The 566,349-nt window shown below is 45.9% G+C and overlaps 5 protein-coding genes, 1 non-coding gene and 1 pseudogene across 6 annotated transcripts; 3 read left to right on the top strand and 4 right to left on the bottom strand.

The window, feature by feature from the left end:
- Nucleotides 1–35,708: 35,708 nt before the first annotated feature.
- Nucleotides 35,709–66,918, bottom strand: SSUH2 (ssu-2 homolog). The gene is made up of 13 exons (XM_054708153.1): nt 66,801–66,918; nt 66,594–66,653; nt 49,134–49,232; nt 48,718–48,799; nt 47,331–47,463; nt 46,689–46,749; nt 45,558–45,682; nt 44,558–44,620; nt 42,844–42,929; nt 41,511–41,603; nt 40,866–40,971; nt 38,666–38,776; nt 35,709–35,855 (listed from the first exon to the last, which is right to left on the bottom strand). The coding sequence occupies exons 1-13, from the start codon at nt 66,916–66,918 to the stop codon at nt 35,709–35,711; spliced, it is 1,284 nt and encodes a 427-aa protein (XP_054564128.1).
- A 48,622-nt stretch (nt 66,919–115,540) lies between these two features.
- On the top strand, nt 115,541–127,306 carry CAV3 (caveolin 3). Its single transcript, XM_008151692.3, has 2 exons — nt 115,541–115,737; nt 126,558–127,306. Exons 1-2 carry the CDS (start codon nt 115,624–115,626, stop codon nt 126,897–126,899), a joined length of 456 nt encoding a protein of 151 aa, XP_008149914.1. The 5' UTR covers nt 115,541–115,623; the 3' UTR covers nt 126,900–127,306.
- A 6,926-nt stretch (nt 127,307–134,232) lies between these two features.
- OXTR (oxytocin receptor) lies at nt 134,233–151,109 on the bottom strand. Its single transcript, XM_008151705.3, has 2 exons — nt 150,182–151,109; nt 134,233–134,480 (listed from the first exon to the last, which is right to left on the bottom strand). Exons 1-2 carry the CDS (start codon nt 151,101–151,103, stop codon nt 134,233–134,235), a joined length of 1,170 nt encoding a protein of 389 aa, XP_008149927.1. The 5' UTR covers nt 151,104–151,109.
- A 47,912-nt stretch (nt 151,110–199,021) lies between these two features.
- LOC103299449 (E3 SUMO-protein ligase PIAS2-like) lies at nt 199,022–200,616 on the top strand (annotated as a pseudogene).
- A 25,398-nt stretch (nt 200,617–226,014) lies between these two features.
- LOC114228657 (small nucleolar RNA SNORA32) lies at nt 226,015–226,131 on the top strand. The gene has a single exon (XR_003614791.2). It is a non-coding gene; the product is annotated as a small nucleolar RNA SNORA32 (small nucleolar RNA).
- Nucleotides 226,132–233,114: 6,983 nt separating this feature from the next.
- RAD18 (RAD18 E3 ubiquitin protein ligase) lies at nt 233,115–313,959 on the bottom strand. The gene is made up of 14 exons (XM_054708116.1): nt 313,853–313,959; nt 307,636–307,717; nt 304,983–305,044; nt 303,726–303,796; nt 295,114–295,439; nt 293,774–293,873; nt 288,838–289,022; nt 280,554–280,630; nt 279,244–279,304; nt 266,231–266,383; nt 261,745–261,919; nt 241,540–241,602; nt 233,887–234,010; nt 233,115–233,552 (listed from the first exon to the last, which is right to left on the bottom strand). The coding sequence occupies exons 1-13, from the start codon at nt 313,901–313,903 to the stop codon at nt 233,911–233,913; spliced, it is 1,506 nt and encodes a 501-aa protein (XP_054564091.1). The 5' UTR covers nt 313,904–313,959; the 3' UTR covers nt 233,115–233,552; nt 233,887–233,910.
- Nucleotides 313,960–325,389: 11,430 nt separating this feature from the next.
- Nucleotides 325,390–559,677, bottom strand: SRGAP3 (SLIT-ROBO Rho GTPase activating protein 3). The gene is made up of 24 exons (XM_054708117.1): nt 558,963–559,677; nt 441,131–441,323; nt 421,087–421,249; nt 402,332–402,394; nt 393,219–393,404; nt 387,696–387,824; nt 384,573–384,794; nt 381,826–381,927; nt 379,384–379,581; nt 375,076–375,160; nt 367,873–367,900; nt 362,833–362,935; nt 357,657–357,717; nt 355,631–355,708; nt 350,384–350,518; nt 347,634–347,739; nt 347,177–347,404; nt 344,227–344,306; nt 339,280–339,460; nt 338,160–338,309; nt 335,852–336,179; nt 329,920–330,739; nt 328,990–329,231; nt 325,390–326,739 (listed from the first exon to the last, which is right to left on the bottom strand). The coding sequence occupies exons 1-22, from the start codon at nt 559,027–559,029 to the stop codon at nt 330,326–330,328; spliced, it is 3,300 nt and encodes a 1,099-aa protein (XP_054564092.1). The 5' UTR covers nt 559,030–559,677; the 3' UTR covers nt 325,390–326,739; nt 328,990–329,231; nt 329,920–330,325.
- Between the last annotated feature and the right edge of the window lie 6,672 nt (nt 559,678–566,349).

The raw sequence follows: 566,349 nt of genomic DNA, 5'->3' as shown, positions 1-566,349 counted from the left end.
AGTTGGGGGCAATCAGGTTGGCAGGGGAGCAGTTAGGCATCAATCAGGCTGGCAGGGGAGTGGTTAGGGGGTGATCAGGCTGGCAGGCAGAAGCGGTTAGGGGCAATCAGGAAGGCAGGCAGGCAAGCAGTTGGGAGCCAGCTTTCCTGGATTGTGAGAGGGATGTCCCAGATTGGAGAGGGTACAGTCTGGGCTGAGGGACACACACCCCCGTGCACAAATTTCATGCACCGGGCCTCTAATAATCTATAAAAGCCTAAGCGACCTAATGACGGAACAAGCAGTCAACCGCTCGCTATGACATGCACTGACCACCAGGGGGCAGATGCTCAATGCAGGAGCTGCCCCTTGGTGGTCAGTGCACTCCCACAGTCAACCTCCTATGGACGGCCAACCTCCTGTGGTTGGCCAACCTCCTGCAGACGACCAACCTCCTGCAGACAGCCAACCTCCTGCAGTCCCTCCCCCCAGCTGGCCTGTTCCAATCAGCCCTGGGACCCAATCAGGGCAGGAGACAGCCCTGATTGGCCCCAATCGCCAGCCAGGCCAAGGGACCCCACTTGTGCACGAATTCATACACCAGACCTCTAGAATTGTAATAGCTGTGTATGGTGACAGATGGTTCTTAGACTTAGTGTAGTGATCACTTTGTAAGGTATGTAAATGTGAGATCACTATGTTGTGCACCTAAAACTCATATAATGTTGTATGTCAGCTATACTTTAATTAGAAAGAGCTTTACATTCCAGAAAAAAAAAAAAAGAAAGGTGGCTTAAGAATTTAAGCATGAACGAATGAAGAATGCAGAACCAACAGCATCTTTGGCACATGGGTTATATGGCGCTAAAGGCCACTGAGAACAGTAGATGCAGGAGAAGCTGCTCTGATCATTGTTCTCATGCAGGTAGGGAACTGCCAACCCAAGTTCAGGTCCTTCTCCTCTTCATTCCATATCACAGTCCGTCAGTCACATGCACTGAGGGCCTGCTGTGTGCCAGGTGCGGCTCCCGACCCTGGGGCCAAGCACGGACAGGCCCGGCTCAAGGCGCTTACACTCTAGAGGGAGACGATACATAAACAAGAAATAAGCAGGTGCTCCTACTGGGGTATGTTGTACCAAGGAAATGAGTGTAAGGATTATTAAAGAATAAGAAATATCTACATGGGTCTCTGCTCTGTTTCCTGCAACAGAGCTCCCCAAACTCTTATGAATGGGGGCACTGGGAGCATCTTGTTCTCCATCTGCCAGCTCTGAGAACTAGGCCCTGATGATCCCACTTTGCAGAGTAGGAAATGAGTACAGAGCTGCGTTCCTCCTCCTCCTCCTCCTGTATCAGAGTCCCAGGTCCCTCCCAGTGAGGGCAGCGGGCTGGCCTCCATCACCCCCGGACCCCCTCCCCTCCCCCTCCCCTGCCCCGGAGCTCACAGTTCCCTCCTGCTCCTCCCCTCACACCTCCTGACCCTCTCTTGGGTTGCACACACAAGCCATTCAGAGCAATAACCTGGATTCCAGGCGTTCAAGTTAAGCTACAGTTATGCCTGTGAAATCATAACTATGTTATGCTTGGCAGAGAGGCCGTCCAGTGGGGCCCAGGCCACAGCCCACCCCCAACATAGTTTAAACATTTTTATTAGTTTAAACTTGTTTGTTAAAAATTGTTGACATTCCACATAGAACATCTATATGGCCACACTCTGTTGAGAAATCAGAAGGCCTGACCCTATCAGCCTTGAGGGACCTGCCTCCCCATCACCACTGGCCCTTCACCAGGCCACTCACTGTCACTCAGACCGTCAGAGCCACTCCCAGGGGTCCCTGCTCTCACCCCCTCCAGTTCTTCTTTCACCTGGCCTCCCAAGGAATTCTACACCAGGCCCTGGTCACAGGGATCTTGTTAGAAAGGATCAGTTCTGTCAGGCTACCCCCTTGCTCGAAACTGTTGATCCTGTTTCTCTACGACTGAATGTCTCAACTTACAAGGGTATTCCCCCCTTCACAGCCTGGCTTCTGGCTGCCTCCCCAGTCTCATTTCTTTTCACTTATTTTCAAAGCCATCTTAAATGGGAAGATAGACAATGAAGAAATGAATGAACAAGATTATGGAAGAGCTATGAGGGAGCTAAACAGGCCAGTGTGGTAAATGGTAATTGTGAGTCATCTTGGGGTAGAGCCATCTGGGATGGCTTCTCAGAGGAGGAGGCCTTTGAGAAGCTGAGACCTCGGTAGACAGAGTTGTCTGATGAGTGGTCCCAGAGGCTCATTCAGGTTCCCTGGGGTGGTAGGTTCCAAAATGAATCTAGTCCTTCATATCTCCTTGTCTCCATCCACATCCCTAGCAACGAGACTTTGCTGACCCTCCCATCAAAGTTGAGTCTATTTCCCTATTCCTTGAATCTGGGCTAGACTTGCGACCTGCTTTGGCCAACAGAATGCAAAGACTATACTTTCCCCATTGAATTGCTTTGGCACCTTGGTTGAAAGTCAGTTGACTCTCTGCATGTAAGTCTCTTTTGGACTCTCTTCTGTTCCACTGATCTCTATGTCTATCCTTTGCAAACCCACACCACGGTGATGACTACGATTTTATAGTAAGTCTTGAGATCAGGTAGGGTAAGTCTTCCAATTTTGTTCTTTTCCAACATTGTTTTGGTTGATTCATTTGCATTTGCCATTTTCACATAAAGAAGTAATTTGCATTTGCACACAAACTTTAGAATCAATTTCTACAAAAGTGCCTGCTGGGATTTGATTGGGATTGTGTTGAATTTATACATCAATTTGAGACAAATTGTCATCTCAACAATTTTGAGTCTTCTGATCTATGATTATGGTATATCACTCCATTTACCTAGGTCTTCTTTCATTTCTCTTATTGCATATGTCTTCCATTGTCTACGTCTTGGATATCTTTGGTTAAATTTATCCCTAAATTGTGGATAATACTGTAATTTCTAAAAATGTCATTTTCCAATTGTTTACTGCGAATATATAAAAACACAACTGGTTTTGTTTAGCCTTCGCTGGAAGCTGCTCACATCTGACCTGCACATGTGTTTTCAGTGCTCGGCCGGAGGCATTTGGGAGAATACAAAAAAGTTGGGACTTCCCCTTCTGCAGCTCTCGCCTGTCCAGGACTCCACCCTCCACTCCCCAGGGGTCACAGAAGCCCCAGAGGACCACGCTCCTGTTCCCTGAACAGAAAGATGGTGGAATTGCTACTGGAGTTTTAGCAACTGTTCATTTCACTGTGCCTGCACCCTGCCCTCAGGCTAAAGCCAGGAAAACTGGAAACTACTCCACGTTGGTCCCTACTATCACGTTTTGGCCCTTTTCCAAATCTGCTCACTTTAGTGCACTTTCCAGAGCCTTTGGGCACTGTTTGTTGTTGTTGTTGTTGTTGTTGTTGTTGTTTATCCAGAGTTTACAGTTGTTCTGTGAGGGAGAATCAGCCTGTTAGGAGCTGACTCTGCCATCCTGGAGGTGGGACTCTTATTAAAAAACAAACACGCCACGATAAAAAAGTAAAGCAACAGGTGTTGGCAGTGATGTGGAGAAACTGGAACCGCTGTGCTTTGCTGGTGGGAATATAAAATGGAGCAGCCACTGAGGAGAACAGCTTAGCCGTTTCTCAAAACATTAAGCATAGAATGAGCAGAGGATCCAGCAAGGTAACCTCTGGGCATATTCCCAAAAGAAACAAATGCTCAGACTCCAGCAGATACTTTTACACCCATATTCAAAGCAGCATTATGCACAACAGCAGAAGATGAAAATAGCCCAAGTGTCCAACAGCAGATGAATGGGTGAACTTACATACAATGGAATCTTTCTTAGCCATAAAAAGGAAGGACCTTCTTTCTGATACATGCTGTTTGCTCGTGCTGTTATAAGGAAGTACCACAGCCTGGGTGGCTTAACCAACAGAAATGTATTTTCTCCAGTTCTGGAGGCTGGATGTCTGGGACAAGGTGTCTGCAGGGCTGGTTCTTTCTGAGGGCTGAGTGGGGAGGATCAACAGTCCTCTCTCCTTGGCTTGTGGATGGTCATCTTTTCCCTGTGTCTTGCCATGGTCTTACGTGTCCAAACTTCCTATTCTTATAAGGACAGCAGTCATATTAGATTAGTGTCCACTCTAATGACCTCAATTTAACTTAATCATCTCATACAACCCTGACCTCCAAATACGGTTGTATTCTGAGGTCCTGGGGGTCAGGATTTCAACATAGGAATTTAGGAGTTTCCCTTAGGAGGCACACAATTCAGCCCAAAACACCTACAACATTGGATGAACCTTGGAAAATATAAGCTAAGCAAGTAAGCCAGACACAAAAGGACAAATACCATGTGTTTCCATTGATTAGGGGTACCTACAGTAGTCAAATTCAGGGACAGAAAGTAGAATAGAGGTTAAGGGGGCGGGGAGTGTTCAATGGGAACAGAGTTTCAGTCTGGAGGTGGATGGTGGTGACGGTTGCACAACAGCATGAATGCTTAATGTCACTGAATTAAACACTTCAAATGGTTAATACGGTAAATTTTGTTATACTTTATCCATTTTACCACAATATAAATGAATTCTTTTTAAAAATATATTTCTATTGATTTCAGAGAGAAGGGAGAGGAAGAGAGAGCTGGAAACATCAATGATGAGAGAGAATCACTGATCGGCTGCCTCCTGCACACCCCCTACTGAGGACTGAGCCTGCAACCTGGGCATGTGCCCTGACCAGGAATCGAACTGGGACCTCCTGGTTCATAGGTCAACGCTCAACCAGGGACCACACTGGTCAAACTAAAAGAATGCTTTAAAAAATCTATAAAAATAAATTATTACCCAGAGTTTCTTCTGTTTCACATCTGAAAATTGGTGAAGTAGTAGCAGGTGTTTCTATTTTGTTTCTGGAAAAACAAGAAATTACAATTCCCTGTTGTTTTCTTTTTTCCTTTGAATTATGTACCTCAACACAGTGACATGGACCATTATTTTAAGACAAGTGGCAGGTTATTAAAAGCAAAATGAGAAAGAGGAAACAGCTTCTGAACAAGTGTTTTGAAAATGAGATTACAGGCAGGTCTTGGGTTTGAACAGCGGGCCATCAATAACCCGGGCATTTCATTTAAATAGGATACTTGAAGTTTCCAAGATGGTGACCTGGGTGTCCTTTTGCCCAATAAAATACCATCTTTTGGGCTGCAGACTGAGAAGACCGATTTAACTCTGTGTCATTACACACTTAGAGCACGGAATGGCCCTACGAGTTTAACATACAAGGACAAGCAACTCCTGTGGAATGCACTAAAGGGTCCACAAAGCATTTCAGACTCTTCCTTTAATATTCACAACAACCTTGAGAGAATTATAGTGACCCCATTGAACAGGTGAGACTTCCTGCAGGAGGCTACACACAGCTTAATATCTGGAAAGTCTATGTTTATTATAAACCACTTTGGGAAATACTTTTATCCTTTCCTCTGATAGTTCCAAAATAACTGCCTTTTACATGTATGTGCGCAGTTTTCTCAATACCACTTATTGAATAGAATGTTTTTACCACATTGTATATTTCTGCTTCCTTTGTCAGAGATTAATTGACCATATAGGTGTGGGTTTATTTATAGGCTCGCTATTCCGTTCCGTTGATCTATGTGTCTGTTTTTATGCCTGTGCCATGCTGTTTTGATTACTATAGCCTTGTAGTGTCGTTTGATATCAGGTAGCATAATATCACTAACTGTGTTCTTTCTCAAGATTGCTTTGGCTATCCAGGGTCTTCTGTGGTTCCATATACATTTTAGGATTATGTGTGTTACTTCTGTGAAAAATGCCATTGGTATTCGGATAGGCATTGGATTGAATCTGTAGATTGCTTTGGATAGTATGGGCATTTTAATGATGCTAATTCTTCCTATGCATGATCACAATATAGCCTTCCATTTATTTGTATCTTGTTTAATTTCTTCCTGCAATGTCTTACAATTTTCCATGTACTGGTCTTTTACCTCCTTAGTTAAATTTATTCATAGGTATTTTATTCTTTTTGATGCAATTGTAAATGCGATTGAAAGTTGACCACTTTCTTATACCATATACAAGAATAAGCTTAAAATGGATTAAAGACTTCAATGTAAGACTTGAAACCATAACAATCCGAGAAGAAAACACAGGCAGCAAACTCTGTGACATCACTGCAGTGCTATTTTTTGAATATGTCTCCTCAGGCAAGGAAAACAAACAAAAAAATAAACAAATAGGATTATACCAAACTAAAAAGTTTTTGCACAGCCAAGGAAACCATCAACAAAACAAAAAGACAACCCACTGAATGGGAGAAGATATTCACAAATGGCATATCTGATAAGAGGTTACTATTCAAAATATGTGAGGAACTCACATAACTTAAAACCAAAACAAAAAAATCTGATTTAAAAGTGTGCACAGGAGCACAGCCTGTGTTGCTCAGTGGTTTAGCATTGACCCTGGCACCAGGAGGTCACAGGTTCAATTACCAGTCAGGGTACATGCCTGGGTTGCAGGCTCAATCCCCAGTAGTGGGTGTGAAGAAGGCAGCCGATTGATATTTCTCTCCCATTAATGTTTTTCTCTCTCTCCCTCCTCCTTTCTCTCTTTGAAATCAATAAAAACATTTGTTTAAATGGGCAGAGGACCTGAATAGACATCTCTCTAAATAGAGTATACAGATGGCCAAAAGACACATGAAAAGATGCTCAAAATCACTAATAATCAGAAAAAAATGCAAATTAAAACCACAATGAGATAGCACCTCACACCTGATAGGATGGCTACTACCAATAAATCAACAAACAGCAAGTTTTGGCGAGGAAATGGAGAAAAGGGAACCCTCATGCACTGTTGGTGGGATTATACATTGGTGCAGCCATTGTGGAAAACAGTATGGAGGTTCCTCAAAAAAAATAAAAATAGAGCTGCCATACAATTCAGCAATTTCACTTCCGGGTATTTATTCAAAGAAACCCAAAGTACTAATTCAAAAAGATATATGCACCCCTATGTTCACAGCAGCATTGTTTACAATAGCCAAGATATGAAAGTAACCCAAGTGCCTATCAATAGACTAGTGCCGTGGTTGGCAAACTGCGGCTCGCGAACCACATGCAGCTCTTTGGCCCCTTGAGTGTGGCTCTTTCACAAAATACCACGGCCTGGGTGAGTCTATTTTAAAGAAGTGGCGTTAGAAGAAGTTTAAGTTTAAAAAATTTGGCTCTCAACAGAAATTTCAATCGTTGTACTGTTGATATTTGGCTCTGTTGACTAATGAGTTTGCCGACCACTGGACTAGTGATAAAAGAGTTGTGATTCATATATACAATGGAGTATTACTTGGCCATAAAAATAATGAGATCATGCCATTTGCAACAACCTGGATGAGCCTAGAATATATTATGCTAAGTGAAATAATTCAGTCAGAGAAAGACAAATGCCAGGTGGATTGATGTTTCTATATCTCTTTCCCTCTCCCTTCCTCTCTCTGGAATCAATAAAAACAAATTTTTGCCCTAGCCAGTTTGGCTCAGTGGATAGAGTGTCGGCCTGCAGACTGAAAGGTCCTGGGTTTGATTCCGGTCAAGGGCACATGCCCAGGTTGCGGATTCGATATCCCCAGTAGGGGATGAGCAGAAGGCAGCCAATCAATGATTCTCTCTCATCATTGGTGTTTCTATATCTCTCTCCCTCTCCCTTCCTCTCTGAAATCAATAAAAATATATATTAAATAAATAAATAAATAAAAACACATTTTTACATTAATATTATTTTAAAATAATAATTGCCTTTTCTTTCCACTGGTGAAATAAAAGGGGGACTTAGATGATAGCTATATAAAATATAGTATAGCTGTATTATAAGCTTTGAATACGTGCTTTATCACCTTTATCAATAACCCCAGGCAAGTTACCTCACTTCTTCATGCTTAGGTTTTCCTCAACTGTAAGATAATAATCCTACCTAATAAAAGAGCAATATGCAAATCAACCATCACTCCACTACACCAACAAGCTACGCCCACCACCCAATCAGGAGCAAGTATGCAAATTAACCCAACCAAGATGGCTGCAGCCACGGAGCGAGCTGGAGGCTTGGGTTTCCCCGGCTATGGAGGAAGCCAAGCTATCCGCACACCCTGGCGGGCCCAGGCTTCCACTCAAGGCTACAAAGTTTCAATTATAGAAGATAAATAAATCCCAACAAAAATGGCTGCAGCCATGGACCAAGCAGGAGACTTGGCTCTGCTCAAGGCTACAAAGTTTCAATTATAGGAGATAAATAAATCCCAGATACCAGGGCCTCCACTTGGGTCACTGGGGGGCGTGGCCATCCTGCAAACCACCACAGGCCCCTCTCCCAGGCTGCCCCACGCCCCAAGGGAACCCCCACCCTGATCCAGGACACCCTTCAGGGCAAACCAGCTGGCCCCCACCCCCACCCATGCACCAGGACTCTATCCAATCTAATAAAAGAGTAATATGCAAATTGACCATCACTCTAACACACAAGATGGCTGCCCCTATGTGGACACAAGATGGCCACCACAAGATGGCCAGCAGGGGAGGGCAGTTGGGAGGGACCAGGCCTGCAAGGGAGGGCAGTTGGGGGCGATCAATCCTGTAGGGCAGGGCAGTTAGGGGTGACCAGGCTGGCAGAGGAGGAAAGTTAAGGGTGACCGGGCCTGCAGGGAAGGGCAGTTGGGGGGGACCCAGGCCTGCAGTGGAGAGCAGTTAGGGGTGACCAGGCCTGCAGGAGAGGGCAGTTAGGGACAAACAGGCTGGCAGGGGAGCACTTAGGCATCAATCAGGCTGACAGGGGAGTGGTTAGGGGGTGATCAGGCTGGTAGGCAGATGCAGTTAGGGGTAATCAGGAAGGCAGGCAGGCAGGCGAGCAGTTGTGAGCCAGTAGTCCTGGATTGTGAGAGGGATGTCCGACTGCCCATTTAGGCCCAATCCTCCTGGGATCGGGCCTAAACGGGCAGTCAAACATCCCTCGAGGTGTCCCAGATTGGAAAGGGTGCAGGCTGAGCTGAGGGACAAATCCCCCCCCCCCCCCCCCCCCAGTGCACAAATTTCATTCATCGGGCCTTAGTAGAGATAATAATAGAACTTAGCTGGAACATAGTAAGCACTTAATAAATATTAGCCGATTCATTACTGCATTGGTGATTATTGTTATATTCTTGGCAGTATGCCGAGTGCTTTAAGCATATTATGATCTATTTTATCTGTTTCTACAAATAGACATCCTATTAATGTCCACCTACATCTCCTAACAACCATCCCACAGCTCTGCAGAACAGACTCCTACGCCCATCTTACAGAGGGAAGCAGAGGCTCACACACGCTCACTCCCCAAAGTGTGCACAGTGTGTTGGTTTTGAAGTCCAAGATTTAACAAAAAAAAAAAAAAAAAAAAAAAAAAAAGCTGTGACTTTGAAAACCTGGTTCCACAAACAATCACTGGTTTATGATTTTCAGTGAGTCGCTTTGCCTTCCCCAACCTCATTCCTCATCTGGAAGATGTGTAACCAGACCCTGCCTCCTCCCCAGATTAGCTGTGGGCACCAGGTGCAGCTGTGGCTGGGGAGACACTTTCTTGTGATTAGAGAGAATTCAAGCTTCCTAGGGGCCGGGGGTTCACATCTGCTCTGTTACTTACTGTCCCCATTCCTAACGCACTGGATGGAACCGAGTTGGGCCCAATTAACACGAGCTGGATGAATGGGCAAAATAATTGCTATTGCTTCCACTGAGCAAAGGTGTCCCAGAGCAGAAGTTTCCCGAATAATTCCCCAAATCCCAGCAATCCTGTGGTCCTCAGAGCAAGAGCCTGGGGGGATGGTCACAATATATATGTCCCAGTTTTACCTGTGACTCCAAAGAGGAAACTCAGATGCTGAGTTCCAGGAGAGACAGGGATAGAGTTATGCCACAGCAGCTGTGCCAGAGGTTGGTATCTTTGCAAAGACTGCCAGGATGTGCCCTGCTTGTCCACCAAGCCCTCTCCACAAGGAGAGTACAGTCCACGGGGTGACTCAGAAACTGACGCTCACACAGAGAAATTAATGCCCGTTTCATTCATGACCTTGTTTTGGTAGCTCAGGCACCCTTTGCAGGCCCACTCTCAGGGCACAAAGAAACAAACGCTTTCTAAGTCACTCACACTGCCCTGTGGCCATCCCTGCATTCAACTTGGGTTTTTCCAATGCTGCTTGACAGAAATTAAAGTCTCATTAGTTTCCTATTGTATGGTGAACAGAGCGTGTATCTGAGGATGAATCTGCCTGAAAAAATGGGGAGAACCCTCTGGAGGAGCTGTTTGTTTGTTTGCTGATAAAGCTAGAAAGGAAACTAATTAAGGCTTTTATTTTTAATTTAGGTTTAATTTTGAAAGGCTCTGTTGCCAAGCGCCCAAAGGAATATGCCCCCGGTGTCACAATGCTGTGGGCAGCTGGGCCAGAAGGAGAGGAGCTGGGAGCTGGTGGAGCAAGAGCTGTGCCCACAGGAGTGTGACCCTCCGGTCACAGTGGCGGCCACACACGTCATTATACCACTCACTGCAGCACGCTGACTCAACCACCAGTTCGGCCTCTTGTCAGATGCTTAGCTGGACACAGTGCTTGGCCCCTGTGAGCCTGTTTTCTTATCTATAAACTAGGGTCCCAGTGCACGAATTCATGCACCTTGAAAGGAACCGTGGGCCACAAGGCTGCAGTGGGCACAGGGGCAAATCTCAGACCATCCTCCGTACCCCTGCCTGGCCCCTCCGGCCATGGCCCCTGGTCCCCTGTCTACCAGAAGCCCCGCTCCCGCCGTTGCTGCTCCCACCCGCTGATGGCCTGGAGCGATTGGGGCCAGTGCGAGCAGGGCCATTACCAGCAGCGGGTACAAGAGGCGGCTGCCGGCCCCAATCGCCGCTTAGGGGGAGTTGGAGAAGCCCTCAGGACCAGTGGGGGCCAGCAGCAGCCACTCGCACCCACTGACAGTGCCAAAGGATTGGGGCTGGCGCTGGGTGCTGGCAGTGGGTGCGAGTGGGGCCAGTGCCGGCAGCAGGTGCGAGTACCTAGTGGGATCGCGGTGTGCGGGAGCAAAGAATTTTCAGTAAACACCAGAGGCTTGCCCTGATGACAGCAACTGGTGCCCTGCCTTGATCTGGCACCCCCCCTCACCTGCTCCACCATCCCACCATGGCCCGCCATATTCTGCACTCTGCCGCCTGCTGCTGATGCCTGCCATGTTCTGTGTCACTCCCTGGTGGTCAGCACACATCATAGCAACCGGTTGTTTGGTTGTTCCACCATTCTGTCTATTTGCATATTAGGGTTTTATATATATAGATTGCAATGATTCTTGCCTATATCAGAGTTGGTCTGTAAAGTCCAATGACATGTTGAGTGACAAAGCGACTTTAGAAATGGAGAAATGTTTATAAGAGTTTGAGCTTTAGCCGAAACCAGTTTGGCTCAGTGGATAGAGCATCAGCCTGTGGACTGAAAGGTCCCAGGTTCGATTCCGGTCAAGGGCATGTACCTTGGTTGCGGGCACATCCCCAGTAGGGGGTGTGCAAGAGGCAGCTGATCGATGTTTCTCTCTCATCAGTGTTTCTAACTCTCTATCTCTCTCCCTTCCTCTCTGTAAAAAATCAATAAAATATATTTTTTTTAAATAAGAGTTTGAGCTTTCTTCAATTGCCTCAGGTCTCATCTTTCCCACCTCTACCACCCCTTCTCCAAAGAAACATTGCACCCTTTCAGGGCAAGGTCCATGTCTTGTCCAGAGGTGAAACACAGCTCAAAATGAACAGGCTTTGAAATGAGACACGCCTGGACTTCTGTCATATTCCCAACACACTTGGCCATGTCACGTTGGGCACATTTCTTAAACGGAGACTAGGTTTTCTCTTCTGGAAAATGGGTCATAATATTTTCCTGCTAATGGTATTGTGCAGATTAAATGAAATAACAACTGGACTGACACTTAGTAGATGATCTAATGCAGTGGTCAGCAAACTCATTAGTCAACAGAGCCAAATATCAAGAGTACAACGATTGAAATTTCTTTTGAGAGCCAAATTTTTTAAACTTAAACTTCTTCTAATGCCACTTCTTCAAAATAGACTCGACCAGGCTGTGGTATTTTGTGGAAGAGCCACACTCAAGGGGCCAAAGAGCACAATTGAAGAATTATGGAAAGAACGCATGAAAGAAAGACTGGAAGGAAACACCAAAAAGTCAACAATCAGAATAAAATGAAATGGAACCTGAGGCAATTGAAGAAAGCTCAAACTCTTTTTTAAATCCACTCTATCCACTGAGCCACATGTGGCTCGCAAGCCGCAGTTTGCCGGCCACTGTTCTAATGGATTCCCTTCTCCTTTTCCTCCCCCAATGCGCTGGTTTTTACAATGCCACAGTTACCAGGACAGGGTCCCTGCACACAGTGTGTGCCAAGTTAATGTTTGTATCATAAATAATTGGTGCTTCAATAAATAAGTGTTCTAGACCAGCCTGCTAATTCACCTGACCTTGTAGCTCAGCAAAAGGATCATTTCCCATAAAACATTCTAGCCCCAACTGTCTTTGTGGGAAACCCAGAGGGGATAGAAGTGGTATCCATTAGTCAGCCATTAATAACAATAAGCTACAGATTTCAATGGTCTGGTATGGAAACAAAATCATCTTCTTCTTCTTCTTCTTCATCATCATCATCATCTTCATCATCATCATCATCATGTCTTATGCATCCCTCACCCCATGGCAGGCACTGTCCTGAGAGCTTTATAAATATTCATTCATTTACTCCTCATAATGACTCTAGATGCAGGTGCTGTCATTACCCATTTCCCACGTAAGAAAAATGAGGCACTGGAGCCTTAGAGAAGGTCTCCAAGCATCAGAAAGGTGAAATAATTCAATTTCCAGAGCCATGAAAGTAACTCCCAATTATGCAGTTCTAAATACACACAGGTAGAGCCACACACTGCGATGAGATTAGGCCAACTACAAAGTTAGAGGCCACCGTCCCCAAGACCACCTTCCCTTCTCACGCCAACTGCAAACTCAGGAGGTTCCCGGAACCCTCAGGCTCAGTGATTTGCCGGAAGAAGCCACAGAGCTCGTGAAGGCTCCTGTGCTCACATTCTGGTTCCTTACAGGGAAGAGATGCGGACTAACATCAGCCGGGAGAAGTACCGGGCAGAGTCCATGGAGCGCCAGCCCGGGCTCCCACTGCCCTGCGTGGGCCATGGACATGCTACTCTCCTGCACAGAGTTCGCCGGCAAGCGGTGCTCACCAGGCGCCAGAGCTCAGTGTTTACTGGGGCTCATTGCATCTGCATGACGGATGGATTGATGGATCGATTGCCCACCCCACGGTTGGTCTAGTCCAGCGATTTTCAACCTTCTTCATCTCATGGCACACATACACTAATTACTAAAATTCTGCAGTAGACCAAAAGAAGTAATTATTTTTTGCTGCTCTAACAAAAAATAAAAGTATAATTTTGATTTGTTCATACCGGATGGCTATTGTTGTTTTGGCTGTTGTCATTTTTTAATTTGACAATCTAAGGGGAAAGAGGTCAGTGCCCCTGACTAAATAGTCACGTATCGCATGTTTTAAAAGTTCTTGTGGCACACCAGTGTGCCATAGCACACCAGCTGAAAATTGCTGGTCTAGTCAACTGATATTGCAGGCCCCAAACCCCGCACCCTAAATCATACTGGTGTTCTTTCCAGCTTGGCCAGCCCTACCTTCAATCCCATTGTTACTATCTGGCTGGCCCAAGGCCCCAGGCAAACAGAGATCACCTCCTGGTAACCCAGGGCAAAGGCCAGATTCCTTCCAGGCAAAGTTAAACTCCCTTCTGCACATTTACATACTTGTGTTTGCATTTGTACTTACACAGACACGTATGGAAAGAACGCATGAAAGAAAGACTGGAAGGAAACACCAAAAAGTCAACAATCAGAATAAAATGAAATGGAACCTAAACATGTCACTCTATGTATTCTTTCTCTATTTCTCTACTTCAAAATCTTTCCCGGTGAGAATATATTTGCATATTACTTATCAGGATAGTTATCTTTAAAACTTAGAGAATAAAGAAAAAAGGGGAAAGAAAACAAAGTCTATTGTGGCAGCCAAGCCGGCAGACCGGGCGCCAGTTCTGAATCGCACATCATCCCTATAAATAGGACGAAATCTGCTGACTTGACTTCGTGCGGAATGGCATGAGCTGGCCATATGGCGGAATGCGGAGTTGGGAAATCCTAATGAGATGGCATGCTGCTGAGCCTCGGGAGGGAAGGGAAGGAGGGAGGCAAATCCAGGAGAGAAGTGATGGTCAGGCAAGGGTCAGCTTGACCTGCAGGGCCTTTGGCAGTGGGCTGGGCTGAGTCCTGCCAGGAGGGAAGTGGGACAGTGGCCAGGATGCAACTATGGAACTCAGATCTTGGCCTTGAGAACGGGGGAGGGAGGTGAAGGTCAGAGGAGCAGGAGGAATCTTCCCCACTTTGCTCACCTTCTACTCACAACCCTGGCCAGGAGCCCAGGAGAAGAGAGCGGCGAAGCCTCACGTCCCCCCTGCCTGGCCCTCCGTCACTGTTCCGTGCTCATGTCCCATGTGCAAAAGTGCTTCCATCCCAGCACCCTGAGCTCCCTGATTTACACCCCACTTCTCTGCACATCCCTGGCCCACCTGTCTCTGTTCATCAGGAGGGGTTCCCAGACCCCTGCTGGGGAGGGGAGAACAGCTGTCCCACGCAAAGGCAAGGCCTGGGAGGGTTTTCCTTTTGAAACGTAGCTACACTTTGCCCTCTGAAAAGACTTTCTAACGAAGCCTAACAGTGAAGAAAAGAAAAGCTACCTGCGTGAGAAACACACATTAGAAACCATTTTGAAACTGCAATTCAAGTATCCTCTGGGGTCTACACTCCTCATGCCCTCCACCACTTCTTTTCCTTGTTAGCTCAGATTTTTAAAAGGAGCTTGTGGTGCTAGAGGAGTCGGGGCTGTGAAGTCACAAATACAGTGTCTGCTCTATGGCAGGAACTGTGTTCCTAGAATGAACCCTCACAGTGATCAGCAAAGAGTAACCCATTTTACAGATGTGGAGAACGGAGGCCCAGAGAGGTTCGCGGGCACAAGGTCACACAGCCAGAGAGGGGAGGAGCCACAGTGCAAACCCAGGACCGAGTCAGCGTCCGCACTCTCTCCAGAAGGTTCCAGAAAGCTGCTGCTTCTCTGAGTTTCCCAGCCCAGCGGAGCACAGGGACCTACGGCTACTTGTTCCCTGACAGGATCTGTCCCCAAACTCAGGAGCATTCCGAATCTCAGAATGACCTGGGCTGACGTTAAGGCCCTCTATTATGGGGACAGGTCTTCTAGACCAAAAGAACCCGTCCGGAGCCTAACAGAAGACTTCTATCTCCTCCAGGTGTGAGAGTCACGCTGGGAAGTTGTGACTGGACACCAGAGTGTGATGACTGGGGAGAGTGCACAGGACAGAACCTCGGCCTTGGGGCTACCCAGAAACTCCTGTTCCCATGGAGACCAGGGGCTCTGGACCCTCCCCTCACCACCAGCGGGCATGGGTGTTGGTGATTGACATGCATCTCGCCCAGGATCTGTGACCTGGAGGACAGAGGCCCTCTAAGAAATGGTGAGCACAGAGAGAGCTGGTGCTCAGAACAGGGGGTGGGGGATGGGGACCTGTTGAGAGGAAGGAGGGAAAGGAGAGGAAGGCAGGGAGAGTGGGGAAGGAAGAAGGAAAGAAAGCCAGAGAAATGTGAGACCTACGGTCACTCCAGTTACACAGCCATTGAGTCCTGCCCCAGGAAAAGGTGCCCCAGGTCCGCGGTGAGCAGACCTGGTTCAGGTAGGAGGATCCCCTTTGTCTGCCTCTGCACCCAGGGCCCTTCCTGGCGACCTCAGCCAGGAGGCTAGAGCCTTCACCGTGGGGGCATCAGCCTCCAGGAGCCCTGTCCTGCCTCGGGCTTTGCCGCTGCCTGGTTTCCAGGGCAATGAGGGGACCGGGCGGCCCTCCAGGCAGAGAGCTGAAGTCAGCAGCAGCCCGGCTAACTGCATGGGGCACCTCGGCCCCACCTCGTTGCCGTTAACAGTACACAGGGCGTGTGCGTCCACACGGAATGTCTGCCTTGCAACCGGCTTCCCCAGCAGCCTTGCGTGGGGGTGAAGAAATGGGAGCTCCATGTACTGGGCTGAATGACCACCCACAAAGGGCGCAGGAGCCCGAAGGGACGCGCCAGCCCAGTCCCACGCGCTGGGTGCGCACAGGGGGCGCAGAGCTGAGAGGGGCCGCCAGTGTCAGATGAGAGAATTAGGACCCAAAATACCCAGACAGCCGGGAACAAGTGCATGCATCCAACAAGGCGGAACTATAATGGGGACAGATGGTTGGAGGCCCTGCGCTTGGGCCCTAAAACACAGCTGCCCAAATCCCAGAGCGGGCGGGAGGCTTAGCAGCAGCATGTGTGAGAACTGCGGAGGGCTTCTGTGGGTGTAAGGGGCTGGGGCGGCTGCCAAGCTGGGCTGGGACAGTGACAGCGGGAGGAATAAAGTGAGTGTCCGACTCCTGTCCCTGCGATCAGTGCCTCCGGGCCCCGCGCTTTGAGCAGGACAGGGAAGAGCTGGTCTCCATCCAGTGGAAAATGATGAGGACAGTGGCGCGGCCTGAGCCATGTCATATGAGCAATGGCTGCAAGAGCTATGTTTAGCCTGGAGTCCGAGCTCAGGGGGACACGAGAGCTGCCTTCAAATATCTGAAGGGCTGTCGCAAGGAAGAAGAATTTAAACGTGTTCTCTGTGGCTCCACAGGGTGAAACCAGGGCAGTGGCAGTGGCATCAAGAAGACGGTTGTAGGTGATGGAGAAGTCAGGTCTAGCAGTTAGGGTCCAAATCATGAAACGGGTTGTCGGTGAAAGACTGAGCTCCCCGTCGCTGGAGGTAATCAAGCACAGCCAGAACGACCACCTCGTAGGGGGTGTCGGGGAGGGTGCTGGCTGGCCAAGATGACCTCTGGGGGCCATTCACCCCCAAGAAGGGAGCCTTTTCCTGCGGGACCTCGGGAGGAAAGGCCTTCTCCCGGGGCTCGGGGTCTCAAAGGGCCTTTTTCTTAAATTCTCTGGCTGAAGGTGGAGCCAAGCATTTTCAGCAGCTGTCATCCCGCTGATTCCTTTTCCTAAATTAGGCTCCTCGGGGCCTCACGCCGGCTGGAGCCCAGACACAAGGGCCCTGCAAAGTCCAGAAAGCAATCAGGTCCATGATATCATCACTCAGCTTGTCCCAGAGAACACCGAAGCCCCGGGGGCAGGGGGCCAAGGTTCCTCACATTACCATTCTTCCAGCAGATTCTGGCCTTTTGTCCCCGAGGGCCTCTGCAAGGTGACACGTGTCAAGTGGTGACCGAAATAGAGCTGAGCCCTGGGAGCCGAGCTGTCACCCACGGGGGGACGTTCAGCCGAGGACACGGGGAAGTGGCCTCCAATGTCCTGATCCACGTCTCCCTCCACTGCGTCTGCAGTTAGCTGCTTCTCACTCAGTCAAGCAAAGCCAGGCGTGGGAGCTGACCCCCCGCCCCCCGTCAGGAGCAGGAGTGGGGCACCTTGAGCTGGGCGGGACTGACCAGTCTTGGAACGAGGGCCTCAGAGCAGAAGGGGTTCCTGAGAGCATCTGACCCACGGGGTCAGCCGATGAGTGAGTGCTCGCTGCGTGCGAGGCATTTTGCTGCAGCAGCTAACAGGGCACACTGGGTTCCAGTGGAGGGAAAGAAAGAGGAGAATAAGTGAACACATGTTTTCTCGTGTGGCACACGAGGAAATCAGGGCCCAGAGAGGTTGAGTGACTTGGCCGGGGCCACAGAGCAGTGACCAGGCCTCGGTCGATTCTAAAAACAGAGATGTCAGCCCCACTGGGCACAGAATAGCCAAGGAGCCCCGTCCATCCACAATCCACAGGCTCTCTCACCTCTGGAGCCTCTCTTTTCAGAGAACAGAATTTGTTGAGAATGAAAACTCAATAGGTAGAAAATATACAATCTCCAAGTACCTCAAGGAGGTGGGTGGGAACTCCAAAGAGCAGACAACCCCCAGAGGCGTTTGAGAGTTCTGAACACGAATTTACCTTCTTCCCGAGATGACTAGGAGCATGAGGGACAGGAGAAGAAGGCGGGGGTTGAGGAGGGAAGAGAAGCACAGCATGAAGATGCTGCCGTAATGGGTGGACCGCGTTGGAATCCTCACCCAACAAACCAACTTGAAATAAACATACGTGCTTACCAGCAGTTGCATGTGGAGCAACGTAATCCATTCTGAAGTGCTGTGGATGGAGTCACGGGGTTGCAGGAACTAAGCTCGTGGGGTAATAGCATAGAAGGGGGGAGTGGTGGCAGATGAAACGAGACAGGTCGTGAGTTCATCGTTGCTGAGACTGGGTCCTGGGAACGAGGTGCTCAGTATTCCTACTGTTTTCTCTAGAGTCTAGACTCTTGTATATGCTGGAGATTTTCTATAATTAAAGATTTAAAATGGAGATGTTGCCAATATTTTGAGCATCACAGCTAATGTCGCAGCCTAGAAACAGAATTTTAAAAGGACGCCAATAGTTTGCAAAGGTCAGTTTGGGTGTCCATGATTAGGTTATGGCTTATTCGTCTTTCTGGGAGTCGTTTGAGCAAATCGAGCAGGGCAGGGATTGAGAAAAGCACACTGGTTAAAACTGTGGCAGAAAAGCAGCTCACCCTCACTTCCCATTTCCAGGGGACCGGTTTGCTGGCTTCCACCTCCTTTATAGGGAAAGGGGGATCCCGTGGAAACGCCTAGAAGATGTGTGTGTGTGGGAGGGGGGGGGGCGGTTCCTGTCCCTTTAATTGCTTCGTGGTGGTCTCTGAGCTGCACTGTGGCTCCGGGGATGCCACCAGCAAGCCCGTGTGGGGACTGGAGCAGCCCCTCGGCAGAGCCTGACCCACCCCAAACCCAGCTGCTCAGCTGCCTCTCTGAATAGAAGCCTGTGGTGATGCCTCCTTCCTGCCGCCCGAGGGAGCCAGGCCAGAGGCCGAGCTGATTAATCCCGAGCTAATTTTTACCTGTGTCCACCTGTCGATGTCAGTTTCCATAGGTCCCGAATAGTGCCGCCACGTGGCATGGCGCTAGGACAGCCTGTCTTTGGGGCGGGACTGTCCATGGTGTCGGGTGAGTGCCACTGGCAGTTTGGGACACGGCTTTAGGTGGTTCACAGACCCAGCAGTAAATAACACAGCCTCCCTCGGAGAGAAATCTTCCGTGTCCCATCATCAATTCTCTTAAAATCTTGCCAGTTACTGCAGGAAGGAAGTCTCACTTTGGCGCCAGTATGTCTTAAACACCTTTCTGATGCTAGTTAAGCTCTCTTTTTAACAAAACAAAACAAAAACACAGCAAGCCTCAGGCTTGGAGTCTTTGCAGGCAACAGTTAAGTCATTAGCTAAGACATCATATTTGAATCTGTAGCCACTTTCTGTTTATGGAAATGATGCTGGCTTCCCATGAACAACCATAAGATAATGTAATATAATTCAGGTGTTCTGCAAATTGAGAATACGCACACAGATTTACCACAGAGCTGATGAGGTTTGCACATGTCCTTCCTGAAGCTGCCCGGCACCACCCAACGTGAGAGGGGACTCAGGAGGGGCAGGCAGAGTGGGGAGAGAAGGCGATCCTAACCAGCTACGTTTGAGATAACCGATGCCCAACTTTTCAAACTCTACAAAAGCATAGAACAATATGAATATATTTTGTATGTTTTATTATTGTTGTTGTTACTTTTCTTAAAAAGGGCTCCCTTAGTCCCCTGGCCTAGAACTCCAGGAGTCATCTCTGACTTTTCCTTTCAAACCCACTCATCATCTCCATCCTGGATAGTTATCACCATCATCATCATCATCATCACCATCGCCATCACCATCATCATCACTATCATCACCATCATCATCACTATCATCACCATCACCATCATCCATTATTCTCCTCATCCTCGTCCATGGATAACAGCATTTACCAAATGCTTGTTAGGAGCCAGGCACTGTGCATAGCCTCCACCCTAGTGATCTCAGTGAATCCTTCCACCAGCACCACAAGCAGACACACCCTTACCCAGCCTGCTTTAGAGAATGAGACAGACGGAGAGGTTGAGAGACTTGCCCTTGTTTGCACACCAAGCAAGTGGCAGTCAGGATGCGAACACAGATCTGTCATCAGAGTGCAAGGTCTTTATCACTGCACTTTCCTGTCTGTGGCGCAATCACTGACATAGCTTAGGCTTTCCGTATTTCTTTCCTGGTCTTCAATATGACCTAACCAATATTCCTGCCTCCTATCTCCCCTCTACTCCCACGGGAGCCGAGCCATCCTTTGTCCAGCCACCAGCAGGACCTATCTACACTCAAATCTGCCCCAGAAACTCTCCAGCTCAAAACCTCCCAAAAGGGCGCCACCACCAAGATAGTTAGTATAAACTCTTTGCACCTATCAGGGCTCTTTCGTGGAAAGCAACAGAAATGACTGAATATTTTAAGAAAAGGGTACCTGCCCTGACTGGTTTGGCTCAGTGGATAGAGCGTCAGCCTGCAGGCTGAAAGGTCCCAGGTTCGATTCCGGTCAAGGGCATGTACCTTGGTTGCGGGCACATCCCCAGTAGGGGGTGTGCAAGAGGCAGCTGATCGATGTTTCTCTCTCATCGATGTTTCTAGCTCTCTATCCCTCTCCCATCCTCTCTGTAAAAAAAAATCAATAAAATATATTTTTTTTAAAAAAAGAAAAGGGAGAAGCCAAAAACAGAGAATTTGTTGGAAGAACACTAGGTAGCTACTTAAGCTAAGTACTCACCATGAGTTTGCTGAAAGGATACGTAAGTAAGAGAATCAGTGAATCAATGGGGCAGGCTGCTTGGTGCCTATCAGCACTTCCGAAGCAGAAGTGTAGAGATCCATGGAATTACTTCAGAAGCCCCTAGTGGATAAGGCCTGGGCCTCACATAACCCCTCCACACTACTTCCATCTGTTGATGAGTTGAGAGGATCACATAAAACACATTTATTAAGGGGTCCTTTTTGAAACCACAGGTAAAGTAAATAACGCATCAGCCTAGAGTCTGAAGATTCACATTCTAGTCCTGGCTCCACATTGGGTGGATGTTCTCGGGCTAAATATGCCCCTTCTCTCAGCCTCTGTAAGATGGCTACATCCGGATGGTTACCAGATCTGTAAGATGGCCACATCCAGCAACTTTAAGTTGCCTGCACTCAGGGAGAGAACGATGCAGGGTGATTGTATGAATAGGCAGATCCACTTTCTTCATTGTACTTTTTGAGTTAATATGCAAATAAACTCTATCCAGTCACGGGAAAGGTGGGGCCTTGAGAATAGTGACAGGAAGAGGGCATTGTTCTGAGGAAAGACAGACTTGGGTTTCAATAGCTACTACTAATAATCCACTAAGTGCATTCCCGGCAGCAGGGTAAGTAGGAGGAAGCTGAAAATCAAGGGTGGGTAAGAGTTGGAATGTGTCCACCATCCAGCAAATGGATGACACAATAGAACATGTATCCTGGACGTGCATGTATGTGCACTTATTGGAAAAGGCCCTAGCAAACTTTCCAACAGTTTCCCACACAGATGAGGAAGCTGAGCGTCAGCGAGGCTAAATATCCACGTCTTACACTACTACCGCTGTTGTACCAGTGGTCTCTGCAGCCCCAGATCTCCTGGCCCACACACCAGGCCTGCCTCATCTTCCAGCCCCTCCACACACATAAATCCTTTCTTTGTTAAAAAACTATTTTTATTGACTTCAGAGAGAAAGGGAGAGAGAGACAGAAACATCAAGGATGAGAGAGAATCATTGATAGACTGCCTCCTGGACGTCCCACACTGGGGATCAAGCCTGCAACCTGGGCATGTGCCCTTGACCAGACTCGAACCTGGGACCCTTCAGTCCGAAGGCCGACGCTCTATCCACGGAGCCAAACCAGCTAGGGCTACATAAATCCTTTCTAAAGCACAGCCTGCCTACTTTTGCCCCAAAGGGATCCAGCCGCCCGGCGGTCTCCCTGAGGAGGCCGTGGTGCTCCTGAGCCCAGGGGAGGCAGATGCAGACACGTTCCTCCACGTGAGCCCAGCACACAGTGCTTTCGCTCTAAGCTGGTTGGCACCAGCCCACCGTCGACCTGCCAAAAATCTCCCGTGCTCTTTGGGCTCAAGCCCAAGGTCATCATATCACTTTCCAGGGAGCCACGGAATTGGGCCCAGAGGGGAGAAACATCTGGAAAGTAGAAAATAGATACATATTACTCTTGGAACCAGATCAACCCTCACCCACTGCACATGCTCACTAACAGGCAGTGGGCTCACCTTTAAGACACATGCAGGTGGGACCTGGGAGTAGGGCCAGTAATGGGGGAGGGGAGGGCATGACCTGGGGGCGGAGCCACACCTTGAAGAGAGGCCCTACCAAACTCCACACAGGAAAAGCTGCATCAAGACTTGCGCTCTCCTAGGTGTCTGGCAAGAGACATGAGCTAGTACAACTTCTCTGGAAAGCAACTTACAAAAATATGTATCATAAGTCTTTTAAATGCTCATGTCCTTTGGTAATCCTACTTTAAAAATCCGGAATGAAGGAAATAACCAGAGATGAACACAAAATTGTGAGTGCAAAGTTGGGGTACAACACTGTGTATACATATCATTATTATCATATACATATATATGCACATAAACATATATATTATTATATACCTACTATTAGCTACCATAGCAAAAGATAAATAAAAACTAGAAAAGAAAAAGAAAAAAATTAAATGCCCACTATCATGGGAATAATTATTTAAGCAAATTACAGAAATTTATATAATAGAATAGAAAGTTTAAAATATCATGCTTATTCATAATGTCTACTCATAATGCTAAGAAGTAGCATGCAAAGTTATAAGAACCAAACAACTATAGTGATTTTGAAGAAAAAATCCTGGAAGGAAATGCCCTATAGTAACTGAGTCTGAATTGGTCTAAGAGGCGAGAGCCTGGGTGATTTCTGTTTATGCCATGGTTTCCAAATGTTCGTTAATTACTAGTAATTTGAATGGCTTTTATAATCAGAAAAATGGAGGCGCATCTTTCAGCCTAGGCGCCTCAGAGACCTCCCAGCACATTTGCCTGGAGTCCTCTGTACCTGCTCCTGCACCTGGCCAATTCCAACTCCGTATGTACATTTGGCATCTTCTCTGGTTGATGCTATGTCTGACCTTAGGCCATGCCTTGTTTTCACTTTCCTGCAGTTCTTTCAATGCTGCTCTCTACCTGACACAAACCTCTTACAGCCTCAGTTTCCACATTAATGAATGGTCACACCCAGCAGTCCTCGGTTCCCACGCTCTATGTCTCAAGATCCTGGTTGATCCCGGCTCAGTCTGGAAGGAACACTCTATGGTGGCCCAAGTGTGCCAGCCTGGTGAGTTCCTGGGGCCAGTCACACTGAGATGCACATTTTTTTTTACCTCCAAGTGACCATGGCTGCAAGGGGTCCCCAGGCTGCCAGGGGGTTCCTGGGGAGCTCCTGAATGTGTGTTATAACCACTCAGCTCTTCCTTTGTCTGTGTGACTCTGCTTCCGCCCACAGAGCCCCACCCCTTACAGGCTCCTGTGAGAAATGCACTCACACAAGTCAGGTCGGTCAGAGTCCTGGCAGGAAACAGCACATTCAAAGTAGGATCATTTAAGTGGCATTTAATGGAAGGAAATTTTACAAAGGTAGGAGCGGTGTGTAAAGAACCGCCAAGGAGCTAGCAACAGCCAAGCCAAGGCAAGGTGAAGTGGGAAGTAGGAAAAAAAAAATCCCCCAACATCACCCGCTTCTTCCTTCTGATGCCCTGACCAGACATAAAGGGAAGCTCCTCATTGGCTGAACCCAAAGGGAAGTTCCTCATTGGCCAAACCCAAAGGGAAGTTCCTCATTGGCCAAACCCAAAGGGAAGTTCCTCATTGGCCAAACCCAAAGGGAAGTTCCTCATTGGCCAAACCCAAAGGGAAGCTCCTCATTGGCTGAACCCAAAGGGAAGCTCCTCATTGGCTGAACCCAAAGAGAAGCTCCTCCACTGGCCAAATGCAAAGGAAGCAGAAAGGCAAGACGGCCCATGCAGGATGGCTTCCCAGGGCTAGAGGGCAAATACCGGTAGAAGAGGCTCCGCCCACCAGGAATTTGGGGATTTCTTACTAATATCTCCTGGCAATGAATGTGCACACCCACAGAGAAAGCCCACACCCCCCAGCGCCCTGAACCCCCTTAAAGAGCTCCCACCTGGCATGTTAGCCTTCTTAGGCCTTCTCAGCAGTGTCCCTCTCTTCCCTCCCTCCTGCCCTCAGCACAGAGTGCTCAGCCTTTGAACCCGTCACTCCCTCCCCCACTTCAAGCTCCCCTCCTCAGTTATGCAGAGCCACTCCCACACCAAAAGCATCTGCCCTATGGGGCATCATGGCATGTGCTCCCCAAGGGGCATCATGGCATGTGCTCCCCAGCAGCACCCTCCCCGAGAGGAGGGCTAATCATTTTCTCACTGTTTACATTCCGTCATCTGTGTTGCGCAGCTCAAGCTCATCATTAGCTGTAAAGCCTTGCTCAGGGAGTGTTGCAAAAAAGTATTTTTCCCTATTTGATCTGGGTAAACACGTGTCTGCCAATGCAAACCCCATCCCTTCATGGATCATTTGCTGCGTCTACAGCTCCATGCTCCCAGGCAAAGCTAAGGAGGCTTTCCTGCCGCTGTATGAGCAGCCACTGGGTAGATCTTCCAGAAAACTCTCTCTGAGTCAAGCTGGAGGAATGAGAAAAAGAAGCAGATGCTTTGAGCCAGGAGGATGTTAGTGTTTGCACAGTCGGATCTGGACTGTTCTCTGCGAGAGTCTAGTTCCCTTGTGCCCAGCAACAACCAGCGACCCAGAGCCGTCTGCCTACCTCTGCCGGCAGCTGGCAGGGCCAGACCACACAGGCTGCCCAGCCCAGCCCGTGCTTACAGCTCTCTAAGTGAAGGGGCTGCACTCTGACGCCTGAAGCAATTGGCCTTTTGTCTTCTGGAACCATCTCCTCGCTTTGAGGCAGAGCGGTCACCAGTGGACAGTGTGGGCTGCAGGAGTGAAGGAAAGTAGGGAGCCTGATGCCCCTGCCCAGCCTCAGCCTGACCCAGGAGGTGTAGACAGAGAGTCGCCAGCCCAGCCCTGCATCCTCAGAGGGAGCGCCCCAGCCGGGGTTTCTCAAGTTCACTTGTAACACTGAGCAGGTCCAAGCTTACTGTGCCAGGATGCAGAGGTTGGCGGCAGGATGCCCTGCGTCTAGAATGAGCAGAAATGCTGCCCTGGTCCTGGGTGGTTTGCTGCCTAGACTCCCCTCCCCTTCTAGGGACAGCACCAGCTTTTCCTAAAGGAGCCGCCTTCACCCTCTGGATCCAGGAGATGTTCATGGGGTTGGTCCCATTCCCTGGACCCCGGCCCAGCGACTCAGCTCATTTCACCACCCAGGCCACAGGATTGGCTCTAGGCTGGCCGTTTGGCCCACTGAGTCTCAGTTCTGGAACTTTTTCTAGAACAAACAGGAAATCCATGCCCTCCTGGCCACAGGAGTTGCTGAGAGGGGCCGTGTGAGCCTGGAACTGAAGTGGACAGCTTGCCACCAACAGGAGAAGAGGTAGGAGAAACAGGTTCCTAAAGGCATTCTTTGAACCTCTGGGCTCATGCACGCTGAGAGTGTGCAATTCTGCCTGCCTGGATTCTAGTTCAACATTTTTCAAATGAGAAAAGGAATTCCAACTTTCCCTTAGATCGAGAGTGGATACCAAGTGAGGGCAAAACAAACTCAGTAAAACATAATAATAATACCCCTTAGTGAGCATTAACTCTGTGCCCAGCATTTTCCCATTTAAGTCCAAATGACTCTCCAAGACAGAACCAACAGGCATAATAATAATCAATGACATCGGATTAATACTAATAATCATTATTGAGTGCCTAGTGCATGCCAGGTCCTGTTCTCAGGGCTCCCCAGGCACTTCATACTCCAGTCCTCACAGGAGCTGCAGGAGGAGTAGACACTACTGCAGTCCCACTCTGCAGATGGGCAGACTGAGGTCACAGAGATTGATAAATCCAGGTGGATTCTATTCAAATGCCAAGGTGATTTTACAACTTATCCTATCTAATAAAAGAGTAATATGCAAATTGACCGTCATTCCAAGACACAAGATGGCTGCCCCCATGTGGTCAAAGATGGCTGCCCCCATGTGGACAAAACAAGGCCGCCACAAGATGGCCTTCAGGGGAGGGCAGTTGTGGGCAGTTAGGGGTGACCAGGCTAGCAGAGGAGGGCAGTTGGGGGTGACTAGGCTGACAGAGGAGGGCAGTTGGGGGAGACCAGTTGGCAGGGGAGGGCAGTTGGGGGGGACCAGGACTGCAGGGGAGGGCAGTTGGGAGGGGCAGGCCTGCAGAGGAGAGCAGTTGGGGGGGACCAGGCCTGCAAGGGAGGGCAGTTGGGGGGGTACCAGGCCAGCAGGGGAGGGCAGTTGGGGGGTGACCAGGCCTACAGGGGAGGGCAGGCCTGCAGGGGAGGGCAGTTAGGGGTGATCAGATCAGCAGGGGAGGTCAGTTGGGGGCGACCAGGCCTGCAGGGAAGGACAGTTAGGGGCAACCAGACTGGCAGGGGAGGTTAGTTAGGGGTGACCAGGCTGGCAGGGGAAGGCAGTTAGGGGCAATCGGGCCGGCTGGGGAGCAGTTAGGTGTCAATCAGGCTGGCAGGGGAGTGTTTAGGGGGTGATCAGGCTGGCAGGCAGAAGCAGTTAGGGGTAATCAGGCAGGCAGGCAGGCAAGCGGTTGGGAGCCAGCAGTCCTGGACTGTGAGAGGAATGTCCAACTTCCCGTTTAGACATTGGGATCGGGCCTAAAAGGGCAGTCAGATATCCCTCAAGGGGTCCCAGATTGGAGAGGTTGCAGGCTGGGCTGAGGGACACCCCCCACCCATGCATGAATTTCGTGCACCGGCCCTCTAGTCTCTTATATGCTGTGAGTGTGTGTACACTACTTATGTCTTATCTTGTCTGGTATGTAAGTAATTCGACTCCCATGGATGATTGGCAGGGAGAAGGATCACACAGGGCTCTGTTAGTCGCCCTGTCCTCAGCAATAACACAAACAGGAAGCCATGGCTAGGACCCTTACCTGCGCTCCAAAATGAAGCTGCTTTGCTCTCAGGGAGGCTAACAAGGTGGCCTAGGACCACTCACCTCGACAAGAGGCCCATCAGCATTGGCAACAGAGAATGTTGGGCCCAAGAAGAGCCATGTTTTCCACTCAGCAGCCGCCGGGCTGGGGCCTCCCAAGATCCACAGTGGTTCCCAGCCGCCGGCAGGCAGGCAGGCAGCCCCTCTGCCCGCCCAGCCTGGGCAGGTCACACTTGTCCCCTGGAGTCCCTGGGGGTCACCCCTTCTTACACACACACACACACACACACACACACACACACACACACACGTAAGCACACCGTCCATACCGGCACACTACATCTGCACCCAGAACTGAAAGCCAGACAGCCTGGCTCTGCACCTCCCTGGTTAGAGCAGCGCCTGGCCCTTCACAGATGCTAATACATGCTTGGCATGGCCATTATCTGCTGCAATCAGTGCGAAAGGGAAACAGGAATTGAGGCTGTGTGGCGCCTGCCAACGCCAGGTTAGAGACATCCCAGGGCTTGGCAGGGACTCCAGAGGGGCCCGACACGGGTTCGGTGAGTATAACAAGGGCTCCTGGATGGAGTTGGGAGGACTGTTTGGCCATGAGCCTCGAAGGTGAGATGCGTGGGCTTCTAGGTGTCTGGGGGCATCGGAAAGAAACAGGCAAGAAGTAGAGCATCTTTCCTTCCGATTCTTCCAGGGACCCAGGAAACCACCAGACAGACAGACTGAGGGCACCCGGGAAGGGGTGAGGAGAAGCGGCTAGTGCCTGAGCTCCCTTCATTCACACGATTAGAGCACCATGCCGCTTAGCCCTACTGCTTTTGGGGGTTCCCAAAGCTGCCCGTGGTCAGACAGAGCCTGTTCTCGCCTCATCACACGGAGACTCGCAGCACCTGGTGGGGGAAGCACTACCATCCCCATCTTGCAGAGGTGGGAACCGAGGCCCCCGATGAACTGTGGTGGCCTGTGGCCCCACGAAAGCCAAGCAGAAGCGATCTGTTGGTCAGCACGCCTGGTAAATAGGTGGGAAGCAAATGCTTTGAGAATGAAAATGCAGGACTCAGAAGACCCTGGGATCCAGGGGTGAGGGTGGGGGGCTGGATCATGGCCTCAGAGGAGCATATGGGTTCCAAAGGCAAGGAGAAAATCACGAGGGAGTTAATAGTTAACGGAGGTCCAGAGTGAGCAGCTCAAATGGCCTCTCTCCTGAGAGCCTTCTCTGCTCCCCAAGGGCCAGGCCTGTGCCCTCAGGGTCTCTGCAGCCTCATGGCTCCCAGCCCTAGCATGGTCCTCAAGGGATACAAACTTCATGGAGACAGTGTCACCAGCGGGACTCCCCCAGTAGCAGATCCTCACCAAGGACTGCAGCGGGAATAGTTTAGTTGGCAGGTGATCCCAGGAAAAATAGTAGGAGTGCAGGCCAGTGAGACAGAGGAAGAAGCCAGGGAGCAGGGTACTGCCCTGGGCACCTGGAGCTCAGTCCCACTGGGGAGCACTAGGGGGCGATATAGAACACAGGTCAGAGTTACTCTTTATCCTCCAACTCACACTGGCCCTGGGTGCAGGGCTGCTCCTGGGGCATCATCTCCCCCGCACTTCCCACGGCCCAGCGCAGTGAGGCACCGTCAGCATGCCTGGCAACAGGAGTGACTAAGGCAAGAGTCTCTCACAGCTCTTATTGCCGAGTCATTATCATGCCTACCTTCCCCACTAAACCAGACAGAGTGTGGGCTCTGGAGCCAGACCGCCCATGTTCAAATCCCTGCTTCTCCCTGGACGTGAGACCTTGACTTAACTTCTCCGGGCCTCAGTTCCCTCCTGTCAATAATGCCCACCTGGCAGGAGTCCTGTCAGTTGACACATAAAGAATTGAGAACAGCACCTGACACGTGGGTGGGATCCAGAAATGCTCATGGCTATTTTGAAGGCCAGGTCAATGCCTGATTCACCTTCATTTCCCCCGTAAAGAAAAGAAAAGAGCTAAGGTGCTGACCTAGTCCATGACCTCTAGTTTGGCATCTCAAGCCTGGCTTTCTCAATGTACTATTGTTTCCCATGCGTCCTTAAGATAAAAGTTTGACCTTGAGTCTCTGAATAATAGAAGACAAACTAAATGCATCTCTGAAGAAGCTTTCTGGAGCTGATTTCCCTGCAAGGGACCCCATAGCCCAGGGCCTGCTGGGAATGAGAGACCCTCATGGAGTCGATTTCACCCACAAGGAGTGCACTGAGGTTTCACGTGCGGGCATCTGCTGCCCTCTGGTGGACAGAGTCAAAAGCAGCAGGAAGCCTTGGAAAACTGGCTGCTGTTCCCACTCCTTCCCAATGAGAAAAATAGTTTCGCTTTAGTTTGCAAAGCGCTTTCACAGTCTGTGTCTAACGTGAGGCTTCAGACAACCCGGCAAGGTAGGCAGGGCAGGAGTGATCCCCGGGCCAGGTTACCCTCGCTGCCCAGATGAAGAAACGGGGATGTAGAGAAGGTAAGCCCACGGGGAGCCAAGAACTGAAATGCCAGGCGGAGGGTTCTGATTCCAAAGCCCAATCATTCTGACTCCAAATGCCAATCTCCACTTCTGATTGTGTGTAAGAACCATCGTGGGGCATTGGTTAGGGTTACGTAATCTCAGGCACCAGTGCCCTGGGTCTGGGGTGGGGCTGGAATCTGCGTGTCGGAGGGCTGCCTTTGGAACCGCTGCCTGCATCCCGTGGCCTCGGATTCTCCGCCTCCACCTCTGGGGCTGCGTGGGCTGTGATGACGGAAGACCACAGACCTGGTGGCTTATAAACGAGAGATGTCTGTCTCCCGGTCTGGGGGCCGGAAGTCCAAGGTCAAGGCAAACTGCAGACTTGGTGTCTGGTGTGGGCCTGAGTCTCAGCTCACAGACGGCCATCTTCTCACTCTAACCTCACACCGAGGGAGCTCTCTGGGGTCCCATTCATAAGGGCACCAATCCCACTTACGAGGGTTCTGCTCTCATGACCTAAACACCTCTCAAAGGCCCTACTTCCTAATTCCATCACATCAGGGGTTAGAATATGAACATACATTTTGGGGGACACAACAGTCTGTAACACCCTCCTTCCCCAAATGCTGAGTCTGATATCGTCCTCCCTGGATCCCCTCACCTACTACAGCTCAGCTCTCTCATGAGCTCGTGTGCCATGCGCACCACATATGCTGTCATTTCGTCGCCCACAATCCTAGCAGCCATCGCTCCCATTCACAGGTGGGTCTCCGGGCAAGCTGCCATTGAGCCAGGATGTCACCCCAGACTGTGGCCACGGAGGCCACACCGTGTGGCTTTGTACCACACTCACTGTCTCCCCCACAGAGTGTCCCAGACCCCTCAGTCCTGCCTGACGGTCCAATCACGGAACAGAAACCAAGTGCCACTACACCGACAGTGACTAACTTGGACTTAACCCGCTCCTCATGCCCAGGCCACACCTTTCTTTTAGCCGGAAACTTCACCTCCGCCAGCTGCTGGGGCAAAGCAAGGAAACACCCAGACTGGAACATGAAGACAGGTGGCAACACCCTCCGCCACTGGGGACCGGGGTAGAGGGAGGGGACCCCAAATCTGGATGCTCTGGGGCCCTTCTGCTCCAGAGTACAGGAAGAATACCCAGCGTAACCTAACAAACCTCTACAGTGCCTTTTTCACTCTGAGAAACACTCCGTCAGAAAATAAGGTCATATCAAGGGCTTAACTCGAAGGAAGGAAGGAAGGAAGGAAGAAAGGAAGGAAGGAAGGAAGGAAGGAAGGAAGGAAGGAGGAGGGAAGGAAGGAAGGAAGGAAGGAAGGAAGGAAGGAAGGAAGGAAGGAAGGAGGGAGGGAAGGAAGGAAGGAAGGAAGGAAGGAAGGAAGAAAGGAAGGAAGGAAGGAAGGAAGGGAGTTTCCAGGAGAGCCCTGTGGTCTGTTAGAGGCGCACCCACCTCCGGACTCCCAGAAACTGCGCCTGTTGGGCCTGTTCCCTGGGCTCCTAAAGGCAGGAGGTTCCAGGGGAGGAGAGGCAGGTGTCAGGGGAGGGCTCTCCCCTCCCTCCCCACACACACACCCCATCACAGCAATCAGGTGTTTATCTCTGGGCCCCATGTAAGATTGTGTTTGGGGGGAGATGTAAATGATGCCATGAAAAAGGAAAGGAAAAATGAGAAAAGGAAAAACAGGATTCACCCCAACTCCTCACAGTACAAAAAACCCTGACCCAAAGGACCTGACCCGAAGGACTTGTATGCATGCATATAGGCATAACTATAACTAATGGACGCGAGACACAGGGGCGGGAGGGGGGGGGGCGTGAGGGCATGTGCGGGGTCGGGGGGGAGTAGGGGAGGCCGGGGAAAGGTTAATTGGGTAAAAAAGGGAGATATATGTACTACTATTTGTAATAGTTTAAACAATAAAATAAAACCTGACCCCCAGGAGATAAAAGGACGCATTGTCGCTGAGCTGGCCAGGCCACCTGACAGTGGAACCCGTGGGAGAACTCCCGGCACCAAGGCTGGTGGCGCAGGAGGCAGATGCAAGTCATGGAACAAGCGCAGCCTCTGAGAGGGGAGCTCTGAGGAGGGGCTGCGAGACCTGGGGAGGGGGTGCCTGAGCTGAGCTGAAGGATGAAGAAAGCGGGGTCTCTGGCAGTCACTGCTGCGGTGTGTGAGGCGGCTACTGGCCACCTGGGGAGGCGCTGTGACAAGCATTCACACACCCCAGGAAAGGAGTTTCACTCATTCGGGGAGACAGCCTTCCCAGGTGCTGAGCTCCTACGACTCTGAGCCCCGCACCTGATCTCCTTTAACCTTTTCTCCCCTGCAAAGCAAGCAGGGTCAGCCCCATCTCACAGATGGGGAAACTAAGGCTCAGTGAGGTTACCAGAGCTGCCCTGTGTCACACAGCTGGGAATCAGCAAGGCCGGGATTTGAACCAGAGTACACATGCTCCCCACTCCATGCTCTTCCCACAGGCCCTGACCATTAAATAGGAGCAAAAGGAGATTGGAATTCTGAGCACAAGCTGTCAGGGCCAAGCTGCGGCATCTAGAAGGTTCTTCCCTGCTGGGAAACATAATTCCACTTAAGGTGTTTGTCCCAACCATGAAAAAACAGTTCTCTCATCACCCTCCGTGTCAAGGGCTGCGCGTGAACTAGAAATGAGAGCCGGCCGTGGTGCGGCAAGCTGAGCACGTGCTGCAGGCTGGCGTGTTGGGAATACCAACACTGAGGGGGGCCTGGAAAGGGGGGAAACGGGGGAGAAGTCCCTCCTGCCTTCTGAGTAGTGATGCTCCCCACCTGGCCAGCACACACAAACCCCATGTACATACAGATATACACACACACCATGCATGCACACTATGCATGCATACCATGCACACACACACACATGCACACACTCATTCACCGTGGATGCATAAACATGTGCACACGTGCACATATACAAGCATGTGCACACACATGTACACACATGCAGACACGTGTGCGCACATTCGCCATGTGAGCACAAACATACACACACACCATACACACATGTACATTCACAGTGTGCGTACACATGCCATGCACACATATACACACACATGCACATACATACATACACTTGTAGCCATCACCACCAACTTGGGTCTGAGGCTTGCTCATGTGGTAAAGCTCCCCGGTTCCCGGTGATTCCTTCCTTCTCTGCATACATGCTGCCCTGTGGGCTCCGGGCAGAGACGTCAGCCCTCTGCGAACCCCACTAAGCCTAGCATGGCTCTGGCAGAGGGAGACCTAGCGACTGCTCAGCAGGGCAACAAAGAAAAGGCGAGCACTTGCGTCTGATGTTCTAAAACAAAGTCAAATGGGGAGCAGAGCCACATCCATGGCGGCCAGTTTGGGGTGAGGGCTGCCCTCGTGCGCTCTCTCTACCCGCCACGACGTCGGCTGGGTCTGGGCTCCACAGTCAGAGCCAGCTCAGTCCCAGGAGAAGGGGGGGCCTATAAAGTCACATCCTGGCTGCGGCGAAGGCACAAGCAGAGACCACTGCAGAGGAACACCGGTTACCGAGCAGAGGACCCGATGCCTCTGGACTTGGCCGGTCCGTGGGGACTGAGGGGAGGGGCCTGTGGCGGTGGCTCCCGGGGCCTCCATTGGAACAGCGCCCCTTTGGACCCACTCCTTCCCGCTAGATTTTCTCATTGGGTCACAGGCCAACAGTGTGTATGACCCGCTGGGCCTCAACCTTAGCGTGGTCCCTACTTATCCTGAAATGACATGCATACATCACTTGCATGTGATATACTGTGACATAACATGTCATTTACATACCAGTTTTTAAAAAAGGCAACTGAATGCCCAAACTGAACGATAAAGGAGACGTGAGAAGACAGTGGCTTTTCAACACGTGTATTCGGTCTGAGGGAATGCAGGCGCAGCGGCACAGGATGCCCGTGACATCATCAGCTACGGGTGTGGACTTAAGGGGAGCGAGAGGATCAGAAGCCATTTCAAAGGAGTCAGGGAAATCAGAGAGGTTGGCTCTACATAAACATCGGCCTTGTGTTCGGGGGTAACTGATGAGAGTCTGTCTGACTCAGTTCGGCACGAATGTCGTGGGATTTCCGCAATCCTGTGAGATGTGGAGAGGCGCTGCATCGTGGGACGCCCCAGGCATGGGGACATCAGCTTTCCTGGACTCCACCACCCGTCCCCTCCATTTGTGCAGGCCCCCCGGGGCAGAAGCACCCCCTCTGAGGCCAGGAAGGTGGGGTGGGGACACCAGGGAAGGGGGGCTGGCCTCCCTTGTCAGCCGGCCGGAGCCAGAGCCTCCAGGCAGAGCACACAGAGCTTCCCAGCTTCCAGGGAAGAGGAGGTGGGAAGCCGGGGGGAACCCTCCCTGTCTCCCCTGCCACCACCAGGCTCTGTCTCCACAGTCCAGAGTGTACCCCCAATTTAAGGGAGCACCTCATCCTGCCCTTGACTGCCCCCACATGCAGAGCCTGTGGCATTGGCTGGGGGCAGCATCTTATCCAGGAAGGTTTGCTGGGATCTGGGGTCCAATCAACTTCCCCTTGCCTCCCTGCAGCCCTCCCCTCTGAGCCCTGCTCCTCCTGTTAGCCAGCCCCCCTAACTCCCAGAGTACAGGAAACAGCAACACCCTGAGCAGAAGACTGGGAGCCAGGCCTGGGAGTGCAGGTGAGAAGGCAGTGCTCATTTGCCTCTCATTGGATGATGATGCCCTGGGAATGGCCTCCCCGACCAGGCCTGCTGGGTCCACGTCCTCCCACCCATGGGGGACAAGAGCGGGGGACAGGAGCTTGGGAGTCAAGTGAGGGTGCAGCCTGGCCCTCTCAGGGGATAGCAATCCTCTTCCAGGTCAGGGGCAGGAGTGGTAAAATGACAGGGGCCTCTGGTTACCCACAGCCGGGTGCACAGTGGCCTGCCCAGCCCCCACACCACCCTTCCAAAGCCGACTGGGCATTCAGTGTGCAGGGCACCCCCTCTCCCCACCCCGCCTGGCAGCACCAGCAGGGAGCTCCTGCACGTGACTGGGTGCACATGTGCCGCTCAGTGGACGGGTTCTAAAGTCGGCACGTGATGTAAGAACCTGCATATATCCAAAGATCCCTCTCCCACATCTCCCCCCGCATGTCAGAGATCAGCATGTACACCCTCCGTCCATCCAACACAGCAGGTGTGTTCTCCCCTTTGGGAACAGACGATTTCTTCCGACGGGGCACTGTGAGGGGCACTGAGCCTTACGGCAGCCATGCTGTGAGGAAGCCCAGGCTGCACCGAGAGGCCGCGTGTAGGTGCTCCAGCTGACAGCCCAGCGAAGGTCCCAGCCAACAGCCGCGTCAACCACCAGATCTCTGGTGACCAGCCTTCAGGTGATCTCAGCCCCCTGCCCCTGAGCCATCGCAGCCTTCAGGTCTTCCAGGTGAGGCCCCAGGCATCATGCAGCAGAGATAAACCCTCCCCATGATGGCCATGTCTGAATTCCTGCCCCACAGACGGGAAGTCAAGTTCTAGGATATGAAGGTACTTGGTGCCTAAGCGCACTCCTTGGTGTGCATGAAGGGGCAGCCGATTCCTGTCAGTAACGCTCAGCTTGGCAAAGGCTCACACTAGAAGAGGAACGCCTGACCCGGGGAAAGCGAAGGCCAACCCCACACGCAGTCAGGCATTGCCTTTGCTCTGTTTGTCCTGAAGGGTTGCATGCAGTTGAGTTGTTGCAGGTTAAACACAGGATGGAGTCCACCAGCAGAGTTCCGGAACGACTTGTGCTTGGGAGATGGTAAGGTGAATTCTCTGGAAGGACAGACACGCCAGCGTTGGTAAGCGATTGTCCAATGTAGCCAATGATGCGTGAGCTCCGAGGCCTCGGCGGTCCTCCCTGGTGAGTGTGAGTGGCGGGCGGAGGGGAGAGCCGAGCCGAGTCAGATGATGGTGCAGCTGCAGCAGTACCGCTCGGGGTAGTCGGCCACATACACCCTGTGGTCGGTGCCGTAGATGTAGTAGACGTTCGTCTTCCCCTGGTACCAGTAATGCACTTCTGTGAGGGGGATCAGCTCGATGGTCTGGCGCTGAGGAAACAGTCGGCCGGGAAAAACCTCAGTGTCCTGCTCAGGTCACTCTCCTGCTCAAGAACTGTCGGGAGCTCCCTACCACCTGTGGGCTGCAGTGCATGCTCTGGAGTTGGCATTTTGGCTGCAATCTGCCTTTCTAGCTGTGTCTCCCACGACATTCCTACAGAAACTCTAAGCTCGGGCCCAAACCGAACCCTCTGATTCTAGGTTCCATGCAGTGGAGGCACAGGCATCCCCAGAGGAGGAAGGGGGTGCATGGAGAGTCACCAGCCAGAGGGGACATCTTCCAGAACATTAATTTCAGGTAGGGGTGGAGGGGGCGGGGGTAGAAAAGTAGAGGATAAAGTCGTTTTAAACATTTTTATATTACAACAACCATGGACATATTAGGGAGTGGTTATATAATTTGAATTGCATTTCAAGATAAACATTGACACCAAAGAAATTCCAAAGTTTGGTAGGCTGTTTCAGGCTATTTTCTCAGACCCCGCCCTCTCTTACCATGGTTTTGCATCCACCCTCCTTTGAGAAAAGTCTCAAATATTCCCCTCCTTTTACAAATGGGGAAACTGAGGCCCATGGGCTCATGGGATTTCCGGTTTGGAAGATCTGGGGTCAAGCCCCATCTCCTCGCCATAGCTGGACCTGTTCAATGCTCAGATCTCTCCCCAGCATCCTCCTCTACCTAAGAGCCTGGGACACTCCCTCCCTCCTACAGTGTGGCCCTAAAGTCCTTCACTCTGTGGCCCCTTCTCTGATCAATGACTCAACAACCTTACAAACTGGAGGGGTCCTGAATGGGACAAGCAGCTGCCCTGGGTGAGGGCGCTGGCCTCCCTCTGAGGTACCCACCCCCTTGAGCTTCTGGTGCTGTTTTGCTATGACAACTGCAGATGCGGCTGACCCAGCACAGTTACCCGATCATTGATGTGAAACGTTCCTGGGGACATCCTGTGGGCTAGGCTTTATGTCAAAACCCTAAGTTCTTCCGCACTGGCTCTTCCCCTGCCCAAGACTCAGGTTTGGGGATCTCAAACCCAGAGGGAGGTGGCGGGGCTGGCCCAGGATCAGGCCCTCTTACTTCCCCTCCTTCAGTAAAGAGCCCAAGTCCTGTTGCTGTAGATGGTGGTCCAGGGCCCTGGGGAAAGGGTGAAACAGGCTGCGGGGAGGCGGGGGTTTGAGAAAACGCTCCCTACTACATCGGGGCGGGGGGGGGGGAGCTGAGGGGAGGCATGACATTGCGGCAGAAGGGGGATCAGAGTCAGGGTGTGCGTTTTCCGCGAAGCTTTCTGTGGGATCCCACACTTCCTCTATCTGGGCCTCAGTTTCCTCATCCGTGAAATGGGAATAAAACTTCTCTGTCACAGGGTTGCTGAGACAACCAAATGAGACTGTGAGCTGAGACTTCTCCACATGCCAGAAACTGGTCTCCAACTAATAACTTTGGAAATAAAAGACCTCCCTTGACATTTTGGTACAGAAGGTTATTCACGGTGGCCAAGACATGGAGATGACCAACGTGTCCTTTGATAGATGACTGGATAAAGAAGATGGTACATGTGCACAATGAAATACTACTCAGCCATAAGAAAAGATGAAATACTGCCATTTGCGACAACATGGATACATCTTGAGAACATCATGATAAGCAAAAAAAAAAAAGTCAGGTGGAAAAAGTCAAGAGCCACATGATTTCACTCATATGTGGGATATAAGACTGAAATCAACAAATAAAAAACTCATAGACACAAACAACAGTATGGTGATGATCAGAGGGGGATGAGAAGGGGGAGATTGAAGAGGGTAAAGGGGGTCAAATACATGGTGATGGAAGGAGACTAGACTTTGGGTGGTGAGCATACAATGCAATCAATATACAGATGTGTTTAGAATTGTACACTTGAAACCTATATAATCTTATTAACAAATCATTCCAATAAATTAAATACAATTTTTAAAAAAGAAAAAGAAAGTTGTCTCATCCTTACAAACCTCCATGAGGCCATTTTAGCATTTCTTTTTCCTCAGGTGAGAAACTCAGCTTCAAAGAGGAGGAGTAGGTGGCCATGGCCAGGTTAGGATGCACAAGAACCAGGATCTGAGCCCACTCTGCAAGACTCAGGGCCCCCTGACAATCCCCTTCGCAGAGCTGGCGCTGGGCATTCCCTGTCCAAACCTCACCCTCCATCCAGCAGCTTCCAGCCAGCTGCCCCGAAAGCCTAAAGCCGCTCCTGGGGACACGACGGGTACCATTGCCATCTACTGGCCACTAGGATACAGCACCAAGGCAACCCTAGCCCTGGGGATGTGGACGGCACCACTGCCACCTAGTGGCCACAGGCATACAGCACCAAGGCAGCCCTAGCCTGGCTGCCACCCCTGCCCTGGGAGGCTTGAGGAAGACAGGCTGGGACTTGGGAAATGCCCTGGGTTCCCACCCTGCCTACCACCCTGGATTTGAGATTTCTCTTCCCCTCTGAATATCGGGGAGGTTTGGATCAAAATCACACTGAGCCACATTCCTGCTTGAAACCCTGCAATAGCTTCCTGTCGCTCTCAGCATAACAATTCAAACTTGTCACCATGGACTGTGTGGCCTGTCCCGCTCGCTGCCCCGGCCACACTGGCCCCAGCTCAGCCCCCAGTCCACCTCGTGTTCCTCAGACTGGGACTCCCCTGCCACCCTCCCTCCCTGCCTTCTCAGGAAGGAGCCCCAGGCAGAGGGAACATCCCTTTCCTCCCTTATGGGACCTCGGAGCCCCCTCCTGGCCCCAGAAGCGGCCCCGGCCCTGCCCCCGCCCGCTCACCTGCTGAAGGACGCGGGCTCTGGAGGCCAGGGTGGCGGCGCTGTGCTGGGCAATGCCCCGCTCGGAGGCCAGCGAGATCTCCCGCAGCGGGAAGTCCGCGAGGGGGTACACCTGAGGAGAGAGATGCACCATCTCGCTGCTCTGACCAAGTGTCAGCACCTGGAGCCCCGGCAATGGATTTCAGGTGGACGGGAGCGAGCCCAGTTGGGAAGGGCCCGAGGGAGGCCACGCAGCAAGCGGGTGGGATGGCTGAAGCCTCCAGACCCTTGATGACCCGCATCCTGTTGGGAATGCCACTGAAAGGGGGCCGTAGGCACAGCACTCCTCCCCACAGCCCACTGGTCCCCAGCAAGCCCCTGAGGCTGCCTGAGGTGGGGCGTGCGGGTTCCTACGGGGATGGCGCCTGCCAGGAGCCGGGAGGAAGCGCAGCGATGGGGCAGAGAAAGAGGCTGAGAAACAGTGCTCAGCCACAGAAAGAAGGAAGACCTGGCATTCCCACCGTGAGGGGATTATGCCAAGTGAAATAAGTCAGACAGGAAGACAAATACCGTATGTTCTCACTTGTATGTGGAATCTAATGAGCAAAGCGACCAAACTCATAGATACAGAGAACAGATTGATGGTTGCCAGAGGCAGGTGAGGGGTGGAGGAAGGGGGTGGAGGCAGGTCAAGAGACACACACTTGCGGTTGTAAAGTAAGTCCCAGGGATGTAATGAACAGTGTGGTGACTGTCGTAAATAATACTGTGCTGGATACGTGAAAGTTGCTGAGAGAATAGATCTTAAAAGTTCTCATTACAAGAAAAAAATATTATATAACTATGTATGGTGATCAATGTTAACTAGACTTCTCGTGGTGATCATGTCACAATATATACATATATCCAATCATTGTGTTGTACACCTAAGAGCTAATCTAATCATTTATGTCAATTATATCTCAATTTTTTTAAATGCGTAGGACAGAGTGGAAGAAGCCAATCTAAAATGGTCACAATACTGTACAGAAGAGAGAAACAAAGAGAGAAAGAAGAAATAAAAGGAGGCTGAGGGCCTGACCCGCTCAGAGCAAACAGTACGAGGACCCCGCTCAGGCTTCCCCCAGGGCCGAGCTCCTGTGGGGGCCCACAGCAGGGCTGGCAAATCCTTTCCGTAAAGGGCCACATCATCTATACGCAGGCTCTGCGGGCCATCGCCCTCTGTCCCAACTACTTGACTCTGCCCTCGCAGCACAAAGCCAGCCACAGACAACACCTAAACAAACGGGCATGGCTATGTTCCAATAAAACTTTATTTATAAGGGCAGGACAAGGGCCTGGAGTTTGACAGACCCTGGCCCACAGGACCCTCCCTGACCTGGCTGCTGGCACAGCTCGTGTCTTAGCTCCTCGCTCCACCTGGCTCTCTGCCCTCCAGCGCCCCTGCTCTGCCGCTCTGCAAGGCCTCTGCAAACTGTTCCTTCTGCCGGACACCCTCGCTCCCTCCCACAGCCACCTGATCCACCCCCACTGTCACCTCCCTGTCCCGCCCCCCACCTCCCGGCGCTGAAACAACACCCTACCCTGCCGGTCTCCTCACCTGGCTGCGTATTTCTCAGTGACCCTTACTGCCTTCTGACACTGTGGTCCATGTTATCATCTCCTCCCTCCCCAGACTGTGACATCTACGAGGCGGGGATGTTGTTGGACAGTATCCCCAGCGCCCAGAATGTTGCCTCACACAGGAGGGGGGTCCCCAAAGTTGTGGAGGGAGGGAGGAAGAAGAGGGAGGAAGGGAAAAGGGAGGAAGGGTCTGGTATGTGACATTCAAGGAGGACTGGCCCCATGGGGTCCCCGAGGCCTCTGGCCTGACCAGGCCGCTCTCGTCCCTCCCAGCCTGTCCTTCTAGAGCAGGGGAGGGGAACCGCTTTGCTGCCAAGGGCCATTGGATACTTATAACATCATTCGTGGGCCATATAGAGTTATCGTCTTAAAAATTAGCTTGCTCTATTTGGGCAAACATTTCATTAACTCACCCCCAATGGCTGGGCAGGGCCAGACCACATGATTTCACGGGCTGTAAAGGGCCCAAGGGCTGGACGTGCCCTCCCCCCCCCCACCCCCCCCCCCCCCCCCATTCTAAATGAATGCAGCGCCCACAGAGGAGCCAGAAGAGCCAGAGAGGCAGGCTGCTTGGTGTGGTGCTCGCAAACCCTCCTCACCGTCGTGTTTTCATCCCTGAAGAGGCTCTCTCCTTGGGCTTTAGCTAGGAGCTGCCCGGGGCAGTCCAGCCGGTGCTCGGACACAAACTCGAAGAGGCTGTTCTTCCTGCAGGTGAAGCGCACGGGGCGGCAAGGACGTGGGTGTGGGATCAGGCAGGCCTGGGCGCAGGGACTGGGGACGTATTGACCTCCCCGGGCCTAGCACGGTCAGCTGTGAACTGGGCAGCCAGGCAGGTACCCACAGCTCATGTCATCCTTCCCTGTGCGCGCCTCGCAAAGTGCCCCCCAGGAGAACCCTTTAGGCCTGGAGCCTTCCCCGGCCTGGGGGTTTAGGACAGGGACGGGACGCCAGGTGTGGAGAGGCTCGGCACTAGGAAGTGGGGATGTGGGAGTGTGAAGTCGGTCGGTCCGCTCTAAAGCCGCCAGCGGCCCGCCACCCTGTGCCTCTTCCTGGGATCTCTCTCTCCCCTTTCCTGGTAGCTTTAAGCCCTTCCCGCGCCGCGCCCCCCCCCCCCCCCCCCCCCCCCCGCGTGGGTCCCTGTACTGTGTGCAAAAGCCCCAACCACGTGGCTTCTCTGCAGAAACCAGTTCAGGCCACGTCCCCAGCTACCGCACGGGGCCACGCATGCAGACACCGCCACGTACCACACGATGACCAGCTGGACAAAGTGCAGCAGCTTCTTCTCCCCCTTGCAGGTGGCACAGGTCTTGTTCCCCCGCCCCGAGCACGTGCTGCACCTGCGAGGGACACAGCGTCAGGACCACTCAGACACTCCTAGGCCCTGGTGGCTGCTGGCTCCCCCACCCCCAAGTCCTTGTTCATGGAGGGGACTGTGGTGCGCTTGGGTTGCTTCCACCTAGACCTCTTTCTTCCGGTGGCAGTGCCCCAATTCCCTTTGGAGGCCACCCTTCTCCCACCCCGTCTCTAGGGTTCATGGGCTTGCCCACCCTGTCTGTGACCGGCTTTGTCCATCTCCCTGGCCCAGTGGCTGATACAAAGATGGGCACATGACCCAGGGAAATGCCATGAGATCCACCCTAGGATTTCTATTGGGACTTTCGGAAAAGGGACATCCTCTCCTAATGCGGTTACTAAGCGTAGAGCTGCTGATGGTCCCCTCTGCGACTGAAACCACCACAAAGGAAAGCATAGTGCGGAGTAGAGACAGATTCCTGAAGAGATTGTTTAAGCACCTGGATCCAGCTGTACCTGAAGCCTTCACAGAAATCTATTCCTGGACGTTTCTGTTCGGTAGGACTATACATTTACATTTTTGCTGAAGCCAGTTTGAATTGGATTTCTTTCACTTGTAGATGAAAAAAACCTGAGTTTCTTTCCCCATCAAAAACCTTCTTTACCAGTCACAGGGGGCAGGTCAACTAGAGCTTCACCATCTGGCTTGTTAGAAGGACGGCCAGGGCCTTAATGAGCTAAAAGTATCTTTAACCAACACAACTTTGAATCATTTCACTCCTCATGGTTTCCTGTTTCCCTTTAAAGATTTATAAATACATTAAAGGCCCCGATTTACAAAATGCAATGCCCGCTGTCTGCAAAGCCCTGTGAGCAGAGATGCAACTTTGCTGGTTGTTTAGTCAATCAACCAGCCTTCCTGGACGCCTCCGTTCACCCTGCAATGAGTTAAAAGCAAGGGTCTGCCCAGGCCCAGGCCCTCAGGGAGTTGAGAATCTCAGCTTTGGCTGTTGTCTGTGAGCACTGCCCCGCCCCCGACCTGAGCAGGAACAGGTCTCCTTCCTTACTTTCCCCCTCCTCCCCGCAGCGCCTTGCTCCTCACACCTGACCCACTGCTTGAGGAGTTCCAGTCTTGTCAGAAATACCAGGCCTCCCTCAGGAAAAGCGCACCGCTCCACAGATATGTACCCACAGAGCCTGGGACGCAGGAGCGACAAGGCAGACAGGGTGCCTGGTCGCCTTCCAAAAGGGCAGACAGTGAAAACCAGGGAGACCTGCTCCTACCTGTGCCTGCCCGACCCCGAGCACAGCTGGCACCGCCCAGGCTGCTTGGCTCTGCGCTTGGCTCCGCTGCAGGAGGGGCACCTCACCTGCGGACACACAGGCCTCAGTACCCCTGGCCGCGCAGGGAAGTGGGGCAGAGAGCGTCCCACACGTGGTCAAATCCCGGTCTGGTGACTTTCAGCAGCCCCTTCCTCTCCCTGGGCCTCCACCCCTCCCCCTGGAAAATGGGAGGGTGGGACGGAGTGATCTTAGGACCCCTCCAGAGGCTTTCAGGGGCTCTCCATCCTCCATCCCTGGGACAGCAGCCTCTCCTGCTCCTCACCGAACCCTGCGATCCCTGGGACTGTCCCCTAACCAAGCAGCCATGGCCAGAGGGAGCAGGGAGAGGGGCAGGCTGGCCGAGGGACCCGGTGTTGGACATGGGGTCTCATCTTGGAGAGGCCCCCAGAGGTGACTCAGGCAACGCTCCCAAGGTGGCTCAGCGTGGGCGCTAGGGACACTCCAGGGGGAGCCTGAGAGAGGAGGGGGAGGAGGAAGGCACAGAAATGACCTCGGGGAGGAGGCGAACAGCAGGAGTGAAGGCACAGAATAGACTGGGCAGGCGTGGCCACAGCTGGCCCCACATGGTGTTCAGGCGGGCAGCGGTGTGAGCACACAGCAGGCGGACGGAGGGCAGCAACGGGGTGGAGTGGCGGGCAGGCAGAGGGAGGGTGGAGGGAGACACAGCTCAGAGTGACAGTGGTCCGCATGTGCCCAGAGGATTGGGTGTAAATGGGAGAGCTGAGAACACGTGAGGAGCTTGGTACGACTCCTGGAACCATGAGTAGCCCTGGAAGTGTGTGCAAAGAAGGCTGATGCCACCAGAGCCTGGCTGTGTGCTTAGGGGCCTGTCCGGGGTGGAATAGTGTCCCACGTCTCCCCCCACCAAAATTTACACCCAACAGAGCCTCAGGATGTGACCTCATTCGGAACTAGTCTTCGCAGACTAGTTAGTTAAAATGAGGTCGTCCTGGACTGGGTGGGCCCTAAATGCCATACCAGTGTCTTTATAAGGAGGCCAGGAGGACACAGAGGCACACAGGGAGATGGCCATGGAGGACGGAGGCAGAGATGGGAGGGACGCAGCCACAAGCCAAGGACGCCCAGGAGTGCCAGCAGCTGCCCAAAGCTCAGGCGGTGGCTCCTCCCTCGGAGCCTCCAGAAGGGACCGCCCCGCTGACACCCTGATGCTGGACTTCCAGCCCCCAGGACTGTGAGAGAATAAATGCCTGTTGTCCGAAGGCGCCCAGTCTGTGGTGATCTATTACAGTCGCCCTCGGAAACGGGAAGCCCTATGAACGTGACCTTCTCGGCACCCGTCACTCTGCACTATGAGGGCCGGCCACTGTGCCTCCCCCACAGCAGGGGACCCTGGTGGGAAGGACCCAGGCCTTAGTCCTCTTGCTGGGCCTAGGGCCAAGCAGGTACTCAATGAATGCTCATAGATGGATGAGAAAAAAAGAGCAAAATTAAAATCATAAACCATCCAAGTGAAAAAGGACAATAGAGACCACCCGATCCAACCTTCCCATTTTACAGGTGGGAAAACGGAGGTCCAGCCAGGGCGAATGACTTGCCTGGGGGCCCACTGTTAGGCCCCCAGCCCAACCCTCCGCCCCGGGGGGGGGGGCTCCTCCGCCCACACGACGCTTACCATCAGCCACACAAGACTCACCATGGAGGCCCCGTGGCAGCCGCTGCACTTGTAGTGTCCCCGCCCGTGGCACTTGTGGCATTCCTGAGGGAGAAACACTTTCCTTGGATCCAGTTTCTCCGTCACCTGCCGTTTCGCCACCTCCACCCCCACCCCCGCCCCCATGTCACCAGCCCAAACAGAGGTGCAGCCATTCAGAGCCAGAGGGGGAAGACGGCCTTTCCCACTGGCCAGCATTCCCAGGGGCCTTGAATGCCAAGCCCAGGAGAGCCTCGGAGCCCAGCCGGGCCTGTCCTGGGTGCTGTGAAGGGGACTTGCTCTCCCAGCCCCACGTCCTAACTCACACCCAGGCTGAGCCGCAAAGGCCGGTGTCCTTCGCCCACTGCGTGGCTAAGGGGGCTCTGGGAACAGGAGCCGTAAAAATGGACAGCATTTTTGTGAACGGCAGCGAGCTAGCTACTGGACCTGAATCACTGGTCAAAAACACGGGACACTCCATTGAGCTCTCGGCGTCCTCCACCTCACAGCGCTAGGAAAACACACGGGGCAAATCGCAGGCCGGAATCCAGGCCCACAGTGGAGACAAGACAGGTAACAGCTGAGACACCACATGAAGGTCTCAGCCGTGCTCCTGTCATAGGTTAGGTGACCCTTGCTTTGTGGCATGATTAAGTTCCTATGAAACAGGATAGAACTTAAATCCTGACCCCCTACTAACTTCCACACGTTTTCACTTTATATGTTTTATTCAGCACTTCATCCCTTCATCCGTTCACTGTCAGGCCGAAGTGGGTGGGGCGGGGTAAACACTCAGAGGGTTCAGGAATGTGAATGCTCACTATTTAAAGCTGGAGACAGGTTTTGTAAATGGGACCGTTCGTTTGCTGTGTGAATAGACAGCCCAGAAACAAACCCGCAGCCTGGGTCTGGGGTTTCCTTTCTAGAAGGCTAACGCTTCGGGAAACCCACAGTCCCTGGAAAACCAGCTCGGGAGAAGCGGGTGTTATGACAATCGTGTTACCTTGACCAGTGACGAGTGAGGGACCTGGAACTTCCTGGTTTCCTCCTGGAACATCGGGGGAACCTGGACCTTGATGTCCCAGAGCTTGGGGGAGGTCCCTCTTCTCGGCCCGTCCACTACGTGGTCTGACACAGACACGATCGTTGTAAGAACAGCACACAGCGGCCAGGACAAGCTTTCATTTAGTCGCCAAATAGCACGAGCCTTCGCTTGGTGTCAGGCATAGGCTAGGCCCTGGCGCTACCAGGAAGGGTAGAGGCGGGTCCCCCTGGAGTTCGTCGTGAAGCACCCAAGCTTTGGGGTTGAAGAGTCTTGGGTTTGACTCCTGATTCTTCTACTTCCTAGCTGTGTAACACTAGACAAGTTACCTGACCTCTCTGACCTTCAGCTGTCTCATCTCTAAAATGGGGATAATTTTCCACTTACCACAGAGGACGGCAGTGACAATTACACAGACGGCATCTACGTGCTAGCACGGGGCCGGCACATGCTGGGGCGCAATGCACAGAGCTATCACCCCTATCGTCTCCTCCCCACCGGCTCCTTCCTCTTCTGTTCAAGGGGACGGACACAGCTACAACCCGAGGGTAAGCGCTCTGGCCAAGAATCACATAAGGGGCTCCGAGATCCCAGGAGACTGACTCATTCTGCTGGGGACCAAAGTGGCGGGAGAAGAAATGCTGAAAGGCTTCATAAAAGAGGCAACTTGTGAGCTGAGTCTTGAGGGATGAAACACAGTGGTCAGCAGAGAAAGCAGGCAGGGTGTGGGCTTCCCAGACAGAACCCCGCACCTTAGCGGGGTCGGCAGGAGAGGGGCTGGCTCAGTGAACGGGGACCTGGGGGGCAGCAGACGCCTGAGCACACATGCTGCCCGTGCCATCTCCCCCGTGGCAGCACCAGCCTTGGCCAAAGGCAAATGCAAGGCTTTCTCAGGACCTTCTGCTAACCGCTTTCTGGACAGCAAGCAGCTGCTAAGACCAGCGCGGGGAAGGGAGTCTCCGTGATGAAAGCCCTCCCTCTCATTTTACAGGGACGGGGAAACCGAGGCTCGAGCAGAGCATCTCATCAGGTTGTGCTAAGACTACCCCCTGCCAGACTCGCTCCCAATGACACTCATTGCAGACAACTCACTAGTGAAGGGTTGAAATGTCCATTCACTTATCCTGGATTCGCTGAAAGTCTCCAGCCGATACTGTGGAGAAAAAGACATCATGTCCACCCACACACTCCTGGCCCGTTAGGAAGACTGAGCATTGTGCAAAAAGTGGGGAAACCAGGGGTCCCACACCCCGCACGGGGGCTGCTCAGAGCAGGCTGCCAACAGCGACTTCTGTTTCAGCCGCCCCGGCACGTCTGCAGGGAGGTCAGTGGGCCCAGGAAATCTCCCCGACAGGCTCACAACGGGGTGATTTCAGTTCCCCATTTCTTTATACGAGGAATGTTCTATGAGGCAAGTTTTGGAGCAGCAACTGCCTCTGACAGATGGAGGCCCCTGGAACCCACTGCCCTGAGGGTCCCCTTCTGGAGGAACTGATCTGTCTGACGTCAAGATCCTCCTTGATCCTCGTCCACAGAATCACACACCGGAAAGGTATCGTGGACATCACCCGGCTCCTCCTTTCTCACGCGAGGAAACGGAGACCCAGAGAGGTCAGTGGACTTGCCCAAGGCCACACAGCTACGCAGAGGCCTCTCTCCCCAGATCCCTGCTCTAACCAGTCCCTGCCAGGCCGGCCCCTTACCCTGCACACGGCCCCCAGACTCGCCCCTTACCCGGCACAGCATCTGTTGCTTCATCTGCTGGATGACCAGGTCCCTGGCAGCTGAGCGGCCATAGCAGCATTTGGAGCTCACGAAGCTGAGGAGGGCTTCACGCGCCACCTCCTCTGTCACCACAGGGACTCTGCTGGGGACAGAGCAGAGAGGCAGGGGGTCCGGGGAGGGCCCTCACTGGCCCCAGGGGGGGAAAGCACGCAGGAGTCCCGCGATGGAGGTGTGTCAGCAAAGGGGTCCGTGGGAACCGATGCCCGGGTGGGACAAGGACAGTAACACTGAGTTAGCTGAAGTGTGAGCTCAGGAGTCGGTTGATAGAATCTCAGAAATAAAAATAAAAAAGATACTTAAAGATGAATTATGACATTTTGAGATGAGGGAATGGACAGCCAGAGAAGGCATCACAGCTAAGGAGGTGGGGCTCGTGAGTCCCTGCCCTCAGGAGCTTCGCCTCAGCCAGAGGAGCTGTGAGCCCCTTCACGGGAGGGTCACAGCCAGGAACCAGCCAGAAACAGCGCCCACAGCTCGTGACTCACCATGAGCTGGACCAGAGCGTGGCCAGGGGAAGGCAGACCCTCCTCGGCCTGCTCTCTGGACACCTCCCCCTCCTGCTGCAAAACTCTTTGCTGAGGCCCAGCTGCCAGGTCCCCTCCTCCAGAAGCCCTGCTGCCCAACCTCTCCTCCTTCCTCCCCGCTCACATCTTCATACGTGTCTCCACAGCAGCCCAGCTCCAGTGGTCGGCCCCTCTCATGCGCATTGCGCCTCCAGCCCCAGGCCCTGGCTGCCTGCGGGAGGCTGCAAGGCTTATGCCCCATGTCCTTCCATCCCCTCCCAACAGGGAGGAGAGGTGGCCGAGGGGAAGCACTCCAGGCTCCCCCCTCTCTGGGCACAAAGTTGGCCGTAACCTTGGAACTCTGCCCCAGTCCTCGCAAAACAAGGAGGGTGTGGGCCTCTCCAGGGAGCAGCTGGCTTTTCTGCAAAGGGCCAGAGAGTAAATATTTCAGGCTTTGTGGGCCATCTAGTCTGAGTTTCAACCACTCACCTCTGCTGTTGCAGTGGGAACGCAGCAAGTAAAACAGGAGAGGGCTGTGTTCTAATAAAACTCGATTCACAAAAACAGGCGGTGGGCTGGGTTTGGCCCCAGGGCCATAGTTTGCAACTATGGTTTTCAACTCTGGTTTGGTAGCCAAACAGCCTGCAGAGCACGGTAAGATACAGATTCCCAGGGCCCATCCCTGGATCCTGATGGACTGTTGGGGTTGAGATCTGTGGCCCCTGAGACCCCTCCCAGGGGGGCTCTTGGGGGCAAGGGTGATGGAGAGGTTCACCACCCGTGATCCTGTGTGATGGCTCTGGAAGGGTCACCAGGTCACACCTGCAGCTCACCTGTGTTCCAGGAAGGAGGACCAGCATGTTTGTTCCTGGGGTCTCCGCGGGGCCTCCAAAGGCGGGAAGAAGATCTGCTGTCCTGGAAGAGAGAGAGGAGTCAGGGCTCGCTCAAAGGAACAGACACCTGTGGTGAAAGCAGGAAAGACGGGCGAATGTGAGGGGGAGCAGATGAAGAAAAGAATGACGGGTCCCAGATCAGGATCATTCTGTCTTAAAGGGTCATGGTCATGGGATGCTCGTGGACACAGGGCTTATGCCCATGTCCTCGCATTCCCTCCCAACAGTGACAAGGGCCTTCCCAGGCCCCCAGAGGAAAGGGGAGCTATCCCAGCACTGGTCTGTCCCAGAGATGTCCCCCCAACCAGCAGAAGCCCCAGGAAGAGGGCGTAGGAACCAAGACCCCACAGACTTACCGCCTCCTTGAAAAAGGCAGTCATAGCTGGGCAGCCTCTCCAGGAGTTCGACTGGGGGCACCAGAGGGCTCTCGGCCTCGAAGCTGAGGTCGGCCACACCTGCAGAGAGATGGGTGGTCCCGAGCCTCAGGGAGGGAGGGGCAAGGGTGATGGAGAGGTTCACCACCTGTGATCCTGTGTGATGGCTCTGGAAGGGTCAGGGTTCCCAGTGACTTCACAGGAAGCCGACAAGTGAGGGCAGGCACCTTACTAAAAGCCTCACCTTAATCAAGCCTGGCTCACTCTGGCACCCTCAGGAGGCAGAACCCATCTGCAGGGTGAGAGGGATGCGTGGGGGCGGGGTGGCCGCAGCAGTAATAATAAGGATGGGAAAACCTAGAGAATGGCAGCTCCTGGTTGATGGCCACCTGCTCTGTGCGTCACCATGACGGGTGTTTCATAAACACTGTCATAGGCCACCACCCTGGAGACAGATACTGAGTTACAGATGGTCACACTTCCTTAAGGGCCCCCCCCCCCCCTCTTTGAAACATGGGTATATGTCTCCTCCCCTTGAACCTGGGCCAGTTCAAGACCAAAGGAGCACAAGGGAAGCGATGAAGTGACTGCAATGTCTACTTCTGGCCTCTAGGAGCATTCCCTCTTGAGCCCTGGGCTGTCATGTAAGAAATCAGACCATCCTACCAGTCAGACCACGTGGAGATGCCCTAAGAATAAATGGGGAGGGCCCAGCGGAGCCCAGCCTTCCAGCCACCCCAGCCAAGCCACCAGGCAAATGAGTGAAGCCATCTGGGACTGTCCAGGCCCGACCAAGCTGCCCACTAAATACCACTGAGTGACCTGTTTGGACTACATGGCTGTGTCACTCCCCACAACTCCCACCAACTCCTATGTTGAAACCCTAACTGCCCAGTGGAAGGGTATCTGCAGATGGGCCTATGGGAGGTGGTTACTTCTAGATGAGGTCATGAGGGCAGAGCCCCCATGATGGGACTAGTGTCCTTACAAAAAGAGAAAGAAATGAGGGTGTTCTCTGTCTGGCACATGAGCATTTAGAGAGAAGGCAGCTGTCTACAAGCCAGAAGTGAGTCCTCACCAGACGCCAGATCTGCCAGGACCTTGATCTTGGTCTTCCCAGCATCCAGAACTAAAAGGACTAAATGTTTGTTGTTTAAGCCCCCCGGTCAATGTGCTTGTTACACAGCTTCCCATGATGGACAGTCTTTGCTCTGGGACTCCCCACAGACATGGGCAAAGAGCCCTGAGCTGTCATGTAAGCTGGGCCCACACCATGTTCCGAGGCTCCTTCTGCTCATGCTCCTTCTTCCCACTCTCCTCTTACACGTCTGACCTGCCCTGAGGTCTGAAGGCTGTCCCTGCCTCCGTCTGCTCCCTCTCCCCTTTTCCCTTCACAGGTGTCCCCGAAGGACCTCTGGCACATCTAGTGCCATCTTGGTTGTGTGCTTGTTGCATGACCCCAAATGACAGACCACTCCCATCCTGTTCTACCAATGAGAACACAGAGGCTCAGAAAGGTGGTGACTCGCCCAAGATCACACAGCCAGTAGTGATGGAGCTGCATTAAGACCATGGTCCATTGGTCTCCAAAGCCCATGTTCTTTCCAAGCACTTTTACAAGGCAGAACCTATAGGAGAATCGCTCATTATAAATCTGCTGATTTTGCTTATATGTGGAATCTAAAGAACAAAATCAATAAACAAAATTGAAACAGACTCATAGACACAGAGAACAAACAATGGTTGCCAGAGAGCAGGGGATTTGGGGGACTGGATAACAAAGATGAGAGGGTAAGATGCACTAGCTGGAATTAAGCCCATTATGTAAGATTACTTAAAAGGGGAACTTATAATTCCCTGTACAAGCCCCTGTAATTCTCCTATCCTTCCAGTAAAGAAACCAAATGGAAAAGATGGGGTAGTTATTCCCAGACATCCTGTGATTCCAAATCCACATACTTTATTATCAACCATTCCTATGGACTGCCAATATTTTTCAGTAATAGATTTATGTAGTGCCTTTATCAGCATTCCAGTAGAAAAAGACAGTCAATATCTCTTTGCCTTATCCTGGGAAGATTGACAATTTACTTGGACTGTAATGCCCGAGCAATGCACAGAAAGTCCCACCTATTTCTTCCACATATTAAAAGCTGTTTAAATGATGTTAAATTTCCTAGAGATTCCACTCTAATCTAGTATGTGGGTGATTTACTTTTATGCTATAGGACATAAATTTACCTACTGCAGCAGCTAGCTGTGAAAGGACATAAGGTCTCAAAGGATAAGCTTCAACTTTGCTTACCTCAAGTAAAATACCTTGGCCATCTCATATCTAAAGATGGCTACTGATTAACCCTGAGAGACATAGAGGAGTCCTATCTTTCCCTCTTCCAAAAATAAGAAAGCAGCTTAGATGGACTTCTGGGTTGGACTGGATATTGTTGAAACTGGGTTCCAAACTTTTCATTAATAGCCCAGCCTCTATATGCCCTAGTGAAGTCAGATCAACCTGATCCAACCTAATGGAACTGCAAATGGAAATAAGCTAGAGGCTCTAAAGCAAGCATGTCAAACTCACGGCCCATGGGCCGCATGCCTCGTTTATTTTCCCCGTGTTAGTCTTTGAGTTTGACATGCTTGCTGTAAAGCAAGGATGAGGAATGTCCTGCCTGTGAGCCATATAAGGCCCAAGGAATCATTTGATATGGCTCTGCCAAGGCATTAGGGATGAGTTAATTAAATGTCTGACCAAATAGAGCAGGCTAATTTTTAAGTTGATAATTTTGTATGACCCAAGAACCCTATATAATAAAAGAGAAACATGCAAATTGACTGCACCTCCACTACAACCACAAGCCACGCCCACCAGCCAATCAGGAGCGAGTATGCAAATTAACTCAACCAAGATGGCGGCGGCCACGGAGCTGGAGCAAGCAGGAGGCTTGGTTTGCCCCTGGTGATGAAGGAAGCCAAGCTTCCCCGGCCCTGGCCTGCCCTGGCCTCTGCTCAAGGCTACAAAGTTTCAATTATAGAAGATAAATAAATCCCAGATACCTGCTTCCAGCCTATGCTTGGGTCGCAGGGGGGCATGACCGACCTGCAAACCACCACAGGCCCCTCGCCCAGGCCGCCCCACACCCCAAGGGAACCCCCACCCTGATCCAGACACCCTTCAGGGCAAACCAGCCAGCCCCCACCCATGCACCAGGCCTCTATCCTCCTATCTAATAAAAGAGTAATATGCAAATTGACTGTCACTCCAACACACAAGATGGCTGCCCCCATGTGGTCAAAGATGGCTGTCCTCATGTGGACACAAGATGGCTGCCACAAGATGGCCAGCAGGGGAGGGTAGTTGGGAAGAAACAGGCCTGCAAGGGAGGGCAGTTAGGGGTGAGCAGGCCTGCAGGGGAGGGCAGTTAGGGGTGACCAGGCTGGCAGGGGAGGGCAGTTAGGGGCAATTGGGCTGGCAGGGGAGCAGTTAGGCATCAATCAAGCTGGCAGGGGAGTGGTTAGGGAGTGATCAGGCTGGCAGGCAGAAGCGGTTAGGGGCAATCAGGAAGGCAGGCAGGTGAGCAGTTGGGAGCCAGCATTCCTGGATTGTGAGAGGGATGTCCGACTGCCCGTTTAGGAGGGATCAGGCCTAAACGGGCAGTTGGACATCCCTTCAGGGATCCCAGATTGGAGAGGGTGCAGGCTGGGCTGAGGAATATCCCCCTCCCCTGTGCACGAATTTCATGCACCGGGCCTCTAGTGATGTTATAAATATCCAAATGGCTCTTGGCAGAAAAAACGTTCCCCACCCCTGCTCTAAAGGAAGTACTGTCTAAAGCTCCTGCTCTGGGACATCCAAGTTATAAACCTCCCTTCTTCCTTTTCACACATGAAAGTAAAGGAAATGCCTTACGAGTTCTAACTCAGAAACATGGAGCTCATCATAGACCTATAGGATATTACAGTCAGCAACTAGACTGAGTAGCAAAAGGGCTCCCTCCCTGTATGAGGGTGATCCCTACTACAGCCATGTTCTATAAACAGACAGAAGAGACGGTCATGGGCTCTCCTTTAACTATTTATGTTCCTCGTTCTGTTGAATCTTTGCTGAACTCTCATCACACTCAACACTTCTCTATCAGTTGACTGGCTTCTTATGAAATGCTCCTGCTCTCTGCACCTAATCTTACTTTAACTCAGTGTAATCATCTTAATTCTGCAGCTTTATTACCCTCTTTACAGGATGAAAATACCTACAGTTGTGTTTTGCTTACTTACACCTTCTTGCTCCTAGGAATGATTTACAAGAAACTCCTAATGACAATGCTGACTTAATTTGGTTCACAGATAGATCTTATCTGAAGGATGAACAGGGACATTTCCGAGTTGGATATGCAATAACTTTCACAGTGGATATAATTGAAAGTTCTTATCTACCTGAAATAAGATCTGTCCAGCAAGCCGAATTAACTGCTCTAACTTGGGCTTGTCAATTGGCCAAAGATCAAGCAGCCGATATTGACACTGATAGTCGCTATGCATTTGATGTAGCTCAGGACTCTGGAATGTTATGGAAGCAGTGAGGCTTCTTAACCTCCTCAGGAAAGCCCATAAAAATGGAAAGTGGGTGGAGGGGCGTTCATGGGAGTGGGGACATCTGTAATACTTTCAACAACAAAGGTACATTTTTTAAAAATGGAAAACTGGTTGCGGAATTTATAGATGCCATTCAGCAACCAAAACAATTGGCAATTATCAAAACCCCAGGGCATTCTAAAGCTACCACCATGAGCAAAAGGAAATCATTCCACTGGTGCTGCAACTTAGCAGGCAGCATTGAACAGTCAAGTTATCCAGGCCCCAGAATGTTCCTTGCTTTCTATTAAATCAATAAAAGATTATCTTTTCCACTATCAACAGATAGCTACAGAGGAAGAAAAGGGAACATGGCAACAAAAAGGGGGAACCTTTGACCCAGAAAGACAGATATGGCTTGGACCCAATCAGAAACCTATTTTACCTATAGGGGCCCAACTCCCTATACTTCAGCATGTACATGAGCTAACACATGGGGGTCCTGAAAAGATTATCCCAGGGAGGAAACAATATTACTGAAATCCTTCTCCTGCTGTAGCTCATAATGTGTACAGCAGATGTTCTCTGTCCAAAATAACCCAGGAAAACCACTCCAGGGATCCCAAGGACATTTCCCACTTCCTTTGGGTCCATCTGAAGTATGGTAATTGGATTTTATCCAAATGCCACCATTTCAGGGATACAAATATATATTTGTTATGATTTGTATGTTTTCTCACTGGGCTGAGGCCTTCCCTTGCAGGAGAGCAACAGCCTTAAAAGTTGGTAAATTGTTATTAGGAAATATAATTCCCAATTGGGGAATTCCCTCTGAATTACATAGTGACCAAGGGACTCAGTTCACAGAACAAATAAAATCATCTGTAACATTTGGCCTATACCACAGCATTTTCATTATGTCTATCACCGCCAGTCTTCAGGACTTGTGGAATGTACCAATGGTACAATCAAAATTCAACTAGCCAAATTTCAGAAGCCTTTCATCATCCCTGACAAAGACTTTTCAAGGATGAGAAGCCGACCACAGAGGCAGACAGCTACCACAAGATGTCAAGTAGGCCTGAATGCTCACAAATAGACACTGTTCAAACCTTGTTCTTATATCACCTAATTGTTATTGATTAATGTACATAAAATGATTTTTATATTGTTATTATCCTCCTTATTGTTTCCTAGTGGAAACAATATCTGTCTCCCTAGACCCTTTCCCTTATTAGACATGAAAAATTTAACTTGGGTACCTGCTAATCTTTCCTACCTACTAGACAATGATATTCTGATTATCAGTTATGATAATGAAGTTAACACTTTGTTGGCCACACACAGGTCTTCTCCTATAAATATAAGCATTGGTACATTTTTTCTGGATATATCTATTATAAAGGACCCAACTTGGGCAAATACCTCCAAGAATACCTCCCTGATAATTCCCCTGGTAGAATTATATATGGATCTAATCTATCGGTATTGTATACCTATAGGAATGGATGATGAAAAGCTAAGAAAAACACTTGGATGTGATGGAAAAAAGCTTTCAGTGACCTGCCCTGTCATAGAATATCTTGTCCTTAGACTCACCAGCCATGCTTTTGTTGCTGGATGTCCATGAAATCAGAAAAAAATCAATAGGTCCCCATTTCAAAAATTATGAGGATTACTTGGTAGGTAAATATGTCTGTAACTACTCTTGGATGCTTGTGGGAAGCTCAATGGAATACTCAAACTCTAGCTCATTTTGGAGTTACCTTACCCACTTAACTATAGCATGGGAAACTCAACATTTTGGGGTCCAGTCAGTATACCCCAACTGCTCCCAATCCATAGTTACCCAATGGCAACAACATTCCTGGTGGATCCAACAACATTGGCCCTCTAAAGGAAATAAAAGGGGAATACTTGGAGGAATAGGAGCTGGCCTTGGTATTCTGGGACAAGCTGAACTTGCAGCTAATGAAGAACGTCATTCATTAGAAAAATACTCTACCTAAAATAGGTCATATGGAGGGAATGCTGTTTCAAGAAGAAGGAAAAGGGTGGGAAGCAGCATGGAAAGGACAATAAAGCCTTAGCTCCATGGATAGGACAGACTATAAAAACTCATGCACAAACCCAACAATGAGAACATGCCTATATCCTAACTCAACAAAACCTATTGTCTATGCCAATGCAAATGGAATCTGAAGTAGCTATGAAACAATGGCCAACAATAATGGGTACAGAAGCCCAGCCAGACACATATGAGACTCATACAGTTCTTCTGGATTTTGGAAAACTTTGGATGGGAAATGCGATCTACTTGGGTATATCTTAAAAACCCAGGCACCTCAGATCCTAAGCTTAAATTCTCAGGAGTTCAACTGGCTGGCATAGGGACCATCTTCAATAACACTAGAATACTCCCAATGAGAAGTAGATGGGCCATATTAAAAAAAAAAAATAATGGGAACCTATCTCACAATCTGATTGTGAAAATTAAAAAGGTGAATGGTTATGCCCCCAATCTATGTGGAATACTGGATTCACCCAGTCCCGGCCTACTGTATCTGCCCCAACAAATAATAATATATGGCATATGGGAAAGGGGCATTTTTGTTGGGAAGGGTTAGAAAATACTAAGCGATTTCTATTGTAATAACACCCAGTTTACATTAAATACTACTGGAATATGGTATAATACTGAAATTATAGGCTATATAACTTTGCCTGAGGTTAATAAAACCTATGATAATATTGATACTGAAAATCCAATGTATTGGGAAATTGAACTTAATCCTCCCCATGAAGTCATTTCTATGGAGACTAACCAATCAGAAGAAAAATTAGAGCTTTTAGATGATGAAATAGTAAAGAGTCTTAATTCATCTGGCCAAACAAATCATAAGGTACAAGTGACAGTGAATGAAGGAGGAAAACATAATTAGCTTAATAAAAAATTATGATAATACATGTAAAGGATTTTTTGGTTGGCTGAGATGCCTGTACCCCTCAGACTCTTCCTGGTCTAGTATTAGACATTTTCTGTTCCTAATCAGTGTTACTGGTTTAATACTGTTGCTTTTGTTTCCTGGTATGTAAATGTTATACTAGATGCAGAAAAACAAAACTTAAGCAGAAAAAAAGATTCAGATCATAGTAGCTAAAATATTAGAAATGATCCAGAATATTTTTTAACAAGGACATATAGGATCTGACTGCCTCCCGTTCACCTGCCTTTTTATTTTGAATAATAATAATAATTCGACCTTGAATGACATCTAAGGTTATGGCCCATTCCCAATGGTCCACCCTATTCAGCAAGACAAATGCTGACACTGAGACATCCTAGGGATGAGCCTTCCTAGCACCTTGGGATCTCATTATCCAATCAAAAGGCTGGTCATCAATGAATCCTTTAGATTGATTTATGACCAAAAGGGGGACATGTGGTCAAAAAGGGGGCACATACTATACCTGACAAGCTCTGGGGAGGCCTGTGTGGTGGCCTTGCAAACTCAGAGACCTAAAATAACCTCAAAGTATAGTCTGAAATTAAAACTTTATAAACTAAAACCAGTTTATGGTTGGCAGTTATGTCCTAGGCTAGGGCAAAGGTCAATCTTTACCTAAATTGAGCCTATTGTCTTTTTGCATCTATGATATCTTTGGAATATCAAAGTAATTTTCCTTTTTCCAGACCCCTCAAAGAAAGCTCAGGCACCGCTCTGCAGAAACCACAAATCCCCTCATTGTTATCAAATTAATAGTTGACTGTTAACTATCCTGCACCCACCTAAGTAAAAGAAGTACATGTCTATCATTTTACTTCTTATCCAATCCCAGTGGTTTTCCCCACTGTCTCCCACCTCCCTAATCTATCACCATTGGATTTCATGTAACCCACTTACATATCCTCTTTTGACTGTAATGTATCAACCATTCTCTCTGGAGCATTATCTCAATCTGTTGATATTTTGCTTCCCAGCAATTGTGACAGTTTGGCTCAAATAAACTCACAAAAGTTATTCACAAGTCTGAATTTTTCTCTATGAGGGTCTAGCCTGCATGACTAGCAACATGTGGGGGGCGGGGGGGGGGTTAGGGCAGGGGGGGAGGAGAGAAGGTCAGCAGAAAGTCCGAACCGCATGACCAGTGACATGAAAGATCAGGGGGTCTAAACCGCATGACCACTGAATGATATGCTAGGAAAGGCCACCCTGGGGGCGAGGCCCTTGTTTTCCCAGTTTTGCCCATTGCTAGGCACCCAGGGCTTTCCGTCCTGGTGACCTTCTGTACCTGGCCCATCATCCCTGTTCTGCCCATGTCTTTCTAATTGCCTACCACATAACCCCTATGCTATAAACTCTAAACTAATGCAAAATAACATGGAATTAAGAACATTTGAAAAACCTCATCTTGATCTATCAGACTATGACATAGAGACACATGGCCTGAGCCTCCAAGCAGGAAAGCATAATATAAGAACTGGTCCCTGGAAACTCAGAACTCATGAAGCACCTCCCCACACACTTGTTGCTCCACCCCACCCTCCACTGGAGATCTGGAAGGCAGAACTTCTAACTCCACTCGACATGAGGAGTCTGTGGCTCAGAGATTAGTCCAGAATCCTAGGGTGCACAGTGGTGGAGTGAGAGCAGGGTAGAGGCTCCAGTTGATCCAGTGTCACCCCTCAAACCTGTTCCCTGAAGCCCCCTGCTGAGGGACCAGAATTCCTCCACTCTCTTCCTAGCTGTCCAGCTAATCACAGGAAGTTGGCCCTAGAGGGTGAACTGATAAAAATGGTCAGTGGACGGTGATTCTCTGCGTTAAGTCCCTGGAGCACACTCAGGTCAAACTTCCAGCTGATCCACCTGCCACCCAGGCCTGCCTTTCTTTTTTCTTTCTTTCTTTTCTTTCTTTTCTTTCTTTCTTCTTTCTTCCTTTCCTTCCTTCCTTCCTTTCTTTCTTTCTTTCTTTCTTTCTTTCTTTTTCTTTCTTTCCTCTTTCTTTCTCTTTCTTTCTTTCTTTCTTTTTCTTCTTTCCTTCCTTCCTTCCTTTCTTCCTTTCTTTCTTCCTTCCTTCCTTCCTTCCTTCCTTCCTTCCTTCCTTCCTTCCTTCCTTTCTCCTTCCTTCCTTCCTTCCTTCCTTCCTTCCTTCCTTCCTTCCTTCCTTCCTGGCAGCTCTTTAAAGCCTATAGCTCTTGACCTCCACAAACTAAAACTGTCCTTTTGAGTTTAATAAAAAACAGAGGCCAGAAGAATAAGTAGATCTTGTTCTAAATTGGAGCAGCCTCGTTTGTCTGGAAGTGGAGGTGGAGGTGGTGAGAAAGCCTGAAATGCTGAAACACATGACCAGTGAACAGCCCCGTTCTACTCCTCCCCCCAAATTAGAAAGGTCTTTGTCCTCAAACACATATGCATCTGTATGTGTAACCCACTTACATTTCCTCTTTTGACTGTAATGTATCTCCTTGCAGGAAACTTACAAAGAAGCTGAAACAGAAGGATGTTTGCAGATGTAGAGAGGGCCTTTTTTGCAGGGAAACATCTGTAAACAAATGAAACAGGTGAGAGGCCAGGATGGATGTGGGTGTGGTGCAAAGTGCCATCGTCCCAAAGCTTCATACGGAGGCCTGCCCATGGGTACTGATGTCCCTGATGTGACAATATGGAATTATTTATACCTTGGTTCCCTATATTTTGTTTCTAATGTGTTTATTAGCATCCTGAGCTATTTTAGCCACCAGAGACCCAGGGACCCACAAACATTTCCTATAAATAGGCAGGTGGTAAGTATTGTAGACTTTGTGGGCCAAGTGGTCTTTCTCAATCACCCACCTCCGTTATTGTGGCCTAAAAGCAGCCGCAGAGGCTACACAATTGAATGAGAGTGGCTTTGTTCCAATAAAGCTTTGCAAAAACAGGCCGTGGGTCAGATTTGGCCCTTGAGCCGTATTTTGCCCACCCACCCTGACCTAAACAGTCACCTGTGAGGATGGGTTTGAGGGGAAGGTGGAGGCTGGAATTTGAACTTTCTGGGACCAGGGCCCGTGCACGTCCATCGCGGTTCCAGTTATCCGAAGTGAAGATGAAGGTCAGGGTTGGACTGAGGCCAGGGTGACCGGACTCGGAATCCCTGAGTCTCGGTGGTAGGAACCTGGGCCCTGATCCCCTGGAGCTGAGCCATGTAATACATGAGCCTGTGCCAGCCACACACCCGTGCAGAACTCAACTCTGCAGGTGTGAAACCGAGTGGACGCTAGTGCCCATCTAATGAGAATGCGAACGCAGCCCTGAGCCTGGCATTAATAAATGCTCAGTCAATGCCATGGACCTGAGAAGGCCAGGTCTTCCTCTCTCTTTGTGTTCCTTTAAGCCAGGGAACAGTGGAAATGTCAAGCATGGAAAGAAAGCAGTGGCCGCCACCCACCCAGAAGTCTCGGGTCAGCTAGGGCATCAATACTGTCCTTCACGAGGAGACAGGGAAATGCCGTGTGGCTGCTATGTCCTGCTGCAAACCAAACAAAGGGGCAGGAAGAGGGGAAGAATGAGAGGTGGGAAAGCCAGAGCTCCATCCATCACGGGGAGCCACCCTGACCTCCCAGGGCAGTCATCAATCGTCAGCGCTAAATTAATCTCACCATTATGTTATGGACAAAAATAAAGGACTCCAGGCTGAACTACGGGCGGATGCGTCATTTCCTGTGCAGATCTCATCGGGCACAACAGGAACGCGGACGTCACAGGGCATTGTGTGACACCCAGCGTAGGGCACCCCAGAGGGGGCCATCGGGCCCTTCACTGTCTCCATGGTGCGGGGGCTGAGTCCCAGGGCAGCTGTCCAGCTGGGCCGCCCCACCCTTACACACGCATTGTGGCCTCTGCCCCCCCAGGGGATGGCGCAGGCATGATCTCTTTTGCGCTTCACAACAACCACTGTTTTCCCCAGTCTGCAACAGAACAAGATGAGGCTCAGAGATGTGATTTGGGACGATGAGCTCAGAGATTCACAGCAGACACAGAAGCAGTACTTAGAACTCAGGTCCTGACTCCAAGCCCCAACGCCCTTCCCACTTAGCTGAACGCCCTATCGCTCCATGGAATGGCATCAAGCAGCTGCAGAGAAAGCTTGGCAAAGTGTTACCAAGACAGCGTTTCTGCTCACCAGCCTCCAGCTGCTTTCTGTTCGTACAAAGAGGAATTTTCCTTGCAGAGAAAGGAATAATTCATGGATAGCCTCTTAAGTGCTCTTTTAAACTGCCAACCCCCTTATGTCAGAAGGATAAACAGAGCCCATGTCTTCTGCCCAATTCCAGATTCATCACCTCACAAGCCCTGAAATCATGCCACTTCTCTTCTCAAACGGCTCCCCGCTGCTGTCTTGCTTTAGCTTGTTTTATACACTATCTCCTTCAGCAGGTCTGAGAGCCCCTTTTAGACAGGGAACCCCCCTTCCCTGCTTCTTGCATACCGTTGATGGACATATATGTCTCATGATTTAAATTATACTTAAGATGCTGCAAGAGAGAGTCAAGTGGTCAAATTCACAGAGACAGAAAGAAGGATGGTGTTTTCCAGGGGTGGGTGGGAAGAATGGGGCGTTCTCATTTGATGGGGACAGTTTCAGTTGGGAAAATGAAAACATTCTGGAGATGGATGGAGGTGATGGTTGCATAACAATGTGAAGGCGCTGAAGGCCACTGAGCTGCACACTTAGAAATGGTTAAGATGGCAAATGTTATGTTACATGTATTTTACTACAATTTAGAATAAAATAAAAGAGAAAGATAAGGAGGTTCAGGTGATTATAAGATAAAGAAAAGAAAGAAATCCTGTTTTGTCTAAAAGAACAAGCAGCCCTGGCCGGTGTGGCTCAGTTGGTTGGGTGTCATCCCATGCACCAGGAGGTTGCTGGTTTGATTCCTGGTCAGGACACATGCACGGGTTGCGGGCTCCATTCCTGGTGGGGGGCGTGCAGGAGGCAGCCGATCCATGTTGCACTTTCACATTGATATTTTTCTCTCTCTCTCTCCCTTCCTCTCTGAAAATCAATAAACTATTCTTTTAAAAAAGAACAAACAAACAAATAATTGGTTACACTAATTAAAGGCCTTCATAGCAAGATCAGAAAGCTGACCAGGCCATGCCCTCTCTTACACACTGCAGTGGCTCACTTCTACCCGCAGCTGATGTCCAGGCTCCTGAACCTGTCAGATAAGGCCCTGCATTACATGTGGGGAGAAAAGGTTCTCTCTGCTCACATGATGACGAGAAACTCTTCCTATGCTGTCCAGAGCAGGGTGAGAGGAGGGAAGACAGCTCCCTGAGGAGCGGGAAGGGGTAGGAATGCAGAACAGAACAGAAAGGGGGAGTGAGAGAGACAAGCCTGCTTGAGGCTTGAGAGAGAAGTGTAGGAGCTTTGGGGTGGGGAACATTGAGAAAATGTTATGTGAGTGAGACCGACATCAAGAGAAAAGGGGAAAGAAGACCTGGAAGGAGTTTCCCTGGAGTTAGTAGCCCCTCTGTGCCAGGGAAGAATACAGCAAACGCCACCACACAGCTCCACTAAGTGAGATGGAAAACCCATGCGCTGTGGAAGGTGCCATCACGCCCAGAGAGGCCCTCGTGAGGGCCGGGCTTTCTAAGAGCTGCCTGTCCCTTCTAGAGGGGGCCTGTCACTTCACGACACTGAGGCTTGCATACATCCTCACACATACACTGTGCCATTTCTCCCAGCCCTTGCTCTGGCTGCTTCTGCCCATGACACCCCATCACCTGGTTCAGCTGAACTCGTCCCAGATCTCCCCTCCTGCAAAGCCGGCTGGGTGGGGTTCTCCTGCTCTGTGATCTCAGAACTCCACTGCCTTCAAGAGAATCCACTCCCTATCATTGCTTTTGCTGAATGGCTTTGTAAGAATGACTAGAGGCCCAGTGCATGAAATTTGTGCACAGGTAGGGTCCCTAGGCCTGGCAGTGATCAGGGTCGATCAGGCTCCCCACCTACCCGCCTCCCCACCTCCTCCTTCCCTCGTTCCCTCAGCCCCCTGCCACCGCAGCTGGTCATCTGCCATGTTCTGCGCTGCCCCCTGGTGGTCAGTGCACATCATAGTGAATGAGCAAACTCCCGGTCTCCTAATCAAACTCCCAAGGGGACACTATGCATATTAGCCTTTTATATATATACTAATGGCCTGGTGCATGAAGTTCGTGTGTGGGGGGGGGGGGCGGCAGGGAGAGTTGTCCCTCAGCCCGGCCTGCACCCTCTCCAATCTGGGACCCCTCGGGGGATGTCCGACTGCCGGTTTAGGTCCAACCCACAGGGATCAGACCTAAACCGGCAGTCGGACATCCCTCTTGCAATCTGGGACCGCTGGCTGCTAACCGCTCACCTGCCTGCTGGCCTGATCAACCCCAACTGCCCCCCCTTCCAGCCTGATCACCCCTAACTGTCCACCCCTACCAGACTGATTGCTCCCAACTGCCCCCACTGCTGGCCTGCTTGCCTCCAACTGCCCTCCCCTGCCGGCCTGATCACCCCTAACCACCTCTGCCTTGGCCCCACCACCATGGCTTTGCCCAGAAGAACATCCAGAAGGTCTCCCAAAAGGTCTCCCGGTCTAATTAGCATATTACCCTTTTATTAGTATAGACTAGGGCCTTGCGCACTAATCTGTGCATGAGTAGCTCATTGCCTCTTGCCTCAGCTGGCCGCCCGCCCATCGCCACTTGTAGATTGTGTCCCGCCCTCCACCACTCGGAGCCCTCCGCCGCTCATAACCCTCCACCGCTCGTAGCTCGCTGCCCCGTCCACCCGCTGTTTGGTTGTTATGGTGTGCTGGCATTAGGGCCGCTTGCTTTTTATATTTATAGATGGATTACTTGTAAAATACCTGCTTGGGGTCTGCCTCCCCTACTAGGCTTTGAACATCTTGAAGGTAGATCAGTGTTTTATTCATCCTTGTTGCCCCAGCCATAAGCACAGCACAAAGCAGCTAGCCTGCTGTATAGTCTTAGAGGAAAAATCACTTCACTCACTTAGGGCCTTGATACCTTTCCCTAAACCAGGGCTCAGGGAGGAGGGTCGCTGAGAGGAGAAGATAGCGCAGTGGACAAGAGAGATCTGCAAACAAATTTGGGAGAGTTCTTGGGCTCCTCTCTAAGCTATGATATGACGTCATTAAAGGGGTTATTTCTTACTCCCCAAAGGGGACAGTATCTTTCCACTAGTAGTTTCCAGACCCACAATTGCTTTCCAAAGATAAGGCAGCCCTCAGGAAAGAGCGGAGGGGCCCCGAGAGGCCAGGGCCAGCCTGGCAGGGAAGGCCCGCATCCCTGGAGGCTGTGCCTCCATCCTAAGGGACATGTGGGAAACGCCAAGGCCCAAGGTCAGTGACCAAGGCTCTTGGCAGCTGGGCCCCTGCCCAGAAGTCCAGCATCCCTTCCCACCCAGGGACCGTGACAGCTTCAGATCCAATCTCCAGCTCAGAGCAAGGCGAGGGGCACTCTGTGAACAAACCTTCGGGGACCAGAGCTGGTCCAGATGCCAGTCCCATCTCTTCAGTGCTGAGTCACTAATGGCAATAGTTTTGTGGCCTCAGATCATTGCCCCCACCTCCCTAGGGACCAGTGTCCAGGAGTGAGGAGGTGCCACTGAGGTCCTACACTCCTGGACAGGGCAGCGTCCTCCTCAAGTTACCAGGGGCTGCAGTTAAGAGTCCATCGAACTTAAAGAGGCTCTGACCTACCATTTCTGGAAGGGGTGTCAGTCTGCAATGAAAGAAGTTACATTACAAAAGATAGGGTTTTTAGAATAAGGGAGGAGATAGTTCCTCTTCAGTTCTGAGCGAGGACGTCTCCCTCTAAGAGAAGAATGATTAAAAACATATTATGTCTGAGACCACTGAAGAAACAGGAGAAGAAAAGACTCTCAAGAGTTCTTGTTTCAAACACAGGACGGACAGGTTCTGAGGAGCTTTGGGGGGCAGAAAAAAAACCAAAGGGCAGAAGCTCCAGGGAAAGAGATATCAACTCAATGTAAGAAAACTTTTGACAGGGTAGGAGGGGCAGCTGCCCACCACCGAAGGAGCTCCTGTCAGTGGGGGGGATGCTGCCTCCAGCTGGCGATGCTGTCGGAGGCATCCCAGCATCCGACAGTGGAGGTGCTAAACAGCCTTCAAGGTGGCGTCCACGTGGGTGCCACATCCCACAATGTCCCCGTCTGTGCTACCTTTGGTCCCAAAGTGTGTCATCGGAGGAGGATATTCTCTTGCTGAAGCTGCCCACATGTCAGACTCAAAAACTCAGGGACAGCACTTCAGTGACTGGGCAAGGCCACCCAACTGGACCAAGTGGGCAGCCGTCTCTCACCTGAGACGGGACATTTAAATTATGGAAGTCCTGCAGTAATCAGTAAGTCTGAAACCTGGAGAAAATTTTACTTAGTTCCAGAGTGCGTCAACTCAGTTCCTGAAGCGTTTTCTGGGCAGCCCCACGCCTTGCAGTAGGCCCTACGTGCTGCCCTGAGCTTTGACTGGGTTAGGAATCCGCACAGGGGGCGACCCTATGACAGAATGGAGTCTCTCGGACGTTTTGGAACGTTAAGGGAGCTAAAACGTTCGCCTTACTCTCACCTAGCTTACTAAAAGGGTGACGCCAAAACAGAAACATCACAGGTGATAACATCTCGCCTTAATGACAGTTTAGTTTTGAAGCTCTGGAGGGTAAAATCTGATAATTTTCTAGAGTCAATATTTACTTCATGCCTGCTCTAGACTGAGTGATGTTTTAGGCACTGTACAGCCAATTAATCCTTGATTAAATCTGCAAGATGACACCATAGAGATTAAGTGACTTAAACAAAATCTCCCAGCACAAATGGGCCCAGCTTGCATTTGAATTGAGATCTGACTTAGCCCATTTCTACTAACAGAAACTCCCAATATAAATGGAAAGACTGCTAATGAGCAGCGCTTTGACGAGGAAAGACTGCATTTGAATGTTAGTAGGAGCTTATTAGAATAAGGCTAAAAACACACAATTTCCAACATATCAGATTAGGTCCTCCTCAAACACATGCTAAAATATCTCCATACAGCTTCCACTTCAATATGAAAAATTTAAATTGAGCTCTAAGAATAGCATGAGTTTATTTTATATTGCACTTCGGCTCTGAAGCTTAGCGCTTTGAGATAACAACAGAGACAACAGAGAGTGTTGGACCCTCGAAGGACCTTTGAGGTCCCCGAGTTCAGTAACTGTGAAAATGGACTAGTGTCCCAGGTCTCGCTGGGATTCAGATGAAGTCTGTGGACTCCCACCTCCAAAAAAAAAGCACATTCACACACCATTTTCCCAACCCTTCATGTCTTCAAATGAAGAACTCCTCACCCAATCTCCCTTCATGGGCAAGAAAATTGCAGCTCAGAGAGTTTAAATGACTGGCCCACGATCACACAGCCAGTTCACAGCAGAGTCGGGATTGAACCCTAGCCTCCCAGTTCCCAATCTGATACTGTACAGCATTCCTCATTCCAATTCAGGATCAAAAATTTTTTAAACATAGCACGTGTTTTCCTAAAATACCATTTTTTTCATCGTCTCTTTAAATAGTCCTTCTATTCCACCGTATTTCTGTCCCAGTAATGACAGGAAGGGGTCACCCAGGCTGTTTCGGGAGCTAGAGGGAGACCATGACATTTTTAAATTAACCTCATCTAAGAGCTGAGCCCAGCTGTGATTGAAATAAGACTCCTGACAGTCACACTTACATTTGGCTCTGGAGGAGGGCGACTGTCGACAGAGAAAGGAAGGATAAGCCTGTAAGACTTGGATGTATTAAGTCATTAGGGAGAAAAGTTCTCCTCTTGGGTTTTACCATCCTTCTCCACCGCCCAGGGGCCCTTGCGGACACCGGCCTGCAGGCTGGGAATGGGCTCTGCACACAGGAGGAAGGAGGGAGGGAGGGAGGGAAGGAGAAGGAGGGAAGGATGCCCTCCGCAGGGCAGACACAGAGCCTGAGGCAGCACTGGGGCCCGGTGCCCACTACAGAGGTGTGCGCCCGCACCCGCCCAGCTGTACTTACTGTCCTCATCACTCAGATCCCTGTCCATGGTCCAGATGTCCAGCCAAAGAGGTTTCTGCCCTTCCAGTGGCTTGGCCGCCAGCATCTGAGGGACTACTCTCCCGGACGGGCGGCCCATTGTTGCCTGATTTGAATACAACAGAGGGAAACATTGGAGGGGAAGCACCGAGCCCATCAGAGTATCCGCTCTGGACGCACTGACAGGGTTCCTGGAGCTCCTACTCACCAGGCTTTCTACGTGCCAGCCTCTTGCTGGGCACCTCTAGTCGCCTGTGTCCTCACCACCCAGGAGGTGGGCACTTTTAGGGTGCCCGTTTATCTGAACTGAATCCAAACCTCATGCGCCTGACTCAAGCCAGAGCCCTTGACTCCTGTGCTGCATTGCACAGTAGGAGGCGGGCTCTGAGTGTCGGGGTGGGGGATGCAGAAAAGTGTAATAACCATGAGGGGGGTATCTCCCCAAGGGGAGAGAAGAGATGGAGGGGCCTCTCAGGTCTTGAGCGTCACATCGTCTCACTGGGGAAGAAGCGAGGACACAGCACATTGTGGGCACAGCCAGCTCCCGACCCAGGCTACATGGGCCACTGCTGTCACCACGAGTCCCCTGGGGAACATCTGTGGCACTTTTCAAGGTCTCTTCCAAGCCTTTTGCTTGGCGCCTGGCACTCCTTCAAGCCCTTGGAAGCTCGCCCTCTCCTGCAGATGAGTCTAAGCAATGGACACCTGGGCCCGGGTCACCTGGTGGCAGAGGTGAAAGCGTGTGTGCTGGCTCCCCCGCCCCCTGTGCTGCATCCTTGGCAATGACCCCTGGCCCCTGGGCCTGGGGCTCTCTGGCCAAGGAAGCCTTGCTCCGCAGGGCAAGGCGATGCGCATGCCAGTCCTCCGGGAGCACCGGCAGCTGCGCTCACCCGGGAAGCACTGATTAATCTGTCACGGCCGCACCAGGCAGAGACGGCTCCGAGGTGCGCCTCACAGCGCCTTCAGTCTCTCCACTGCCTTCACCTCATCACTCACTGCCCACCCGGCAGGGTGCTGGTGACAGCCACGAAGGCTGCAGCAATATTTGACAAATGCTTCTTATATCCTCTCAGACGGCCCAATGCCCACACATAGGTTTTTATCGTTGGTAAGAGCACTGGATTTCTTAAACTGGAGAGTTATGTAAGTGTCATTATTGTATATGCATGAGAAAGACCAAGATCCTGAGGAATGAATTTGTCTTTTGATACCTATATACATTAAGCAATGATTTTAAGCCCTTGTAGAACTGTCTCCATGGGAACAGGATGTTTGTGGCTGGCTGTGTATATATTTCACTCTAAACATAATATGTGTGTGTGTATGTCTGTGTACATATGTGTGTGTGTTTAAGCTAAAACATTACAGATAGGTGGGTAGATAGATAGATGACAGAAAGATAGATAGATGATTGATAGATAGATCGACCACCTGTGGCTTAACTAAAACAATATATCACTATTACATCTTGAATACTTTTAAGCAGCAATATATACTTGCCTAAAACCCTCCATGGCATTTGAAAAACAATCATAGAAAATCAGTAAAAATGACAAACAGAAGGAACAGAATGTTAAATAGAGCTGAGTATCAAAGGGACCAGAAATCTTGAGGTTGCAAGATGCAGACAATCATGAGTTGTATCTCAGGAACCAGGGAGTGTAGATCAAAAGGAGGGACAGCCCCTTGCTAAACACTAGTACAGGCAGTCCTCAGGTATGTCAGACTCGAGGTATGTCATTTCCTGGTTACGTCGCCATCTCCCATTTATTTATTAAAAAAAAAGTTCCATCATTTCGATGTATGTGCTTTATGTTTTTTATTATTTATTTACCACAAGTAAAAGTCAGGAATTATCTTTCTTTTAATTTTTTTTTCACTATTTCACTTCATTACTGCTGTGTGTGTGCTCCATGTGAGTGACGCAGAAGCTTATGTAGGTGGGTTCCGACTTACGGCGAAAATCGCGTTACATCGCGCTGTAGGAATGGATCTCTGACGTAACCCGAGGACCTACTGTAATGGGTTAGTTAGATGACATAGTAATGGGTTAGTAAATATCTCTTTAAATGCATGGGAGGTGGACAAACCAACTAATCTTGCTTAGGCATTGAGACAGGAGTGCTGTCTGCGGCAGCTTGAGTGACTCGGGGAAAATAATGTGCCCGTCACCAGCCAGTATTCAGGGTGTCAGGAGCGAGCATCACTAATCCTAGGACCCAGGCCTGTCTGAGGCAAATTCTGGTTCCCACCTCCCACTAGTGTCAAAGGAGCTTGGGGTGTGGGAAGGGAGGCCCCACTGTGTGCCAGGCACTTCACCTTCATCTGTATCACTGCTGTTGATATAAAAAAAAGTGGGCTGTTCTTCCCGAACTGGTCCTCAGTGGTCCACGGACATGATCCTTCACAGCATCCTCATGTCCTGCACATGACAAGTGCTCCTGAAACATCTGCTCAATGAAGGCAGCTGCTAAGAGCTGACTCTACCCATTTGTTGCTGTCTGAGAACCTACAGAGTCTATGTAACCTCTGAGTTTGGTCTCTGAGCCTAGAGGCTGTGTCTGAGTTGCGGGACACATGTGAGGGTCAAGTGCGGCTCTGGAAGGGAAGTCTAGAAGTCACACTGCATGACTGCAGGGGGATATGCTGCTGAGGGACGTGCCTAAAGGGAGGGCTCAGCAGGGCCTGCAGGTATTTAAGGGCTGTCAGGAGGAGAAGAAGGCAGAATTGAATCTCAGGACACCTATCCCATGAGCACGAGTACTGAGAGCTGGTCCGAATGGGGACCATTTTCCACTTACCAAGCAGAAGATGTATCCGGTGCGTAGAGCTTCCTGCCGTTGGACCAGGCCTCTCAGAAGAGCGTTAAAGCAGAAGCTTCGCAATTACACAAAGCGAGCAGTAGTCGCAGAATCAACCGTTTGAGGCTTCAGAGTCAGTGCAAACTGGTTCAAAGCCCAAAAGTGGATGCTGCAAAAGTAAAACACTCCTGAAGGACAGGTGAAGGGAATGTGCCCAGTGGGAAGTACTTTGAAATGCACCTGACTGTGCATTTTGCCTGGGAAAAGAAGTAGCCACAGGCACAAGTCTATACCAACTCATGAGCTGCGGGAAAGTGGTCTGGCTGGATGGTCAGGGGCATCACTGGAAAACTAGTGACAACAAGATCTGGGAGCGATAAAGTGTCGATTTCTCTAAATGGGCAAAGAATGTGAAGGTATTTGTGCCCCATGCTAACACACACCAAAGGGTGACTTGAGCAGAGGAGAATTTTAATAATCGAGTTGATGGCATGACCCACTCTGTGGACACCCCCGTCAGGTTCTCTCCTCGGCCACTTCTGCCATCGCCCAGTGAGGCTATGCACGGGCTCAGCAGCATGTGTTTCCGCTCACCCGGGCTGGCCTGGCCTCTGCTGAGTGCCCAGCCAGAAGCTGAGTCCTGCTGGGGCACCATCCTGTGAGGTAATGGGAACTACCTGATGGCAGGTAGATTACATGGAACCACTTCCATCACAGAAGGATAGCACTTTTTTTCTTCTAAAATGGACACTCTGGGTATGGATCTGCCTTCTCAAAACCACCATCTCTGACCCAGCTAGTGTGGTTCAGTGGTTGAGCGTCAACCCACACACCAAAAGGTCACCAGTTTGATTCCTGGTCAGGGCACATATCTGGGTTGCAGGCTCAATACCCAGTGAGGGGCATGCAGGAGACAGCCAATCCATATTTCTTTCTTATCGATGTCTCTCTCCCTCTCCCTTCCTCTCTCTCTCAAATCAATAAAAGCATTAAAAAAAATAAAAATTATCATCTCTGGACTCCAGCAAAAAGGCCAGGCTGGTTAAGAGACAGAGGTTTCTGGCAAGTAAATCTGATGCCTAAGTAACCCGAAAGTTCACCAGATCCCCACTCAACGGTTCAGGGGCCTACTGTGCGCCCCTCCTGAGAAGTAAACCAGGCAATTCCTGCCCTTAAGGAACTCCCAGTCTTAGGTGGGAGACAAATTCACAACCAAGTGCTTACAATGCAGAGGATCAAGGCTGCCACGGTGGGGCAGACAAGGAGTTCTGGAATATGGAGGCTTCCTCCCTGTGCCTACAGCTCCGTGCCCTGGCCCCATTGCTGGCTTTTCTCCTACCAAATGGTGGCCACCCAAATGGCCGCCGTGTCTGCCCCAGGCTTCCTAATGAATTCACTGGGCTGGCCCTCGGCTCTTAGTTTTCACTCCGTCAATAGGAATCACCAAGGGGTCTGTCAATAATACAAATTCCCAGGCTCCATCCACCCCCCGAAATCCTGACTCAGGATGTGTCAGGTGGAAGTCTGGACTGTGTGTTCTTTTTACGAGACTCCCACCAACTCAGGTGGTCTACACTTCCAGAAACACTGGCTTTAAGGAACCCACTCGGTACAACTCAGCATTCTAACCTTGTATTTCTTACAAAAGTCACTTCAAGATACATCCAATAAAAGTTTAATGCAATTTCCCACCATCTGTCTTGGATTTCTTCCCTTTTTATGGAGGAACTTTCTTCTGCTCGAGATAAAGATTTATTATAACGCTGGGTTAAGAGCTTTAGGGAGGCCATTCTATCAACCCACAGGGAAGGACCTCATTTTCCTCCCTCAAGGGCACAAATCTCACGGGGCAACAGTAATAAGCACAGTGAGAACTGGAAGCATTTCACAGGCACAGGTGTTATCTCAGTTGGTGGCAGCTCCACCTCGAGCAGCCTTAGGACATTCAAATACAGATGCCACCCACTCCATGTCTCCTCTCTCCTTCTGACCCCAGAGTGCCACCATAACCACCTAGTAAGTTGACGACATCAAGAATTCACCCGGGATTTAAAATTATTCAGGACTCAGCCATTTCTATATGTAGGCATGTGGAAAGGCTCAATTCTGGTTAAGGTAGATTGTGTTTTCACGCAGAAGGTAGTGATTACATAGCACTTAAAAAAGAAATTTGCATTGTGATAAAATGCATATAACATATAATTTACCATCTTAACCAGTGTTAAGTGCACACATCCACATTGTACAACCATCACCACCATCTACCTACAGCACTTCTTCTTCACCCCTAGGTGAAACTCTGTCCCCATTGAACACCAAGCTCCTGCAACCACCATTTTTTCTGTCTCTATGAATCATCCTACTCTATGGACCTAATAGAAGCGGAATCATACAGCATTTCTGTTGCTGGTGTTTTTCACTTAGCACAGTGTCTTTAAGGTTCATTCATATTGTAGCATATATTTGAATTTCCTTCCTTTCTCATGCTAAATACTATTCCTTTATATGTTCAGACCATGTTTTCTTTACCCATTCATCCATCCACGGACACTTGGGTTGCACTTTACAAATCACAATTATTATTATCTCCACTTGACAGATGGTTTTCAAAGGCTCCAAGAGGTGACATGACTTGCCCAGGATCACGCAGTAAAAAGCCAGGCCTTGCCCAACCAGCACGGCTCAGTGGTTGGGTGTCGACCTATGAACCAGGAGGTCACGGTTCAATTCCCAGTCAGGGCACATGCCCGGGTTGCAGGGCTCGATCCCCAGTGTGGGCTGTGCAGGAGGCAGCCGATCAATGATTCTCTCATCATTGATGTTTCTATCTCTCTCTTCCTCTCCCTTTCTCTCTGAAATCAATAAAAAAATATATATTTTTTAAAAGCCAGGCCTCCTAACTCCTGCCCCTGCCCCGTCCCCTGCCACACAGTGACATATGAGCACTCATTCCAACTCCAGTCTCATTCCTTCTGGGTAAAGGTCTTGCCCACCATCTATACAGCTTGGGGTCACCAACTGAGTTCATCAGTGAACACTCACTGGGCACCCACTAGGAGCCAGCCTACGCTGGGCCCTCTCAGCAGTCCATCTCCACCTCAATCCACCCAGAACCCCGCAGGAGCCAAGACTGCCCAACAAAGGCATTCTGCCCCAAAGGGCCTGGCAGCTGCGATAACATTGTCACTGGCTTATCTGCAGGCGGGTGGATGGAGAACAGTGGTGCCCATGGCAGGAATCGAGGATGAAGTGGAAGAGAATGGTCTTGACACAAATAAAAAACTTGCCCAAGTGGGAGGTTCCTGGAACACTGCACACAAGGGCCGTCCTCTCCTGGGGAAGCAGGGAGACGGGCACCTCCCTTCAGGCCAAGTCCTGGGCTCCCAACTGCAGAGACAGGAAAGGGTTTCTTGCCTAAACCCTACAACAACCCATGAGGTAGATCTTATTCTCTATAGATGAGGAGGCAGGGGCTCAGAGAGGGTGACTGATGTACCCAAAGTCTCACAGCTCATGTGTGGCCGAGCCAGGATTCAAGCAAGACCTGTTGGCACTAAGGCCCCAATGATGACTACTGAAATAACGGGCATGCTTATGTGTCATTATAAGAATGGGGGTGAGGGGGTGCCATGGTTTTCACTGACCTAGCTAGTAAGCCTGGCTATCCACCCACTGGACAGGTGAACAACACAGGAGAGTGGTAAAGCTCATGCTGCAATTCTTTGGCCTTCAGGAAGCTCACCCTCCCCTTTCCTAGCTGATTGATGATTATCTGAACCTCGGTCTCCCTGACAACAGAAAAGCCACACTTTAACACGCGTCCCTCCCTGGTCTTTCTGGAAGTTCCCGAGGAACACGCACCATTGCGTGAGTCCACACTGAGTGTGCTGCCACATGTCACCTGGCCTGATGCTCTCGGCTCCTCCTCCCTCACCCCCTGGACATAAGTGAGGCCCTCCTGCCAGCCTCCGGAACCAGGCTGTCTCATTTCCCAGAATTCAGTTACAGACATGTTGGAACACAAAAGAGAACCTCACCTGGATTGTAGACCCTCGCAGCTCCTGATTCCACCAGTCCTGACTCCCCAGGGAACCCCAAACTTGCCAAGTATCCTAATCGACCTGGCTCACTGCCGTCTTAATAAGGCCCAGCTACTTCCCGCAGTGGGTGCTTCAGGTCCCCTTCAGGACCGAGGTGCGCATTCCCCCACTCATGGCAGCATGGATGCTCAAGGCCCCAGGGCCCTGTCCTTCCTGAATGCCGGGCCACAGGAAGCTGCCTTGCCTAAGGGCCACATCCAGTGACCCACCAATGCAGGCCCCCGTGTCCAAGTTCAGGCCATGCTGAAGGGCCACCTACCAGGCTCCCCATGGAATCGGCTGAGGCCAGGCAGCTGGACTCTCCCTCTGCTGCTGCCTTTGCTCCCCGACAGGACTTGCTCCCAAGAGCACCCCCAAGTGACTCCCACATGTACATCTCGGCCAGGAGCCTTCCTCCTGGACTTTCACCACATCCACACAACAGGGCCGCTCAGCCCCGGCAGTTCACAAAGATGCCGGGAACTACAGTGCTCACTCTCACCGCAGCTCCCAGGGGTGATGAGGTGAGGATGGCACCTCCTCACCCCCCTCCCATATCATCTCTACCCTGATACCCTACTGCCCCCTCCTCCAGCCTCCCCAGCCTCCCCATTGCTCTAAGCCACACCAAGCACACCACCTCAGGGCTTTGCACTGGCTGTGCCCTCTACCTGGAATTCCCTCCCAGATCTCCACATGACTCATTCCCTTGCTTCTTTCAGGCCTTTGTGCAAATGTCACCTTCCCAATGAGCCTTCCCTGGCCTCTACTTAAAATTAAACACCCCCACACACAACCCCACCAAATCTCCAGCTCCCTACTGCTGGTTCCTGCTTTAGCTTTTCTTCAGAGCACTTATCACTCCCCACACATTGCCTACCGTACCCTTCATGTTGTTTAATATCTGTCTCACCATTCTGTCACAAGGATGTAGGCTCCCGGAGGACAGTGTTGGTCTGTTTTGTTTCCTGCTGCATGCTCAGCTTGCTGAACGGGACCTGGCAAATAATAGGTGGTCAATATATGTGTCAAGAATGAATGAATGAATGATGAATGAATGAATGAATATATGAATACACAGTCCACATTATTACTCTGGGACTTTATCATCCTGGACTTCTGAGCAGGGCTCTCTAAGGATGATTCTGTTCCATCTATGGAGCAATAGGGGGGAAAAACTAGTAATGATGAAATATCAGACTTTCACATTTTCAAAAACAGAGGAACTCAGTCTCAGGGTGTCTCATTACAAGGACAGCAGGAGGGAGTCACCGTGACCCTGAGGCTCACCTGCTAAGCTAAGGATGCTTCCCCAGAAGCTGGGAATAAGAAAAGCTCTGTCCCCGCAGGTCAGGAAACTGGCCCGGGACAGCTCAGGATCCCTCCGTGGCCACGCCTCGGAAAGGCACTTCCCAAGGTGCTCTGAGCAGGACCACACAGGCACCCAGGCTGGCGCTTCAGATTCGCCCGACCGGAGAACCACTTTCTAGGGTCTGGCTGCCCCCCTCTCTGGGCAAGAAAAAGGGGGAGGCTTTCATTCCTGGCTCCTGGCAGGAGGACAGAGTGGTTTGTTTGCAGCAAAAGTCAGAGATACTAATCTCATAATGGGCAAGGCTGCCTGCCAGCAGCCCAAGCACGGCGAGCGGGCCCTCTCCTGCTCCCCGCTTCCTACTGGCCTAATCCATTTGTCTCCAAAACCAAATTGGAATTTTAAAAGGCAGGTCTATTTGGTCACATAAATTTTCAAACACAAATTCAATTTGCTTTGTAAGGCACCGCCAGCCTTCCGAGGCCTGGAGACAGCACTGACCGTTCGCCCTGTGACTGCAGGGAGGTGCACCTGTCACCAATGCTGGGGGCCGCTGTGCCTCCCACCGCCGCTCCTCAAGGGGGAGGGTCAGATCACCTCAGAATTCCTCTTGCCCCACCACTTCGAGGGACACATGGGGAACCGAGGCCAGGAGAGGGAAGGGACTTATTTGCCCAGGGTCACATGGTAGCGAGTCGCAAGTCACAGTCTAAGATTTCTTCCATAACAGATAGCCCTGCATTTTATTTTATTTTTTGTTAATCCTCACCTGAAGATATTTTTCCATTGATTTTTAGAGAGAGTGGAAGGGAGACAGACAGAGAGAGAAACATCGATGTGAGAGAGACACATCAATTGGTTGTCTCCCACACACACCTCAACGAGCGCCAGGGATCAAGCTTGCAATGAGGTTCGTGCCCTTGACCGGAATCGAACCTGGGACCTTTCAGTCCACTGGCCGATGCTCTATCCACTGAGCCAAACCGGCTAGGGCCTCGCATTTTTGCCCTGTGGGCCACACAAGAGCTGGGAGTAGGGTTGGAAGTAAAAAGCAGGTATTTTTTTTAACAAGCTTTGTCTCCTTGCAGACAGGTACTGGAGCCATAAGTAATATCAGACACATTAAGGTGTCTCCCATGAAGCCGAAAATGGCAGAAATGATTTCTCTCCCGCCCCCTCATGTTGGACCTCCCACCTTGTGTCACCTGGAGACACAGCTCTGAGCAAGAATGATGCGTTACCATGACTCCATCTAATTGCCTTCCTCCCAGCCCAGCCCCTCCTTCCTCAGCCTCTTCTTTCCCAGTGGCTTCACCATCCACAATCGCCACTCCACAGCCACACATGGGAAACCTCTAGTTATCCTCAACTCCTGCCTCTCCTCCACCCTGTGCCTCCTGCCAATCTCTCCTCCCCGCATCTCCCCTCACCACCCCTCCATCCTGCCCTCTGGGCCTCTGCTCACCTGCTCTGCAGCGCCCCCCAGCGGGAGCCTGTGTAAAGCATGTGCATGCACTCTATGATAACCCCAAGAGTGGAGGTAATGGGTGCATCACGGGATCTCCAGGGGGGAAGTCGAATGATCAGACGATCCTGAGCACACTCTGGGTCCAGAGAATGCTACAGAACACTCTTACCTTTTCCTGCGGAGCCACCTCTCAGGTCCCCCACTTCTGCACCACCCCCTTGCACCCACACCTGGTGCTCTGTGAATGGCACCTGTAACGTTCTGCACCTGGAATGTGCATGGCTTCACCAGCTCTAGATTCCTCCAAATAAAACATCCACAAGCCCGCAAAACTTTCGGTCACCAGGACCAACCACCTCCACAGCATAACCTCCATGCTTATCATGCCTACCAAGATTCTGTCTTTTATTCCTATTGGCCCAAGTCCCCACCCTAGAAGGAAGGATGTAAGAGGAAAGACAGGGAAGGACTGGCAGCTCTGCCCTGCCACATTGCAATCTGAGTACGTCTCCTGCTTCCGCCTTCTATGGCTCCCTAGTGTCACCATGACCAAGTCCAGATCGTCAGTCGGGCTCCAGTAGCTTTTCCAGCTTCACCCCTGGTGCTTTCCCCAGTTCCACCCACGCCCCTAGTTCTTGGCCATTCTACACTCCCACGTTTCCCAAACATCCAAGCCCAGTCGCAACTTCAAGCCTTTGTGCATGTAGTTCTCTCCATTTAGAACATTTTCCTCCTCTCCCTGCCTGTCCAACTCTTACTCATCCTCCAAGGACAAACTCAGGTGCTTCCTCTTCCTGGAAGTGCTCCCTGATTGCCTTGGGGACAACTAATTGTTTTCTCTTCTGTGTCTCCACATCACTCTGCACAGGGCCATTTTTTATGGATATGTGACTGCTTCCCCCAACCCCAGGGCATTTTCCCAAGGGATGGGGAGATGCCAAGCTGGGGCCACTCCTTAAATGGCCATCCTGAGGCATGTCACCTGGCTTTTATGCATCAAAGATAACCTGAAGAATCCATGATGGAAACCCAAAACAGCCACAGGAATGAACAAGGCCAAATACCTTTGTGGATCTAAATTTAAAAATCACAAATGAAGATTTAATACCAGGTGCTTCAAACCTGGCCACCACTATTGCTGGACACGGAAGGGTTCAGTGTTAATCACCGACCTCAGACTGGGTTTGGGGGACCTCAGACATCATCTGCTCCAAACCTCTCACATCTATTCCCTTTTATTTATCTTCATTATCCATTTTAATATTTATCAAAGAAATACTCTAATGCTAAAATCAACAAGCCTACAAAAGATTAAAAGTTAAAAATTAATGGTCCCTGACTTCCAATGTCCATATGTGAATTTTATAGGTAGATGTGCATATAAATGTATATACACTTAGAATTTTTCAAAGCATAGATGGGGGTCATACTATAAATATTGCTCAGTATCTTTTATTAAAAACAAAATATATCACGGGTGCCTTTCTGTGTTGGCATACACAGTTTCGCCACATCTTTTTAAATTGTTGTAGCAAAGTTTACATTTGTAGTGTACGCTTATTGGGCACTCAATACCAATAACAGAGAAATGACTGAAATATTGTTCGCCAGCCTTTTGTTTTTATTGGTAATCATTATTCTTATTTGGATAGGGTTTTTATCTTTTGGTGCATTTTACTGAAATATAATATCATAAAAATGCACAAATCTTAAGCACATAGCTCAATGGATTTTCACAAAGTAAAGGCACCCACATGTGAGCAACAGTCCGATCAAGGACAGCACGTGGCCAGATCCCAAGTCCCCCTCATGCTTCTTCCTGTACCCACCCCCAGCGCCCGCCCCAAAGGTCAGCACTCCACTGCCTTGGAACACCATAGCTCAGTTGAACTTTATATACTTGTGTTCACTGAGGTACCTGTATCAGTCAGCTCGGGCTGCATAACAATAGATGGGGACAGACACTTCTTTCTTGCAGAGCTGGACCCTACAAGTCCAAGTTCAGGGCTCTGGTGAGGGCTCTATCCCTAGCTTACGGGCCTTCTCTGGTGTCCTAATGTGGTGGAGAGTGAGCTAACTCTCGGCCTCACCTTTGAGGACACTAATCCCATCATGGAGGCCCCACCTGATATCAAGGCCCCACATCAAGGCCCTCATGATATCATCTAACATTATTCACCTCCCTAAGGCTCCACCTCCAAATACCATCACATTGGCAGTCAGGGCTTCAGTGTATGGATTGGGGGACACAGTGCAATGAACAGCAGGCCTCTCGTGCATCTGGCTTCTTTCACGCAACATTGTGTTTGTGAGAATTGTACCTGGCACCTCAGCCCCATCCATTTTTAACACTTCACAGCATCCTGTTATAGGAATGTACCCTGAGGTAGCTAACCATTCTCCTCTCGATGGACTCCTGAATTGTTTTTGATTTTTGCAACTACAGATAGCATTGTGATAAAAATCAACCCTTGTACACGTGCCTGTTTCCACGGGGGAGATGAGTAGAAATAGAACCGGTATAACTGCTTCATCTTACAGCAGATGCTGGGGCTCAGGAGGAAAAGGTCAATGACCCAGTGTCTCAGTGGGTGACTTCTCAAGGTCACAGTGAGTAAACAGTCTCCGAAGGTCACACTGAGTGTGGCAGAGGCAGCAGGCTTCGCTGACTCCCACGTCTGCCCCATTCGTCCGCCTTGCCTCTATCTACTTCATTTCATTGAAAACACTCACTTGGCCTTAGTTGTGCACATGAACTAGCTGGAATCTCAATGCGCCAGGCCACCCTCTGATTGACATCTGGAGCTGACTGTGCACAGGGAAGGCAGCCCAGCGACCCAGGCTCATAACCACTCGGCGTCTGTTGGGGGTAATGGGACGCTTTCTACAGCAAATGGCGTGGATCGCTGGTCAGTGTGGGGCAGGAGGCAACGTGACACAGACTGCGGTTTTGAGAGCCCGCTCTGCTCTTTTTCAAGTTCAGGACATTGGGGAATTTTTCCAATTTCTCCACTGTTTTTCCTTCCCCTTGCACCACTATGGGGCAGGGGGAAAAAATGAATTTCAAAAGGATATTGTTCTAACCAAATATAAGCCTTTGCTGCTATGGAAACAAAGTTTTGGGGGGTGTTTTGTTTTGTTTCTTTTGTGTCTTTTAATAATAATTGTGTCCCACTTCAACAATGGCCAAGGAAATATTTTAAGAGAGAGACAAGCTTGGTGCAAATCTCAAACACACAACTCGAAAGGCATCGTATTCAGGCCGAGAACTGAAAAGTTCAGATCGCTGAAAACACACATCCTCCCCTTTTCTGTCTGCTATGAAACAGCTCATTTCCCATCAACAAGTCTAGCAGGAGAGGGAACAAAAAGTCCAGTCCAGGACAAACTTTGCTATTTATTCCAACAACCCCCAGGAAACGAGACCTCTTAGAATGGCTGCCGCCTTCCCACGCCGGCCGGCCTGGTCTTGAGTCCTGGGCCCTCTGTGCAGGCAGCTTGCTGGTGCTCAGAGGAGGGGCGTTCGTCGCCTGCCCATTTACTGGGCAGGTGCAATTCCCGAGCCTCCAAGGAAAACGACCTGGATCTGGGTGTGGAGTGATGTGTGCAGGCCAAGACAGAGGGGGGACGGGTGTCCTTTGGAAAATGAGGTCAGGGTGAAACAGGGATGCAAGCAGCCAGGCCCCCTGGCAATCTTGCCATCATTGTCCTTGGAGACCAAAAGCGACCGAAGAAGCACAGTTTGGATCTGAACTTCAGATGGAACCCCAGCGGGTTCTATTCCCCTCCTCTGGGCTTCAGTTTCTCTGCTGACGAGACAAAGAAGCTTGAGGCAGGTCCAGGGAAAGGGACCCCCAGAAATTGCCCCTCCCCTTGCAAAATGTACTATACAGACAGAGGCTGGAGAGAAATGAAAAAGACTGAGTGGAAGTTTGATTTAAAGATGATTTGGGGCCAAACTGGCACAAAACCTGTTTGTGGCTTGATCATTTCATCTCTCGGACCCTCAGCTCCCCTTGACCAACAACAGGCCATCACTGCCCAGGACTCAGGGACAGAGAAACAGCCCTGCCACTGATGGTTAGCACGCCACCACCATGCCCCTGGCCACATGATTGAAAGGAGGAAAGGGCCTTGTGTTCTCCATTCATCATCTCATTTAGTCCTCAACTACAACCTTGAGAGGTGGGAATTAATATTATCCCCATTTCAGAGATGAGATCACTGAGGCACAGGAAGCCAGACCAAGCTCCGACAGCTGGAAGTGGCAGAGTCGGGACTTGAATATGGTTTCTCTCACCCCCATGAGCTTTGCCCTCCTTTTTCCTAGGTCTTGCTGCCCTGTGTTGTAATTGCTTCCTTCCTATGGAGACTCCTTGGTACTACCGTATCTCTACGCCCTAACATTGCACTCGCTATTGTTGAGCGGGTGGGTGGAGGGACAGATGAACGCTCAATCCTGTGTGAGTAAGGAGTCAGTGAGGGTCCGAGGACAGGGATGCAAAGCGATGGAAAGAAGCACGAGCTCAGGCCTACCCTCCAGCAGCTCTGCATGCAGCAGGGAAGATGTGGGCACTTGAAATGTCGCCAACACTGAGAGGCCACCTCCGCTGAGGCGCCCATACTTACAGACCCGGGTGAGACAGGAGGCCAATTGGCAGGGACCTCCCTCTGCTCTGGGCAGGGAAGGCTGCCTGGAGGAGCTGGGCTGGAGCTGGACACTCAGGGATGGGAAGAGTTGGACTATGAAGAGGAGGAGGGAGGGAGGGAAAAAGAAAGAAAGAGAGAGGAATAGAGAAAGGTTATGAAGAAGAAACAAAGAGAGGAGGGGGGATAAAGACAAGTCTTCTCTAAGGTACCTTACAGAGGATTCAGCTCTGCGGGTGTCTGACCCGCAGCTTCCCCTCCCCCAACCCCCCATCAGAGAATCAGGCTCGGAGACACACTCCCCCTCCAGTGTGCGGGCCTTAGGGCCGCCATCATCATGTGCTGGGCTCTCCAAATCTCTTTCACCCGCCGCTTTCACAGCCCTGCTGGCCAGGAGCACAGGCATTGCTTTCCTCGTAATAACTCGGAGGCGTGAAGAGCACTGGCTGAGGTCTGGGTCAGAGGCAAGACCAGGACTGAAGCCGGCTCCCCGACCACTCCCTGTTCTTGTTCTCCTGCAAGGCAAGCAGTGAGGGAGGCCAGAGGGGCATCCACTGTGCAGCCAATATATCTGGGGGCAAACTGCTTCCTAGCTGGTGAGCCCTGGGCAAGGGACTTAACTCTCTGAGCCTCGGTTTGCACACCTGAAAAATGGGGCTATTCCTCATGGAGATATTAACAGAAGAGATGGTGCACGTAACGCAGTGCCTGATATGCAGTGGAATCTCAGTAAGTGGAAGTCATTACCATTAGCAGCAGCATTACTTTTATTCATTTTCTATTAGTGGATAAAGCTAAACTCCATAGCTTCTTGCCTGATGACTTCAGAAACTCTCTCAGTGAGCATTCTGGTCTCCTAATTCCCAGCTGAGAGATGAAGGCGGGGGCAGGTCACTCCAGGAATTTTCCGGCACACCTGGCCTCCCAGCCGGGGAAACTGGTCCCTAAGGGGTTGGCTGTTTGCTTTCACTGACGCCTGCAAAGACCAGCCTTCGCTGGTGACTGGCTGCAGCCGCCAGGCTGGGTGGGGCTGGCTCTGGGACTCTGGGGTGCATTCTTGTACGCGCCCCCCCCCCCCCCCCCCCGAGTAAAAATAGTTCTGCTTTGTTAGGCGGGTGCTTACACACGCCTTGCCTGGCAGCCTGCCCACTGGAAAGGCAAATGCCAGACTATTTCAGGCTGTGAAAACAAGCCCCAGGGTCAAGCCCTCAGAGAGCGGTATTAATATCCCCCTATCGCATTCTCTCAGGCTGGAAAAATAGAAAAGAAAACTCTGTGGCTACCTGATTCCTCCTTTTGTTACCCACAATCCCAGCTGCCAAAGCCACTGCGGACAATGCACATGGCCCTCAAAGACATGTTCTCCCAAACAAAACAAAAAAGCAGAAAGGCTATAGAAGGAATAGGAACAGTAATAATAATGATGATGATAAATTCATAATAATAATAAGGCACTTACTAGACACAGAGCATGAGATAGGCATGTTGTTATCATTTGCTCATCTGCTCACAGCAGCCCTAGGAGGTACCTATTGCAAACCCATGTCCTAGAAAAGGAAACTGAGGTTCAGAGAGGCGAATTGACCTGCCCAAGGTCACACAGTGAACAAGCAAAGAGTCTGAGATTGAAGTCCAGGTCTGCCCAACTCCAAATCTATGCTGTGTCCTCCAGCCATTTCTGATGCCTTCTGAAAAGAAGGCCCATTTTGTTGCTTTTCTTTGTTTTCTTTGAAGTAACAGACTCCAAAGGGGCATTTTCAATGGCTCTCTGCAGCCTTCAAGATAAATTCCAGATTCCTTAGCGTGGCCCTGAATGCCCTCAAAGCCTGGCCCGCCTACCGCTCAGCGTCCTCCTCCTTCTCTCTGAAAACGCCTAGTGCTGCTCCACCCTCTGGTCCCATGGCCTTTGTTCTCCTCTCCTCGCCTCCCACCTAAATCTATCTGCTCTGGTCTGAATATTTCTGTCCCCTGCCCCCAAATTCATAGAGGTTGAAATTCTAACCCCTAATGCAATGGTATTGGGAGGTGGGGCCTTTGGGAGATGATTAGGTCTTAAGGGTGGGGCCCTCATGATTGGATTAGTGCCCCTATAACAAGAGACCCCAGAAAGCTTCCTCGCTCTGCTTCCCACCACATTCGGAGACAGCCAGGAAGAGGCCTCTCACCAGACACCAGACCTACCAGTCCCTTGACCTTGGACTTCCCAACCTCCAGAATTGTGAGAAATGAATGTTTGTTGTTTAAGCCACGCAGTCTTTGGCATTTTGTATAGCAGCCCAAGCTGACTCAGACACCCTCCTTCTGTACCCAGCTCCAGCGCCTCCAGGCAGCCTCTCTGATCTCTCCCTGCCCCGAGAAAGGTGAGCTCCCTCCTATCACACCTGCTTCTGTGTGTGGGGGGGCACCTCTGCAGACATGGCCTTTCAGGGTTAGAGACTTCTCATGTCCCTGTCGTTTCTTCCCAAGTGGACTGGAAGCTGCTGGAAAGCAAGGGCTACCACTGTGCTCTGTGTCTGTTCACATCACGCCTGTCCCCAAACCCTCAATGACATAGGATCACATTCATCCCTCTGTGCATGCTACATCCATCCGTATGATTATCCATTCACTCAACAAATAGTTACTGTGTAAGCGTAAGTGACATGGGAATCAATCTCACCTGCAGTCAGAGAGGAGAGAGATATGGAAGGAGGCAAGTGAAAGACAGCCAATCAATGCCCTGGAAGGGGAGGTGGGGGATCCTGGCAGACCTTCCACGGAAGGAAGCACCTGAGTTGCATCTTATGGGAAGGATGGAGGTTAGTTCAGTGCAACTAGGGGACCTTTCTTAGATAGGCTTCCTGACACTCCCCACAGTCTCAGGAGCTAAGGCAACCCCGCAGGCAGGGAGCCAGGAAGATCCTTACCCTGACCCAGTCTCCCCCACACCCACTGATCTTCCACTGGAACCTCCCATTGGCTGACCCCCCCAGCCACCAGGGTAGAGAGCAGGGTGGAAAGGGTAAAGGTTAACTCTGCAGGTACAGACAAAGCTGCTGGGCCCAGCCAGCCATGCACCCCTGGCTCCAGCACGCTTGGACTGACTGCTGTTCCCTGAACCGCCCTTGGTCTTCAGACCCTGTGCCTTTGCTCATTCTGTTCCCTCTGCCTGCAACTGCCTTGCCCAGCTTCCAAGCCCATCAAAATCCTAAGCCTCCTTCATGCCGCATCCACAGGCTGTGTCCTCTGAGAGTGCTTTCCTTATCTACTCAGAAAGCAATCTTTTTAACGCTTATATCATTCTCTTGTGTGTCTTCCCTCCTCCACCTCCTCTAGTATCTGAGCCCTCTAAGGTCAGGGACTGTAGCTGACTCGTCTGTAAAATCCTAAATCGTTGTCTCCTCTAAGTCATGAGCCCGGAATCTGTCAAGAACTGTGAAGGGTCTGAGACTTTAGACTACTTGCAAACTCAAGTTAGCCTGCCAGTTTCATGGATGCTGGCGGAAGACACGAGACACCTGGATCAGAGACAAAGGACATGATTACTCACAGAAGAGCAGTATCCAGATGGTCAGCATTTTTGCCCCAGTCCCCTGAACCCCAATTTCCACAGGAGCACATGAGGAGAACCAGGTAACACCTGCACATGCAGTGGGGTGCACGAAAAGAGAGTAACGCTGAGCCCAGGAAACCCAAATATTTCATAGTGGGCAGTGAGCTCTTTGTTCCAGAGGACGCCGATCTGACTCCCAAGGATGTCTGCTGTACAAACATCCTGGAAAAGATGGCCCAGAATAAAGGACAGACAGGCCTCTGCTGGCAGGACATGCAGAAACACCAGAGGCCCGTGGAGAACAGCCTCCCTGAGAACCCGCTGCACACCACGGAATGTGGACGCATCCCCTCGGCCTCACGCTGCCTCCTGAAAACAAACATCAGACTGAGTCTCCATCAGAGCCCTGGCCTGGTCCCTCTTGGGGGCTCCCTTCCAGCCAGTGCCAGGACTCGAACGGACATCACATCAGAAACCGGGGGAGGGGCTGAGGGGTAATAAAGAACCTGACTGGTTTCCCCAAACCCATGGGGCCCTCAGCCATGCATAGGGGTGGGGAAGGGAGACCAGAGCGAGGAGAGGCAATAGAGTTTGGAGAACCCAAAGCAGGGTACAGAATTCGCCTCTGAGCCTCATTTTGCCCAAATGTAATAGGGCCTTAATGGCAGTGGCTAGCTCAGAGTGGCTGGGAGGATGAAATGAGTTCAGTCCTTAGGCTAGCACACAGTAGGGCTATATGTGTTAGCAAAAAAGAATGGAGGAAAAAGAACTGATGTGCACAAGGAGGAGAAGAGTGAACACGGGGACCAGAGGGCCTGCCCTGCCCCTGAGCAGGGAGCAGAAGCACAGCTGCCACAGCGAAGTGCCTGGTTACCACCCGCCCTCTTCCCCAGGCTCTGGCTGGGCTCAGGCAGATGCAATTTCCTACACCATTGACTCCGATCTCCATCCTGCATCTTCATTCGCAGGCAGGACGTGATGACATCCCAATGGCTGAGCATGGCCCCAGACTCTGGTGGTGCTGGCTTGAGACAAATCATTACCCACTATAAAACGGAGACGAAGGAATTATTTTAGCATCTTTCCGAATGCAAAACAAGTACCCAGGCGACATGCATGCTATTATTCCTCCTCTCATCCTCACATTGTTCACTCCCTTCAGCAGTCATGCCGTGGCCCCTATCACTGGAAGGCCATAAGGCCTTAATGAAAACAGCCACTGCCACACTGAGCATGCTGATGAGAGTGCCAGCCCTGAGCCAGGGCTTTGCCTCGTGCTCCTATTTGACCCTCACCACAACCCCAGGGACAGCCATTACCATCATTATCCCCATGTGACAGGTCAGAAAGCTCAGGTTCATGGATGTGAAATAACTTGCCTCAAGTTCTAAGCTCAGATGTAAACCCACGCTGGCCTGACTTCAAAGTCCAAGCTTTACCCACTGCCTTCTGCTGCGATGGGGAGCCTGGGAGGTCCACTACCCCTCCTGCTTGACAACAGAGGAACGGAGGAGACCGCAGAACAGCCTTGGCCCATGAGTCAGAGAAAGTACCTGCACTAAAACTTAGAAGTTTGAGTCCTGACCTCTGTCCCCCATCCTGTGTTCTCTGATAGCTTCACCTGGACTTTGTGAGACATAAACACAAAAAGACACTAATGCAGAGAAAACTCAGAAGAGTGGTTGAGAGCAGGGGGTGGGTGGGGGTGAGTAGGGGGAGGGCCAGAACCACAGCATTGTGGCTGGGAATGCTATTTCCCATTCATCCAAGTCCAAGAATTCCACGGTCCATTAAAGTAGCATGTCCACCAGGGGGCGCTATGCATTTGCTAACTGAGTAATTAAGCAGCCTCAATGCAAAATCATTCAGGGTGCCCTCAACTTAAGTGGGGGGTGGGGCACTTGCTTTCAGACTACGGTGTAAATATTTTCCTTGGTTAGAATGTGAGGGATTCCTTGGCTTTTTAACTTCCAAAAATATAACTTCTGGTGGAAGGGCTTGCAGAATCAGCTTAATAAGCTTTTCTGATCTTGGCAATGCAAAGCGTGTGCTGATCTGGGGGTCCTGCTGGGGGTTCTCACAGGTCACGGGCCCCCCGGCTGCTGCTAACCCAGAAAGCACTCAGGAGCCTGCGTTTCTGTAGGGTGCGGGAGATGCAGCACCCACATGGGTTGTTCTGCAGCGCCTGGAAGATGAAACTGAGCAGAGGGGCAAGGGGATGTTACACCCTCCAAGAGCCTCGCATCCTTTTCAGCAATTTCAGGACCTTGCAGGAGACTGCCCTCTGCACAACTCCAGGGGCACGGCTCCCATCACAGTCTTCATGAAGTGTCCCTCTTTCCTTGGAGCTGCGTAGAGCACAGCCATGCTTACAGGCCCTGGTGGTGAGCATCCATCCATCCATTCAACAATATTTCTGAGCAACTGCTTTTTTGCCCGATCCTATGATAGGCTCTGCTTTTTTGAAAATCACAAAGCCAAAAATGCCAGGGAAGGGGGGATGGCAGCTTTGGACCGAAGAAATGCATCCGTTTTGTGAAACCCACTTTTCCCATTTCACAGGTGAGGACACTGAGATCTTCAGAAGCTTGTTTACATGCTGACGATGACAAAACTAGAAAATGGCAGCACTGGCTCAGTGCTCAGGCCTCCTCCCCACGCTGCCCTTCAATGGGCCTTTGACCTTCACAATATCTCTAACCTTTGGAAAGAACCCGAATCATCGCTCCCATTTCACAGAAAAGCAAATGCAGGCATCCAGAAGGCAACCTGGACATGTTATCAAGATCAACCTAGGCAACTCTGAAATGTTTCCGGAGAACAGATACCTTCCAATTCCTGCAAGTCGTTCCTGGTTGTGAATCACACAGACACTGAGCTTGTATTCTCATGGCACCCAGCGCCTTTACAAATGCCTTCCTTAAGAAGAGCTGTCACACACCGGCCCTGCCGAACACACACCCCCCTTCTGCCCCCGATTTGCTGCTTCACATTCAACCGTGGGAGTTCTTTTGTGTCGATGTTTCAGGACATTTATTGTCGGAAAGGCAAGAGGCTGACTGCAGCCACCTCAGTTTGGGTGCATTTCCGTTGCCACAAAAGGAAAAAGAAGAAAGAAATAAAAGAAAGGAGATCAAGGCGTTGGATGTGTGTGTGTGTGTGTGTGTGTGTGTGGGTGGGGGGGCGTGAAAAGAAAAGGGGGTGAAAGAAGAAGGAGATGGAGCAAGGAGAGGAAGAGGGAGGAAAGATGTTGGGGGTGGGGTATGCTAAGAAGGACCAGGGGTCATCTATTAATTTTCCCACCGAAGATCTGGAACAGCCAGGACAAGGGCGTTAATGTGCACTGTCTGCCTAAACAGGAGGGCGTTCCCCTGCGGTCTCTGTCTCTCAGTTCTCAGTGTGTGGACTGAAACCAGTTTAATGCAACTTTCCCAACCTCCCCTAATTGGGAGGAAGGGTATTGTGACTCAAAGGCACTAAGAAAAAGAGAATTTTATTAGAAAGCTCTTTAATATATGCCTGGAGCAATGTGAGTATATGAATCTACTTTTTCAACTTAATCAAATCTATGCAATCTATTTAATCAAACTGAAGTACAAATCAAATATTTCCAATGAAGTCCAAGTTGAGATATTTTCTAAGTAGGGGTGACAAAACATCCTGATTAGTTTGGGACTGACTTATCTGATCACTTTAAACTGTTAAGTGTAACATTCACACCAAATTTGGAAGATTTTAGCATGAAATAAAAATGTAAAAGAAAAAAAGTAAAAGAAAAAGAGAATTTTATTATGAAGAATGAAGAATGTCAGAGCAAGGCAAGACCACACAGATCTCCAAGGGAGGGCCCTCAACCTTCCAATCCTCATCCCCTTTCCATTAACCCAAATCACAAACCAACTGAAAAACCTGCTTCCTTGAAGTGTCTAAGCGGATTAATATCACTACTATAAATAAAGCAAGGCTACGGCGATTTTAGATGAAAATAATTTCTTTTTCCCTGCAAGGGAAATCAAATCTTTATTCTATTCACATGATATCAATCTACTTGCCTGGTCCAATTTTTCTCTCCTGGGTCAAAAGTAGCAGCTAAAACATAACCAAGATAATTTTTTTTTATATTAAGGCCGTTGTGTGCCTTTTTTATGCTGGCAAAAATAGGAAATGATGTACAAGAAATGCTTACATATTTTCAGGAAATGAGAGAGACAATTTACTCCCTAAAATATTTAAAGTCAATTTGATGTAAGTTGTCTTGGTCCCTAAGTCAAGCCTGAGTTCCAAAGTACCTTGGGAAGATCTGGGAAAGGCTGGAGAGAAAGGAAAAAAGAAACAGTTTCAAATGTGCTTTTCAGCCTCAGAATTAGTGGGGAGGAGGGCATATCCTGAATTCACCCTGCAGACACATTTGATGAAATGTTATTTTTTTAAAGCAAGAATATCACCAAATCCTAACACTGACAAGACAATTTTACCATGGATATGATGTATCTATAGGCACATTTTGGCTATAATTTCTTGACATATGAAATACTAAGAAGTGAGGTGGATGTTTATTTCATAAAATTTCACTACCAATGTATTCAACATTTCAATACATCTGCTGAGTAGGCCACGTATCTGAAGTCAGGCTCCCAAGAAGCAATCCCTAGGGGAGGGCGCATATGGGGAGAATTTATTGAGAAGAAATTGTGATGGAGTGAGGAAAGCAGGATGGACTAGGAGGAAAAGCTGGGCAAAGGGGCCATATAAGCAGCTCCTAACCTTGCCCTGGCCCCCTGGGGACCTCTGGGGAATGAGTTACAGCTTAGAATTTTATTCCCACACCCCAAAGCAGGAGCTGGGCTTTCATACCCAGCCCTACAGTCACTGGCTATAGCCACTCCCAGGTGTTACAAATTCCCAGAGTGCACTGCTCTCTACACCTGTGCAGAGGGCCCCAGTCACCCAAGGGTGAGCCTGGAAGAAGCAGCAGGTGCAAATGATGGAAGCAAAGCACACAGAAGCTGTGATGGGAACGCTTTGAACCGGTACAAGAGACACAGGGGCGCCTGCTGAGAGGGTCCACTATACCACGCTGTGTGAAAGTTAATACTTTAGAAAGTTTGAAAAGGTCTCTCCCCGACATTATTCCAAAGAAAGAGTGCCTGTGACCTTCACTGATTCCAGCCAAGTTAATTTCCCTTTGGCAATAAGCAAACCTTGGTATTCTGGATCAGCCTTCAACTCTTAACACAAAAAAGCAAATGATGTGATGTTTAAACACACTATTTCTCACAAACTGGCTATCTTGGTAGCTAGCACGGACTCCCCACACAGTTTTTCACCCTAAGGTTTGGCAGTGATAAGACATCCTAAAAAGATTAATCTTTTCTTGGATTTTTGTCCCAAATGCTGATCTTGAACCTGGCATTGCCCAAATAGCATCAGTAGAAAGCCAATCTTATTTTTTCTAACTAAGCTCATTCCCTCAAAGATTTCTGACAGCACCTCAAGGGACACAGCTTCTTCAGTGCGGCATGTGAAAACAAGCAGCAAGTACAATTTTTTTTATGGGTTATGAGTTAACCTTGAAATTTGATTTTTCTCGGCTAAGTCATCTTTTCAGCCGTTGACTGGAAAAGCAAACAAAACAATACTCTGGGATTTATTTTTAATTTTCTCTCCAAGTGAAGTTTTGTCAACACTCAGAGTTCATGGTTTTCATGAGTCTCTTCAACAATAGGAAGACCTTGTCATTCTTTGTGATTAAAAAAAAACAAAACACCTTTATAACCTTGGTAGATTCATGATTTGATATTCTAGTACATACAGCCTAATGCCAAAGAGAATTATTCCTTATTTTTTTTAAAAAAGAAATCCGTTATTTAAGATTTCTCTGTGTAGCTCAAAGCTGTGCCACCTCCTTTCGGTGTTCAATGGGGTCATGAATAAAGTGGTCAGATGGCAAGTATGAAGGTCATGCATGCGGTTGGCATTGTGGACTTCCACCCTTCCAACTTGACCTCCCACAGCTACTGCTGGGTGCCAAACCTGCCAGGAACCTAGACCAAAAAACGGTCCCTCGCATGACACCATTCCCCAGTGGTCAGACAGCTGTCTCATAGCAGGTGATTATACTAGCACCGGCTACAATGGAAGAGGAATTGTTTTATTCTTAATGGTCTAGACTCCAACTCTGGATACACATTGGACTTCCCTTCGCACAATGTTTCTGTAAACTACCATCTAGAGACTCACAGAATCCCTTATCCACCAGCAGGATATCCCATTCACATGGCTTCTAACCAAGGAACTCACTGCACAGAAAATTAAGTGTGAAGACTGGCCCTGCAGCAGCTGACCGAATGGAGCAGATGGGCGGGTGAAGTCTGAGTTACCAGCACCACGTGCGCGGCAATGCTTTGCAGGGTTGGGGCAACGTTCCCCAGGAAGTTGCTTAGGCTCTAAACCACTGTCCATAATACAGCAGTAATTACCCCAGAGCCAGGATTTACGAGTTCAGCAATCAAGGGTGGAAATGGGTGTGGCACCATTCGCCATTGCCAATGCTCCCCTAGTGAACCACAGCATAATGTATGCTCCATGTCCATGTGACCTCACGGCCATCTAGTCTAGGAGTCTTTTTCCAAAGGGAGGAAGATGTCCACCAGGAAACACGGTGATTTCACTGGACTGGAAATTAAGACTGCCACCCGGGGACTTACAGCTCCTCATAACTCTGAATCAACAGGCAACAAAGGGAGTTTCTGAGCTGTCTGGGGTGACTGATCCTGATTGCCACGGGGTAATTGGACTGTTGTTCCACAGCAGACGGACGGATTGAAGGGGATTCCTTAGGGTTTTCTTGGTATTACCATGCCCTATGATGAACATCAATGCCAAGTTACAGGAAAGAAATCCAGGCATGATTAGTGGTGGCCTGACCCTTTGGAACGAAGGGCAGGGTCAGTCACCCAACCAAGCAAAAACCACAACCAGCTCAGGTGCTTGGGAAGGGCAGAGGGAACACATTTACTAGGCAATGGACGAAAGCAGTTATAAATACAAGCTCCGAAAGAGTGACCAGCTGCAAAAGCATAAATCTGATTGCTATAATTCTTTCTTATTTAGTTGTGAGTAAATGTGAGTGTTTGTGTATATTTTATGTTAGTTAAATTTGCATAAATGTAACAAAAAGACTGAGCGACGTGTGAAGAAAAAGAACGCTGAGCCGCCGCGTGTCTAGTCTCCACGTCCTCTCCCATTCAAATGAAACACCAGTTCAACACAATAAAAAGTAGTGAAAAGCAATTTTAATTATTTATACTTTGCTGTATTGTTTAAGCTATAGGAGTAATACATCATGCCAAAAGGATGCAAGCATCAACCTGAAAGCACTCCCACTAGGCAAAGCTGGAACGATTGGAGCAATAAAATATCCCCCAAATAAATACATAAATAAATAGATATCTGGGATCCCTTACTGATGAAATTGAATGAATAAAAAAATAAACGGGGGAAAGTGGTAACTCTTCCTTACAGAAGAATTCCAATTAAATGCAGAAGGAATGGGGGTAATAGAAAGCAACCATCAGAGCACCACAGGAATAATGGCTGCAAGATCCACCAATGAAAACTAAAATTAGTGGGTAAAAGTTTAAGGAGAAACAGGATATTTGCTCATCTTCTCCCCCACATCTATGAATTACATAAGAGGACACAGTAACTTTACAGTGAAGAAAGCGAGGTCAACATCAGCAGCAATAGACACACCAATATCATGTACCCCAGTATCATGCCCTGATAGGGCACCTTCACCTATCTCCCAAATCTATAACCTCAATCTATGTCATCATGAAAAACATCACACAAACCCACATATGGAACATTCTACAAAATACCTGACCAGTACTCTTCAAAACTATCAAGGTCATAAAAGACAGGACTGAGAAACCATCTGAAAACACACACTTTTAAAACCATGTGCTTCCCAAGACTTTGCAGAGACTTACCAACTTTCCTCCTTCCCTTTTCCCCTCTATCCAAATGACAATTTTTTGAGCACCTACTTTTACCTTCATGTCCAACAGCACCTTATTATTTGCAAGGTCTGCTCAAATCAACACTTTCTTTGAGTCTCAATCTTGTAAGGTAAGCAGAGCAGAAATTGTCTCCTTGTTCTATAAACTGAAGCTCAGGAAGGTTCCGCTGTTCACAGAATTCTTAGATATACCTTTTCCTCAACATTCATGCTCGTGCACACCTGCGCGCGCGCGCGCGCACACACACACACACACACACACACACACACACCAATCCCCTGGGGTTACGGTCATTCATGTTTTTTCTTTAATTATAGAAATACTATGCATTGATTTATGAAATTGGACAATTGCCAAAGCTATGATAAAGACAAGTTCAATTCTCCAGTAAGCACACTCCTCAGAGACAGTGGCAGCAATGTTTTGGTGTAGTTCTAAGGTGGAAGATTGGTGGACAAAAGGCTAAAGCCAAACCACCAACATTTTTTTTGGGGGGGGGGCCAAAACAGTGTTTAAAAAAGTGTAAATTAGTTGCTACCATTTAAAAATGGGGGACTTCACATTAATACCACAATTCCTAGCTTCTCTTTAAAAATTTGAGGAGCAGCAATACACGGCAACAGCTGGCTAGGAGCCCCCTTTCTGGAGGGCATGTTCTCTCTAATCTTCCTCAGTCCCCACCACTCCCTCTTTTTTTTAAATTAAAAATATATTTATTTTATTGATGTCAGAGAGGAAGGGAGAGAGAGAAAGAGAGAGAGATAGAAACATCAATGATGAGAGAGAATCGTTGATCAGCTGCCTCCTACATGTCCCCCACCGGGGATCAAGCACACAAACCAGGCATGTGCCCTGACCAGGAATTGAACCGTGTGTCCTCTTGGTTCATAGGTCAATGCTCAACCACTAAGCTACACTGGCTGGGCCCAGCACTCCCTCTTACTACATCTGGTCTGAGCTTCGAGTTTCTATTAACCACTGGTGCCTGCAGTCATCAAAGTTATAACCATCAAGTATATCTTTCATGTCCTTGGTCTATGCCAATGGTCGGCAAACTCATTAGTCAACAGTGCCAAATATCAACAGTACAACGACTGAAATTTCTTTTGAGAGCCGAAAACCGACTTCTGCACATGGGCCACGAAGTTTCAATTGCACTGTACGTGCGTGCCCACACATGGTATTTTGTGGAAGAGCCACACTCAAGGGGCCAAAGAGCCACATGTGGCTCACGAGCTGCAGTTTGCCGACCACTGGTCTATGCAAATAATTTTTTGCAATTGAGATCATCCTGTAGTAACAATTTTTCACTTGCCTTTTTCAGTTGACTTTATCATCATCAGCCTTTCCCACATTATTAGAAACTAGAGGCCCAGTGCATGAAAATTCATGCACTGGAGCGGGAGGGGGGGGGGTGTCCCTCAGCCCAGCCTGCCCCCTCTCACAGTCCAGGAGCCCTCAGGGGCGGGAGGTGACCCAGGGATCAGGGGAAGGTGACGCCCCCATCACACCTCTGCTGCTGCCACTGCTGGCAGTGCAAACCTTGGCCGGCCCTGGTTACCTGAGCCTTGGGTGGCCCTGGGTGGCTGGGCAGCGCCATCCAAGGCTTGCCTGGGCCTCAGGCCGGCCCTGGGCGGCTGGGGGGCTGAGGGGACTGGGTGCCGCCATCTTGTGGCTGTGGGCGCTGCCATTTTTAGGGCATGGCAGTCAATTAGCATATTCCTTCCTTATTGGCTGTGGGCGCCACCATCTTTGAGGGTGGGGCAGTCAATTAGCATGTTCTCTCCTTATTGGCTGTGGGCACCGCCATTTTGCGATGGCATGAGGGTCAATTAGCATATTTCCTCTTTATTAGATAGGATTCTCTAAATATTGTCAATGCTGTATAGTATTCCATTTTGTCTTATTTCTGAATTTTTGCCATTATAAAGGACTGTGATGGTCTCTTTTAGATTACATTGATTTGGAAATTTTGCATGTATATGAGACTGGAAAGACTGGAATATCTCCAACTATTGGAGTCTCCAGTTCTGGGACTCATCTTGTTGGTCTCCTTCCAATGCCATCCATGACCCATAACCTTGGCTACAGTGGTTACTGCTCTTAATAACCCACCACCAGTGTCAGGACTCTGAGTTCAGGTTCTGAAGTGGTTCCCGTGGAGTCAAGATATTCACTTGTCTGCAGGAATGATGTTGAGTGTGATGTTGCATGGAAGGGAGCCAACATGGGCTTCAGGGTCCCCCACCCCCACCCACCATGCTGCCCTAAACACAGGACCACCCTGCAATGACCCATCCCATCTACCATCCATTCCACCCTGGGAGTCTCACTTTTACACTTACCCACTATGGCGAAATGTCACTTGCTCTGGGAATTTCACCTTTTGGAACATGACTCAGAATACAGAAAAAGGCTAAAAGGACCTTGGCAAAGTCAGAACTACTGTCATCACCAAGTACACACAGAGGAGCCTTTGCTCAGGCTGTGACTCACACTGGGGACAGATTTCTAACAAGGTCAGTTATCTGATAACCCACATCACAGCCAAGGAGAAACAACGAATTAAGAAGGGACAGAAATCAGAGAGCTGGCTCATAGTAAAAAGAGGTGCCATTTGACAGTGAGGAAAGAAATGAAAAAGCTATTAAAAAGCAGCCAAAATAATTTTTTAAAAAACCCATAGCAATCTTGGGCCCAATGATAATAGTGGCATCGTGTGGAGGGGGCAGGAAAGTCGGTAATGCCAAAAAGTGAAGGCCACCAGCGAGCCAGAACACAATTTCATTTCGCGCAAGACTGAGCTGGTCTGGCCGGCCGAGGCTGCGGGGGTGAGAGGACCTGCCTGAGGACACAGCAAGTGGCAGAGGCAGGACAGGGGCAGTCCCTGAGACCCCACCCTGGCTGCAGCACCTGATCCTTCCCCACACGCAGGGTCCTGTTAGAGGTGCCAATGGGCGGGGGCAGCCCAGAGCGAGGAGCATGTGAAAGCTGGAGCTGCCATTCCCACCAGATGCCGCTGTGGCTGGGTGGTCAGAGCTTCGGTAGAAACTGAACATGACCCAGGCAATGGGAGACAGCAGGGACCCCTGGCTTCTCATCCAGCCCCAGGCCCCACCTGCATCCTGACTGGGGGGGAATTCCTTAACCCTCTAAACCCCACTCAGCTTCATGTGAAGATTTCTGTCCCTGTTTTACCTGCCTCACAGGCAATCTCAGGGACTAAATGTGTTGTTAGCACGTGAGATCTTTCGAAGCTGTTACACTGTGTGGGTAGACAGCGCAGCAGTGGGAAAGGGTTGGGCCTTCTGGCTTCTAAAGGCGAGACAGCGCTCCATACGGCACTCCATCAGCTAGCCCGCCTGCGGGATTATCCAGACGCTTGCTCCGTGACAAATGGGTGTCAGAGAGGCTTGGTTCTAAGACAGAGCAAAGGGAAAATGACAAAACAGACACTAGCTGGTGACTCTATCAAACAGGAAGCCTGGAGTGATCATTTTGGCAAAGCAATAGTTAGGATAAGATACATTATTTTTGCACTTAACGCATCTTTTCTGAGATTGGGTGTGATTTTAAACATAGCTTATTTTCAATCCAATGTGTCTGTTGGGGTTACTTTTGCCTTAATCCTGATGACGGGTGCCCATGGACGCCACCCCATCTCTGTTAAGACTGGCTAGTTGAAGACTGGATAAGAAAACTGAGGCCAGAAAGGTGAAGGGACTTGCCCAGCCGGGGGGCTGAGTGGCAAAGATGAGCTTCAGATCCAAACCCTCTATACTTCAAAGACTTGGTCAGCATAAGGATGGTCTAAGAGACCGAGGCTCAGAGAAGGGAGGCCACGGGTGGGAAGCCTGTACATTTTAGCTGGCACTGACCATCGAAAGTGTGGTGAAAATGTTATCCCCTTAATGGGCACCTAACTTCATTTGGGAAAATATCTTGATGAGACATTTGGAGAGAAGAAGGGTCACAGGAGGCCATGAGAATAGAAGAAAATGAGCAAATTGGCATTCCTTGGAATTGCCTAAGAATGTGCAGACAAGGAAGGAAGGGACAGAGAAATGGAGAGGAGACGGACAGGAATTTGGCTGTAGAAATGGTAGGACAAGCTGTGTGAAATGCCTGCAGGGGCCCTTCCCCCTCCAGGCAGAGATGCTCCTCCCAATTCAGAGTCAGGAGGTGGCAACCCAACCCCTCCCCGGGCTTTTTCCACCTCACAAAGGAACGCCTAGCACATTCCCAACCTGCCCTGCATGCCTGAGATTTTCATCAGGAGAGATATTCAAATGTCACATCTGGGCCCATTAAGTGCAAAACAAAGAAAGCAGGATGACCTACAAGACAGAGAAGCAGGAATTCCAGACTGAAGTCACCTGAAGAAGGAATCCCTCCCAGAAACTCACTGAGACTTTGGGGATGAGTTCAGACTTCCATGGGGAATGGTCCAGATGGGGCTCTGTTCCAGACAGATAATATGGACACGGGCCTACGGATCCCACCGGACATCTGGTTATAAAGCATCTGCAAAGAATCCCTGGATGATTTCAACACGGAGCGGAGGAAGCCAACACAGAAACCCCCAAGCCCAATGGTCTCCCTGAGCATCCCGAACCCATGCCAGCCTCACCCATCAATGTGACTCCCCTTCCGTGCTGCATACATGCGCGGGAGGAGTCCCCACCCTTAGTTCTAGCATGGCGCTTGGGACGGAGTGTTATCGCCGGAGCCTACTTTAGAGCTAATTCTACATAAGAGTTCCGTGTGCTGGGCCTGCTGGTGAAGGATGGGATGGTCTCTTGACGGAGGGAGACGGAGCAGGGCTTCGGGAGGCAGAGACGGTTTTAGCAGAATGGCCTTGCCGGGAGAGCCCTGGGCCAGGCGTCAGCGCCTGGGCTCTCGTCCCACCGCTGCCCCACCTTTGCTGAGTGACCTTGGGAAAGCCACTTTGGGCCTCAGTTTCCTCTTCTGTAAAACAAGTGCAATGACATCTGCTCTCCCAATGTCAAAGCAAATTCAAAGTGATCGTGCCATGTAGAATGGTGGCATTTCAGAAGTAACAAGCAGGCGGGCTTGAAAGTGTGCCCACCTTGTTCGTCTCCCACAGGGCAGCTAAATGAAGGAAGAGGCAGAGCCCTCAGCTTTGTTCTACAGGCCACCCTGCCACAGGGCAGATACAAGGCATGATGGGGAACAGCCATGCTCCAGGCTGAGCGGGACCTTTGAAGGAATGAGAATGATGGCGGCAGCAGCGACAAGAGCAATTGAATGTGTCCATGTGCCAGTCACTGTTAAAACACGTTGCACATATTATCTCATTTAAGCCTCCCAATCAACCTCCGAGGTTGGTACTATGATTATTATTCCCATTTTTGCAGAGAAGGAAACTGAGAAACTTGCTGAAAGTCACTCAGCTACTAAATAGGAAACTAGAGCTGAAACCTGAATCTGGCAGTTGACCCCCAGAATCCATGCCCTTAGCCATTATGCTATAATAGTAATTATTATAAGTGGTAATGTTGTTATCATAGTTATTAATACAACTATACAAACAAAATAGTTGTATAGTAATAATAATTATTATTAACCATTGCATTTGGTTTCCCCACAGCTCAGTGAGGAAGGCATTTTATACCCATTTCATAAGTCAGGAGGGAAAATGAGGCTCAGGGAACCACTCAGAGTCCAGGGGGCAAAGCCGAGATGTGACCTCCTGCACACACATGCGTCCAAAGGTGTGGCCAGCAGACGCAAGCTCACAGGAGATTTTGAAATAGTAATAAAAATTACCACCTGGAGAGACCACCTGGCTCAGGGTGACCCACCCTCCTCTGGACCATGTCTTGAAGACTTAATGTCAAATATAGGAAGGCGGGTCATCTTAGCTTTCACGGCAGATTTCTCAGTGACAGGAAGCACCAATAGGGCTCTCTGACCCTTGAACCCTGGTGATGACAGGGTTGAGGTGAAATTTACAAAGCACAAGTGACTGGTGAGAATAAAAGAAGGTTTTAGTCCAAGGAGGAAAAATTAATATAATCAATGGTGAAAAGGGAAGAAAAAAGAATATCTTCAGTTGTAAACACAATTTTTAGTTTGTTGGTTTGTTTTTAATAGAAAATATTCTAGCCAATTGTTTTCTCCAGGTCCTCAGAAAGGTAAAAGAATGGAAAATATTTCAGCTGTAAAAAAGGAAGCACGTTCTTCATGTGAGCTGATAAATTACTAGCAAAGCAACCAAACTAATAGATTTACGTAGAGAATGGAGAAATTAAAAGGTTATTTAGTAGTTCATAGAATCTCGAGGAGGGTAGACAACTAGGTTTGCCCAGCCAGAATCAGTGTTAGAAATCATGTCACAAAACTGGGTCAATGAAGGTGCTACAGCAGCTGCCACTGGGCACAGATGCTCCTATACACCCCACATCTCCCCCATGGGATGGGGCATTGCCACAAGAATTGGTGCCACAGGAAACTGGATGTGGCCACTGCTGCTTGCCTCACTCCTCCCATCACCAGCCTCTAAATCAAAGGAGTGGCTGCATCTGATTAGGGGATTCCAGGTCTTGTGCCCACACCTTAGCTGCAAGGGAGGCTGGGAAGAAAATGGCTGACATTTTTAACATAGGGTGACCAATTCATCCTTATTTGCCTGGAACAGTTTCAGTTTTTAAACTGCAAGTTTCACATCCTGGGGCTCCTTTAGTCCCAGTTGGGACAGCATCCTTTGATGGGGATGGTGAATCTGGCTGGTGAGGTAGGGAGGAAATAATGCTCCAAAATGCAGGAAGTTCACATTCTGAGTGGCCAAAAAGAATGGAAAATGCCCACCGGGTTCTCCTAAAGAGGCCAGAAAGACTCCGGTCCTGATGGAGTTCAGGAAGAAACGACATCTGGCTGAAGGCCGGGGGCAGGCTCTGTGAACTTGCGCATTCCCTCAGCCACGGAACCCTAGAATTCTGGAGCACCCGAACTGGTAATCTGCAATGATTCTTTCCAATGATGACGTCTTACAGGCACTGGAAGCAGTGCGTAGAACCGTTTCGCAGAGCTCCACTGCTGTGACGGGCCAACCAAAGTGAACTTAATAAGAACCCAAAACGCAACACTATTTTTCATTCCACTAAGATAAACAGGGGATGATTCAGGACAATAATCACTTCCCAGAAGTAAGCCTCTCCCTGCAAGTCTTCCTAGAATCCACAATTGCCACTCCCAGAGGGCACGGCACAGGCACGGGGCGGGGGTGGGGGAGCTGACTGTGGGTGTATTGATTGCTTGTCTCCCAGCAAGCGCCCCTAATCCTCCTCCTCTGCTGAAGGAGTCAGGGAGTCCCTCCCCACCCTGGGCCTCACAGCTAGGAATAAGCATGTGACCCTCACCTGGCCAATCACAGAATCCCATTGCCCAGACCCAGCTAGCCTGTCCCAAGCCAGGCCTATTGAGTTTCCCAATTTTGAGCTGGGACAGAGGCGCCCTGGCTTGGGCTCTTAGTGCCAGAAGAACTTGGAGCTAAGACCTGCACAGCCATCTTTCCTGGTATGTGGAGAAAGCCTGTTGGCAGCAGCAAGAAATGGAGCCCTTGGGAGACTGGCAGAGACCTGAGAGGTGGGGAGTGAGACAGAGCAAGTGTCCTGGTGGCACCAAACCCCTGCTCCGGTCCCTGAGGCCCTGGTTCCTGCAAACTACTCCCCATCCCTTTCAGGCCTGTGAGCCCACAAGGTCCTCTTGCTTCTGATAAAGTCCCTGACTAACAGGCAAGCTAAAGTCATGGGAGTTATAAAGCCGCCAATGGTCAACGACTGGAATGGTTCCATTCTGTGAATTGCTCTGGGCATGTTGGGGAAGGGCAGTCACGTCAAACGGAAGGCAGAGCCAACGTTCACCCGTTTGCTACCACTCCCATCTTAACCTCTCTGCAGCGGAGCCACCTCCACTGAACACAGGGCTAATAAACAGACCCAGCTTCAGAGGGCTGCTGTGTGACTTTGATGGGATGACTCATGGAAAATCCTTTCAGCTTGAAGATTTGATGACTTTGGGTTATAATCCAACTCTCGAGTGAGGCAGCTGAGGTCCAGAGAAGTGGCCGGTGACCCTCTCAGTTACACAGCTGGTAAGGACAGGCCGGCCTTGCAGCCAGGCCCAGACTCCACATCCAGTGCTCCTTCCATTCCAGCACCACCACATGAAGGATGAGAGGCCCAGATCAGGGAGAGGTTTGCCTAGCTTGGTGGGTTCCTTGGCCAGACAGGCAGACAGAGCCGGCCTTCCCCAGGACCAGGGAAGGAAGAGGCCACCTTGGGAAATGGTGGGAGTGTCCAGACAGGTCTTGAAGGGAATCAGGTGACCAGGGGCATTTCTTTCGCAGTGACTGACGGAAGCAGGAAAGCTCACTGTCTACCTGAGTGGTGCCTACTGGAGTTCCTCTTCGGCTAAAGAGCTGGACAAAAAGAAAGGGAGGGAAACAGGGCCAGGGATGGAGAAAGCGAATTGCTCAGTTGGCACCGGACTTGAGACATCAGACTCAGAAGTCCGTTCCTGCCTAGACTGAATCTAAAGCCAATTCATTTCATTGCAAATTAAACAGCCACCATTCCAAGTGCCCAGCCTCTGGCAGCACCATGAGTTCATCAGGTGTCATCAGTTAGAGGTACACAGAGTTATGTCATGATAGCCCTCAGTTTAAAAACTAGCTTGAGCTGGGAGGAAAAAGCATTAACCACATATAGGCAAACAAACACATCAGAGAGTTAGTATCTACATAAAGAGTCGATACAAATAAGTAAAATGTGAAAAAGACAGGAGAAAATTGCCCCTGGAGAGAAAAGAAACATAAAATAACAGGGGGGAAAATGTTTGGCATCACCAATTACCAAAGAAATGTAAGTAGAAACCATGATGTGTCAAATAATCTATATATATAAAAGCCTAAGCGACCGTTACAACCGGCCAATAGCTATGACACGCACTGACCACCACGGGGCAGATGCTCAATGCAGGAGCTGCACCCTGGTGGTCAGTGCACTCCCACAGCCAACCTCCCGCGGCTGGCCAACCTCCTGTGGTCCCTCCCCTGGCTGATCGGCCCTGATCAGGACTGGGCAAAACAGCCCTGATCAGCCGGGAGAGACCCCACCCGTGCACGAATTCGAGCACTGGGCCTCTAGTAATAAATAATACTAAAGCCCAATGATGGCAAAGTTGCAGAAAAACTAGTAAGTTTAAATATTGCTAATGGCAGAGTATTTTGGAAAGTAAGTTGAGCCATACAATTACAGATACCCTATGACCCAATGATAACACTCCACAGAATTTTTCCCAAAAGAATCTGAAAGGCCAATGCCCAAAGATGTTGTCACTGCAATATAATTTAATGGCGCACCAAGAAAAGCTGAAAAACAATCTATCCACAATATGGAAAGAGTTCAACAAATGACAATATGCCCTCCTAATGGAATGTTTTAGAGCCACTGAAAATGACAATTGTGAGGATTATGTAACAGCTTAGAAAATGATTTTATATACTTAGTGCAAAAAGAAAAATGTATAGAGGCAAGAGTTATAATTATGGAAAATTTTTATTTTCAGGGGTGCAAGAATAAAAGGAGCTCAGAATAATGGAAAGTGTTGTAAGTTGGGCGGACCATGGGGAGTGGGTGGTTCTCAGCTTCCTCATCAAGGAATTGGGGGCAGTGTTTCTCTCTCTCTCTCTCTCTCTCCCCCTCCCCGAGCCCCTCTCTTGGTAATTAGGGGGGGGGGGTATGAATGAGATACCATGTAAGAAGAATAGTGCACAGAGCAGGACCATCCATGCTCCTCTTCTCTCTGCAGCCCAGGGTTCTAGGAGGGTGTGACCTGCAGGGGCGGGGAGCCGGAGGTGAAAGGGTTAGATGTCAGATACGGACAGTGCCTTCTGGCCAGCACTGCTCACACCCCATCTACTCTGTCTGCAAACCCGGTTTATCAGCAGGCTCTGCATCCTTTTCCCCCAGGAGACTCGGGCTTTCAACACCCAGAGACTTGTTCAGAGGAAAGAGAAACCACAGTAGCCCCAGGCAGGGAGGAGCCTGAAGGTCATGAGCTAATCCCATACTGCCTGAGGTTACAGCCTCTAAGGACATCTAAGTCTTTGGTCTCCTCTGAGACTCACAGGAGTTGTGGAAGAAGGCAGAGTGGAGACTATCATTTGAGGAGGAAACTGAGACTCCCCAGGGTTGCACAGCCTGGAAGTGGCAGAGATGGCAGAAGACAGGCCGGTGACTCCAAAGCCCACATTCTGTTGCTCAATAGGGAGGTCACTGGCAGAAACTGAGCTCCTCCCCAAAAGCCCAATTCCTCTTGAAACCTTCATAGTAAGGAGACATCTGATTCACCAGAAACTTCCCAAGGGAAAGAACACGGGTTGTCTAGACCTGAGGTTTCCAAACTTGAGCGTGATCATCACCCGGAACTCACCAGGCCCCATCCTTGTTTCCAAGGCAGTAGGTCTGGGGTGGGCCCAAGACTTTGCATGACTGACAAGCTTCCCCGGGATGCTCACGCTGCCGGTCTGAGGACCACACTTGGAGAACCACTGGTCTGGAGTCCTGAGAAATGTCTGAGCTTAAAGATGTACTTGGGACAGAAGGGAGGAGAGGGCTGCATGAAACCTGAGGAGAAAATGCATCCTTTCCCTCCCAGTAGGGGAGTGAAATGAGAGAAGAGGATGGAGCAGCCAGGAGGAAAGCTGTGGGCTATGAGAAGGAACCTCTCCCATGCCCAGCTGGCATGGCTCAGTGGTTGAACATTGACCTATGAACCAGGAGGTCATGGTTCGATTCCCGGTCAGGGCACATGCCTGGGTTGCGAGCTCGATCCTCAGTGTGGGGTGTGCAGGAGGCAGCCGACCAATGATTCTCTCTCAGCATTAATGTTTCTATCTCTATCTCCCTTCCTCTCCAAAATCAATAAAAACATATTTTCCTAAAAAGAAGGAACCTCTCCCACATTCCAGCACCAACTTCCATTGCAGCCAATAGAATTACGAGTGCTCAGTGTTAGTGGTTTGGAGAGTGTGGAAATGAGGGGGTGAGTGATCGAGTGCCGTGTGGGAATAGGGGTGGGACACACGGCCAACAATGGGCAGGTGGACTGGCTGGCGATCTGGATTCCAGCCACCTGGAAATTAGTGGGACGGGCTTTGGGTCCAAGGCTGTGGCTCCAGGGACTGGGACTCTGTCACAAAGCTCCTGGGGGCAGAGCCAGCTGACGTAGAAGCGGGTGAACGGATGGCGGTCTTTGGTGGCATCTCTCCTGCGCTGGCGTGCTATTGTTGCCGTGCATTTCTGCACATGGTGTGAGTGAATGACCTCACCCACTGGCTGCACTGCCCTCTGGGCACAGGGAGGTGAGGCTGGGTGCCTGGGCCGGCAGCCAGAAACGCAGTGGCTGGCGTGAGGATGTCTGAGTGCCACCACGGGAGCCAAACTCCTCCAGGGAGGGCTTTAGCATCTTCCAGAATCCTCTGTTACAATGTCCTCAGAAAGCTGATTTGCCCATGAGCTCAACAAATGTTTACAGAGCACCTACCGGGTGCTGGTGCTAGAAAACCTCCACACAGCCACGAACTAAGGCTTTAGGGGGTTTTAACTGGCAACCGGCCTGGTCAACAGAGTGAGGAAGCAGGGAGCCGAGTTAACAAGCCGGTGGATGGGGACTTTCATCCTAGTTGTTAGCGGGCTGGGGCTGTTGCAATGGAGGGGGTCCTTGTCAGAGAGGCCAGCGGGGCCCGAGCTGCCCATGGGCTGTGTGACTCCAGGGAGCCAGAGTCCTCATGCCAAGTGTCAAAGGAGTGTGAGTATCAGGGGCGTGAATTTGGGGGGATGGAGAGGCAGCAGGGGACACAGGAAAGATGTTGGCCTGGGTTCACCTTCATGGCCACCTGGACCCCAGGTTCATGAACATGCAGAGGGTGGGGCCCCTGGGGTGGGAGCGTCTGAGGGGGGTGCATTAGGTTATGACTTCTCTGGAACCATTTTTCTTTCTCCATCCCAGACAAGAACCGATGTTTCCTTTCGTACCTTGCAGTTTCTTGAGTTTGCCACCCTCGCCTGTGCCTCAGGCAGCCAAGACTTAGCTGTTCTGACACTACTTCCCTGAGGTTCCTTCTAGCTGATTCATTAACTCCTTGAAATGCTGGCCCATCCTCAAAACAACAGGTCTCCTCCGTTCCCAGGGGCCTTGCCATGTGCGAAGGGTGAGTCTGCAGGGCTGTGTCTGCTCTGGAGGTCTGTCCGAGGGGCTGGGACTCCCTCCTGCCAAATAATCGTGCCAGGGTGACCCGCTGCCACGGTCTGGAACAGGTTTCTCACCCTTGGCACTCCTGACTTTCGGGCCAGATAGTCCATTGTTGGGCGCCTGGCCTGTGCGTTGGAGGGTGTTTGGCAGCATCCCTGCCTCTGCCTACCAGATACGAGGTAGTTTCATTCAGTTTGGGTCCCCAAAAGGAGACCCTGAGACAAGGAATTCAGCACAAGGAGCTTATGTGAGAGATGCAAGGAGAGTCAGTGGGAAAGTGGGGGAATTATAGAACAAAAACCAGGAGCCAATAGTGGGCGTGTCATGAAGCCACTGTGGGTGACTGGCGTGTGATCCTGCTGGGGGCCTCTAGGAGGCAGTGTTGACACACTCCTCCCAGTCCTCTCTTCCCTGCTCCGCAGGGTGAGGAGCTGGGGTATTTATACACCACTTCCTGTCAATCAGTGCCTGCTGGCTGTCCCCACCCACAGGGACCTCTCCCCCGCACCTTCCCTCCCAGCTGCACCCCAAAGTATACCCTTGGATGCCACCCCATGACGGTCAGACTCAGTAAGGTGAGTCTAGAGACTGCTCACATCAGACCCAGGATCTCCTGTCTCACTCTCCATGCCCCTTTGCGGCATCAGTCCCTGCATCCCTGGGTAGCATCTCTGCGCTCCCCAGCAAAAGACCACCTTCAGCGGCAAACCACAGGTCATCCCGGTCCCTTTCAGAACCACCCTGTGGCCCAGGGGAAGCTCTGGCATTGCGGAGTTCAAGCACACCCACTTAGCAGCTGTGTGACCCCAGCATATTACTGTACCTCTCTGAACCTCAGGAGATCCAGTGAGAGTGGATACAACGTGCCTAGCACAGTGTCTGGTATGGAGTCCTCAGAGTCCACTCACTCAACAAACATGTACCTAACAAATGCCACCCTCCCTCCATTCGAAACACGTTACTATCGGTGATTAACAACAATAACTGGGCACTGTTGTGCTTTCTATGATTAACTCATGTGTCCACTCACTCAGTCCTAGGAGTGAGGAGGCATCGCCGCCCACTTTCCAGAGGAGGAAGCGGAGACGGGGCGAGCTGAATCACTTGCCCCCGAAGTCACACTGGGGATGTGGCAGAGCCGGGATGGATCTGAATTTATCCAGCCCAATTTACCCCTCATCTTCTCAAAAACATCTCAACATTTCCTGTGTTTAACGGAAGTATAATGGCCTTCCACGTCGACTCAAAAGCACTCGGAATCCAGCTGAAAGCCGCCTGTTGCTTGACTCAGCTCGGACGTGAGTCATTCTGTGCCCAACAAAAGCCGCTCCCAATTGCTTCCAGAGCAGAGAGGAGAGCACGCAGATGCTGTCCGCCGCCCCCTCCTGGGGGAGCAGGCATTCAGCTGGGCTTGGGCGGGGCCCACATTCACAACCCTTGCCTTGTCCCCAGGGGAGGCAAGCCTGAGGTGCCAGGGGCCCATACCTGTGTAGCTCACGGGGACACGTACAGCAAAGCACAACTTTTTCTATCGTTCTCCATTTCCTGGCTGAGCATTTTCTACTCTTATTCTCTTCCCAGACATGAATCAATGTGGTATTACCACCACACTGTGCGGGGTAATTTATTCACTCAACAAATATCTATTGGGCACCAGGCACTAGTTTCCAAAAAGCTAAGTTCAAAGGAAGAATTTATTCCCAGTTCTTATACATTTTCCCTGAATCAATTTCTTCCCAAAGTCATTGTTGGTCCCGGAAGGGGCCAGTACAGTTAATTCCTCAGAACCCACTGTCAGAAACCTTAAAAGGCTCAGTAACTCCCCAGGTGACCTGGCTTTTTTAAAAGGAAAGACTCTCCCGTTCAGATCCCTTTAGGTAAATCCACCCCAGTCCACCCGCCCGCCCTGGGGCAGCGCACCAGGCCGCTGTTTTTCCCTCCACGTGTCCTCTCCTTTAATGCTTCTGCCCTGTCAGTTTGCAAGCTTTCTGCCCCCCATCCCTTGGTCTCCTTGCCCCAACTCCAAAGCTTTCTTCTCAACACCTCTCCGGTTAATGCAAACCCTCCTTGGTTTGCATTACTCCGAGAAACAGTTTCCTTACTAGGTCACCCCTTTATTACGAAAGGGTGTGACCCAGGAACATGCAGGTGGAAGGGGTGCATAGAGCAGGTATGAGGCAGGGGCTGGAGCTTCCTCGCCCCTCTGGGAGCACCACCCTCCCTGCATCGCCCTGTTCACCAGCCGGGAGCTCTCAGATCTTTGTCCCTTTGGGTTTGTCTGGAGGCTTCATTAGGTAGGCGGAACTGACTAAGTCACTCCCTGTCCAGGAGGCTGGGGTGTGGGATGCCAGGAATGGAGACAAAGACCAAATACTATCTGTTATTATAAAACACAGTGTCACACTTTCCCTCAGCCTTGCCACTTCCTTCTCTCCCAAACTTCCTTGGCTCCAGGGAACCAACCAACTGGACCACTCTGTGCCTGGTCCACTAAATGGGGATAAAACTAAGATCTGTCCTGTTTCCCCTAAAAATAAATTAATTCCTCAACCCAAAGGCACACAAATAGCAGACGTAAATATGCATGCTGGTAAAAATTAAAACAATTTAATGCTAGCTCTGCAGCATATTAAAATGAAATATTACAGTGATCCCCTCACATATCTGAGCAAAACAAAGACTTCCTGTGTATCTGAATAAAATAAAGACCGACCGCAAACCACAAAAGTTCCATTTCAGTAGGAACAGCTTTTATTTTATTTTTTTTAAATATATTTTTATTGATTTCAGAGAGGAAGGGAGAGGGAAAGAGAGACAGAAACATCAATGATGAGAGAGAATCATTGATCGGCTGCCTCCTGCATGCCCCACACTGGGGACTGAGCCCACAACCCAGGCATGTGCCCGGATGGGAAACTGAACCATGACCTCCTGGCTCAGAGACTGACGTTCAACCACTGAGCCACACCGGCTGGGTGGAATGGCTTTTATTCATTGGGCAGAGGTGCCAAGTCTATCAGGTAAATGCAACCTGAGGAATGTCCTTTGTGCCTCAGCTTAGTGATACTACTGAATGTCTCAAAATGTTTCTTCCTGGGCTGACCAAGGACTCTTTTCTCTGAAACACCCTATTAAACTTCTGACAGTGATTTCCTACACTTCCTATTATCTTTGTCTCCTTTGACCTGGGTGCAATTTAAACTAGGAATGGCTGGGACACGTTATTTCCTTTCTGAGCCTCAGCAGCTGGCCCTGCACTTCTAACCCTGACACCAGCCTCGGTAACCACCAAAGACATCTCCCCAATTTCCAATCTGTCAAGCTCCTTCCTCACTGCACATCTAGACCTTGCAACTCTTCTTGCCTGAGTTCTGAAAGGAATGTGCTGTTTCCCATAAAAGAACAACCACAGGGAGGGGGCAGGGGCAGGGTGAAGGGGATTAATGGCGGGGCCAGGGGGGGGGGGGGCGGGAGGAGAGATGGGGATATCTGTAATACTTTCAACAATAAAGATAATTAAAAAAAAACACAACAACTATAACTGAGCAATTTCACAAGAATATTGGCCTTTTTGTTCTCGGCAAGTCAGCTGCTCTTCTTACAATAGCTGTTTTGGGTCACGTCATTTTAATACTAAATTCAGCCCTCCCTCCCCATGACAACAGGCACACTGGGACATGTGAAGTTTTATAAAGACGATGGGTCACAGTGAGGGGTCACACTGCACAGCAGGTGGCACTCACCCCTGAACCCCTGCCTGGAATCTCTTCTCTCCCTCAGTCTGCCTCCCTGGCCCCAATCACCAGGTTACCCCATGGCCCCGACCTCCTTATCCTTAAGGCTAGACTGGCTCTAAAACTGGGACTCTGAGAGGAGCTTTAGAAATTACTGAGATACTGCCATCATGGGTCTGGAGTATGGCCTGGGCACTGAGATTCCTCACAGCCCCAAGGACATAGCCCCATACTGTGCCCGCTCAGCCCCTCCCCACATAGGCTGAGCCATTCAGCAACATCCCCCAAGCCTGAATACCCACTTCTTTCGGAGGCATTAGGGCACATGATCTCCAGTTTTCCACAGTCCCCCCCGCCCACTCCATATTGTCCTCCACACTAAGGTTGAGCATCCTTTGCTGCTATCATTCATGTTTGCCCTGTCAGTTTTCCTACAGCCAAAAGGAAAGGGGTGTGTTTCTTGTCTCTGCGTCTATCAAAAGGGAGATGACCACAAGGCCCTGGGTTTCTTCCATCTGGGAAGAAACACATTCACTTCCCCCAAGGGCATTTAAATTTGCAACTCTGACACTGTCCTCATGTCATCCTCTTAGTATCAATCCTATGTTACAGGTCAGAAAACTAGGTTCAAGGTCATGACAGGTAGACCCGCTCAGGTCAGTGTGACTCAGAAGCCCATGCTCTTCAGACCCACAGGATTCTGCATTCTCCACTGAGCTACCTTGTTTCCTACCCTAGTCCACTCTCTGAGAGCCCTGGCTGTTGAGAAGTCCCTTCTTATGTGAAGTCTTTTCTCCTGCAAGCTTAGCATTCATGTGAAGAGAGAGGGAGGAAGGAGAGTCTGGGGGCTGGGTGCCCTTGGCTGCCCAGTAGGCCTGGCTCAGCTGGGGCCAGCAGTGTCTGCTGTCTGGACAGACTGCCCTGGCATGAGGGCCCCAGAATTCCCACAGAGCCGGAGGCTGTGGGCTCGAAAAGAATCAGGTGTTCATGTGTCAATAGGCAAAAAGCAGACGATCCCTGGAGACCAGAAGTGGGGGTTGGGGTACCGGGAGGGCAGAGGGGAGGCAGGAGCCTGGAACACAGCCCTGATGTGGAGCAGGGGTTGAAGGGATGCACTTTGAAGACAGAGAGGGGCCACGAACCAGAGAACACGTGGCCTCTGGAAGATAGCAAGGCAGGAAGTGGATTCTGCTGGCCTGCTGACACCTGGATGCTAGGACTTCTGAACTCCAGAATGTAAGACAGAAATTTGTTAATTTACAAGTTTTCATTCATTACAGCAGCTAAAGGAAACTAGTACAGTTAGAATTTTGGATCCTTCCACCATACATTAGTTTCGTAGGGCTGTCGTAAGAAAGTACCACAAACAGAGTGGCTCAAATAACAGAAATTTATCCTGCTGTGGTTCTGGGGGCTACACATCTGGATCCAGGAACCTGCAGGACGGCGCCATCTCTGAAGGCGCCAGGGAAGGGTCTGTTCCAGGTGTCTCTCTTAGCTTTGGGGGGTTCCTGCGCTTGTGGCACAGAACTCCAGTCTTCACATGGCATTCTACCTGTGTGCATGTCCATTTCTGTGTCCATGTCCCCCCCTTTTAGTAAGGACATAGTCATGTGGGATGAGGGCCCACCCTAAGGAGCTCATCTTAACTTGATCATCTACAAAGACTCTATTTCTAAATAAGGTCCCAAACATTGATCAGTTACCTCCCATATGCTCCAACCCTCTTCAACCATGAAGCCCAAACAAGGCTCCACGTATAGTCTGACCAGTGTAGAGTTGAGTAAAACAGTCACCTCCATCGTTCTAGCACAGGGGTCCTCAAACTTTTTAAACAGGGGGTCAGTTCACTGTCCCTCAGACAGTTGGAGTTCCTATGCACACTGCACATATCTTATTTTGAAGTAAAAAAAAAAAACGGCAAAAACACCCGCATGTGGCCCGCGGGCCGTAGTTTGAGGACGCCTGTTCTAGCAGATATGTCTCTGCTAATGCATCCTGAGATCATATTGTCCTTTTTCGGAACCATTCCAAAAATCTCCAAAATATCTGGTAGGAATCAGGTACCAAAATGTGGTAAGAAAAGATGGTTTTCTTATCCTCATTACATAGATGAGTAAACTGAAGCATGGAGGACAGTGACCAGCTGATTGGCATGTGGCCATGACTCCCAGCTCTCTTTCCAAATCCCAAGCTCTCCCCTCCACCAACCAAGACTCTTCGACTGTCAGATTCTTCATCTGTGAAATGCAGAAGATGGGTCTCTTCCAGCTCTGTAATGCTGTGGTTTGTCTTCTAAATGCAAACTCTGAAAGCCAAGCAGTGAACAGAAAAATAGAGGCCTTCTGCCTAGATCTAAAACGCCTAGAAAAAATAAAAAAGTTTCCTTTTCTACTACTCATCCTAGCCTTTTTTTTAAATCCTCACCCAAGGACATGTTATTTATTTTTTGAGAGAGAGAGAGGAAGGGAAAGGAAGAAAAAGAGGAAGAGAGAGAAATATTGATCGGTTGCCTTCCGTATGCCCCAACCAGGGACTGAACCTGCAACCTAGGTATGTACCCTGACCAGGAATTGAATCCACAACCCTTTGGTGTATGGGATGATGCTCCAACCACTGAGCCACCTGGCAGGGTGCCTTATGTTTTTCCTAAGTGGTATAGCTTGCTGGTTAATGGTAGCTCTAAATTTGACAGTTAATTGAGTCTTCCGATTGAAGGGCTACAACTTTCTCGATGACTTGGTCTAGATCATCTTTCCTATTATTTCCTCTTTTCATACTCTACAAACTTTAGTCTTCTTGCACGTCCCATTTTTCAAGGATCTTCCTCTCTCTCCAAAACAACAACAACATCTTTAAAATAAGAAGCAGAGTCCTTCGAACTGGTAAGATCACAGGCACAAAACGGGCTTTGGGAAGTCACTCTCCCTCCTCCACTGTGTCTCACGCCAGCAGCATCGCCCCAGGGCTGACCTGACAGCCTCGTCTCTCAGTGTGTTCTTCCTAACATTTGCTCCAGGCTGCACAGGCCTGTCGGTGCCCGTGAGGTCTGCTCCGTGTGTGTGAAAAACGCGGCAGGTTCACCGCCCACGTTTGACAGGTGAGAACCTGGGGCACGGAGAAGGTAAACAGCTGAGCCGCAGTCACAAAGCTGCGGAGTGACGGGGCCGAGAAAAGACCCCAAGACTAACGGTTGCTGGGTTAAGTGCTCGTTGCTACATCGCCTTTGGAAACAGGATTGTCATAATGAAATGAGAGACAGCTCTGCCTCTCTGATTCCAATCATCCTTCGGGTCCAGCTGAAGGGCTGCCACCCCCAGAGAGCACTCCCTGGTCACCTCGGACCACAGCATCTCCTTCCTCTGGGATCCAAAATCTGTACTGGCTGCCCCACAACCTCGGCCCTCGTCACTGATCATCAGATCAAGGTTGCAACAGTTTCACACAACAAATGAACCAACTTACACACTCCATGGGGTGTTAGCATAACACCAGCACTCAGTGAGCTCAACAAACAGTAGTTGCTATGACTTATATTATCACTCATGCTCCCAGTTGCTATGACCGGGAATCAAGCTACCCCAAAATTAGTGACATTAAAAAAAATTCTAATGCTCATGGACACTGGTATATATATTTCGGTTTACTCATCTATGCACAGAGGAGCTAGCGTGGGTCTATTCCATGATGTCTGGGCTGCAGCTGGAAGGTGTGAAGGTTTAGGGCAGTGATGGCGAACCTATGACACGTGTGTCAGCACTGACACGCGTAGCCATTTCTGATGACACGCGGCCGCTGAGGTGGCTGCATGCCGAGGATGAAACATTTGCTGCTCCTGAGGATGAAACATTTGCGAAATAATGTTTTTTCCTCAAAGTGACACACTACCCGAGTTATGCTCAGATTTTTGGCGAAGTTTGACACACCAAGCTCAAAAGGTTGCCCATCACTGGTTTAGGGTGACTCGAAGACAGAACTGGAGTCATCCAAAGCCTCATTCATTCACATGTTTGAAGGCTGATGTTGGCTGACAGCAGGGGACCTCAGTGCCTTTCCTGTGGTCTCACCACATGGGTGTTTGGGCTTCCTCACAATATGGCAGCTGAGTTCCAAGGGCAAGAATCCTGAGAGGCCCTAGCTGGTTTGGTTCAGTGGGTAGAGCATTGGCCTGCGGACTGAAGGGTCCCAGGTTTGATTCCGGTCAAGGGCACATGCCTGGGTTGCGAGCTCGATCCCCAGTAGGGGGCGTGAAGGAGGCAGCTGATCAATGATTCTCACTCATCATTGATGTTTCTATCTCTCTCTCCCTTCTCCTTTCCTCTCTGAAATCAATAAAAATATATATTTTATTTTTATTTTTAAAAGAATACTGAGAGGACAGACCCAGGAAGCTGTATTCTTCCGTGGCCTGGCCCAACGTCACATGGAGTCAGCCCTGCGGCACCCTGCGAGTCAGAGTAATCCAAAGCCCTGTCCAGAGTGAAGGAAGGAACACAGACCCATCTCCTGACGGAAGGAGTGTCAGTCCCACTGTGAGAACACAGATACAGCCAGTCCCATTCTAAGAAGACAGGTGCAGCTGCCTTTGAAAAATACCATTTTCCATAATCATTACTATCATCTTCTACCATCTCTTCTCCTTTAGGAAGCGTCTCTTCCAGGTGGCTCCCCCAACCCTGTGGCAATCCTGCTGCCCAGTTTTCACCACACGTCTGGCCCAGCAGTGGGCGAAGCTCGCGCCCAGGCGGATCCCCGCCATGTCCCACCTGGACACAAGCAACGACTTTCTTGCTTTGTCCCAGTCGCTTTGCAGGAGGAGGTGATGCACCTTCCAGCTGCAGCCCAGACATCATGGAACGTGTCCCTAGGACCTGGGGCCCAGACAGGAGAATAAACAAACAAAAACCAAAACCCAGGCAGTTCCTCAGGGATGTGGCAGCAGAGTTCTCTAGTTGCCAATCGTTTATCCCTAGTGACACTGTGGGGGCTGCCCACGTGCTCAGCTTAAAGTCTTCATTTCCAGCCTCCTTTGCCAAGAGGGGTGACCAACGAGAAATAAACAGAAGTTGTGTAGTGGGAAAGCTTTCTACTGCAGCCGATTCAGCGGGCAGACGCCTTTCCCTTCCCTGTGCTTTCCTTTCTTCTTGTCTAGACTCAGGTGCAACGGCTGGAAGAGCAGCAGTTACCCTGGGCCCCTGAGGTGGCTTTGAGAACAGCAGGGCAGAAAGATGGAGGTCTGGGGCCTAATGGCACCATGTGGCCCCCATAGAAGTTCTGAACTGCCTGTTTGCACTACGTGAGAGACAAAGAAAAAGTCCCTACCCTGTACAAGCCACTATTGTTTTGCATCTTTATTATTAGTAAGTAGCCAATCACAGTTATGATAGAGCCCTTATTGCCTCCAGCTTTTTTATTAGTCTTCCCGCTTCAAACCTCACCCAGTTCCCATTGCCAGTGATGTTCCTCACACACAAATCTGATAAAGACCCTCTGCTGCTCTGAAGTCTCCAATGGCTTCCCAGCACCTCTAGATAAAATCCATACTCTTTAGTATGATATTCAGGATCCTTCATACCCCGGCCCCAGCAGAGCCTGATCTCCCACCCTACACCCCAAACAACCCATGCTCCAGCCACTGCACACTCCTCAGCTTTCTAGTTCACACTAGTCCTCATGTCTATAGCCTCCTATGTGAAATGTTCTATGTGGTGATCTCCTGCTGGTTCTTAACGCCTTATTCCAAAGCCACCTCCTCCAGGAAGCCTTCCCTGATGCCCTCAGAGTGAGCCATTGTCTCCTCTGAACTTCTAAGGAAAGTTCTTTGTAAAAATGCCTCTGATCTGCAGCACTTGCCGCACTGTATTACAATTTATTTTTTATCAGTCTGTTCCCCTAGACTGAGTTCCTCAAGACAGGGACAGGGACTGATGGATCTGCTTAGCCCCGCTGTTAGCAAATCCTGAATGAGTGAGTAGGTGGATGGATGAGTGGATGCATAGACCCTGGTCCCTGGGGACACAGAGTCTTCACTCTTCATGCTGTGGAGGCTTCGAGTGATGGCTGAGTTGGAAGAAGACACATAAAAACTGAGCAGGCAAGAGAGGTGCACCCCAGTGATGCCCGCGGTCCATGAGTACCCTGGAAGCTATCACTATGGGGAGGACAAAGAGCAGCATAAACGTGGACCTCACCAAGTGGCGTCAAGAACACAGAGGAGGGTGGGCATCCCCATTGGTGGTCTCCTTCCCTGTCCCACCCCCATGTCACAGTCCATCCAATCCCTGTCCAGGGAAAACCCCAGAAGGAGGGAAATCTCTGCCCTACTCCAGGCCACCAAACAGCAGGGCCAGGTACGAACTGCTCTAACACAAATCCCTCCCAGCCGGCATTTCAGTTCTTTGTGAAGCCCTTTCCCACACATGAGCTGGTCTCCTCCCCCCAACAAAGGTAAAAGGGCCCGATTATTATTATTAGGGGCCCATTTTACAGGTGGGCACACGGTGGCCCAGAGAGGGGAGGTGTGTCCACCTCACACAGCCAGCAAGAGGCAAAGCCAGGGCCCCACCACTCCCCTAGGAGCTCAAACGCTGACACGGTGGTGACACTGTGGGGCAAATTCCAGGACCGCAACCAACAGCCCAGCTGGAGCTGTGGGCGGGGGCAGCAGGGGTGCCAGGCCCTCTGCCTCGTGAGGCCCAGTGCCGCCGCAGCCCCCTTTAAGGCGCTCTGGGCCACCCAGCAGAGCGCCGATCTTAATTTTAGCTTGGAGGCCTGCCACCGAGGCTTTGGTGAGAGGCAGGCTGGAGCTATGTGGGACAGCTGTCAGCTGGCATGCTGGGTGGGGCCTATTTAGCCGGCTGGGGCACAAGCCTGGGGACACTGAACTGGTGTCCCTGCCCCGAGTCTTTCCCCCCGGGTCTCCCAGCCCCACGATGATGGCCGAAGAGAACACGGACCTGGAGGCCCAGATCGTCAAGGACATCCACTGCAAGGAGATCGACCTGGTGAACCGAGACCCCAAGAACATTAACGAGGACATAGTGAAGGTAGGCACGGGCCTGCCCAGGCGCCGCCGCCCGGAGGGGGTGGGTGTGCAGAGCAGTGGGTGCTGGACGGGAGGGCTCTGCTCCACACAATCAGCTTCCCTGGAGACAGACCTGGTTCCTCTGTCTTCTCCAGTTCCTTCCTGAAAACCCAGCCTGTACACCCCCCAAAGGACCCTTACATAAACAAGAGCGAGAGCGAGCCACACCCGGTGACCCAGGCGCTGACTGAGCGGGGAGCATGTCCCAGAGCCCTTACCACTCTGAAGCGCTTCCCACTGGCTCCTGGCCCTCGTCCCAGGATGAAGACGAGGTGGCCAACGCGGGCTCTTCTCCAGGCCAGGGGAGATTTCTGCGGTCTTCACAGTGGACACGGGGCTAATCCCTGGAGGGCAGCTTCTGCCAGGGCAGGTGGCCCTCTCGGGGCACTCACCACCCCACCTCCCTGTGGCACTGCCCCATGTCCAGCCCCCAGGTGTGGGGCCATGCCCAGCACTCCTGCCGGCCCCCCAACTGACCCCTGGTCCAGTGGCCAGGCCAGGGCAGAGGCCTCTCAGAGAGCACCCAGGCCCCTGAAAGGAAATGCCCAGATGAGGGACAGGTGGGCAGCCTTAGGGAGTCAGCCCCACCCACGGCCACCGCCAGAGTCAGGCCCCTTTCCTCGCCTGGCTGCCTCCAGGCCCACACCCCCACTTCAACCTCCACTTGGTACCCACAGGGATCTTCCTACAGCTGAACTGCTGGGAGCAGGGGCCCACCCACCGGCATCAGAGTCACTGTTAGGGCTGTCAGAAGGGGGCTGGGCCTCCTGGTCCTACTGAAGGCATCAGACTTCAGACAAGCACTTTCCAATAGAAACAATGTGACCCGTTATACATTCACTCCATGTAACTGTTCATTTCCTAGCAGCCATGATTTCAAAAAGGAAAAGGAGATATTAATTTTCATACTTTTGATTTAAAAGGGATATTGATTGTCATACTTTGATTTAACCCAGTATATCCAAAATAGTATCATTGCAACATGTAACCAATACAAAACAATGATCAATGAACTACTGCCCAGTCTTTCTTTGGCTTCAAAATCCAGTGTGTATCTTAGACTCGGGGTACATCTCAATTTAGACTCCAATTTTTTATCAGGAATCCTTGCTCTGTATTTAATTGCATCAAATGTACAGTTGAAATGCCCAAATCAATTCACATGCCCAAATTGTTCCAAACATTCTTAAAAGTTTGCCAATCCTAGAACCGAGTATCAGTTTTTACATTTTAATTAAAATTATACAAACCTTAGAATTCTTAAGTTGTACCGGCCACAAGTCAGTTGTACTGGCCCAAAGCTCATGGCCACTGAATGACACGGTGTGGCTAAGGACCCGTCCTAAGCACCCCTGCACTGCCATCCTTCAGTGGGCACTGCCCATGCTGAGTCTAACTTCTCCCCATGGCTTTCAAACCCCAACACAATCTTGATCCCAACTTTCTCCCACCTTCCAGCCCACATGCCAGGAGCCGACCACACCCACCAGAACACACTCCTGTGTCTGTGCCAGGAGCGCCCAGCTCCACCTCCACATGGTGAAGGCCCTGCTCAGCCTTCAAGACCCAACTCAACCATCACCTCCACCAGAACCTTCCCCAACTCCTCCAGGCAGTTGGTGGCTGGCTCTTCACTCAGGGCATTTACTCCAGAACAGCTCATACTATGCTATTATTGCATTTATATATGTATGTCATTAATGGTGAAGATAGGATAATTACAGCACAGGGTGAAAAGGCTGCAAAGGGAGCATTAGGGGGCAAATTTTGCAAGCTAAAAGGGAGCACTAGGTAAATGGCAAATAGTATTCGTCATGGTTTGCTCAGTGTGGTCTAGAGGGAATAGTCCCAGACTTGACTTTAACAAATCTGGTTTCAAACCCAGACTCTTCTACCTAAAAATGATGACACTGGACAAGTGACCTAGGTTGTCCGAGTCTGCGTTTCCTCTGTGAAATGAGCATAGTATCATTTGCCTCCACCAGGTACATAGATCTCAGAGCAGCTCTATGCAACAGAAATATACCGTGAGGATTAAGCGTAACAAGGGGTTTGAGAGTGCCTGACACAGTCCCCAGCACAAAGCAAGGATGTGATAAGTGTGAGCTGAGTGGGAGCCCAGAGGAGCTTGCAGGACAAGAGAACTGAGCCAGCGCCAGGTTTTACTCCCAGGCTCCCCTCTGGCAGCCTCTCTGCTGGGGATGGAGAATAGGACCCCAAGAGAGAATGTGGTTTCCAAAGGAGACCCGCAGTAGGAGACAAGTGGAGAGAGGCTCTCAGGTCCTACTGAGCCAGGAGTGAGCCTGCCAGGCTCTAGGCCCAGAGTATAACCCTAAGGAGGGACGGGGGCCCCACAGATGCAGCTGCTTAAGCAGCCTCCCCTGGGGCTGAGCCCCAGAAAAATGTCTCTCCCAGGCGAAGCAAGAGAGATAACAATCTTGTTAATTATTTGGTATAGTTATTGGCCATTCCCTTGTTTGGGTAGTTATTTAACTTTTTCTTTCTTTTGTTTTTTCATGAGTGAGAAATGAAAACGTTTTGAAATTTAGAACAGGGTTCTTAAAACCAAGTCAGACAAATACCACAAAATAGGTTCAGACTTCAGAGTGGTGTGATGGTCTGTGAGGGAATCCAGAGAGGAAGGAGGGGGAGAGGAGAGCGTGGATCACCCGGGCGTCTTTCATCACCTGGGGAGAAGACCAGATGGAAGGAGGAAGAAAGAAAAGGGGGTGAGGGGTAAGGGGGACAGGCTGAGATGAAGGCTCGGAAGGCACCTGCCAGGGGTGGTTTCATGAGTGGTAACAGGCTCCATGTGGCCTAGGTTGAGTGATACAGTAAGGTGCTGAAATAAGACTGCGTACAGAGACCTAAGTTCTGGTCGCAGTCCTGACACTAACTTGCTGTGTGATTCTGGGAAAACTCCTTTCCCTCTCTGGTCCTGAGCCCAGGTGTAGATGGAGGCTGGGTGGAGAAGAGGGAGATAGATCCAATGTGTCCGTGGATCTGACCCCCAGCAGAGGGGAGGCACTCCTTTTAGTCTTTCCAGAGCTCCAACTTCCCCAAACTTCCTGAGCAAGGCCTGGGGCTGCCCTTGAACCCAGGTGGAAAATAAGTGCTAAGACAGAGGGGAGACCTGTGCAGCCCAACAGACTTGAACTGTGGTCTCCAAGATTCTGGGCCGGGCCCAGGGCTGAGGAGCTGGGGAAGCACACCCATTCCCTCGGCTCCCACCATCACCACCATTCGTGGAGCACTGACTCCATGGATCACTGCGGAGTGCCTGCCATGTGCCAGGCACTGTGCTGTCTCAGACCCCCATGCCAGCCTCTGGGGGTGACGGGGGTGAATGTGTGCCAACGGTCCTCGGGGCTCCAGCCCGCCAGTGAGGACACCTTTCCCTTCACCCACGTTGCAAAGCCTCAGCCCTCTCCCCGTGCATTCCTGCAGGCCCCAGCCGCACCCTGAGTCCTCCTGAGTTATTTCTGAGGGCTCAGGGTTGGCTCTCGCCCTGCCTTACAATGAGGCCCCAGGTGCTATCGCAGTGACACGTGAGCACAGAGGGCCATGCAGGCCCTTCAGTTTCTGGCCCCACCCGCTCTCTCCTTAGGCACTAAAAGTCGGCCCTTCAAACAGGGCAGGGACAGACATGGTCCCAGCCCAGCACTCTAGATTCCATCCCACCCCCAACCCACACCTGCCTGCAGGAAAACACACAAGCACCAGCCTTTGCTGCAAACACCCAGAGGACCAGCTCTACAAGCTCTGCTCCCCAGGTGGGCCCCCTGGACACGCTGTGACAGAGAGAGCAAACTGACCTGCACTTCCCCCTTCTTCTCAAGAAGCAGCCAACCCAACCAGCAAGAGGAGAGGAAACTAACAAGTGCTCAGGGAGCTGCTAAATGCCATAAATGAGTGCCAGCTGAAGTGCCTGGGAGGTTAAGGGGAAGACATCACTCTCATCTGGGAAAATCAGGAGCCAGCTTCAGGGTGGTGGTGGCGGGGGGAGGGTGGTATCCAGATGCATTTAAAAAAAAAAGAGAGAGAGAGAGAGAGAGAGAGCGAACGATTTTAAGTGTGGAAAGGGGAGAACAGGCTTTCCCAGAGGAGGAAACAAAATAAGCAAAGGCCACAATTATTGAGAAGAATGTACGTCACAGTCAGAGGCATTGCCCCTCCCCCGCTTCCCCTCACCCCCACCCTGGGGTTCAGGCAGACAGAACTAATGGGTCACCGCACTTCCCCAGGAAGCCCTGGACATCAGCCAGGCCGAGCTGGCTCACAGATGAAACCTCTTTGCTGCTCTGACGGCAGGAAAAAGGGGGACTAAGACAAAGCATCTGAAAGGGAATTGGAGGGAGAGAAGGCAAAGGGGCAGGGTGAAGCTGGATTATGGGAGGTCACCCAATCTGCCAGTCGTTCCACATGGGCAATGCCTTTCGGAAATGCCTTGCCCTCTTGTCAAGTACCACGAGGAAGGGCCACTTTGGACTACCTCACACTATAACTTAGTGTGATGGGAACTTCTGGATATCAACTAGCCTAGAGTTCTTCAAAATATGGCCCACTTTCCTGGGGAGCTTGTTAAAATGCAGATTTCTCGGACCTGCCACCAGAAATTCTTATTAACCAGGATCAGTGAATGTTTTGCACTTTCAAGTGCAAATAAGTCCCCTTTATCCTATAGAAGACAAACATGGAGTCCAGAGTTACCACCAGAGTTCCCTAAAGACACACTGTATCAGTTATGTACTGCTCTGTAACAAATCATCCCAAAACTTGAGGCTTAAAGCAACCACCATCTGATGATCTCTCATTGTCCTGTGGGCTGACCAGGCTCAGCGGGGCCCCTGCAGGGCTCACTGGGGGCAGCTCCTGTAGCTGCAGTCAGATGACAGCTGGGGCTGCAACCACCTGGGGCCTGGACTGAGCTGGAGCATCCAAGATGGCTCATTCATATGCCTGGCGCCTTGGCGGGTATGGCTGGGAGGCGGGTCTTAGCTCCGATGCTGGGATGGCTGGGCCTCTATCTCCGTGTAGTTCTGGGCTTCTCCCTTTATGTGGCCTCTCCACCAGTCTCTAGAGCAGGGTATAGCAATGGACTGGTCTCTAGATTAGGGTATAAAAGTGAACTTCTAATGGCTGCCAAGCCTTATTAAGGCTTCGTTCTGGAAATGGCACAGCATCCCTTCTCCCTCGTTCTGGTGGTTAAAGCAAATTGCAGGGCAAGCCCAGACTCAGTGAGGATGAGACTATGCAAGATCGTAAATGCTGAGAGGCATGACTAATTGGGGGCATCTTTGAAGACTAGCTCACCACCCACCAAAATCTGGGGCACAGGCATGCCTAGAACTCAGCCCAGGGCTATTTCTACTGCTCTCCTTTCCACCTGCACCGACTTCCTGAAGGCAGAGACTGACCGGGCAGGAGAGACCATGGGAAGATATGGGCAGGAGGAAAGGACAGGGCTCAGGAGACCTGGTGGGGGTTCTTCCGACAGGTCCTTTCTCTCGCCCTGGAGCCTCTGTCATCATAGTCTCTTCACAGCTCTTTTACATAAACCCAAGTCCCTGTAAGACCCAGCCAGGTGACCCAGATCCATCCTGTAGGGTGCTCTGGACCTCAAGCTCCAGGGAATCCCTGACCCCGCCTCCTGCCCTCAGAACTGGCCTGTGCCGCTTTCTGGGCCTCATCTCCTGCTGGGGTATCCGGCCCTACGATGACCATGGCCAGGGTCAGAGTAGAGGGAATTCAGGACTTGATGTCAGGCCAACGTGGGCTCCACCCCTGCTCGCCCCTTACATGCTGGGTGAAACACTAGATATGATACATGGCCAGGAACCACCATGTACAGGGCCAAATTATGGGTGTTGCTATGGTTATCCCAGATTGTACAGAATTCTATTAGTGTCATTACCAATTACACAAAAAGCAAAGCTTTGCCATTTTTCAACTGTTTTTGCTGCAATCACCTCATGTTAGCTTCCTACTTTATAGGCCAGTGTTTCTCAAACTATCTCAGTAGAGGGTTCCTTTTATTACTATTTTCTCAATCCGTTTATACACCAATACTTTTGTAAAATTTAATAAAAACTAATTACTAGAGATCAAATCAAATCAATAAAAGGCATCCACAATGTAAGCTCCAATTTTTAGTATGATTAGAGTCAACAGACATAAAATTACTGGGTCAAATGGCTGTGAATATTTCTAAATGCTTACTCTCAACTTCTGCACCTGCCTGGTGTGGAGGGGCAGTGACTGAGGACCCACCCTTTATGGAGCAAGGTAATAAGCGAGAAAACTATGACCCAGCAAAGCTAAGCCACCCCCTGGGTCTTCTGACTCCAAAACTGAGTCTGTGTTATAAGGGTCTTGACCTAGTCCTCTATGAGTAGAGTTAAAAAATAAAAACAAAGAGCCCCAGAGGCCCCAGAGGGAAAGCACCAGGCCCCAAATCACACAGTAGCCACTCAGTGGTCAAGTGGAGACTGGGACTAGACGTCTACCCTCCCGCCTAGAGCTATTTCCCACATACCCTACCCAGTGTCCAGGGCCCTGGATGCCCAAGGACTGAATCATGTGGGCATGTGGGGGAGGTATTTTTGACAGGAGGTGGCTGCTGGCCTCCCCCGCATCCTCCAGCAACGCCTGGCCCTGCTGTCCAGCACCTTCCCTGCCCTCTGAGACTGCGGGGGCTGCGCTGGCTGGTTCTGATTAATCAACTGGCCCTCTTGCTGTTCCAAAAATAGATATGCCAGAGAAGGGGGCACCAACTGAACGAGCAGCCACATTCTCTGCCTCCACCTCCAGCCCCTCCCTCCAGCTGCACACTGAGCTGCCCATGGATCCAGCCCCCGCCCCACCATCCTCCCAAAACAGCCATCTCCCCTCCAGCTTCTGAAAACGAATTAAGAAATGAAGTCACCGTGTGCTTCTGATACACTGGCACGACTGCACAGAGCGGCCTGAGCCGGGTCTTATAAATACCTCCCCCAACTAGCACGCTATCTCCATGCTTAATCCCAGTGAGGGGAACAGCTGCCTCCTCCCAGCACAGCCCATCCCTCTGAGGGCACATTTTCTGATTCACGGGTCAGTTGCCCCATGCATAGTGCCCAAGGGCAATTACTGGAAATAAAAAATGTCAGCACCAATGGCTTCCGCAATAAAATGAATGATAATTAAAAGACACAACAGAGAGATCCTTGGGGGTAGGATCATTACTGTGAGTAGGAAATGAGGGGAAAGAGGACCCGTCCATTTTTATCAGCGCAGGCTGAGGTCTGTGTGTGCGCACGTGTACACACACACACACACACACACACACACACTTATGGCTAGGTAGGCTGAAGAAGTGCACTTATGATCTGGGGTGTCAAAAGATTCCCTTAAATATATTTTCATAGGATCTTCAGAGCAACCGAACAAATAATTACTATCATTAGCACCTACCACATGCCAGGTGTTGTGCTAAGCACTGCCCAAGAGGCGGTGTGCCTAGCGCAGAGTGGGTGTTGAATAAATACTTGTTGAGTTGAACGGATGGATGAGAAATTATTTCTATTCCTCATAACAAGGTTGTAAGAAGTAGCAAACCCATTTTACGGATGAGAAAATGAAGTTCAAAGAGGCTAAGTTGCCAAAGTCATTCATCAGATCAGCAACTACACTGGTGTGCACACCCAGATCTGGGACTCTCGTCTCCTGTTGAAAGCACGCTGTGACAACCACCAACAGCTAACAGTTCCTAATCAGTGTTCTGTGCCAGGCAATGTTCAGTATTTACATCTTTTTAACGTACTGAATCCTCCAATAAGCTTCATAAGCTTAGGAAAATGAGGCATAGAAAAGCTACGCCACTTGCTGAAGGTCACAGAGCCATAAGGAGCAGAGCTGGACTCAAACCTTAGCAGTATGACTTCATCAGTCAGGGCTCTTCCCACTCTGTTGCCTCTTAGAGGCCAGACACAAACAATCAAATGTGTCGAGTGGAGGAATATTCTGGGATAAGTGGACAAATCGTGCTGGGCTGCAGCAGGGCCGGGGCATTGATGACTGCTGGGAGCAGGGTAGGGAGCTGGGAAGAAGGGCCCGGGGCGCTGCCTTGGGCAGGTCTTTACCGACAAGGACCAGACCTCAGAGGGGCAGTCACCCTCCCCGACAGCATCTACCCCGGGGTCTGACCCTGGCTGGGGCAGTGTGAAGTGCTCAGATTTGAGTCAGGAGGCCTAGATCCAGTCTGGGCCCTGCCTGCCTCCTCCGGCCGAGGCAGGGCTGGGTAATCTGTGAGTGGGGAGGCGCCCTCCTAAGGAGCAGCCACCAGAAGGCAGGAGAGGCCACAGGTGCTCAGTGGGAGAGGGAAGGAGGGAGGGCTGTTGGGGACACAGGCAGGGAGGCACGTCTCTGCCCAAATGCCTCCCTCTGCTGGCAAAGTTCCTGGGGCTGCAGCATGCTCCAGGGGCCACCCTGGCACTAAGAGGCATGGGCTGGGCATTGGCCACAGCGGAGGAGGGGCAGGCAGCAGGTTCAGGGCTCATGAGTTTGACTGACCCTCGATAGCCATGGTGGGAGTACCCAGGGCAAGGCTGGAATGGTCCCCCAGGCCTCTACTCCCCAGCTCCTTGGGTTTGAAAGCTCCCCTAACAGCAGCAACTGGATTTTTGGCCCATATAAACCAGATGTAGATGCCAGCACTTCTCACCCACTCTTCAAAGCCAGGAGACAGTCTCCAACCAACTTGGGCTTTCTTTTCCAAATATCCAGCACACCACTTTTCCATCTCTGCCTCCAAACCCCACAGCCCCCCCCCAAATTCCCAGCCAGCCACCACCTCCTGGAAGCCCTCCGGGAAGAAATGCCATCCTTCCAGGAGGTGAGGACCATATGCATGTTCTTCCCCTTCTATCCAAGGGGCTTCATGAGGCAGAGAGGGCGGGGGGCAAAATTTACAGGAGGGTCGGGGCAGGCCCTTCTGATTTCCTAGTCAGCTTTTCCAGATCGCCTGCTGTCTGAAAGCTCACCCTCTACACTTTGCTCCCTGCTAACATGCTTCCATACGTGGAGCCTCAGCCAGAGCGGTCCCTGGGGGACCCAGGGATCAAAGACATGATGCAGGAGCCCAGAATCCAGTCACACGAGAAAAACAGGACTCAACCTTGAATGTACAACACGGTTACGTCCACTCCCTCCCCCAAAAAAGTTACACTGGAAAGAATAGCACCAAAGCAGTAATATTTTTAGTACCAGAGAAATACAAATTGGAGATGCTTTTGTTTTCTTTTTGCTATTCCCTTAATTTTCTGCAACGTGGCTATATTATTTTAGAATGAAAACTAACTGTAATAATACCATTGACATAGAGAGAATTCTCTCCCCCCCCCCAACAAAAGTGGGGAGCGGACCCACCCTGGAAGACTGAACTTTGAGCTCAGGCCCCAACAGCCCCCACCAGGGACCCCTCCCATTAGTCTGATTAGTCTGTGCCTTCATTCAACCAACTTATATTAAAATGGCCTGAGATGGTCACTACCCCATTTTACAGACAAAACAGCTAAAGTCTAGTGACACTAAATGGCATCACACAAGAGAAAGCAGCTGGAACAGAGCTTAATGCACAGCAGGGACTCAAGAAAGGCTAGTTAAGTGGCTTAGCTGGAAGCGGCCTTTTTTCTAAGTCCACAGATTATCTTCCCACTTCCCTAATGGGGCCTGAGTCACCCTTCAGTAGGATGTGTGGATCGGGTTCTCTGGGCACCCATGTTCCAGCTCCACAGAGGCAGGGCTGGGTAATGGGGGCAGGGCATCCGAGGCCCCTGCAGGACTAGGTCAAGGAAACAATCTGCCTTCTCCTCAAGGTGCTTATCAGCAGGCTCGGCCCCTCTCAGATACCAGACTCCCTTACTAGCCAGAACGGCATGCCTCACTTTGCCACATGCCAGATCCTAGAATAGCTCTCAGACCTGTGCACCTCTAACTCATCCCCACCACCCGAACCAGGCGCCAGGTCCTGCCTGGACTCCCCAGCGGCTCCCAGCTGGTCTCACCTGCATCCTCCCCACCACCCCAACCTCAGTGTCAGAACGAGCTGCTCCCTGCCCAGAGCCTTCCGAGGCTGCTCATCGCACCGATGTCTGTCCTGCCTGCCTCTCCAGCCTCACTCCTGTCGTCTAGGCTTGGACTTGGGGAAGCACCTGCATCTCCCTGAGAGCACACACTGTCCCACCTGCTCCTCGCTCCCAGCAATCCCTGCTCCTTCTGCCCCAAACTTCCTTTCTCAGCCCACAGTCCCTCCCTCCACCTGGCTACCTTCAGCTATCAGCCTAGATAGATGTCTCTTCCTCCCAGAAGCCTCCCCTGTCCCCAGGCTGAGTTCACTGTCCTCCTGTGGGTGCACACAGCCCCTGTCCTTCCCTTACCCGAGCACTTATCACTGTGGCACAACTGCCCGCCGTGGGCTCTGGCACCACTGGAACCTTTGCTGCCCACCATCTTATCAGCAGGCACCCCTAAATCTTTCCAGCGTGATGATGACTGTCTGACTCCCTAGGATCATTAAATAATAAATTTTGAGAGCCATGCCTCCAGGCCTGCCTCCGACTTACCTTTGGCTTGAAGCAAGTCCCTCAGCTCCCCGGGCCTGCTTACCCACCCGTAAGGTGAGAGGTCAAGTCCCCATCGGGACCTGCGGGGTCAGGAGCCCTGCAGGGAGGTCTGATGCTCACACACCGAAGCTTGAGAAACGGGTGGGTGCCGTGACTGAGGATCCCCTTCCTGCCCCCACAGGTGGATTTCGAGGACGTGATCGCGGAGCCCGTGGGCACCTACAGCTTCGACGGCGTGTGGAAGGTGAGCTACACCACCTTCACCGTCTCCAAGTACTGGTGCTACCGCCTGCTGTCCACGCTGCTGGGTGTGCCGCTGGCCCTGCTCTGGGGCTTCCTGTTCGCCTGCATCTCCTTCTGCCACATCTGGGCGGTGGTGCCGTGTATCAAGAGCTACCTGATCGAGATCCAGTGCATCAGCCACATCTACTCGCTCTGCATCCGCACCTTCTGCAACCCGCTCTTCGCCGCCCTGGGCCAGATGTGCAGCAGCATCAAGGTGTTGCTGCGGAAGGAAGTGTAAAGCCAGGTGAAGCGAGGGGTGTGGCCGGGCAGGGGAGCTGGGCCAGGCTGGCCCCACGGAACTGCTCCACGGGGACTGCTGGCGAGCTCTTGCTCTGTAAGGACCGCTATTTCCCCCCAGGACGGGAGCACTGAGTCTAGAGAAACCAGAAAGAAAAGAGAGCCCCGCCACAGAAACACAGTGGCCTTCCACTCTGCCCCCGCCCCTCCACGATGCCCCCGGGACCGGGCACGTGGGAAGATCGTTTGCTAAGAGGCAGCTACTGCAAGTCTTTGCGATCACATGTACTGTAACAGCACAAACCAGCACTATCCCCACCCAGGGTCGACCTGTCCACATGCGCCACCCAGGAAGCCGCCAGGGACTGTGGGCATTGGGGGGTGGCTCCAATAAAGGGTTCCGGCTGCATTCGGAGAATGCTGTGTTTTGTGCGTGTGTGTTCTGATCAGCTCCTAAAATAGATTTCGCTGCCCTGAGAAACAGACAGGGAACAAGCTGGTTGGCCCTTTCTCTTGTCCAAATCCAACAACCAGGATAGCGTTTGGTTTCTATTGGGATTCTCCTTGGTAGCTGGGCATCTGCTCCCCAGTGTCCCTTGGATTAGTTCACACTGACTTCTGTTGCCCCCAGGCCAGCTAGTGGTCAACAACAGAAGAAAGTGGCCCTGGGCTGGAAGGGGTGGGGGCCCTCTCTGGCACCACTGAGGTGAGGGCCTGGGGTCAACCCTCTCGGAACCTTCCCTGTGGCTCCCCAGACACTGAGCCCCTGGCACTGTCAGTTGGCACCTGCACACCTTCAGCCCTGAGAGGTGTGATGAGGGCATAAGGTCTAATGTGTGCATGTGTGGACTCACAGTGTAAATAAGCAGCAATAGAAAGGATATGTCTCACCTCCTCCTCAACCCCCTTATCACCTCCCCACCAAAAACCCCCCAGCAATCTTATATTCTTTACAGATGCCTTTCCCAACTGTGTTATCTAAAACTCAGTCCTCAAAAAGAGGAGGGGATGGCTTCTGTCGTTAAATTTGTTTGGGAAATGCTATGTATTTCTCTTAAAAGATTTTCAATAGACACGGACACATTAAAAGCTCTGAGAAGTCCTGCAGAAAAGAAATTGGTTAGGCTCGTATCCCCCAATCCTATGTGACTTTTTAATGCAATACTCATTTAAGTCTCATAAAATTAAGGTTCCACCGCACTTCCCAAGTTTTCAAAGGCATCACCCCATTGGTGCCTGGCCCTGAACCAGGGGGCCAGCGGGCAGCGTGGTGGGTGGACCACACATGAACTGGGAGGCAGGGCACAGGCAGCCTCCTCCTAGTCCTGCCTCTCCTCCTAGTTGCCTTCTCTGGCCTCAATTTTGTCATCTGCAAAATGATCTCTAATGTCCATTTCTGCTCTACAATTTTACCCATTTTTGTTTTTTCTAGTATCTTTTGAAATTTTCAAACACAGAGGAAAACTTGAAAGGGTTTGTGAACAACTATACATCCACCCCCTAGGCTCCACAATGAACGTTTTACTGCTCCTGTTTTGTCACATCTCTGTCTGTCCACCAATCTCATCTTTCTCTGTGCATTTTTGAAATAAGCTGCAGATAGCAGTGTATTTTGCTCTTAAGCACTTCATAATCAATCCCTTAGTTTTTTCCAAATGAGAAAGTTACAGCCCAAAGAGGTCAGCAGACTTGCCGAAAGGTGCACAGTAGCCAGCATCCGCTCTGTGCTCCCAACCCACGCCTCTTTGCTCTACGAGGGCTCTGCACATTCTCACGTGGACATGGCGAGCCAGGCTCCTCCTGCTGAAAAATACTGAAGCATCCTCCTCCAGGGGCCTGCCCTTCCAACACCTCTTGAAATCATTAGGCCATAGTTTCACACTTGGAATCTTGGGTTACGTGGAGATTTGTCACCATCTTGGCATTTGCTGAAACCTGATTTGACTAGGACTCCAATTTTTCAAGTTCACTCTCTTTTGCTGGAGCAGAGTATGGCAGGTGCTCAATTACCTGTGAAGTTCATGGAACTGGAGAAAGGACACCCCCTTAGATGCACATATGTCTCAGTTCTGTTCCTTCCAGGAATCCCTTGAGAAGCAGGACATGGAACTGCACCCCAGGGAGTGGGGGGGTGATGTGAATGGGCCACAGGAGGGAGGTGGAGATCCACTCCCTCTTATATTCTGCACCCAGGGAATGAGGGACTCTTGGTTAAAATGAAGGTTTGGGGCCCAGCTCCAGCGCGTGCCTCAGTAGTGGTGCCAAGAATGAACACAGACCCATTTGTGATTTCACAGGTGGCCCCTATATTCCACTTGAGGAAACACTTGTTAGGGTCCCTTCAAGGTGACAATCTAGAATCCTATTAGACTGTGGCACACAGTGGAGGTGGCTACATCATATAAGACGTTTGCTTCTGGGATGTAGAATGTTTTCTGAGAATTCTGATTCATGAGAGGACCTGTGCCCAAGGACGAGGGGACCAGGACCCACCCGCCCGCCACAGCCCAGATCCACCTCTGTAATAATCAGGCAGGTAAGCATGCAGCTACGCAAGAGAATTCAAGTGTGCGAGCACCAGATATGGTCATTGTTCTTGGGAGTGAGAAAGAGGACAAAACAATGTATGAAAAAAACAAGTTTATTAGATGCACCTTTTGTAAAGCAGCGAATGAAGCAGACGTCTCATTGCTGACCACACCACTCACCATTTGGCACAGTACACGAGAGCCACCGCGGCAGAACAAAATCAAGGAATTCACATTTTGCAGTAAGTGATATTTCATTGCAACTAAATTCAAAAAGGTTAAGCACTTTGAAACCAGGATCTTCATTTAAAAAGGCAGCTTCCTGCAGTCTCAATCCATAGACCCATCCCGAGAGGACACCAAACTGTGTGACAGATTTTTTTTTTCAGGGCCGAAAGAAATAAGGCTCAGAGTCTTCAAGTATTCACATTCCACGTTTGACCATCAGAACAATGACACGTTCCAGAAGAAAATCTGTGTGCTCCAATCTACTGGCACCTCCAGCCACACACTGGGCTTATAAACGGGAGGAAGGAAACGACTGAGCTCCAGGTAGCATTCTGGACCCCATGCTCTTTCCTCCAGGCTTTTGCTGGGGAAAGGCTAAGAAACAGTGAAAATATTCTCCAAGATGAGTCTGGGAAGGGGACGTGTATGGCCAGGGGTGCTGCTGAAATCAAATGTCACTGATTTGCTACAAAACACAGACGCCTGCGCCAAATGAGACCCAAGGTACCATCCAGAGCTTGCACAGAACTAGGAAAGTGTCCCAGTTGGTTCTGGTGCCCAAGAACCTTGCAACTCCAGGGTTCACAGGAAGGCTGTGCCCCAGTCAGAATAACATACTGAGTCAGTCTCCTTGATCCCCAGTGGCTTTGTAGGCTGCTGGGATGACAACTTCCCTGGGAACAGAGGAGATGGGGGAATCTCTGGCTGGAGAGCAGAGAGGCTCAAATGCCAACAGACCCCACCCTTGCTGCATGTGCAACCAATGCCCCTGAGGTCCTGTCCATGGCACCGAGACTCTGCACCAGCATCCTGTTTGCTTCCCACAGAGCAAGTTGACACTCTCAGAGCAGCCACATCAACACTGTGCAATGCCTCTGCGTCCAAAGGTGATGCTCAGTCTTCAGTCTCCAGTTCGTGCTGCAGACCTGGGCTAAATGCTGAGACTTGAACACTGGCATGTCAGGGCCTGCCTCTCTCCTCCCTGTGCATGTGTGTGTAGACTGCAGTGTGAAGGGGGAAGAGGAAAATGTGTATGCAGAGAGTAGCCTTTTGGAAATGCTCTTACTGTACCACAGTGAGTCCAAAAACAGGTGTGCAAATTTCAAAAATTTACAGTGCCCCAGAGTGCCCTTGAGCTGGCCAGCCTCAGTCAGAAACCTCTGATCTATAACGTATTTAACAACTTGTAGGTATTTTTTGGACACCGTTATGTTCTACCTCAAGGATGAGAGGACATTTGAGAACATGTTTACCAAGTGAGACCCTTGTGAGTTGTCTTTCTAAATAAAATATAACACCTGCAGCCACAAGGCCTCCCAGTGCCCTGCTAGAGTAGGGTGGGCGTCTCATCACTGCTGGTCCTTTGGCCAAACTGGAAACACCAACTCTCGCAGAAAAACTAAGTATGGAAACCATGGGATTCCCCGAAATGGTGAGTCACATAGAGAAACAAAAGCGCTGGGACGTAAGAGATTCCAAAGGAATTCATCCTTCAAGCTGAGTTGAGCTGGTGAAAATTTTTGTTTATTTTTTATTTTTTTAAGTGTTTGATTCAGTGGTTTTTAGAATATTCTCAAAATTGTGCACCATCACTACTAATCCCAGAACATATTCATCACCCCCAAAAAAGGAACCTTGTATCTATTAGCAGTCACTCCCCATTCACCCCAGCATCCGGCTCCTGGCCACCACTCTTCCGTAATCTGTCTCTATAGATTTGCCTCTTCTGGATATTTCACATAAATGGAATTATATAGTATGTGGCTTTTTGCAATGACTTCTATCATTTAGTATAATGTTTTCAAGGTTTATCCATGTTATAGTAAGTATCAGTACTTCATTTCTTTTTATTCTGAATAACATGTCATTATAGAGATATAACTTTTATTTATCCATTCATCAGTTGATAGATATTTGGATTATTTCCATTTTTGGCTATTATAAATCATGGTGCCACAAACATTTATGTACCAGTTTTTGTGTGTATGCTTTAATTTCTCTTAAGTAAATACCTAAGAGTGGCATTTCTGGTGTTTTAACTTTTTGAGCAATTGCCAAATTATTTTCCAAAGTGGATGCACTATTTTACATTCTTACCACAAGCAATGTACAAGCATTCCAATTTCTTTACATCCTTGCCAACACCTGTTATTGCCCATCTCTTTGATTACAGCCATCTTAGTGGGTATGAAGTGGTATTTCGCTGTGATTTTGATTTGCATTTCCCTAATGAATAATACTGAGCATCCTTTCATGCACTTACTGGCCAGTTATATTATTTTCTTTGGAGAAGATAAAAAAAAATGTCTATTCACTTGTTAATTCAAATACATGTTTTGCCCATATTTAATATTGGCTTATTTGTCTTTTTATTATTAAGTTGTAAGAGTTCTTGATGTATTCTGGATACAAGTATATTATTTGCAAATATTTCCTTTCTTTCATTCTGTGAGCAAGCTGTCTTTCACTTTCTTGATAGTGTCCTTTGAAGCATAAACAATTTGTGCCCATTTTTATGAGGTCCAGTTTATCTAAATTTCCTTTCCTTGTGCTTTGGGTGTAATATCTAAAAAACCATTGCCTGATCCAAGGTCACGAAGACTGATGCCTATGTTTCTTCTAGGAGTTTTGTAGATTTAGCTCTTACGTTTAGGTCTTTGATGCATTCTGAGTTAATTTTTATATAGAGTGAGAGGTAGGGGTCCAACTTCATTCACTTGTATGTGGATAGCCAGTTGTCCCAGCACCGTTTTTTGAAAAGACTATCATTCCTATTAAATTCTCTTGTCACACTTGCCAAAAATCAACTGGCCGTAAATGTAAGTATTTATATCTGTACTCTCTATTCTACTCCATTGGTCAATATGTCTGTCATTATGCCAGGACCAGACTGTTCTGATTACTGTAGCTTTCTAGTACGTTTTGAAAGCAGAAAGTGTGGATCCAATTTTGCTCTTCTTTTTCAAGGTTTGGTTATTTGGGATTCCTAGCATTTTCATATGAATTTAGGATCAGCTTATCAATTTATGCAAAGAAGCCAGCTAGGATTTTGAGAGGAATAAGATTAAATCTGTAGACCAATTTGGATAGTATTGTTAAGACCCAGGACAAAGGATGTCTCTCAATTTATTTAAGTCTTCTTCAATTTCTTTCAATGATATTCTGTAGTTTCCAGGGTATAAGTCCTATATTTCTTTCATTGAATTTATTTCTATTTTGTATTCTTTCTGATACTATTATAAATTTAATTATTTCTTAATTTTATTGGCATATTGTTCATTGCTAGTCTAAAGAAATACGATGACATCAAGCAGGTAGTGAAGCAGGCATCAGAGGGCGCCTCAAGGGCAGCCTGGGCTACACTGAGGACCAAGTTGTCTCCTGTGACTTGAACAGTGACACCCACTCCTCCATCTTCGATGCTGGGCTGGCATTGCCCTCAATGATCACTTCATCAAGCTTGTTTCCTGCTATGACAATGAATTTGGCAATAGCAACAGGTGGTGGGCCACATGGCCTCCAAGGAGTCAGAGCCCCCTGGACCACCACCCTCAGTGAGAGGAAGACAGGCCCTCAGCTGCTGGGGAGTCCTTGCCCCAAATCGATCCCCCAACACACTGAGAATCTCCTGACCTCCACAGTTTCCATCCCAGACACCCTGAAGAAGGGGAGGGGCTTAGGGATCTCCCTACCTTGTCATGTACCATCAATAAAATTCACTGTACCCAGCAGAGAGAGAGAGAGAGAGAGAGAGAGAGAGAGAGAGAGAGAGAAGAAATACAATTGATTTTTATATAATGGCCTTGTACTCTGAAATTTTGCTGAACTCATTAATTAGTTTTCATGGGTGTGTGTATGTGTACAAATTCCTTAGAATTTTCTATGTACAAAATATCGTGTTATCTACAAAGAGATTTACTTATTTTCCAATTTGGATGCCTTTTACTTCTTTCTTTATCACTTGCTACTTAAATATTAGCTTGTTAAAGATTTGAAATCCAAGTTTTAATCGGCTGCTTGTGCCAAACTGCCTCCTAGGGGAATCTCCTGTTCCCAGGGCCATCCTCTGACAAGAGGATGCTGGGTCAGCCACGCAAAGGCAAACACTCTCTGGGGTCAGGAGGCTATGAGCACCACCACCCCATTTGGGGTCCTGCTCCCACTCCTTACTCCAAGTTCAGGACACTAGGCTTCCACATATAATTGGACACCAATCCTACACTTACTACTTTTCACAAGATCACAGAATAAAGGAGAAAAGAGATACTGGAGTGAAAGTACAGGTCCAGGAAACATAAACAACCCACCCAGCAGCCAGGCAGCAGTGGGGTCGGGGTAGCAGAAGTACCTGTGGGAACCCAGGGGAGATCCAAGGACAGTCTGGTGACTGAGTCACCCTATCACCTTCCCCCATGCAGACCACTTCCCCTCCCGTGTCAGGATCCCACCCCACACAAGCTGCCCCGAGGTGTGGAGGTATACAAACTGAAAGGTACCTATACACATACGGCCACGGCCACCAAGGGGCGGACTGTCCTGTCACACAACCTGATGGAAAGAGGCAGTCAGCCAGGCTGGTCACAGGGAGGAGAGCTGCGAGGAGCTCCTCTGGCTGGAGCTGTGCCGGCTCAGGACAAAGGTGGAGGAGTTGCTCTTTTTGCTCACGCTTGTCTCCCCAGGCCGAGAGCCCCTCCGGTAGCTGGAGGAGCAACAGAGGACGCGCTGCACGAGCTCGTGGAAGAGGTGGCCCGTGAAGAGCATGTAGATCCAGGGGTTGCAGCAGCTGTTGAGGCTGGCCAGGAGCATGGCGATGATGAAAGCCGAGGCTGCAGGAGGTGGGGGTGCAGGGAGAAAGAGAACAGGGCATCAGGACTGGAATGCTAACCACTGTTTCCTGAGAGTAGCTTTTTTCTGGCACCAGGAGCTGGGCCACAGACAGAGAACTAAAGAGACAAAGTCTGGCCCTGGCTGGTGTGCTCAGCGGTTAGAATATAAGCCCATTCACCAAAGGGTCACAGGTTCAAATTCTGGTCAAGGGCACGTACCTAGGTTGCAGGTTCAATCCTGATATGTCTCTCTCACATCAGTGTTTCTCTCTCTCTCTTTCTTCCCCTCTCCTCCTCCCTCCCTTCCATTCTCTAAAAATCAATGGAAAAAATATCCTCTGGCCCTAGCCAGTCTTGCTCAGTGGTTAGAGCATCAGCCCGAGGACTGAAGGGTCTCAAATTCAATTCTAGTCAAGGGCATATATCTCGGTTGCAGGCTCCCCGGCCCTGTCCCAGGCGCATGCGGGAGGCAACCAATCCATATTTCTCTCTCTATGTCTCTCCCCCTCCCTTCCACTCTCTCAAAAAAAAAAAATCAATGGAAAAAAATATCCTTGGGTAAGGATTAACAAAATAAATAAAATAAAGAGACAAAGTCTGTCTTCCTTCCACATCCTTGCTCTTGTTGTGCACTCACACTGTCCCCCAAGCCCTCCCAGGCTCAGCCAGCCCTGGAAGGCTTCAGGTCATTCTCTCATCAAACACTTCCCCACTGCATGCTTCCACCAGCAGGCGCTGCCCTCCTCACGGCCACCTGTTGGTTCACCACTCACCCAGTAGGTGCCAGTGCCTACAGCTCAGAGTCCCAGAGCCCAGAGTCTGGAAGCTGCCAGACCTTGTTTGTATTCTAGCCCCATCAGGGACAAATGATTTTAACTCGCCCCAAACTTCTGTTTCCTAATCTCTAAGTGGGGACAAGCGTACACAATCCCCACAGGAATGCTGTAAGGATTAATGAGTGCCCGGAACATAGTGAAGTGCCCAATACATTGCTGGCTGCCACCACAGCCATGTGCCAGGCACCAGGCTAGGCACTAGGAACACAAAAATAAAATGAGTGGCACCATGAGGTGGGCACACTGAGGAGGGATGCAACTCTCTAGGAGCGAATCACAGCGGGCCCCACAGAAACCAGCATTGGAGCGGACACCTGAAGGATGCTCATGAATGCTCCAGGAAGGAATGGCACAGGCAAGGGCATGGTGGCCAGGAAGTGGATGCTGTCTGTGAAGATGCCCCTAAGAGCACTGCTTTGACATGACAACAAACTTTTACTACAAAAAAAAAAAAAAAAAGTGACACTAAAATTAAATGAGGCACTGTGTACGAGCCATTATCCTGAGGACTTATTGAGTTTCAGGCAGAATTAGTGATCAGCAATCAACTTCATGACATTACTTATCAAAACTGTCACAAATTTAACCTCCAAAGAGAAAGAGAAGTCCTAACCCTAAATACTTCTATGTAGTAGGAGGGGAGAAAAATCTGGGTTTCTTTCACTGGACTTAAGTCAGACACACTTCAGACATGTCCCATCAACAGAGAAGGACAGGCAGCACCTCCAGAAACCCAAGGAATCGTATTCTCAAGGATTCTGTTCACAACCACATCCTCATGAGCGAAGCAAATGCAAAGGCTGGGCAAATCCTCTGGTCTTCCGTCTCTTCTGGGAAAAGTTTTCAAAAAATAACTCCAGGACTCAAAAGCTAAATCCAGGAAAGGATTTTTCATGGGAATGCTGGAGTTTTGAGATCTAGATGCCACCATACTAAAAAAGGGCCACATACTAAACCTGACAAGCTCAGGGGAGGCCTGCATGGCGGGCCTTACAGACTCAAGAGACGGAAAGGAACCACAGAAGATGGTCTGATCATAAAAATTCCTAACTAAAAGCGGGTAATGGCTGGTTGTCACATCCTAGGCCTGTAGCTTCCTTGACAAAGGTTAATCTTTACCTCAAGTGAGCCTGTGTGCTGTCTTTTTGTAACTAAGATAACATGCCTTTGAAATAGGAGTAATGTTCTTTCCCAGGTGCCCTCAGGGCACACCCACCGCTGGGAGACCATGGAACCCCTCATTGTCATCTTGCTCTCTGAATACCATCTCTGTGTGTTGTAAATGTAACTATCCTGTACCCACCAATGTAAAATAAGTATATGTCTCTCCATTTTGCTTTTCATGCAATCCCAGAGATTTCCCTATTTTACTCTCTCTCACCCCCTTAATCTACCATCAACCCCCGTTACGGCTCCTCCTTTGATGCTAATGTGTGAAATAAACTGCCATTTTCTGAAGCACTTTCTCAACCTGTTGCGATTTTGCTTCCAAGCAACTATAGTCAGTTTGACTCAAAAGAACTCACAAAAAGTCTCTACAGGTCTGGGCACTTCTTATGCCAACACCACCATCAATGCAGAATAGAGCTATTGGTCTGCGACGAGTCCTAGCACCAAAGGGAGGAGGGCGGTTGTTTGTGAAACAAATTCAGTGGTTCTCAAAGTGGGGTCCCCCAGATCACCGGGAACTTGTTAGAAAAGCCGGTTTCCAGGCCCTACCCTAAACCTACGGAATCAGACTCCTGGGGGCATGGTTGAGTGGTTGGTTGTAAATAGCCCTCCAGGGGAGTCTGACACACACCCAAGTTTGAGAAGCACTGGTCTGATTACTTGGTGCACCTGGAACCAAGACAAGCTAAGGTAGACCAAAAAAAAAAAAAATCTTGCAAAAGAGAACAAAAGAGGAAAATCAAACCCTTAGACTAAAATAATTTAAAAGAGAGAATGAAGAGGGGGAAAGCCAATAATACTGAATTTTTCACTTTCTAGAAAAGAGAATGAAAAAAATATTTGCTCTGATTTGAATGGGCAAGAAGATGAATTTAAGTTTAGAAATTCTGGTGAAATATCACCAAGACTAAGAATACATCATAATTAAAGATATAAAATGAAAGAGGCAAAATCAACACATAAAAGTCAAATTTTTAAAAGGCATCGAAAATAATCTATCAGACACCAGGGGGAAAATGTAGGCATCTGAGGCTATAAAATGGGATAGAATGAAGTTCAGGCTTAGACAGAAAGGCACCGTGTTTTACCTAGATGGGTAGTTAACAGTATAATCTTAGTTGATTTAAGCTACTTGCCTCACTCTTACGTGTGGATCTTTGTAATTTATTTATCCTATTTTTTAAAAAACTTACATAACAACACAAAAGTAAACAGCTGATAAATTCTGAGCAGCTGGCCAGCCTGGGTGGGAGGCATGGGGCCATGGCCAGCACCTCTGCTCCCCACCTGGTGGCCACAGACACGAATAACTTGCCTCTCTAAGTTATTCAGTTAACTAAGTTATTGCATCTCTAAGTTAAACAGATGGGGAAACTGAGGTTAAGGGAGGTTAGGTAGTTTGTCCAAGAGCACATAGTTGTAAAGTGGCAGAGTGAGATTTGTGCCAGGCCTTGGTAACTTGAAAGCAAAGATTGGTACGCCTGTTAATGTGGGGAACATATCTTTAATTATGAATAACTCTCTAAGTTATTCAGTTTAACTAAGTTTCCTCAGTTTCCCCATCCTTAGCCACGGATGACCCTCTCTAAGCTGATCCTGCTCACATCAAGCTGCCAACGCTAAGGACACATTTGGACTTCTTTTAGTTGACAAATATCCTAATCACCCAAGACCTGAGAGTCCTCCCTGTGGTGGAATTTCAAGCCATCAGCAGGAAGGAGAGCTACTTGGAAATAAAAAACAAGGACTATGGTGGACATTTCAAAGGGGAAAGCAGCAGGAATAACAGACACACAGGTGAGAATGCTCCGGAGAGAGCATTCAGACACTGCCAGAGCTGGAGAAGGGCAGCTTCATGGGAGAAGAGACTGGAAGGAGCTGGGCTGAGGAGGACTTTGAATCCAGGCTGAGTCTGAACTTGAATCTACAGGCAATGGGCAGCCACTGATGGTCCCAGCAGACGAGTGACTGCACCTCACCTGCTCTCTGCGCTTACTGCATCTTGTTTAGGCTACAACATTGCCCTTCCATAGGGTTGTTACAGAGACCTTATACCCTCCTCCCTCACCCCAGCCTATTTGGTCTTTTACAGAAAAAGTTAGCCAATCCTTGATGTCTAAAGAGGGGCTGATGTTAAAAAGCATAGAAAAGGGCTCAGAAAGGGGAGGGGCAGACCCCCAGGGCAAGCTCAGCCCACTGTTCCCCACATTAACAGGAGTACCTATCTTTGCTTTTAGTTACCAAGGCCTGGCACAAATCTCACTCTGCCACTTTGCAACTGTGTGCTCTTGGACAAACTACCTAACCTCCCTTAACCTCAGTTTCCCCATCTGTGAAACAGGAATAATAAAAATAACTTCTTTATAGAATCCTTGCCAACTTTAATTAGACAGGATTCCAAGTGCTTACCATGACTCCTGGCACTCAACTCCAGTAAACACTTAATAAAGCTTAGCAATTGTCATTACTACTACAATGATGTGAACGTGCTCAATAAATGTTACTTTTCTTATCAATACTAGAGTTAGTGCCAATGCATGTGAAGCAACGGACTGGGCTGTGTCTTGGCATCTGAGGCAGCCTGGTATGGGACACAGGACAGAGGACACTTGAAGGAAAATTGAAGGAAAAAAAATATGAAAGGGCTTTGTGAATGGCAAAGTGTTTGTTCAAGTACTTAGCATTATTATTATTAACTAGTAGCCCATTGCAGGAAGATTCCTGCAATAGGGCTTCCTGCTGCGCTCTCCCCGGCCCCGCCTGCTTTCCTCCCTTCTCCTTGGGTTAATTTGCATACTCACCCTGATTGGCTGGTGGGCGTGGCTTGGGTGTAGCGAAGGTGCAGTCAATTTGCATATTTCTCTTTTATTAGGTAGGATGGTTATGAGATATGATTAACTGAATAGTTTTTTTAAAGCCCAAGGTCTGGGGACTCCTGATCCCAGGCTGATTAAAGAAAGTGTCCTTTGCTCTTTTTGCCATGATTTCAAGGATTAAAAAAAATAATAATAATCAAAACTCAGAGCCTTGGACTGGGTTATAAGACACCAAAAGAACTTTAGATAATCTGTTTTGGAAAAATCTTACTCTGCCAGAAACCCAAAAGGGAAGGTGGCAGCAACTCTCCAATAGACCCCCCATAAAAATAATACCTTTCCCCAGGACCAGCCCTGAGTGCCTGCATACTGCTCTCTGGTTCCTGCCTAGAAGGGAGGGCAAGTGGGAGGCACTGGTCCAGGGAATGGCCCTCACACCTGCTGGACCTCAAGCTGGGAGGAAAGGAAGAGGGAGGGGAAGAAAGGGGGAGGAGGGGAGAAGACAGAGGGAAGCAGGAGGGGGAGGGAGAGGGAGATTATGAGATATCCATGTATCCTTTCATGCTACTCTGGATGTCAGCCACTGAGTCAGGCCTGGGGACCTGCCCTCAAGGGATTTACAAACACCAGTGGAAAGAGAGAAGTATAAGACAGGCACTCTATTACAATGGGAGTGGCAGCATTTGGGGGAGGAGCTGGTGGGCCCAAGGCTGGGGACCACAGGTGATCTTTAAGGAGGGGCTCCAAGCAGGGAAGGTAAGCAGAAACGGCCATGTACCAAAGACAACTCATGAGACAAACGGCCATGACACAACTCATGCTGGGTAACTGTACCCCAGGAGACAGAAATCACTCTGTATTTCCACTTGGCACCGTGATTCATGGAGAGGTGGGCGGCTGAGGGCCACTCTAGGACTGTCTGCCTGAGATCCGCCTACCAGGCCCGGCTTTACTCAAGCCAGGAGAAGTCCCCTGTTTGGATATCCCAGCACTCCCTCCACTCAAATTTCCCAGCACTCCTGTCACTGAAGGCCCAAATTAGCCCAGAACAGCTGACACGCAGCTGCCCGAGGCCTCTCTGGGCTGTGCTGTCCCTGAGGCGGTTCACATACAATTTAAAGACATGGCTTAGCTGATATCTCTCCTCTCATCTGAATCAAATCAAGTTCATCAACTTTTATACTCCAGAAACCATCAACTAGGTTCAAGGCCTCCTCACTGCCCCGTGTCAGTATCCCCGCCCCTGCCCCCACCAGCCCCCCATGAAATCAGGAATTAGGGTCTAAGTCCCTTATTCCTATGGGAGTTGTGTAGAACTTGGCAGTTGTGGTCTAAGGAAGACCTTTTTTTTTTTTTTTTTTTACTGTACACGTATATAAAGACTGAAAAGCAGTATGTATTACAGAGTGCCTTCTTTGAAAAGACCACAATTTGACAACATTGGAATTGTTCTACAAATTGGAATTGTCCTAAAAATCACAAGTGTGTGATCATCCTATGTATCGTAGGGTCAGGATTAACAGCCAGGATTAACAGCAGGATTAACATGTCCCTGCTCAAATCGAGGGGACATGTGCACTCTGGACTGAACCTGAGGAATAGCCACATTCTGAAAACAGAAGGGCAGGGGCCTTTGGGCAAACGACCAGCCCTTTTCTACCCCGAGGGGACAACAGGGCCCTGCAGCCCATTGGGCCATATGTGTAAAGGCAAACTGCACGTTTTGGTAAAAGAGAAAAGATATGAAAGACTTACTACTCAATGGGCCAGCTCATGGGCATTGCAAAGACACCACCTGGATGCTTGTTAAAAATGCAAACCCCACCCAGTCCTCCTGAATCAGAATTTGCATTTTAACAAGATCCCCCACATGATTTGTGTGCACACTGAAGTTTGAGAAGTATTCCTCTATTAGGAGGAAAATAAAGTAACTGTCCAAAGATCTCAACATGGCTTCTTTACATAGTCAGCTCCTACTCATCCTTCAAAACCCTTTCCAAATGTTGCTTGCTCTCTGAAGTCCTACTGATTTTTCCCCCAGAAAGAAAATCAACGAATCCCTCTTAGGGCACTCACAGTACTTGATAAATAAATACTTCTCATAGTATCATCCCTTCATACCATTGTTATTTATGTTTATAACCTGTGGCTTTCGTTTGTGGCTCTGTCACTGGCGAGCAAAGACTTGAACTGAAGCATGAAATTAGCAGACAGAAGTCCTGATAAATCAGCCACCTCCACTAGCACATTGAAAGGCAAAAGGACAATTTCCCAGGAGATGACAGGAGATGGCTCCTATCAAGATGACTGGACTCAAATGCAATTCCCTCTAGAAAAATTAAGTTCACACCCAGATATCATGGTCAGGTGGAGAGAAAGAGAAACAGGATGAGCAGTGTGAGGCATGGGCCCTGGAAGGCAGAGACCGTGGTACTGGAGCATCTGGCAAATGGGTAGAAAACTCCAGGTTCCGGGGAACACTCTATTCTTAACCCCTCAGTCGCCAGGAGTGAGGATCACAGGAATCAGGGGCTGGGACACTGAAGACCACCTGGTTATGCCTCATTCCTGCCCACCTGTCACACCAGGGTCCCCTTGTTTCCAAAACCCAGAGCTAGAACCTCCCCACCGCACCTCCTGCTGTCTCCTCCATTTCGCTTTACCTCGTGACACTCTCACTCCCAGCATCCCTGGGCTGGCCACCATTCCTCAACTGAGACTGCAGCCCCTCAGCTACAACGCTGCTCTTGAGCTCAAAACAATTCCCGCCCCCTCGCTGCACTGACTTACCTCAGGACCCTGGCCCATTTTGAACTTTCTTTTTTAAAAGTTAACATTTATTGTCCTAGCCGGTTTGGCTTAGACCGAAGGGTCCCAGGTTTGATTCTGGTCAAGGGCATGTACCAGGGTTGCAGGCTCCTTCCCGGCCCAGGCCCTGGTCATGGCTCCTGCAGGAGGCAACCAATCGATGTGCTTCTCTCACATCAATGTTTCTCTCTGTCTTTCACTCTCTCTTCCACTCTCTCTAAAAACCAATGGAAAAATATCCTCAGGTGAGGATTAAAAATAAATAAAATAAAAGCAAACATTTATTGAGCACTTACTATATGCTAGGCACTATGCCACTGGCACATTCCACCCCCTTCCCAACCTAAACTATTCTCAACCCCAGAAAACTGAGGTCTAGGCAGGTTTGGGGTCACTGCTGCCACTCCATCTGACTACCCCACGGGACATAAGACCCCAACGCCAGCCTGGCAGACACTGGGAGTGTCCCTCCCAGAGGTCCATGGTATACCCAGAATTCTGTGGCCAACCTTGGCCTGGCTGTCGCACGGTTATGAATACAGCAGCTGTTGGCCTTGGGAGGGCAGGTGAAGGCCTGAGCGGGGCTCCCTGCAAGTTCTCCTCACCTAGGGCTGGCAGACGTGGGCAGGCCGTGCGGACAGAACCCTCGCGGGACACTGAATAACCGGTGGCAGAATGAACGCACTGGCGTTCAGAGGAGGAGGGAGACCCCCAGCTGGGGAGACAGAGAGTTTCATGTAAGGGGCCGTGGAAGAGGCTGCCAGGTGCCGTGTTGGGGTTGTCCCTGCACAGCTCCTGAGAGCATCCTTCTCACAGACCCTGAGGTCAGTGGCACCCCCTGGAGGTGTGCACAAAGCAGCCCACACTGGAACTGGGCTCTGAAAGATGGGTCTCCACAGAAGAGACGGGGGTGGGCCCTCCTTGGTGAGAACACCGTCAGCGTGAGCGCCAAGCAAAAGGACCTGTGGGAAGTGGCAAGTCGGCAGGCCTGGAAGGGGACACGAGGCCAACGGGCCAGAGCCCAGGCAAGGTGACAAGGCGCACTCATCTGCGGGATGTCAGTTCAGGCCAGGCCTGCAAGTGGCTCTAAACCACTGCTTCTCAGCCAGACGACTCTGCCCCTTCGGGGACATGGGCAATGTCTGGAGATGGTTTTGGTGGTCACATGGGGAGTTGGGGGGAGGGAAGAGGGGTGCAGTAGCATCTAGTGGGTAGGGCCAGGGATGCTGCTAAACGCACTACAGGGCATGGGACAGCAGCCCCTCCCAATGCCACACTAAAACAAAGATTATCTGGCCCAAAATGTCAATAGCCAAAGTTGAAAACCTCCGCTCTCAACCAAGAAGGTGGTAATGAAAAGGAAAAGGGAAGTGCGACGTGGGAGGTGTGTGTTGAGGTGTAGGGATCAGTGGACAGCAGGGAAAGTCAAGCGACAGGCGTCGAGCCCAGAGTGCTGAGAGGGCAGTGCCAATTCGGCCATGAGGCTGGGTGTTGCCGGAAGGAGCCCAAGGGTATCCGGGCCACAGAGTGGGTGCAGGGCTCTGGTATGGTGCGCCTGGGACAGAGCCAGGAATCAGCTTTTTAAACAAGTGCCAGCAGATCCTGACTCTCAGGCAAATAGAACACCCTGAAAATGCTGGCCTGGGACAGGCGCGGTGCAATCTAGCAGGGTCTGACATGAGGTGACTAGGTTCAATCCCAGCTCCATCACTTACTCAGTGTGCTCCCTGAGCCTCAGTGTCCTCATCTGTGAAATGGGGATAATGCCCCCTTCCCTGGCTGTGTTTGGGAGAGGAGGAAAGATGGGGCCAGACACAGGGTATGGCACTTAACAAGGGGTGGTACTGATAACAGCTACTCCAACTCCTCACCTCACTGAAACTGATGCCCAGACAGGGCATCGTGTCCCATCGGGAGTACCATCTCCATTGCTCAGATGGGAATGCCCAGAGGCATGCCCCACAGGGACTCTTATCACTTCCCAGTGCTATCTCGGGGTCCAGGGACTCTGGCTGGTGGGGACTGACATACAGGGTCCACCAAAGCATAGTTAAGCCTCCACCCAACCCCCAGAATTGAGCCTTATGGACTTGCCTTTGCCTTCAACTTCTAGCGTAAGGTGGTGGGGTCATCAGGCGGGCCAGCCCCTGAGGCAGCTGACAGACCAGCCCTCACCCCAGGCCTCACCCAGTCCCTCCAGAGAGCTGATCTCCTCCCACAGACCCTCCCACAACCCCTGCCCCCTCCCCCAACCCACTCAGACACCCATCAAATGGGAAAAAATATGTAGCAAAGCCTCACCTAAACAGATTTTTATTTTTTGCTATTAATCAAATCTTTAAAAAAAAGAAAGAAAAGTCAAGTCACCTTTGGCCAGAAACTCAAAGGGAAAACATTAGCACTAGCCAAGAACGTAAAAGAACTTGCAATTGCTTAATCAGACAAGAGTATGGTCCTCAACTGTCCCTCTAATTGCAATTTATACTCAGAAGGGCCAAGCTAAGACCTCCCTGTCCAGTCTCCTCCAGCCCAACCTTTCCCACCGCTCTCCATATCAGTGGTCCCCTGAGGAGCAGGCCCCTCTCCAAGTTGCCCAGCCCACCCACACCTTGGGCACAGAGTCCTTATAAGGTGGCAGGCCACACTGGAGGGGCCTTGGTTCCACACAAACGGGGAGGGGCTGGGAAGCTATTACCAATGGGAAAACACTTAAAACCGGGCCTCTAGTGCATTTCAACCTTCCTGCTGGTACAACACTCCTGACAGATGTTTGGCTGCCCCCGGTGATGGGGCATTTACTTCTTCACCAGGCAGCCAGTTCTGCTGTTGAAGGGCTGCTTAGAAAGTCCTTATTTCTCCAAGTCCTACTCTACACACGCATCCCTGTCCTTTCTCCTGCACCTCCCTCCTCCATATCCCACGTATCTGTTCAACAAGCATTGCTTGAGATCCCAATGGGTGCCCAGCCTGTGCTAGGCCCCAGGCGCACACCAGTGAACAGGACAGGCAGTATCCCTGTTGTGACAAGGCTCACAGTTCACCTCTCCAGTCTTAACTCGTCTCTCCTCCACATACCAACCTGCCTGGACACAGAGCCTATTGTCCAGCAGGCTCTGCCTGCACCTCTTCCCCCTCCACCTAGGCTCTCAAGAGAAAAATGTCCATCCCCTCCCGCAGGAATAACTGCCTAAATCTCAGTCAGCCCCAAGAATGCAAACAAGACCTTTGACATGTAGAATGGGGGAGGGGAGAAGAGTGACCCTGATCTTGTGGCCCCCACGTGCCACCAGTCACAGCATGTCATCTTCATAACTCCACGAGCTGGCTACCTTTGTTATGCACAGGAGGAAGCGGAGGATCAGAGAGATGAAACCACTTGCTCAAGGACACACAGGAGGAAACAGCCAGCAGCCTCCAAACACAGGCCAGCCATGTTGCCCTTTCCCTGCACCAGGGAGCCCAGGCCCTGCTCTGTTCTCTGGGCATGTCTTGCTCCTGTGGAAATCAGCAAGTTCGAGGGAAAAAGGGACTATTCTGAAAGATGAATATGGCTCATCTACAAACTGTGAGTGAGATTTTCCTTTAATTCAAAAGGTTCTCCTCTAGCTTCCCGGCTTCTGAGAATGGTGACTAGACAGGAGCCACTGCAGGTCATGTTCAGGCAGCACATCCCACCCTTTCTGCCAACCTGCCCCCCTTCTCTCTCACCTATGCCCACCGGCGTGGGCACTTCACAAGGGACACATTGGAAGGGGAGGACTAGGGACAGAGACTAAAAATCAGCTCACCATACCCAATCCGCATCCACCAACCCCTGGAAAAATGGACACACCCTTTCTATCTCCTCCCTCAGAACTACCCCAGGGCTGGAGTTCCTGGGACCAGCAGCAAAAAAACTTCAGCAAGTTCAAGGGGGAAGGTTGGTGCCAAGTCTTTGGCTGTGGAATTTGATTCTGAAGGATACAGGTGGGGCTCATCACGCCTGCGTGGATGGGTGTCTGGTCTCAGCCCTCCTTCTGCAGTCCGCAGGCTCACCTAGTCAGCACGCGGGCATGTGGCTGCTTTAAAGGGGGGGAGCTCATTAAATTACCACCATGTGACCTGTCCAATACCTGGAGGCTATTGGACAGGGCAACCCGCTATCGCTCTTACCACTCATTGTTTTTTCTTCCAATCAGTGGAAATATTGAAACTGAGTTTTCCTCTTAGATCGGCTCTTAGGGAAAGGAAGCCCTGTGTGCAGCTCACCTCCACACAGACTTTATCTTTATTATTACTGTGATTATAATTGTCTTACTCTTTTGTCCTCTTCCTCTAAGTTTCGTTATGTCTACTTTGTCTTGCTGCAATACATGAATCTTAGTGCCCCACCTCAAATTATTTTTGGAATAAGGTGAGCTCGAAGCCCATAAAGGCAGCCCTTGGTTTGAATGAAGGTGTAGGGGTTGGGGGACAGGGCAGTCAAGGGAGAGCACTGTAAAAGGGGCACCTGGGTTTGGAGAGAACACCTGAGAGTGAGCCCTGCTGGAGGCAGGGACCTATATCCTCCAAGAGGCCAGGGATGCTGCTAAACGCACTACAAGGCCAGCATGACTTCCCCAGCCACTCTGCTTTGGAGCTGCTTCTGCTTCTGTTTTCCAGATGAAGCTACTGGCAGGAAGAGATCCCATGTCTGGCCCCTTCTGCCCCAGTCTGAGCCTGTCTGTCCAGGGGTTTCCCTGAAGAATGTCCCACTGTCCACAAGCTCCCTGAGCTCCCTTCTCCACTCCCAGGCAATAAGCAGAGCAAGGAGCCCTGATCTAGGTATTTTGCATCTCTTGTAAATCACCTCCTCTTGGACAGGAAAGTGGGGGCTGTGCACTGATTCCATTTTGCTGATCAGCATCTCCTGAGTAACTTGAGAGCGGTCTCTCTTTGATTCTTTTTTTTTTTTCTCTTTGATTCTTTCCTTAATGCTTGACGATAGTTTCTAGACTGAGTCATATCTCCAAGGTAACTGTAAATACCATCATTCTGATGGCCCAGCCGGCTACTTGCAATTATCTAGATTAATGTCAAGTGGGCACAGGATGTGTATTCTGGCTGAGCCCACGTCCACTCGGAACCCTGCATGCCTTGGCCAGGCTGGTGGCCAGTGCCTGAGTCCTCTATGCTCAGTGGGCCTCTCCCACGTGGGCTGGTACCTGCTCCTGGCAACACGCTGGAGGTGGGGAGGAGGTGCTGGTGACATGTAGCTATGAATCACCTGGGGTCTGCATTTGCACTCTTCTCCAGCATCCAGGAGAGAATGCCCCGGAGGACAGGGGACCTGGGCTTTTCATGTGAGACCCACTCTGAACTAGGAAAAAGCAAAGGAGCAAAGGGAAGAAAGACCTGAGGTTCCGATTCCGAGAGTCCACGTCTTTCCCTGCTCCTGGAGCCTGAGCATGAGCCCATCTCTATGAAGGCCTCACCCCAGGATATCCTCCGGGGACCAGAAGGGCTCTGCCCTCACTTTACCCAGGGGCACTTTCTCTTCTCTTTTCCTGTGTCTTGTTTTTAAGACAGACAAATAAATTGCTTGGTGTACTTTTTGTTGTTATTATATTAATCTTAACCCAGGATATTTTTTCCATTTTTTTTTTTTTTTAGAAAGAGTGGAAGGGAAGGAGAGAGGGAGACAGGGAAGAGGAGGAGGAGGAGGAAGAGGAGGAGGAGGAGGAGGAGGAGGAGAGAGAGACAGAGACAGACACATGGACAGGTTGCCTCCCACATGGGGCCAGGATCAAACTTGCAACCCAGGTACATGCCCTTGACTAGGAATTGAACCCGCAACACTTCAGTGAGAGGGCTAACATTCTAATCGCTGAACACACTGGTCAGGGCAACTTGGGGTACTTTTAAAGTGTAGAAAAAATATACACTTCACTGAGTGATTATGATATTTGCTGGCCACATACTCTCAATCTTTGGGGAGAAAAATGAGAAAGAGGAGAGCAGGTGAGGGGGACGGACAACAGGAAGTCATATAGGAGAGAGGGAGGAGGGGAAAAAATCATTAGGGAGGAAAATAAATGGGAGAGGTGAGGAGGCTACAAAGAGAGAGGAGTCAGAGTATTTGCCGAATGAACAAAATGAATGCTGAAATGTCCTCACCTAAAAAGTAAGACACTGAGGGGTCAAGGGGAAGTGGGGATCCCTCACCGAAAGTCCCACAGCTGGTAAGGGTTGGAGGGAGCATTAGATCCCAGGTCTCCCCAATATCCACCCTAAGGGAGCGTCAGCCTCACTTCCTCAAGACCTGGGTCTGGTCTCTCCAGCAGCCTGCCCAGGAATGAATGGCCTGGTGCCTCATCTTACTTACAGCACCTCACTGCGGGCTTCTGCCCAACCTAACTCCCGAATAAGAACCCTAGCACAGGAAGAAAAGGGAGGTGGATAGGAAACCCCAGCTCTAGTGGCTGCTCTGCCTCTGACTTGCTGTGTGACCTGGAAGAAGTGCCTTCCCCTCTCTGGATCCCTGAATCCCCTCTCTAAGGTGTGACCAGGGACTGGGTGATGAAGCCAGGCTGGCTTTGCTGAGTCCTCTCAGCAACCTTACCCCTCACAGCTAGATTGGCATAACGAAGATGCTCAATAAATATTGAAGACAATTGACCCAGGAATAATGCTAGACTACCGGGGAGGGCTGGGAAAGCCGGGAGTCTGTGGTTTTGGGGAGAGAGCAAAGCAAAGTTATCCAGTTGAGTGAAGGGAGATTTCAGTTTGCACCGGATGGTAATGATTATATCAGGAAATGGGACATTTGTGCTGTCTCAAAGGCAGATAGGATAAAAGCAAACCCCTTGGTATCTCCTGACAAACACTGGAGTCCCTGGCATCCCAGTGCAGTGTTATGTGCTAACCCTCAAACAAATTACCCCTCCTGCTCTTGGCAAATTGTGGGCAATGAGACAGCAACTGCCTGGAGCTCCCAGCCACCCAGAGACAGCCCCTAGCGCAGTTGAGAACCGCTAGCAGGGTCACCTAAGACCATCGGAAAACACAGATATTTACATTACGATTCATAATAGTAGCAAAATTACAGTTATGAAGTAGCAACGAAAATAATTTTATGGTTGGGGGTCACCACAACATGAGGAACTGTATTAAAGGGTCGCGGCATTAGGAAGGTTGAGAACCACTGCCCTAGAGGTCCCTTCCCCCCCAGCCCGTAGTGCTCTCTGCTCCCCCAAACTTCCTCGTCACAGATCACCCCATTCTTTCCTCTCTTCCTCTTCTACCGGTCACCCAGACACCAGCCAAACTTGGACAAAAACCCCTGGCCACCCTCAGCACTGACCTCCACAGTCCTCCAACTGGAGGGCAAGTTCCCACCTATAGAAATCACCCAAATCTCCCGTCAAATTTGAAAATGTGGGTCCTTGTTCCTGTCCCTTCCCCCACAGCCCCAGCAGAAGCACATTCCCTAGCCCCCAGGCTTGCCTACAGCACCCGGTGTTATTCACCTCTCTACCACTTCCACCAAGCCAGGGCTCAGAGACTCATGGCCACCTCCCCAGGATGCCCCGCCCAGCACCCTATCAGCGCCTGCTTGGCCCAATTGAATCGCCCATCTCCCACTGCCCTTATCCAAACCAGAACTTGTGGGTTCTGGCTGACTTGAACTTAGAATGGAAGTTCAACGCAAAGTGAACTTAAAGTGGAGGGATCTTGAAGTTGGGCCTGGGGTTCAAGAGTGACCTCCACCACTCCCCAACAATTCTTAAACACAGTCACTTGAACCTCTGTTTCCAGGTCCGTAATGAGGAACCATTACCATGTGCAGCCCAAGGACCGTGCTAAGGACTTTATGTGCATTTTTCTCTTTTCCTTCCCCTACTGCCTAGTGAGAGCTGATATTGTCATTTTACAAAAGAGGAAGTCGAGGCTCAGGGAAGTTATGCCCAAAATCACTTGCCAGTGGATGATGGAGCCATGCATAAATCAAACCCAGCTCTGCAGGATTCCCACCCACCCCCAAGAAGCCCCCAGACTCCTGAATGTGCCAAGCCAGCGTGCTTGCTCCTCCCCGTCTCCCACCCCGCGCTACCTTCCTTGGGCGCATTGGCGTCCCAGACGCTCCACATCTGCACGAAGAAGAATGGTGTCCAGCACACGATGAAGGCCAGCACTATGATGAAGGTCATCTTGACCGTGCGGATCTTGGCCCTGGAGATGAGCTTGACGCTGCTGACTCGAGCCAGGGCCGCTCCCTCCCTACTGCCCGCCTTCGCGCACTCCAGCCCCTTGGCCGCCCCCTCCGCCGCCGCCGTCTTGTTCCGAAAGTTCTGCCAGATCTTGAAGCAGATGAGGCTGTAGCAGGCGGTAAGCACGATGACCGGCACGATGTAGACGGCGAGGGTAATCCACGTGACGTAGGCCTTGGGCCCCCAGGGCTGGATGAAGCCCGCCCAGCAGTCGAAGACGCCGTCGGCCACCTCGCGTATGGAGAATATGTGCACCTGCGGTGCGCTGGCCACCAGGCAGCCCAGCCACGTGATGAGCACGGCCAGGCGGTCCGTGCGGCGGCGCAGGGTGCGCAGCGGCTGGCAGATGGCCAGGCAGCGGTCCAGCGACATGAGCAGCAGCAGGTAGGTGGAGGCGAACATGCCCACAACCTGTAAGTACTTGACCAGGCGGCACAACAGGTCAGGGCCGTAGAAGCGGAAGGTGATGTCCCACAGCAGCTGTGGCAGCACCTGGAACACCGCCACCACCAAGTCGGCGATGCTCAGGTGCTTCATGAAGAAGAAGAGGCGCGAGTGCTTGTGGCGCGTGGTGCGCAGCGCCAGCAGGACGCACGCGTTGCCGCTCAGTGCCAGGAAGAGGATGAGGCACAGCACGGCCACCTCCACGCGCGCCAGGGCCTCGTTGCGCTGCGGCCCATGCGTGCGGTTGCCCTCTGCCCCTGGCGGCGCCGCACTCCCATTGACCACCTCAGCGCTCCAGTTGGCCTCAAGGGTGCCCTCCATGACCGTGGCCACCGCTGCGCGATCCTGGCCTTTTGGTGCTTTTTAAGACGTGGTGTGACGCGATGGGGCGGGCCCGACGGGGTAGGGCCCAACGGGGGCCTCCCTGGGGGCGGCTCAGATTTCTCTCCGGAGACTCCGAGGGCAGATCTGCTGGGTGGGACCCTGAAACAAACCCCCCAGTGCCTTGAAAAGACCACCACGGTTCTCTCCCGACGCACGTGCAGCGCAGGTGTCCCCTTCCCAGGACCCCAAATCCTCTGAGACTCGGGGTACAACTGCCAGCCCCGGGATTGCTCAGCCGCCACCCCAGAAATCCCCGTTTGAGGTACCTCCTCTGAGCCGCTGGAAATGACCGCGAATCTATCGGACCGCCAGTTCCTTCAGGGATTCAGTCGCTTCGACAGAGAAGGGAGAGTCCTAATTAGCCACTTTGCCCCAGGACTGGGACGCCTACTAAACCAGCCACCTTCCCCAGGGATCCCCAAACTAGCTACCCGCCCCCAGGACTCTCAGCACTGCCACCTCCCGCGAGACCCCCAAACCTTTCCTAGTAAACGTTTCTCCAGTTACTTCCCCCAGAGATCCCCGGCAGCTCTTGCCTGGAAAACCACAGCTCAGGACCATCCTGCAACCTCCTGTTTCTAAGACGCTTAACCATCCCCCCACCCCCGAATTCCTGCCTCATTATCTGCCTCCAGGACGCCCAACCGCTGTTCCCAAAATGCCTCCAGCGGGGGTCCTCCAGGACCAGTCACCTCCCGAGGGGCGCTTCCCCAACCCAACACCCTCGGGCATTCCAACGCGCATCTTGGTCCCGAGAGTCATGGGCTCTGTCACTTTACAATCTCGGGGCACCCCGCGCGTCTACAGGAACCCGGAGAGCGAGGCACTTCACCACTTTCACTTGGATCCGAAATGGCCTATCAGTCCCAGCCATCCCATCCACGGAGGGGCAGGAGGATCCAGCTACCTGCACCGAGTCCACAGACTGGCCTGAAGTTGGCTCCCGGAGTTGCACCACCGCGGAAGGCTCCAAAGATGCGTGCGCTCCCAGCCCAGGTTGGGGTGGCTGCGTTGGCGCCGTCTGACACTAGACTGAGTTCTCGCACTCTGGAGCCTCCGCTGGAATCCCCTCTCCCGCAGCCTGATGTTCGCTGATGGGGACAGAGGCGAGTGAGGAGCGCCGCCAAGATTGGTGCGCGAGGACAGCCTGCGGTGTTGTCTGCCGGGACCGCTTTGCTGCAGCGAGTGGCCGGGGCTGCACCACCAAAGAGACCCGCCGGGGGGCGCAGAAGGCCGACAGAGCCGACCCCCGCAGAGCCGGGTTAACTCACTAGGTGTTGGCCTCTGAGCGGTAACCAGCAGGTTTATTTCTCAGTCTTAAAACTGGAGGGAAGGAACTTGTAAATAACCCTGTTGGTTTCTTCCTTTCTTGGTTCAGAAGCTGCAGACTTTCAGGCAATAGGAGGCTTGAATAACAAGTGTTTTTCCCGAGTAGAGGGTGATGAAGTTGCAAAAGCATTTAACTGATATTTCCCATATACCAGGCAGGTTAATTTCAGCGCTTTTTTTCCCCCTCCCAGGGGCTTGATGTGGTGGATTTAGCAGTGAATCCAAGTAAATCCTTGCTTTGGAATACTTTAGCTCATATTTCCATTCATGAGGAATTAGAAATGCTGTCTGTTCTAATCAGCACGGGGAAAGGTCTTTGTTTTTTAAGTTGTTTTAAGGAGAGATCTCACAGGGGTGGAGGGTTATATCTTCATTTTAAAGTGATTCTGTTCATATGGGGCCCTAAATCATTTCTGCCTCCTTGCCATGCTTCAAAATTAAAATCTTAAATAGTGCCACAGGAAGGTTAAATGTAAAGACTGCTTCTCTGGCTCCTAGCTCCTTTTCTATTCTAAAATCGTTTTTTGGACTAATTTACAGTGGCAAGAACAAAGGCAGAAGGAAAAAAGTGGAGATTCCAAAATGAACAGAGCTCTTTAAAATTTATTAAATGCGTATTTCCTCCTGACATTTCACTTCTCCTTTTAATTATGTGGATACAGCTGAGTTAGCCAAGGACCGTTTCCTGATTCCACAATTACAGTCCGATGCCAAGACTCCGGGCAGACCCTTAGGCAGCCCTGGGCCTGCGATTCTAGTGGACTGCGCCTTTTAGGATGGGCCTGGGAATTCCATTTCCTGCAGCATTGTGAAGGGGCGAGAGGCAAGAGTTGTCTTTTTCTTGCCCTTGGGATTTGTTCAGAAAAATATTGTTTAGAAAAATTCAATTGAGTCCATTTTAAAGATTGTATTGGCTTTATTTAATGATTCACGAATCAAGCAGCATCCAATCTAGCAGACAGAAAGCAGCTCAGAGGACTCTTACAAAATGAAAGACTTTTTATAAGCGGAAGGGAGTGGGAACAAGGAGTTATACTAGGCAAAAAGCGGGTTAGTTATTGCAAGGTTACTTTCCCTGTAGGGGATGATGGGTTTATCAAGTATGTTACCTAATTAGTGCTGATCAGAGGACTCCTGGCCGGTTTAAGATTCCATCTATGGCAGAGTCAAACTGCAATTAGGTTAAATCTCAGTTTGGCAATGTTGGATTTAGCATAAGTAACTTCACTTAAGGCCTGTTGTCTTGTTTTTTAATAATATTAATAGTATCTGCCACACAAATTACATATGAAAGTTTCAGATCACTCAGATGAGGATTAAGTGACCCTGGACCTCCATTTCTGCATAAGTAAAATGAGGGCTGGTCAGTAGCTAATCTCTGAGATCACATCCTCTGGTTTTCTGAAGTTTTATGATCCATGCCACCTCAGAGCTTAATTCTAGGGGGTAAAACACATCAGCCCCATTCTATGGCTGATGAGGAGGGGTTTCCCCTAAACACCCTGAGGGGTAAATTCTGGAAGGAAAACACTGGGCCTGAAGAGCCCAGCCTGCCCCTCACTCTGCAGGAAGAGAGCCGCCTGCAGGGAACAGCTTTCCTGGGCCACTTCTCCAGGGCTACACTCTTCCAGCCCACAGGGGAGGCCTGCCCAGTCCTATGCAGAATTCTGGACACACTTAGCAGGACCATTCGGTTTCATACAATAGCTAAAATCTTATGTAGCCTTCATCAGCGGGGGGGAAGTGAATGGTTTGATTCCCTTTCCTCTTGTTTTATTTCTCAAGGTGTGCAAAAGCCAGGCGGGGGGTCAGGGGGTGGGGAGGTGCTATTTACTGTGGGGTCCTTGTGAAGACTCCACACAATGAATAAGGCATGCTCCCACCTCCAGTGCCTCCAGTTGGGGAGACGTTGCCCCCACCCCACATGAGCAGTGCTTTGCAAACAGGGAAGTACTGTACAACTAACTCTGTGCTATACTGACAGTCCTCACCCCAGGTCCATCCAATGGAAATTGTTTCTCATCCAATCAACCTCCATCTTATTAATCTTTCTGGATGGAGTTCACGTGTCTTTTCAATTCAGTTAGACAAACACCGTGTGTGTGTGTGTGTGTGTGTGTGTGTGTCACTGTGCCAGGCAAGGACAGTAACTCCTTTGAACCTCACTGGTGTGATGGGAATTCTAAATCTTTACCTCCTCAGGGACACCCTCTTTCTCTGACTACCCTGCCTTCTGAGAACTCCCCACTTTCTGAGCCTCTGCTGTGTGAGTGCAGGTTTTCACAGTGCAGGTTGCACTTGTAATGTGAGTGTGCTCAGTCTCCCCAATCCGTTGTAAGTGCCTAGTATTAATCCCATATATCAAAGGCCTTTATGTATTTACATACCATCTTTCCTATCATACATATCTATCAATAAAAATATGTTGAGAAAATGGTTGCTGGACTACCCAAGAACATCCCTCAACAAATTAATCACTATGGGCAGACCTGTGCTTCCCAGAACAATATTTCTGTGAAAATCAAGATAAGGAGGAATCTTTGTGAGAAAGCATGTTACTCATGCATATGTGCCATTCTTCCAGAGAGGGCGTGATGACAGAGATAAGGCATGATGCTTCTAATTCCACAAACATGCCCACTGACAGTGGATGTCACAGTGCAACTATTTAGAAATTGGCATTAAAAAAACATGTTTTCCCTTGGTAGACACTGTTGGCCTAGGTGAAGACATAACTAGAGAAAAGCATTTTTCAGGAATGACAGACCTGAGAATAAAAACAGGCTGTTCTGTTGCAGATGGAAAGGCTTATTCAGAGTCAGGATCTTTGGATTTGTGACTTCTTCTGGAGGATTAGGACCTAGAAGAGTGGAGGGTCATTTAAAAGTGGCCATAAATATCAAAACAAGCAGAATGGTTGCGATTCTCAAGTCTATTTCACAGAGGAGGAAACAGGTTCAGAGAGGGAAGGGGACTTGCCCACGGCCACACAACTGGTTAGAGAAGGCCAGGATGACTGGCATGAAGCATGAGGCAAATGTAGAGAGGGTGGGAGAACCAGACCACCCCATCTGGTAGCCATGGTGGGGACTTTGCTCTCTCTCTCTCTCTCTCTCTCTCTCTCTCTCTCTCTCTCACTCAGGGTGCCTGGAAGATTTGGGGGTTTTAAGGAAAGCTGTGATCAGTGATAAGCATTTACATTGTGGGGGGTGGGGGAGGCATAGATTGGAAGCAGGCAAATCAATTAAGCTGTTGAGAATAGAGGTAGTAGCCTGAATAGGGTGGTGCCTGGGGCCACATGGCAAGGCCAGACTACACTCTCATCTGTCCACGGACCCAGCCACCCCCTGTGCCACGAAAGGCCTGAGCAGCATTAAAGAGGCTCTGGAGGTGAACGCTGCAAAGACGTTTTGGTGAAGTAGAGGGGGGCTGAGGAAAGGGGATAAGAGTCCGCTGGAATCAGGTGAGGTCAGTCTAGATGCACATAGGACACGCAACTAAAACAAAGCTCTCTCTGCTGTCAACACTCCTGCCCATTTCTATCAGCTCCTCTCTAATAGGATGGAGAAGGAACCTGCAGGAAACTTCAAGTGACCTGACAGCTCTCAATACAAAGCTGTCCCAAGCCTCAGGCAGCCCCACCTCTCCTCCTCCACCAATTCCAACAGTCATTTATTGTTCTTCTTTATTAAAAAAAGAAGAAAGGGAGGGAGGGAGGGAGGGAGGGAGGGAGGGAGGGAGGGAGGAAGGAAGGAAGGAAGGGAAGTAGGAAAGAAAGAGGGAAAGAGAGAAAGAGAGAAAGAGAAAGGGAAAAGATATTTCTTCCCAAGGTTAACCAACAGAAGTCTGCCTGGGTTGTTGACCACATGGTACTATTTCCTGTGCTCTGTTATGCACAAACATGCTTTTAATACATATTTTCGAAGCACCGGCTGGGGCCCAGTGGAGTGATCCTGAAAGGCGGTGCTGTGGGTCCGGAGTTGAACTCCACTGACCAGTGCTCCCGAGCAGGGTGAGAAAATCAAGGCAAGCGGAGGGACCAAAATCTCTGCCTGAATTCAGTTACAATTCCACCAGGAATGCACTGCCCGGTGTGGCTCGTGGGCAAGCCCCCTGCCTGCCTGGTCCCATTTTCTTTCCTTAAAATGAGATAATCTCTTTGGTCCCTCATAGCTCTCGCTTCCTATCATCTTCTAAATCTGGGCAGCAAAACACATACAGTGAAGCAGTGAGTATGAAACAGACGGATGAAGCATCCTCAGTGCCAACGAGGCTCAGGCACATAGTAGGTACTCAATAAACACTAGCAGAAAGAATGAGTATGTGCTGTATGGGAAAGGCTAACACGCTCTATAGAAAGAGTGAGTCCAGCCAGTGAAATGCTATCATTTTTCATCTAGCAGACTGATGAAAATGAAAAAGGAAAATGCCTGGGGGGATGAAGGGGCAGGGGATCTGATGCTCTCAAACATTGCTGACTGAAGAGAATGTATTTTGGAATAGCATCCTTAAGAGAAAACTGGACAATATGTATCAAAAGCCTGAATCCATGGATACTTGTTGACACAGCGATTAACCCTTCTAAGTGATAAAACTTAAAGAAACAATTGAGCAAAAAAGCAAAGAGGTAAACAGGTGTTAATCAAGCATCGTTGGTAACAGTGAAAAGGGATGAATGGAACAGGACTAGGACTGTGCACATTCAGTAAAAATGATAGGGTGGATCTGAGTTAACTGACATGGAAAGGTGGCGTGTATGTGTGTATGTGTGTGTGTGTTTGAGAGAGAAGAAGAAGAGGGGGAGGAGGATGGTAAAGGGGAGGAAACGGGGGAGGGGAAAGGAGGGGAGACTGATCTATAAAGGATATTACAAACAAATTAGCAGTTATCTCTGGATGGCAGTGTTAGATAGGACATGGGTCTCAAGGTCTGGGCAGTTGTAAATGTTATTTCTTACTAAATGTTAAAATGCAGCACACTATTTTGCAGATTCTGCAGTAAACATGATGAGCTGACAGGAAGGGAACTGGATGGACAGGGCCAACTGCAAAGAAGAAATCAACATGTAATTGACCAAATAGTGTATATAAGCAATGGCTAGGCCTCCCTTCCCGGGAGGCAGAGTTTTAGGCCCCCTCCAACAATAGGTCCTCACAGAAAGGATGCACCAAACCCGGGCAGGACAGCCACGGCACCTGCATTCCCTTCTTTAATTTACTTGCTGCAAGTAAATAAAACTACTTTGCAGCCACCATGTCTCATATTCTAATAGAGCACCCAAGTGGCAAACCCTGGAGTTCAGTAACAGTAGGGTTATGGGTGGTTTAAGTATTTTTATTTTCTGATTTTCATAGTGCATATGGGTTATTTTTGCAATGTGTGGAGAGAATCTATTTCCAAAAGCCTCAGGACTGACCAGCATATCTCCATCCTCCACTTTCTGCTCTGCCTTCGCTATGGAAAGTGTTTTCTCCAACATGGTGCAGAAGTCAGGGCACTTCCTGCAGGTGTTCTCAGGCATCCTCAGCCAGCTCTGGCTTGAGTGGGGCTGGGCAGCCAAGCGGGAGGCGCAGCTTTTCAGGGGTCCTGGTCCTGGAGCAGCTCGCCCCTCTGAAGGCCAGGGAGAGAACAGAGCAGCTGCTTCCTTACTCCCAGCTCTTCCTCGGCTGCAGGCGGCACATTCTCTCCACTAGTGGGCTGTTTGTGACACTTCATCAACAGTATCCTAAAGGGCCCCCTCCAACAATAGGTCCTCACAGAAAGGATGCACCAAACCCGGGCAGGACAGCCACGGCACCTGCATTCCCGGGGCAGACCACATGCCAGAGCTGGAGCTCTCTCCAGAAGAGGAGCATCCGGAGCAGACCCGGGACCCAGGATTCCAGAGCACGAGGACTGTGAGGAACATGGACACACACCTACATTCACTTCACACAGGTGAACCTGAGGTGCAGAAAGGAAGAAAGGCTTGTTCACTGTCACCCAGTGAAAGAGGGGCTGAGCTGGGACCAGGACACCGGACTTGGTACTGATTAAACTCCCCACTGTGCGAGCTCTCTCTCCAATACAAATGCCCAGTCCTTAGCAGAACTTCTTAATCCCACCCGCAGCCTGTTCTGAGACCCCGGTCCATCCTGTCAGCCTCCTCTTCACCCACACCACTCAGCTACCTGTACCAGGTATGGCTACCCAGCCGGCTCTCCAGACACTCCTGTACATTCCACCTCCATGCCCTTGCTCAGCCCATTCCCCACTGGAAGCGCCCGCTGTGTCCCTCTAACTGTAAAATCCCATACCTTGTCCACTTTACAGATAGAGAAACTGAGCTCACAACATGAAGGATTTGCCTAACATTGCCCCACTAATTGGTATCATATCAGATGTCTGACTTACTCCTAGTCTGTTACCTTATTTTTTCTGAGAACTGTGTGTTCTGGGACTTTGGACTAGGGTCCCAGAGAGTGGGCATCCCCTTCCCTCCAAAATCGATGATCCTGAAGCCCAGCTCTCCTAACATCTCCATCTTCCTGCCTCTGGGAAACCCTGACAATGCAAGCACGGCAGAGGAGGATTCAACGCAAGGGCTCATGCAGACACTCCTTTCATAGAAGCCCTGCCCCTGGAATTAGCATGGCATGGAGGAACCAGGCAAGCCTGGATTTAAATCTTGATGCTGTCAGGTACTGACGGTGTTACCTTGAGAGACACTGCCAGCCTCTCTGTGCCTAGTGTGCTAACAAGGGAGCATGATAATAATGTCCACATGCTCCAGTTACCATGGCTACAAAACAAACTGTCCCAAATGTAGTGTTTTAAAACAACATTTTGCTCATGAAATAATGGTTTGAGCAGGGATTGGCAGGGACAGCTCGCCTCTGCTCCATCACCATCAACCGAAGAAACTCGAAGGCTGGGAGTTGGAATCACCCTGGGCTTGTGAAGGATTGATTGATCTCTCACAGAGGCAGTGGGTTCTGGCTGGGACCCAAGCTGGGGCTGTGGGTCAGAGCACTCATGTGTGGGTCCCTATGCTGCCTCACTCAGTCAGGCAAGCATCCTGAGAGAGACAGAGAGAGAGACAGAGAGAGAGAGAGAGAGAGAGAGAGAGAGAGAGAGAGAGAGAATCAAACAGATAGAGACTGAGACGGAGAAAGACAGAGGAAAACAGACACACAGGCAGAGATTGAGGAAAAGACCATTCTCTCCTGGAGCTTAGCCTCAGGAGTCAGACCGCATCCCTCCACCGCCACCTTCTAGTCCACAAGGCCCCGGGTTCAGGAGTAGAGAAGACTGCTCCTGCAGGGAGTGGCGAGGCGCTGGGAGTGTGTGAGACCAAAGGCATTGCTGTGCCATTTTGGGAAATCCACAATCACTCCATGCCACTGAATTGTTCAGGAAGCTTCAACAAAATAAGAGCTGAGTGAGTTGGTGCCTGGTACATGGTCGCTATCACTAAGCAGTAGCTGTTAGGTGGCTGCTGCCTACGAGAATGCCCAGAGTCTGGGGACAACAGGTTAGGAACCAATGGTCAGGCTCAATGGTCCGAAGATCAAGCTGGAATTGGTCCTCTGTACCCAAAGCCACAAAGCCACTCTGATCACCCCAATTTGAGTGAACCAAGGGCCCCTGACAAGAGCACTGGAAGACCATGTCAGTGAGTTTTCCATGTGCCCCCACCTCACATACCCATCACACACATCACACCCCACAGTGTTAGTTCTAAAGAAACCACACAGTCCTAAATGAGATGCAAAGTACTGAGCAAATGAGACCTTAGAAATGAGAACAGAAGCCTCTTGCAAGCTGCACAGCTTCCAGAGAAGGTCCGATGCCTTCCAGGCCAGCAAAGACAGTCCGATGCCTTCCGGCCCACCCAGGGGCCTGTGCAGCCAAACTGTCTTTCCAGTACTCTGCACTCTAGTCACCGCCCCCACAGCCTGGCCAAGTTCATATCCCAGCAAACCACACATCCACCTCACTCCATCAGGACCTCTTGTACCTCTCCTTCTCTGCACTTTCCCCAAGTGTGATCTCCCCTAAGTTTGTGTGGGTTTTGACTACTGCCTGTCCCCCGGGGCGGAAGCGGGTCTGGTTGCATTCACTGCTATATCCCTGTCTAGCACATTGCGTGCACACTGGTCCCAAGTTGAAAGAGTTGGCTAATGAACCAATGCCTGCCACATACACCAAAATCCAAGGACTGACAGTGTGCCAGGCAAGTCCTAAGGGGAAAGCATAACAAGATGACAAGGATCCCTTCCTTGAACAGATGTGAGGCTTGAGATGGCATTAAAAAGCGCCTGGCACAAGACAGATGTTCAGTGTCTCTTAAAGGTCGGTGGAGGGACACTGTAAGACCTGGGGCACGCGACATTAAGGGAGCCCTACTCTCTTTCACATCCCTTCCACCCCCAAGTGTCTAGGATTCAAGGAAGAAGCTCTTAGATTTGTCTGGGATTTAAGGAAGAAGTTCTTAGATTCACTTATTTATACTGATAGGTTAGAGATTTCATGTTTTCACTTCCTGAGGGACATGCATCTAAAGAGGGACTTAAGGTACTAACTTGGGTTGCAAAATACCCCTCTGCCAGGCATAGTTTGGTGGATGGGGGAGGCATGGCTCAAATCCAGCTAGCGCTAGTTCCAAACTCAGCTCACATTCTTCCACACCAGGTTGCCTTTGGGGAGAATGTTTCACCTAAATTAACTAACTTTAGCCTAAATTAGGTTTAACCTAAACTCTAATTCTAATCTAATTAACATTCAGTATGGAGAGCCGCAGGGTAGATACCCACCCTACCCATATACACAGAGCTGCCCCAGGCTTTATCCAGCTTTCTTGCTCCTGAAGCTTCCTGAAGTTCAGGCTCAATGAAAAGATCATTAAACCAGACCTGAGGCCCTGAACCTAACTGTCCCCTATACCTGGGCTCCTGAGCATTAAAGAGAAAAAATCAACATGATATAGAAAAATGTTAGTTACATGCAAACAAGTGGTTAGAATAAGATGGAACTTGGAGACATTGTAGAAAATAGGTCTAGGCAAAGAACTGAAAATTAGGTACAGCGGTATAGCGGCAGATTCGGAAATTACCGAAAAATCGGTACAGCGGTCTGGTAGGGTTAAGTGGCCTGGTCAACCAAAACAGAAGGGGAGCCATCACTCCCTGACAGACCACCCAGCAGGCACAGAAGTAGCATGAGGGTTGCTGTCTCGTCCACCTTTACCTTTGGTTTGTCCTCCCAGGTGGGTTTGCGGCACCCAGGGTCCTGTCTGGCATTATGAGGTCACCACCAACAGATGCCCAGAGTATCCAGAGAGGAAATGGCCACCACTGGCATCCACATGAGGCTGTAGACAAGGAGGACTAAACCTGGAAACAAAGCCTGGCTCCTCTGAACCTGCAAAATTCGGAGTCTGCAGGGAGCCAAATATGCTTTATAAAGAAGGCCAAATCAGAACCACCTCCAGTATTTGCCCTGCTTTTGTTCCCTAGAGCACATTCCATGGTCTATTAGCTTGTTAGAGCTTCAAAACAACCCCAGAGGTCCACAGGCAAGAATCATTATCCCCATTCCTCCAACACAGAGGGTTTAATAAAACACAACCCTGGCTACAAGACACGTGTAGCCTAGTGAGAACTCCCAGGGATATAAACTCCAAGCACATCTACGAAACACATGTTAATAAAGCACAACTTCCACTATGTCGCAGGCACTGCTTCAGGCCCTAAGATTCAGCTTTGAGTAGGATAGAGTCCCTGCCCTCATGGAGCTGACATTGTAGTGGGGCAGACAGATCAGACACAAATACATACTTAGAGCATTAATATAATAGCAGGAGGTGTAAGTACCCTAAAGAAAACAAATCAAGGTAAGGAGGCTTGGGCTGCTATTTAAGATGAGATGGTCAGGGAAGGCCAATCTCAGGAGGTAACATTGAGCAAGGACTTGACTGAAGAAGGATCAAGCTACGGAAAGATCTGGGAGAACACTTTTGGCAGAGATAGCTGCAAATGCAAAGGCCCAGAGGCAGCAGCAATCTGGCGTAATATGAAGGACAATGTGCCAGAGAAGAGTGAACTGAGGGGAGAGTGGTAAGAAATGAGGACATGAAGGTCAACAAGGGCCAGATCTTGTAGGGACTCACAGGCCAGGGAAAGAGTTTGGGTTTCACTCTAAATGTAACAAAAACGATTGAAAGTTTAAACACAGTAATGATATAATCCAATAGATACAGATATATATACATAATTTTTAAAAATTGAAACAACAGAAATTTATTTTCTCACAGTTCTGTATACTATATATCCAAGAATAAGGTGTTGGGTAGAGTTAGTTTTATTTCTTCTTTCAGTTTTATTGAGACTTAATTAATATACAGCACTGTATAGGTTTAAGGTATACAGCATAATGACTTGATTTGCTTATATTGTGAAATCATTACCACAGTAAATTTGGTTAATATCCATCATCTCATGTGGATAGAAGGAAGGAGGGAGGGAGGGAGGTAGGGAGGGAGGGAGGGAGGGAGGGAGAGAAGGAGGGAGGGAGGGAGGGAAGGAAGGAAGGAAATTTTTCTTGTGATGATAACTTTTAGGATTTACTCTTAGCAACTTTCAAATACACTATACAGTAGTGTTAATTATAGTCATTATGCTGTACATTATATCGCATTTATCTTATAATTGCAAGTTTGTACCTTTTGAACACTCTCATCTAATCCCCTGAATCCCCACCCCCTGCCCCTGGTAACCATAAATCTGATCTCTTTTTCTATGAAATTAGTTTGTTTTAGATCCCTCATATGAGTGAGATCACAGAGTATTTGTCTTTCTCTGACTTATTTCACTTAGCATAACGCACTCAAGGTCCATCCACGTTGTTGCAAATGGCAAGATTTCCTTCCTTTAAATGGCTGAATAGCATTCCATCCTATATACTGAAAGCCTAATATGCTGTGCCCGGTCGTCCATTCAACCAATCAAAGCATAATATGCTAATGATATGCTAAGGCCACTCAACTACTCGCTATGACATGCACTATCAGGGGGCAGACACTCTGACCAGTAGGTTAGCTTGCTGCTAGGGTCCGACCCATCGGGACTGAGCGAGACGAGCTGGACATGCCCTGGAACCCTCCCACAGTCCCTCCCCGGCTGGCCAAACTTCCACATCCCTCCCCGGCCCCAATCGTGCACTAGTGGGGTCCCTTGGCCTGGCCTGGGCCCTCTCGCAATCCAGGACCCCTCGGGGGATGTCGGAGAGCCGGTTTCGGCCCGATCCCACAGGCCAGGCCGAGGGACCCCACTGGCGCATGAATTCGTGCACTGGGCCTCTAGTTATATATATTGAGAGACAGAGACAGAGAGAGAGAGAAAGAGAGAGAGAGAGGTATATATATCCATTCATCTGTTGATAGACCCAACAGGTATTTTTAAAAGTTCACTATGCTATGTGGACAAATGACCACAGGACAGTATATGGGCTAGCTACTACTACATAACAAGCAGCCACAAGACCTCAATGGCACCCTGGCAGGGTGACTCAATTGGTTGGAACACTGTCCCATACACCAAAAGCTTGTAGGTTCAATTCCCAATCAGGGCACATACCTAGATGGTTTGATCTCCGGTCAGGGGGTGTACAGGAGGCAACCAATCAATGTTTCTCTCTCACACTGATGTTTCTCTCCCCAACCCCCATATATCTCTCTAAAATCAACAAACATATCCATGGTTGAGGATTTTTTTTTAATTTATTTTTTTTTAAAGAGAGAGGAAGGGAGAGGGATAGAGAGATAGAAACATCGATGAGATGATCGGCCACCATTTTCAGGCCCCCTAATGGGGGTCAAGCCCACAACCTGGACATGTGCCCTCACCAGGAATTGAACCGGGGACATCTTGGTTCATGGGTCGATGCTCAACCAACTGAGCCACACCAGCCAGGGCAATGGTTTCTTCTTTATCCTTAATTATTGGACTTCTGTTCAGCTAGATTTCACATGTCTGCATGGCGGTTGTCCTGTAATTTTGATGTACCTGTGGGAGGTTCTGAGTACTGCATTTACCTGTGCCATCATCTTGACCAGAACTCTAAAACTTTCTTATTGAAACCACTGCATCCCATAAGTTTTGGTATGCTGTATCTTCATTTTCATTCATTTCAAAGTATTTTCTATTTGTCCTTGTGATTTCCTCTTTGACCCACTGGTTATCTGAGAGTGTCATTTACTTTTCACATATTTGTGAATTTTCCAAATTTCCTTTTTATTGGTCTCTGAACTCATTCTATTGTCGCCAGAGAACACACTCTATTATTTCCACCCTTTAAAATTTTTTACTTTTTAATCCTCACCAGAGGATATTATTTCCATTGACAGAGTGCAAAGGAGGGAGGAGGGGAGAGAGAGAAAGAGAGAGAGAAACATTGACTGATTGCCTCCTGTACTCACCTCAACCAGGGCCAGGGATTGAACCCGAAACCGAGGTACGTGCCCTTGACCAAGAATCAAACTCAAGATCCTTTGGTCTGTGGGCTGATGCTCTAACCACTGAGCAAAACAGACCAGGGCTCCACCCTTTTAAATCTATTAAGACTTATTTTATAGCCTACTATAGTTTATTCTGAGGAATGTACCATGCATAGAATGTATATTTTGCTGCTGTTGGGCAGAATATTCTATAGGTATCTGTTAGGTCTTGTTTGTTTATAATGTTGCTCAAGTCTTCTATTTCTTTGTTGATCTTCTGCCTAGTTTTTTATCCAATACTGAAACTAAGCTATTGAAATCACCAACTATTTTTGTTGAATTGTCTATTTCTCCCTTCAATTCTGTCCATTTTTACTTCATGTATTTTGGGGCTCTGTTATTCGGTGCACATATGTTTGTAATATTTATGTTTTCCTGATGGATTTTTTTCATCATTATAGACTATCCCTGTTTATCTCTAGTAACTTTTGTCTTAAAATCTATTTGTCTGATATCAGTATAAGCACAGCAGCTTTTTTTGATTATTTGTGTGTGTTTTTTAATCCTCACCTGAGGATACTTTCTCACTGATTTTTAGAGAGAGAGGAAGAGAAAGGGAAAGACAGAGAGAAATATTGATGTGAGAGAAACACATCAATTGGTTGCTTCCTACACAAACCCCCAGCCGTCCAGCTTTCTTTTTTTTTTTTTCTTTTTAAATTTCTTTATTGATTAAGGTGTCACATATTTGTCCTCATCCCCCCATTCCCATCCCCCTCCTCCCCACACATGCCCCAACTCCCTGTTGAACTTAACCGTTGGATAGGATCACATGCATGCATACAAGTCCTTTGGTTGAACTCTCCCCCTCCCCCCACCCTCCCCTATCCTCCCTCCGAGGCCCGATAGTCCGATCGATGCCTCCTTGCTTCTGGTTCTGTTCTTGTTCCTCAGTCTATGTTGTTCATCATTTCCCCTAGATGAGCGAGATCATATGTCACTAGATATATACTTATGAGAACTGAATGTGAGACAAGCAATAATAGTTATGCTGACAGGCAAATGAATCAGTCTGTACTGAGTTTCTTTCTGGACCAACAGTTCTTTTGAGACCCAATTTCAATGTCCACCAGTTCCTTATGTGTACATGTCAGCACTGACCCCTCAGCTCTGGATGGTGGACAAATGGTGGTAACGGAGGTCCGACTCCCTCTGGTTTGGTCTCGGCTGGACCCAGGGGCACGGCTTCACCCGGACTAAGGGGCACGTGGCCTCACCCGGATCTAGGGACACATGGTCTCATCCGGACCCAGGGACGCTTGGCCTCTCCCAGACCCAGGGGCACGTGGCCTCACCCGGGCCTCGGTGCACGAGGCCTCACCCGGATCCAGGGACACATGGTCTCACCCGGACCTAGGGACGCTTGGCCTCTCCCAGACCCAGGGGCACGTGGCCTCACCCGGGCCTAGGTGCACGAGGCCTCACCCGGATCCAGGGACACATGGTCTCACCCGGACCCAGGCGCGCTTGGCCTCCTCCAGACCCAGGGGCACGTGACCTCACCCGGGCCTAGGTGCATGAGGCCTCACCCAGATCCAGGGACACATGGTCTCACCCGGACCCAGGGACGCTTGGCCTCTCCCAGACCCAGGGGCACGTGGCCTCACCCGGGCCTAGGTGCACGAGGCCTCACCCGGATCCAGGGACACATGGTCTCACCCGGACCCAGGGACGCTTGGCCTCTCCCAGCCCCAGGGGCACGTGGCCTCACCCGGGCCTAGGTGCACGAGGCCTCACCCGGATCTAGGGACACATGGTCTCGCCCGGACCCAGGGGCACGTGGCCTCTCCCAGACCCAGGGGCACGTGGCCTCACCCGGGCCTAGGTACACGAGGCCTCACCCAGATCCAGGGACACATGGCCTCACCCGGACCCAGGGACACACGGTCTCACCCGGACCCAGGGACGCGTGGCCAGACCCAGGGGCACGTGGCCTCACCCGGGCCCAGCCGTCCAGCTTTCTTATAGTTGCTGTTTGCATGATGTATATTATGCATTTTTTATATCATTTTATTTTCAACTTATTTTATCTTTGAATCTACAGCATATCTCCTGTAATCAGTATATAGTTGGTCTTGTTTTTCTTGTATAGTCTGCCACTGCTTTTTAAAAAATCAGTGTATATTTCAACATTATGAGAAAGACATGTAATGTCTTCTGTTATTATAAAAACAGATTTATCTCACAGACCCCCTGAAAGGGATCTAGTCCATTCTTTGAGAACGACTGCAATAATAAGCATTTATTTAGCTGATGCATCTGTGAATTATCTAAGACTAGACTGATCTAGGCTGAGACTGGCTGGATCCTTCTCCTGGGACCAGCAGACTAGTATGACATCCTTCTCCTGGTGACAGCAGAAGCTCAAGAGGTCAAGCGGAGACAGATTGTTTAAGGACCTTACTACATTGGTCAAAGTCAGTCACATGACCGAACCCAAAGTCAAGGGACAAAAAATATATTCCACTCCTTTAGTGAGAAGAACTGCAAATTCCAGGCAAAGAGCAAGAATACAGGGAATGGTAAAGAATGGGGGCCAATGATGCAATCTATACACATGTCACGAATGAAAGCAAAGTGACCCACTACAAGCTACTGCAGCAGCTAGAGAGAAAGGACGATGCCTGGACTAGGGTACCACTGAAGAGAGAGGTCAAAAGCAGTTAGACCCGGTATGAACTTCACCAAGTCAGTTCTTCCCTCCCAACCTTCACTTCCTTAACTATAAAATGGTGTTCTTAAGACAATTAAATGAGATAATGTACATAGAGTTTAACTCTAGTAAGCATTTGATCTATGAAGTCTGTTACTGGTATCTCTAAAGTGGGAATGATTTGGGGAAAAAAATTCATAGATTTCTAGTCAGGATCAAAGCAGCGGAGTAGAGGCTGGCACATGAAATATATTCCAGTTGTTCATCACTTACATTCTGTCAGCTTCCTAAAAGGCTCCAAGATTTACAGTAAAAGATGCATTTATATAAACACTATTAAAAGTAGGGTGAAAGATTAAGAGAAGAGACTTATCTCTTTGACTTAGTCTTTGAACTGATAAAGCCACTTGCAGAAAAGAATTTTAATCACTTTGTTCGATTACAGAAAGTGTTTTTGTTATTTCTAATGGAGCTAACCACTTCCCAGAGATCATTCTTGTTCTGCTACTGTTTGGCTGGACTGGAGGGAGGAGGGAGGATGGAGTTGGAGGGGGTGCTTCTATATTAATTCAATTTAGATACTGTTTCATAGGTATTTACTTTGTTTGATTTTTTTCCTGCAGATTAAAAGTTGTCAGCTTTTAATCTGCAGGAAGAGATCGTAATCTAGCCAGATAATCTAAGGCAAGTTCTTAACCTCTATCTACCTCAGTTTCTTCATCTGTAAAATAGGTATATTAATAATACTATTACTTCCTTTGAGGATTAATTGAGTTCATAATATGCACTGGCACAGTTAGTGCTATGTAAGTCTTTCATATTATTATTATTATTATTATTATTATTATTATTTAATACAAACTCACATGTTATTGCTCAGAAAAGTTGAACACAACTTCACAAAGTCAGTTTGAGACAATCTTACTACTCGGGAAAGTCAAGATCTACATGTCTTCAGGAAACCTATGCTCTGCTCCAACCTCTAGAACAAGATACAGAATCTACATTTTCTCTCTGATTGCTCTTCCTGATTTGACAACCATGGGTAATCCAGAAGGAAGCCAAGTCCTGCAACTTGCAAAACCCAGGCTGGACATTTTCCTGCCCTCCCCCAGACCGTTCAGCTTGGCCAGGTTCAGTGCTCCTACAGCTGTCACTGGGAGACCATAAAGAACAGACATAAAGTCAGATCTGCAATGCTCAAACAAGGGTTAGCCTGACAAGTCACATTTCAAAGTGCCTTCTTATAAAGCTAAGGAAATTGTGACTCAGAACATGAGTAACTTGCCCAAGGTCAAGCTGTGAGTGGAAGTACATTCTACCTGATCCCAACACTTGACTACAAAGCCTTTATATCCTCTGCAACAAAGCTCCCTCCTTCAGGCTACATAGCTTCACTGTACTCCATCCACCCTCAGGACAGACCCTTCTCTTCCCAAATCATTCTGCCTTGCCCCTCAGAAAGCATAGACTAGAGATAAGGCCATTACTCCACCTGATGTCTGCCCAGCCCAGAGGCTGGTGAACAGTCCTCTCCTTCACCCTAAATACCATACTTCCATTAAAGTAGCTGGGGAATAAACTGGCTTCCTTGTAAGTTCCCGTCATGGTGACTCACATGCCACTCACTAAACACTGAAACCCTCTGGCCCAATGCAGATGCGTTTGTTAAGCAACACCTCCCTCAACTCCATCTCACCTTTAGAACACCAGCATCTAGCTCATGGCCCACCCTGGGGGCTCAGAGCACCCTGGCATCTGGCTGCACTGACTTCTGAGAGGAAGGTATTTGGGTGTGGCAACCTAGAAAGAGGACTCCAAGGTGACCCAGCACCTACCAGGCAAAACCACTGTCAGGCACTCTCCTGGGTAGACAAAAACCAGTCTTGGTGCCCCTGTTCTGCTTCCTTGGCACTTTCCTTATCTGTTCCAGGGACCCTCAAACAGCCCACCCCACCCATCCCCACCTGAGTCTGGCCACCTTGCAGCGTCAGATAGCTGCAGACTATCTTGCTCTGCAGTAAGGCAGAAAAGCAGACTGAAGAACGACATGGAGATAATGATGTGGCTTTTCTGCAAAAACAAAAAATATTTTGTGAATTATATTCATTCATGATCATAGAAAAGATAGCAAATTGTTAACAGTGCTTGGTCACCCCTGAGAGCTAGACTGGTGTTAGGTGGGGAACTACAGCTTTTTGCTTTATACATTTCAGCACTGTGGACATGTAGGTTAATGTTAAACATGTCCATGTTGAACATGTTAGTTAATGAAAGGATGTATGACTGGACAGATAGAAGGAAGGGAGGGCACGAGGGAAATAGGGATGAGTGACCACAGCCAAAGCCACAGTGCCCAACCCCGGAGGCAAAAGAAGGCATGATACACTGGATCTGCTGGGCATCACTCCTGCGTCTCAAGGAAGGAGACAAACAAATGTTGGTGCAAAGGACAGAGGCCAGACAGCAAGGCTGCCCCAGGAAACTCACTGGACACCGATGGGCTCTGAATCACCAGGCACTGGTGACTCAAAGTCTCAGAGACATTAGCTAATTGCTAAAGTGATTACAGGCAAGCAGGGACCAGGATCTCCCAGGCCAGGCTGACATGGCACTCAGGACATCTCCACATGCCCAGGTGGGCACAGCCCCTTCCCGGTGCCACAGCTTAGTGGACAGTGCTGCAGTACTGAAGGCATGGAAAGCAGCAGGAAACTGAATTTGAGAAGTAGCTTTAGCTTTAAAACACAACTCACGTGAAAAGCGAGACCCAAAAGACAGCCCTGAACAAGGTAACGCTATCAACTGAAAATACCTAGGAAGATACCTGAACAGTGGATAAAACTTCTGAGTGTGCATTTTTGCTTCCTGACAAAACAATTATGTTTATATGATCATTAAATATACCAGCGGGTAGAAACGTCTACATGCTTAAACCTGTGTTCTGTGGACCAGCTACATCAGCATCATCTGGGAGCTTGCTAGTAATGCGCAATCTCAGACCTCACCCAGAATTCCCAGAATTATGGAATCAGAATCTGTACTTAACAAGATCCTTGGGTGATGTGTATGCACACTGAAGCATAAGAAGCACTGGCCTAATATGCATAATAATTTGCCTATTATTAAATATCAGAGTTATTTCTAATCAACATTCATCTATGAAACATCTACTAAAGGCCTATACACTTCAGTCTGTCAAGTCCCAAGAATGCAGCTGCAGATGAGAGACAAAAAATTCTGCAGTCACAGAAATTAACATCCTACTGAGGGTTGTCAGATAATAAACTCCATGGATAAGATCATTCCAGGCTGTGGTAAGTGCTAATAAGAAAAGAGACAGGGTGGTGATGTTTCAGAGTGATGAGCGTGTTCAGAGATTAAATAGCAAACCCAGGTGGGGCAAAATTAAAACCATTAGAACATAGGTAACAGAGGCAACATCAAACACCAAAGTTTACAATGGGGCTGGTATAATGTGGAATATATCAAACCCAGAACCTGATATAATATTATGTATCAATAAAAACTACTATGAAGTGTATATAACATCATAGAAAAAAGGTCTATGATGTGTCAAGTTAAAAAAAATCACACTTCAAAATGAGATTTGCACTAAACAACTATACATAACTTAAGTACATGGGTAACAAGAATTGCAAAGGACACATTAAACTGGAAAAACCAGATTTGTTGGGGAGCAGGATTCTGGATACACTTTTCCTTTAACATTACTCTTCACAGCAAATAATTCTAAAGGTAAGAAGCTCTCAGCTGCCAGCCACGTGAGTGAGCCATCTTGGCCATTCCAGCCCATTGATAACTGGAGCCAACACGACATGGAGTGGCTGACCCACTCAGCTGAGCCCAGTCAACCCAGAGAATTCTGAGAGACAGTATATGGGTGCTGTTGCTGTTTTGGGTGGTTTGTGATGTGGTAATAAATAACAAAACACAGGGGGTGGAGCTTGGAGTGTGGAGTAAAGAAGGCCAGTGTAAGTGGAACAGAGTGCGTGGAGGGGAGGAGTGATGGGCAGCACCAGATCATGCAGGGTGTCATAGGCATGAAAGTTTTAGTTCGCAGTGTAAATGTTTCATTTGCCTTCATTTTCTTCTTTCTGCTCCTATTTGTCTTTTTATCTTTAGCTTCAGGTTTATTGTCAAAGTGCTGTTTAGAATCAAGCTGAAGGAATTCAGCACTGCCAATACACAAGTATGAGCTACCTAACTCACCATCACTTCTACAGGTTGGATTTTTTAGTTCCAAGAGTCCAAGAAACATATGAGTGTAAAAATGTAAATTCCTTTCTCAAAAACTACAAGGTCTCCATCTATCATTTCCATGGGTGCAGAAAAACTGAAGCTTTCCAACTCCGAGTATCCAAATCATTTCTGATCTCAAACTCAGTCTCTTCCAGAGAAATGCTCAGTTAACTTAGGATCATCCCCTTCTCCTTCTCCCTAGGGATTGTGCCAAGTTCCCAAATTCACGCCTAGGGATTGTGCCAAGTTCCCAAATTCACACCAAGGGATTGTGCCAAGTTCCCAAATTCATGCCTAGGGATTGTGCCAAGTTCCCAAGTTCACGCCTAGGGATTGTGCCAAATTCCCAAATTCACACCCTAGAGGAAGGGGATTGAGTCCCAGGCCTCCCCTGTTCCTGCTTAGAGATTCTCTTCTCCTGAGTCTTAGAAAGTAGACTCCACTGTCCTGGGACATGACCATGTCCTTCTTGTCCAGAGCCCAAGTTCCTTGGTTCCACCTGCCCATCTGTCCTCCCATGACCCTCTTTGAAATGTTGTCTGGTTGTGACAATAACCTACAACTTATGGATGCCCAGTGACATAGATCTTTTCTTGGAGGAATCCTAAGTGACCCTCTTGGAGCCATGGATGTCTTGTCTGCTTGCTACACACCATAATGAGATATGGAGGATTCTGTGAAATGGGCCACTTCATCACTCCATTGCTCAGGTAATCTGTTGGACAATGAAGCTTCTATACAAGCAATACAAACTTCTGGGCTGTACCTGAGGAAGCCAGACAATGTGTCTTTCTGCTCTGATATATCCTTCAAATATATCTGGGAGTGTGGGGAGAGGGTCAGGCTTTCTGTCATCCCAGCCTTATCTTGAGGTTTGGCTTGTGAAAGGGATACTGGGAACTTAAAGGTATCTAAATCCTGAACACCTCCCCTTGATACCTTCCTTCTGGCCAGCTGGTCAAACTCTCATTTCCTTCAGAAAACTTCAAAGAGTCCTTCCAATCCTTGGTACTTAAAAAAAAACAGGCTTTTAGAAGAAAATGTAATCCTTTTTCTGAAAAATTTGATTCTTACCATTGAAAAGCGTGGCTTTGCCCTGGCTGGTTTGGCTCAGTGGATAGAGCGCCGGCCTGCGGACTCAGGGGTCCTGGGTTCGATTCCGGTCAGGGGCATGTACATTGGTTGCGGGCACATCCCCGGTGGGGGGTGTGCAGGAGGCAACTGGTCGATGACTCTCTCTCATCGATGTTTCTGGCTCTCTGTCCCTCTCCCTTCCTCTCTGTGAAGAATCAATAAAATATATATATATATATTAAGAAAAGCGTGGCTTTCAAGACTACACTCTCTGCTATAGATTTTTAAGAATTTGACTCTACTCTCTATAGGGAAGTGCATATGGAAAACCACACTGTTGTCTGAATGGTATAAAGAACAGTCATTAGCCGAAACCGGTTTGGCTCAGTGGATATAGCGTCGGCCTGCGGACTCAAGGTACCAGGTTCGATTCCGGTCAAGGGCATGTACCTTGGTCTCGGGCACATCCCCAGTAGGGGGTGTGCAAGAGGCAGCTGATTGATGTTTCTCTCTCATCGATGTTTCTAACTCTCTATCCCTCTCTCTTCCTCTCTGTAAAAAATCAATAATATATATATATATTTTTAAAAAGAACAGTCATTAAAGGAGTGGTATAAAATAACATCATTTTATTCTAGTTTTCTCCATATTTGATGCAAGTATTAGGAGGGACCTAGAGATTATGTAGTATAATCCATCTCACCGATCCCATTCCCATCCACCAATTTAGAAGATGATTATGCTAAAACCCAGGGAGGTCAAGGTTGGGTTTGTACCCTCCATCTCTAAATGTGCATTTCAGGATACTAACACAAACTCTTCTCAGGTCATTTTACACAGTGTCTTCCAATTCATTCTCATTCTGCTTTGAAACAGATCTGTATCCATTGATCCTCTTTGAAATGTTGTCTGGTTGTGACAATAACCTATAACTTATGGATGCCCAGTGACACAAATCTTTTCTTGGAGGAATCCTAAGTGCTCAGTCAGGGAAAAAACAAAAACAACATCTTTGAGGTAAGCCCAGGAAAGCAAATATATTTAATCCTTTTGACCAAATCTAATTGATTTCCTGGTACATTGTGTTGAGAAGGATTGGAAGAACTCATTCAGCCTGTGCAGGAAAGAAAGCTGGGAGATTGATTAGCAATTTCTGTGTGGGTGTGTTGGGAAATGGGAGTAGAGAGGTGGAGTGCTAGAATGCATGCCTGATATTGATACTGCTGAGATCAAATGTGCGGTATTTATAGGAGATTCAGACAAGGGAGTCATTAAAGGGTCTCTGAGGAGTTAAGAGCAGTAGCTCAAAAGAGGCCTTATCATATATTGAAGAGGAGAATAAAATGAAGTTAAAATAAATACAACTCCACCCCCACCCCAAAAATATCCCTTAACTGCTCCTACTTTATTCCTTGCAAAAATAAACAGACTATCCCTAGCTGGTTTGGCTCAATGGATAGAGCATCGGCCTGTGGACTGAAGGGTCGATTTCGGCCAAGGGCACATGCCTGGGTTGCAGGCTTGATCCCCAGTAGAGGGCATGCAGGAGGCAGCCAATCAATGATTCTCTCTCATCATTGATGTTTCTGTCTCTCTCTCCCTCTTCCTTCCTCTCTAAAATCAATAAAATATATTTAAAAACAAAACAAAAACAACAGGCTGGCCCAGCTGGTGTGATTCAGCAGTTGAGCGTCGACTCAGGAACCAAGAGGTCACCAGTTCGAATCCTGGTAAGGGCACATGCCAGGGCTGTGGGCTCGATCCCCAGTAGGGGGAATGCAGGAGGCAGCCAATCGATGATGTTCCTCTCTCATAGATGTTTCTCTCTAACCCTCTCTCTTCCTTTCTCTCTAAAAATTGGTAAAAAAAAATAATATATTATATATATATATGTATATATATATATATATATATATACACACACACACATACATACATATATATACACATATACATACATGTGTATATATGTATATGTGTGTATATACATACATGTGTATGTATATGTGTGTGTATACATACCCCTCAGAGACCCTTTAATGATTCCCTTCTCTGAATCTCCTATAAATATATATATGTGTATATACATACATGTGTATGTATATGTGTGTATACATACCCCTCAGAGACCCTTTAATGACTCCCTTCTCTGAATCTCCTATAAATATATATATATATATATATATATATATATATATACATATATATATATATTTTGTAAATGAACAGGCTGGGTTCAGATGTAGAAAGACAGACACACACACCCAAAACCATCACTTACCCTGGTTGGTGTGCTCAGTGGTTAGAACATTGGCCTGCATACCGAAGAGTTGAGGGTTTGATTCCCAGTCAAGGGCATGTACCTGGGTTTTGGGTTCGATCCCCAGCCCTGGTCAGAGCTCGTACAGGAGGCAACCAATCAATGAGTCTCTCTCACATCGATGTTTTTCTCTCTCTTCCTCTCTCCCTCTCCCTCCCTTCCTTCCACTCTCTCTAAAATCAATGGAAAAAATATCCTTGGATGAGGATTAACAAATAAACAAAAATCACTAACAACCTTCCCTCCTCCAAAAAAAACCCCCACAAACCCCCAGCTTTATAAGTTTTATAAACTCATCAGAGAACACAGACACAAAGAAATATAAATGAACTAAACTCCTGGAAGTAATGTGCCCTTCATAGAAGGAAATAAACTGTCCCGTACTTGGTGGGACTGTGGGAGAAAGGGTAATCCTCCATAGAGATGGGTAAAGAGAAACTAGCCGAATTTATATCAAACTTTTAACCATAGTATTTGGGCTGGCATGACTGATTAGAATCCTGAAGAGCCCAACCTACAGAGTGAGTCTGTCCCCACTCACCATGTCTTACTCTGTGAGTCTTTGAAAAGCATGGGGAGGGGGTACTACATTCAAAGCAGTGGAAGGGGCAAGCAAAGGAGAGCAGAGGGAAATCTGTGCTGAGGTGTATCAGCCTGGGACCGCTCCAAGTACAAGGTCCCCTCAGAAGGGCAGGAGAGGGAGGAGAAACCCTGGGGCATAATGGAGACTATATCTGGTCTTTGTCCCTGATTCCTGGCACAGGGCTTCAAAAACTCTTAGAATTCCCTAATAGGATATTTTCTTATGCTAAATAGGTGAATCATGGTGGGCCCTTGAGAGCTTCATGATGGGAACTAGTCATCAAAAAGACCAACGACATGATTAGATGATTGGAACTTTGGGCCAGCCTGACCTTTGAAGAGGTGAGGGGGCTGAAGACTGAGTTCAATCACATAGCCAATAATTTAATTCCTGATGAAGGAAAGTACTGATCTTGCCTTAAAATAATTTGAAGCCAATGGTGAACTGAATCAAAGGAAATCTATAACAAAGTCCAAACATTGCTCAATTTCAGATCCATTTAAGTCAGCCTCCACTTTAGCAGCCTGACAGAAATAGTATTTATTTTTATTTCTATGATCTCTAATATAAAATGTTTAGCATAACCAAAGATAATACATCATATGAAAAAGCAAGAAATATGATCCATGGTCAACAGAGGAATTTGTCAATAGAAGAAAACCTAAACATGGTCCAAAAGTTGGAAAGATAAAACAAGAACACTAAAATCAAATAGATATGCTAGAAATAACATATACAAAATTAGAAATGAAGAATTCATTACATGGACTTAACAAAGTATTGGACACAGCACAGGGAATAATCAACAAACTTGAAGACAGATCAGTAGAACATATCCAAACATATCCAACTGAAACAAATAAAAAACAAAGAAAGAAAAGAGTAGAGCAAATGGGATCTGAGGGAGAATATAAAAGTGTATAACATAATTATAATTGGAATGCAGAAGAGAGAAAGAATAGAGCATAAGAAATATGTGAAGAAATAAGAGCCCTAAACTTTCTAAAATGATTAAAACATTAAAGGTCCTAGTCATCAATTGCAGGTTGTGTATGGTAGGGAGCTGGGGGGGGGGGGGTGGGGGGGAGGCATTGCCACACACCAACTTGGTATCTTACAATTCAATACAATTCTGATACCATCAATTCTGACATTGTATCAGATAACATCAGATCCCACAGGTTAAGGGTTCAGTCCTATCTGCCCCTCCCCCACTCCAGACACCAATTGCAAACCAAGGTATCTGTACTTCTGACTGACTGACTATAGATTGGCGGTTACAACAACCCCCTCCTTAGGATTACTTAATTTGCTAGAGTGGCTCACAGAAATCAGAGAAACATACTTATTAGATCACTGGTTTATTACCCTACCTAATAAAAGAGCAATATGCAAATTAACCATCACTCTGCTATACCCACAAGCCACGCCCACCAGCCAATCAGAGTGAGCATGCAAATAAACCCAACCAAGATGGCTACAGCCACAGAGAGCAGGAGGGAGGCTTGGGTTTCCCAGGCAACGGAGGAAGCCAAGCTTTCCGCCTGCCCTTGCCAGCCTAGGCCTCCACTCAAGGCTACAAAGTTTCAATTATAGAAGGTAAACAAATCCAAACAGAAATAGCAGCAGCCACGGAGCTGGAAAGAGCAGGAGGCTAGGGTTGCCCCCGGCAATGGAGGAAGCAAAGCTTTCCTCACACCCTCGCCGGCCCAGGCCTCCGCTTAAGGCTACAAAGTTTCAATTATAGAAGGTACATAAACCCCTAAAGAAATGGCTGCCGGCCACAGAGCGAGCAGGAGGCTTGGCTCCGCTCCAGGCTACAAATTGTAGAAGGTAAATAAATTCAAGATACCAGGGCCTCCGCTTGGGTCACCAGGGGGCATGGCTGGCCTGCAAACCATCACAGGCCCCTCGCTCAGGCCGCCCCACGCCCCAAGGGAACCCTCACCCTGATCCAGGACACCCTTCAAGGCAAACCAGCTGGCCCTCACCCATGCAACAGGCCTCTATCCTATCTAATAAAAGAGTAATATGCAGATTGACCATCACTCCAACACACAATATGGCTGCCCCCATGTGGTCAAAGATCCTGCCCCTATATGGACACAAGATGGCCACCACAAGATGGCCAGCAAGGGAGGGCAGTTGGGAGGCACCAGGCCTGCAAGGGAGGGCAGCTGAGAGGGACCAGGCCTGCAAGGGAGGGCAGTTGGAGGCGATCAACCCTGCAGGGGAGGGCAGTTAGGGGTGACCAGGCCGGCAGAGGAGGGAAGTTGGGGACAAACAGGCTGGCAGGGGATCAGTTAGACATCAATCAGGCTGGCATGGGAGTGGTTAGGGGGTGATCAGGCTGGCAGGAAGAAGCGGTTAGGGACAATCAGGAAGGCAGGCAGGCGAGCAGTTGGGAGCCAGCAGTCCTGGATTGTGTGAGGGATGTCCGACTGCCCGATTAGACCCGATCCCACCGGGGTCGGGTCTAAATGGGCAGTCGGACATCCCTCAAGGGGTCCCAGATTGGAGAGGGTGCAGGCTGGGCTGAGGGACACCCCCCCACACCCCCGTGCACGAATTTCGTGCACTGAGCCTCTAGTTCTATATAATAAAAGGCCAATATGCAAATTGACTGAACGGCAGAACGACAGGTTGCTATGACATGCACTGACCACCAGGGGGCAGATGCTCAATGCAAGAGCTGCCCCCTGGTGGTCAGTGTGCTCCCACATGGGGAGCGCCACTCAGCCAGAAGCCCCTGAGGGCTCCCAGACTGCGAGAGGGTGCAGGCCAAGCTGAGGGACCCCCCAAGTGCATGAATTTCATGCACTGGGTCTCTAGTAAAAGGATAAAACTCAGAAACAGCCAAATGGAAGAGATTCTTAGGTCAAGTTATGGGGTAAGGGAGCTTCCGTGCCCTATCCAGGCATGCCACTCTCCCAGCACCTCCATGTGTTCACCATTCTGGAAGCTCTCTAAACCCTCTCCTTTGGGGTTTTTATGGAGGCTCCATTACATAGGCATGGCTCATTAAATCTTTGGCCATTGGTGATTAGCTCAACCTCCAGTCCCCTTTTCCTCCTCAGAAGTCAAGTTGTTGGCAGGTTCTGTGTCTTAACCTTTTGCACTCGGATGTCGAGTGTGACTCGACAAGGTTAGCATTAGAATAAAGGAATCGAGAAAAAAGCAAGCGAGTGCAAAGGGTTAACTCTTGACTGGGCTTGGAGGATCTGCTTCCAAGGTGGCTCATTCACAGGCCTGGCAAGTGAGTATTAATGATTGGAAGCATGACCTCATTCCTCATCATGTGGATCTCTTCTTAGAGCTCCTTGAGTATACTTACAACATGACATCTACCTTCTCCCAGAGTGAGTGATCCTACAGAGAAAGAGCAAGGAGGATACCACAATACCTTTTATGCTAGTTTTTGAAACATCACAGTTATTTCCACCATCCTACATAATAAAAGGCTAATATGCAAATTGGCTGAACAGTGAATGACCGGTCACTATGACGTGCACTGACCACCAGGGGGCAGACGCTCAATGCAGGAGCTGCCCCTCTGGTGGTCAGTGCACTCGGACAGGGTGAGCGCCGTTCAGCCAGAAGCCAGGCTCACGGCTGGTGAGTGCAGCAGTGGTGGCAGGAGCCTCTCCCACCTCTGAGGCAGCGCTAAGGAGCAGGGAGCGGGGTCTAAGCCGGCAGGCAGACATCCCCCGAGGGGTCCCAGATTGCGAGAGGGCGCAGGCTGGGCTGAGGGACCCCCCATCCCAGTGCACCAATGTCATGCACCAGGCCTCTAGTATTCTATGAATTAGAAGTAGTCACTAAGTCTAGTCCACACTCAAGGAGAGGGAACTTAAGTTCGAAATCTTAGGCTTTAACTAGAATTAAATAAAATGTGTTGCATCTGTACAGTAAAATATTATTCAGCCATAAAAATGAATGATGCATACCACAACATTATGAACTTTAAAAAATATATACAGGGGTTGGCAAAAGTAGGTTTATATTTGTTTGTATGAAAAATATAATAATTAATAAATAATACAAGAATAAACTGTGTTTCATGTACTCACAACTGTAAATGAAAGAAGCCAGTCACAAAAGACCACATATTGCATCATTCCATGTATGTGAAATATTCAGAACAGGAAAATTCATATAGACAAAAATTAGATTGGTGGTTGTCTAGGCTTAGAGATGCAGTGGGAAGAGGATAAGGAGTTGACTGCCAGTGGAGATGGTGTTTCTTTTGGGGGTGGTGAAAATGTTCTAAAACTGAATTGTGGGGATGGCTACACAGCTCTGTGAATATAATAAGACTTTACTTTATATGGGTGAACTGAGTGGATTATCTCAATAAAGCTGTTTTTAAAAACTCTATAGAGTCTATTTGAAAATTACTAGAGAGGAGAAGGCCGGGTGAAGGCGGATGAAGAGACTGGAGTGATGCAGCCACAAGCCAAGAACACCTGCAGCCACAGAAGCCAAAAGAGCAATGTTTTTTCCTCTAGAGCCTTCCCAGGGCATGCAGCTCTTCGGACACCTTGGTTCTGCTCCAGTAAAACAGTTTTGGACTTCTGCCCTCCAGAACTGTGAGAGAACAATTTTTAGTTGTTTTAACCCATCAAGCCTGTAGCCATTGTTACTGCAGCCACAGGAAACTCATACAGGAAGCTAGGAAGTGGAGTCATTGGGTTTTAAACATAGTCAGTGCTCAGTAAATGTTACCTGGTATTATATTGCTACTAGAGGCCCAGTGCACGAAATTCATGCACTGGGGTGGGGGGGTCCCTCAGCCAAGCCTGCACCCTCTCACAGTCCGGGAGCCCTCAGGGGATGTCCTACTGACGGCTTAGGCCTCCCTCTGTGGGAGGTGACAGGGCTGAGCAGGGGAAGGCGTCAACCCATCACCCCACTGCTGCTGCCACTGCTGGCCACCACAGCCACCAAGGTGTTTTCATCAACACAGACTCCAGTCCCTTCACCACGAAAAAATGACAACTTTCTTTAAGCATTTTCAAAATGTGTCTTTCATAGGATATGACATTTCTTTCTTTTTTATCCTCACCTGAGGATATGTTTCCATTGATTTTTAGAGAGTGTGGAAGAGAGAGGGAAAGGCAGAGAAAAACATCAATGTGAGAGGGACACTTCGATCAGTTGCTTCCTGCATGAGCCCTGACCTGGGTCCCAGCCAGGGAGGAGTCTGCAAACTAGGTACATACCCTTGATCAGAATCGAACCTGGACCCTGCGGTCCGCAGGCCAAGGCTCTATCCACTGAGCCAAACTGGCTAGGGCACGATATGACATTTCTTAGCCCCTCCAGCAGACCTTCATTTTTTCTTCCAGGAGTGAGGTGGAAAAACCCTAGATCACCTTCTTGGATTCTTATTTCCCAAGTTACCAAGAACACTGCGAGTGGTGGCGTACAGGGAGCTTAGCCAATGAGCAGTCAGAAAAGGTGTTTCCTCTGCAGCTCGCGCACAGAGGCCCACCTGTGTGTGTGCACTGGGGTGGGGGCATGCTCCAAGCCGTGCCACGGCTGCTGGGAGCAGGCCCCCACCCCTATGTGTGTGCACTGGGGTGGCGCTGAGGTGGGGGCATGCTCCAAGTTGAGCCACGCCACCACCACTGGGAGCAGGACCCCACTCCTGTGTGTCCCCACTGGGGTGGGGGCGTGCTCCGAGCCGCACTCGTCATGACTGTTAAGGCTTGGAGCAGGTTATGACTGTAAAGGCATCCCGGACAAATTTGCATATTACCTCTTTATATATATAGATTATATATATAAATGTTGCATATGGGGAGGCTCATGTAGAGGATGGTATGTCAAAAGGATCATGATCCTGGCCTTCTTTGTCCATTTCAGCAGACACTGCTGGGGAGATGCGGTCTGTGTAACAGGATTTGATGATTCAGTTTGGGAAGAAGCTATTAATAGTGGGAGGAGTTGGTTCAGAAAAATGACACAACTTTGTAGGGTAAACCCCTCACCTCACATTGAGTCAGGTCCTGCAAATTTGAGAGGGGGCTTGTAACTGATGGAGCAGTGTGATGGCCCAACAATCCAAAAAGAAGAGATTGATTTTTTGCCAGGCAGTATTTTCCCCACAACATTTTATTTGTCTAATCCTTTGTCCTCTTTGGTCCAGAGTAAACACTCAATAAATATTAGTTGAGCCCTAGTTGATTTGGCTCAGTGTCAGCCTGGGTTCAATTCCAGTCTAGGGCACATGCCAGGGTGGCAGGCTTGATCCCCAGTAGGGGGCATGCAGGAGGTAGCCGATCGATGATTCTCTCTCATCACTGATGTTTCTATCTCTCCCTCTCCCTGCCTCTCTGAAATCAATAAAAATAATTTAAAAATAAATAAAATAAAATTACTAGAACTAATAAGTGAATTTAGCAGTTTCAAGAAACAAGGTCAATATATATAAATGAACTATATTTCAATATACTAACAATAAGCAACTGGAAAGTAAAATTCCAAAAACAAATACCATTAACAACAGCATCAAAATACTAGCCAAAATAAAATACCCAATAATAAATCTAATGAAAGGTACTTAAGAGCTATAAACTGAAAATTATAAAATACTGCTTTTCAAAATTAAAGTACTCCTAGGCAAATATTTAGATATACAATGTTCGTAAATTGGAACAATTTTGTTTAAGATTTCCACCTTCCCTAAATTAATCTGCAGATCTGACATAATATATATCAAATGTAAGCAGTCTCTTTTGAAGAAATAGACTGATTCTAAAATTAATATTGGCCCACAAATTATCAAAAATAGCCAAAACAATTTTGAAAATGAAGAACAAAGTTGTAAGACTTTTGACTACCTGACTTCAAGACTCACTATAAAATTTCAGTAATCAAGATAGTGTGATGCTGGTGTAAGGACAGGCAAATAAATAAATAAATGGAACAGAATACCAAGTCAAAAAATAGACCGTACACATATATGATTTTTTACCAAGGTATCAAGTAAATCCAATGAGGAAGTTAAAAGGTTTTTTTTTGTTGTTTCTTTTTGAGAAAATAATTTTCACAAACAATTTTAATGAATCTTTTTATAAAGAATAGAATATATACCATATATTCTATATGTATATAGAATATATGTTGTCTTTGGTATATTTCATTGCTATATAGTACTTAAAAGCTCTTAACTTACATATTTAGAAAAATAAGTCTTGAAAACCTGGTATAACATGGTGATACATTCATAGCATGTCAACTTAATTACTTTATTAGGACTGATCATTTTTAATTACTGAAAAATTATTTGATGCTCAGTATAAACAACCCTATATATTTCCTGAAGTAAAACATGCATGAATATCATACATTCACATTTTACAAACTGAAGAATTTGACTCAAGACAAATATGGGGTAGTCAAAATTTTATATTTCCTAAAATCATGAGTTTGTACTTTAAGAGCAGGTTATAAGATAGAAGTTTTTAAATTAAAGAGCTAGATAAGTCAGATGGAAAAAATTGAACCTTAACCCTCTTTTTAAAAAATATTTTTTTATTGATTTCAGAGAGGAAGGGAGAGGGAGAGAGATAGAAACATCAATGATGAGAGAGAATCATTGATTGGCTGCCTCCTGCATGCCCCCTACTGGAGATCAAGCCCACAACCCAGGCATGTGCCCTTGACCAGAATCAAACCCGGGACCCTTCAGTCTACAGGCCGACGCTCTATCCACTGAGCCAAACCAGCTAGGGCCATAACCCCTTTCTTATCCTTACATAAAAGTTATCTTTTTTAAAAAGAAAATTTTAATTTTGGTAGAGTCCAATTTAACAATTTTTCTTTTATGGCCAGTGCTTTTTGTGTCAAATAAATCTTGGCTACCTCAAGGTTTTAAAGATACTCTATGTTTCTTCTAGAAGTTTGATGGTGCTAGGTTTTCAAACTAATGTTTTTAATCTTACATGTGATCTTATTTTCCAAAGTTTATTTTTAAAAGTTTCAAACAGTGAGCACACAGTGAGAAGGCAGATGTCCACAGACAGGGAAGTGGAGCCTCACCAGACACCAAATCTCTGGGCACCTTGATCTTGGCCTTCCCAGCTTCAGAACTGTGAGAAGCATCTGCTGTTTGAGCCACCCAGTCAGTGGCATTTTTGTTATAACAGCCTAAGCTAACAGATAAAATAGTATAAAATAATAGTAATAGTAAATAAATAGTATAAAAATTTTCTTAAATGGAATTTACAAGTAGTAGAATTTATTCTTTTATAATTATTTTGTAAGCTGCAAGTCTGAATTAGGGAAGGAAATAGTATCTTTGACTTGCCAGACTTTTTTTTTTTAAGTTTCATCCTGACAGGTGGCTCAGTTAGTTGGAGCACTGTCCTGTGCACCAAAAGGTGACCTCCGGTTGGGGCATATATGGGAGGCGCCAATTGGTGTTCCTCTCTCCCATCAATGTTTCTCTCTCTCTCTCTCTCCTCTCTCTCTCTCTCTCTCTCTCTCTCTCTCTCTCTCTCTCTCTCTCTCTCTCTCTCTCCCCTCCTTTCTGCCACTCCCCTCTCCCTTTTCTTCTCCCTCCCCCCACCTCACTCTCCCTCTCCTCTTCCTTCTCTCTAAAAATCAATGAAAACAATACCCTTGGGTGAGGATTTTTTTTAAAAAGTTTCAAGCATATACCAAACTGGAAAGAATTTACACTGAAAACCCCTATACTGCCCCCCTAGGGAGGAACCGTTTTATATAAACTAAAGCAGGTTGAGGAGAGAGATTTTGTGCAGTTTCTAAGCGGGATGTCGGGGACCTTTCAAGAAGGATCTTATTTCACTTGGAAATCACCACCTTCCTTTCCTTGATGAGTGTGTGTGCCCTGGAGATGCCTGACCATGATAACAACTGCTTTTAGGTCCAGAGTGAAGGAAAAATGAAGGATTTCCCTGTGGAAATCTGATAGCAGTTGGAAGAGTAAAAGGAAGGACAAGAGGGGTCAGCAGTAGGGGTCACCAGACCTTCCCTTTCTGTGTGGTGCTAAGGTGACCGACATACTCACTTCCTGGGCCCTGGGCCCTCCCTATAGGGCTCTGAGTACAAGAGATGTGAGAATGATGTAATGTCTACACACCACAGCTGGAAGAAAAAACATCATCTTAATCTAATTGACCAATTAGAACTGGTTACCAACTAGTAGTATGATATATTCCACTATTTTTTCAATAGTTCACTGTTTAATAAACTGACTCTTATTTTGATCCCCCAGATGTTTTTGTGTTTTTTGTTGTTGTTGTTAATCCTCACCAAAGAGTATTTTTTCCATTGATTTTTAGAGAGAGTAGAAGGAAGGGAGGGAGGGGGAGAGAGAAAAAAAACATCGGTGTGAGAAGCACATTGATTGGTTGCCTCTTGCACGTGCTGGGGAGGGCACGGGATCAAACTTACAACACAGGTACCTATATGCCTTTGATGGAGAATCAAACCTGTGACCCTTTGGTGCTCAGGCTGACACTCTAACCACATTGGCCAGGGCTGTGGGGCTTTTTTAGGCAAAGATACCATCTTAAAGCTCTTTAGCTGGGAGAATGAGGAGCCTGAGGAGCCTGAATCTCTTTTCTTTACAAGAGGAGAAATGAAGCCCACTATGAGGTGATGACCACCTGTCAGGAGCGAGAGGTTGTAAAGGTTCAGGAAATTCAAGTGACATCATCTGAGTGGTGAGGACATTTGTCTTCTGCAGATGGAGCCACAGGCTCCACTCATCTCCCAGCCTAAAACAAGCAGGCTTCAGAGAGACTGAGTACCCTGTGTCAGGGAACAGGCATCTCAGAGGTTCTAAAAGATCACCTGGACGACTTCATTCATGCTAGTTTGTCTTACCATATGTCAAGGACTGACTCACAGACAAGGTCACAGGAGAATGAAAAAGACCTAGTGTGACAAATACCAAATGGTCTATGGGGAAGCAGACAACCTGTGACCCCACTTGAGCATCTTCAAATGATGTTTCCAAAGCCCTGGGTTTTGCTTTATTCTCAGTACAAGCCAGCTTCTTCCAGGGCCCGAGCTATATTCCCAAGGCCCATATCAGGAAGCAGTAGCTGTTGCATTGATTCTTCCTAGTGTGAAGTTCCTGCTTTGCCTTGTACTAGTTCTATGACACTGTGCAAGTGGCTAAACTCACTGAACCACAGTTTCCTTGTTTTTAACATGATGATGACAATAACACCTAGCTCAAATTGTATGAATTGAATCAGATTAGCATACAAAAATTAATGCATAAGGGAGATAAATGACCTTTCATGGGATAGATTACCTTTGACACTGTGAAAGTGACAAACATCTAGCAGATTTGGGCACCACCTTCTTGGACATAGAACTCAAAAAAAAAAAAAAAAGCTCAGACTAAAAAGTCCATTGTTTCTGACTTATAGAGACGAGATAACTATGGCAGATAAGATCACAGAATCATGGTCTATGCACTCAGAAAGGAACCTCGGAAAACCTAGCCTGACTCACTCTTTTATGGATGCATTCTCATCCACGAGAGAAAGGAAGTTGCTCATCCATCAATGTTAAAATTAAAGACAGAGACCAACCTTTTTCTTAGTATTTGCACTCCCTGCCCTGCTCCCCTCCCCTTAGCACATGGCCTGGCCAAAGTTTATACTCAATAAACAGTCACTGAATTTTAACTTGTCCACGGACACAGAACTCAAAAAAAAAGAAAAAGCTCAGACTAAAAATTCCACTTTTTTTCTGACTTATAGAGAACGATCCCGTGCTGGATAAGAGTAATCTAGATGTTGGTTCAAAGCTCAGCTCTGCCTTAAAGTTATAAACCTCAGGCAAGTTATTTAACTTCTCATTAGCAGAGCAAGGATAATAGCATCCACACCTCAGTGCTATTATGAGAATTAAACAAGATACTGATCATGCACCTGGCTCTCTGTTACAAAAGACCAAATATTAACAATGACCCAGAGGAAAAACAAGTCGGTTAAAAATTTGGATATTCTATTGACACCACATGAAGCCTCTAGATGTAAGGACTAGCTAAGGGAACTGAATTTCCAAGTTTGCACTCATGTCTGTGTGTCATAAAAGGCGTCCTGGATAATACCATTATCACCTCTCCAGGGAAGTCACACCTGACACTTCACTCAGGCCTTCCTAGGCCTTGCTGCCCTACCTGGGTGATCCACGCCGTGGTGTGATGGCAATTGTGCTGGTCAGGGCTCAGGAAATGGGGGTTCAGAAAGCCTCCATCATCTGGACCAATCACTTAAGCCCCTAAACCTCCATTTCCTCATTTGTGAGATGCCAACAATAATGCCTTCCGCACAGGGATATTAAAAAAGATGGATAGGATGATGGTTTCAGAAAGTGCGCAACCCTTTAAAAACAAGAGGGAGGGGGTTTTCACGTGACAACTGAAGTCACGCTGTGGTCTAACTATAACACTGGCTGAAAATTCTTGGGAGATTCTGCAAACTAAAAATCTAATTTGAGATTGAAGCCAAAAAAAATCTCATTAAAAAAATACTTAACTGTCCTCTCCCCCCCTTCCCCCTCCCAATCCATTGTGGGAGCCACTCTCAAAGAAAGATGCTCGGGTTATTGCAGGCAAGTGGAGATGAGAGTGGTTGACCCACCCAGTGGGGCTGCCAAGGGTGATTACAGCACACCTGGCAGGCTAGACTCCGTTCATCCTCCAGGGAGCCGAAGTGCTTTGGAAAGTCAATCACTCGGCAAGGCACGGAGAAGACAAACCAATGAGCAATTGGAATGACAGAGAAGCCTGAGTTCTAAAGATCACCACCAATCTGTAAAAGAAACCTTTCTCGTTGGCTGAAAAGATGGATGGCTCGTGCCTGCATTTCCCACGTCAGAGGTGGCTCATCCACCACATCATTATATGAAGTAACGGCTGCACTCTCCTCAGGCTCCATTTGCAGCACTCCCGTGGCTGCTCAGCTCACTGACTGCAACATTTAACTCCCTCCTTCTATTCTGGATGCAAAGGCAGTGCTGCAGGTCCTCTTCTACACGATGCCTTCCCGGCCAGGCCTCAGCTGTGCTCAGGGTCACTTTAAAGCAGCCAATCTGACTCTGTGGACAAACCGACAGCCACACTTGTTTTGTTAGCCTAAAAAATAACCCATTAACCGCTGAGCACTTTTGAAATTTCCCAGTGATGTGTGTAAGAGGACCTTTGCCCCAAGCCTTGAGGCTCAATGAAATGAAGGATGCAGTGGGGTCAGTTGGGTAACATTTGGTATTTGGGTTTGAATAAGGGAAGGATTGTTGTTTTTGCAGCTGGTGATAGATTTGGAGATGGGGTGAGGGATGAGATGTGGTCTGAAATGGGATGAGATTCAGTATTTGGGTGATGGATGGAGTTAGTATTAAGGCTAGGATAAGGCTCAGGAATTGGGTGAGAGACAGACTTGAAGCCAGGCGAAGGACGGGAGATGACACCAGACAGTGAGTTTCAGTCTTTGGCTGGGGGTAAGGAAAGAGTGCGTGTAATCATCAGGCAGAGACTCGGGGTTTGGGTGAGGAATGGTCAGGCCCTAGCGAGGCTCAGAGATAGATGGTCTTGATAGAGGAGACTTACAATCTAATAGATAGAGCACCTGAATTAATCTGAAAAGTAATCATATTATTTTAAATATTAGAACATATAGTTATGTAAATAGGGGGTTAGGTTTCTTATGTATAAATACGGGGTTAAGTTTTTCTTAAAGTTTCCTTTTCAAGGCTTGTGCAAAGCGACTGGGGAGGTGACTCAGCTGTGAATCCAGCAAGCAGAACCAATAAGCCACCAAGAGTCAAAACATCATCTCATCATCATCTCATCACCTGATTACTAAAGGACAATAGCTGACATCTGCAGACCCCCAGGGCTGCACGTAGCCGCATCCTGTTTCCCAGTCCCACGCCCCTTTACTAGTATAATCCTGCCCCTGCACCTTGCTGGAAGGTAGGCTTTGATGCTTGTAAGCGCCCTGTCTTCTTGGTTAGCTAGCCTTCTCAATAAACGCTTCCCAATAATATAATTCAACCCTGCCTTCGTTATTAGACACAGTGACAGGCAGCCCGAGCCCAACCCGGGGTTTCCCGGTAACAGTCTGAGGCTCAGGGATGGACAGGGCAGACCTCAGTGATGGGATGATGTCTGTTGTATGCATTACTTGATTTTTTTTAAAGCTGAGAGCTTGAGAACTTATTCCTTAGGGTCAAGAAATGTGTCCTCAGCTGCATCAAAACACTCCATCAGAGGGCCCGGAGTCAGCCCCGAGAAACACTCCATCAGAGGGCCCCGAGATACCCTCCATCAGAGGGCCCGGAGTCAGCCCCGAGAAACACTCCATCAGAGGGCCCCGAGATACCCTCCATCAGAGGGCCCGGAGTCAGCCCCGAGATACCCTCCATCCGAGGGCCCGGAGTCAGCCCCGAGAAACACTCCATCAGAGGGCCCCGAGATACCCTCCATCAGAGGGCCCGGAGTCAGCCCCGAGATACCCTCCATCCGAGGGCCCGGAGTCAGCCCCGAGATACCCTCCATCAGAGGGCCCGGAGTCAGCCCCGAGATACACTCCATCAGAGGGCCCCGAGATACCCTCCATCAGAGGGCCCGGAGTCAGCCCCGAGATACCCTCCATCAGAGGGCCCGGAGTCAGCCCCGAGAAACACTCCATCAGAGGGCCCCGAGATACCCTCCATCAGAGGGCCCGGAGTCAGCCCCGAGAAACACTCCATCAGAGGGCCCGGAGATACCCTCCATCAGAGGGCCCGGAGTCAGCCCCGAGAAACACTCCATCAGAGGGCCCGGAGTCAGCCCCGAGATACCCTCCATCAGAGGGCCCGGAGTCAGCCCCGAGAAACACTCCATCAGAGGGCCCAGAGATACCCTCCATCAGAGGGCCCGGAGTCAGCCCCGAGAAACACTCCATCAGAGGGCCCAGAGATACCCTCCATCAGAGGGCCTGGAGTCAGCCCCTAGAAACACTCCATCAGAGGGCCCGGAGTCAGCCCCGAGATACCCTCCATCCGAGGGCCCGGAGTCAGCCCCGAGATACCCTCCATCAGAGGGCCCGGAGTCAGCCCCGAGATACCCTCCATCAGAGGGCCCGGAGTCAGCCCCGAGAAAATGGGAAAGTCATCTGTGCTGGCGTCCCCCCCTTTCCTTCTGGGAGGCTTGTTTCCCTTTCTGAAAGGGCACCTGACAAGCACCCAGCAGATCTTAGCGACCCGTGGCTCGGGTACCACCAGATCAGCAAGCCCTGCCACCCTGAGATGGGAACAGCACTGGGAGGGGGAAGGACATGGGGTTTGAAAGCAAGGAGACCTGGGTTCTGCTCCTAAATCTTGGGCAAATCCCTGATCCTCTCCGACCCTGATTTCTCAATGATTAACAGGATTTTTCTTACTTCTATTACGGGTTTGGGAATTGAGCAAATAACAAATGTGAAGAGAACTTCCTAAGCTGTAAATGGTATCTTATTACTGACAGTTGTGATCATCATCTTGGCACTGGAGCATGGACCCAGGGAAGACAGTGATGGCCGGGGGGTGGGCAGGGGTGGGGAGGGCTCTAATGGGGGATCTGCCCCTGCCCTTCTGAGAGGAAGAACTTCCACCCTCTGGGCCTCAGACTCCTCACCTAGGTATCAGCTCTAACAATCTGAGTCTCAGAATTTCTCAGGATATGTGTGTGTGGAGGGAGAAGAAGGACAGAAGCAGGAAGTGGCTATGGGGGGACATTCACTTCACCAGGCCAAAAATAGCTCATTGAGAAGCACAGATGGCTCTCCCCTTGTCCGCGCTGCACCCCTGATTTCTACTCCAGCCTTGCTGCTGGCACACAATGTATTTTAAGAATCAATGACAAAGGCAGCTGGCAGCTGGTTTCCTGGTGCTCCCTAGGACTTCCCAGGCTCCCAAACAGGAGCTCAGGTTATCACAGAGGCTGCAAACAGGCAGCAGCCAGGGGTGGGCCAGCAAAGAAGCATAGAGAGTATTTGTCTATGTGCACCCCAAATGTCCTCCCACAGAGTCCCCAAATTTCCCCATATTCCTTTGGTGTTAGCACTATCCCATTCCCACTCACTCTTAAAATACAAAGATCCCAACCAAACACAGCATATTAAGCCCAAAGTCCTGGGACTTTTCCCACGTCTATAGCTGTACCTTTCAGTCTCCCATGAGAAGGCCTCTTTCTCGGTCCATCTACTCCCTTTGCACTCCCTGTCTCCTGGGGTGAACACATTCAGACCCGTCACTTCACCTGCTATCTACATGCTCAGGCATCTCAAACCTACATCTCCAGCCAAGATTCCTCTCCTTGTTTCCAGGCCCTTATAACCCACGGCTTCCCAGACACCTGAGTGACCCATAACCACCTCGAATCAAGGAGTCCATAGACAAATCTTCACCTGTCCCCGCCTTCCTCAGATGGTCCCTTTATCAATGACAGCAGAAACCTGGCGGTCTTGTTTTTCTCTCCAGTTGCTCTCATTCCCCCCATCCAATCGTGCAGTCCTGTCACTTCCACCTTGTAAACAGCCTGCAGCACCATCCACTGTCATGATTCACTTGCCTAGTTCAGGTCTAATCATTTTCCCCCGGCACCACTGCAAAATCCTCCTAAATGGTTCCCGCGCCTCTAGCGGTCCCCCTGAAATCCATCTCCACAGTGCAGCCAGTGCAACCCTGATGGCGTCACTCATGTGCTCAAACGCCTTTGAGGGCTCCCCATTAGCCATGGAATCTGGCCCACAGCTAAGGATCCTCGTGATCTGGCCCTCGCCACCTCCCTCCAGCCTCTTCTCCCACCTCAGCTCCCTCCCCACGCTGGGAGCCTCAGTCCCTAAAACCCATTTGCAGTGCCCAGTGCTGCTTATGTACATGCTGTGTTTCTTTTCTAATGTTCATCTGTATCTGCTTCATTTGGCTGACTCCTACTTCTCCTTATGGACTCTCATCAAGTGTCTCCTTTTCTCTTAACTCCTATGGTAGGCTAAATAATGACCCCCAAAAAATATATATATATAGGTATTGATCCCTACAACATGTAAATATTATCTTAAAAGCCCAAAAGGACTGAGCAAGTGTGATTAAGTTAGGGATCTTATGATGGGGAGACAACTGGATTATCCAGGTGAACCTAAGTGCTATCACATGTGTCCCTATAATGAGGGAGACAGAGGGAGAGTTGACCCAGACAGAGGAGGAGGAGGCAAGTGATGACAGAGGCAGAGACTGGAGTGATGTTGCCACAGCCAAGGAATGCCGGCAGCCATTCCAAAGCTGGAAGAGACAAGGGATGGATCCTCCCCGAGAGCCTCTGGAGGGAACATGGTCCTGCTGACACCCTGGTTTTGGCCCCGTGAAACTGCTTTCAGATGCTGGCCTCCAGAATGGTAAGAGAATAAACTCGTTGCTTCATGCCACCAGGTTTGTGGTGATTTGGTACAGCAGCTCCAGGAAACTAATCCACCCCCAGGCCAAATGAGGTTCACTAGGACACCTGTCATGTCTTGTAATTTCTGTCCTCACGTCTGTTTCCCCAACATGCTATATTGTGACTCTGAGGATGGGCATTATTTTATCTGTATCTTTAGGGGTTATCACACATGAGGCTTTAATAAATGTTTGATGAGGAGAAGGAACAAATGAATGTAATTACCCACTGCCTGGCCTGACCCATGAGAATCCAAAATATTTGAGCTGTCATCATACTGGGCCCACCTCCCTCACCTCAGACCTCCAAATGCCAACAATTTGCTGAACTGTGATGCAGGCTCTGCACCCTTGGACTTGGCCTGGTTATGTTTCTAGAGCCACTGTCTCCAGCGCAGCCACAGCCTCAGGCCAGTGTGCATGGGAATCATCTGAGGGCTTATTGAACTTGCAGTTTCCTGGGCCCTAACCAAAGTTTCTCAGCCAAAGGGCTTATGAATCTGTAATTGGGAAGGCTCTCCTACTCAGCCCACCCCCAGCCAGGGTATTCCAATTCAGACGAGATAAATAAAGACTAAGCTTCGAGAAAAGTATGTCCCAGTGCTACCTCACCGATCTCGTCCCAAGCCCGGGCTCACTGCTTCTCCCCTTCTGCCTGGGCTACGGAGAACTGACCTTCATGTCTTGCATCTGAATCTCAAAGCAAGTCACTACTCCTCAGAGTCAAAGATTAATTAAGAAGTTCCCCTGCAAGTCCAAAGAGGTCTAAGTTCAGGAATCTGGAGAGTTTCTATAGCTACAGCAACATGACATTGAACAGTGGACACTTCTGGTTCATCTGGCTACCATTTTCCTCCATCCTCACAGAAGGCCAAATTTGTTCAGCTCTCTACCCACCCTCAACACCACTCCTGAATGACTCAAAGGAAAAGGGATTAATCTAAGCTCATGGTGAGAACCCTATTTCTCTTCTAGCCAGTGGAGTTCAAGGAAATGTTTCCTGTGAGGTTTCTGGGGGAGATTTCTTTCCCTTTAGAAGAGTCTTGGAAAGCAGTGTCCCTCTCCACAGGGTGCAGCCCCTGCTGCTACTGGCAGCTGTCCTACAACCAGGAGTGAACCAGCCTTGGATGAAGCTGACTTTGGGATAATGGGAGGAATCAGGGTCTTGAAGATGTGGTTATGCTGCTAGAAGAGCCAATCCCAAAGCCTCACTGTCCCCCAACTTCCTCACATGTGGCTGCATGTCACTGAGGCATCCTGATGACCAACGACTCAGCTGGAAAGAGCCTCATCTTGGAGACCTGCTCCATGACTTAGACATTTGACCAGCCAAAGGACTAGACTCACAGCTGAATAAAATAGTGTGGTTTGACCTCTGCAAAATCAGAGATAGGGCTCACATCCCTGGCCCAGCCTCACTGCTCCTGGGATGTTTATTTCTAGAAGGACCTGGCACAAACACACCTGTAATGGTGGGTGCCATCTATGCCCAGCTGGGTCTGCATGTCAGATCAGGATGGAGCAACAGCCTCTGCTTTTTGTCACTGTTAACAAATAAAGTAGAGAACGAGGTCTGTCATCACTTCTGGGCAGATATGGGACCAACAGAGCGTCTATTTACAATTTTAAGGGAATGGAAAGGAGACTCAGATTCAAGACTGTGATTGGAGCTATGGCTGGGCTGTACTTTCTCAGGACCATCTTGCTGGAGTAGCTTAAGCAAGTCACTTCAAAATAGCATCAATCCTTTGCTGGTGGACCCTGGCAATGGGGTGGGGAGGGGTAGAAGCAGGCTTCATCTTTGCCTCGCCCACCTGCTGCCCCTCTGCAAAAAGAACTGCAAAACAGCCGGTGACAAAGTGACTGGTCTTCTAGAGTCCGATGTGATGGATCAGATCACACCTGCACTGCTGGCAAGCTTTACCTCTTTGAGCTTTAGTTTCCTGGTCTAGGAGATAGTGGTGACAGTACCCATTTCAAGGCCGGATGTAAGGATTAAATGCCATGACCCCTGTCACTGAGGACACACAGGTACTAAATAAATGATGGCTCTTTTTTTTTTTTTTTTAACGTTATTTAAAGTATATTTTTATTGATTTTAGAGAGAAGGGAGAGGGAGATAGAGATAGAAACATCAGTGTCCCTGCATCCTCATGTGGATTGAGCCCAAGCATGTGCCCTGACCAGGAATCGAACCAGTGACCTCTTGGTGTATGGATCGATGCTCAACCACTGAGCCACAGTGGTCAGGCTAAATGATGGCTCTTATTGTGATGTTTTCTTATTATTATCTCCTCTTCATTTTAGAGGGGAAGTTTTAAAAGCACAGAACATGGCAGGCACTTCCCAAGCATGTGGATGGAACCAAGAGTGAGCCATGATTTTCTGGAACATCCAGGCCAACTGGTCACTGTACTAGGGGCACAGTGATTTGCCAACTGTCAGGACTATGACTAAACACTTAAAAGAAAAGATGGCCTAGAGGTGGGACCCAATGAACTGAGGCAAGAACTGCACGGCTAGGCAGACAAGAAGGAATTCTAAGAGCTAGAAACTGGGCAGAGTCAGCCATCTGCCTTTCTGGGGCTGACAGACTCCCATGGAAAGCGTTGGTCATTTCATGAAGTCATTGAGTGGTCAGACAACTCTGCTCCCCACCCCCTCATTTTAGACCCAGGAACCAGGGGTCCAGGAGAGGAGGGGACACACCAAAGACAGACAGGGGTTGAGGGTTATGCTGGGATTACAACCGAGGGCTCCTGATACCAAAGTCCATTGTTCTTATCCTTGAGGGAATTGTGACTAATGGTGTTGAGTTTGCTATGACAGGTCATATTTCTCCAGATTTATTTGTTTATTTGAACTAGAGTGTCCTTTATGCACTCACTGGGCAAAATTGTGGAGGAGGCACAGGACTGTCCTCCGCCTCCCTGCCCTCCTCCCCATTCTCTTCTCTCAGCAGACAACAGGGCTCCCCAGCTGCCTCAGCTCACCCCACTCACCTGTTTCCATCATGGGGTTGTCACAATGTGTCATTATTTGATGGGTTATTTACTTATTTTCCATGTATCTGCCCCCACTGGGTTGTACACTCAAAAAAAGGCTATGTTCCCATGCCTAAAACAGTATTTGGTACACAGTATGTGCTCAATAAATATTTGTTCAAGGAACCAACTCACTTACACTGAGGCAGTAGAGCCTTACCATGTTCCCTCCCATGGTGTAATATAAATTGTAAGAGAGGATCCTTAGGGAAAGCAGGCGTGGACTGGGAGGAGGGGACTAAGATGTGCTGAGCACTTTCTGAGGGCCAGGCCCTGAGCCAGGTTGATGCACATTATCCATGACAATGGCCATACATGGCTGATCCTCTTGACAGGCTAATGCTTAACCCACAGCAACAAGTCTCTGTGGAAGGAATTAAGGCATGGTAGAAATCAAAACATTTTTTTTAGTCTGAGAATGGAATCTTCCCGGTGCCTCTTTTAGCACACTTTATTGGCAATACTTACATTGTCTATCCATAGAAGGAGCCCACTTTGAACACCATGACCATAGCAACTGTCGCTGTCATCTAGACAAAAGGAATCCTAGGAATTTTAAGGACATTGTCCCATGGCTGCCTGACAAGCCCCAAGTAGCTGCGAATAAATCTAAGAGTCATATCTCAAAAACAACTGTGGGTATGACTTTTGTCAAATGGATTGAGCAAAATCCTCCTATTCATAGGAAGCCCACACAGTTTTTAAGAGAACTCAATATGAGAAAGTGCTGCCTGCCTGGATTAAAAGGAACTGGAATCTGAAATTGTTTAAATTTAGGTCCCCAATTTTCTATAGACAGGAAGCAGACTGAGAAAGCTACCTGGCTGCAAATGCAGGCCATTTCCTAGGAGTCCGAGAGGGTAGACCCAAGAGCCACATAAACAATAAACTGGGGAACTACTACTTCCAGGGAGCAGGACCTAGACCTAATCAAGGAACAGTCCCTACTTTCCTGGTGGAGGACCTGTTAACAACAGACCAGCTGGATTTCAGCACTGCCATGAACCAGTGACTGGTATTTGCTCCCCATTCTTTCCCCTTTTGAATAAGCATGTCCATTACATTTATCTTTGCCTGTCTCACCAATGCATTTTATGTAGCTCCTCTGTTGCACTAGTCACACTGTAAGTGCTTCAACAGCCACATGTTGCTAGTAGCTACTGTATTGGACAGTGCAGATATAGAGCATTTTAATCATCATAGCAAGTTCTACTGCTTGGGCATGATCTAGAATATAGAAAGACTCCTAGGAATCAATAAGAAAAAAACTAGCCCAAACAAAACAAAGAGCAAGACACAGGAACAGGTATTTCAGAGAAAAGTAAAGGTATCTATAATAATAAAAGCATAATATGCAAATCGACTGAATGGCTGTCCAGACGTCCTTCCGGACGACCTTCTGGATGAAGCCGGGGCTGCAGCTGTGGGATCGAGGCAGCCACTGCAGCTGCGAGGACGGGATCGAGGCAGCCGCCGCAGCTGCGAAGATCTACTCTTGCATGAATTTCATGCATCAGGCCTCTAGTATGGTCCCATATGAAAAAATGTGGAAAAATACGGTGTGTAACAATGGGAAACAATAGAGCAGAGAAAATAATCTTGGATAAATTTCTCTTTTTTAGTATATTTTTATTGATTTCAGAGAGGAAGGGAGAGGGAGAGACAGAAATATCAATGATGAGAGAGAATCACTGACCAGCTGCCTCCTGCACGCCCCCACAGGGGATCGAGCCAGCAACCTGGGCATGTGCCTTTGACTGGAATCGAACCCAGGACCCTTCAGTCAGCAGGCTGATGCTCTATACACTGAGCCAAGCCAGCTAGGGCTTGGATAATTTCAAAAACATAACCTTGAGCAAAAGAAGTGAGCCTAGCCGGTTGCTCAGTGGTTAGTGCGTCTACCCACAGACTGAAGGGTTGCAGGTTCGATTCCGGTCAACAACACATGCCTTGGTTGCAGGCTCAATCTCCAGCCCCAGTAGGGGCACATACAGGAAGCAACCAATTGATGTGTCTCTCTCGCATCAATGTTTCTCTATCTCTCTCCTTCCCTTCCACTCTCTCTAAAAATAAATGGGGGAGAAATATCCTTAGGTGAGAATTAATAACAACAACAAAAGTGAGACACCAAAAAATATCCTATATAATAAAGATGTAATATGCAAATGGTCGTTACGCCGAGAAGCGTAATGACCGACCCCGTAACGACCGGATCATGGATTGGCAGGAGGGTGGGGCAGCAAGCTACAAGCAGGCGGCAGAGAGCTACAGGAGGGGGCAGGGCAGCAAGCTATGAGGGGGGGGCGGGGGGGGCAGAGGAAGCTACAGGAGGGCAGCAGCGAGCTAATGGCGAATGGATTCATGCACAGGGCTACTAGTATTTAATAAGATTCCATGTATATAATATTCAAACAGGCAACACTAAGCATTAAAATTGGGAATGCATACATAGATGCTAATACTAAAGAAAAGCAAGTAAAGATTAACACAAAAATCAAGGTAGGGGTTAGTTATCACAGAGGGAGAAAAGGGTGTGATTGAGGGGGGACACACTGATAGTTTTATTTCTTTACCAACGTGGTGACCCATGGGTTGTTTTAACATAAATATGTTTTATCTTTCTATACTTAATATTTATTTTTCTCATTGAGAACATACAAACTTCTACTTCTGGTAATGACAGATTAGGTAATTCATATCAACCCTCCCAGTGTGAACAGCTACAAAAGCTGAATAAAATAATAACAATAATAAGTTTCTTTCGGGGATTAATAAGGCAGGAAAGAATGACCAGGTCATAATTTGGAAGAAAATATAATGCAGAAAGCTGAGTGTTTGGGGCTACTTTCTCCAGGGGCATTTTGCTAGTTCTGGAAGAGAGAGAGCTAAGAGGCTGAGAGTGTTAATAATACTCCAGAGCCCTAACTGGTTTGGCTCAGTGGATAGAGTGTCGGCCTACAGACTCAAGGGTCCCAGGTTCGATTCCGGTCAAGGGCATGTACCTTGGTTGCGGGCACATATCCAGTAAGGAGTGTGCAGGAGGCAGCTGATCGATGTTTCTCTCTCATTGATGTTTCTAACTCTCTATCCCTCTCCCTTCCTCTCTTTAAAAAAATCAATAAAATACATTTTAAAATAATAATAATACTCCAGACATTTTTGCCAGGGGAGTGGACCAAAGTTAAAGTTCAGGGACCACCACAGAGGAGCCCTGATCACTCTCCTTGCCATGTGGACCTGGAAACCTGAATGGCTGCCTTAGGAGTAAGAATGAATAGAAAGTAGAGCAGCCCTGGAAGGCTCTGCAAACCAACTTTCAATCATCTCAGTGCCTAAAACTGGCTCAGGTTCATCCTGAACTTCTAAAGCCCCTGATGCCTTCCAAGAGCATACATAAAGGCTCCCTGGAAGAGGAAGGTAACATAATCCAAGGCCTATGTCATTGGGTTTATTCTAAGAATGCAAAGCTTGGACTGGGCCTGGCAGTGGTGTCTTCAGCAGCACCCAGTGCTAGATGTGCTGGAGGTGGCTGCCCTAGTGGTGGCAGAGTCATTGGTGGTTGTGGGATGGGGTGCTGTAGTGGCTATGGTGCCCACGGGGGGTATGAAATGGCGGATTTCAAGGAGTTGAGGAATATGGTTTTTTGGCTACAAGTGTTACTAGGCTTTGCTGGATGAAATAAAAGTAGGCGCAAGCATGACCTCCTGATGAGGGTGCTGCATTTATTGAAGGGCGGCCGCAGCCCTGTGGCTCAGACTGAAATCTGAGAATTGTACAGACACGGACACCCACGGACTTTTGAAGGACTTTCTAATGTATCCACAATCAAAGCATCAGTTTTCCATTTGGATGGTAGCCCATCACCTGTAGAGCCTGAGTAGGCTGTGGCTGGAATTCACACATTGCCTTCCACTTCAGTTACACCTCACTCACCATGCCCCTCTTTGTTCTGTGTTGTATCCAGATACCTACTAAGTGCACATTTGAGATGCAGCAGCCATCCCCCCAATGCCTCTTGTCCAGACTGTTGTGCAGTTAAAAACCTTGCCCTTTTATGAAGTTCTTGATGTTCTCATCAAGCCCATGAGTTCAAAGCAGTATTCAACAATTTCAAGAGAAGTTTTTATTTTTGGTCTGACATTTCAACTAGTTAGAGAGATAGCATATCCAGAGATATTTTTTTTGCCAGGTGGTAGGAGAGATTATACAGTCCAAGTTCAGCAGAGACTTTGCTTTGCAGAAATAAGTTGTCCTCAGAAGGTAACTATCTCAACAGTCTATGTATAAAAGTAAATGGGAAGCTTTTTACTTTACCTGGCTATGCACCACCACCTAAAAATGAGATCGAACAGAGGCACCCTGGACGCCCTATGAACATTACATGTTTAGTTAGGTTATTTTCACCTGTGCCAAACCAGAGTTCCATTTCTTGGGCATCAGAAATTGGAAAGTTAAAGAAAAACTTACTGCAGATCCTGATAGTGAAACCGCCACAGCTAGCCTTCAGGTATCCTTGATGTGCCCTTTAGGGAACATGAAGCTGACAATCCCACACTGAGCAGTGACTTGTACACACCTATAGTGTTTTGATGCTGCTCTTTATCTGCAAATGCATGAGAAGGAGCCCACCTGGATTTGTCTTGTGTGTGACAAAAAGACTGCCTATGAACGTCTAATTTTAGATGGGCTTTTTATGGAAATTCTCAGTGACTGTTCTGATGTGGATGAGATCAAATTCCAAGAAGATGGCTCTTGGTGTCCAATGAGACAAAGAAAGAAACTATGAAAGTATCCAGCCAGCCGTGTACAAAAATAGAAAGTTCAAGTGTCCTCAGTAAGCTTGATCAGTGACTAGACAATGAGGCAGCAAGAAGAAAGCGGATGTTATTGACTGAACAACAGAAAGCTCTTCTGATGAAGAGGAAGACCCTCCTGCCAAAAGGAAGTGCATCTCTATGTCAGAAACACAAGGCAGCCCAACCAAAGGGGTTCTCATGTATGAGGGTGCCCAGTGTGACCGATTGATCCTGCTGCTATTCCACTTCCATGAACAGACTACACAGTACCATTCCACCACATGCAAATATCAAGCATGTCATCAGATTTGCCGGGTTTGGGTTTTCTTTCCCTTATTCCAGTTGATCCCCGGCCTCACCTCACCCTTCGCAGCAGGCAGTACGTCTGTCACCACCAGCCCCCGTGAAAGCAGTCCTCATGTAGTTCATGTGGCAGCAGGACTGAGACAGGGTCACAGCCAGCAGTGGAAGGAACATTCCTGACATCGACTCATTTGGACGAAAGGAGGACTCACTTGATGGTGGGAATCATTCATCAAAACTGCTCTTTCTTACATCTCTGGCCCGGGGAAGCTATTTTTTTTTTAACAATTACTTCGATATAGATTGAAATATCAAGTGGATACTTTTGCTTTCTGAGAGATGAACACAAACTGCAGCAAGGACCAAATGACACACAGGATTTGTCTTATTCATGCTGTACTCTGAGCATCGGATGTGTTCAGCCATAACTGTATCTTCTTGGGGGATGGATTTCAATTTCATGTTACTAGATGGATTCTACAAATCAGTTCAATAATTTTTGTTGTAATAAACAGCAATAAAATTATGTAAATATTCAATAAATGTTTTTCTATTTTAAAAAGATGTAATCAATGATTCTAAAATGATAGCAACTTTTATTTAACCTGATGTGATGGAAAAAATATATAGAAAGAAGCTATGTTTACCAAATGAGTCCTTTTCACAGAGATTTGTCCTATTTTGTTGAACTGATGAAGTCTTGATAAGTGGCCAAAGCTTGGGTTCCACTTTTCCTCAAAGATCAAAGAAAAATGGCCTTTGTGTCACCCACTTTTCCCCTGGTTGTCATTTACACTTTGATAGTGTTTGCTCCCGAATGCAGAGAGAAGGCCTAGGGTCTGGCTGCTCTTTATTAGTGAGTATGTTGAAGAACACTATCCAGATTCTACCCTGACATAATGTGTGTTATTTTTGGTAATTGAACATTCTCATTCTAGAGACTTCTACAGATTTGGGGCTTGCCTTCTCAAAAAAGAAATTCTATGCAGCCATTAAAGGAAATGTTTTTGGAGTAAGGTGGCTGGAATGTTTGTCAGAATTTTGTTCATACTGTCCAGAAATATTGAGAGCTTGGATATGGTGAAGCACAAATTTAGGGGAGGTGGGAATAACAAAGTTTAATTTGTTCTTAAGAACTTCTTTTGCTTGTTTACTTTAAAGAATAATATTGTTGAAACTTCTCAGATTTTAGTAACAGTGACCAAGAAAATATGTTTTAGATCTCTGATCATATTTAAAGAAAAAGCAAATAGCAAGAGATATGGAGGGCATCAGATTTCCTCTTTCATTTTTTTAAAAGGGAAATATTTCACTTTTTTAAAGGGAAATGTTTCCTGAAACCACAAAAGACAAAACAGAATTAGAAAATGTTTGAATTTAAGCAAGGAAGAGGTTAAGAGGAGGGACCTGACCCCCACTTTGAAAACCACTGTCTTATAGTGTGTGTTTGATTTTAAATCCCTCAGAAAACTGAGTTTTACCCTTAGAGAAACATTTTCATCCAAATTTTATATTTCCTTTCGCTTCATTTGGCTTCCTAAATACTTTTTGAGTTCTCAAGAGTTAATTCTTTCTCTCCCTAAGCTGTCTCTACTTTAAATAAAATATGTTTTTATTGATTTTAGAGAGAGAGGAAGGGAGAGGGAGAGAGAGAAACATTGATATGAGAGAAACATCAACATCAATTGGCTGCCTCCTATATGCCCCCTGCTGGGGATCCAACCCCAATCCTGGGCATGTGTCCTGATTGGAAATCAAACCGGTGTATGGCCAATGCTCAACCACTGAGCCACACCAGCTGGGCTGTCTCTATTTTAATCCCCTTTTTGTAAAATGACTAATCTGATTCTCAAGCTGAAGTGCCCAGATGAAGAGTGTAAGGACAGAAAAAAGGGCATTTCTTTTTCTTTGCTTCGGCCTTACACAATTTATGAGAAGCACCTGGTAATTAAACTCCAAGATTGTTAGCTCCTCTGTTTCAAACAGCCAGCCTCTGTTTAAACTGCAAGACAAGGTACTCTCTTGCATACATACCCCTCCTCCCTGCTGGTTTGTTTGTTTGTTTGTTTACAACTGAGGGAAATTAGTAGAAAGTTCCTTGCCCTCATTCCCCTTCAAACAAGCCTCTTTTGAACTCTTCATAACTTTTGCTCCAAGAATGTTTTGCAGGCTTTGCAAAAATACTGATAAGACACCTCCCTAGGACATCTGCCAGGGCTGTCTCCTGAAGAACTAACAAACTTTTCAAAGATGATCCCCCTGATGTCTGTTCAATTTCAGCCCCCAAATCCTCCTCCCTTCCTTGTCACCTAGCCAAGGCTTTAAGGGGGGCTGGGGGGGGGAAGGAACAGCTTTTGTTCTTGACCTTGGTCCCTTCCCTTTGGGGAAAGTAAAAATAAACTTTCTCTCTGTACCTATCTCTTCTTTCAGTTGTGAGTTCTTTCACAGCCCTTGTCACCAGCCAAACCCTACCAAAGAGCACCAATTTCAGTGAGAAACAGACACATTACTTCAGGGTTGGTGCACTCCAGGGAGCTGACGGGTCAGTACTTGGTTTTTACACCTCCTCAAGTTTTCATGGCCTCTGTGCACCTTTTGTACTGATTCAAGTTCATATGATTTTCTTTGTCGTCCCTTCTTTGGCTACATCATCCCCTTCATGCATTACCCTTTTTGGAGAGCTGCTTATTATTAAAAACACGGAAAATAAACTTCTTGCAATACTTGAGCCATTGTTGCCAGTTCTATCTTGTCATTAGATTTCCAATCCATGTTACAGTCCTTTGGTCCAGATACAGAATTTCTTCATAATAAAATTTTATGTTGCTGCTTGAAATGCAGATACAATGTCTGTTAACTTTGTAATCATATAGAAAAAGTAACCTGATTTGTGTGTATAATTTGTTAACAAAGAAATGATGTATATTTGCTATTATTTTATTACCCTTTAAATTCTCAGAAATTCCCCTTCCAAATTTAACCAACAGAGTTTTATAAGGTAAATGAAACATTAATAGAAATTAGTCCATTTACTTGGTTCTTATAATGGATACCTCTATGCTTTTATAGTTGTGATTTGTTTCTTTTTGATATTTTATGTGTTCAGTTTTAATGTGCATTTTTGGTACTTTCCACGGAAATTACATATAAATTTTTAATTTATCTCACGTAAAAAATAAAAATACAAAGTAAATAAAAATGCAAAGTTGGTTTAACAATGGAAAGATCAATTATGTGATGCAATTTAACATAATTAAGGGAAATTTGTATTATCTACATCCGTGATGGGCAACCTTTTGAGCTTGGTGTGTCAAACTTCGCCAAAAAACTGAGCATAACTTGGGTAGTGTGTCACTTTGAGGAAAAAACATTATTTCACGATGTTTATAGTTTAAATAACATAAATGTATAATTGTTATATATAATTGTATTTAATAAACCTCAGCGGCCACGTGTCATCAGAAATGGCTACGCGTGTCAGTGCTGACATGCGTGTCATAGGTTTGCCATCACTGATCTACATAGATACAAAATATGTATTTAATAAAAACATCAACAACCATTAATAATTTTTAAAACTCCTAATAACGTAAGGAAATAGGGAACTTTCTGAATCAGGTAACGGATATTCTCAATAAACCTACTATAAAAATTACACTAATGGTGAAATATTGAAAGTTTCCCCATGCTATCACCACTTCTATTCCACATTATACTTTAGGTTCAAGCCAGTACAACAAGAAAAGAAAAATAAATAAGAACTATAAAAGTTGTAAAGGAGGAAATAAAATCAAGTGAACAGAATATGAGAAAATAAATGAAATTTAACTCCTACTTCACACCATATTTTAAACCAGTGGTTTTCAAGTGAGGGTAATTTTGCCCCTCTATGGAACATTTAACAATTCTTGAGACACTGATTGTCGTGACTGGAGAGGAGCTGTGCAATTAGCATCTAGGGAGTAGAGGCTAGGTACACTGCTAAATACCCAACATTGCTCAGGACAGCCCTTCAAAACAATGAGTTATCTGGTCTAAAATGCCCATAGTGCTGAGGTTGAAAACGCCTAAGTTAAATCAACTCTAGGTGTCTTGTAGATATAAAGGGGAAAAGTAAATTTGAAAATCTAAAAATAAATAAATAAATAAGAAAAGTAAAGCAAAAAAGCTTCTAGATAATACAGGATAATATATCCTTGACCTTGAAATAGGTAAAGACTGATTAAACAGAAAACCCAAAGCATCCACAATGAAAGGAAATATTGGTAAAATAAACTACATTAAGAACTTCTGTTCAAAAGACACTATGAAGGAGTAAAGAGTAGAAGATATTTGCAATATACATAAAAATCCAAGGACTCTTAGCCAAAGTATATAAAGAACCTATACAAGTATTAAAAAAAAACAACAACCCATTGGCAATAGACTTGAACTTCATAAATGAAGATATATAAATGACCAATAAATTTATAAAAAGATGCTCAATCTCATTAGTAATTTTAAAAAGCAAATTAAAACTATAATGAGATACCACTATTCTACCACCAGAATGACTAAAATTAAAAAGACTGGCAATACTATCTTGGCAAGGACATGGAAAAATGTGAACTGCATATACTGCTAGCAGGCAAATGTTCTTACAGCTCTATCCACTGAACAAAACTGGCTAGGGCTAAATTCTATTTCTTAAACAGGTGTGTTAATTTTGTGAAAATGCATTAACTGTATAATTTGTGCATTTTTCTTTATATACATTATACTATACTTCAATATATAAGTAGTAAAAAAAATTAAGTGCAAATAAAATAGAAAATAATAATAATAATAATAAGACCAGTACTTAATGAAATAGAAAACAAATGCACAACATAGAAAATTAGTTTGATCTTTGAAAAAATCCTAGGATGAAAAATTAAGAAAAAGGGCAAAGGTATAAAGAATCAATTTGGGAAATATGAAAGAGATCATCAATACAGACCCACCAGAAACATGAAAAGTCATAAGAGATATTATTAATAACTATTACAAACAAAATAGGACCAGAGGCATGGATACATTGAACAGACTGACAGATCTCAGAGGATGAGAAGAAATCACCAAAGAATATATACGTATATATGCATAACCCATGGACACAGACAATAAAGTGGTAAAGGCCTAAGGGTGGCAGCGACAGGGTGGATGGAGGCAAAGCGGAGGGAGGGAGGAGGATATCTGTAATAGAGTCAACAATAAATGCCATAAAAATAATATACAATAGCTCTGAAAACTGTATTTTTTTAAAGAATGTCAATTCTTCCCAATTTAGTCTATTGTTTCAACTCAATTCCAAACTCCCAGCAAGTTATGCGGAGGTATCAACAAACTGATTCTAAAGTTCATATGAAAAGGTGAAAGACTCAGAATAGCCAACACAACATTTAAAAAGAACAAAATTAGAGGGCTGACACACTTCCAAACTTTAAAACTCACTATAGTTACAGTAGTCGAGACAGTGTGGTATCAGTAAAAGAATAGGCAAGTAGATCAATGGAACGGCATAGACAGGTCAAAAGTTAGACCCACACAAATACTTAACAAACCTTTGACAAAGAAGCAATGACAATTCAATGCAGAAAGGATAGCTTTTCAACAAATGATGCTAAAATAACTGGACATCCACATGCAAAAAAATAAATAAATCTAAATGCAGATCCATACCTTTCACAAAATTTAACTCAAAAGGAATCAGACCTAAATGTAAAATGCAAAACTATAAAATTTCTAGAAGATAACATGAGAAAATCTAGGTTTGGTGATGAGTTTTTAGATACAACACCAAAAGTTTGACATATGAAAGAAAAACTGGTAAATTGGACTCCATTAAAATTAAAATTTTCTGCTCTGTGAAAGACACTGTTAAAAGAATTAATAGACAAGCCACAGACTGGAAAAAAATGTATTTGCAAAACAATCTGATAAAGAACCAATATCCAAAATAAACAAAGAACTCTTAAACTCAATAAGAAAACAAACAAACCAATTTAAATACAGAGAAAGATCTGAACAGACAATTATCAGTGAAGATATACAGATGGCAAATAAGCATATGAAAAGATGTTCAAATTTATATGTCATTAGTGAATTGCAAATTAAAATGAGATACCACTACCCACATATTAGAATGTCTAAAATTCAAAAACTGACAATACTAAATGCTGATGAGGATGTGAAGTAACAGGAAGTCTCATTCATTGCTGATGGGAATGAAAAATAACCACTTTGGAAGACAGTTTGGTAGTTTCTTATAAAACTAAACATACTCTTGCCGAAACCGGTTTGGCTCAGTGGATAGAGCGTCGGCCTGCAGACTCAAGGGTCCCGGGTTCGATTCCGGTCAAGGGCATGTACCTTGGTTGCGGGCACATCCCCAATAGGGGGTGTGCAAGAGGCAGCTAATGATGTTTCTCTCTCATAGATGTTTCTAACTCTCTATCCCTCTCTCTTCCTCTCTGTAAAAAATCAATAAAATATATATTAAAAATAAATAAATAAATAAATAATAAAATAAAATAAAATCACTTAGCCTCAGCTCCTCAGTCTCTGGAAAAGAAAACGGAGGCCCAGAAAAGTGAGGTGTTAAAAAAAAAAGAAAAAAAAGAAAAAAAGAAAGAAAAAAAAAAAAACTAAACATACTCTTACATAGCAGTCGTGCTTTTTGATGTTTATCCAAATTAATTGAAAACATATTTCCACACAAAAACCTGCATATAGATGTTTATAGACACTTTATGCTAAAACATGGAAGCAACCAAGATGTTCTTCAATATGTGAATGGATAACTGTGGGTATTTTGGTTACTAATCCAAACAATGGAATATTATTCAGCAATAAAAAGAAATTTAGTTACCAAACCACAAAAAGACATGTAAGAATCCTAAATACAAATTCTAAGTGAAGAAGCCAATCTGAAAAGTCTACATACTGTATGATTCCAACTATATGACATTCTGAAAAAAGCAAAACAATAGAGACCATCAAAAGATCAATGGTTGGCAGAGGTTTGAGAAAGTGAGTCAAGATGCGTGGATGGTGCACAGATATTTAGGGCAGTGAAATTATTCTGCATGATACTGTAATGGTGGATTCATGATATTATACATTTGCCAAAACCCACAGAATTATACTACACAAAGAGTGAACCTAAATATAAACTATGGACTTTAGTTAATAATAACGCATTAGTATTAATGCATTAGTTGTAACAAATATATCACACTATAATACAAAATGTTACTAATAGGGGAAACACTGTGTGTGTGTGTGTGTGTGTGTGTGTGTGTGTGTGTGTGTGTGTGGCAGAGGTGGTATATGGGAACTCTGCACTACCTGCTCAATATTTTTAAAAAATAAAAATTCTTTTAAAAATGTGCTCAACCTCATTGAGCATGATGGAAATGCAAATTAAGCTATAATGAGATACCACTAAAAATCTGCCAGAAGGACTAATATAAAAAAGACATAATATCAGATGCTGGCCAAGATCCAGTCACATATTGAAACCAGAATCTCATGCAAGTAAAGGAGGAAATATAAATTTGTAAAAGCACTTTAATGAAGACAAACATAGCTGTACTTTATGACCCAGCAATTCCATTCCCAGATATATACCTAACAGAATGTGTGTGCCAGGAAGACATATATACAAGAATGTTTACAGCAGCATTATTCACAAAAGCCTCTCTGAATCTAATTTACAAAATGAGAAAAATAATAACTCCCCTCAGGATAGTTGTAGGATTAAATATCATCTATATACAAAGTGCTTAGCACCCTGCCTGGCACCTGGCACCTTGGTCAATGGAAGCCATTGTTTATTATTATTTGTGGGTGGCATAGTCAGGCTTTCAGTTGCAAAAACACAAAAGTTTACTGTGGCCCTGGCTGGGTAACTCAGTTGGTTAGTATCGTCCCAATACACCAAGGTTACAGGTTTGATCCCTGGTCAGGGCACATACAAGAATCAACCAATGAATGCTTATATAAGTGGAACAACAATTCATTTTCTCTCTCTCTCCTTCTCCCTTTCTCCTTCTCCCTCCCTCTTCCTCTCTCTCTCCTTCTCTCTCTCTCTCTCTCTCTCTCTCTCTCTCTCTTTCTCTCTCTCTCTCACCCCCCCGCTCTCTCTCTTCCTCCCCTTCCTCACTTTCTATCAAATCAAATTTTTAAAAATTTATTCTGATTGACCAAAGCAAAAGAAGGAATTTACTGATGAAATATTGCACGGTTCTCTGAATCCAACACACATAAAAATGGAGAATCGAGCTAAAAAAATAGGCAGAAGCCAGGAGGGCAGATGGCAAAAGGACAGCCCAGGTCAGGCCCCTGTATCACTTCTTCTGCACAGCTGCCACTAGAGACCAGCTGTGACTTCTGCTACGCTCTCAGCTTGTCCACTCCTCCTGTATGAATTATTTCTCGTGTTACCATTGTTATTGTGAGATTCCCTCAAGTTTCAAAGTTCAAGGTGGGAGCTTCCAGTTGGCCAAGCCTCATTGGTCACATTTGCCTGAGGGGCCAGGGACTGGTCCCCTTAGAACTCTGAAAGGGAAATAGAACTATACCTATCACCAATGAAGGCTTCCCCCCAAATATGAATACAGGTCCATTACAAGGGTCCAGCCCAAATCTATCTTGATTCTACACCTCCACTCAATTCCTTTAGTCCTGTAGAGGCAAAATCACATATAGTATCTGGAAACACAGCGCCCTTGAGGGATTATGGTCTAGACAGAGAAACAGACACATAAATTGTCTAACTCATACATCTTACAGTGGAATGGGTGAAGCAAGGCTGCAAGGTGAGTCCCAGGGAGTCAGCCAGGATGGCTACAGCAACCCAAGCCTCAAATCAAACCAGAAGAACTAAATGTCAATTAAATCCATTTTGGGGTGTTGCTCTGGATTGGAAGGTCTAAGTAAAAGACCTTCTGGAAGAGTTGAGATGCAGGGGCTGACAATATCAGATGAAAAACACCAAATGGAAAAGTACAAGAGCAAGGTAGTAAATGCAATAAGAGCCAAAAGTCAGGCATTATACAGGAACCAGAGGGAAGTGGAAACAAGTTGGGAAAACAAGCAAGAAAAGTCTGGGGCAAGAATCAGTGGGTGGGAGTTCATAACTTGCTTTTGTGATCCACTGGTTGTCAAGGATTCGTGTGCCCAGTTAGTTTAAAGGATCAGAGTCAAGACAGATATAACCAGCGTTCTGCATCCATGACCACGCCCCCTTGATTGGCCTGGTTGGATCACCTGATCCAAACTTGGTCAACCAGATTTTCCCTTCCAGAATCCAAAACTGGGATCCTGATAGATGGAATCAGGAACCTCAACTAAGACTGTAAATAATGTGTATTTTCTACAAGAAGAATGGGGTGGCATCTTGTCAGGCACTTATCAGGATCACACCAGCCTAAGTCTCAGGAAACTATTCTTCTCTCCAAGCTGTATGATAATAAAATTATTTCCTAAGATCCAAACACCTGGATCCTTCCTAGCTCAAAATGTGATACCCATGGTAGGGATGTCAGGGAACAACAACCCTTACATTTCCATGACGCACTGTAATCTCCGGCGTTTGGCCCTCTCGGCAGCCCTGTGAAAGACATAGCTTTAGATCCCATTATAAAGGGTTAAGGAAAAGGAAGCCACTTCCCCAAAGGCACAGAGAGCAGAGTCTATGGTAGATTTCTTTTTTTATTGCAACAAATCCTTACCATTCCTGCATGCACAGTGCCTTGCTATATGACTTTGCTGCTTTGCTTTAAGAGATGTCTATTCCTTTCTACCCTTTGAAGCTGAACTTGACCATGTGACATGCTCTGTCCAGTAGGACATTATCAAGTGTGACCAAGGCAGAAGTTTGAAAGTGCTTGCACACTGAAGTTTGCCCTCTCTTGCTGCTGGGAACACTGAGATCCCATGGGAGTAAGCCTGGGCTAACCTCCTGTAGGATGAGATATGTGTGTGTGTGTGTGTGTGTGTGTGTGTGTGTGTGAGAGAGAGAGAGAGAGAGAGAGAGAGAGAGAGAGAGAGAGAGAGAGAGAGAGCGCGCGCTATCTCAGCTGCTATCTGTTTTAAAATGTAGGTTTTATTATGATTCAGGTATGGTGAGGCCAGCTGCCATTACAAAGATAGTTTCTTACAATTCTCAAGAGGAGGGGTCACACCACACCACAGGAGACAGGAGGGCCACACGGGGAAGCACCAGGGTCAGTCAGGAGGCAGAGGGAGCCGGTGGGAAACATGGGCAGGAGCCATTGTGGTTTCCATGGGTAGGAATGGGAAGGTGGGGCACAGAAGCTGTCCCAGGTACCTGGTGCCTGCCCTTGGTGAGCAGGGCAGGGGGAGAGTGACCCAGAGTGCAAGAGCTCTTCAAGAAGCCTGGGCTGGTCAGTTTGCACATGAAAGGTGTGCCCTTGCAGGAGAGTGATTTACTGTCTCTAGGAATCAGCCAACCCAGGTAGGGGCAGTCCCTCCAGGGTCTGCAAGGCCCCAATATGTCAAAGCATCAAAAATACAAAAAATAAGAGTATGATGAAGATGGTGAGGAGGAGACTGAACACGATAAATTGCTGCCATATATTGAAGACTTCTCTTTCAGGCATCATGCTTAGTCTCTTAACATAAGGTGTTTCAATGAACCATCACAATAATCTTAGAAGGTGTTTTATTATTATTTCCATTTTACAGATGAGGAAACCAAATCTTAGACAGGTTAGATAACTTTCCCAAAGTCGCACAGATAATAAGTAGTAGAGCCAGAATTTGAACCAGGAGTGTCTGGTTTTAAAGCTCAAAGTTGATGGAAAAATGTTGGTTCTAGTCCCACCCAGTATGAGGCCTGAGAAAGTAGCTGATAATGAGTCCTACCAGCATGGCCAGGGTGCCAGGATCAGGCAACACTCATGGGCTGCCAAGGAAATGTGGAGATTACAGGTATTTAAGAATTCCTGAGGTGCAAAGTGTCTCCCTTGGTTCCAATTCTGCCTTCCATACCTTTCTTTAACACCAGGTAGCTGCTGTTGTCTCCAGCCTTCTCATTGCCCAGTATGGGACCAGCCGGGAGGGCAAAGCTGGCTGGGGCAGTGCCAGGGTGCAGTGGGGAGCAGGGCCCTGAGTCGCTGCGGGCTCAGCGCACATCTGGCACAGATTCCAGGCTGCTACTCCAGGCTGCCCACATTTTTTCCTTTGGGTTGAGGTATGAAGGGACACGGAGGAAAAGTACTGAACAGAGATTGATGCTCTGAGCTCTGCACTGGAGAGGGCTGACTGTGGAGCACCTGAGGATGAGAGACATCTAAATCACCCTCCAGTGGCCCTGTAGTGCTGCTTAGGCCCGCTGTGCACACGCTGAAGAGACCCCAGCTGTTGACCACATGTGGCCCCGCAGGGCTAGGAAGACCGCCCCCTAAAGTTGTCTCCCCTGTGTCTTGTAAGAACAGTGAAATCCCTCGGGCAGCGTCCGGTCTTGGGGTTTAAAAGCTTTTCAAATGCTCAGAGTCCTCTGAGAAAAAGAGGAGCAACACCTTTAGGCTTTCCAGTCATACTAGAGGCCTCTAAACATTCTAGGTTCACAATGTCCTTGGCGGGCACCGGCCTCTTTTCACAATGGCCCTAGGCTGAAAGAAATACTAACAGTCCCTTTTATTGCATAGTTAGGTCCAAGCAACTGGACAAGTATTTATGTCCTAGCAACAAATAATCATACACAAAAATAAAAGAAAAAATAATCTCTTTTAATTTCATTCCTAAATAACGTTAATTACTCCCTCAGGGACACGTGCGCCTGCTGGACACTGTACAGCATCTCAAACCTTGGATCCAACTGGCCGCCACTGCCTTCAAGTCCCATCCCACATGTGTTTTCACTGGCACTCACTTTCCATCACGGCAAACACTGAAAATCCAACTTTGCAAAGATATGTCATCATCTAAAGAAAGGAATACAGCCCTAGTTGGTTTGGCTCAGTAGACAGAGCATCGGCCTGCGGACTGCAGGGTCAAGGGCACATGCCCGGGTTGCAGGCTTGATTCCCAGAAGGTGGCATGTAGGAGGCAGCCGATCAATGATTCTCTCTCATCATTGATCACTCTCCCTTCCTCTCTGAAATCATTAAAAATTTTTTTTTTTTAAGAAAGGAATGCAGAGTGATCCTTATCCCTTTCACATGGGGTCACATACTGTTATTTCCCTCAAAATTCCAGATACTGGCCAAACACCTTGGTGCAGTGTGGGAACTGCAGAGGTACACGTTGGCAGGTACCAGTCAGCAGCAGACAAATGCCAGGTCCTTTGATAACGCAATACAAGGCAGGGGCCTAGGGGATGCAGGGGACCAGAGAGCTGTTTGGGGAGTGAGGGAGGGAATGAAGGGGTGATTGTGGCCAGAAGAGGCTAAATACCATAGAACCTCTCTGAGACTCTCTTTCCCGGGTGGTCAAAGAGATCTAATCCTAGCCACATCCCACCTCCTTTAAGGATCGCCATGAGTTCAAATGAGACCACGAATTGAGAATGCTTCGCACACTGTAAAGCCTGGAACAAGTGCAGGGAATTGCAGTTCACACACTTCCCCCTCCTCAGAGAGGACTGGAGGGACCCTTTCCCACGAATTCATCACAGACTCCACGCACCTTGGGGAAACATGGCAGGTTCCAAATGATGCTCATTTCCTTTCCTTTAGAAATCTATACACCCTGCTGGTTACTTCCCAAAGAGCAGTCGCTAGCTCAAAGGCAAGATTAGAGCAGATTTCAAAACTCAGAAAGGTCTTTGAGGGAAGGAAGTGTACAACCCTGAATGCAGGCAAAGCACCACCAGCCTCTGAAACCTCACACACAACGTTACAATTACTGTGCTGGGCTTCCCTCTTGACTACACAGGCTTCCCATCAAATATGAATGAGGAGGAGGTTGACTATATTACAAAATTAATCATGTAGGGTGGTGGTTGCCAAAGCCATTCATAATGGTAATTGTTTTTGCGTGCGTTTTCTTGAAAGCAATTTCATGTTTGTCAAGAGCTAGGAATGATTCTCTTTCTTAGATACTTATATGGGCAGGAACAAAACAGGGCTGAACTTTGCTGCACACAACAAATGTGGCTCTGAAAATATGTGTTGAAAGTGTAAGAAACAGACTTATTTTGCCCAAGTTAAATGGGAAGACAATGTATTCTTTAATGAGGACAATCTCCCACTCTTTCACCCCATTTTTTAGTTTAGATTTTCACAGATGGTTGTGAAAAGGCAACCATTACGTAGATTTTCAAACTAAAGGCAAATACTATGTGATCCCTGAGGTCAATGTAAGTTTCTTGCAATTGCAAAGGTGCTGGAAAAGGGGTAAATGAGTGTAGTCTGAAGAAAGCGTATGTACATAGTTCCACCAAACTGCACTAAAATTCTGCTCATCACGTGTACAGTGTTCCAGGAGAAAGGAAGGGTCTACAAGCCTTCCTTCGAAAGCACAAGAGGAGAGCATGAATGAACGTGCTTTCTTGTGAGCACAGGACCGAGTCTCCCAGTGTGGACTTCCGGAGCCACTTTTAAGAGACAATGAGAGCATCATCTGAGTTAAGGTACAGATGACCTCTCTGGTGCTCCTGATAATAGTTTGGGTAACAGAAGAAAAACCATGACCATCCACACCCAGAATCTGGAGGCAAGCATATCTGGGGTTCAAATCCAATGTGGCATTGAGCAAGCTGCTTCCTACCTTTGAATGTTTCCTCATCTGTAGAATGGAGGCAATACCAACTTATGGGGTGTGAAGGTCTAACATAGTGATGTAGGAGGTAGAGCTTCAAAGTCACAAAACCTACACAGAAATTTTTATTTTCCTTTCTGGCTCTGGGGCCAAGGAGTCGTGGATTTGTGAGCTGCCCCTGGGCCCCAATCATTCCACTCCCTCCCACTGGGACAAGCTCTGACCCCAGTGGTTTTCCAACTTGGGTGCATCTCAGAATCATCTGGGAGCCTGAGGATGTAGAGAGAGGCTTGGCCTGTGTGTGCTCACCAAGTTCTCCAGGTGAGCCTGACACTCTCCAAAGGTAGAGAACATTCCTGTACTTAAAGCCCAGGAACCCTTCAGCAAGAAAAACTTTACAGAGACTTATTATCTAAGTTAGTTCAGTGGTTCTCAAACTTGGCCTACACTGTACTCACCCAAGGAGCTTACACTACTGAGGCCTAAGACCGCCGCCAGAGAATCTGATGTAACAGCTCTGAGGTAGAGCCGGCATCTGGGATTTCACACTTTAGAGGTGTTATAATGTGCAGCAATGTTTGAGAAGCAATGAGTTAGACCCAAGTGGAGCACTCGGTGGCCTCTCCTTACCCCCTTTCACCTCTTCCCCTCTTTTCCTTCTTCAAGGTGGCCCCTGAGGCATCGCCACCAGACCCCAAGAGAACAGTGGGCAAACCAAGTAATCCCAAGCCTGGCAGAAATGCCCTAGCGAGCTGGTGACTCAGCACATTATTTAGCTCTGGCCAAGTAGCATCCTCAGCAAGGAGGCGAGTATAGCAAGACTGTAACATATTTTGGGCAGCCTACCCCCAGCACTGCACCCCAGCCCCCTAGGGCCTAGTTGTCAGTTGTCCTCCTCCCAAGAGCTTAGGGGTTTTGCCTGTTTGTTCAGAATTGTATCCCCAGTCTATAGAACTGTACCTGGCACTTAGTAGATGCTCAGCAAATATTAGTGGAATAAGTGGATGTGATTGGGAATGGCTCATGGATTTATTGTATTATCTTTCCCAAGAATGCCTGCATTTCTATGGGGCATTCTGGAAAGATTAAATCTTCCAAAGCCCCCAAGAGATGGAATTCCAGATTTAATAGGTGGCTGGTCAGGGAGATTCCTTGGGGTTAGGAACCTCAACAGAGCTCAATTCATACCAGGTATAGTGTATACACAGGACATTATCTACACTAGAAACGAACTAGAGTTTATCTAATTTGGGGGCTTCAAACTGTGCTCTGCAGAGACCTGTGGCTCTCACCAAGATCCTTAAGGGCCTCCCTGGAAAAGATGGGGTTGAATGGGCAGGACACCCTGCCCCCCAAACCAGCATCGACCAGGGGCACTCCATTGTTACCTGTTTTACATAATCAGCTCCAAGTAATCGTCCATTGAAAGGATTTTGCTTTTTTAAAAAAATGTTTGCAACAACTTGACTTAGATTATTTTGCTAAACAAGAAAACCTTATACTTCCTTCATCAAGGCTGAGAGCTTATCTTTCAACTGGTGGGAAGGAGAGGCGCTGACACCAAGACACCATCCAGAGGGACGCTTCTATTTAGGGCTACATGTCACTGAAGAAGAAGGACCTGAGACCTCTCTCAGACGTTCCAGATTCCTACATCCTCATCAGTTCCTGCTCTTGTCAATCCAGATATGAGACTTTGGGAATAAGAAACATGATGTCATCGCTCGTCAGCTCAAACTGACCAGAGGTTGGTCATGAAAAATATCATGGAAGAAATGCCCACATAGCCTTGCAGATAAGGTCCCAGCCCCTAGAGGTCATACCAGCCCGCAATGTTCTTGTTTGCCCGGCCATGGCAGCAATGGTAGGATCATGTAATACGTGCTAGAAAACCCTTACTTGAAATACAAATATATTGATCCTGGGTAGTAGTGATAATAACCAATATTTTACAGATAATTTTCTCCATTAGATTGTAAGCTTGTTAAGGACAAGAAATAATTCTTATTTGTCTTTTTATTTCTAAAGCCTGACACATAGTAGGTGACTCATAAATTACTGTTGTTTCACTCAATTTCATATATGTCACTTAATACTCCCAAAAATTCTATGACAAAAATATTGCCATTAACTACATTTTGTAGTTATGGAAACTGAGAATCTGAAAGGGTAGATGATGAACCAAATTATAATTTGCCTACAGTGGAGCCAGGAATAAAATCAGACTCTTAACCCAAGTCTTCTTAATTAAATCCTATAATCTTGCAAAAGCCTAGGGGTGTGGACCCAGTCTAAACAGAGCATATCCAAAGGATCAGTCAACTAAAGAAGGACAGGATGCCAAGTCCGCAGCCCTCTGTCTCCAGTGAGGACCCCTCATCTGAGAAGACCCAAGGGAACTACAAGTATTTCCTACAGGCTCCTGGCCTTGAAGGACGATGGTCTTTCTAGGGCATCTTTAAGAGCCCAACATTTTGCCTCCCCCTGCCCAGCTTTGAGTCACGCTTGTCAGCTAGTTCCCCATGATCTGTTGGCTATTTGTGCCCTGACTCACTTGGGGAAACAGAAGAGAGAACTTGGCTGACCTAGTTTAGTCCCCAAACTTTCACATCAGTGAGAAGCAGGACATTCATCACAAGACCCTGGAGAATGCCACAGAGGATACTGGCTAAGGTGAGAAATCTTACCATCCATGAAACACCCCCAGGTCTCTACACCCCAATGCCTAATAACAGGCCCCTAATAATAGGTTTCAGGGTTGCACCTAAAGGAGGCTTTCACGTTTACCAGTGGGAGACAGAGGTTGAATCAGTGGGGTACATTTCCTGCTACGCTTTCAGGAATGACATACAGATAAAACAGCACCCAATAGAAGGAAGGGACATCTCTTCCTGGGAAGTACACATGTGCTAGAAGCTCCCCAGCACACATCCTTCTCATCCCTTCACAGAACAGCAACACATGCCGGTGCCTAAACCAGTGGGCCCCCATGATTGACTTAGACCAATCAGGATTTGCCCTTGGAGCTGAGCTTACTCATTCCGAATCCTCATCCCTGGGGGAGAGATGGACAATGAAGCAAAGGAGGAGGAGGAGGAGGAGGAGAAGGAGGAGAAGGACGAGGAGGAGGAGGAAGAGGAAGGAGGAAGAGGAGGAGAACAACAGTTCCCTAAACTACCACCAGTGTCTCTTACAAAGTTATGTTATTCCACTACTTGCTGATCCAATTATGCAACCATTAAAATAATTTTAAAATGATATGGTGACATAGGCAAAATATTATAATTTAGTAAGATTTAAAAAACCAGGATTGTAGCATACAAATATGTCTGTATGTGGACAACACTGGAAAATCATGTTCCAGAATCAAATTAATTCAATGACATATTAGATGAATAGATTAATATTAACTTCATTTTTCAATTTCTCAAACATTCTGTAATATTAGAAAATATTAGTTAATAATTGTCATAATTTGAATAATTAATCAAACAAAAAAAGCCCATCAGCTGAACTTAAGTATGGTCGAGATATTGAAAAGCAAACAGAGTGAGAGTCTATTCTACCCTAGTCAGGGCTCAGAGAGATTCTTCTGAGAGCCAGGTGATGTGTTGAGAAAATGATTTCTCAAGGTGAAATTGTGAGCATCTGGCACCTCTCTAAATGAAATGTCTTTTGTTTTCATTAAAGCATGTAAAAAAGGAAAGCTTGATGAATTTAAACTATATGTGAAGGCTATGTTTTGGGTGGGCACACCGACATTAAATACAGGCACCCAGAGGGAACTGGAAGAGAGGTGTTTATCTTCCAGAGCAACTCAGACTGAGGCCTGTGTGCTACTCAATGAGAGAGACAAACAGCAGTTTTGAAAACCAACACGGAATCTAAATGAAGTCTCAAGGGGAGATACTTTGCTTGTAGGTGCTGGTTCTCACTTGGGTAATTCTGTGTAGCAAGACCTCACATTGAGCAGCAGCAGATATAAATTATATATAGTGATAGTTAATAATTCTCCTGGACAACTCCAGCTGGTCTTAGAACAAAAAGGGTTTTGTCTAAAACAGAATTGATTGCCCCCGTCTGGACACAGGCTTAGGAAAGGCTTGAAAGAAAGAAGAAGATGGCTGGCTGGTACTGGCAATAATAATCCATTCTTAGGAGAGACATCCACATTCAGGAAAGCCCTGGATTTGTGCCAGATGTGAGATCCATCAGAGTGCTGTCTCTCCTTCTTTCCTTTGTAGAATGCTATCAGCTGCCTATAATACACAATCCCATCTTAAAATGCCAATACTAAAGACATATATTACTTAGCAGAACAAGTCCAGAGCTAGGAGAGCTAATGCAGGTGCCCAATGACATCATCAAGGATGTGGGTCTCCTCATCTTCCTGTTCCAGGTTTTAGTCTGGGCGTAGCAAGATGGTGGGCCCAGTGCAGCATCACACCCAGACACAGTAACAACCAGAGGAAGGAAAGGAGACCTTCCGTCCCTGTGTCTCCTTTTGCCAACAAGGAAGCCTTTCCCCGAAGACCTTACTACACTTTTTCTCACAGTGTCTTGACCGTAACTGCACCAAATGCTTACACCTAAACCAATGACCAGCAAGGGGAATGAGGAAGCCTAATGTAGTGAAGGCCATGGCCGTGTGAAGGGTAGATGCACCAATGGAAACAGAATTCTATTAGAAAGTGGGAGGAAGCCATATAAGGTATAAACCAAGGCATCGCTATACCTCGGTACCCCATTCTCTTGACATTACTCCCTTCCCCTGCCAACAAAAACCACCTCCCTGGCTGCTACAGTCTCTTTTTCACAGGCCCGTTTTCTAATCTACCCAGCAACCAGAAATGCTCTTCCCAGATAGGTGTCACTTGGAGAACATCATGGCTTCTGTGGAGCTTGCTGGGAGCTCCACACTCAATCAAAACTCCTTTCTTCCAGTGTCCCACATCACTGTCCTTATACTCACCACGGTCAGTGTTCCATTTTAGTCAGTTATGCAACTTCTTTCTTCCCCAAACTAGACCATGAGCTCCCAGGGCACAGACACTATGCCTGGTGTATATCTCAATGTCCACGGTGTCCAGCTCTCCACCTGATGTTTTGCGTTTGTTCACGGGAAACACCAGAGCTTTGCATCAAGTAGCTGAGATCCAAGAACCCATCTAGCACATCTACATCCTGTTACTCAAGGCCAATGCCTAGGCTCCTAGTTAAAAACTGTCTAAGGAAATGTGAAACATGTGCAAGCTAGGCAGGAGGCCGTGTCCTCCACTTGCTTGCTAATTTCAAGTACATGTGGACAGAATGCATCCTTGAAATGTTATTGAGTAACAGGCAAAGTCACATCCCCTGCAGCTTCCTCTCTAGCCCCCAGGCAAAGAGGGTCAGTGTCACCGCCATAGGAAATGTCTCAGGAACACACTAAGCATGCATGGAATGGCCAGTTCCTTAACATTGACTTCATCTTTAAAACTAAGTTCAAACCAGTTACTGTTCACTCTTATTTGGTGAGTGCTATCCTGCCAGTCCTCAAGGCTGCCAGATCCTTTGCTTCCTCTCCCTTCTTGCACACAGCAGCCTATGATGCAACCGAAGACAGGTCTCCTAGGCTGTGTCCTCCATTTGCAAGTCTCCTATCTCCCATCTCTGCCACTGAAGCTAAGGCCCATAACTCCTTCATGGTTCTCCAGGTGACAATGGAGACTGGCTGGCCTCACTCATCCAAAAACACTCTAGCTTGTCAAGGTCCTCCAATACTCTAGTGATGGTGTGTAGCCAAAGCAGAAAAGAGGGGGACTTCCCCCTAAACCTAATTAGGTGTTAAAGTAACCCAAAATTGCACTAATTATCCAAGCAACTACTTAAAAGGCTGTTTATGTTGAAGCTACCAGTTTGAAAAGAGCACCGACTTTGAAGTCAGAGATGGATTCAAGTCCCAGCTCAGTCACTCATCAGTTTGCTGTATGACCTGGAGCAGGTCAAATCACCTCCCTGAGCTTAGGTTCCCTCATCTCTAAAATGGCAATCATGACATTGATCTCATAGTGTTGATGTGGCGATTTAATTAAAAGAGAATGCAATCAAAGAACCAAGCATGGAATATGAGCTCAGTTAACGGAAGCCAGGACTCCTATTACCACATTAACCCCAAAGTTGCTTTTGCACATATTGCACCTCTGTCCTGTGCCCACAGCACTGGCGGCGATTCCCAGGTTCACAGAATGTCCGAGGCGGAAGTGCTCTCAGATACCAACTTAACTCGGTGGTTCTCAACCCCGCCTGAATCATGTGGGGAGCTTTCAAAAAATATCATTTCACAGGCCCAACCACAGACCAATTAAATCAGTACCTCTGGGGGACAGAGTGTGGGCATCTATGGCTTCTTAGTCTCCTTACTTTACAGGGGAGAACACGAGGCCAGGAAAGGTGACGTGGTTCTCCACGGTCTTTTCCCATGTCACACGGCCACATGAGCCCAGTGCTTCAGACAGAACAGCGTGGGGACGCTGGTTCTGTCGGCCACGGTCCCTTCCAGCTGCATGTGTGATTGGCTTGTCCTCCGGGCCCTCTCCCAGCCCTCTCCTGTGCAGGCAGGACAAGGCCTGGAAGGTTTGTGTGCGGGGCAGCGATGGGTAAGAAGGATGGGAACATTCTAGGTGGCAGGAACAGAGGGTCTACTTACCACTCCTGCGCGCCCGGGGCCTCCTCCTGCCAGGCGGCCCAGCTCCCCGACGCCCGGTGCCTGCTGCTGTCCCCGGAGGAAGTGCTTTTTCCACCGGCTGTTTCCTACCGAACATCGCTGCGCTCCGGGGCCCGACGGCTGCCTCGGCCCAGCACCAGCCAGAGGCCCGGTGGACATTACAGAACCCAAGCGCTGCCCACTGCGCACCTACTCCGAGCCCGGACTATGCGGGTCGGAGACATAACAGCGAGGGGGACAGACTGGCGCCTGCCCTCCTGGTACCACCATGTGCCCGCAGGCGGCCCTTCCTGCGGCGGGCCCTCTACCCTCCCGCACTCGGTCTCTCACACCAGAGGCCGCACTGTTTGCTCAGCGATGGAGAGCCGTCCTGTCGGCGCCCACTGCACAAACACGGGCTGGCAGGAAAGGGTGCCGGGAGCGGAGTTCAGGGGCGCACGGACTCTCGGAAGTTGAAGAGTTTAGGGGCCGCCGCTCGACTTTTGCTGTGGAAACCTGGTAACAGATGCCTGGACGTCGCCCACTTTGCTCCCTCATGGTTAGCAGCCTGGTCACTGGCGCTAGGCGGCATGGCATTGGAAGCTGTTGCTGATTGGCTGGCTGTTAGTCACTGGAATGACGTTGTTGCTGATTGGCTGGCTCTTAGTCACTGGAGTGACGCTGTTGCTGATTGGCTGGCTGTTAGTCACTGGAGTGAAGCTATTGCTGATTGGCTGGCTGTTAGTCACTGGAGTGACGCTGTTGCTGATTGGCTGACTTTAGCAATTTGGTCTGGGTGTGCAACTGGTGCCTGAGGCACCTAGTGTGTGGAAAGGTACTCTAGCCAAGGATTAGCTGGTCTTTTCTTTCTTGATGTTGTATGGGGAGGTCACCCCCAACCCCTGAACCCTTCTGGGTCCTTGTCAGCTAATTCTGGGTCCTGAGAGGGAGACACTCCAGTACCTAACAGCAGGAAGCTCACAGCCTTGTTAGTGGAACCCGTGGTGCAGGCATGGTGTTCACAGAGCAAGCGTTCATGGTATGAGTCCCACCTGTGTTTTCGCCCATGTAGAAAGAAGCCTTGGGGGCCACACACTGCCCTAAACTCAAGGCCAATGAAGGGCAAGAGCAAAATACCAAAATAATGTAAGGCCATTGGAACGGAAGCATCTCCAAATGAAAAGCTGACAGAAACCGTCTCATTTAAAGGGTAAGAAAACGTTGTTCCCAGGAGAGGTCACTGACATGCCCACGTTCCCATAGCATGTTACTTGACAAAGTGAGACCCAGGTATCCTCATTCCTTGTCCTTTACTGAAACCTACTGCCCCTGAACAAGAAGGAAGGAGCTAGCTGCTCTCGTTTAAAATGATGGGGAGCCCTGGCCAGGTAGCTCAGTTGGTTAGAGCCAAGATTGTGGGTTTGATCTCTGGTCAGGGCACATACAAGAATCAATCAATGAATGCATCAATAAGTGGAAAAACAAATCGATGTTTCTCTCTCTCTAAAATCAATTTTTTTAAAATTAAAGTGATGGGGAATGCCTCATTGAGGTGAGCCTACAGCTGTGCTTTGGGGAAAGTGCATGAGCAAAGTTATGCATATAGAACCCTCTTGGTCGTCCAGGTGCCCTAATTTCTTACACCAGCCCTGTTGTTTTTCCTTCCCTCTGCCCTGGTGCAATGCTTCCCCTTGTTGGAATATGTACAGCTGGAGCCCTGAATTCCAGAAGGCACCTCAGCTAGCATTTCTAAGCTGCATTTGCAGGTCTGTCCCATTGGGCCCCTCTGGAGGAAGGAGCAGAATGGAGGACACAGCCTCTGCACCAGAGTTCAGCCAGATAATTGGGCAGGTACCCAGCAGCTCCCCTTGCTTCTGAAGCAGCTCTTCCAGGAATGTTTGCAGATGCTCATGTGGAGCGGCATAAACATGTATGCATGAGTCCCAGCTGACACCTTGATGTTAACCCTGCAAGAGGCTGAGCAGAAAAGCCAGCTACACTGTGCCCAGACTTCTGACCTGTGGAAATAGGTGGTAACTCTCTAAGTGTGCAGTAATTTGCTATGCAGCAATAGAAAACTAATACAGGGTGATATTCAAAATATTTAAGAACTTGCAGGGCATGGGCACCAACCAATCAGAGTGGACACAGGCGGCAAGCAGGTGGTGTGGGCAGAATATTAGCCTTGGAAGTAAGTTTTGTAGTGCCCATTTTACAGATGTGGAAACTGACATTCAGTGGAAGAATTCTAGCTAACTAGCCCAAGACTTCATAGTTAGTAGAGGCAGAGCCAGATTCAGTCCAAGGTTTCCTGGCGAGCAGTTTAGGATAGAAGCCAAGAGCACAGGTTTTGGTGCTTTGAGAGCCATCCTTGGGTATCTGGACTTGATTTTCTGGATAATGGTGAACCACTGATAAATGCCAGTGAGATGTGAGGGTGGGATAGAACCTTGAGCATTTGGCAGGTATGTGTGATTTAGAAAAGGGTTCCATTGGAAAAGCAGAATTACAGCAAGTGGCAAGAATACAGAGTCTGATAACAGGACTGGGCCTTGCATAACTGTGACAGTGGGTTAAGACTATGCAAAGCTGTGCTCTTTGTTTCTGGTGCTGGGCCTGGAGGCATGAGAGGTCAGCCAGCTGGTGGTGAGGAAGGAGAGCTGGGAGTGAAGTTAAGGGAGAACAAGGACTAATGGGAACCCGGGCAGCTGACCTGCAGCCCAAGAAGACAAGCTGTGGCCAAACCCACATCAGATTCCTCAGATGTAGTGGCTGCAGAAATTGAAGTCAGGTAAACCCAGGTTCAGATCTAACCCCTGCCACTCCCAGCTCTGTGCCTTAGCTCTTCACCCAATCGTTGTAGCATTCATTGGTGGATCTTGCCTGTGGGAATTAGCACTGTGGTCGATTAATGTTGATTTTCTATTTCCCTGTGCTTCAGTCTCCACATCTGTAAATGGCACCTGTGAGAATTTTTAAAGGAAAATGTAGCACCGTGCCCAGCACACAGTGTCCGGTAAATGCTAGCTTTTATTATTCAAAGATACCAATGTCCTGAAGAACATTCTCTTCTAGGTTAAATATCCCTGGCTCATGTCATGTTCTCGGGCCCCTCACCATCCTGGATCCTGAAGAGACGTCCCTCGCCTACTGCCTGTCCTATCCTTGCCTATTCCTGCTGTCACCTCCACTTTTCAGGGCTAAGGAACACTGTGGATACTTAGGTACAGAAGCTGGGACAAGCTGTGCTTTCACATCTGGCAGGAACACGGAGGTGTCCAGGGAAGCTGAGAATAGCAGCCCTGGAAGTGAGCAGGGAAATGCACCAGCTGGCGAGGGGCAGCAGGGGGCGGGGATCCCCACCCACAGTACTGCAGACTGTGGATGATGCCTAGGCCCCTCCCTGACCCAGTGCTCACTGCACCCTGCTCACTTCAGATGGGCAGCAAGCAGCCATGAGAGAGGAGCCTTCAAAATTATAAATTCCCTGTAGGTCCCTGCTCCAGACCTCCTTGACCTAGAAAAACCAACCAGAAGAGAACTGCCATCCCATCTGGAGTTATGGAGCACCCGGGGAGATCTCACTTTAGCTCTAAGGAACAGGGCAGAACAGGCAAGGCGCTGTTCACCTTAGAGCAGGCATGGGCTCCTCGGCTGTCCTAGCAGGGGCCTCTGAGGTCACTTTGCCTTTGCTGAGAAGACTGAGGCTGAGAGAAGGAAATGAGTTTCCCTGAATCATAGGCAAAGAGTAGCAGAGCCTGGCTTACAGCCCAGCTGTCTCCTATAATCACACCTTCCATATTTCTTCCTTACCCCACCCACAATATCTGTGTGTGTGTGTGTGTGTGTGTGTGTGTGTGTGTGTGTGTGTGTGTGTGTATACACACATACATATATTATACACATATACAGACATATACACCTATATAAGATTCTCAATGAATGCATTAGAGACAATTTAGAAGATGTAGAAAAGAAGATTAAAATCATCCTAAATTCACAAATGATGTAATATTTTGGGGCATTTTCTTTTACCTCTTTTTTTAAAATATATATTTTCTTGATTTTTTACAGAGAGGAAGGGAGAGAGACAGAGAGCTAGAAACATCAATGAGAGAGAATCATTGATCATCTGCCTCCTGCACACTCCCCACAGGGAATGTGCCCGCAACCAAGGTACATGCCCTTGACCGGAATCGAACCCGGGACCCTTCAGTCCGCAGGCCGACGCTCTATCCATTAAGCCAAACCGGTTAGGGCTTTTTTTACTTCTTTATGCATACACATGTCACATGAATACATAATAATACATTTTAAACCCTGGAATTTACTATAGGTTTGCAATCTCTTTATTATATTATCAAGTTATGTCTACAAGTATTCTTCCAAAACATTTAATAGCTTTAAAGTACATCACATGAATGTACCATTATTTATTTCCTTATGGGTGACCTTGAGATATTTTTATTTTGCAATTTAAATAACATGGCAATGGGAAACTTCCACTTTCAGACAAAACAGGGATCAGATTTACTCCCCATGCCTGGGAAAAAGAAGAAGGTTTTAAAACCAGCAGTTTTTAAGAAACTGGTCACCAGGCAATGAAGGACAGTGACCCCCAAGAGATGGAAACCACTAAGGACAGCGCGCCCTGGAACTGCTCCCGCGTCCTGCCTTGGTTCCCAGGTCCCAGCGAGGGTGGGCACCAGGTGGAGCACGACGAGCTCCCTGAATTGAGCAGGAGCTGGGAGTCCAGAGAGACCAGTTAGTCAGAGACACGGGGAGGTTTCTGCACAGAGCAAACCCTGGAGGCCCTCAGGTCCGCCCGAGTCTTCAGCAGAATACTGATTAGCACCTGTGAGGGAACTACTAGAACCTGGGACAGAACTATTTGAAACTAAACTACTCCTCTATATGTAACTCACGTCTCAAATTAGAAATCAAAAGGGAAATTAAAAAATACCTTTAACTCAATAAAAAGATACTCTAATTAAAAAATGGGCGAAGAAATGGAATAATCTTTTTTTTTTTCAAAGAAGACACCGAAATGGCAGATACACACATAAAAAGATGCTCAGTAGAATGCAGTTTCTCATTTGCTGTGGACATGACCACAAAACATTTCCCCAATAGGTTTTTTTCCTGCTATGTTGGTAGCATAGCATTCAGCCTACTGGGAACACTTAACTAACATTAATTTACATTGCCTAGATCACTGTCCACTATAAATATAACACAAGCTCTATGAGATTTTTGTAATAGCCGTTGGTAATCAGTGAGATTTTATGATAGCCTCTTATATGTCTGGGGCCTCGATGGCCTTTGTCTAGCCATACAGTTTGGCCTCAGTTACCATACCATACAGTTTTGATCATGATTATTCCTATTATATAGGACTGACTGAAATGACATCAGGATTGAGCAAAAAAGGGAATAAGATGATTAAGACTCAAACTCAGGAGGAACTAAGGCAGTGGAGGAACTCAGAACATGTGAAATCCCTTAAATAATTTATTAACTTTAAAAAACTGTGCCTATGTTACAAATAATAAAAGCCCTTTATACTTTTTTGTAGAAAAATAAAATAAAATAAAAAAAATAAAATAAAATAAAAAGATGCTCAATATCATTAGCTGTTGGGGAATGCAAATCAAAACCATGAGATACCACTTCACACCCACTAGCATTGCTCTAACAAACAGGGCAGATTAATCACAGCATTGGAAAGGATGTGGAGACACAGGAACCCTGATACACTGCTAGTGGGAAGTTAAACTTGTGCAGCCGCTTTGGAAAAGTTTGGCAGTTCCTCAAAATATTAAACACACAGCTACCATATGATCTCCAAATGCCATTCCTATGTACATACCCAGGAGGGGTAAAAACACATGTTCACACAAAAACTTGTATGCAAGTGCTTAGGCACATTATTCAAAGTAGTCATAATGAATAGAAATAACCCAGATATCCATCAGCTGATGAATGGATAAACAAAACGTGGTCTATCCCATATAATGGGACATTACTCAGCACTAAAAGGAAGTGGTGTCATGTACGATATGAATGAGCCCTGAGAACATGATGCTGAGTGAAGAAAGCAGTCACAAAGGGCCACACATTCATGGTGCTATTGACATGAAATGCACAGAAAAAGGAAATACAGAAAGGAAAAGCAGATTGGTTGTATCCTAGGGCTGAAAAGGGTAGGAGAGTTGAGGGGTGAGGATAAAGGGTGCAGGGATAATGAAAATGTCCTAAAATTAATTGCAATGATGGTCACACAACTCTGAAATACTAAAAGCCATTGAAGAGCATGTTTAAAATGGGTGAATCGTAGGTCGAGTGAATTCTATCTCCATGAAGCTGTTAAAACAAACAAGCAAAGTCACTGTGGTCTCCAGGGGTTCGGATGCCCAAGGATTGGTCCTGGTCCTCGTATGAGTCTCCATAGACGCCAAGGATGAGCCCCTGTTGGTTTCCTCCTCCTTCCAATCTTCCCATCCCTCCTGTTCCCTCCCCTGCAAGCCTCATAAGCCTAGGTACTAGTAACCCAACACCTGAGCCCTGAGGAGGCGAGGAGGCGATGGCAGCTCACACCAGCCTTCAGTGAGAAGGAACTCGCACAGCGGCTGTTGCTCTGCATACACAGCAGAGCCGGGTTCTCAGAGACTGGCCAAGGAAACACATGCCCCTCCTTTCCCACGGCCAGTCGTCCGGAAGAGTTGTGCTGGCTCCAAGATTGCAGGGAAGGGTGCCTGCCCGTTCCACACCGGGGAGCCCATCTGCCCAGCCTGATCCATGGCTGCCTGCGATAGGAATTTAACGTCCTGGTGTCCTGAAGATTTGCAATTACTTTCATAGGACCATGAGTGGAGGCGGGGCAGGGGCGATGTCCCCAACATGCCACACACCCAGAGAGAGAAGCCCACAGTACCCTTAAGAAATGCAGGGGCAGCAGCGAGGGCATTCTCCCTTCTCCTTCCTGCTAATACAAATTGTATCCCTTCTTAAAAGCTAGTCCAAGCAAAACCCATTTCTCATAACAGGTTTTCACTAGCTGATGTGAAATGAAAAAAAAAAAAGCACATGGCTAATGTGTTATAATCATTGCTACATTTAATTAGCTTTGCTGGAAATTTCTCCTACCTTTTTACTTTCTGTGTGACCGTTTCTTGTAAACTGCATAAAGCTAGATTTTTCATTTTCTAAAAATCACACATACTAAGTGTGTGTTCTTGGAATATGTATTTTTATCTGTTTCCTTATCTGGTGAAATTCTATAAAGCGGCAGTCGCCAACCTTTCAGAGATCCGCGGACCACCGGTTGGTGACGGCTGCTATAAAGGGTTTCCAGCTATCCGTTGCCTTCAGAGCTCCTAAATACAATAAAATTAAAACACCCAAGTACGTTTGGTCTTTGTTTGCTAATAACACTAAAAATGTCTTTCTCAGTTTCCTTCAAATTTAGACTGTCGGCTTTGATAGTTAACAGAAGTAACAGCCATAATGAAAGCTTTTGCACTTGCTGTGAAATTCCCACTGAAGAGTTGCAATAAATTTCTTAATGACCATTATTTAAAAATCCAAGGAACAACTTCCATTTAGTTTAATATTCTGGTGTCCTCTATTTTGAAAACCTGCCCATATATTTTATTGCAATAATGTTCCAACAATTCAACTTCTGTGAATCTAACCTAAGAATGTAATTCTGTTATTTAAAACTGGAAGTAACCTAAATGTCCAAGAATGGAGACTTTGTGCTAATACGGTACAGAATCCGGAAGGATTGGTGGTGCTCATTAACGGGCACTGATAATGCTGTGGAAGTGCTATGTGATGAAATGCTGAAGGCACTGTGTGTATTTAGTGTGGATGGTCCAGATTGTCTGACATAGCTGTGAAGTTAGTGAACACATAGTCAGCTATTTGCATGAGCATTTTAATGTTTTGTCTTTTGAACCAAAAGAGGATACATGCACAGGTTCTTAAGGATGAGGGCCACAGAGGATATGGAGGGAATATGGCGATTAACCTTACCACCTTGGATTGATTTCCAAGTTCCCTAGAGAGAAAGGTCAAAAATGAAATCTCTTTCCTGCATGTTTTCATAGGGCCACATACCTCTGCTTTGTTGCACTTACCACAACTGTAATTTGTGTAATTATGCGATTAATGTCCATCTCCTTTTCTGGTCTACAAGTTTCATTAGGGCAAGGCTTATCTTTGTTTTGCACACTACTTGACAGGAAGTCATGGGAGAGCAGGGAAGGGAGAGAGTAAAGAAAAGGTAAGGTAAAGGGATAAAAAGGGGAAAGGGATAAAAAGGAAGGAGAAAGAGGGAGAAGTAAATTTTTATGAGGGACATTGTAAACTGGGAAAGTAATCTCATTGTTTCCACACCGTAAGACTAAAACCAAGTTATCAAAATGATAATAAATTTAATAGCTGTGATATTTCCCCCTCTAATTTCATAATTAACTAGAGGCCCAGTGCACGGATTCGTGCACTGGTGGGATCCCTCAGCTTGGCCTGCACCCTCTCGCAATCTGGAACCCCTTGGGGGATGTCGCACTGCCGGTTTTGGCCCAATTACCACAGGCCAGGCCATGCGATATCCCCCAAGGGATGTAGTAGTGCATGAAGTGGCAGGCGGCTGGGAAGGAGCCCAAGCCCGGGCCAGTGCCTCGCTGGTCCCGCTCATCCTGGCCCTGCCTGCCGCCACCACTGCTCAGTAGTGGGGAGAGGCTTGTGTCGCCATAGCTGGCGCCCATCGGTCAGCTGAGCGGTGTTCCCGCTGTGGGAGTGCACTGACCACCAGGGGGCAGCTCCTATGTTGAGAATCTGCCCCCTGGTGGTCAGTGCATGTCATAGAGACCGGTCAAGTGATTGCTTAGGCGTTTATATATACTAGAGGACCAGTGCACGGATTCGTACACCAGTGGGGTCCCTCAGCGTAGCCTGTGGGGATCTGGCAGAAACCAGCAGTCCAACGCCGCCTGCCACTCCTGCAATGGCAGGAGACTTTGTGCTAATCCCGACCCCGTTGCACCTGCCGCCACCGCTCGGTAGGCTCTCTGCCGCTCTGCTACGGTCTCCAGGCTGCAGTGGCCAGCCATGAGCCCTGCATCTGGCGCCCACTGGTCAGCTGAGCAGCGCTCCCGCTGTGGGAGTGCACTAACCACCAGGGGGCAGCTCCTGCATTGTCTGCCCCCTGGTGGTCAGTACACATCATAGTGACTGGTTGTTTGGTCGCTTAGGCTTTTATATATATATATAGATTACTTTTATAACAAAAACATATAATAGGAAAAAATGTGCCTCATTTAAACAATTGTTATTTTTATCAGTGCTAAGGATTTTGTAATCTACTGTTTCTGCCTTTTCCCTGGCTCTAAGAAAACTCAGAGTGCAATTTCCTTTTCATCCACAGTCACTCTATCAGTGGAATGGTCTAGACAGCTGCTTTCTCTTCATTCTACAGGGCCAAGGGCCACAAGGAAAAAAGTCCTCTACTCACTATTTGTTTACCCCTGTTGACATTAATCTTGACCATACAAGTCAGTTTTTAAATCCATACCAGCCTCCCTATATAACCCACATTGTCCTATGTGTGTGAATTACTTTTTCAACTTGACCAGTGATTCTCAATGAGGGGTATAAAGGAGAGAAGGGGTTGGAGGATGAAAGGATGGGCTGACACTCAGAACCATCTAGACCCGTCCTTTCTAAATTACATACAGCAGCTTACCTGTGCCCTCAAACCATAAGCATCACTGTTGTGAGGTGACACACCCACAGTAGCTGTTATACCCTAAAGGGGAGTAAGGAGGTAAAAGTAAAAAACAAACTAGTGATTAGGATCCTATTTTCACTAAAAGGTGAAATCAGAAGCTTATCAGTTTTAATCCTGGATTTAACACGTACTTTAAATTCCTTATTCTCAAATAAATATAAAAACACCTTCCTTTCAATGTGTAAATGTTAAATGTATGCTAAGTGTTAACAACCAGAGCTCAGTAAATGCCCTTTAACCTTTATTTTTCAAGCAGACTTGCGAGGTTCTTGACATTGGGAGGTTTCTCAATCTCAGCACCAATGACATTTTGAACCAGATAATTCTTTTTCTTTTTTTTTAAATTTTTTATTACAGTTGACAGTCAATATTATTTTATATTAGTTTCAGATATACAGCACACTGATTAGACAATTAAATAATTTACAAAATGATCCCCTCGATAATTCAAGTACCCACCTGGCACCATACAGTTAGTACAATATTATTGACTGTATTCCCTATGGTGTACTTTACATCCCCATAACTATTTTGTAACTACCAACTTGTACTTCATCCCTTCACCTTTTTCACCTGGGTCCCTCTATCCCCTCTCCTCTGGCAACCATTAGTTTGTCCATTGCATCTGTTTTGTTTGTTCTTTTATTTAGTCATTTAGACTCTACATATAAGTAGAATCACATGGCATTTGTCTTTCTCTGACTTATTTCATTTAGCATAAAAGCTTCCAGGTCCATCCATATTATCGCAAATGGTTAAGATTTCATTCTTTTTTATGGAGGAGTAATTTTCCATTGTATATATGCACCACGTTTTTATGAACTGGATAATTCTTTATTGTGGGCTAAGTTGTGGGTCCCTGCCCCCAATGCCACTCATACATTGAAGTCCTAACCCCCAGTCCCTCAGATGTGAATGTATGTGGAGATAGGGTCTTTAAAGTGGTAATTGGGATAAAAACAAGCTTATACAAATGGGCCCTGGTCCAGTATGACTGGTATCCTTAGAGGAGGAGATTAGGACACAGATGTGAGAACAAAAAAGAAAGATCATGTGAGGACCCAGTGAGAGCCAAGGGGAGAGCTCCCAGAAGAAACCAACCCAATGACAACCTGGTCTTAGATTGCTACCCTCCAGAACTGTGAGGGGAAAAAGATTCTCTGTTTCAGCCACACGGCCTGTGGCACTTGGTTAGGGCAGCCCAGCAAACACTCCATGGGGGTTGGCCTGTGTGTTTTAGGATATTTAGAAGCATTCCTGGCCTCTACCCATGATACTAGTGGCAATTCCCCAAACCCAGATGTGACAGCCAAATATCTCTACACATTGCCCAATGTCCCCTGGGGAGCAAATTCGTCCTCCCTTCCCCACTGAGAAGAGTTTCAGAGGCCGCTGTCACCTCTGACTGCCAGTGCTCACTGCTACCTCACTGCGTAGATAGTTAAATATTACCTGAGTGAATTCACTTGCCTGCCTCCGTGTCTTGGCTCTCACTGCTTCCTTGCAAACTCACTTTGCTGCAAACAGTGTAGTAATTATTTCCAGTTTAATTTATAGCAGACTGTGTACTTTTTAATGATACAAACACTTTTCCTTTTAGCATAATTTCTGGCAACTCAGACGTAAATATCACATCAATGTTAAGCCCCACGCTGTCTGACATTGCTCACACACTGCCCCTCGGATCCTTCGACGCATTCAGTGGGTGCTGCCGCCTTTAGTTTCCCTAGTGCACACTCGTGATTTTAGGTCAGGGGTGGGGAACTTTGTTTCTGCCAAGGGCCATTTGGATATTTATAACATCATTCTCGGGCCATACACAATTATCAACTTAAAAATTAGCCTATTATTTGGGCAAACATTTAATTTACTCACCCCTAATGCCTTGGCAGGGTCGGACATTTCCCACCCCCATTTTAGATTAAATATTATGACAAATTATTATGCAATCACTTGAAGCTCAGGGAACTCATAAAGAAAACAAATAGCCATGTAAGTGTTAAAACGCTTAACTCTAAGTTATAATGAGACTCCACACATTACCCTGAAACCCGAGAGCATACCAAAATGCCAAAGTCCACGGAGACACTGTCTGGAAAGCGGAAGTCACAAACATCCTGGAACATTCATACATTTGTTGTCAACACTGCCACATTCGCTAGCTTGTCACTGGAGAGCTGATGTATCTGGGCTGGGCGGTGGCGGAGGGTGAAGACTGACTGAGACGCCAGGGAGACATGAGGGACTCTGGAAGCGACAGGGGCCTGGTGCACATTTCACACAGAGGTTATTTCTGACCAACCCCTTCGATGATTTGTAGCTTATACTCAAGATACTGTTTCAAGCACATGATTTTAAATTGATGTAGAGTCTAGTCATTTACAAAATCCATTTATTGCAGCATTCTTTTTAATGGCTAGGATTCAAAGTGTTAAAAATTCCATTTACCCAAGTGAAAAGAAAGACTAACAATAACCATTTGTCATTGCCATTTCTGAAGACTGTGCCCAATGTTTTTAATTTATTGTTTGTGACCAACATCTGAATAACGTGTAAGACATGGGTCTAACAACTGACTACCTTAAACTCAGGCAACAAACATCACTAACTGCTATAACGGGCATGATGGCATTCAGACTAACACGCGCACGTGTACACACACACACACACACACACACACACACACACACATGCACACCGAGGATGCTGACACCAAGGATGTGAGTTATGACATCCTGCCTTTCTAGAAATAGAGGCCTTAACTCCTCGACTGCTCCTGTAGGAAAAGGTTGAAGAATCCTTTCTGAAGTGGGCTTCTCCATGGAAGAGAAGGAGAATGGGTTAAGGACATTCTGAAATTCAGAAACAAAGCCAAACAAAAAACCCTTTGCAAAAAAAGCCTGTGTTCTATGCAAAACTGGTGAACATGTGAAGTCAGTATTTGAGAGAAATATATCCCAGCAAAAGGTAACTGACCAAGGGAGGATGTTTTGTAACTTTCCCCCCCCCCCCCCCCCCGCCACCGGGCTGAAAAAGACAGAAAAGAATGAAAAGTTGGTTAAAAATATTTAGAATTTACACCCTTATGTGGGCATTATGAATATGAAATCTATATGGCAACAGAAAGTACCATATTCGGATCACTACCCTGGGAAAGTCGCCAAAGCCACGCTAGTTCCTATTCCGCTTATTTCTCGGCTCCATCTCTGCACTTTCTGGTCTTGTCCGACGATTCTGTGTTGGACTTGTTTCTGCGTCTTGAAGATCATTTCTGAAAACAGTAAAATGGAATTGGCATCTTAGAAAATAATGACCATTATTATTTATAGCAGTTTCTAGTTTACAAGTGCTTTCATAGACATCTTTTCATTTAAACCCCCAAACAGCCCTCTACTCCACTGACCAGTCTGTTAAAATAATTATTATTATATATTATACTATAATTATAAATATTATTAATATTATTATTATTCCCATTTTCAACTGAGAAAACAGTGATTACCAAAGATCACAGGCATAAGTGACAGAGCCAGGAACGGAACCCCTTTCTTCTGAATCAAAATCTAATAGTTTAAGCTTCTACTTAATATGTTAGAAAGATGCACACACACATACACACAAACAAAAAAAAACTGCCCCATCCTAATAACAAACAAAGCCAGATAGTCCAAAATAATCATAACTTTTCTTGATCCTATCAGACAGCTGAGACTGTTAGGCAAGAAAACAAATTTCCAAAGAAAGATAAGCCCCTCCAAAGAGATGGGCCACGTGAATTCGCTCACTGAGCAGAGCACTGAGAAAAAGGTGGCTGTCAGCTGACAGAGTTTCCTTTTTATTGAATTTATCTGGGTGACACTGGTTAACAAAAATATACAGGTTTCAGGTGCACAGTTGTACAACACATCATCTGACGCTGTATTGTGTGTTCACCCCCCAGTCAAGTCTCCATCCGTCCATCACCATTTATCCCCTCCTCCACTTCCCTCCATTCCTGCCCCCTACCCGGCAGGCAATCACCACACTGTTGTCCCTGTCCATGAGTTTTTCTCAATCCCTCCACCCCACCCCTCTCCCCTGAGAGCTGTCAGCCTGCTCTCTGTCTAGGAGTCTGTCACTATTTTCTTGTTAGTTCATTTGAATGATTCTGAGATATGGGCTAGGGGGCCCTGCCACAGGGGGCAGACAGACACTTGCAGGCTCTCTTCCAGGTGCTTCCTCCAGGTGCTCAGGAGAAAGGTGGGGAGCCGGGCAGGAAGACGGAAGAGAACCCACAAAAAAGGCAAAAGATTTGAGGAGGCATTTCATCAAAAACCCAAGGATAAAATACCAGCCTCCATGATTTGGCATTCATGAAAGGAAGGAAATGCAAATTAAAATGACAATAAAATAATACTGTATATCTACTAGAATGGCTTAATAAAATAAAAAGTAAAACAATAACCAAGTACCGGCCAGGATATGAAGCAACTAGAACTCGCATACATGGCTGGTGGGGCACAACTAGGCAGTTTCTTACGGGCTGAACTTACACTTGCTATACAAGCCTGTAATGAATGCCACTCCTAGGTCGATGATATTTCTCTCTCATTGATGTTTCTATCTCTCTATCCCTCTCCCTTCCTCTCTCTCTAAAAATCAATAAAAACGTATTTTAAAAAATTGAGTTGAATTATAGGACACCCAGCTGGCATTCTAGAATTGCTTTTTGGTTTGGGAAAACACCACCTCTCCTCCCTCCTCCCCAATCAGAACTGGTACTAGAACCATAGTATGGAAAGGTTTATTACTCACATAAAGAGGCTTTTCTGGGGATAGCGGGGCAGGCTTCCCAAGTTGGAAATGGAAACTGCCTTGAGTGGGTTAAGAGAGTGGGTTCCCATACACAGATAGGGACTTGCATGGTTTGCCAGGACCAAAGGAGGGAGCACCCAGGATTTCCTATCAGCTTGTCCAGATGTGGGACAGAAGAGGAAGAGGAAGGGCTAAGACCTAAAAGCTGCCAGCAAACAACAAAATAAAGGAACCAGACTCCTTATGACAGGGTGTAGACTGATGAAGAACTCAGTCCAGAGAATTACCATGTAGTGCCAGCTCACAGCTGTAGACCAGTGGGAGAAGCACTAGACTTAGGCTTAGGAGATTCAAGACAATTCACCAACCTTCTGGGCTCAGATTTCTCATAAAACACAGTGAGTAAAGTTTCTTCTCTTCCGTGCAATCAGAGGGATTAAATAATAAAATGAAAATGAAAGTACCTAATATAATAAGTACCATTGTTATACTAGTTTATAACAATGTAGCACATATTAGGAATTTGAGAGATATTAATTAAATGATATTTATCTTCTCTAATACGCAGAAGTAATTCTTGCTGATTTTATTAGTATTTACTTCCTAGGATATAATGGAACAAAGGAAAGAAAAACATATTGGCCAACATGCCAACTTCCTTGGGATAAACCAATTTCTGTCTCTGGATAAAGGTCTATTAAGAAGGATGGGTCTCTGGTTTTGTCACCAGATGACAGAAAACTCTTTGGTTTCTTTCTACTTAAATAGAAGGGCGACTCAATATGTGCTATGACAGAACTGGTATCCAAAAAGTTCTTCATAGACAAGAGGCATGAGCTGAATCTTAGAAGAGGAAAAATAGGAAGGATAATAAGTGTGTCCAGAGATGATTTCCCAGATTCAGGACAGGAAGCCATTAATGGCAGTAGAGGGACACTAGGTTCAAAAGGAATGGACAGTGAAGGGTGGTCAATAAGCGAACAGATTAAACTTAAGATTCTGTGAAGTCAAATAAGCAAGACAAAACAATCAGAGTGATGACTCTGGAGGAGTTCTGCACTGTAACCTTTACTGCATCCAGTTCTTGGCACAACACTTTAAAGGGAACATGAACAGACAGACTGGAGCCTGTATACATGCCTGAGACTTGCAGAGGCAGGAAGCTTCCCAGGTTCTTTTGTCTCAAGGAATCATCCTTCTTTCCATTATAGGCCAGGCCTCTGATGAATAAGATCATTGTCTGGAGGCAAGTCCACAGGCCCACTCTGCGTTTAGCTTGCCTGGCTCTACACCCACAAACAGGGAGGCCAGGCCCGTCAGCAATACTTTTTTTTGATGGGCTTTTGCTCCTTGCTGCTCCTGGGTGGTTTTCCTTTCCATAGTTTTTCTCATCGAACTTTTAAGTGTTTCTTGGGATTTGTTTTTTTCATCTTTTTTTTTGCTTTTTGGTATATACTGAGGTTTATGTATGCTTATACTTACTTTGTCTTCCTGATGGATTGATCATTTTGTCATTATAAAATATTTCTTTGTCTTTAGTTACATTTTTGTCTTAAGGTCTATTTTGTCAATTATTAATATAGCCATGGCAGCTTTCTTTTGGTTATTGTTGCATGGCATATCTTTTTCTATCCTTTTACTTTCAATTTATTTATCTTTGAATCTAAAGTGCATCTCATGTAGAAAGCATATAGTTGAATCATGTTTTTTCTTTAAAAAAATCCACTCTGCCAATCTCTGCCTTTTTTAAAAATATACTTTACTGAATTTTTACAGAGGGAAAGAGAGGAATAGAGAGTTAGAAATATCCATGAGAGAGAAACATCGATCAGCTGCCTCCTGCACACCCCCTACTAGGGATGTGCCCGCAACCAAGGTACATGCCCTTGACCAGAATTGAACCTGGGACCCTTGAGTCTGCAGGCTGACGCTCTATCCACTGAGCCAAACCGGCTAGGGCCAATCTCTGCCTTTTAATAGAGCGTTTAATACATTTATGCTTAGTGTATTTACTGACAAAGCAGGATTTATGAATGTCATTTGCTATTTGTTTTCTATAGTGCTTATGTCAATTTTTTGGTTCCTCTATTCTCTGCCTTCTTTGGTGTTAAATATTTTCTAGTGTACCACTTTAATCCCACTTCTTTTATTTCTTTTATTCTATTTTAAATTTCTTAGTGGTTGCCCTGGTAAATATAATTAACATATTCATTTATAACAAAATATGCCTAGAAGGATAACATAGATACTTATAGAACTGCTACATTTTGTTGAAAAGTAAAGCTGTGGAGGCTTTTCCTGATTCTGCCTCTAAAGCTACATATGGAGCCCTGGCCAGGTACCTCAGTCAGTTAGAGCATCGTCCCAAGGTTGCAGGTTCAATTCCAAGTCAGGGCACATACAGGAAGCAACCAATGAATACATAAATAAATGGAACAACAAATCAATGTTCCTCTCTCCCCTCCTCTAAAGAAAAAATCCAAAACACAAATAAATAAAGCTACATTATAGCATAAGCTTATTTACACTATTGTACACTCAGCTGAAATCAAGAGTCCTGGATTCTGATCCTGGTAGTGCCACTAACTAGCTGTGGACCTCGACCTAGTCAGTTTACCTCTCTGGAACCCAGCTTCCTCTCCACATAATGAGGGGACTGGACTAGAGGAGCACTTACATTTTTCCAGCTTTAACATTTATTATCAAGTGATGGGGTTTGTTTGCTAAGTGTTTTCTTACCAATAATGACTTTAAGAGGTCATCATTGTTAAAAATGGACTTGGGCTCAAGAATTCTGGGCTACAGCTTGTTATAACCGTTGGTGTCAGGATGATTCCCAATAAAAGAGAACATGATTAGTGAAGGAGTGGCCTCCTCTCTCAGAATGCAAAGTTAAATAATGCTTAGCTGAAAGCAATGCAACCAAAATCTCAAACTTTCATGCAACACTGGTTTGAACCATCAAATATCTCATTAGTCTGATAAACCTACTCATGTTGTGTTCCTTGGATACACCACACTTTTCCATTTTCTAGCGACTCAGCTATGAAACTACAAAATGTCAATATCCTTTGGAAAGATAGTATAGCTCAGTGGTCGGCAAACTGCGGCTCGTGAGCCACATTCGGCTCTTTGGCCCCTTGAGTTTTTAGCAAAGGTCAGCTTAGGAGTACCCTAATTAAGTTAATAACAATGTACCTACCTCTATAGTTTAAGTTTAAAAAATCTGGCTCTCAAAAGAAATTTCAATCGTTGTACTGTTGATATTTGGCTCTGTTGACTAATGAGTTTGTCGACCACTGGTATAGCTTAAAGGTTGAAAGAGTTGACTTGGACACATTAAGCTCCACTCAGCTCCATCACTCATCACTTACTGCTAAGTGACATTGGGCTGGAGACTTGCCTCTTTCAGCTTCAGTTACCTCATTATAAAAAGGAATAACCATACATCATAGTATTGTTATGCTATTTCAATGAGAGCAAACATGCAAAGTATTGACTGTGGGTTGGAGCTGTGTTGACACTGGGGTTACAATGTTAAACCTGGTAGGGGAAATGGACAAAGAGCCATAAGGACATGATCCAGAAGGTAAGGCCAGAGAAGACTTCCATGAGAAGCAGGTCTCGAGTTTAGGCCTGAAGGGTTAAGAGTAAACGAGAAGAAAGATGAGAAGAACATTCTGGGTAGAGACAAGCGTGTTCAAAGGCCCTGGGATGAGCAGGCATGTGACATGAAGACACCTGTATCAAAGGAGCAAAGAGAAAGCACAGGTGTGTGATAACACACAAGACTGGAGAAGACCAGATCATGCAGGACCTTTCAGGCATATTAAAGAGTCCCTTCTCAATCCTAAAAGGAATAAGAAGCTACTGCTATTTTTAAAGTAGAGAGATGAGTAACAGTGATCAGATTTTCATTTTACAAAGGTCACTCTAGCTGCAATATGGAGATTAGATTGTAAAGAAGCCAGAAAATAAGGAATAGACAAATTAAGACACAATTTATTGCCCAATCAAGCTACAATGGTAGCATGAACTAGGGTGATGAGAAGGGTAGAAATAAATGAATGAATTCCAGATATTTAAGAAGTAAAATCTATAAGAGTGATCACAGAGGCACCATAGAACAAGATGTCAAGAATGACAGATTTTGTTGGGGCGAGGGGAGGGCGTAAGAAATTGGCTGAAAAGGAACACCAGAAGAGGATCATGTTTTTATTTTGCTTTAAAAACTATTTTGGGGGGTGTAGGAGAGTAGATAAGGTCAAGTGTTCAGCTTTGCACATGTTGATTTTAAAGAGTCTTAAAAAATATCTAAGGAGAGACATCAAGTAGGTAGTTGATATTTATATCTGGGGCTCAGGAGAGGTACTGGCAGGAGAGATAAATTTATTAGGAGATCAATTTAATCTTAATCAACATCAACAACTAATGATCTAGGTTGAGCAAAAGGAAAACAGTTTACTGTGTCTCATAAGTGAAAGAAGAGAGGCTTTTAAGAAAGGCGAAGAAGCCCTAGCTGGCTTGGCTCTGTGGATAGAGAATCGGCCTGCGGACTGAAGGGTCCCAGGTTTGATTCCGGTCAAGGGCACATACCCGGGTTGTGGGCTCGATCCCCAGTGGGGGACGTGCAGGAGGCAGCCGATCAATGATTCTCTCTCATCATTAATGTTTCTATCTCTCTCTCCCTCTCCCTTCCTCTCTGAAATCAATAAAAATATATTTTAAAAAAAGAAAGGTGAAGAAGTCAATAGTATCAAACACTGATAAGAAGTCAAGAGAGATAAGGTCTAAAAAATGTGCTCTGGATTTAGCAACATGGCGTTCTTCAGTGGCCTGAGTGAAAGCTATGTCAGAATGATGGGACTGGCTGAGTATGTATGTTGAAGAGCAAGTAAGTGGAAAATAAGGAAACGGAGACTGCAAGTTCAGATAATCTATTAGGAAAGGAAGGAGAGATACAATAGCAGCTGGAGGATGAGAATGAGTGAGATGAGAGGCTGAGTACGGTGTTTTTGTCTGCTGGCTGTGTGGTTGGCTGGTTTTAGGATGGGAAAGATTTGAGCATGCAGGAAACCCAACAAAAAATTACAGTTGAGAAGGAAAGGTTGCCTATGAGTGAAGGGACACAGCAAAGTTCCTGACAAGAGAGTAGGATGAAGGAGAAGGAATTAGCCTCCAATAGGTGTTAGGACATCCCTTTATTATAAGAAGAGGAAATGAGGATTAAATCTGTACAAATGCAGGCAGATTTATATGTTTGGAAAGATGAAGATCCCACTATAATGGCTTCGGTTTTCTCTATAAAGAACCAGGTCTTCAGCTGGGGGCGGGGCGGGGGGAGGTGTGGAGCCACTGAAAAAAGCTGAGTTTTCAAATAATCCTTGTGAAGAACAGGACAAAGAAGTGATTGCAGGCCCAGTAGAACTGCTGCTAGGCAATTCTAACGGCCTATGGGAGGTATGTGATCATGAAATTATTGTATATTTTTCCTGCTGTACTACAGGTCACTCCTGTAGGTGGAGATTAATGAAAATGTATTATTTTCTGGCACTGTTCCTTTCCTGCTTACCTACCAGTGGGAACTGGAATAGTCCCCCACCCCCACCCCAAAGTCTCATTTCCCAGACTGATTCATAAGTGGTATAGGAAAAGTAAAAGTGCATTTATTCTACACTAAACACATCTTATGGCTAGGAACATCCAGAAAAGGATTAGAAATTTCTAAAGACTCGAGCCAGTGCTTAAGGCCAAACTATAATCACCTATTGGAACAATTTGTCTTTAGAAAAACAACTCCTGACAAATATTCAGAGTTATTACACTGGGATTCCATTTATAAGCAGAAATATACAGAAACAATAAACTAGAAATCTTTACCTGGAGGTGTATGAATTATTACTTTCTTAAACCAGAGAGCACAAACATTCTTTTGTTTGAAAATCAACTGTACAGAATTACAATTTCTCAGGTCAAAATGGACACTTAATAATTACGAGAACTCACTTATGTGATGCTTCCCAGGCTTCCTCCTCTTCGAGAATATCTCTTATGATGTCCGAACTGGAACTAAAAGGATATATGTCAATATTTCCAGACAATAAAGACAGTATGGTTCTATTTATATAAAATTCTAAAAAAAAAAAAAAAAAAGGCAAACTAATCTATAGCGACAGAAAGCAAACCAGCAGACCAGGGGTTACCTGTAAGGGGCACAGGTGGACAAGGAGGGGTTACACGGTGGCAAAGGAAACTTTGGGAGTGAGGGGAAGGTTCACCATCCTGATTGTGGGGATGGTTTCATAGCTGGATACATACATATACATGTCAAAATTCATCCAATTATGTGCTTTAAATATTGAAGCTACTTTTTAAAAAAACCTTTATAAGTTAGCAATAATAATGAAAAACATACAAAAGCTTAAATAAATCTCTCAACATAAAACCTGGATTCAAATGGAATATAGTCAAAGGCCTTTTCAATTTCCTATGGCAACCCAAGATCAAATCATGAGGTTTTTGTTGTTGTTGTTTTGAGAGAAAAACATCCATCAGTTGCCTCCTATATGCGACAGGGATAGGACCCAAAACCTAGGTACGGTCCCTGACCGGGATTGACCTGCAACCTTTTTGGTATATGGGATGATGCTTCAATCAACTAAGCCACCCAGCCAGGGCTCAAATTGTGTCTTAGAAACTGCACTCTAGTCATCAGATTCACAAGAAATACTAAGTTCTGATGTGGCTTTTACTCCCTCTGTAAACAAAGTAAAGTAAAATTAAATTAGTTTTAATTGTGCTAATAATGGAATTTGTTATAATGTAACCTGGCTTAAAATACTATGTCTTTCTGGCCTATCTGTGCAGGGTAAAGAAAATTATAGAGGGTATATATTATTTCTTTTCAAAAATACCTTTTTACTGATTTTAGAAAGGGAGGGAGAGAGAAACGATTGGCTGCCTCCTGCACGCCCCCTACTGCGGACTGAGCCCACAACCCAGGCATGTTCCCTGACCAGGAATCGAACCAGTGACCTTTGGTGCATGGGACGATGCCCAATCAACTGAGCCACACCAACCAGGGCTCATGTATTTATTTCGTTATAAGAAAAAACTGTTTAAGGCTTTAGCATCATGTTCTTACCCAAATAAATATGTGTTTTTTTTAAAGGACATGTACAGCAATTATCTAAAAAGCATTTCTTTAGACACCCAAAGACATGGAATATCAGAGGCACTGTATGGGACAACTCAGAAGTAGTAGTCACTACCACAGGATGGAAAAGGCTAGAGTAAGAGGCTCATTCTCAGGTAAGAAACAACATGTTTGGAAATGTTAGTGTCAATCCTATTTTTAAAGACACTCTAGTAGACCAAAGAGTTTAAAAATTATAGATTTAAAGTTCCAATGAACCATTCTCAACCGCTTCTGACAATCACTTTGAAGCAAATACAGTTCTGTAGCAAATGTTTTACTCACGAGATTTCCGCCCAAATTCCCAAACTCTCAAGGAGCTCTCTGCAGGCCCCCCTCTGACTGTGGCCTATGTGGGGATTCCCATTGCACCTCAGGTCTGGTGACCCTCTGACAGAGCTAGCACCATAGTTCTCCGGCTTTTCAGAAAAAGGATTCTCATATGGTAGCAGCTTTTAGCATGGGTGGCTTGACAAAATAGGTAATAATAATGAAGCATTATATATTCAGTAATGCTTTTTGTTTATATTTTATTCATTATATATGCCCCTGCACACCTTTTTAAATCAGTTGTGCATGCGTTTGTGAGGCACTCTATACTATGGCTATAAGTGATACTTGCTGGGCATGTGCTTCTGAGACCCAGTGCAGTCATTCCTTCAGGCCCCTGTGGGAACCAGGGGTCAGGCCTGTCAGAGTACCCAAGCCTCTCCAACTTTCTCACACTGAGGAGGCCCACTGCTCAAATGCAAGTGCCCCTGAAATAATAACACATTAATTTATCACCAGTCATTTTCACCTTCGTGAAAACTGGCTCATAACAAGCTTTTCCATTAAACAGCTAGCTAAATGGAGTTTTTTATTAGCAGGAGGCTTTAAGGAGATCAAAGGCAGAGTTTACCAACTTTATTATTTTCCTGAGAGACAGACCCAGACAGCCAGCCACTCACTAGGGAGGGCTTAGATCCACTGCCACCCCATTCCCACTGAGGCCGTCTAACACCTTCTGATCCCAAGCTTTGTTATTCCTTACCGTGGTGATAATTACTCCAACTTAGTTCTTTTAATGTAACTATTCTGTTCCCTCTCTCTACTCAAGTTATATGGATGCCCTCATCCATTCTTTATCTAGATAGAGCAGTGATTTTCAGCCCGTGCCCCACAAAAATTGTTAAATTACGCAATACCTGACTATTTAGTCAGGGGCACTGACCTCTTTTCCCTTAGACTGCCCAACAAAAAATGACAATAGCCAACATAACAATAGCTGTTCAATGTGAATGAATCAAAACTATACCTACTTTTTTGTCAGATTGGCAAAAGATAGATTTTTTGGTGTGCTGCATTTTTATTAATTAGTTTATGTGTGCCATGAGATGAAAAAGGTTGAAATCATTGGGCTAGAGCAACAGCAGTGCTTTTCAATTATTTTTTCATTATTTCCCCCACACAGCTTACCTTTTTAGACATTTTCCCTAATTACCACTCCATGGAATTTTAACGCCACAAATACAACGTATGTCTACTTATGTATTGTGTATATACTGAGCTTTATACATAAAAGGAGTAAGATATTTGGGCCATCTCCAACTTCTACCCGCCGGGGACAACACTGCTCCTGCTGAGAACCCCTGCCTCAGGAGAAGTGGGAGCAGGGGTGGTCCTGTGGCTCTGGGTCCTGGGAGGTGACACACAGCCAGAGAAAGTCACGTCAGCTCCTGGCTGATACCCCCAAACGCACGCATGCACTTTTTAATTTTTTTTAAACAGGAAGGTTACAAAGCATCCCTACTATTCTAGCTAAGTAAGCAGAATGGCCAAGCCTGTCAACTAACTTAGTAATCTGTGACCAATTTGCCTAGCAGCTTTCAAATCTCCAGTACAAATCACTGGATTGTTAAAGGAAAATATTTGCGGTACATTAATGACATAAATCTAAGAGGTTTTTGCTATGCTACCTCAGTGAAAACAGATGGCACAGGAGGCTGACAAAAAGCACATCTCACAAGTTGCCTGTAACCTCTCCTTCCTGAGACTTCAATGCCATTGACACCCCAGACTACGCAGCCCCAGGACTGCCTCGATTCTCATTACCATTCCTTCTCCTCCAGCTCGCCACTAACCTGACTGACAACCAAACCAAGAAAGTGAATGATAAAAGTCTGGGAAGTTTCAAGTTTACCGAAATTGAAGTTTCAGGATTATCTGCTGCATCTGCTGCTCCAATTCTAGTCACCGCTGAGAAAGGAAGCGTTGATACTAATACAATTGAAATACCAAACAGAACTGTTGCGTCCTTTTTAAAGTTGTGTACTTATATTCTTTCTACTCAAAAGCTACATTCCTGAAATTAAACATAGAGTCTCACAAACAGGATTTTACAGAGACTTAGACTATGGGGCATAACAGTCAGTGGCACTAAAATTATCACTCTCAGATCTCTGCCTTGTAAACAAAAGTAATTAATATTTTTGAAGCCTTAGTCATTTTAATATACATTAGAGATAGAACAATTCCTTTAATATACTTACAAGACATCTAAAAAGTCCTCCATAGGAGAAAATACTCACTCTGGTCAACCTAGGTCAGAGCACCACAAACCACACAACTGTAGCTTTTCATTCTTGGTCAAGGAATGTTTTCAGAGTATACTTAGCTTCTCTCTTTTGGTTTGGAACGTTCTGCAGTCAGGATTTAAGAAGCTGGATGGACATGAGGTCTGGTACCTATGGAAGGGTGTTCATATCATGCTCCCTAGCTACAGTGGATATTATTATACAGATTAAATACATGTGAGAAAGACTCAACGGCAAAAAAAAATATGAATTCTGAAGTCTATAAAATTCCCAAGCTCTGTTCAGGAAGTCTCCTAATTCCACCACACTTAATGTTTCATACCATTTGGACCTTATTTGCAGCTCAAGGTTTCAGAAGCATAAGCTACACTGGTTTTTGTTGGTTGGTTGACTGGTTGGTCTTTGGCCTCGTTGGTCTTCCTAAAATGTTTTACTTTTGCCATTCTGACCATAAGTGTAGCACACCTTATCAGGCAAAGGAAGTAAAACACTTTTGTGGCATCTCATTTCATTCCACTAGTCAAGATTTTACCAACAAAGAGGAAAAGTTATATGCCAAATACCTCTGGCAAAGGTATGGCTGGTAATACTATCCAGAGGGTGAAAGCAAAACTCTACTGTCAAAGTTAAGGTTTCAGCACTGTTTCTGTCACTTACTGAATAACCCTGGACAAGTTATTTCATCTTTAAAGTTTCAACAGCCTTACCTATAAAGTCAGGGGAATAGTCAATAGATACTTTTAGGATACTTTTAGGAATAGTCAATAGAACACAGAATGTTCACAAAATAGCTCAGCACATAATAAGTGTTCAATAAATGTCAGCTCCATTTTCAGAAAACCCATTTGGGTCTGAATTACCTGAATAACTGCCTCAGCACTAAGCTTCAATTTGGCCTAGGAAACCTGGTCACTAGTGAGCTCTATTTTAATCTTTAATTTCCACTGTTTCTATGGCACCAGGGTGCAAATTCATCAGAACTTGTTATTTATCCAGCATGGCAGGTACACAGGGTACTGTGGGGTAGGAAAAATGCAAACATCTGCTATAAAAATCCTGTGGATTAAAGATTACTTACAAGTGAAAATTTTCTGTTATCTAGAAGTTACTCTCCTCCCCTCCTGCCCCCCTGCCCCCCCACCATGTGGCATTAATTTGAACATGGTTGAGAATACTCAACTTAAAAAAAGCTCATTCGGGACAGCTTCCTGGAGGCTTGGTGGGGCTCACATAATGTCCACCAGACAACGGCACTGAAATGCTGCTGGCTACCACGAATCCTTCCTCACCCCCCTTTTCAGTAATCTGTTCTGCAGGGTAAGCAAAAGCTTGTAGGCCAAAATTTTACTAGTAGGCTGACAATAACATACTAGGATAGTAAACATCCTAGGTTAAAAAAAAAAATCACTCACTGACGACAATGCCAGAAATGACCATTTTGTGAGCAACTACTTCCACAAACTGTGATAATCGGCTTATGTGCTACCTTTACTTCATTTGAGGACCCTAGGTTCTAGCCCCACTTGACAGATCAACAAAGCCTTGGAGAAATTTAAGTAAAAAACAAACAGGGAAGTGAATGCAAAGCTCGTCTTCTTTCTATTATATCATGTTGCTTCAAGTAGTGGTAGCAGAAAATCCTATTAACCTGCAGAGTTAAGAGTACCACCTTCTCCTATGAATTCACCAGTGAGGTCTGTCAGACAACATCAACAAGGTTCATGAATAAAGCAAGGCTAAGCACTTCCCAGCTCTCCACTAGATCTAAGAAAAGATAAATGAAGAAATCTTCAAATATGAGAAAAATATAATACGAGAAAGAACTTATTTATCAAGTAATACATACTAAGTCCTCAAAAAGAGATGAAACCAGAAAACCAACTTAGTCTATATTCTATTCATTAACAATATATGATCATCTCATTTGCTTTTTAGACTCACCCTTATAGGAAAAAAACAAAAACAACAACACAAAACTATCGTTGTATTTTATCAATGAGGAAACTGTAGCCCAGGGAAATGAATTCCACAAACAAGCACAAAGCTATGCTGAGTTGAACTGGCACAGTGGAGTAAAGATGACTCGAGGTACTCGGATCACGTGGACACAGACCATTTAATGGATTTGATGTCATAGTATCTTAGGTGAAGCTACATCCCCTCAGAACAATGTCCCATTCATCCAAAATACCACTTTAAAAGAGCAAAAGATATGGAAGAACTATTCCATGTTCCCACATTTTCTCTAAAAAATTTCAACCAACAAAATTTACCACCTCAAACAAGATGAACCATTTAGCTTTCAGAAGTAATTTGAAGTTCATAAATGTTCCCAGACAAAAGGTTATAATAAAATACAAAACAGGAGTGTGTATTAATAGAAAAAGGGTTTATAGCAACATTAAATTCATTAAATGTCACATTCTTAACAGTTAAAAACCGAGTATAATTGTCAATCTTTGAAAAGCAATTATAAAGTTTTTTTTTAAAATTACAAAACCACACTAATATATTTGTCTCACCTTTCTGCCTGCATCAGCAAACTTTATTAACCAATTTATAACAATGACATTGGTGAAGATAGTGATGATTTCCAAAACAGTTTAAAGCATCTCTTTTTTGTATAAAGTAGATTAATACATTTACATGGTTCAAAATAAAAATGACATAAAAAGATGTACACTGAGCCTGGCTGGTGTTGCTCAGTGGTTGAGCATCAACCTATGAAACAGGAGGTCATGGCTCCATTTCCAGTCAAGGCACATGCCCGGATTGCGGGCTCCATGGGGAGTGCGGGGGAGGTGGGGTGGGAATTGAGGGGTGTCAGTGTGCAGGAGGCAGTGGGTCAATGATTCTTTCTCATCATTCTTTCTCTCTCCCTTCCTTTCTAAAATCAATAAAAATATATTTAAAAAGATGTATACTGAGAACTTTCACTTCTTCAACCATTTCCCCCAGGTCTCCAACAAGTAATCACTTATGAATTTGCTTATTCTTCTGGTGTTTCTTTATGCAAAAGTAAACATATAAGTATATGTCATTCCTCCCCTTTTAGGAAAAAAAAAAGACTATGCTATTCTGAATTTTGCTCTTTTCATTTATAAGCAAACTAGAGGCCCGGTGCATGAAATTAGCTCACTTGGGGTAGGGGGGTAGGAGGAGAGGGGGGGTTCCCTCAGCTCGGCCTGCGCCCTCTTGCAGTCAGGAGCCCTCAGGGGATGTCTGACTGACGACTTAGGCCTGCTCCAAAGCTGGCAGTTGGACATCCTTAGCGCTGCCGCGAAGGTGGGAGAGGCTCCCGCCACCACTGCTGCACTCACCAGCCATGAGCCTGGCTTCTGGCTGAGTGGCGCTCCCCCTGTGGGAGCGCACTGACCACCAGGGGGCAGCTCCTCCGTTGAGTCTCTGCCCCCTGGTGGTCAGTACAGTCATAGTGACCCGTCTTTCCGCCGTTTGGTCGATTTGCATATTAGCCTTTTATTATATACCTGGTAGGATGCTGAAAATCTCTCCATGTAAGTACATAGAAATTTTCCTCTTTTAATAATCGCATAGTATTTCATTGTGTTCATATACTGTAGTTTAATCAACCAGCCCCTGAACATGAAAACTTGAGTAGTTTCCATGCTTTTGCTGTTATAAATTCAGTGAACAGCCCTGGATATAGGTCATTTCTGTATGTGTGCAGCGCAGGTGTATCTGTACGACAAAATTCATCAGATTACTGGGTAAAAGACAAAACAATAGTACTTTCGGTTGATCTCATCGCATTGCCCTCCTTAGGGATTTATCATGTAGCACTCCAACCAGCAATAAACGAGAGTGTTTCCACAGCCTTATGCTACAGCATATTAGCAAATGTTAAGGTTTTCGCCAATCTCAACAGGGGAAAAAAGGATTTAATTTGCATTTCTCTTTCATGACTTTTGCCCATTTTTCTATTGGGTTTGGGGGTCCTTCCTTCTCAGTCTCTAGATGCACAAAAAGAATATCTATTCTTGAATGTTTTTTAAAAGGTTCTATTAAGCCCTGACTGGTTTGGCTCGGTGGATAGAGCGTCGGCCCGTGGCCTCAAGGGTCCCAGGTTCAATTCTGGTCTGAGGCATGTACCTTGGTTGCGGGCACATCCCCAGTGGGGAGTGTGCAGGAGGCAGCTGATCGATGTTTCTCTCTCAACGATGTTTCTAACTCTATCCCTCTCCCTTCCTCTCTGTAAAAAATAAATAAAAATATATTATTTTTAAAAAAGGTTCTATTAAACTGCTATAAAGGAGAAGAATGTATTAGTATGTCTTTTTTCATTGTCAAACATTTGTACTGTTATATCTAAAACTTAAACATTTTTTAAAGCTACATATTGAAAATTTTCTCAGTTGACAAAAAACAATTCCAAAGCAAGCATCTATTACATTTTAATTTTAATTCTGGCTGCAATCCAAAATCATATTTCTAGTACTCCTGTAATCAATGCAGGAACCCCAGCTAACCCCAATTAACTACCTATTCTGAGCTGTACACCAGCAACACACTGGGGAAAAACATGCTGGGGGAAAACCCCAAGCATCTATCTGACTTCATCTACAGACTAATCTCATTTAAAATTCTTGATGGCAAATCTCAAACAGGCAACCCTCACAGATGATCCTTCAAGATTCATCTGGCATGTTCCGTTTCCCACTGTCAAAAAGTCTTTCTCAAATTGCCTACTCTCAGCTGGTAATCAGGCCTTAACTACATTAAGAAAACAAAAGCAACGCGGCAGGAACAAGCCTGCATTAGACCTCCCACCTGCACTCGTACTAACTCCTTTGTCTTCCTTGACATTACTAGGGATGAATCAAGCCTGCTCTTAGCCAAGGCCAATTCTTCCACTTGATACACTTGATGCCTCCTCAGGACTTCACTCATTCAATCAGCTCCCCATCCTAATCACTTTCCCCATCTAATTCCTCCCTTAGTTCCCTGAGTCCCTCCAGATATGGACCTAATCGCCACTATCCTTCACAGCAAAACTTACTGAGAGTTGTCAGTAGTTACTGTTTCTCCTTTCTCCCTTAACATTTCCCCCTCAACTGGCACTAGCCAGTCTTCTACCCAAAACCCACTCAGGACCACACCTGCTATGACCTGTTTATTGCTGAAATCTACAGTCCCTTCTCTAACCTTATCTTATTTGACCACTTCACCTGTTTTTTTTCTGTTAGCTTCCATGATATGGCAATGTCTTGTTTCCCCTCATTCTCCAGTAGTTTACTTCCTTTGCTCAGTCTGTTCTAAGTGTTGGAGGAAGAGAGGGTACAGTCCTAGATGCCTTTCCCTCTTCTACACACCCATGCTACACGATCTCTGCCAGCACCATGCCTTTAATGAGTATCTCTGGCCCTACTTTCTCCCCTTACCTCCCCTCCACCTCCTTGTTTGACACCTCTACTTGGTTACCTCAGAGGCCCAAAACAAACCCTTGATTACCTATACGACCCACCCCCAACCCCTGGCCAAACTTTCTAATGGCCTTCTCAAACTTCCCCATCTTACTAGTAAGCAGTACCACCATTCACCCAGTTGCTAAAGCCAAAGCTTTAGGACTTATCCTTGAAGTTGAGCTTTTCCTTGCACACCATAGCCAAACCATCTGCAAATTCTGCCAATCCTACTTCCAAAATATATCCTCAATCCCTTCCCCCTCACCCATTTCTCTATTCTCTATTATTATAACCCCTGGAATGGATCGCCACAAATCCTAACTGGCTTCCCTGGGCAGGCACCTCTGGCCTCCAGCATCTTTTCTTTATGACACACAAATACTATCATTTTCTATGTGCCAAGGAAAAGGGTTGGGAAACACTGTATTAAAGAGAAGCATACCTTTTAGGTCAATCACTTTAAATTCTTATAAAAAGTGAAGAAAATGTATTGTGTGTTGTGTTTTGTTTTGTTTTTAAGAAAGAGAAATAAAAGGACACTAGGTGAACTCCAAACACTCGAGTATTGGTTCTCTGGAAAAATTCAATTTTGAGATATAATTAAACATTTATGTTTATGATTAACGGACACATTTGAGAAACAAAAGAGGATTATCAACTCTGAGAGTGTAACATAAGGAAAAATTATTTTTAACTAGAGATCCGATGCACAGAATTCATGTAAGGGGATCGGCCCTCACAGCCATGGCGGCTTGCCTCAGCCCTCGAAGCCCCAGCTTTGGAAGGTCGTCCGGAAGGTCATTCGGCTGTCTGGTCTAATTAGCATATTACACTTTTATTATTATAGACTAGAGGCCCAGTGCATGAAATTCGTGCACGGGGGTGAGGGGTGTGTGTGTGTCCCTCAACCCAGCCTGCACCCTCTCCAATCTGGGACATCCCTCTCACAATCCAGGACTGCTGGCTCCCAACCGCTTGCCTGCCTCTGCTGGATTGCCCCTAACCGCTTCTGCCGGCCAGCCTGATCACCCCCTAACCACTCCCCTGCCAGCATGATTAACGCCTAACTGCTCCCAGGATGGCCCGATTGCCCCTAAATGCCCTCCCCTGCTGGCCTGGTCACCCCTAACTGCCCTCCCCTGCCAGTCTGTCGCCCCTAACTGTCCTCCCTTGCAGGCCTGGTTCCCCCCAACTGCCCTCCCCTGCTGGCCTGGTCACCCCTAACTGCCCTCCCTGCAGGCCTGGCCCCCCCTCAATTGCCCTCCCCTGCAGGCCTGGTTCCCCCCCCCCCAACTGCCCTCCCCTGTTGACCTGGTCTCCCCCAACTGCCCTCCGCTGCCGGCCCAGTCACCCCTAACTGCGCTACCTGCTTGCCTGATTGCCCACAACTGCCCTACCCTGCAGGCCTGGTCCCCCCCAACTGCCCTCCCCTGCAGGCCTGGGTCCCCTGCAACTGCCCTCCCTTGCTGGCCATCTTGTATCTTGGAGTGATGGTCAATTTGCATATTACTATTTTATTAGATAGGAGGATAGCTGAATTGTCACAGCTAGAACTAGATACTGAATCAAGTTCTCAAGTTAAATGGGCGGGGGGACAAAATCATGATGCTTCATTTTGTTTTATTCTTTAGACTGTCAGCAGTACAAATGATTGGTACAAATAAAACCCAAATACTAAAAGATAACAAGATTCTATTAACAGGTTACAAACATGCAGCCCCATAATGAGAAACAAATTAAAAGACAAGAAACCTCTCCGTGATGGAAATGTCCTGAACCACTTAAGAAGCTTTCGTTTGATTATTGTTTTTCTTTGATATCAGGGATCGAGAAGCTAGGCATGAAGCTCATGATGAGCTTGGCATGTCTTCTGCACAGCCAGCCAACTTCTATATCATCTATGCAGTGCACATTCAGCTCTGCAAATGTGGTGCTGGCCACCAACCAGAGAACCCAACATCAAGTCAAAATTCAGACCACAAAACTCGGGTCTTACCATCTGTTCAAGAACTTTAAAACCACCTTATATTGCTGGATGTTAGGCAGTGGACACTGAGCCTCCCTGTGACTCAGTTTCCACAGTAATGAAGTGCTTCACTAAATGGTCTAGGATATGAAAATAATTATCCTTCCCAAACTATATTTACCCCAACTTTTCATGTTCTGATACATATTTTTTAAGTTTTTATTTGTATTATTACCTACACAGGTTACAAATGGCTAATAAAATGTAGTTGTCTAGAACAACAGAAGCATACTTAAGCACACATTAATGAAATCTTAAAAGGGTTCGACAATTGACTTCTACAAAATTACTTAAAAAAATAACAAGCCTCTGCATTTGAGGCCTATCATGCTTTAATACTTGAGTCTCTCTTAGGTACAAGAACAGTTTGCACTACGTTATGTGGTAAAATCAATAGAAGTAAGCAAAGTCGGTGATCTAATATGTACCCATGTTCCAGAATGTGACCATCTGTGTGGGAGTAAAGAGACCAAAGAAGATGTGCAAACTAACACTGCTTGTCCTTCCAGCAAGGCAACCGTAAACTCTACCATCTAAACCCAGGCGCTCTGGAGAGTACCACAGGGAGCTGTGGCTAATGATGCCAAGACAAGAAATGGAAACCAGCCTACCTCAGGGAAACCAGAACATATGGCAATTCCATGTCTAATTGATATTTTGATTAACTCCAGTGGGGTAAGAGGGGGCCAATGGGGGAAAAAAGGGAGACATCTGTAATACTTTCAACAATAAAGATAAATTAAAAAAATAAAATGAAATGCTGCTAATAAAAGAAGCAATGGTGCCTGATACAAGCATTCTGATGTAGCTCACACTGCAATGGGGAAAGACCTGGACTGAAATGTATTGCTTTCAAACTGTATTCACTGAATGACACATCACCTCTCTATGCCTCCATTTCCTACCTGTGATATGAAGTTACTATATTTAGTGACTTCTTGAGGTACCTTACAACTTGAAAATGTTTGTATCCTAACATCCTTTCTCAGGTTTTAAAGGTCTCCAAAGAGACCTCAGAACATCTGTTCCTCTGATTTAAAAGTAAAGGAGTACAAAGTGAGAAGGCAGAAAAAAAGCTCTAATTTTAACTTCCAAGGTAACTATAACAAATTATAAACTTGATCAACTGATTAAAAATACAAAATCCCAATAGCATGATATATCAATTATATGTCATTTCTATTCCATTCTCCTAAACAAAGTAAAAAGAATTCTGGTTTTGGCCTTTTAAAAAACAAAAAACTAGAGGAAGCTCTTAACTGGCTGCCCACATTTGGGGGTCTGGGAGTGTTGATACAAAATAATTATTGATTTTATGTCTAACATTTAGAAGGAACTGGTAGTTCCTTCAAGTTCTCATACTTACTCTTCTCAAAGCATTCTGAAAAATAGCCGAAACCGGTTTGGCTCAGTGGATAGAGCGTCAGCCTGCAGACTCAAGGGTCCCAGGTTCGATTCCGGTCAAGGGCATGTACCTTGGTTGCGGGCACATCCCCAGTAGGGGGTGTGCAAGAGGCAGCTGATCGATGTTTCTCTCTCATCGATGTTTCTAACTCTCTATCCCTCTCTCTTCCTCTCTGTAAAAAATCAATAAAATAAAAAAAAGAAAGAAAGCATTCTGAAAAATACACTCTTGCCTATTTCTTTTTTTTTTTAATTGAAGAATTGAATTCTGAACCAGTCAAGATTATATGTTTCATGAATCAAGCCAAATATATGCAGAAGCATATGGAACAAGAATTCCTAGGTAGTTTACAAAATGTCTGAAAACTAAAAAGGAAAAACATACTTTAAAAAACTCAACCTTAAGCAAGTATTACCATGTCATGCCAGTCAAAACTCTGAACATCACACCTTGGGTGACGATCAGACATGGCTATGAGCCATGACAAGAAGATATCATTCAGTAAGAGTGGACCCTGGAAGGAACTACTAAATTCTACAAAGCACTTTAGATACACAAGTAATAATCCACTGAAATTTTAAAACTCTTTTCTGATACAGAAAACTGAAGGGCTCAGAGTAATTATACAGAGGATCTTTTACATCATAGCAGTTCATGAACTTGGTAAAACAAAAATATTTGCCACTAGGATTGACTCAGAGTAGAAAAACCAAGAATTATAAAACAATAACAAAAAGCTATTGTGAAGATAATTAGATTACCCAGCATACGGCACAATAAAAAAAACCCAAAGGTGCCAACAGGAACTGCCTACAAGTAAAAGAAAACCTTATTAACAGCAAATATCCTTTGGCAATGGGTCCTGGAGAAAAGATAATACTATTTGTACTTTCACCTTATTCTTGGAGGATCACTTTTGCAAGTATAAATTCACTAATAAAAATATGCTAACTGACGGGGATGAGGCACATTGTAAACTGTCTCTTATGATGAAATGCAAAGGCTGGGTCACATCCTCTGAGGTGAAATCATTCTATAAAGCAAACACATTAGCAAAAAAAGCAAAACTGATTTAAAAGAAATAAGACAATAGGGAAGAAAACAGAATTCTTCCCTCATGCTACATTTGGGATTAAATTTTAATATAGATGATAATAGACTTTATAGAATGCATTAAAACAGGGTTTATTAATTAATCTATGTGACTAAATGTAACATCTAATATTAAGTGAAAGGAAAAAAAGAATATTTAGTAACTAAACTTACCACAACGCAGAAATAGTACCCAATTTACCACTTCAGAAAATAACATTTTGATGACTTTGATTTTCCAACATTCTTTAAATATTTTCACAGTAATATCCCTCTTTATTTTGATGTTGTAATATATATTCTTTTTAAAATGAAGTTTTTATTTTGAAATAAAATAAAAATACATAGAAGTGGCAGATACTCCAGAAAGTACCCATATGCCCTGTACCCAGTTTCTTCCATTGTTAACATCCCACCCCAGACTAATGTCTGACACATTAGTCACAACCAGTGAAGCAACAGCAAGACATTATTATCAACAAAATGCCACACTTTATTTGTGCTTCTCCAGTCTCCTTAGAGCCTTCTTCTGTGCCAGGATCCCACCCAGGATACATTACATGTAGTCGTGGTATCGCTGTGGCATCGCCTTAGGCTCCCCTAGACTGTGACAGTTTCTCAGACACGCCTTGTTTTTGATCACCCTGACAGTTTTGAGAAGTGCTGGTCAGGTATTTTGTAGAATGACCCTCATTGGAGTTTGATGTTTTTCTCACAATTTGACTGAAGTTACTGAGTTTGGGGGAGGAAGACCACAGCGGGAAGTGTCATTCCCATCACAGCTCAGGACAACATGCATCAACAGGGCACTGCTGTTGATGTTATCTCCTGGCTAAGGTAGAGGCTGTGGTGCTTTTGTTTTCTTTTTGTTCCTTTCCCTTTCCTTCCATTTCCTTATCCCTTCCCCCTCCCATCTCTGTCTCTCTTACTTTTTCTAGCACTTCCTTGCTTTCGGCCCAGCCATGGAATCAGCCTTTCTCCAAGAAGCCCTGGCTCCGTATATTGGAGAAAGCTGACAGAGACCAACATCAGTGCCCCAGGTGTGCCCAGTGCAGCTGTGGCACCCTTGCTGCTTGGCCCTGGCAGCTGACAGGGTAAGGAACTACATACATGTGTGCATACTAGCTAACTTATACATACAGATCTATCAATATTCCCATACGTAGCCATCTGAATCTCTATTAAGCTGAACATCAGTTCATATGAAGGTCTTTCCAATCTAGTACTACACAGATAGTGTTCATCATACTTGTCTGTAATCTCTCACGCAACAGTGAGAAACCTGATTCTTATCTGCCAGACTGGACACATAACTAACATGACAGACAAAATGATGCTAAACTACAGATGTGTAGGGATAGAGAAAAGTCATCTGAAATAAGTCAGTGAGAAACTTCAGCAAATATATATTAGAAAAATATTTAAGGTCCACACATCAGTACCAATCAAAGAGTATAGATAGATACTCTTCAAAACACTACTTTCTAATTCTTAAGCATAAGAAAGCAATTCTGTGTAAAAACAAACAAACAACAACACACATTTAAAAATAATTACCCTTAGGTGCCAAATAGAAGGCTGGCTTTCTTTTTTTTTAAATCCTCACCTGAGGATATGTTTTGGGTTTTTTAAATTAATTTTAGAGAGAGAAACATTGATGTGAGAGAGAAACATCAATCGGTTGTCTCCCGAACGCCATGAACCCCAACCAGGGAGGAACTCACAACCAAGTTCTGTGCCCTGACCAGGAATCAAACCTGCAGCCTCTTGGAGTACAGGACAACTCTCCAACCAACCCAGCCACCCAGCCAGGGCCAAGCTGGCCTTTTAAAAATTATGTCCAAGGAGGGTTAAAAGTCACCCATTAATAAGGTACTTAAGACTTTAAAAAACAAAACAAAACAAACAAACAAAATCAGCAGGCCTATCTGCCATACCCAACAGAGTTACTCCAGAAGTGGGAGAGGATGTCCATATACACAAAGCCCATTAATAGTGCTCTTATCTCTGGGAAGGAGAAACAAAGCAGGATAATAAAAATACATTACTGACAACTAAAGAACTATGGGTAGTTCTATGCTTGTGACTTTCTGCCCAAGGCCAAGATATTTTCATTTAGTGCGTCGATAAACTTCAGTTTGATGATGAATTATTTCACACTTTGGTTTGTCGTCACACAAGACTTAAAACTAAATTGTTTATTATCAACAAGCACATTTCCTTCCATCAGTTCTTGGAGCCATTTGCCTCAGAGCTTTCTGAGTAATCTGTCCTTTTCTCCTCTGCCCCATCACCGACATTCGCTCAGCTATCACTTCTTCATCAGCCCTAGACATCCTTATCTTTTCCCTTCCTGGCAGGCACACAGAGGTGCAAGAAGCTCTGGAATGCCCGCACACATCCCTGCATTCTCTTGGGCTAGAGATACAGCAAAAGCCTACAGCAACCCATTTGTATTAATAAAGCATATGCAAAACCAAAGCATTTTCCCATTTTCAGCTAGAATCACTGCCGTGGCAGATCCTTTGGGTGCCCTGCTCCTACCCCAAGTCCTTACCCCTCAGTGTAGCAGGCCTGACTTCCAACTGTCAGTGCCTTTGCCTGAGCTGTCCTCTCGCTGCTAGTCGGCTCTGTTGCCAGCACGGGAGGCTGGAAGCAGCAGAGAGCAGCCCCAACCAAATAACTGACTCCTTTGCCCTTTGACCCTTGCGTGGGGTGATTCAGGTGTGTGTTAAACCAGCTCCCAGTTCCCAGGAGAATTAAACTCCAGTTGCTCTCAGTGACATCTGGTTTAAAAACATGGCCCCCTTAAATGCTATCTTCCTTTTCCTGTCTCACATCCCCACGCCCTAGAGTGGTTCCTTCACCTTCCAAATTAACCACGTCCACTCAATCCTTGTCTCAGGTCTGCTTCTAAGGAAACCAAACCATTTCAAGAACTGTATATTTCTACTCTTTCAAGAATGTTAAGAGCAAGGCAGGTTGGCCATAGCATCATTACTGGTCAGGAGAACAAACTGGGGCTCTGAGATTCAAAATAGAACTAGACCTGGGTTCAAATCCTTGTATTGACACACACTATGCAACTTATTCAACTCCTCTGACCTTTTATTTCTACCTTTCTAAAGTGGGGTTTGCATGTGGACTGAATGACATAATACATGTAGCACTCTTAGCACTCGAATAATGTTTGTAGAAAACACACACCATGCTGTCTACAACAGCAAGACTTTACCACCCACTGTTTCATCAATATAACTACTAATCCAGGACACTCTTGTCAGGAAGATAACTGTTAAGACAAAAGCTTCCTGAAAGATCCATCAGCTTTTCAAGAGAAAGCATCAAAGGACATACCCACAGGACTTTTTGAACCCCTCATCTCAAAATCCTCATCTTGCTGTATCCACCAATTCTGAACTACTAGGCTTACGCAATCCTAACCAAGACCTGCTCTAAAAGACCTGTCTGAAACCAAACTTCAAAATCGCAACACATCTCAACTTTGCCCTCTGGCTCTGAGAGGCTACTCTGATGATAAAGGTAGTGTTTCCCGTTCCTTCAGAAATCGACAAATTCAGCTTGGTCTTAGAAGGCTGGTGGTACTAGTACCTCAATATTCCTTAGGTGAATGTAACAATGGCACTTTTTCTCTTAAGACTTCCCCATCATTCTTCAATTTTCTCAGAACTTAAGAAAGGCTAAAATTTAACTACTTAAATTTTCCAACATATAGTAGTAAGATTTCTTCACATGTTTTTTGCTCTCTTGCTCTTAAGAATTCTGGACAGAGAGTGCTTCTGAAAATACTAAAAGTGAAGAAAAGATTGTACCAAAATATATCAAACACATGACCAATGGTTAATTCGCCTTTCTGTTAAAGTGTCTGATGTTCTGTGTCTGCTACCGTGTTGGACTTCCTACACAAAGTTGCTGCTACTAACTTAGCATCAGAGAAGAGGTGATTGTTTATGCCAGGAATTGTGAAGAGTCAAAATGCATTCATTCACACCTTATCTGGCTCAGGTTCTTTTATGACCAACACTTGGCATCTGCAAGAAGGGTCACAGTTACCAAGCAGTAGAATTATCTGTTCTTTGTGATTTCACTTCATGAGGCCATGTTCTCTAACACACCACAGCAGAGATAACTGTGTTGATCCTAAACTAATTGACTGAAATAAATGAGACCCATATTCACCACACCATGTACACCTCTGGCTACCACCTTTTTGGTCAATAAATCATAAGTATAAATCTTTCTTTTAGAAAATCTCCTAGTATAAACAAATTCCTTTGATTTGGACAATGCCTCTCCAATACTTTTTTAAAATTTTAATGTCAAATCTATAAAAAATGACTCTTATCATTCCCCCAGATTTTCACTCTCTCTCTCTGAATATATGTGTGTGGTATAGACACATAGATAGAGTACCAGTACATACTCACACACGTTATACTCTTAACCAATTTTAGAGTTGGAAAAGATCTCAACAAACCCACTAAGTGTAGTGCCCATCTCCCTGCCATTGCATGCCTAAATATTATTAATAAGACGGACCAGATAAATAAAGATAACTTATCTCTGATATGCTGATTTGACCAACAGCATTTGGTCCCTTTTCACTTCGAATTCTCTTTCTGATTTCTATGTTAATTACTGCAATCAAGTGTGTACCTCTTTTGACTAGGTTTTAGAGTCACTAAATAACACTGGCACTAACATGGCTATACTTTGTGACAGGCTTCTGCTGGGTTAGCACCAACCAGTATTATAACCTACTTCAGGAACTTTTAACCAGGGGATAAAATTATGTTTGAAGTGAATCAGGGACTTTATATTCACATGCTGCATGTCAAAAATCTACTCATAGGTATCTTGCTTTCTTATAAATCCCTTGATTGTTTTCTAAGAAACTATGGAATTGCGGTCATTCATCCAATGATGAATACTACTTTGCTAACATCAAACTTATGCCCTGCTGCACACTCTGTGAATTTTTTATACACAGTAACTTTTTTGTTTCATTATTTTGTTGAAGACATTTTAAATGAAAAATTAACATAATGCTAACAACAATACATGTAACTCAAATGAAATGAGGAGAGCCATGATGCACACACACAGGCAAGTACATCACAACAACCACCCTCTGAGACAACTACTTGACACATGGACTATAGTTGTGATTATACCTGTCTTATTGATTATTAGACACACCACATCTCATATGTAACATGAGATGGAAAAGGTTGAAAATCACTTTTCTAGAGCACTGTCAACAATTTTTAAATATTAAACAAATATCAAAAATTACCTAGGGAGAGCTTTACCACAGCAGTGGGTATATAAGTAGAATATTAGGGAAAATGTAGATATCCAACTGAAATTGAAGAGTTTGGTCAATTACAATACAGAAACACAACAAAACATTGCATCCATTGGGAAAAAAAAAAGGTAAATATAAAGTGAGATAGAAACATGAATAGTATTTATCATTAAATGCCAGAATATAAAATGGTGTGAACACACACACACACACACACACACACACACACACATATTAACACTCTGTCCTCCTTTAAAAATTCATCTTTTATATGCATAACCCATGGACACAGACAATAGGGTGGTGAAAGCCGGGGGCAGGGGTGGAGGTGGGCTATAAGGGGTCAATGGAAGAAAAAAGGGAACATATGTAACATTTTCAACAATAAAATAAAAAACACCCAACCATTAAATGCATAAATAAGTAGAACAACAAATTCATCTTTTTAAAATAGATTTTTTTTTTTAATCCTCACCAGAGGATATTTTCCCATTGATTTTTAAAGAGAGTGGAAGAGAGAGGGAAAGACAGAAATATTGATGTGAGAGAAATACATCAATTGGTTGCCTCCTGCACACGCCCCAATCAGAGTCCAGGCTGGGGAGGAAGCCTGCAACCAAGTTACGTGCCCTTGGCCGGAATCAAACCCGGGACCCTTTGGTCCTCAGGACGATGCTCTATCCACTAAGCCAAACCAGCTAGGGCTAATGATTTTAAAAATCATTTGGAAAATGACTTACCTCCAAATCTCTCATTTTTAAAGTTTCCCCATTGGTTCTACTTGCTCAATTTGTCCTCTTGGGGACAAATTCTTTTTTTGTTTTACTCTCTGTGCACTGTACTTCTGGTCATCACTATTTTCTAGTGTAGTTATCTTTACCTCCTTCACGCATTGTCTTGACAAAAGTTTCATTTCCTATCATACTCTCTTATCCAACTCCAGGAAAAATAGGGTTATAAAGGCTACAGAGTAGAAAACAAAGCCTCCCTAGGGTTGCTGCACGTACTCTCCCACGCACTGCCTCGCTGTCACTGTGAAAGTTACCACGCAGTAAAAGGCGACTGAGGAACTGCATTATGCCTCAAAGTTATTTTCTAATTATGTGTGCCTATCTTAGCATGCACAGGAAATAGACATTTAAAATAACGACTACGAGTGTCTTACCTATTGAATGTATCTGATTCGGATGAAGAAAGAGCGTCCTCTTGAATATCAGTACAGCTAGAAGAATCATCAGGTCCATCGGGCTCACATATCCCTAGGGAGTCCAGCTTTGGCTGAGGGAAGTGGTTTATTACTGTGGGCATATCTGGTAATTTCATTTTATTATCTTCCTGTTCTAAAATGAAAAAAGGAAACAGTTAAGAGTACCTTAAAATCTACAACCTCTGCATAGTTATTATTTCTACAAACTTAATATTGTTATTTGTACTTAGTAAAATAGAAGCTTATTTAAAACTGATTCCAAAACAGAGAATCAGAATTAACACTACAATGGTGCCATCTAATTATACTGTACATACCATGTATTACCAAATTAATTAATTTAAAAACAAAATTTGAACCAGGAGTGGGGAGAACCTTGTAATTCTAATGCAGCTTCTATTTACAGTATTACTAAAGAATTCCAGCATATTTACAGACCAGAAAATACTGAGAAACATAAGAAGCATAACAAAAAAGGATTAAAGATTCAAGTAATAAAACAATCACAATATTTGTCACTGACTACTATAGGGTAGTGAATCTACCTGGACATTTAACTAAATCTGTTACAATGAATCTAATATTCACCATGGAAAAGAAAAACCAATCAGACATATCCAATATTTTTGTTTGATCCAATACTTTTGGATCAAAAAAAATTTTTGTCACATTTCTATGCACCCCTTGTCATAATCTCAATTTCTGAGGTCTCTTATTGCAGATAGAGACACAAGATTTGCAAAAATGTCACCAGTACGTATACTAGTAACCAAATATCTACAAATGTGAGTGCAGAAAATAATGCCAGTGACGAATTCTTCAGTGCTCAGGACTCTCCCCCACAGCCTGTTTCAGAACTCCGCTGGGATTTCAATTGTGCCCTTTTAGATTCGGGACCTGAGGCAGCACTATACTTCAAGTTCAAGCCGTGAGTGAAACCCCTTTCAAGAGTTTCACAGAGAGCAGAGCTTTTGCACATCACTCCTCCAGTGTGCTTTAGGGGCAAGCGGCCTTTCACAAAGGACACTAAAAAGAACTGTCACGGTTTTATTAAAAGGAGAAAAATTATGGGAAAAGAATAAGACAAATTCTTCCCCCCAAAACCCCACACCTTTCAAAGTCCATACAGTCAGGATTTTTCCAGAAATTATTATATAAGTTTTTGTTATACTACAGATCATATATCACAAGAGTAGTTTCTAAAACTAAGCTCCTGATGTTGTCTGACCTTCAGTAAGTGTAATCATTACCCTCTAACATTTATCTGGGAAAAGGAAGAAAGAAGCTAACCAGGACAACCCCTTGTAAAGAGATACCCAAGATCATGTTAAGAGGAATCAATACCCAGTAAACCCAGGCAATCCTGTCACTCAACTGGCCAGGAGAATGCAATCACATTGGCAAACGAGTGAACAGAATCCTATTCAACTTAAAATTATCTTTTATTTTTGCACCTGTGTTACAATCTCCTCTTACTTCTTCCCGTTTAATAAGCTTCTATCAGATATATTCCCTCTTGGGGACAAACATCATACAACAATCTGTGGGCTTTGAAAGTCAGTTATTCTTCATATCTGTCCATAGATGTCCGAAGAGGACTTCAAATTAGAGCATCAAAATATGAGGCTCCAACATCCAACTTCCCCAAAGACACGCAACAAAATAAAGGAAGGTTTTACTTGACAGAACACACATATTTTTTAAATTATACTGGCGCGGCAATGAGCAAATTTATTCTAAAGAGTGAAAATTACACAGTACATGCAGTTGTGTGATGCCATACAAAGCGCAGCCTTTCAGTCTGTGATTCTGTCTTCCTCTCTCTCTCACTCTCACTCCCCACCTCTCTCAGACCTGCGCATTCATGCATAGCAACCTACCAGTAGCACTCAGCTGTGAACCTGAGAGAGAGCAGTATTTAAGTGCAATACATATACAGGTAGGGCAAAGTAGGTTTACAGTTGTTGGTACAGAGCCATGGTCGGCAAACTGCGGCTCGCGAGCCACATGCAGCTCTTTGGCCCCTTGAGTGTGGCTCTTCCACAAAATACGACGGTCTAGACGAGTCTATTTTGAAGAAGTGACATTAGAAGAAGTTTAAGTTTAAAAAATTTGGCTCTCAAAAGAAATTTCAATCGTTGTACTGTTGATATTTGGCTCTGTTGACTAATGAGTTTGCCGACCACTGGTATAGAGAATACAATGAAGAAATAATACAAAGAATAAATTTTTGCATACTTACTGTAAACCTACTTTTCCCCACCCTGTATAATACATAACCCCTGAGTACAAGCAATCAATCACTTTCAAAGAGATTCAACCAATAAACAAAATTGTTCTCCAAATCTGAGAAAATAAGCCAGATTTTCTCAGGAGCTCAAGTACTTTCTAAGACTATCCTTTAACAACCACATGAACTAATCCAAGTTGTTCACCAAGACCATGAGGTATATACTCAGGCAGCAACCTATAAATGACACCAGGATTTAGGACAAATAAAATACTTACGAATAAATCTAACTAAGAAGGTAAAAGACTTGCATACTAGAAACACAAAACATTGTTGAAAGAAATTAAGAAGAGATACATAAATGAAAGATTATCCTGCATTCATGATTGAAAGACAGTATTGTTAAGATGTCAAAACTAACCAAAGCCATCTCTAGATTCAATGTAAACCCTATAGCAATTTTTACAAACAGAAAAATCCAACCTAAAATTCACATGGAATCTCAAGGGACTTAAAATAACCTTGAAAAGGAATAAGAAAGCTGTAGGACTCATATCAATTTCAAAATTTATTACAAAGCTAATATAATTTAAAAAGTATACTACCAGCATAATGATAGACATATAGACAAACAGAATAGAGATTACAGAAATAAACGCTCACATATATGATCAACTGATTTTCAACAAGGATGTCAAGAGTATTCAATGGGAAAAGGACAGTCTTTTTAACAAATGGTGCTCAGAAAACAATTATCTACATCTGAAAGAATGAGTTGAACTCTTACCTTACACCATACTTAGAATTTAACTCAAAATGGATCAAAAGTTAAATGTAAAAGCAAAAACTATAAAACTCTTAGGAAAAAATATAAAAGAAAATCTTCATGACACTGATTTGACAACAACTTCATGGATATAACACCAAAAGTATAGGCAACAAAAATATTTGATAAATTGAATTCTTCAAAATCAAGTACCTAGATGCATCAAAAGGTACTACTAAGAAAGCAAAAAGACTACATGCAATGCTTATAAATATTTACAAATCACATATATAATAAAGTATTAATATCCAGCATAAAGAACTCCTAAAACTCATGAATGAGGGGAAAAAAACCCACACCAAACAACCCAATTAAAAAATGGGCAAAGGACTTTAACAAACAAAAGGCCAATAACCATATTTAGATATTTTAGAGAGTGGAAGGGAGGGAGAGTAGAGGGAGAGAGAGAGAAAAACATCCATGTGAGAGCTTGGTTGCCTCCCCCACTCGTCAGGACCGGGGCTAGGGATCGAATCTGCAACTCAGGTATGTGCCCTTGACCAGGAATCAAACACAAGACGCGTCAGTGCACAGGCCGGCGCTCTAACCACTGAGCCACCAGCCAAGGCAAAGGAAGCTTTTAGAATCTGTATCTCAGATCATCCTACCAGTCATTTTTCCCAGAGTTATAAACCTAGTTGATATTCAACAACTGCTTTAAGTCTAAAAATACCTTTCCCCATTTCAAATATCTATTAAGTACAAAGTAAATTCCTTCGGTTTAATTTTCTTTTTATATTAAAACTAGAGGCCTGGTGCATGAAATTCATGCACGGGCGTGTATGTCCCTCAACCCAGCCTGTACCCTCTCCAATCTGGGACCCCTCGAGGGATGTCTGACTGCCCAATTAGGCCTGATCCTACCAATCTCACAATCTAGGACTGCTGACTCCCAACTGCTCACCTGCCTGCCTTCCTGATTGCCCCTAACCACTTCTGCCTGCCACCCTGATCACCTCCTAACCACTCCCCTGCCAGCCGAATTGATGCCTAACTGCTCCCCTGCCAGCCTGATTGCCCCTAACTGCCCTCCTCTGCAGGCCTGGTCACCCCTAACTGCCCTCCCCTGCAGGCATGGTCACCCCCAACTTCCCTCCTCTGCCGGCCTGGTCACCCCTAACTTCCCTCCCCTGCAGGTTTGATTGCCCCCAACTGCCCTCCCCTGCTGGCCTCATTGCCAACAACCGCCCTCCCTTGCAAGCCTGGTCCCTCCCAACAGCCCTCCCCTGATGGCCATCTTTTGTCCACATGGGGGCAGCCATCTTTGACCACATGGGGGCAGCCATCTTGTGTGTTGGAGTGACTATCAATTTGCATATTACTCTTTTATTAGATAGGATGAATAGTGAAACTCAACATTATTTCTGTTTTTAATTAAAGTCTCTTACCCAGGCATACAGGGAATAGCATTTTTGTAGATTCATCTTCTTTTTGACATTTCAACAGTTTTCTTGTATCCTTTTTTGACATTTCAACAGTTTTCTTATATCCTTTTTTAGCCTGATCCACCAGAAGCTGAAATTCATTCTGATGTTTTTTACCTGAAATTAAAAAGATTTTCTCAGCAAAGCAAAGACTATAAAAGTTATACATCTATAACCATCAAGAAGTGTACAAGCTCGCTCAAGAATAGCACCCCTGGGAATCACTTGCAATAAATGAAAAAGCTGGCAAGCACAAGAATACAAGGAGCTGGGCGATCGTGGAAGCCTTTCCTATCTCTCTCCTCCCCTCCTCAGCTCCAAACAGGGAAACATCACAGTCCTAGTTCGTTACTGTAGGTTTCTTCCCAAACCCCATACTCCAGAAAGGCTTCTGGTAGAACATGAAAGATATTGCTTTCTTTTTTGTTGTTGTTCATCCTCACCGGAGGATATTTTTCCCTTTGATTTTTAAAGAGTGCATTGGAGGAAGGGAGTGGGGGTAGAGAGAAACATTGATTGGTTGCATCCCACACTAGCCCTGATGGGGGTCGGTGATCAAACCTGCATCCCAGGTGCATGTCCTTGACCAGGAATTGAATCCATGACCCTTAGGTCCGTGAGCTGATGCTCTAACCACCGATAAACACCGGCCAGAGCATGCTTTCTTAAAGATATCCAAAAGGCACCTTCTAATTTCTAAGACACCATTCTAATTTCAAAGACACAAAAGAATACTAAGGTGAATATTAATTAAATATAAAACCAGAAGCCTCTAGGAAAGTTGGATTATAAAAACAAAGAATACCCATTTCAAGTCCCTTTTCTTCCCCATTACACTTCTTGCCTATTTCCTATCAGAACCCCTTTAGCAATCTAAGACATTTCCTCCACCAATCTACCTCTTTACACCTCTGAAAATAATTTAAGCCTGACCTCTAGGTCACCATTAGTAATATGAGTTAATTTACTCAATAAAGAGTAGCCAGTCATTGTTAGAGCATGACTTGAGGACACCTATTTGTGATCTGAACCGTGGTTCAAATAGCTGAGGTTGCACTTTACTTATCTAGCATCTGTAAACACTGAAGCCATGATTCAAAATGTCATAAATCCTGAAAAAATTCATTTCAGAAATAATCATACTGCAAATGATTCTTTTAAAACAAAGTTTTGAAACTATTTCATACAATATATTTTCCCTCAAGCAAATACTAAGAATACCTGGGTGTAGGGGAAACTGCATTTCCTAGGGCTACCCTTCCCTGATTCCAGCCATTCACTGCCTTTGAGCTATGCTACAGCTTGTAAATGTAGGTAACTGATGGCAATGGAAAATTCTTGTCTACACAAGCAAAATCCTGGTTGAGGAAGGCTCAAATTCCCTCCTGCACTGTAGAAGGAGCCAGGTTTATCTCCATTTGCACATTTATTTTAATATCCTGATCAATAAATGTACTGTTCTTTAGCCACTAGGGAGAGACTGCTCCTAATTTTAATACATTTATGTGTATGGTATCTGTATGAAAACTCCAACTAAAACCAAGGTGCTGGGTTATAAAGTGTCTGGTAAGTTTTAAATAAGATACTGGTTAAAATTTCAGCAAAAGAAATATAAGTTGGCCATAAAGGTTACTGGAAAGTTAGCTTTTTAGAAACAGGTGAGATCCTAAGATTACAAGCTAGGTGATCTTTCAAGTCCTACTTAACTCTATGCATTTAAGGATAATTATTTTGCACTTCTTAACCTCCCCAGAATCAAAAATACAAATGGGCTCACACCATGGTAGTTTTTGTTAGGGAAACAGCACCATGGGGTCTCTGGGATTTATTTAGAACAGGTGTAGGCCGTTTTCCTAGTAAGGCCACTCCATTGTGTACCTGTGGATTGTGGGTTTAAGAATTACACAAGAAACTTGCTAAAGTAATCTCATTAACAGCCAGGAGGCTTAATGACTTTATCTTCTGAAGCAATAAAATCCCAGGATTAAAAGAGATTTTCTTATTTAAATCTAATTACTCTTACACCTAGGCTGGAAACCAAAAAGTAAATGGCAGCCACTGCTCTGGCTCTGGCCCAAGAAGTCCAATAATCCCTGCTCAAAAAACAATTTCATAAGATATATAAATGTTGAATCACTAGGTTGTACATCTGAAACTAATATAATATTGTATGTTAATCAAAAAAGGAAAAAAAGAAAAATGCCAAGAGACTATCCTATGTAATAAAAGGCTAATATGCAAATCAACCAAATGGTGGAACGACCAGTCGCTATAATGCGCACTTACCACCAGGGGGCAGATGCTCAACACAGGAGCTGCCCCTGGTGATCAGTGCGCTCCCACAGTGGTGGGAGCACCACTCAGCCAGAAGCCGGGATCGCTGCTGGCCAGCGCAGTGACGGTGGCAGGAGCCTCCCGCCTCCACGGCAGCGCTAAGGATGTCTGACTGCCAAGGGGGCCTAAGCTGTCAGTCGGACATTCCCTGAGGGCTCCTGGACTGTAAGAGGGCACAGGCTGGGCTGAGGGACACCCCCCCCAAGTGCATGAATTTCAGGCACCAGGCCTCTAGTGACTAATAAACCTGTTCAAACTCATCCTTCACCTCATTTTAGAAGTTCTGCCATTTGGCAAGGAGTACTTTAGAGAGTTTAAAATCTCCATTCTGCTGGTTAGATGCCCTGCATTTACCTCTTAAAAGTCTTAAGTGGCTCAGATAGTTGTGGGAACTGATGAATAAGCCCACATTCAACCAAACCATATTCTTCAAGATTTTTAATACCTGAATCATACCACCCTTTCTGCCTCTTCAAGGTGAAATACCATAATCTTTCTAGTGCCAAGTCAAGCCCTTCACTCTCTGACCACCTTAATTACTCTTTTTCAGACCAGCTTTTACAGCCAGATGTTTCTGGGTCTGCCTGTAAACCCGGGGTGTATAAGACCAAAACCAAGCTCTTCCAAGATTGGACATGCTCACCCCCTCTCCAGTGACACCACTGAGATACTGCTGCATCCACCACTGTGAGTTTGCCAGCTAACCAATACTTTGCTGATGAGATGGGTAGTGATACTAAGGAATGCTATTTTAAAAATATGTTTTTAATTAATTTTTTTAGAGAGAGAAAGGGAAAGAGAGAGAGAGAGAGAGAAACATCGATGAGAGAGAACATCGATTAGCTGCCTCCTGCACAGCCCTCATGGGGGATTGAGCCTGGGCATGTGCCCTGACTGGGAATCGAAGCAGCAACCTTTTGGTGCATTAGTCAATACTCAAGCACTAAGCCACACCAGCTGGGCAAGGAATGCTATTTTTTTAGTATTATAATATATAAATGAAATAAGCAAACATTTGGACCTCAATAAACAATATTTTCCAAATAACCAACAAATGATGTTATACATTCAGATAAAAGGTCCATTCAAAGTGCCTGACAGAGGATTTTAATGTAATTAAAGTACAAAAACTTCATTAGTATATTTTCAAGTTCTATTGTAATTAACCTTTCTGAAATAACACTGCCGTATTTTAGTGTAGTATCAAAGAATATCCACAATTATCTAAAACATTTATTGAAACACTCTTCCTCTTTTTTATTTATTTATTTATATTTTATTGCTTTTTTTACAGAGAGGAAGGGAGAGGGAGAGAGAGTTAGAAACATCGATGAGAGAGAAACATCAATCAGCTGCCTCCTGCACACCTCCCACTGGGGATGTGCCCACAACCAAGGTACGTGCCCTTGACCTTTTAGTCCACAGGCCGAAGCTCTATCCACTGAGCCAAACTGGCTTCGGCACTCTTCCTCTTTTCAATAACCTATCTCACAAACTGGATATTTTTCATATACTTTAAGCGAAATAACACAGGGCGACAGTTTAAATGCAGAAGCTAGTATAAGAATTGAGATGTCTTTTATTAAGCAAGACATTAAGGAGATCTGCAAAAAATAGAAAAGAATGCCATTCTTCTCACTAAATTTTTAAAATCAGACTTGAGAAATACTTTACACAAAAATTAATCAATTTTAAGGGAACACTGATGTGTTTTTTAAAAAATGTATGGTCATGTAACTACCAATACAATCACGAAACCAAAGATTTAAATCACCCAAAAGAGTTCTTCATGACCCTTTGTAATCAGTCCCCCCCTTTTTTCTCCACCCACAGCCCCTGGCAGTACCAAACTGCTCTCTGTTCTATATTTTTGCCTTTTCTATTATCCATTTTAATTTGGTTTTCTCTTAGCATAATGTTTCTGAGATACATCCATGTATAAGGGGTTAATTCTTTTATATGGATGTACCACAGTGTTTATGAATATGTAGGTTGTTTTCATTTTAGGATAATATGAATAAACTGCTATAACATTTGTCTATAACACTCAAACTGTCCATTTACAACTGATAACATTTTTTGTAAATTATATCTCAATAAAGCTGATTGTAAAAATCTGTATAGACATATGCTTTCATTTGTCTTGGGTAAATAGCTAGGAATAGAATGTATGGAAGGTGTATGTTTGACTTTATAACAAACTGCTAAACTGTTTACCTAAGTGAACGTATCATTTTGCATTATCACCAGCAATGTATGAGAGTTCCATATGCTATACATCCTGTCAGCACTTAGTATTGTCCTTTTTCAATTAAAATAAGTGTGTAGTATTATAGCATTATTTCATTGTCATTTTAATTTATATTTTCCTAAAAACTAATGACTAGTAAAACTAACCATATCTTCTTATGTGGTTATTTGGTGTTTGAGTATCTCCTTTGTAAGAGTCCTTTTTTAAAATATATTTTTACTGATTTCAGAGAGGAAGGGATAAGGAGAGATAGAAACATCAATGATGAGAATCACTGATCAGCTGCCTTCTGCACGCCCTCCAGTGGGGACCAAGCCCTCAACCTGCACATGTGCACTTGACCAGAATCGAACCCGGGACCCTTCAGTCCACAAGCCAACACTCTATCCACTGAGCCAAACCAGCTAGGGCTGTAAGAGCTCTTCATATAGTCCTGGCCTGTGTGGTTCAGTGGTAGAGCATTAGCCCATGTATCAAAGGGTTGAGGGTTCAATTCCTGTGCAGGAGGCAACCAATCAATGTTTCTCTCTCTCCCCTCCCTCGCTTCCCCATCCTCCCTTCCACTCTCTAAAAAAATCAATGGAGAAAATATCCTCCAGTGAGGATTAAAAATTAAAAAGTTCTTTATATATTATAAATGCCAGAACTTTGTTAAATAATAAATTTTACAATTTCTTGTAATCTGTGGCTTGCTTTTTCATTTTCATATTTGTCTTCTGAAAAGGTGTTTTTAATTTTAATAACATTTATATTTTCTTTCATCTTTTTCTTTTATGATTTATACTATTTGTAAAAGATAACCATATTGACTATGAATAAAAAGTTTTATTTCTTCCTTTCAAATCACATATTATTTTTCTTTCTTGTCTTATCACAGGCTAGGATTTATAGTACAATGTTGAATAAAATGATAAAAATAAACATCTCTACTTTTTTCCAAGTCAGAGGAAAACCATTTAATATTTCACCATTATATATGCTGTTAGGTGTAACTTTTTCATAAATATACTTTATCAGATTGAAGAAATTCTAGTTTAGTGAAAGTTTTATTATAAGTGGATGGTCAATTTTATCAAATGCTTATTCTGCATCTACTTAGAGAATCACATACTGTTTTTTTAGTATGTTAATAGAAATATATTATTTTTCTAACATTAAACCAATCTTGTATTCTTAGGATAAATCCCACTTGTTTATGATGTATTATCCTTTCTATGTACTGCTAGATTTCATTTACTAAAATTTTGTAAAGGATTTTTGCATCTATGTTCATGAGGAATATTGGCCAGAACTTTTATCATACTGTCTTCGTCTGGTTTTGTTTCATGGAAACTGGGCCTTCTAAAATGAAGTAAAAAGTATTTCTTCCGTTTCAATTTTCTAGAAGAATTTGTGTAGAGTTGGTATTATTTCTTTCCTTATGTGTTTCATAGAATTCACCAGTGAAGCCATTTGGACCTGGAGTTTTCACTGGGAATGCAAATTCAATTTATTTAATAGATACAGGATATAGGACTAGTTAGCTTATCTACTTATTCTTAAGTAAGATTTAGTAATTTGTGTCTTTCAAGGAATTCATCCATTTCTTGTATTCTCATATTTAATGGTAAAAAGTTATTCACAATATTCCCTTTATTATTCCTTTAATATCAGTAGGATACTTAGTAATCTCCCCTCTCTTATTCCTGATACTAGAGGCCCGGTGCACGAAATTTGTGCACTGGGGGCGTGGCGGGGGGGGGGGCGGTCCTCTCAGCCCGGCCTGCGCCTTCTCACAGCCCGGGACCTCTTGGGGGATGCCCACCTGCTGGCTTAGGCCTGCTCTCCATGGGGAGCAGCAGACATCCCTCTTGTAGTCCGGGACCCCTCGCTCCTTACCACCCGCCTGCTCACTGCTCCTTACTGCTCGACTCACTGCTCCTTAGCACTGCTGTGGTCCTGCCACCACGCTGCGCTTGCCAGCTATAAGCCCACCTTCTGGCTGAGCGGTGCTCCCCCTGTAGGAGCACACTGACCACCAGCAGGCAGCTCCTGTGTTGAGCGTCTGCCCCCTGGTGGTCAGTGCGCATCATAGCGACCAGTTGTTCTGGTCGTTCCACTGTAATGGTCACTTAGGCTTTTATTATATAGACTAGAGGCCTGGTGCATGAAAATTCATGCACTGGAGGGGTGCAGTCGCTCACCCCAGCTTGTCCCCTCTTACAGTCCGGGAACCCTCAGGGGTAGGAGGCGATCAGGGGAAGGCGACGTCCCCATCACACCTCTGCTGCCGCCACTGCTGGCAGCACAAGCCTTGGCCAACCCTGGTTACCTGAGTCTCGGGCAGCTCTGGGTGGCTGGGCAGCTGCCATCCGAGGCTTGCCTGCACCTCGGGCATCAGCTGGGCAGCTGCTATCTGAGACTTGCCTGTGCCTAGGGCCGGCCCTGGGCGGCTGGGGGGCTGAGGGGACTGGGGGACTCTGGAGGCAGGTGCACAGAGTGGCCGGGCCAGCCTGGGGTCAGGCCCAGCCTTGCCACACGTGTGCTGCCCCAGCAGGGCTGAGGGGACTGGGCGCCACCATCTTTGAGGGTGTGGCATTCAATTAGCATATTCCCTCCTTATTGGCTATGGGCACCGCCATCTTTGAGGGTGGGCAATTAGCATATTCCCTCGTTATTGGTTGTGGGTGCTGACATCTTTGCGACAGCATGAGGGTCAATTAGCATATTCCCTCTTTATTAGATAGGATTGGTAATTTCTACTTTCTGTTTTTGTCCTGAACAGGCTTACTAGAGGTTTTTAATTTTATTAAGCTTTACAAAGAACCAGTTTTTGTTCTTTCTCAATCATTTTTCTATCTTCACTTTCATTGGTTTCTGTTCTTTCCTTTAATATTACCAGCCTTCTGTTTACTTTGGGTGGAATCTGCTCTTCTTTTCCTAGTTTCTTAAGGTGAAAGCATAGATATCTAATTTAAAACCTCTTCTCTTTTCTAATACAAGTATTTAATGTTATACATTTCCCTCTAAGCACTGCTTTAGCTGCATTCCACATTGATATGAAGTATTTTCATTCAGTTTTATATATATCTTAATCCGTTTTTACTTCATCTAGTGTATATTTCAATTCAGGTATATTTATCATAAAATGAATTCCATTTGAGTTTTTATATATCATCCATTTCTCACTTCAGCAGGACCCCACTTAATTCTTCCTTCTTGACATATGGAACATATTTATACATGCTGTTTTAACATTTCTGTCAACTAGTCTCATCATCTGTCATTCCTGGGTTTGGTTCTGTTAATTAAAATTTCTCCTTTCCATGAATCTTATTTTTCTGCTCCTTTGAATTCCTGGTAATTTCAATAGGATACTAAATACTATTAATTGTATTCTCTTGGTTGCTAGATTTTGTTCTATCCTTAAATTGTATTATATTTTGTTCTGAAGAATATCAAGCTACTTGGAATCAACTGAGTCATTCCAAGGCTTGCTTTCAATATTTAATAGGGCAGATTATGAAGATAATAAGAAGACAAGCCACAGACCAGGAAAAAAATATTTGCAAAAGACATATCTGATAAAGGACTGTTATCCAAAACATACAAAGAACTTCCAAAAGTCAAGAAGAAAATGAATGACACAATTAAAAAAGAACAGACACTTCCTGGAAAAAGATATACAGATGGCAAATAACCATATGAAAAAATGCTCAACATCATATATCAGTAGATAATTGTATTAGAATAGCAAAAATCCAAATCACTAACAACACATATGCAGGTAAGGATGAGAAGCAACAGTAACTCTTATTCTTTGCTAGTGGGAATGCAAAATGGTACAGAGATTTAAAATACAAGTTCTTACAAAACTAAAGATACCTTAGGATCTAGCACTCACATGTCTTAGTATTTATCCAAATATACTGAAACTTATGTTCACACAAAAACCTGCATAGGAACATAAGGAACTTTTTAAATAACTGCCAAAAGAAGAAGTAGGTAAGTTAATTATTAGGTATTAGGTAAATTGATAAACTATAGTACATCCAGAAAATGAAATACTGTTCAAGGCTAAAAAGAAATGAGCTATCAAGTTAGGAAAAGACATAGAGGAACCTGAAATGCATATTACTGAGAAAGAAGACAATCTGAAAAGGCTATCATACCTAATAAAATGGTAATATGCAAATTACCATCACTCCGCTATGCCCACGATTGGGCCGTTGGGAGGCTGGGGGCGGGACTCGGGGTGGCCGATTGGGCTGACTCATGAGTCCCCGCCCCCCGTTCCTCCTGCCATCCCCAATGGCCAGAGCTGCGGGAGGACCCATGGGGCCAGCGGAAGGCGCCGGTGGCGGAACTCTGGGTGGCTGATTGCGTGGCTGCCGGCACCAGTTTTCCGCCAGCAGCAGTTTTCCTCTGGCCACCCGCCAATCGAAGCGCCTCCCGCCAGCGCGATCAGCCACCCTGAGTTCCTCCAGCGCCGTTTCCTCTGGCCACTTGCCGTTCGGAGCGCCTCCCGCCAGTGCGATCGGCCACCCTGAGTTCCTCCAGCGCCACCGGTGGAGGAACTCTGGGTGGCCGATCGCACTGGCGGGAGGCGCTCCGATCGGTGGGTGGCCAGAGGAAACGGCGCTGGAGGAACTCTGTTCGCACTGGTGGCCAGAGGAAACGGCGCTCCGATCAGCGGGTTGCCAGAGGAAAACTGGTGCTGGCGGAAAACTGGTGCCAGCAGCCAGGTGAAGGAAGGTCTTTTGCATGAAACTTCGTGCAATGGGCTTCTAGTATACTATATAAAAGATAAGTGGTTGTCAGGGGCTAGGAAGAAAGGAGGGATCAATAAATAAAGCAGAGTGAGTATACTGTTTGATAAGATAATGATAGATACATGTCATTATATATTTGTTAAAACCCATAGAATATATACCACCAAGAGTGAACCCTACTGTAAACTATGCACCCTGTGATAATGACGTGTCAGTATACCACTCTGGTGAGAGATGTTGATGGCAGGAGAGATGGTGCATCTGTGTACCAGGGGAGATATAGGAACTCGCTGCATTTCCCCCTCAATATTCTGTTTTACTCTAAAACAGAAAGTCTATTTTAAAAAAATTTTTACAACCCTTAGTGTAAAGAGGACAACAAATAACTGTCCAAAGGCCAAATCCAATCTATGGCATATTTTTGCATGGCTCTCTAGCTAAGAATGCTTTTTATCATTTTATAAAGATGTGTTAACAAATAGAACATTTGACAAAGGCCATATATAGCCTGCAAAGCCTAAAATATTTATTATCTGGCACTAAGGTAGATTAGATTAGCCCAGCTGCTAAAGGAATAATACCTTTCTGAGGATTCTGTCTGATGTCCCCAAATATTGTGAGGTGTGTGCGGTTTTTTGTTGTTGTTGTTTTGTGTGTTTTTTTTTTTGTACTAGGGCTTGTGATGGATTCAAATTGTTCCAGACCCTTTGTGAGCTCCAGAAATTGTTCTGGAGCTAATCCTTTCAATTAGCCTTTCCCTAGCCTCAGGCACTTGACTCTCCTTCACCTGCAAATTGCTAGGCAGCCAAAAGCTTAACCGGATCTTCTATGCATCATATAGAGCTCTCATCTCTCTGAGGTTCTCTCCTCTCTGGGAAGCTGTCCCACAAATTCTAACCACCTTGGCCTCCCACAACTTTCATTTCTGGTTTACCTACTCAGTGATCCACCAGATTATTTTGGGGTTCTCCTTACCCAATGCCTAAAAACTGCCACTAGGCAGTAAGCTCTGGAACTGGAGAGCTCTCTGATTTGTTTTCCTTCCTTCAGGAATCCCAATCCTGTGATACTTTTCCCCAGGATCTAAAAAACCACTGCTTCATACATTTAATCTGGTTTTCTAGTTTATTAATGAAGGTAAGTAAATATAGTCTCTGTTATGCTATCTGGGCTAGTAGAAAATTCCATTTATTTTGATTTTTTTGTTTTGGGAACATTATTTTCTATCAGGTTATGTTAATATGTAATGGATTTGTTATTTTTAAACGAGTTAATAAATAATTTTGAAATTTCTTGGTTTTAATTTCCTTTGATCCATGATTTATTTGGAAGTGTGTTGCTTAGTTCCCAAATATTTGGCAGATTTCCAGGAGGCTTTGTTACTGATTTCCAATTTAATTCTATTGTGGTCATGTTACAGTAGTCAGTTTGTTAGACATTAACAAAAAGGAAGGGAGCAAACGGAACCAGACACCTGATTAAGCCAGATTAACTAGAAAAGGCAGTTTCAGTCACTCCAGGCAGAAACCTTCCAGTCACCCCAGGAGCAACCTGCACCATTCCACCTGATTGAGCAGGGAGGGAGAAAGAAGGGGATCGGGGGAGTCCTTTCACTGAGTGCATGAGCATTAGAAGCCAAAATGGCAACCATAAAGGGGGAGGGGACTAGCCTGGGGAAGTCTGGGGGAAAGATCTAATAGGGTAAGGCCACAAAACCCCAGAAGATCCAGGAAAGAGATCCGATGGGGGAGGGCATGGGCACTGCCTGGGAAGAAGTCAGGAAAGGGATTGAAGACTGAATAGTTAAAAAGAAAGACTGCTCTTTTCTGAACTCAAGGAAATATATAGAAGCTAGACAAAAAACCCAGCGCGCGCCCTCCTTGAAGCATGCTCATGCCCTTCTTTCGGGCACATACTTTTTGCCTTCTTTTCTCCTAAACTCTAAGGATCCCCACCAGACTTGCCACCAGGGGAGCAGCAAGCAGTGGCAGAGGACTCTCCTTTTGCCTCTGTCCACGAGGCCACTACTATAGCCAACCGGCTCTAGGCCTCTCCAAGGGTGTACGACCTCGCTCACTCTAATAAATCTTGCCGCTTAAATTCCTATGTGCCAGTCTTAAATTCTTTTCCTGAAACACCTCAGAAGAATCCTATTTCCAGACCATGCCAGGGCAGACCCACTGGGTCCTGGTCCTTCTTCAGTAACAGTCAGAAAAATATACTTTGTTTGCTGAATGAATACACAAGGTGAACCTTCTGCAGATTCCTAGGGTGCTCCCCCCCTGCCCCCCCAGCTCCTCTCTCCTTCTTCTTCTTCTTCTCTCTTTCTCTCTCCCTCTCTCCCTCCCTCTTTAAAATCAAATTTAAAAAAAATCTAATGCATGTAAAACATTAATTAAAATGTTTAAAGGAAATCAATAGTATATTTAGAACCCAACACTAAATCAAAATGTATGACTACATAGTAAGAACTTAAGCTTTAGAAGAGCCTGAAAGTTGTGTGTTTTTGGGTTTTTTTAAGTATATACTGAGGTGTTTTAGGGCTAAAGCAATTAGTTTAACATGACCTATTTAGTAAAGTAAAGCTTTTTTTAGATATTTAATAGTGGGCAATAGATATTTGTATATTGTCTTGCCTGCATCTAATCCACTTCTTTCTTAGTGAGGCATATTTGTTAGATACCACTCTTTTAGTGATTTAAATTACTTTTACTTCATGCAAATTTTCTGTTTTCCTTATTGTTACAGGCCTTAATTTTGCCAAATCAGTGATCATTTGGTTGTCTCTACCTCCTGTCTCAAGAAAAATCACTTTGGCTTCCCAAAAGTTGATTAAAAAAAAAAAAAATCACACCATACTTATCTTTCTAGTAACAGAGAAATGACTTGTTGTTCAGCACAGGCCATCACACCTACATCTAGTGCCTGTGTACTACTGCATCCTCCCTCCCCAAATAGACCTCTGCTGAATCTGTCCCTTCAAAACTTAAGAACTGAAAAAAGAAGACAACATTCTCTTAGCACAACCAAAACACTGTATGTGTGGTACACTAATTCAACAAATATTTATTAACTATCTACTGTTTGCCAAGCACTTAAATTTAAGCTAAAAACAAACCAATCAAACAAAGGATAACAGCTTCCTAACAGATAAAACAGTAATGTGTTAGCCCTAGGAAAGATATATACAAAGGCCATTTAAGAAAAAGGAAGTGATAAAGTTAGGAAGTTGTTAATACCTAATAAAATGAAAACTCTTTTTGGCACAAATTTGCAAGCTATTAGTGCTGAAATTCTTTACAGTATAGTCATTGAGTGGCTTGAGGACAGGAAAGTCAGAAATGTTTCCATTTTAATCCTATTTTCTTCTCACAAGATGCTTTGAGAGCAACTAATTAATATGTGCAAAGTGCTTAGTGATAAGCTCAAAGTAGAATGCTAGTCACAAATGAAAAAGCAGGCACACTGACTTATAAAAAAAGTCCCTGTCTGAGTAAGCACAACTAAAATTCAGTCTCTTAAGTAATATTAACAAGATAAGTGTGTTCCAAACATTAATATAAAAAATTTATTTTAAAACTTTAAGATAAAAAACTGCAACCCAAATTCTTTGCAAATAAGGAAAACCTCCTACAACTTACGGTATTTACTGTGGATTTCGTCTATTTCCTTTTCTGTTTGGTCCTTCGTAAAAACCATTACCTAAAATAATAAAAAATTCCTCATTAAAAATTCATTAAATGACAAAAATAGAAATCAGTACTATAAACTTTAAAATCTCAAATGTGGATGTTTAAATAGAATAAAATAATTACTCATTTCTGTTTCACATAGACCTAGGAAAAGTAACTCCTGAGTATTTCCTTTGAATGTAATTAATTTATATTTTACTCATTACTTATTTCTCATTCATGTAGAAAATGCAACATGAATTCCATTAGAATACATAAAGTACTAATACAACAATTAACTTTCCTATTTTCAATAGTTAATTTTTTCACATTCATTAATACAACAAACTACAAAACACTTGAAACTACAAGACTGGAGACATTTAGCAGATCATTAATAAGGCAGATTTTCTTGTCTGCCTTCTATCTTTTCCAGCCTAACTTCCCCAAATCTATAAGAAATGTAATATATAGGAAAAATACAAAAAATGTTACATTTATAGTTCCACTTTTTCATATCTGAGACTTAAAAAATCAAAAGTGTACTTACATGACTAACTACCGTCTCCATCTTACAGTTAGCACTCAGGTAGTAATAAAGTTAATGCAAATCTCATTTTTTCCTACTACTGATAATAAGGCTCACTCCCCGCTACAAACACATTATGGATGGTCTAGGGAAAAAAAGTCTACTTGGGAGAGCCCAAAACACTGCCTACAGTGTCACAGGACACATGACTATTTTCTTCCTTGACATCCTTTCCTCAAGTTTTGGGCCATCATGCTAGAGGAAAGCAATAGTGAAACATTTTACGTTTCTGATTTCCTCAATAAGCTCAACAGATATTCTATAAACTCCTACAATTACTTAATTTCTCAATCAGGACAATCACGGAATTGTAGAATGCCAGAGCTAAAAGGGGATCTTAGAGATCATAGAGTTCAATCCTGAAATTTTACAGATGAAGATGGTAAGGGCAGCAGAGGTTAAATAGTTTACCAAATACAACAAGCAGAGAAAGGGCCAATATAAAGGCTACCTGATATGTAGGCATATGCTTTTTCTAAGGACTATAACCCATTAATAAACTCTAGATTGCATTCTGTGCTAGAAGACTGATAAATGATAGAATTTTGTGCTAAAAATGAGCTGCAGGTAAATCATAATATATTAAGTGGAAATGTGTTCTAGTACATTCTGGCTTGCTTTAATTTTAGGAGAGTATTCAACTTTTCTTTCCTTTATTTCTAACCAGATACTGAAATAGACCATAACATACTCTTTCATTGAGTTTACTAGCTTCAAGACGCATCCTAGTCTTCTCCATATTTTCAAGTTCTTGAACTATTTCAGCAGCTGTTAAAATAAACACATATAGCCAATGTTAATTATGTCTCTGGCTCCCTCCCTCATTTTCATTCTCTCTAAATATCAATGAAAAAAAATACCCTCAGGTGAGCATTAACAACAACAAAATAATAACAATACGCCAATAGTAAAAATAAGATGTAATAAAAATACTCAATCCAAAAGACAGCAAAAAAGGGTGAAACAAAAAATATATAAAACAAACAAAACAATTGGCAATATGTTAAGGTTAAAACTGACTGTATATAATTACATTAAATGTAAATGTTCAAAAGCACCAATAAGAGACAGAGAATGAAGATCAGATAAAAAGAGAAAGGCCACACTATATGCTTTCAACAGAGAACCCATCCTACATAATAAAAGCCTAATATGCAAATCGACCAAACAGCAGAATGACCAGTCAGCGGGGGAGCAGGGCCAGCGAGCGGGAGGCACCAAGCCAGCCAAGGCAGGTGCCCACGGGCAGAGGGAGGGGATGGCAATCGGGGGGGGGGGGCAGCGGTGACCAGGGGTGGCAGAGGGGCGATCAGGGGATAGGGCCAGCCACTCGCCAGCCAGCCACACTATTCCCTGATCAGCCCGCCAGTCACCTCCCACAGAGGGAGTCCCATGGGGAGCGGGTCTAAGCTGTCAGCTGGACATCCCCCGAGGGCTCCCGGACTGTGAGGGGGTACAGGCCAGGCTGAGGGACACCCCCCAAGTGCACAAATTTTCGTGCATCGGGCCTCTAGTTTTTAAAAAAAGGCATAGATAGGTCAAAATAAGGTATGGAAAGTGATGTATCATATAAATACAAATTTTAAAAAACTTGAAATAGCTAGATTAACATGAGGCACAAGAGACTTTAAAACAATGAATGTTAACAGGAATAAAGAGGGAAATTATATGAACGGGTCAATTCACCAGACATAATCTCCAATGTGTTTGCACCTGAAACAGAAATTTAAAATATATAAACAAGAACTTCTATATTTAAACAAGATGAACTAGACTCATTCACTGCCTTCTCAGTTCTCATATTCTCCCCCATTATGCATAACCAAACATCCTAAATATAACACAGTAATAAGAAAACTCTGAAAAGTGGAAGGAGGAAAATGAACTAAGGATCTAATAATTTGAGGAACAACACCACTATAGGGTCTCCGATTTTTCTTTTATCTTCTATATATCTGAGACTATTCTTTGGTGAAGCATGCAACCCAAAACCACCAACAGGCACAAGGGGGAAAAGCCCCAAGAAAAACCTGGAGAAAAGCATTCTTTAAACCTGCACAGGAAGTCCTGGACACACTCCTAACTAAAAGTCTAGAATATGGCAAAAGGTTTGAGAACCGAACCACAGTGTGGAATTCCAGGTTTCAGAGTGGTCTCCAGGTAGCAATGACAGGATATAAACCAAAATAACACTACATGAGCTCTTGAAAACTAAATTGTCATTAGAACCACAGCCCACAAAAGTAGGCCATGATCTGCATGCTAACCAAAAAAAGGGTGACTGCCTGCTAAAACAGAATATTTAAATAGGTTCTAGAATCTCGTAACATTATACTCAAAATGTCCAGGATACAACATACTAAGAAGCAGGAAAATCACAACTTAAATGAGAAAAGACAATCAACAGATGACAACACTAAAGATGACTCAGAAGTTGAAATTATCTGACAAGAATTTTAAAGCTACATAATAAAAATGCTTCAACAAGCAACTAGGAACACTCTTGAAACAAAAGCTGAAAAAACTATTATTGTATGTAATACTTTTATGACAGCCATAGGTATAGTATAAAAATACATCTTTTAAAAGTTACAGTTAAGTTATTAATTTCTTGTACTGAAAGGCCAGGGAGGAGGGAAGAGGGAAGGCTGGATAGAGAGGAGTAAAAAAAAAAAATATTAAAAAAAAAAAATCTGGAATTCTTTCATATAGGTAAGTATGTTTTGCAGTTATGTAGTAGTACAGATGGAACAATTGTGAAAGTATTTTAGACTTGAATAATTAGTAAATGTCTTGATGCTCCTGGGAAGGAAGATTCTCCCTGTGGAAAAAGAGAAATATAAATATGGAAGAGAGAAAGTTAATGAAGAATCCTGTGAAGTTGGATTCAAAGTAGAGGTATTAGTATGTTCTCTTGATTTCAAGTGGACTTAAATGTGTACATACACATGTATGCATATGTTTATGTATGAATATATTTCTGAGTTCCATATGTTGAAAGCACCTAGAAGCAAAGGCAACATATCTTGGTTTGCAAAAAAATAAGAAGCAAAGGTCCTCAGGGAAATGGCTGATACCACATATATATATATATATATATATATATATATATATATATATTTATTAAAGGCCCGATGCACAAATTTCATGCAAGAGTAGGCCTTCCTTTCTTCCTTTCCCCGGCTGGCACCAGCTTCCCTCTGACACCCAGGACCTGGGCTTCCCTCGCAGCCCTGGCTTCATCCAGAAGGTTGCCTGGAAGGACGTCCGGTCTAATTATATATACATATACATATACATACATACATACATACATACATACACATACACACACACACACACACACACATATAAAATACATATATATAAAATAAAGAAGCTCCCACTAGCCAAATCTGGAAAAACATAAAACCAATATAAGGGTGACAGTAAGTTATAAATATGTGAATCTACATTGATTGTAGACAAAGAAAGAAAAACAAGAGGGCTCTTGTTTTCAGAATCATGGCAAGTGGCAACTGGCAAATGTGAAAGTAGTGCTGAAGTTAGAAAATCATCATTTTGCAACTATCATAGAGAAGATAAAATTACTAATGAATGCTAAATACTGGGGTAAAATTTTAATGATATATAGAATATTTATATGGTATTAAAATGTTTTTATACAGACTTATTAGTATCAAGGGGGAGACTATACAATGGAGAAATTGACAATGTGATCAAACCTGCAATCACATTGAGGGGCACAAAGATGTTGAAAACCTCTGGCTGTGACTGATGTTCTGAAAAGGACAGAACATTACTTATATCGTGTTCATAGAGTATTGAAACCAATCAAATACAGGAAGGAGTAGCCAGCAGTTCATCAACATTCAGGAATGTGCAACCTGAATGTTATTATAAGAAAATATTAGACAAAGTCAAAATGAGAAACATTTTATTTGAGGGAGGAAAAAAAACACACAAAGACTATATTCTTTTAAAATGCCAATGTCATAAAAAAGACAAAGAAAGGCTGAGGAATTGTTCCAAAGTGAAAAAGATTGAACAGATATTACAACTGAATGCAGTATGTGATCCAAAACCGGATCATGCACTTGAGGGAAAGAAAATCTACAAAGGCCATTTTTGGGTCCACTGCTGAAACCGGAATAGAAATAATAAAGTACTGTAACAAAGTTTGATTTACTGAGATTGATAACTATAGAAGAGAGAATATCCTTTTCTTAGGAAACACACAATAAATATTTAGGGATAAAGAGTCAAGATTAGCCCTGGACGGTGGGTCCCAGTCAGTGGTTAGAGCATCCGCCGGAGCACCAAAGGGTCTCAGGTTCCATTCTCGGTCAAGGGCACGTACCTGGGTTGCAGGTTCAATACCAGCCCTGGTTGGGGCACATGCAGGAGGCAACCAATCAGTCAATGTTTCTCTCTCTCTCCACTTCTCCTCCCTTCCACTCTCTCTAAAACTCAACGGAAAAAATATCCTCAAGTAAGGATTAACAACAACAACAACAAAAGAGACAAGATTATACAACTTACTCTCAGACTAAAACAAAAATATGTGGCCCAGCTGGTGTGCTCAGTGGTTGAGCGTCAACCTATGGAACCAGAAGGTCACAGTTCAATTCAATGAAATACGAAACAGACAAAAAATTAGAAAAAAAATGAAATTGATAGTTGGTTCTTTGAAAAGATCAATGAAATTGTTAACCTATAAGTAATCCAATCAAGAAGAAAACAACGTAGATAAAATAGATAAATTACTTGCTAAAGATAAATGGTGTGCTTAATATTCAAAAATCAATGTAATGCAAATCAAAACCATAATTATATACCACTTCACACCCACTAGGATAGCTGTAATAGAAAAGACAGAATAACAAGTGGTAGCAACTATGTAAAGAAACTGGGACCCTCACCCACCACTCGGGATGTAAAATGTTGTAGCCACACTGGAAAACAGTCTGGCAATTCCTCAAAATGTTCAGAGAGTTACCAGCTGACACAGCAATTCCACTCCTAGGTACACATCCAAGAGAAATAAAAACATATGTCCACTTAAAAGCATGTACAAGAATGTTCACAGCAGGATTAGTCATAACAGCCAAAATGTGGAAAAATCCCAGATGTCAATCAATTGATGAATGGGCAAAAAATGTGGCATATCCATACAATGATATATTATTCAGCAATAAAAACAAATGAGGTACTGACCATGGATAAACCTTGAAAATACGTTTAAGAAGTCAGTCACAGAAAGCCACCTATTTTATGATTTCATTTAAATGAAATGAACTTCCAGTTTCCAGCTCTGCTTGTAAAAGGCCTGGAAGTTGCCACTCGGTCCTAAAAACAAGTTAAAGGCTGAAAAGAGCTAATGGACCTCTCACAGGAGACAAAATGATGTAGCCATTAAAAAACAGGCCGGCAAGTTCTTATATTTTTAAGTATACATAGCCCACGTGACGCAGCAATTCTACTCCTGGATATCTATCCCAGAGAAATGCAAAAATCTGTAAGCCCATGTTCATGACAGCTTTACCCATAACAGCCAAAAATTGGAGACAGTTTAGGCATCTATTAATACGCAATGCAGCCATACAATAAATGCAACAACAGGGACAAACCTCAAAAGCACTGTACTGAGAGAAAGAAGCCAGATACAAAAAAAACGATATGCTGTGCCATTTGTATTAATGCCATTTATCTGGCGTTTTAGAAAAGGCAAAACTTGCCGAAGCCGGTTTGGCTCAGTGGATAGAGCGTCGGCCTGCGGACTGGAAGGTCCCGGGTTCGATTCTGGTCAAGGGCATGTACCTTGGTTGCGGGCACGTCCCCAGTGGGGGGTGTGCAGGAGGCAGCTGATGGATGTTTCTCTCTCATCCATGTTTCTAACTCTCACTTCCTCTCTGTGAAAAATCAATAAAATATATTTTAAAAAAAAAAAAAAAAAAAGAAAAGGCAAAACTTCAGGGACATAAAAGATTCAGTATTACCCTAATGGGTTTGGCTCAGTGGATAGAGTGTCGGCCTGCGACTCAAGGGTCCCAGATTTGATTCCGGTCAAGGGCATGTACTTTGGTTGCAGGCACATACCCAGTAGGAGGTGTGCAGGAGGCAGCTGATAGATGTTTCTCTCTCATCGATGTTTCTAACTCTCTATCCCTCTCCCTTACTCTATGTAAAAAATAAAAAATAAATAAAAAATTACTAGGGTAAGGAAGAGGAAATTTACTGCAAAGAGGCAGAAGAACGTTTGGGGGTGCATAATTTTAACTGAAGTGATGGTTAAATGACTATATGTACATTTGTCAAAATTTATTAACTATACACTTTAAAATGATTAATTACATCATAAGTAAATTATACCTCAATTTCTAAAATACACACATAAAGTCCTGGCCAGGTGGCTCAGTTGGTTGGAGATAAGCTAAATTCGTGAATTGGAAGATACTGTATAGCTATCAACTTTCCCCAAATTGATCTATAGACTCAATGTATTCCCAATCCAAGCAGGTTTTTTCTTGATGGAAATTTGCAAGCTTATTCTAAAATTTATATGGAAATGCAAAGGGCCAAGAAAAACTGAGGCAATCTCAATAAACAGCAAAGCTGGAGGAAGTACATTACCAGACAGCAAGATCTATTATAAATTAAAATTAAGACAGTACACTGCTGATAAATAAATGACTGAATAAACAATGTCCAGAGACACATAAAGTTAGCTGATTGTCAACGAAGACATAATGACAATTCACTGGGGAAAGAATGGTTTTTCAATAAATGATGCTGTGTCAAATGGCTATCTATATGGAAAAAACACACACAAAAGAATCTTGCTCCATAATTCACAACATATGCTAAAATCAATTCAGATAAACTGTAGGTCAAAATGGAAAAGCAGTAACAATAAAACTTTTAGAAGAAAACAAGAGAAGATCCCCATGATCTTGTGGTAGGCAAGGATACAAAAAGCATACAGCAAAAAGAAAAATGCAACCAATTGGATTATATTGAAATTAAGAACTTCTCAACTGAAACCAGTAACAGTGAAAAGGTGAAATGGAAGAAGGGATTTAATATATATATATATACACACACATACACACATCCAGCAAGATTTGTATCCAGAAAATTTCATGTACTCCCACAAATAAATAAGAAAAAAAAATAGATCCATAGCATAGAAAAATTGGGCATAAGACCTAAATGGATATTTTACCAAAGAGGATATCCAGATGGCCAATGACCATATAAAAATGTGCTGAACATTATAAATCATTAGGGAAATGTGAATTAAAACCATAATGAAAGATTCAAATGGATCCATTAGAAGAGCCAAAATGGAAAATTGACTATACTAATGTTATTAAGAATGTGGAAAAACTGGGACTCTCACATCCTCCTGATGAGAATGTACATTGGTACTGAGTTCTTGGCTGTATCCACAAAAGCTGAACATCTGCAAAAACATACTATTCCATTCCTAGGTATATATATTCAAAAAATTTGTGTGCCTGAATATACAGAGATACACAGAGATTATTCATAGCAGCATAATTTTGATGAGCCAAAGAGTGGAAAAATCCAAATGTCCATCAACCATTGAATGGATAGTGAGATACATCAGAATACTCAACAGCAACAACAAAATCACAAATGTACACAAAAACATGGATGAAACTTATAAATATAATGTTGCACAAATATAGACTCAAATAATCTATATAAGCTATCTATTATTCCATTTATAAGGATAAATTATAGGCTAAAATAGGCAAAATGTATAGTGTTAGAGGTCAAGATAGTGGTCATCTGTGAGAACGAAGCTGACAGTGATTAGGAGGGGAGGATAGGGGCTTCTGGGTTACAAAGACATTTGCCCTTTGTGAAACTTATTTCATAATAATTCACCAAACAACACACTTATAATTTGTGTATTTTTCTGTTGACATAGTATACTTTAATTTTTTTAAGTTGACAATCCTATATATGCTCATAATTGAAGGAACTCTGAAATATGTGTGTGGTTAAGTGGAAGGAACAAATGATTAAATAGTGTGTACAGTCATGCACTGCTTAACAGGGATACACTGTGAGAAATGTGCCATTAGGCGATTTTGTTGTGCAAATATCACAGAGTGCACTTACACAAACCTAGATGGTAAAGCCTGCTGCACACCTAGGCTAAAGGGTACAGCCTATTGCTCCTAGGCTACAAGCCTGTACATGCTACTAGGCAACTATAACATAATGGTAAGTATTTGTGTAATGCATTACATTATTAGGATATAATATGACGTTTCAACAACTACAACATCACTAGGCCATAGGAATTTTTCACCTCCATTACAATCTTAAGAAACCACTGTCCTATCTGCGACCCATCGTTAACCAAAATGTTATGTGGCGTCTTGACTATAAAATACTAACAATTTTATAAAACAATAATGATCAAGAACATATGTTTACCTACAATAATCATAATGGTAACATTTACTGAACACTAAATACTTGCTAAGGCACTATGCTAGGCATTTTATATACATTTTTTTCATTAATTCCTCTCAAAAACACTATGAAGTAGGTAGTGTCATAACCCTTATTTTATGGATGGGAAAACTGAGATAAGGAACTTAAGGCACTTGCCCAAAGTCACGCAGTCTTAGAGCTGCAAAGATGGGACTATAACCCAGGTTCTCTAGATCAACTCTATCCCACACTATCTCTGGAAAGACACATAAGACACTGGCAGCAGTAACTGCTTCTTAGAAGGAAATGGGGACTGAGACTGGCTGAGAGAAAGGCTGGCTATCATAGTATATCTAGTACCTTCTGAAGGAATACATTTGCATATCTTACCTATTTTCAAAAATGTATCTATTAAAAAGTTTTTTCTATGGTTTATAATCCCTGAGCTACACAAACGGCTTTATCCAGGACACACATAACTCATTGTTTTATTGCTTTACCTGATTTAGGATGCAAAGCATCACACTGGGCATTATACATGTGAACAAATTCTTGGTGCCTTTTAATGAGCTGTTGTTTATTTCCTTGAATAGATAATCCATGCTGTTTTAGCTTTTTCTTTAAATCACGATCTGATAGCAAACTATATACAGTTTTGGGCAGCGGCTTCCTTTTGTGAACAGAACTAAAAAGGGGAAAAAAGAGATCACTAAGGGTTATTGTGAATCATCAAATGCTTTGCATGTAAAATAGTAATTTACCTTTTGACTCAATACCAGTTGACTGAGAGAACACAATCATTAAGACAAAAATGGGAAAAAGAATGAAATTTACAAATAAAGTTAAAAGTGTTCAACATGACCGATCTGAGGTGCCAGTGGGACATTCAGATCGAGGGGTCTAGGTGACAGCAAACTTAGAGAAACTTAGGTGTCAGAAAGAGGTCAGTCCTAAAGATGCAGACCTGGGCCTCACATAGAAGGCTTGTGAACTAAATGCTATGAGAACTTCACTGAGAACCACACTTACACAGACTTATGCAATTCTCTATCCCGTTATAGCATGCTTTTCCTAAAATGTGCCTATGGTTTCCACGCAAAATCTCTATAAAAGTCAGTTATATCAGATGATTAGAGTACAAACGCTATTGAGTAGTAAGCTATGGATTTAACACTATTATCATGTACTAGAGGCCTGATGCACAAAACTCGTGCAAGGGGCTTGACCCCCACCACCGCGGCAGCTGCCTCTGCCTTGGCCTCCGCCCCTGCAGCTTCCTCAGGAAGGACGTCTGGTCTAATTAGCATATAACGCTTTTATTATTATAGATAGCTTCTTTAGAAGAAGTTTTGATCCACAGGCAAAAGTGCCCCTCAAACTCAAGGTAATCGTATTGCAAAAGCAGTAGATGAAATAAAAGAACACCTGTTGGGACGATCAGCTTTGCCCAACTCATTACCACCAATGAAAAGAGAATTCAGAAAATGGACAGGTAGATGATATTCTTGTGGTATCATCTTTAAAGAACACAACTGAAAACAACAGCAAAAAACACAACAGGGGTTTGTTCTCTTCAACTTAAATTAATTATACTAACAAATACTGTATATAAGGTATTACAAGAAGTATATTAGCAAAATCACCACCTGGCTCTTCATTCTATTTTCATAATTAATATACTGATCAGCACTAAGATACAATTTTAAATATAACAAACCCTATTAAATGACTTTCTTTTACTCCCTCCAAAATACGTTAATAAACATTATTTGTTAAAATGGAACAGAATTCGCACCAAGTGCTTCCCCAGCTGGTCTGAACGGTCCAGAAAAATAAAAAAAATAAACATAAATAAATAAAATGGAACAGAATTCAAGCTACCTATGGATATCAATAACTGAGGCAATTTTATAAACACGAACAAGTTAATGAGTTTTAATCTGATTGTAATCTGTTTCTCCCAGTGCATCACCTGACTCAACACTATGGCATTTAGGTGCTTAATAAATATGTATTCAAGGCAGTCGGTACAAATCATTTTTAAACAAGACTATCAAAGGTTCAGGAAAAAATTAATAGGAAGTTGAAAGCAAAAGGTTTATTTAAAAAAAAAAAAAAAAAACCTACAAGATTATTCAAAGGACTTCCATATACCTATTAACAAAAGGTCATGCTACCCAAATTCGAGTGTATCTCACAGCGCCCCCCCCCCCAAAGAGCTTATTTAGAATGCAGATTCTCAGTCACTTCTCCACATCACCCCAACTCACTTGGTCCTGAAGTGGAGCCGTAAATCTATATTAATAAGGTTTCACAGGGTAAAGCTGATCCAAATAGTAAAGAACATAGAGAGATATGGTACAGTGATATACAGACTGAAAATAGACATTTCTCTACTAAATTATTCCCTGGATAAATTATTTCTTTTATGTTCTAATAAAGTCTAAAAGCCAGAGATAACTATTTAACTGCAGAAAGACCTGTAAAACCTCAACAGATTACATTTTTTTTCTGAGAATTGCACTTCTTATAATAGACAGCCTATTGAACTCAATGAGACTGATACAATTATGGCTAAATAAAATCTCAGTAGGTAGTCAGAGCTGAAACATTCTGTATGAGTTTATAAAGCACATTGTGAGGAACAATTCACTAAGTTTGTATATCTAAAACATTTATTTTATCAAGGATAGATGATTAACTTATGACTATGAAATCTAATGAAAACTGTACTGTTCGCTAGCATTTACAATGAAAAGCACCAGCAGAAATCAACAATTTCTACCAAGAATGTTAAATCTGAAGCCTGATAAATATTTCCCAAAACATGAAAATGACACTGATCTTTCTTCCATGATTTAGTGAAACGGAATAATGCATTAAGAGTCCTGAGAATCGGAAGAAATCAAAAGAAAGAGCATTCTTTGAATCAACTCTGATACGAATCTACACAGAATGGGTAAGAGTGGTCATCCACACCGAGAAATGGCCTGTCAGGGTGTTGTGGAGAAAAATGTTTACATGTCAGAGACTCTTTTATGTGAACAGACCCCAGGGCCAAGATGTAACTTCTTTAGAAATGTGGCTCAATATTTCCCTAAGTGCATCTTCACAAGATATGAGTTATGAGGACAAATAGGTTTGGGAGTGAAATAGATTTAGAAGTTACTGGATTAAAGAAAAATCCAACAATGACCTTTAATGTAAGACTTCTCAAAGCCTTCAATCACTAACTTGTATGGTCTTCCTGAGGGAGAGATTCGGTTTGCGGTGCTTCTCAGCTGCACAACAGAGCAACTGGCAGGACTATAGCATCCCATGGAGCAGGGTTGGAACAACTAGTGGAACTTGAACTTAATTATACATGGATGAGTATGTCTTTGGATTAACTGAGCTAAATGTGTTAGAAGAAATATGATGGATGCATCTAGTAAAACAGCAGTCTAAGCAAGGTATCAGTGTTGATTCCTAACTTTTCAAGGAGAAAATGCTCAGCCTCTATATTCCCAACTCTTTCTTTAGGAAGAAACATTTCTAAAGAGAAATGCAGATCATCAGATTCTCATGGCTTATGGGAAATAATCCTTGGGATGACACAGCTTCATTTATTCCAAAACTCAACTAACCAAGTAACCTGAAAAAAAAACCTAAATTTTATTCTCGTCAACAAATTTACCCACTAGGAGGGAGTGCTGTGCACACAAGACTACGTAGGAATTTGTGGAGGCACCTGGGGGCCTTCAGGCCACCATGGATAAGAGGCAGGGACGAAGGGGGAGGTCAGGTGAAGCAGTACAACCCAAGGCCCTCCATCTCTACTTTAATGCAGCACAGCCAATTTTATCTATTTCATATGTTTTAGTTCACTGCAAGATTTCACTTGAAAAAAGTGCTATTAACTCTCAAACTAAAAACACTACAACAGTGATGGGCAACCTTTTGAGCTTGGTGTGTCAAACTTCGCCAAAAAACTGAGCATAACTCGGGTAGTGTGTCACTTTGAGGAAAAAACATTATTTCGCAAATGTTTCATCCTCGGCATGCGGCCGCCTCAGCAGCCGCGTGTCATCAGAAATGGCTACGCATGTCAGTGCTGACACCCGTGTCATAGGTTCGCCATCACTGCACTACAATAAGAACTGTCAGTTAATGCCCCCACTGTAAATTAATAAAGCATTATCATGCTGCATATGCTACCTTTTGTAAGTTATAACAGCATGAGTTTGTCCCCTGGAACCTGAATTCACTCCATATTTATTCATAAAAATTGTGACACCATTTTATCTTTAATCACAAAAAATAGTAAACGGTCATGCCTTATTAACATGGTTTTTGGAAAATACTCTTCCAAGTCCTTCAAAACAGACCAAACAGTAAGAGCCAATCATTCTATTCACCCCACTCCAAGATACCATCAATTTCTTCAGTTACTTCTTCTCCTTTTCCAAATCTCTCTGAATTATCACCTACTACCCAACCCCCGCTTCAGAAGAAGGGTTCTTTCTATACATCAAGGACAACTTCATGACTGGACTCTTCATCTCTTATGGACTCTCCCAACCTTGTTTCATCTATCATCTGTTCTCTCCCTGGAGACAGTGGAAAAAGAGAGCTGAAAGCTTAACCAATTTCTATTTTAAAAAATAAAATCTTCCTTGATCTTGATGTTTACTTCTTTCTCAGACTATCATCTCATCTCTCTTCTTTGCTTCATCGCCAGACTCCTCAAATTTGCAGCTTCTGCTTATTATCTTCATTAACCTCTGATTCCCTAACACCTTGCAATATATCTTTGACTAAAATTTCATTCCCAAACAATTTGTATGTATAATACATCAATAAATTACTGTGACTTTGATATTTAAAGGAGGCAAAACAGAAGTTTGGGTGCAAACAGTGAGTTGACTACTTACTACCTATGCCCCCTGGTGGTTGGGGGCTGGGGCAGGAGGACATTCCATTTCACACATACCCTTTTGTACCTTTTAATGTTATAGGTAGATAATTGCCTATTTGGAAAAAAACAATTTTTGTTTTTGAAACCCTTTTTTTTTTTTTTAAATTACAAAATTTATGGGCATCCTAAGAACCAAAGAAAGATCTTATATGTTCTATATTCAGAGTCTAAACTTGCTTTCTTTGGCTAAGGGGCTTTATGGTAGTTCTAAGGGAAGAAAACAAGTTAAAATAAAATTTAATCCTAAATCACTAATTTCTTAAGTCAAATTTTATTAGCAGTTAAATTCAATAGTTAATCCTATTTGGCAAAGGGAATGGAAGCGTCAACTGACAGGAGTAAAGGAAAGAGCATGTGGGAGAGGGACTTGGATAACTGGTCACCAGGATACATTGAACATTGTATTTTCTGCCCCAAATTTATAAAGCACATGAAGCACCCAGCTAAAGCGGCTCAATGGTGATGCTTAACTTTCTTACCTTCTGAGGCTCTCCTTCTTCTCTTCACGGGATAAACAGCTGTCCAAGTGCTTATTGATGTGATCTTCTAGAATACTAACCCCGCAAACAGGACATTCCACTGTATTTTTTTTTAAAGAAAGAAAGAAAGACTTTATTGCTTGTAAAATGGGCAAAAATATTATAACATGAATCTTTCAGAGATTAAGATAATAAACAGAATTCCAACAGTAACGTGTACTTAGAAAAACAGAAGAGAAAAAGATGACATCTCCGGCAAATGGGAGTGGGACAGACGGGTTACTGGGTAATGACTGAATTGGGGAAAGTCACATAATTCAAATCCTGGGCCTAGAAGAAGACACTGCAGAAAAGTGTGGAAATGTGTTTATTAGAAAATGCTTGGGTTAAATCTTTTCTACCAAGATGTGACCAAACTATAAAACTGAACTTAGGTTTTCCCAACGCTTAGGAGGCATTCCTGCATGTTAGCTCCAAAGCAATCATAATACCTGAGGAAAACACACTTGGCTGGGGGCAGGGTGAAGGGGTGATGGTGCAGCTAGATCAAAGCATTTACTGGTTTAAGCCAATTACTGCTCAATTTATCAATGGTTACAAACTGGTTAATTTAGCTCTCGCTTATAAGTTAAAATTCAGAAAACGCAATCATCCTCCCACTGTTCCATGGGTTACGGTGATGTGGGCGGTGTCTGGGGCCTAGCCGCCACGCTGGGTAACAGGCAGGGACGAAGGGGAAGAGCAGGTGGAGCAGCACGTCTCTAAGGCAGCGGGGCCTAGTGTATCTCTTCTATCTCTTTTTCAAATTATGGCTCCTTGGAAGATTTCATTTGAAAAAATAATGTTGCTAAAGGAAAAAAAATAACTATCAAGCTATAAACACTACCATAAGAACTGTGAATTGACAGACTGACCAAATATAAGGTATGCTAGGAAACGCAGATAAAATTCACATACCCTTATGAACTTTAAATACTTGCATACTAATAAACGAATGCCAATCTAAATTTAATAACAACTAATAGCCTGCACTGTGTGTGCTATGAGTGTACCAAAGATGTCTAAGACCCAGCGTCCTCTAAACTTCACCGGCAAGAACAGACATGAAGCAATAGGTTAAACAAGCTGACCCACTCATCAAAAAGTTAAGCAAATTACACAAATAGTCCAGAAAACATGTGCTGTCACACTTTAGTGATATGAGCTATCAATAATATCTAACAAAACCAGAGTGGTTAGGCTCTGGATAGAGTCTAAAATGCTGCTTATTTATTCATCTGGAATGTGGGATGAGAGGATTCCCACTGAGTAAGAAAATACACGTGAAAATCATTTCCTACCTTTAGTAACTTGTTTCAAAGTTGATGTAGAGGGTGCCTCAGGAACATTAGCACCCGCGATGCTTGAAGCTGTCCTTTCTAAAGAAGGTGTCTCTTTGGTCTTTGCAGAACTGCTCAAAAGACTGAATTTGTTTTCATTCTCATTTATCAACAACTCTGATGTAGAACCACTAGTTTCTCTGATCAAGAAATTCTCCATTAACCTGCTTCCTTGCTTTACAGACTGTTTGAAGGCTACAGGAGTGTGGGCTTTGGCAGCAAGATTCTTTGAAGAGGAAGCAGGAGAAATGGGTGGTGACTCTAAGGCAAACTGCAACAAATGATTCCTTTAAGCACAAAAAACACAACGGGTAATTAAGATACCAAGTAACATGCAGTAAGTTAACTAACATAAGCTGTTTTCCCAATTAACACTTATTTCTATGAAAGATAGAACTTACTCCATAATGACAACCAAACCAAATTGTTTCTTCTAGAATAAAATAAATAAAAAATAATGTATCTAACTTCAAAAATCAGTTACTCTATTAAAAAATGGAGGGACTTCACATTCTGATGATGGAGAACAGCTAGTCTGAGAATTAATGTCCAATCATAAATAACTTTAAAATCTGGATAAAATATATAAAACAACTGTTTGTAAGCATGGGCTATAATCAACACAAGGCTGGAATCCCTGCGAGAAGAGAAACATGAGGTATTTCCCCCAAGAATGTCCCCTGGAACTTATGTATTAAACTGAGTCAAACACAGACCAGTGATCGCACTGGGTAGAGGGAACAGAGACCACAGTTCTAGGGAAAGGAGGCTAGGACTGGAGGGACAGGCTGGTAGATAGAGGTTAGCCATGGAAAGGGAACCCCTGAAGTCTGCTTAGAAAATGTTGTCAATTCCTGATCATCTCCAAGATTGCACAAGCCTAAGAGGAAACCAGGAGACACTGTAGGAAACAGATGCCAGGAAGCTGAGGTTCCAAAGGTCAGTGGACACAGATGCTGGAAAGATGAGATTCTAAAGTTCAGTGCTAGAAAATTGTTGGGAGTTGGAGCCTAGCCAAAGCTGAGAGACCTTGGTGTAAGATCTCAGACATTCAGTTGTAACCCCGCGAAGGCCACACTTAGAAAGAAGGATCACATCCTAGAACTATAAGTAAAACTAAAATAGACCAAACCTAACAAAACACTAAACCAGGCCTAGACAGGATAAAAATGAAGAGCTGGTAATTTAACTGCCTATCAGAACAAAAAATTCAACATCTTTCTAAGAAAAATAATTCATAGCCCCTATTATATTTTCACCCACAATGTTCAACATACAATTAAAAATTACTAGACATGCAAAGAAGCAAGAAAAGTAGCTAATAATCAAGGGAAGCAGATCCAGAAGTCATTCAAAAAGTAACTATGTCATCAAAGTAACTATGATGAATATGTTCAAGAAAAAAGATGAGAACATAAGCAAATGGATAAAAAGATAGTGTCTTGTAAGAGGGAATTAAAATCCATCTCAGGAAGGAAAAAGGCATATCATAATCAAACCACTAGAAAATAAAAAATAATGAGTAAATTTTGTAAGTAACCAGAAAAAAATAAGACACAGCTTCTCAATCTTGGCACTATTGACAATTTGAGTCAGACAATTTTTTGTTGTAAGGAACTGTTCTGTGCATTGTAGGAAGATTAGAAGCAACTACAGCACCCACCAAATGTCAGTAGTGTATCTTCCTCCCAGATTGAGACAACCAAAATGCAGGGTGTCCCCCAAAAAGGTACACAAACAATGTCTATAGATTCTATTACATTTTGAAAATGAAATGTATTTTAATAAATACTGCCTTTATAATTATTCAAAGTGTGTATACATTTTTTGGGGACACCATGCATATGCTTACATTACCAAATGTCCCCTGGGGAGGGGCTAAAAGGAAGGCAAAATCACTCTCAGTAAGAGCCATTCATCTAAGGCCGTGGTTCTCAACCTTTCTAATGCCGTGACCCTTTAATACAGTTCCTCATGTTGTGGTGACCCCCAACCATAAAATTATTTTCGTTGCTACTTCATAACTGTAATTTTGCTACTGTTAATGAATCATAATGTAAATATCTGTGTTTTCCGATGGTCTTAGGCAACCCTGCTAGTGGTTCTCAACCTGTGGGTCGGAAAACACAGATATTTACATTACGATTCATAACAGTAGCAAAATTACAGTTATGAAGTAGCAACGAAAATAATTTTATGGTTGGGGGTCACCACAACATGAGGAACTGTATTAAAGGGTCACGGCATTAGAAAGGTTGAGAACCACTGATCGAAGGGAACAACAGGAAGAAATATCATTTACTTCTCAGTATAGAGTTACCTCAAAAAAATTAAAAATGGAACTGCCTTATCCACTGATTCCACTTCTGAGGATATATCCTAAGAAACCAAAAAGATGGAAAAAGATGTTCCATGCAAACACTAACCAAAAAAAGCTGATGTGGCAGCATTAATAGCAGACAAAATAGACCTTAAGGCAAAAAGTATTATGAGAGAAATGCAAATTAAATGACCATGAGATATCTATAATCTCATAATACTTTTTGCATTAAAGTTTATTTTGTCTGCTATTAAAACCACAATGCTACCATTTCACACAACAGAATACTTACAACTAAAAGGACTAACAGTACCAAATACTAAACAGGATTTGGAGCAACTGAAACTCCATACACTATTGGTGGGTATAGTCCAACCCAATTAGAGCACTGTTTGACAATTTCTTATCAAGTTCAATATCCATCTACCCTGTAAGCCAGCAATTTCATTCCTAGATATATAGCTAAAAGAAATGAAAAAAGATGCCTATAGAAAGACTGCTCACAAATGTTCGTGGCTACTTTTATCATACTAGCTATAAACTGGTAACAATCCAAATTCATCAATAGATAAATAATGAAACTGTGTATATTCGCAATGAATATTATTCAGCAATAAAAAATAATGAATACTGATACAAGCAATTGAGATGAATTTTACTTTATGAATCTGCTAATTTCAATACTGCAATGATAAAATTATGGCCCATGCTAAAATTAAAATTCATTCATTTCTTTATGTGCCCGTCTCTACAGTGGAAATATAATTGATACCAAAGTAGTCTCTGACTCCATGAAGCTTACACTACAGTAAAGGGAGGGAGAATAGACACACCAAACATACGTGAAAAGTACTATGGGAAGAAAGATGAACTTCAGACTCCAGGGATGGTCACAGAAGACCTCACCGAGAAGATGACCCGTGAAAAATAGAGTCCAAAGCAAGTGGAGGACTAAACCACATGGATATCTGGGAAAACTTTCACTTAGAAATACTTGTAAGTCAAAGTCTCTAGGGTCAGAGTATGAATAACATGTTTGAGAAACAGCAAGAAAACCAGTGTGACTGGAGCTGGAAAAAAGGGGGGGAGAGAAGTCAGAGATGAAGTCAGAGAGGGATCCTATTATGTAGGAAGCAGAAGACTACCATTGAGGACTCAGGCTTTCACTTCCAATGAGATGGGAAGCCACCTCTGGATGGTACTTAGTGTGACCTGACTTTTTTATTGAAAAGGGTCACCATGGTGCTGTCCTCAGAAGAATTGTAAAAGGGCAAAGAAGAAATCAGATCACTAGGAAGTGAGCACAGTAATCTCGGCTGACACTAGCATGGACAGAATATTGGTAAGGTGATGAACAGCTGTCAGATTCTGCAAGCATTTTAAACATACAGCCAACAGAATTTACTGGTGGAATGACAGATATATGTGAGAGAGAGAGGTCAAGGATGACTCCAAGGTTTTTGGCCTGGGCAAATGAAAGAATGGAGCTGCCATTTACTGAGATGAGGAAGATTGTGGGAGCAGCAGATGTGGAGTGGGGGTTGGGGAGTGACACAGGGAGTTTAGTTTTGGCCATGCTGTCAAGAGCTGCTTTCAAGAGGACCAATGTGAGATGTGAGATGAGCAGCTGGATATATAAGGCTAAAGTTTTGGGAAGAGATCTAGCTGAAGATATAAATTTGGAAGCCATGTATGTACAAATGTTATTTAAAACCATGAGATTATTTATGGCAATTTACACAGCTTTAAAATGATGGAAGGAGACTGGACTTGGGGTAGTGAACACACAATGCAATATATAGATGATATGTTATAGAATGGTACACCTGAAACCTATATAACTTTATTAAATGTCTCCCCAATAAATTAAAAAAATAAAAGTTTTAAAAAACATCAATCCTATTCCAACTCTTCAAAAAAAAATAAGAGGAGAACAATTTCTATAACATTCTATGGGGCCAGCAGCATCCTGATACCAAAGCCAGAGAAAGATTCCATAAGAAAACTATAGACCAATATTCCTTATGAGTATAGATACAAAAATCCTCAACGAAATATTACTAAACCATATCTGATGGCACATTAAGAAGTATTATACACAATGACCAAATGGGATTTACCTGAGAAATGCAAGGGTGTTTCAGTACAGGGAAATCAAAGTATACATACAGCACACGAATAGGACTAAGGAGATCCACCATATGATCATCTCCATAGATGCAGAAAAGCACCTGACAAAACTTCAACACCCCTCATGACAAAGACACTCGGCAAATTAAGAACAGAAGGATAGCCTGGCCGGTGTGGCTCAATGGTTGAGTGTCAACCTATGGACCAGGAGATCCTGGTTCGATTCCAGGTGAGGGCACACGCCAAGGTTGTGGGCTCAGTTCCCAGTGTGGGGCATGCAGGAGGCGGCTGATCAATGATTCTCTCTCATCATTGATGTTTCTATCTCTCTCCCTCTCCCTTCCTCTCTGAAATAAAAAAAATATATAGAAGGATAGCCTTTTCAGCAAATGTTGCTAAAACAATTGGATATCTATATGCAAAAATTATCAACTTGAACCCATACCTTGTAATACATATAAAATTATGATATATGGTTCTACTTATATAAAAACCTAGAAAATGCAACTATAGTTAACAGGTTAGTGTTTGCTTGGGGAATAGAGCTGTGAGGGTCAGGAGAGAGGGATCACAAAGAGGCACATAGAAACTTTTGTGGGTGATGGATAGGTTCATTACTTTGGTTGTGATAGTTTCATAGGAACCAATGTCAAGACTTACCCAATTGCACATTTTAAATATGTACAGCTTATTGTATGTTAATTATATTTCAATAAAACTTTTTAAAATATTTTAAATGAGCTATGTAAAAATATTAATTCCAAAACTGTTATTTAGATTTAAATTGAATTGGTAATTTTTCCTATAATTTCCATCACTGTGATGAATACATATTAAAGTGAGTTGGTATTACAATGCCTAAAGGCATTCATTATAAGCACACATTTTTTGGATGAATTATGGACTTTAGAATATTAAATCTTGCCCATTTGTTAACTATACAATAACCTTACCTCTTCAGAATGCAGCTAAGAAGAATCAAGAGTCAAAATAGGTCTTTGGGTGGACAGGGACAATCCTGAAATCCATGCAATCAAGCCCATGGACTTCAGTAACTAGTGAAACTCCCTGCAAGTGCCTGTTCTGATCTGAAACATGCAAACAGCAATCTAGGACCAGTTAGTTAGATGGGCAGAGGCCCACCACAGCACAAATTCTTATTAGCACCGTAGGGCATAAACATGTAATAGGATAGCACTATATTAACAGAGGTACAATATATATGATAATAGGGATGTTTGTAGGTGCCTTTATTCCAAGTACTATCCTGGGTATCATTTTATATAACTCTTCATTTCTAATTCTTACAACAATCTCTCAAAGTATCAACAATATTGTTCCCACTTTTCAGATGTGAAACAGTGGTCAAAAAGGTTCAACATCTCGATCACATTCACATCAGAACTAGCAGGGCCAAGACTGGACTCTACTTCTACTTTAAATTTCACCATAAGAAAAGGTAAAATTATATTCTACATACTTTTGTGAGATGCTAAGGGAATTACCTATCACAGTTATAATCTAAAATGTTCAAGTTCTTAAACGTGGAGTAAATACATGGAGGAAAAATTCAGACCTCGATGGTGAATAAACCGAAGTATTAAATTATGTTCTACTCTCTCAATTCATAAAAATAATGATATAGATGTAGATTGGCTGCTATGCAAAAATAAAGAAACAGTATTTTCTTACTTAGGTCAAGAATGACATTCCATTAAGACAAACATATCTTAATTAAATTTTGTTCAACACACAGTTTCTTAAGGCCATTATTTTAAATAAAATTGAGTTGAGAAAAAACAACAACACTGTTCTTAAAAATAAAAGGCAACAGTTAGAAGAAAATGTAAGATGTGCATGTCAGCCTGTGTCTGAAAACCTCTAGAATTATTTCCAATACCCTTTTATTATCCCATTTAGAATATTAAAGTTTTAAAAATTATGTCATAAAATGGCTATGAAAAGACAGGAAGAAACAAAATCAACAAACAATATAAATATCTTACATTTTTGTCATAAAAGTAAACCTCTTCCCTTGTCAATCGTAAACCAGATTTTAAATAATAAAATTAGCTTGAATTTCATTCCTAATTTTGCAAATGAGATACCACAGTGCTTTAGACATGACAAATGTCAGAGGAATGTTCACCATAAGGCAACTCCAAGGCTAACAAAAGAAGTAAATGATAAAAACCACCCCAAATCTACAGAGAATGCTTCCCACTCCACCACACCCACTGTAATGAATAATTAAATAATCTACTCCTTTTGGGAGGGAGGAAGGGGAGAGTTCAGTCATTCCAAGGCCTCCCTTTAAGTTATCAAAAGGTCTGTGAACCCAAAGATACTGATCGCTTCTCTTCCATAACACTCCCTTTTTCTTAGCAGGGAGGTTGTTATGTTTTCAGTACCAGCTGAAGAGGAAAAAATAAGCCTGAGATACAATTATACTGTCTCAAAAATTCCTTTCCTAAGATATGACTCCATCTTTTCTCACAGGCTTCAAAATCAAACTGACTGAAAGACGTTAAAATTAAAAAAGCAGTAACTTTGATTATGAGAATCAGAGAATCTCAGAGTTTCTTCATCTAGGAAAGCTTACCACCTTTTTATGACTTTGCTTAGGGAAATAACTAACCATCCAAATTCTAGAATGTCATAAATTTAAGTGCAGAATATTAAATTTGATCGTTTTTTAGGATCAATCATTGTACAATTCTACTGGAAGAAATCTCTTTACATTTTTAGATGCAATGTAATGTACATCCAAGAATGCTCCAAAAGCCTGAAAGTCATACACTAAGTACATGGCACCTACCATTAACTAAACAGTTTATTCTTAATAAAAATTCCTACTTGACTTGCATGATTTAAACTAAAAATAATTCAAGATGCCGTTTGGTAAAACATGCCTTTTTATATCCCTTTAGGTGAACAAACTCACCTTCACCATCATGCATATCAGTTAAGAAGAAAAGCTACGTTTAGTGGCTAGTACATATTTCACATGGCACATCATTTTATACATGCTAAGAAAATCAGATTAAGAATGAATGGATTAATATGTGATGGACACAGAAACAATTATAGATATATGTGTATACATGGGTTAGTAAACACATAAATATACATGCACAAATATACATAAATATACATATAGTTGCCCAACTGTCTATGGAGAGGGCCTAGAAGCAATGACACCCCAGTAACAATGAGCACAGCCCACTCTAGATCCTGATTTCTAAACACCATCCTATATAATAAAAGGTAATATGCAAATGGACCCTAATGGTGGAACGACCGGTCGCTATGATGTGCACTGACCACCAGGGGGCAGACGCTCAATGCAGGAGCTTCCCCTGGTGGTCAGTGCACTCACACAGGGGGAGCTCCACTCAGTCACAAGTCAGGCTGACAGCTATGAGCAAAGAGGCAGTGGCAGGAGCCTCTCCCACCTCCTTGGCAGTGCTAAGGATGTCCAAATGACAGCTTAGGCCCGCTCCCTAGGGGACATCCCCCAATGGCTCCTGGGCTGCCAGAGGGATGTCTACCTGCCAGGGAGTGGGCCTAAGCTGGCAGGTGGACATCCTCCAAGGGCTCCTGGGCTGCCAGAGGGATGTCTAACTGCCAGCTTAGGACCAATCCCCCGGTGAGTGAGCTTAAGCTGGCAGGTGGACATCCCCCAAGGGGTCTTGAACTGCAAGAGGGCACAGGCTGGGCTAAGGGACCCCCCCCCCGCCCCGTCCAGTGCACGAATTTTCATGCACTGGGCCTCTAGTCTCCAATAAAAGGAACCAGGGCTCCTTGGGAAATGGTTGACTCTAGGCCTGGGGCAGGAAAAATAAAAAATGAAACTGGAGTATCTTTGTAGTACCCAAAAGTAAGTGCGTGCTCAAATCTGCATTTTAAGTCTTGTTTTTCATAACAGGTGGATTTCTGTTAAGTAGAGAGAGAAAATCCCATTATAATTAAATTATCTATGCTTGATAAATAACTGTTGCTGCCTCCCTACTTTACCCCAAATACACAACCCTGCCTTCTCTAATCCCCAAAAGTGCAGAGTAAAAAGGGGACACAATAAAGGCGAAAGTAGTTAGGGGTTAGTCACAAAATCAAATCATACCGTGCAAAATTCAAGCTTTTTACCAGTTCATCCAATGCGCGGTTATTTTTCAGGTCTGGCTCTGTGACTGTCTAAAAAAGAAAAACAACAGATGGAAAAAAGTCATAAGCAATAATTTACTTGTCATGATCTTGTTTTTTAAAATGTGTGACCATCCTCCCAAGACTCCCCATCCCATTAAGTCTTCCAGGAAAGCCTAAAATAAAGTTTATTTATCTCATACTAATATGGTATTTAAAAACACTGAGTCAGTATCAGCCAACTGGAAGTCTGATAAAAGTTCTCTATTGCATATGGTAAAGTCATATATACTCTGTACTAAGGTAAAACTTAATATGAGTGAGGATGCCAACACTCAGCTTTACCAAACATTTCTCCCAAAGAACAGAAGAGATGCTCTCTTAAAAACAAGATTGGTTTTTAGGAATGCAAGGTGAAAATGGTAAATCCAGTAGTTATTTAGCATAAATGATATACAGTTCATCTCCGTGATGATACCATCTTGACAAAGACAGGATGCCTGATGTTGTAAGAGCTTAGACTCGAGAAACAAACTATCATTTCTTACATAGGGTCTTTACATAATAGCTCAGAGAAGTTCAATGGCATCCTCACACCATGAACCTAACAGAACGAGAACCCAAACCCTTTAACTAGTCCAAGTGTCCTTGCTGTTAGGCCTTACTGTCTCTTTTTCTTCTTTCTTTACTCCTATTAATGTCTACTTTCCCTTTTAACCTATCTTTTCATCTATTTTCACTACTTGAAAAGCTTCAGAAACCACTAACAAAACTAACAAATCTCCTAGTGTTGTCCCTGAAGGTCTGTTTTGGGAAAGAGGTAAGGGACCAGTTAGGCTGGGTTCACTCCAATAGCCATGAATCTTTGCCTTCTGCACAAATATACCCATCACTTGCAAAAAATAATCCTACCATCAGATTTCCTATCAATGTGAGAATAACAAGTGAAAAGCCATAAAAACATGGGTCTTAACATTTTATGAGTGCTACATTCTGGCCTTAAAATTAGTTTCTCCTCCTAAAATATATTTAGGTCATCAGAAGTCCCCATAAAAACTTGAACAAAGCACAGTTCTCCATATATGTGTTTTAGGGGTCCTTTCTCTCAAAATGTCTTTTATATAGCTCAATTCAATAATTACGTATCTTCCCTTGGGCTTCTGCATACACATGAAGCAGAAATATTTGCACCACTGAATTAAGTTTTTTAAAAACAAAAAAGGAAAGAACAACTCACCACACAACAAGTTGGACACTGTGTTTTATAGGACAAAAATTTTCTTATACAGAGAGAACAGTCTGCAAAAACATAAATGCGGCATAAATTAGTTAAGCTATATTAATAATACAGGAATCTGACTTCTAACAAAATCTGACTTAAGAGGTAGAGTATTTCCATCATCTAAGGCAGTGGTCGCCAACTGGTGGTCCGCGGACCACTAGTGGTCCGTGAGGTCTGAAAGGTTGGCGACTGCTGATAAGGTATCTATATATATAAAAGCCTAAGTGACCATTACGACCAAACGACCAGAAAAACTGGTCGACCAGTCACTATGATGAGCACTGGCCACAAGGGGGCAGACGCTCAATGCAGGAGCTGCCCCCTGGTGGTCAGTGCGCTCCCACAGCCAACCTCCTGTGGCCAGCCAAACTCCTGCATCCCTTCTCCTGGTCCCTCCCTCTGCCCAGCCAGCCCCCACAACACCCCAATGGGGGCGGGGGAGTGGCAAGCCAAAGGGAGGGGCCGCGGGAGGTTGGCCGGCTGGCCCCTGATAGGCCTCGATCACTGGCCAGACTGAGGGACCCCCACCCATGCACAAATTCCTGCACCGGGCCTCTAGTATCATTATAATACCAAAATTCTAGTACCTCTACCCTACCTATGCACAATTGCAAATGTGATTAAGTAGCATTTTTAGGAGTGAGAAGCATCTACACTAATAAAAGAGAAACATGCAAATTGACTGTACCTCTGCTATGCCCACAAGCCACGCCCACCAGCCAATCAGGAGTGAGTATGCAAATTAATCCAAACAAGATGGCTGCAGCCACGGAACGAGCAGGAGACTTCGGTTTCCCCGGCAATGGAGGAAGCCAAGCTTCCCACCCGCTCTGGCCTCCGCTCAAGGCTACAAAGTTTCAATTATATAAGATAAATAAATCCCAACAAAAATGGCTGCAGCCACAGAGCGAGCAGGAGGCTTGGGTTTCCCTGGCGACGGAGGAAGCCAGCTTCCTGGCCTGCCTTGGCCTCCGCTCAAGGATACAAAGTTTCAATTGTAGAAGAAAAATAAATCCCAGATACCAGGGCCTCCATGTGGGTCGCCGGGGGGCGTGGCCAGCCTGCAAACCACCACAGGCCCCTCGCCCAGGCCGCCCCACGACCCAAGGGAACCCCCACCCTGATCCAGGACACCCTTCAGGGCAAACCAACTGGCCCCCACTTGTGCACCAGGCCTCTATCCTATATAATAAAAGAGTAATATGCAAATTGACCATCACTCCAACACACAAGATGGCTGCCCCCCATGTGGTCAAAGATGGCTGCCCCCATGTGGACACAAGATGGCCACCCCAAGATGGCCAGCAGGGGAGGGCAGTTGGGAGGGACCAGGCCTTCAAGGGAGGGCAGTTGGGGGCAATCAAGCTTGCAGGGGAGGGCAGTCAGGGGTGACCAGGCTGGCAGAGGAGGGAAGTTGGGGGCAACCGGGCCTGCAGGAAAGGGCAGTTAGGGGTGACCAGGCCTGCAAGGGAGAGCAGTTGGGGGTGATCAAGCTTGCAGGGGAGGGCAGTCAGGGGTGACCAGGCCAGCAGAGGAGGGAATTTGGGGGTGACTAGGCCTGCAGGGGAGGGCAGTTAGGGGCAAGCAGGCTGGCAGGGGAGCAATTAGGCATCAATCAGGCTAGCAGGGGAGTGGTTAGGGGGTGATCAGGCTGGCAGGCAGAAGCAGTTAGGGGCAATCAGGAAGATAGGCAGGCGAGCAGTTGGGAGCCAGCAGTCCTGGATTGTGAGAGGAATCTCAGATTGGAGAGGGTGTAGGCTGGGCTGAGGGATATCCCCCTCTCCCCCCACCCCATGCACGAATTTCGTGCACCCGGACTCTAGTAAATATTATAAAAGGCATAAAAATAACCAAGCGGGAAGTAATAGAAAATATAGGAGGTTTTGTAAAAACTTCAATATTCAAGAGGAAATGGTGGAAAAGACCTGAAAACTTCAAGATGGAGCTAAAAGTGAGAAATAAATGTACACATATCTTTGATGTTAAATTAATACTACTTGTAGGGACCCTATTCAGAGTATGCTGGATGTTCAAGGCCACTCTGAGAATGAGAATCTTAATCAGGGTATCCAAGGACTATACACAGGTGCGAGCAAGGCCACAGTAATCTGTATGTACACTGCACAAGTGTGCCCTTCTATAACCCAAAAGACTGAGGTCACCATTTGGAGAGAAGTAACAGAAAGGATGTCACTGACCAGCTCAGGTGGCTGCTTAGGAGGCTCAGCTTGGGTGAGGCTGCTTCCATGTAAGGCAGGCTGCTGCTATGTGGGGCTGCATTGCTGACCAGCAGGCTGCTGCTGTGGGTACAGAGGCTACTACTACTGTGTGGGAAAGATGTATTGTTACCTAGCCTGTGTGTGGCTACTGAATGGGACTTTGCTTTGAAGGAACAGTTTTGTCTAATGGCTCCTTGTTAGTAATGGCTACATGGCCACTGGCTTCTGCAATAAAGACTCTCTTATATACCCACAACTTTTCATGGCTTCTCCGTCTCTGAATACCCAGCATTCAAGAAGGTCCAGTCACTGGCAGAGAAGCCCGAACCCGACACTAACTTACATAAAAATCACATTTTTACTAATTAACAGAAACAGTATATACTTACAGTTATGTGAACACTGAGGAATCATCATTGCAATGTTGAAATATTCAAAGCAAATTCCACACCGCAGCAAATCATCTACTGTCTGAAATGCAAATAATACACATAATACATATATGTATCAGAAAGACACCCACATTGGAATGTCCAGCACAGAACTCTTTCTCCATCCCTAAAAAAATAACTTAGTAATACTTATTTGTCAAATATACAAACTCCACATAACTGCAGGAGATGTTAACAAATAGAGAAAAACCTCCGCCCGTGTGACTCTTACACATTCAAAACACTTTGGACAGATCAAGCTGACAGTGTACAGATTTTTACACAATATCGTTATTCCTTCACAAAAGGACTACTACTCTATTCCTGCTCCACTCCCCACACGTTCCCAGTTTGTACTCCAAGCCACCTCTTCTTCAGACCACATCCCCTGGCCTACAGTCACTGCTAAGGGAAAGGTACCAGTAGCCAGTTAGCACACAGGTAAAAACCAAATCAGAGAATATTAAAGCCAAACATTAGAAATTATCTAGTTAAACCCCTTTCTTTACACATGAGGAAATTAGTATCTAGAGCAGGCACATATATGGGACATGAGTCCAGCCAGGACTAAACTTCCTGTCTCCCTACCGGCTTCTGCATGGTTCCACAATGGAGCCAAACAAAGAAGCCCTAGGGAGCCTGGGGCCGGTGACAGCAGAGGGAGGTGAAGAAGTGGACAATCTGGAAAGTCAGACAGATGTGTGTCAACCTGGAATGCAACCAAAAAGGATCTATTCTCACAATCCCAAACATTTAAATCATTTAAAATAAAATGTTTTTCAATAGAATACTGAAACGATAGTTAAAAGACCCAAAAGAGGGAGCTCTCTTATGCACTGATATGGAAAGATTGTCAAGATAAGTGAAAAAAGATAGTACATATAGCTACCTTTTGCTTAAAAGGCAGGGGAGAATAAGAATGTATTCTATTTTTATCTTGTATGCATGTATAAAGAAATTCTGAAAAGATACAGGAGACAGAAGAAGGTAATAAATAATGGTCACAGGGGTTAGAAAACTGGATAGAAGAGGGATGTATTGAGAAGTAGACTTTTACTTTTCATTCCATGTATTTTTTTAACCATGTGAGCATATTAAAATTTTAAAAAAGACAAATGAAAAGACTAATGTCACTAATAGTCCATATGATGAAATATTATATAGCCATTTAAAAAATATATGCTTTTAAAGAAAAACACCATAGGAAAATGTTCATGTTTTAATGGAAACTGGGGGGAAAAATGCATCAGAGAACAAATCTATAACAATAATAAATAACAATAGAACCATGTAGTTTCATCTCCATAACAATCCAATGAGGTCTACAGCATCTGAATCCCAGCCTTGCAGACTCAGACTACAGAGCTTAAAAGTGGTTGGATCAAACACAAGAAGTTCACCCCAAAGTAAGCCCAAATTTTAAATGCATTTACACATTGTGGGCATGTGCGGGCATGAGCACACACAAGGTAAACTGACCAGAAATAAGAGAAAATGTCAAATAGTAGTTATCTCTAGACCAGCAGTCGCCAACCTTTCAGACCTCACGGACCACCAGTGGTCTGCGGACCACCGGTTGGCGACCACTGCTCTAGACGATAGGATAATGGGTAACTCATTTAGTCCTTTCTCTTATCCTGAAGTTTAATTTTTTTCTACTATATACACATACATTTATAACCTGTCAAAGCCAGAAATTTTTGTTATTGTTAAACTAGGGAAATAAACATTAAAATACCAAAACCTTTCATCATTTTATATGGTAAGCTACCACTGACTCAAAAAGCAAGAGGATTGCATTGAAAATCGATTAAGAGCAGAACTGGAAGACAGAGCCCTGGCATGTAGTCTATTGTAATTTCTTCCATATAACCATCCGCTTCCGGTGGAGGAGTGGTTCTGACAGGTCTGCTGAGCAAGATCTGTGGAAGGTGACACCACATCAAACGAGCTGTTATATAACACTAGTGACCTGGGGCATGAATTCTTGCACATTGAAAGGAAATTAATTAGAAGAAATATTTTAATATCACTATTTGCCCTTTCTCTATAATAGAAGTGTCAGAGATGAAAGAAAATTAGTAAAACGTACATTAATATATAAATTGATTAATAAAAAATAACAACAAGATATAACAACGAATATTTTCCATGAAATTTTTACTGTCAGAATCTTCGTTTATCACTAATTTTTTTTAAATATGCCGGGTAATATGAAAAATTTATATCATTTGGACAAACTTTGCCTTTGCTACAACATCAAGTACATTTTCCTTAAGATGGTTTTTCATTGGAGAAAATTAGGAATTGGCAAAATTGACATGTAACAGTCATTCCACCACAACTGTGTTCGATAACTGCATCCTCATTTACCTCATTTTCGCTATGAAGGCAGTTCCTACCAGTATTGGTAGTACTTGTCAATGACTGTTCTTCAGACATATTCTGTGGATGACGTCGCTTTCTTTCGGCTTCAGAGGTATGTTGTGGCAACAGTTAGTCTTCGGACATATTCTGTCGACAATTTCAGCTTCAGAATGTCAACAAAAACATGACGTCATTACCTGGCGGGCTGGGCTGTGGGCCGCATTTTGCGCCATGGCAGCTTCGGCTGCGATTAGGTGGGCTATCGCTTCGGAGTGGTGACGGGGCCTGTGTCCCACTTGGGGGAAGCCGAGTGTTGCTTTGTCGGTGCCAGGTCCATGGTGCCATTTCTGTGTGTGTGTGTCATGGCAGCTCCTGCATTGAGCATCTGCCCCCTAGTGATCAGTGTGTGTCATAGCAACTGGTTGGACAGTGGGAAGGACACTTAGTATATTAGCCTTTTATATATATATATAGGTTCTGGTAGGAATTTTCGTCATACCACTTCAAGAGAGTAACGTGCACGCTGATGTGCCTCAACCCAAACAGATCAAGCGGATCCCTCGGATTTCTTTAACTTAGAGAAAGTGGAACGGGGAAGTAGAGAATGGGTGAAAAGACAATAATCAGAGCAAAGGTTCTTAAGTTTTTGGGTTCACAAATCCCTTCGAAAAATGGATTAAAACTGTGGACTCTATTCTCAGAAAAGCACACATACAGACAAAATTTTTTATAAATAATCCAGTTACTAAAGTCTTTCCATGGATCCTAGATTAGGAACCATGGATCTAGAGTAAGATTTCTATTCAATATAAGGAAGAACTTTAAAGAGAGCTATTTCTGGGAGCAGCTAATTCTTTGTCCCTGGAAGAGTTCAAACAAAACCCGAGATGAGAAATTGGCAGAATCCTACCTAATAAAATAGTAATATGCAAATTGACCGCACCTTCGCTACGCCCACCATCCAAAGCCACGCCCACCAGCCAATCAGGGCAAGTATGCAAATTACCCAACAAAGATGGCGGTTAATTTTCATACGCTGAGGGAGGGAGGAGTGAAGACTGAAGACAACTTAGAAGGAAGACAGAGGAAAAGCAGAAAGCAAGATGGCTGCCAGAGGGAAAGCCCGGGCGGGGCGGGGCAGAGCGGGGCGGGGCGGGTGGCAGAGGTGCGCGGGTGCAGGCGCGGCAGCTGCAACAGCGGCGGCGGCAGCGCATGCGGCCGCAGCGGCCGATTGCAGGATTTTTCCTGCAAATGGGCTACTAGTACATTATAAAAAGGATTAAAATACTGAAGGGACTGGCTTCCCAACCTTAAGATTTCAGGATTCTAATATGGGCTCAATCGACTCTATCACTGAACACTCTCTGGTGGTGAACACTCAATTCAGTGCTGTGGTGAGATAGTAAAGCCACAGAAAACATGGAACCTGCCTCTAAAACCACTGTAGAAATATACAAACTAGAGGCCCGGCGCACAAAATCGTGCGTGGGTACAGTCCCTAGGCCTAGCCTGTGATCAGGGCCATCTTCCCCGGCTGCCAGCAGCTGGCCCAGCCCCGCCACCACCACCCACCCCAGTTCCCCATTTGCCATCCAGCGATGGGAACCTGATGGCCGGGGGAGGGACCGAGAGGTCGGCCGTTCCCGCCCTCTCACCAGCCCCACCCCTGCCGCAGGTCGCCCCCTGTGTGGGGGGGTGACCGGCGGGGCAGGGGCTTTGGCCTGGTGCCGCCCTCAACCCCACCACCCACTCCGGGTCCATTTGCCATCAGAGATTCGGAGCCTGCCAGTCGGGGAAAGGGACCGAGAGGTGGTCAGTGCACCTCATAGTGACTGGTCGAGCAGTTGTTCTGGTCATTCTGCCGTTATGGTTGCTGGGCTTTTATTTTATTTTATTTTATTTCATTTTTAAAAAATATATATTTTTTATTGATTTCAGAGAGGAAGGGAGAGGGAGAGAGAGATAGAAACATCAATGATGAGAGAGAATCATTGATCAGCTGCCTCCTGCAAGCCCCCCACTGGGGATGGAGCCCACAACCTGGGCATGTGCCCTTGACCAGAATCAAACCTGGGACCTTTCAGTTCGAAGGCCAACGCTCTATCCACTGAGCCAAACCGGGGTAGGGCTGGGCTTTTATTATATAGGATATGCTTAAATTTACAAACAAAAGGTAGTTTTACAGGTTACAGAACTTTCACTTCCTTTATCCAATTAGATCTTCACAGCAACAAATAAAAAAGGGGCTGAAAAGTTAACATACGTTAAGTGCTAATAATAAGATGCATCAATTGAATGTTTGACTTCCAGATACCTTCAATCAACTGGCAAATAATTTTTGAGCACCCACTATGTGCCACACATTAAGTACAGTGAGAAAGTCAGACAGGATCACTATCACACACATCAACTCATTTAACCAACCCTATAAGCTGTTTATTTTAGCCTCCAGTTTATAGTTGAGGAAGTTCAGGCTCAGAGTTTTAGTAACTAACTCAAGGTCACACAGTTAAATGAGAGGCCGAGATCAGACTTAACCCAGGACCACCATTTTTGCACCATGTCCAGTTAACCATGGCAATTCAAGTGTTTGTTTACGGTACTCTCCAAATTGATGACTAATTGCTTTCCACCTTAAAGATTTTTTTCTAGTTGTTCTGCTTGCATTACAGAAATTGATCACCATGTAACATTTATAAAACTATTTCTTAGCACTTATATTTGGGCTATGCCATTGAGAATGGGCATAATTGCCGTAACTCAAATCTGTGCTCTTCTCCAGGGTGCGTGAATACCAAAGCCACCATCACTGAAAAACCACAGCTTTCCTAGCTCCTTTCTACAATGTCAGCTTTCACCATGGGGCTAATCTCCACTCCCCAGGGGCTGTAGATGACACTGATGACGACAGGAAGAATGAGGTTCACACTTAACTTTAACCTCCCACAAGTCCCTTCACTTAATCCTCAGATCCGCCTTCTGAGTCAGTGGGGCAGCTACCATAATCCTCAAGTAAACAAAACCGAGGAAGAGAATGAGAAAATGATCTTGCCCGCCAGGAGAAAAACCAAGCAGCTGATTCTTAGCACAGCAAAATGTATTTGCTCCTGACCAAATAGAGCAGGAATCCTGGGCTCACCACCACTGAAACGCCTTGCCAAAACCCAAATCCATGTTATTTAGGCGAAATAATTCCATTAAATGAAAGGCTGGCTAATGCTGAGCCTGAGTCCTGATCTCTTTGTTTAAAGGAGACACATGCACAACTGTTACGAGTTAGGACATGTTAGGAAGGAGTCAGGGCAAACCAGCACTAGGCTTCTTGAGGGTAATTAGAACAAATTAAAGAAAACGTAAAGGAGCCGACCTGCTTCACTCAGTGATTAAGTAAATGCTTTTTGGTGCAAATTCTACCCAAAATCATGTCCAGTGTCACTTCGGAAATTCTCAACTGAGGTACGGGGAGAGTTTACATCATGCTTCGCACGTAGTAAACCCTCCGAAAGGGTTAATAACCGCTGTCGTTTTCACTGTTTAGACTAACCGTTCTTTCTCGAGGTCACTGTTACTGCTGTGGCTGAACTGCAGAATACCCGGTTCCCGAAGACCGCCAACCTCAGCTCAGAAAAAGGAACCGAGGCCTGTCCCCGGGAAACTGAGGCCCAGAGCCACGCGGGCGGCCGGTGGGCAAGTGGCAGAGCAAAACCGGGTACCCTGGCCCAAGTCGGCCCCTCGCGCCGGGTCCTCTCAAGGCGGGCCTGGCCTCCCGCTGACACCCGCGCGCCCCCAACCTGGCCGCAGCACTCACCTTCATAACTTCCAGGCCCGGAGGCCACCGAGGCTCGCCCAGGCCATCCATGGCCTCCCCAAAGGATGCTAGGGGTTCCACTGCCCACTGGTCTCCCGCGCTCCACTGCCACTCGAAATTCCCCGCGCTACCGCGCTACGACAGCAGTCCGCGACGCGCCGGCGGCGTGCGCGGAGCCTGCCGGGAGTTGTAGTACGTGGGCGGAGCGCAGCCAAGATGCTATTACTGCGCATGCGCCAGGTTCGCCTTTCCAGCCCAAAGTAAGTGGTTGATGGGCCCGCATCCGCTTTTGTATTTTGAACCTTAATAAATAAATGTCTGTTGAATGTTGGGGGAAGACATCCAGAAGTCAAACCAAATACACACTTTACGAAATCTTTCAAGGTCTAAGCTAATGCTTTCTCCTTCGGGTTGCCTTCCCTGATTGCTATAACTGCTGTGAGCAAGGGTTTTCCTATCTATCATTTTATCTAACCCCATCACAATACTGTGAGGTAAGCATTATCATTGCCAGTTTACACAAAAGGAAGCTTCCGCTTAAAAACTGGAATAGTGTGGGGTTTTTTTGTTGTTGTTTTTTCAGGATTGAATAGAGTGTTCTTGATTCACACAGTGTCATTGTCCAGATTACACAATCAGGACCTCTGGACTTGGAATAGGTGCTCTTTTATCAAATTAAAATTTTAATTTTAAGTTATTCCTTTTCTTAATCACCTTAACTTTGTATAACTTTCCAGATATTTCCTATGCTGATACATAGATAAGGTTTTTCCACAAATCCTATATAATGAAAGCCTAATACGTAAATTGACCACTGTAGAATGACCGGTCGCTATGACACGCACTGACCACCAGGGGGCAGATGCTCAATGCAGGAGCTGCATCTGGCCTCTAGTGTTATTATAAATGCAAAGATCTGTCAACTTGAGTTTTTCTATATGTTTACTTAACGATACATCTTGAGAACTCTGGATGTTAATACATATAGCTTTACCTCATTCTTTTTAATAGCTATGTAGTCCATTATATAGATACACCATAATCTATCTATCTACTCCAATACTGAGGAACATTTAGGTCAGTCGTCCTCAAACTACGGCCCACGGGCCACATGCGGGTGTTTTTGCCGTTTTGGTTTTTTACTTCAAAATAAGATATGTGCAGTGTGCATAGGAATTTGTTCATAGTTTTTTTTAAACTATAGTCCGGCCCTCCAACGGTCTGAGGGACAGTGAACTGGCCTGGCCCCCTGTTTAAAAAGTTTGAGGACCCTTGATTTAGGTTGTTTCCAATTTTTCACTATTGCCAAGAGTTGCAATGAACACACTATATAAATCTTGGCACATTTGAGCCTGGGTATCTGGTAGATGACTTCCAATAAATGAAACTATTAGGTTAATTTGTTTAAACTTTTAAACTGTGCTGTGTGATTTTCCAAAAAGGCTGTACCAATACATTTACACTCTCATTAAGTGATTATAAGAGTATCTGTTGTCCAAAACTCACCAGCACACCACCCAGCCTCTCTGCTCAACTCAGCACTCATCCATGGCCCTAAGTGGGCCATTGTCAGGTCTCCTGGGCGGCAAGTCAACAGTTATGTTGCTCAGAGTAGCTTGCCACTGCCTCCCCTCCTGATCCATGTATTCATTCATTCATTCATTCAGATAATTTTCTAAGTGCTTACCATTGGCACTCAAGCTTCCCTGTGAAGTAAGCAGAGGTGAGGTTGTTATTGCCATTTTATAGACACAGATACTGAGGCTCAAAGAGGTTAAGGCTTCATTCCTTTGGCCTCTCTTCTTAAGGAACCTCTGGTCCCAGAGCCAGAGTTGTAGTCCACTGATTTTTCCCAAATACTCACTGGGCAATAATAATATTAATAGCAGTTGGACAAAGGACTTTAATAGACATTATAATAATAACTGACATTTATTAAGCACTTGTATGCAAAGCATTGTTCTAGGTATTTTTACACATGTTGACTTATTTCAGACTCCAACCAAATGAGAAAAGGGAAGTAACAGGAAACTCGCTTAGGGCACTCTGCTGGGAAGTGAAAGAGGAAGGACTTGAACTTGGGCAGTCTGGGCTTAAGAGTCCATATTAACTACTGCAGAATATTTTCATAAGGCCCTCATTGTGAGAACTATTTCCATTTTATAGACATGGAAATTGAGTCTCAGAGAGGCAAAGGAATTCATTCAAGATTACACAGGTTGCCAGTGGCAATTTCCAGCCTTGAACCTAGGTCTTTTAACCCCCAACCAGGAGGGATCACTCACTGACACTTTACGGAGGAATAATTGAGCAGACAAGGCAGCAGGGCAGAGGTCCAAGGATCTCAGGATGCTGGACCTAGTGGGGCTTCAACAGGAAGGTGGGAATAGCAGGGAAATGGGAGGCAGCAGTGAGTTTGTATCAGCCAATCAGAAAAGGGTATGCAAATGAACTCCAGGCTGAGTTAGATGGCTTTGCCCACCTAGATCTGGATGCTGGGAGAGTGGTGTGGGCTTGGAGAGACCAAGGAATTGAGACAAAGACCAGGTTCCCCACCTGAGTGCACCAGTAATTGTTCCTTTATGGTACTAGTTGGTTGCAAAGTAATTGGGTTTGTAATTAGATGACAAAGAGCTGGGATGTAAGGGAAGAGGAGATGAGAAAAGAAAAAATATTAATGGGAAAGAAAGGAGAGAAAAGAAGGGAAAGAAATATTCTTTCTGTTCAACCATGAAGACAGATTTGGGAGGCATCACTTGGGGTCCAGAGCCACCTCCCTGAGTCTGGAGGCCTCCAGGCAGGGCAGCTCCCAATGCTATTCATCTCTAAGTTCCAGCCACCAGCTGCTCAGTGAGACTGAATGAATGAGTGAGTGAATCACCGGAATAAGCCCACATTTCCATAAATCTTTTCCTCCCAGGCTGAGCAGTTCTGTTCCTGCTCTCTGCAACAGCAGCCACTCAAGCCCACCTTGGACCTGGGAAGCAAAGTCACAGGCACAAGCAGTTCTGAAGGCCCACCTTGAGTCACACAAGGCAACTGTCTTGCCTTCCCGTGGTATTTATCCACCTCGGGAGCCAATCTCCTCTAACATGCTGCAGTTTCCACGGATATTCTCCTCCTGTTAAATCAATAAAGAGATTGTACTTCCTTATTCAGGAGTAAAAACAAAATGTTCCACACAAAAAAAACAGGCTAGTGCTCAGTGGAATCTCCCATGGCACTCAGCACAAAGTGAGAACCCAGGATAGGGCTGCCAGATAAAATACAGAATGCCAAGAAAATGTGAATTTCAGACAAATAGAAAGCAATTTTTTAATATAAGTACATCCCAAATATTGAACATGATATGTGTATATTTTTTAAATATATTTTCATTGATTTCAGAGAGGAAGGGAGAGTGAGAGATAGAAACATCCATGATGAGAGAGAGTCATTGATTGGCTGCCTCCCCCACTCCCCACACTGGGATACAGGTTGCAACCCAACCGGGAATCAAACGACCTGCTGGTTCATGGGTTGACACTCAACCACTGAGCCACACCAGCTGGGCTCAGTCTCTCTTTCTTGATGTCTTGTATCTGTTTTCTTCAGTGCTGGCTTAATGCTCAAGCAGTCTCCCCACACACACACACACACACACACACACACACACCCGCCACCACACACACACATACACATGGTGGCAAACATGGCCTCCAGCCAGAATGATCCAGGCCTACCCTAGTGGAAAAGAAAGCACCTCATTCCCAACAGAACCCAGAAAAAGTGCCAGGGCTGAATCTCATTGGCCAGAGTTGGGTCACATGTCCCATCTTTGAACTAATCACTGTGCCTCAGATTGTCTAGGTCTCAGTGTGTGGGTAGGTGTGGATGCCCAAATGAACACTGGAGTGCTGTATATAGTAAGAGAGGGAATAAATGCCTATAAACATGCAGATTGCAAAAATGGTTGCAAATTATTCCCCTGCCTATATCCACACCTCTTTATGATCTGAGTCCTTCCATCAAAAGGTGGACTTGTTTTTCAATCCTTCTGTCTGAATCTGGACTTTGCTGTCTAACTTTGGTCAATGTGACATTAACGAAGGTGATGAAAATAGGGTTGAAAAGTGCCTGTACACTGGAGCTTACCCCTGCTCTTGCTGCTCTTGGGAACCTTCTAACCAGCACCATGTGAACAAACCCTAACAATCCTCCTGGGTGATGAGAGACAGTTATCCAAGTCATCTTTATCACCCAGCTGACATTAAGCCACCTACAAGGCATGTGAGTGAGGCCATCCTAGACCACCCACTTCCTTACCACAGAGATCAGCTCAGCCTGTCCTGACCAGAAAACTGCTCAACGCACTCACAGGACATGGTCCATGTTGATTATCTTAAGCCACCAGATTTGGGGGTGGTTTGTTATACAGCAATAGCTAACTGTGACAGTGATATAAAACCACAGTGACCCTCCACAGGAGCCTTCTGCTTGCCTGGGGCTGGCTTGGGAGCCCCCAGATACAGAATTGCTGGAGCCTCAGTCCTGACGGTCCCTCCTCCCCCCATAGCAATCTTCACCTGCTCACTTTGCTCCCAATACCTGTCTCTACTCTGGTGCTGACTTTATCAGTGCCAGGGGCAGGGCAATCCTTCTTGTGAAGAGCAAGTCCTGTGCAAGTCCCCTTGTCTCTGTAGGCTCCAGGCATTTCTCCTTACAAGGAGGCAGCCATCTACCTGGAACAAAGTGAAGGGCGTGCAGCCGAGTTCCTGTGCCAGGGAATCTCTACCATCTGTCATGGTGTCTGGACACGGCTCCCCATATCAAGCTCCATTCTTTGGCTCTTCGAGGCTGTTTAGATCCCCAGGGCCCCGTGGGAGAGTTGAATGTTCATCTGGGGTTGCTAAAGCAGCACAAACACACACGCTGTATGCAATTACTCAGTCTCTCCGACTAGACCCTCTGTGTCCCAGCACAGCTGTGAATGTAGCAGGGGCCCACCAATGCTCACTGGGTGGATCACCTGGGAAGATACCAAATGATGTCTGGGCCAAGGGCTCTGGGGTCCTGGGACACAGGGAGTGCCTGGGGCTAGAGGAGCAAGGCAACCGACCTTTGAAAGGAGACAGAGTGGAAATCACCAAAGACAGACTTCTCACCAACCAGTCTGGTCTATAGGGACTAGGACTAAGGGAATAGGGCTTAGAGTCACATGGACCTCAATTTGCATCCATGCTTTTCCACTTTCCATGTGATCTGGGATAAGCCACTTACCTTTCAGAACCTCAACTTCCCCTTCTGTAAGATAAGAATAATAATGCCTACATCCGAGGGCTGTTGTAATGAATACTTTTTAAATTTTTGGAAGCACCTCTCAGGGTGTCCGACACATAGTGAGTGGCTGGCTATGGCAGTAGGAGTAATAGTTATAATTATTACTGTTATTATCTCTAGGACACATGATTAACCAGAGGGCATGGAGGTTAAGAGCTCTAGCTCGGAAGTCAGACTGCCGGTGTTCAAATCTCAGCTCTGCCACTTAGTCGTGCACGGATTTTGGTCCCCACGAAGAGGAGCCAGGGCCCCTTGGAGACATGGCTGACCTTAAGCCTGGGGCACAGTAGGTGCAAGATGAGCCTGAAGCATCTTACTGCGCCCAAAATAAGGAAGTTGTCGAAACTAACGTAAAAAACACAAGAGCCAGCTTGGAGCTGCTCCCACTGACTTCAGCCTCTGAAAGACCACTGGCTGCGATAGTCTGAGTGAACCTCACGAAATAGTTTAAAATCCAGGGATTTCTAATGAGTCTCAGGAGAAGAAGGAAAATCCCTCATTTGCTACCATTGGAGGTAGTCATTATATCACCTTCTTACTCTGAACGTTGATAAAGAAGGGGAAAGAATTAACCATGTACCAGTATTCTTTTCCAGAAAGAACTATACTTTAGGAAAATACTAGCCCTTGTAGATGAGAATTCGACCTTAAAATTTTAGAAGAAATGATAAAGTTAGAAAAATGGCCATTTTGCATCTTCTAATGAAACATTAGTGTTCCAGGCAATGATCACCCATGGGGAGAGATTGTTGAAGAACCGGATATTCACCAGGTTCCAAATCATCAAACCCCAGTTTAGCTTCTGCTCACAGGGAAAATGCAGCTCTTTAATGGAGGGATGAGGGTGAACCCACCTGAACCTATTGGTTAATCTTATCTTCTCTAAAAGTGGGTACCAGCCGAAACTGGTTTAGCTCAGTGGATAGAGCGTCAGCCTGCGACTGAAGGGTCCCAGGTTCGATTCCGGTCAAGGGCACATACATTGGTTGCGGGCACATCCCCAGTGGGGGGTGTGCAGGAGGCAGCTGATCGATGTTTCTCTCTCATCGATGTTTCTAGCTCTCTATCCCTCTCCCTTCCTCTCTATAAAAAAACAATAAAATATATTTTTAAAAATATAAATAAATAAATAAAAGTGGGTACCAAACAGGGACTGCCTAGATGAAGGACACATCACCTAGAGAGCATTCTTGCCAAAAATGGTACAACTGAATCAAATCAAACGCTTAGATCCAACTTCAGTTTATAAGACAATCATGGACGACAGCAACCAGGGAGTTGACAGCTCAAGGAAGCCACCAGACAAACCCGACTGTGGGGCCTGGTACCAGAAAATGAGCCAGAGTTCTTCCAGAGGACATGAGGTCACTGTTCTGGAACAAAAAGGATTTAAAAGACATAACCTTGTTACAGCCTTTGGATCCTGATTTAAACAAACCAACCTTTAAAAGATATTTTTGGGAACAATCCATGAAATTTTAATATGAATTAGGTATGACATTATACTGACAAAATATTATTAATTTTATTAGATGTGATAATGGGATTGTCATGTAGAAAAACGTCATTTTTAGGGATGTGTGCTGATGTATTTCAGGGTAAAATGTCATGATATAGGTGATTTATTTGAAATTTTAAAAAGGTAAAGTAAATTTGGAAAAAAATGTAAATAATTGTTAAGTATAGATGATAGATATAATGTGTTAATTATACTATTCTCCGTATTCTTCTGGAAGTGTGAAATATTTCACAATAAAAATCAAAGATAACTCATCCCACCTGCTATTTTACAGATGGCCACATGGCGACAGTAGAGTATTGGGCTGGGTGTGGACTCAAGCTTTGAGGAAGAAATACGGAAGAGCAATCACCCCATTCATTCTTTATTCATTTATTTCTCCTCATCTTTGCATTTGACTTCCTAAAGGGCCCTGAGCTGGACCTATTGAGGACAGAGTCAAATTAACCCCCGCCCCTACCCTCCTATAGCCACCTGTGTAAATAGTGTATCTACTAGTAGAAGGGGCAGTCACCAGGAACTTGGGTCCTTGCAGACATGGGTGTCTCTATGTTTGAGATCACTGGAATGGAGGCCTTGGCTGGGCATATCGGAAACAAAGAACTTAACCCAGGGAAGAGGGAAGCTGCCACTTGTGTGAGGTGACCTCTTCTACGGGCACTCAGATGTACACACTTATCAACTGTATGATCTTGGAAAGTCACTTTACCTCTCTGAACCTTGTGGGGCTAATAATAGTTCATACCGTACAGCTTTTGTTGAAAAGGAAGGAGCTGGAGAGACAGAAGCTTGTTGACATTGTTGAACACCTGGATTCGGTCCTTCCTGAATCCAGTTTTATTTTCATTCAGATGGAGCAAAAATTATTCCTTTCATTGAAGGCAAGCTGAGTCGGGTGTTTTAGTCCTGACTTAATGCATTCTCAACAGCATGACGTAAACTAAAAAGAGCCAAGCTACTTATCAGGACATCAAAAACCTATGAGCACTGGTCTAAGTTTGGTTAAAAGAATAGGCATTTGAAGAAGGAAAATCTTGTTCCATAGATAACAGGGACTCTGTAAGTTGCCTGTAAAGAAGGTCTGCAGGTCGGCTCCATGCGTGGGCCAATGATCTCCATATTAGGAAGAATTCCAATAAGCCCTTGGGAGGTAGGGGTGGGGTGGATGTATGGATGAGCAGAGCTGGGAATACAGAGACAAAATGGTGTGGGGGTACTCGAAGCCCACAAATAATAGTAAAACGCCTCCATCTGCTTTATCAGCCCTCAGGTACAGAGAAGCAGGTTCATTATAATCCAGGGGTCCTGACACTGCATCATAGCCCCATACAGTATTTAAGTCCTCAATCAGCACTCAAGCCCTCCATCATTAAAAAGTAGCTGTAATCTGGAAGCCAGAGATCATTGTTTAACAGCAATAAACAGGACTGAGTAATGCCCCCTGTGGACACCTTACAAGGGCTTCTCAGTGCTCGGACAATAAGTTCTCACTATGGCTCAAAAGGTGCTGCATATGCCTTCCTCCTTGCCAGCTGTTTTCACATCTCTCACCCCAGCCCAGCCACACTGGCCTTCTTCAGTCTCACACACCAACCTCTTTCTCCCCAGAGCCTTTGCCGTGATGTTTGCCCTCCCGGTCACCTCTCCAACCCCACCCTCGCCATTTCACGTGGTGGGCTCCTTCTCAGGCTTCTGTTCCCAGTTTCAGCTTCTCCTCAGAGGGACTGTCCCAACCTCCTAAAGCAGGAGCTGATATCCTTCCTCCCCACACCCGTGGTGCTTCCTGTTTGTTGTGGTCATTGTTTGATCTCCAGCATTTGACCATAAAATTCCACAGGGATCTTGGTCCACTTTGCTCACTGCTACAGCCCTGGCACTCACCGGAAGCCTGGCACACAGTAGGTGCTTACGAATAAGTTGTTAAATGAGTGAATGACACCCAAAAATGTGATTTTGTTTAAGTACTTAGCCCTCCTCACTCAGAAATGGCATTCTCTCCCCCCCACCCCCCAGTTGTGGATGGATATTCACTTTGTTCATAAATATTTATGGAGCACTTACTATGCTGGGCGCCATACCCTGTGGAGATAGTGTAACCAAGATAGACAGAAACCCCAATTTTCTGGAGCTTACATTCTAGTTTGGGGGAAGGAGGGGGAGAGACAATGCATAAGTCAACAAATGAACCAAGTAAATTACAATGATGATAAATGCAATGAGGAAAATTAAACAAATAAGCCCAATGGTGACTGGTGGCGGGGACAGATCTAAACAAGGTGGTCAGAGGAGGCCCCTCCGAGGCCAAAGACATATGAACAGACACTGCACGGGAGGGAAGGAGGCGGCAAGGGGAAGAGGCTGGGAAGAGCCTGGCAGGTAGAGGATGAGCGAGGACCAAGGCCCTGAGGTAGGAAGCCCTCCGTGGGTTCCAGGAGAGGAGGGCTCAGGTGGAGAATGCCGAGGAGGGAGGGGAGATAAGCTGAGATGGGCAGGGGTTGGGGCCTGGGGCAGGGGGTGGGGACTTTGTGGGCCACAGGGAGGGGTTCAGAGATCTGATTCCAGGCCCCTGGGGCGGCTGAGGAAGGTTGCCGGGGAGGCCCAGGGCTGGTTCTGTAAGGCATCCTTCCTTTAGCCTCTGCTTCTAGAACACAGGCTGGACTTCTGTTCTGGAATAGCCTGGGGCGCTCTCACCCCCTCCCTGCCTCTTTCACAATCCCTTATTTAAACACAGCCTCGCTCGCAGCGAAAGGAAAGCTGCCACTCCCGCAGCGGCTGCTGGTCTCTGCACGCTGCCCACCTCCCACGCCATCCTCTCCACAGCCTTCCACAGGGAAAGCCCCTCTGATGGCCTCTCCAGGGTGGGTCCCCGCGGCTGCCCGCGTTGAGGCAGTGGCAGGGCCATCTCCAGGCGTCTCCCCCTAAGCACACACCCCCTTTCTCCAGGGTGTCAACAGGAAATGCTCACTCGTGTCAGAGGCAGGACACTGAATCCATCCCGCCTCCTTTAGAGACCGTCTGAGCAGCAGCAGACCACCCATCCCCACCACCGCTGCCCTGTGCCTGGCACGAGGCCCCCGAGGGAGGGGTCTTGGGGCAAACACGCGCAGACCAGTGAACCTCACAGTTCCACCCTGTCCTCTGCTCCAGATCACACCCAGGGGCCTGTCCGGGCCTGGGGCGTGGGGAAGAATGGCAAAGATCCGCCTTCAGAGTGAGACTGTCTCAGTGGGACCCCAGCTCCAACGTCCTGGCAGTGTGTCCTTTGGCAAGTTCCTTCACCTCTGTGCTGTTCCCTCATATGTACACTGGGAAGTCCTACTTTGTCGGGTGGTCAGGAGGATCGGTGAGTTGGCTTTTACATGTGAAAGGGCCCCGAAGGGTGCCTGGAAGCTAGTAACCATGTTGGCTCTTACTATTCTTTCCTCTTTTCCCATTTTACTGCAAGAAACAGACACCCACTCAGCTGGCACTGAGGAGGGGCACTGAGTGTGAGGTCTCCCAAAGAAGAAGAGGCTCTGGGACAGGTGCACAGTATTGGGACCTGGAATTAGCCAGAGGCCTCCGTTGAGCATCACGTGGTTACCGTGGGAATAATGGGTTCCCTGAGGCTGGCAGGAGACCTCGTTCTCCTCTGCAAAGGGGCCCCTCCATGAAGGTCCACCAGAGGGTTCACCGGAAAGGAAGGGCCCTGGAACTTTGCTTGTTGTGGCAGGTGAGAGATCCTGAGATCCTGCCAACCCTGGTGTACTGAGCATGCTCAGTGACAGGCAATACAGTGAACTTGGAAAGAGCATGACTTTGGAGTCAGATAGACTAGGCTCAAGTTCTGGCTCCTTCACTTCCTAGCTTAACCTTGAGTGAGCCACTAAACCTCTCGGACCTCAGTTTCCTCATCTGCAGATTGGGGTTTGAGAAGGGCACTTAGCTTCGTCAGTGTGGCTCAGCGATTGAGCATTGACCTATGAACCAGGAGGTCATGGTTCCATTCCCGGTCAGAGCATATGCCCAGGTTGCAGGCTCGATCCCCAGTGGGGGGCGTGCAGCAGGCAGCCTATCAATGATTCTCTTTCATCATTGATGCTTGCAATCTCTCGCTCCCTCTCCCTTTCTCTCTGAAATAAAAAAAATATTTTTTAAATTTCATAAAAAAGGCACTTACCTTCAATAGCTGTTTTGAGAATTTGATGAGAAAATGCATGTAAAAGGCTTAATCTAGTACCTGGGACAGAAATGTGATCAGTAAACACTTCACACACACACACACACACACACACACACACACACACACACACACAAATAGGTTAAAAAAACAACAACATAGTCTTAGGGGCTCTGTCACATGTGTGTAGACAACAATGCCGAAATACTGCATTTGCCTTCACACTGGAAGTCAGTATCCTGTGGCCTCGTGTGTTATGTTGGAACGTTGGAAGGCCCTCTGCAGACAGCTCCTCCCACTTGCCTTTGCTTTGGCACTTCCAGCTCTGCTTGCAGGGTGCACCCCACAGTGGCCTCCTTCAATGAGCTCTACGGTTGGAGCAGTCCTCCTTGGAACCTTGATCTGAGCGAAAGGACATTTCAGGGATGGTTCCTGGGAGAAGCACGCACACAGTGTGGACTGGAGGGTAGGAACACCCCTCTGGGACCCCCCACCCGCCGTGGGCCACCTCACCCTTTCAAAAAGCCACCGGAGCGCGTGTTTGAGAAAAGTTAAGCTGTTTTATTTCACAGGATAGCTCCACATCAAACCAGCAGGCACCATCAGAATATGCGACAGAGGATCTAATCAGACACTCTATAGGACGGGCGTTGGCTGTAAGGTAGAGAAACAATATCTGGAAGAGGGCAGCACTTCTCATCACGTGGGGACAAGCAACCAGCAATTTCCGAGGGTGGTTTCAATTTTTTTTTTTTCTCCTGACACAGTTTGGGGAGGAGGGAAACCAAAGGAAACAAAATAGACCAGCCACTCTGAAGCAATCAGAACCAAGCCTATTGCCAAACCGTGTAAACAGCCACACTGCCGGGAGCCGGAGCCCAGCAGGAACTCCAGTGGAGCCTTCGTCTAAGGAAGGCGGAGTGCGTTCTGCTTGTTCTGGTCCAAGAAACAGCTTTGTTAGGGACAGTTCACACAGGAAGGAGGTGTCAGCAAGGGGCAGCGCTGGCCATTCGGCCAGTCCCAGAGGACGGGACAGCGGGACACTGGCAGATCAACCTCGGAGAGGCCAGGAGCACTCCGACCTGACAGCAAGTCCCTTCGCTCAGCTCCCCTGGCAGTTTGGGTACGTGGGGAATTCTCTGCACGAGAGAGGAGACCCCAGAGAACCGGGGAAGTTGACATGAAACGTCAGCATTAGCTCTGCATAGCAGAAAATCAGCAAAGCAACACCTCGGCTCACCCTCCCTGCCTTTTCCTCCCTGCCAAGCGCCAAGCCCAACAGGGCCCCCCCCCGCCCCCCATGGCTGTGAGCCAACCACTCCTCTTTCTGGGTTTCTCGGGAGAATGAGGCATTTGCTCTTGTGTGGAACCTTCTGGATGTGTGAAAAGTGAGGACTAGGAAGACCTAGAGGAAGAACCGTTACATTGGTCCTTGTGGTTTCCCATCAGCCGAGGATGTGCGCCGAGTGCCAGGTAATGGCCAGGCCACAGGAAGTCCCTTGCATTCATGCTTCCTGAATGAGAAAGAAACATACCCACCAAGGCACTCCAAGGGCCTCCAACAGAGAAGCCAGCCCCGCGTCAAGGCCCCTCCCCACGCTGGCTCCCTCTGTGCATCACAAACCAGTTCTGAAGGGTTTATAAGGCAGATCTCTGAACTGCTGGTTCCAGCCGTGGCCAAAGGTTGGCTCCATTTCCCTGTGTCTCTTCCCACTCGGATTTCTTCATTGAATAGAAACCTGTTAGCCCTTGGGAATCCACTTCGCTCCTGCTCCTTGGCCTGGTGACCTCAGAGGACAGACTCCCAAGTCTAATGCCCAAGCTTACATATCCCTCCCATTGGTGCTCTGTCCGGGTTCAAAGGCGCTTCAAGGTGAGAAATCGTTAGCACTGAAAACAAGGAAAGGCAAGAATTTTTCATAGAATCCCACAGCTCAGAGCAGCTCTTTAAGAGGAAGGGGGAAGAAAGGAGAGAGGGAGAGTGGGGCAAGCACGGCTTGTTCTCAATTTTATCCGAGGAAGGTCTTTAGCGGCGACTGGGCCCCGGGGCCCAGGAAACTAGACCAGGAAGGAATTGTCTTTGGTCAGTTTTAAATGAACATCTTGCTGGTTCATTCCTAAAATAGACTGAACATCGGTTACACATAAAGACAAAAGGCTTGACCTCAGGATAAGTCGAAGGTTAAGAAATCATTCTGTGAAGCAAAAAATAATTTAAAAAAAAAATGCCCGTTATCGACAAACTGATCAGCACAGCTTTCAGTAATGGTGATGAACAAGTAGGTAAACACCACTTCCCCTTGTACACTTGGTTATATTGAGGACTACGAACTAGGTTACTACATTTCCCCCACACTCACTGTACAGTTAGGTTTCTCGTATTTGTTTTTACATTGAACTATCTACTAGGTGCAAAGATTTGGTGAGTGGCATTGGCTATAATTTAATTGTCGCCTTTTTAAAAATTACGATTTCACATTTTTAACAGTTACTTTCCAGCATTTAAGCAAAGACAGCAATATATAGTGGACTAACACAGGCAGGAGTCAGGAAGAGAATGCCAGTGCTCAGTGACTGTGGGTGGGGCTGGGTGCCTGTGGAGGGACAGAGACATGCAGAGTGCCAGATGAGGAAGTGGGGGGGGGGGCAGAGAATGGGGGATGCAAGAAAGTATTTTTCCATTTGGTTCTGCGTCAAGGCTCAGATTTGGGGCTGGATGAGTGAGGTGTGAGCGTCTCTAAATGTGAGCTCATCAGCCTTTTCCCAATGGAAAAACAGGTGCTTAAAGAACACAGCTACAGCTCTGCCTTCAGATAATTCAGTAAAAGGCAGGTCCATTCTCAGGAAAGAAAAATGAAGTTAGTCAATTCAGAGGAAAAGCCACATGGTTGGACTGGTGTTATGTAGATCAGGCACCAGGTCTGTCAGCTCAAATTTTCTCTTTGCGTCCGGTAGTCCTGGCAGAGAATGCTACATTTTGCTCAGGAGGCAACTACATTTAAGGTCTGGGAGTATCTGTGGGGTAGGAATGGGATATCTTGTACCCTGGCTGGACAGGATAGCATCCTTGCAAATAAATGACTTCCGCGCCTGACATGACCCCCTCTCTCAGACACCGATCACATTGTGAGCACAGCCTCTCCCAGGGCCCTGCTTTCTTTCTAAGCTGTAAAATGGGGATAGCGTCATACTGCCCACAGAGGTGCTTGCTCTGAGGTGCTTTCATTTCCAGGGGCTAAGAGAACAGTTGGTTCTAGGCAAAACAAGGAAGGTCAAGCTTGCCTTTGCCTCTCCCTGGCATTCTCTTTTGGGGCCCTTGCTTGCTTCTTCCTTCCACTGTGTGCTCTCCATGTCAGTCCTCAGGTGAGGCAGAAGGGCTTACCATTCCCACACACCCAGGGATTAGTGACTCAATAGGTCCCTTCTTCTGGGGTTAGTCACCTTTTTGCGGAAGACCAGAGGACAAGGCAAAATTCATCTAATGGGGCGAAATGATATTGATGGAATTTCGAGCATCTGTAGGTGATATATCTGTAGGGCTGGGCTTGGGGATCTTATGAAGCTGGTAGGAAAATTCCCCTGCCTACTCTCAAAAGCCATTAGGAGGTTTCAAAAAGAAGGTCTCAGATGGTTTTGAGCTAAAAGACTTACCTTACTAATGACAATAAAAAGAATAATCGTGTTGGCACAGTGCTTTCTAAACAGCTTACTCATTTACATTTTATCCTTATTATCTCCATTTCATGGAGCAGGAAACTGAGACTCGGTGAGGTGCAGGGACATGCCAGAGCCCCACAGCTCCCAAGGGGTGGGCGCTGGGCCACACAGGACTTTTTATTCCAAACCACAGCCATGGACATACTCAGAGGCCTTGAGAAAGAGATGAAGCTCGAGAAGAATGGGGAGGAAACCCTTGGCTTGGCACGAAGGTGGTGAATAAAAGTGTCCCGTTGGAATCTAATTCATCTGTGTTCCATTACCCATAAACAGCCATCTCTGGAAAACCAGGAGATGCAAAGAGGAAGCAACATAGAATCGAGTGAGGGTGATGCAGAGGCCCTTTCCCAGCCAAGAGGTGAAAGCCTTGCTCATAATGCTTGACGATCACACCCCCCAATTCCTTCACCATGTTTCACTCACGTTAAATGCTCTGGAGCAGGTCGGTGAAAGGGAAGGGAAGGGCGAGAGGGAAGCTATTTCACTTGCATAAACGCAACCTAAGCATTCTCTGGGACAGAAAGTGCCAAGGACCGCCCCTCCCCAGCCCTGGGCACTTACGGTTCATGCACTTCGTGCAAGAGGCACCAGCCAAAGTGCGTCATGGCCTGATTTTTAATGAAAACGATGTGACTCAGAACCTCCTTGCCTGTTTAGTTCCACATCTGACACAGTATAATTAGTAGAAAGAGGAAAGGAAAAAAAATTAAATATTTTGAAAATTGTGTAAGTTAAACCTCTATAGTTACCAGAATTATTCCTACAGCATTTCTAGGTTTTTGAAGTGTTCCATACCACTGTGGTTTTATTTATTTTTTTCCCTTTTTCCCAACCACACATAATACTGTGCTACGATGGGGCTTAGGTTCTCACTACCCCCTTTTCTACGTACAAACACACGGATGCTGTGGTCAGGGGTCTTCCTGCCAACGTCCTCCCGTGCCTTTGGGGGTACAGTTGGTCCTTGGCCTTCAGGTGGAAAGGCAGGGTCTCTGGGTTGGACGGGGGGTTCCCCACCTCTAGGAGCAGCCTGCTTGGGGACTGCCTGCCCCACCCTTCATTGGGGGCAGACTGTTCTGGAAGGCCACGACTTCTGGAGACAGTGGGAGACTGTTTTTGTTTTTCTGCAGCTTAGTGGTATATTGCTTCATTCGCAGTTACTGTGGGCCTCTAAGTTCTCCCAGGAAAGTCCCTGCAAATCCCACCAAATAACAGCGGGAGATGTTTGGTGGCATGGGTCTGAGGTAAATCTAAGTTTCATAAAAAGAAAAAGGAGATCCTATATACATTTAGTATGTGTCCCGATCTAGTATATGTATATAGATGCATAAATATATATATATGTACACACACCTACAGACACATACATACATATATATGTGTATATATGCACACATATACATACATACACACATATTTATGTATGTAGAGAGAATGTCGAGAGAATCGTTTTCCAGTGACGATAAGCCGGCGAAGCCGTTTAACATGTTGCCACAATCTAAGGACACGCTCTAGCCGGGCTGCTCTGCTCCCGCGCCTGCTCCAGCTCCAGCTCCAGCTCCAGCTCCTGCTCCTCTGGCCTCTGTCACACCCGCCAGCTGGATGGAGCTGCGGCCAGCGCTAGGCCTCACTCAGCTCCGCACAGACATTCTTTCAGGCTGACCCCTGGCCAGGAGCACTGGGAAGGGTGTGGACGTCACAGAGGCCCCCGGCCATGGTGTGCCCCAGCGGCCAGGGCAGCGCCGCCCCAGCCTGCGGGTCACATGGTGCCCGACTTGTCCGCTGAGCTGTTGGGGAACATCTTCTCGGTGGGCGTCACGGCCGGGCTGCCCACCCCTGAGCTGCTGCTGCTGCTGGACCGGTGCTGGACCGCGGGCCGCACGGGCCGCACGGGGGGCGGGCGCAGCTGGGCGCCGGCCAGGCGGGCGGACAGCGCGGGCTTGAAGGTGGTCATCATCTCCGCGGAGGAGCTGCAGCCGCGGCGCACGGCTGCGTCGGGGTCGCGGATGACGATGGTGTGCAGTGGGCTGGCGGGCTCCGAGCTGACGGGGCCGGGCGGGTTCTTCAGGGGCTCCAGGGTGTCCAGCACCACGTCTGGCGCCTGCTTGACCGTGTTCTGCCTCTCGAGTTCCCGCAACTCGTGCAGAGCGGTGCTCATGGTCTTCTCTATGTCCTGGGGGCAGAGAGCGCTCTGGTCAGCACCCAGGCTGGAGGCCTGGGGTCAGTCCTTCCTGGGCAGCATGGGGGCATCTGAGGGAGGTTTCCCCAGGGGCCAATCGCTGGGGTGTTGCTAGTTGGGGAACCTACATGGCTGTGACCTGCACTCTGTCTGAACAGGAAGCTGACAGTGAGGGCAAGTCAGACTGCTGGCTAAGAAAGGCATGCTCTGCAGCCAGACAGACGTGGGTTCAAATTCTGGCTCTGCCACTTCTTTAGGGCATGACTTGGACAAGTCACCTCAGCTCCCTGAGCCTCAGATTACAGATCATTAGAATACAGACCTCGGGGCTGGATGAGTATGAAATGATATGGTCCCTGTGAAGAGCTCGGCCTGACTCCTGGCACACAATAAGCGCTCACACAGCACCAAGCCAAGCCCTGCCACGAATAATTCAGTCCATCCCCTCCTGTATAAGGTAGGAACTACCATTAAGGTCATTGCACACATGAGGAAGTGGAAGCTCAGGCTGGTTGAGTAACTTGCCCAAGGTCACACAGCTAGTTAGTCGCACAGTCTAAGTCTCAACCCAGGCAGTCTGTCTCCAAAGTCCATGCCACTAACCATTATTATTATTTTTAAAAATCCTTGCCCATAGAAAAATTCCTTGGAGGTTAAATATCAGAATGTTCACTTCAAAGTGATGGGACTTTTACTTTCTTCTCTGTTATAATCAGAAACTTTTGATTTTTTTTTTAAACGGAGGTGTTATAAAGCAACAAAAATCCGTATCTGCCTACATAATTTCCTGGGAAGTTTTAATATTTAAGCTCATAAGGATGAGAGAGCTTTGAATGACATAGAGTGAGATCATGGCTGGCTCAGGACCGCCTTGCCTTGTGAGCAGAGGAGCTCTTTGTTAGCCTGGGGCTCATCCCTACTTCTTCCAAGGCCTCCATTCCCCTTCCAGCCAGTAGGGGGTGCTGGAGCTGGAGCTGGAAGTCAGCATTTAACTTAGGAGCCCTAGGCTAGGATATAGGGCTGGGACTTTTGAGCAAAGACTCCTTTGCCACTTGCAAGTCTCAGTTGCTCAGCACCATACTTTGTTCATCTGTTGAAAGCCCACAAGATTATTGTGAAGATGGAATGAGACAATGGATGTGATGAAGCTTTGTAAACTGCCAGACAGTGGTTTTTAAAGTCCCTTTAGCCAGAGTCCTTGGTCCACATAAGAGGAGCTGCTCAGGCTGAGCTGGGCCAGAGACCCACGGACTGGGCCACTGAGGGGACAATTAAAGATACTGCTTAAAACCACTGTTGGAAGGTCTGTGCACAGCCTCAGTAACAATGATGACTATTAAGACTCACTGCTTTTCTGCGCAGGGGCAAATCTGGAAAATCTACAGGTCTGGTCAGACTAATGGGATTAGAGCCTGGGGATGTCCTGGCTGCCTCTCTCCATACTCACCTCTTTTACCTCCACCTCTCCTCCCGTTAGCAGGTGGCCTAATGCCTGTCCTGGGCCCCTATGACAGGCTCCAGTCTGGCCACAGTCAAGGTCCCAGCCATCCTTTTTAGGATCTGTTAAGAGCTATTGATAATTAGCTAATCCTATATAATAAAAGCCTAATATGCTAAGTGTCTGGTTGACCGGTCAGCTGTTCAACCAATTAAAGCATAATATGCTAATGATATGCTAAGGCCACTCAACTGCTCACTATGACGTGCACTGACCACCAGGGGGCAGACGCTCCAGCCGATTGGGACTGAGTGAGATGGGCCAGACATGCCCTGGAGCCCTCCCGTGGTCCCTCCCCAGCTGGCCAACCTCCTGCATCCTTCCCGGGCCCAATCATGCACTAGTGGGGTCCCTTGGCCTGGCCTGCTCCCTCTTGCAATCCAGGACCCCTCAGGGGATGTCAGAGAGCCAGTTTCAGCCCAATCCTGTAGGCCAGGCTGAGGGACCCCACTGGTGCATGAATTCATGCACCAGGCCTCTAGTCTATCTTATATAATAAAAGGGTAATATGCAAATTAACTGACCACCAGGGGGCAGAAGCTCAATGCTGGAGCTGCCCCCTGGTGGTCAGTGCGCTCCCACAACAGGAGCACTGCTCAGCCAGAAGCCAGGCTGATGGCTGGAGGGGCGCAGTGGCAGTGGCAGGAGCCTCTCCCGCCTCTGCGGCAGTCAGGCATCCCCTGAGGGCTCTTGGACTGAGAAAGGGCACAGGCTGGGCTGAGGTCCCTCACCCCTGCCCCCCGTCAGTGCATGAATGTCATGTACCAGGCCTCTAGTATATATATAAAAGCCTAAGCAACCAGCCAACCAGCCGGTAGCTATGACACGCAATGGCCACTAGGGGGCAGATGCTCAATGCACAGGCATGGAAACATGGAGCAAACTGATGATCTCAGAGGGAAGGGGGAAGGGTGGGAAGAGATTAATGAAAGCTCTTATATGCATACTAGAGGCCAAGTGCACGGATTCATGTACCAGTGGGTCCCTCAACCTGGCCTGTGGAGATCGGGCCGAAACCGGCTCTCCGACATCCCCCGAGAGGTCCTGGATTGCGAAAGGGTGCAGGCCAAGCTGAGGGACCCCACCGGTGCACAAATCCATGCACTGGGCCTCTAGTATTAACATAAAGCTAGTATTAGCTTTTAGGCTTCCCCATAATACTGGCTCGTTTAAGAAGGGGTCTTTGGGCCTTTACCTACAGGATTAGCTGTGGGGGATCTTCTGCATGAGGGAGAGAGGGCAGTCTCTCCCCATCTTTGCCTTCTCCCAACCCTGCAGGGATAAAGCCTGCTTTCAACACCCCACTCTGCTTAAATTAACTCCTCTATTGACATCACTACTCTTTGTTTGCTCTACTCCAGTGTGAGCTGAAAGGTAAAACTTCAATAAATAAAGTGCAATTATCGCCCCTCCACCACCATCCCTCCCACCACTACCACTCTACCCTGGCAGAGTGTGAGCCAGAAAGACAGAAAGCTCAGAGAAAGATCAGCTGAGTAGTTTAGGCAGGAGCCTGGCATTAGTCTGAGGGGTGAGGCCATAATATCCAGAGTGGAGCTGCAGAGAGGTGCTGAGGGGTGATGGACTTCCGGGGGTGGGGTGGGAAAAGAGTACTTTTCAGCTCCTCCCAAATGGCATCTTCCCACTTTGGATGGCAGTGTAGCAAGTTCCCCAAACAGCCTCTTCACTGGGTTCAAATCTAAGTCCTAAAGGGTATTTTGAGACCAGAGAATTTTGAGTAACTGCATTGACCACTTGGTATTTCCTTGCCACAGCTCCTTTTTGTAGTCTGAGAAATCAGCACCAATGCTGAGCAGGCTGGAGGCCATCTAGCGCCCCCTTTTGGCTATTTACATATTACCTACCATGCTTTCCCTTTTCACCTCTGTCCATGAAAGAAGCTTTTGAATGGCAGCTATCAAATTAGAGAGTGTGTAGACGTGTTTACAAAGGGAGAAAAATGCATAAAGCATTTCCCAAGTGTATTCATTCTTTAGGCTTGCCTTATGAATGCGCTGTGAATAAAGCTCAAAGAAGTCTGGGTGATGGGGTGTGCCCTGTTCTCTCTTTCTTGGAGATTCATAATACACATACTTCAACATACTTAAAGGTTCTAAGAAATCTTGTAGACAAGTCATTCAACTTTGTCAGACAGGAATTCCCCAAAGTTGGTTGACAATAAAACACATTTCCCCCTCTTCCCCCATTAACATCCTGTGAACTAGTCTGCTGTGGGAGCTACTTTTGGAAACACTGGCCTAGACTGCACTGTGTTTGATTGTTTATGTTAAGGGCTCTGGGCCTTGGGGAGCCCACTCCCCATCCTGGCTCTTATTAGAGCTTCAGGTAATGGTGGATGCTAGGGTGATGCTCCCCAAGGGGACAGCCTTCAAGGACGGAGGGACCAGCAGGTCTTCCTCTGTGGGACCATGCCACGGTGCTATCTTCAGGTATCCCGAGGGAGTGGGCATCAGGACATGGGGCCAAGCTAGGCCCTGTGGGTGTGAGCAGGAGTTCTAGCTGCTGGGTGAATTGTTTCTGCATTGGTTTTCCCGGGGAACCTTTCCTGGTCTCCTCTAGAGCACAGCTCCCAAGCCCACAACCTTCCCTTTCCCCTTGTACCAGGGATTCAAATGCCACTCTCTAAGGAGCAATTCTCACAGCCAAGAAGGTTCTGGCTGCATCTTCTCTTCCAGTGTCAGCTGTTTATCCCACCTAACCTCTGTATCTCAGGTCATATCCCCACCCCCGCCCCAGCGTCAGCCATTTATCCCACCTAACCTCTGTATCTCAGGTCATATCCCCACCCCGACCCCAGCGTCAGCCATTTATCCCACCTAACCTCTGTATCTCAGGTCATATCCCCACCCCCGCCCCAGCGTCAGCCATTTATCCCACCTAACCTCTGTATCTCAGGTCATATCCCCACCCCCGCCCCAGCGTCAGCCATTTATCCCACCTAACCTCTGTATCTCAGGTCATAGACCCCTACCCCCCAAGGAAGTCTCTCCTCCTCTGAGCAATCCCCACATTTTAGGCTCTCAAAATATCATGAACCACTCTTTCAAAGAACCTGGCCCAACTGCCATCTCCCAGCTGTGCTATTGGTTGATGTCTCTCTCTTCTCTAAATTGGGAAGGGCCTGGGTCCATTCTAGGTCATCATTGTACTCTCAGTGCCTAGCCCAGTGATTGTCACACAACAGGTGCTCAATCAATATTAGCCAATGAATGAAATGAATGAATGAACAGATAGATGAATGAATGAATAACTCAGTTATGCCATCTCATGGAATCACCTGCCATTCCTACATCTCCAGCTTCCAGCCTTTCCCTTAGACAGGAATTGCCCCTCCATTCCTAAAGACTAAAGGGGGGGTGGTCTTCAGTCTTCACAGGAACCCTAGCCAGCAGCAGCACCCATCCAACTTCCATTCCCATGGGGAGGCCAGCAGGCAGGTGGGAGGCCAGCTCCCTATCTATCTTGTGTTCTGGCTTAGCCTTAAGCCTGGCATTAAGGGCAAAGTGGCCCCCCAGTCCACAGGTCCCCACCCTGCACCCCCTCTCGGGGTCTCCGCTGGCCCAGCCTGCCTTCCTGAGGGCCCTTACTTCTGCCAGGGCCTCGGCCTCCAGGGACTTGTGGTCCCCCAGGCTGCTGTGCCTGGTGGAGCCGCACGTCGACCTCATGGAGTGCCCTTCTGAGAGCGCCTTCTTGTCAGAGTAGTTGATGCTGCCAGCGCTCCCGAACGTCGCCATCCTCCGCTTCTCGGGGCTCTCGATCCTGCCCCGGGTGAGGGGGATTTTGTGGGGGCTGCTGGGGCAGGCGGCGGCCCGGGGCGGCGTGTCTATGCTGGGGCCCAGGCCCCGGGGCGGGCTGTGTGTGTCGCCCCCGCTTCGGCGCCTGGGAATGGCTGCTCCATCAGATCGTAACCGCACTCTGCAAAGGAGCCAGGGGGCAGGGGCATGGGGCAGAGGTCAACCCTGGCAATCAGAATGAGTCAGTCAACCCCCAGGCTACGCACTACACACTAGTCACTAGTCTAGCCCAGGTATAGTAAAGCCTCCTTCAGCCAGACTGCGATTCCACACGAAAGCACCGAAAGCACCGGCTGAGCACGGACCTCACCCGCAGGGGACAGGCTTAACCCGCACACAGGAGGGAAGCAGAGCATTGTTTCCAAGCTGCAGAGGGTGGTGCTAATTCCACAGAGAAGCTATTAAGTCAAGGCCAGAGGATTCCATCCTCAGACTGCTCTGGTGATGGTTAGTTGGGCTTGAGATACGTTCTTAAGCAATTCAGACTTCGCCATGATGCTGTAGGGCTTCTAACTGGTCTGGAGTATTGAGGCTTTACTGTACCCAAAGTTACCAGCTCCTCTGCAAGCCACAAGAGGGCCCCCCTGGGAACAGAACACAGCCCAGTATTGTTACCCACCCCACCCTCCCCAGCAAAGGGCTACTTCTAAGAGCCTTTTCCAGATCTTGGGAAACAAGTCATCCAAGAGGGAAAAGTGCATCACTGAACATGCCTTCCATGCGTGTGGACAAAAGGGACACATGAGGATGAGTCCTTATCCTGCTGTCACAGACTTCCCAGGGTCCTCTCTGAGGCCCATTTTATTAACCTGTCAAATGGGCATAATATTCCTTGCCCACCTTTGAAGGAGGTTCAGTGGGTGTGAAAGCACTTTGAAGATAAAAGGTTCCACCTACTGGAGCTTTTGCTACATCCCATGGAGGCCACCAAAGAGGGAGGGAAGCTGCAGTACCCAGGGGGTGGGGAGCGGGGACAGAGTGTTGGAATGGATTTCAACCAGGGGACCAAGTTCAATGGGGTCAGCAGCGCTTTAGATCTTAATGCCACCAGCCAAGCTAAGCACTGCCTGTGGGTACCCCAACAGGACCAAAGCAGAGGCGCTGGAGAGGAAGAGGTATTGAGAAAAAAAGGACAAGGAGGAAGTAGATGAGGGAGGGAGGGGAAAATTAAGGCAGGAGAAGATAGAAATGCCCCCCACCCCTAGAAATCAAGGGACCATGACTTTGTCCTCTACCTACCCCAGCTTTCCACTTTCCCTCCCAACTGTATCATCTCTCCCAGGACCCGAACTGTTGTCTCCACTGAATAGAATATGCTAAAGGAGGCACTGGGACTTCTGAAATAAATTCATAATTGTATGTTTCCATTGTGACGGAATTTTTTGGCTCTATTTGCAAATACTCATATGTGTAGGCTGGTCCCCTGACCTCTCCACCGAGTAAACAAAGAAAATTACATTCTGAGAACCTCATTAGGAAAGCAGTGAGAACTGTCCGGTTTTTGGTCCTTTCTTTTCTTTTCCTTAATATTATTAGTTTTTAAAGTACCACATACTTTGGACCACACCTGTATGCAGAATAAGGAGCACAGCTCCCTTCTTGGCCGAAAGGTCATGTGACACAGCCTGGCCCACACATGGAGAGTAAAGAAATTGGCAAATGTGCTCCCACCAGATAAGTGGGTGGAGTCGAGTGTCAATTTTCCCCACACTTGAGGGGGTGTGAGTCTTCTGTTTATGTAGCACACTTCAGGGAGTATATGAGCTTTACAATTTTAAATATAACTACTTGGATCTTCAACAGAAAGTGGAGGAGGTGCAAGAACTAGAGAGAGAAGTTGGAAAAATACTTGCCAGTTTGTAACTCTCTCCCCCACCATTTATTATTATTATTTTAAATAAAAAGCACTGATTGGCCAAGATATGTCTTTCTTCCTCCTTGCTCTACAGCCTCTGCCCCACCCAGGTGTGCTCAGTATCACCTGTGGGGAACAGGGGCCACAACAGCCTACTTCTCTCCCTCCTGCCCCCTTGTTTTTCCCAAATCAGATACCAACAGGCGTGGTACTAGCAGAAAAAAAAAATGAATCCGTGTTTCCTACCGGCCCATCACCCCCCCAAAGCCGTAATCCGAGATGTGGTCCGTGGGGGACTGGAGGTCGTTTTTGGAGGAGGCCTTGTCGTCCAGCAGTGGCCCACTGCTGGCCTCACTGTCCGCCTTCTGGCTTAGGCTGTCGGAGAAGGCATCATCCCTGGGGAGAAGGACAGATGTGAGCTGGGAGTGCTCCAGAGGATGTGCTGGGCTCTGCTGGGTCAACATACACCTCAGGGTTAAGGTACGCCCACAACCCTGGGTGAGCCACCTCCTGTGCCCTGAAATTGTTTAAAAGAAAATAATACCTATAGATACAGGGAACAGATAGGTGGCTGTCAGAGGTGGGCAGTGGGGGTGGGGTGGGGGCGGGAGGGGAGAGGTGATATAGGTGAAGAGGGTCAAAAGGTACAAATTTTCAGTTACAAAATAAATAAGTCCTCGGGATGTGATGTACAGCATATTTAAGTAGCACATTATTTATGCATTGCATATTTGAAAGTTGCTAAAAGAGGAGATCTTAAAAGTTCTCATCTCATATGAAAAAATTGTAACTATATGTGGTGATGGATGTTAACTAAATTTATTGTGGTGATTATTTTGCAATATATAAAAATGTCAAGTCATTATCTTGTATACCTGCAATTAATATAATGTTATATGTCAATTATACCTTAATACAAAATAGTACCCTATTAACTGGAAATGAGGGGATGATTGTTCCTGCTGTCCCCTGAGAACGCCACCTCAGGGGTGGAGGATGGTGGGCAGTTAAGGGGGTGGTGGGCTGGCCACTGGCTACAGGGAAGGCCAGGAGAGTGAAGGCATGTGGCAAGATCCACTGGACACTGAGAACCATGTGGGTGATGAGTGCTCTGGAGGCTGCCAGGTGGGTCAGGAAGGGGACCAAGGGCACCCAGGCTGGCTCCATGTGCTCTGAAGCGTGAGCAGTTTGCTTATTTGTTAACAGGATCACCATTTAAGGGGATCTGTTCTTAGAAGACCAAGGGTAATTATATCAGAGAGAGCACATCCCTGGTATATGACCCAGCACTCCCCTTCCTGTGCCCATTCTAGACATCACTAATCGATTATGGCATTCTTCACAGTAGGGCCCAGCTCCCACTCACATGTCCTGTACGACTATGTACTGATGTGGGATGAGTCCATCCACGCCGTTGTGACGACCTTCCCACCAGTCCTCCGAGGCACGGTGGTACAATAGCAGCGAGGCCCCCTTCTTGAAGGACAGCTCACGTGGGGACCGCCCCACGTAGTCAAACTTGGCGATGGCCTCAATCTGTTCCACTTCTGGAAGGAAAGGAAGAAGAAGAGCATCCATAAGGTCAGCAGAAGGACAGCCCGGGAGCCTTGCTCAGATGGCCCTGGCTTCTAGGGGGCAGCACAGACAGCAAGCCCAGTGCAAACAGCGTGGGCTGGGGTCAGGACCCCAGGGTTCCAGGCTCAGAGCCACTCTCCCAGGCTGTGACCTCAGGCAGGCCACCTAACTTCTCAAAAATGGAAAGAGGGGGCTGACATACATGTCCTTATTTTCCACTGCTCTTTTTATTCTCTATCTTAAAAAGACCTAACAACATTGTAAGAAATTTATTTTCCTTCTACCCCTTAAATCAAATTCTGTTTCCATTTTTCCATGAACTGTTTCCCTCTTTGTCCACTTACAATACTTTTAGTTATTCTTATTTTGGGGGAAGTTAAACAGGAAGTGTATGTGGAATCCCATCTATGCAAAACGTTACACACATTTTTAAGAACTCTTTAAGGCAAGCATGTCAAACTCTTGGTCCTCAGGCTGCATGCCTTATTTATTTGGCCCATGTTAGCCTTTTGAGTTTGATATGCTTGCTTTAAGGTTTCCTCAAAGCTCATCATTTTACACTGAACAGTATTCCCCAAAACCCATATGTGGAAGCCCCAACCCCCAATGTGACATTGTTTGGAGATGGGGCCTTTGGGAGGTAACTGAGGTTAAATAAGATCAAAAGGGTGGGGCCCTAATCTGATAGAACTGGTGTCCCTCTAAGAAGAGGAAGAGGCATCAGAGATTTCTCTCTCTCCACATGCAGCTGTCTACCAACCAGGAAGAGAGACTTCGCAAGAAGCCAACCCTGATGGCATCTTGACCTTGAACTTCTACAGCCTCCAGAATGCTGAGGGAATAATTTATGTTGGTTAAGCTACCTGGTCTGTGGTTTTCTGTTATGGCAGCCGGAGCTGACTAACCCACTCATCCATGGACTTAATGTTGAGGGAGGGAGAATTCTTATTGGGGCCACAGCTCCAGCACATCTCTTTGCACATACATATTTACCCATCAAACATTTACTCTTCTCTGGACAGTGACAGGCTGGGACTGGGTTAAACAATGAGGATATAGCTCTTGTCCTTGAGGCACTCCTACTACCCAGCTCTGTCACCTCTTGTCTGGACCTCAAGGAGGTTACTTAACCTCTGTACCCCTCAGCTGCCTTATCAGTAAGGGTTGTTAGGAGGATTAAAAGGTAATGCATGAAAGACAACATAGTACAGACGTACATTAGGTATTCAGTTGATAATGGCTCTCATGATTATGATTATTATTACTAATGGATTTAGCCTATGGGATAGGTCTAGATAAGAAATCTAAGCTGCAAAGTGTTTGAGTGGTTTGCCTATGATGGTACAGCTGATGATGTCTGGGGAGGAGACTGTATAAGGAGCAGGAAAATAATGCCTATGATTGATTTGACCTGTATTATAGTTTATACCCTAAGAAGTGGCCACACTTGGTAGAAAACTGTGATAGGTATTAATGTATTTATATTTTAAAACAAGCACAAAAATGTTTAACATTATACAAATAATATGTGTAGGTATATTAATCCTAATAGAACAAGAGTAACAAAAGTGACCCTTGCTCTCTCTAGCCTGCAGATACCTTCCCTATGCTTAGCATCCATGGGACTCCTTCTCTGCTCCATTCCTGGTGGATTATCTGTATCTGTCCATCCAGCCATCTACCTGTCCTCCGTGAAGGAAAGGCCAGAACACGTGGCTTTGCTGCTTTTTAGCTGTGTGACCTTAGGCAACTTATTTCTCCTTTCTAAGCCTCAGTTTCCTCATCTGTAGAATGGGAATGAATAATAACAATACCTATACCTTCTAGGGTTGTTATGAGGATTAAATGAGCTACTCTACATGAAGTGCTTGCAATAGTGTGGGCATATGGTAAACTCATATGAGAGTTAGTTGTCACCAGAGCTGATGCACTTTCAAGGGCTAAGGCAGTATGGAAAATCAAAGAGCAGAGGGAGCAAACTCCTTTGTTCATCCCCCCACTGATCCCCACCATACGCGTGTACTCGGGCTCTCTGTAAGCAGCTGGCCCCGGATGACTGTGTTGGTGATCCCATGAGACATAGAAGTCTTTGGATGCACACAATCCTCAGTGCCTGGGGCAGCCTTCTGTGCGGAGCGGGTGTTGGACAGTTAAGTCAGCTTTTCCCAGCTGGCTCCCTGACAAATGTCTTTAAATGCTATCCTAACACAACTGATGCAGAATGACAGCACAGCTAAATGGGTCAAATACCTCAGATCCTGACTCAGAGTCACCTTTTCAGAAAATCGGAGAGATCTCCGTCCTCCTCTGCCTCTTGGACTCTTTTCTGAGCCAGCCACGTGCTAGCACTGCCTGCAGCCCAGCTACAGACAGCAGAAAGGCCAGAGGGTCTGCAAGGCAGGAGCTGAACGGCTGGCGGTGCTCTGGGCTTTCACCCCAAGGCGTCCTCTGAGCCAGCCCATTCAGCTGATAAAGAAGCAGGCCTGAGCAGAGCTTAGCTCCTGCTAGGAGCAGCACATAGGAGCTGCCTTGGGTAGCTGGGGTAGTCTGGTGTTGTGGCGGGTTGCGGGAGAGGAGGAGGGGATGAGGAGGCAGGGGGAGGAATGGAAAATGTAAGAGAAAGAAAAGAAGAAAATGGGAGGAGCCGAGCTGAGATCCAGCTGAGCGTGAACACGTGTGCAGATGTCATTATGTAAGTGTGTGTGGTGGGAACAGTAATAGCAGCTACCAGTTATTAAGAAAGCCATTATCTGGGTCTACTAGTACAATATCTAAATAAAGTATGTTATTCTCCCTTGTACCATTCTCCCACACGCCCCTCACCAAACTTATTGAATTCTCTCATCTTCCCAGTTAGGAAACAGAACCACCTTGCTCACTGGCTCAGGCCAAAGCCTTGCAGTTGCTCTTGAGGGTTCCCCATCTCACCCATCAGCAGCCCCTTGCAGCTATCCCCTGAGTCTGACCAGTCTCACCACCTCCACTGCCACTGTTGTCCCTCTACCTGGGTCCTGGCTTTTATTCTTGTGTGGGGAGCCATTTCTCCCCACAGCAGCCAGACCTGGAGAGTATTATGCAAAGTGAAACAAGCCAGTCAGGCCGAAACCGGTTTGGCTCAGTGGATAGAGCGTCGGCCTGCGGACTCAAAGGTCCCGGGTTCGATTCCGCTCAAGGGTATGTACCTTGGTTGCGGGCACATCCCCAGTAGGGGGTGTGCAGGAGGCAGCTGGTCGATGTTTCTCTCTCATCGATGTTTCTAACTCTCTATCCCTCTCTCTTCCTTTCTGTAAAAAATCAATAAAAATATATATATATATATAAAAGAAACAAGCCAGTCAGGGAAAGACAAGTACCATATTATTTCACTTATATATGCAATATAATGAACAAAATAAACTAACAAACAAAATGGAGACAGATTCCTGGATACAGAGAACAGCTGTCAGAAGGGAGAGGGTTGGGGGCTCATTGAGAAGGATAAAGGGATTAAGCAAAGAAAAAAAAAGAAAGACTCATGGACATAGGCAACAGTATGGTGATTGCCAGGGGGAAGAGGGGAGGGGAGAGGTAGAAGAAGGTAAAGGGGGGATAAATGGTGTTGGAAGGAGAATAGACTTGAGGTGGTAAACACACAATATCTGAAACCTATATAATTTTATTAACCAATGTCAGCCCAATAAATTCAATTAAAAATCATAAATTAGATCATGAAACCCTCTTGTTCAAATCCCTCAGAAGGCTTCCCTTTGTGCTTGGAACAAAACCCAAATGTCCCACAATAGAAACACAAGGTCAGTAAGGAAACGACTAAATAGTAACTTATAAAAAAGCAAAAGTCTCGCAGGGAGGCAGGAGGGCTGTGCGTGGTCTTTAGTGGCTGTGCCATGACTCTCACAGGCACTCTGCACTTGTATTTGCAGGGGTCTCTTCCTCCATTAAAAAACAGTTAAAATTATATTCACAACTGTATTGGCATAAAGATAAATATAGTCCAAGCTGGACCATATTCATTTTTTTCTTCTTACTTTAAAAGAAATTAGAACATTTTCAAGTGTTGTGGGCCCGGGACACTGTGCCTACTGTGCCCAATGGACATGTGGCCCTGGGCCTGTATTATCCAGGTTGCTTATCTGCACAGTCCAGGTTCCCGTGAGACTAACCTGACTCTCTTCTCCTTGTCTAGAATGGTGGAAGGGCCCAGTGAGCCATCAGAAGCCGGGCTGGCCTTTCCCTCCCTCCCTCCACTTCCCTGGGCCATCCCTGTTAGGCTTTGTATTCAGGCACCCACTGCTCGGGGGGTGCAGCTGCAGTCTGGCATTATCGCTCTGTGTCATGGGGAGCTGCTCCCAACCTGTCAGGTGATGAGACTGCAGGTCCCCAGCGATCCATGTCTAGTTCATCGACATACCCCAAGTCCCAGCCCAGCTGGGCACAGAACAGATCCCTGGTTGGGGAGGAACGGAGGGACAAAGCATGCTTCCTACTTAGGAAACTCTTGTCACTTAGGATTTGCACTTGGATCAACAAGGACACAGAGAGGGATGAGGCAGCCAGGTAGGAATGTGATACATGGAATGCACAAGCCTCCGAGGTCTTTCTGAGTCCCCATCTATTCTGGGGTCAATGTGCTAACTTGCAAAGCTAGAGGGGTTATGTGGCCAGCCCAGCGTTGAGCAGTCCTGGGCCAGCATGTAAGGCCCCGGGTGGGTTCCTTGGTCCCAGATTTCCCCCCACTCACCTTCATCACTGGTGTGAGGTTCAGTGCCATTGTCATGGTCAACTTCATCAATGGTCCCTGGCTCACTGTGTGGGCTATCACTGCAAAGAAACATGGAAAGGGGACTCATTGGGGAGCTTTGCACCCTCACGCTGCCCTTAGCCTCCCTCAGGCACCAGCCCAGTCTATCTCTGGGCCTTGACCAGATCAGGCCCAGGCCCACCTGCTCCCTTTTTTTCCATCTGACCACCCATGGACCTTCCTTCCTCAGAAAAAACCACTTCAGCCTCCTGGTTGGGAAGCTTCCCCGTATAATCTTCCCCAGATGACCCAGCCCTGGAATTTGTTGGGATGTTTTCTTGGTAAAGGTTGTCAATACCAAGGTGTTCTGTAAGATCCAGAGGGCAGTGGCAAAACCCTGGCTTTTATCCTTAGAAGAACCACAGGGTAGAAAGGACTTTTGAAGTACTGGGAGTCATTCATTTAGCCCTGCTCCCTGTCTTATGCGAGAAGTGACACACTCAGCAAGGTGGAGTGATGCACACGAGCAGGGGCCCTCAGTGCTGCCTTAGGATGCTGTGTGCAAAAGCCCGGACCAGCCCAGCTGGTGTGAGCAGGCCAGCACCCATGATGGACAGAGTGACACAGTGAATCCAGGCCAGTCAAATTTAGTTCTTAATGCACTGGCATAATTTCACCAGCTGCTTCCCTCTCACAAGATTAAGGCAGCGTTCATGCACACAGCTGGTCAGTCAGTTGTGTTTTTGTTTGTTTGTTTGTTTTTAACTGAGCGGGAGATTGAGTCCTAATATATGCCTGACACTGTGCTAGGTACAAGGGATGCATTGATGGGTCAGACAGACACAGACCCACCCTCATGGGCCAGGAAATAAAACTGCAAGTGGAAATGTTTTATGTAGGAACAAATGAACAGAGACAAGAACAGCAGAGGGAACCTACATAGGGTGGTCAGGGAAGGCTTCTCAGAGTGGGTGACATCTGCAAAACCATTTAAAGGAATATAGATTTTATTATGAAAACTCTCTGTTGCCTCCTGGATAAGGCCCAGACTCTGCATAAGGGCTGAAGACCTGTCCTAACTCAGCCCCTGCTGTCCCACAGAGCATCCTCCCTCACCACCTCCTTGTCACTGGAAACACTCCGGACACACAGAGCTGCTTTCCATGTTATTGAATGCTCTGTGTTTAGAGCATTCTTTGCCCGCTCCTCCCCTGGCTGACTCCAGGTCATTCTGTAGGTCTCAGTTAAGTCCCTGTCTCCTTCAGGAGCCATTTCCTGACCTCCCTACATAGGCTCAGGGGACCCCACTTCTGGAACTGCCTATTCCCTCCTCCACCAGAGCTGCCTGCATCAGGGGTTAATCCTGTTCAGGGCACATTCCTCCCCCTTCTCCACCCCACTGCCCAGGGCCTGAGCCAGGACAGATTTTCAGTAACCATTTATTGAATCAGTGAATGTTGTCCACTGTGATGAGACCCTCAGTCAAATCCCCCTTTTGGGCTTTGAAAATGTCTCCAAAATTACCATGTAATTGACAGTTTTCCTTTCTCATGGGATGCGAATGGGATTAAGAAAAGTGTGGTGATTGTATATTGTTCTTTGATAAGCACAGTACGATCTTTTTAAGGACCCTTCCCAGAACACTATACATTGCAACAAAAACAGAGAACTGGTAATGGTACAAAAACTTGAAAAGCTTCTCTGTCCAAAAAGTCTGCTTGCTGGTTCTTCAATGTACCTGTAATAGAACAGGGACAGACTTGCTCCTGGGGCCTCGAAGGAGATTAGAGAGCTGTGATTAAATAACACCAGGGCCCGTCTTTCTGTGCAGGGAAGTGTAATGGGGAAATGGGCTGGAACGGCTCCCTTCTTTGAAGCTGTTGCCCAAATATGCCTTCAGAACTAAAGCGATTCAAGAATCCAGGAATGCTTTGACAATCAAAAGACAAATTCCTGCAGGCACCTGGCTCAGAGCAGTGCAGGCAATGCTAAATATATAGCTGTGTATTGTCCTGGGTTGGGGATAAAGAAAGAGTGCGAACCCTTTGACTGGTCTCTGTCAGCCGGTGTTCTGAATCTCCTGTCTTTTCCACATTAAAAAAAAAAAATTCCTGTCTTACCACATTTAAGGTCTCAGCCTGGGGAAGGTAGTTGGCCCTGATTTTGATAAGATTCTGACATATTTCTCCCCTGACCCAGTGTAAGTGCCCAACTAGCAACTGTTGACCTGGTGTGGAGCTCTCAAAGACTGGATTCACTTTGCTGGAAAAGAAAACTCCTGGTGGACGGGGACAATGGCAGGAAGTGTCACTCTCAGTTCGTGAGTTTGAGGTGGAGATTATCCACTTCCCTGCTGCCTGAGATGGACTTACAACTCACCTGGCCAAGGACAGCACTGGATCTGTTAACCAATGTGATTAGTTCACCAGACTCAAGCCCCAGCAGGGAGACATCATTCTTGGGCTTGTGTTGGAACATTTGGGAAGGAGAAGCTCTTTTTCCACTGGGGAAATGGGCTCTAAATCTGGAGTTACCGGATGCCTTCTTGAAACCACCAGGAAAAAGGCTGCCTGCGAATGAGGCCAACATGGAAGAAAGAGGAGCCACAGGCTGAGGATGGCAGGACCGAGTCCTGATGATAATAGTCGAACCCCTGGATCTAGCTATACCTGACGCCATGATCCAGACTTTTTAAGTAAACCAATAACTCCCATTTAGTTTAAACCAATTTGAGTTGTATTCCTGTCCCTTATAAATCAATAGAGTCTGGACTGATGCATCTATCTCATGTCAGCCTGCTGTGAAGCTCAAATGAGAGTACAGACTATAAGGCAGTAAGAAAATTAAACCGTTTCTTACTGTTCCCATTCAACAGTAACAACAGTAACAACATGATAATAATAGTATTACGAGGAATGGAATAATAATATGAAGAGGAATGGAATCTTACCAATATTCTTCCCCTCCAGCCATGCATTTTTCATACACGGGTCCTTCTAGCTCCCGGGGGCTGGGAAAGATGGCTTCATGATGGATGATGATGGTTTTGATGACTTCATTGACGTGTGCCTGGCAGGACACAGGGTCCTGCCCATCAGGAATGTGCATGAGGGTGGGCCCAAAGCAGATGGCCAGGTTGTAGGGATCCATCATGTTCTCGTCACTGTACTGCGAGAGGCTATAAGAGAGGAGGCACCCACAGGTCACCCGGGAAAGGCGAAGCCTCCCCCTGTGGTTTCTTTCTCTTGAAGGCTCCACTCAAATCTGGGAAGGTTCCATGTTCTAAGAACAGCTGTACCTGCAAAAGTCTCAGGACCGCCCCTCCCAAAGGAGGTCAGGCTGAGTCAAAAAGGGGCATACCCCCCGCCATGCCCCCCGTCCCCTCCCTCACTCGCTGGACCACTCACTGGTTGAGGAAAGCAAAGAGATATCTCATGACCACGATGACCACGCGGGGAAGGGTGATGAGGATTTGTTGGATCTGGTGCACCCTCTCAGCTGGGCTCTCCAGTTCTGCAACATAAAGGGGCTTTCAGGTTGTCCGTCATCCTCAGTGAGCCAAGCAGTCAGCATTTGTGAGTCTCACCTCCTAGATCAGTTCAGGGGAGCCAGTTCTACTCAGTTCTGGGGACTGAAATATGACCCTGGCCTGGCCAATCAAAGCATCATATTCTCCTGGCCCCTGAGTAGGTCTAGGGAGGGGTACATGACCTAATTAGAACCAATAGCAGTTGATCCTTGGGACTTTGGACTGGAGAAACCTAGAGAGAGGCACCCTCTTGAAACTGGGTAGAGGGAAGTGTGAAGCAGCTGAGGGACCCCAGGGAAAAAGATCCTGCCTGAAAGTGAAGACAGCATAGAGCCAAGGGGACAGAGTCCTGCTGAGGCCAAGTGAAATGTGCATCCAGTGGGGGCCTAACTTTCCAGGAATGTGAGCCAAGCCATTCCCTTTTCTGGATTAAGCCAGTATAAGTTGAGTTTCTGTCACCTGTAACCCGTGAGTCCTGACGAATACAGGTAGCCCATGTTTCATTAAACTCTTTATAAACACTAGCTACAACATAAGGCAGCACATAGTAGGTATTCAGGAAAAGTGTTGAATAAATAACCGCCTCTCAAACTATATATTGGCCAAAGAGCCTGGCAGGTGCTTGGGATCTCATCTCTGACCCCTGTTTTCAGGTCAATCCTAGGAGACAGACAATGGTATTTTTATCAGTCAGGCTGGTGGGGGGAGAGGGGACAGCAAATTGGGCTTGATAAGGAGAGAAAGTGCTTTTCGGACTTTGCCTTGTGGAAAGGGAAAGCTGGCGTTAGGAAGAGTGAGCTGCTGAAGCTCTGATGTTCATCTGCAGGGCTGATACACAAATCCATGTCAGTTTCTTTTTCAGAAAACACGTTTTTTCATGTAGCCCCTCCCTCCAGCCTCCACATCTGTCAACATGCTTCTTCTAAAACACTACTTCTGTTTCTCCTCTGCATCCAAGGCCTTTTATGATGGGGCTTCAACCAACCTTGCATGCCCCATCTCCTAGTCACTGTCCCTTCGCAAAGTACCTGAAGATGATTTAGAGCTATGCTTCTCAAATAAATAGTGTACCTCTAGGGGAATTTACAAATATATGAGGCATTCTTTGAGTTGTCAGAGACTGGAGGGTGCTACTGGCATTTGGGATTCAGGGGCAAGGTGCTAAGTATCCTGAGTGTGGGTAACACACAAGGTACTGCTCTACCCTCACTGCCAACAGTTCCCCATTGAGAAACTCTGTGCCAAGCCACTTTATCCACCATCTTCCTCTCACAAAGGACCTGGCTGTCCCTGAGCTTTTGCACGCACTGTTGATCTCTCTTCTCTGTCGGGCACACTGCAGACTACCAAGGTCTGGCTCCAGGGAGCCTCGCTGAAGCCTTCCCACAAAGTTAAGGCCCTTGTACCTTTACTGATTCCATTGCCACTCCATGTCCTCAGTTTCTGGTCATTGTGTCCTAGTATCACCTCCACTATTATTTATTAATTTTTTTCTTAAAAATATTTATTTAAAAAGGAGACTTGACCTCACTCTATAAATGAGAAACTAGGATCACTTACCATAATTAGAAGGTAACATAAAAATAGATATAATGTAAGCAAAGCAATATTACTAAGTTATATGTAGACATGGTTCTATACAAAAGTTCCTGAGACTAAATTCTATCTCTCTATGTAGAAGGGAGATTGACCCCTGAGGTCTTCTCCTTGATGTAAATAATCACAGGGTTTGGGAAGAAACTAAGAAGAGACATTCTTTCTCACTGTGTGATTCTGGGTGTGATTTAACTTATCCAGTACCAGGAGCTTGTTCCAGAGGTCAACGACCTTGTCTGCTGAGGGCCTTGCTCGGGAACTGGAAACACTGGCTGAGCAAGGGACACAGGGCTCAGACAAGGTGGGACCTTTGTGGCCTGGAATTTCCGAGAGCTGATTTGGAGCTTGAAGTGGGTCTGGACAGATGAGCAGGAAGTAGTGTGGAGGGCAGTACTTAGTATTATTCCAAAATACTAAAATTCCCATATTCTAATATTAAACATTTATTTTAAAATATTCCCCAAAAGTTGCCTTGGACTTTGGCATCTTGCAGTGAAGGCACCTTTACTTCAAGCTCCTGGACAGGACTCCTCACTTCATCCACAGACATATCAGTCAAGGAGGACTCTGATGGCTAGCAAGTCAGAGGAAGCTCCTAGACAACTATTTTCAGCACTTCCCTTGTTCGACATATTGCTGCCCTGGACTCCCAAGCCCTCCATGGCTCCCCATTACCAAAGGGAAAATCTCTGGAATCCTTGCAAGGCATTCAAGGTCTGCCCCTCTTGCTCCATTGCACCCTTCCAGCCTCTTGCACTATGTATATCACTCTCAGCTATGATCTGGAAACTAAGTCTTCCTTTCTTCTCTTCTGAGCTCCTTCCATACCCAGGGGTGTACCATGCCCATGAACTCTTGCATTATAATCCACCTTGCTATTTCTACAACTAGGTTTTAAGCTCTATGAGGACAAGGGCCATACTGCTTCTTTCACAGTGTCCCGCCTGTGTGCCTAGCACAGTGATGAGCCCATAGTGCAATCTCAATAAAGATTTGTCTAGAAAATGATCATCCCACCTGGGAAATACTTACTAATAGTAGATATCAAATCTTGAAACCTTTCCTTAGGAAAGAGTGGGTTTTCCAATCCTCGGAAATACAGTTTTAAAACACCAGCGACGGAATTGATATCTCGCTCATTTTGATCATCCACAAGGGGGTCTTCACCTGGGAGGGAACAGGGGTGATGATAAGGAGGCGGGGACCATGCAGATGGCAGAAGAGAGGACCCAGGCCAGCCTGAACTGGCGCAGGCAGATGGGACCTCCTCAACACAGCAAGTTTAGAGTTCCCCCCTGCAACTGATTCTGTAAATGTTCAAACCTATAGGAATGTTGTAAAATTGAAATAATGACCACCCACCACCCTTCACTTATATTCACTTTGCCATATCTACTTTCTCTCCACTGGGCTGCACAGTTTACACTCCTACTAGCATCCCAGGAGAATGCTTCTTTTTTTCCACAGTCCTGCCCATGGAAAGGTGCCAACCTTCTGAATTTTTGCCAATTGGACTGGGCAAATAATCTCTCAGGAGAGCAGCACTTTCCAGTTTAATCAGGGGCTGCTGAGCTAGTTCACACCAGGGACTGCTGAGCTAGGATGGCTTCTGGGGCGGGGGGGCGGGGGGAGGTGAGAGGAAGCAGGGAGCAAGCTGCCACCTCTGGAAGGTGCTGCGAGAAGTCTGCACAACGGTGTCTTGCCCTCCTCCCAGGACAGCCCAGGGCACTCTAAGACTGGCAAGCCATGAGGAGCAGAACTGGAAATTCATACTTGGCTCTCCTTTCCCTGCCTCCGTAGGAAGAGAATGTGTGTCACTGCAGGGCCTCTGCCAGCCCCAACATGCTGTAGTGCAATTCAGAGAAAGCCCCCCTTCCTTCCTGGACTGGGGCTGTGGCATACAGAGCACGAGCCAGAGCCGCCTCCCTCCTGCCCTCCTGGCTGAGCAGTGCCCAACCTGCATGACCAAATGTGGCAGCCAGGACACTGCTGCTCCTTCCACAGGTCGATCTCTCAGATGTCCCCATGGGAAGAGAGAGAATGCCCCCCCACAAGACTTTCTCATGGGGAAGGAAGAGAAAAAGCATTAAACAATCATTGCCTGTGTTGATGTAGCACATTCGCACACGTGATCTCTAATCCTCAAACAGCATTGCTGGGCACCAAGGGAGGCATGGTTCCAACACCACCATTCTCTCCCGTGAGAAAGCTGAGGCCCCAGCAAGTGAAACAACTTGCCCACCCTCATGAAGTCAAAACCAGACACTAGCCACTCCCAGACCTCGTACTGCCTGGGAGGTAGCCCTTCTTCTCTACCTTTTCAATTCTGTCTGCCTGTCTGGCTCCCTCCCTCCCTCCCTCCCTCCCTCCCTCCCTCCCTCCCTCCCTCCCTCCCTTCCTCCTTTCCTTCCTTTCTTCTTCCCTTCCTCCCTCCCCTCCCTTCCCTCCCTTCTTTCCTTCCTTCTTTCCATTCATCCCTCCCTCCTTCCTCTACAGTAGAATCCCAACCTTTTTCTTTCTTTCAAGAAAACAGTTCCTATGAGTGTTCAACATATAGAACAAAACTCTTAATTGCATTGGGGGGAGAGGTCCAAGCCCTATCTCCTCAGCCTCCCTCTCCCAGTAGCAGCCCTTGGGCCCCCTGAAGGACCATACGCATTCTAAAACTCTGCACTATATTAAGCTGTTCCCTTACATTTACCACACATTGCTCCTGTGTTCTCATGATGCAAAAGTGAGCTAACATGTCTCCATATTAGCTCCCCTTGTTAAGCATGATTAACGCACTGACTTTATATACACACACACCATTCACTCTTGCTCTGACCCCCAGAAGACAACTCAGTCCATAAAAGGAGCCGTCCAAAAATTCCTCCCTCCTAGCCTAGGCCTTTCGCTCTCTACAACACTAATCACTTCTGCTTCCGGAAATGAATGGAATTCCAGAGCTCAAGATGAGCAGGTTCGTGTGCATGCTGGCTTCCTCAGGAGGACAATGACAGCTAAAATGTCAGGCAGGTCGGGAGAAGCTGTGCTCACACTTGGCTAGCGTATGTCCTGGGGGAGCTAGAATGGTTAACAAAACGGCCCTGCCTACAGCGTACTCTCAGCCAGGTCACCTGGACGTTAAGGCAGGGCTGTGTCCAGGGCAGGGTATGAACACACAGTGTGTGCTTAAGGCTGCAGGACCGGCACGGCAGGAAGGTGCAGGTAGTCTCTCTCACAGGGCAGTTCTCTGTGGCCACAGGGCCACACATGCCTCTCCTGAGGCTCCTCAACACGACAGCCCTCCCATGTCTCCTGGTCAGACCCCTCCTCCTGGGGCAGGAAAATAGTATTGGGAGGGCCAGGCTGAGGCCAGGATGTGTCACCCCGTACAGGCTGTGAGTCCAAACCCCGTCTTGATGGTGCAGGGCGAAAGGGTCACTGGGTCCCTTTCCCTCCACACAGGAGAGACCTGGCAGCCCCCTCACCTTGATGTATAAAGAGGATGTGGATTGGTTTGTGGGGAAAACAGAGATGGAGAACTGGCTTGGGAAACAACAGCAAGCCTCGGCTCTCCCCCAGGCCACGCTGCCCAGTCCTGTCTTTTCCTAATGTTCTCGCCTTCATTTTGTCAGAAGATTACAGGAAGATCTCAACACTGGAGAAGTGAGTCTAAGACTTATTGACAGCAATGAAGAGGATAATAATAATAACCTTAACTAAAACCCCAGTTGACTTGTGTCAGAAGAATAAGAAAATGGGTTTAGAAATAGTAAACCAAGCATGTCTGTCCAGAAGATTAAGGAAAAGAGACAGGTGCTTTCAATCGTCCCGTACAGGAAACGTGGGCAAGACCATCTGCCCCAAAGGAGGGAAGACCAGCTCTCTGAGCAAGTGGTGAAGGTCAGGCACCCTGCAGGCGCTGGGGATTGAAATTTTACAAAATAAAAGAAAGGAAAAACACACAATGTCCTGGTTTGGAAAGGAAGTTCTGTCACACGTTTGCACATGTAGGACGTGAGGAGTGGGCGAGAAAAGAAATGCTGAGCCCGGAGCAAGCTCAGGCCACCTGGCTGCTGTTGGGGGTGGGGGTGGGAGGACAGGGGAGAAACATATTGGGTTTTCAGGAGAGGTGGGAGGGGGTGCCCCTGAGGGTCAGCTGGGTGTGGAGCCTAACCCAGGGCAGTTGGTTCGTGAATATCAAGAAAGAGAAAAGAATAAGTGAGAAATCCGGGCACTAGCCAGCCCAAAGAAGCCAGGAATGGGTTTTTCTTAAAAGAGACATACCAGGAACAATTCTTCTAGAATTAGCCATGCTTCACTGTAGCCTCAGGTGGAGCAGGACAGGCTGGCGAGATAATGAGATTCACTTGGGAATGGTGGAGAGAGGGAAAGGAGCTAACCGCATATGCAGAGGAAAAGCAGAAGGTATTCTTTGCAGCTGAGATTTGAGTCAGGTGATCTCTGCCCTCCAGAGCTTCGCCTGGGGTGGTCTAAGGCTTGTTAGGAGCAGAAAGTCCTTATAAATTTCATGTCACCCCTGCAAGGCACCCAAGCAAGTGACAGAAGGTGTTAAACTTAGAAAACCACATTCAAGAAGGAATGAAGGCAGTGCTTCTGGGGTGGGGATAGGCCCTGGCTGCCTGGTACAGTGAGGTTACTTACAGGAAGGGGGAAGCAGGAAAATGCAGTGAGTTTACCCATGAGATTCAAGGAATTCAAGGATGAGCCCAGGAAGATGGGACCAGCAAAGGTTCCTGACCATGTCTATTCATTTACAATGAACACAGGGCAGCAGGGGTGCTAAGGAGTTGGGGAAATGAAGAAAAAATAGCTCTGGACTCTGCTGTCCAGTGTGGTCAAGAGAAGCTCAGGGAATGATGAATGACACTTCAATCAGGGATGCTGATGGGAGAGACTTCTTGTTTTGTGGCCTCTGAACATGCTGTTCCCGGGGTATGGAACCCCCTGGCTCCAAGTCAGAGTGCCTAGGGCCTCGGAGGGCTGTGCTGCAGGCTATGGTGGTGACCACCTGGAGCTGACAGAATGGTTTCTCCACCCTGAGCTAGACCTCAGGATGGAACTGGGAAGTCAGGGAGGGGGTGAGTGTGCACAGGAGGCAGCCCCTCCAGGAGAAGCCCCATAATAAGTAGGGAAAATTCTAGGGCTGGAACCCCAGGGGGAGGCCTGTCCAGAGCACAGCCAATAGGGATAAACCATATATCTCCCAAGGCTGTTAGAACAATGGGTAAGAAAGTGCTTTGTAAATTGGGTAGCTCAGTTGGTTGGAGTGTCATCCTGTACACCAAAAAGGTTGTGGGTTCAATCCCTGGTTGGGGTGTGTAAGGGAGGCAACAGATCAATGTTTCTCTCTCTCTCGCCCTCTTCCTTTCTCTCTAAATATCAATAAGCATATCCTCGGGTGAGGATTTTTTTTAAAAAGTTGGGATGTGATCTATTGTGGGGAAATGGGTTTGGGATTGGGGGCCTTGGATCAAACTTAATATCAGAACCACTCACAGAAAAAGGCAGTAAGTGAGAGTTAAGAGGAGTAGACTGTGGAGATGTTATTCTTCCAAAATGGTGGTGAACTGGAGGCAAAGATATTATTTAGGATGCGAGATAAGCACCTAGTATAAAAAGCAGAGGTGGATTAAGAATTGAACTCCTGACCCAATGAATCCTCACTTCGCATGGACACTGTCACTGGCCATCTATCTGTCCCCATCAGGGAATCTGAGGCCAAGGGAGGTTACACCAAACAAGCCACATTTGCTCCTGTTGTGATAGTCACTTCATTTCTAATAAGCTTTACACCCTTGATTAATCAAAGTGAGAACTAGGTAACCTCACTGAGGGTGGGAGGAGTGTATAGTCTCTTCCTCCCAATGTGTAGTTTTGCCAAAAAACACTACATAGAAAATTAAGAATTAGGATATTCTAAAAGCCACTCAGTGTTATCTATGTTCTTCCAATGTTTGTAAAACATAGCAGCCTTTGCAGACTCACATAATCATTCCAGAGAGCTTTACAAGGCCCTCTTTCCCAGCAACCACTGTATGGCCTACCAGAAAAAGCCACCCATGTGTGCTGGTAAATGCTTAACAGCTAGCTCGTTGGAGGAGAAAAATAAAAGATCTTTGTGTTTGCCAATTTCCGTGGTGTAAATACTCCCACCATGGCTGATTTCAAGCTACCAATGTGAAGTCACTGCACACCACTGGCTCTAAGACGTGCTAACACCCACCTTGGCTTCCCCTAGCCAAAACCTTGAAATGGTCACTCTGCACCTACCTCTCTCAAAGGAATTTTTGATGTCATTGACTTCAACCTGAGATCCCGGCACTCGGAAGATCCCTTGCTGCTGGAGCCCTATAAGAAAAAAACCAAATGAACAAAAAAGAAAGAAAGAGAAAAATGCCATAAGGCCTTGAGCTCATCAGAACACTGGGAACTTTGATGACTCACCCCACTGCTTGTCTCTTTCTCCCACCATCCTTTGTAAGAGAGTCATTCCCCTAATGAAGGTGTCCTGGTAGAAACCCAAAATAACCTTTGCAATGAAGTGTGGCTGGCCAGAATACTTAGACACATCCTGCTTCATTTGTCTGTGTCTCTTGTTTGGGCTTGGAGGAAAAGGCCACAAGAAATTTATATCAAGACTGGATTAATGAATAACTTCCAATTTAACCAATAAGTCAGCTCAGGCAAATAACTGGTTGGTGCACATGGCTACTGAGTTTACCAGTTGCATTGGCACCAAGGAGCTTGGCCTGAGTTTATAAATGCCATTGAGTGAAACAGCCACAAAGATATTGAACAAGGATCAAATCCACTGCCTCAGTCCTCCCTCCCCTAACACAGACATTTCCTTCAAGAAAAGCTAGATTCTAAAGTACATGCTGCCCTGGTATGGAGAAACTTAGAAGAAATTAAATCATTAAAGAAAAACAGTCTCATTTTTCTCAAGTGTTTCTACAAGGCCAGAACAAAGGAGACCCTAATACCTGCCCTAACAGTAATGACATACAGCAACCCATAGGGTTGAGGGAATTGAAAGACCTCCCTCCTTTTAAATGGGAATTAATGGAGGATATTCTGATCCTTTTCCTGGATTCAGTTTTCCTATATAAGACAACTCTCCACATTATAATTTAGGAAAGAGTTTACTCTTAAAAGGTAGGCTTTTGTCAAAGTTTGGTTTGTACAAAGCATTTGCTTGATAGACGCTTGTTTATTTCTTTTTAAAAAACATTTTTACAGAGAGGAAGGGAGAGGGATAGAGTTAGAAACATAGATGAGAGAGCAACATCAATCAGCTGCTTCCTGCACCACCCCTACTGGGGATGTGCCCGCAACCAAGGTACATGCCCTTGACCGGAATCGAACCTGGGACCCTTCAGTCCGCAGGCCGATGCTCTATCCACTGAGCCAAAACGGTCAGGGCTTGTTTATTTCTTTCGTTAACCAATACTGACTTTCTACCCCCTACCGATGTCACTGGCCCATTCTTGTAGTCACATTGGCCTTTGTCCCATATTAGGCCTTTACACTTGTCTTTCTCTCCACCTGGACTGCATGGCCGGCTTCCTCTACTCACTGGAGTCTTAAAGGGCCCTGGATTCTCAATTACTCTCTGGGAGAGGTCTCTGCTTACCACCTTAGCCAAACCAGCCCTGCCCTGCTCCAGTCATTTCTATTCCCTCTTCATTAGTTTTTAGGCATTATTGCTGCTTGAAATTACATTGTTTATTTCTCTGCTTGTTTATTTCCTTGACCTTCTAATTGGTAATATAAGCTATGTTATATTGGCTGGTAACTTGTTCAAGCCTATATTCCCATTGTCCAAACAGTGCCTACTATGCACTCTGAAAAAAATATTTTTGGAGGAATGAATAAATAAATCGATGAAAGCACGAGTTAAGTGCTGAGGATACCGTGGTTAGCAAATCCCAGACACTGTGTTTCCTTCATGGAGCTTAGTACACACTTGCAGTATTAACTGACTGACACCAGCTGCATTCAGTGCTCAAACCACAGAGCTCTGGGGTCAGGTGGGAGTGAGGGAGGAGCTAAGATGGTTCTCCAGTCCATGCCCTCCCTGCTCCTCGGTTTTCCTAGTTGCTGGGTCTTTCTATCTCCTGACACACAAGGCTCAAAAAATAGCACTCAGAAAGGCAGCTGCTCCGAGGAGCGTCTCCCCTCGGAAGCAGAGCAGTGACAGGAAGTCTTCCAGATGAATTAGAATCCAGTTCCTTTGAGAAAAGCCTAGCACCTGCTCTGGAAAGAGCTGAAAACACTGCCCCATGATTGAGCTTACCGTATAAATTGATGTATCGGATGCAGCTCTCAACTACCAGCGGGATAGCTTGTCCTGAATCCTTAAGAAAAAAATTTGTGAGTTTTATTGGGCTTGGCAACCACCATGGGAGAACAGACATTGCAAACACAGATTATAAACTCAAGCCAGAATATTAGTACCATCAGATTAGTAGGAAAACAAGCAAGGAATTGCTAATCCTAAAGGCTCCACAAACAGTTAAAATAGAAAGTCTTCAGTTATGTGCAAAAAAAGGCATAGCTATGATAATTTTAAAGAAATGCTCTGTCTTCTTACTCTGCTGGGAAGGAATCAGGGCCCAGGAGGCCTGATAGGCAATCTGGAGAGGGGGGAACCCACTGTGTGGAGGGGCTGGAGTCGGCTCTTGCAGGGTTCTCTGCCTCCCACTCCACTTTGCCCCAACTGAAGCTATCCTCCCAGTGCTCAGGGATGAGGAAGCAGGGCCAAGGCCTCCTCCCAGGACTGCAGTACCCGATGCCGGAATTAAGAAGAACACACTATGGGAGACGCCAGGCTGGACCCAGGGGCCTTTTGAGCTCTGAGAAGGGAAGACCAGTTCCACTCAGGATGTTACAACCTTAACACCCAGACAGATACTTGTTTAGCAGTGTTATAAACAAAGATTCTAAGTCAGCCCTTGACCACTGAGTGGCCAACTTTAGTCAAACAGGCTGACTAAGATGCAATTCTAAACAGGGGCATTTAGGGTGTGAATGTATTTTCAATTAAATCTTCCTAGACTGGCCCATGGCCACCAAGGGCTGGGCAAGGGGTAATTTGCTTTTGAATTCTGTGATTGGTTGGCCTCTCTGCTATTTAGGTCACGAAAGAGCACTTAATATTTTTTAAATTCTCTTTAAAAGGGGTCAGATTAAATGACCAGCCTCCTCAGAAATTGAGGAAACAGTAAGGCATTTGCAATACGCTCTTGTAAAGGGCATTCGGATGCTTTCGTGGCTCCTCCGCACCCCACCTGGGAACTCTTTCCTTGACGGACTACTCAAGGAGGGAACAATAGCACAGACCCACTGGCGACAGGCGAGGTGGGCCCTGTTCTAACGTCAGCACTACAGACAGGTTTCATCCAGTTGAAGGGGGCTAACGGACCTTTCTAGTAAGTACCTGGTTCCTGGTTCGAGCATTTCTTCTTCCTCTGATAACAAAAAATAAACAGGCAGCAGAGCAGGAGAAAAAGAAAAGATTATGCAGGAGTAAGACCAGTTAGAGTGAGCAGATCCTTCAGAGTCCGTGAACGCCCAAATGCAAGGGCAGCCAGCAAAGGTCCGGGGGGTCTGCCAGCCAGCCTGCATGGGGTGGGGTTCCCTGCATCTTGGGGCCTCATGGGAGATTCTTTCAGCGTTGCTGTCTTGGACACCAGGTGGCATAGGGGCTTTCAGTCCTTGTCAGAGAGGAGGAACAGCGTGCCCTGAGCCCTTTCCTCACCCCATCCCTGGCTTCTCAACACAGGGGCTCGTTATTCACCAGTGGGCAAGAGCCTAGCCAGACCCCTTCGGGTTAGCCCAGCTGCCCACACACCTGCAACACTGTCCCTGGAATTCAGCCCAGGAAACCTCATTCCTGGTAAAAAGCTAATTTTACCAAGATCATGTGTATCACATGCCCTTAGGATGGCCCCCAACAGGATTCTGCCTGATTCCAAACTCCAAACAGCTTCCCATGCTTTCCTACCAAACAGCCTGGGTAGCCTGTCCTGGGTAGCCACAGGGCTTTGTTCCCTTCCTACCCTACACCCTCACCCTAGCACTGAGAACACCTCAGGGAACCCAAAGCTGAGAGAGGCTCGGGGAGGGAGGGCAGCAGAGTCAGAATGCCTTCCCAATCTTGCCTGTGCTTTCACTAAGGCCACTGAGCAGCCCCTTTTCAGGGGAGCATGCTCTTTCCGCCCATAAGTGCAGCAGGTCAGGCTCTGGGGAAGTGCTGTGTCCCATCCGGGCTTCTGAGGAGCCGAACTAAGAAATTGGGAGAATGTGCGGGTGTCATCTGTCCAGCTGCCAGCATCTCAACAACTGGAATTATATGTTGGCTAAACCCACCTGCCTCCCAGAACTGAGCAAACAGCCTGGTCAGATGGGGCTCTGTGTGCAACCTCCTAACAGCTAATGACAATGACAACAGCCAACACGTCCACAGAGCTCACTGGGTGCCAGGCAGTGCTCTGGAAAGATGACATCTCTCAGCTCATTTGTGCTAATAGTATCACACACTGTGAGGTAGGTAATTACCATTCTTATTTTATAGATACAGGGTGAGGACTCGCCCTCTGCCCAGGGGCAGACCTCCCAGGCTTCAAATTTTATAATAAAAATTGGGTTTCTTTCTATCTAAGAGGAGAAGAAAAAAATCAAGGATTCTGAAAAAAGGTCAATTCAAAAAGGTAGGTCCCTAGAAATGTATTATATAACTCCAGCATAATTTATCTGTCCTTCTTAATTGGGGATGCTTCCTTGTCCCTCAAAGCCAGGCCTGAGGAACCTTTTTTCTGCCAAGGGCCATTTGGATATTTATAACATTATTTGTGGACCATATGAAATTATCAACTTAAAAATTATGTTGCTATGAAAAATTATCTATTCTCCTAGATTTATTGAATTTCGAGTCCCATCTGCAGTTGCTTAGGCAGGGCCAGACCAAATGATATAGCCCACAGGCCGGACATTTTACACCCTGCAAACCATCATAATCATGGGGCCCCTGTGATGTTATTTTATTGGAAAGCCTTTCACAGGTTTGGCATTTCAAAGCTAGGGGTTCTTAATCCATGCCGAATATGCTTCCAGAAAGCATGTGAATCATAAGAGAAAGTTAAATTCTGTTCAGAGGGTGAAGAATTGACTATGTTACACTGCCTTCTCATTCTCTGAAAGTAATAATCCTTGAGAGTAAGACCAGGCTGCATGCAAGCTTGTCTACACACTTCCTCCCTCACAGCAGGTGCGCAGGAGTTCGCTGAACTGCACTGACAGCATGTGGCATAAGTACAGTGTAACTATACAGAAATGTAATCATTAAACATATCTCTTTCTTTTTCAGTCAAATAGTCCCCTGAGGAGGATCAGTGCCATGGATCAGTGCTTTGGGGTGTCCCTCTTTGCGGGGGGGGGGGGGGGAGGGCGGAAATCCACCAGCCCCACTCTGGCATGTGCCTCTTGCCATTTTGTACCTCCAGTGGCATTGCAAAGCCGAGCTTTGAAAGACCAGGGTGTCCACCCTAACACAAAGTTTGGCACCACTGACAAAGGCCATGCTGCAGGCTCCGAGGAAGACTGGCTAGCTGAAGCAATACCATATCATTAAGCATAAGAATGTAGCTGCCCAGGGTAGCCACCTCCAAGGGGCAAACTCTCATGTGGCTGGAGAAGTTCTGATGTGTTTATCAGGATGAATAAAGTAGGATGACCTGGTGGTCTCAATTATGTAGGAGCTGCCTACTAAGAGACTATTTCTTTAGGCAGAACACTTATCTTTCCAATCCTGTCAGGTAAGCGTCAGCTCCTTCCCCGTTCTTCCTCATCGCCCATTTCCAAAGAGCTGAGCAAAGTGGAGAAGGCGTCCCTGTCTCTGAGCCTTCCTTATTCTGTTTCTCCTTTCAGGGACTCCTCTGTCCTACTCTCCTTTCAAAGCCCTGCCTCCTCCTGAAGCCTCCTTGCTGCGTTGAGCACAGCTCTCCTCGCTCTGAGCTCACACAGAGCTTGTCTCCATGGGGATAATTCACCAAGTGCGCAGCTGAATCGCCTTACACTTTCAGCTTTCTGTGTCGAAATCCTCCTGACTGACACCTGAAGCTCCTGGAGGGCAGGGAGGAGAGTTTAGACGCCTTTCAGCCCTGCTCAGCTACGGAGAGGGGCTTTTCCGAGGTCCCGGGTGCAGTCTTGGCAGAGGAGGGAGGCTGAAGAAAGAAGGACCCTTCTGACACAGCCTCATCCTCCTGTGACCTATGAGATGGCAGAGTGCTCACTCAGGGACACTTCCAAATAAGACCTCTTTCCTGATGCACCCAACAGCACCCCACCTTTGGGACTCCATGCCTCACTCCTCTGAGGTATCCTGAAGCAGCCCCCCTGCTCCCCACTTGGGCAGTCTCACTTGTGCCCCACTGTCCTTTCCCCAGAACTCAGCTCCCAGGCAGAGACAGTCCTGAGATCAAGGCATCCTGGGCCCCACCCCTCTGCAAGTCCTGGGTGCACCCTGAGGATGGAGGATAGAGAGCAGGGCAGGGGAGCCTCCACTACCCCAGACTGTCAGCAAAGCCCAAAAGCCATACATTTCCCTGTTGGACACCAGCCTTCTTTTCTGCAGAAAGTGGCTCCATTGGATGGTGGTGAGCTCTGAAGTAACTGGCGGGGACCCTCTCTCTTGCTCCCCTTGGCTAATGCTAAGAGTGAGTCTCTCCTTCCTCAGTCTTTCCCCACCTGCTGCCCTGTCAACTCCACCACCAGCTGAATTTGCCCAAGCCATTCCATCAGGTGGCTTGATCCTGCACCGTTAGCGCCCAAGAAGCAAGAAAAGCGAAACTCATCTAGTTGAACCGCTTTCTTTTTTCATTTAAGGTATAAAGAGTTAACCGGGAATTCTAAAGGAACTGCCTCAGCTCTTCTCCCTTCTCCCAAACCACCTTACCAGAAGCAAAACTGGGTAGGAGGGTGTTTTGTCACACAGATTTTGTTTCCTTTGCTGGTATAGTCTTGACTAAAAAAATAAAATCACACTGTTGCCTGAAGGGATTTTCTTTGTGTTGCTTCCAACCAAGCTCTTCTTGGGAGACGTGGGTGTGAAGCGAGGCAGGGGTTTATCTGACTGTCCCTTCAGCTAGTGAGGACCACAGTTCCAGAGCAACAGCATGGGGCTGGCAGGGAGCACCGTGCTGGCATCTAAGCCCCACATGGACTTCACCATGATCTTACCCCTGAGAATCACAGCAAGGCACTGGTCAGAGACAAAAGCAGCTCTGATGAGAAGCCCTCACTGAAGCTAAGCGCAGGCTGCAGGGAGGAACTAGTTTGCCATAGCCCAGGTCAAGGGCATAGGTGGAAAGTTCTGGTAGGTGGGGGCAGGGCTGCTGGCCGAGGGGAGGAGATGGAGAAAGGCTGCCGTTACATTGGGCATATTCGCGGACTCTGCGGCTCCCAACAAGTACCTTAATGAACGCTTCCATACAGCCGTTAAATAGTTTATGGTTACACACTGAGAGAGGCCTAGGTCTCCTCATTTTCTGTGGTTTAGGGGGAAGACAGGGGGGCCTAGGGGAAAACGGAACAAAAGAAATCAAGAAAGTAACCAATGTAAACATACAACTGGGAAAGATGCTTTTAAAACCCACGACCAGAGGAGAACACAAAATGCAGATGGAAGCCCCTGAACCCCTGCACAGTGGCGTCCAATGCTCCATCGGAAGGCCTTTGGGTGTTTAGGGGACCTTAATTTACCCCCGTGTCAGGCGGGAGCAACACTCGTGTAACACAAATGCATTCTAAATCGTAGCGGGGAGATAGTATGCGTCTGGGAAACCACTGAACCTCCATCAGAGGCTGTCATCCTGCAAAGCTGACCACATGGAGGGGGACTCAGGGGAGAGATGGAATCTGTAGCCCGAGAAAGCAAGAGACTTCCAAAGATGATTGGAAGGGTTAATTTTCATTATTTGGCTTAAATTTATCACCAAGTCTCAACTCCCAACGTACCAGGGCACTGATCTTCCTAATGCCTCTTGGCATTTCAAATGCACTTGACTAATCTTTATTCCATTGATCTAAGAGCCAGGCAATTATTATTCTCATTTTAGAGATGAAGAAACTGATGCCAGGAGGGAGGCTGCAGTTTCTTTGGGGTCCTGGGGTGACCCAGGATGATGATCATATCTTGTCCTTCGGTCAAGTACACTTCGATTACAGCGCTTTCAACTCCATTACCACACTTAACGTCATCAGCTCAATCCTGTATGTACGGCCTCCTTTTAAAGAGGCAAAAACAGACCTAGAGAGGGGAACTGGCAGAGCCAGGCCCCAAACCCAGGCCTCTTTAGCTCCAAATCCAAGATTTTCCCCACTGAGGCAGTCATGGAGCCTGAGGACACTTCTTCATTTCCAGCCAAGGACTTGCCCCTCCCATTAACCCTTGCCAGTGGAGGACCCATGGGGTCAGGTTGAAAGTGTCTTGCTTTGCTTTAGGATCTCCAGTCCCTGTGCTCCACGCTTGGCCACAGGGAGGGGAAACCGCAACACAGTCCACCAGGAACAGTGAAACAGCCACAAACACTGGACCAGTTTCCAGAGTTGCTCACCATGCATATGCCTGGGTTGCTTATTTGCTCATCTTCGCCACCCAAGTTGGCCTGACTCATGCTGCCAGCCTTCCAGGGCAAAGGGCTCTGAGGTTAGGAGGAGGGCCCCACATCCAAAGAGGCAGTTCATTTTCAAAAGGCCTGGTTCACAATTTGGGAAACAACAAGTAGGGACCCAGCCAGGCACAGATAATGTCCACACAGGATGAGCAAAGACCTGGTCCCCAGGTCTTGATTGAGTTCTGTAAATGGGCAAGAAATCGTATGGGCTTTGGAGCCAATCCAGGCGAACGGGAGTCATGCTGCCTCTGCCCATTGGCCTTGTGCGTGTCTCCTCAATAGCCCAGCCATCCTAGAAGCGCTAACCAACTTCTCCTCGGCGTTTGAGTATTGAGCAAATGCTGCTAGCTCCAGGACATGCATGGGCAAAGACACAGCTGAATCCACATATCATGCCACCCAAACACTGGAACCAAAATAACAGCACAGACCAAAATTTTGAAAAGAAACAACAGGCAAAATTATTTCAAGCCCATCTTGGATCTTTTGTCAATTTGGTTAGCTAAGTCCATGTCATTTCTGTTTTGTAAGTTATTTATTTTTAAGGATGTGGGTATATAGGGCTGGTATTTCTTACAACGGATCTGCTTTTTAATTTCCAAATTCAAAACAGAGTGCCAAAAAATGTGACACAGGGCCATAGGTTTCAAGTCTGGAAATTTGGAATAACTTGAGGATAGCAACTTTGCTAACTTGTCCTCATAGTGTTTTGGGTTTCTGTTTTTGAACGTTCTCAGGTCATTTCCTTATCTCACATGGTATTATACCCTCACAACAATGCTGTGAGTTAAGTAAGAATTATTAAACCCACGTTAGACATAAGGCAAATGAGCTGATGAGAGATTAAGAAACTTGTCCTCAGTCATGGGAATGAATGGAAGTCAGCTCTTCCTACTCCAGGTTCATGTGTGAGTGCAAAATTGGGAAACTGATTTTATCACAGAACATTGAGCAGTAGCATTAAATTATCTATTACCTCCCATGGCCAGCGAGAGTACAGACTCTTAATGCAGGTGTTGGACACCCCATATCAAAATATCCAGGTGCCCAGCTGGTGGATTTCCTTAAAATAAGTCCTAAGGATTTTTTTTCCCTTTAAGTTGATAAAATGGAATAAAGGGAAAATAGGATACTTTTCCCCATTTCTCCTACAAAAATCCACAAAAACAAAGGACTGTTGGAATCACAGGGATTTCTTTCTTTGTGTGTGCTCTGTGCACTGACTGGAATCTGACAAGGAAACGTAGCTATCCCAACTTTGCATGACATCAAATAGATACCGACTTACTGAAATGCTGGGTGGGGCACAAAGTGGGGAGCAGGGGGGCAGCTCAGCCAAGGAAAGTGGGGCAGCCTAAGCCTTCCATCTCTTCTGCTGCTCAGTTGCAGAGCAAAAAGGAAAGAAAGAAAGAGAGGCAGGGAAAACGGGAACAGAGAAAGCCACAGAGAGGAAGAAAGAGAAACCAGAGACCAATGTCCCCTTTCTGCCTTTCAACCAAGATGAAAATTAACATATGTTGGCAACACAGCACTTGGCCTCAAAATTACTGTGACCAAAAGGACGGTGATTGGAGTCTTCCCCAGATAACTCAATGTACATGGGTGTCAACGTCCAAATATTGCAGTCCAATGGTGGTCAGGCTCTTGGAGGCTGTGCATGGGTGTGCACTGGGTTGTATCTGTTTGGACAGAAATCTCCAGTGATTTCACCTCTAATCCAGACCACAGGGGCAAATCGACCTGGATTAGGGAAGACAGTCTTTAGTGTGAATGACCAAACCTTATACTTGCATCTGGCTTTGACATTTACCATACACTTTTCAAATGCATTATTGTGTCTGTTCAGCCTAAATTACAGGGCTATTATGAATATGGGCTATCATAAGATAAGGTTCTTAAGTATGAGAAAAAGCTCATGTGCAAAAACTGGTCTATCTATACAAGGCCAGCTGTGACTTGGCTGAGGGGACCTGCTCAAATGATTATCCACAATGACACTGACCTTGGACAGGAAACCACAGGAAATAGAGAGCCACAGTATAGAAACATCTCACCCAGGGCCTTTCAGGTTAACTTTAAAAACCATTACCAAGTTGACAATTCATTGCACAATAAGTTAAAAATGATTTGTGAAAGTAAGGGGAAGCTTTTAGTTTACTAACAAAGTTGCCTTTGACCTTGGCCAAGGATCAGAGCACAGAAGGTTGGAGTTTCAATATTGTGCAATGTGTCTAAGTGGGAGGCCTAGTAATCCTAACTTGGGTTTCCCAGGTGCTAGGTCAAAGAGGGTATGGAAGACAACATCTTGGTGGGCTTTATTAAAAAGCAAAATATCCCCCCCACCCCCCAAACAAAAAAACAACCCTCAACTTTTCTCTGAGGCAGATCCTGGGACCTGGCCAAGAACTGATTACAGCTCTCTCCTGCAACCTCCTGGAACAATCTTCTCCCACATAAATTCTAGGAATTCACAGGAAGCGAGGGACAGTTCAATTCATCCCCTATCTGTTTCACCATTTGTACATTTTGGTGTAAAATGTGGCTTCTGTTGTTTTGGGACTATGATAACACCCTCTTGCCAGAATGAATAAATAAATAAATAAATTGTCTGTACAAGTTCCTTAGAAAGTGACCCTGCACATCTGCTGACCCGTGTGCCAGAGGTCCTCGCCTGGCATAGTGAATTATCCAGATGTTCCCAGACCTCCGGGTCTAGAGGGACAGTTGCACAGGCTAAGCTTCTGGACAGCCCTCAGTCTCCACCATCCTGGGCCTGGCAAATTGAAACCCCCAGGGCTTTCCAAGCCTCTTCCCAGCCAATTCCCTTCCAGATGAGAAGAGAGTACAGGGTTCATCCTCCCTCCTGCCAAGTATGACAGCTTTCCAGGATTCTGGGTCACAGGGAAGAATTGTGGGGAAAGGATGTGATCAGGTCACCGGGCCCAGGATGAGGCACCTGATGGAAAAGGGCAGGCCTCTAGGTCATGGCTGAATGCATGTTGGGCAGTAGGAGAGCTACTGCTGGGAGCTCCAAACAGACGGGCTCTAAGAACAACCTGGGCAATGACAGGCCTGCTTATGGATCTAAACTCTGAAAGTGGAGGAATGGTCCAGTCGCTGAAGTCAGCCGTCAGCTACCAGCTGCTGAGTGGAAAGTGTTCACTGGCTCTGGTCTGCTCAGGGGAAAGCGCAAAGGGTAATGCTGAGCAAGCTGGAGAGAAAGCAGAGTTGCCCGTTTGTTATTTTCCCAACAAGGGACTCCCCATCCAAGTGCGGGTGAGGCCCAAAGCCAGGGTTCAGGGCGTCTGCGCACGCTTATGTAGGTATGCGCATGCATATGCCCAGATGTGTGCAATTCCAGCCAAATCCAAAGCCTTGGCAAATGCGGACCCTAGGCTGGGCCCCCCAGCTCAGCTGGGCAGTTTGCTCAGCAGCCATATAACAGATAGGAAGACAAGTCAACCGCTACCACACAGCCTCTGGCCTCTACTGGTTGCCCTTAGCCACTGCAATACATATTACTGCCCCACTGGATGGCCAGTGCCATGGACGGTGGGGGGGGTACCCCACTGACCCATAACAGCTCTGAAAACACCCTCCCCATCACCAGCTTGCAGGGGGCATGGCTTCCATCTAAGGCTAGAACCAACAGAATAGCCACAAAAACACCATCCCCTCGGGACAGTAGGGAAGAGCTGTCCCGCTCTCAGAAACCCCAGCCCATCTGAGCTCTCAGCAGAGTCTGTTTTCCACCTTCCCTTCCCCTCCTCTCCTACTCCTCCTACTTCCTCCCCCGCAGGGTGATAGGTGAGAGAAAACAAGATGCCCAGCTCTTACCTGGTTGTGCCACAGTCTGCTCTTTCCCCTGGAAAGAAAGGTATATATTGATGTTTAGTTGTTTTTTTAACCAGAGAACATTCATTTTTTTTCTAAAAACAAAAAATAACTGGTCTTGATTATTTGTGAAATGAAGAACAAAACCATGCCTAAGGTATGGTCTGTTGGAAAGAACTGCCTGTTATCACATCCCAAGTACCTGCTATTGGTGGGGCTATGTTCACATACATTTCGTTTTTATTGTTCACATACATTTTTTTCAGTGATTCTCAAACTACAGTCTGCTGTCTGCATCAGAGTCCCACCTGGGACCCTTACTAAAAATGCAGGTTTCTGGGCTCTCGCATGGGCCTCCTGAGTCAGAATCTCTGAGATACGAACCCCTGAATCTACATTTTAACAAGCACCCCAGGGGATTCCCTCTGCACACTAAAGCCCGGTGACTGTGCATTGCTTTATATCAATAAAGATTTAGTGGCCCTGAAGTGTATCAGCCACAAGATACTTACTTGTTGTTCCTCAGCCCTGCTACCCCCTCCCATCCCTGCTGCCTTCATTCATAGCTGAGGACCTGCTCACTTCCTTCCGTGGAAAAGAAAAATCAGTAAGATGGGGTCTTGGTGTTGCCTCCAAGAGACCTGCCCACCTACCTGCATCCACCCACTCACCTGCTACTTGCTGGCACTCCTGAGGAAGCATCCTGCTTCTGCCAAAGCCCAGGCTTCTCCCTGTGCTCTGGGTCCCATCCCTCTACCTTTCTCAGGAGCCCTGTTCCTGCAAGTGCCTCCTCTCTCTCTAGCTAGCATTACCTATCCCCTCTCTTCTAGATTATTCCATGCACATATAGACACATTCTGGATATGTATATGCTAGCTTTTTAACTTTCCTTCTAACTACGTCCACATTTCTCAGCTCTCCGTACAGCAGCACTTCCCGAAGGAGCTATCCCTCACTGTCCCTCCTCCCTCCCCAACTGCAGTGGCTTCTGTCCTCACCACTCCATGGAGCCAGCTCTGCCTCTGCGTGGCTGAGTCCAATGCCCTCTCTGCTCTTATCTGACTTCTCGGCACCATTCAACTCAGCTCATTGCTCCCTTCCTCTTAGAAGCGTACTCCTCTTGCTTTGCATGGATCCACACTTCTCAGGTTCTTATCTCGGGTGTCCTTCCTACCCTCCAGGCTGTTCCTCAGTTTCTCTCGTTGTCACCTCCTCATCTGCCCACATCCAACCTCTAAATGTCGGAATGCCCCCAGAACATATACCCGCACCTCCTTCTCTTCTCTTTCTGTGCACCCTCTCTAGGTGATCTCAAATGCTTACTGAGGACTCCCTAATCTTATCTTCAGATCCCACACCCCCCCTGGACTCCTAGATTGCCCCCTTTTTAATTTTTAACAGTTTTACTGAGGTATAATTTATATATCATAAAATTCACCCACTTGAAATACACCTCAATAATTTTTAGTTAATATTCCAAGTTGTGCAGCCGTCACCTACAATTCAATGTTAGAGCATTTCCATCACATGAGAAAGATCCCTGGTGCCAATTCACAGTCTCTCTGTCTTCTCACCTCCAGCCCCTGGAAACCATGAATCCACTAATCCACTCTCTCCCTCTACAGATCTGCTTATTCTGGACATTCTTACAAATGAAATCATGAAAGATGTGGCCTTTTGCATTTGGCTTCTTTCACTAAAGCTAATGCTTTTGAAGTCCTTCTATACAGCATGATTCAGTACTTCATTCCTTTCATGGAGCAGGAGCAGACCTCTAGGCCATGCTATCCAATGGGAATATAATGCAAGCCATAATGTCTAGTAGCCACATTACAAAAAGTCAAAAGAAACAGGTGAGATTAATTTTAATAATATATTGTATTTAATCTAACACATAAAAAACATTATGATTTCAATACAGATCAACATAAAAATAAGATATTTTGTATTCTTTGGAGGGGGCACTAACTTTGAAATCTGGTGTTCACTTTACACATCTCAGTTCAGACTAGCCACGCTTCAAGTGCTCAATAGCCATGTGGTAGTGGCCACCATATTGGAGAGCACAGCTCTAGGCTCTAGAACCCCATCCAGCAGTCACATGAAGGGACTTTTTAAAAGGAAGAACCGAGCATTTATTTTCCCTATAGAAAACAATGCTGAATGGAGCTAGGGAGAGAAATAAGGGGAGGAAGAGAGTAACAGAGATCTGAAAATAGAACTTAGAACAAACCAAAACACAATTCCTTAATTCCTGATCAAAGCCACAAGCAGTCACAAGAGTGACTGAAGCTGGTTGAAGCTGGTTGAACTGGAGCCAGACCAAAGAATAGAAAAGTCAGGTAAAACAAACTTGATTGTGTGTCTGGGGTCTGGGGCAACTTCCTATCAGACACCAAGCTGAGGAGAATTTTCATGTGGACCCAAGACCCTGAGTAGGAGCCAATGGCAACCCATGAAAGGGCTGAGCCAGTGGCCTGCGCTGACTGTGAAGGGGACCCAGGGGGAGTTTCCTGCTCCACCTCCTCCATGGATTCCCCGCACCTTTGCACGTGCTGTTCTCTCGGTCCCAACACTCTTTCCCCAGTTTTTCAGGTGACTGATGCCTTCTCCTCTTTTCAGTCTCAGCTTAACCAGCACCTCCCCTTTGAGGCCTCTCTGATCACCCAACCTAAAGCAGGCCACCCCATTGCTGCCTCTCCCCCAACTGATCTCAGGCCAAATTTTCCATTCATGGCACTTATCACAGTTATAATTCTTTGTAGTTTGTTTACTGTTTGAGGTGTCTCTTCCCCATAAGGGCAGGAACCTTTGTCTGTCTTGTATACATAGAGGATGGACAGATGAAGGGACAGACAGGGCCTGGAGGGAAGGGATCAGAGGGTTAGGTCCTGTGGTGGAAGTCCAGCACACACTCAGGCAGCCTTTCCTCTGGCAAGGACTCTAATACACACTCAGCTTGAGACCACACCCCAGCTCTCAAGAACCCCATCACCAGCATCTTTTGGAGTCTGTTGTCTCAACTTCTAACGAATATCAGAAATAAAAAATGCTCTGCCCTTTACCTTCTGAGACCTGTTGAGATTAAAAAGAAATATTTTATACTCAGTGGCTCAGTCATTTTCTAAAAGGTCAGACTGCCTGGTCCTGGTGGACACTGTGCTCAGTAATGCACGATTAAATCTTGGCCTGAAATGTTATGTCCCTTCCCTTTAATAGACGATGCACCATTCATCCTTGAGGGGCTCTAGTAAATTGCAAAACCATCTATATCTTGTGTGTAAGCCCTGGAGATTACAAACTACCCAGAGCAATAAAAAGGTCAAAGATCTAAGACTCAGAGATGATAAACTAAGAATTCTCTGGCCAATAAAACAACATAGCAACAACCAAAGGCATATAAGGGTGGGCACTCTTGTTCCCAAGATGTGGCAGTGATATTATTTATAACAAGAATGCCAATTTGTGGGGCACACAGGAGCTTTTTTATTTATGTGTCTGGAATTGATCGTGTTCAAAAATTCACTTCTAAGTGAAGGTGACCCAAAAGACTGTGTGTTTCCCCTAACTCATGAGAATAGAATGCTGGCAAAGCATTCAACATAATACTTTATTTCATTAAAAAAAAACTCACACAATTGTATTTTTTCAGGCAAAGTATTCCATTTGGCCCCATATTTCTCCCGTTTTCAAAATTTTCAGATTGCTCATCCCCATGCAAAATAGCTCTCATATGAAATAAGGCCACTGATGCAGGTCTAACCCTCCTCTTGCCCCACGCTGAGAAGGGCTTCCTACTGAATGGAAGCCAATGCACTCAGGTAAAGGTGAACCATCCATTGATACTTGGAAGAATGAAATTAGCCAAACTTCTCAGCTCTTTGGCCTGCTTATTCCATGCCTCCCCTTTCCCAATGGGCAAGAACTTTATCAGTCTAAGTTGGTGCAAATTCTCCTGGTTGAAAAGTCTCCCTTTCACCCAATGTCCTAAGCATCCACATACACCTTTATCATGCACTGAACAGCAACAACAAAAAGATTTAGTCTCGGCTTCAGTTTTTTTCATTAATTCTGTAATTTATTAACTTTAGTTAATAACAATGTACTAATATTCATTAATTGTGATAAATATGCTGTACTAATGTAAGGTGTTAATAATAGAGGAAATCGGACATGGAGTACATGGGAACTCTGTACTTCCTTTGCAACTTTTCTGTAAATCTAAGACTAATCTAAAACAAAAACAAAATTTTTATTAAAACGCCCCCATCTCAGTTATCGAAAGGAATACAGTGGCTTCCCCGCTGCTGGCTTACTAGAGAACAGGACAGTGGTGAGTCTTCTAGGTGGCTCTTTCTCAGCTGCCCTCATACTTCAGAAGTTACGTTTTCCTGCAGTTTCTTGTTCAGCTCAACACTCAGAGAAAGGACTGGTAAATCACATCTCAGAGCAAGGTGTGTCTAAGGGCTCAATCAACTTGCAAGACCGGTGAGGAAGAATCAGTTGTTTCTTCGTTTCCTCCCATCCCTCCACATGCTGCCCATCCTGACATTTCAGTATTGGGTCAGGTGAGTGGGGCCATATGGATTTTTCCTTTTTGGAGTTATTCCAAACAAAACTCTTATTAGTAGTATTTCATTAAGGCCATTCAGGTTGCATCTGAGATCACTCATGGGGGAGCTAGAGAGAAGCACTTTCTCATCTGGGATCTTATTTTTTCAAAGAATATCTAGTTTTCTAAACCTAGGGCATCTGATCTTGAAATTAAAGTTAAGTAGCCACCAACTCACAGGTCACACACTCACCAATCTCCTCTCTAGGACTTTCTGCCTCTTTTACTCCATTCCTGCTGTGGTGTTTCCCTCCTTGTTTCCCACACTCCTCAATGGCCCCACTCACCTGGCCCAACACTGAAATGTCGGGATGGGCAGCATGTAGAGGGGTGGGAGGAGACGAAGAAACAACTGATTCTTCCTCACCCTTTCCCCTCAGTCAGTGAGTTTTGACAAATATATACACCCATTTATAACCACCACCCAAATCAGGATACAGGACATTTCCATCCTTGCCCTTCCCCTCCCCACCCCGCCCTGGCCCAAAGTTCCCCAGCCCTCACCAGCTGGAACACACTGAGCTAATCTATGGTGATAGAAATCATAGCAGTGGTAGCTTGGGGAATGACTGCAAAGAGGCACAAGAGACCTTTTGGGGTGATGGAGATGATCTGCATCTTGATGTGAGTGGTTATACCTGGGCGTATATGTCTATCAACACCAATTTCTATACATAAAATGGGTGCATCTTATTGTATATATGTTACATATGAATAAAGTTAATTGAAAAATTTCCATTGGTGTTAGTTTTAAAGCCCTGGTTATTCCTCCAACCCCTAGCTATTCACCTTCCTTGAAGCATTTCCAGTTCTCCTGGGCCCATGGTGATCTCTTCCTCTCCTGTCTCATTGCCCTCAGAATCCGTGCTCTCCACTTGGCAATTCATCTAATCTTTCTGTGTGACAATTTTATTGTTATTTAGCTTTTTATGAATTCGTGATTTGTCTCCCAGCCAGATTATAAATACCTTGGGGCTGGGAAATCCATTTCCTTAAAGCATGGGGGTCACAACTGCTGGAGATCCAGCAGCCCACTTGCTGAGTGGACAGTGTAAGGGAGGTCTTGTGGGGCCAGAGCACAGACACTGGGATGTGCACCCACAAGGAGAAAAGAATGATCTAGTAAAGGGCAAGGACATGCTGTGGATGGCAAACACCCAATGAGCCAATGAGAGCCAGCCCTGTGCCCCAGCACAGCTCATTTTGTAATGCTTTTCCTGCCTCCCCCCAAATCCTGGTGACCTCTAGGCCTGCTTCAAGCTGTCTCAGGATGTACTGGCTTCATCACCTTGGAAATTCCCTTCATCTCTCTCGTGTTGGCTCTCTATTTCCTGGAGTCTACGTTTTCTTTCCTTTTGGTGGAGCACACCCTTCTACCAACAGCCCTCTCTAAACAGAACACAGAGTATATCTGAGTGTGGGGCTAATGGTGCTCCAGGCAGGGCCCAGCAGCTTCAGAGACCCCAGTCAGCTCCTCTCCTACAGCTGAGACTCACATCAGGTTCCAGGCCCACCAGAACTTGCTGTAAAACATCCTTGACCTTGGGTTCTAATTGATGTTCTGGTGACCTTTCCATTCAACATTCATTCAGTGACTATTAACTGAGAGCCAACTATGAGCCAGGCACTCTTCTAGGCACTGAGGATAAAGTGGTGGACAAAATAAGCAAGGAAGTCCCTACTTTGATTTGGGATGTGATATTGTTGAAGTGGGGTGGGGCATGACCAAAGATAATAAGCAAGTGAACAAATAATAAATAGTGTGATTTCACATGATGATGAGTAGGATGAAGAAAATCAAACAGAATGTTGGGACAGAGGTGGTGATTCCTTGAGGTCAGGTGGCAAGGAAAGCCTCACTGAGGACGTGATATCTGTGTTGTTACTGACGGATAAGGAGTCGTCCATACTGAGATCTGGAGTAAGGGCATTCTAGGCAGGGGAAGAGCATATGCAAAGGCCCTGGGGTAGAAAAAAGCTCAATGAGTTTTGAACAGTGCTGAGTGTCAAGAGCACAGTAAGGAAGTAGAGAATGGCAGATGAGGTCAGGGAAGTAGGCAGAGGTCAAATGACATAAGGCCTTGTATGTTATGAGAGTCGTTGGGATTTCATTCTAACTGTCATTGGAAACCTTTGGGTAGTTTTAAGCCTAGTCCTTGGGACCCTCAAGTACCAAACCGTGCCTTACACATATGGATTTTTCTTTTTTGGACCTAGAATCCTGGACACTCCAATAGTTCCTGGCAGAGAGTATCTGCTGAAAAGCATTAATGAAGACTCCCATGTTTCTGTATTCTCACCCCAATTCCCTACTGGGGGGCCCTTTATCACTTTGCCTTAGACCCTCCACATAACCTAAATTAAAACCCGTGTTTTCTCCCTATTTCTGCAGTCAGACTGGACCCCTCTCAGCATTTGTACCAAGGCTATAGATTATAAACCGTAGCAGCCTACCCAGTCCTAGGAGGTGGCACCAGTACCAGGCCTCATTCTGCCAAGTGCCCTGTGTCTCAAGCTAAAACAGCTCAAGGAGCCACAACAGAACCCAGTTGGGAAGACAGCCCCTCCTCACAGGCCTCCACCACCTGACTCACCTTCACCCAGGGTCTGCTTGAGTAAGTCGTGCTTGGCCTGCAGCTTAGTGATGAGGTTACTGCCGTTCACATATTCTTTAAATTTCTGTAAGACACAAGGCACAAGGACATTACAGATCGCAGGGCCAAGTCTCCAATCTCTGCTCTGGAATGCACCTCTGGGACAGGGAGGTCAAAGGGAGAACACGTCACCCCAAGGACCCCAGTATGGGGAAAGGGAGGCTCTGTGGCTGCTCCTTTGCTCTTCCCCATCAGACCCCCAGCTCTGCCGAGCGGCTGCCCAGTCCCATGACTGCAGGCATTTCAGGTCAGTTCTGGGACCACAAAGAAAGCTCAGGGGAATGGGAGCAGTGAAAGGCGCTGTTGTAAGGTGAGGACTGTGGGAGCTTTGAGTAGAGGGCTTCTTCAGTCATCAAAGCTCCACTGTGCTTCTGGGCCAAGAGCAACAAAGACTGAACCATCCCTGGGGCACACGGCTGAGCGAGAGTGCTCTATCGGACCTGTCAGAGAGGAGCTCGGAACAGGTCTTTCTTCATCTGGCCCCGCTCTGGAGGAGGAAGGGCTCTGCAGGCCCCAGAGACAGTCCTAGTAGAATAACCCCAACTGCACTGGGGAATCTATTTTCTTCTTTTTGCAGATGAGACGGGTAAGGCAGGCACAGAGAAGTGTTGTGCCCAAGCCTCCTGGGACCTCCAGGCTGCCTCTAGCTCAGGAGCCAAGTACAATGCACTCTGAGCAGTGGTGAGGGACTGGGCCACCCAGAATAGAAATGCATCTGTCCCAAGTTCAGCAGGGCCTCAGCCACACCTCCATACAGGTACCAGCTTTCCTGGGCTCCCCTGCCCAGTATCTCATCATGCAAACACAGGGCTGGAGCCCTCTCTGCTGGGGCATGTCTTTGCTGGACCATGAGCCACTGTAGGTGTGGTCCTTGCCCAATTCAGTGACTACTATATGCCTGGTATATAGTAGGTGCTGAGAGATTGAGCTAAATCCCTGACTTGATTAAGTTGGCACAGCAGGGTGAGGAGAGAAACAATAAGCTAATCAAAAAGTAAGTAAAACACACAATTGGTCAGATAGTGAAGAAAGCTATGAACGAAAATAAGGCAGGAATTGAGGATTGGAATTTGGGGCAGACCTGGCCACAAAGCTGACATGTGAGTCAAGGCCTGAAGGAGGTGAGGAAAGGGCCCTGTAGGTACATCGGGGAAGGAGTGTTCTAAGCAGACAGAATGGCAATTGCAAAAGCCCTGAGTATGAAAGTACAAGTATGCCTGTGATTGCCCAAAATCTGCCAGCTAGTTTCTCACAAAGAAATCCATTCTATTGTCCTAGCTAGAAGGTCAGAAAAGGGTGCAGAGGAAGAGAAATGAGCTGTGGAGGCTCAGGATGCCCCCATGTGACCTGTAAAGGAGCTTCTGGAACACCACCATCTTCCTGTGAACAGTTGTAGGGGCAAGGCCATGGGGTAGGGGTTGATGTGTGCATAGTTAAGATTGGGGTCACCTCACACTGTCCCCACCTCAGTGGGTTTCTGCACCAGCTGGGCTGGTGGAAGGTTGTGGTGTCCCCTCACCTTGGCCATGTCCTTCTTAGCTCCTAGGACTTGTCCCTTGGTCCTTCGGAGTCATTTCCCCCTTGTATCTATAGAGCACTCGACAGTGTCAAATACATCCGTTCAGTCCTCACCACAATCTTGGATGGCAAATGGCTGGAGCATTGTCATTTCCATTCTACCCAGGAGGAGACTGGAGCTCAGAGCTGTGTCTAGTCAGTGTATGACCTTGGGAAGATTATTGAATATTTCTGGCTCCATGGCCCCCTCAGGGTAAAATGAGAGTAGACTCACAGTTATCTCCAAGTGTGGCACAAGGACCATGGCCTCCCACTGGCTGGAGAGAGGGTCAAAATGCAGATTCCTGCTCGGGAATACTGAGAGTCTAACCCCTCATTTTACACCAAGGAGGGCACCACAGAGGCCCAGAAATGTTCCCCTTTCCAGGGCCCCACCTCAGGGAAGGTGGTAGTCTAGGAAACTAGGTTTTGAACAAGCTTCCCCTATGATTCAAATGCACACTTCAGTTTAATAACTTCTCACCTAGAGGCTTTCTCTGAATGCTTCTGTTAGCAATGCCCCCTAATTCTATCCTGTGTTTAAGAATTCGTCATAAAATGCACAGCTGAGGTATAAGTAGGTGTCTTCTCTACTACGCCTCACTGCCCCTGGTAGTTGAAGCTTTAATCCCAAATATGTAACTCAAGCCTTAGTGAGTTAGTCACTTACACCCTGGGGTTCTGGGGCCTGTGGACTCTGCCCACTTCTTCCAAGCTTCACCCAGGTTTCACGTGTGACCCATGAAGGAAAGAGTGCCATCAAATTGTACTTATGTCTGCATTAAAAGGAATATTATGCCCTTAATAATACCCCCAAATAATGTCACAACATCAAGTCATGAGGTCTACTAGCCAACGAGGATTATAAGTTGAATACTAACATTAACATTGATCACCCTTTATGATGGATGTTGGTGAATTCCATCTTTTAATTTCAAGCAGGCTGGACCCCCTTTTCTGCATCTGCCACCCAAATTGCTTCGCTTCTGCTGCCAGAGTGAATTAATACTCATATCCATTCCTCACTTATCTTTGTAACCCATAAATTTTCTCTGCAAACATAGGTGGTCCCCAGTGTAAGTGGTGAACACCAAAGACTGGCATCGGCAGATTCACTAAGACTAGCTATGAATTCTTTTTTGAGAACAACAAAGTTGAAGAGTGTTGGTTGAGGAGATGGGTTTTTGACAAGGGATCTGACAAGGCCTGTCATAAGGTGAATGCTAGAATTGGGTGGATTTATGACTGGTTAAATGACCACAATCTAAAGATGCTGATTAGGAGGTCAATATTAGCCTAGTGGCCTGTTTTGAACGACTCTGTCTTTGGCCTTGCCCCTGACATATCCCTTTTTTTTATTTTTATTGACAAACACTGAGGTTTGGAAGCCCCACTCACTGAGTCTGCAGACCACACAAGGTCTGAAGAGAAAGTATATATGGTGAAAGTATATATGGATCAGGATCTTGTCAGTCTAGAGTTATGCACTGAATCCATGAAGAAGATCTCTAACTGGTGATAAACATAAGACCTACGCAAGACGTCACCTACTCATCCTTCAGGAGGAGGGCAACCTAGTTTAATGTTAGTGCATAGGGAATAGAGATTTAATTGGTATTAACTTAGCTTTATTTTTAAAAAAGGAATATGATCTTAGGACACATGAAAAGGAGCATAGCACCTACTGTGGAAGGAGGTGAGAGTTTAGCTCTAGCCTGCGCTGGTCAGACCACACTGCTGGGAGTCTCACTTTGGAAGAGGCTTTGACAAATGGAACGTGTCCAGAAGAGAGTCACTAGGATACTGAGGCCTCTCCAAGGGAAAGCTTATGAGGCAGGACTGAAAGAACCAGATGTGTCTAACCTGGCAATGAAAACCCAGCTCCCTGTGACCGATGACTGACCTGTAGAATTAGCCACTCTCCGGATAACCCCAGAGAAGAGAATCAAGATCAATGACCAGAAATCCCAGTGAGGCAGATTTTTGAATAAAACAGAGATAATGGAAAACATTATAATATCTATAGCCAGCCACAGGCCAAAAAAAAGGGCTGCTAGAAAAGGAGGGAGCTTTTCTACTTGGGCTGTTCAAGCAGAGCTGATGACTTTTTGAAGAGATATGATTGGATGGGATAAAGCATCAGATGGAGGATTTAAGGTCCCTGAAAACCCCAAATTCTATGTTCACTAAACACAGGTTGAACTACTGCCCTGACGCCCTTATCTGTGTTCCTCCCTGTCCCGGGCCAAGTGGAATGTTAGCCATCTGGAATTTTACATGAAAGCCTGGCAACTCACCACCAATTTGCACGGATCATGCAGGGCATTGTTTTCAAGCCTGCACCCCAATTTTAGACAACGCAACACGACAACCATCCACTAAACTTCAGGGTTGTTACATGGGGCTTGCACTTGGCTCCATTACCATTTTCCTCTCACCCTACTGAACAGTTTTTTTCCTAGAACAGGAAAGTTGCAATAACCATCAATTCAAGATCAATGCAGATACTATCACTGGTGATTCAATTTCTGCATTTCACAAAGCCAGCCAGGCAACTTAATTTGGGAAGCACGTTGGAAGAACTGTCGGTGTAACTGACCCACGTGGCTTCACTGGCTCCCACTAGCCTGGGCTGCTCTTCAGAAGTCAATGCCAGCGGGTAAGCAGACAGCAGGTTCTGGGCCCACTTACTGTAAAATAAAACATCTCTGTCTCCTGCTGGTTGGCTCTCCTTTTGGCGATGTTGATCTTGCTCATGTAGGTCTCAGAGGCAGCCGACTTTACAGACTCTGTGGACCGACTGTGTTGGAAGGCATCAGAGACATCAAAGTCCTCCACGGTCAGCATGTCCTGTAAGGTCTGCATGGTGGCATCCAGGGTTTTTCTCACCTGGGAAAGCATGTCGACAGGAAACCTTTACCCTCAGAATGCCTTTGACACCTCAAAGTCCTTTTCCTAACCATTACTTTATTTCTTCCACACAACGCCTCTAGGAGGCAGGCAGGACAAAGATGATCATTCCCATTATATTGATGTGCAAAGTAAGGCCAGTTAGCTGGCTGGGGTGAGCACCTAGGTTGACCAATCTAAAGTCATTTTATTAGATTGCTTCAGCCAGAGAGAGCCTTGGAGAATATTGTGACGAATAAGGAACTCAGGTTTCTTGGTTTGTTTCTCTTTACCTGGTTATAGTTTAGCCCCAAACTATATGGAAGCCATGCCCCTTGAGGAAGGAAAACACTAGAAACACTCTTGGTTCTCTTCAGGATGGGGACAAAGACTGGATAAGGTGAGCGGCCATCCTCCATGAATGAACTCTCCGGCTATCTGCCACCTGAGTCCTATCAAAACCTTCACAGAAAAGAGAACTTCGAGGAAGAGAGATGTGGAGACACCACAGTCTAGTCATTTCTCCAGAATCCTGACTTCTGCCTTGGGAATGAGTGGGACCCCTGGAAGGCTACACATGCAAGGCCCACGAGCCCTCACCTCACTATACCCCGTCACTGATTTGAGCTTAAATGGCAAACCCTATAATTTGATGGAGCGTCATTCCAAAAACACTCACAGGAGAAACTGTACCTACATTCACTGTTAAATTACTGTTGCTCAAAGTCTCTTGTCACTCAGGTCTCAACTTAAATGTCACATCGTGGTGACATCAGGCTCCCTGACTAACAATTTTTAACTTAGTGCCTATCTCTGTCTAATAATCTGCATACTCATTATTTATTAGTTTGTTTTCTTTTGTATTTTGATTACTATCTCTCTTTTCTCAGTAGAATATAAACTCCATGAGAGGAGGTTCTATGATGTCTTGTTCACTCACTTTACTCTGCATTTTAGCACAATGTTTAGCACATAATATATGCTTAAGAAATACCTGAATAAGTATTCATTGAATAAAAACGTGTTGCATGAATACATTAACGACTCAGTTCTTTCTAATACAGCCTGACAGAAGCTCAGGTCCCAAATCAAGAATTCCATGACCATGAACAGCCTCTACAGAGGAACACTTGCTTCATTCTTTCTGTGGCCCTAATTTCCAATTTAAATTCCATTAACATTATTATCCAAACACTATTCCATGTAAATACTTTAAAATGCTTCGGGGAAAGATGTAGGCAGGAGTAAATAAAGAAAACACTCTGTTCATCTCCTCTGTCTTCTCAGGTTTGAAAAACAAATATATAATTTGTCTCCACAAAACCTCCCCCCAGGGACTGCTTTGATTCATCATCATCTTGAGTGACTGTCTCACATTCATGTTCATCCTACTTCTGTCCTTTATGAAGACAGAGTGAACTGCCCTCTCTGCCAGGATAGCCCTCTTGAGGTGTGAAGACAGGACCCTGGCTCCCATTGCCTGCTGTGACTGCACTTCTCAATGAAAAACTTGTCCACGATATCTAGTGACACTCCCCACATCCTGGTGTCCACCAGTTGGTTGACATCCTCCCCGCATGGAGGCATCCAGGCTGGAATAGAATTCTTCCCACCTAGCCTCATCAGTCTACATCAGAATGAAACCACCACAGCTGGGCTTTCCATTTGTACCCTCCCAGTGGTAATCCTGTGCCACCAGCTGCATGGGAGGTATGCTGACCATGGTAAGATAGAAGTTCCTTGGGGCTCAGAATCCATGACACATTTAGTGTGCCTGGGGTTGTTTATTTAATTGTATACATTAAAATACCTATTATTATTTCTGATGATAAAAATAACATAAATAACATTACAGAAAATAGAGAAAAGCACAAAAAAGAAAACAGAAATCACCTATAATCCACAACCCAGACATAACCACTATTTACATTTGGAAGTATTTCTTTCCAGTCTTTTTTCTATGCCTATGAATACACACAAATATATATGCACATACTCTAGTCTACCTGAGTTATGATAATACTGAACATAAAATTTTACTTTCTCTTTGTATTTCTTTAACTCAGCATCTTGTGAGCATTCCCCCTGAAAGATTCTTTGTGTGCATGATTTTAATGGTTGTGTGAAAGTCCATCTTACAGATGAACCCTAATTTCTTATGTATTCTTTGGTGAATGTGGACTCTCCAGGACAAGTTAGGCCTTTGTAAGGAAATCCCTTAATAGGGCCGAGGGGTTCACTCACCTCCTCATTCTCTATCTTGAGAGTGGCCAGTCTGGACTGCAGCTGGTGGTACCGCATGAGTAATTCTGTCTGGACGGGCTGCTGAGCACTGACCTGGCACACCTGTAGGAAAAACAGTCCCCACTTGCAGTCACCCAGTGTCCTCATCATCTGTGTGGAGTTAGGGCAGGAGCTATCTCTATATATAAAAGGCTAATATGCTAAGTGTCTGACCATCCAACCAGTCGCTATGACATGCACTGACCACCTGGGGGCAGATGCTCAATGCAGGAGCTGCCGTGATGCACACTGGCCATTTACAAATTGACCTGGCGCCGACAAAGCAACACTCAGCTTCCCGCAAGTGGGACACAGGCCCCGCCACCACCCTCGAGCAACAGCCCACCAAATCACAGCCAATGCCGCTGAGACCCCATGGCACAAAATGCGGCCCACAGCCCAGCCCAGCCTGGAAACGGTCGCTGTGGGCACTGGGTAATGATGTCACGTAGCAACACCTGGCTTCCTCTCCCTAGTGACGACTAGCCTCCTTGCAGTTTTTTCAGCCCAGGAACATGACTTGCTTAATAGCTAGGTGGAAACATTTCACACTGTAACCAAATGTCTGTGAAGCATTTTCCCGTGCTTCATCTCATTTGATCCTCATAGAAGTCCTGGAGTAAGTAAGTAGACAGGAGACTTGATGGAACCCTATTTTCTTTTCATTAGCCAGAAAATGGAGATTTAGAAAGTTTAGAAACTTGACCTGACTGAAAGAAGAAATGGTGGACCTTGAAAATGACTTCAGGTTTTCTCACTGCACAGAATATAGTCAAACACTGCTGCAGTTAAATATTTTACCCTTTGTTCTCCCTGCATGATCTACAATAATAATCAGCTTCATGTTGATGTTTACTGCTGTGTTGCTGACAATTACCTGAAAGAGAAGTTGGGGTGCTTCACTGGGCTGGAAAAAGTTTAGCTACATCAGAAAGCAGGTCTAGTTAAGCAAGTTTATTCTATATCTATAAAAGGCTAAGTTGACTTGCGCATGCACGATGCATATAAAGCTCTCGCTGGTGCCAATCACATGCGTGTTTCGATCTGTCATTGTCAATTGTCAATTTGGTTGACACTTCTATAGAGAAAGGGCGAATAGTGATATTAAAATATTTCTTCTAATTAATTTCCTTTCAATGTGCACGAATCTGTGTACTGGAACACTAGTCACTAATATCCCTATCGGATGCTGAGGAAACAGGCTTAGAGAGCTTAAATGACTTGCCATAGGTAACACCACTTATACCTGATAACACCTGATGGGAACCAGGGGCCACCCTCTCTAATTGCAAGGTGTGGCCTCTCAGTTATGGTCTTTTACACTGTGCCCTCTTGAGGGTTTACTAAGAGCTCTGACATAATCTCATAAAGTGAGACTAGTTAATTTCCAGGCAGGAAGTTATGGTAAGAAAGCAACCACCTAAAAGAAGCCAAATGGAAAGAACGATGAATGGGGAACAATGATCCAGGTGCTCCTATTTCTCAGCAGGAAGATGCTTCAGAGAGGCAACTGTGAGGTGATCGCCTCTCACAGACCATCTTCCCCAGCAGGTAGATTGGGTGAGAGGTGGAGGAGACAAATACTGTTCTCCCTACATCCATTCCACCCAGGGCTCTGTCACCACCTGCAGTCTGGGCTGCCTGGGGTGACTCAGCTGAGATCACAAGGAACAGCAGGGCTCTGTTATTTATTAGTGATTTACCACTAACTAGGCAACCCAAACTTTGCAGTCATCAGTAGTAACCATGAGGTCAGAATTTTCAAGGCCAGATAAAAGGGTTGGACATGAGGGATGGGGCAGGTGTTGCAGAAAGCCCTACATAGGACTCTCCTTTGCAAATGAAGAAAGTGAGTAGAGCCACCTGGAGGGTCCAGCAAATGCTCTCTGCTAAGGAGCTTCCTTGTCCCTTCCCACCAAGCAAGTTCAGTGGATGACCCAGCTGAGCTCTCACAAGATCCAGAGGCTGGTGGGGTCTTGTGCACTATTGGTCTGGGTCCCCCGAACTCCCACGTGCATAGGTGGATATGTCTAGGAGGGACAGGGGCCACTAGGACAAAGTTCTGTGCACATATCCCTGGGGTAGAGATAATGGAGATGGGGAGACAGATATGATGTCTTGTGGCTATTCTCTTCAGTTCCAAGACTAAGGCCTGAGCCCCAGAGAGAGGGGGGAACTATTTGCATAAAGGATTTTGTGAAACTTGGGTAACTAGAGTGTTTCTTTGGGGCCAGTGACCAGTGCCTTATCCTCCCTCCCACCCCAGAATATAGCAAGAATCTGAGCAGCACCAGCACTGAAGGAAACGCAGTTGGTGGTATGCCTCCTGTAGTGGAGGGCAGGCAGTGCCCTCGAGAGGACATTAGCCAGAGTGGCTGTGATGAGGCCCAGACTCCAGTGATTGAAGGGAAGAATGTATGCAGATATGGGACTCTCTTGGGCTATTCTAGAGTAACTGGGAGGGATTCTAAGGAGCACTAAGGTCCTGCAATTCTGCGGGTGGAGAACTTGAGCCAGTAAGGTTAAGGTATTAGTGGTAAACTCCTTGGCTGGGAAAGCCCTTGAACCAAGAACTTGACCCCAGGCCTCTGAGATAAACATGCTGCATGTGGATTGGAGGCTGATGGTCCCCTCCCACCAATGTTCTGGGAGCACGTGGGGGAACAGACGGAAGCAGTTTCAAGCATGGGCTCCTGGGAGGAACCTACCTCATCCCCCATGTGGGGCTGGAACTCAAACTTGAGTGGAGGACAGAAGACCTGGTTGTACATGTCCATGACCGTGTGCTTGTCACTTCTGGAATCCAGGTTGTCCACCGCATTCTCAATAATATCCAGCCCCTCGTGGCGAGAGGTCTCCAGGTTGTACTCGGCTGAGAGGTAGGTCCGGAAGGTGCGGGCCAGGCTGGCATGAAAGCCCAAATCACAGCACTTGGAGACAGGCAGACAACAGAAGGGTGCAGGTGAGGGCTGTGACGTGAAGGTGGGGACCACAAGTATTTCCTGTCCCATCATGATGACCTTTCATTCCATAGTCAAAATCTTTCATCCTGGGGGCCCTTGTGCATTTTGGAACCCTACCACACAAATCATATTAAACCCTTCAGGGAGACTTGGGGATTGCAATTTGGGCAACAGCAGAACTTCTCTCAGCTTCCCAAATTCACCACATTCTTTCTCATCTCCAGGCCTTCTCACATGCATTCCCTCTGCCTGGCATACTCTTCCTCTCTCCTCCTGCCTAAACATCCTTCCTTCAGGTTTTAGTTTAGAGGTTAGTTCCTCCAGGAAGTCTTCCTTGATGTTCTCCCCACTCAGAGTTTACATCTGAGGTCCCTCCTCTAGGGGACCACATCTCTCTCCAGTTCCCTCATTGTGACACCTGCCTCGTGGCATTGTGATTGTCTGTTAACATATCAGGGTTATACAGGGTAAGCTCCATGAGGGCAGAGCCACTGGCTTTTGTCTACTGTAGCACCTCAAGACCTAGAATGAGCAGCTGCTCAATAAACATGAGAAGCAGTCCCAGTTCTAACATAGGTGACAGAGGCTCTCCCTGATGATGCCACTCACAACAGTCTTTCTCCAAGCATGGCTGTCCTACGCAACTGGTATGGAAATCAGTGTTCCATTCTCCTTTTGCTTAAATGGCCTGATTTCTCCACTGATAACATCTCCAAGTAAAGCTGACTTGTGTATAGTGGACCCTTAAACAACTCAGGTTTGAACTGTGCAGGCTTGGAGTTTTTTCACTAAATATGCAGTCAGCCCTCCATATCCCAGCTTTCACATCCTCACATTACACCAACCGTGGATTGAAGAGAGTATTTTTGATCCAACGTTGGGAATCTGTGTAGGAGGAGGGCCAACTATATGCACTGTCCTATACCATCTATATATATAAAGAGCCAGGGTCCATAACATTCAAAACGCCCGAAGGGATGACCGAAGGGACGACCGAATGCCAGGCTGCACACGCAGCAAGCTCGGGTGGGCAGGGACTGGCCAGTGGGCTGAATTGCTGACCTCTTAGAGAGAGAGAGAGAGGTGGGGCTGATCAGCAGCCGCCCCAGGCTGCTGGCAAGGTTTTCTCTCTCTCTGAGAGGTCAGCAGTTCAGCCCACTGGCCAGCAGCCTAGGGCAGCTGCTGATCAGCTCCACCTCTCTGATCAGGCCTGGAGACGCTGACTGGCATAGAAACCGACCAATCAGAACTAAATCTGGGTGAACTGTGAGGAGCCAATGGCTGCCTGGGGGGTGGAGCTTTTGACTCTGACTGGCATAGAAACCGACCAATCAGAACCTAATCTGGGTGAACTGTGAAGGCAGAACCTAAGGTGGGGGCTGAGGAGGGGTTTTAAGGGAAACAGCTGTTTGGTGTAAGGTGTACGAAAGCAGTTCAAATTTTTAATAACCAGTTTGGCAGTACAGTGCATATGGCTGGCTATCAGTCCAGATATAGGAATTATGTATTTTTGTCTTCCAAGAGCATCTCCTCCTGCTGAAAAAGGCTTTTCCCCCCATTTAAGCAATCCTATCCTATATAATCTATCTATACTAATAAAAGAGTAATATGCTAATTAGACCAGGTCAACCGGCCATCTTATGGACGCCCAACTTCCTTCTGGACAAAGCCATGGTGGTGGGGGCCAAGACAGAGGCAGTTAGGGGTAATCAGGCTGGCATGGGAGGGCAGTTGGGGGTGAGATCAGGCCAGCAGGGGAGGGCAGTTGGGGGCGATCAGGCCAGCAGAAGAGAGCAGTTAGGGGTGAGATCAGGCTGGCAGGGAAGGACTGTTGGGGGCGAGATCAGGCAGGCAGAGGCAGTTGGGGGCGATCAGGCCAGTAGGGGAGAGAAGTTAGGGGCAAGATCAGGCCGGCAGGGGAGGGCAGTTAGAGGCAATTAGGCAGGCAGGCAGAGTCAGTTAGGGGCAATCAGTCAGGCAGGCAGAGAGGTTAGGGGCAATCAGGCAGGCAGGCAGAGGGGTTAGGGACGATCAGGCAGGCAGGAAGAAGCAGTTAGGGGCGATCAGGCAGGCAGGCAGAGAGGTTAGGGGCAATCAGGCAGGCAGGCAGAGGGGTTAGGGGCGATCAGGCAGGCAGGAAGAGGCAGTTAGGGGTGATCAGGCAGGCAGGGAGGTGAGCGGTTAGAAGCCAGCGGTCCCAGATTGTGAGAAGGATGTCTGACTGCCGGTTTAGGCCCGATCCCATAGGCAGTGGGACATCCCTCAAGGGGTCCCCGATTGGAGAGGGTGCAGGCTGGGCTAAGAGAACACCGCCCCCCCCCCTCCACCCCCGTGCATGAATTTCGGGCACCAGGCCACTATTTTATATAAGGGACTTGAGCATCTGCAGATACTGAGAGATGACTGTAGTTAAGTTTTGAGAGTTAAAAGTTATGTATGGACTTTCCACTGAAGGGGGAGATTGGCACTCCTAACCCCCACATTGTTCAAGGGTCAACTGTAATTCCGTCTATTTTCTTTCATGTGCGGTATATGTCTGAACATGTCTGTACCATCCTGGGAAATCCCGAGGGCATGAACTGTGGACAACCACTCCCGTATCCCCAAACCCAGCCAAGGGTCTGGGCTAGAAGAGGGTACTTGGCAAGTGCACACTGAATATGACTGCTCAACCCAACTCTGTAGGGGCTGCAACAGGCCCACTCCCATCCACAGAAGTAGAAACTAATTTCCCAGATCCCACATGCCCACTACCCTTCCCCTCCACCCTGGACCATCGGCAAAGGACAGGGGCCAGCCCCTCCTTAAGCTGATGATCTGCACCAGCCCGGTGTAGGGCCCTTCCAGTCCCAGATGCCAGGTGCTCACGTCTATCAGGTCGGAGACATCATGGATGTAGTATTTGCTTATAGCTGCGTTGGTGGCAGCCAGATTCAGCAAGTAGTCATTCCGGGCCTTCGTGCACTTCAGCTTGTTCTCAGAATACTTTGCCTGCCTCTGGAAGAAGAAAAGAGTAGGTGTGAGAGCTGAGCCACTAATGGCAGGTATTTAGGGTTTCTTTTCTTTCTTCTTTCTTTTTTTTTTTTTTGGTTAATCCTCACCCAACGATATTTTTTCCCATTGATTTTTAGAGAGAGTGGTAAGGAGGGAGGGAGAGGAAGAGAGAAAGAAACATCAATGTGAGAGAGACACATCTACTGGCTGCCTCCCACACATGACCTGACCAGGTCGGGGATTGGACCTGCAACCCAGGTATGTACCCTTGGCTGGGAATCGAACCCATGACCCTTGGGTGCACGGACTGGTGCCCTCACCACTGATCCACAGAAGCCAGGGCTGGGGTTTTCTTAATGGTCACTCCATGATTAAATGCACTGTGCCCCTCTGGAATACCTTACTCCGTATGCCAGCTGAGTAAGATTTGGGCTCTGTACTCAAAAAGCTCACCTTCCATTGCCCACATGTAGCCAATGACAGCACTATTCAATAAGCAGCTGCCTGTTACTGGCTTCTACCAGAGCTTGTTAATAAGACTTCCTGAGGTCTACTCACCAGCCCCCAATGGCTGTCCAAAGTATTGTGATGGGCCCTTGTGCTCTCCCAAGCCCCTCTTCCTCTAGGCTCTCCCTCATTGCCAGCTTTCTCTGCCCATCCTTTAAGAGGCCAACTTCATTCATGCCTCTATTCAGACTGATTGTTCTCCCTGCCTGGCAAGCCATCCTTCCAAGTCTCTGTGTGATCTGGTCCTTCATGTCATGTCCTTCAGGTCCTTACCCAAGGTCTACGTTGAACATTTTGTGGGACTGACAAAATGGTCAGATCAGACTCTGACGGCAGCCTTGTCTAAAATGTTGCCAGCATCTCCACCATCCCTCCCTCCACCCTCTATCCCTTTTCCCTTTTCAATTTTTCTCATTTATTTAATCTTTATTTCATTTTTTAAAAATATATTTTATTGATTTTTCACAGAGAGAAAGGGAGAGGGATAGAGAGATAGAAACATCGATGAGAGAGATACATCGACCAGCTGCCTCTTGCACACCCCCCACCGGGGATGTGCCCGCAACCAATGTACATGCCCTTGACCGGAATCGAACCTGGGACCCCTCAGTCCGCAGACCGACGCTCTATCTACTGAGCCAAACCGGTTTCGGCTATTTCATTTTTAAGACTTTATTTTTATGGCAGTTTTAGGTCTATAGCAAAATTAAGAAGATGGTTCAGAGACTTCCCATATGCCCCTGTCCCACATACACACAACCTCATCCATTATCAACAACCCCAGAATGGTACATTCACTAACTATTACCCAGAGTCCACAGTTTACCCTGGGCTTCCCTTTCGGTGTTCTATATTCTATGAGTTTGGACACCATTATAGTAGCACACAGACTAGTTTCCCTGCCCTAAAAACCTGCTGTGCTCTGCCTTTTCATCCTTCCCTCCCTCCAACCCCTGGCAACCCCTTATCTTTTCACTGTCTCCATCATTTTGCCTTTTCCAGAATGTCATATGGTTGGAATCATACAGTATGTATTGTTTTCAAATTGGCTTCTTTCACTTAATCATATGCACTTTAATGTTCCTCCATGTCTTTGCATGGCTTGCTAGCTCATTTCTTTTTGGATCTTGAATATTTAGTCAACATTCCATTGTCTGGATTTACCACAGTTTATTTATCCATTCACCTACTGAAGGACATCTTGATTTCTCTGTTTTTCTTCAAAAGCACTTCTTACTGCCCAAAATTATATTTTTTACTTCTTTGTGTACTTGCTGATTTTCAGTGACCCCCACTAGAAAGTAGGCCCTGTGAAATCAGGGACCCGCTCTGCCTTGCTCAGCAATGGACCTGTAACACCCAGACCAGTCCCTGCACAAGGCAGTCATTCAGTGGTTTTCATGGGCTGTCTGGGTGTGAGAGGAGGAGAGGCCGAGCAGGCAGCCCAGGAGCAGTGTTGGCGAGGAGTCCACCTGCCTCCCTGGGGAACTGCTCCTGCTCTGGGCCAGCTGCAGGAAGGAGCGGAGTTCATGGGTTGGAGAGCTGTCCCCTTACTCCTTTCAGACTAATGAGTCCCACCGCTGGGTAAAAAAAAACAGCTCTCCTTAGAGTTTTCTCCTTCATCTAGACACCCTTAGACCTTCCTTATTCCAGATTGAGTCCTCCTAGCTTTTCAGTAGAGGTGTCCCCAGAGATCCCCTCTGACCTTTCTTTCTCCAGGGTCCACTTATTCTGGGAATTTCAAAAAACATACTTCAGGCAATTACTTCCTGTACCAGCCATGCATCCAACCCTCACAGAGAGTTTTGATAACCCTGACCAGTTTGCAGGGGACTACTCTGACCCCGAGACCATTTTTAGCCCTTTATGGACTCATAAAAGTTTGTACCTAGGAAGGATAGTAAAGGTAACTTAGTTTAATTCACCCATTTTATAAGTGAAGAGATAACTGAAGGGGAGAAGTAGCTTTTCCAAGGGCCAAATGGCTAATTTACATACAACTCTGAACAAAAAATTGTTTCTACTTCTGTGGGTGGGAGTGGGCCTGTTGCAGCCCCTACAGAGTTGGGTCGGGCAGTCATATTCAGCATGCACTTGCCAACTCCCAGCCAGTATTCTCTCTACCCCTTTAAATATCCCCCCATGTTGTTCTGTAATTCCCTGCCTGTCTTTTTAAAAATATTTTTTAATATATTTTTTTATTGATTTCAGAAAGGAAGGGAAAGGGAGAGAGTAATAGAAACATCAATGATGAGAGAGAATCATTGATTGGCTGCCTCCTATATGCCCCTAAATGGGGATCAAGCCCACAACCCAGGCATGTGCCCTGACCAGGAATCAAACTGTGACCTCCTGGTTCATAGGTCGATGCTTGACCACTGAGCCACACCAGTTGTGCTAAATATTTCTTTGTTTAGTATATTCACAGAGTTATATAATCATCACCACTATCTAAATTTAGAATATTTTCATCACCCCAAAAAGAAATCCTGTACCCATTAGCAGTCACTCCCTATTCTCCTCTGCCCCAGCCCCTGGCAACCACTAATTTACTTCCTATCTCTATGGATTTGTCTCTTCTGGACATTTCATATAAATAGAATCCTAAATATGTGGCCTCTTGCAATTGGCTTATTTCACTGTTTCCAAAATTTATCTATGCCGTAGCATGAATCAGTACTCCATTCCTTTTTATGACTAAACTAGAGGACCGGTGCATAAAAATTCATGCACTGGAGGGGGGGTCCCTCAGCCTGGCCTGCCCCCTCTCACAGTCCAGAAGCCCTCAGGGCAGGAGGCGACCCGGTGATCAGGGGAAGGCGACGCCCCCTTCACACCTCTGCTGCTGCCACTGCCGGCAGCGCAAGCCTCAGCCGGCCCTGGTTACCTGAGCCTCGGGCAGCCCAGGGTCGCTGGGCAGCTGCCATCTGAGGCTTGCCTGTCCCTCAGGCAGGCTCTGGGTGGTTGGGGGGGCTGAGGGGACTGGGGGACTCTGGAGGCAGGCGCCCGGCCTTGCTGAGCGCCTGCCGCTCCGGCGGGGCTGAGGGAACTGGGCACCACCATTTTGTGGGTGTGAGCACCGCCATCTTTGAGGGCGGGACAGTCAATTAGCATATTCCCTCCTTATTGGGTATAGGTGCCGCCATCTTTGAGGGTGGGGCAGTCAATTAGCATATTTCCTCCTTATTAGATAGGATAATATTCTGTTGTGTGGACAGGCCACATTTTATTCATCCATTCATCAGTTGACAGACATTTGGGTTGCTGCCACTTTGGAACTATTATGAATAATGTTCCAATGAACATTCATGTGTAAGTTTTTGTGTAGACATATGCTTAAATTTCTCTTGAGTGATACCTAGGAGTGGAATTGTTAAGTCATATGGTAACTTAGTCTATGTTTAAATTTTTGTGGGATTGCCAAAACATTCTCCAAAGTGGCTGAATCACATTACCTTCCCTCCAGCAGTGTCCACAGGTTCCACTTTCTCCACATCCTCATCAATGTTTGTCATTGTCTGTCTTTTTATTTTAGCCATCCTAATGGATATGAAGTGGTGTCTCACTGTGGTTTTGATTTGCATGTCCTTAATGACTAATGATGCCAAGCATCTTTTCATGTACTTACTGACCACTCATACATGTTCTTCGGAGAAATGTCTATTCAAATACTTTGCCCATTTTTTAATTGAGTCTCTGCCTGATTATTGTGGAGCCCATTTTTCTTTGCCTTTAGCAATTATCCTGAAGTCTTATTTTATTTGCCTCTGGTTATTTTTCCTGCTTACCTAGGTCCTGTTAGATCTTGTTCCCACTCAATCTCCTATAATTTTTAAAAGCTGTAGGATCATATCATCATAGAATTCATCTCACTGAAGCCTAAATAAACATCTGGCACATAGAAAGAGCTCAGGAAATGTTTGCTGATCCCACAGACTGAATGGATGCAGATGATTCAACAAGAAACCATAGTCTTTCAAGAAGAAAGGAACCTTAGAAGTCGCCTAGTGTAGGATGACAGAAAAGCAACTTGTGCACTGCCCCTGTATATTCTGGCCATGGCAGACCTTATTAATTGATCACAGCACCGTTTTTAGCTAAAGTCGGAAGAGAGCTCATGATCCTCAACACAGAGCTCTGGGCAGCCACTACCAATCCATCAGAGTTGATGTGAGAGGGGAGAATTATCTGCCATCACTGTGAGATTTAAAAACTGAAGTTCAGAGAAGTGTAGTAGCTGTGGCATTTTCAAAACTCAGTCTATCTGACTCCAGAACCAGAGTACTCCTCTCATCATGGCCTACTGAGGCACTTTGCAGCACTTTACTGCCACTGCTGGCAGCGCAAGCCTCAGCCAGCCCTGGTTACCTGAGCCTCGGGCGGCCCTGGGTGGCTGGGCAGTTGCCATCCGAGGCTTGTCTGTGCCTCGGGCCGGCTCTGGGTGGCTGGGGGGCTGAGGGACTCTGGAGGCAGGCGCCCGGCCTTGATACACAGCCATTCCAATCACCTGCCTCTGCTTTGGCAATGGCAATATTGGAATGGTTCTTTCCCAAGTTCCCAGTGCTGGTTGGCAGCCCAGTGCTGTTCCCTCTTGTTGGGACACACTCAGTCCCAACCAGTCCCCAGACACCTAACTGACCCCGAGAGCAAGTCCCCGCCCCTCACTAATGCCTGTGCTCTGGGCTATGAGTCTCATCACAGTTCAGCTCTCTTGTCAGCTGAACACATCTTCCACCTGTTGACCCTGGCACAAGCCAGACCTGCTTCCTTCATGACACTGACCTCCAAGAGAGCAGATGCGGGCAGCATTATTCTACCCTCACAACCCCCAGGGTGCAGAGGGTGAGGCCAAGGCTGTCAGGGAGCATGGACCCCAGGGCCCTCACTCGCCTTCTCCTTCATCTTCTCAATCTTCTTCACGGAGCTGCGGCGCTGGGGCCGGTCGTCGTGCCGGAGCAGGTTCATGCTGAGCTCTCCCGCCTTGTTGAACTGCTTCTCCTCCTGCTTCTCAGCCTCCTTCAGCTTGCTCTCCGCACTGATGCTCTCCGCGTGGTACATGTGGTAGGTTTTCATGACCTGGGGACACACAAGTGCAGGAATCAGCAGGCTGTTAGGGCCCAGCCTGGGTGGCTCTAGTGCTCTCGGCCCCCTAAGTTCTGTGCTCCAGTCTGCTCGGCCCTTCCTCTTCCCGTGACACACTCTGAGCTCCCATAGCTCTTCACTTCTGCAAAAACTCTCTGAGGACTGGAGATGATGATTGTCAGTAGCGGCTTCATAGTCATCATAATCATTATCATCATCACCATCATTAAGTCCTTACTAAGTGCCAAGAATGGACTAGCAAAGAGAAAATTTAAAAGGGCAACCACAGTCCCCAAGCATTTGGGGTCTCAGAGAAGATATGGAAAGTTGCTGCTCTCTCTAGCCTCCCAACCATAATTCTGTGTCCCTGCCCCCTCCCCCAGGGTCACCGGGAAAGCCCCTCCTCCAGTACTCTCGGAGCTTCCATGGGAACATCCTTCTTACTCACAAATTATTTTCTCAGCTGTTTCATTAAGTAAAATTGGCCTAAAAATGACTGTTCCCAAAAGGAGTACTATTGGGTATCTGAATACATCTGAATACATATTCTATGCTCTCTGAACTAAACTCATCCTTGACTATAAAATGAATTCCTGTGAAGCATATTGCCCTTTGCAACTCTGCATCCATAACAAACGTTGGATATTGTTATAACAAAGGGATATTTGAGTCAGAGGAAATCCTAGATGTCATCTAATCTGACTACCAAATTTTATAAATAGGGAAACTGAGGCCTAGAAGGTCCTCCAAGATCAGTAGTAATATCAGCATAGTCTCCAGTCTCCAGTAATATCAGCATAGTCTCCAACCCCACAATCAAGGAATAAAGCACTTCCATTACACCTGAAAGAGCCTGGTGCCCCTACACAGTCATTCCCCACCCCTACCCCAGACCCAGGCAATCACTGATTCGCTTTCTATCACTGTAGAATTTCATCTATATGGAACCACAGAGTATAAACCCTTTTGGGTCTACCCTCTTTCACTCAGCATAATTTTTTTTAGATTCTCCCATGTTGTTGCATGTATCATAAGTTCTTTTCTATTGCTGAGTAGTACCCCATTGCATGGCTATACCACAATGTGTTTATCTATTTTTGTTGGCTTGTTCATTTTCACTCAAGGATATTTTTTCCATAGATTTTTAGAGAGAGTGGAAGGGAGGGAGAGAGGGAAGGGGAGAGAAAATCATTGATGTGTGTGAGAGAGATTGATTGGTTGCCTCCCACACATGCCTGAAGGGCTGGGGATTAAACCTGCAACCCAGATATGTGCCCTTGACTGGGAATCGAACCCTTGACCCTTCAATGTGCAGACCAATGCTCTAACCACTGATCCACCAGTGATGTCTGATTATCTATTTGGATGTTGATAGTTATATGTATTGTTTACAGTGTTGTAAAGCTGCTATGAATTGTTCCTGTACAATTCTTTGCATGGAATATGTTTTCATTTCCCGTAGGTAAATATCTAGGAGTGGAGTGGAGAGTCATATGGTAAGTGTATATTTAGCCATATTAGAAATCTGGTCTCTGACTTTTAATTCACCATGTTTCTAACATAGCATACTGTTTCCTTAATTTATTCCAATTTTCTCATCAATGAATACTCTTGGCAGCCTTAAAGCAATATCCTGTCTCCTGGTCCCCAACTAAAAGTACGTTTTTTCTTTGCAATATCAAGTTTATGATCATCTTTCTATGCTAAGAAATTTCTGGAATCCATGGCTCCTGGGCCTTATTTATTCTCTCTGTCCTTTGGATAATTACAGCAGCTAATAGGGCAGAGGCTTCTATGAGGGCATGGGGTGTGCTCCTGCCTAGCCAAGCCCTTCAGGGAACTTGGAATGAAATACTGGTCAACATTATAACCTATTTATTCTCATTTAAAGTCTTGTGAGGTAAGTTTATTAGAATGAAGATTTCTTCTGTGACTCTCACCATTAAGTCACAACATTGATCTGTGGTTCAGAAAGTTCCCTTTGCCAGAGGTCAGGAGTCAATAGGGGCAACATCTATTGTACAACATGGTGGGTAAACATATGGACTCTGGGCCCAACTGTCTGGGCTGAATCCTGAGGCTGCCATTTACAAGCTGTGCGACCTTGGGCAGTTCCTAACCTCTCTGACCTCTTCCACCTCATCTGTAAAATGAGGATAATAGCACCTACCTCTAGTTTGTTGTGCGGACTTAAGGAGTTAATTTTTGTAAAGTGCTGAGAACATTACCTGTTGCAGGGTTAAGAGCATTAGCTGCCACCATCACCATTATCACTATCCTCCCTGTTTAGGCTGAGGGTTTCAAACCTTGAACTCACTTGACTTCAGGGAAATGTTTGCAAATACTAGAGAACATCTACTATTGTGAAAAAATATATATTCTATACCATGTTTCTCCCTCCTTCTTTCAACCTGAAAATCTCCCCAAATTTCAAAAAAATAAATGGATAAATAAATGCAAACAATTTTTCTTTGTGGGTCTTGGTGAGAAGACCGCTTGTCTGCATTCTACCCATTTTTTTTTTTTTTTTTTTTGCTTATTTGCAGTTGCCCTAAAACTTCTAGAGATCCCCTTCTTGCTGATTTCACCCACTCATTTCCACTCAGCGGATTTCCAAACTCAAGGGGCCAGAAAGTGTGCTGGATTGGTGCATTCTTGACATCTAGTGGCCAAAAGGAAGGGCTGCAGGCTTGTGGATAACCAAGGCAGTTGGCTATTTTTAACTATCTCCTTTGTGCAATGGCTCCAGGAACGTGATGCAGCTAAAAGTTGGTAATGCCTGCTCAAGTCTGTCTTCAGGGCCCTGCCTTGCCCATTCTTGAATATTTCCTCCATCCCTCCACATTGAAAGATACCATTGCTTTCTTTGCTTTTCTGCCATGCTTCTGGTGATGCTCATTTCTGGACTCCACCCTTTCTGGGTTCAGTCCTTCCTGCTACATCCATTTTTTTTCTACTTCAACTGCTGAGGTCTGCTTATTTCAGCACTAAATCTGTCATCTGTGTTATGCAGTTCAGAGGAAGACAGAGCATTTCTATTTGCATCTAGATCTTCCTGTGCAATCATCCATGCATGCATCCATCTACTCACTCAGGTTGAGAGGGGCAGAAATAGAATATTGGGGACCAGCTATAATTATAAGAAATATTAATCATACTCTGTTAACCATGACTGTTTTGTTCTGATTGAATAAGGCACATTCTAGCCTGGCTGGGAGTTGCACCTGGGACCTGGGAGCTCACCTGGAAATGCGACCCATCCTCCCCATCTGGGAGCTGCCTATCATGATCGAAAGATTAACAACCTTAATGCAGAAACCAGAGCTGCCAGCCCTTTGAAGACCCCTAGCCTTTGCATATCCATAGGCCTTTGCAAGTCTCCAGCCCGCATTACCTGTAAACTGCCCATTTGGCATACCTTTTTGCCTACTTCCCATGTAATCTTTGTCTTTCTACCCAATATAAGCAGCTGGCTTACGGTGGGGTGCAGAGCAGATTTTTGTGGATGACCTGCTGCTCTCCCCCTACTGCTGGCAGTATTGGAATAAATGCTCATATGTGATTCAGCTCTGTCTCTGAATTGGTTCAAGCCCGGATCCTTTGATTGTCTGGTTACAGGGTCAGCACCCCAGCAGGGTGTTCTCAGTTTCTCACATTTTCCTTTGCCCAGTTTTCTACTCTTCTTGAACCATAGAGCACTCTTTCCGCTCTTCAACAAGCCAAACTTCCCAGTGCAGTCTGCGAACTGCATTTCCCAAACCCCATGTTTGGAGAGCACAGCCCTGACAATGCTGGAGCCACATGCTATGTGGTCCAATTGGTAATTCCTGATCCCAAGAATATCAGGGAACTGGATGGCCCGGGTGACTTATGTCCAACAGCTGCCACAAAGAAGTTTACATGGGGACCTCTCTGAATCAGGCCTAAGTACTTATACCCAGAATCCTCTAGATAAACTGAAACATAGGAGTCAGCATGAAAGGTCCTTTGTTCATAGCCTAGAATAGTCTGCTCAATATTGCCAGTCTAAGGTATGTTAACTAATATTTAAATTACCTATTATTTCAAGTTTGCAAACCTCTCCTTTTATTATCTCCAAGGAGCATTTCAGTTAATCCTTATCCCAAATCCTGGGAGGCAATGTGATAACAATAACAATAGCAGCTGACATTTACTACCTACCAGGAGTTTATATATAGTAACTCATTTATTTCTCATAAAAAAACAACAACACCCTATGAGGTGGGTACCATGTAATCCCTACTTTATAGATGAGGAAACCACAAAATAGGGATGAAGGATCCTCTACCCCACAGGGACCCAGGAGGCCCGGCTTTGAGACTCAACGCTCCCACCACTGCTGGGTGACCATGGCAGAAGCTTGTCCTCTCTGTGCTACCTGGTGAAGACCAGATGGGAGGTAGGTAGGAAGATGCTTCAGAAAGTATGACTATAAAGTGACTGGTTGACAGCAGTGCTGGGCTGGGAAGGGAGCAGCATGGATGCAGGCCTTTAGCCAAGGCCCAGTCTCCAACCTGGGATCGCTAAAGGGTCCCTCAGAGGCACACACCCAGCTTCATGCCAGATGGGGGTTCCTGTCCTGCCCTCTGGACCCTATCAGAAGGGGGCCTCAGAACAAGGCTGAGATGCACGGTATAGGAATATGGAAGTGGAGACCACTGTTCTTGGACCCAGATTAGTTTCATAGGTGCTTGGAAGGCCTTCCAAAAATCTTGGTGAATTAACCCCTCATTGAAGGAAACTAAAGTCCAGAAATAGCTAGTGTAGTGTTCAAATAGCTAGCAAGTTGGACAGTCAGGCCTTCTTAGCAGTGGGCATTCACGTTTCTGGTCATCACACTGCCTTCTGCTGTGTACACTTTGCCTTTGACATCTTCCCAAAGCCTCAGATCATGAAAACAGGAAAGTATTATCTGCACAGCCCCTCAGATGCTCTTTTACATGCAAACAAAGGCAAAGGCGATCTGGAAGTTGACAGTATCAATAAAGGGACACGCTGGGGCAGGATATGGATCAGTTGTTAGAAAACAGGTTTTCAACAATGTAGTGCAGGTGTGCTTCCTATACCCCAGGGCCATCCCTGGGTTATCCTAGAGTTGTGTGGGGGAGACCCTGAGCTAATGCATGTCAAAGACATCCTTGAAAGAAAAGAGAAGTCCCTAAATTTCAGTTTGACCACCCACACTCTGTCTGGCCTACATTGTCCATAGGAGTTATCATCACTATTTTATTTATTTATTTTGCATGTTTATAAACATCCCTGCTAAAGTTAAAGTCCAGGAGGGCCAGAACCCTCATTTATGACCATATTCATTATATTAAAGTGGAGATAGATACCCAGCAAGTATCAATATATGTCTGCATGAATGAGTGAATGAATAAGAGTTGGCCGGCTGAATAGATGTATAGGTAGATGGGTAGATGAATAGATGAATAGATGAATGGATGGATGGATGAATAGATAGATAGGTGGGTGGATGGATGGTGGGTAGATGGATAGGTAGGTGGGTAAAATAATGGATATGTGAATGGAAGGGATGGAGGGAGGAGAGGAGGGAGAATAAAATAGGGGAGGTATAGTTTTACTGCCTTCAATCTGGTAAATATAATTGGGGTGGGGCATAGCTATACCTTTAATAATCACAATTTTATTGAACAGGTTATTATGTGCTAGGTACCATACTAGGAAATACCACAGTGTGAAAGACAGATAGGGTCTCTGCCCTCACAGAACACACCCTCTAGTAGGGATACAATTATATAAGTGATTATCACACGGTGTAATAAATACTATGATGAGGGAAGTACAGGGCATTTAAGGAATGCTTCCTGGAGAAGAGTAGCTGTTAGCTGGGTGAAAAGGGCATGGAGTGGGGGTGGGGTGGGGTGGGGTGGAATATTCTAGACAAAGGGAGCAGTGCGAGCATTAAGCCCAGGAGCAGGAGCCAAATAAGTTTGAGGAACAGAGGTTTGAGCACTAGCCAATGGAGCTACTTCCTTATTCTCCCCCAGCTACTCCTCAGTGGACATCTGTTGTTTTTCTCCTCCTAGGATCATCTAGTCCTCCTTCTTTTAGAACAGCTCCCTGATTTTCTTTGAGAAAATCAACCCAATTCCCCTCCCCATTTTCAGTCCATGTGGTTGATGGGAAACTAAAACCAGACTCCACCTGAGGGTGAGCATGAGACCCAGGCCTGGCCAATTAATAACATTATGTTAATCTGGCCACAGTGATTAGACCTCATGATTCCAGCCAGGCCAATAAGAGACAGCCCTGGGCTTTGCTGGACACACTGGAAAGGGCACTTCTCTTTCCACTAGGGGGCGCTAAACTGATAGAAAATGAACTTACAGTGGGGCTGGGTGGGGAGACCATCTTTGTGACCAATAGGAGAAATTTGCCTGATCATGACAGCAAAACAGAGGAAAACAAAACTAAAAGAGGGAGACAGGCTGATTTCCACAGGTTGATGGATGGGTGGATGATGGATGGATGAATGGATAGATGTGTAGACAGACAGGTGGTAAGAAAGGAGGAAAGGAGAGAGAGAGGAAGGAAGGAAGGAAGGGAGGGAGGGAGGGAGGGAGGGAGGGAGGAAAGTGAGGGAGGGAGGAAAGTGAGGGAGGAAATAGGATAAAATGGAAGAGGCACTGCTCTATTGCCTTTGATCTGGTGAGTATTTTGGAGGTGCTGCTTGCTACAGAAGAGTTGTGGTAGGCAGTTAGACAGGCAAGAGCAGAGCAAGGACAATGGGCCAGGTACAGAGGTCACCAAGGCAAAACTGGGAAAACAAGAACCTCGTCTCCAGGGTGACTTTCCTACCCTAGCATATTGCTGATCATGATGTTCAGACTCTCCCCTGACCTTTTCTCCCCTGGCATGTTGCTAGTCATGTGGGTTAGACCCCCTTAGAGAGGATATAAACAAGGGGGAACATTAAGCCCCCAGGACAATGAGGTTCTGACCTGCATCAAATACATCTAGGCCTCAGCTGTGTTTCAGCTCCAGGCCCAGAAAAGCTGCAAAACCAGAAAAGCAGCAAAACCAGACACACCACACTGACCTCTGGACTAGCTGTATTGACTAAAGACCCTGCCCTGGCACCAACCAATCAGTGGAGACCACAATCCAGAAAGGACTCACCTTGAAAGCTGATAAATATTCTATTGAGATCCTCCCCTGGGAATTCCCCTAAAATCTGTACCCTAGCATGCCTGGGCCTTTTCCCTCCCCCTCCACTCCTCTCAACTACCACCTCCCAGGTACATTACCTTTACCCTTCTCTCTCTTAAACTCCAAGGGCCCTTCTTTTGATGCTGTAACTTGTTTCCTGAGCCCATTTCTTCTACCACCCACTCTTCTACCTCTGTGACTTTCTAAATAAGTTTTCTCTTATAGTTTCAGTCTTGGTTCTGAATTCTTTCCTAGCCAGAATTCAAGTACCAAGATTGCTGAACTAAGGCCCCATCTGACCCCACTGGTCTAACACCTGGTGCCATTTTTGTTGTAGCTGCCAACAGAGTGACAGCGCTGGGGTGCCAACAGCAAACCCCTCCCTAGGTCATTTGATGACTGCACATTGAGTCTTCAGGAGTTGCCCAGAAATTCGTTTCAAGCATATGCAGCTGCCTGCTGTGGACCCAGTGCTGTAAGAGGCACAGTGGCAGGCTGTGAACATTTCAAGAGTTGGCCTTTGAAGTGTCTTATACCTCCCTGGTGTTCCCAGGGTGCTTACTGAAGCAGAGAAGGGAGGGAGGGACATGTGACTAAATGAAAGAAACTGGTTTTGCCCACAAGGAGTTTAGAATCTGGGCAGGGAGAAAAGTAAAGCATGTGAAAGGATGATACAGCAGTCCCAAACAGAGCATAGTGTGTGCTGGATATGTGGCCTGGGAGGGAGGGTGTCTAGACCGTGAGCCTGGAGGCTGCGCCAGGTTCTCCACAGTGTGTCCAGAGCCTCCAGCAGTGCTGGCATATAGCCGGTGATCAATACATATTTGGTGAGTGAAGAAATGAGAGGAAGAGTGTGCACGTGCATGAGGAATTAGTTAAGAGTTCAGAAAAGTGATGGCTCCAGGTGAGCTTCTGTGATCAAGAGTGAGTTTGAGCTTGGTGCCTTTGGATGGGTAAGAATTCAAGAAGCAGAGGGGAAGAGAGGAAGAGAAAGGGAATTCTCAGCAGGAGAGGCAACGGAGAATCCCAGCAGAGCAAACAAACCTGATTACAGACAAATCTGGGTTTGAAATCCTGCCGCACTAGCTACCAAATAAATTCCTGCACTACGACCCATGTGTGTGTGTTCCCTCATCCACTCGCCTTCTTGGATTCTAACACTCATCCTAAGTCCAGTTAGATTTTGCCTCCACGCAGATAGCAAGGTCAATTCTTGGCCAAATTGTGATGTTCTGAAATTATTTCCTGGATATGGCAAGGCATGCTCATTCCCCCTCACCTCATGTGATCCTCAGAACAGTGCTCCATTTTGCAGATGAGAATACTGAGCCCACCTGAGCTACATGGGTGCCTAAGTTCCCACGGTCAGCAAGGAGCAGGCCTCGACTTTAGCCTGTCCTACCTGACTCCAAACCCACACTCCTTCCTCGGGAGATTTGTGCCCATGCTCCCCCACCCCAACTCTGTGTCTTCTGCTTTGGTAGGTCACACATTCCCACAGCTGGAACTTTTACAAAGTAACATGCCCAGGGCCCCACCCCAGATGTACAGAATGAGAAGCTGGGGTTTTGAATCACTACATCCCACCATAATGACCCACTGTCCCTTGGGCACATAGTAAAAAAGGCCCAGGGTCCTCCCAGACTTCTGGTTAGCCTCCCTCCAGCCCTGGGCACTGAAGAAAGGGGGCCCGATCTCACATGGCAGCAGAGCTGAGCAGGACTTACCGTGTAGAGCTCATTGGTGACCTTCAGGAGCTCCTCGTGCATCTGCAGGCCAATCTCCTTGCTCTGGAATGTGAAAGAGCACATGTCAGAGGGGGAGAAGGTAGCTGTTGGCTTTAAATTTCCTTTTCAACACAGTAAGGGCAGGAATGCTCTGGGCAGGGGCTGCAGAAATCAACATAAAACTCATTGATCTAAACTTGAATTCCTCAACTTGTATCCACAAAACAAAGTCTTCCCTGGCCATGTAAGTTGGGGGACCCTGCTTGGTGATTCACAGAGATATTACCATATTAAAGATTCTGAGAAACCTCACAGCCATCTTTCTTTAATTCTGTGTGTCCTATGTTTATGTGACCAGAATATGTGTCCCTAGTTCAATACTCATTAACATTTCATGAGGGTGGGATTCCACAGAACACAGTTTGAGAAATAATGATGTAGCATCTCAGAGCAGTGCAGGTAAACAGACAGCCCTTTGGGTCACTGGCAGAACACTGAGGTTCTGGCCTCCAATGTGTCACCAACTGGCCATGTGGCCTTGGAGACTTAGTTACCATGTTATAAAATAAAAAACTTAAACACTTCCCAAAGCATGCTGGTGGCGGGGGAGGGGGGGGGCACACTAAAAGAGGGATGAGAGCTTCTGTGACCAAACATTTGGGAAAAGCTAGTTAAAGTGAGACACGTTTTCTTACTGCAGAATTTTTCAGAGGCTTTTATACCCTCACATGCATGGACTGTATGTGAGGGGGGCTGTAGTGTGTCATTTAGTTGACCTCAATCTTTTTTTGCAGTTACATACATGTTCAGCATATTGAGGGACACAATTTAGAAAATAACGAACAAATTATCTCCAGGTTCCATCCAGCCTAAAGAGTCTAGGATCCTGTTACTTCTTCCTCTTCTTCTTCTTCTTCTTCTTCTTCTTCTTCTTCTTCTTCTTCTTATTATTATTATTATTATTATTATCATCATCATCATCATCATCATCATCATCACTCTCCTGTTTGCCTGGACCATCATGTGAAGTTTCCGTATTGAAAATGGGAGCCCTGGTCTCTGCTCCCTTACAGCTGAGTCATCCTGCTCTCCCTTTTAGCTCCCTCAGCCTCAAGCATGACCAGCAGCTGACGGGCAGAGACCAGACTTCCTCTGCCCCGCCCTGTGCAGGTCAGCAGGCCCTGGGCTCAGTGGTAGCTGGGGAGGGCTCAGTATCAGGCTCCTTCTCCTCACCCACAGCCTTTCTCAGTTCCTGGGCCTAGACTTGCCAAGAGTCACTTGTCTGAAGGCAGCCCCTGCATTTACCAGATCTCTTAACAGACAGCAAAAGCTCTGGGGCAATTCCAGGGATCTGCTTAGACCTCACTCCAGTTCTGGTGACTAAAGAAAAGGGACCCAATCCAACAGCACAGAGAGTCTCAGCAGAACTGTCTGTACAGAGCTCGCAGGGAGCCCTCAGTGCCATCCCATGCATCCACATGGTGCGCAGTGAACCCAACAAGTTACCCCCATTTCCTTCTATTCTCCCTGATTCTCAGTCTGTGCCTCAGTTTCTCCTGTGGCCCATCCCCCTGATGTTTGCCCCACTGCTGACCCCGTACTCTGACATCCACAGTGGCTCCTCTCAGTGCTCAGTCTCACCAACATCTCTGACACCCAAGAGCCAGTTTCTTCTGTCTTTATTTTTATGATCTTACTTTTTTGAAGGTACTAAGTGCATGTGGTTAAAGGACCCTAACAGCCAGCAAAGTAAACGTAAAGAGTAAGTCTCTCAGGCTCCCCGACCCCTGCCCAGAGTCAACTGCTATTCAAAGTTTCTTCTGATACCTTCCAGAAACAGGCTATGGATAAACAAGCATGCATTTGGATAGCGTATGTTCTTTTTTAAACACCTTTGCATCTTGCTTTTTCTACCTAACAACATACCTGAGAGATTCTTCCTTCACAGCCTATGTAGCTCTTGCATCCTCCTTTTTTGACAGCTGCTTGGGGTTCTATATACCAGATGTATCAATTAATTAAGCAGCTGCATAGTGATGGGCATTTAGGTTGTTTCTAGTCCCCTAATATTTCAAACAATGATGCAGTGAACATCCTTGTACTCTATCACTGTGCACCCTGTCATATAAATTCCTAGAAGCAGTTCTGCTGGGAAGAGTCCTGCCTTCAAAACTTCCACCAGCCTTGCCTTCTCCTCCTCTGCCCCAGCCAGATCCCCACACACTACTGACTCCAGCTCCCACTTCTCAGTGATCAGCCGCCATGTCTACCATCTCCATGGTCCTCTCTCCTGGGCTCCTCCCTGCACGTCCCTGAGCCCAAGCTCAGAGACCTGTATCTTCAACTGTTGCAAAACAGTACAGTCTGGATGTTCCCTCATCACATCAAACTCAATTAACCAAAAGCAAACTCCTGAACTTTCCTCCATCTTCTTGAATTTGGTCAATGGTACAATATATTCCCAGGCATGGCAGCTGAAAAATCAGGAGTTTTGACAAAAAAAAAAAAAAGAAAAATCCAATCTGTCATTGCCCTTCCTTCTAACTGCCTAATACTTTGCTCTCAGTAGCAGTGATGCTGGTTCCCTCTCCAGCATCCATTCTTGCCCTTCCTGCTTCCCAACAGAGCTATGAATTTTGGCCCTGCATTCAGCCCTCCAGCTGAGATCTTCCAAGGACATGACTCCATCCCTACTTGAGATAACACATTCTGGTATGTTGTTAGCCCAGGGGTATGTGACTTAACTGGATAGAAGAGAAGGACTCAGATGATTAAGAGGAAGGTTTTAGCTTTTCCATTGAGTGCCGGCAAAATAACCATGAAGCCCCAATTGCTATCAGCAGCCTTGGGTGGCAGAACAAAAGAATCCTGGTTCCTTAAGGACTCCTGAGAAACTGGTTGAACTGAACCCAAAGCCTGCCTCCTAGTGAATAAATCTATGAACGGATAAAGGGACAGTTCCTCTAAGCCTTAGTTTCCTTATCTGTAAAAGTGGGATGATGTCACGAGTGTCATGGAGTCTCTGTGAGGATGAAACCGGTAACACATATGGCACTCTTGGCATCGATGAAGAGCTTGGGAAATAGGCATGCTGAACTGACATCCACTGATGCTAGGGACAAAGCTAGGCCAGTTGCTCAGAAAAGGAAACACAAGTTGAATTTTTTTATTAAGTTGTCCCTTAAGAATCACCTAGTTTGGCAGGATCGAGAGTCAAGAACCAAATAATTCTAAGGCAGGAGGTGGAAAGGGCCACAAGAGTGACAGATGGCGTGATGTGGGATGAAGTGATGAAGAGGATACAGGGACAACCACCAGAGCCACTTCGCCTTGTGTGAAAGGACAGAGACGGTATTTGAGGAAGGGGCGCAGCCTGAGCAAAGGCACAGAGACTGGCACCAGGGAAAAGCTTGGTTTGCAAAGAGAGAAGCACAGCAACAGGAGAGCAGATGAGCTTGAAACGGAGCTGGGTCACACAGGCTGTGGGGTGCAGGTTTCATTGAGTGGAACTGGGAGCCTCTGAAGGCTGTGATCAGAGGTGCGCTTCTTCAGGAAGATGAGAGAGGGCGTAGAAGAAGAGAGAGGGCGTAGAAGACAGGGTGAACTGGACGGGGAGGAGCTGGAGGCCTGGTGCCTGTGTTTCCTCAAAGGCACAGTAAGTCACCAGAGGGAACCTGCCTGAGTCTGCTCACCTCCCTCTCAGCACCAAGCACGGGCTGGCCACAGAGTGAGTGCTCAGCAAATAGTTACTAAACTGCACAGGACTCAAAGGAATTTTATTTTTCTATGGTTGGGGTTGGTTGAGAAGGGAAATATTCTCAACCACAGTTCCAGAAACTACTGAATGAGGAACCCAAACCAAACATTCCACCAGGAACAGGAGGCCAAAACCCTGATAATCTCTAGCAGACCATCACACCCAGCCCTTGGGGATCCAAGTGGCAATGCATTAGCACTCTTTGTCCACATTTCTCACATGACTTTCATGCCTGCAGAGGTCAGGGGTGGCAGGCTGCTTCCTTCATGCACAGGAAGTGTGTGGACTGTAGAAAATAATTACATTGGACCAAGTAGGGCTCAGCCATGGCAACCGTGGTTCTTCGGGGTTGAAAGGGTACAACACTGTCTGTCTGACCCAAATAAGTCTGTAAAATCAAGTGGCAGGTGGCCCGGTCCTGCCTCTTTCTTCTGCCCCCAGCTAATGCCAGTTAAACTCTAATAGGGTCAGATAGCTCTTTGATGGGGGCGGGGCCGTCCTGGGCATTATAAGATGTTTAGCATCATCCCTGGTCTCTAACCACCAGATGCCAGGAGCATTCCCAACTCCACCCCAAGTTGTGACAGAAACTATCTCCAACATGGCCAAATGTCCTCTGGGGGACAAAATTGCCCTGGCTGAGAACCACTGCCCTAGACCAAGGGCTCCAAATGGCAGCCTCACTAGCCTGCAGATCTGTTTTATTTGGCCAATCAGTGTTTTCAGATAATCTGATTCTTTTCCCAGCTTTTAAAAATCAGGAAATTCCCCTTACATGTCCAGATTTTCAGCTTCTCCTGAAAAAACTAGAAGATCCAGTAATACTGAGCCCCCACTTCGAGTTGGCTGCAGTGCCCAGCATCTCCCTTCACTGGCCCACGGGAGCATTTGAGTTTAGGACCCAGAGACTAGTGGGGTCTCACAGGGGTAGCCATCAGAATCCCTTGGCTCTCGTCAACAACAGCCATCGCTAACCTGTGATAGTGCCTTTTTAACCAACGTCCTTCTCATATCCCAACTTTGAAAGCCACTGAAGCATCCGCTTCTTGAGACCGAAGCTCCTGGTTCCCCCATGGACCCCAACAGCACAGCCTGTATAGAATCCCAGCATCCCCTGAACCCATCCTCCTGCTGACACTACCTCTTCTTGTTCCTCTGCGGCCAATTCCTCGCCTAGCTTTGATTCTATTTTATACCAGCATTTACTGAAACCTACTGGATACCAACTTCAACTAGGCACCAAAGACACAAAGCTGAAAGAAATGCAGCCCCAACTCGATCGATCACACCTAGCATTTATGGAGCACTTTCCATTTGCTGAACACTGTCCAAAGCACTTCCATACATTATCTAATTTAAACCTTTAAGGTAGGTAATAATATTATGTCCACTTGAAAGATGATAGCTGGAGGCTCAGAAGGGCTGAGCAACTAGCCCCAGGTTGCATAGCTAGGAAGTAGCAGAGCCAGGATTCAGCTTTTAGTTGGTCTGACTCCACTGTTGGCACTTGTAATGACTTTCTGTTGTCTGCTTTCTTAGGGACTAGCACGACATGCAGGCACAATGCTGCAATAGAGATGAGTTCAGGCCACAAAGAAGGTACAAGGAGAGCATGCCCTCTGGACATCACCTGCCTGTCCAAGCCACCTTCTCACCACCTGTGCAGAAATCTGCATCCTCCTCCCTTGCCCCCACTTTCAGGCACAGTTAGTTGTCCTTGGCCTGGTCCTTCTTGGCCTACCTGTCCTGTTAGGAATAAATCAGCCACGATGGCCGTCTCTGACTTCTCCCTTCCTCCTGCTGAAAACGGGCGATGAAATATGGTGGCACTGACCCCTGTTTGCCTGGTCACACAAGATGGTCCATCGGTCATGGGACCCAGTGTGGCCAGAGCGCTCTGGCTCCTCATGTCTAGTGATTAGGTCAGGGATAGAAATATATTCCAGGCAGAGCCAATAAGAATCTTCCCTGGGAGCTTTCTAACAAACACGTTCTCAGATAATTTCTCCTCTGGCGTCACTGAGCTAGGATGTCAGGGGTCTTGGGTTGCCCATCAGAAGGAGAATCAGGACAGCAGCATTGGAGTCCTGGACCTCGAGATATCTACGTAAGATTTACCTCAGTACTTTCCAGCTTACAAGGTCCAGCGAATTTTCATTTTTGCTTATGTGAAAGAATACTGATATAATAAGTGCTTATGCCAGCGTAAAAGTGCCAAAAGGAGCATGGAGGTACATAGGCTTCTGCAAACCCTCCACCAAGCACCAGCTTTCACACAGCTCCTACAAAAGGACCAAGTTCCAATCAATTAGTGGACACAAAAGCTCCTTAAAGACTGGCACTCTGGTTTCCAAGAGTGCATGCAGGTCACTAAGACTTGCACACACAAGGGGCTCCAATGCCTGTGCACGAAACCCCACACAGTCATGTCAAGATGGGACTAAATTTTTTTGACACAATGGTTCCTGAATTAAATAAATTTCTTCACCATAAAAATCTTACAATGGGTTGCTTGATTTAGTTTTCAATACAGGGTAACAATGTTTTAAAGGAAAACCCTCAAAACTAATACCATAAGACCTAGGGCTTTATGAGCTGTATTATTATTATTTTTTAATTTTGAAAGAGAGAGAAACATCGGTTTGTTGTTCCACTTATTCATGTATTAATTGGTTGCTTCTTATATGTGCCCTGACCAGAAATTGAACCCGCAACCTTGGTATATCTGGATGATGCTCTAACCAACTGAGCTACCAGGCCAGGGCTTGAACTGTATTTGAAAAGCTCTGTTATTTAAGGGCATGTCTCTGTCTCCCTCAAATGAACTCAAAAGTGGGTCATTCCCATGGCTAAAGTCATTCTTTACGTCTAGAAAATAATGCCATCTTAAAATGTTGTGTTTTCACGACAAGACTCCCCCTTCACTTCTTCATAGGAGACCATTCTTAATGCAGGAAATAAAGTGGAGGCTTCCTCAATCCCGTTACCCCTGTGGGGCCTTCAGGCCTCTTCTCCATCTCACCAGACCCTGCTACAGCAAGGTCTCTCTTTTCTGACTCTTGCTTGACTAGATATTCTCATGTAGGGTTGGTTACCTTTGGGACATTCCATGGTTTTCCCAGTTCTGGGGTTCCAAGCAAACAATGGGAAGCAAATAAACCGACAAAACTAAATAAAAACAAAAACTCCTGACTCTTGTAGGTCTAAATCCCACTGCTTTTCCACACTCCAGCTTGTTTTCTCATCAAATAACACAAGTTGAGACCCACAGATGTTCCCTATTTAAGTATCTGGTATATGTAAGCACTGGCCATCTCCCAAAGCGGTTGTGTTTTCATTTCCAAAGCAAAGGCTTTAAAGGCGTGTCTCAGAGGAATGGGCTTCTCCAGTTTGTCCTGGAAGGTCAGCTTATCCCTGCACATGGCAGCCTGGACAGCTAGCTGGCTGGCTGTTTCTCCTGGCTGTGCCCTAGCTTGCCAATAACTGGGCTGCCTGCGCTCTGTCATGTCACCACTCCTTGCCACCCAACGTCATCCTTAGCCTACACTCTGCTCCACCTTCCATCTGGACCCTTGTTACTCTTCCCCTTCCCCTCCCCCACCTTCTTTCTCTCCCTGCTCCTGGACACCTCCCTTCTTTTCCTCCCCTTCCCAAACTAATTTATGTCTCCTGTTGCTGCAACTCCAAATGCTGTCATCTGCATGTTGTTTTTGCAAGAAGCTGGAATGCAGACTTGAGGCTTGAACTCTTCCCCCTGTTGCTGCGGCTGGGATACCGAGCTGCAGGAAAATAGGAAGGTCCTGGAACCACTCATCATAGGTTCTTGGCAGTGGTGGGCCCCACTGGAGCCCAGCAATGAGCTGAGGCAAGAAGCCTGCCACCCTCTTCCCCTTGTAATTACTCCCAGCATTTCTCTTGGATTCTGTTTGCACTGAAAGCCTTTATTTTCAGAAATGCTTAAAATAACAGATCTGAGGAAGCCCAAAGATACTTTGGGATGTCTATGAACAGGTGACCTACTGTGGTCAGGCTGGATGTTTCTGGATCTCTACTAATAATATGAAATATTAATAGTAATACTTATCATTATTAACAATAATGCTTGGTACTATTACTAATAATACTTATCATTATAGTTAATAACAACAATAATAACTATTGTTTCTTGATATCAGCATGTGTCAGGCACAATGAAAACTGCTTTACAGACAATACTGTACCTCACGCCAGCCTATTATCAGCCCCTTCATAGGAGGCAATATTGTTTACCCCACTTTAAAGATCAGGATACCAGGGCTCGGGGAGGGTGAGTAATTTGCCCAAGATCACAGAGCTAGTAAATGTGATTCTCTCAACCAATCCACTCTGTTGCCTCCACTGGGAGAGCTAGCACTCTGCACACCTTTAGAATTTTTTCCCCAAAACATTCCAAGGTAATTATAAAACACAGACCTCCTCGGCCTTAGCATAAAAAGCATACTGATATTTACAAGGCTCTGCTTTAGATCATTGGAAGTATGAAATAACATACAGTGCTCAGTGCCATTTTGCAGAATCTCCTGTTATCAGTGACCACATTCCAGGCCCTCCTCCTGGCCTCCAGGCCCAGGCAGAAGGAGTTGGTCTGGACCGCGGGGCTGAGTCTCTGCAGAGGCAGAATATACTCAGGAGTAATCCTGCTTGACTATGTCCCTAGTGTTGGTTTGTGTTTTGGAAGGTTTTTGCTTTTGTTTTTGCCTCGAATCTCTTACAGATAAGGAGTGAAAGATTTAGGGGGTGAGTGACAGTCTATGTCCTGGGGAACATGACAAAGCTGTCTTCTTGAAAAATCAATATCCATGAAAACGTGAGGCCACTCAGTTTTGAGCCGTTTTCTCCCTCCATTACCTTCAAAGGGAATATGGTTGTTGTCTGGCTTATTTGTTGGATTAAAACATTATTGATCACATTGCTGAATCATTGACCTGAGACATCTCTTTGAACTCCTTGTCATTTTATAATCTGATCTTCAATTTCATTTGCATTGTTTGTGAATAGGATGTAATGAGGATGGCACTGGCATTTCAAAATGTCTACAGCCATGTATCTACCCATCTATTCACCACCTTCCCACCCATTCACCCATCTACTCATCCATCCATCCACCCAGCCACCACCACCGTACCTACCCATCCACTTATTCACCCACTCACCTAACCACCATCCATCTACCCCTTCCTTTCTCTATATTCCCATACCAACCTCCCTGATCTAGGCTTCTACTGTCTTTCACCACTAATCTGTATATTAGTGTACATATATTAATAATATATAACTACTCCCCCTTTTCAAAGCCCTAAATACACCAAATTAATCATCCTTAATCTTGGCTCTGATCATGCCATTCCCTATTCAAGAACCTGCAATGATTCTCCAATGTCTAGAAAATAAAGCCCAGATTCTCATTCTGACACCCAAGGGCCTCCTTAATCTGTCTTCACAGCCCTCCTCGCTTTGATTTCAGGTCTCCAGTATTTAAATAACTAAATATTGTCTCCAATATTTGAAACATGCAGAAGAGTTGAAAAAACAATAACAAACACCCAAGAACATGTCACCCAAATTAGATAGCTATTAAGATTTTCTCATTTTTGCTTCAAAATTACTCTTAGGAAGCAAAATGTTATAGGTACAACTGAAGTGTCCTTTGTCACCTTTCTTCTCCCTCACCCCTCAATCACTATTCTGAAGCTGGTATGTACTCTTACACAGTCCATATTTGGATAGCTTTATATCAGACAGATGTCTAACAATATGAACTATTAACTTATATTTAAAGTTGTATAAAAATATCATAGTGATTCTTGCTTTTTTCCACCCGACATTGTGTTTTCAGATTTTACCCACCTTGATACATGTAGATCTAGTTTCGCCATCTTAACTATTGTATAACATTCCACTGTATGACTATCCATAGCTTACCATTCACTTCACGATGAACATTTAGGTGATTTCTCTTTGTTACTGTACTGCAAACAATACGGCAGCAAATACCCTTGTACAAGGCTCTGTGTGTGTGTGGATATCCTAGAACATCTTTAGGTTACACTTAGCAGTGGAATTGCTGGGTCACAGGGTATGCCCCTCTTCCTTCACTTCACTGTTACTAGATACTGCCCAACTGTTCTCAAGGGGCTGGAAAATTTTACAGGTTTTTCAGGAGGACAGGAGAGCCCCTGCCGCTCCTCATTGCCAGCACTTAGGACTGCTTTACCGATCCACTGGCACTCAAACTGTGTCTCAGTTTATTTTACTCTCCCTGATTACTGGTAATTATGAGCATCTATTCTTATATTTTTAACCATTTAAAAATAATTTTCTGTGACTTACCCATTTACATCTCTTACCTATGTTCCTATTGGGTTGTTTGCCCTTCTCTTATTAATTTGTAGGAACTGATTTTATATTCTTGGTATTAACCTTTTATGAATTTTGTACAAACCCAAATATCTTCTTGTCTCATCTGTAGTTTCCCTTATTAGCTGTTGTTGTAGGAAGATTGTTATATAATGGAATTTATTAATATTTTCCTTATAGGTTATGCTTTTTTATTTTTCTAAGCAAAAATAAAACTATCTTTTTATGTTTATTTTCTTACCTCAAGGTTTTAAATATCATCTCCCATTTTATCTTCCAAAAGTTTTAAAGTTTTGCTTTTTACCTTTAGCACGTTAATCCATCTAGACTATATTTTTGTGAACTGAGGTGGAGGTCTTATTTTCTCCAAATAAAAATGTGTGTGTGTGTGTGTGTGTGTGTGTGTGTGTGTGTGTGTGTGTAAAATCACTTTCTAAAACAAGACAAGGATGACCAACCAATGTAATTGGCCCCATTCACTAAATACTCTATCCTTTCCCGGATCTGTAGTGCACCTGTGCCATGTGCTGTGTTCCCACGTGGAGAGGGCTGTTTCTGGGCTCTGAGCTGTCCTGTAGGTCAGTTAACCTGGCACTGCTCTAGCACAACCTGCTTTACTGACTATCACGTTAGGGAAGTCTTGGTACTCTGACAAGGCAAATGCTTCAACAAAAAGGTACAGAACTTTTTAAAAAAATGATTATGGTGTAATAAAGTTAGAAATTAAAGGCAAGTGAAAGCTTTAACAAATGTTTGAAACTAAAATAAACCTAATTCTGAATAATTCATGAGGCAAAGAAGAAACTGTAATGCAAATTATGAAATATTTATATCTAAATGACAGTGAAAGCATTACTTATCAAATCTTTTAGGATGTAGCTAATTTGTAGCATTAATGGCATTAATTTTCAGTCATTCTTATTTTCTAATGTATGCATTTTTAAATTACATTTTCTAATTGAATGTGGCGGGGACACAGGAACATTATTCATTTTTGTATATTGATCTTGTAACCAGCCATCTTGCTGAGCTCTTGTCAGCAGCAAGTATGATATTTGCTGTTGGTTTTTGGTAAATATTGTTTGTCAGACTAAGGAAGTGCCTATTTATTCATAATTTGCTAAGAGTTTGTATCTTAAATGGTGAAATGTTAGAAGTATGTCTTTTAAAAACCAAAAATACCACTTCTCTCCCATTTCCCTTCACACTGTACCAGATAGAGGTCCTAACCAATATAATAAGACAAGATAAAAAAAATAAGAGGTTATCAAAGAAGAGATAAGACCACCATCATTTAGAACTAATCTGTGAGTACTTTCCTGAGCACATTTTCTTACTTCTGACTCTTTATTTAACCTGTGAGCCATGAATAAAATATTCCTTTATTCCATCTTCAATCTTAACTCTCACTTGTTCTTTCTCAAAGTCTCAATAGTCACCCCAAGAACAGCTAATCTTTATGAACTGTTTACTGTGTACCAGGTAGGGATTTTATATTGTCATTTTTTTTAATCTTACAACTCCACTAAGGAGGTTATCATTAGCTCCATTTTGAAAATGAAGAAACTCAGAGGATCAAGGGACTAGGTTGAGCTCGAATGGCCTGAGAGTGGAAGAACAGAAATTGAGCCAGAGAGTCTGTCCGTAACCCTAACAGACTACAATACCGGCAGACCTGCTCATGATACAGGCCCCAGACTTTACTTCCCACGGGCCTTTCCTTTGGTCTGGAATCCCTGAATATCTGTTGTGGACACAGTGAAGCACCACCCAGATCCCCTTTAGGACTGGAGGACTTACTCCCCCAGGTGTGAGGAATGCTGCCAGCAGACACCCCTGGCTGTCAACCTTATTTGGAACTTTCTCAGCTAAAGAGGCACATGCCCAAGGCCACACCCCTTTCTGGGAACCATTTGAGGGTATAAAGGTCCGCTCAATCTCTTTACCACAACCCAGGACAACTTGGAATGGCACCCCAGCTTCAGAGCTCCCCAAGGAGTCAGTTGAGGCCTTTGTTGCAACTGCACCAAGGCCCAACTTCTCCACTGGCTGACTCCTGCTTCTCTCCCTTTCCTTCTACAGGTGGGAACCCCAGTGGTACTTGCTAATATACCCCTGCATTGTAATCACTGTCCCAGAATCTGCTTTCTGGGGAGCCTACTGAGATAGAGACTAATCCTTCAAGGATCACTTCAAATGCTGCTTCCCCAACGTAAAACCTTCCCCAAACTCCCTCATGCCACCCCACCAGCCCAGACAGGAAGTCCTCTAAACCAGCTCCCCTCTCTCTGCTGCATTTGAATCACTGCTATACAACTGTCTACACTGTGAGCTCCTTGAGGGAGGGCATCATTTCTCTGTCTTCTTTAGCATGTGCCTTTACCACTGGGCACTGGACTCAGACAAATCTAGATTCCAATCTGAGCTCCACCTATATCAGCGTCAGCATTCTCATCTGTAAAATTAAGTGATGACAGCATCGCTCTCTAAGAATTAAATGTCTAAAGCATGCTTAGCCCAGAGCCTGGCACACAGTAAGCACTCACTAATTGTTTGTTATCTATAATTACTGTTTACCTACTGTCATGATAGTACTAATATATGTCTATTGAATGAGTTGGGAATGCCTGATAGTGACCAGCTCAGCAGGCTGATCTAGCAGAGTGACCATTCAGGACTTCATATCCCTGGGAGATGGTAGAGACTGGCTGAAGGTCCCTCATACCTTGGCAGTTTGCCCACTTTGTTCATTCTCTCTCTCTCTCTCTCTCTCTCCCCGCCCCCCCCCCCACCCCCGCCAGGCCTCATAGCTGGACCCTCCAGCATGCAAACCCTCACTCTCTCCTTCAATGCAATAATAAAAAATAAATTTGGCTTTCAATCCAAGGCCATTGGTGCTTTTGATCTTGGTTACAAAGCAAAGCAATTATTGCACACAAAAGCCCTGATTTATTTATGAAATGCGACAGACATCTTCAAGGCGGGAACGAAAAAGCTCACTGAAGACCAAGCCCTTATTGCCACACAGTGAATGGCTGCTTTCAAACACAAGCCCCCCACAAGCCCCCTCTTCTCGGCTAAGAGTCTTTCCTCATTAGTGCTTCCTCCAGAACACCACAGCTTCCAACAATCAAATTCACTTCACTGCCCAGCAAGTAATTAAATTCTGCAGGCATCAGAGCATAGAATAATGGGTGGCTATTGTTAAGGAAGCTGAGGTTGGAAATGAAATGGGCTTCAGTGCCCATTCTCAGAAATGGTTGGGGCGGGAAGGAGAGCAATCAGGATGCAGATGGACCTCCCACTGGTGCACCTCAGCGGGTAGTGGGTTCAGTACCAGACCTGGAGTCAAAACCTGTGCTTGGGGCCAGATTCTGCGCTTACCAGAGGAGGATGGGGAGTCTCAGTTTCCTTACCTGGAAAACAGGGAGGTTGGACTAGGTAAGTCATTCGCCATGTGTGGTCCCCAGACCAGCAGCATCAACATGGCCTGGAAACTTGTTAGAAATGCAGATTCTCAGGCTTCTCTCAGACCTACTGAATCCGAAACTGTGGAGGTGGGGCCCAGCAACCCATGTTTAACAAGCCCTCCAGATGATTTGAAAGAATTTACAAATCAACCACTGGTAGATAATGTTTAAAGATAAGGCCACAAATCTAAGTAACAAAATAAACTGATGAACTGAGTGGATCCAGAAACTCAAAGCTTGAAACAGAGTGCAGAATCTCAGAGGGAAGGCAGGGGAGGGTGGGTGGGTGGTACCAAAGACCTTGTATGCATATATGCATAACCCATGGACATAGACAATAGAGTGCTGAAGACCTGAGGTGGGGGGTGGGGGGTGGAGGGGGGCTGGAGGGGGTCAATAGGAGAAAAAAGGGGACATATGTTATACTTTCAACAATAAGGAATTATTTTACAAAATAAATAAAAAAATAAAGTGACTATTGATATGTTAAAAAAAAAAATAAAATAAAAGGTAAGGCCACAAACTCAAACAATAAAGGGCCAGGGATGCAAAATAAAGGAGCCAAGTAGGTGTCATACACTGGACAACAGCAGGGACCAGGGGGCAATGGAGAGAGTGTGCCCTGGCTATAAGGGTCAGCAGCTACTCAGTTCTAGCCAAGTACTGCCAAATATGAACCCTCATGGATCTGGTATTGGCAGAGCTTCTGATTTTTTAAGAGAAACACAAAATCCCGATTTTTACGTGAAATCCTGCAATTTTAAAATGTTGATTTAATTTTAACATAGTGAGGGCCAAACAGACTGCATCCCCCAGCCACAGGGCCTGGTCCTACCCTTGAGGACCAAATTCAGCTGTGGACCGCCGTTTTGCAGCTCCCATTCTAAGTTGCCTTGGACTGCCCACTGTGCTCTTTGTCTTTCTCCTAATACTGAACTCTCAACTTCCTTTCCTTACTTGGCAGACTCCTACTCATCCTTCAACACCCAACTCAAGAGTCACCTTAATTGTAACTCATTCCAAATTCTCTGCTCCACTTTCCACCTCTCCACTAAGAAGGCAGAGAAGAATCAAAAATAGGGGCAAAGAACTGACACATAAAAGAAGGAAACACCAAGAAGGAAGACATGGAGAAGTTATAGAACAAGCTTTTCCCACAAAGGAGGAATTAGAACTGCTTGGAAAAGTTACCCCATTGATGCTTGAAAAATCACTTAAAGAAGGACACTGATCCCATTTGACCTTAATCAAATATAATAACGTTTTAAAAGGGCAAATATTTAAAAAAAAAAACACAACAACAACTAAGTGCAGAATTCACAGGCTAGATTAAAAACCAGTTGGACAAAAATACCTGGGAATTTGAGCTAAGAGTTCAGTGAATCAACCATGTGATGAGATTGTCATGAAAAAGGCAAAAGGCCTTCAATAGATTTCATTATTAGAAATGAAGAGTCAACATAGCCCTGCTCTAATCTCAGCTGGCCAGGTGGCCAGACCTCCCTAGAGTGTTCTGAATGGTCCTAAATATTAACTTCTGTGGGTCAGAGAAGACCCGGAGAATGACTGAGGGAGAGTATCCCAGGTGGAGAGGAAACACAAGCCAAATCACAGAGGGACAAGTGAAGGAGCCTGGGATGTTTACCCAGAGCTGGGAAAGACCTGGGTGGGTGATCATGATTTCTGTGTTTGAGAAATTCACAGGTTTCCATGAGGATCTGACCTATGTGGCCCTCAAGGGTATGACCAGGCCCTGTGAGTGGGAAACACTATAAGATTTCATCTCAACATTGGAGAGAATTTTGTATTGATCACAGTTGCCCCCAAATGGAATGAGTCGTCCTGCAAAGTAATAAGTGCCCTTTATTGAGAGTGATCCAACAGAGGGAGGATGATCACTCTTATAGAGGATGATAAAGGACTGGAACAGAAGGCCTAGCAGACATTGAATGATTTATTGCACCTCAGTTTTTCCTGGAGAACCACCCCTCACCCATTCTCTGTCCCATGTAAAGCTGAGTGTACACTTGGCTTCAGGGGTAGGTGTGTTTCTCAGGCTTGATCAGTCCACATGCATCCCCCAGCCACAGGTACAACAGCAGGCATGTTCATGTGACCCACACTGAGCCAATCAGAGCCCATAAGACCCAATTCTGGGGGAAAAGGAGCTCTCGCTTCCTTTTTGAAGCCTGAAGCTGCAAGGGGCCATCTCGTCATCACATGGAGAGAGACTGACTACAAAAAAGCCCTTCACTGTCCCCCCTAAAAGGGGGTGGGAGAATTGGAGCACAGTTGCTAGAGAAACTGAATTCCTTTGTGCCTGCGAAGCTCCCCATGCCTGAACCAGGCTTGGCTCTAGAGAGTTGGTAAATCCCCCTTTTCCCTCAAGCAGGTTGAGTTGGGTTTCTGTTGTTTGCAACCATAAGAGTTGTGATCCCTACAATGACCTCCAAGATCTCGTCCACTTCCATTCTGCTATGGTGGATCCATACCTCACACTTAAAGCAAGGGTCACCTGCATGCATAAGTCCATTTGACCAGACGAATCCTAGAATGGCTTCTGGAATTTGAAGTGTTTCCTCTAGTCATAAGAATAGAGTCCACTATAAGAGGGAAAATGGAGAATCAAGAAAAGGCAGTTATTAAGTTAAACAGCATCTTGCCATCAGCAAGAAGCTGTCAGTCAAGGCAGCTCTCCCAGGCCTGAGACCAGGAAGGACTCCTGGCTTACATATACTCTTCAAAACAGGCCCCTGATGGAGACATCGTCACCTTCTCCACTTCCCAGATGAGAAAACTGATGCTCAGGGAGACTTGCCCGGAGTCACAAGTCAGTGAGAGGCATTTCTGAAAGACTGCAAAGCCCAGCCATGCTGCCTCCTGCCAGTGATGACAACAGGCCCAAAGTTACTAAATCTGGGTTCTCCTTGCAGCTTCTCAAGCTTTACCTCCTCATCTACAAAAATGGGTGAGTGACGAGCCCATGCCCCAGTCTGACCAGAGACCAGCCCTGAAGTCATTTTGAGGCCTGCAGGAACTATTATTACGTAAGGAGTGCTGTCTCGGTGCCGAGATTATCTATAACTGATGTGACACAAAGAGGCCGTGCTGTGCTAGCTCAGCCGGTGAGGCCCTGTCCCCATCTCTCTCCCGGCCCACGGGGGCTGGGTTGCTTCCTTTGTTCCACAGGCACAGGCCTGGTAACAAGGCAGCCAGGAGCTCAGCTGTAGACATTTTTTCATTATTTTCCACCCTGTTAACCTCCATCACAAGTGAGGCTGCTGTCAGCCTAAATGAGAACTGAAAAGATTTATCTCATTTGTCCCCTCAGCTCAGCTTGGGGGGGGGGGGGCCTTCATTTCCTAAAGGCCCTGATGATCTTTTCTCTTTGAGTCACTCCCACCCAGGAAAAAAGATGTGACAGTGGCAGCAGGCAGAGGCTTGTGATGGGACCAAGTGACCTGAATCACTTCAGTGTAGCTCTGCAAAGCACTGTGTGAATTTTTTTTATTGTACTGTATTTACCATTCTAATTATGTTTGCTTATGTAAATATTAAAGTTAGACTATGTTTCATTAACAGAGCCCGGGAGGACACTAGAGCATACTGTGTGGAGGAGGGGAACTAGCCTGTGATGGCAGTTTGGCTACAGAAGTCATCCTCAGAGCGGACAATCCGAATACAGACCATGGAGAGGTTATTATATTTCAAATCATCTTGTCCTCTTCCTTGTGCTCCTAGCAATCCCAGGTCACCCAATCCCTAAAATTGGCACCTAGCAAGAACAGATAAGCTAGATTTTTTTTTTAGTAGGAAGAGTCTCTCATATTGCTATAACGACAGCCAGCTTTCCTGAGCACTTAGCCTCCAGGTGCTGTTTTCCATGCTCTATGTGGAATTAAAAACCTTTTTAATCCTCCCACTTGCCCTGTGGGTATTTCTATCCCGACCTCACAAGTGAGGAAACTGAGGCACAGAGAGTATAAGGAACAAACCCCATACTAAGGATGGAAAGCTAATGATGGGACCAGGATTATGACCCCGGGAATTTCAAGAATTGTGGACCCAAACACCTACACCCTGAACCACTTCTCAACACCTTCCCCCTTCACATGCATTGTTTCCTTTAACCCTCACACTGCCACTGGGAAGTAGTGGATCTCCACCCCATTTGCAAGACAGAGAGGATGAGGCTCATGAAGACTAAATGACTTGCCCACTTCACAAATGAGAAAACTGAAGTTCACAGAAGTGAGTTCAGTGCCACAGTCATTTACACAGCAGCTGGTGCTTGCTTGGCACTGTGCAAGGGGCTTGGGATACAGAGGCCTGGGGCATAAACTGTGACTGCTCCTTCCACTCGGCTTCTGGGCCATGAACACGGGTGAATCCTTTCTGAAAGCAACTGAGCAGTCTGTTAAAAGACTTAAAAATAAGTAAACTTTGGACCCCAAAATCCCCGTTGTAGAAACTGATCCTAGGAAATAGCAGTGAATGTGACAAAGGTGTATATACAAGACTGCTCACAGAAGCATTGTTTAGAAGAGTAAAAGAATGGAATAACCCAAGTGTTCAACAATAAGACACTGATTGGTGAAATAAATTAGGGTATGTTATATAATGAAATATTATTAATCATTCAAAATATTATAGAAATATATTTATTGACATGGGAAAATTCTGTAATAAAGTGTTATATAATTTTTAGGTGACATAAGCAAAATCATATATGCAGGCTGAGCTCAGTGGGGGAAATGCATATGTATACTGGAAAATTTGTAAATATGAGCACTCATAGAAATACCTATGACCCCAAAGTGACTACTGCTGGTGATAGCATTGCAGGTGATTTTAATTTTTGTTCATACTCATGTTCATTTTTCCATATTTCCTACAATGAATGTGTATTACTTACTTTATCATGAAAAGGTTTTTATTTCTGTGGTGGTTGCTGAAGTGGCTGAGCCACCATTCATATCCAGGATTCAAACTCAGGATCTGGGATGCCAAGTCCAGCCCTCTGCCCTCCTGGTCTCATGTCCCCAAACCACATCCCGCCCTGGATAGCACGGAGTTGCCATGGCCAGCCTTGGGGGAGAAACCCAGGCAGGTCAGGTGGCCTGCTTGCCCACCTTTTTGAAGAGTCTGATGACATCCTCACTGATCTGTGACAGGCGGACGATGACGTTGTTCATGAAGATGTCATTGAGGGTGGCATGGTCTCGGCTCTCCCGCCTGGTCTGATGCAGGACCAGATACCAGCAGTTCACGGGTGAGAGGAGGTACTGGTCCTTCCTGTGGAAACCAAGACAGCTCAGGTTGGCTTCGTTGGAACTGTCATCCAGACAGTGTTCTGCAGTGTCACTCCCCATGGCTCTCTGACCCTCATGGGGTCCTTCAAGCTCGGTTTTATTCTAACACATTCACAGGTGGGGAAACGGATACTATGAAAGCTGAAGTGATCCTCCCAAGGTCACAGAGCAGTGCTGGGCCAAAACTCAGGTCTTTGTCTCTGAGCCCTACCCCATCTACTCTCCCGTTGCATATGGCATTTGCTACATGCATCTCTCCCTTCTGGGAAGAAGCTGCCCTCCCCAGGGCTAAGGAATATGAAACCAGTTGTGTTTGAAGTATTTGTCTGAGTTCTAGAACTATGCAGTTGAAAGAACAAAATATGAACACTTCCATTTTCCTTCTTCTGTATTTGGGAGGAGGGTTTAAGGAAAGCTGCTTTGAGTAAAGTACATATAAGACAAGAAAATCTTTGTCCTGTAATTATGGACAGATTCTTAGCATCTTCTGGCTGGGCATTATGCTAAAACAGGGTTTCTCAGAGTGTGGTCCTCAGACCACCAACAGCAGAAGCACCTGGGGTCTTGTTAGAAATGTAGATTCCCAAGCCCCACTCTAGACCTGCTGAATCAGAAACTCTGAGGATAGGCCCAGCAATGTGAGTTTTAACAAACCCTCCAGGGAATCCTTATTCATACTAAAGTCTGAGATTTATATGCCACTGTTTCCCAGAGCTTGGGAAATGGGAATGCTTCCAAAAAAACGAAATGGAGAAATATTTCTCTCAAAGATCCCTCTGTTAGCCTTAGTAAAGGATATATATATATATATATACTAGAGGCCTGGTGCATGAAATTCGTGCATGGGGGTGTGTGTCCCTCAGCCCAGCCTGCACCCTCTCCAATCTGGGATCCCTCTCACAATCCAGGACTGCTGGCTCCCAACTGCTCACCTGCCTGCCTTCCTGATTGCCCCTAACCGCTTCTGCCTGCCAGCCTGATCACCCCTAACCACTCCCCAGCTAGCCTGATTGATGCCTAACTGCTCCCCTGCCAGCCTGATTGCCCCTAACTGCCCTCCCCTGCAGGCCTGGTTCCCCCCAACTGCTCTCCCCTGCAGGCCTGGGTCCCCCCCAACTGCCATTCCCTGCAGGCCATCTTGTGGTGGCCATCTGTGTCCACATGGGGGCAGCCATCTTTGACCACATGGGGGCAGCCATCTTTGTGTGTTGGGGTGATGGTCAATTTGCATATTACTCTTTTATTAGATAGAAGATATATATATATATATATATATATATATATATATATATATATATATATCTTCTATCTAATAAAAGAGTAATATATATATATATATTTTCTTCACAAAGAAAAAGGGAACTGCAATTACTAGTAAAAGTCAAAATCAAACCCATAGTCCCATGTTACCATCTTGCCCTCTGACTCTGTCCCTTCCCTTACTCTGCTTTCCAGGGTGGAAAGGAGATGTTGGAAAGGCAGGATGTCGGGGGAGAGTCCCAACCTCCACCTGAGGGTGGTCAGCTCAGGGTCCCCCAGGCCTGCCTTGCTCCACACGTGCCCTAAGGGTGGGGCACCAATGAGGGTTGGCCATGGTTATGCTCTCAGGCTCCCTCTATCAGTGTTTTTGAGGAGGGGAAGTCTGCTGACTCTTACTATGACCACATCATCCTCTCAAAGCCAAATGCAAGTGCTGGAGGGTACAATCTGAGGGCCTGTGGGCTCCCACAGCACCCTGCACCCTCACCCTGCCCAAACCCTGGGCTGGGGAAAGGTAGGTGGAGCCCCTGCCACTTGATATAGAGACATTTTCTTTCTGTTACAAAGTGGGCTAAAAATCTGTGAAGTCGCAGGAATTTGGGAGCAGGGAATTGGGTTTAGAGGATAGATATATTGGAAGCTTCCTAAGAAAAAGGGAGGAGACATGTTGCTTAAGAGAAACAAACAGATTTCTCCTTTGCTTATAGCAGTGATGGCGAACCTATGACACGTGTGTCAGCACTGACACATGTAGCCATTTCTGATGACACGCGGCCGCTGAGGTTTATTAAATACAATTATATATAACAATTATACATTTATGTTATTTAAACTATAAATATCGCGAAATAATGTTTTTTCCTCAAAGTGACACACTACCGGAGTTATGCTCAGTTTTTTTGGCGAAGTTTGACACACCAAGCTCAAAAGGTTGCCCATCACTGGCTTATAGCCTAGAGAAAAAGCCAGAACACTCAAATTCAACCACCCAACCCAAATCCCTCAGCATTTACTTCCTGTCAGGCCTCCGGTGGGCTTGGGAGGGATGTGACACAGACCTGCCTTGGAGAGTGTCCTTGTCACGTGGTGAAAGCAGAAGAAAAAGGTTACAGTGGAAGGTGATAGAGTGTTCGTTCTGCGTGAGAAATTGGAGAAGGTGCCGCCCTCTTGTGCTCTCCTGGCTTTCAGAGCTCTTTTCCACCTGAGGCCTTCACTCACACTGCTCCCTCCATCTGGAATATGTTAGCCCCTGCTCTTGTCATGACTAGCTCCTTCTCTTCCTCTAGGTCTCAGTTTAAATGATACCAGAGAGCATGCCTGTGACCACACTCCAAGACACAGGTTCTCAAAGTGTGATCCCAGGACCAGCAGCATCAGTTGGGAATTTATTGGAATGCAGGGCCATTCCAGACCACTTAATAAGAAACCCTGGGATGGGCCCAGAATATGTGTTTTAACCAGCCCTCTAGGTGATTCTGATGCACACTCATGAGAACGTCTACCTTAAGGAGTTTCCATCCCCTGCTCACCTGCAAATTATTTCAGAGTAAAGATTGTTTCTGTTTTAGTGGAAGAGAGACCCATAAAAGAAGGTCACATTCATGCTAGGTCTTCAAGAATGGTTAAGAGTTTGCAACAGCATGGATGGAACTGGATAGCATTATGCTAAGTGAAATAAGCCAGTCAGAGAAAGATAAATATCACATGATCTCACTCATTTATGGAATATAATAAACAACATAAACTGATGAACAAAAATAGATCCAGAGACACAGAAACATCAATCAGACCATTAAACCTCAGAGGGAAGGTAGGGGAGGGTGGGGGTAAGGGGAGAAATCAACCAAAGGACTTGTATGCATGCATATAAGCCTAAATAATGGACACAGACAACAGGGGGGTGAGGGCATGAATGGGGGGCGGCTAAAGGGGGTAATGGGGGAATAAAGACACATATGTAACACCTTAATCAATAAAGAAATTTTAAAAAAAGAATGGGTAAGAGTTTTCCAAATAGAGAGGCAGAGAAAGCTGAAATTATAGACAGAGGAAACCATGAATACAAAGAGAAGTAACTCAGTAGAGTAAGAATTCCAAATGCAGTAGGAGAGGATTGGCTGGGGAGACAGGGTAAGAACTTGATGGGAGGCTGGGGGGCATTGAATTCCAGGAAGGATGATGGGTGGGTGGGTAGGTGGATTGTTGGATGGATGGATGGATGGATGGATGGATGGATGGATGGATGGATAGATGGATGGACTGATGGATGGATGGATGGATGGATGGATGGATGGATGGATGGATGGATGAATAGGTGGGTGGGTGGGTTGATGGGTGAGTGGATTGATGGGTGGATGGGTGGGTAGGTATATGGGTGAGTGGATGGGTGAATAAATGAGTAGATGGTAGATGGGTGGATGGGTGTGGGCATAGGCATGGGGCTGGAAATAAGAGGACCAGTCATAAGGTGAACTTAGTCCAAGGGAATAGAGATAATAAGGGCCTGAGAGGTGGCCAGAGAAGGCTGAACTTCAGAGACTCCTCAATAGGAGAGCAGATGATCTTGGATTCATCCTGGGAAGAGAGTAGGGGGTATGAGGGAGGGGTAGATGGTGATCTTGAGGTTCAGATCTCAGGTGATTGGGTGGATGCTGATGACATGAACTAAGATAAGAACTGCAAGGGAAGAAATAGGTTTGGGCAGAAACCTATTTACAGATCCCATTTTTCACTGCTTCCTAGGTGGCGATGGAAAATGAAAGATTAGAGTAAAGGAGAGATGAGATAATTAAGTCGTTACCTAAATTACTTTGGGGGCTTATCTCAGCCTGGGATTTGAGAACTGAATAGCATCAGGGAATTAAATGTGCACAATTTATGGAAGTTACAGCCAGAAGGTGAGTTTGGGGGGTGGAGGGAGGAAAAAGATCTTTAAAGGGTGCAGAAGTTCTAGGATGGCTCAGGGGCCATTAATTAGGCCACCTGGTCAGGGATGTTATATGAGAGAAAGAGCAGAAAATAGAGTACTTTCCTTATGAGAAGCTGTGGGCAGGAGCAATGCAGCCTTAGATGGAATTACCAGGGGAGGCAGAATGAGTGGGGGCAAGGAGGAGAAAGCAACCCGAAAGCAACCAAGGACTTGTCCAAGTGAGCAGCGGCTGGGAAGATAAAGGTCCGGTTCATTCAAGCTTTCAGTCATGCACTGTCTGTCTGTGTACATGTGCCAGGCACCACTGGATGCTGTGGATGCAGCAGACACCAGAGCAGGCAAGACCCTGATCCCACAAGCCTTCCACTCGAGTGAGGGGAACACGCAAGGAAACAAGCCGATAATACAGTCTCATTCATGTAGTGATGAGAAGGAGGCTGTGGAGCAAAGGAGGTGGTGGTGAGTTAGGCATGGATGGCTTCCTAGAGGAAGCAGATTCTAGACTGAGAACTAAAGGCTGGAATAGTTTTATAGGGCAGAGCTTTCAGGGTAAAGAAATATGACGAACAAAGGCCCCGAGGGAGACTAGAGAGAGCATGTTGGTGAGTTGAACATAGCTCAGGGGGGCTTCAGCATGGTGTTCTGGGGTGGGTGTGGGTACGGGAGTGATAAACAAGGTTGGAGAATTAGGCAGAGGGCACATAGCCAAGGGCCTTTAAGTCCCATTAGAGAGTTTGGGTTTTGTTCTGAGGTTGGTGGGGAGCCATCGGATGGGTTTGGAGCAGGGGAGTGCAAGAGTAAAATTGAATTTTCACTCTCATTCTGGCTACCATGAGAAGGATGGGCTCGCAGGAGCCAAGGGAGAAGGTGAGGGGTCCGTGAAATTCTTAGGTGGTAAACTGACTGGACTTGGAGATCGAATGGGGTTAGGGTTGCAGTTGGGAGGGAGACCACTCCCAAGTTTTCCAGGCTTGGCCCTGGGGAGAGAAGAAGTGGCATTTACTGAGAAGAGGAGAAGCAGGTCAGCAGAGGGGGGCAGGAGGGAAGACGATGAGTTTTATTTGAACATGACGAGTCCATAGGGCTTATGCAACACCCAGATGGATATGCCTGGGCTAGAAAGACAAACATAGAAGCCAACATGGAGCTCACAGTCTAGTGGGGGAGGTGATAACCCTCAGCGATCTCAGCAAATGTGTGTGAAGCTGCAGAAAGCACTAGAGAGGAAAGCATGGTGCCATGAGAGCCCACGACACGTGGGGCCTGACCTGACTTCAGGGGTCACTGAAGTGTCCCTGAGGAAGGGTTCTTTCGGCCGGGCTCTGAAGAAAGAGTTTGAGGGAGCAGGGGAAGAGGTTCAGCAGCATGGGCTCAGGGGGAGTGAGTCCCAGGCAGAGGGAACAGAATGGGCAAAGGCTCACTGAGGGGCAGGAAACTCAGTGAATTCAAAGAACCAAATAAAGGCCAGTGTGGCTGGAGCTCAAAAAGCAAGGCGCAGCAGGGAGCAGGTGCAGGGGCTTGCACCTACAGGACCAGCACATTGACCACCATCCTGCTGGTCTTACGGATTGTTTGGGAAGCACAGAAAGAAGCACCCAGGCCACAGATGGCAGAGCCGGACACTGGCCTTTGGGGACCTTTAGTTTTGTCCTTCCCTTTTCAGGAGGTTACTTGTTCTTTTGGAAAGTGAGATCCCCTGGACCTGAGAGCCATTTTTTCCTGCTGTAGCCCCACTTTTGGAGGACGTCAAAATGAACCTGGACCTGCGCTCTCTCTTCTGAGGCACATCTTGAGCAGCCTTTCTACTTTTCCAGTCTAGCATGTGAGCATCTATGCAGCAGGTGGAAGCTGCTGAGCTAAGGCATAATGCGAGAACTTTCATATATATATGCCATAAAATAGCAATGAAATTTTCTGGTGAGTCACAGCTTTCTTTCTTTGGCTAGGAGAGCTGGGTCTGAGGCTCCACGAGACTGCAGCTAGAGGAGTGAGGCCTTGCCAAGCTGGTGAGCTAGGAAAATGAAATTAGCAGTGAGCCAGCTTCTCCAGCTTCTCAGCTGGGGGCCGGAAAATTCTGCTTAGCCAACAGAACCCATTTCCAGGCCTTCAGAGCCCCACGTTGCAGATGTATCCAAATCTACTGGCCTGGGATCGCAGTCTCTCAGGGAGGGAAGCGAGTTCCTGCAGCTGACACCATTCCCTAGACACCAAGTCCCTGCCTCTGGCTTCCTGCTCCCTTCCAGAACATTCTTGGGCTTTCCATTGGGCTTGCTTGGGCATTTGCCATCAAAGCTGCCTCTGAAAAGCACTCCCTCATATACTTCCAGAGCCAAAAAGGTATGGTTAACCTCTTGCTACCTAAGCTGCCCCAAGCAGAAAAGGGAATTCATTACCCTATCTTGAAGCAGGAATAATCAATTCTGCAAGTATTGAGTGCCATCTTTTGTGCCAGGCAGTGGTAAGCAAAATGAGCATGCCCCTTGATGCAGGGAGCTTGTAATCCAGTGGGGGCCTCAAGTGTCAATCAAATAGTCACATAAATAGGTAGGAAATTGCAACAGTGGTAGGGGCTTTGAAGGAAAAATGCATGGTGCCTTGAGAGTACCTGGGGAAGGTGGAGGTGGGTGTCAGTTCATCATGCTGGTCCTTCTTGTCACTGAGACCTTCCTGAGGTGTTTCTAGTCATGGCCTACCCTGACTCCAGCGGCCCCCTAGTCTCTAGCACACCATCCCATTTCATGGTCATTACAGCACTACCACGCCTGAACTTTGTCCTATTCACTCTTTGTTTCTGGTCTTTGACTTCTCTCTGGCTTACATCTGTCCTGTTCCCCACTGGGTCTCTGGTACCACACAGTCGGCTGAATAGGTGAAAAGTGCCCAGAGGATGAGCTGGGACCAGAAGGATGGGTAGGTTTCAACACAACACAAATAAGGGAGAGCATTCCCAGCAGTAGTGTGAAGGCTCCCCAATGGGCACCTTCTAGAACTGAGAGGAGGTAAGTGTGGCCTGAGGGCAGAGGGGAGGGTGGGGGCTGGAGATAGGTAGGCCCGAGAGGTTGTAGGAGCCAGTCCTTGAAGGACAGGATGAGCATCTGGGTTGGTACTGCTGTACGCAGGGCAGTTGTAACAAGTGTCACAACTAGGTGGCTTAAACAGCAGAAATGTATTGTCTCACAGTTCTGGAGGCTAGAAGTCTGAGATCAAACTGTTGGCAGGATGGTTCCTTCTGAGGACTGTGAAGGGGACTGTTCTATGGCTTTTCCCTGGCTTCTGTGGTGTTCCTTGGCTTGTAGACACATCGCCCAGATCTCTGCGTTTATGTTCATGTAGCATTCTCCCTGTACGTTTGTGTATGTCTGCATGACCCCTTATTTTAAGGACATCAGTCATGTTGCAGTAGAGCCCACACTAATGACCTCATATTTACTTGGTTACTTCTATAAGCCCCTTGAAGGCAGAAACAATCTCTTTTATTTCCTTGTATCTTTCCATAGCCCTTGGCAGAATCCAATTCATTCCTTCACTCTTGTAATATTTTTTGTTTCTGCTATGTGCTAGTTCCCGTGCTAGTCACAGAGGATTAAAAAGATGATTGGATATGCCTTGAGAAGGCTCACAATCTAGTAGATGAAAGTAACACTAACCTAGAATTATGGGTATTGATCAGAAAAACTTTAGCTGAAGCAACAGAAATACGTCAGACTGGTTTAAGCAAAAATGATAGTAATGGGAAGAGGAGAAATTTAAAGGATCAAAAATTTTAATCAAAAAATATAAAGAAATAGGAGGTGATTAGCCTCAGGCATAGCTGGATCCCGGGACGTCATCAAGACTTCGTATTCTCTCCATCTATTGGTTCTGCTTTCCTCTCTCTGTTAGCTTCACTTAGGCAGGCCCTCTCCAGACCAATAATACACTGACTGCTAGTAATCCCCACAGAAAGAGAGCTTTTCCCCAGTTGTTCCATCAAAAGGCCTGGAATTGCATCTCCCTATATTAAAGCTCTGTGGCCAAGATGATGTACTGCTGGTCACAGGCTCACCATTGCTCAGGGATGATTCCCCAGAGAAAAATCTAGATGTTGTTATCAAAAGAAGTGGGGAGAGAGGCTGCAGGGGAGAGGAATAGATGCCTACTGTGTTATGCTTTGTGAAGACCTAGGTCCCAGAGGAGTGAGGGGGTGGTTAATTTTGCCTTAGGGTAGAGGGAGTCACAGGAACATCTGCACTGGGCCTTAAAGTACTTACAAGAGTTTGCTAGGTGGAAAGGCAAAGAGAGATAAGAGCATATTGCAGTCGGAGGGAAATCTGGCTGTGAAGCTCTGAAGTCAGACACGGGTTGTTCCTAGGTTATCTGAGTAGGACAGGTGTGAAGCAGGGCACAGTGGAAGCAGAGGCAGCTAGCTGTGCCGGATCACGAAGAGCCTCATAGTTCAAGGCTGAATGAAGGTGTTAAGTGGGCCAGCGATGTGATCATAGGGGCAGGAAAGCCAGGTGGGAAGCGGAGCAGCCGCCCAGGTGAGGGGGGAGAGTTTGCCTTCGAGCCACATGGGCGACAGCAGGCCTGAGGCTTCCAGGCAAGGGGGCCCCTTCATGCCAGTTGAAATCTACTGACTTAGAAGCTGCCTTTGGCTGATGCCAGCCCTGAGACAAAGTAATTCAGAAAGGGAAGGCCTACATCCATCAGGTCACCTGGCTGAAGTGGGTTCTGCTTACCAGGCTGGGGTGCTGTGGAGTCACAGCTGGAGGGCAAATACCAGTTCTGTCCCTCTGCAGTTGGGTAACCAGGAGGTTAGTTAAACCTTTTCTTTCTTTATCTATAAAATGGGTTGATAGCACTTACCTCACAGTGGCACTTTAAGGATTAAATGAGGTAATTCATGGGATGCTATTAGCATCAAATCCAGCATATAATAATAATTACTATTATCATCACTAGTATTACCACCAGCACCTCACTAGGTTGTTGGGAAAATCCAATGACTGGTGTATAATGTAGATGTATGGCCCATGGTAACTTCTCTACAAATGTTGGTTTTCTTCTTCCCATTACTACCTTCCTCCCTACAAACTCTTACATGTATTGAAAGGCCCAGTGCAAATGGTACTGTAACTCCCCCTCCACCCTGGGGCAGAATTATCCCTTCACTCATTTGTTCTTCACACTTCAAAGTGATGGCACACTGGGTCTGGTTTATTATCTCTGAGCTCCCCTTGAACTTGCTGAATATATTCTTGGTACCAGAATGAAAACCCCTGCCTCCAGGCAATGCCTGGCCAATCTCATCTTCTCTTTCCCTCCAAAGTCCTTTTTGCCTTCATTTATCCTCCTACAAAATGGGTGCATCACCTGGTATGTACAGTACTAGGCAGAGGAAGGGTCCTGACCCATGGCTCCTTAGCCAGGAGATGAGGATCTTAAGGCATGCTCACCCTGGTTGGCCTTCAGCGCCAACAGGATTCTTGGGTAGATTTAAGCAACTAAAGGCTAGGGAGGCACTTTGCAAAGTGTAAGTAAGGTACTGTATAATCGTCAAAGGTCATTATTATCTTACTAGTGGCCCAGTGCATGAATTCATGCACATTGAAAGGAAATTGATTAGAAGAAATATTTTAATATCACTATTTGCCCTTTCTGTAATAGAAGTGTCAACCAAATTCACTATCGACAATGACAGATTGAAACACATGCATGCGACTAGTGCCAGTGAGAGCTTTATATGGCGCATGTGTGAATCAACTTAGCCTTTTATATATACAGAATAAACTTGCTTAATTAGACCTGCTTTCTGATGTAGTTAAACTTTTTCCAGCCCAATGAAGCACCCCAACTTCTCTTTCAGGTAACTGTCAGCAACACAGCAGTAAATATCAACACAAAGCAGATTATTATTGTAGATCATGCAGAGAGAACAAAGGGTAAAATATTTAACTGCAGCAGTGTTTGACTATATTCTGTGCAGTGAGAAAACCTGAAGTCATTTTCAAGGTCCACCATTTCTTACTTCTTTTCAGTCGGGTCAAGTTTCTAAGGTTTCTAAATCTCCATTTTCCGGCTAATGAAAAGAAAATAGGATTCTACCGAGTCTCCTATCTACCTACTCAAGGACTTCTGTGAGGATCAAATGAGATGAAGCATGGGAAAATGCTTCACAGACATTTGGGCGTTAAAGTGTGAAATGTTTCCTCTTGGCTATAAAGCAAGTCGTGTTCCTGGGCTGAAGAAACTGCAAGGAGGCTAGTCGCTAGGGAGAGGAAGCCGGGAATTGCTACGGACTTATTACAGCTGGTTAAATCTCCTTTATTACAACATCTACTTTTCATTTCATTTTATTTTTTTAAAATATATTTTTATTGATTTCATAGAGGAACAGAGAGGGAGAGAGAGATAGAAACATCAATGATGAGAGAGAATCACTGATTGGCTGCCTCCTGCATGCCCCAGCTGGGGATCGAGCCCACAACCTGGGCATGTGTCCTTGATAGGAATCAAACCTGGGACCGTTCAGTCTGCAGGCTGACGCTCTATCCACTGAGCCAAACCGGCTAAGGCTACTTTTCATTTTAGAATAAAATTTAAATGATATGCTTGTATCACATGTATCAAGCATATCATACATAAATAAATCACGTCCTGGTTAATACTTTGAAAGTCGCTGATTATAGTCTATGAGGATCCCAGGAAACCTGGGGTGGAATCTGGGGAAGGACCAGAAGAAAAAACAGGAAGGAGCAAAAGGGGCTGTAGCCACTGCAATGACCACTTTTTAGGCTGAGCCTCCTGCCTTAAAATCCCTCCCAGCAATGAAAAGAGGAAGTTGGAGGATATAGGGGGTTGCAATGAAAGATGTCCACTTTCTAGGAAGAGCTGGGAGGGGCTCAGGGGTGTCATGCTGGCTTCAGGACCTTCGCCATTCCCACATACCACCTCCCTGTTAGTTGTCCTTTTTTACTTAACTGAATTTATTTATAAAGGGCTTTCCCTAGTCTTAGTTAAAATAACATTTGAAAAACCAGCTTCCCTTGGCATAAATAAAAGGTAACTGAAAAAGTAAGTGTAAGGCAAACATAACCACATCACCAGTCCTAGGCAGATGCTGATGTCTGAGGTCTGTCCTCACTTTGTAAAAAGAGAGATTAGAGCAGCATTAGCAACACACTAGTACCAAACCGAGACTTTCTCCTTGAGGCAACCACAAAGTTGGAAAGGGAATTGAAAAGATAATTCAATATTTATGGTTCATGTGCTATCCATGATCCCTCCCTCATTTTGAGGAGCATTAATCCGACCATCCATCACATTACAGAAATGCACTCCATACCACTCACTCAGTGGCCCGAGGCCCAGCCTTGGAGTATACACCTGCGCAGATTAGGAACTCACACCTTTCAAGGCAGCCCTTGGTGTGCTGAACAGCTCTGGCTGCTGGAACGTTCTCAAGGTTGAGTTGAAGTCAGCTTCTCTGAAAATGCTATTTTGGACCTCACGTCTCTCCTTCTGCAGCCACACAAAATAAGTCTATTTTCTTCGTGTATTTGAAAAAAGCATTTTGTTGTCATTTGGACTTTTCAGTTATTCATTAAAAAACCTTTGATAGAGACATCAAAATTACAACTTAACTACAGAACAACCATCATTCAGAATCACCTGAAATCGAGCTGAATGGAAGTCCTACAACTAGGGATTTAAAGAAGCCATGTTGAGACTGGTAGGGGGAGAGAGGGAGATGCAGAACGAGCTGGTCCCACACCCTTGTGTAGTAGATAAAAATTGGGAAGGATATCTTGATATCTCAACTGTAAAGGTTCCCACTGAGGAGGGAGGAGTCCCAGCCCCACACCAGATCCCACAGCCCAGGTTTCCAGTGCCAGGAAGAGAAGTCCCCATTACTTTTGGCTGTAAAAACCAGTGGGGATTGTGGCTTGGGGAAATGGAGGTTCTGAAAGTTCCAGGCATTCCTTCTTAAAGGGCCTATACAAGGACGTACTTGAACTCTCCCCTTTCAAGCTCCAGTGCTGGGGCAGCAACTCGAAAGGCACCAGGGACATGCAGGGAGGAACTGAATTGTCTGTCATTAGGAAGAGACCTGCAGGGCAGCTTTCTCACAGACAGAAGTGCTGGCAGAAGCTGTGGTTCCTTTTCTGATTCCTCTCACACCGCCCGCCCCGCCCCCCAACACACACACAGAGCCAGCAAGTGGGTACCATATCTGAGTCTCTGTCAACCTGGCTAAAGCTGTTACCTGGCCCTGGTGAGTCCCTGAGGCCCTGCTGTTTCCAGTGGTTTTTCCATATGAATGAACTGACAGCCTTCGTGTACTCCATACCACTCACTAAGTGGCCCCAGGCCTGGCACTAGCAACAACCAGCCTTGGTTTGCAGATTGGCCTTGCCTGGGCACATCCATGCCAAGCAAAGGTAACAGCCATCTGCAGATCACTTTGTAGCTCATGTTGGGTAGCCCTTGCCTTCAAGCAGCTGGCAGACCAAAGTTGGAGAATCAGACTTACAAACTGGAACATTCCTTGATAATCGGCCTCGAGCCCTGTAAGAGCGACACACAGATTGCTCTGGGTCTGGGATCAACAGCAGAGCTCCCAAAGGAGGCGAACCCTGAACTGGCTCTGATGGGATGAGCAGGAACTGACTAGCAGGAGAGGAAGGAACCCCTGATTCCAGTACAACGACAACGTGGTCTGGACTGATGGGTGACTCTCTGGAAACACTAAACCAGCCCAGAGAGGTGAAGGGACATACCCAAAGTCATGCAGATAGAAGCAGTTTTGCATTTTGGAGCCAGACGACCCAAGATTAGAATTTTAGCTATGCTACTTAACCTGCTCTAGCTGTCCCTCTGGACAAATTACTCAATGTTTTTAACTAGAAAGACAGAGATAAGACCTGCCTCAACATTTACTGTGAAGGTTAAATGAGGCAATGCATGAAAAACATCTGGTAGAGTCATTGGCATGTGGTAATGTGGACGTGGAGGTGTTTGAAAGACTAAACACCTGCACAGCACAGACTCCAAAAGATCAGGAAAGATCTGTATTGCACACCGTACTGAGAGAATAGCAGCTCTGGAAAGTATTACGGGAAAGCCATTACTTGTGTGATAGTCATCATAATAGTAGTGGCTAGAATAGAGAAACGAGCCCCACCTGGAGGGCCTACCCCATTATCCTCAACTCGTTCTGAGCAAAACTTTTCGTTCTGAATCCTTTGCACATTTATAGGTTCAATTTACCAGCTACAAAAGTGCTTCTCTGCTTAGAATTCACCTGTAAGGCTAAGTCTAAATTATAGCATCTTTTTAGGAACATGCAACCTCTGAAAAAAGTCTGTGATGCTTTATATTCCCCACTCCCCACACACACACAAAAGCACATTCTCAGCAATCAAATTAGTTGCTCACTGGAATCCTCCCTCCCAACTGTTCTGGATGCTGAGAGATGCCCCAAACCTCCTTTGCATAGAATATTAAGCTTTATGCATTAACTAGCCAAGCACCTCCCAGCTCTTGCCAAATTCGACTTCCCTTATTTTAAACATATTTGAATAGAATTCCCTTTTGCTTCTCTCTCTCTCTCTCTCTCTCTCTCTCTCTCTCTCTCTCTCTCTCTCTCTCTCACACACACACACACACACACACACACACACACATCTTAAAGTACCAGTGTGCTTTAAGAAAACACTGCTCTGGAGGAAGAAAAAGCCTTAGTCCCAGAAAACCTCTGGCTTCCTAGAACCATCCAACTTGATGGAGAACATCCACCTTCCCCAAGAGGCCGGTGTTGGCCTCCTGTGTCCGTCCCCGTCTCCGTCCCCTCCCCAGCCCCCCTCCCCCCCCCCCCCACACACACTACTGCTCAGGAAGGGCTCCCAGCTCCAGGACAAGCCAGGCTCAGGCCAGGCCTAGCCGGGAAAGGGCAGTGGAATACGGGTTTTATGCTGGGGAAGGAGGGGTCAGGAAGGCCAGCACAGCCTGGAAGTAAGTTGTAAAGAATTTATCATCTAAAATCATTTTTCTGAGCAACTCTTAAATATGAATGGTCATCAGAATCCCCAGGAGGACTTGTTAAAACACAGACTGCTGGGCCCCACCCCTGGAGTTTCTCATTCAGCAGGTCTGAGGGGCAGGGCAGGTTTGCTGTTGGTCAGGACCACACTTTGTAAAGTAGTGCTCTGGCCTCTGTGGTCCCCATGCCCCTGTCAGGAAACCCACATTCTGTCCTCTTACACTGAGCCAGGCTCCAGGCACAGGAGAGGGTGGCCCTTAGCCCAAATGCACTCACCGAGCTCCTAAGGCAGCCAGAAGGTAAATGTCCTTTCCCTACCTCTCACCACCCCCACCCCAGAGCAACTCTAATTATCACTTGATCTTTATTGATTAATTCAGCAAGCATTTAGTGAGTGCCAACCATATGCCAAACTTGGACCAAGCGCTAGGGACCCCAGGTCAACAGCCACCCTTTCTGTCACTTCAAAGCATGTAGCCCAGTGGTTGTCAAATAGGGGACAGATAAGAAAAAGGACTATTACAAGACAGGGTGGCAGCTTTTGCCTCACCCCTCTCCTCAAATCCTTCCATTGCTAAACTGAGAAGTGGGAGATACCCTTCATTTCTCTTTCCCCTGATTCTACCTCTGAGAGATTTCTCAGCTTCTGTCCACTCCTCTTCATCTGCTCTGCTGTCACTCAAGCGGCCATCGCCAGCTGCCTGGAGAGCAATACTCCCACCCACCCCACTGGTCTCCTCAACTCCACTCTATCCCCCTTCAATTCAGGGCAATCTTTTAAAAATAGAAATGGATCATACCACTTCCTACTTATGATGCCTCAGGGACTTCCCACTCCACTCCCATCACCTGTCCCAGCCCCACTGGGCTCTCTCTCCCTCACACTGTCCCATGGCTATTCCTTCTCATCCCTTAGGTCTCTGCTTAAATGCCACTGCCTCCAGAAGTCTTCCCTGACTGCCATTCTAGCTCAGTGTGGAGGACTAAAGAGGGTTGCAAATCCTTTGACATTCCTCCAACTAGAGGTGGCTTTGTTTCCTACCCCCTTGATGCTGAGCCAGGGCTGATGATGATAATATGCCCATTCCAGGCCTGCCTTAAAAAGGACTACAGCTTCCCCCTTGCTCTCTCTCCAAGCCCTGGGATACCATGTCTGAAGCCCAACAGCTGGCTGAAGCACTAGTTAGAGGGGCCCTGACACCATATGGAGAGGGAGGCAACCCAGTCGAGCCCAGCCTTCTAGCCATCCCCACCAAAGCGCCAAGTACATGGTTAAAGCCATCTTGGACCTTCCAGCCCAGACCAGCTGCCAGCTGAATATCGCCAGATGGTTCCAGTTGATGCCACAGAAAGCATAAAAATCACCCAGTTGAGCCCTGTCCAAATTCCTGACCCACTAAAGCATGAGATATGTTAAGTTTGGGAGGTACTGCTGTTACATAGAATTGATAACCAGAACATAGCAATTACATTTACTTCCATCATAGCAATCATTTGATGATACATTGTCTTCCTTTTCATACTTTATGTTTGATTCTTCATCTCTCTGCTCCATTGGATGCTAAACTCCACCATGGCAGGAACCAAGTCTATCCTGTTCACCACTGTAAATCAGGGCCTGGCACATGGCAGGGGCTCAAAAAATATTAGATGAATAAGCAAATCAACAGGTAAAGAATATGATGGGCACATAGAGGAAGCACCAGGTCAGACTCAAGGTAAGTTTCCAAAGAAAGTGACATCTAAACGCTGAGACCTGGAGAGTAAGCAGGTGGCAGCCTCAAAGCTCAGAGCCACAGGGGGCCTGTCCTGTGGGGACCTGTCCTGTGGAGGCCTGTCCCAACCATACCAATAATGGGCATTCCCCAATCCATGTGCTGCATCTCTCGAGAAGAGAGAATATCTGAGAGCAGGGACTGTGTCTTGTTCATCTCTGTGTCTTCAGCACAGAACACAAGAAAATAAGAGGTCCTCATTACATGCATTTCAAATAAATGCACGATTGGCATGGCTTCCTACAGAGAGGAGCCTGAGCTTGGAAGTAGGGAATTGTGGGTTTTCCCACTCAACAGCTTGCTTGGGGTCCTTTGTGAGATAAGCCACTCGGCTTGTCTGGTGCTCAGTTGGCTTGAGATAAAACCACTGACTCCTCTCTATGCCCTTGGATTATCCATCAGGGTTATAAGAGAGCAAAGATGGCAGGGTTCTCTGAAAAGGATGTGATTAGAATATAGAATAGAAACATGTGACAGTAGAAAAGAAACATGTGATGGTATTATTCTTTCAATAGTCAGCCTGCCCCAGGTAAACCCTCAGAGCCATCATTTGAGCCTTTCTTTGAATTGCATGCCACCCAGGTAAGTCTAGCCCTGGACACAGCACCTCCTGGGCAACTGTAAATGTTTTTATTGTCTAGGTGGGTAGGGAGCAGCTGGGGCTCACAGCAAAAGGAGGAACACTGGAGTCAAGAGACCTGAGTTCCTATTATGTTCCCCAAAAGTCATGTTAAAACTGTACCCCCAATCTGATGGTGTTAGGAGATGGGGCCTCTGCAGGTAATTAGGATTAGATGAAGTCACGAGGGTGGAGCCCCCATGAATGGGATCAGTGCCCTTAAAGAGTCACTAGAGCTTGCTTCATCTCTCTGCTCTCTGCCGCTTCGGAATAGAAAGAGAATCAGCAGTCTACCAGCCAAAAAAAAGTGGGGGGGCTCTTACCAGAACCCAACCATGCTAGCACCCTGATCTTGGAATTCCAACCCCCAGAACTGTGAGAAATAGATTTCTGTTTATAAACCACCCAATTGATAGTGCTTTTTTATAGCAGCCAAACAGACTAAGATGGTTCCCATCCCAGTTCTGCCACTAATTTGCTGTAAGATCTTGTACAAACCAATTCCCTCTCTGAACCAAACCTCTCAGCCAGAGTGGACTTTATCGACTGAGGAAATCCCCTCCCTCCCTTTCTCCCACTCTTGGCAAACAGCCCGTCTCTGCCCAGCACTGGGCTGATTGCAGTGGGAATAAAATGACAAGACCTGGACCCTGCCCTCAAGGCTCTGAGAGGCTACCTGGAAGACAGAGAGACACTCTTAAATGGAGTATCTGTGAGATAGAAGGACAGGGCTTCTCTGGAAAGCCAGGACCAAGACCCTATGTGAGGCTCCAAAGAGGAGGCAGCCAGGGGGTCAGTGCTGGTTGGCCCTGGGGTCAAAGGGCAGGTCCAGACATACCCTAGAGACTCCTGTTTCCAAAACCCACTGGGGGCTCTGCAGTCACATCAGCGTCAGGCAGAGGCCCACACCAGCTGCACTGGCCTGGCCCTCTCCCTAATTAGACTTTCATACTCTGTCAAGCAGCCTGCTTAGCCCGACTGCCAGCTGGGGCTCCTGTTCCGTCTGGTGGCTCCGGTTAATGAACCCATGAGGGGCTGGCCAAGCTCATTACAGGCAATGCAAGGGAACAGGCGACCCCGCCTTTCCCCTCTCCTCCCTGTTCACACTGAGAATGGGAAGGGATCTGACTCCAAACCAACAGGAAGGATAGGGGGCAGGAGCGGATGCTCCAGACAGCCACACAGGCCTGGATGGCTCCAGTGACAGCCCAGCCTGAGACCTGGGCTTCCCAGCGTGTGTCTCCCAGTGCGTGTTGGTGCCTGTGGTTTTAGGGGAGTGTTCGGATTCCACAGCTGCTCCCAGGCTCCACCCACGCCCTTTCCTGTCTCAGGCCCAGGAGGCAGAACCAGAGTGACGGTTCGAATCCGTCTCCAATGGCTGGTCTGCTTTCTCAGAATTTCACTGTCTTCATCTGTAAGATGAGATAGTAATACCTACCTGGCACAAAAGAAATGCTCAGTTAACACGCTCAATAAATTATTGTTGCTGTTGTTATTAGTAAAAGACCGGTGAGAAAAGGCACCAAAATGTGCGCAGTGGTTGATTCTGACCATCAGGACTGTGTATTTTTTTCTCCTATTTGTCTGTACTTTCTAAATTGTATACAATGAGCATTTTACTTAAGTCACTTGGGGGAAAAAAAACACCACAAAATTTCTCCAAGAAATATATCAGAAAAATGAGATTCTATATGTGAAAGGACCTCGACAGTGCCTGGGAGAAAGTTATTAATAGAAGCTCCCTTCTGCAGTGAACGTTTAAAGAGATGCGACCGAGTAGAAAAACAAGCATGATATTTGCAAGAGAGTAATGAATTTTTGCCTTTTAATAAAGCCATTTCTTATTCCCAAATGTCAAGAGAAGAAGGCACCAAAGCAAGTGTTCAAATGCTGTGGCCCAGACTGAGGAAGATGTTAAGAGGGGTTTAAAGGACGTGTGCTTCCTGCCCAGAGTGGAATGCAAAATTACAAAGAAGGGCAAAAGCAAGCCAAGCATCTAAACAAAATGTGGTCTGTACATAAACTGAACACTATTCGGCCTTTAAAAGAAAGGAAATTATGTCACATGCGACAACATGGATGAACCTTGAGGATATTATGCTAAGCGAAATAAGCCAGTCACAAAGGACCTGTACTGTGTGATTCCATTTAAATGAGGTCCCTAGAGTAGTCAGGTCTATAGAGACAGAAAGTAGAACGGTGGTTGTCAGCGGGGGGGGGGGGGGGGGGGGGGGGGGAGTGAGGGGATAGAAGGGGGGAGTGAGTGTTGAATAGGTACAGAATACGTACAGAGTGTCAGTTTGGGAAGAAGAAAAGTTCTGGAGATGGATGGTGCTGAAGATGTAGAAATGCCACTAAGCTGTACACTTAAAAATTGTTAAGATGGTAAATTTTATGTTATGTGTATTTTACCACAATTTAAAAATATACAAAAGGGAGAAAAGAGATTAAACACAGAGGCAGAAGGATCAGGTCCAGTGTGTTGAAGTAAGTCTCTGGTCTCCGGGGGCTGAGGGCCATTTGCTGGAGAGATGCTCTGAGGAGGGAAACATCTGGGGAGCATGGCAGAGGAAAAGGGCTGCAAAGTGGTGCTGCCCGCAGGCGAATGCCTCCCGGGGAGGCTGTGGCTTCTGCCTGCACTAGGAGAGTTCTGTAGCTGGAGGACTCAGAGTCCCCACAGACCTGAGAGGACCAGGCCTCCAGGAACGCAGCACGTGGGGTGTAAGAAATTAGCACACAGAGTCTATGAGTCTCAGGTAAGTAATAAGGCAGCATGGGTCCCCCAGGGAGTAAGGAAGAGGAATGCTTGAGCATCAGTTTCATGGAGAAGAAATGCTGAGGTCCTTGTGCTGAAGGAATCTGGAAGTGGGCTGGCTGACCCTGAAGGACAAGAGAACTGGAGAGGGCCAGGATGCCCTGAAGGGAGGTGGGGAGTCACCTTGGCCCAAATGGAGGCTAGCTCCTACAGTGCCTAGTCGGATGAGAGTGACAGCAACAATTTATTGAGCACTTACTGCCTATGAAAGCAGTCTTCTTGGGTGCTCATTTATTCCCTACAGCATCCTTATGTAGAGGAACTACTCTCTCTTCACCCTCCACCAAAGAAGACTGAGGCTTGGAAGTGTAGTGTCCTGCAGACCCAGGGCCTCAGAGGCAGCCATCCCCCTCGGATGAGTCCTTGCCTCCGTTCAGCTTTGTGGCCAGCCGCCCAACCACCCCAGCGCTGCCTCCCCTCGCCCCAGACCCTGGCCCCTTCTCACTTAAACTGGTGCTCCCGGGAGCTTCGGATCTTGGAGGAGAACCGCTCAGCCAGCTTCTCCAGGCTGCGGGAGTACTCGAGCTCGATCTCAGCTTTCCGGCGGAAAAACTCCTGGAGGTCCTGTAGCAGCTGCAGCCTAGACTCCGACTGCTGCTCCAAGCATTTGAACTGCTCCACCAGCTGCGTGCGGATCTCTGCAGGCAGAGGCAAAGAACGGATGGGACGTTAGGCTGGTGGGGACCACCCAGGGCCTCTTGGGTCATTGGCACAACGATCTGGCACTTGCCAGGGTTTGCCACATGATCTAACCCAAAGTCGAACCACTGCATATTGCCTCCAGCATTGTTATTTCTGCCACATCATCTAGTAAACTGGCTCACTTTTCTTACTGAAATGAGGTTATTTTAAATGAACAGTTTTATGTCACTATAGTAAGGGGAAACTAGGACTGCTTGCCATCCTGGTACATAGAAAATTAATTCAATGAAAACAAGTATTTTGTAAAGACTAGAGATGACTGCTTATCAAAGGCTCTAAGCCTAAACTGCTCGCTACCAACAAAAGAAAAATGGGAACATGAGTGGTGTTAAAGAAAGATGTTCGGGACTGAGAAAGGGCTGAGAGGGAATGCCTTTTGCTCTTGGGTTTCAGTGTTACTTAAGGCCATGCCGGTGTTCCACTCTGAATTATCTTGAGCTCCATGCATAAACTTCTCAGGTACCACCTGAGGAATGCAGCCCACACTTCAGGAAATACTGACGGAGCAACCCGGGCAAAAGTTCAAAAGCTAGGGGTGAGGGTGGGGACTGGAGGGTGGTGGAGATAAAATTCACAGCCTGGGTATCCCAGTAACCACAGCCAACCTTATTGCCAAGCCCACAGTGTTGTCACTGCATGAACTCTTTCCCAGCCGTCCATGAGCTGCTCAACAGATCAGTCTCCCCACAGCACTCTGCTCAGGCAAAGGGGGCCATGGGCTCCCCACCAGTGCCCTGCTCAAATCAGCCCATGGCCCCCTTTGCCTGAGTATTAAATCCAACTCCATAGAATGGATTCAAGGCCATCTACCACCCAGCCCCAAACCTAACTTCTCGGGATTTGCCCCCAGTACACTGTAAAATCATCCAAACCAGTCCCTGAAATGTCCAATCCCGCCTGCATTAATGGGCACCCTGTCTGAAAGGGTGGTGGCACCATCTTAGCATCCTTGAGAGAAGTGTTGTTCAAAGGGGCAGCCCGACCCTTTGTACACGAAGCTCCCCAAAGAGCCGCGGGCAGGAAGAGCTCTAAGGGAATCAGCTGGAGACCCTGTTTCCATCCCCACTCTTCTGCTCTGCCTGAGAATGTGGCTTAGTCTCGATGACACCACCCCTGTTTTCCCACTTCTCTCTTCATAGCAGGCCTTCTCCCTCCTTGCAGAAGACCAACTTCTCCCTCATCCAGAATCTGACTATGGTGAGTGTTCCTAAGTGTCAAGATGTCTGGGCACCAAAAAATGAACCATGGAGACTGCTGGTGTTAGCAACTCTTTAATCTAGGGACCTTGCTACTCAAAATGCAATCCATGGGCCCACAGCATTGACAATGCCGAATCTCAGGCTCCAACCCAGCCTTTCTGCATCAGAATCTGCATGTTAGCAGGATCCCTGGATGGTCCTCATGCACCTTAATGTAGGAGAAGCACTGCCATCAATCTCCCTATCCCCTGCATTATGAGAAGTGTTTCCCATACTATCTTACTTTTTATGTTTAGTTGTTATTTATCAAATTATAAAACACTGATGTTATTTTAATGAGTTGTATGATAAATCAATCCAAAAGAAAGATAACTTAGAGTTTTGTGGTCAAAGGAAATTTTTTAAACAGCCATTTCCATTCACATATATATTTTGAGTAAAAAAAAATACGATAGAGTAATCAATAAAGTTTTTCAAGCATGAAAATATAGTAAGATAAAGTTCTGTGAAGGAAGTAGAAGGGAATTATGAGTTCAAGAAGGTAAAGAAAGAAACAATGAAAATTTCTGACTTGTGCAGGTAATTTTTGATGAATGGTGGTGGATACTAAATGTATTCCCATATTTATCCTATGACCTGTCAATTACACTCTTGGATACATACCCCAAAGAAATCAGTGTTTATGTCCACAAAACATATAGAGAGAAGAAAAGTCACAGTATCTTTACAGCCAAATGTTAGAAACAACCCAAAATGCCCATTAAGAGTAGACAAGGGTTTTTAATATGAATATTCATTCAATAGAATACTGTGCAACAACAAAAAATGAACTACTGCTACCTGCAGTGACACGCTTGAATCTCACAGAACTCATGCTGCTTGACAGAAGCCAGAACAAAGGAAATCATGCAAAACTAGTTTATGCTGGTATATATGATGATATAGTGATAATAGAGTTCAGAGAAATGTCACCTTTGGGGGGAAATTGACTGGGAGGGGGCACAAAGCTGCCTCCTGGAATGCTGAATATATACCCACCTCTATCTGGATAGTCAGTACACTGATAAAAATTAATTAAGCTGCATGCTTAAGATCTGTTCATTTTACTGTATATAAATGAAGTTTCAATAAAAAGGAAAAATTAAAAATTGCTATGGTATTTAGCTTCCATTTGATGCATGTAAGAGAGTAGTGTAATTTTATTCTACAAGGTCAATATTTACAATATGGCAGAAATTATATCCTTTGTAACTACTTAAACTTATAATGAAACTTTTCAGATGTCAAGTTAAAATGTGTGAGGCAAAGAGACTTTTTTCTGCCAAAGTTCATTTAGAGGGTAGGCAAGCAAAAAGTTTTAAAATCAAAATCATTGCTTTAGAGTCCATGTCAAACCCTGCTCCTCCCAGGCATTCAGGACTGCTCAGCCCTGGTGACCCGCCTCTGAACTCCCGTGGTACTTAAGTTAGTCTCAGACCACCTCCTGCTGTTTTTTAACTCTTTCATGTACATGTCTTATCTGCCTGGGCTCCTCAAATGAAATTTAAGCTCTGAGGGTGGATTCTCCCAGCACATATGGGTCATCAGGATATAAATATCTGTATAGCAAATTACTATTTACCTTTACTAAGTGCTTTTACCTCAGAACATTAAGTGCTGTGATTATGGGAGTCTTTCCCAACACAAACACACACACACTCCCACACACACCACACACACATATACCACACCTCACACCCACCACACACACTCACACCTACACACCATAACCACACACATCATATAATATACACACCACACATACACCATACACACTCATACACCCCCCACACACACACTCACACACCCCATACACCACACACATACATACCACACACCACACATACCACACATCACTCACACATATACATCGCACACGTACACACAGCACACATATACCATACACACCAGGTGTACCACACACCATGCCACATACCACATACATACACACCATACATACCACATATACACATCACATAACACACACACTCATACACCCCACACTCATATATCCCAAACACACCCCACACACACTCATACACCCCACACACCACACACTCACATACCCCATACATACCACATACCACACATCACTCATACATACACATTACATACTTACACACAGCACAAATATACCATACACACCAGACATACTACATACCACACACCATGCCACATACCACAGACATGCACACCATACACACTCACATATACACACCACATACCACATATACATCCTATCTAATAAAACAGTAATATGCAAATTGACCGTACCTTCGCTATGCCCACAGCCAATCAGAGCAAACAAGATGGCAGTTAATTTGCATACGCTGAGGGAGGGAGGAGTGAAGAAAGCAGAAAGCAAGGCAGCTGCGTGGGCCGGCAGCAGTGCAGCTATGGAGCATGCAGCCATGGTGGCCTCTGAGGTGGTGGTGGCAGTGTGCGCTGCGTGGCGGGTGGTGTGTGCGGCCACGGCGGCCTCGGAGGCTGTGGGGGGCAGTGGCTGTGGGCGTGGTGCACAGCAGAGGTGGGGGGCGGGGAGTGGCAGGCGATGTGTGAGGCCACGGTGGCCTTTGAGGCGGTGGTGGCTGTGGAAGGGGCGTGGTGGGGCACACAGCAGCAGCAGCAGCAGCACCACGCGCAGCCGAGGAGGCGGCAGCAGCGTGCGCCTTGGGTCAGGATGCTCAGAGGCGGCGGCAGCATGCGCGTCGGGTTGGGGTGCTCAGAGGCGATGGCAGTGGGCACGGAGGGTCAGGAGTGCAGGGCGAGGCTTGCAGCGGCAGCTGCTGTGTCCCCCGAGGGGCCACAGAGGGGGAGGTGGCAGTGGGCTGGGTTGGGTGGGCGGGGCAGGCGGGAAGCGCCCTACCCATTCCGCCTTCCCCGCCCTGCCCGCTGCAGTGGGAGAGGTTGGGGGGGCAGGAGAGGTGGCCGTGGTGGGAGAGAAACCCGCCAGAAGTCTTGCAGGAAATATTCCTGCAACGGGTCCCTAGTTATCATATAACACACACATACAGCTCACATCACACACTCGCACACAGCACACCACAAGACATGAATATTAATGTTATCCATTTGTACAGATGAAGAAACCAAGGCTCTGTGTAAACCAAGATCAGGAGCTTGTCCAAGGTCACATTTTGTTCTATGAACTGTAACACTATGCAGGTACACCTATGACATGGCCTACTTATAGAACTGGATTGAGATGCCTTCGTTCCAAGTGCAAGCCCTGCCATATCAACACATAATTATAAAAATGCTTCCCAAATAGTTTCCCAATCACTTTGAGACCATCCACTCTTTGGGTCTCAGAATAATCCTAATAATCCCCAGCACTTCCAGAGCACACATCTGTTCCGGCTTGTTCTGAGTTCTTCAGATGTTCCTCTCACACTCGGCACAGCATCCGCTAAGGTGGGAGCTAGTGTTCCGCTTCCCCCAACAGATGAAGAAGTGGAGGCTCAGAGGTAAGCAGCCTCTGGTCTTAGCAGCTGGGATGTGGCAATTAAGCTAGAAATCAAGCCCGGAGCCTTCAGATGGGAGCAATAACCCTCCCGACACCCCATTAGACGCGTTATTAAGAAAAAAAGACTTTTAATCCATCTGTAGTCAACCTCTTGCACCTTTTTGGTAACAAGATGGTGGTCTAAAGAGATAGTATTTATCAGAAACGCTGCAGCCACTGCCTTCCTCCATTACAGGACCTAATCAGGAGCCAACGTTCTCATATTTTAGAGGAAAAGCTCATAAATCACATTGTGATGACAGGAGCTGATTTGGAAGGAGCAGAGGAACCTCCCCCAGTTCACACAACCAGCTGGAGCCTTCCAGGCGGGGTCGCATAAGGGACCTCTTGCAGCTTGGACGCCTCAGAGTCAAGTCTTCCTAGCAGGAAGCGGTCCTGGCAGGAGCCCTGAGGGGATTTGATTACCCATCTCTTTCTAACTCCCTTCCAAGTTGCTCCTCCTTGGGGCAGGCACAGATTTGGTTTTTCTCCTTGAAAATTTCAAAAGGAGCAAGAAAATAAAATAAAACACAATTGCTCCCAAGGCACATACTTCATTCAGCACACGTTCCCCCAGGGAGCCGCTCCAGTCACAGCGCAACACTGGGTGGCAGAAAAATAAAAGGGGGGTGGAGGTGGGGACAGGGAGGAGGGCGATCTTGGAAAGTCCAGAAAGGCTTTGATCTCAAAACCTTAGAGCTGAAGATGACCCCTTGAAGGTCTAGGGCAGACTCCTGGGTTACAGACAGAGGCATGAGGCCCAGAGAAGGGGCAGAACTAATTGTGTAGCACAACTTTCCCCATGTCACTCTCCTGATAAAATTCTCCATGGCTCCCCATTGTTTATAGAATCAAGGCCAAACTCCTCTGACATGCCTCATAATGCTCCTGCTTACTCTCCAAGCAACAGTCTCACCAAAGACCACTGTGCCTGCGTCAGATCTGCCACTCATGGCGATACCCAGGGCAACCCACATTACAGGAGAACACTTTTCCTTGCACTCCCTACCCCCCACACAAGCACAACCTCACTGGCAGAGGGCACAGGAAGCTTCTTCAGATCCAAGGTAATGAGGAATTGTATTTTTTAGTTAATAGACTATTTTTAGAGCAGTTTTAGGTTTACAGAAATATTAACCAGAATGTAGAGTTCCCATATACCCCTTCTCCTTCTCTTACACATGTCCCTATTATTGACATTTTACACTGGTGTGGTACCTTTATTACAACTGATGCACAATATTGATACATATTATTAACGAAAGCCCATAGTTTACGTTAGGGCTCACTCTTTGTGGTTTACATTCTAGGGTTGGAACCAATGCATGACATGTATCTGTCATTATAGTATCATACGGTGTGTTTCCACTGCCCTAGAAATCCCCAGTGCTGCACCAACTCATCCTTCCCTTCCTCCTCTCCCCAACACCTGGCAACTACTCGTCCTTCTACCATGTCTCTATAAATTGTCCTTTTCCAGAACGTCCTACAGTTGGAATGGTACGTGATATAGGTTTTTGAAGCAAGCTTCTTTTAATTAGCAATGAGCATTTAAGGTTCCTCCATGTCTTTTTGTGGCTTGAGAGCTCATTTTGTTTTGTCACTAAATAATATTCCATTGTCTGGAATAATATTCAGATAGTCTATTCATCTACTGAAGGACATGTTGGTTGCTTCCAATTTTTGGCAATTATGAATATTTTGTGCAAGTTTTTGTGTGGACAGAAGTTTTCAACTCACTTGGATAAATACCTGTTTATTAATTAATAAACTATACTTAAGAGCAGTTTTAGGTTACAGAAAAAAAAAAAGAGAATTTTCGATTTGGATAGGAAATACAGGAAAACTCAAAAGGTAGAAGGGGTATAAAGAGAAAAGTCTTTCTCCCACCCCTATCCACCAGCCACCTGGTCTGCCTGTAGCAAGGCAACCCATATCACCAGGTTCATGTGCATCCATCCTGAAATAATGGCATATTTCAAGTATATTACTTCTCTTTTTATGCATGTTATAGGGTATCACTCACAGCGTTCTGTACCTTACCTTTTTAAGACTACACTGGGGAGATTAGTCCATATCATTTTATAAAGAACTTCCTCATTCCTTTGTACAGCACTATAGAATTCCACAGTAAAAATGTTTAACCAGTGCCCTTGGTTGAATGGTGTTTTGTTTTTTTTTATAATTGTTTACTATCCCCAACAATGCTGAAGTGAATAACCACACACAGCCTCATTCTGCACATGTGCAGGTACATCACCTGTATAAACTAGAAGTGCCAGATCCAAAGACACCTGCAGTGGGATTCTGAGCCTGCTAAATTGCCCTCTTCTGAAATAGTACCAATTTGACTCCCACCAGAAATTTATAACAGGGTCACAGGGACTATTTAAAAGGAAGACATGCTAGGATTTGCTTCAAAATAACCTTGAGTAGGGGGCAAAGGGGTGGTAGGATTCTGGGCAACACAAGGTTGGTCTTAATTTTTGAAATTTAGTTGTAGTGATGAATATGGGAAAGAGGCTTGCTATACTATTCTCTCTACTTTTGTTATGTCTGAAATTTTTTCATAATAAAAAAGAGAGAAAAGAAAGGCAGACAAAGCCAGAAACTGGACATAAAGCCTGCGGCTCTGGTTAACAGGCCTGACCAGTCAGGAATGCCAGTAACTTGTCCCCAGTGGCCTCTGCCCCCAGCCTGTGAGGGCTGTCCTGGGTTAGAAAGAGGGGCCAGAGTATGACCCTGAGAGCAATTTTAAATGCTGTTTCCCAGGCCCCAGCCAATTCTAATTCTCGGACCCTGTCCTGGGAATGAGGTCGCTTTTCTGACCCCTCCTGAGATGGTGAGTCTGTACTCGTCCTGAGGATCAAGATCGTGTGAGCGTTCGGCCCCTCTGCCCCACAGAGGCAGCTGGTGTATACTCCCCAGTGTAAAGTTTCAGGAGCCAACAAGGAGGATGAACCATATGGTAGGTTACAGACTTTCATCACGTCTATGCACAGTCATGCCTGATTATCACCACATCCAACGCGGCGGGACTATTACCATTCCTATTTTACAGATGGAGCCATTGAGACTCAAGGAGCCACAGTGATTTGCCCAGGATCGCCCGGAGAGTGGCAGAGCCAGGGCTCAAATCTGGAGTAAGAGGCAGACAGGCGCCGAGATTACCCAGTTTCCAAGTCAAGGTGCTTTCCCGAGGGATCCAATGCTTCTCCTTTCAGGGATCCTGTCCCGCTCTACCTCCTATCTCACCCTGCACTCCATCTGTCACCTTGGTGCCGTTCTCACTGGTCCTGGCTGTCATCATATCATCCCTGTGCATCCTAACCTTGACCTCAAGCTCTCCTGCGGTGGAGGGACAAAGCTTGGTCACACAATGTAGCAGGCTCTGGGTTTACCTGCCCAGGGGGTTCAAGTCCTGGTCCTTCCACACGGTCAGCTGGGCAAATTTGTTTCCTCACTTCCCTGGGACTCCGTTTCCTCTGTAAAATGGGGATGATAATAATCTATCTCGTTGGTGTGAGGATGATAAGTAATCATTCGATAAAGCTCTCAGTACAGCACTTCATCTATTTTTAACACTGCACTGTCCAACACAGTGGCCACTAGCCAAATGTGGCTATTTAAATTGATTTTTTAAAAATGCATTCCTAAGTCACACTTGCTGCATTTCAAGTGCTCAAAAGCACATGTGGCTAGTGGCTAGTGGCTATTGTATTGCAGAATATTGCAATCGTTGGAGAAACTTCTATTGGACAGCACTGTGTTACAGGCTTAATAAAGGTTAGCTGTAATTATCATTTATTGTTATTGCTTTTTGTGGCCATTTTTCATCTCCTCAAATGGAAAATAAGGTCCTGAGAGGCGCAGATGGCGTCCATGTTTTATTACTAAGAATTTGTGCATGACCCCTCCAACAAAAGCAGCGTCCTGGGGTCTGTAATGAAGACACTCTCACTGCCACCAGCCCAACTCCCAGCATCCTGAAGGGCTCCTGAAGGGGCCCATTGCCGCCCAGCTCCAGCCATAGGGGAGGGCAGTTGTGTGGCAGAGTGGACAGATCCACAGAGCCTGGACTCCAGCTGCTGCATGAGGTGAAATATCATCTCTGCCAGGTGAGGTCTTGGGCAGGCAAGTCATTTTCTCTGAGCTGTACCCCTGTCTCCCCCCATAAAAGGCAGTTAACTATGCTCATCCTGCAGGGGTACAAGGATCAGACTAGCAATAATGTAAGTAACATGCCAGGCACCTAGGAGACCCTCAGCAAACAGCCTCCACAGAGAGGTGGCACACACCCCCAGGCTGTGGGGACATGGGAAGGGCACACGCTCACAGGCTTTGGGGACATGGGAAGGGCACACACACCCAGACTGTGGGGACATGGGAAGGGCACACACACCCAGGCTTTGGAGACATGGGAAGGGCACACGCTCACAGGCTTTGGAGACATGGGAAGGGCACACGCTCACAGGCTTTGGGGACATGGGAAGGGCACACGCTCACAGGCTTTGGGGACATGGGAAGGGCACACACACCCAGGCTGTGGGGACATGGGAAGGGCACACACACCCAGGCTTTGGAGACATGGGAAGGGCACACGCTCACAGGCTTTGGGGACATGGGAAGGGCACACACACCCAGGCTGTGGGGACATGGGAAGGGCACACGCTCACAGGCTTTGGAGACATGGGAAGGGCACACGCTCACAGGCTTTGGGGACATGGGAAGGGCACACACACACAGGCTTTGGGGACATGGGAAGGGCACACGCTCACAGGCTTTGGGGACATGGGAAGGGCACACACACCCAGGCTGTGGGGACATGGGAAGGGCACACACACCCAGGCTGTGGGGACATGGGAAGGGCACACGCTCACAGGCTTTGGGGACATGGGAAGGGCACACACACCCAGGCTGTGGGGACATGGGAAGGGCACACGCTCACAGGCTTTGGGGACATGGGAAGGGCACACACACCCAGACTGTGGGGACATGGGAAGGGCACACACACCCAGGCTTTGGAGACATGGGAAGGGCACACGCTCACAGGCTTTGGGGACATGGGAAGGGCACACACACCCAGGCTGTGGGGACATGGGAAGGGCACACGCTCACAGGCTTTGGGGACATGGGAAGGGCACACGCTCACAGGCTTTGGGGACATGGGAAGGGCACACGCACACAGGCTTTGGGGACATGGGAAGGGCACACACTCACAGGCTTTGGGGACATGGGAAGGGCACACGCTCACAGGCTTTGGGGACATGGGAAGGGCACACGCTCACAGGCTTTGGGGGCATGGAAAGGGCACATGCTCACAGGCTTTGGGAACAGCAAACCTGGACTCTAAACCTGGTTTTACCCTCTTAGTAGACGTCACTTCAGATCTCTGAGTCTGTTTTCTCATCTGTAAAATGGGGAATAATAATACCTTCCTGGTGGGTTTGTCAAGAGACTGGTATGCATATCAAGCACCTGGCATGATGCCCAGTGCAGAGTAGATAAGCAATAAATAGCAGGAATGAGCCATCACGGCTGCGGTAGCCAGGCGGGTTAAGCAGGGAGCACGCTGGGTGTTTCCCAGGCCCCTCTTGTTCCCTCCTTCCACAACCCCGGGGGGAGGGTTGAATTACTTGCGACCATCCTTACCCATGGCCTCTTGGGCTGGGTCCCCTCCTCCTTACCCACCCTCTCAGCAAGCTGGGCCCACGTTCCATTCCTTCTCTGGGCTTTACACAAAAGGCTACGCATCCCCGCCCCTTCTCCCAGGCTCCCGTGTGTGAAGAGATGGTTTATTGTGGGGGCCCTGTGCCCCTGAGGGTTCCTGGACTCTGTGCCTTGCAGTAGAGCACCAGCTGCCAGGCCAGACACAGCCGCCACATGCCGTTTCCCTGGCAACCACTGCCCACCCACCCGTGCCAGCCACTGTCCCTGCTGCCTCCACACTGGGTGGAGCCAGTCTGGTAACTGGGAGCAAGCTCCTCCGTGTGTCCTCTCTGCAGATGCCAGCGGTTCCTGGACCCTTGTATTGTTTAGCTCATAAGGCCAAAGACCCCTGCCAATGGTATTGGCCATCCTTTATTAATCTTGACCAAGCTAATTCACATCCATCATTGCTTCCACCTCAGAAGAGGGCTGCAGGGAGGGGGTGGGTATTACACCATTTTACAGGTGGGGAAATTGAGGCCCAAGAGAAGAGAAAGCACCTGCTTGAATCACAGGATTCCAACTTGAGCTGGCTTGACCCTGCCAGGCACTGCCCTAGTCCAGCTCTGCTCCCGTGGACCGGAGGGAGTAAGCCCCAGCATGGGATTGTTAAATGGGTGTCTGGGTGATGCAGCGCCAAGAAAACAGACTTGCTAAGCTGAGAGCCTGGCCTTGAGGCTGTGTGACCTTCAACAAGTCACTAACCTTTCTGGGCCTTGGCTTTCTCATCTGCAAAATAGAGAGAATAGCAGCAGACATTTATGGCACCGAGTGCTTCCACAAACTGTCTCCTTGTTAAGCAAAGCAGTGACTATTATGCCACAGTCAGAGGAGGAACTGCACTGTTATCCTGTTTGCAGCGGAGGACGCTGAGGCAGAGAGGTAAAGTGACGTGCCTAGCTTCACCCAAACATTAAGAGATCTTTGGGCTCCAAATCTTGTTCCTCTTGCCAGGGATGGTGTTCCTGTGCGCTTGCCATGTGTACTAGACCAAGTCGGCCAAGTTTTTACAGTCTGTCTCTAGCTGTCTCACAAATGCTCAGGGTAGCAAAGGCCAGGCTTAGCACAGATAACCAAAGCATATCAACTCCCGACGCTTCCCTGAAGCAGATATAATCTGCTTCCAACTTTCTTGAGGGGTGGGGAAACACACACCCCGGGAAGAAGCTGGGTGAAATGACTGGCATTTCCCCCTCCGCTCCTTACCACCACTCCCTCCCCGCAAAAGGAAGCACAGTATATGGGCTAGTGTTTTTTGTTTGTTTGTTTGTTCGTTTGTTTTAATATATTTTATTGATTTTTTACAGAGAGGAAGGGAGAGGGATAGAGAGTTAGAAACATCGATGAGAGAGAAACATCGATCAGCTGCCTCCTGCACACCTCCTACTGGGGATGTGCCCGCAACCAAGGTACATGCCCTTTACCGGAATCGAACCTGGGACCCTTGAGTCCGCAGGCTGATGCTTTATCCACTGAGCCAAACCAGTTAAGGCTGGGCTAGTGTTTTGAAAAAATAAGAGTTATTTAATAATAGTGATCATGATGCTGTCAACCAGGAATTTTTTCCTCTAGGTAAGAGGAAATGATCTGAATCCAGACACACTGACTAACTAGCGCTGGATATACACTCGTGGCTGAAGAGATGGGAGACAGGAGATTCCCACCTCCCACCGTGGTCCAAAAGCAGAGACCCAGCTCTGCAGCCCCAGGAGCACCCCACCTGGATTGCTAACCCAGTTTCCTTTGAGCAGAAAGTGAAAAGCAGAGTGTGTGGGGAAGAGGCTTTCCCCACAGCATCTGTGCCATGTCCTAATAATAGCCATTCCCTCTCAAACAGAAGTCAGAAGTCAGAAGTCCCCTCCCTGCCTTCCTGATGTTTGGTGAGATGCAAAGAAGGGTCAGAATAAGACCACGCCTCCTCCTACTAGACGCTCTGACTTAAAATGAGCCATGATCAATTTCAACACAATGTTAATATTCACAGCATTGCTGCCCCATGGTCCCTGAAGGATCAGACGCATTTAAATGGGAAGAGATCGGAATTCATTAATGCTGAATTTCCAGCTGCGTCCTCTGACAGAGAATGCTTCTTTTTATGTTTTCAATCCGCCATGCTCTGGAAACATCTAAGTGTTTCCCAAACTTTAGAGCCACTTTCACGTGTCCTCTCTAAAAACCATCTGTTCTGTACTTATTTAATATGTTTCTTTAAATCGCCTTGCATTTTACATCAGATGATTCATAGTATTGCCATAACTGGAAAAACACCAATCACTCACCATTAATGGAAGGAAACTGTAAAAATAAACACAATGAACACAAAATAATGTTATTAAATTCTGCCTAGATTCTGTAGCCTGAGATCTACTTTCTTTTTGATAGGCATTACTTCCCTAATATGGAGAGGAACAAGAAATTTTTTTTAATGTCAATATCAGTGGGCCTGGGAAGGCCATGGCTGGGCCATAGTAAGGTAACATCACCTGTAGGGGTGATAACCTCAAATAACCCTCAGGGGTAGGCAGGTACCAAAAATGTGATTAGAGAGACCTGGTATAAAATAACACAGGGAGCACAGATCTGACCAAATATATTCAAATTCACTCTTGAATGTTAATGCTATATCTGCGAAACAAAAACAATATATAAACCTCAAGCTTATATGACTCCAGAAAACTCTCCCAGCAAATGTTACTTAAAGTAGTTAGTGCCAGTCCTACTGGATTCAAACCCAGAGCAGGGAAGCCCCGACTCACTCTGCCTCAGCTGTCCCCAACTTGACCCCATTAACTCGTGCTGAAATGACCAGCCCAGGCAAGAGCTGCTAATCTTTATTGAGAAGGTGCCTCCGGCCATGTGTGCATTCACCTGACAGTAACAGGATGCAGGATGAATTTCCCTGACCTTCTGAGGAGAATGCCACATGAAAGAATATCCAAGGCCACAGTGAAGCTCAAATATGTTATGCACATTGCAGCTACTGCTCAGAAGGCTTGCCCGCGGGATGGAAAGGCACTACCTCAGGAGTGATTTATATTTCTGAAAGCCACGTGAGTTATTGCCCATTACCTCATTCCCGCAAATTTGCAAATTATTGCCAATTGATTTTGGAAAAGAGAGAAGGAGTAACAAAAAGGGTCTGATTTCGGTGTGCGTGCATGTGTGTGTGTGTGTGTGTGTGTGTGTGTGTGTGTGTGTTTAAATTTTCAAGGAGATCAGTGAGTCAGGGGCTAGCTCTTTGAAGGGGTTTCATTTTTACACTGAAGGGCAAGCAAGTCCTTACAATTATCATTATCAATTCTGTTGTCAATAGGTGAACCTTCAAGAGACACCCTTCAGGAGACCCTCTTTGCCTTTGAGGATAGATGAAGGGCAGCAGGACATAAGAAAAGGTTTCCAGAGAGGTGCCCTCAAATGTTGTATCCAACAAACTTTTAGGAAAAAGCCTCAGAAAAAAACAAAATCGTTTTAGTTTCCTAATGGCTTAATAACCGGTTACAAGTCTGAGTGCCGATAATGTACATGCTGTGGTCTGGAAACTATTTCATACTCAAACATGGGCTTGAAAAAATAAGTTCTGGGTTTGTTCCAGCTCTGCCTCAAGGCATTATTAACCTCATCCATAACCTGGGCTTAAAGATACCTACCTAAGAATTGTGGTAAAATCAAATTAGGAAATATATACATTCATGAAAGAGTTCTATAAACAGTAAAAAGTTTTACAAATGGGCGTGATTCTTCATCGTGGTATAATTATTATCCATTACCTGCAAATTAGTACAAAGTATTGCTTGCACATCACTGACTGCAACATTGACACAAGATTAACCAAAGAGGAAAAGGTTGCAGCCCCCTTAGCAGACCCAACATTCTCCCAGTGTGGTAGCGAATTTCAATGCTCAGGCTGGAATCCAATCATTCATGCTTGGGTTCAGAGTGAGCACTTACCCAGTGTAAATCTGTTTGTCTTTTTAATGTAATATGGAACTCTCTGCCAAACTCATATTTCATGTCTTGACCAAAGAGGAAAAACACCTTGTGTTTATTATCTTGCCACTAGCAGCATAGTATAGTAGTTGTGTGTTTTTTTCTGTGCCCTACTCAAGCAAATATATATATATATATATACACATACACACACACATATACACACACATATATGTGTGTATATGTATATATACTGTATATATGTATGTGTATGTGTGTGTGTGTGTGTGTGTGTATTAATTTATTGGAGCTCACAAGGCTTGGGGAAAATAGCTTTACTACTCTCGGTCAGTTGGCCAGTGGACTGCTGTTGTGGTCCTATTCTAAACCAAGTTCTGGGCCTCAAATTCTGCAGAAAGTGGGGTCATTGGATTAAAGTCTGTTTTAGCATTAAGAGCTTATTGGATGTCAACCAAATGGGCCATTTCTTAGTCTCACACACCTCTGTGCCCCATTTGGACATAAATCAGGTTATGTGCTCAGCAGTCCCATAGGAATCACCTCGCAGCCAAGGTGCCCGCCACCTGCACCAACTACATGGAAATGAACTCTCGCCCTTAGCCCTTCCCCTTTCTCTTCCCTTGGCCTCTACTAATTTCTCCCTAGCACTGAGGCGAGCTGCTGGTGCAGCCTGCTCAGGCAAGATCACAACAATAACAGATTCTAACTTCCAAAGCACTGCCTGTTCCCATCTTTTCAGCTCACTTGCATTCTCCCTCCTAAATGAAGGAGGTTGCTGTGGGTCAGCTCATGGGGGAAATGAATGGAATGGATAAAATGCCATCTAATTTTGCGTTCCAGTGTCCAGGACCAGACCTTTTGGATCCTGAAAGTAGTTCATAGTAAGAAATATATAAAATATTAACAAGGAATATAGCAGAGACAGGCCAGAGATGCTGATTCCTTTCCTGTGTCTGTCTTTTCAAAGGTCGAGGAGCCGGGGGCAAAACTACAATCATCACAAGGCTGAATTTCCCGTCTCCCACAGGAAAGGGATGTAAGAGACCTACAAGCACCATTAGGGAGGGTGGTGGTCCGATGGGGTCCTAATTTCTAAAAATTCTAGGAACCTTAGTGATCATCAAAGCCAGTATTTATCTCAGGGAGTTCCACAGACCCCTGAGCCCGTGAGATGCCCCCCATTTCTACCCTGAAACTTGTCCTCCCACCCCGAATATTCCCTATGTGAGGAAATGGCACCTCTATTTCCCCATTTGGTTGAACTAGAAACTGGCCATTACCTTACCTCTCCCTTACCTCCAGGTCTCCATCCCATCCATCACCAAGTCCTTTCCATTCTCCTGCCCTGACATTTCTAAATTCATCCATTCTCTCCATGTCCACTACCACCACCCTAGCAAAAGTCCCCATTATCTCAGACCTGGACAACCGCAACAGCCTCCTAAACCAGTGCCCACATCACTTTTGCCGCCCCCGCCTTCCAATATTTTCAAATCAATCCTTCTTTGGAAGCTAAAAATCAAATTCATGCCACCACTAGCAAGTCCCTATCCTCCCCACTCTCCACCTCCAGCTTAAAATCCTTTGATGGATTGTCATTCCTTTTAGGATAAAGACCAAAACATTAACATACTTTTAGGATACTAGACCAGGCCTTAATGTGACCTATAAGACTCTACATGATGCAGTCTCTTTATGCCTCCGTGGCCTTATGTGGCCCCCGGCCTTCTCTCTGGTGCTTGAACATACCAAGTTCTTTCCTGCCTCAGGGCCTTTGCACTTGCTATTCTTTTACTTGAGATGCCCTTCTCCTCTCTCCACTTACCCCTCCTATTCCATCTTACTCCTATTTATCTTCAGGTCTTGGGTTTGAGGAAATTGAATGCCTCATGGTGTTGCCAAGGGCATTAAATGAGATTATGTATATAACGTGCTTGGCACAGTGCCCAAGTATTCAATAAATGTTACATATATATTATACATGTTTAAATCTGAAACTTTATTCTTATTCATATCCATGCTTTTCTTTCTTCTCCAAATCAAAAGCTTTATCTTCAACTCTAGCAAGCCTTTCAGAATGCTCAGAAGGGAGTTAAGATTTTTCTTGTTTCTACCTAGTCTTAGAAATCTCTCAGCTACTTTCCTTTCTCTCTATCTCATATAAGCTTTATGTTTCACTCAAATATTCAAAACCCCTCTTCCTCTTAAGGCCGACTTCGTGTCTCACTTTCTATTTCCATATTCAACATTCATTTATATATTCAGCAACATATTTTAACATCTGCCAGGCTCTGTTTAAGGGCAAGAGGATTCAGCTATGGTGATGACCTGTCCTTGAGAAATTCAGTAGAGACTAACATATACACAAAAAATCACAACATTACAATGAGTTAGGCGAGCGGTACGCACAAAGGTGCTGATGTGCACACTGAGGAGGAAGCAGGGACCTCTGCAGGGGAGATGGTACAGGCCAGAGAGATCAGAGAGGCTTCCCTTGGCATCTGAGCCCGGCCTTGCAGGGTGGAGAGAAGCTCAGCAAGTGAAAGGAGGGCAGTGAAGGCAGCAGGCATAAGTGAGTGGACCGAGGCCCTGAGGTGTGGAAGCGCATGGCATTTTCAGGGACAGGCAAAGGGTTCAGCAGGGCTATAAGTGAAGAAGTTTGGAGGATGCAGAAGACGCTCAGGTGGAAGCATTCCTTGGAGCCATATGGTGAATGGCCTCAAAGGCCAAGGGGCTTAGACTTTACCCCAAAGTCAATGTTAGAGAAAACCCTGGTGGCAGCATGGGGGACAGGTGGATTGTCGCCAGAGGAGATGGGACATAAGGAGACGTGTCAGGAGGCTGCTGTATACCACGGTCAGGGACAGGGAGACACAACTGAGAGACATTTATTGAGTTCCTTCCACAAAGCAGGCATTTCGTGTAATGAAAAATCCTGGTTTACTAGCTTTCTCCAGAGGCATGTGGTGCCACAAGGCCAATTTCAAATGCTATGTTCCTAGTAGTGGAGGCCACAGAGAGCCTTTCCAGTGTCCAGCTCAGAGTCCTGCTCTAGCTGTGGTTGGTGGGATAAAGGCAGTGAGGTGCTGCTGCTGTCACAACCTAGGCAGTTCCAAGCCCAGGCTAGAGGAGTAGGGCAGACAACCCAGCATCGATTTGCATAGTCAATTTCATATACCTATGGGTTCAGCAGGGCTATAAGTGAAGAAGTTTGGAGGACGCAGTCTGGGAGAAGAGGTAGCTTCTAAGTAAAATATAAGTGTTATATTTACCCCTCACCTGGTAAACTCCTACTCACACATTAAGGCCCAATTCAGATGTGCCATGGGAGACACCATGAGATTTTGGCAGAGTGGGAGGGAAGGGTTTCTTCCAAACTTTGGCTTAGAACAAGGATGGCTCTGGGGCAACACAGACCAGAGGGAACACAGTGGCAGCAGGAAGGATGCGACTTGAAGAGCACCAGGACCAGGTCCTGGAACAGAAGTGGGAATCCCGGGAGGGCACCCCCAGCAGGGGCCAGGAGATGATGCCTCACTCCTGAGTGCCCGGCAGGAGGCAGACATTAACTGCAGCACAAGCAGACTTGCTCAGGGCACACGTGAGATACCTTCTGGAAGTTGAACCCTTTTGGGCCCCTGCCTGGATGTCCCCTTCCCTAGAGGACATGAACATGGAGTCACAGCAGCCACCAGATGAGCAAGGACGACGAAGGACTTGCAGAGTCGAAGGAACCGCTGAGCTAAAGCCAGCCCAACAGCAGCCACCAGAGAAGTGGGGTGAAGGTTCAAGAGTTGATCAGTCTTGACTCAGATTCAAAACCCATCTGCACATGGCAATTCCATACACCTGGTCTCACCTAACGCTGACCACAAACCTAGAGGAGCTCGTGGGTGAGAAAACTGAGGCTCAGGTCATGAGCTCCCCAAGGCCGGGTTCTGAGCCGAGGACTGTGGGAGTCCAATAAGGCATGTTCCCCCTGAATCTCAGCCTCCTTGGCTTGTCGCTCACCAGTATGCCAGAATCCCCAATTCTGGGGACAGAATCCTTAGCCAGATAAACCCTCCCCAGGAAGATTCCAGGCACGGTGATTCATGAGAGAGGGAAGAGGAAAAGAACAATGTGCTGTCAGCGAGAAGCACTCGAGCACTTCCTTTTGCGCTTTGGAAATTGGACCCTCTCTGAGCCAGGTGTTTCCACACGGCCAGCCAGAGTGACGATGGCCTCAGGAGGGACGGGAGACGTGAAGGCTGAGGAAGAAAGGAATGCAGCCTGCACTTGAGCCACAAAAACAGATGACATGCTGCAAGCCAGAATCCATGCGGGCTCAGATGGGCGCCCAGGCCCTGAGAATTTATTACCATTCTCTGGCCTCTCCCTCCCACCCTGTAAGACCTATCTTTGAAACCATCTCCTCCTTCTAAGTTTGTTAATGGAAGACCTTGAGCCCCGCCTCCACCCCTGTGACTGTCTCTGGAACCAGAGAGGGGCTGTTGTTCTGAGGGGTGTTTCCCACCAACACCAGTGGGAGAAACGCCCCCAGATCCAGCTTAGCTGGGGTGCCCAGGTGAACTTCCCATTAACATTTCGGAAATGTTACATTTGAGATGCCTGCTTCATTTCCAGAAACACAGACTTTTGTCTGAGGGGATGACCAAGTAGGACTGGAAAAAGAAAACGCCCCAGGGAAAGCACCAACCCTAGGATTTCTCTACCCTGGGCAGACAATAGAAGAACCTTGGGTACCATCACCAGCCATTCTACAGGCAAACTTCACGGTGCTCATGCAGAAAAAGAGTACAGAATAAGTTTTGCTTGTCATTTTCTGGGTCTATGGGAACATCTTTACAGAACAATTTGCTCCCAACTATCTCACCTCCTGGGGAGACTGAGGAAGTGCCATGTGGTAAGGCCAGACTTGTCAAATAGCTACTTTGGCAAAGGTGGCCCTGTATCTAATAATACCTTATGACCAAATAATCCTTGGCACTTTTCAAAACCCATTTACATCCATTATTTATTAGGCCTCACAACAGCCTCTAATTCACAATGGAGAACCTGAGATGTTGGAAGCCTAGAATGTGGGGGTGGCAGGTGGGTTCCTGTCTCGCCGTCCCCCCTCTCCCCACTTCCCCACACTCCTTGCCAGTTCTGTTGGGTGAGTGCCCATGGAAGAGCAATCCTGCTTCCCACATCACAGCACTCTGCAGTTTACAGTCCTTCCAGAACTCTGAGTGTGGCTGAAGAAGAAAAACACAAAAAAAGAATAAATTCCTTGTAATTATGTGAGATGGCCAGAGATCATCATTTCCATTTTCCAGGTGAGGAAACTGAAACTCATAAACCCATTTGACATGTGTGTCTTCCCTAAGGCCCCCGTGAGTTGTGAACTACAACCCAGGATTTTTGATGCCCAGTGTGGCAGATTAATTGCATTAAGAACCCCGAACTTCTTTAATCCCTCCTTGTATCCACAATCTTTGCCATGTGACTTTACAGTTCTTCTCTCACTAAAGAAGATAAATCTATTCACCCACCCCTTGAATCTGAGCTGGCCTATAACTTGCTTTGGCCAAGAGAAGGTGGTGTACTGGTTCCAGCCTGGGCCACAAAAGACCTTGAGTATTTCACGCCCTTACCATCACCAGGAGCACATGCCTGGTCTAGACTGTGGGAGGATAAGAAACACAACGAGTGGAGCTGTGTTGCCGTCCTTAACCTAGTCACCCCAGGCAAAAACAGCCAACCTCAGACACGTGAATGAGCTCAGCCAAGATCAACACAGCTGCCTAGCTGACCTTCAGATAACTCCAGGAACATGAGCAATTAACACTAGTTACCCAATGCCCCTGAGGTTATAGGGTTGTTTGTCATGCACAATTCTATGGTAGTGGCTAACAGATACTTAGCACCTATTTTCATCCACGTAAGTGGATTCTATCCATCCACTTATGTCTCCATCCATTGATTCAATATATTTGCTGAATGCCTACTATGGGTTCAGCACTGTGCCAGGCACTGGGGATACAATGGTGACCCTTCCCTGCCTTCATGGAGTATGCAGATCAGGAGGATGAACAAGTGAGATGAACACTGGGGGCACAGGATAGGTGAACTTGACTGAGTTGGGTGGGTGATGGGCAGTCAGGAAGGCTTCCTGGAAGCAATGACATGTAAGTGGAAATTTAAAGACTGAAGAGGAGCCTATGGGGTTTGGAGGGGAGTGTCAGGGAGAATGTTCCCAGCAGAAGACACAGTCTGGTGAAGGCCGGATGAGGTAGGGAACTGGCTGGCTGAAGCCCAGAAGTAAGAAGATGGGACAGGAAAAGGGAGTCCAGAGAGGCTAGCACCATGAGGACCCAATCATCACCCCAGGCACTTTTTCCATATTTATTTTCAAAGCCAAGTGAATCCAGAAGAAGAAATAGGAACCATTTTCACGCACAGATGGAGAAGTGAAGGCAAAGGCCACTGAACATTTCCAGTGCACACTCAGCAGGGGCAGCGCCTGGGGACAGCCTTCCGGGGGCAGCAGGAGGAGTTCTTGCATTTCAACTATAAAGGACATTTGCTACCTGCCTAAAGCTCACAATAGGACCTGAGTCAGGGAACAAAAGCTGGAATCGACAACACTGGGTAAAACAGCCAACTTGGGGGGGGGGGGAGGGGAGAGCACAGTGGTGAGCACAGGGGTGGGCAAAGGTAGGTTTACAATTGTGAGTATGCGAAACAGAGTTACTCTTGTATTATTATTATTATTATTATTATTATTATTATTATTATCCTACTTTTGCCTTACCCCTGTATGCCTCACCTCTATGGAGAAAAAAAAAGGAAAGAGAAAATCCCAGAGAGGCCGTATGTTAGTGGCATTCATTCATCCATTCATTTGTTCAGCCAACAAGTACTCTCTAACTGACCACATTCTGCAAGCCCCCAACCACATGCCATGGAATTCGAGGAGTTCACATAAGAGTAAGATGCCCATAACTGGCTGAGTGAATCTGGCAAGGCTTCTAGAAAGAAAGATGAGTGAAGGACTGAGGAAACTGCTGAAAGGCATGGGCGTAGGAAGCCTAGAACCCACCTGGGGACTCATCTGGATACGGGGATCAACAGATGGGAAACGTGGAAGGTCAGCTGGAAAGGCAAGTTGGAGCCAGATCAAGGAAGTCCTTAGAGGCCAAGAAAAGGAGGTAGAACTTTATCAAGAAGATAATATTGAGTCAAACAATGTGACATCAGGAGTGCATTTCAGGAATATTAATCTGGCTGACTAATGAAATGGGTTGGAAAGGAGAGACTGAAGCCAAGAAGAGCAATTAGGAAGATCCTGCCAAAACTGGTCGGAGAACAGGAGACAGATGTGAGAAACAGACTCCAAACAACTTGACAACTGGCTGGATGGAAAGAGCAGAGCCTCGGGTCATCCCCAGGTCCCACATCTGTGAGGATGACTGTGAAGTCCACTGCGATAGGAAAGAGGGAGGGGGCTGTCAAATGTGGTCGGGTTGAACTGTCTGAGGGGCATCAGCAAGGAGCTTGAAGGAGAGCAGAGGTAAGAAAAGGTGTTGCTGTTCTTGAAAGACAGGACAGGTTTGGAAGGAGAAGGAAGCAATGGGGGAGGGAGGGCAGTTGGAAGGAAATGAATTAAGCTGCAAGAGAAAGAGAAGATAATGACAGAACCAGGGTCTGAGAGGAGCTCCTCCCACTCCTCCCCGTATCTTCACGTGTGTCCTAACAAAATGCTGTTCTAGACCCCAGCCTCTGTCGTGGTCAGGGCGTATTGATTTCTTCACAGTCACTCTGCCCGGAATAGAATGTGCTCTCTGAGGGCAGGGACCCTTGTTGGTTGGATTTGCTGCAGTATCCCCTATACCCTGAAGGCTGCCTGGCACTGCAGAGGTGCTCAGTAAATCCATATTCAGTATCCCATAGACATATATTTATGGTGCCTGACCAGGCCACAACCCCTAGAAAATGGAGGAACAGCATGATCCCATCTCCCACCTCCAGAGACTGGACTGAGAATGAACAGTGATCCAAGTGGGAGATGGAGAGAGGATGTCCACTCATAGATTGGTCCAAGCCAGCCAGTCTGTCTGTCTATCTCTCAGACATTTTAACTAAGACACAATGGTTAAGGTCATGAGTGAGTCTTGACTAGAGTGATGGTACCCATTTTTTAAAAGTCCATTTCAATTGTGGTGACTCCTCTTTTTGTATTCCCAAGAGCACTTTCTGGGGTGTTTTGCAAATGATTGCAATAAGAATAATAATAACATTTATTTAACAAGTACTATGTGCCAGGCATTGTTCAAAGCATTTTATAAGGATCATTTAATCCTCACAACATCCCTATGAGGAAGATACTGTTATCCCCATTTTATAGATTTAAAAAGAAAACAACTGAGGCATACTTTCCCAGTAAGAAAGGGCAATGTCAATATGAAAAGCTAGAACCTGTGTCCTTAACCATATTCAGCTGTCTCCTGCATCACTCAATTACAATATCAAAGAAAGAGTCCATGATTTTGAGCTAGATGGGTCGCATAAATTATCTGGGCTAGTCATTTTATTTTACTGAGGCCCAAATGGATGGGTGTTTTCTTTTTATGCTCAAGGTCATACAATCCAGTTGCAATATATGAACATTTAACTTTCACAAAATCAAAATATACGTGGGACAAAAAAAGAGAGTGATAAAAATAATAATTTAAATAATATAATTTTCTCCACAATAAATCATCTTGTTACATGTACTCTACTCACAGCACCTTACTATATACATTATACATATTACTGCATAGTGTTGTATACTCTCCACCATGTACATTATGTTTGAAGGGCAATTTCGAAGACTGACTATGGGAATCTAAACCTCTGTAAGATGAGATCTGCCTCTGGAGAAGCTGATGGCAGGGAGAGAACTGGAACCCAGGTCTTAGACTCATGATCCAGTGTCCCTCCCTCCACCTCTTCTACCTATGTCTCCTCCCTTTGTTTACCTAGCTTATTTCAAAGAAACCAAGCTGATTCAGAGCATTTCAACAATGCCTTTTAGAAAAACTCAAGCTATTGAGAAATCCATGTGAATTGCCACACTGCAGCCATGCTTTCGAGATCACTGTTTCTAATTAAAGGACTGGCCGACACATTACGTAGCTTCTTGGGAAGCATACCATCACACCACACATTCCCCCAGATGTCCCTCCTTCTTGACTTTTTCATTGGCATTCTCACCCTCATCACCAAGTACTGTTCATTTATTCACCACCGCCATCCCAGGGGAATGATGTAAGACACTAAACAATGTGACAGACCAGCAAATAAGACCAGCTTTCAGATCTTAAGGAGGATACAAGACAATATCCAAACATCTCTGGCCCCAACCAACCTCCCCTCCTCCTTCCAAATGCCACTCCCCTCAAATTCCTTATTTTCTGAGCCACTCCAAATGCTTTCTTACTCTGTCTCCAGTGTCCTCTCCACTTACTTAAATTCCATCCTTCCTTCAATTCCCAGTCCAAGTACAACCTCCTATTAGAAGACTTCCCTGCTGCTGTGATAGAAATCAGAGAGCCAAAGGGACATTGAAGTACTGCCTATACCTGAAGTCATCAGTTGTAGGCTGAATGGCTGGCTAAAGTTTTATTTGATCTACAAAGTATTGAAGAGCCTGGCATGCTACAAGTTTCTGGATTTATTAAAAGTCAAGAGATTTCGCATAAAAAGTTCTGGCTTTGTGGCTTGTCTTGAAAGACCAGTGATCTGGAAACATCACTTCCTTCATGGCAACAATCTCAGATGAAAAGGAATAGAAACTGCCCTCTCTGCACCTTTTTTTTTTTTTTTTTTGTACAAAAGTTTTGGTTTTGCTTATTTTTTTAAAAACAATCATTGGTTATGTAAATTTGCAACCGACACAGTTCACCAATTTTTAGGCTTAGTCTTTTTTTTTTTTTCAGCTTTTCATCTTGATATTCACTTTTCTTCACAATAAAGTTCATCCTTTAGTATCTCTTTAAGTCAGCATCCGTGTGTACTAAACTTTCTTCTTTTTGTATACTCGATGCCTTTATACCATCCTCACTCTTTAAGAGCTAGCTCGGCTGAGTGTAGACTTCTGGGCGGACAGTTATTCCTCAGCACTTCCAAGGTATTTCTTCATTGTCTCTGGCAGCTGTTGTTGCTGATGAGAACTGTATCGTCAGGGCAGTTGTTCCTTTGCAGGTAATTTGTTTTTTCTTTGTGGAGCTTTGAACAGTTTGTCTGTGTCCTAAGAATATGTCTAGGTGTGGATTTATTTTTATTTGTCACTCATGATGTTTTTTCATCCCCAGAACTCGTGTCTCTTCAGTTATAGGAAAAGGTGCATTCACCATTATCAAATGTTGCTTCTCATTCATCCCTCTATTCTCTTATTCTATAACTCTGACATACATTGGAGACTTTTGGTTTATTCTCAGTGTTTCTTAACTGCTCTTCCATATTTGAATTTCTCACTCTGAGTTGGGTTTCTGATGAACTCCATAGTACTGACTTCTAATTCACCAATTCTTTCTTCAGTTATGTCCAGTATCAAGTCTATTGCTTCTATTGAGGTTCTATTAAGAAATTCAAAACTACATAGAGAGTGATGGTAGTGCAGCGAACACCTGCATTAAGCAATTTTTTAAATGACTTCTGATGTGGTGCCATCCTTCAAAAGGCCTTCCTCTCCCAATGTAAGAATTAAAAATGTTCTCCCATAAAAAGAAAAAAAATTCAAAACTACATATTTCCTGATTTCTAATTGTTTCTTTTTATAAAAGTGCCTGTGTTCTTATTTCATTTCTGCTTACCGTACTTTCCGGCATATAAGACTACTGGGCATATAAGATTTTCCTAGGTTAAAAAGTCGTTTTATACGCTGGAAAATACGGTATATTGGACTATATTGATGGGATTAGATATAATGGATTAGATATATTGGACTACTGTATTTTCCGGCGTATAAAACGACTTTTTAACCCAGGAAAATCTTATACGCCCAGTCGTCTTATACACCGGAAAATACGGCACTTTTTATTTCATTATTTCGTTTCTTTTTTTTATCTCATTTTTCTTATTCTTCCTTATAGATTCTACTAGAGGCCTGACGCACGAAATTCATGCAAGAGTAGGCCTTCCTTCCCGCAGCTGCCAGCACCGGCTTCCCTCTGGCACCCAGGACCTGGGCTTCCCTCGCAGCCCCGGTTTCATCCAGAAGGTCATCTGGTCTAATTAGCATATTACGCTTTTATTATTATAGATTCCTTTCTTCAGCCTTTTGAGGATGCTCATCTTTTGCTCTTATTTCTTAGTCTGAAGTGAATTAATCTCCCTATTGTTGATTGTGCTGGCTATTTCTCCTTTCCTTCCTTCCTTCTTTCCTCTAATCCTCTTTCCTTCCCTCCTTTCTTTCTCCTTCTGCCTTAACAATAGTTTTCCTCCAGTGTGTTTTATAATTTGGAATTGTAGGCTCATCCTGAGTGGAAGGTTTGTATTATGTTGTTGCATATTCTCTCTCTCTCTCTCCCTCCCTCTCTCTTCCTAAACCCTCCCCACTGTGAGCTTTGCAGTTGACTTTTCTTGGCCCACCAGAGTCCCTAGTGTAGGATCAAACCCCAGTAGCAGAGTGTAATTAACATAGTTATACTCGGGGATATTGCAGGTCTTACTACTGAGTTGCTGGGTGACTTGCCCAGTACTGTCTGCAAGAACGTGTTGGTGAATCACTTTTATTTGTCATAGCCTTAGACAGCAATCAAGAGAAGCTTTTTGCTCTGGAGCATCATCCCATACACCAGAAGGTGGGGGGTTCGATCCCCGGTCAGGGTGCAGGCAGGAGGCAACTGATCAAAGTTTCTCGCACATCGAAGTTTCTTTCCCTTTCTCTCTCTCTCTCTCCCTCCCTCCCCTCCTCTCTCTAAGACCAATTTTTTTAAAGAGAGAGAAAGAGAAGCTTTTTTCCAATCTTCTTTCCCAGTTGAAGGAACCCTACTACAGCCCCAGATTTCAAGCAATTCACCTGGTTCTAAAACCCTGACCCCTACGAGGAAGTTTAATAACCTATTTCCCTCCCCATAATGTATTCCAGGAGGAGCTGACACTTGGTATTGTCACTAGAGCATTGAGGCTCCAGCCCAGGAGTGGGGAAGAACTGCACTAGCCACTGGAGAGCAAGATCTGTTAACATATTTCCCAAGGGACTTTGACTAGTTCTGGGAAAGTGAGAATAGCAGGGAATATTATTCCCTGGGATATGTTTTTCAACAGACAGGAAACAGCCACGCACAGCAGGAGATAGCACCTCAAAGGAGCATCCCCCCACTCTTTATTTCCAAATAAATACAGATACATATCAGGACCCTACTCCATACCCCCAAGTACCCTCGTTTCAATATTCTAAGTATGGATCCAGATATTTATCCGAACCTTTCAAGATGTTTATATTTCTAGGAGGTATATTTTTCTTGAGGGTAAGAAATACTGTATTAGCTACTTGGGAAAACAAACAAACAAACAAACAAACAAACCTCGACACTTACTGAGTGTTCACTATGCACTAGGTACCATCTAAGCACATTACATACATTAGTGCCTTTTAGCCTCAAAACAACCCACGAGGCAGCTACTGTTTACCTTATTTTATGGGGCGGAGGGATGGAAGTTTGGCCATTATACAGTGAGTCTTCTCTAAATTACACTGGGGAACACCAGAAATTAAAGTAAGAGAACCCTAAGAGGAAAACGAAACCCAGGCCAAAGAATTATACATCTATAGCCCACACATACAGGATGTCCCCCAAAATGTATACAGCTGATAACTCATTTAATTTTCACTCCTTTTCAGGTTTAACTGATTTGAAATAATGGGTGAATCCAGATTAAGCTTTTAACAAAGAAAATGTAACCTAAAGTGCCACTAGACTTTTTTTTAATGGGGATACATAAAGGATAAAGTTTACAATACTAAACTGGCAACAGTCAATGAACTGAGGGCACACAAATGCCCAACGAAATGATTCTTGATGTTTACAATTCCATTATTTCACATTATCAGCAGTGCCTGGACCAGAACGGTCATCAGTGTGTAAACAGGCATTGACAAAAAAATCATTCATTTCCGTAGATTCTTTTAAATTTTGAAAATGAACTATGTTAATAAACACTAACTTTATAATCATTCAAAGTGTGTACACATTTTCTTGGAACACCCTATATGTATACATTTCAAATACGCACTTCTAAGGCATGAAGGAAGTGACACAGGAAGTACAGTCAAACCTTGGTTCTTGAATGTCTCCTATCTCCAACAATTTACTTCTCAACCTGACCACCTCTTCATGCTAATACCTATATGATCAGTCACCAGTCTCTCAGGCAATAAACAAAGGAAAGAATTTGCGAGTATGAGTTAGTTTACTGCTAAACCTCACATGGTTAACATCTCAGGAAATTGTGCTGTGAATATTTTCCTGTGTTTTGTTTTTGTTGTTGCTTCTTATTATTATTAAATTTTAATTTTTTACAATACATCCCATTTCCTTTTTGTTAAATTTTCATTTATACTTCTGTCCCTTTGTTTTTAAAGTGTTTATTTACAGATTAAACAGCATTAATCATGTACTGCATAAAAGAAAGGTTAAAACAGGGAACCATTCGGGGGGGTCTGGAATAGATTAATTCAATTTACATTATTTCTAATGGGGGAAAAAGGATTCGGTTTTCGAAGAGACTTCCAGAATGAATTAAATTCCAGAACTGAGGTTCCACTGTAATTCTAGAGCAGTATTTTTAGGCTTGAGGGAAGATGCTACAGGGGGAACTCAGATTGCTCTAGCACCATTCAGTGAGTAACATTCATTGTTATTTTAACCTAATTCTTCTGTTATCTCTCTGAAAGTCCAACTAAAATAACTCAGATATTATCAAGAAGTACGAAGCCAGTCTGGACACCAGGGCTGTGTGAGAAAAAAAGCCATTTCCCACCCAGTTCTGTCTGGCTCTCTTGTCTGCTCAAACCCAGAGGGTTCTGTATGATACCCTCACAGAAGACAAAGTTGCGGATGGGGAGGGGTTCTAGTAAAATTGGAGGATTTTCTTAACCAGGTTCTCCTTGAGTTTTTGTTCCATGAGCCAGAGAAGGGCAGTGCGTCATTTCTGTAGCTCCCCTGTGAATGCAACTGGGACATCCAGGTTCCTATGTAAAGAGGGGTCCACCGATAGTATTAAGACCTTTCAGTTCTCACTGGGTGGAGTTTATTTCACAGTATTATTCCCTTAGGTTCACATACCACTTTGCTGTTCGAAAAATTATATTCACACGTGTGATTGAATTTATTCTCTCCAAAACCCCAGGAGGTGGGTAGTAATTATTTCCATGTCCCCAATGAAGAATTAGTCACCTGTCTAAGGTCCCACAGAAGGAAGTGGCAAAGCGAGGGCTCAAATCACAAACTTAAACCTTCCTTGTAGAGAAATTTAGATGCTATTCTATCTCTTTGCACAGAACAGAATTTCAGACAAGCTTCCACAGGGGCCGTGGTCCTTGGGTCTCATTTGCAGTGTAGGTTCTGAGTTTCTCCTAAGAAATTCAATACTAAAAATCCCTTGAGAGCAGATTCACCCTCACTCCAATATATACCAAAATCTATGATTTGTGCATATGAAGGCCTCAGCAATCTGTAGGACACATTGCACTGGGTTGGCCCTAATGAAACCCTCTTCCCTAGTCCCAGCTCCCTGACAAAGCCCCTCAACCGCTACAGGCACCTCCCTAAGTTACTCCAGTCCCTTCCTGCTCACATTCCTGAGAGTGAGCCCCTCTAAGACCAGTTTAGGCCTAAACAAGGTCAAAGGGCAAACCATGTCTGCCCCAGACTCCAGCCCCTGTTCTGAGCTCTAATCCTAGGGCTAGAACTCTCTTTGCCTGTCCACCTAGATTCCTGGTGCTGACACCTGCCTGCCCCAAGATTTCCCCTGCCACACCCCTCCTGACCTCTAGTATATTCCCGTCCTTGAGTCTTCAGACCATTTTTTTGGTGCTTGTCAATTTTGTAGATCCTTATGATACCTCCTTGGCTATTAACCTCTGCTAACTCCTACCTAATCCTGCTCCTGGGGCCAGATGCTTCATAACATTCACTTCCTCTGGCAGGCTCTCCTGGCTTCACCACCTACCTCCTTCTTATCTCTGCCACGAGTGCCATGATAGGGCACCATCATGGTATCTATCTGTCTTTTGTTCACTTAACAATCAATAAGAAAGTGGTGCACCCTGCTATGTACTGTGATGAGATATAAAAGCGCCCAAGACACAACCCTGGGCCCTCCTGTTTAATTGTTAATTACATGCAAGCTGAGTCTTACATGATTTCATGTTTATGTTCTTGTCTTCCGAGTAGGCAATTACCTAGGGTAAAGCCCATACTGTCCCATCTTTTTCTCCTACCCCACCTTCAATACAGGTGTGCCATACCAAGCCTTGCCCCGGTGCTTTTGCCAGGAAAAAGAGGCCAGCACCACCATCCTGCCCATTTTTTAAAATTGTGATTTACGCTGCTTTTTTCTGTCTACCTCTAAAATGTACAGATGGAAAGCACTAGGTGGAAAGACAAGCCTCCTGGCTGCAGAGCAAGAAAATGGATCTGCATGCAAGCCCTACCTGAAAGGCAGCTGGACACTCACCTCTCCTATCATCCTCCCCCCTGCTGTGTGTTGCCTTCAAAAACTGTGAGGCTTGGATCATGTCTGTTTCTCCTCAAATACCTTCAGAGATTCTCCATTTCCTTGGTTCAGCTTAGCAAAGTATTCAAGGCCCTGTCAGATCAGGTAGTGGCTGAGAACAGAGGCCCTGGAGCCAGCTGCCTGGGTTCAAATCCCAGCTTTACCACTGGCTGGTTGTGTGACCTGGGGCAAGACAATTATTCAGAGTAATGCCAAGCTTACAGGGATATGGTACAGATGAAAGAGTTAATAAGAGTTCATATATTTTGTGGTAGGTTTACAGTACTACCACAAATTCCTTGGTTTCCTCTCTTCGAAGGGGGCCTATGAGCATACTTCACCTCCCTTTAAGTGTGGGATACATTCAGTGATTTGTTTCTAATGAATAAAATGTGGCAAAAGTGATAGTGTATGTCTTCCAAGACCAGGCCACACAAGGCGTTGTGGTTTCCTCTGCGCTCTTCTATGTGGGATCGCTCACTCTGGATGTTGGCTGCTGTGTTGTGAGGAGACTCAAGTGGCCATATGGAGAGGTTCATATGGAGAGGAACTGAGGCCTCCTGCCAACAGCCATGTGAGTTAGATGTCATCAAAGTGATTCTCTAGCTCCAGTTAAGCCCTGAGCTGACTGCAGCCCTTGCCAAGATCTTGACTGTGAGTTCATGAGAGACACTGAGCCAGAACCACCCAACTAAGCCACTCATGATTCCTGACCCACAAAAACTCTGGGAGATAAATGTTTGTTGTTTTAAACTGTTACATTTTGGGATAATTTGTTTCTTGCAATAAATAACAATTACATGTGTGAAGAATTAATATATGTAAAGAGTTAATAAAGAGACTTAGAACAGTCCTGGCATGTAGAAAAGGTTCTATATTATTATTATTTTATATTATAACTACACTTGGCTATTTACTACTATTCTCCAAGCTTATCAGATATTTTAAGTTAGAGAAAAACAATTTAAGCATAAAAATAAATAATGATTGTTACAGAGATTATAACCCAATGAATAAAATAGAAATTCATGAAGCTGCGCTGATCTAAATGAATGAACAAACAAATAAACAGATAAATAATAGAGAAAATCTCTACCTTGCAGTAGAATTCCAAGTAATAAATGTAGAAGGAATGATGAAATTATAAAATCATCATTTAGCTAAATATGATGCTAAAACTACAAGGTGAAAGGTTGGTGAGGAATAGAATATTTATATAGTCCTAAAGTAGCTCCCACAAAATGCTTATTAAATACTAATTAATTAATGAGTATAAAACACTTGTTAATTAACTTTGCAATGGAAAAACCTGGCAAATATCATCTTAACCTTTTGCACTCGGATGTCGAGATTAAAATTACTCTTTAAATGTATCAATAATTTGAAATATAAAAAAATCCAAATAAATAAGTTTGTATGAAAAGAAACTCCAGTTTTTTATTCTACTGCCACGCTTTGTAAAATCTGGGGTATTTAAAAATTAAATCCCAAGTAGAATAAAGGAATCAAGAAAAAAGCAAGCGAGTGCAAAGGGTTAACCAACTGATACATGTCAATATGACCAGTAATGGGACAAATCAACAGCATGTGCCTCTATTTTTTTTTCCTCTTGTTTTTATTTATTTTATTTTTTCCTTTATTAATTAAGGTATTACATATGTGTCCTTATCTCCCCTTTGCTCCCCAATCCCCCCAATCATGCCCTCAACCCCCTGGTGTCTGTGTCCATTGGTTAGGCTTATATGCATGCATACAAGTCCTTTGATTGATATCTCCCCCTAACCTCCACCCTCCCCTACATTCCCTCTGAGGTTTGACACTCTGATCGATGCTTCTCTGTCTCTGGATCTGTTTTTGTTCATCAGTTTATATTGTTCATTATATTCCACAAATGAGTGAGATCATGTGGTATTTATCTTTCTCTGACTGGCTTATTTCACTTAGCATAATGCTCTCCAGTTCCATCCGTGCTGTTGCAAATGTTAAGAACTCCTTTTTTACTGCAGCATAGTATTCCATTGTGTAGATGTACCATGGTTTTTTAATCCACTCATCTGCTGATGGGCACTTAGGCTGTTTCCAAATCTTAGCTATGGTAAAATTGCTATGAACATAGGGGTGCATATATCCTTTCTGATTGGTGTTTCTAGTTTCTTGGGATATAATCCTAGAAGTGGGATCATTGGGTCAAATGGGACCTCCATTTTTAGTTTTTTGAGGGAACTTCATACTGTTCTCCACAGTGGCTACACCAGTCTGCATTCCCACCAGCAGTGCAAGAGGGTTCCCTTTTCTCCACATCCTCGCCAGCACTTGTCATTTGTTGATTTGTTGATGATAGCCATTCTGACAGGGGTGAGATGGTACCGCATTGTCGTTTTGATTTGCATCTCTTGGATGATTAGTGACTTTGAGCATGTTTTCATATGTCTCTTGGTCTTCCTTATGTCCTCTTTTAAAAAGTATCTATTTAGGTCTATTGCCCATTTTTTGATTGGGTTGTTTATCTTCCTTTTGTTAAGTTATATGAATTCCCTGTAAATGCTGGAGATTAAACCCTTATCGGTGATAACATTGGCAAATATGTTCTCCCATGCAGTGGGCTTTCTTGTTGTTTTGTTGATGGTTTCTTTTGTTGTACAGAAGCTTTTTATTTTTATGTAGTCCCATTTGTTTATTTTCTCTTTAGTTTCCATTGCCCTGGAGCTGTATCGGTGAAAATATTGCTTTGGCATATGTCTGAGATTTTGCTGCCTGTGGATTCCTCTAATATTGTTATGGTTTCCCGTCTTATGTTTAAGTCCTTTATCCATTTTGAGTTTATTTTTGTGTATGGTGTAAGTTGGTGGTCTAGTTTCATTTTTTTGCATGTATCTGTCCCATTTTCCCAACACCATTTATTGAAGAGACTGTCTTGACTCCAATGTATGTTCTTGTCTCCTTTGTCAAATATTAATTGAGCATAGTGGTTTGGGTCGATTTCTGGGTTCTCTATTTTATTCCATTGATCTATCTGTCTGTTCCTGTGCCAGTACCAGGCAGTTTTGAGAACAGTGGCTTTATAATACAGCTTGATATCTGGTATTGAGATCCCTCCTACTTTGTTCTTCTTTCTCCGGATTGTTGCAGCTATTCAGGGTTTTTTGTTCCAGATGAATTTTTGGAGAGTTCATCTAGGTCTGTGAAATATGCCGTTGGTATTTTAATGGGGCGTGCATTGAATCTATAGATTGCTATGGGTAATATGGACATTTTAATTATGTTGGTTCTACCAATCCATGAACACGGTATGTTCTTCCATCTGTTTATGTCTTCCTCTATCTCTTTTTTCAGTGTCCTGTAGTTTTCCGAGTACAGGTCTTTTACCTCCTTAGTTAAGTTTATTCGTAGGTATCTTAATTTTTTTGGTGCGATGGTAAATGGGATTGTTTTTTTATAGTCTCTCTTTCTGTAAGTTCACTATTGGTATATAAAAATGCCATAAATTTTTTGGTGTTAATTTTGTATCCTGCTGCATTGCCGAATTCATTTATTAAGTCTAATAATTTCTGATGGAGTCGTTAGGGTTTTCTATGTACAGTATCATGTCATCTATGAATAACGACAGTTTTTTGTGCCTCCTGATGTCATGCACTGAGAACTCCCATGGGCCAGAGCCTGTCTTGTTCATCTCTTTATCCCAGCAGTGCCTTGCGGAGGGGCAGCTCCTGTTTCCTGGGAACTGTGTGCCAGGCACGCATCAAGAAGCACTGGACACGTGTCATCTCAACTGATCCTCACCGTGACCGTAGACTGTAGGCTCTGAGAAGTGAAACAACTTTCCCAAGGTCATACGACCAGCAAGAGCCGAGGTAGGAGGACACAACCCCACCTCCGAGTTGGGCTGGCTCCCTCAGGCACTCAATAAATGTCGAATCCCGTCCTTCCTGCAACTCCAGGAGGTTTGTGACAATTGCCCCCAAACAGAACTGAATTATCATCCTTCCTCTAATAAACATCAGAGGAAGAAAAGATGCTGCATATAGAGTCTACAGGCTGCACTTCCAGCTCTGGCCCTCTTATATACAGTACCTCACTCACTTTCTGGGTCTCCATCTCCCCCAACTTGAGACAGAACACTGGTTTTCAAACTTCTTTTAGCAGCCGATTTTTTTTTTTCAAGCAAACTTTTCCACAAAACCTCAATATATGATAGCCCTATTATTGGCAATAGCCAAAAGGTTTGGAAACAATCCACGTGTCTAGAGACATATAAATGGATAAACAAAATGTGGTATATGCATACAATGAGTATTATTCAGACTTAAAGAGGAAGGAAATTCTAACACCTTCTAAAAAATGGATAAACCTTGAGAACATTATACTAAGTGAAAGAAGTCAGTAGGAAAAAAACAAATATGTACTGTATGATTCTACTTATCTGAGGTCTCTAGAGGAGTCAAGTCCAAAGACAGAAAGTAGTGGTAGTGGCCAGGGGCTCCGGGAGAGGGAACGGAGAGTTAGTGTGTAATGGGTACAAAGTTTCAGTTTGGGAAGACAAAAAGTTCCAGAGATGGATGATGGTGATGGCTGCACAACAATGTGAATGTTGTTAATGCCACCGAACTGTACACTGAAAATGGTTAAAGTGTAAATTTCATATAATGTGTATCTTGCCACAATTAAATAAATAAATACCTCAATATATGCAATCGATAAAGCAAAAATAGGAATGGGGTATTAAGATCCCCCTAAACACCTTCCCCCAAGATGACTGCAAAGACTCCCTACCCCTGAAGAGCACATGGACCATTTCAATCCCAATATTTGGAACTCTGAGAGCAGTGTCTGTTCCAGGAGTTTCCTGTCTACAATTTCACATCCTGGGCAGTCCCTGCTCCCTCTATTGCACTTGCAGGCTGCTGTGACGAAGCCCACGGGATAATCCACAGGGACAAGGGTTCCAGGGCCATCTGGCCAGTAGGAGACACACAGGGAAGCTGGTTTGGGGTCTGCAGGACTAGGAAGCATGAACTCTACCACCTAGTGAAATGGCTTGGACTCACTATCCCAGGGTTTCTTGTCCAGACCCTCGGCTAGTCAATTAACTGCTCTAAGCATTAGAGGTGCCTGGCACAGTAACTGATTCAAAAAAGGGAACACTATATGACAGAGGCAATGTCCTGTAGTGGTCCAGGGTTGCGCTTTGGAGGCGGGATGAATGAATTTCAATCCTAGCTCTGCCACTTACTAGCTATGGGATTTTGAGAAAGTTACTTGCCTTGTCTGTGTTTCCTAATCTATAAAAGGAGAGTGATCCTCCTACCCACTTCTTAGGTTATTCGGAAGATTAAATAGGCTGATGGAGGTAAGGTTGTTAGAACAATGCCTGGTACTTAGCAAGTGTTCATCTGTCCCAGGCCTGTCTGCCCAGGCTTCCTAAGGCAGCAGCCCTGGCTGAGACTGAGGAGGATGGAGCCCCCATAAGGAGGCTGCTCTGTCTGAGCCAAACCCAAATTAGACCCGCCAAACCAAACACAGGCTGCAGGGGCCTGCTCCCACAGCCCAGCACCCCACTTCCAACAGGCTGCTCCAAGCCAAGGCTGCAGGGCCTGGGGACCCCCTCGAGGGTGTGTCAACTGAGGAAGCAGAGGAGAAGGAAATAAGATTGTTTTCTAGTTTTCCCTCAAAAACAAGCAGAGGGCGTGGGCCCATCTGTGGGCTAACATTTGCTCTGTTTATGATCTTGACCAAAGGTATTTTGAAAATGTGGCTGCCTCTTTGCTTTCCCCTTGGTCTTCACCTGTGGCTCACCACTGAAGCCAGAGGGCTAAAATTAGGCCACTCTGCCTCCTGGGCCCAGCCAGAAGGCTGCTGCTCTCAGAGCAGAGGGCAGGGGAGGTGGAATGCAGGGATTGCACAGGAAAAATGAAGCAGATACCACCAAAGGGATTCCGGACACTGCCGGGATTAGGCCTGGCCTGAACCACTGCAGGGTTGCACTTGCCCCGCCTGAGGCAGATTGTAGACCTGGGGCCTGAGCACAAGCTGGGATGGGGTGAGTCAGAGACCCCGGGATCCCGCCAGTGGGAAACACTCATAGGAAACTCTGACATTCCCCCTGAAGACCCTTGTCACTGTCACCACTGGAATAGACTCAGCTCAACTCTGCAAATGAGGAAGTTGAGGCCCATTGTTTCCATTTTAGGCACACCCACTACGCCAGGATTGTATGAATCACCTTAGATGTGGCATCTCCTTTAACTCCCACCTGCGACTATTATTTCTGTGTTATTGTAAGGAACATAGCTAATAAATGGCTCGGCAGGATTTGACACCAGGCTAATCTTTTTCAGGATTGTGTATTTAAACACTGTAACCTACCATATAAATTGGGGAACTGAATTGCTCAAGATCGCCCAGCAACTACTGCTGCTACTGAGCTTGGACCCCAAATCTCCTGACACCCAGATCAATTTACACACACACACACACACACACACACACACACACACACACACAAGTATTCTGAAAAACATCTCATCTCATATGGAGATATCAGGTGTGAACACCATCATCTTCATTGCCACAACAATGTAGGCATTTCGGGTGAATGTCAGAGCCACTTCATACTCAGTCGGTATTATTACCAGTGTCCACAATGTTCATGCTGCACCGTACTGTTAGTTGATCTTCCCTTTGATCCCTATAGAAACCTTATTTTACAGACAGAAAAACAAGCTCAGTCCCAGGCTCAATAAATAACCCAGATGGAGGTTCCCTTTGTGGTTCCAAATGCAGCAGCCAGCCCAGCCGGATTCCCTGCCCAGTCACTGGGCCCACCAGCCTGGCCTCCCAGTGAGTGGAGTTCCATGATGCTATCAGTTTGGGAACTAGCCCTGTGGTTCTTCTCAGGGGATTTGGAGATAAGCTGGGGTCAGCTAGGGTGGAAGGCCAGGCCTTTGGACCTGGAGAAGCCCTCGGGGCCTGGGTGCTGCTCAGTCACCAATGCTTCATTCCAAGGGAGAAAGGGCTCCAGCGGAAGGGCATTCCCCCACAGTCTTCTCCTCCAAGGAAGGGAGGGTCATACCATCTGGGAAGGGGCCATGCTGGGGTGAGGTGCCCACCGTGATAGCCAGCACATTAGTCAGCCATGGAGCCCTTCCTGGGGAAGGCCCGACATGCAGTTTCACACCCCAGTTCCAGATGGAAGTCTGAGGTCAATGAGCCCATTCTCTGTCCCTCCATCTGCTCAACTCCTCATGCTTATTGTCCAAGTGAGCCATAGACCTTACCCAACACGTCCCTCTGTCCACCCTGTTCTCTCAGCCTTCTGACCCCTTTCTAGTCCTTCTCCTGTATCTCCTACTTTTCTGCAAAGACACTGCTCTTGGGCTTACCCTTTGTAAGGTTCTGATCATTTCAGTCCTCCCAGTTAAAACTCATCTGTGGCTTCCCTTGCTTCTTATAATAAAGGCCAAAATCCCAACAGAAACTCAGGCCCTGTGTGTGCTTGCCCCTGATAACCTTTCCAGCAACCTTCCTCCCCACCACCCCCAGCCTGCTTCAGGCACATGGGCATTTTTCAGTCCCTCCATCCCCAGGGCCTTTGTATATGCTGTTCCCTTGATCTGGCATGCTCCTTACCTGGTTAATACCCTTTCATCTTTCAAATGGTCATTACTCCTTCCCTGAACCCCCTGTCTGGGTCAGATCTCTGTTAAAACTCTCACAGATGTAAATTCTAAAGCTTTATCTCAGGTTGTAATTATCCATCCATATAGGTGATTAACTAATTAATAAGGAAGGAAACCCTATTAGGAAGAAAACCCCATGAGAGTGAGCACTGTACCTGTTTTCACTATCACTATCCCCATCATTAAGTACTTGATGAATAAACAATGAATGAATGAATGAATGAGCGAATGAATCTTCCTCTACCTACTGCCTACGCCTGAGTCCACCCTTCCTTGACACCATTCTTCCCTTCACAGCCTGCTCTGGTGAAGCTGCCCATCTCTAGGCTCTCACATGTTTCATCTACAGCTGTCACTCAATAGTCTTATTTCCTTCTCTAAAGACCATACCACCCACTAGGCTGTGAGCTCCATGAGGGCACCATCATGGCTGTCTCCTTCACCTCTGTAAACCTAGTACCTAACGAATAGGAGGTCCTCAATAAATATTTGTTGAATGAATGGCTCCCATCCTTAAAGCCATCTGTGCCAGATTGCTAAATGGTCCCACAAATTCTGTTCCTTCCTTTGTCTGTAGGGACAGAAAGTTAGCCAGGTTCCATATACATACATACATATATATATATATATATATATATATATATATATATATATAAAGTTGTTGCAGAGTATGATAGAGATGCCCCAGATAGAAATTCCCTGGCCTCCCTTGCAGCTAAGGGTGACCCTGTGACTAAGTGCTTTGCAATGAAATATGAACCCACGTCACAGGACCCAACATCAGCATGCAGATGAATGCAACATCCTAGGAAATGGCAGAGCCATGATACAGAAGGAACCCATTCAACCAAATGACCTCATTCAGAGTCTCCCAGACAGCTGGAGCCAGTGGGACTGTTACGTGAAAGAGAAATCAACATCCATAGTACTTAAGTGTAGTATATGTGGGTACTTCTGCCCGAACATGTTGTTATTTAGAGAACCCTAAGCCCACCCACAAGAGCAAATGTTTGACTTGATTACAGGTAAACATCCTCTGGACGTACACTCTTCCCTTTGCCTAGGGCCATTTCAGCATCCATGCTGCTGACTAATCAATTATCACCCTGACTTCATTTCTTGGTCTTCACTAATCTAAAAATCTTACATTCCACCCCTCCTCAGATCCCATTCATATGGCCCCACCCTGACCTTCTCAACTCCCAGGAACTGCCCTACCTCTCATTCCTTTACATGGCACTCAACACATATTTGTGGAATGAACAGAGGTATGAATAGTTATGCAGCACAGATTTGATTTGGACAAGGCATGGGAAGGACATGCTCGATGGAGAGGACGTGGAAATGAACGTGAGCCTGAAGCAACTGGCAGACAGCAAAGAGACCAGCCTAAAGAAAGGAGAAGCTGGGTTTGGGCTGTCTCCATCCTCGGGATGTGCTGGTTTTAAGGAACATCCCCAGAAATCCAGGATGCAATATAAGGAAGAAGATTCCAGCTCCCAAACTCAACTTCGCAGCATCTGCTGAAGACCATCAACTTTCCCACTTCAGACTGAAAAACACACAAAAACCATTCTCTCCACCTCCAAACATGAGCCCCACCCTAAAAGTCTTCTAATCCTCAGCACGCCCTTTTTCCCATCCTCAACACCATCTCCAAGTCCAATGAGCAGAGGTAGCTGGGAACAAAAATGCCCCCAGAGAATGGTAAGAAAAACTACCTAATGACAAATAATGGTAGTTACCGAATCTGTACAGGCCTTTCGAATTCCCAAGGTATTTTTTTTCATAAGCATTAGCTCCCTGACTCCCCACCACCATCCTGTGCAATAAGTGGCATTCTCCCCCTATTGCTAGGGAGCAAATGGAAGCCCAGTGAGGGTAAGAGACCTGTTCGAGCATGCAACTAGCAAGGCAGGCCTCTGTTTCAACAGATGTTGCAAAGACAGAAGTCAGAACTAAAATGCACAGCTTGACTTCTCAGCCCAAAAAAATCACCAAAAAGAATGTTGTCCCCAGGCCTCTCCAGTTCCTTGCTTTGATGTGAACAACTCATCTTAAAGCTCCATTTTTGTCTAAAACAGAGGTCCAACCATCAGCTCTGCTGTTCCCAGCTGCTGCATGTATGCTGGGAAAGTCACCTGGTCAGGCATCAGGAAGCCCTTCCTCCCAGGAGGACCCGCGCTGAGACCCTGCTGGAGAACCCAGTGCTTCTGCACCAGAACTGGAGCCAGCACCCAGAACACTCTCTGTGAGCAGAGTGTGCAGTTCTTGCAGCTGGTTTCAAACCAAGCCTGTGTTTCAGCTCACCCATGGCTTTTGAACAACTGCTTAAACAACTTTCAAAGGTCCAAAGGTGGCAGAATGAATTTACTTAGAAGACACCTATGTAACACTCGGAGCTCCAAATGCAGACCTCTTTCTGGGTTTTCAGCCATTTCTTTGTACCTGCTAGGAGGCAAGCTAACTAAAAGATGTGCTTCTTAAACCAAGTACCATGTTAAGTGGTGACCTGTTTCTGCAGATATGAGGAACGGTGAAAAGAGAAAAGCCTATTGGTTTATAATCTCCCTTTTCATCCATGTTTGGGCCCTACTCTGTGTCTGACACTGGTGATGTGAATCTGCATATATTCCCAATGTGTTGCAGGGGTTAAGAGTGTGAACCCTGGAGCTAGTCACGGCCCTGCACCAAGGTGAGAGTAAGAGTTCAGCCATACTGGCCCCTCCCCCAAATGCCTATGCTATGTACAGCCTGCCAAACTGTACATGGCAGCACTGATTTCATTCCTGCCTCTGCCACCTATTGTGTAACCTCAGGCAAGTTTCTGAGCCTCTTTATGAAGCTTTAGCTTCATCTAGGAAATAAGGATGGTAGTAGTATCTATCTTATAATGCCATGGAAGATGAAATGAGAAAATACGTGGAAAGTGGTTAGTGTAGAGCCTGGCTGCAGGGAAGCACTTTTGAAGCACCATCCTATATAATAAAGAGGTGATATGCAAATTGACCCTCACGCCCTAGCACAAGATGGCCGCCCCCATGCAGTCAAAGATGGCCACCCACGTGTGATCAAAGATGGCTGCCACAAGATGGCTGGCAGGGGAGGGTAGTTGTGGGTGATCAGGCCTGCAGGGGAAGGCAGTTAGGGGCAACCAGGCCAGCAGGGGAGGGCAGTTAGGGGTAACCAGGCTGGCAGGGGAGGGCAGTTGGTGGCCATCGAGCTAGCAGGGGAGGGCAGCTGGGGGTGATCAGGCCTGCAGGGGAAGGCAGTTAGGGGTGACTGGGCCAGCAGGGGAGCACTTAGGTGTTGATCAGGCTGGCAGAGGAGTGGTTAGGGGGTGATCAGGCTGGCAGGCAGGCAAGTGGTTGGGAGCCAGCAGTCCCAAATTGTGGGAGGGATGTCCAACTGCCAGTTTAGGCCCGATCCAAAGCGGCAGTTGGACATCCCCCGAGGGGTCCCAGATTGGAGAGGGTGCAGGCTAGGCTGAGGGACACCCCCGCCCCAGTGCACGAATTTCATGCACCAGGCCTCTAGTTATTATTATAAGCCCTTATGGAGTTTACAGTTTGGTGGGAGAGGCGGACTACAGAAACACTACATCTATTTATGATTAGGATTGGAGGAGAGGAGTGGCAGGACATGAGTCAATAAACAGCTCTTGAAGGATGAGTAGAAGTTAACCAGGCTGAGAATAAGAGGTGAGGATTAGGATGGAGTACATTCAGGGGTTTGAGAACAGTATGTACAAATGAAATGAGGCATTACATGTCATTGCATGTTCTGGGAACAGTGAGAAGTTCCCACACTATTAACTACTAATTATGTATATTTGCTGAGATCAGGTGCACATAACTGAACACATAACTCCCTCTGGGTTCCAAACTTATGTGTCCAGACCCTTGACTTTGAAACTCAAAGTAGCTATACTTTGGGTCAATTAGGCCAAAGCCCTTTGAAGTAGCCAAGGGCTTGAATTAACCGATACCATTTTCTCCAGGTTTAACTGGGACCTGGGATGTAACTGCAAGAGCATCGCTGAATCAGGGCTCTTGCTGGTACCCAGTGGCCACCTACTAGCAGCAATTCAGTGTTTCCCTGAAGAGGAGGACAGAGCAGCAGGAAAAGCCCTGGAAGTCAGGACACCTGGGGTCCAGTCCCTTCTTCTAGGCAAGTCACTGCCCTCCTTCCTGGGCCTCAGTTTCCTCACCTAGATGATGAAGGGGCTGGTCTATAGTTTCTTCAGAGAGACAGTGTGCCGTAACTGCTTAGAGCCTGGCCTTTAAAGTCAGAGGGGCCTGTATGACATTTAAGAGGATAAAATGAGGATTTTAATATATACAATACATACCTCACACAGGGGCAGACCTATAGGAAGCACTGAAAAAAGGATAGAGGTTTTTGATCACTGCCATTGAAACAGTGCTGGTATGTGGCTGTGTCCATAAATGCTTCAGAAAAAACAGTCCCTCAGTTTTACTCCTCAAGTTGACAAACCAAAAGTCTCTGACACTGAAGAAGTTTTCAAGCCTGCAGAAGTCCTGTGCCAGGGCAGTGAGACAAACTCGATCGACTTCAAACTCAGTAATATCATCTTTCTGTTTGGCTTGAATGGGTTTTCCAGATTTTTTTACATGGAAAACACATGACAACCTCAGAATGTGGTGGCAGGGAGGGTGCAGGGAGGGATGGAGTGGAAAGAAACTCTCTGGTGATAGAAACTGCAAGAGAACTTGAGTCACACCCTGGCACAATAAAAAGGGGGCGAAGGGGGCAGAGTGGGCCTTCTCTTTAGGAATCACCATGGTTCTGGATGGCTCCTCAGGGGCAGAAGGAGTTATGACATTATTCCCAAAGACGCATGGGCATTCACTATTATTATTATTGTGAATAACATTGAGGTCAACCATTACAAAGTGCTCCCAACATATCCTTCCCTCCTCACCTCTGCCCAGCAAGATGGATGCACTCATCCAGCCATTTCACAGGTATAAGCCCTGACTCTCCATGAGGTTAAGGAACTTGCCTGAGGTCACACTCTGCAGAGACCTAAACTCAGGCCTCTGACTCCTAGAAGGTAGCAAGCACTTTCGTAGCCCTGAGGAGTGCTATGAAGTGGCCTGGGACCACACACCACCATCATTCCCTGGCTGGCTAAGGGTCAGGGCCGTGTGACTTGCTTCTGTCCGGTCCCTCTGCAGGAAGACAGCTGGATATCTGATGAGTACTAATCCCACCCTGGGCAGCCGGGTCTCGCCTGGAGCCTCTCTCCCCACCTTCTGTGCACTGCAGCAATGACCCCATCATGGCCCACTCTCACAACTGGACTGCTCTAGCACAGTCACAAAAACCCAAGGGCCCCGTGGCCACCATGGAGCCCTACAAGAACGTGAAAAGGTCCTGGCTGGCTGATGTCTCCTCTTCCTGGCTCCTGAGAAAGGACCAAAAGAATGTGTTACTCCTCAGGCCACTGCCCTCGAACCGTCACCTGCTCCAAGTTCAGGGGCAGCTGAGAAGCATGGAAAGAACATGAGACTAAAGTCAGAAGGCCGACATTTAAATCTCAGCTCTGCCACTTCACACAATTATGGAACTTCTGTGATGCTCTGTTCTCTCCTCTCCAAAATGGGAATCTCACAGTCTAACCTCCCTGTGAGATCAAACTAAAGTGGGATAATAAATAAGAAAGCCTTTATCAACTGGAAAGCCCTAGAAAAGTATAGAGGGATTGTTGGTCTTACTATGCCTTACCCAGTTCACATCCATTGGAAGGATATCAAAAAGTTCCCTATTAGAATCTCATTGCAATTCTCATTAGAGTCTTATTAAAGGTTTTTATTATTTTTATTATTAAAGATCTTAGCCTGGATACCACGAAATAACACCTGTGTCTCCAAACTAAATAAGATGTGAAGAAACCCAAGAGCTAAAGCACACTGTTCCATAATCAGAGGTGAAAGGCTCTGACAATATTCAAATATTACATTCGTTTCCTGGGGCTGCCATAACAAAGGACCACAAACTGGTGGTATAAATAACAGAAATTTTCTGCCTGTTCAGAGGCTAGAAGTCTGAGATCAAGGTGTTGGCAGGGTTTGTTCCCTCGGTAGCTTTAGGGGAGAATGGGTTCTGGCCTCTCGCCTAGCTCCTGGTGGTTTGCTGGCCATCTTGGCATTCTTTGGTTTATACCTGTATCACTTGATCTCTGTCTTCATCTTCACATGGCATCCTCCCTGTATGTGTATTGGATGAGGGCCTACCCTAATGACTCTATCTTAATTTGATCATCTGTAAAGACCCTACCTCCAAATAAGGTCTCATTCACAGATACTGAGGGGTCAGGACTTCAATTTTTGGAGGGACACAATGCAACCCATAACCAATACCTTCCCCGAGCTTTCTAGGACACTCAGAGCCTGCATCCCCAGCTTCTGTCTGCCTCCCACTATCCATCTCACTCATCTGTTTTCAGTTAAGCTCTGGGCTAGGCTGCTCACTGTGCAATGTTCATCCCATGACTTTAAGATTAACCTGTTTCTGTCCCCCAAGAGCCAGTTACCTCCTGGGCACTTGGTGGAGGAGCCCCAGACACAACATCACAGGTTTAAAATTAAGAAATGCACAGATCCTCCTTCATGATGGTAGAGAATGCTGGGGAGGGTGTGAGGAGCTGGGCGAGGAGGGTTAGCCAAAGATAGCACATGCTCTGGAATGAAGCCACCTGGAAGGGCCCACTGCAGGAGTTGTGTATAGTGCAGCGCATTAAACTCGAGGTGGCATGGGGACGCCACAGGCAGGGAGGCCAGAGAGAGAAGTAAACAGAGATAAGTCATGTGAGAGGAAGCTGGGAAGCTACCAACACCGAGAGGAGAGGTGGCGGGGCATGGCTTATGGCCACCGACATCTGAGCACTGTGCATTGTGGCCCCGCCAAGTCAGCTGGACTGGCACAGCGACTCTGGAAATCTGCAGAAGGGGGAAAACACCGCTGCACTGCCCAGCCGTAGGCAGGATGCTTCCCATATTCCCTGCTTAGGAGGCAACAGTGCAGGAAAGCTCCAGCCAGCTGAAACAGGTACGCTGCACAGTGACGTGTCCAAGTGTGTGGCACATCATGGGAGAAAGCGCAGAGGAAAGGCTTCGATGTTGAGTCAAATGTCCTAACGCCAGTTCTATGTCCAGCTCTGGCAGGCCTCAGATGGCAGCAGGCTCCTTGTGTGGATGTTCTTGGGGCGTTGCCAGGGAAACTGCTGGCCTCAGGTCAGTGTCTTAAGAGTTGCTGACCCCTACCAAGATATGCAAGCATGCCCCCCCCCCCCAAATAAAATAAAATAATATAGTGCCTGCACTCAAGTATAGCTTACTAGCTAAAAAGCTGAACAAAGGGGCAGTTTGAATGAATTGGAATAAGTGCCAGGGTGGAGAAAGTGACGAGGGAGAAGTAATAAGCTGGGCCTGGGGGTTGGCAGGAGGCTCCTAGAGAAGGGCACAACAAAGTGACAATCTAAGGACGTATTTCAGCTCTTCCAACTTGCCAACTCTGTCTCTCTTCAGTAGCTCCATACAGGCTGTTCCTTTTGCCTCAACCTTCCCCTTCTCCCCTCCCTTACTCCTCATCCTTCAGGCCACTTCCTGAGACCTCTTCATCACCCCAGCCACCCACCTCTACCTCCACACCACCATTATTTGCCCTGGTAGAACACTGCTCTTTATCTTCATATGACACAGGGCAATCTGATGCACTTACTGGCTTGTTTGCTTTTTTTTTTTTTTAATATATTTTATTGATTTTTTACAGAGAGGAAGGGAGAGGGATAGAGAGTTAGAAACATCTATGAGAGAGAAACATCGATCAGCTGCCTCCTGCACACTTCCTCAACCAAGGTACATGCCCTTGACTGGAATCGATCCTGGGACCCTTCAGTCCACAGGATGACTCTCTATCCACTGAGCCAAACCGGTCAGGGCTGGCTTGTTTGTTTTTTGACCTCACCCAAGAGACTATAAGCTCCATGAGCAGTGGAACTGAGTTCATTCCCCACCGCAGCCCCAGCACAGTGCCAGGTATATGGTAATGCTCAAAAAGTGCTCTCAGTATACTCATGTCTGCATCCACAGCAGCATTATTCACAAGAGTCAAGACATGGAAATGACCCAAGTGTTTATCAACAGATGAATGAATGAACAAAATGTGATAAGTACACACGATGGAATATTATTCACCTTTAAAAAGGAAGAAAATCCTGACACATGCTAGAACATGGATGAACCTTGAGGACAATATGCTTAGTGAAATAAGCCAATCACAAAAAGACAAATACTATGTGATTTTACTTATATGAGGTCTCTAGAGTAGTCAGATTCAGAGACAGAGAGTAGGATGGTAGTTGCAGGGGCTGGAGGTGGGCGAAATGGGGAGTTCGTGTTTAATGGGGACAGAGTTTCATTTTGGGAAGATGGAAAAAGTTCTGGAGATGGATGGTGCTGATGGTGGCACAACAGCATAAAGGTACTTGATTCCACTGGACTGTACACTTAAAAACGATTACAATGGTAAATTTATGTTATGTATATCTTACCACAATTAAAATAATTAAAAAGAAAACAGTGTCTATTAAATGAGTAAACGAGGAAGTGAGGATGAAAAGGACAAGGGGAGGAAAGGGATAAAAAAAGAGAAGGGCATTGGGGGCAGAGGGAACAGAACAAGAGTAGCAGGAGCAACACCAGCTCCAGGCAGTAAGCTCTTCCACACGCATGCACCACACTAAACCTTCACATTGATCACCTCAGTAAATGCAACAGCAGAGACCTAGAGGCAAACAGCCCAAGAGGCTTCAGGGTCATGAAAGAGTTCAGGCCCCGCCTGACCTTGCCTGCTGGCACTAGAGCAAAGTAGGAGGCTAAAGGGGCCGTAATTCTCTGCTTCTCCAGTGGGACTCCTGGGGTCCCTGACAGGTCTTTAACAATATGTGGCATCTGTAAAGCTCCTCCAATTACTTCATCTCATTTGATCCTCCCAACCACCAAGGAAGGAGGAATCTTTACTCCCATTTGATGGATAAGAAAACCGAGGTCAGTGAAATGGAAAGTCCATGCTTGTCTCTGGGGCCTCAGGTGACTAATCTGGACAAATGGGAGTGACCTGGCAACACTGGACACCAGGAAGGCATCCTTCTGTGGGCTGGAAGGACAGCATGCAGGGCAGTGGGCAATGGCATTCTGCGTGTTGCCTAGGCATAGTCAGCAGCACAACCGGAGGGAGCCCGGTGAGGCAGCATCTCATTCCCACGTCCCTCGCTGCCCATGGGGCAGGTGGGCAGGAATTCCCTGGGATGCTTCAGAACACACCTCGGAACACATGGATGCTCACTGCTGTCAGCCAAACATCTGGCCTTGCCCTTCGTCCAGATGTTCTGGCATCATTTGGGCATGAGCTTCAATCCCAAAACAAAATTAATTTGGTTAACAGGAAGGAAGGAAGGAAGGAAGGAAGGAAGGAAGGAAGGAAGGAAGGAAGGAAGGAAGGAAGGAAGGAAGGAAGGAAGGAAAGAAGCAAGGAAGGAAGGAAGGTTGGTTCTCAGAACTCCCACAGCATGCTGGTCTGCATCTCTAATGGGGCACATCTCAGTTTGTTGGACATTCTGATTTATTATGGTTGCCTATGCACTGACCTGCCTCCCCCAATGGATGTCTTGGGGAAAGAGACATTATTTTATTTGCCTCCATATCCCCAGTTCCCAGCACAGGTTTTGGAGCACAGAAGGTCCTCAATAAACATTTACAGAATGAATGTGCATTTTGCTCTGAACTAATTCGTGGACGTGACTCGGGGCAATGCTCCACTGAGGGGAGATATAGCTGAATAGTCTGAGGTTGACCTGGAGACAAGTGGGTCCTGGGTGGGGCAGCCCAGGAGCGTGACTGATGTGTTATGGGGACAAGTGGGAGTACTGGGCACCCCTGGGCAATGAGGATGTGGCTTTGTACCCATGTTCCTGGCACTCCTAGCACCACGCCTGGCACAGAGGGTGCTCCATAAGTACTTGTGGGATTGAGTCTGTGCCAGGCCTACATTCTTCCGGTCTTAGTCCTACTCAACATGACTCAACACTTGACTAGTGTGTCCCCAACTTGCTCTGATCCTGGGGATCTTCTACGTGTTCGGAGAGAAAAGAGGTTCCATTATCAATAAATATGAGTTAAACAAAGATAAACTGGTCCTGCCATAGGATTTCTCACACCTTCAGTGATTAAGGAGATTGGACATACATCAGATTGCCAGGGTTTGAATTCCAAATCTACCACTTCCTAGAAGATAGCTTGGGATTCTTAACCCCTCCTATCATTCATTCATCTTCTGTAACATGGGGTGAGGATGGCATCTATCACACAAGGCTATTATGAGATTACATGTGAAAATACATTCAAAGAACCTATTAAAGTACTTGGCACATAGTAAGCCCTCAATAAATGGTAGTTATACTAACAATAATTTTGAAAAATACGTTACTTTTGTTAATGTAATTTTGAATGTCCAAGAGGAGGATATGTTAGATTAGACAGTGTTTTCCAACTTTATTTGACCACAGATGTTTACCCAGAACTCGTCGTCCATAGGACTCTACTTAGGAGACATCAGTTTGAGTAGGGAAAAAAGAGATTATCAGAAAAACCAGATGGGGATGGGAGGTGGGGAAATCCTCATTTGCATGGCCCTGTTTTAAGTGAGCTGATGGCCAATGCCTTGATTTTTCCATTTTTTATTCTGTGGTTTTTAACCTCAGGTTCAGAGACTGACTCTAGAAAGCTATAATGCCACTAGGAATTTCAGAGCAAATTGTGTACGTAAGGACATTCACTCATGTACTATCTGGCACCAACTATGTGCTAGACATTCTACTGGGTGTGATGGATACAAAGGGGAGCAAAACCAGCTCCCTTTTTCACGCAACCTCCATTCTGGTGGGAGAGACAGATATTAACAAAATAATCAATTCAAATTGCTACTGAAATAGGGACCTAGACTTATCTAGGCAAGGAGAGGCAATGAGAATGTACACAGAGGAAGCACTAACTAGGTCAGAAGGAACAATCAGCAAGTTCAAGGCCCTTTAAGGGAGGCAGCATGGTGAGTACAAGGAACAGCTAGGAGGCTGGGTGGGAGGGGGCAGGCAAAGGCAGGAGAGACTGTGCAATGCCACAGAGGCCATGCTAGGGAGTCCTCACTTACGTGTCTTTCTGGGGAGAGGGCATTCTCAAAAGGTCTTATGAACCTGATAGTTCAGAGAAGTCCCATTGTCAGTGGCTTTATTGAGAGACAGTCAGACCAGCCCTTGGATGGTGAGGAGGCCATCTGCAGTTTTTGCCGGCCTATTCTGGGATCAGCACTTTATGTTCCTTTGGAGAAACCATCCCTTCCCATTCTCACTCCATGTAGTTTCTGGGACTAACTGTAGGAAAGATCATGTGACCACCGTCTGATCAATAAGAGGTGGGCATCTCTTGCCACAGGAATAGACACAGAGATGGGCACAGGACCAATGAGCAGCCACCCTAGCACTTCTGTAGGAATTGCTAACAGATCCTCAGCCTCCATGGGTGGAAGGTACACCTGGAGCAGCTGGCAGTCACTTTGAGATCTCAAAGGATGACATCACAGAGGACAGTACAGCCAAAAGATGAAGAGAAACAGACACCTGATGATACCATTTGAACCTCCAATCCAACCTTCCCGAGAATCAGAACTGTACCTTCCAATCACAAGTCAAAAATCTTTGTTTTAAGTCCATTTGCAATTAGTTCTTACTGATACATCTCTCATGTCAGTTTGGAAAACTGAGGCCCAAAAGGGAATCGATGTTCCAACTACACAAAGCTCCATAGGAGCATAGCACCTGGGTCTCTGGACTCCCAGGCTAGTCCTCCTACAGTTTTCAGGCACAGGCCCTCCTGTTGGCCTGCCTGACCCTCCCGACACCTCCCTGTGCCTGGACCCTTCCATCCTCCTCCTCCTCTTCCTGAATCTAGGGAGAAGCAGCTCTGTCCTTCTTTTTTTCTAACCTCAAGGCCCCCAAAAGAGAAACAACAAAAAGTGCATGATCTTTGTTCCACCCCAGGCCCTGGGTACTAATTTCCTTTGGTGGCCGGGTGTGGGCTGCTGTGCTAACCCTCAGGCCACAGCTGCAATGGTTGCTGGAACCATTCAGCTCCTCTGCTGCACTTAAAGCCCATCTTATCTCCACTGCTCCCCCAAATGCACCCACTAGCCAGAATCCCCTCCTCAGCTCCCTTCCTCCCTCACATCCCCTCCCAATCCTTCCCCAGCCTCTGCCCTTCTGAGCTTCAAGATCCACTTTCCCAATAACTCCAGGCTGCAAGAAGCCCTCTTTTCCTGATGCCCACTGTTCCACTGCCTTGGTCACACCTGTGTGTGGGTGTGAGGCAGAGTACAGCCTTGCCTACTCTCTGGTATGCTTTCTGGTTATTTTGGGCATGTCAGGTGGGGATGCCCAACTGTATAAGCAGATAGCATGGAGATAAGTCTAGGCTCAGGAGTCAGACACACCAGAGTTTGAATCTGCCTCTGCCTCTTCCTTAGAAAAGTGCCCTTGGACAAATGACTTATCCCAGCTGAGCCTCAATGTTCTCATATGGAAAGTGGGGGATAGTAACAGGCATGTTTATAGCCTAGAACTGGGCACATAGTAAGCATTTGATGAATGTCAGTTATTAATGCTGTTGCTGAAAATGCATTAAACACTGTCACTCCTGGACTACAGCTATACAGTAAAATAGAAGCCAACAACGAAGAGTTCGTGTCTGTTCCTGCCCCCGCTCTTCAACCTCTCTGAGGCTTCGCTTTCTCATCTGTGAAATGGGTTTACAAATGCTGCTGCGCTATTTCATGAGGTTACTGAGAGGATCGAGTGAGAAAATAATAACGAACAATATCACCTCCATAGGGCTTTATAGTTTACTGCACATTTTAAAGGGCCATGTCAGTCTTTGCAAGACATGACTGAGACACAGAGGTGAAGTGACTAGATCGGGGGTCACATAGCTAGCAAAGGGTGGAAGCTGGCCACGTACAAGGCCCTCCAGCTGTCTTGTTCAGTGCTGTGTCCCTGAGGGCTAGCACAAGGCTAGGCACACAGCAGGTGTTTAATAAGTACTTGCGTTCGCTCCACAGTGCCATGCTGCCTCCCCAGGTAAAGCCTGCTAGGCCAGTATTTCCGGGGCATCCCCACAGTGCCCGGCACAGTGTGTTATGTTAGAAAGGACTCCCAAACTGAACAGCACTCCAGGACATGCGGGGGAAAGCAGTGGAACGCAGCGGCCTTCACAGCTCCTGAGAGAGTTTTGGCTTGGGAAAGCCACACTGTAAGTCACCTCAGCCATTCAGGGAACAGACAGAGGTGGGAACAGTCCAGGTTCAAGAAGGACAAGTGGAAATGGCTGAGGAACCTTTAATAGGACAGATGACCTCAGAAAAACAGGCTGCTTGGTTTCCACCCACAGAAAGCCAGAAAGTTAGTAAGAGTTACAGCGGGTTAGCAGAGAAGCCACAGGAAGTGAGGCCAAGCAGGAAGCTCTCGGCCTCTATTTCCCTTACCCTTCTTGCTCTCCCACCACTGTTCTGTTGGCTGCAGAAGCAGTCAACCGCATGGTGTGCCCTCAGCCACCACGATGGACTTGGAGGTGGGATGGGGAGGGCAGGCCAGAGGCCTGGGGTACACTCGCTTCAGGTTTGACCCAGTTCCTGCCAGCAAGTTTCACCAAAGCAACTGGAGTCAGAAGGCGTGGGCTAAAGACATACCCTACAATCACGCCAGAAACCCAAACACAGCCATCCTCTCTAAGCCCTGCTCGTACTCCAAGTCCTAGGGCAGATCTCGCCTCCTCTGTGAACCCATCTACTGGCCAATGCAACTCCTAGTAAGTTTTCTCTTGCCTAAACTGAAGTACAAAATATTCATCTCACTTCCCACTGTGGACCCTGAATTGAAAAAGGCATTAGGAGGCATCTGCCAACATCCTTCCATGAATAGCAGGGATTCCTTCCTCGGCATCCCAAGTAAATTGTCCACAGCTTTTGCTTGATCATTTCTCGGCAAAAGGAAGCCGCAGCCTCACAAGGGGGCTCGGCCCATTGGGCAGCCCTAATTGTGTTCAGACAGCTGATGTTTTGGGAAACGGAGGCAGCAGTGGGCTATGGCAAGAAGCACATGTGATTCAGAAGCAGGAAGCCTGGCTTGTAATCCCAGCTCTGTGAGGCTTTGGGAAAATCACTTACTTCTTTAAAATTTGGTTTCCTCCTCTGAAACTGGAGAAAATAATCTCCCTACATCTCACAGAGCTGCAGAAAGGAGTAAATGAAATTTTGTGTGAAATACATTGGGAACTATCATGTTCTGCACAGGGGGATGGTATTATTAAAGACCCATGAAAGTAAACATATGGCCCCAAGGAATTTCTAGCATTGGCCATTTCATTAGCTTATGGCTCCGAAGGGCCAGTGAAATGGGAAGGTAACTGTATTCTTTTTCTATTGCTGCTGGAACAAATTTCCACAAACTTAGCAACTTAATATAGTACAAATGTACTATCTCTCAGTTCTATAGATAAGAAGTACAAGCTGACTCAGCTGGTTTCCTGCTTAGGGTCTTGCAAGCTGTCGGCTAGCTGAGCTCTTACAAGAAGATTCTGAGAAGAATCCATTTCTTCGTGGATTGTGGTTGCAGCAGAATCTAGTTCCTTGCAGTTGTAGGATGGAGATTACAACTTCCTGGCTAGCTGTCAGCTCTGGGTGGGGGTGCTTAGCTTCCCTCCAACCTTTCCAACCTTTGCACTTGGACAGGCTCCTTTGTCTCTGAGCCAGGGTTGGTGCAGTGTGTCAAGTCCTCCTGGCTTTCCCTCGGGAGCACTTCTCTTCTGCCTCCAGCTGGAGAAAGTATTCAGCTTTTAAGGGCTCATGTGATTAGATTGGGCTCACCACCCACAATAATCTCCATATTTTAAGATGGTTATGGGTTGAATTGTATCTCCCTCCACCCCCCCCAAAAAAAAAAAAGATATGTTGAAGTCCTAAGTCCCAAATATCTCAGCTTACCTTAATTGGAAATAGGGTCTTACAGGGATAATCAAATTAAAATGAGGTCATTCAGGTGGGCCCGATCCATTGTGTCTGATGTCCTTATAAAAATGGAAATTTGGACACAGAGACAGACATGCACAGAGGGAAGATGGCCCTGAGACTGGAGTGATACAGCTATAAGCCAAGGACTGTCAAGGATGGCCAGCAAACACCAGGAGCTAAAAGCGGCCAGGAAGGATTCTCCCCAGAGCCTGCAGAGAGAGCAAAGCCCAATGACACCTTGACTTTAGACTCCGGCCTCCCAGAACTATAAGACAAAAAATGTCTGTTGTTTTAAGCCACCTAGTTTTTGGTGCTTTGTTGTGATAGCCCTGAGAAACTTATACAGGGTCTTACTGGTAACCTTCGTTACATCTGCAAAGTCCCTTTGCCATGTACAATAACATTCACAGGTTCCCAGGGAATTGAGGCACAGACAACCTTGGGCCCAGAGGAAAAAGCAGTGATTGGGATCCTGGGAGAGGAGGAGGAGGTGAAGGGGCCAAGAAAGTGGCCCAGAGCAGAAGCCAAATTGCAAAGAGAGCTAATATAAGCCTGCTTTGTTATAAACGACACATACATGGCTAGCAGGGAAGTATAAGAACCTTGTAGCACATTTTCACCCCTTTGCACCTCATTGTCTCACTTTCCTCACCATTTCAATGGGAATTATATTAATATCTAACTTCATAGAAATGTAGGAATTAAATGAGGTAATGAAAATAAAAAACACCGTGCACTTATTTAGAACCTAGCATCTCTATTATACAGATGTTTAATTACGTTCATATAAAACATAGTACACACACACACACATAAACACACTTGCACACACACACACACATGCATACAAGTCTGGAAGAAAACACTCCACAGTGTTAACAGTGATTACTTATTGTGGGTGGCAAGAGATTCAATGTTTTATTTAGACGTTTATATATTTCTATATTTCAATTTTTACAGCAAGTATGCATTACTTTTATATTTTAAAACTATTCTTAATTAAAAACACATATCTCCCTGGGAAACTGTTAAACACATCCTTTCACACCCATATAGTTGTGCTCTAATACTGAAATATGAATTTGCTATCACACACACACACACACACACACACACACACACACGAACACACCAGAATGTTTCCTAAAGACATTCTCACTCTCATCAGCCTTAACCCCCGGCCCCAGCCCCAGCCCCGGCCCCTCAGACTCTGCAGTTGCACCCCCAGATGAAACTCAATCCTCTGTGGCTTGTCTCTTTTGTGGAGTCAGAGCAGCAGTAACTCCAGCAAGCCCCCCCTCACCACCCTCACTGCTGTGAGCTCCTCCTCCTTGAGGAGCTGGGTTCTGAAAGGCTCTTTGTTGCTAGGCAGACTGCTTTGAAGGGGCTGTTTGAAAAACACTCTCTGCAGACATTTCCATCTGATCCCAGGGGTCTCCAGGCTGAGGAACTCAAGGAAGCAAAGAGCACTAGTCCAGGTGCCCCTGGGTTATGCAACCCCCAAATCTCCACCTCCCAATTCATTCAATTAATTCATGTACAGAGATTACTGAGCAAGGGGTGCTGGAGGCCCAGGTTACTGAGCAAGTGAGGCAGGCACGTGGTAATGCACTGCACAGTCACTGCCTTTAACAAATAAAGACTCGTTTCAATGAGTTGAAATGATTGTGTTTCACAGGACAGCACAGGGATTTAAAGTACAAACTTTGCATCAGACTTGATGTGAATCTGAACTGCTAGTTACTAGCTGTGTGAACTTCAACACTAGGTTTTTCGTTCTTTGAGTTTCAGTTTCTTCATCTGTCAAGTGGGGACAAGCTTGCCCAAGGTTTTAAAGTTAGGTTGGATGGCTTATACATGTAAATCTCCCAGCACCTAGAGGAAGTGCTCAATAAATGGGTGTTGTTGATGCCATTACTATTATTAGAAATGCAGACATGGATTCTGCCCTCCAAGAATTTATGCTCTAGATGGGAGCTAGGCAGAACCACCTGGAAGTTCAATGAGGACTTGGCTGCAATATGAAAGGCATTTGGAGGCTAAGGGTCAAAGAAATAGTAAACAGCTAGTTAGCTGCTTTATAGGAGAGGTTAGAAGAGGGAGGTTATCCAGCCAACCTGGCTCCTTACTCTTGCACTGAACGATCCCTACCAGACAGGAGTATGAATCAGCTCAGGCCCCACCCTTTAGTTCCCACACATGCATCCCAGCAGGACAGCCAGGACCCCACCTTGTTCTGGGCCCTCATGTGGGTGTTGCTGCAGTGTCTGCCTGATGTATCCTGCTCTTACCACCTTCCCTCCCCAGACTGGGGTCTCCTCTATGAGGCTCCACCCTGGATTCCCAAGGGTCCCAGGCCCAGACTCCCATTTCAAGTATTCCATCCACCTAGTGGGAGTCTGTGGTTTCAGAAATACTGTAAGTCCCTTGGCCGGTTTGGACTCCACATTCTCCCACAGGACACCATGCCATGCCTTTTCCACCAGGTGGTGCCTCTCTATCCCACAGATGCCTACCTCACCTAGGCCAGATTCCAGCCCCTCTCACTAGCTACCCTGAAGGGGCCAAAGACTGAGAATCAGGGGAAGGAGCCATCTGTGAACTGAGATGATTGAAGGTGAGGAGGGCATAACAATGACACTTCATATGTAAGACAGTCGCTGGGCAAATGTTGTGAAATATTGATGTGGGGGGGGGGGGAGCCGGAGGGGAGATTAGAAAACAGATTGTAATGAGCCTTGGATGCCAAGCTTGATCCCTCTCTCCCAAAAGGCTCCTGGGAGAGAGAAGGAGGAGAAAGGTGTGGGCAAGCACATAGAGTTCAGCAAGGCAGGGAGCACTCCACTTTGTACCCAAACAAAAGAGCTCAGCAATTCTCCAACCACATCACACCTCAAACCCCAGGGCTGGTGGAAATGATCACAGCCCCTTTCGCTCACACCACACCACACCACACTAGTTAATGCTTCCTCAAAGAGCACCAGGTTGTCTCAACCTCATTGCCTTTGGACTCGCAGACTCCTCTGCCAGGAATGTCTTTTCTCTGTTCTTCTGCCTTCAAGGTCTAACCTGAGAGACTCCTCCTCTAGGGAAGCTTGTCTGCCTCTCCCAGAGTGGATCCCTTGTCCTCCTCTCCATGTTCTCACAGAGCTCTGAGTGCCCCTCTATTACAGTATTTACCACATGGCCTGTTATGAATCTCTCTTTTTCGCTACATTGCCAGCTTCTAAGAACAGGAGTCTTGCATTATTCATTCTATAACATCACCTGGGAAACTCAATAAATGCTTGATTGTATTATTATTAATACCACCTTTTATAGAATGCTTACTACATGCCTGGGATGACATTACATATGTGAGATAGAAAATCTCATTTAATCCTCATATAATTCTGCAAGCTAAGTATCACCCCATTTTACAGATAAGGAGCCTATCCTTTGGAAAACCTCAGATAAATAAATGTCAGGTGAAAGTATGAAACACCTTGAGCAGGTCAACTCTACCTCTCTCTAAACCAAGCTCATACATCTGTCTCTGGGAATAATTATGCCATGTCCTTAGGTAGCCCAAAGTAGATGTTTGTTTCCAGTTACTGAAATCTATTCAGTTTGAGTCAGTCCAATCGATAATCTACTCTTGAATAAACATCAGGGGCATCTGTTATTCTAGAGGAGCAGCTTGTCATTTGGACAGCCCCAGAGCAAGGTTAATCAGACCTTTCTAGAGTAGGTGGTACTAAATTCTCCTTGTATCTTACTATTTCTCCTGCAAAAAGAGATTTAATGGTGCTCTAAAAGGCAGTGTGCCTCCAAGATAAAAAGTGGCAGAGAGGTGGCCCAGTTGGTGGATTAACTGAGGAAGGGGCCAGACAGGATTTAATCATTATGCCCAGCCATGAGAGGTGATTCGGAAGAGAACCCCCCTAGCACATATACAAACTCTGTGCTAAGTGTTTTGCACCCATTTTCTCTCCACACATCACCTCCCTTTCACCTCTTCAAAGAAGCATCACCTTCGCCAACCTCCTAATCACAAATCCAGTGGCCTGTCTCAGCCCTGGTCCTCCTCATCCTCTCTCTTCCCTGCCTGAACTTGCCACCCCCATGCTCTCACCCCTGACCTCCTTGGCTTGTATGAATCCAGTCTCTGCTGCTTCTTTTCCTTTGTTGTTCCTTCTGACAGCATGTGCTCCATTCCGCCTCACTCTCCTCTTCCTGTCTCCTCTTCCTCCGCCAGCCTCTCCAATCAGGGCCCTGCAGTCAGCCTCTGTCTCGCTTCACTGGATGACTGCTCCCTGGGGATCTCATCCAAGCCCGTGTGTGAGACGGGCTTAGACAAATCAATGACGCCCTTAGAACCTCTGCACATCTTTGCATTATCTGTAACAGTGATTAGGACAGCAAACCAGGTCCATAGCAAGTCCCCCCTCATTTAGCAAACAACCCCCTGTGCCAGAGCCCTATGGAAGCAAGAGATCTGGGATTCTTGTCCCAGTCCTTTTCAGTGTCCATCCAAAATCAGAAGAGGGCGGAGGAAAGGAAGAGAATACAAAAAAAAATACCGTATTTTTCGGCATATAAGACGACTGGGCGTATCGAAGATTTTCCTGGGTTAAAAAGTCATCTTATATGCCGGAAAATATGGTAATCATAAAAAGCAAGGACCAAGCTATATACTTATCAAATGTACACTTTTCTGTATATGTATTTTACTTTACAAATACAAGTTTTAAAAGACCCAAATAAAACGAAAAGCAAACAGCTGAAAAAAATCTATGCTTCGGTTGAAGCAGGAGAGAGATATAGAAATATTAGTTCACTTTTCCTGTTCCTAATTATGCCCATGGGAAGGTTGAACAAGGAAAACCTTATGGACTATGAGCAGGTAATTAGTGTGTCCATGTGTAATGTTATATAATTGTAAGTCTTCAAAAAGACTTTGACAGATAGTTGTAGACCTAGAGGGAGGGCCATGAAAGATTAACTAACCTGCCTTTTCATTTTATAGATGAGGAAACTCAGGCTCAGGGAGGGAAAGAGTCTTGCCTCCACTACTTTCTGATCCACTGAGATGCTGATCAAAGGTGTGACAAACAGGGCTACAGGAGTTTTCGAAGAGCTCAGGTGCACCTGCTGACATTTCCTGGGCTAGAGTCAAGCTCACAGCGGCCTGAAATGGCCACTTCCAGCAAAGCCCATCCCACGGCTTTAGTGCCACGTCTTTTTTCCCTTTGATGTATGATCACTTAATTCCTTCCTTGATTGCTTTTCAAAAGCAATCTAAATTAATGCAAACTCACAAAGGGCAAGGCTCTCTATGAATAATTAGTGTGTGATAATATATGCAAATAGGGAAAGATGCAAAGTTGGGCTAAGAACTAGTGCTCCCAGCTCCCTGACCCACTTGCTCTCTTCTCATTGGGAATTCTCTTTACACCATTTTTAAAAAGGGTTTTGAGGAAACTTGAGAATGGGTGGTATTTCTAAATAGGCTGTTGGGTTCACTGAAGGACAGCCAAAGGAAAAACAGAAGCTGAAAGAATCAGACCAGTAACTACTATAGGTCTTTTCCTTTTTTGTAGCTTCAGCTGGAGACAAAACACTTGTCCAAATTTCTGCCATTTAGATAGGAAATATCATCACAGTCAGAGTCTCAACCATCACTTAACCCCATCCATGCAGGATTTCCTTCCACAAACCTTTAATTCCAGCCAATCTTGTCTCCTTTCTGTCTTTGCATAAAGCCAGTGACTCCCACCTCTAATCTTTAACTCTTGCTTTGCCCCACCTGGAATGCCCTTCCTACTTCCCATCCCTTGACATAGTCACATCTTATACATTTTCCAGAGCCCTTCTCAAGGCCTTTTCTTTTTCTTTTATTTTTTTTCAAGGCCTTTTCTGACAACTCCACTCCTTTTGGAAGTCTCCTGTTAATCCAGGGTGTGTGGCAGAAATTGCTAGTGCCCATCAACATCTGCATTTCTTCCCTATTTTCTGGGCACACAGCTAGACTACATTTCCCAGGCTTCTTGCAGTCAGTTGGGGTTATGTGCCTGAGTTCTGGTCAATAAAAAGTGAGTGCCGTGGTGCATGCCCCTTCCAAGTCTAGACCATAAAGAATCCTCAGGCATAGTCCTCATGCTCTTTCCTTGTCTATAATTTAACTAGGGGCCTGGTGCATGAAATTCGTGCACTGGGGAGGGGTCCCTCAGCCTAGCCTGCCCCCTCTCACATACTGGGAGCCCTCAGGGGATGTCCTACTGATGGCTTAGGCCTGCTCCCCGTTGGGAGCAGACCTAAGCCACAGTCTGGCCTCCCTTTGCAGGAGGCGACCGCCTGATCAGGGGAAGGCGCCAGCCTCATCACCCCGCTGCTGCAGCCGCCAAGGTATTTTCATCAACACAGACTCCAATCCCTTCACCATGAAAAAATGACAACTTTCTTTAGGCATTTTCAAGATGTGTCTTTCATAGGATATGACATTTCTTTCTTTATTTTTCTTTTTATCCTCACCTGAGGATATGTTTCCATTGATTTTGTTCCCCTTCCCTCTGATCACAGGCTCGCCCCCTTCCCAAGCCTAAAGCCTCTACCCCAGGGTTTAGGCTTGGGAAGCCGGCACTCCCCTGCCCCTCCAATCGCAGGCTCGGCCCACTCCTCGGCTGGGAGTGACCTGGTTGTAAAGGAGGTTCCCAGGACCCAGGTATGTATGCAAATTAACTGCCATCTTTGTTGGGTTAATTTGCATACTCACTCTGATTGGCTGTGGGTGTAGCGGAGGTATGGTCAATTTACATGTTCCTCTATTATTAGGTAAGATAGAAAGGATTCCACAGGCCTCAAGGAGGGACAGAGTCACAGATGGAAGAAGACTGGGTTTGTGAATGACTGTGTGGAGCAGACTTCCCTACCAATTTAAAAATTAAATTTGAAATAAAGTTTTATCTCACTGAGATTTTGAGATTTGTGGCAAAAGCTATAACTAACACAGAATGGCATATAGGTTTTACTTCATGTGCCAACTCTGACCTATGGTAGTGGCTGCTTGGAATTCCATGTTGAGGATTATTGGGCAGCACCTGAGGTTACTAGGAAAAACTGTAGTGACTGATCAGTTATGTCTGCCATGGGCATAGTGATGCTGTGTTTTCCTATCTCTGACCTATAATATATATTTTAGTACTTAATTTAGCATCTGACTGTAAACAACCCTGTACTGTGTTCTCTCACTGCTCTGTGTACTTCAATCCAATCCGATAAAGTTAAAACTTATTCGGGGCAGAGGCCAAGCCCTGTCCACATCCACCTAAAAGAGAACATATAAATGCAAATACTTATTCAGTTGACTTAAAACCAAATTTAAAGGTGGAAATAAAGTGTGTTCAGGCCTTCAGTAGGGCTGTCTCAAATATTATGCCAAGAAAACAGAAGTCTAGAAAGTGCTGCAGCCAATAAGGCAAGCCCCTGCTTATCCTCAGCTAAATGGTTCACAAGGCCTTGCTGAAAGTTCATTTTTATTTATTGTCATACTTAATGGGTAGAGTTATATGGGAGGAGGATCAGCTACCTGTGAAGCCTAAAAACACACCCCCCCCCTTTATTTAATAGTATACATGATCAGAACTGGGATATCATTTAGCCCAGGGACAAAACACAGATTTCAGATTAGGTGCCATCTGATCAATTTATAACAGCTGCCCTAGAGACCTGTATTCAGAAGATTCTGAGGTCATATATGAGACTGGTAGAAAATGAGTGGAAAAATTCCGTAAGTTCTACAGCCCTCCTATATCTTTCATCCTGATCTAATCCACCCTCCTCATTCTACTATGGCCAAATTAAGTTCTAAGAGGAGGTGCTGGCTTACTATGTGATGTTGGGTTAGTCATAGGTAGGAACCAGGATTCAAACCCAGGTCTCCCCACATTTCCTTTTATTCCAGGTTTTACGATAGGAGATACACCTGAGAGTACAATTTGGAGATATGGGTAATCATAATACTCATAACCAGTTATTAGTGCTTACTATATGCCGAGCACTGTTTTAAGTGCTTTTCATACATAATTCCATTTCATCCTATCAGCACAGTGAGAAAAGTGCTATATGTAATCATCCCCACTTTACAGATGAAATTGAGACACAAGAGAGGTTAAGTTACCTGCCCACAATCCCAGCACCAATAAGTAGCAAAGAAGAGACTTAAACACAGAGAGAAGGAAAAACTCAGAAAAGAACAAAAACAATAACAACACTGGATTTAGAAATATTCTCATATAATCTATAGAAGATTCTGGTAATTTCACCAACACATACAAAACTCTCTCACATTGAAAACATACCCCATGGGGTTCTGGTGATTTTTTCAAAGCCTGAAAGCTGTGGAATAGGGTGTGAAAAGCCCTGGTTACAGAGGCAAGGAGCAGCAGGGAGTGATTTAGAAGACAGGAGATGAGGACAAGTGAGTCAGAAGGACTCAGGGAAGACTGAGCTCTTGGCATGAGCATGCAGGTCTCACCATGATCTCAAGCATGACAGGTTGGCCCCTAAAGGTCCCATTTTGCTTAAAAGACTCCCCCAAACTAAAAATGTGGTATAATGGAATAGCACTGGCTGGCTCTGATCCCTAGGGCTTGCTGTTTGAAACCAGAAAGATGTGCCAATTGATGTATTTATAGGCTTAAAGCTGGCATGCAGTTAAGCTACCTGGGTTGTTCGACATCTGTTTTAGTGCACATTTCTCCCAATTTTTTGTTTCACTAGGTTTTAATCAGCCAGCTATTTTGAGCCTGAATTACAATTTCACACATATCTAGAGCCAAATGACCAAAAAAATAAAGAAAAAATAAAGAAGACCCATAGCCAAAACAGAACTTGGAGCCAGCAGCTTGGCAAGGACAGGCCCCTGGGAACAAACCCTGCCTGGGATCAAAGGCATCCAAGTAGCGTGTCACATCTGAGGACTGGGGATTCTGGGGGAAGGGGAGCCCCACAGGCTTGAGCTCAGCCAGCCCAGACCGCACACTGCCAGTCACCCGCCTTTGTTCTATGACCTTGGCCTGGAAACCTCTTCCTTCCCTAAGTTCCTTTAAGCCCTAGCCTAAATGTCAACTTCTTTGGGAAGTTTTCTCTTACTCCATCCCTATTTCATCTCTACTTCCTGCATTAAAAAAAAAAAAAAGTTACTCTTCCTCCTCCACACTGCCAGCACCTTTGTTTGTGGTACTTTCTCACGCCCCAGCAAGCTGTCTAGTCTGTCTCTGTCTCCCCGACCACACTGAGCTCCTCAAGACTGGGGGGAGGGAGGATACGGGAGGGGGGTTCACTCAACTCTATGTCCTCAGCTCCCAGCCCATTCCACATGTCTCTGGAATGAAGAGAAAGGAGGATGGGAGAGAACACGGGTGTGGGCCACCCTCATTCACAACCTTAGACAGATTTAGGCAGCATCAGGCAGCAACTTGGAGGCAGAGGCAGGCTCAGGCCCTCTGGTTGCAAGGCTTTGATGTGGAAAGCACCAGAGAGAAAGAAGTTGAAAAGCAACATGCTGCCCCAATATTTTACCATGAGTAACTATTATTTTTATAATTGGAAAAACGTAAACTTTTTTTTTAATGGACTACTTGTTCCCTACTCTAAAAGCACTGACAGTGTTTCCCATTGTGTGGGAAATAGACACAAGTGACCTATGAATGACAGGGGTATTTAGACTACTTTGAGGGTACAGAAGGGAGAAGCTCAGCCTGCCTGGGGGCATCAGGGAAGGCTTCTCACAGGATGGGGTGCTTGCCCAGAGACTTGAGGATGAGTGAGAGCTCTGCAGGTAGACGAGGGCAGGAGAGGTGGAAGGGAATTCCAGTCAAAAGGAACAGTACATGCAAAGGCACAGAGGCATCAGAGTACAGGCTAAATGATATGGCTGGAGTGTGGGGTGCACGGGTGGATGTGAGGTTGGAGGGTGTGCAAGAAAGGATTAACTCAGCGGGCCTGCAGTGTTCAAACCCTGCACATTCCAAAGGAAAGACTGGTCCTTGACCAGCTCCTAGGAGATAACCTCTGAGGTCTTGGAATATCCTGCCCGAGTGTGTATTTGTATACATGGGGCTCTGGGCCACACCAGAGTTTATGCTAACAATGGTTTATGGTGAAGGCCTGTGTTTGTTTGCCTGGGGGACTCTGTGGGAGCTCAAGACTGAGAAGCTAAGGTTAGTCACACAGGTGGTCCATACCTACGTGACTGACACCAATAAAAACCTAAACAACTAGACGGTGAGCTTCAATGTGTTGTCACACATCACTGCTGGGAGAATGAAGCACTGTCCATATGACTCCACTGGGAGAAGAAACTGGCAGCTAATGTCTGGTGTCCCTGGACTCCACCCTGTGCACCTTTTCCTTTGCTGATTTTAACCTGCATCCTTTTTCTATAATAAATCATAACTATGAATATAAATATTTTGAGTTCTATTGAGTTCTTCTAGTCAGTCATCAAACCTACGGGTGTCTTAGGGACCCTCCCAATCACAGAGCAAGAAGAGCTTTGCCCAAAGCGAATGAGTTTGAATTTCATCCTGGAGTCAACTGTTATGAAACTGAAGGGTTCCAACTTGTGGGGCAATGATGAGAAGGTCTACACTTTCTGGGAGATATTGGAGACTGCAGGTGGGAGTGGGTGGGAAGAGGAGACAGGGCTGGAAGCAGGAAGATCAGAAGAAGACGGCTAAACCAGTCCAGGTAAGAGCTGGTGAACCCTTGGGAGTGGGCAGTGGGCCATGGAGAATAACTGAAATCAAGGAGGTTGATAAAACAAGACTTGGTAACCAATTATCTACAGTGAGGAAGGAAAGTCAAGGATAATGCCCAGGTTTCTAACCTGGCAACTGGATGGATGATGGTATTGGTGACTAAAACAGGAAATCCTGAAGGGAGAGTTTAGGGGTGTCCTAACTCCCAAGACCAGCCTGGCATCTTTCACTCTCTTCATTTCTATAATCCAAAAGTAAACAGGTTGCTTCGATCACTGGTTTTTCTCTCCTTGAAACCATCCCTTCAGCTGTCTCCCTTCAGTGATCGCTTATAGATCACTCCTGCTTAAAAACCACAAAAAGATGTTCTTGGCAGATCTCCCTGACCTCGATTTCCCTGCTGGCAGAACCACAAGAAAGGCATTAGTGCCTTATGTGAACTGGGGAGCCAGGCAGAGGAGACACCCAGAAGCCTAAAGAAACAGTGAGTACATGAGGAGATTTCAAACACCAAGATGGGGTCCTGGGGCAGACACTCAGTGAGGCTCAGGTCCCTGTTACACTGGAGAGGGGGTGTAGGTTGAAGGAAACTGAAAAATAAAGGCTCTTTGGTCTGCACAGAAAGTCTCCCCTTGGCCTGGTGCTAAACTATATTTAATGGGTTTCCAGGTGGCAAGAAGTCAGTGTGAAATGTAAGCTCTCCTTGCTTGGCCCCAGGACCAGACATCACAAAAGAGTAGCTGGGCTTTCTGGGTAAAGGTGATCGGACCCTTTGATAAGTCCAAGGGTGAACGTCACATCTCCTGGCTGTGTTCTGACAGCTGCAACAGCCCCAAACAGCAGCTCAGCATCTGCAGTGCTTTTTCCAAGCATCACTGGGAAATGTTCATTACGGACCTCCTTTGCTCCTTACACCCCATCACTGTGCATCCAGACAAATGGCTAAGTGTACATCTGGATTCCATTCCCCTGGCCTTTCTGACAAGAGCTTACAACCCACTCTACCCAGAAGAGGGCCCAGAATAAGAAAGGGAGGGAGGAGGAGGAGAGGGAATGGAACCAGTCAGTCTCCAGGTTTCAAATGAGGACCCTGACATAGCAAGAGCCTCTGACAAATTCTTTCCCAATAAGGGGAGATGGGAAATGGCTGAAAGCACAGGCTCTGGAATCAAGCAGACTGGGGTTGGAATCCCAAACTGAACATTAGCTGTGTGACTGGGCAAGTTAGTTAATATTTCAGAGCCTGTTTTCTCATCTGTAAAATAGAAAGGACAAGCAAACAAACCCTATATGATATATAAATTAGACGAGCTAATGCCTAAAATGCCTTGTATATAGTAAATGCTCAATAAATGTTACCTAATTTTACTGTTGGCTTTCTAAACCTGGGGATCAGAAATGAAAATTTTGAGTGTTGAGTCCTGTAGAAAATCCAGTGAGACGAGGTTCTCAATTCAGGCCTAAGTGGCTAAGAGAATCACGTAGTCTGAGGCTGTACTGAGCTGGAAGCCTCCTAAGAGATCATTTGATCCCCCCTTTCATGGGTGAGAAAACAGAGATGTCTAGTAGCTCTCCGAAGGTCACACAGTAAGGTAATGGCAAAGCTAAGACCAGAATCCAGGGCACCAGACTCCTGTTTCCTTGTTCTTTCCTCTCCATGGAAACTTAGAAAAACAAAAAGAGAGGATGCCACAAGTCAGGACATGGACAAAACATCAAATGACTTGCTGCAGTAAAGAGGAAATTGTTGGTGCCCTGTCCAGATCCCTTTCCCCAAACCCTCTTCTGCTGTGAGTGTTGTCTGCCAGTGGTTCCCAGATGTCCCTTCCTCTGGACAATGCCACCCTACTGCCCAGCTGATGGAAGCTGCCTGACCAAGAGATTATACCCAGTGCTGTGCTGGCAAATGTTTAACAACCTGGTTTGAGTGTCTGCCATTTTCCATACTCCCACCAAGGCTGATTTCAAGCTACCAACATGGCATCGCTGAATGCAGAGCTGCGAGGAAATGCACAGTAGTTCTTCATCACATGGTATTTCTACCCTAAAACTATGACAGATGAAAAATAACCACAAGAACATTGATAAACGAAAACTTTAGTAAAATTATTAGGAAGTGGTGAGTTTTGAACATTTATTAGCACTGTTTTTAATATTATTTAATTATAAATTTATATAACTCATTTTTTAGTAATAGCTCACAAAATTTCTAAAAATTTGACAATTGGCTCCTGTTAAGACGTAGGGGACAAGTTGAGCACATCACTGATTTACCCTCTACCCCATTCCCAACAGCCTGAGGCCAGTGACTGACATAGGAACACAAAGGCTGCCCCCCACCCATCTCACCTAGGGAACAACTCTGTAGTACGATAAATTCCAGAGCCCCCAGTGACATGGGGCTACTTTTCCCCTCGATTCCCCCTTTCCTATCCTGATCCCCCCACCCTTTACAGGTTTTTCCTGAAGGACACTCTTTTAATAAGTCACATGCACCCAAGGCCCAGTCACAGACTCTACTTCTAAGAAACCCAACCTAAAATGTTTGTACAGGGTAAAAATTTAGGGAAAGAGTCGCTTTGGAGGGATCCCAAGAGGCTCTCTGAAGGAGGTGGGAATCCAAAGGGTGGGTGGATTTAGGTTTGGAAAAGAAAGGCCATAAGATACTCCAGATGGAGTGGTTGGGTCCAAGTTACACCAACCACCATGCAGTTAACAGATCCATCTACCAGGTGGAGCAGGGTTCTCACAGGGACATGGGCCCTGGGGTCACCCATTAAGGACTGCCAAAGTTGAAGGAGGGGGTGTTTCCATGGCAACAGTGTGATAGAGAAAGTTAAACTGTGGGTCCATCAAGATGTGTGGCTCTCTGGCAAGGACATTATGGCATCCTAGTCTGCACTAGAAATATTGTGTGTACCAAAACCTTTGAAGCTAGAAGGGGCTTTTTAGATCATCTAGTGCTACTGGTGGATGAAAAATTTGAGGCAGTACAAGGAAAATATTATTTATTTTAATAGTTATATTTTCTTTGCTTTGGATTTTTAAATTTTTTTAATTGTGGTAAAATATACATTAACATAAAATTTACCATTTTAACAATTCCTTGCTTTTGTTATTAAAGTCACCTTCACTATATAGCAACAATGCTGACTTTTCATTTGCAGAACTATGTAATGTTTCCCTTTAAAATAACTTGTACAGAATAGATTTAAAGAAAAGTATGCAGAAAATAATTAAATAGGTGATACACATATAGAAAATTCACAAAGATAAAACACACACACACACACAAACCGCTACATTTTGCAAACTAGTGCACATTCTCATTTGAACCTAGAAAGGGTAAGAGAACTGCCAAAGATCATATGACTAGTTAAATACAGAAACAGGACTAGAACCCAGATTTTCAAATTCCTGTTTCCATGTTTTCCACTGTGCCCTGCTTCTCCATTAAAGAAAGAAGAAAAATATTGGTTTTGTCCTCCCCCTAAAAGATAGTAACAAAAGAAACGTCCAGGTTCTTTTTCATTCATGACAGGAAAAAGTCACCTTCCCTTTTTAATCAACCTCACTGATGGTTTTTAGAGCAGGGAGGGATTCTTATAGCTAACTGGGTGTGGCAGCCTGGAGAGGACACAAATCCTCTTGAAATCTGCCTCCTCTGATTTCATCATTCTGCTAACATCAGATGTCAAAGCTAGAGAGGAAAGGAAAGTTGGCATTTTGATGCCAGCATCCGCCTCCAGCTATTCCGTGGTGCATGCTTGTCAGAGAGGGAGCCTATCTGTTTCATAAACTAAATCTGTGAGCAGAGTTGGTCTAAAACGCATCTTGATAAGAACTGTGAGTCAGGAGACTGCCTTTGCCATTTAATGGTTCTAAACAACAGACTCCCTTCTTAACCTCTCTAGGCCTCAGTTTACCTACTCTATAATGGAGACAATAGTTCTTATTTATTTCAATATAATCTCAATAGTCACTAAATGTTTTTTTGCAAAACAACTTAACAATTGACAAAATGTTTTTCAGACCTAGTGTCTCTTTAGTCTGTACAATTGTGTGATGTGGGTGTTATCATTTAATGGGTGGGGACCATCTCTGAAAGAGGCCATGTAACTTGTTCATGGTTGTGAGGAGGTCTCAAATCCAGATCCTGTGACCATGGACCACCCACCTTAAAATTTAGAAGTATATCACCAATGTTTTTCAAAGCATATTCTTCAGGATCTCAGATATAGATAGATAAAGGTAGATAGAGCTGCAGTCATTTTATATATACACTAGAGGCCCGATGCACGAAATTCATACAAGAGTGGGCCTTCCTTCCCCCTGCTGCTGGCACCGGCTTCCCTCTGGCACCCAGGACTCAGCTTCCCTTGCAGTCCCGGCTTCATCTGGGACTAATTAGCATATTATGCTTTTATTATTATAGACTAGAGGCCCGGTGCATGAAAATTCATGCACTGGAAGGGGGTCCCTCAGCCCGGCCTGCCCCCTCTCACAGTCTGGGAGCCCTCAGGGGCAGGAGGTGACCCGGCGATCAGGGGAAGGCGATGCCCCATCACACCTCTGCTGCTGCCACTGCTGACAGCGCAAGCCTCAGCTGGCACTGGTTACCTGAGCCTCGGACGGCCCTGGGAAGCTGGGTAGCCGCCATCTGAGGCTTGCCTACACCTCGGCCGGCCCTGGGCGGCTGAAGGGCTGAGGGGACTGAGCGCCGCCATCTTGTGGCTATGGGCACTGCCATCTTTGAGGGCATGGCAGTCAATTAGCATATTCCCTCTTTATTGGCTGTGGGTGCTGCCATATTTGAGGGTGGGGTAGTCAATTAGCATATTCCCTTTATTGGCTGTTGGTGCCGCCATCTTTGAGGGCAGGGCAGCCAATTAGCATATTTTTTTAAAATATATTTTATTGGTTCTTCACAGAGAGGAAGGGAGAGGGATAGAAAGCTAGAAACATCAATGAGAGAGAAACATCGACCAGCTGCCTCCTGCACGCCCCCTACCGGGGATGTGCCCTCAACCAATGTACATGCCCTTGACCGGAACCGAACCTGGGACCTTCCAGTCTGCAGGCCGACGCTCTATCCACTGAGCCAAACCGGTTTCGGCCCAATTAGCATATTCCCTCCTTATTGGCTGTGGGCACCTCCATCTTTTGTGATGGCATGAGGGTCAATTAGCATATTCCCTCTTTATTAGCTAGGATAACTATATACATCCTATAGCTATGTATAGATATCTATAGATACAGCTGCTACTTATTACTCTGTAAAAGAGTAATCAAATAATGTTGTGTCAAAAGTGTTAAGGGCTTTTTTGCTACTGTGGGACTTTCATAAGAATTGTAAATCTCCAGGAGAGAACAAAGTTAGAAGCATCTCTAAAACTGATTTGTCAAATTACCCAATTGAGGTAGGGTAATTAATTAAAATTAATATTCTAGAGGCCATTTTGGGGAATGTGAAACTACTCTATTGTAGTTACTCTTAGTTCTAATATTACTTTGTTAGGTGCCTATTGCTTTATAGAAATGCTAAACTCTACTCTGTGTTACCATACAGAGAACAGGCCTTCCTTATAAAGGCTGTCTTTCAGGCCTATAACAATTAGACTGATCACAACTTATGAATTTGCTCCACAGGACAAAACTTTGGGTTGAAAAGCTTTCTATCATCATATTTGATTATGTCCAGGTGTGTTCAGAGAAGCTGAGCATCCTGTACATGTCTCAAGCAAGCAATATTTATTTAATATTTATCTTGCCTCTTATCTGTGTTCTATTGTCTCTCTATGTAAGACCACTAAGTCAAAGAAGTTACTCTCTTCTTCTGAATCCCACACACAGTGATAAGGAGGATTAGGGCAATAGGGAGGAAAAAATCACAATGAGGTGCTCTTGAGAAACAACCACAGGGCCAGCTTCCCGGTGTGCAACCTGTATACACATACAAACTACATGGCACACATCTCTCAGAAGGGTGCTTAGCATGGCGCTCTGCCATATTTTTAATAATTTCTGAATAAAGGGTCCTGCATTTTCATTTTGTACCAGGTCCTAAAAATTATGTAGCCCATACTGAACAGTCAGTATTTAATTGTAAGCTCCATAAAAGACCATATCTGTCTACTCCCAGCACCTAGCACTGTGTCCAGCACCAGAAAGGGGCAAACTATTTACGTACTGAACAAACAGGTACAAGGAAAGGCCTGCAAAGAGGTGAGGCCTAGTCCTTCCTCTTCCCAACAAGGCTTAAGACACCCTTGTATTTTGAAGTCAGAACCAGTCACCAAGTGAGATTGAAAGCTCACACACAAACAAGCTGGAGGAATAGGCTAGCCCATGAAATTAAAACCCAGCCTGTAGGAATGCAAACAAGCAAAAGACAGGAAGCAGGCAGACACACTGTCCTCTCCTCAGATAATGGTACATTTTCCACCGCTTTTCCGGGTGACAGCCAATTTCAGAAACCAGCACTAACCTGCGTGTGATGCATTTTCCTTCTCATCCCCATCCAGTATCTGCCCCCCTTCCTCTCCTTCCTAAGCCAGCTATCTCCCATCCCCAGCACCTCTCAGCTGCTAACAGCCTGAAAGGTTTAATCTCTAAGAAGGATGCTCCAGGGCTCTGTTATCAGAGTTACTTAATTCTGCATTCACCACGGGCTTAATCATCTGCATCAGACCACACTCCTGAGACTCACGCGCACACACTCGCTCTCTGGGAGCCAAAAGTTGTTCTCACTTCATCAGCACCTCAAAAGCATTAATAAAGTGCAAAAGTGTAGTGACAAAGGCAGGGGAGGGAAGGGTGTTCTGTTTTGTGTTTTTGTTTTCAATAATATTGATGTTTTAGCAACATTGACAAAAATAAAAATAAAATCATGGCATTTCACCCCAACCACCAATTAAATGGTATTCATTTTGCCATGTTTCCTTCCTTATTCATTTTATATCACTGCCATAACGATAAATAAATTTAAATGTTAATACATCACTTTCAGAGGCCTTGTTTCTAATATTCCATCAAATGGGTGTGACCATCTGTTATGGACTAAATGTGTGTGTGTGCCACAAATTCACATATTAAAGCCTTAATCCTCAGTGTATTTGAAGGCAGGGCCTTTGGGAAGTATTTAGATTTAGATGAGGTCATGAGGGTGTGGCCCCAATGATGCGATCTCTCTCTCTCTCTCTCTCTCTCTCTCTCTCTCTCTCTCTCTCTCTCTCTCTCTCTCTCTCTCTTTCACACACACACACACACACACACACACACACACACACACACACACACACGTATTATGAGGACATAGCCAGAAGGCAGCTGTCAGCAAGCCAGGAAGAGAGCCCTCACCAAGAATTTAACCATGTTGAGACCTTCATCTTGAACTTCCCAGACTCCAAAACTGTGAGAAATAAATGTCTGGTTTTTAAGTCACCCAATCGTGGTATTTTTTTTCTAATAGAAGCCCAAGCTGACCAAGATGCCATCCAACACTTAACTATTATCCTATATGACATTACATAGATTGTGCTTTTGTTTGTTATTAGAAATAGTGTTGCAACAATCATTTTTTAGAGGAATTTTGAGAGAGTAGAACTGCATTCGAATTTTGGCTAAGTCTTTTACTAGCTAGGAAGATCCTAGAGGGGAAATAATAGTATTCGCCGACTTGAAGCATTGCTGATAGGAAAGTGGTATATACACTATATGGCACTCAACAAATTTCATTATGACTGGACATGCTAAGCCTTGTCCAAAAAGAATGACAAACACATGGTCTCTGCCCACTGGATACCTGCCATTCAGAAAGAAACCAAGTTGAGCTATTAAATAGAGGAACTATGACAAAGAAGTAGGAGATGACTATCACCACAGACATTAAAGTATAGATGTTTAAGAAAAAAATCAAGATTTCAAAAAGGACTTAAGAATTTAAAAATGCAATATAGGTTGTAGGTTGACTAGTAACCAGAAAAAAAATGGCTTTTAAAAGCAAATTGATTAAAGTAGGGGTTGATAGCATGGCCATTATAAGCAAGACATTATTTGTGTGCTTGGGGGAAAAGCTATAGCCAGGAATATAGTATACTGTGTCCTTTGGGGATTAGGGCCATAGTCATGAAAAGAAAATGTATTTGTCCTTTAAATTGCACCAATATATATTAAGATAAATAAGCTATATTATCATGCCCTGGCTAGTGTGGCTCTATTGGTTGGAGCATCATCCCATGTACCAAAGGGTCACCAGTTCAATTCCCAGTCAGGCACATACCCAGGTTTTGGGTTTGATCCCCCCCCCCCAAGTCGGGGTGCACGTGGGAGGCATACAACCGATTGATGTTTCTCTCACACATTGATATTTTTCTCTCTCTCTCTCTTTCTCCCTCTCACTTCCTCTCTCTCTAAAATCTATTTTAAAAATATATTTAAGACAAATAAGCTATGTTATCAAAACTAAAATTGTCTAGTTGAATATACTTAAAGAAGACTATCGATACAAAAAGAGTATGTTATTAAAGGGGCTGACAAGGATTCTTTTGTTTAGTCAATAAATATTTATTGGTGCCCATGATAAACTATTCTGCTAGATTCTAGGACAGGGGTGGGGAACTTTTTTTCTACCAAGGACCATTTGGATATTTATAACATCATTCATGGGCCATACAAAGTTATCAACTTAAAAATTAGCCTACTAGCCGAAACCGGTTTGGCTCAGTGGATAGAGCGTCGGTCTGCGGACTGAAAGGTCCCAGGTTCTATTCCGGTCAAGGGCATGTACCTTGGTTGCGGGCACATCCCCGGTGGGGGGTGTGCAGGAGGCAGCTGGTCGATGTATCTCTCTCATCGATGTTTCTAGCCCTCTATCCCTCTCCCTTTCCCTCTGTGAAAAATCAATAAAATATATTAAAAAATAAATAAATAAATTAGCCTACTATATTTGGGCAAACATTTTATTAACTCACCCCTAATGCCTTGGCAGGGCCACACCAAATGATTTTGAGGGCCTTATACAGCCCACAGGCTGGACATTCCCCACCCCTGTTCTAGGACAAACAAAAAGATGAAGATGATGAGCTCACTGCCCTAAAGGAGCACATAGAAGCCCAAGATAAATGTGCATTGTGCTGTCCTATCAAAGTAAAAAAAGTACCTGCAAAGTGCTATGGAAGCAAAAGGAAGAAGTAAGCAATTCTACCCGAAAAAGCCGGTGTTCAGAAAATGCCTCACAGTTGAAGTCACTTTTTATCTAGATCTTATTGGATAAGCAGTTTCCCAGGCAAAGAAGAAAGAACATGAACATGTGTGACATTCCTGGGATAGAAAGCAGAAGAAACTCCAGATCCCCAAAAAGACAGGGTTCCAGGCCACATTGTTCCTAGTAGTCTAAAGTTACCTGTATTGGCACTACCTGGGGTGCTCATTTCTTTTTATTAAACTTTTTTTTTTTATTTCAGAGAGGAAGGGAGAGGGAGAGAGAGAGATGGAAACATCAATAATGAGAGAATTATTGATCGGCTGTCTCTTACACGCCCTACACTGGGGATCGAGACCGCAACCTGGGCATGTGCCCTGACCGGGAATCGAATCATGACCTCCTGGATCATAGGTCGACGCTCAACCACTGAGCCACATCGGCCAGGCTGGGTTGCTTGTTTCAAATGCAGATTGCTGGGCTCCACAATAGACCTACTGAGTCCTATCTAGGGTCCAGAAGTTTGCACCTTACTACTCACGTCACTCTGACACTTGCCAACATTTAAAAATCAATGGTACTAACAACCAAACAGCACTTTCCAAGTACAAATCAAGTGGCAACTGCCCCCTGAGCTGTCAATGATCTGGAAATGCACCAACAGAGGCTATGGGGAAGGAAAGGGGTGAGCATGTAGGCACCTCCTTCAAATCACTTCCAGTGTTTCACCCTCCAACTCCCGCTTGACAGCCAGCCAATGTTGGTCCAGATGGATATATCCCCTAATCAGGCAGACACCATTTTGTTGGCTTAAAATTGGTTTTCCAGCAGGAAGGCTCAGTGATAATAAACCAGACATGAAGGACAGTGACAGGAGCCAAACCATGCCCCACTCTTGTTCCCTCTCCACCACCTCTCTCAGAAATCAGACTGGTATAGCCCAGCCTTGAGTGAGGAAAGGAGAGAGAGCTCCTCCAACACCCACTGGTGACTGAACCAGTGTGGAAGCTCAGGTGATGAAAAACCTGGAAGCCAAGGCAGATGTTCAGTCAAATTAAGTGGTTCCAGAAGAAAACGAAAGCTTGCCTGCTGAGACAGCTGGTGTCCATTAACCTCCTAAGCAGAGCTGCAGCAGATCCATCTGCTGGAATAGACTGTGGAGGCAGGGAGCTTCCCCCACCTCTGTGTGCCGCTGCATGCTCCCAGCAAAAGATCTGCCCTTAAGAAGGGAGAGAACGACACAGGCCCATGTGCCTTCAGGGTCCTAGAACTGATTCCTCTGAAACTTGGGGGCAGCAAACAGAATGGCCAAGAGACATCCCACACGGCTGCAGTCCTAGGACTTGATGTTTGCCATCAGGGAAAGTTAACTGACATCAAAAACAACGTATTTGTGCATGTATTAAGTGCATGTGACACTCAGGGAGACACTGTACAAAGATTGTGGATACTACTGGTAAATGTGATTTTTAAGTGGCACAACTGACAAATTATAAAGTAAAGAAATTAACATTTACTGAGGACTCACCATGAGCCTGGCAGTGTGTTAGGTATTTTCAGATACAGTTATCTCATTTAATCCTTATAACAACTCTATACCCTAGGTATCATTATTTGCATTTTACATATGATAAGGCTGGGATTCAAACTCAGATCTTCTAAATGTCTAGGAAAAAATCCAATGCTTCTCTGAGAGATGGCTGTGCCACAAATAAGCCAGTTTCTTTGGTTTGGAGGGTGAATGGGAGGGATGGGGGAAGGGCTATAACAAAAGCTATTTGTGGGGCTGGAACAAAAGATTATGCATGGATGGGGGTTTGCTGCCTTTGATGCTTTTGAAGATGACCAGACTGAGGCTTGAAATGTATCCATGGCAACAGCTATGCTGGGAGCTGTAGCCAAATTAGCTCACCCTTGAGGCAGTTGGGTTGGGGACTCTGGAGAATATTCCTTGATGGAGAGAGTAGTGTCAACTCCCACTTCATTTTTAAGCCCCTGCCTCCCTGTCCCCACAGCTGGACCCCCTGAAGGCTCAATCTCCGCCCAACACACCAGCCAATCCAAACACCGGGCTTTCTGTGAAGCTGAGCCTTAATCAGCCTCTGAGGCCCCAGTTCCAGGGGGCTGAAAACCACTCTGGCTTTCACTAGGTCCGCCTGCCTACCCCACCCCGCTCTAGCAAAGACCAGGGCCCTACCCAGGAGCTCTTGTCTGGTGCAGAGGTTTTACACCCCTGTTCAGACCTCCAGGTAGAAACTGCCCCAGCTCTGTCCACCCCACAGAAGCCCTTCTTTCACTCAGTGGGAACCCCTCAAGCTGACACTCAGCCTTATTTTCCACTGAGCCTGCAGGCCTTTGACTTTGTGCTTCACAGCCTAGACCTCTATTGTTTCTCCTGCCAGCATCCATTCCCCATGCCAGGACCGTGGTACCATTCCCAACTGCCCACAGCCCTCAGCTAAGCCCCTCTCAGACATGCTCTAGGCCTCTCCAAAGGTCACAACCCCTTTTGGGGGAAAACCAACTCCAGTGACAGGTTGATGTGAGGGTATAAAGTTCGGCCACCTCCCCCAATTTGTGACAACTCTGAAGGCCAGCCCAGCCTCAGCACTCCCTGTGAGATCAGCAGAGGCTTTTGATGTAACCACATCGCAGTTGAGTTTCTCTCCTCTTCTGCTAAGTCCTGCTTCCCCACCTTCTACATATACATTGATCCTGAGAGCAATCCCCAATAAACTTACTGCACAGAAGTCTCCAACTCAGAGTCTGTTTCTCAGGGAACCCAACCTCATAATGACATTTTTGTCCTCATTAACTGAAGAGCACCATATTCCATGTCCCTACCAGCTTGTCCCTGAAGCTGTCGCTTATACGTATCAGGAACAACCAGCCTCCCTCCCGAGCTCACCCTGATGCTTGTCCTTACTCTGTCACATACTGCTGGGCACCTTCAGGAATTACTTAACCTCTCTGAGTCAGTTTCCTATCTACAAATTGATAAGTGAACACTGGGGCAGTTATCCTTGTAGCTCATAGCACTTTTAATTATTTTATTCACTCAACAAACACTAATTGAGAACTGGCCACATGTTTTCATCCCTCCAACTACAGCTTAGATGTCACTTCCTCCAGGAAGCCCTTCCACTCCCACCCCAAAGATAGACTAGATCATGTTCTTCTATGTTCCTGCAGCCCCTGACTTTACCCTTCCTGTAGCTCTTACCCCTGAATTGTAAATAACCTGCTTTTTTGCCTTTTCCTTTCATTGGACCATGAGCTCCAAGATGACAGGGAATGTGTTTATTCACCTTTATATCCTTCATGCCTTGCTCAGGGCTTGGCCCATGATTAAGGATATAAAAATACTTGTAAACTAGACTTCTGGGTGCTGCCAGAAAAGCAAAGATAATATCCCCCATTCACACAGCCCTTTACAATGTGCAAATTGCTTTCATACCCAGTCTCGTTTGGTCCTCATAAGAACATTGCAGGGTAGGCAGGCTGGAACCATGTTCCCATTCTACAGATGAAGCAACAAAGACCAAGGTGTGCTGAAGCGGCTTGCGCCCTGCTGGAGCCAGGTCTCCTGACTGCTCAGTGAGGATCGCTCTCTATCCAAAACAGGTGCCCCACCAAAACAGGAAGAGGCAGACCTCGCATACACAGTTTGACATCTCTATAGAAGGGCTGGCTTCCACCAATCCCAGCCCACTCTTGGGATCTATGATTTCCCTCACTGTGGACCACGACCCTAACAGTGAAAGAAGAAAGCCATGAAACAACCATTCAGCTGGGTCCCATCTTGGAAACTATTTACACCCCAAGTGACAAAATTCCAAGGGAGCAGGGCTGTAGTTGATACAGGAAAGCTGGAGAAGGCAGAGGCCTGCCTGAAACCCCAAGGGAGTGAGAGCCTCAGGAATGCCCTCTCAACTCTGGGCAAAGCATTAGGTCTGTACCGATTAGAGAGCAGGGGAGAGTGTATTGCTGATCGGGGCCATACCCCCAGGCTCATCCTGTTCCCAGCACCGTCTGCCAGGGTCTGAGCTAGATTAGTGCCTCTGCTTCCACTGGCTTGGCTCTGAACTTATCTCTATTTTTGTGTTGAACACTCGCTGTCTCAGCTCCTTGAATATCCTGTCGGTCGGGAGATAAAATGAGGGAAGAAGGAGGGGCCTGCACACAAAAGCTCTCTTCCAGCTGCAAAACAGAAATTCTTTTCTCCTCTGGCCCATAGAAGAAAAAAAAATCTATACCCAAACACAGTACCGAACGGACCTTAACTCTTCCTAAGGTTGGTGTTGTTTTTTTAAGTCCTAAATGGTTTTTCCCTAAAGAAACTGTGATAATACAATTAGCGATACACAGAGGCCTTAGCTGGGAAACTGCGGGCCCTCCCCACCCACCAGCCCAGCCTCTTAGGAGTTAGGCTTTGAAATGAAGAAATCTATTGTCGCTGGGGCACACAGGGCTGAATCACAAATCCCAGCAGAGTGGTGATGCTGAAACCTCCCTTTGTGGAGGGAATGGGGAAGCTGCGCGGTAATGGCTGCATATTATTTGCAGCAATGTGGGGCCTATTCTCTTGGCTTGTTTAAGCTTCCATGGGCCATAAACATTGATCACCATTTAGACTGCAGCACCTTAGTGATGTAAATCATTTGTCTGCCTGAAGCTCTGGGAGAGACTCTCCTTCCAGACCCCAACCAACCCAGGAAGAAACACCCAGAAAACTGCTGATTATGATCCAAAAACATGTGGTGAGCTCCAGACCAGAGCTATCCAATCCAAATATGAAGCAAGCCACACCTGTCATTTTAAATTTTCTAGTAGCCACATTAAAGAATAAAAGGAGATAAAATTAATTTTAATAATATATTTTCTTTAACCCAATAATACCTAAAATATTATTTCAACATGTAATCTATATAAAAAATATTACTGAGATATTTCACATTCTCTGTATTTTGTACTGAGTTTTCAAAGTACATGCATATTTTACATTTATAGAATGTCACAATTTGGACTAACCACATTTCTTTTTTTCTTTAATTGCACTTTGCTTTATTGTACTTCACAAATTTAATTTTTTAATTAAATTTGTTGATATAATATCATGTAAATTTCAGGTGTACAACATCAATTCAGTATTTTCTATTATGTACTCACACCCAAAGTGTAGTTTCCCTCCCTTACCATATATTTGACCCCCTTAATCCCCCCACCTGCCTTCCCCTCTGGTAACCACTATTCTGTTGTATGTGTCTATGAGTTTGTTTTTATTTGTTTTGTTACTTTGTTTATTACTTTTTGTTTGATATTTCACAAAGGAGTGAAATCATACAGGTTTTGTCTTTTCAGTCTGACTATTTCACTTAGCATAGTATTCTTAATATCCATTCATGTTGTCGCATATGGCAATATTTCATCTTTTTTCTGGCTGAGTAGTGTACCATTGTAAATATATATGCCATACCTTCTTTATCCCTTCATCTGTCAGTGGATGTTTAGGTTATTTCCCTGTTTTGGCTATTGTAAACAATGCTACAATGAACACAGGGGTACATATTATCTTTATGACTTAGTTTCAGATATTTCAGATAAATACCCAGAAAGGGAATTGCTGGATCATATGGTAGTTCTATTTTTAATTTTTTAGGAACTTCAATACTGTTTTTCATAGTGGCTGCACCAACTGGCATCCCCACCAACCGTGCACAAGGGTTCCCTCTACTCCACATCCTCTCCAACACTTGTTATTTCTCAGACTAACCACATTTCAAACGCTCAGTGGTCGCATGTGGGTGGTGGCTATAGTATTGGACAGAATAGCTCTAAAGTTTGCAGAATATATCTACTTTGATATTTTCAACAAGCCCTCTGAAATAGGCATTAGCATCACCATTTCATAGATGACAGAGTTGAGGCTCATACTGAATAATTGAGTTGGCCTCACGCAAATCCAGAATCTACATCTCCTGCCTCCCCATCCTAAGCACCTATCATTTCCCCACACAAAAACCAGGCTAAAAATTATGGCAAAGATAAATCCAGTGCTTACAAAATGCAGAGCATGATTCACAATAGCCAGAGGTGAAAGGAACCCAAATGTCCATCATGGATGAATGTATAAACGAAATGTGGTATATACAATGGAATATTATTCAACCTTTGAAAGGAAGGAAATTCTGACACATGCTACAATTTGGATGAACCTTGCGGACATTATGTTATGTGAAATAAGCCAGTCACAAAAAAGACAAACACTATATGATTCCACTTATGTGAGGTCCCCAGAGTAGTTAGACTCATAGAGACAGAAAACAGAATGATGGTTGCCAGGGCCTTGGGGAGGGGGAAATGGGGAGTTAGTGTTTAAATGATACAGAGTTTCAGTTTAAGGAGATGAAAAAGCTCTGGAGGTGGATGGTGGTCATGGCTGCACAACAGTTTGAATGTACTTAATGCTCCTGAACTGTACATTTAAGAATAGTTAAAATGGTAAATTTTATATTTTCTACAATAAAAAATCAGCTATAAAAATGCAAGTATTATCCTAAACTCTATGGGTATTACCACATTTCATCCTCACAACATAAAGTAGGTGCTGTTATTATCTCTGTTTTACTGATGGGGAAGCCAAGGCTTAAACACATTAAGCAAATTGTTCAAGATCCCATGGCCAGTGAGTGATGGAACCAGGATTTGAACTCAGGGAGTCTGACTCCCAAGACTGTGTTCTTAAATATGACGTCCTCCATGAAACCTCTCTCTGATGTCCTCAGAAATAGAAATAGAAATAGAAATAGAATCCAGAAAGGAAATGGAAATTACATTTATTACAATCTATTCTCAGAACACAAAACCCCCTTTGAAACACAAACTTCATCATGCCACTTGCATTCTCCAAAGTATCTTGCAATAAAACCCAAGTTCTTTATTCCTTGCCCCAGGGCCCTGCAGGATTATACCTGCTGATGCCTCTCCAATCTCATCCTCTCCAATCTCTCCTGTTGGCTCATCATGCCCCTTCTACCCATCTCCTTCATCTTAGACCTGCCAATGTCCAGGGCCTTGGCACATGCTGTTCCTCCTTCCTGGAATGCACTGCCACTGACATCTGTGTGACCATTCCTCCTTTCATTCAGATCTTTAGCCAAAGGACTCTTATCCCAGAAGACTTCTTTGTTCCCTGTCTCTAAAACACAACACTTACTCACCCTAAGCCCATTTCCCTATTCTCTTATTTTTCCATCATAACCACTGCCACTGCTTGACTATAGTATGCACTTATTTGTCTATTCCATTGCTGTTTCCTCTCCCTGCTAAAAGGCAATGCTGGTCCCTAAAGTGGTACTTGGCACATAGCAGACACTCAAAGAACATTTGTTGAATGAGTAACTGAACGGATAAATTCATTGAGTGCTTCAGTCAACCCTCATATAGGGTGACCAACCACCTGGTTCACCAGGGAGTACAGAGGTCCCCAGGATGTAAGACTTTCAGTGCTGAATCAAACAAACTCAGATCCAGAGATTAAGGCTGTGGCCACGTGAACTTTCAGTTCCCTTCCAGCAATCTCATTTTATAACCCCGTGGTTTCCATTGCTTAAAGTCACACATCTATAGGGTAGCAATATAGAAAGGCTGGGCTTTGGACACAACTACACTCAGTTTGAACCTGATATCTGCCACATAATGCCAATGGGTAAACCACTCAACCTCCCTAAATCTCAATGACTCCACCTGTAAAATAAAGTAATCCCAGCCCAGGGATCTAACATGAGGTCACAGTCAGATCACCTGTGTGTCATGAATTAGGCTCTCTGGAAAGCAAACTCTGAGACAGAGATCATCACACAGAAGTGTTTTAGGGTGAGGTGCTGGCCACATTGTAGTCCCAGTGGTGGTGCTAAAGCTGAAAGGGCCCTTTATAGTTATCCCAGGTTTGGGGGGAAGGGCTGGCCTTTACACGTGGAACTGTCAAGGAGCCATAATCTTGGGCTAGGCAGCTCTGTGTATCCAACAGTCCCCCAGGACTAGGGATAGGCCCTTCAATCCTGAAGGAGACCTCCTGGTCTAGCACACCAGGAAACACACATGCTCAACAAATGATACTGTTGCTGCCATAATCACAGAACACAATCCAAGGCCAGATCTATTTTGCTATGAAGTCTGTGCTCCTTCTGTTCTGCCTCCCAGTTCTTTGTCTGAACCTCCCATGTTACCACCCCTACCTTAGTTCAAATAATGTCTGAACAGCTCCCATTTCCCTCCCGAGATAGTGAGTTCCCTGAGAGCAGGCCCCACAACTGATTCATCTTTGTCCCCCTCCTGCCCTGGGTAGCCTAGGCTTCCTGGGTAACGAATTAAATGAACAAGAGTGTGTCCACCTGGATCCCCAAGATGTTTATGGATTTTGACCATATCCTTTCTAGGCCTTCAATAGTCCCATTCCTATCCAGGTTAGTCTACAGTACCACCCCTGGTCAAAACAGCCCAGGCAGAGCAATGTTCACCTAGAAACCATTTTGACTTCAGAGGAGGGGCTTGAAGCACCTCTCTTCTCCAACTACCCCAACCTCCCTCCATTAGGCCAAGTTCTAATTGCCAACAGCCAGCTCATGTCTGCCATGTAGCAAACAGAAAACTCAAAAGGGTCTTAGGGACTTGTCCCCTCTTTCTTCCCCCACTCGCCAGACTCTGCTGCAAAAGCATGCCTTCTCTCTTCATTAAAAGAGTCTGGGGGAGTTAAGACTGCAACCCACAGATCTTGCCAGCCATGTTCAAGTTGGTGGCCTTCTCACTATAACTCCTGTCACCTTCCTGGGAGAATCCTCATCCCTTTCTAAAGCCCTCTTGAAGCATCCCCTTATTGGTCAACTCGTTGAATGCTTTAGGAAGGCAGGGTGAGTCCCAGAAGTAGCATGACTTTGAACAAGTTATTTGAAGATCCCAGTGTTTTCCTATAGGGAAATACTTATCTCATAAAGTGATTACAAGAATTAATGGGAACAAATGGCATATAGTATGCATTTAGTTAATATCAGCTGTCATAATTATTACTAGCAAGAGGTTAAGAAGCAAAAAATATCTAGTTCTCAGGTTTCACACTAATATATGGAGACTGTACTTACATAACACCAAAACAACTAAATAAAAGGGTAAAAAAAATCTCTTAACCATCCAGATGTTTGGTAGATGAAGCACAAACAATATTCCTCAGCTTTCTTCCCCACCAATATTTTATTCTCTTCACCTCCTTGTGAGGCTATAATAACTACCTAAGTGATACTTATAAAATGTTCACAGATTTTCCCCCTGATAGATATGATTACTTAAAAATGTAAAACAACTATATAGCTCAACTACCATGAGCAAAGTTTGTAAGGGGGATAAGCTTAGGAAGGCAAAATTTATAGTACATTTTATAAGCAAAGAGCTAATTTCCTAAAATTCAAGGAGTTATTTCAAAGCTATAGGAAAAGATCAACAACACAATAGAAATTTAAGAAAAGGACATACAAATGGTCAACAACCTCTCTAATAATGAAATAAATACCAATTAAAATGACAATGAGCCCAGCCGGTATGTCTCAGTAGTTGAACAACCCATGAACCAGGAGGTTACATGCCTAGTCAGGCACAGGCTCGCTCCTGCAGGGGCCTACAGGAGGCAGCTGATTGATGATTCTCTCTCATCGTTGATATTTCTATCTCTCTCTCTCCCTCTCCCTTCTTCTCTCTGAAATCAATAAAAACATATAAAAAATGACAATGAGACATTTTTCACTTATGAGATTAGAAAATATTAATTCTTGCTCAGTACGTGGGAAAACAGTCACTCTCATGGGCTGCTGGGGGTGGGAACTACAAATTGGTGCACCTTCTCTTAGAAGATAATTTGAAACTAGCTATTGAAATTTCAAATGTTTATATCTGTTGACTCAGAACTTCCCCTTCTAAATATATATCCTTCAAAAACATTCACCCATACACACAAAGATATACAGACAGTCCTTGACTTACAATGATTCAACTTAACTATTTTACTACTTTATGATGGTGTGGAAGTGATATGCATTCAGTGGAAACCATATTTCAGATTTTGAATTTTGATCTTTTCCCAGGCTATCTATATGAGGTATGACACTCGTTTATGATAGTAAGCAGCAGCAGTGAGATGATTTTGTCCAAATGTGAACTAATTAATGTATGTGTTCTGAGCACATTTACCATAGGCTAGACTAAGCTAGGTGTACTAAATGCATTTTCGACTTAGGATACTTTCAATTTACAATAGATTTTCAGGACGTAACCCATCATAAGCCGAGGAGTATCTGTTTGTACAATACAGTATTATTTATTCATCCAAAAAATCAGAAACCAAGTAAATGGTCACCAGTGGGGTTAGCCATGAAATGGACCTCTATACAGGCACTCAAAAAGAATTAAACATGTATCCACACAGAGATTTGTACAAAAATGTTTGTAGCAGCATTATTCATAATAGCCAAAAACTGGAAACAACCCTTCAATCCTGAAGGAGACCTCCTTGTGTAGCACACCAGGCAACAACCCAAATATCCACCAACTGGTAAATAAACAGAATGGGGTATATCATAAAATAGTTCTACTGAAAAGAAACAAAGGTCCGTCATATGCTATAACATAAATAAACCTAAAAAACATTATACTCATTAAAAGAAGCTAGCCACACACAAAAAAACATACTTATGATTTCATTTATATGCAAGCCCATAAAAGGCAAATCTATAGAAGCAGAAAATAGATTTAAGTCGTTGCCTGGTGATACAGATGAGGATGGGGGTGACTACAATGGGCACAATGAATCTTTTAGAGGTGATAAAACTTTTCTAAAATTGGATTATGGCATTAGTTACACAATTCTTGATATTTGCTAAAAAGTCAATGAGATACATACTTAAAACAAATGAATGTTATGGTATATAAATTATACATCAGTAAATCTATTTTTAAAATAGAATGTGATAGATCAATAAATTCACACATGCAAAGATGTCCAAGATAAACTGTTAAGTTTTTTTTAAAAGCAAAATAGTATTAACATTATATGAGTGTTAAGACAGTCATAATAATATATGTTAATATAACAGAGAAAAACTCTGAAGGACTATACACAAAATGTTGAGGGGGAAGTGGGCATTACTTTTACAATCTAAAAACACACAATGCAAATCTACACTAATAAAAGAGAAACATGCAAATTAACCATCACTCCACTACACCCACCAGCCAATCAGGAGCGAGTATGCAAATTAACCCAACTAAGATGGCGGCCGCCACAGAGCTGGAGCAAGCAGGAGGCTTGGGTTGCCCCTGGTGATGGAGGAAGCCAAGCTTCCCGTCTGCCCTAGCCAGCCCTGGCCTCCGCTCAAGGCTACAAAGTTTCAATTATAGAAGATAAGTAAATCCCAGATACCTGCTTCCATCTGGCCCTGGCCTCGGCTCAAGGAGGCACTGAAAAAAAAAAAAAAGCCCCTTACCCAGGCTGGCCACACCCCCATGGGGTGAGGGTCCCCGCTGCAGAGCTTGGCCAGCCTGCAAAAAGCCATCAGCCCTCACCCAGGCTGGCCAGGCACCCCAGTGGGGACCCCCACCCTGAAGGGGGTGTGGCCAGCCTGCAAACAGCCCTCAGCCCCTCACTCAGGCTGGCCACACCCCCATGTACTGATACCTGTAAATGGGCAGTTGAACATCCCTCTGTAAATGGGCAGTTGAACATCCCTCAAGGGGTCCCAGATTGGAGAGGGTGCAGGCTGGGCTGAGGAACACACCGCCCCCGTGCACGAATTTCGTGCACCGGGCCTCTAGTATTAAAATAAATACATCAACGAGTGTTGTTTAAAACTGACTCTGTTTTGTTGATACTACTCAGTTAAAGATGCCACATCTGGTCAAAAGATGTATGGAATCTCTCATTCTCCTGGCTTTACCACAGCCTGAAAGTGGGGGGGGGGGGAAAGGAGGGGGGAAGAAGGTAGATATCTGAAAACCACCAGCTCTGTCTTTCTCTCATTCCAAGCTCCCCAAGCAAACTATGACTAATTCTATTTCCCAGCGACCTTGGAGCTGGGGAGAATGAATGCCCTGGAGAGGTGTTAGCCTGTCTATGAATACCATGGCTTATAAAGCAATTTCTTGTGAGTTCGGCTGGCAAAAAAAAATAAAAATAAATAAAAAAGATTTCCCAAAGGCTAATAAAATAGTATAATTACTCATTAAGTTGAAGAATGGGGTCAAGGGCCTGTGGAACCTGTCAATATACAGAGACCCCAGAAAGGCCAACCCTATATGCCCGACCCACTTCCCTGTCTTGATTTCTTTAAGCTCAGACCCTGGCAGCTTAGAAAACTCAAGTAGCATTTTCTTAACTATTTATTAAAGTGTAATAAACATATGAAAATGTGTACTTTTTAAAACAGCATTTTTATGAAAACTCTCTCAAAGATAAATCTTACCCTTTTCCAATGAAAATCATAGTGCCACTTTTTTCTTCTTCTCCTAATCGGAGGTAAATGAAGAGGCTGAGCTAATAAGAGTCCACATCCTCGCTGGTCCCATCTCCCTGAAAGTCTGGACTAAGATGCATGTGTGTTATGGATGGTGGTCATTATTTCCCAACCCCAAGAGGTACTTTCCAAGTCAGGTGCCAACATCTCATGTCCCAGAGAATAGGGGCTGAGATCAGCTCAGGCTTGCCCAAAAGAAAGTTCTCTGGCTGCCAGGAAGAAAGACAGATGGAATGACCTCCACGAGACTATAAGCTTTATGAGAGCCAGAAGCATGTCTGCCTGTTCATCAGTGTAAACCCAGTGTCTGATACAAAGTAGGTACTGTTAAATATTTGTTAAAACAAATGCTGACTGACTGGAACAAAGAAGGGGAAGACAGACCCTGGAAAGTAGGCCACAAAGCAGAAACCCCAAGGGTTTGGACAGGGCTACTGCTAACCCAGATGGTGACTTTGTGCCAGTTAGAGAAAAGACAGCCCTTTCTCCCTGAGGATACAGCTCCACGCCAGGGCAAATTGCTTAGTGGGCAGAGCTTGTACTGGGTTTCAGGCCCCACTTCTCAGCCAGGTGCCCTTCTGTAGGGGATAACCTGCACCTGCTGTATTGGTGGCCCTGTGCTGGTATTAATGCTGCTGCTTGTGCCATTGAAAATACAAATCGTGTAGACTATTCCTTGCCAGGCTTCCGGGCAAATGCCCAGTTTGTCCACAGGAAAGTCTGACCTGAAGTAGAAACCACAGGCCTAGAAAAATCTTCCAATAGTCAATAAATGCTTGTTGACTAATTACAGGACCATGTAATCCCAAACCCTGCATCATCTGAAAAGGAAATGCAGAATGTCCCCCTGACCACTTCAGCTCCCTGCATACTCCTAAGAGAGAGCAAAGCAGATGGGGAAAAGCAAAAGAGAGGACATCCTACTTTATACCAGGAGACTGCCCTGTACATCTGAAAATAGTTACATGAACTTCATACCCTAACACCTCAAAGATGATTTTATCTGTACTTTTTCTGGTGAGGAGGCATCATTTCCTCCCTAGACTTCTGCAATAGCCCCTCACTGACCTCACTGCTTTCTTCTTGCCTACCAACAATCTATTTTCCACATTCTAGGAGGAAGGATCTTTCTAAAGGAGAAAACTGATCATGTCATTCGTTGCTTAACATCTCTAATGGCACATAGGATAAAATATAAGCTTTTAACATGGTCCACAAGGCCCTCTATGACCCTGTTCTGGCCAACCTCTCCCACTAGTTCTTATGACATTCTCTGTTTTACTAACTTTGTTCCTGCCATACCTACTTTCTTACAGTTCCTTCCTCTTCTTTCTTTTTTTAATTCTCCAAGCTTGTTGTATGTATCCCAGGGCCTTTGCACTTGCTGCTCTCTAGTCCTGGATTCTCTTCCCCAGCTTTTTAGGTGATATTCAGATGACAACTTAGAATGGCTTTTCCTGATCTTTTATCAGGAACTCTAGCGCTCCCCCATCCTTAATTCTCTATTCCATTACTCCGTTTTATTTTCTTGGTAATGGTTACCACTATCTGAATTTATCTTGTTTATTAATCTTTATATTGCAGTCTCCCTGCCTTCCCATATTCCCCTACACTACTTCCCGCCCCCCAAACACACACACACACACACACACACACACACACACACACACCATTTCCCTCTCTATCTCTGGTATCTAGAACACAACAGAAGCTTAGTAAAATACTTTTGTTAAGAATTAGAATAATTATAATTGTCAGGCTCTTAGTTTGCAAAGTATACTCATATTCATTGCCTTACTTAAACTTAATAACAGCCCTATAAGGCAGATAGCACAACCTTCATCTTACTAGTGAGGAAAACAGAGGTTCAGAGAAGTTGTGCAGCTTGCCAAAGATCACACAGCAAAGAATAAGTTTAATTTGCACTCAAGTCCAGGTTTTCTCCCTCTAAGTCCAGAGTTCTTTCCTCAATATGCAGTTAACATTCAACTGTGCTTCCCAACCACTAAGCAAAAACTTTACAATACCAAGATTGTTAAGCTCCAAGACAAAGAAAATATAAGGCTATGAAACCATTTTTGGAATCATCAAAACAGACAATTACGTAAAATGAGCCCTCTCCGAAATTCACAGATAGAAAAGTTGCAAGGTGTCCAGATGCTACATCTCAAGTTTGTTCTCTTCTTATAGAATTCCCTGATTCAAATGAAGGACAGGGAACTTGGGAGTGAGGAACATAGGAGAGATGAAAAAGACTGTATCTCTACCCAAGAGTGGCAAAAAGAAACTATGACTAATAGGGAAAATTCACTGTAGGAAACTAACCACATGCAACAGGAGGATTGAATTTCTCACCCTTCAGGCCAGAAAGTTAAAGGCATAACAACCCAGACATGTTTAAAACTTTCTTCTCAGTCCTAGGTCGAAGAAAATAATAGTAAAATTTATCTGGGAAGATAAACTGAAGGAAAGGGGAACCAGGGGGTGGGAGGGAAATGTGCTTTCTACTATATTTAAAATGCTTTATATGAGTGTCTACATTACATATTCAAAAAAATGAGCTAAATTTAACCAAACAAGTAAATCAAAGAGAATGAAAAGGTTTAGGAAGCAATTTCAACAGGTCTGTTCTTCCAATCCATCCTCCTTACCAGATCTCATCTTTTCCAAACGAAACAAGGGTAAGCAGGTCTATTTCTCCCTCTTCATAACATGACAGGTAGACAGCTCCTCCTTTGGTCTCACTCATATCCAAGCCATTTCCCCTTCAAATCCTGGAGCCACAGCTGAAAAGAACCATCCTCTCCAAATCCTTCATTTTACAGATGAGACCCAGCGAAGGGAGGAGATTTTCTCAAGATCCCGAAGCTAATTACCAGCCAAGTTGGAGCTTAAGTGCAGGGCCCTTGCCTGCAGTGCTGTTCCCCTTCTGGGACACCAAGCTCCTTCTCTGTTCAACACTCAGAGGACTCAAACCCCAACTGTGAACATGCACAGTGTAGGAGAATCAGCCAACCAGGCCATTTCCTGCAGCCTTCCCTTTTCCATACTGTATGTCCCTAAGGCCTCAGGCTATTCCAACACACTCGGCAGGCGGCTCTGCCCTGGAGAAAGGACCATCCCCCAAGAGGAATGCAACACTTGGCGGGTATATCACAGTAACTAGGTAGCACTACCCACATTTAGTAGAGAGGGGCCAGGGGTGCAACTCCGGGACCCCATCACCTCTGCAAAGCCTCTGAATCCTCTCCAACCCTTTAAAAGGTGAATGTCCACAGAGTAGAAACCCTGATAAATGTTAGCTGAATGTTATCACAAGTAACTACAGTAATCCAGCATTGGATGGATCCTCGAAGCTAAGGTCATGAACAAAATTTACAGCCCAAGGAAAAGGACACAGCTGTTCCCATTTAACAGACGAAGACACCAAGAAACTAAGGGGCTCAGTCACTTGCCAGAGCCATGCTAAAAATTGACAAATCAGGCACTGGTCAACTGAGTCTCCCAAATCCAAATTTTACTCTCCTTAAAGTGTACTGCAGACCTAGGGCCTAAATGAAAACAATGCACCTTTAAAATAAACTGGGCTGTGGGAAATGTAAACTCCTGAAAATCCTGTGCCTCCGTGCCAGACTGTGTCTTCCAGGCTCAGCCAGAAGGCGTGTGGAGTCCTGATGGGCCTCACCTTGAACAAGGCTATAGTTTTCAGACCAGATTTCACAGTCCAAAAATCTCAACTCCCCTCCCCCCAAAAAATGAGGTCAAGGGGTCTACAAAGAGTGGCCAACATTTATTACTAAAGGCATTGAGGGGAAAGACTATCCCAATTAAGAAAAAATAATTTTGCCCAGCCAGTGTGGCTCAGTGATTGAGCATCGACCTAAGAACCAGGAGGTCATGGTTTGATTCCCGGTCAAGGCCTATGCCTGAGTTGTGGGCTCAATCCCTAATCAATGATCCTCTCTCATCATTGATGTTTCTATCTCTCTCTCTCCCTCTCCCTTCCTCTCTGAAATCAATAAAAAATATTTTTTTAAAAAAGAAAGAATAATTTTTCTCTCTCTTTCTCACATACATACTCCAGAAAGGAAAGACATAATTTAGAATAAAGAGCAGGTGTTTACAGATAGTTAGCTTTATGAGAAAATCCTTATATTTCTTATATTGCTTCAAACTGGGGTACACTTCAAGGACTGACAGTGGTCTAGGGACCTGTAGGACAGACAACCTCATTGTGACAGAGGAGACCCATGGCCTTTGGTCCTCGCTGTGCTGGCTGCAGGCTCCAGCCTTGTTGAAGCCAAGCCACCAAGAGAGTTACAGAGGTGGGGAGGGACAGGGGCTCAGAGAACCAAGACAGCAGAAAAGAGGCAGCAGGGCCATCCCCCAGCCTATGCTGAAGTTCTTCCCCCCGACCAGGAGCATGTGCCAGTGGTCATTACCCCTATGAGAAGGGAACAGAGCACAGGGGGCTGGCACAGTAGGGGCTGTCTCTGGCTCTCCTGCCCTGCCTCCTTTCTCCCTCCAAGCCCCCTGCTCCATCCTCCCACTCCCTGACCCTCAGAATCAGGAGCAGAGTCTCTGAGCTACAGCTTTACCAACACAGGGGAAAAGCTAATGCAACTTTAAGCCGCATTAACAGGATCAAGAGATGTATGATTAGTCTCGATGGCCTCCATATTGTCCAGAGTACTTCTGAAAGATGGTGCTTAGCTTGGGCTCCAGATTTTAAAGGATATTAATAATGTGAAGGTTTATCAGTGGACTGCAGACTCAAAAATGGTCCTCATCTATTTGGGAAGACTTCCCAGAAAACACTGCTCTAGGAGAGACCCCAGCCCAGCTAGCCAGATTGGTTAAATACACCGTAGAAATGAATTAGGTGGAAGATGTGGCAGCCAGATGGCTTTTTAAAATGTTGATAAGCTGAAATGTGGCAGGGAAAAGAGACCAGAGGGTGAGAGAACAAGTCATCTAAAGCATAATAGAAGAATTTAAGCCTGAGAATGCTTAGCAGAGAAAACAAATGTATACCATCTCTGCCCACCCCCCAGCCCATGGCAGATATGTTATTGTTTTTCCTTCCAATCCCAGAAGACAACCTCAGAATTCTTCTCAACATAGCCCTCCAGCAGCCACTAACAATCCATCACAGCAGGCCCATCAGATATGAACTATTCCCCATCCCCAACTTAGAAGTACATGAAAGCAGTTTTCAAATAATGGAAATGTTACTACGAGTCAGCCAGCTTAGACTTATTCCAGGTTGCTCTGAAGGACAGAAGTGTCTTGCAATTCTATTCCAGGAAAACCTTCCTAACCTTTCCAACAATGGATAGTCTGATCTCTGAGGTGGTCAGTCTCTCACTGCTAGAAGTTCCAATCAGAAGCTTCACAGCTGTCAGGGTTTCTACGTGGAATGGGCATTTGGACAAATTCTGTGATTCTAAGTAGGACTTGAAGTTCAGATATAATACCTCTGTGAGCACTTTATGTGGGGCAGGAATGGGCACACAAGCTATCATGGTGGATACTGTTGAGTCTCCATATATAGAGGAGGGCACTGCAGCTCGGGAGAATTGAGTTACTTCACACAGGGCCAGAGTGGTAGGTCAAGAATTCAAATCCTCATCTGGCGACTCCAAGTCCTGCATGTTTTCCACCCATCACTATTAGCTGCAAACAAACACCAACACAAGGCCTCCTCTGAAGCTAACCAGTCTTCAGATGGAGCCTATGCTGGCTGCTTTTCTTCCCTAAAGATGCTTCCTCGTTGTTATTTGATGGCTCTGTATCTGCTGCTCTGTAAGTGTTCGGCTCCTCGCTGCTGGACAAGCAGGTATCTTGTTTGCTCATTCTATCCCCAAATAAGAGTTCTCTCCACAAAGGAGCACAGATGGAATCTTTGGTGTTTTGCTCAGTATCTTTGTCCTAAAACCTCAGGCGCTGTCTTTTTTTTTTTTTCATTTATGGCTTCTGTTCCAATGCAAAAGTCCCTAAAATGAGGTGATCACTACAGTCACATTAATCACTAACTTCCCAGATGATTAGCTTACCATCAGCTATGGACCTGAGCGTTGGGAGGGAGAATAGGAAAGTTTGAATGAGGAAAAGGGAAGACAAAGCAACTCCATTCTCAATGCTAGTCCTACTGTGGCCTCATGGTTCATTTCAGATTCCTGGGGATTGTCTTGTACCCCAATCCCCATTCTCTCAAGTAATGCTTATCCCATTCCTCCAACAATAGTATGTCTTATTCCCCAGTGCCTGGGTCTTATCCCTGAATTACCCAGCCTCATGGCCAAGCCCTGGTTTTTGCTCTATCTATCTTGTTAGTACTGGGGAATAACCCCATTTCAGACACTGTCAGTCCACTTTTATAGACCTACACCTGCCAGCTTGAACTTCCTCTTACCTGTGTGGAGCTGGGATCTTTCCCCAACACACTTCCTCCCCCAGGGGGTGTAGTTCTAACTTACAGCCCCACCAGCCCACTCCTGCTTCAGTTAACCAGACCACAATGAACTGGTGCCCAGCACTGTTTGTACTTCCTACAGCTCTCTAAAGTTACCTCCCTGATCTTGTTAAGGAGCCAGACCACATTTACATCTATCATTCTATTCTTTATCCATGTCCTAGTCAAAATTTTTTGCTTCCACCTGCCCTTGGAGAACATATATTTGCTGCTGGAAGGCCTTCCTGGTGCTCTCAGCCCACGCAAGCCTTTCCCATCTCTCTTTCTCTTTACACTCAATGTCTGTACAGCATAATTGGTCCCTTTTTATACTAGTATCTTCCTCACTGTCTATTGAAACAATTTAACTCATATGACATTCTCATCACTATTATGCATTTGTTTTACTTTCCAACTAGTTTATAAATATCAGTAGATAAAAATATTCTACTTCACTCTGCACCTGCTCGGCAGGCGCCTAGCCAGGGAAAGGCTGTACTAGATCCTCTTCTTTGCAAAGTGACTGCCCCACCAATAGGGGTAGGATCCTGGCTGGCACAGTTGTGGTGTTAAGCCCACCTCACTGGCTCTAACAACTGTGGTTCAGGAGCCACCTCGGCTGGGCCAATCAGAGTCCCTTCCCCAGCAATATTGAAGTAAGGGAGGAGGAGAAAGAGATGAGGAGGAGGAGGGGAGGACAGGAGAAGGAGAAGAAGGAGAATGTTTTTCCATGTGATCACATCCAACTGAAGCATGAACCTAGAACTAAGGACCACCATTGTCTACCTGCCAGGTAGTATTATCAGAAATAGCTGGTTTGATGAGAAGGAAGAGTGAAGCAAACGTGCAGAGAGAAGCCAAAATGAGAGAAAGTACACCAGTTAATATCTAGATCAGACCAGGGCTCCCTAGCACTCCGGCTCCTTGTCCCAGGCCATCCTGAGGCCACCTGCATTTCTTCATCTGGGTTCCATAGAATACCTTGCATGTTTATAATAAATTCCATTTTCACTGTCACCTGCTTCAGCTGGTTTCTGTTGCTTGCAACTAAAAGTTCTAATTAAAGCAAGGGCACATGTTAGGTATTTAGTAAATTCTTGCACATTGATTGAATATACTCCCCTGATTTCTTGCCATAAACCTCAATTCAAATATCACTAAGTGAATCTCTTTAGCATCTCCCATTAGGTGCTCTGAAACAAAGATCACTAACTGGATAACTTATCTGTTGGCCACATTCATGCTTAATAACACAAATACTGTGATCACACCCAGACCAACTTGCATACAAACACCCATATGCACCTACATGCACATTGCCTCAATTGCACATAGCAGCACATGGTGTGTTTTGCCCCTTTCCAGGTCTGTTGCTCCAAAAGAACAGAAAACAATTTTTAAAAAAAAAAGAATTTATAGTCAAGAGCCTGGCTGACATCTCTGTGATAGCACTTATCAACCAAATACCCTAAGCAAGGCATTCAACCTCTGAGCCACATTCCATAAATCATTGCTACCTATGCCAACTGTTCTGGCGGCTGAGAGTAGAGTCCCTACCTAGTATTCTCTGGACACTTCAAGAGGCATTTACCAAAGAATGTTCTGCAAAATGCTTGTTCTAGAACAGGGTTGGTAAACTACAGCCCATGAGTCACTCAAATCTGTCCCACAGCCTATTTTTGTAAATAGAGTTTTACTGGAGCACAGTCACACCCCTTCATTTCTCTTCATCACTGGCTGCTTTTGCATTCAACAGCAGAGGTGAGTAGATGTGACAGAGACCATATGATCCACAAGCCTGAAATGTTTATTAGCTGATCTTCTACAGAAAACGTTTGTACATCTAGAACAGGGTTTTATCATAAATAAAAAACAATACCTAGGTTAATGAGGTCAGAAAACAATGAATAAAGAGATTTTTTTTCCTACAGGACTTATCAGAGCCTTTAATAAATGGACGTGTGCTATAAATTTCTGAGAATATATTAGAAAGCTTCCCACACTTATTTGAACAGAGAGCCCTTTTACAGCAGACATTTTGAGGGGCTAGTATCCTACAGGAATTCCTCATCTGTAAAATAGAGATAATAATAACCCCAACTCCATCTGCATCACAGGTCTGTTAGCGAGATCAAATGCAACAATGAGTGTGGGCCGTGCAAACAAACCATGAGCACATGAGAGTTATACCTTTAACCCAGTAACTTGAAGGGATTTTCTCTCCATTTCCCACCAGTCACTCAGAGGAAAGACACAAATGGCTTCAAGGGATCGACTGTTTCCAAGAACCTGCTGATTCTGAAGAACTCCCTGGGTCTTCATAGAAAAGTGCATGACTGTAAGCTAAATGGGAAAGGTTGCTGAGAGATTCAATTTGTTTCCATTAAAGAACATCAATTAATCTTGATTCTGGATGGAAGACAGGCATTTCTCCTCTTGAAGTTTTGATTAGCTCCCACACTACACAGGAGTGTCATGGGCTCCGGATAGACTGTTTTCTCATGCAAAGCCATTTCACAAGCCATGGGGTTCTGAATGGGACAGATGCTCCTGCAGAAGAAACATCTGACCTCTCCCCTCTCCCCGTACCCTCCTCGTGCTCCACACAAACAAACCACTTAGCCCTTCCACATAACACTTACAGTACCAACCGGGTTTTGTCATGAAGTGTTACCCAAGCCCAGTTAATAAGACAATCACTGAGACACAAGGCCTCTCTATTTCTGACTCAGACCCATGGAAGCACCCAGGGAAGGCTGAGTAGGTCAGGGAGGAAATGGCCAGCATCCAGCAATGACATTAAGCTGAGATTTATCCCTTTTACATATGCATGCCACCATTTCCTTTTCCAAAACAAGAAGTGGGAATGGAGATGGACATATGGAAACACCACCGACCCACCCATCCACCCACCATCCTGCAATCCTCCCCCTCTCCATGCAGTTAAGATGGTGCTGGCCATCTTTACCCTCTTCCCCATACAGACTTAAGTTCTTCCAGATGCCAAGTATATTTATAGGGAGTCCCTGCCATTCTCAAGAGATAACACTTCCCTGGAATTCCCACAATTCACAAACACCACCTCTATCTGTGGAAGAAAGGGCAGATCTTTTTTTTAACGGCTTCACTTTCCCCTTTAGGGAAAGGTGAAAGGGAAATAACACTCAAAGGATGACTCAATAAAAGGATTCATGAGGCAACTACAGTAAAAACAAAATTGCTACCAGATGGCTGTACCATGGAGAGCCAAACAAGATCTTTGTCTGCACTAGGAGTAACTCAAATCAGCAGGGCATTTCCTAAGTGATAAGCCTGAGGTCCCATGCAGGGAGGGGTCCATCTTCAAGGTGGTGGTACTGGAGAGTGGCCCTAAGAGTTCTGAAGTCCAAAGTTGGCCAATTTCAGTCTGAGAACCTAAGAGCAGAGAGACAGGCTCAAGCAGGGTGAGGGTCTAGCTTGAAGTTTTGATTACCACTGTCTTGACACCTGTGGCAAATTCTACCTTGGAGTGGGAAAGCCCACCAATAGGCCTACAGGTAGGCCTCACTCCCCTTGACTCCTAGCAGCCATCAGACATTAAGCAAACAGCCATTGATCCCTGCTTCTAGTGAACTTCTTGCCATTTCTACCACCAATACTAAAGCTTCATGAGAAGAATCACTTCTTCTTGGTCTGCCCCAGGCTCTGACAGCTGACAGAGAGGTTCTTGGGCCTCCAAGCTGAAGCCACCCAGCTCATAACCCACTTGAGGGCAAGACTGTCTCAACCACCTCCGTTAAATGCACCTGGTCTCTCTTTGTCCTGATCCTCACTCCACCTCCTCAGAGCAAGGATTGTCAGCCAGCTCAGAGGTAAGCCCACTATCTGCAAATGTCTGTAAGTGGTGCTGAGGAAGAGGAAGCCATTGTTCTGCACAGTTCCAGAACTGGCTCAGAGTGGAGAAGTTACAAGGATGAAGATTTGGGTCAATATAAGGAAAACTATGGGGAGTGTTGGAGTAGTTCAAAAGAATAACTGGGGTGTCCACTTGGGTGCAAGAATTAGGGCTGCTGGTATAAGATCCATGGGTACTTTTTTAGGAGCAGCTATAAAGACATCTCTGCTCCATCCACCCTACCCCAACCCTCCCCTGTGGACCCCCAGCTGCCCTCCCCACACTGTTGAGGAGATGAACAGAGTCCAGGACTGCACCTTAAGAATGACTCTGCCCATGCAAGGCATTTTGATATAGCTTTTAAAACAAACCAGTACCTAATGTATTATTCGTGCTTAAATAAACACATAACTCTCTTTTGTTCCTTAGACTCTAAGGCTTAGAGTGAAACACACCGTATAGAGTTAGCCCTGGGAGGAAGATTTCGATTAGATGCTCATGCTGCTGTTGTCTGCATTCTTCGTCTGCACTGTCTTGACACCTGTGGCAAGTCTTTCTGTGATACAAATGCCTGCTTCTCTTTGAGGTACCCCACCTAACCAGCTTCCAAAAAAGTGAATTCCAAAGGCTATTTTTGAAGTCAGGCCGTCCCAAACATGATATTTCCTCAAAATTAATTAGTGGGGAAATTAATCAGTGACTTTTATATAATGAAAATAAAGTTCAATGACATTTTCATTAAAAAAAAAAAAAAACACAAACACCACCACCACCACAACAGGAGTTAACTAACTCCAATACCTACTGAGATCTGGGGAACCAGGTGAACTAGTAGAGCAGGTGAGGTTAGGGGGATGTGAACAGTGGCCAAGTGATCTCAAATCCTGTCAAAGAAAGGCAATGGGGTCAGCTCTGGCCATTGCTGCCATGTGAGAACAAAGGCCCAGAGCTGCCAGACCTTTTGATTTTTTAAAAAGGTGTTAGAAATCCAGATTTTACATGAAATCTCCTCATTTTTACATGTTGGCATCTAATTCACATTTTTCAAAGACACAGTTCAGGCCAAATCAAACACATCTGAGAGCTGGATATGTCCTGTGTGCCGTCAGTTTGCAAGCTCTGCATAAAAATTCAGCTTAAATAAATTACCACCAGTAATGTGCAAAACAGATCCTTCTCCCTCACCCCCTCCATCTCTGAGAACTGCAGCAGGGGACCAGGGAAGCCACTGCAGGTGAGAAGAGGTTCAGGGATGAGGTAGGGCCTGTGCCACCTGTTGTCCAAATTACTACATAAGAACTGGAAGTTTACATTCCCATTTTGACAGAATCTGATCAAAACAGCCACTTCCAATCAGCCTCTTCAACATGTCCTGCTTCCCTCCATCAGAAGGCAAAATTTTTACTTTTGTTATGAAAATTATCTTATTTCACTGGGCTGCAGAAAACAGAATCTTAGGGTTGGCAGAGACTCTGTATGTCACCTAAAACAGTCGCCTTCTGATGCCTAAATCCCCACTTGGACAATATTTTCCAGGGACATAGCACCCAGCCTCAAACACTGCTGGGGAGTTCAAGGCTTCCCGAGGCTGCCTGTTTGTCCCTTTAAAACAACTCTAACTGTTATAAAGGTCTTCCAGACACTAGACTTCTATAAACCCAGCCCAAAAATCAGATTAGATTTTTTTGGCAGCTGCCTCGCCATGACTCATACCACTTACTGTCCACGAGACCCTAAGTCTTTTTCACAAGTGCTGCTGCTAAGCACAGCTCTTCCTAAGCTGTACTTGGCCAGCTGGGTTTTTAGACATAAGGGCAAGACTTTACATTTTCTTCTTACTGAATTTTAGCCCACCTCCACGTTGCAATGAGGAGGCTATCCGTTCACAGGTACAAATTTTTTGTTTCCCACATTCTTTTAAGAGGACTTTGACCTACCTCTGCCCCATGGATTGCTGGAGCTGAAGGCTCTGCACTTAATCGATAACACAGATGGCGCTGGGACATTTGCCATTAAAACAACCTACCGTCTACCTTCTCCGAAGCCTGGTTTCTGGAAATATTTATGAAGGATTGAATGAAGGTTGATCCATTTCTCCAGATCAAAAAGCTCAAACACCAACAGGAGCTAAGCAGGCAACGAAAGAGTGAAGTGGACCAGGTGGGCCCTAGAGCAAAGCAGAGCCCAGGCCCCATTGGAAGGGGGCAGCCAATTTTGGCCTCTGTCTGAGAATGAGGGCCCAGTGTTTCTAGATCTTCCTATTTCTTAAAAAATGCCAGAAAAATTGATTTTTATTTGAACTCGCCTGATTTTCTTTAAAACTTTCTTGATTTTTTTATGTTGGAAACTAATTTTCTTTTGTAAATGTTCCAAAAGACAAACAAAACACACCAGTGGGGTTACGTTTACCTGCAAGCTGCTGGTTCTTCTATAGATGTTCTAAATGTCACTCTTTGATTGAATCAAGCCCTTCAAATTGAGTAGGAATAATAATAGAGAGCACTTACTAAGTGTGGCCTGTATTCCAGACACTGGGCTAAAAAGTGTGGATTATCTCATTTAACCCTCACAAGAGTCCAGTGAGGTATCCATTTTTTACGGAGGTGGAAATTTAGTAAGTGATAAAGCTGGCATTCAACCCTGAGTCTGGCTGACTTCAGAATCCAATGCAGAGTTTGTGGAACACATTGTTTGAACAGAAATGCTGTAAATGAATTGTGCTTTGGTGTTCAAACTACCAACTGACAGTGAGGGATTTTTAACTACTAAAAATGTGTTATAATCACTACTATAGGTGACTAAGGCCACACCTGCCACATCTCAGGGTTCTTATGGCCCCCAGCCACTGAAGGGCCCTCCTGCTCACCCTCCCCTTGTTTCCCTCAAGAATGGATCAGAGGAAAATATCACAGCACTTCTCTTTGAGGGAGATTGTCTTGCTCTTGACTCCAGGCTTGTACTTATTCTTGAGGAGAAGTGAAGGATTTACTTAAAATAATGCCAGGGAGTCTCTATGGTCATGCAAGTTTCATTGAACAACCCTACCTGATGAGCATAATTTGACAGAAGGTAGAATATAATTTCTTGGCCTTATCCAAAAATGGCAAACCCAACTGCCTATAGAAGCCAGGAAGCTTACCTTAGGTCAATGGGTGAAGCAGTAGATGTCAGATAAGAGGGTGTGGGGACTCAAGAGCTCCTGCCCAGAAGTGGAAGAGACTGAAAGTACATGCTTCATCTAAAAATGGCAGCTTCTACTCAGCTCTGGCTGATGGGCTACCATGTTGGAATGGGGACCCGGTGCAGCCAGATTGTCCAGTTTGTTCTCAAAGAGTCAGAAATGCAGATTTTTCTATGAAATTGCCCTATTTTATTGTGCATCTCAACAAAATACATCACTGGCCTGCAGAACATCACTTGCTTAGTGATCAATGCTGGTCTGGGAGAAAATAAGTTGAATTTTCAATTAAGTCTTGAGCTGCTTTGAACATCTGAAGAAGGAGAAGGACTCAAAGAGGCATTCTTAAATCATTGGGACCTAAACTACCCAGCTCTTGACTTCATGGCAGGCACACGATGGAGCAGTGCTGGGGATGCAGGCTGAACATCATTGGTTCTCCATTGATTTCTTCCACAGGGGAAGATAGCCACATCCTGAGTTGATCATAAGCTTGGAAGTTAAGGTCATGGAGGCATTAGAAGAAAGGTCAACAAGAATGGGAGGGACAGGGATGTTGACCTCTACTTAGCTTAAGACCAACTCTATTCATTCCTCCAAAGTTAGGGTCACAATTAAGGGCATGGAAATCTACCCATTGGAAGAAAATGATATCATGGACTAGCCAGGTTCTAGAGCACATTTGTGAACCCAAATTCCTAGATGTTGTACTTCCAAGGAGGTCAAAAGTCAAGTCTGGGTGGGTGCAGACTTCTAACTCTTCTCTCTGTGGCTGGTTAGACTTGGTAGCACCTCAGAGAGAAGTCAGGGCAGTTATCCAAGTTGGTCCCTATAGGGGTTTGAGCTCCAGACCAGCTTTTGTTACCCTGGAGCAATAGAACCAAGACTCAAGTATGGGCTTGGAAGGGAGACCTGTGTGCCCAACCCGCCAAGGCCAAAGGAACTCTGCAGGTGAAGATCAGTCCACCAGACTTCTACATTAGGGCATTGAGCCACAGCTTCGGGGCAGACATTCATTTCCCAGTGAGTGGCCCCTATCATCTATTTCCCTCTGGATCCTCTTAGGGAGGTGCCAAGAGCCACCTGGACAAGGGGTCCAAGGTCTGATATCCTAATCAAAGGCCAATTTGTTATTATTCCATTTACATTTCTACATTTCATGGGAGAAATTCCTCTCAAGGCTCAATATCCTTAAAGGTTTAGTTTCTCTTGAAAAGTTGGTGGTGTTCTCTTAAAGGTATTATTAAACTGTACATTTTTAGAGTCAATGCCTTATCCCGTTCTGCTAAGATATCTCTGCTTCCTGATTCTATTTACCACAGAATGTGCTGTTTCTCTTAATGGTAACCACTGTTTATGGAGCACCTACCATGTGTCTGTTCTGACCTGAATGCTTTACAGAAATGCCCAAGGGAAGTATATTGTTCCTGTTTTACAGAGGTATAGAGAGCTGAGCCTCAGAGAGGTTAAACAATTTGCCCACAACTAGTAAGTGGCACAGTGGGAATCTGAGCCCAGATATACTAACCTCCAAAGCCTGCAGTATTACTTACAGTTGTGATTATTAATAACAATAGCTAACACTGATTGAGTCCTTACTATGTGCCTAGCCCTGTGCAGTGGGCTTTACATACATTGTCTCAATTTAACCACCTAGATAACTCTTTGAAATTGGATTACTATCTTTACTTTACAGATGGGGAAACTGAGGCTCAAAGAGATAAAAAGACTTGCCCAAAATCACATAGTAAGAAAGTAGCAGAGCTGGGCTGCAAATCTCCAGCAGTTTGATATTAACAACCATGTTCCCGATTACTAAGCCTGCCTTCCTTGGTTTCCTGACATTCTCAAACTGGATGGGCACGCTCATGTTCTCATCCGCTCAGTGGAAACAGGGAACAAGGCAGAGCCTTTTGGCAGGCCACTAGAGACTTCACCTAGGCAACAATGGACCATGCAACAATCACCACTTGTTTAGACAATTATGAACCCATCTAATGATGCCCCTAGGCTGACTTGTGCTTAGGGAACTGGTGCAGGAGAGGGAGAAGAAAATGTGGCTTCTCAATAGTAATAGAGAAGGGTCCAGAGGCCCAATGCTGAGATTGGCCCCTCCTTCCTAACTGCAGGACTACACGAAGGCTGTTTCTAGGCTTGGCTCCAGGCCTTCCCCCACCCATTCAGATGATAATTATCTGGGTTTTAGAGGTATTGGAGCCCCCAAGTTGAGCCTCAGATAATCCTTCCAGTTTTGTCAAGCAACTGGCCATTTTCCCACTTCCAGGGGAAATAAGGGATTTTGTGGTTTACCGGCCACAGTCTGGGGTAGAGGCCAAAGAGGGTCTTTGTCTGAGGAGCCTGGAGAAGGCTTATTCCAGGGTTCTGACAAAGGAAACCGGTGATTCAGGGGCATTCCTGTTTCTTGGGAGACTTTTTTCCAGGAGTATCAGGATTTGTCTTTTCTCAATCCCTTTTCATTCATCTTTCCCTCCTTGGAACCAACTGTCAGGTCTTTGACAGTAATGAGGATGGAGAGATGTGGCTCTGTCTCTTTATAAAACTGTGCAATTAAATTTTCTTTAATGAAGTTATTTACTTTCTCCCAGCAATATCATTTCTGTTGTGGACTTAGCTGATTTCTTTTTTAATTCCTTTTAAATAGAACTGGAAGGCAGTGTTTCCTGGAAGAGCATCTTAATATTTTCATAAGCCTAAAACTAACTGTGCGTATATTTTTCTGTCCTTGATAGCTATTCCAGAAGTTGCTTTGAATGCCTCCTGTGTGGCAGGCATGAGGCACAAGAATTCAGAATGAATAAAAGAAGGCCCCTGCACTCTGGGGCACTCATAGGGAGACAGACACATAAACAACCTCATGGTAATAGCAGCATGCCCCGGGGAGGAGCTAGGCAAAAATAGAAATAATTAACATTTCTGCAGAACTCTAGAGTTTACTGTCTCACACAGTACCTCATTTGATCCTCATGGCAACTAGCCTTTAGGGTAGGTAATGCCTCATTTTACAGATGAGGATGCAAGGATGCAGAACGGAGAAGTGCCTCATTCAAAAGACAGATCAGACAGGTTTTATGACTAAATCCCAGACTCTGGACACAGCAGCACAATGGCTCCTGATTTTAACCCAGTACTTCAACGGTTGGACTTGACTATTCCACCCCTATGCCCATCTCTTAGAATTTTAAAAGAGCAGAGAAAAGAAAACATCTTCCACACTGCATGGAGGGGGGGGGGGGGGAGAAAATCCAGTAAAGTAATACAGATAATTTCAGCAATCATTCTTACAATACATGATGAACACCACAAGATGTTAAGCAAAACTTAAAGATCTCTTACAGGTGTTTTCCTTCCTCCCTCCTTCTCTTCCTCTCTCCCGCTCTCTCTCCCTCCCTCCTTTCCTTCCTTCCTTGCATAGTGCAGCTGATGTCTGAACATCCTCCATAGCAGAAAAATTTGTCAACAAATACCTTACTTTTATTGTCAACTTGGTGGGTTTTTAAATTAGAAAAGTAATCACAATCACTATTTCAGAAGTCAATCAAAAATAGAAGAATATAAGGGTCTCCTTTCTACTGTTCCCTGTCACTACCATCCTGCCCACAATCCAACCTCTACCCAATTCCTAAGTCCCCAAGAGAAAGCATCATTATCAATCATTAAGAACTATGAGACTCTTTTTTATACACACCAAAATACATAAAGACTCACATTTTTTATTTTTTTTAAATAGGATTGTAACACACAGAGACATACATACAGTCTTTTCTTGGAAAATAAAAGATTTATCCAAGGTCATTCAGCTGATAAGCCATAAGCCAAGACTCAAACCCAGGTCTATGCAATTCCATCCTGAGCACCTTCCCGCCCCCAACCCAGCCATATCACAGCTGCCTCCTTCAACAATCCATATTCTTACCTCACTTACTTTCTGTGACTTTAATGTAACTATCCAGCCAGGATGGATTTCTATTCTCTTCAGTTGATCCCTGGCTTTAATTTCACCTTAAAAGCACTTATCCCATTACTGTACTTATCATCTTAAATATAACTACTATAAAATTCCTTTTCTGAAACCATTTCAATCTTTTACACCAGAAGTTGTGTGTTTCTCTTCGAAGTACCAATCTTTCTGACCCCTTAAATATTTTGATTGCTTCTGACCCTTCTCTAAATGAAAACATGGTTCTGTCTTGGTCCTAAATAGCTCAGGAAATAATGTGGTGGGATAAGCTTGACCAATTCAGCTTTACAGATCAATATCAGAAATCACCTAGAATATTTTCAACAATTTATATCCATTCACTATAGGTTCCTCCAAGAACTCTGTACCATCCTTTCATAACACTTAACATTTTTATAATTACAAGTTAAAATTTGTCTTCCTCCTATGGAGTCAGGGAACATAGTAGGAACTAATAAATATTTATTAAACTAAATCAAAGTAAACTGGCCCACCATGTTCTCAACATTTCTTTCCCACTATTCCCAATAGCATATAATTCTGTTTCTGGCAGAGAGCAGTGGGGCCTCCATCAATTTATTTTATTTTTTTATTATTTTTTTTTTTTTGGTGCAGAGTTTCAATGGTGATATTATGCCAAGTATGAGATCCAGCAAGACAGATATATTCAGGGTGGGGCCTAAATCAAGAGGATTGGGCCATACACTTAGACTAAAGCCCTAGATGAGCTGAGGGTCAAGAGACAAACTCAAAAAACCACAACCAGGCAAAAGGTCAGGAGTCCAAATGGCCAGAGTAGGAGATCAAGAAGTATTTAGTTACCAGGTATCAGAAGCCAGGGAGTGACTGTTTTTCTGCCTCCATTTCCCCAAAATCATGTATCTTCAGGAGGTCCAAAAATACTGTCTGGAAAGATCACTATTCAAAATAAAGCCCATGTAAAATAAAAAGTAATGTACTGGCCAACTCTACTTGGAAACGTCCTACTGAGACAAAAATTGGAGAGCAGTCATGCTGCGTAGCCTGTGTGCATTCTTTATTACAAATAAAATCAGAGAAGCGACATCTAATCTCTGTTGTTCTTGAAGGTGACTAAAGTGTTTCATTGTTACATGTCTCTTATGTCCTCTCTCCTCTCTCTCTCTCTTTCTCTCTCTCTCTCTCTCTCTCTCTCTCTCTCTCTCTCTCTCTCTCTCTCTCTCTCTTTCTCTCCCTCTCTTTCCTTTTAAGGCACTCTAAAGCTATGGAAGATCCTCCTACAGAGCTATCCCCTCCCTCTGAACTCCAATCCCTCAGTAAGAATTCTACGTGCCTACAGGGCTTTCTGTCTGACAAAAAGTTGGAAAACACACTGACCTATAGTAAACTATATTCTGAAAATACCCTCACCAACCATTATAAGCCAGGGGAGAACAGGTTACCACTGTTGGGAACAGACTAGGAATCGGGAATCTCAAAAGTTCCACTGATGACCAGGAACTCCAGCAGAGAACAAAAAAAAAAAGGTAAATCAGAGGGAAGGTGCCATCAGAGAGGGTAACCTGCTCCTAAGACTAAATTATTTGTTTTAGATAAGACTCTCTTTTTAGTACTTCCTGCCAAAGTACTTCCTGGGTACCAACAGGGAAGTGAGACTATAGGGGACTGGGAAGCGGGAAATTTTAACTGAATGTGGCTGGAACAGATGTGGGGTCGGGGGAAGTTCTTGATGAGTCAGCTCAGTTTCCCCCAATTTTATACAGATTTGTGGGGATAGAAGTGACCAACACAAGCCAGCTACCACAATCCCCCACCCTAAAGGACCATCCAAACACATGGAAGATCAGGCTTATTGACTGATGTTCTTACTTGGCAACATCTGTTTATTTTTAGGCCATACTCTGCCTATTTCAGACCTAGGTCTACAGGCCTAAGATGATTTGTTTATCAGTTTTGTTTTTCTAACTTTTCATAAAAGATCTACTAGTATGATCCCATTTTTTGTTACATAAGATATAAAACAGATTTAATTGAGATATAGAATCTGGAAGATAATATATTGAATGTTAATAGTGGTTATCTCATGTATTGGCTTCTAGATTCCTTTTTTCCTTTTTTATATTTTTCTGTATTTTCAAAACTTTAAAAATAATGAGCATGTACACATCCATAATCATAAAAAAATTATTAAAAAAGGCTCTTATCCACCATCTCCAAGGTCAAAGACTCATAGGATCCAATGGTTAAAAAGAACTTCAAGCTCCTCTCATTTCAAATCTCATCTCCCACCACCCCTCCATTCCATCTACTATGAATTTCAGCCACATCAAATTTCTCACCATTTCCCAAGTACCCAGGCTCTTTCATGACCATCCCATACCTTTGCACAGGCTGTTCTCTCTTCAGGAAATGCTTTTTATCATCTTGAGAGCTTCTACCCATCCTTCACAGCCTTACTCAAAAGTCCTCTTTCCTATAACAACTTCTCCAGTTCTTCCAGGCAAAGCTGACATGCTCACTCTGAGTTTCCACGGTATGTGATTCCAGTACTATTTCAGCACTTACTGTATTATAATTGATTAACCTATGTTTGTAACTATAAGTCTATTAAAGACAGGGATGGAGACTATATTTTACCCATTTTGTGTCCCCATATTAGATACATACGCAACTAATAAAAAATATTGGATTCCCTGCAGTACCCCTGCAAGTAGCACCTGGTCTCTCTACCTCATTCCCCTCTAAGCCATCAACTGGATTTTCTGCATAGATACAATTATCCCTTCTGTGGATTAATTTTCCTGAATTATCTCTCAATCAGGGTTTGGGAAAAGCATGGCTCTGCTTCATTATGTGCCTCTAGACTGCAGTTCCTAGTTGGATCCCATGGACCCCAAAGCAAAATATCTACAAGTGATTGTGTGCAAAGTCCATCACAAGGACATCTACATTCATTCGTTCAATCAACAAATATTAGGATCACCTTTTATATACCAAGTGATATTCCAGGTGATAGCAAAACAAATGAACAAAAGAAACAAAAATCTTGTTCTTACAGACTTTCAATTCTGGTAAAGAGAAGAAATAAACAAAGGGAAAATATCATATAGTCGTAAGTGCTCTGCTAGGAATTCATGTCAGCAGACGCAGTAGTTACTCCATGGCTACTTAAGATTGAGTGGTCAGGAATTGACATGCAAGCTGAAAGCAGAATACCTAGAAAAAGCCAGCCATGTGACAATCCAAAGGAAGAGGATTCCAGAAAGAGGGAAAATCTAAGTGCAAAGGCCCAAAGCAGGTCCAAGCTTGGAGAATTCAAGAAACCAGTAAAGTGGCAGGTAATGTGGTCAATGTAGGCAGAGCACAGCTTTGTAAGCTGCGGTAGGGTTTTGGATTCAATTCTCATGCAGTGAGATGCTACTGGAAGGTTTGGAAACCAAGAGTGACATAATTAGATTTAAACTGTGTAAGAATTACTGCTGGTTGCTGTGGGGAGACCAGATTATGAGGACAGGAGAAGAAGAAGCCTATTTTGCTATTTTGCACTCCACCCCCCAGGGAACATCTGGCAATGTCTGGAGACATTTTTGGTTGTCACAATTTGGGGAGGGGAGTGCTACTGGTATCTATTGGGTGGAGGCCAGAAATGCTGCTCAACATCCCACATTGTGCAAGACATTCCCCCCTCAACAACAACAAAAATGATCCAGCCCAGAATTCAGAAAGTGCAGATGTTGAGAAACCCTGAGTTAGGAGGCTGTTGCCATGGTCCCAGCAAGAGGTGATGGTGGTCTGGGTCAGGATGGTAGCAGATGGAGAAGGGAGGAAACTCGCTGCAATTAATATTTTGAAACATTAAAGGTTTTCTTCCATATTTCCTTAGACCCCTTGGGCCCAATTCAGGCAGGGAAGGCATTCTGTGTTCATTGCCTCAGAGAAAGATAATACAGAGAAAGACTCAATTCTTGGCTTTTGACTTTCCAAAGCCTAGCCCTCAGGGAGAATAAAAAGAAATGTGGATTATGGACAATAGCTGTGAGGGAATGTTTGATGACAAAGTGCCAAGTTATCACCCCTCTTGCCCTCCTTTCTCCTTCCAGCCTTACACATGAATAAAGATTTCAGGGAGTCAGGTGTATACAGAAAATATGCATGCATAAGAAAATAACCTGCACCCTGTGTCACCCCAAACATGCTCAGGAACAGAGAGGAGCTAGGCCACTTCCCCAGGCAGAGCCCCAAGGAGACATTGGAGAAGAGAGTGCTGGGCGTGGCAAGACAAGCCTGAGACAAATGTCCAGGCCCTCACCCTCATGGCATGTGGGCCCCAGGATGACCCCTGATGCCTGCAAATCACATGGAAGGAGATGAAGAGGGGGAATGCAAAGGAGTCTCAGGATTTGAAAAAGGAGGATCACTGTTACAGACTGACCCCTGAATACCCAGTAAGAAGGAGAAAGATCAGTAGTACCAAATCAAGCAAACGTTCTTAGTGCTGTCTGTTTCGACCTGGATTTGAGATACAACACTGGAGAAAACAAGAGAGGAAACCCCAAATTGACTTAGATTTGTTGCTGCCACCTCCAACAGAATAGAGATGTGAAATGGAATTAAGTTACAAATATAAAGAAAAGCATATTTCTCATGCACCCGGATTTTTGGCTGAGATTTGTTCACTCTAATTTGCAATGGGCCATGGGCTTCTGTGTGTTCATCTTCACCATTATCACCTGGCACTAACTGTGCAATCCCAGGGGCCGTGCCTAGGCCCATTCAAGGCACCTTGAACACCGCCTGTAGTCTAGTGCACCCCCTTACTGTCATGCACAGATGGACACATGTGTACATGCCATGCATATTGATCAGGGGTGAGCTGTCACCAAATTACCATTTAAATCAATGGTTGAGCGCTCTGTAATTGGAAATGTCAAAACCAACATTTTCTAAGTGACCTCAAAACAGCACACTGATATCACTTAGCTGAGCCAGATATGCTTTTATCTTACCTCTTCCCTTCTTCAAATTGCTCTCTGAGAGAAGTATAAAAATTAGGGAAATAGGCAAAAGGCAAAAAGAGAAAGAATCTGGATAATCCACAAACCATGTACATTTCCAAAATGTAATCTCAAGATGTTCCATGAAAAGGATCTATAGATGAAATAAGTTTGAGGAAGGCCCTGATCCTTTTGGAGATTCCCACCACTTAATACATTCAAGGTTCCCAGAAGTCCTGTGGGAAACAAACTTATTTCATTCAGTTTATGCTAATACTTCCAAAACCTATTTGACCACAAAAGTATTTCTTTCACCCAACGCCTCCAGTCTCATGGAATACACCTAAAGGAACACTACTAAATATCCAGCCAGGATATTTTAGAAATAGCAACAAGCCATCAGGAATGAAATATTTACAAGTGCAATTGAGCCCAGGACACAGCTTTCTACGTCCTGTGTTAGGCCAGAGGTTCTGAAATTCAGCATTTTTAGAAGGTCAACCCCTGTCACCTTCTTGGCACTTACAAGGAAAGGGCCAGTTTCTGAACCAGCCTAACCTCTTCTCCTGATCTCTCCAATCCTTAACCTGTCATATACTTGCCTCATTCTGTTTTCCAAGGCACCACTCAGCTCTGCCTCCCAGGCAACCTCTCCTTGACAGCCAAGATATTTTATAAACATCAACAAGCCATCAGGAATGAAGCATTTACAAGTGAAACCACTGCCAGGGCTTGCCCCACCCGCCAGAGCAATTCAACTCCATACATTTATTGATCACCAATTAGATCCCAAGAACGAGGCCATAGCAATAAATCAAGCAGATAGAGCTTTTGCCCTTCTGGAAATATGGTCTAGAAGTGTCTGCTAGCCAGAATCCTTCTCTGAACATCAGTTTCCACATCTGGGAGGAAAAAAAGTAGGAGACTTGGACCAGAAGACACCTAAGATTTCTGTTTCTATATTTCCAAGTTGATGGAGGTAGAGGTGTCAGCCTCTGTCAAGTCTATAGGAGTGTTTCCAGTCAGCTAGTTTCCCAAAGATGACTCCCTGTGGTGGGAGTGAAGAAGGGACCTGACACAACTAGGGGACATCAAGTGGGGACTAAGAGAGGTTGGATGAGAAGATATGTGGAAGTGTTAGGGAGGGTAGGAAGTCAAAGATTAAGATCCATCCCAGACTGCCCCCTCCAAGGAAGAAATCCTTGGGTTTCACAGCCACATTGCCTTGGTGTGGCTTGCCTCCCTACACAACCAGAATTCAGAAAGACTGGTTTAAACCCTAGCTCTCCCACTATTTGCTATGTAATCATATGCAACTTACTTTGTTTCCCTGAACTTTAGTCTTTAACCTTTTGCACTCGGATGTCGAGTGTGACTCGACACCGTTAGCATTAGAATAAAGGAATCGAGAAAAAAGCAAGCGAGTGCAAAGGGTTAATCTATAAAATGGGACTAATAATGACTATCTCTCAGAATTACTGGGATCACAAAATTAGATACTGACTAAATGACTGAGACCTAGAGCTAAATAAAATTTAATTACCTTCCACTGCTAAATAAAGCTGTATAGCCTAAAGCATGGCTTATAACAGTCACTAAATGAATGGGTGAATGAATGAATGAATGAATGAATGATAGTCACCCACACACAAATTCAAATGTCAAAGGCCTAACCCCCAATATAATTGTATTTTGTGGTGGGTGTGGCCTTAGGAGGTGATGAGGATTAGATGAGATAATGAGGATGGTGCCCTCCTGTTTGGGATTAGTGCCCTTTTAAGAAGAGAAAGACAGAGAGCTCACTCTCTCTCATCACACACTAAGGAAAGACCACTGGAGCACACAGCAAAAAGGCAACCATCTATAAGCCAGGAAATGGGCTCTTACCAGAAATTGTATCTGCTGGCACCTTGATTTTGGACTTCTCAGTCTCCAGGATTGTGATAAATAAATGTCTGTTGTTTAAACCACCCAGTCCATGATATTTTGTTATAGCAGCCTGAGCTAAGTCAAATGTCAAAGAAAAGAACTGCTTGAGCCATTAGTTATAAGAGTAAAACTTATTAGTAACTTATCAGCCACTCCCTCAACCAATCGTGTGCCAAGCACTGGGGAAACAAAGATGACCATAAGTATTTCTGCCCTCAAGAGTTCAGAGCCAAAGGACTAAACACAGAATTGTAATAAAGGATAATAAGGCTCAGACTAGAAAGGCAGATGTGAGAGAACCACTAATTCTGCCTAGGAGAGTTAGGAAGGCATCATGGAAGAGGGTATCATTTGAGCTGGCACTGAAGGATGGTTAGGAGTTGGTGAGACAAAAAGAGGAGGGATGAGAGCAGAAAATGGGGAAAGAATTGGAGGTAGAAAAGGGTATACAGAATCCAGAGACAAGGGATGTGGTTGTAAGAGCAGACAGGCCTATTTATAGAGAAAACAAAGGAAGATAAAACAGGAAAATTGGCTGAAGGCCCATCAACAAGACCTTTTATGGACTTCACCTTGTAGGCCAGAAGTTGCAAACTGGTGGGCCATGAGCTAAAGCTGTCCTACTGTCAGGTTTGTTCAGACACTGTAGTGTTTTTTAAATCTGAGTTGCCGAGGAGGAACCAAGATGGCGGCAAAGTTAAACAACTAAACTGCCGCCTCGCACAACAATTTCAAAAATACAACTAAAAAACAAAACATCTACCACCCAGAACCACGGGAAAGCTGGCTGAGTGGAAGATTTACAACTAAGAAGAGAAAGGAGCACAAACGCTGAAAAGCTGAGGTACGGAGGCACACAAATCGGGCGGGTGGCGGGCGACTGGGCGCATGGCTTTTCTTCAACCCGAAGGGAGACAAGCTCCCGATCACTCTGAAATCCAGTTTCTGGGGACACGCGGGGGACCCAGACGCCTACGGGGAGAAGCTGGACTCTCGGCCATCGGGTCGGAAAGTGGGAGTGACTTTTTTGCAGAGGTGCACCCAGCAATCATTGTTTACTGCGCTGGAGCGCGGGACACAGGGACTTGGAAACGAGGAAAGGCAGAGACAGCTGATGGCAGCCATCGCCATTTGCCATGCCTCAGCCTAGTGACGCCCTGAGACCCCGCCCCGCCCTGAGACCCGCCCCACACATTCTACAAACCCGCCCAGGCTCCACACAGGGGCTTTTGCATATAAATGGCCTGTTCTGTGGCAGCTTAACCAAATTAACTGCAGCTCCAGTCAGACTGCTCCAAAACCATCCAAGCAAAAAGGAGAAAACTGTAGTTCTTGCTGTAGCTCCTGCTGGGGAGCCTCAGACAGTAGCTGACCTGCACCCATTGGAGATCCAGATACTAGTGTATCTAGTGGTCGGTGTGAGACGACACCAGATTTCAACCACTCGCATAAGGGACACATTCAAGAGGCAGACTCAGTGAGCACCAAAGCCCTACTGGAACAAGTCCTGCCCCATAAACGTGTCTCCAGCACAGCAATTCTTCCGTTATAGACACAGTGGGTCCTCACAGCCAATTGGCCTGGAGGTCAATTCCTCCCAATGACACCAACAACAATTAAGACTTAACTACAACAAGGCTGTACACACAGTCCACAAAGGGGTACACCCAGAGTGTCCACCTCAGTTAACTGGGAGGCTGACCCATTGAACCAATAGGACACCTAGTACACAAAGCTACCCAACCAAATCAGGGAAGCAGCGAAAATGAGGAGGCAAGGAAACAGATCCCAAACGAAAGAAATGGAGGAGAACAAACGAATGGACATAGAGTTCAAAACCACGGTTATAAGGTTTTTTCAAGAATTTCATGGAAAAGGCCGATAAATTTAATGAGACCCTCGAGGATATGAAAAAGGACCAACTAGAAATTAAACATACACTGACTAAAATAAAAAATATTATACAGAGACCCAACAGCAGACTAGAGGAACGCAAGATTCAACTCAAAGATTTGGAATACAAAGAGGCAAAGGACACTCCTCCAAAGAAGCAAGAAGAGAATTCAGAAAGTTGAAGATAGTGTAAGAAGCCTCTGGGACAACTTCAAGCATACCAACATCAGAATTATGGGTGTGCCAGAAGAAGAGAGAGAGCAAGACTTCCCCCACCTGATGAAAGAAATAGACTTACAAGTCCAGGAAGCACACAGAACCCCAAACAAAAGGAATCCAAAGAGGACCACACCAAGACACATCATAATTAAAATGCCAAGGGCAAAAGACAAAGAGAGAATCTTACAAGTAGCAAGAGAAAAACAGTTAGTCACCTACAAGGGAGCACCCATAAGATTATCAGCTGATTTCTCAACAGAAACTATGCAAGCCAGACGGGAGTGGCAAGAAATATTCAAAGTGATGAATAGCAAGAACCTACAACCAAGACTACTCTACCCAGCAAAGTTATCATTCAGAATTGAAGGGCAGATAAAGAGCTTCACAGATAAGAAAAAGCTAAAGGAGTTCATCACCACCAAACCAGTATTATATGAAATGCTGAAAGGTATTCTTTAAAAAGAGGAAAAAGAAGAAAAAAGTAAAGATCAAAATTATGAACAACAAATGCATATATATCAACAAGTGAATCTAAAAGTCAAGTGAATTAAAAATCTGAGGAACAGAATAAACTGGTGAGCATAACAGAATCAGAGGCATAGAATAGGAGTGGATTGATAATTCTCAGGGGGAAAGGGGTGTCTGTGTGGGGGGTACGGGAAGAGATTGGACAAAAATCATACATCTATGGATAAGGACAGCGGGGGGGAGGTAAGGGCAGAAGGGGGGTGGGAACCAGGTGGTGGGGAGATATGGGGGAAAAAGGAGAAACAATTATAATAATCTGAACAATAAAGATGTATTAAATTTTTTAAAAAATCTGAGTTGCCATTTAAAAGTCAAGAGATTGCCTTTATGGCCTTAGATTTGGCAAATAATTTTTAGATATGACACCAAAAACATGAGAGAAAATAGAAAAATGGATACTCTGAACTGCATAAAAATTAAAAAATTTTGTGCTACTAAGGACACCATCGAAAAAGTGAAAAGACAACCCACCGAATGGAAGAAAATACTTGCAAATCATATATCTGATAAGGGACTTATAAGTGGAATACATAAAGAATACTTACAGCTCAATGATTTTAAGACATTTTAAAAATAAAAATCAGGCAATTTTGTTTTAAAATCCAGTTTCACTTGAAACAGTGAAAGAACTGACCACTTCTAAGCTCACATTCCATGGCGATGACAAACTGAAGCTGCGCAATGGCTGCCTCCTCTAGGTAGCTCCCTAATCAGCCACAGTCCCCATGACTCCTCATTGCTTCCCCAACCCAGCCTTCATTCCTCATTGAATCCTGTTGAAGGCAATCAGGGTTCCAAAGATGGTTGTCCAATCACTCTATGGCACAATCTCTTTAAGACTGAACTCATCTGACCCTCAGTTGGAAATTTTGTGTTTTGTGTGTTGTTGTTTTCTTCACTGATTATTTTCATCATATTCCAAGAAAACTGTTAGAAAGCAAAGAATATACCATATACTTTGCATCTCTCAAAACACCCAGCACAAGACTAAGAACAAAGTAGTATTGAATGAATGCATAAATAAATGCATTCTCTGTGATCTTCTTCAATACCTGCTTTTCTTCCCCAAAATTATAGACTTTTGCTATTAAGATAGACTAAAATGATGAGAGGCATGTAATAAAAAATAAAACACTAAAGTCAATCACTGCATTTCTATTTCAATTTTCCATTAGGTTGAAATGGAAATGGGAACTCTGAATAAATGTAGAACAGACCATTATGTCTGACAGCAAGATGAATTAGAGCCCAAGATACTGAGAATGCCTGCAAATAAGATTACCAAACACTATCAGTGGTCTTTGAGGGAATTATGAAAAATAGGATAGGTGCCAAAAGGCTGTAGATGGGCAAATGTTGTTCTAACTTCAAAAGAGGAACAAGTTATAACTTGCCAGTTCCTGACTAGAGAATATGATGTCACTCTCAGGCAAGATTCTTGAACAGATTTGTAAAGGGACATTTGTGAGTACATCAGTCAGGAAGCAATGTCCATTTGGAACCAGCACAAGGTCACCAAGAACAAGTCATATTAAATTCATTTCATTTTCCTTCTCTCTGACAAGGATCCTAGCTAGTGGATTGAAGAAATAGAGCAGATATAAATATATATGTTTGCAATGAGGGGTTGGGCAGTGAAAAGGCTAATTGAACCCTTGGGCTATATTAATAAAAGCATTACATACAGCTTAAGAGAGGTGATAGTTGTTTTCTTTCTCTGATCACGTCTAGAGGATCTCATTTAGAACTTAGTACCACTCTTGAAGACGGCTTTGGTAGTGTCATCTTTTAGAGATCTATTTGGCAAAGTCTCTTTAAAAGCATAAAGCTCTCATCCAGATTTCTGGCATCCATTGAAAAATGGAAAGTTCTGGCTGGGCCTCCATTCCTAAATGGTCAACTGGTTGAATCCACGTAGTGATTGCCCTTTTGTACAGGACATGCGCCCTCAGGCCCATCATAATCACTACCACCCCTTCTTATATTGCCTTCGCTGAGGTAGTAGAACACCTGTCACAAATCATCTTACTTGGCCATCCTCACTCATTTATTCTACATGCCAAGCACCCAAATGCACTGGAGTTTGCAACCCAGGATGCAGTAGAGTCAAAGTAGAGTGAAGATAAGCAGCAGAGTTATTGTAAATTAACAAATGAGGATACTCATAGTCTAGGGGCTATGATCAGTCTCCAAACATCCAAAGGGCAGTCATAGAGAAGAAGCATCTGTCTTGTTCTATGAAGTCCCAAGAGGCAGATACTATGGAACCAATAAATGGATGAGAGACTTATTTAACCCAACATAAAACCACTTACAACAGCGAGAGCTGTCCAAAGATAAAGTATGTGGGCTTTGGAAGTGGTGAGTTCCCCATCACTGGAAATGAACAAGCGTATGGTATACTACTGCATTGCAGGTATTTAATCAAAGGAATTCAAGTATCTGATGAAGCAAGAAAAGGCATGAGTCTGAAATTTTTACAACAGGAAGAAAAATTGCTTTAAAACATTTCCTTTTTTGGGTCAATAAATTCTCTAAAAAGAGATAAAAGAGAGTACGTTTACAAAGAACTCAGTATCATTTTTAAAAATCAAAAGTTCCCCTCACAGAAGTCACAGAGGACAAAATCTGTCTAACTAGGTGGTGTGTTTGCAACAAATTCGTCAAATGCTGCCCAGGGAGAAAGATAACTGGCATCAGGCATTATTTTTGGTGATTGGTCAAACATTCTTCAGAGGCAAGCAACAAAGGCAAGGGATCAAAGTAAGAGGGAAAACAATGGAATACCACAAAGAGGCAGCCATCCCCACCACAAAACTGCCATCTGCTACTGACATCAATCCTTCCAGGGGCAGCTGCAGGCAAACAATGTATCAGGGAACACTGGGCCTGGCAGAAAACCTGCTGCCTTCACATTTCAGTCTTGTGACCTTGGGCTAGTCATTTAACATTACAAAGCTTCAGTTTCATCGTCTCTAAAACCGAGTTCATGTGAACCCTTTCTGAACCTGTGTAAACCAAGAGTAGTGATATCTGGGAGTGACCCACAGAAACTGTAGAGCCCCTTACACAAAATAATAACGATGAGGAACAAAGAATTTTGAAAGAAAAGATTCCAGATGGTTTGGGGCACAGCAGCGTCCTGACCTTAATTGTGTGGGTGTCAACACTAAAGGAATAAATTTAAACTCTTGTAACTAGAATGCAGAGGCGTTTAGAGTCTGGAAGGGACAAGATCATTTGGGCAAATTTCCTGCTGAAATGCATTACCTTGTACTTGCAAATTAGTTTTTAAAATAAAGGTGAAATGTGAAAAGTAAAAGAATCAGCCAGAGCCATAAATGTTTAATAGATCTTCCAGCAAAGTTCACTGGCCCAGTGGTAGCAATCCTTCAAAGTTATCAGCACATATCCTACCAACCTGTCCAAAACTCAGTATCCCCTTCTCTATTATGGCTTTTTTCAAGGGAACCTCCGTTTATTAAAAAAAAACCTCACACAATTTAGTCTTAGAAAATATAAACTCTCTAATTTACCTGAGCAGTCGGGTAAATTCAAATCTCTGACCAGGGCTTGTTTCTAAATTTTCAGCAAATCTGAAGTATCATAAGTCACTGTTTTCTACACTGAACTGAAAACTAAAGGGGAGGAGAGCAGAGGGTTTTCTGCTTATTTCATCCTGGGGTCTACCCAGAGGTGATTAGCATGTGAGGTTCGACCAGAACTAAAAGGCACAAGACAGTTGGCGAGACTGGAAAAAAACTAAGGCTTTCCCCTGATGGCTGCTCCCCTCCCAAAGTTTCCCAAGCATCTGAAGCGTGTACAGCAGCTTTGACTGCCCGGCCTTTGGCCGTTCCTGGGGAAGCAACCACCTTTCTGGGTCACTGAGTCTTGAGCTGCAGCAGCACCTAGAAGCAGGTGTGGCAACCTCAGGTCAGCTGAGCTCCAAATAACCAACTTGCCCAACAGTCTACTCATCACCTCAAGGGGAGGGAGGCACCAACATCCACTGAAGAGGTATCCTGTCTTTACTCTTTCTAAGAGAGACCACAACACACCCGTGTCGCAACAAGAACTGTGACCAGAAAGAAAACAGATGCTAAGAAGGACAGGCCCCAGCTTCCCTAAGCGTATATCCTCAGAGAAAGGGTGAGGAATGGTGCTTTTAGGTTTTTCTTGCCAAAGCTAAGCCTAGAACTCATGAGGGTGGGAGAAGCCTGGCCTGTATGAGGGTTCTGCCTGCATTTGTCTATGCAATTGTGTCCAGTGTCCTTTTCCGCCTTGCTATTGTGGATTTAGGGAGGGGCTTCTGAGAGGGGTGTGCACCAAAGCTGGAACATGCAGCCAGAGGTCATCTCACCCTCCTGGCTGGCTTCCCCTGGCACTACGGAAGCCAGGCAGCACCTACCAGTCGACACAGCGCACTGAGCTGTTGGCTTTGAATGAAAACTGATGACCCTAAACGCTAGTGCCTGGAAGGTGATTGGAGCTGCACACTGCAAGAGAATATATTTTCTGCACCAAGCTCCCTCCTTATACCTAAATGCCTGCATTAGTTTGGATCAATATGCCCCATAACAGTTAATCCATGGCAACCCAGGCCAACTGAGAGACACTGACAAAGCAGTGCAGCCTCCCTGTGCTACTTCCCTGTGCACATGCATGTGAATTTCAGCCCAGAGAAAGACGCAGAGGCAAAGCAACAGCAACATAAAGGAGAAAGAAAAAAACATAGTAGACCGTAACAAATAGACACCATATTAAGGGACTTTCAGGAGGCCTTAGAGTGACATGTCACAGCCAAGATGATGGAGTATCTGAGACACTCCTAAATCCGGGGTCGGATCCTCCTCGCACACCTGCAATGCAGTGATCGCTACCACTTCATAATCCATACACCCAGCACCAGCGCTCTCTGCAGTTGAAACCAGTCTGGACTTGTACAGCTGCCACTGTTTCTCCTCACAATAAGATTATTGATGCATAACAACATTTCATAATGGCAGGGAGGAAAAGGGGGAAAAGCCGAAGCAAGGGAATAAGAAAGGGGTGGGGAGACATGAGTCCCCGGCCCGCATCTCACCTTTTATTTGGGCTTCATATTCAGCAATGATCTCTTTGTCTTTCTTGAACTTAGTTTGAGATGACATCTTCCAATGTGGCCAAAGGCACTGACAGGCTATTTAATTTATATCTCCTTTTCTTCCCGTATTCTCTCTCACACGGCTCTGGTCGATTTCACAGGTTTAGGGGCTAATCTCTTTCACTTGGCTGCAGAGCCAGAGGGGGAAAAATCCCTCTCCTGGAAGGAAAATTCTCTTTACTCGCAGAAAAATGTCTCTAGTAGCTTGGTCTGGTCAGCTCCTCTTGCAAAAGAAGAACCACTACCCTAGGAGCACAGTAACCTGCCCCAGATTTTCAAGATTTTTCTTCCAAAAAATAAAAACCAAGAGCGTGTGTGTGTGCACACACACACACACACACACACACACACACACACACACACTCACGCATGCACTCGCACACTCATCTGGACACGCACACACACAGTCACAATGCACACACACACCCTCACTCACACCCACTCACCCACTCACACACACACAGACACATCCACAAGAGGTGCGGCGCCTCCTTGGTGCTGCAGTCAGTCTCTGGCTGTCTTTCCAAGGCTCTGCTAAGGAGATGGTCAGGTTGCCAAAGGGCCAGTCATCTCGCATCCTCCCTCCCTTCAGCGCCTCTGGTCTGATGTACAGTGAGGATCAAAGCCAGAAGAGCGAGAAGGAAGTTCTGCTGCAAGGCTTAAGCTCCGGTGAACCCAGAGTAGGACTGCTCGCCCTGCAGGGCTGGCTGAGCACTCCCCCACCAACCTCGCCCTCGTCACTAAGCTCCACCTCCCGGATTTTATAACAACTGACACATTGTAGCCTACAGGAGAGCAGAACTCACTGCAAGCAAAAAGAGGAAGAGACAGTCACAAAAGGGAAGGCAGCAGGAAAAAGAATCAGGCTAGGAAAGCCAGAGAGGCCCTTGCAAACTCCTACCATTAGCAGTGGGGTTAGGGAATTTACTTCCAAAATCTCTGAAAGGTCCGCCTTTTCTTTGTATTGTGCAATTTATCCAATTTCTTAAAGCAACAGCTCTGTGACAATTTGTCACTCTGTGGGAATTGTCTAGCAGAGTTGAGGGGCTGACCCGTGTAGGCATATTCATTAATATTTTTCTGAGCAATTGTGGGGTAGCAGGGACAATGCCAAGCGTTTCAGACATGCAGTTTTGCAAACCCTTTGAGGGCAAGCATGCTGGGAAACACCCAGCTGCCTTTGTCTCTCACTGGGCTTTAGGCAAATTAATTACTCATTGAGCCTTAGTTTTCTCACCAATAAAATGGGCTTTGGAGGCTTTTTCATTCAACCAATATTTATTGAAAGCTTTCTATAGGTCAGGCATTGTTCTGGGCACAGGGATACAGCAGTGATCAAAATAGGCGGGAAAATCCCTGCCTTCCTGAAGCTCCAAGGTCTCCACATCACACAACTCCAGGAAGTCACTACATTAATATTCTCAGAGCAGAATTCAGAATGCTCTGTGAATGGTGCCTGTGGAATTGTGCAAGGCAAGAGACCCTGGGAGGGGCAGATGAAAAATAAACAAAATGAGTAAATTATATAATATGGTAGAAGTCACAAGTGCTATAGAGGAGAAAATACTGCAGGGTAGGGGACTTCAGGAATGAAGGAACTCTTGGGAAGATCAAATAAGAATGTAAAGCCAAGCTTAGCACTCAACAAATGACAGCAATTATTATGACCCTATGATATCCCCCCAACACCCTAACAACATAGTATAAGTATCTCTCTTTCACAGATGAAGGAACAGAAGCACAGATGTGGAAAGTGACTTACCCAAGGTCACCAGCATTCAAACCTAGGCTGTCTGACACCAGATCAGATTCTGCCCATGCAAACGCTCAAAACATTCTACTAGAGAGCTGAAACCCATTTCATGTGCCTTTAAGGTAGAATGAGATTGAAAAATGAAATCAAGCACTATATAGGGTCACTGACCACTGGAATTTCGCATGTTAAGATTATCATTAACATGTATTATCCCCTGAGTATGGTATTTTCACAAATTTCTCAAAATAGTCTTCCATTTGCCTTTTTTGAATGTATAATTACTTACTTGACTCAAGTTCAGAAATGAATAGATTACCCATGCCAATCCATTGAGGTTTCCTTGAGAGGGTATAGCTGTAATGGGTCTCCCCAGGAAGACATGGTGAGGGAAGTGTGGGCAGCAGGGCATTCCTTTAGAGCAAACAGTATGAGCTAAGGTCTACAGATGGGAATGCACAGGATCTATTTGGAGAAATCACAGGGAAAAGCCCAGCTGGTGAATCACAGGGCTTATTCCAGCTTTGTGCCCAGAGACAGGAGTTTGCAAAATTCATAAATGACAACTGGCCCATTGCCATCACCCCTCTGCCTCACCCTTCCCATGGACATACTCAGGCCCTCTTCAGTTCCCCTTTGGACTAGTTTAAAAAAAGAGAACACCGCACATGTTACCTGAGGAAGATGTGCTCAGAGATTAGCATCCCTGCCTTAAGCCTAGACTCTCAGAAAAATGGGAGTTAACACTGCACACCTTGGCATGTGACAGACGGGATCCCCTGCCTGGCTCTGCCACTGGCTAGCTCTGAGAAGGAAAGCAAGTGATTTAACCTGCTTGTTGCCAATTTGAGACAGGAACCAATAAATGTCAGCTATTCTCTTCATTACTAAAATTTTAAATCCACTACTAAAATTTTAAAGCCATAAATATTTCTGGGAGACCCATATGTAGGGCACTGAGCCACAGGAATTCACAAAAACCCATATGAATTTGAAGCAAAGTATGGTACAGAGCTGTGTGCTAAATGGCAGGAGAAGCTGGATTTTGGTATAAGACAGATGGTGATTTAAATTCTGGCTCTGCCGCTTACCAGCTTGTAGGGGGCCTTCTCTGAGCCTCAGTTTTCTCATCTACAAAATGATCTCACTCATTGCACAGGATCTAATGCAAATGGGGATTTAGAGTGCCTGGCATATAGCAGAAATCCCACAGGTGTTTTGTGTGTGTGTTTTAGGGCTCAACCATGCTGGACCTAGGACAAGAGTTGGGACCCCCCAGACACACGGGTTAAAAGCAGGAAGAGAGGAAAGAAAAAAAAAAAAAAAAAAACGGGAAAAAGAAGAAAAGGGCTGTGCCCTGGCAAATATATCACCGCACACAGTGAATCACACCATCCAGAAGCTTCTGTCTCCAAGAACAGGTGATGTGACCTAGGCAGGCACCCTGGCACAATGTCCTCACCCTTTTTCTTCCAGTCCTTCCCGCAGCTCACCCCAGTCTCCCAGCTGCCCTTCTGTGACACACCCCTCCCCGTGGCCACTTCTTCCTTACTATATGAGAACCAACTGCTATTCCTGATGTTCACCCCCCACGTGATAGTAACAGAAACCAGATTTCTCCCCCAAGTAAATGTGGTCTGCCTCAAGAAAAGGGGTTCCACCATTGATCTGTGCCAACCCCACAGGATGGGAATACCTGCTGGAAGGGTATATTCCATTTCCCTTGGGCTCATCTTATGAATTTTCTTAGATATTCCTGAATTATACTAATAGCTAGTATTTACCGAGCCCTCATTCCATACAGGCACTGGACCAAGTACTCTATATAGATTGTATCACTGACTTCTGCTGCAACACAATAGGTGCTGAAATCATTCTTGCTTTACATGTGGTGAAATAGAGGCACAAAGCAATCTGTCCAAGATCACACACTGGATTACTAACTGAATCGTATTCAAGCCCAAGTCTGACCAACATCAGGGTCCAAGGACTTAACCAGTACATGATTCTACCTCAGAGCCATTATCAGACGAATAATTGCTGTCGAATACTGATATTTTTTTTCAATCAATAGTGTTCAACCTAAAGCTTGCTACTTAAAAAAATAATAATAATTGGGGCCTAGGCCGGTGTGGCTCAGTTGGTTAGGCATTGTCCTGTGCACCAAAAAGTTGCTGGCTCGATTTTTGGTCAGGGCACATGCCCAGGTTGTGGGCTCAATCCCCAGTAGGGGATGTTCAGGAGGCAGCTGATTGATGTTCTGTTCTTACATCGATGTTTCTCTCTCCCTCTATCTCTCTAAAATCAATAAAAATATTTTAAGAAAAAGAATTTGGGGTTAAAAATACAAGAAAAGCATGTCACAAATGGCCACTGATGAGGTTTAAATTACAAGTACAGCTGAATAACACAAAACCCACAGAACTGGTTTCTTTTCTTGACAGAAAAAGAAAAAAAAAAAGACTCTACTTGAAGGAAGAGTAACCAGAATAGTTTTCGGTTTAAGGCAATTTTATTTTTCTGGTCAAATATGAAACCCTCCTAAGATGACTAATAAGAGTTGACATCTTTTGTGACATTCTCCATATTGCTACCAACTAAAGTATCCGTGGCCAGCTCAGTGAATGATTCTGCCCTTCAATCTCTGCTCTGCAAAAAGAAAGCAAAAACAACTCAGCTAGTTAGTGCCAGAATCTGATACAATTAATAGTGATGATGACAACATGCCTTTTGTGTATATATTGCTTTATATTTTAAAAGCCCTTTCATACCATTTCTTATTTGGTACTCACAGTAACCCTAGGGCACAAGTAGGGCTGTTTTTAATCCCTGTTTGACTGATAAGGAAATGAGTGGATAGTGGAAGCTTTGATGGAAGAATTATTTTATAACTTCCAGTATAAGGATGGCCTTCTTTTAATTTTTTTTAAATATATTTTATTGATTTTTTACAGAGAGGAAGAGAGAGGGACAGAGAGTTAGAAACATTGATGAGAGAGAAACATCGATCAGCTGCCTCTTGCACACCCCCTACTGGGGATGGGTCCGCAACCAAGGTACATGCCCTTGACCGGAATCGAACCTGGGACCCTTGAGTCCGCAGGCCAACGCTCTATCCACTGAGCCAAACCGGTTTCGGCAAGGGTGGCCTTCTTAACTGTGTCAAAACCCACCTGGACAGGTTCAATTACACTGCAATTTTTTCAGAACTCTGCTTGCAAAAGCCACCATAAGCCAAGTCAAAAACTAATGGTAAACTGAAATACAATATTTGCAACATCATAAGCCAAAGACTATTTTCTCTGATATATAAAAATATACTAATTTCCCTGATATATAATTCAATAAATATGTGTACATGAATGTTCATAGGAGAATTGTTCATGATAGCCAAAAAAGTGGAAACAGCTGAAATGTCCATCAACATATGAATTAATAAATAAAACATGGTCTATCCATACAATGGAATATTATTCAGCCATAAAAACGGAATGAGGGCTGATGATGCTACAACATGGATGAACCTTGAAAACATTATGCTGAGTGAAAGAAGACAGATACTAAATGTCACATATTGTTTGAGTCCAATTATTTGAAATATTTAGAATAGATAGACCCATAGAGACTGAAAGCAGATGAATGACTGCCAGGGGTTGGGGGAGGTGGGGAATGAGGAGAGACTACTTAATGGATACGGGGTCTCTTTGGTGATGATGAAAATGTTTTAGAACTAGATAGAGGTGATGGTTGCAAAATATTATGAATATGAATATACTAAATTGTTAATGAATTGTTCATTGTGAATAGTTAATTTTATGTTATGTGACTTTTACTTCAATAAAAAAATAAATATTAAAAATGTTCCTTCAAATCTATAAGAACATCAACAAACAGCCCAGTGGAAAAATTAGTAAAGGATATGAAAGGGAAATATATATATGAAATGTTAATCAACCTCATTCATAATGAATATAAATCAGCATGGCTGAATCCAGAAACTTTAACAATGTCAATAGGACAGTATGTGTCTTCCTCCAACTCTCCCTTATGCTTTCCTCTATGGTAGCAGGCTCTTCCTGTAAGATGGCAAAGTGGCCCGCAACAGCTCCAGGCTTACATTCCCCCAGCTTGGCAATTCCAGCAAGGAAAGCAGGTCATTCCCAGGAGTTCTAGAAAAAGTCCCAGGAATGGTCAACTGGCCCGAGCTAAAGTGAACAACTATCCCTGAACCAATAACTGTGACCAATAAATGTTCTGCTTGGTGAGGCCTGGATCATGGGTTTTCCCGCGGAGCTATGGAATGGAGTCAGCCCCAAACAACCCACAAAGCCAGAGAGATTCCCAAAGGGGATCAGGGTGCTATTCCAGGAGGAGGAAGAATGGATGTTGGATGGGCAAAATCAACATGTGTCTGCTATAAAAAGGATGTGGGGAAACCCTGGCCAGGTAGCTCAATTGGTTAGAGCATCATCCCAATAAGCCAAGGTTTCAGATTTAATCCTAGGTCAGGACACATACAATGAATGCATAAATACGTGGAACAATAGATCTCTCTCTCTCTCTCTCTCTCTCTCTCTCTCTCTCTCTCTCTCCAAACAATAAATAAAAATTTTTAAAATGTTGGAAAGAAGGGAAGGGAAATTCACAGGAGTGATCCATAGAAAATGTGATAAAGCAGCTTGAAATTATCCAGCTTTGATGTTTCTAAAGCACATTCTCATCCATCATCTTGATCCTCACACAGCCCTTTGAGATAGGTCATTTTACTCCCATTTTACAGATGAGAAAATAAAGGCATGGGGAAGCTGAAGGACTTCCCCACTGGAAAAGTCACGTAAGGAACCAGGACACCTGACCTTCTATCTGGTGTTCTTTCCCCTAACCACATAGGTGCCACATCCTACTGAGAAGCACTGCAATGCACGTAGGAACTCACAGATCCTCAGGTACCTGCCCACTTGGCTCTGTTAGAAAAAGTAAAGAAATCAGTCTCTTAGCAATCAGAACCTGTCACTAGGCCTGAGGAGAGCTACCAGCTGATGCAGCAGAAGTCCTCTAGCTTTTCAAGAAGTGTGCTTCCAATTATATAGCCCAACTGTCCCTTTGCCCACCCACAGGGACAGTGATTCAAGCTGGGCCTCAGAATCCTAATTCTGAAAAAAATAGAAAGAATAACGTTAAAACACCCAATCCCTTGATTCCATTACCAGCAGTTTGCTCACTTCCAATGATGATGAGGCCTTTGGCTCTCAGCCTCCGTAGGGTCCAAGGGAACACTTATTCCATCTGGTGAGACCTTAGCTAGATGAACACTCTGGCCATTCTCCCCATCTGTCACTCACTCCTCTCCAGAGGAGGAAAAGTGACTTAGCTGATTGGTGAATTGAGGAGAAGAGACTGAGTTCACCCTGCTGATTGGTGAATTGGGGAGGAGAGACTGAGTTCACCCCTTAGCCTTTTCTTTTTGGATCTGCCTGCTCACAGGATGGGTGTGTTTGGCTGTGCTCTCTCCACCTTGCAAGAGAAGGAGCATGCTGGCCAGCTCTGCCCCTGTGGAGAACACCTGTGGTGGCC

The sequence above is a fragment of the Eptesicus fuscus genome, chromosome 18 (assembly GCF_027574615.1).
Source record: "Eptesicus fuscus isolate TK198812 chromosome 18, DD_ASM_mEF_20220401, whole genome shotgun sequence".
Taxonomy (NCBI): Eukaryota; Metazoa; Chordata; class Mammalia; order Chiroptera; family Vespertilionidae; genus Eptesicus; species Eptesicus fuscus.
Note: the sequence above shows the minus strand (reverse complement) of the source record. Positions and strands in the feature narration are given on the sequence as shown.

What these genes read in the sequence shown, in the direction of transcription:
- SSUH2 (XM_054708153.1), bottom strand. Translation starts at nt 66,918, where the DNA reads ATGGGCCGCCCGTCCGGGAGAGTAGTCCCTCAGATGCTGGCGGCCAAG. An exon ending in TCCTCCTTCCTGGAACACAG is followed by an intron (nt 47,464 to 48,717) that starts GTGAGCTGCAGG and finishes CTCTGTCCCCAG; the next exon opens with CAGAGTCCCTGTGGTGACAG. An exon ending in TCAGGGATGAAAACACGACG is followed by an intron (nt 38,777 to 40,865) that starts GTGAGGAGGGTT and finishes CTCTCTCCTCAG; the next exon opens with GTGTACCCCCTCGCGGACTT.
- CAV3 (XM_008151692.3), top strand. Translation starts at nt 115,624, where the DNA reads ATGATGGCCGAAGAGAACACGGACCTGGAGGCCCAGATCGTCAAGGAC. An exon ending in TTAACGAGGACATAGTGAAG is followed by an intron (nt 115,738 to 126,557) that starts GTAGGCACGGGC and finishes CTGCCCCCACAG; the next exon opens with GTGGATTTCGAGGACGTGAT.
- OXTR (XM_008151705.3), bottom strand. Translation starts at nt 151,103, where the DNA reads ATGGAGGGCACCCTTGAGGCCAACTGGAGCGCTGAGGTGGTCAATGGG. An exon ending in CGCCAATGCGCCCAAGGAAG is followed by an intron (nt 134,481 to 150,181) that starts GTAGCGCGGGGT and finishes CACCTCCTGCAG; the next exon opens with CCTCGGCTTTCATCATCGCC.
- RAD18 (XM_054708116.1), bottom strand. Translation starts at nt 313,903, where the DNA reads ATGGATGGCCTGGGCGAGCCTCGGTGGCCTCCGGGCCTGGAAGTTATG. An exon ending in CGGGCCTGGAAGTTATGAAG is followed by an intron (nt 307,718 to 313,852) that starts GTGAGTGCTGCG and finishes TTTGCATTTCAG; the next exon opens with ACAGTAGATGATTTGCTGCG. An exon ending in GCCTGGGAAGCATCACATAA is followed by an intron (nt 234,011 to 241,539) that starts GTGAGTTCTCGT and finishes TACTGTTTTCAG; the next exon opens with AAATGATCTTCAAGACGCAG.
- SRGAP3 (XM_054708117.1), bottom strand. Translation starts at nt 559,029, where the DNA reads ATGTCATCTCAAACTAAGTTCAAGAAAGACAAAGAGATCATTGCTGAA. An exon ending in TCACCAATGAGCTCTACACG is followed by an intron (nt 393,405 to 402,331) that starts GTAAGTCCTGCT and finishes GTGTGTCCCCAG; the next exon opens with GTCATGAAAACCTACCACAT. An exon ending in GCAGACTGTGGCACAACCAG is followed by an intron (nt 362,936 to 367,872) that starts GTAAGAGCTGGG and finishes GTTTTCCCCTAG; the next exon opens with GCCCCCCTGTCTTCCCCCTA.